Source organism: Triturus cristatus, chromosome 7 (genome assembly GCF_964204655.1).
Source record: "Triturus cristatus chromosome 7, aTriCri1.1, whole genome shotgun sequence".
Taxonomy (NCBI): domain Eukaryota; kingdom Metazoa; phylum Chordata; class Amphibia; order Caudata; family Salamandridae; genus Triturus; species Triturus cristatus.
This window is the reverse complement of record NC_140590.1, coordinates 378,685,163-379,261,878: the sequence shown is the minus strand read 5'-3', so window position 1 is coordinate 379,261,878 and position 576,716 is coordinate 378,685,163. Positions and strand designations below refer to the sequence as shown.

The 576,716-nt window shown below is 45.4% G+C and overlaps 2 protein-coding genes and 1 long non-coding RNA gene across 10 annotated transcripts in view; 2 read left to right on the top strand and 1 right to left on the bottom strand.

The window, feature by feature from the left end:
• Window positions 1-46,852, top strand: part of EPN1 (epsin 1) — a 336,950-nt gene extending 290,098 nt beyond the window's left edge. For all 7 annotated transcript variants that reach the window (XM_085616570.1, XM_085616572.1, XM_085616568.1 and 4 more), the window contains one exon: window positions 42,776-46,852. In XM_085616570.1, the coding sequence (XP_085472696.1) occupies window positions 42,776-43,143 (368 nt within the window). In that variant the 3' untranslated portion in view covers window positions 43,144-46,852. The remainder of the gene's footprint in view (window positions 1-42,775) is intronic.
• A 139,207-nt stretch (window positions 46,853-186,059) lies between these two features.
• On the top strand, window positions 186,060-562,617 carry LOC146809723 (uncharacterized). The gene is made up of 5 exons (XR_014965583.1): window positions 186,060-186,402; window positions 192,774-192,879; window positions 373,621-373,696; window positions 534,805-534,905; window positions 561,581-562,617. It is a non-coding gene; the product is annotated as an uncharacterized LOC146809723 (long non-coding RNA).
• Window positions 200,113-218,270, bottom strand: LOC146809724 (uncharacterized). Of its 2 annotated transcripts, none has more exons than XR_014966478.1 (2): window positions 218,178-218,270; window positions 200,113-201,904 (listed from the first exon to the last, which is right to left on the bottom strand). XR_014966478.1 is itself a non-coding variant. In XM_085616565.1 (2 exons), the coding sequence occupies exons 1-2, from the start codon at window positions 218,094-218,096 to the stop codon at window positions 200,893-200,895; spliced, it is 1,050 nt and encodes a 349-aa protein (XP_085472691.1). In that variant the 5' UTR covers window positions 218,097-218,204; the 3' UTR covers window positions 200,119-200,892. The 2 variants fall into 2 exon arrangements, 1 of the variants encoding a protein (XP_085472691.1); XM_085616565.1 differs by having other exon boundaries at window positions 200,119-201,904; window positions 218,059-218,204.
• Window positions 562,618-576,716: the final 14,099 nt, after the last annotated feature.

Sequence of the window (576,716 nt, the reverse complement as noted above, 5' to 3'; positions counted from 1 at the left end):
GGGTGACCGTTCATAGAGCCAGATCCACAGATTTTGCTAACAGCGGACGCATCGCTCTCCGGCTGGGGAGCTCATCTATTACATCACACCATGCAGGACAGGTGGACTCCTCACCAAAAGATACTCCACATCAATCACCTGGAATTACTAGCCATATTCCTGGCATTAAAGGCATTCCAAAAACACATATCAAGCAAGGCTGTCCTGGTCCGCACAGACAACATGACAACCATGTACTACATACAGAAGCAAGGCGGGACACACTCACTACAGCTTTTGCAACTAGCGTAAAGCATATGGAGATGGGCTATTTCTCAGGACATTTTTCTCCTAGCCCAACATGTCCCGGGAGTCCAGAACAATATAGCCGATCTGTTAAGTCCTCAAACGCAACAGATTCATGAGTGGTAACTTCATCCTCAAGTTCTCCAACCATTTTTCCACATGTTGGGGCAACCAGATATAGATCTCTTCGCCACACACAAACGCCAAATGCCCAAGCTTCGCCGCCAGATATCCACACCCATTCTCCAAAGGCAATGCGCTATGGATGAATTGGTCAGGCAGATTTGCATACGCTTTTCCGCCTCTCCCACTCATTCCACTGGTCGTGCGCAAACTGCAGCAACATTCACTAACTCATCATAGTTGCTCCAACGTGGGCTAGACAACCGTGGTACACCACATTACTGGAACTATCTGTAGTCCCACACCAAAAACTACACCTCTCCCCACGTCGCTTAACCCAGAACCGTGGAGAGATCAGACACCCGGACCCAGCACAGCTCAACCTAGCGATCTGGCTCCTGAGGTCCTAGAATTTGGTTACCTTAACCTTCCCCCTGACTGTATGAATGTTATCAGAGAGGCTAGACGCCCCACCACTAGAGCCTGCTATGCAGCCAAGTGGAAAAGATTTGTGATATATTGTCACAACAACATCAATCCTTTAAATGTGTCTATTCAACACATCATAGGTTATCTACTGCATCTCCACAGGTGTAACTTAGAATACACATCTATTAGATTACACCTCGCTGCCATCGGAGCCTATTTACAAAATAGACAACACCTGTCACTATTCAGAGTACTTACCATTAAAGCGTTTATGGAAGGCCTCAAAAGATTAATTCCTCCCAGGGTTCCACCATCACCTGTGTGGAATTTGAACATTGTTCTCACAAGACTAAAGGACCCTCCATTTGAACCTCTGCACAAATGCGAGCTACAATTTCTAACATGGAAAGTCGCTTTCCTAGTGGCCATTACTTCCCTTAGAAGAGTCAGTGAGCTACAGGCACTCACTATCCAAGAACCATTTTTACAACTACATCATAACAAAGTGGTTCTCAGAACTAATCCACAATTCCTTCCTAAAGTTATTTCTCCCTTCCATCTCAACCAGTCTGTAGAACTGTCAGTGTTTTTCTCGCAACCACAGATAGTCGCAGAAAGAGCTCTTCACACTTGATGTTAAAAGAGCACTGCTTTATTATATTGAAAGAACAAAACATTTTTGCAAGACTAAACAACTTTTTGTTTCATTCTCATCACTACATAAAGGCAACCCCATATCAAAGTCTGGGATAGCAAGGTGGTTTGTCAAATGCATACAAATTTGCTATCACAAAGCAAAACGTACATTATCTGTTCCTCCTAAAGCCCACTCTACACGAAAGATAAGGGGCTTCAATGGCATTTTTAGGGAACATTCCCCTAGATGACATCTGCAGAGCATCTGTATGTTATGTTCTACACCGCACACATTCACAAAGCACTATTGTGTATATGTGCAATCTAAACAGCAAGCTAGTGTGGGCCAGGCTGTACTCAAAACACTATTTCGAACTACTGCAACAGATACTGGTGGTCGCCGCTAGGGATGGGTACTGCTATACAATCTATGCATAGTGTGTGATCTGCAGCTCATATGCCTCGCACGGAAAATGCTACTTACCAGTATGCATCTGTTGGCATGTAGAGCTGCAGATCCACACACCCCCACCCACCTCCCCGGCTACCTTTATCTGTTCCAGCATCTTATTTAGATACAGCATACATGGGCATCTTACCTGTTTCTCACAAATCTCCATAATTTCCCTGCTGGCGAAAATCAATCTGAAGATGGAGCCGATGCCCATGCGCACTGTCATCCAAAGGAGAAGTCACCTATCTCGTGACTTTTCAAAGACAAAAACAAGTGCAAACATCCGGGCCCAACACCAGATGGTGATCTATGCATAGTTTGTGGATCTGCTGCTCTACATGCCAAGAACAGATGCATACTGGTAAGTAGCATTTTCCTTATAATATATATGATATATTTTTTTTTTTATAAGTTATTAAAATAATTATAAATTATTAAGTTTATATATTATATGTATGTTCAATTTATTTTTACATTATATATATATATATATATATATATATATATATATTATATTTTTTAAACATTTTACACTTTTTTTAACTGTATTTTAATTATATATGTTACTTTATTTTACATTCTTTTTAAAACTTAAATAACAAACGATATTTTTAACCATGATATTTTTGACATCGATATTTTTTTCCCGATATTTTTGTACTTGCCCTATTGTAGATAGGATGTCGATATTCTGGATATCGATATTTCGCCTCCGATATTTTTGACGTTGATATTCTTGTAGTTGATATTCTGTCAGTGATTCCTATGAAGCAGCATCGGCTAGGATTTTTTTTTCATGGCACATTAACCTCCAGTTTTACCATACTAAGAGGGACACGGCAGGGCTGGCCTCTCCCTCCTCTTCTTTTTGATACTTGTATAGAACTGCTTGCTCAACAGCTGAAATTGGATGCTTCTGTTGTTCCATTCAGTTCTCCGCCCTACAGTTACAAAGTCGTGCTTTACGCCGACGATTTATTAATTTACACAGCTGATTATCTAATATCGATTCCGAGGGTGGAACTATTGGCGGAATTTGGCTCCCTCTCAGGTTATTTACTAAACACTGCTAAAACTGAGGTTATGTGTTGGAATATCATGGATTGGGAGGGGAAATTGAGTCCCAATTTTAGATAGCTGGGCATTACAATAGTGGGTGCAATAGATGAAACTACGCAGCTTAATTTGTTAAGTGTCACTAAAGAAATTGACCGCCTATTAATTACATGGAAAAATCTCCCATTGACACTTTGGACGTGTTGACTTAATAAAAATGATCATCCTTCCCAAATCGACCTACCTTTTTAATGCCATCCCCCTTGGGTTTCCCAAACAAGGTATTGATAAAATCCAAGAGAAGGTTGTGAGCTTTATTTGGGCACATAAAGGCACTAGGCTGTCTTGGAAAAAACTTAGACGCAAGTTGAATAATGGGCCTTACCTGATTTAAACTGGTATTGTGTTGCTTTCCAATTTAATATTTGACTAGAATACATATTGTGCTTGTATCCTTTACATAGCTACCATATTATATTGCATTATAGGACTCTTGGAAAACCTTGAAGATGGTCTCATGGATGTTTAGCTCTTAGACTAAAACATTCGACAATTTACACATAGCCCATAAAAATTAGAACTATTTGTGTAACAGGCCTTTGTATTTTTACTTTAACATTTTTGGTTATTGGGTTCAATTGTAATGTTCAACAGACAGGATCTGTTGTAGCTTCAACTGTATCAGACACTTGTAAGTCTTATTTGGTGGATAGTTGTAATATATGTGACCTTTTGTTTGTTTGGACTTCCTTGTCTTGTATAGGTGTATCTGATAGAAACTTCTAGCCGCAGATTCCTTACCGTAAAATATTCCCCAGGCGTCAGACTGGATCTGGGAATTTTCGAGCAGTACCCTTGCCCGTCGTTAGGTGTCATCATTCAGATCTGTATAATCCAAGACAGAAGTGATGTGAGTGGTGCATATATAGGCACCACCACAGCACACTGAGGGCAGGTTTTTTTTTTGGCTCCAAACAACTTGTTACATTGAGCCTGACTTGTATCTCAGTCGAAATTAATGTAACTTGTTGCAGTTGGCACCTTTTACAAAGCTGCCACTTTGTTGCCTTTAAACTCCTGTCCCTTCTTGGGCACAGGGTTCCACAAGACAGCTCTCTGCCTTTTTGGAGAGACTTGCCAATGACTCCCAGGAAGGAGAATGATGAGGGATCGTATTCCAGGGAGGTGTTATCGCTCTCCTGCAAGAAACCACTTAGGTGTTGGCTCCAAAAGGCAGGCTTCAAAGGGAGGAGGGCTGGCCCATTGTTTAGGCAGACAGGCTGGCATGGGGAGCTGAGAGGGCAAACCAGTTGCCAAACCAGTTTCCCGAGGGGTGTATAGCCCTGAGGTAGCCAGACCCCAAAGGTGTGCTAGGGAGGTCTGAACACCGAGGAAGGGGCCTTGCCATCTTGGGAATGGGTAGAATGGTCTAACTTGGAAAAGCCAGAAGCCCAGGGTGTTACCCCTCCACCCCCCACCCCGAATAGATGTATTTTCTGATAGTCTGCTACAGGTGCTTTCAGTCTGGTATTGTGAAAGGTCAGTCCAGGTTCATCAGGGATTTTTACATACACTGACAAAAATGAGCACACACTGTCTCCCTCTGTTTTGAAAGTCCTCAGAAATATTGGTTACATATTGTTTTGTTTTCTCTTAGCACTCGTACCAGCCCGCATTCCTCTTCTTTTCCACTGTCCCTTCAGCCCCTCTCATGCACCCTGCTTGTCGTATAATGTATTTTAACATTATACTAAAGCCTGATTATCGGAAAATCTCCCCCCACCCCGTCTTACTGACCAAGCTACGCCCCTGCAGATGCCTCACTCCACAGGAAATGCTCATCAGATGGGAGGGAACCTAGTATACCATTGGCTACCAACTGCATCCTACCCTGACGTCATTTTCTGAGTATAAAGGGGGCACTCAGATCTCAACCAACCTGGAAGAAGGACTGAAGGAGGACTGCCCTGCTTCACCAGGGCACCAGCAAAGAGAGGCTGCAGAGTCGAAGACTGCACTTGATGGCCAGCAAAGAGAAGGAATGTGCCTGCCGTGTCCTGCTCTAGGGGGAAGCGGTCTCCAAAGCCCGGTCGAGCCAAGAGAACCTCAAGGGCCAGCTGGCTTGCCTCGTGTTCGCAGTACAGGGACACAGCAGCTAAAGAAGCCTGCTGGGGCAAGTTAGTAACCCAAAGTCTTCATGCCGCTGGGCAGCACCAAGGACCAAGACCCTACGCACAGAGTTGCAGCCGAGTTCACTAACCTGTGGGACCCTTAGACTGTGAGTTATTGACCCTGGAAGGATTGGCCTGTCACCGTGACAATGGGCGACTGGTAGTCCAGTGGTGATTGGGCTCCGGCCAGACTGGAGAAGACTTCCTGGGACGTTGACTCTGCATCCATGACCCCCTCACCATCTTCATGGACTCTGGTATCTCTACAGAAAGAACCCCGTCAACCGCATCACATCAACAGCATCCTTGGAGCATCTTCAGCATCCTAGAGCATCTTCAGCATCCTTCATCCCCTGCATCAAGACCACTCCATAGGAATCCATTGCTACATTGATTAAGTGCCTGAGATCGCTTGAGGACTGCTGCTTCTGTGAAGTAACTGTTTCTAAGGACCTTGCTACTCCCCTTGACTAGCTCCCGGATGGAGCTGGTTGCCCCAGCTACTTCTAACCGACCTCACTGGCACTTAACTAAGCTTTCTTAGAAAAAATTTCTTAGTGTCAAATTTGTTGATTAGTCTTGTTTGCGGTTGATTGAAATTGCTTTGGTTTATTATTAGTTGCAAAATCTATAGCTTGTGAACCCTCAGGTGGATGTTTTTTGTCCTAGTGTCTAAATTCCCATAAAAATATGTTTTTATAAATTGGTGTCTGATTTCTTGAGTATTATCGATTTCTTCTTCAGTTGTTTTGGTGCTGTTTTAATGCTTTACATTTGATTCTCTGTGTAAGCCTTGCTGCTCAGGGTGAGCTAAGATTTTGACAAAACCTAAGGGTCCTAAAAGGGGTTGATAGGTTTATTACACAGTGAGGTCGCACAATCACACCATATAGTACACCCAATTTCCGCACATGGACACAATAAAGCTTCATGCCTATCCTCCAAAATGGTGAGTCCAGGATAAGATACCAATGTTTCAGCCTCTATCTTGGATTTCTGTAAGACTGACTCCTCCTCCATCCTTCTTGTGACAAATGCCCATTGGCATATCAGTGCTCTGCAGTGGTATCTGAAGTTCCAGTGGACCCACATCAGGGGAATCTCTCTGACCTCGTCCAAATCTGATGGTATAGCAAAAGACATGCAGTGGTGGCTAACAAACCACGATTGGGTCAGCAGCAGACCCCTCTCCCATCTCCAAATAGAGCTGACTGTCATGACAGATGTGTCATTCATGGGCTAGAGTGGCAAGTGTGCAGAGGTGGAGATCAGAGGACTCTGGCAGAGTCCTGGCTTCACATAAACCTGTTGGAGCGCTGGGCGAACTGGTTGGCATTGAAAGCCGGTCTTCCTTCAATCAAAGAAAGGCTGGCGCAGGTGTTCATGGACAACACCACGAGATGGGGTACTGCAATAAACCGGGTGTGTTGGTGTCGTGGACCCTTTATCAAGATTACTTGCGCTTCCGGACAGGACTGAAACATCAGGGAATTTCCCTGGTGGTTCAACAACTGGAGGCCTCCCTGAATGCCAGGGTGGACAAACACAGCTGTCGATACCTAGCAGATCATGAAAGGCGACTCCGAAGATGGTGCAAGATCCCTTTCAAGAGTAGGTAGAGCCTTGGTTAGATCGGTTTGCCACTGCAGAGAACTTGTAATGTCAGCAGTTCTGCGCACTGGATATTTCAGGGCAGTTGTCGCTTAGACATCTTTCTTCTCAAGTGGAACTCCTGCCTCCTGTACGTCTTTCTACCAATACCACTCCTGCCCAGAGTTCTCAAGAACGACTGGATCCAAGTCATTTCTGTGGCTCTGGATTGGGCATGGTGAGTCTGGTATTGCAAGCTCGTGAGCATGACCTTTGGTCCTCAGTTCAGACTGCCCCATCAGGAGGTTCGTCTGTCTCAGCAGCAGGGCAGGGTCCTGCACCCGAACCTGCACACGATCTGCCTTCATGCTTGAAGATAGAGCGGTGACAGTTGACAGCTTTTGACCTTCCTCCTAAAGTCTGTGATGTTATTCTGGCAGCTAAGTGTCCCTCCGCCAAGACGGGTATGTATATGCCTGCCATTGATTAAAATTTGTGGAATGATATACAACCAAGGATGTAGATCCTCTTTCTGTGCCCTTGTCCCAAGTTCTATTGTTTGATTTTTCTTTGTCCCAGCAGGGCTCTGCTCTGGGCACTGGTGAAGGTTACTTGTTTGCTATTTTGACATTCTTGCTGTTTCTGGACCAACCTTCTATGTTCAAGTCACCCGTTGTGACTAGATTCGTCAAAGGTCTACAACACGTATCCTCCCAGACCCTTCATCATGTCCCAATAGGATCTTAATGTGGTCCTGACCTTTATGTGCGTGCCGTTCAAGCCGCAGCACAACTGCCCACGCCATTGCTTATCATCAAGACTGCTATTTTTGTGTGCATTGGTTCAGCCAAGATGATCAGTTAACTGCAGGCACTCCCTGTGCACCCTCTTTAGAATAACTTTTACCTAAACAAGCTAGTTCTGTGGACCTGCGCTTCCTTTCTCCTGAAGGTTGTAACACCTTTTCATGTAGGTCAAAACTTCACCTTGCCTCCCTTCTTTGCTCTGCCTTACACTTCAAAAAAAAAAAGAAAAAAAGAGGAGAGACTCCATCTGGACCCCAAAAGAATGTTGTCACTCTACCTAGATTTCACAAAAGACTTTCCGGGTGGAGGAATCAACTCTTTGTGGGGTATGTTGGGTCTAAGAAAGGGAAGGCTGTGCTGAAAGTGGCTAGTGCTCTGCATAAAGATATGCTGTGCATTGGCCAAGAAGCAGCCCCCTGAGGGCTTGCGTTCATTCTGCTAGAGCCAAGGCTGAGACCACTGCTCATGGACTCCCTGTTCTGGACATGTCAGGCAGTACATGGGCCTCACTGCACATGTTCGCTAAACATTACTGTCTAGATGGTCAGGTCCATTGTGAGTACTTTACCAGTTCGGTCCTGCAGGACTTGTTGCTTTTAATCTATTCGCAGACCGACCTCCAGAGAGGTATTGCTTGGTTATCTAATTTAAGGTAAGGACTCTGCAGCTACAAGTCTATATCAGATGAACAAGTTACTTAACTTCGGGAATGCCTTATCTGGCTGAGATTCTATATAGACAGACTCCTTATGACCCTCCCTGATCTGCTAACTGATTTCTTACCGTCTATGCCATTAATGAGATGATCTATTCAGCTGTCCTACACTAAATCTGTATGTTGTAAACAAGATTTTAGACAAACAAGGGCCTTTAGTAACTATCACCCTTCATATTACAGGATACATACACTTGTATAATCTTGAATACGGCAGGATACGCATATGAATACTGAGAACACGAGCACAATATGGTTCCAGTCTTGATCGATCCCATGATTATATTGCAAACTATTCGAGCTGCACAGGGCAAAGGTTATCCGATATACACTTTCCAAACCATGAGCCCCAATTAAGACATTATGGTGTAGTTTTTGGAGAATTTGTGGGAGAACTGTTTTTGTATGTTAGATAAGATTGTCATGTTCTAACCTTGTTGCAAGATGGCCTCCAGGATTAAATGGGAAACTAATGGTGGGATACGGGTGGTTACCGCCACAGACATTGACTTGCGGCTAGCACATGACATGAACTAGTGGTTCCATTTATAGATGTCCTGGTTCCTCTTGTGAATAATGAAAGGATAAAGTCTAATTAATTTTAGCAGTCCCCCTATTGTCTGATTTTTGCTGATCGCGTATTGTCTCTGTTCTAAGATGGCGCTTCTGATTAGAAGTGAAACTGATTATGCCGTAGGGCCACTAAGTGGGAACAGCTTCCGGGACGCTGTCAGCGGAGTGCACAGACAACTTCAGGACGCGAGACACAGATTAGCTTTTTAAGCGGGCTTGGCAACTGGGGTCTATTGGTTACAGAGGTAAATGCGAATGCTCGGTCCGGGTGTGAGTCCTATATTCAGTTGGTCTGACCGATGGTTGTGATTGAGTGGGAATGTACAACCAGTCAGGACGCATTTATAGGTGTTGATTTTTAACTGTAGGAGTTAAGTGCACTGGCAGATTCTTTTTCACCTATTAAAGTGCGGTATAAAAATGTAGTGGTTGAAATTTGAAAATACAGTGAAGGAGTTTTGTAACTTGGGGTAACGTGCACATATTCACTTTTCGGCGTGCAGCATGGGTGTAGGGGGTCCCGACCCTCTGATTTCTTCCAGTGATTTTCTGGTAAGAGTCCACCTGGCAACTATCCATTAAATACATTATATACTAAAAACATTGGAGAATTTAGTGGTTGCTCACTGGATGTAACGTTATACGTATAATTTCTATGCTATTGGCTTCCACCCCTCTTTAGGTCGAGCCTAGCGCAGCGCGCATGCGCTGCTCTATGGGAGGCTTCTTGTGAGCACTCCAAACTTCCCCTAGACTTCTCCGTGTGGGTCAATTAACTCACACACATTCCATTGGCCTTTGCGTGTGGCTTTCAATAATGAAAGCACGCAAATGGCCAAAGATGGGTTCATGTCCGCCAGCTGCATTCCTGGATCAAGTTACAAATTAAAACGGCGCGGTCGTTTTTTTTTTTTTTTTTATGGTGTCCAATTTTAGTAACAGGAGCACGTTTAGTTCCACGTACAGCGCATCATCTCTGTGTAGTATTTTAACAAATTAACATAATCACTCTTGCTACTTAAGACTTCGAAGCATAAACCTAAGATATGTGGCTCTTCAGCTCAATGCTTGCGACAAGAACAATTCACACCCTGAAGCGGCACTGCTGTCGTGTCATACTGCTCTTTGTCAAGGCATTACAAGATGAGCCCGAGAAGCTGATCGGGTGCATTCCATCTGAAGGCGATTACAGTGCCTGTTACAGCCTGCTTCCTCCGAATAAGAGCATCTTGCAGCAGACAGCTCTGGATCGGGGATGAAGAGGAAGGAAGGTGGAGCAAAATATAACCAGCCCAGCTAGTGATACTCGTATCCATTGTCCTTGCTGCATAGGGTGCAAGGGAAGACCGTTCACTGACAGAGCGCTGTGGAGCTCAGTCCTTCATCCCACCTCCCTTGCTGCTGATAATGCGAGGCCTGAATGATGCATGGCAAACTAGGCTTTCAGTGTAAGGGTTTCTGAGAAACTGCAGCTATCATGGTGAGTGGACATCGTACAGTGTGAATAGAATGTTATCACCGCTTACATTTTGGCTGTCAAACGTATGCCCTTACATTTCTTCTACTTCAAGCTATGGCATGTTCTCTTAAGCTGAGAAAGGAATAGAATCACATTTCAATTGGAGAACGTATTACAAGAACCTACTGACATTACTGTCTTAAGAAATAGGATACGGGAACTCTCCGCTTTCCCTTTAAAATCTTGTTTCCACTATGGCATATTGTATTTCAAGCCGGCGGAAATGGTATTGTGGGCTCATAAAAACATTGAAAACGTGTCTGGGAGATTTAGAAATACTATCTGGGACAATATGTGAGTGGTATATAAAAGACCTACGTCCAGTAAATCGGACTAAAAAAAGCACACTACAGATGATGAGGGTTGTGCTCTAAAATCCTTCAGAAAATCAAAGCTGCCTGATTCGCTTTTTAAGATTCAATCAAACACATGTATAGTACAGTCGGTAAACGGGGTAGTTGCTGTGAAAGGAAGAATAGTAAAATTATTACGTTTTCGGTGCTGAACTCTGGTTTAGTTTAGCCAATTAGGGAAAAACACACGGTAATCGCTCTCAAAAATCCTTTGTGGGAGTTCAGTTAATTTGCAGATGTTCGTTAATTATGAGGGGGAAAAAGCTGAGGCATGAGTCATACTGCAGTTGACACACTTTGCCACACCCATCGTGATGGAATGTGACTTTTTAATCTTTTATTCTACCTTTACTGCGTTGTTACAGCTGTGGCTCAAAAATCTGCGTTATTGGTTAGTGAAAGTTAATTACCTACGATTGACCGCTGGCTGGAGTCTGTTCATTTAAACAGCACATCTCTCACAATTTACTACCTTTCTAATTGTCATCAAAAACTTGAGGCCTGAGTGCCATGACTTTTCCTATAGTGGTAAATGCCACTGTCTAAAGCTAACCAGCAATTTTAATTAGAACTTATGATTAATGAATTTAGCAGAAAATTTTCAGATGTGCAAAACACGGGCTTATGTGTAAACATTCACCCTCTAAATCAAATTTACACTACCAAATGTGAGGTTACTCACTAATTTTTTTAGTTTAGTTTGATTTCACAAAATTTAGAATACAAGGCTGTTTTGGGGCAGATTCCAAACCGACATATTGGCAGCTTTTTATCATCCCAGCTTCCCTTAATAAAGCAGTGTTCATAGTCCTCTTGTACCTCGGCATCTTACTAACTAGTTTCTTGGTTAATCGTATTCTGAGAAACCGCAGTGAAAAATGTTATAAAAACATGTACATGTTGATTAAATCGTGTCCTGCTTTTCTGGTGACCGTTTTGTCTTGCAATGTAAGGCTGCTCTGAGTTGTGATGCTCATGCAATATGAATTGCAGTTTTGTCACTAGACGCTCATGGCTTCGCTATTCTTTTATCGCCTGCTGAGCCTTCATTTTTCATACCTCTTTCAGTGATCTGCTGAGCTTTCCTATTTGACTTATTCATGAAATGGTTTTACCTTCAACATTTAGTACATAACGCCCGTTCCTGTTTTCACTTCCTCTTAACCAACCCTGTTTTTTTTTTATCAGCACTTTTACTGAATTAGATCTAGTAAGCAACCCAGGACATGGTTCGCCCTTGTGATGGGCTCCTCAGCCAGGTATAGTTTGGTTCCTGTGACAGTGTTCATGGGACACACGTCTGGACATAACCGTCCCACTTCGGGCAACATACAAAAGTATACAAAAGCGGCTATGCCTCAAAGTGGGTCCGGCTCAAGAAAGACCGGTATTGGAAGTTTGGGCTGGACTGCTCCTATTGGCATAAGGTAAAGTCTGATTTGCCAATTGCTGGGTCCAACCTGAGGTGGCATGGTGTGCAAATTAACAATGGATTGGGATTCAACCCGAATAATTACCAGTGATTGAGATTAAATCAAGTATTCTTTCCATCACTTTTTATATACTTTAATCATTTGCCCTAAGCAGGATAGGCGGTTACTCTGCTCACACCCCCAACATCCACATATGTTTACATGCATGCAAATGTGAAAGGGAGCATTTCGCGCAGCAATAAGAAGCATGCAGAAGAGGCAAGCATTTCATCATAAATTAGCCTGCATAACACAATATATAGCAATTGTACAGCTAATCAATACCTAGCAACGCAATACATAGGATAATGTGCTGCATACCCTTGAGGTGGATTTGAGTCCCTTGCCACAAAATTATCAGCAATGAAACATGGTTGGCGTTCAGGTTAAGATGGTCTAAACGTGTCACTTTGTTTTAACAGGGTGCTGACACTATCAAAAATAAAAGATAGATGTGATAGGTGTCTAACTCTTTTTTAACCTTGGGAGAGTGCACTTGACCTCCTTTGTATAATGGGGCTTTAGAATTTAGGGTTTTAGATTGATATCACTTTAGTTCACACACTTTTTCTTTCTCAACTTAAACATAGTTGGGAGTTAGGTTTTGTTCCTTTGTCAGAAAAGTACTAATGATGACAAAGTGAGAACTGGTGAGCACATACCAGCAGCTCCATTGTTGTTGCTTACGTGAGGTGCTTCCTGACTCACTTCACTTTTTTGTAGGACCCACTTAGTTATTAAAGAATTCTGGGTCCCCGGCGTAATTTGGTTTGTTAGATTTTGTAAATGCAATGACACATAGGGGTGGGTATAACTAGATAGTCAACCCTGTGCCACTGAATAAGTATGGGTGTGACCCCACCCGCCCCTTTCTGAAAATTGCACTTATGTGTTAGCGTGTAACCAGGCTTTTGTGTTTGTGATGAAAATTTCTGATGCCAAGGTACTTGAAGGGTGATACACTCCCAATGTAGTGAATTCCACCCTAATCAAAGCTCTTTCATTGTTGTTAGGCCCAGGGCCAATGGGTAGATGCAAAATTTGTGCAATTTCCCCCAGAGAGCAAATGCAGCAGTTAAGTCTGCTAGGATCTGAGCTAACTCCATACTACTTCCTTTGTGATCCCTGAGCTAGGTAAATATTTTATTTGTGTAGAGGGAGACTGAGTGGGTCCCGTTCACTAGAAGAATAAGCCCTAACTCTCATTCTCATTGCTATTGGTTTCATAGCCAGTACAAAAAGCAAGGCAGATAGTGGGCAACCCTGTCGTTTTCCCCTAGCAATTATTAGTGGAGTGGGCGATGAGTTTATCTACAGGAACTCGAGCAATGGGGCTTGAGTAAAGCATATGTATTAGATGAATTGTGCGGATCCCAGTGCACGATATCAAAGCCTTCTCTCAAGGTCGATGCTAAGGTCCACGGCTAGGCCATCGGAAGTAACCTCCAGTACTCTATAAAGACGTTGTAGGTTAAGTGAAGAGGTTCTATGCGGGATAACCCCGAGCGTCTTAATTGTGGGAGAATCCGTAAAATTCAGGAGTCCAGGATCTTGTAGTATGAATTTAAAATTACAGTGAGTGTCTAAGATGAAGGATCTTCGTGGTCTTCCCAGGCCTCATGGTGGAGACTAATCGGGCCTACCAAAGAAATTGTGGAAGTCATCCTACTAATAGGGATGCTTTATAAAATGCTGCTAACGTCGAAGCTAGGTATTGTGATTGCAGTTATATAGCATTTACTACCACTGGTGTGGCGTTGAAGCAATTTGCCCTGGGAACCGCAGTGCTCCAGAACCCAAGGTTAGTGCTGTGGGTTTTGGCAATTATTGGGATTAGTCTTGAGCACTCAAGCAAACCCTTCCATGCAATCATCCCAGTTTATTTTTGTTATATTAAAGTAGGTGGGGGTGATTTATGATCATTAGTTAGGAGGGTGGAGAGAGGTATGTGACACATGATTGGTGGGATTAGTAGATGAGTTAGAGAAGGTTAGATATTGTTGCAGGGCTATGACTTTAAGAGGAGGCGAGTTTGAGATCTTGCAAATGGGTTTTGGGCAGTTTGCAGGAATACAGTAATAGAGATTAAGGCAAACATGCTTGTGACAGAGTAGGTAGTGCTCAAGGAGAGAAAGCATGCCGAAGATGGAAGAGCCGGAGAGAGCAGTTTGAAGGAAAAAGGAGAGACGGCAATAAGGTTTGAGTAAAGGTCATTTTTTCATGCCACAGGTTAGGGATGTGGCGAATCTCTTTTTTGAGATAGCATGCAATTTAATAATGCAAGACTGTAGGAAGAAACTTATTTGCATGTGAAGAAGTGATACATTAGATATTTTTGACAGGCACTGTAATTATGCAAATCATCTTTCTGCTGCTAAGTTACTGCTAGACCACCACTCCAGCCTGGTCAACTGATAAACTCCAGGGTTAGAAACGAAAAGTAATAGCTGGATGAATATTTAGTCTGTGTAAATGTTTGATAAACATCCTGTGGGAAACCATCAGTCTCTGGCATCTTGTGTGTTGAAAGATCATGAATAGGTGCTTTATCACTTGGGAGGGCATCTGAGCATCTGTTTTCCCCTCTTATGGGCTGGGACCTGTGGTAATGGGAAATCATGGAGAACGACTGTAATCTGGGGACATGATTGTCTGTCTGGTTCATTGTAGAGCTTTGCATATAATTCTTGAAATGTTAGGAGGATGTTTCTTTGTAGCTATACCACAGGTTCAGGAAAGCTTTTATGTGCTGTAATTGGGACTAGAGACATTTCGCGAGCAGTCAGCCAAGCTAATAAGCCCTCCACTTTACCCCTACATTCATGCACATGAGGCATGTATTATGTGTATCATAGACACCTCAACCTTTCCATAATTAAAGCTTCATTTGGGTTGGTGGGTTGATATTGCAAAAAGGCGTTTTTCAGGGCCCTGCCACCAGAGCTGTCGAAGTGGAATAGCGTACCGCCAGGAATTGAAGTCCATGGTATGTTGCAAACCCACTTGCATTGTTCCAAGAGGGCCTCACAGAGGTGAGGGCCGTAAGTGCACCACAAGCATTCTGAGTCTGGAGACAACCTCTAGTGCTGGGTCTGGACAACCAATTTGTGTTGTGGTGGGTGCCAGGCAAAGTGTTAATCCTGGTGGGTCCCAATAATACCCTGCACTTTGTCCAACACATGTAGTGCGCATTGCTTTGGTATAGCTGGCCCCTGGCCCGGTTTCCATGGGTTGGTCAAATCCATCAGTGGCTTCTAGTAGGGCTGCTGTGAGAGCACAGGGAGGCCAAGGTAGTCTACAAAGCAAAGGATTGTTGTGGACAAGGTAAGTCCTGTAGGGGGAACCCCAGAAGACAAGAAGATCCGATCAAGCTACCGAGCCCAAATCTGCTGGTTGGCCCCAGATAGTCAAGACACCCGCAGGGTCTCAAGTCGATCTTAGTCTGCTAAGTTCAAGGGGGTTGTCTGCTCCGGTCAGCTGGCTGGAAAGGGGCTCTGCTGCAGCGTGGGAGCCCATATCACACTGCAGTCGGCTGCCAAGCCCCACCAATGTTCACAGCCTCTGGAGTCCCAAAGCAGCGCCTGTTCTCCTCACTGTAAGCCGCCAGGGCCCCAGGCAACCGCTGCTGCACCAATTTGTACAGGGCAGTCGCCCAGCCCCGGCCATGCCACAGATGTCAATGTCAACCCTGTCCCTTGTATCCACAGTGGAGACGTGGTAAACCCAGCGTTAATCTGGCTCAAAGGTCCCAATAGGTTGCTCTGCCTGCCCTAGAATCCATTTGGGGCCAGTCTGTTGCTCCACACTGGCAAGACCTGACTCTATGATGGCGGCTTAGCTGGTCTTCCTTGGCCACGCCTGTGACTCACACGTACTCCAATGTTCAGCCAGTGGTATCACTGACGACGACTCAGATAAAGTAGAATGTGGTGGGATTCTGTGTCAGCTCTATGGGATGCAGGCAAGAGCAGACTCAGAGTATATCTGCCATGTTATTCCCACAGACCACTCCCCAGCCTCTTGCATTTTGTGTAAATGTTTGTAACTACTGCAAATTTCATCCTAAATTCTGTTGCATCAAAATGTGAATCACGTCTCGTACAGTGTTCTCCTACCCCCCTGTTACATTCTCTTTTCTTATTTAAAGACCTCAACTTCAAAATCCCATATTCCCAGATCTCTTTGTAGACCTTGTCTGAGAAATGACAATAAAACATCCAAATGTCATGGGTAGTTTAATACGATGTTTGATTCACATGATCTACCCATCCCTTAATACATTTTTAACATGTTTTTGCTGACTCTACTTTATATGGTGAAAGGATTCACCCACACTTGCTAACATACCGTGGATGAAATTTCTGCCCTAGAGAACCGTGTCACTGTTACCAGCAAACAACATGTGAATGTGACCTGGTCATATCATAACTTTATTCCAGTAGCCACTGACTGTTCTTTTGTTGTTTAACTACATCATTAAATTCATTAAAATGCGTAGAAACTTTGGCAGTGAAAGGGTTAACGTCCGACTACCTTCCACCCCAGCAAATCACATTTACCCAGCAAACAAAATGCTGCCAGATCATGGAAACTTCGTGGAATTTGCTATAGTCATTCTCAACTCATTTGAGCCTAATGACCCAATAGTCTCACCTCCACAGGTTTATCCCTGGCTGACTTTAGTCCTTAACAAAATCATCCAAGGAAAAACTACCACCACTTCACACCACATTGGAATACTGTTTAAATGACCCTGAATTGAAATCACTAAAATTGAAAATAAAATCCCTTAAATGTAGTTGGCTGTCAAACCCATAGACAAACTGAACTGCAGTATCATTCAAATTACAAATTTGCAGTCCGAAATGCAAAAAGACAATATTTCTCCCACTAAATTATTCACACTTGAATGTTCTTTCTCCAAAACCATCCCCTCACAAGTATAATTTCTTTGCAGATCACTTCATATTCAGAGACTCGAGAAATACTTCAAAGATAGCTCCATCGTGGGTTGCCAGCCTACCCACTTATCTGCCCCATACTTCCACACACTCTACAGTCTTTTTGCCCTGTGTCAACAGAGAATTTCACTAATCTTGTAAAGGACTATGATGTTTTAGGATCATTGGAGATTCCTTGCGTAGCCTGGATATTCTTTGACTTCCTGATTAGCAGTTGAGGTGCCTTCTCGGCCTGAACTATCAAAAACAAATCATGGAATGTGGCATTTTCCCTGAATCTCTCAGTGCCTATATTAAATCAGCCAACTACAGCCTAGTGTACAATGGCCAACTCCTAGAAAAATTGATTGAAAGAGCGGCCTATAACCGACTACCACCCTTGATTGAACTTAATGATCTGCTTTCTGACATTGAAGCCGAATTCTGCACAAATAGAAGTACTGAATCCGCACAAATCACCACAAGGGATGACATCAAGACAACTATAGACTCGAACTATGTAGTATCTCTTCTCCTTTTTGATCTTCCATTAGTCTTTGATACTATTCTTGATCGTGCTCTGCTCCGGAGATGGATTTAAATCAATTGGAACACAAAGCGCTTTACAGCACTAGCTTAAATGCTTCCTGCCTAACAGATCTTAATTCTAATTCTGCAGCCTCATTCTATTTTATATATTCTAGCAGCTCACGCTGAAGGCTATTGGTGAGAGTCACTTCGGTTTTGAGTGCAGTCACATCCAAGTAATTTTGCGTAAAATGGTTCCCAGGGCCAGTGGCTTGTACCAGAGGGGGAGTTGTAACATGCTGTTTGTTGGACAGTTCAGAATGCAGTGTTGCTTGAATGTTATGCAAACAAATTTGGTGATCAATACCTGCTGTGCTGTACCAAAGAGCACATGACTGGGGATTTTTAATTTTTTTAACACAACTACACCCAAACAGCTGTATTACACTAAATTTGGCAGAAAGCTAGATGTTGAACCAGACAGCATGCTTTGTGTGACTTGGTGTAAATCTGTTCAGTAGTTTCAGATATATTTAAGTAAAAATAATATAGATATCTCGGGACACAAGTCCTTGCAGTGGACTCGAAGATCCTACTAAAATTTTGATTGGCTGTCAACACTTCAACCAGGAAGTGTTGGCAGCCGTCTTGGGACTATGCTTAAAGCAGAGTCCCACACAAAAAAGTAAAAAAATAATGAAGAGGGGCCAGTGTAAGAATACCCTCACCTCCCAGATTTGGTGGGGGTGGGTCCCACAGGGGCCCTGATGGGCGCTGAAAATATATTTTTTCAATTTAATTTTGCAGTAAATTCGTGGGTGGACCCTCGGAAAATAATATTTTAGAAAGACTTTCAAGCTCCATGTGCCTGTTTTTTATGAAGCCCCTGGCAGGCCAAATCCTGGTGGCAGTGTTTTTTCTTTTTTTTGTTTTGTTTCAAAGACCTTTATTGGCGTCAAATGGGTTAATACACAGCATGGTGCCTACATCCCAGGCAGGCCGGCAGTGTGCGATAACGATCTACGTTTAAGGCAGTGGAGGTGGAAGGGGAGATACACAGCAAGCCGCCTACAACCTCGTCGGGCCAGCCGCGTAAGGGGGGCAATGATCTTAAGTGGCCATAGCAAAGGTCTCGAATATTTATGCTCTCAACTGACAACAAATAACCACTCATCCTCCAATACTAGTAGGATACAAAAAAAAGTCTATATTCAACAGTTCTTGCCCCATAGGTTCCTATATATAAGGTGTCCCATGTCCACATCCCAGTTGTGATGTCCGATCTGTTCTAGTGACCACCGTTTATCAGTGTTCTCCCCCTCCCTATGTGCCACTCCCAGTAGCGCGAGAGTCTGCAGGTGCTTCGCTAGTTGTCATGTTCCAGCAGGTAAGCTTGGAGGGGGGCCCAGATATCTCGTGGGCGAGACGAGGGTGGTAACAGTTCTGCGTAGATATTGAGCTGCTCTTGACAGTATATGAGGTCTCGGAGCCAGTCCTTAAATTTGGGGGCCCTGCCTCTGCTCCATCTACAGGCAATGCGACGTTTAGCTAGAAGGAGTGCCAATGAAGCGTATCGCTGAATTTTAGCAGGTAGTGGTTCTGTGTACCCTAAAAGGGTGGTGATGGGGTCTTCCAGCATGTGTCCCTATCATTTGATCCAGAGCGAGCATTACTTCTCCCCAATAACGGCGGACAGTCCCAAGCCAAGTGCTTGAAGTCCACTGCCTGTTCTCCACAACAATCACAGTGATCGTTATCTCGCAATTGTAGGCGTGCAGGCGTGAAATATAGCCGGTGAATACATTTGTAGTGTATTATACGCAGACTGCTGCTGGCGGATACTGCTCCAGTTTGTCGACAGCAGAAGAACCATTGTTCTTCTGTAAGGGGTTGTCTTCCGGCACGTGTGTTCCTATCATTTGATCCAGAGCGAGCATTACTTCGCCCCAATATCGGCGGACAGTCCCAAGCCAAGTGCTTGAAGTCCACTGCTTGTTCTCCACAACAATCACAGTGATCGTTATCTCGCAATTGTAGGCGTGCAGGCGTGAAATATAGCCGGTGAATACATTTGTAGCGTATTATACGCAGACTGCTGCTGGCAGATACTGCTCCAGTTTGTCGACCGCAGAAGGACCATTGTTCTTCTGTAAGGGGTTGTCCTAGCTCCCTCTCCCATTTAGTCTTAGCTGGCGGGGGTTGTACTCTCATTCCTTTTGAGTAGTGCGGTATAATAGTGACACTACATGTTCTGGGGTGGTTTGTTGTAAACGGGCGTGGGGGGGCATGATGGGAGGCTCTTGTGGAAAACATGAGGTGAGGGTCCTCATGTCCTGCCTAAGCCAATAGAACCGGTCTAGCGGGGTGGGAGAGTTGGCTCCACAGAATTCATCACTAGTGCGGAATCTCCCTTTTGTATATAGTTGTCCGCAGGTAAAGCTGGACAGTATACGTAGTAATCGGCGGCATCCCCCTTCCTGTGTAACCGAGAGGTTATGTCTCCCTTGTGGGGGTAATAAAGGTGAATATATTAGGGGACAGTGGGTCCTGCGAGCCAGGTCCTTCCAAGCGCTGATGGTGCATTCAACAGTGGTAGAGGCTGAATGTCGTGGGACCGCGAGGATGCTCAAGTATGCTGAACTTGGTGTGGGGGTCATACAGCCAGCCTCTACTGCGAGGTGAGGCATATATGGAGGAGGGTTCATCCAGTAGGCCCCGAAGTGCGCCTGAGCGCATATGAAGTTTCCAAATCAGGGATTTCGAAACCTCCTACGGCGAAGGTTCGTGTGAGAATATCCCAGCTTAATCTGGCTTGCTTCTCTCCCCATACTAGACAACTCATTTGGGTTTTAATTTCTTTAAAAAAATGGCAGCTAGGAGCGTTGGGTATATTCGTAAAAAGGTAGAGCACTGTGGGAAGTATCATCATTTTGATCAGTGAAGCTCTTCGTGCCATGGAGAGGGGCAGCGCAATCCATCTAGTAATTTTGTCCATGAGGAGAGCGAGTGTTCGGCCATAGTTGGACCGCATCAGTTCCGCTCGGTCTTTAGAGATGTTAATCCCGAGATATGTAAGCGAGTCTGCACACCATTTGAGTGGATAGTCCGGTTCAAATCGCGTGGTAGCTTCCGTAAGGGGGTATATCTGAGATTTCCCCCAATTGATGTTAACCCCAGAGAGGTGGCCAAATCGGATGAGAAGTCCAAGGATGGGGTTAAGGCTTTCGTTTGGGTTCCGCAGATACAACGTGAGATCGGCGTATAGAGAGATCAGAATTTGGCGTTCCGGGTAGATCAAAGCATGGTCTCGATAATGTTGTCTGACTTTGGCCCCAATGGTTCATCCGCTATGGCGAAGAGTAAGGGCGAGTGGGGGCATCCTTGACTGGTGCCCCTAGCTATTGTTAAAGGAGAGGATTGGACCCCGTTGACCATTACTCTAGCCTGTAGGCCAGTGTATAACAGGTTTATCCACGCCAAGAAAGGAGCGGGAAACCCCATGCGCTGTAAGACGAAAGCCAGGTAGTCCCACTCCAGGGAGTCGAACGCCTTAGTGGTGTCCAGGACTAATGCTGCGGTGTTCATATCGTGATCAATGTCCTAGAGGACTGCAAACAGGGTACGCAGGTTATGAGACGTGCCTCTATTTGGCATGAAACCCGATTGATCTGGGAGCACGAGGGCAGTCATAAGAGGGCTGATGCGGTTGGCGTTCAACCTTGCTAGTATTTTGGCGTCGACGTTAATTAATGAGAGGGGTCTGTACGAGTCGCAGTACAGTGTCGATTTACCTGGTTTTGGCAAGGAGATTATGCGCGCCTCGCGCATTGTAGGGGGTAATATGCCTGTTTCACATGCCTCTTCAAATACATGTCGTAACACAGGGATAAGTAAATGGCGGAATGTTTTATAAAATTCGCCAAGAGACCGTCTGGCCCTGGGGCCTTGCCTGATTGGAGTTGCATCATGGCAGAGATTATCTCCTCATCTTTGTGGTGTGCTAACAAAAATTTCCTCTGCCCATCACACAGCCAAGCTATGGCCGTGTCCTCAATAAAGGGGGTGAAATCCACCGGGCCAGTTCTATGCGTTTTATACAGGGCTTTGTAGAGGCTGCGGAAAGCTCCCACAATCTCGTGGGTGCCTCTATGCAGATGACCTTCGTCGTCCTCCACTTCAAGGACCATATTAGAGAAGCAAGGGGTGGGGGGGCATCAGTGAGGCGAGTGCCTTTCCTGGACGTTCACCCTCTCCATATCGGCGTGCCAGATGGTATTCCCGCCCGAAACTTACATTTGCTCTGAGCCGTCTCCTGATAATAGGTGAGCAAGCTGCACAACTGAGTGGGGGCATCCTGCAACATAGCCTCTGTGCATTTGAGCTCTGTTTCCAATTTGTGGAGCGGATGTCTTTAAGAATTCCTTCGCTTTTTGCAATACAACTGCCCTGGATGGTGACTTTAAAAGACTCCCATACCGTGGAGTATTGCTCAACCGAGTTTTCATTTTGCGGGAAGAAGTCAGTTATTTCTTGTTCTAATTCCTGTTTGAATACAGGGTCCAGTAGGTTTTGTGAGTTTAAGCGCCAGGAGACAAAGGGCGAGTCAATATGAGGGGGAGCGAGGGCGATAAGTGTTGGGGAGTGGTCGGAGTATGTGCGGGGGAGATATGAGGCATGTGTCAACCAAGAAGCAAGATCCCTGGTAAGGAGCCAGCTATCTATTCGTAACCAGGAGGCACGTGCAGTTGTGTAGCAGGACCCCGCCCGAAGCTGTGGGTCTAAGTGTTGCCAAGCATCAATCAGTTCATATTCCTAGACTATCGCTTTGAGGGTGTAGTGGGCCTGGGAATAATGGTGCGGTTGTGGATGTGAGCGGTCCAGCTTGGGATCCAAAGTAACATTGAAATCTCCCCCCCCCCTCTCCCACATCACATGCTTAGACCTGATATCTGCAACTTTCCCCCAGAGCACCCGAAAGAATTCTGGGTCATCAGTGTTTGGCCCGTAACAGGAAACAAAAGTGATAGTGAGCTGCCAGTCTGCCCCAGAGGATATTGTAGCGGCCCTGTAATTCTTCGTAGGACCCTATGGGGGTGTAGGGGAGAGAGCGTTTTACCAGTACAGCTGTTCCTCGTGCATAAGAGGAGTAGGAAGAGAAACGTGTTTAAGTTGCCCATCGGGATGCAAAGGTGGTGGTAGCATTGGGGCTAAAGTGCGTTTCCAGAAGCATTGCACAACGAATGTTATGGAGATCCAGATATGAGAGTATGTATCGTCTTTTGCGGGGGTCACCCAAACCTCGGACATTCCAAGTTAGGAAATTGTACACGGGGGACCTGGGACGATCGTTCATGGTGGCAGTGTAGTAGGTAGCTAGCAACCTGTGGGCAGTTTGTGTTCTGACGCTGCGGTGTAGGCATGATCATTAGCATCAAAACGTTGGTGAGTGGCGTGAAATAACTGTGTCTTCCAACAATCTGACATGGGTTCTCCCTCCCCCCTCAGCAGCCCAACCCTGCCGTGGCACAGTCCCTCCCCCCCCCTTCCCCATTTCGTCCCTTGTGCCAAGTTTCTAACTTGGGAAGATAACCCAAACCTCAACATAACTACTAAATACAGTGTTTAGGGTTCACCTGTCGGGTGGAATACTAGAGGGCAGCCAGAGTCGCCTCGCCAAGCGAGGGTGCTCGGGCAGTATTTGTAGATGTTCATCTCATCTTAATGTCTGTTTCGGATTTCTGTCTCGTTGGAGCCTGCCTGCGTCGCAATGTCGGGCGTGTGCGGCATCTCGGAAGTCAATGTCCCGGCACAGTTAGCGAGGTACTGATGTTGTCATAGAAGCAGAATAAAAGTACCTGGATTGCGACAACGACATCAGGGGACCGTGTATGGTCCGGGACTCGTCGATGCTGGCAGGTTTTTATGCGCAGTGTTTGTGAGAAAGTGGCTCTGTATATACTGTTCCCTAATAGGTACAGGGTGTACAGAGTCCACAGTCCCCAAGGGTTTGACAGAGGCTAAAGTTAGATATAACCTTACTCTCTAAAGTGGTAGCTTGGTCGAGCAGTAAGGCAGTATCAGAGGACAGTGTAAAGCATGTGTTGTACACATTCAGTGAGCAAATGGTCTCACACACTCAATAACTGAACTCTAGGCCGATGGTTTATATATAAAAAATATATGCTTGTTTTATTTTAGAACCAACACTTGGCATTAAAATATACTTTCTCAGAATGAGCTGCTTTATATAAATACTTTTGCAATATGCAATTAACTTTTGTAAACAGTTACAAGTGGTTGCAATAGGCAACACTATTTTAAACACAACAATGCATTGAGCTGAATGGAAATTTCACGTTATTTGCAACAGATTACTTTTAGGATTCCAGGATGGATCCTAGATTCAGTCCTGGGTTAGTACTTGGAACCAAGTGATGAAAGTCAACTTAATTACTGTGATGATTTTTAAACAATATTTAGCTATTTTAAAAGTTGACACTTAGAAAATATTTCAAAGAAAACAGTCAATGATTCCCTATGGAAGAAAATTCAAGTTGCAGGTACAGTATGTTCTCGTTACTTTTGTAATCCAGTACTGGGTACCTAGACTCAGTACTGGGACCTTTATCCAAAACAGGTAAGTAATTACGTTTTCAGATATTATACGATTTTTAAAGAATATTTAAAGATTGCAGAAATTGACACTTAGAAGAAATTTCACAGAAAAACAGTCAATGATTTCCTATGGGAGAAAATTGGGTTACTGGTAAGTACAGTTGTAAGTATTTTTCAGAGTCAGTGCTGGGCACCAAGATCCAGCACTGGGAGCTCACCTAAGAGCAGGTGAGTATTTTCGTTTTCGTTACTGATTTTTCGTGAATATTTTAAGATTTGAAAAGTCCACACTTAGAAGAAATTTGAGGAAAAAGCCAGTCAATGTTACCCTATGAAGAAAATAGTTATCGGTTTAAAGGCAAGTACTCGACTGGCAGAGTTGAGGTTCTGGGCATAGACTCAGGGGTCCCCCAGTGTCAGGTGGGTACAGTTGGTTCACCCTCCGCGACTGTAGGGCGGCCGGGTGCAGAGAGAGTTAGGCCCAATGTTATCCTACGAGGGACAGGGGGGCCTTGGTTGGTGGCTGCTGATTAGCAAGCCACGCGGCTGTGGGAGCTGGGCTCCTGGTCACTTACCCGGGGCAAGTGGAGAAGTAAGTAGGTGTAGTGGTTGCACTGCCAGGGCCACTCGGGCGGCTGGGTGCAGGGTGCTTTTGAGCCTTCGGGCGCTCAATTGATTTCAATGGGAAATCTCCGGTTTAGAAAAAGACTGCAAGCTCGGGACGAGGATTCTTCAGGTGCCACCACCACTTCGAGAGGTAAGTTGGGTAGTTGGAGGATAGGTAGGTACCCCGGGATTTGGCACAGGGGGCCGTGGGGCGCCGCGTGCAGGGGTGCCTTTTGGTGTCGGGAAATATTACCCTCTGTTGATCGCAGTGGGGGGGGGCACCTTGTTCTGAGGCTGCAGGCTTCTTCAGGAGTGTCGAGAGAGGTCCTTGGGTGCTGGACTCGGGCTCACAGTTGCCGTGGGGTCGTCCTCGTGGTCTTTGTTCACTCCGGCACTGGCCAGGCTTGGCTGGTGCAGTGTGTGCTGGGTTCGCGCAGGGATTAGAAGTATGTTTTGAGTAGAGCCTCTACTCATGGGAGTCCCAGGGGCTTAGAGCCAAAAGGTAGCCAGGTCTTTCGGGGTTTGTGAGGTTGCTGGCCATAAGAGATGCCGGGTTGGAGCAGGAGCAGGTTCGAGGGTCGACAGGCCGGTAGGGCTGGGGCCAAAGCAGTTGGTGTCTTCCTCTTCTTAGCAGCTGCAGGGCAGGTCTTCTTTCTTCTTGCTCTTCTTTGTATTTCGGAATCTGGAATCTGGGGAAGGAAGCAACATGTCTGCTGTGTGGCAGCCTAGGCAGCCTCAGAGCAGACGTGGATTGTAGGTTAGGTTTAAGGGAGCATCTCTAAGATGCCCTCTGGGGTGCTTGGTACATTACATCCCACACTGGCATCAGTGTGGGTTTAATGTGCTTAGAAGTTTGATACCAAACTTCTCAGTCTTCAGTGTTGCCTTTATGGTGCTGTGGAGTTCGTGTTTGGCGAGTTCTCAGCACCATGTACTCTTAAATGGCAGCGCTGCACTTACAGTGCTCAGGAATGGACCTGGGTACTGTAGGGGCACAGGGCTCCTGCTCCTGTGCCCACACCATTGGCATAAGGCACCCAGCTAGAGGGGTGGCTCATGTATGCCATGGCAGTGTAGGTGATGGGCATGGCACACAGGGATGTGTGCCATGTCGACTTTGTTTTGACATACACCCAGCCTGCAAAGGCAGTGTGTGTGTGTGTGTAAGGGTACAGGGCCTCTAAGGGTGGCACAATGAGTGCTGCGGCCTTTAGAGGCCTTCCCTGGTCACAAGGCCCTGGGTACCTAGGGTACCATTTACCAGGGTCTGACATGTGGCCAGGGTTTGCCAATTTGGGTTTTGTGTGTTTTAGGGAAGGAACATAGGCCCTGGGCACCTGATAGGCAGGAGTCCAGGGCACACTCTGTCAAAGTACATTCAGCAAGTCAGCAAAAAGTGGGGGCATACCATGCAAGAAAGATGGCACTTTCTCACACAGTTTCCTTCTCGTTTGCCACAATAGTTTGTAGTGTGCTGCTAGACCGTGAGCCCCCGCATGGGCTGCATGTCCAGATCGCTATCTGTTCTACCGGTCGTCTTGCAAGGGTGGGGCCGAGTTAGTCAACGCCAGAGTTGCCGCCACTACCCTCAGGTAGGTGCGTTGGAGAGGATTGACCTGCAGGTTTCTTGGGCAAGATCTTGAGGAAATCCTGGACGTGTTGTGGGTTAGTAACAAAAATGTTGTGTCACTTGGTGCATAATTTTCAGTCGGGCTGGGAAGAGCATGACATTAGGCAGGTTAAGCTGTTGCAAAATTTTTTTCACTTGAAGGAACTTCCGTCTTTGCTCCTGTGCTGCCATGGTGAAGTCAGGCTAAATCGATATGTCTGTCCCCTCGTATCGGAGTTGGCCATGTTCTCTGGAGTGGTGGAGGGCTGTGTCCCGGTCCGGAATAGTTAAATAGTTTATCTATTATCGGGCGAGGAGGGGCCCCAGGGGCAGGTCGGGCGGCCAGTGATGGATGCGCCCTCTCGACAACAAGGACCAGTGAGAAGACCTCCCTGCCAAACAGTGTGATGAGGAGGCGTTACACATATTCCTCCATCTTGCCGGTTGCTGTCGACTTAGGCACGCCTAGGATGTGTGGATTATTCCGCTGAGAGCGTGATTCTAAATCTTCATTTTTGGCTGCTATCACCTTGAGGACCCATTCCAATTCGAGTGTGCGATTTGCCGTGGTAGCGGAGGTGTCCTCTAGGTCAGAGATCCTAAGCTTCGCCTCCGTCAAGCGATCGTCATGCTTCTCAACCCTGTGAGTGAGTCCATCCAGCCTGGTGATTATGGAGTCCATTTTTGATTCAATTGAGGTTAAGCTAGACTGCACCGCCAACAACAGTTCCTTCAGATCCTCTGTAGAGGTAGTTGGGCGTCAGGTAGAGCGTCCTCTGGCTCTGTCTGGGAGCGGGCGGATTTGCGTGAGTCGAACTTGAGTTTCGGCTGGCGTCCGTCTGGTTTTCCCTTGGCGGTGGATTGGCCAGTTCCAGGGAGTGTATAGGGTCCAATAGGGGGCCTGCTGGTGAGTGCGGTGCTCGCTTCTGGCACTCGGTGGCCCCAGGGAATGGAAGAACGTGGTGATATTCTCCCAAGCAGGGTGACAGCCACGCGCTCAGCGGGATTCCAATCCTGTACTGCGCGCAGGGCCTGTAGGTGCGCGTTAACGCTCAGTGTTTCTAGATGGAGCGCGGCCGCACAGGGGGTGACCGTCAAGGAGGTATCTTATCTGGATTTGCTCCTGAATTCCTATGCCAAGAGGCAGGGTGTGGCAGCTTCCTCCGCCCTAATGTACAATGTGTGGGCAGCCGGGTAAGGCCTTAAGTCTTTATCCGCGCCCTATGGGATTTGGCACACACTGCAGGTTCAAATCTCCCATACGTCTTATGTTTACGGTGGGGGGGAGTAGGTCCTGCAGATCCGGGCCCCCACGACGGTCGCTTCAGTCGTCTCCCGGGCCTCCCGCGTGGAGCACAGCAGTGATGTCCCTGCAGTGCAGGGAAGGCAAAAGAGCCGTGCAGGCCCCTGGGAGCACAACGGCGTGTCTTCGTGCTAGTCAGCCCGACCAGCAAGGATGCCCCCTCCCGCAGCGGGTCGCAAAGCGCAGCCACACTGCGTGTTTGCCCTGTGGCCTCTCCGGCCGCGGCGCAGTGACAGGGCGTCTAGCGGGACCGCCACCAGGCCTGGATGTATCTCCGCTGCAGGGCCTTACCTCCCGCATGCCAGTCTGCAGGTTAGTGTGGAGCGAGGTCGCCCCAGCAGTGTAGCGGGCCTACATTGGTCAGGCAGGCCTCACTCGGCCGTCGGGGGCAGCGTTCCATGCACCGGGCAGTCCAGAGGATATGTACCGGGCACCTTCCACAGCCCACACCAATCCGGGAACGTGCCTGGGGGCTGCTCCGCTCCACTGTCGCTCCTCACCTCCGCAGCGTCTCAGGGGGCCTCGGCGGCTCAGCTGCCTCCTGTAGATGCCGCTCCGCAGGAGCCACGGTGCCGCAGCGCTCCACGCGGGTGTAGCAGCGGTCAGGCAGAGACCGGCCCTGCCGTAGCCAGCGATGTCTTCCGATCCGGAAGGTTTCTCTTTCCAGCCGATCTCAGCTGTATCACGGCCTCAGGTAAGGGGTGCTCGGTCTCGCAGTCTCGTCCAGGTCATTAGGGCGACTCCGCCGCCATTTTGCGATGACCAACTGCGGAGGCTGAATCGCGGCAGTGGCACTCCCCAGGCGATCAGACAGTCGCCAAATGTGCAGCCGGATGTCTCCACGCTGTCTGCTATGCGGTTGCGTTGTCTGGTGCTTAATAGAGTGTGAGATGTAAAGGATATAAGGCACAAGAAGGCCCGAGCTGCAAGAGCCTCACACGAGTGCGGCCATCTTGCTTGGCGCCCTCTAGCGCCCCCCTGGTGGCAGTGTTTATTAATTATGCAGGGGGTGTTCACGCGGCACCACGCAGGGCAAACAATAAAATTAGTGCGGCCTCCCCCTGCAGCACTGGGGACCACAACCTACCGAGGCTAATGTATTAAAAGGGGCGGAGCGCAGACCCCGCCTCCTGCAGCCCCCGGGGCCGCCACGTCCCTGGGGCTTGAAATTTTAAGAATGCGAGGGGGCCGCTCAGCCCCGGCACGACCACCTCCCCGTGGCTTTTTTAGAAATGCAGGTGGTGCCACCTCCCTGGTGCTCAAATAATATAAGGAAGGGGGTCCGTTGCGGACCCCTGGGCCACCACTTCTCCAGGGCTAAATGAAACAAAGGAGGGAGGCCGTGCAGCCCCCTTCCTGCAGCTATAGATGGCCCTGGGGACCGCCAGCCTTTGCATGTTACCAGCTCTCTCTGTGTCAAAGCATTGCCAGGCCCTGCAGTACCTTGAGAATCCCCCTGCAGTCCCCCACACTAGAAAGTGGGTGCCATGGGTGGACTTGGTCCCGAGGCTGAAATCAACCCAGGCGGGAGGCTGCAATTGCCCCCTCCCATTATTTATTTTTAAAAGAAAAGGGTGGGTCCGGGGTATGGGATCTCGGGGATGAAATCGGCCCTGAGGGGGCAGCTCAACATCCTCCCTTTTAGTTAAAGTAAAATAAAAGGCAGGTCCCCAGGGCCGAAATATTACTCTCACTAAATTATTCACATTTGAATGTTCTTTCTCCAAACCCCCCTCCCCTCACAAGTAAAATTTCTTTGCAGATCACTGCAAATAGGCCCTCTCCCCTATTTAGAATAAGCGTGGCCCCGGGAGATGGGTGGCCAGGGCCAAAACCAGCCCGGGGAGAGGACCGAGTGCCCCTCGTCCCCTATTCAAAATAGGCCTGGCGATGGGTTCCCCGGGGCCAAAATTGAAAATTAAAAAGACCGGCATGTCAACGGAGGCCAGCCCCCTTTCTTCACCACTCTGCAAGCGCTCCTCCTATCTCACTGTTTGTTTGGGGATGAAGTCCCCTTGGCTGCTGAGGGCCCTTGGAGGCCAACAAGACCTCATGCAACACAGTGGGATTGCTGAGAGGCCTTCGGAGGCCATGCCTCCTTTCTACACCACTCTAGCGCGCCTCCTGATGCCCTACTTGTTGAGGGATGGAGTCCCCTTGCCTCCTGAGGATCCTTGGCTGTCAGAAACCCCTTCTGAAACCTCCAGTAAGTCCCAAGCAGCGGGATTGCTGAGATGATTTGAGGCCATGCCCCTTTTCGCCACCACTCTGCAAACGTGCCTCCTGGTGCAGTGCTGGTTGGAGAATGAAGTTCTCTTTTGCTCCAGAGGGTCCTTGGGGGGCCAACTACCTCTCCTGTTTCCTCCACTAAGCCCCACACTGTGATTGCTGAGAGGTCTTTGGTGGCCACACCCCTTTCTTCACTACTCTGCAAAAGCACCTCCTGGCGCACTGCTTGTTGACCCCTTCTGTTACGTCTAGTAAGTCCCGGACTGCGGGATTGCTGAGAGCTGGTTGGAGACCCCGCTCTCCCCCCTTTCTCCACCACTCTGCAAACGTGACTACTTGTTAAAAAACCATAGGTTACAGGGACATTATATTTAGGAATTCACATTTAAAAAGCATTGGCATAGCCAATAGGTCTCGCCTTTGGGACATTATAAGTGTTTACCCATGCAATAGTTGATGTTGTTGCACCAAGGATATTGTGCTGAATAACTAAATACTTATAAGGTCCCAAAGGCGAGACCTATTGGCTATGCCAATGCTTGTGGTTGGTTGTTTTGGTCTTGTGTTCTCAACATTAACGTTTGCTTGAATTACCATTAAGTTTGAGGTGGAAGTAGTTGAGACCTGGTGGAAATAGATCGCATGAGAGGTGCTGGGGATACCTGAGGGGGATACATGATAGTTCTAGATAGAGAAATGATAGTTATAGATCAGAGATCTTCCAAATGTCGGGTGGCCCCCTCAGGGGTCTAATTTTATAGGGGGCACCACCCTCTGGCCACGTGTAGCACACATTCTGCCCCTGGGGAACAGAGACAGATAAAATGCCGAAAATAGCCGTGTGTTTTTAGTTAAACAATGGAGAGTGGCAGTGGGTCACTCTCCTAGGGGACCATCAGGAACGTCTTTTACATTCATGGCTTGGCTGGGAGTAGGTGTCAAAGTGAGGGATAGAGGGTTTCCAAATAACCCTCAAAGTCCCTCCCCAAACCTATATTTGGGATAAACCATTACACTATAAAGGACACCAAGCTGTCAATAATATGTAAGCAATTGTGTATTTTATTGCATTTTTTAAAACAATAAATAAACTTAAGTGCAGTGTTTGAATTGTTAAATATGTTCGGAGCTGCCAACTTGATCCAGTAACTGTGTGAAAACATGTTTGTTATTCTTGGCTCTCCAATGATGTTTTTTGCTGAATCAAAACGTTTGAAGGTCATTGCTACAGATAAGAGTACAGGTAGGGGATTGCTATTTTCTGAAAAAAGATGCTATGCGTAGTTTGTTGAAATAGTGAGCAAACCCATTAGTAAGTATCGAAAGTTCGAGAAACAGACAACATGCAGTTTTAAATGAGTAGAGCAAGCAGTTTCAAGCGGCAGTGAGTTAAGGAATCAGAGCATGTTGTTCATGACATAATTCGATGACCGTGAGTCCGATTATTTTCATGCAGATTCTTACAATATAATGGTAAAATTCTAGTGCACGTATACGAGTGTTATCAAGACCGCTTCCAAATGTGCGCAGAACTCTAAAATTCACAGCCTACTGAACGATTCTTGGAACAACCCAAATGTCAGACAAATCAAGACCCCCCCCCTCCCCCGTTCTGCTGAGAGAATTCAAATTAACGGCCAGAGCTGCCGAATAAAAAATTAAAAATTAAAAAGTGTAATGTAATCTAGTGCTTGTGTAAGGAACATTTCCAAGGCCCCCACACATTTATGCATTTTGTGCTGTTCTTGGGTTTGCTTTTTACTCTGCAGTCTATTTTTTATTTCCACATAGATGAATGGCCCAAGTCAATCCCCCACCAGGGTATCGTACTACTGAAATGTGTCTTCTCTCTGACTCTACTTACGAGAACTTTTATATGCCCAGCTGTCTAAGTGTTATGGTTAGTCGGCTCACTATCTTTAATGAATTAGCAAGATTTGAACTCGAAAAAACCTGATGCTAAAAAGAGGAAGGAATGCCTCTAGGTGGCGCCCCTGCACTGCAATAATATTCAGCCCTAACCTGTTGAAAATATCATGAGGCGAAAGGACTGAGAACGTACATGAAGAGATCACTGGGGTTCATTAAGCAAAATGAACCATTGGGGCCATATGAGGCCTGGGCCAGCGAAGCGGAGCTCTGCATTGGAGCAGCCGGCGTGATGCAGGCCTGTGATTACTGACTTGTATTAATTAAGCTTTCAGCCTTAGCCTTTCGCTCAAAGCCTAATATAATCGATATAAAGTTCTAATGGGTAATATGTTAAAACATGCATCCATTAAAAATAATAATCATGTGAGTCCGCGGCCCACGTTTACAACATAGTTCTATACGTAAAAATTGCAAATATGAAATCAATGTTTTTCTAATCTAGACTGCTGTAAATTGTCGCTGGGCTGGATATAAAACAGAACGCAGCTTCATCTCAAGAAGACCGCGCTAACATTTTAAGCTGCATCCTGCAAGCGCTCTCTTCAAGAACGAAGGAGTGGCTGGTGTGTACTTGTAAAACACTCCGACCTATGTCTGCAATGGCAAGGATTCTGCTATATAAACCCAATAATTAATGTAAACCGTAATAGTAAGTCAGATTATTATTCACAAATGGCATTTGCTCATGCGCAAAATGGGCTGAGCATGTGCTCGTTGCTTTCAGCACACGTACAGACTTAAGTGCGAAATCTGCCCTTGATGACGCTCCAGTGGCTGTTTAAGGAGTGCGTCATTGAGGAATGCCTCCCAATGTGTCCTTGATGCATCTCTGACCTTCTTAAGAAGTCTGAGCCTGAAGTCGAGGGGCAATGGGCACACTGCTGGCACTGCAATCGTGTGTTTGCTGGCCCGGGAGTGGTGCCTGCGTGTCTTGCACGCAGTCTGCTCTTTTTCGAAGCACATACTCCTGCTTGTGGCGCGCCCCTGCGTGCTCCCACAAGGTGGATGCCGCCACAAGCACGAGTATGTGCTTCGAAACAGAGCAGAGCAACGGCTAAAGGTCCTCCTAAGCAGCGCATGCACACTGCGTAGGCGAAACCTAAAAACCTTAGAAATTCACTGGGAAAAAAACAAAGGTTACCGGGACATTATAGCTAGGAAATGGAATTAAAACAAGCATTTGCAATGCATTTGGTCTCGCATTTACAAGAGTTTGAGCTATTTGCGTTGTAAATGACAATGCCTTTTATTTATGTGTTGCTTTTAAAACCGATAAATTAAAGGCATTGTAATTTACAATGCCAATAGCTTAAACTCTCACAAATGCAAGACCTATTGCATTGCAAATGCGTTTGGAGGGGCCATGCTATATTCTTTTTATATAAGCGTTAGGAGAGAGCCTGAGGCAGGACAATGCTATTTGAGAAAATAGTGCTTGGATGCTCTAATTAAAGCCTAACCAGTAACAACACACAAAAATAGGGGGTGTCGCCATGGGAGTTAACAAAATGAGGCAAGCCACAGTTTACAGTGGACAGTGACCTAAGCCAATGAAAAATATGGGGGGAGAGTTGGCGGATCTTCAAGGCCCTACCTGAATACAGCATTGCTCACAGAGCAGCGCATGAGCTGCCTGGTTTGACCTAAAATCCTTAAAAATTCACTGAAAAAAACAAAGGTTGCAGGGATGTTGTAGTGGAGCTCAGGTTTCACTTGTACAAAACCATGAAAAACAAATCATAGCAATCCTACACTCGTATGATCTCGCTGCGACTGATCCGTACCTGAATCATACAGGTGTATAATGCCTCACAACTCTGATAATAACCGGTACTCGCAATCCTCATGGCATACTCTTATGATAGAGATAGACAGTATTTCAAATGCTCTTTTTCACCTAAGCCACCATTGGCTCTGAATAAACAACCTACATTCAAACATACCGTTTTGTAAAAATTAAAATAAACCAAAAATAGGAGCCAATACAAAAAGACAAAAAAGATAGAGCAAGCAAACCATTGGCTCTCCTCTTAATCCATAAGTCTGGATATCGAACTATGTTATAAATGTTCCATAGAATCCCAAGTGTTATGTAATCCAAAGCAGAAAACACGAGTTTAATAATAAAGTAAATGTTTGTCGGTTCAAGTATATCCGTATGCCTGTCAAACCACTGACTAGTAAAGATCAATAGTTAAGCAACGCGATCCCTCTGTAAATAATTAAATCCGACTTCCTATCTGGAGGTAGTTTTGTCCAGCCAGTACAAGAGAAAAGATACGGCTGCTCAAAACGAATAGTACTTCACTGATAATCCTCCTTATCATTGCGGAATGCTCATATAAATTCAGAGGTAGCATCCGTATACAAGGGCAACTCTGTGTTCCAGTTGACGGGAAGAGAACACAAGAACAACTTGGGGAATCCGCAAGGCAGTAGCCGGAGGAACAGCACCCCTGCTGAGATGCACAGAAACCAAGAGAGCTCTGTAGAGCAATGGCGGATTGACAGGCCGTCAACCGCCCGATACTTCACACTGGTTCTCCTTCCAAGGAGAACGGAGAAAGAGCAGCAGAACGCGCTGCACTCAGGTTAATGCCAGAACCCGTGGAATAATACACGATGCGCTTCAAGTTACCCGCGGAACGGGCTTCCGATACCAAACAAAGAATTACACACACTGGCTCGCGTGCGTGGGCGATATTTATACTCAACTCCTCTCTTCCATTTCGCCCAGACTTCAGGGAGTTGTGGTCCTGCCATGCTTCATTTCAGGTAGGCGCAACCGGACTCCGATCCTGACAGTACGCCCCCTTTCCCAGGTGCCTCCTAGACCCAGGCTTGTTGGGACACCTCAAATGGAACAAGCGCACCGCAGGAGCAGCGTGAATGTTGACACGGCTCCTAGGAGTCATCTTCGGAGGATTAACCCTTCCAGGACACCAGATGCCACAGCCTGCCCCTTCAGATGCCCATCCAAAACCACAGAAGGGACCGCCCGACAACTGGCACCCACAGTGGGCTTCAATAGACTGCAATGGAATACTGGATGGATGCTGAGATTGGCCATATGTTTCAGTAGCTAGGCCACAGGATTGATTCTTTTTAGGACAGTAAATGGACCAATGTAACTGGGATCGAATATGCTTCGCACCCTGAAACGTATGTTCCTTTTTGATAACCAAACACGGTCACCGGGTCGATACAGGGGGCCTTCCTTACGGTGTCAATCAGCCCATTTCTTGTATGAGTGCTTTGCTTTGTTCAAATGGAAGCCAATCCTTTTGTGCACAGCTTGCAGGTTTCTGACATGTTTCAGTAAAGTCTGTTGATCTGCCACCTCGCCAGGTATGGATACCGGCAGCACTCGAGCATGGAACCCATAATTAGCAAAGAACAGGGTCTCTCCAATAGAACTGTGCAAGGCATTATTATAGGCTAACTCAGCCAGCCACAACAACACCACCGATGAATCATTGGCCTCTTTCGTACAGCAGCGTAAGTACTGTTTGAGGGTTTGGTTTAATCTCTCGGTTTGTCCACCCGTCTGCGGATGGAAGCTCGTGTATAGCGCAGGGTCTATTTGCAATGCCTTGCACCACACCTTCTAGAATTGTGCTATGAAGTGTGGGCCTCTGTCGGACACAATGACTCTAGGTATGCCATGTGATCGAATCACATGAATCAGTAATAACTGGGCCGTTTGCCCTCCTGTAGGTAAGGTGATACAAGGTATAAAATGTCCCATTTTGGTGAGACTGTCCACCACGACCAGATGGCGGTGTAACCCTGATCTCCTGGCAACCCTTTGACGAAGTCCATGCTGATATTTTTCCATGGTTGTGCTGGGGTGGGCATTGGCATCAACCTCCCTTTTTGTTTTGCATGTTCTCCTTTAGCCCTGGTGCAGGTCTCACATCGCGATACTCGGCCCTTTACATCCTCACACAACAAATCCCACCATAAGTGACGTTTGAGCAGGTGTTTGGTCTTTAGACACCCTTGATGTCCAGCAAGAACCTATTCGTGACACCAGTTAAAAGCCTTTAATCGGAGCTCTCGATTTGGTAGGTATAGTTTGTTCATGAAAAAGGGCAGACCTTACGTTAGCTTCCGATGACTATCGCATTATGCCCATCTCTTCCAAGAGGCAGAGGATTTATGCTTTTTTATTTACTCAAGGAAGTCCTCCACCTTAATTACACATAACACCTTGTTTAAGCTAATGATGGCATCCGTAACCCCATTCTTTGGTCCTTCTTCTATGTCTTTTCTGGTTATGGTGTCTTCCTTTTTGTTTTGGGACCCAGGTCAGAATGTGACCACAAAGTCGTACTCCGCAAAAAACAGCATCCATCGCATCTGTCTCTGTGTTAATTGCCTGGCAGTTTTCATATACTGTTGATGTGCCCCCCATAGATACTGTCTCCATTCTTGGAATTTCTTCTTTATTGCTAGCAGTTCTTTTTAAGCAATTGTATAGTTGACTTCTGCCAGGTTCAGTTTGTTGGATAAATATAACCCTGGATGTAATTGACCAGTCAGTCGGTTTCGTTGCGAAAGAACAGCTCCTATTGCTAAATCCGAAGCATCTGCTTCCACCATAAATTGACTATCCAGTTCTGAATTTTGCAATACCGGTGCTGTTGTGAAGGCAGTTTTCAAGAGTATGAATGCTTCCATAGCTTCCGAGGTCCAATCAAAAGGCGCTCCCTTTCGTAGAAATCTAGTGATAGGGGTCAATACTTGTGAAAAATGTGCACTAAACCTGCGATAATAGTTGGCAAAACCTAAAAAGCATTGCACATCACGCACGTTCTTAGGAATTGGCTATTCATGTACCGCCTGTACCTTTCTTTCAGCCATGCTCAAACCCGACGGACCCAATATCACACCTAAGAATTCCACTTCCTGAACCTGGAACTCACATCTGCTTAACTTGCAGAATAAATTATATTCTCTTAATTTCTTCAGTATAAGGAGGACATGTTCTTAATGCAGATCTGGATTGAGGGAGTAAGTCAAAATATCGTCTATATAGACTACTACAAACTTATGTACCTACTCTTTCAGGACGTTATTAAAAGAAACTGCCGATGGGGCGTTGCAAAACACAAAAGGCATCACCATGTATTCAAAGAGGCCATACCTAGTCTTGAATGCCGTCATCCAATCATCCCCTTCTCGCATTCTTACTAGATGATAGGCCTCTCGTAGGTCTAGCTTAGTGTCCACAGTGGCCTCCTTGACCTGATCTAGCAGCACAGTAATGAGTGGAAGAGGGTAACGGTTCCTGACTGTGTTTTTATTCAACATGTGGTAGTCTATGCACATCCACAAGTCGCATTTGAGATCAAAAAAGAGGCAAGGCTGCTGGGGAACGGGAAGGTCTTATAAACCCAATTTCTAAATAGTGATCTAAATATTCCTGCAAATGCTTAGTTTCAAGTTCGGACATTGCATAAACTCTACATGCAGGTAACATGGCGCGTGGCACTAAATCTATTTGACAGTCATATTCCCTGTGTGGAGGGTGCATTTCCGCCTGTTGTTCACAAAAAACTTCCCTATACTGTGCTTAGATCAAAGGCAACGCCATCTCCTGCTCAGCAACTATGGCAATACAAAAAGGGTGCGCCAATGATTTTACATAGGAAGTTATATCTCGTAAACAAGCTTATTGCATACTTCAGACAAAACTTCACTGTTTTGTGCTTCCGTATATGGTTGGGTTATGCCGCCCTAACAAAGGCATTCCCAAAATGACTTCATATTGAGGTGCCTCTATGATGCTCAACGTAATTTGTTCAACGTGTTCCTGTGTTTCGCCTGCTACCGTTAACTCTACTAAGTCTGTTTGTTCGTGATGGGACTGGATTTCAATTGCTTGCCATCCACCACTAACCCCAATTCGACCGTTCCTCTGGAGATGCGAGGTAGTTCCAACCTCTCTACCAATCCACAATCAATAAAGTTGCCCGTGGCCCCTGAATCAATCATTACCCCTACTTGGTGTTGGAGCTGGTTAAAATCTAATCTCATGGCAACCAAAACATGAGATTCGGTGTCAGTTCTAGCCAGGGAAAGGATAGACCAAATTGGATTAGATATAGAAGTCAAAGATGACACCTTATCAGAGTCCATGGTTTCGCGTTCTGTCTGCAAAACTGAAACAGCTAACTTCTTCTGCAAAGAGAAAGAGCCTTGTGACCTTTGTTTAGTAGGACATTCCCTCACGAAGTTCCCGCTCTTACCACAATACATACACAATCCGTGTACTCTGCGATTCTCCCTTTCTTCCGTGGTTAAAGGAGACCCAGTAGCTCCTACTTCCATTGGCTCTGTACTCATCTTGACACTGGGTACGTTTTTCTGGATCCTCTATCAAACCGGGCATACATTCTGTCACCTTTCCTTCTATCTTCCCCCTCTTTCTGTCAACCTGTGATCCAGACTCAACGTTAAGTTCATTAAATCCGTACAAGTAGACTGTTGTGGCTCTATCTGTGCCAATACGTTCTTCATTTCGTCCCTAAGGCCTTGATAATAGAGGGACATTCTTTTTTCTTCTGGCCAAGCAGTTTCGGCCACCAAACTGTTGAAAAAATTACATAGGTCACCAAATCATGTTTCCCCCGTTAAGTCTAACAGTTCTTTATCTGCACTAAAGGTAGCAGCTCCTTGGTCAAAAACCCTTTCGAATTCACATCTAAAAGCATTCCAGTCCGAGAGTAAGTGATCGTTATTTCTCACTAAAGATACTGCCCAATTGACGGCATCCCCAACCATATAAGAGCAAATGCTACACGAGTGATTATTCGGAAAGGAAGCCGGTTTGCATGAAAAATGCAACATGACCTGTGTCAAGAATACTTGTATCTTATGGGAATTGCCGGAATATCGCTCAGGGTTAGCTTAAAGGTATGGGTGGAGTCACATTATCTTGTATTTGTGAAGTTTGGGCCGATGCATCAAACGGTTTCAGTTCAGCTTCTTAACTTTTTCTCTGAGAGCTGTAGTTTCAGCTCTGGACGTAACCAACTCTTGTTGTGCTAGCGCATGAAGCACATCCTCTAAGTAAGCCATCCCAATGGATCACCCTGATTGGGAGGAGTATATATACTTGGGTGCGTAATTGTCAGGTTTCAGGAACCCCACTGAGAACTCCTCAGAATCCAGGTGATGCAAAAAGACGTCCATCTCTGGACATCCCCAACTCGGATAGTAAATCACAGAGTATTAGGGCGATCAAGCGAGGGAAGGGAAAGGGAAGGAGCAGCTCGGAATGGGAAATCTGTAGAAGAGAAAGACCATGATAAACAAATCATAACAATCCTACACTCATATGATCTTGCTACGACTGATCCGTACCTAAATCATATAGTTGTATAATGCATCACAACTCTGATAATAACAAGAACTCGCAATCCTCTTGGCATACTCCAATGATAAAGATAGACAGTATATCAAATGCTCTTTTTCACCTAAGCCACCAATAGCTCTGAATAAACAACCCACATTCAAACATTCCGGTTTGTAAAAATAAATCAAAAATAGGAGCCATTTCAAAATGATAAACATAGACTACGCAAACCATTGGCTCTCCTCTTAATCCATAAGAATGGATATCGAACAATGTTATAAGTGTTCCACAGAATCCCAAGTGTTATGTAATCCAAAGCAGAAAATACAAGAGTTCAATAATAAAGTAAATGTTTGTCAGTTCAGGTATATCCGTACCCCTGTCAGACCACTGACTAGTATAGAGCAATAGGAAAGCAACACGATCCCTCTGTAAATAATTCAGTCCAACTTCCTATCTGGTATTAGTTTTGTCCAGGCAGTGCGAGAGAAAAGATACGGTTGCTCAAAGCGAATAGCACTTAATTGATCCTCCTAATCACTGCGGAATGCTCATATGAATTCATAATTGTTCTAATAAAAATGACCGGGCAGTGATCTAGGGAACCAGAGGTAATAGTTTTAAGCTTAGCCAACAAAAGATCTTGGCTAATTGGAGCACTGGGGAACCAGGCAGGGCAAATGTCTACAGTGCAGGTACACATAACGGATTCAGTGGGGTGGTAGGTGGAAGAGTAGTCAGATAGCTTAGAACATAGCTCTTGACTGGTATATATGGTAGAAGTGGGATGATAGGCTAGACTATTAAGACAGTGAACATCTCCTATACAAAAGAATACACTCCTTGTAGTATGTGGGCTTTGTGAGTCTGACCAGGCTATATTTGCGTAATTCAATTTTTGTAGAAATTTATTATCGTAAGTGTAAGATCGTCCTCGGTGCAGTTCTGACTATTTACAATCACGTTTGGCAATAAAGAGATGATCAGTGTACCAAGCTGTGGATGGCATAACCCAGTAAGATTTGCAATGTTTCATGGAGTTAATGGCATCCACAGCATTGGTAAGCCAATTATTGAACACAACTCTTATAGAAAAGGTGTTATCAGTCAAAGGATTAGGCATGATTGATTCAAGAATAGGACAAACGGTTAGATTTGTAGCTTGCACCTAAGTAGGGCCAGTTGAGCAGGTTGTAGGACAGGCTGCATTTTTTGTGGGTGATGGAGTTAAAGCTGTTGAATAAGACAACCTTATGATCAGTCCAAACACCCTCAGCTGAAGATAGAAATGTTTCAAGCATGCAATGAGCAAAGTGGATCATCATGTTTCCCTCTTGAAGGGTGGGCCCTATTACCGAGTCGGATTAAGCAAGTTGCAAGGTCTCACTGATTGTAGAGTATCAGTATCTGAGGAGTCCTCAACGTGGAGATCAAAATCACTTGTTATGCATTTTGTATATTACATGTTTATTTTCCAGTCAGTCCCAACTAAAGCAGGGCTATTTTACAAGCGGACAAAACTTTAATGAATGCAGAAAGGGGAAAATAGGATACACTTTGGTCTGTAGGAAAAAAGTATTAAATTATGTAGTTAAGAATACTCTGTTTCAGCTAAAACAGGCTGTTCTTTCTTAAACACTTTCTCTATAGTGCTCAAATTGTTGAAGCTACTGCAAGCAAGGCACAGCTACAAATGGTTCATGATTGTGGCACTCCTTTGTACGCGACTCCACTATATGGTATTGAGAATGTTCAATTTTCCCAAATAGACTATTCTTTGAAACAATGCACAGTTATGTTCAGCTGTTTAAAAACTTCTTTAGCTATGTTTATTTGGATAAATATAATCTGTCGCTCTAAGTATTCCTAGGCTATTTTCAACACCTTAGGTCACCAAATTCTGTTGCAAAGGCTGGTGGATATGAGATTGTGGATAGATAATTTAGCACATTTTATTTTTAAATAAACAGGCAAGCTGACATCTGAGTGGGCAAAATGACTGTGTGAATCTTGTATAGTATTTTTGCCATCAAGACTCCTATTTGTTGCCTTACTTTTTTGTCAGTAAAAAAGCACTACATGATCTTTAGAAGTGTTTTTTCACCGTTTTTCTGAAGATACGCAAATCTTTTTTCTACTAAGGATGCAGAGATTACTGAAGAAATGGATTGATGACAAAATGGCTGGATCTAAGTCCAAAACAGAGATTCTTGTATTGGAGACAGAGTATGTCCTGAAAACATATAGAAGCCAAACACTAAATTCTTTGACTTGGCACTTTTGATATGTTCCCAAAAGAACAAGTTAAATCTTTGAGGGTGTTCTTGAATTCAAAAATATATTAGACAAACGGGTTAATTCTATAATTTTGCCACTCAGATGCAATCTAAAAGTACTTTAAGAAGCTGGTCTTTTTTTTCATGAGTGGTACAGAACATTTCACTATGTAATTCTCTATGGGGCAATTAAGAACAATTTCAGTAAACTCTAAGAGCGAGTGCCATAATTCATACTCTGTAGACCATATCACACCTATGCTCTGTCTGCAACAGTTAATTAAAATCTTTAACTGTTGTTCAGAAGTCTACTTTGACACATCCCGTGTGACCCACAGGAAAGCGTGAAATTGTGAACTAGGAAGATCACTGTAGACTCACAATAACAATTTCTGTTGGCGCCAACCATTGTCAGTATGAGTTGGAAGAAACTTTCCCAGTTCAAGTTACCTTGTAGATTAAGCTACCAGAATCCATGAGATGTAATACATTATTGAATTTGTTATGTAAGATACCAGAACAAGTTTGTTCTGATTACATTCAAGCACACTTTTTTTTTGATGGAGCAGGTAATTGACCAAGCATTTTTAGAGCTTCATAAGAAAGAGTGACTTTTACTGCTATTGAGAGTGTCACAGAAAAACCACCAACTCCTGGAATATAGATTTACTGAACCATTCTTCCATCTCTCAACTTAATACAAAGGATGTCAGTACATAGTCCCACAGCATAAAAGCAGCATCTGATACTTTATAAAGTTATTTTTCCTATACTATATAAGGTTGTTATAGTGGCCTGTCCTATGCTGTAATTTGCAGCTTAGACCCTTGGCCACAATTTGTAGTATCACTCATTACAGTTGTTCTGATTCTCAATGCCATGTTATGCTGTTCTCCAGTTAATTATGTCAAAGTATACACATTTTTGAATACACAAAATAGTGCGATTAAATGTAAAGTAAATTAAAATTTAAAAAAATCCTTGCTTTGTTTCACAGTTTATTCTCGCTTTCTACCGTCCATCTTATTTCTATATTCTTCCACCTTGACAGTTTACTGTTCACGTTTCTTCAATATATGTGATTTTGGGCTGTATTGTTATTGCAATTTTTATTATCACTAATTTAGTTTCCATTTTGTTGTTTTTTCTTACATTGTATTTGCTTCTCATACATTTTTGTATTGCTTTCCAGGGGCAGTTACTTCATCTGCAACAAATCCGTTTCAGCCTTCCCAGCAGACAACTCTCACCTTAAACCAACTGCGTGCCAGTCCTGTAATGTCACTTGGACAGCCTGTCAGCCCTGCTCCTTCCTCGATTCCTTTTAGCTCAGTCTCTCCTATGATGTCCATGTCCCCAATGGCACCTGGAATGTCCCTGGCGTCTGTGCCCACCATAGTTGGTATGCAGCAGATGAGTGCTGCCCCTCAAATGCCAGGTTTACCTGTAGCTACCATGGGAATGCCGATGATGCCACCACAACAGATGGTCACACAGCCAATGGTCCCTAATAGTTTGTCAGCACAAACTGTGACCAGCACTAACCCATTCCTCCTATAATGAATTCTCTATGTGAAGGATAAGGTATTGGATTTTGAGATGGAAAAGAGGACAAAGTGGGGCGAGTGCTCAAACGTGAGGGAAGTAACTGCTGTAAAGGCCATAAAAATTCCCTGTACCTGCACATGCCAGCTATCTTCTTCACAGCCATTCCTTGTCTCCCCCAGTCAACCACTACATCGACCAAACCCGCCTGTACCAGAGACAAATTGAACTGGAGTTCATATCCCGGAAGGCATGAAGTGGAATTGTTCATTCTAACGTTTCTCCCCACTCCCTATCTTTAAAGTGTCAGAAGGGTTGCTTGTACATCTGCCTTGTCAATTCTTTGGTGAGCAGGACAAATGCATGTTTAGCTGTCACATTGAGATGGAGGTGAGCTAAACTGAGATAGAAAGAATATACAGTTTCTTGAGGTGGTTTATGATTTGCAAGAGGATGTGTAAATGCCTGAATCCAGGCTGCTGTCAGGGTGTGAAAGGAGAACTTCAGCAAAAATATCTCCTACTTCATTAAAGTTTGACCAACACTTCCATTTGAAAATAGGATGGTCCTATAGTGCGCTGGGGTTTCTTATGTGAGTGCTGCGCAAACAGGTTTAAAATACCACATAACGTCAAGTGCACTGGGGAGGTAGAGCTCTATCTAGTATTACTCCAATAATCCTATTGAATTTCCAGATCAATGATGTTTAATGCACACAAATAACTGCCACAACATTCAACATTGCATCCTTCTGGGTTTATTACATTGGTTCAAGCCCTGTTTTTGCTCTCATTTTTCCTCAAATGAGCTCACTTTCGGTAAGAGTTTGTGCAAAGGTGATTTTAGTTTGGGGTGTAATAAACATTACAGTGCCTAACCCCTGTCCTAAAAGCAAAACATTTCGAGTTATAAGATAGTTTTCTTGTGATGGTTTATATTCATTATTATCCCTTGATGCTGTTATCTTCATAGCCATATGATCTCCACAGCTGGATTTGAGATCATAGTTTCACTGTTCTAGTTATGGTGAGGAAGTTTATTGATCTACTGAATATCTTGATATTACAACAAATATTGAAGATTTAAAGCCCAGCGAAACATTTGACTGGTGATGTTGAATAGAAAATAAGACATCAGCCCTTTTCAAAGGCCCGTAAAAAAAAAAAAAAAAAAAAGTCAGTTTTCTGGTGAGTGAAAGGAGTTAATTACTAAAAACAAATCTCATTCTAAGAAAGCATAAATAGTTGTTCATTCGAAAACGTTCCCTAGAAAGCATATGATGGAAGTCTGTAGTTTAAAAATGCTTTGTCTACCACACTGAGGAGCCTAAAACGTCATAACCCCTTCACGGTCATTCATACCTTTCTGATAAAAAAAGACTGAATTCAAATATATTTTTAGTTGATCATACTACACCAACAAAATAATTATTCTAGATTACATTTTTTACATTCCGGATATAAAACTGCTGTTCTTTGTGATATATTGTCCATTTCAGCTACACCCCAGTGGATTGATACTAACCCTTGTATATTACTTTGAGCTTATCTGCTTGTTCAATCTTTTTTTTGTTTAGAAATGTACAATGTTGTTGGATAAAATAATTACCCAGGAAGATTACTGTTGTCGTTCAGCTAGGTAGTACCCCCAAAAGAGTGCACCATATTCTGACAATATTTTCCATTCCATTATTTTAAATGATCAGTATTCATTTTTAGACCCAACTCTAATTCTTATTTATATTCTAACAAACATGATTTTGTTGGCACATTTTAAAAAGTTTCCAGATTTTAATTGTGAGAAAAGCTCATTGTTTTTAACTGCATAATCTAGGTGATACTTTTCTATCTCCCATAAATTCCCATGCTTGGTTGAGGGATTAACCAGAGTAAAATAAGGTTATTGGTTTACTACTATAATAAATAAATCTGTGCAATAGGGAGTAAGGTGCCAATTGTTCTCTTAACTGCGCATGAACTGTGTAGTATAAGAGTCTGAATATATGTGCTCTCATCTAATATGATTTTAGAACTGTTGACTTATTCTCATTTTCAATTGAACTGATTTTCTTAGTTGAGTTTTTAGTTTTCTCCACCACCTAATTTTCTTACTTCTGCTTCTACTCCATAACAGTGGTATTGTGAATGTTTCTGATGTTGATGAGTTTATCCTAATCCATTCTCTTAGGGACATCGGTGGCTAAATCAGTAGTCAGGCATGTTTGTATTGTCGTTTTCTCAGGTGTGTAGCATGTGAGAACTTTAAAACATTAAGGTCACAGGGAGTGATTAAGAGTAAGTCCACCTTTTCTGTGGCTACTGTGCTCGCTTTTTACAGGATCACTTTGTTAAACAGTCATCTATTGTACAAATCAACATGTAATAGTAAAACAATACTAGCTCTTCGCTTCACATAGGACAGCAGGCTTGTCTGGAATTTTTTCAGAGCACTCTTTGCAATGGGTTCCCCTGTGCTCAGAAAATTGCAACTGATGACATGAATTATCAAAATATTCTCCCTAAAGAGGATTATCAGACACCAGTTGAAAACTATGCCAAAGGCTCTTTGGTGCCAACAGCATATTTTACTCCTAAAGCTATAGTAATGCCAAAATACTTTTCTTATGAGTAGGCCTACACCTATAGAGCTCTATTAGCCAGGAAATGTTAGGACTTTGTTGCAGTGGAGATCTGGCTTAACCTTAAAATGAACTAGCAGTTCATTAGCGGCTTTACACGTGTTAATATCATTTACCTGTGGTGTGTGATGAGAAAGTGCAAAACTACAAAAGATCCTCCCGGTTTGAGAAGAACTAGCATAGTCTTCACCACGAGATATCTGTTTATTTGGCTTGATCTAGAGGACAGCTGAAGTGCAGGAATAAGAGCCCAAAGCAAAACAATTCAGTATACCTGTAGCCTCTTATTTTAGCTGGTTTCCAAGCATGTGGTATGGCTTTGTGCTCTCCTCCTTGATAGTCTCTGCTAGTACTAATGAATATGGACAGAGAAAACAACCATTTGCGTCCCTGACATGTTCTCCTGCTAATGAAGTCTTTTACCATGTTACCAGAATGCTAGTTCTCCACTTCTCGTGTATTCTACAAAAGGAAATGCTTCATCTGAAGCACTCTGAATACAATCCCACATCTAGACATTTGAATGGTAGCTACACGGAGATCACTTGTACTTTCTGAAAGTATTATTGGCTTTATTTTTATTTGCGTTGACTTTCAGATGAGGCCAAACTTTTTTAGCAGAACTTGCACATTCAACATATATTCCATGTTTGGGTCAGCCATGCTATAACAAATGGTGTTGCTAACAACAGCGTTATTTACCCGACGCAAGGTCAAGTGATGCACGATATGTAGACCACTGGGTCATTGTCCTTACCATGCACTCTTACGTCATTTTCATTCCTCCATAAGAGTTCTAAACTGGGCTCTGCGGGGTAGGTGAGATGGCTGGTGGGTGTGTTATGTCCTAGCTCAGTGGTTTTTAACCTTTTGACTTCTGTGAAATCCCACTGAATCATTACTTTAATTCGGGGAGCCCCTCCCCACCCCCCCCCGCGCCCCCCAGGTCATTAGTGGAATTTGTATAATTTGGACCTCAAAACGATACACAAAAAATCTAAAAGAAGAATACACCAAACAAATGCTCAAATATTTGAAAATGTTGTGTAATTCACAATACAATATTGAATGGTTTCAAACTTTCAATGTGGCTTCCTTATTTGTATATACTTTATTAACTTTGATTAATTTTAATATTTAAATTTGTAAAGCAGTTGTTTAACCTCCTGAAAAGGCCATGAGACCCCAGGGCCACAGATTTAGAACTGCCCTAGCTGAGGGATGGGTTTCTTTTTAGTCAGTAAGTATTGGGTGGTCCTGGACGTTTTCCTTATATATAGTTATTTGGCCTCAAATGAGAATATTCTGTAGGCACCAGTGCTGGTGTATCATTGTTAGAGGCTTTTGGATTTGAGTTGTGTCTAGCTTTTGAATACCTAACTTCTGAAATGTTACAGCTTAGACATGGTTAGAGCATCCAGTGACTGCAAGTCAGAATACCAGTTCTCAATGAAGGTATGTAGCCAAAAGAGGCATTTTTAATTAAGGCCGGCATTACGTTGTGTTTATGACACTGGGAATGAGTGCTAATCCACTACTGTTATTTATCAGTCTGTGAACCATTTTCTGCAATGGCTGCTCAAATCGGTTAATGTAAGAATTAATGTAGGAATGCTGCGGCAAGGTCTCTTTTGAATATGGGATGCAATTCTTTAACCAGATTCTAAAAAGTGCACTTTTAGGCAACATAATACAAACAAGAAAAAAAAATGTTCAAAAGTAAAATGCATCTCCGTATTCTTACTAAAAGCTAGGCGGGCCACTTAACACAATAGTGATTCAAGTGGCCCCTACTGGAGTTTGTACAAAGTATTTTTAAAATCTGCAGTCCACATGACCCATATTAATAAATGGTGCTAACAAAGGCAGGGGTGCAGTGGATTAAAATAATCGCACGCTCTTGGGGGGGACTTAATCCTTCACAAGGCTACTGTAGTGCTCTTCTGTCCCCATATCTGCATATCTGGCTTCACAATGCAAAAGTGGTCAAACTGTAGTACTGTTTGCGGGGAAACAGGTGATTCAAAATCATTGACAAGCTTCTGCTTGGTCAGACTTTGTTGAGCAGATCCCATTTATGATCATTCAGAACTGCTGCAAATGCATAAATAGCCTTTTTGATTTTCAAACCATCTATCAAGTCTAGGCAGTGATAAGTACATCTGGCCACACCATGTATTAAATCTAGGCATCTGGCCAAGCAGAAGTATAAACAATAAATTAGATAGGTTTCTTACATTGGCTTTGTGCAAGACAACCCATTGTAAGTGGGAAATTAGGAAGAAAAGAAACTTCACAAAATAAGGTAATGGGTGGTTTAATTCAGCCAGAATTGTGTCCCTAGTGTCGAGTATAAAAATTAGAAGACTTCTGCGGGGGTTAGGGTGAAATAAGAGCAGGGAGCATATTATCTCAGGTCTTTGATGGTGAATCAGATGGCTCTGTGTATTAATAATGAAGTCTAGGGACTTAAAATGAGTTATCAACATCTGATGTTTTCTTCAATAACTTTGACTTTTAATAATATCTGGATTGGATTGAAATGTAAAGTCAGTTGTTTAATCCAGACCAGATCTCTGACTGTGTGTACAAATACCATTTTCAGTTTTTCCGTCAAAAAGAACATTTGATGGAAATCTTAGAAAGCATTTTATGTGGAAATTGGCTTTTCTGTGTTATTTATCTTTGTAAAATCACCTTTGTGGTTATTCTTAGTCTTTGATGAGTAAGGCCTTGACCGTTATGGACCATGATATATTAGTGTACAGCTACCAGCAATGAGTTCTTCTGAAGGAACTCCTGTTATTGGCCCTTCGACTCTAAGTCTGTATTTTCAGTTTGTTAGGCCTCCCAAGTGTCTGTGTATAACCATATCCCTGTCACTATTATAAAAAATATTTCAGAAATATTGAACTGTCATATTGCATGAACATACGTCTTAAAGGAATATCAGCAAACTCCTAATTGCTTCCAGAGATTTTACAAATTCAGAAAAATACACCGGATAAACAATTGCTGTGTTGAGCCATGTTTTGTGTGCAAGGCATTATGAACTATTTTTACATGCTTAGTTTTTCCAAATATAGCCACTAAATTTTACATAGGTTTACAGTTTCCCCTGTTCTACCATACAATGTTAAACAATACCTATTGCTCTTTTTTTTTTTTTTTTAAATTAGCTATTGGGTTATTGGACATATTTTCAGTATTGATATTTAAACTTCCTGCATTTTTTTTTTGTGTGGAAATTATTCAGACTGTGGTGCACATGAAGGCAGCATTTATAACCAGGAAATTGATCCATTTATGCTATCAATTTAAATGCTGTTCCACGTTTGGTTTTAAATGTTCAAATACATTAATTTCTCACAACTGTCCACAGATTTGACTGGAACAGTACGAATGTGGGCATCAGTAATGCTTCCAGTACCTGTGATGTTGGTGATATTTTAATTGCAATTTTGTAAACCTGGTTATTCAGGTTAATGCATTGTCTTCATTAGAAGTGTGAACAAAATCTGTGGGATAGGCGAAGGTTTTTTAAAAATTAAAAATGTGACCATCGCTGTTTGTGATAAGGAAATACAGAAGTCACGTGATGGTGTGTTGTGCCATTGAGAATACAGAATTCACATGATGATGAAGTATGATTGCGAGGACATTGAGTGTCAAACTTGAGTGCTTTACATTGCCCTTATGGCAGTTCTATTACTGCCTTTAAAAAGAAGTGTTGATTATGATATGTACACACTGTCATGACCCATGATCGCAAGAGCATATATTTATTATCTTCAGAAACCTCCGATTAGCCCAAAAAGTTATTGTCCTTGAATAATAGCAACTTCTGAAGCATGAGAACTAGAGAATCCGTTAATATTTTATCGGTACACCTTAGTTTGAGATCTTCTTGAACAGCTCTGAGAAAAGTCATTCCTTCATCATTTGTATACTTTAAGATCATTAAAAGGAAAAGGTGTTTTCGTTTCTTTAGCCATATACCATTGTTAATTTTGCTGTGTTTTATACCTATTGCACCTTGGTCATTTACTTAAGAAAAAATAAACCGCCTTGGCACTAAACAGAAAATTCAGGACAAATAGTTCTTTACCCCAACCAGGAATTGCCAGTGGCTCTCCTACAGATCTGTACTGACTGCTTAAAGAGATGCAGTGCAGGGGGTTACAAAGCGAGCTGCCACTCACCTAGAATGATGGACATGCCTTGCAACTGAAATTCTAGGTCCCCACTGACAGAAATCATAAACTTGGCAAAAGCAAACAAACTAAGTGTCGAGCCCACACCTAGCTTTCAAGATTAGCTGATGTTGGATGTTTTGTGAAAATGTAATTGAAAGAACATACATAAAAGGGACACTTGCATTTAGGTTCACCCATATATCTTGTGTAATTTCGCAGGAGATTAATTTGGTCTGTATGCATTCAGTTTCAGACCATTGGTTTTCAATACATTATTTGTACAGCTGTAAACGGAATAGTTTGTCCGTGTTAATCACCATAATAACCTAGTCTTGCTGAAAATTCATGTTTTAATTTTAGCATCTTCTGTGGTTGAAGTATGCCAGCCTGCCCATTTTCCAACAGTAAAGGTGAATCATTTTTTTTTATTTATTTTTTTACAGTTCATGCAGGTTGTTCAGCTTAGTTGTGACATGCATTTTCGTAGTAGAAATAATAATTTCCCATCCAGCAAACCCTGTGCCCCCAAAAGCTTAATCTACTCTTGCAACACTTTGTTGTCTTGGGTACTGTGGTGTTTTAATTGCATCCACGCTGTAAAGAAGAATTCTCATCTTTACTTGGTTTAATATGTGAATGGAAACCTGCAATTACCTAATAAATTAGGGTAATCCCTGAAAGGACTATTAAACAGATGGCCTATTTTATTTTCTGACAAAATATTCAGTTAACAAATACCTCTAAAACGGTAATATACAGTACTTTTGTAGTAGGATCAGTTCTTTACAATGCCAAAGTGTATTACTTGAAGAATCACAGCTCCCAATTTAGCATTCAAACAAAAAAATTGTTAAAGAGTAGAGCGCACCACGTATTCTACGTAGAAATAAAAGAAAAACAGCCATAAAATAAAACGTAGAGATCGCCCAGGACACAAATTATAACCAAGGAATCCATGCACAGAACCATTACACCTGCCTCTCATAGCCCACCTGAAATTTGATTATGGAAGGGTGATACACTATTTAAGTTGGGACCTTTTGTTATTTGGTGAAATTGTTTTTTTTTTCTCCACATGCTCTGTGTGGTAAGGATGAGGTTTGCTATATAGATTTCCACCAGAATTAGGACCCTTGAATGACTCTTATCCAGTCTCATCCTACTCAGTGAACTATACCTTAAAGCATGAGTGACAATGTATTCAGTCATCAGACAGAATTCCTAATCCTGTCAGCTAAATTTTGAACCTTGTTTTAGAAGATCGTAAGGTTGCAGCCAAAGTCTCATGTGTATCACTCACCCTCTGGTTCCTATACGATAGTGGTCCTTGGTGTAACCCCTTGAAGCACCCATTTTTAGGCTACTACTCTCCCTCATTTGTGTCCACCTCGATTCTGTGTAACTTTTTTTTTTTACTACACAAGATGCATGAGTTTGATACACTTGTTTTTTAGGGAGTTAAACATAGCATACCTGCTTTCATGGTTTTAAGATTCTGACGGACTGCTGGGTGTCATAGCTCTAGCTTGCCCTATTGTCATTGAAATACATGTGAAAATAAACACAATAACTAAATAAAATAGCTTTTCCCTTCATATATGTGATCTCTTCAAAAGCATGTTTTTATTTCCTAATTGTGAAACCTCATCTTCATAGTTGTCATTACCATCAGAATTTGATTACCATGAACTGCCATAGCATAATTGTGCTCCAAATTAATTGTGTGCTGATTTTGATTTCCTAATCTCATGAAGTGAGTTGTATAATCCGTCAACCAGAAAGGAATGCCTAGCATGTCTTAACTTTGGTTTTGCAGCTTGGTGGTAGCAATCAAACATTTTTGATTGTACATAATCTTTTTTTTTTTTTTTTTTTTTTTTACCTTACATGACCTGTGTTGGCAGATATTATTTCAGGTACCAGAATCAAGCGGGCACATTTCCTTTAATGCTTCAGTTTGAGAGCCTACTGATTCTTTTACACAGAACATTCAAAGGAGCTTTCTATTGATTCCCCATTTTGTGTGTGTTTGCATAAACACACACACACACACACACACACTGTTCACTGGATAGGCCAGTCAGGCAGTACGTTGCTATATAAATACGATTCTCTTCCCATGTTTTAAACTTTCCTTTGGTGTAAGCTTCTGCCGAACCTTAGTGGGTGATGCTATCTTCATCTTGATTGTTCTGATGCTGTTCCTTCACCAATGTTCAACATTGTTTCATGCCTTTTCTTTTCAGTGTTTGCACACACATGATGTGAATGGTGGAAAGCTGCAAAAACCTATGTTGATCGAAATTAGTATCCGACCTGGAGAAATATACCAAAACTAGAGGTCATCTGGAAAACTGGTTCCCATCCATTTTACTGATATCTTAGTTGCTTTTCAGGCACATGTTGTGTACATTACCATCTGGCTGAGAAGTGTGGAAGTTGTCCTTCAGTTCTTCATTGTGTTGTTGCGCAACTGGCAATCGCCACTAACATGCAAGCAACTTTATTGCAGTATACCGAGATGTGTGCATTATGTTCTGTGGTTTCGTGTATTTGTCTGGATGCTGTGCTGTACATTACTTGCTTTCCGATCTAAACAATGCAAGTTGATTCCAGTCAGGCAGATGGTTTACTTGGTGCTGGTAAGGTTTAAACAGTGATAACTTGCCTTATTTTCCGTTTAGACTGGAATATTTTATTTAACCAGAAATCAATTTGCTAGTGTCCTGCATATCACTAATTTCCTTGCTAATAGATTGCTCAAATTCCTCTGGGCTCGTAATTCCCATACTTTTCTCTCCATGCCAATATTTTCCAAATGCTGGCAAAAACCACAGACTGTGTGCCTATCTGCTCCTCCTAGTGGCAGAGTAACACCTGCATATCCTCTTTCTTTTTCAAACAGCTTCGTCTCTTACAATCTGAAAATGTTATGTTGCTTGCAACTTTCTCAGAAGACTGATTTATGTGATGTGCATAAACATGTGGGTTTCAAGGTTTGTCTGCAGTGTATATGAACACCTGAAGTTCTCAACTGTCAGGCTGAACATCATGAAAGTCCTAAGAACCTGTGACATGAATAATGGATGCTTGCCCACATATGCAGGAAGGTGCGTGTTATGATATCGACCCAGAAAGTTAATAAATGTACTGAGAATTGTAACATATATAATTTCCACTACAGAAACAAACTCCAATATGTGACAGGAAAAAAAGTGGTTACTTCAATGTTAGCAGTACATTTTATTGGATTTCCATGCAATGAGAAAACATTTAGCAGTGGGTTTTTAAGAGATGAGAGCGGATTTAACAGTATTTTAAGCAATAGATGGAACCATTGACAGTGAAATCATGTTATGGCTAGTAAATAATCAGAACATTACACCAAGTTGTACAACTCTAATATCAGACTGTCAATGGACAATATAGGATTTAACTCGCATGGAAAATGGACCACTCCAGATAACTTTTCTTTTCACTTCTGGAAGACTTCTTTCATTTTTATGTTTTCAACCATGACACTCCTCTACTTTGGATTTGTTCTCTTTTGGATTGCTTCCTTCTCCACTTTTTCCAGAACTCACCAGTAACTCTTCATCCAGCCTTGGGTGTTAATCTGCATCTTCTGCTCAATTTATTGCATTAGAACAAATCCAACACTAAACCTTTTGTGTTTCTTACGTGTTACTAAGAAGATAGCTGCATTTTGGGATTGTGGGAATATTGAAATGATAAAAATCAGCCTGTTAATAAAGCATTACTTTGATATAATGTTTTGAAGAGGTCAGTTGGTACCCTAAAGTTGAAGTTGTTTGCTAGTGGATGGGCAACAAATTGCACCTTTAAACATCACACTTAAGCCAATTGTTTGATGAAAACTTTTAAAATAGTGTATGGTCAAAGGAAAATGTGTACTGCAGCTTAGCTTGTGCTTCTGAAAATGTTGTACTTGGCTGAGCTGGGTTTGATGTTCACTTCTTTTGTTAAGAAAACTGTAACAAAGGGATTGAGGCAATTTTATGTCATAATTTTGAGATTTGATGGAGAGTTATTTTCTTATATGTCCACCATAGGGTTACTTTTCTTATCGCTCATGCTCGTAATTTGGAGGGTGAGCTTTTCTGCACAACAATCAGATATTAAATTGGAACTTTTAGAAGATTAAAAAAGGAAAACAGGGCAATTAAGTTAGTGTGTATTTTGGTGGGAGAAAGTACAGGTATCCAAGTATTGTTGCTTTCATGTATTTAACGTTTTTATTCTCAAATTGGTTTTATTTGTGCAATACAGTTTTATCCATAAACCCACTGGTATGGGTCATCCATTATCTTCGGTTTTAGGTTAAATAAAACTGAATTTACATATTCTTCTTTGGATCTGGTAGCTTGTAACTTTATAGAAGTGTTTTTAATCTGGATGAAATGAATACAGTGCACTTATGTCTACATAGAATTTTAGTGCGCAGCCTTCACTGGCACACCTAAATATTTGCCAGGAACAGACAGAATCTTGCATAGGTCTCTTCAGAGACTCAAACTTTATTTCAGAAATCGAACATAGTCATGTATTTAAAACTAAAACTTTGAATCTCCCCTATTTATGCTACTCTCTGAAGATTCACTTTTCATTGTATAGGCCAGTCTTTCATCCTGTTGGAGATAAGCCACTCATCGCCAACAATTCTTATTTAGAGATTGCTGAATTCAGATTTACTCCACTGCCAAGCTCTCCTAAAATGCTTTTGTTAAAATGAAAATGTCAATGGTGTTTAGAGGGGTGGCCATTGTGATGGATTACCTCTAACTGGGAGGCATGCTAAATGTATTAAATTATTTGGAAGATACATGTCTATTCTTGCTTAATAAACAAAAGGCATAGTTGTTTTGCTGATGCCACTGTACACAAGAAACTCTTAGGTATGAGGAAATTGTTAATGCGTTTTCCATGCCTAAACAATGTTTTTACCCCAAACATGGTCATTGGTTAGAGTTGGCCATACCCATAGCACAGATGGACATAATTAGGGCCTTGGAGGCTAAGGCAAGCAAAGAAATGACTCCTTTCTGCTACTGATTAAGATGAGGAATATAGGATATGTCAATGATGTGAATGGCAGAATTTTAAAAGAAAACGTATAGGAGATTATTTCTACGTTCTTTGTATTTTGTGCAAATTCCCTTCGCTGTGCAAAGTTAATTAACATCCTATAGAGATCATACTGAAGAGAAATGTGGATCCGTGTATTAGGGTACTTTCAGCCTGTGTAGTCTGTCCTTATGCCTTGCAATGTATTTACACTTAATTTCCTTACCTATGGTATTGTCTGAGTTCCTTATTGTGAATCCATCTACATTTCTCAAAGATTCATACCTTGAATGGTTAAGAAGCTTTTTTTCATATCACTTTGTAAAAAATGTACATGGTATTCTTCGTTGTAGAACATGTTTTATAAAATTTCAGATAGCAACAGAGATATAGTTGCCTCTCGAGAATTCTCAGTGAAATGTTAGAATATCATTATTCACAATTGCCCATCATTTCAAATACTGTGAGAAATTTGTAATACATTTCTGTATTGCTCCTGGATACTTTTGACCTATTTAATAAATCATGTAATCGTTTGACTACACAAGGAATCGAATTTGCTATGATCTCTAGCTTCTTATATCCCCAAACAGGCACCCTTCGGTTCACATTGCCCAATTGCTTTTGTAAAGCATCTCGTTTAAAGTATTTTCCTGTTAGGTGTTAATATTAAATCCATAGCATTAAAAATGTATTTTGTTATTTGTGTGACCAATAGTTGGTCCAAGTCAAACATTGGTCTGTACTTTTTGAATTTCTGTTTCTGTTGCTTTTTCATAAAGCTCAGACACATATACAACGCTCTGCATAGCATGCAAAAACTCAAAGTGAACAAAGATTGCATTACCTCAGAGGTTTAGGCTCGAATTCTAGGGGTTTAGCTTTCAGCACTAAATAGTTAGAACCAGAATATGATTAGGTGAAATGTGAAGTCATGTAAACCTACTTATTAAAGGGTAGACCGAAAACAAGAAACATTACTCCTCTGAATGGGAAAGAAGATGTAAGGTTCCAATGTGTAATTTCTCTGTTTTTATCCTCTGGATCATCATTCAGTTTACTATTAAAATGAAGGATAATCTGTATTTATACATTTGATCTCCCTTCTTTCCAACCTACTTTTTACGGATACTTAAATTTGTAGAAATACATCATGCTGTCTTTGAAAATATTCCTAACCCATTTGGGTCAAATTGTTTTATGTTAGCGTTATAACTTTTAATAAATACATATTTTTCTGAACTGTATAAAATGCTAATTTAGTAATGGTTTAGCCCTACAACGCTGATGTATAGATAGAATTCAGTACTCTCTCCATATTCGGACAGTATAAACTGCAATATGAAAAAATATAGCAATCCCAGTGTTGTCTGACTTAATCGCCATGTCAGTATTGATGTGAATATTTTGTAATCTGTTGTCATGCTCTCCCTTTTTCCCAACTGGCTGGGAAATGACTATGCATGCAAAGAAAATGCTTTGTCTAAAAAGAACACTTTGACCTTAAAAGAATTTCGATGCTCCCTTTACAAATGTTAAGTTACAGTGACCCCCACTGCTTTTGTGTGTCACCGGTTTCTACACCTATTTTCTTTCTCTGTCCCCGCCTATTCTTTGGCTCTGTGGTTGTTTCCATGATTGTCAGCAGCACTGTTTTTGTGGATGATTTTTAAAAAATGTTTAGCTCTCAATTACAGACTACTTTACCTGTAAGTTTTTGAATGGCCTATTGTGTAAAACATCAATACTTCCAGTCATCTTACGTCATCCCATGGCAACCATTGTTGGTTGCCTTTCTTGTCTGTTATTTGCCTGCTTATTATTCATTGCCTTTCTTCCTAGTCTTGTGTTTTTCCTCTCGTAGAACACCACTTCTTTACCATCTTTTTGATTTAGCGACTTGTGGCCTTCCAACTGTTGAGTTCAGGGAACTACTTTTTAGGTCTTGCCTAACAGACTTTGCAAGCTGAATGATTGCGAAAGACCTATTGTGAACATACAAACTGCCAGTTGTTTACCATTGGGTGGCTTATCACCAGTCATTTGCTTGCTTCTTACTCAATGCCTTGCTCTCCTCCTCTTGTGTTTCTCCCACCCCTGAAGCATAGGCTAAATTATCCTTTTAACTGACTCACTTATAGCAAACAACTTTTTTCTATTTGGTTGTTCTTTTATGTTTTTATTTTGAGCTAAAATTAATTCTTTTATTATTTACCAGCCACTCTTGGGTAGTGGAGCGCACTTGGGTGATGATGCATGTGTCCCTACTGATTGCTTTTTCGCACCGTTTTTTTTTTTTTTTTTTTGCTTCTGCTGTACAGCATTTGCATTGGCAAAGTTAATGGGATTTAAATGTGTTTCTCGCTCTTACCCCTTTGTGACTGCTTCTGCTCGCTGACATTCAAAACTCACCTAATCTTTCCATGCTGTTTCTCCCTACCTCTAGCTTAACCCACTTTTTTCTGCTCCCGCCCCTCCCAGCTCTTCCGTTCTTCCCTCAACTCCTGTTCAGTGTTGCGTCACACTACCTAGTGGTGTTGACGTGCTTCCATTCCCTTTCCTCCGTTGCTCCCTCATTCCTCCCCTGCTTCCTCATTCCTCCCCATTCCATTGCTGTCTACTTTTTTCAGCAAGCAATTGCAACTTGATACCAACCTAACTTTTAGATTGTTATTGTTGCTGATACTTAATATGATTGGCAAAGCCATATGGTTGGCTAACTTCTTTCAAAGGTGGGGCTTGTTGGAACTGTCAATGCTTTTTGGATTCAATTGGGCACAGTATCTCCCTGTGCCACATATGCCAGTTTCAATAGGTTTCAAACAGTAGATGACATGTACAAACATATATTAGTGGACAATCCTTCCATGGGCTCTCACATGTCTGGTGAACTAACATCCACTGGGTTTGTGTTTAACTGCAGTGGAAATATTCAGGCTCAATGAAACTCCCTCCTATTATTGCCCAGAGTATAGCTAGTACATAAGGACGGCCTAAAGAGCAGCATCTGTTGCACCTAGTTAGCCGGGTTTCCTTAGTAGGTGTGAATAGTATGCTGGAAAGGCTAGTAGGTACGAAGGCAACCTTAGGGCTGATGCCCTAGCGAGTACAACTCGCAGACCTGTCCTATTCCATGCGGGGTATTCTTGCCACTGACATCTACCGAATTTGCCAGGGTTGATCAGACTTCCCAGGCCAAATCTCCAAAAGGGATTATTGGACTAGCATTATCTTTCAGAGTTTGAGCCTTTCTGGCTTCAGGGGCTCGTTTTCATTGCGTTGGTACCAAAGATGTATAGAATCTGAGCGTTGTTCCTGAAAATTCTGAGAACAGTTCATTCTTTGTTAGTTTTTTTTTTTTTTTAAAGTCACACATGAAGAGTATGGACCAAGTTATGGATCTGTGTCTGCCTTCTTTTGCTCCAGTTTATTGCTAAGGCCATTGCATTGTCAGGAAGAAATAGAAACAGGAGAAGAAAGGCTAAAAATGTAACTTGGTATCTTTTCTTTGGAAAAAAGTTCAATAGGTCATCCTCGTCTGTAGTGGTAGAGAACATTGCTGCCTTGTACCCCACTCTTCTATTGTTCCTGCCTCCCTGATATTCATTCCTACTAAGGAAGTAATTAATATCCTACGATTAGGAGTTTTAGGCATATTGGTGCTTTGTGGACTGAATTCAAACCAGGCATCATCACTCCAGCAAAGGAGGCTGTAAAACGCTTCATTAGTTCTCTCAAGACCTCCGCTTTCCTGATTTGGAAAATAGTTATTTTTCTAAAAAGAACTAATAACTTGCTTAAGGTTTTAGGGAAGTCCTTCCTGAAATCCTATGAAATGTTGAAGTGCCTTGACCAGTGTGGCCTAATTTATATCCGCACATTTTGAAGACCGCTTCTGCGATGACCTCCAGTTATTTGCGTCAGTGCCAGGACATGCAGTAGGCTCTTTCACGCCCCCAAAAAAGCCGCCTTGTTAGAGGACTTCATTCGTCCTTCACAGAAGTGAGAATTGGATGTGGACAAGCCTGAAAGATGCATTCTTTACATACTGCCAGATATTTTCACTATGTAATCCTCTAAAGCCATGAAGACTTTAAACGGTGGCTATCCTCCAAGCCAGTTTCCTGTGACCTATTTTCACTTATTTCCCTCTGCTACAGAACATTCATTGTGATGTATCAAAGCTGCAATATTAAATTAGCTGTTGGTGACATGGTTTAGGCATTGATTAGTGCTTACTAATTAAAAGCAGCGGACTTAAAATGTAGAAGTTCCAAAGATGAAACATAACTTAAGATGTGTTGCCTTTCTGTTCAAGATGCCTATGAGCAAACTCCTTAAGTACTGGGGACAGGAGAGTATGGTAAGGCATCGGGTCTAATAATCGTCTATAGGAAGTCAAGTCAGTTCCCTTTGGCAAGGATTAGTACGAACCCCTGCTAACTTGAGAACATGCCTGTTTTTGGTACGTACTGTTGCGAAAATGTCACATGTAGCAAATATGTGAATAGAGCACTAATGGTTCATAATGGTGTTCTGGGATGACCGTCCCCAATCTCTCATAGGGAAGATGGCTCTTTGTAAACTGATGCTACTGTACACAATGTCCCATGTATAGATAGTGAAGATTTTTAATTTTTCTATCATTGGTCTAAATATCAAACGTCACTGGGATGGTAAAGTGAAGATGGCATAGTCAGTTCTCGGGCAGCCACAAGAGCAAAACAAGTTAAGCCTTCCAATAATTTGAGTTTTTTATTTTGTTTTTGTTTCACTGCTATAATTTGCCTCCCACTGTGATGACATGGACAAATACCTGTTGTCTGAGGAAACGTCTGGTATTCTTTAAAAGGAACTCAAGGAGGAGGGCAGGTTGAGCTAATTGGCTACGATTGTGATAGCATTCCATCATTTTTTTTTTATAAGGGTTAAAGTTCAACGTAAATAAAGTGTGAAATTCGCTCCTGATGCTCCAGTTTGGGCTAGGAAGACATATGCAGTATATTCTAGACACATTTGAATGTCTACTGGAGAGAACAAGCATTTTCAATGCAAAAGGTCTTGCATTTACACGAGTTTGAGCTATTCACATTGCAAATAACAATGCCCTTTATTTTTTTGTTTTTAAAACTTAAATAAAAGGCATTATCATTTACAATGCCAATATCTTAAAGCCGCGTAAAGCCTGCAGCTGTGTGGCTGGGTGCATTCCCAGCCACCAGTAGTCCATCTGCAGATGTATTTCTGTTTGTCTGCAGTTGCTTTTGGTCATTGCCTAGTGTGCTTTCTGCTGTCTATGGCGGAGTGTTTTTAAACTGTGCCTGAAGTTTCCACTGCGGAGTGTATTTTTGGTGTTTGCACACTGTTGCTTCTTGTAGAGGGTAAGGCTGGATTCTGCCTTCTGTTTGCTGAGGCTGGGTTTAAGTTTCATGTGGAATGTGTGTTTTACCAGCGTCTGCCAGCGGTGGATGCCTATGCCCACTGTGCAGAGCTCCACACAGGTGAGAAGTCTGCACAGGGGTAATATGTTATGTTATTAGCATTTGTAATGTGCACGGCTACTCAGGAGTGTCCCGGCGCGGGAGCCAGATGATAACATAGGAGCAAGAAGAGGAAACTGCAGATTAAATAAACAGAGTTTTAAGTCGCTTCCTAAACAGCCTAGGATCTTGGGTGCTGCGTAGTGCATATGGCAGAGGGTTCCAAGCTTCTGCAGCCTTAAAGGAGAGGGAGCTACCCCCCATCCTTGCCAGATGGAAGCGAGGGATCGCAGCCAGACACTGTGAGGCTGAGCGCAGTTGTCTCCGTGGCGCATAAAAGCTAAAACGTTTCCTGAAGTAGAATGGGCCAAGTCCGTGAAGGGCTGCATGGGCTAGGGTCAGAGCCTTAAATTTAACTCGTTGGACCACGGGGAGCCAGTGCAAATCATGTAAATGTTGTTTTATGCTTGCCCTTCCCGCTACATCAAGCAAGACTCTGGCCGCAGCATTTAGTATTGTTTGCAGCTTCAATTGGTAACCTGGCAAACCAATGTACAAAGCATTGGCGTAGTCAATGCGTGAGACGATCAGGGTGCGGGAACTGTTTCCCTCGCTGCCCTGGGTAACGGGGGTAAGAACTTCCTCAGGGATTTCAGTGTTCCAAAACACTGACCTGCTAATTTCTTTGTGTGTGAAGAACTGAAGATCTTCACTGGAACAGACCCCCAGATTTTTGACTGGGGAACCCACTGATTTAGGTAAAGGGTAGTCTGTCGGCCACAGTGCTTCCCTAAACTGAGGTAGAAAGGACCCATACAAGAGAATCTCCAACTTACTTGCACTTAAGCTGGGCAGCTGTGAGCCATTTGAAGACAGCTGTTAGACATTCTTTGGCCTGAGCCAGGTCAGTGTCTTTATCCTTCCAAGTGATGAGGAGCTGGGTATCATCCTTTGTGTTGATGCTGCTCTGCTTTCGGTGGCGCCCTTGAATGCCAAGGCACAAAGCATTTCCAGTGGAGCCTGGCAGTGTCATGCTGCTGTTCTGGGTCGGACTCTGGCCATGGTAAATAGGGGCGCCCCCGTCAAATCAGCGATCTGCCCAAGATCACACAAAAAGTCAGGCAGGTGCTGAAGCTCGATTTCAATGGCATGACCAGGCAAGTAGTCATGGCAGCTGTCCTCCTGTATACTAGTAATTAGACATGGCTGGGATACAGGAGCCTGCTGCCAAGCCAGACTGGTCAGACTAGGCAACAGCTAAATGTGTTACCACAGAGGGGCATAAGGGGTGTAATTTGTCAGCCCCCGGCTACAGGCCATCATTATTTTTAACACCTTACACATACAAAGCACCAGCAGTGCACCTCAATCTTGTCCCGTCCCTACCCTGTGTGCACGCAGCTCTTGCAGCGCGCTTTGTTTCTCACCTGGACATAGCTTGTGCAATGACAACACACTGCAACTGCCGTTCGGTACCGCACCTACCGGTACACAGATACTCCCAGTTGCCCAAATAATAAATCCAGAGCTGTTCTGTACAGGGGGCTCCAAAGTAGGTTTGGCCGGGCCTTTCGAAATCCTAAAACGGTCCCTGTCTGTTTGCTGTACACAGACTGACCCATGCTTTCTAGGCCCCATGCACACGTGTTTTAAGTGCTGGAAGTAATGTGGGCAAGATGCCGAGCGAGGAAGAGTCCTCTTTGGATTCCTCAACGACCCGCAGCCACGGACGAGTAGGCGAATTTGTAGTTTCTTGCTGCCATGGATGGTTTTAACCACAAGGGAGCTTGTAGAACAAGCGCAGCCTAAGCGGACCGAGCTGAAAATAAATAGAGACTGCAGCATCAGTGAGGAGAAACGCTCCCTTTTGCAAGGCAAAATAAATAATTGAATAAATAAACAAGCACGGCCGAAGCTGACCGCGCTGAAAATAAAAGGAGACTGCATCATCGTGGAGAAACGCGCCCTTTTGGCCAGAGGAGACACACAATTGCCTACCTACTAATTGAAGTAGACAGTGTAACGCCGCAAGGAAACGATCCAGCCGCTGGGAATGATGGGCGGGACTTCAGGTCCCCTTCTGAAAGCCTGCGAGACCTGAAAAAAGGTGTGCGCACTTGGATCTGTGTTTGGTGGAATTGCTACAATTTCAAAACCTTAAACTAAAATATCTTATTCCCACGGTCAAATAACTAACGTGTGCTGATTTTTTATGATTTTTAGATACTGGTGGGTGGTAACCCCATTTCAACCCACCATCTAGAGTTGAGCAGTTTTGGGTGTGGGAATGGTGGTAGGAGGAGGTTAAGATTTAAGCATTAATAGCAGTGTAACCTAAAGATAAGCTGAAAGTGTGATACGTGTAATGTAGATTTGAACATAACAAAGGATGATCCTACTTAAGAGAGAGCCTATTTGCATGTTTTGAATATATTATGTAATGCCATTCAATAGGTTTGGCATATTTTGCTGCTTAAAACATATTGCACTACCTTAACTATAAGAAGTAAGCATGCAAATCCCACCCAAGTGCTAGCAATGTAGAGAATGTGGTGCCGCTTTTTTCACTTATTCTGGGAGTGTGATTACATTTGCTGTATCCTGGAGGGAGTGGTAAAGACAATGAGTTCATTGGCTGCCAAAATGATAGAAGACACTCCGAAGTTGTCTGTTGACTGGTTGCTGGGCAGAAAAAGATTAAGCAGTTAGAAAAGACATTGTTTTTACTAACTAGTGACCACATTGTAGTTGTTAGGCATGCCCATTGGGTCCTGTTAATAGAAAGTTGAATAAGGGAATTTATTAAATGGGATATGGCAGAATTGTGTGCTATTTCTAATTTGCTGATGAAAGGCTTTGAGAACACTTCAGATCACATGAAAAAAACAGAAATGTGTTCTAGTCCCTGTTGTACCCTCTTTGAAGATCGATGCTGTGCTGAAGTACATCAGATAGTAAAGGTTAGTTTAAATGTAACAGGGCACGCTGTGTTCTCTCAGGTCTCTTCCTAGTTCTTAATTTTTTTAAGATATGCCAATGAAAAGCATCCTTTGTGTAACATCTTCCACTCTGATATTTCCTTTGTGTAACCTCTTCCACTCAGATATATTCACCTATGTTTCACTGTGGGGCTGGCAGAGAGGGAATCTCCTTTTCTCGATAAACCACTTTCTTTCTCTGTTTTTAGATCTTCTGGGACTCTAGGTGCTGTTGTTTCTTGCCTTCTCAGTTTTAATTGCTTCCTGAAAACCAACTTATTCACGCAGTTCTCATCACATAAGATGTGTGCTTGGCTAGAAAGGATTACTCCAGAAAACATTCGAAAGGCAAATGACTAAGATTTTGTTATGAGGGGCTAGAGAGGACTTCAGATCTCCTAAAGGCAACTTCTTGATTTACATTATGTTTGGTCTCCACGAGGGCTAAAGTAAAAGCCAGGCAATTGATATATTTGCCTCTTGTAACCTTTTCCTTCAAAGAACTAAAGCAGGTGTCATTTAGTGATCGTTATAGCCTCCTGATAAGGACTTTTTCCTAGTTTGGGCCTCGTTCCTGAATAGGTCTTTTATTCTCACAAGCTTCTCTGACATAGATTTGTTAATTTGTAAAACTGTCCTTTTCATAGCAATAGCTTCTAACAGGCTGACTGGCAAGTTTGTGTTTTTTCTGAAGAAGAAAGATGGCGTTTGGACGATCCCTTCTTTTATTACAAAGTGGTTAATGGAATTTGAGTTGTCAAGTAATTACCTAGAAAAGATCAAACCCTTCATGCGTCTCTATTTATAGATCTTATGATATCAAAGAAGTTAAATATCCTCATGTTTTGCAAGCCTTACTATCTGGATGGATTCTTGTCTAGTATTCTGTAGTAATGATTTGCTTGAAATGTCGATTGATGTACGCTGTCCCACACCCCCTACAAACTGTGAACCTCCATGCACCTTACTGCAGTCCCAGTATTGACGTCCGTATTCTAAACTAGTAGGAAGAAGGCTGAGAAGGACAGCAGACTAAGGGCAAGTTATAGTCATGGTAATGCTGGTACTCTAAATATTTGTGCTCCCGCATTCTTAACAGCTGCATACTCATCTCCTTATCAGCATACACATGCTTGGAAGAACATGTAGGACCTGCCTGAGGTAGTTGGAGCCGCACACAAGTGGAGCATGTGGAGCAAAAATAATGAATGGAGGCAACCTAGCAGTTTTTTTAGTGTGACCATGTACTTTAAGAGACTGGGTTTTTTCAGTCCTGCTTGCTGGCACATTCAACTCAGAAGAGATTTTGCTGGAAGAAGAGCACTCACTAAGAGTCTAAGAGTAAAAGAAACATCCCACTACATCTTTCTTAGCACTACGAGTCCTATTTTACAAGAAAAATGTCACTTTGAAAATAATACTGCAAGCATGTGATATGTTGGCTACTGGAGCGCCACATTACACTATTGCACAAGGCAGTTTTTCAGCACTTTTGTTGCAATTTAGCAACACCGCTAAGGGGTGCCTTTAGGTTGATGCTTTATTTTGCCTTATGAATGCACTAGCTGTGACTAGCGCCTGTTCATGTTTTTTACTCTGTCCCTTTCCATTTGCTTGGTTAATTACCAGTGTTGGAATTCGTCTAGCTTTCCAATTCTTCAAAATGCCACAATTGCACTCCTCCAGCTCTTCATTCTTGCCATAGTAACTGGAGTCAACCAATATCAACTGCCCCCTGTCTGTGGACTCTCTACTCAAATACACTTGTTCAGGTAGAAAAGGCACTGTTTCAGGAAAATGTCCTTGCCGGGTCCTTTTTTCTTGAGAAATCTGTGCTGAAAGCTATGGTAATGCTAGATTTAAAAAAATCCCAAAAGCAGACACATTTCACAGACTTGCTTCAAATGTATACATTATTTTTATTATTTGGGAAGAAAGCTGATTCTCTAATTAGATGTTTGTGGGCAAACTCAGTAATAAGGTAATTCTCCTTGCTTGCTTGGCCATGACTAGCTGGATAAAAGTTCCTTGGGCAAAAAGAGTTGCAGTGTGCATCTTAAATGGAAAATGAAATTAATGTTGCGGAAAATAAACTCCTGAAAAAGGAACGGGTATCATCCTATGTGATTTTATTTCATCTGTGAAATATACTTGTATGCATAAAATGCCAAATGAATTAAACAATTAAAACAATTCTTACAGTGTATTGGATTTCACGTGTCTGTTAAATTATTGTTGCTGTGGGTCGACTAAAATAAGACTATCGAACGAACTCCACAGGCACCAAAGACGACTTATCATACACACACGTTCCTTTCTTTACACAGTGGTCCCCACCGAGAAATCAAGCGGAAAGGGAACATTAGAAGCTTGCAAGGAATAGAAGGTTATGCTTTTAGAGGTTCAGGTTGTACCGCAGGCTCTTCAACACGACCATCTAGCCACAGGCAAACATTTACTTACAAAACATTTTTTTTTTAAATGTTACAGCAAATGTGGGGCTAGGTTACTGTTCTATGTACAATTTGACAGTCACTTTACTTAAGTATAATTCTAATTTGTGTTGCTGCAACACACAATTTATTTTTCGTACCAAGTTGTATTTACGGTCAGTCATAATATACGATAATTGAAATGATACTCTATTTGTGATGCCACAGTATTTTGGGAGAATTCCACTTAATCACATCTCACAAGGGAAGGAAGGAATGAAGAACGTGGCAGCCTGGATGACAGACAGCTGTTTGAAGCTCAACTCAGAGAAGACCAAGGTCCTCATCCTAGGACCCTGCACCTCCGCCTGGGACAACACCTGGTGGCCCTCTGCCCTTGGGAACCCTCCTACTCCTACAGACCACGCACGAAACCTCATCATCATCCTCGACTCCTCCCTCTCCATGAACCGCCAGATAAACGCTGTTGCCTCCACTAGCTTCAACTGCATGCGCATCCTCTGTAAGACCATCAAATGGATCCCCCGACTGCAGAAAAACCGTCACCCACGCACTCATAACCAGCAGACTGGACTACGGCAACGCCCTATATGCCAGAATCAACAGAGCCCTGCTACACAGACTCCAGACCATCCAGAACGCCGCCCCCAGACTCGTCCTCAGAATGCCTCGTCACAAACACATGACCCAACACCTATGAGACCTCCACTGGCTCCCCATCGAGAAGAGGGTCACCTTCAAACTCCTTACCCATAGAGACAAATCCCTCAACAACATCGGACTCAAATACCTCAACGAGAGAATATCCTTCCACGTACCCCAGAGGAACCTCCGCTCCGCCGACCTGGCCGAGATCCCCCGCATCCGCAGAACCAAAACAGGCGGAAGGGCCTTCTCCTACATCGCAACCAAGACCTGGAATGAGCTCCCTGTGAACATCAGACCCTCCCCAACCCTGCACTCGTTCAGGAAGGATCTCAAGACCTGGCTCTTCGACTGACCTGGAGCTGCCCCCTCCCCCCTAGTGCCTTGAGACCCTTGCGGGTGAGTAGTGCGCTTTAGAAACCCCTGATTGATTGATTGACACATCTGTTATCACCAACTTACATTTATATTGCCCACACTTATAATTTCCACTTTAGTAAGACAGTTCAAGGCTCCCAAATTGCAAACCCCCTTGCCCCCAAGGGGTATTGGGGGCGGGCCATTAAGAAGACTATTAAGCAGAGCATGATTTTGTATCAATGTGATTCCAGAGGTCTTACATTAGGGGTAGTCCCCTAATCTTATATCCACCTTGTAGAGCAAATTGTTCAGCCATTGGACAGTCCAATCAGACCGATACGAGCTCACCGTCTCATTCCAATAATAAAATGTTCGGCCCATGCTTCTAGTCTTCTTGTGCCCTTTCTCAATCACATAGTTGCAAATATGTTTCACACCCAACTCATCGGTTAGTTGTGAAGGGTACAATTCAGTTGATTTCCCTCTTTATGCCTTCTGTTGTCAGATTAGTTTAGTCCCTTCATATTAGCTTGGTAGTGGTAAACTGAGTTATTGGCCCTAAAAGCATTCATCCCTGGAGTAATTCCGAAGATGGCAATGGATCACACTGCCAACTCCACAGCCATTCTCTGTAAATAAAATCAGAGGAGCACTCACTTCCAACAGCTTTGCTGACCGTTGCTCAAGCCAAGCTTTTAATAGTGGCCCATATAATTGAAGTTCATAACTAGAGAGCAGACCCTTCAGCAGTCATGTTCATTATCTTCATGAGAGGAAATTTCATCAAGAAGTCTTCAACACAATCATTGTGCCGAAGGTTGGCAGTTTTGCAACCCATTAGAAGTTGAGGTGCAAGCATTTAATATAATCGATAAGGCACCGGTCCATGCTTTCTTCAGAGTCGCCTGGTGCTTAATTTGAGAGGGATATTGACGAGCTAGTCTTGCGGACCAACCCTGTCTCTCCAGAGGATGGACCTGCTATCCAGGATTACAAAGAAAGGCTGTGCAGCTACAGATTTCAGAGGTGTTGGTCTTTCTATTAAAAACTTGAACGTCTGGCAATTGGCAGTGATGTCTGTACAGTAACAGTACAAGTAGCTGAGTATCTGTAATAGGTTCTATTAAAGAATATGAATCTTCTGAACAGCTTGCTGCAAGACATCCAGCACAATCTGTAAAAAACTGCATTTGCAAGACTTGCCTTGCAACTTATCATAGCAATAGGAGTAGGAGTTAATGTCCTCTGTTAATGACAAAAGATGTCATTAGTTTACTATAATTGATTTCCTCCTCTAAGGTGTTCTTCAATGGGTTTGAGTTTGAATCCGGCCTTAGTCCCGGCCTACTTAATTCACAAACCCTGTTAAGGCCTCTCCTCCAAGCAGCTTCAGCTGTTTGTTGTTGATGACCTGTTGTCTCCCAAACCTTAAAATATATACATATGTTCGGCTTTGGAGCATTAACCTTGCTTTTGATTAGCTGACCACCTTATCCATCTCATTTCTCTTTTTCTTATTTAGTGGTTTTCCTCCCTACTCTTTGTCCTGATTCTGGAACGGTTCACTGACAGAATATTGAAACCTAAAATATCCCCTCACCAAAATATTGAGTCATGAATATCGATGTCAAAAATATCAACATCCTTTATTTATAATAAGTACAAAAATATTGGGGGGGGAAATATTGGTCATTAATTTAGTTGTACAAAATGTTTTTTTTAGATATATATGAAATAAAATAATAAATATTAAATGTATTAAATAGTAACATTAATTTAAAAAAAACAGATTTAATATACATCTTAAATATAACAAACTTAATGTAAAGTTAAACACGCATATAATTAATATACATATATTTTAAACAATTAAATTAATAATTTAAATATATTTAATAATTTAAAAATAATATAAAAATATAACTAATGTATATAAACATATACCAGTAACATAAAATCTATAACAAAAAACCCATTCCAATTAAATTCAAACATTAAACCATTTACATATCTTCAAGTTTAGTACAAATTATTTTTCAAATACAAATATTAGAAATATAATTTAGAATAAACAAAATGTAAATTATAACAATAAAAAATTAATTATAACATTTAATACACAAACTATTCCCACTACAATTTAAACCAAACTATGCAAACTTTTAAAGTAAATATATTAAAAAATTGCTACTCACACTCAGCTCAGCGCAACACATGAATATTAAAACGTGATGTACAAGTAAGTGATAGATTGCACATAGGTAATATTTACTGCACCCTTTCCTGCCAATACAACACCAGGGAAACTGTTAAAGAGCAGAGGGGTAAAATGTACTATTCCCACTCCACTGAGTGTAACATTAGAGAAAGTGTTGGATTGCAAAGGGATCAAATTAACTATTCCCACTCCACTGTTGACAACAGTAGGAAAAATGTTGGATAGTGCAGGGATAAATGCACTATTCCCACTCCAGTCATTACAACAGTAGGGAAAGTCTTGGATTGCAGAGGGGTAAGAATCACTGTTCCCACTCCAGTCAGTTCAAAATCAAAACAAACAAAATATCATCAACTACATAAAAATGTGTTTTTTAGAGTAAATAAAGAAAATATAAATATAATGAAAATAAGAATATATTTAATATTTAAAATGAAATAAATCACAAATATATTAAATAAAATAACAAATTCATCCAAATAAATATTTTTAATTAGAAATTATTCATTAACAAAAACATTAATCATTACATATGTTCAATGTATTTACTTCTTACACTATAACACCACACAACCCATGTCTAAAATCTAAAATAAAAAATTATTTACACAATTAACATAATTAGCAATTAAATGATAATTATTAATTAAAAACTAAATCCAATTCATGAAAATTAACTTCCCGCCCTGTACCTCTTTAAACCCAAACCCCCACACAAAAAAGTCATTAAACAATTATTAATTAATAATTATCAGCTAATTATTATTTAAAACTAAATTGCTTCCTACACTTTACCCGTATAAACCCCACAACCCGCACCTAAAATAAATTGGTTTCCATATTTGGTTATTAATTAATAATATAAATTAAGATGTAAATATAAATTAATTAAAAACAAATTACTTTTGCCCCTATAAACACAAAACCAACACCAAAAAAAATTAAACCGTAAACATAATTAACTATTAATTATCAACTAATTAATGAAAAATAAATTACTTCCCACCTTTTACTCCTATAAACCCCACAACCCATGTTTTTACACAATTTCCATAATTATCAATTTATATTAATTCACAACAAATCATTAATTTAATGTAATTCAATTACTTTCCACCCTATTCCCCTTACAAACCCATAACCCGCTACGGTACTAAATAATGCAAAATGTAATTTAAATAAAATTACTAAATGTAACATGTAAAAATGTAACATATATTAAAAAACAAACAATATTTATACAAAAAATACATCACATACATTTAAAGTATTTACTAAAGTACATAACACTAATTTAAAAAATCAATGTTTTTTAAACATCTATATTTTTGAAAAAGATATTAAGGACTTCTACATTTTAATAATCGATATTACTTCCCTTAAAATCCAAATTCTTGTACACCGTATTCTTGCTGTCGATATTTATGTGTCACGATATTTACAACTCGATAATTGTCAGTCGATATTACAAACATGATATTTTGTCTAAATATCCTCTGGAACATTTCTTTTTAGCATGTTCTGATTTAGTGACTTGTATCCCTCAACTGCTTGCATTCAGGAAGCCATTTTTTCGTTTTCTTTAAGCAGTCCTTTAGTCCTTTGGAGTTCATGGTGCTTTGCTCTCTCATTTTTTTTCCTGTGTGTGTGGATTCCCCCTACAGCTATCCCCATAAACTCCGTGTTGCTCTCCCACCTGCAGCCTATCGCATTGGTACCACACCCCAATCATTTATTTACACAACCACACCAACTATTCTCCGCTTTTCTTGCTCATTTCCAACATTTGTCAACTGCTTTTACTTAATTTGCTCAAGCCTTGCAACTCTGAGCCCCCACCGCTGTCTTTTTTTTTTTTTTCTTTTAGTTTTTGGAGGTCCTGGCAGCTGCAATTCGATACAGTACTTTCCTTTTTGTATTGACAGTTTCACTTTTTTTTAAATTTAATTCTCTAAGATTGGAGTCTTTCACCTTTAAATTCGAAATTTAAATAAACAAACTGCGAAAATCATGATGTATTCATGCCCATGCCTGATAACGTTCACATGAATATGTTAGCACACTGTGGCCTTCATAGCATCATAACACGTGTGATGTTTATGCACCTATACTTCATTGCACATCTATGCTGAACATCATTGGTATTATCAATAACCTTTTGTTTTTGCTGGTGATGAATTGCATTGGCCAAAAGCATTACCCTCCACCCAAGAAAAAAGCATTGTCAAAGCCAGTAGCTCCTTACTCGTTTTTAAAAGACTAATGTGATTGGCTTTGTCAGGTTATTTTTGTCATCATGAGACATATTACTACTCCTCACTTTTGTATGTATTTTCTTGCCAGTGTGTGGAGAAGTTGGTCCTAAATTGCATTTCTACAATGGGCGCATCCCAGATAAGGATATGCAACTTTACATGATATGTCAATTCAAGAAAATAAACATATATAATAATTTAATGTATCTGCCAACCCTATTTATGTAAAAATGAGAGCACCAATGGTGAATCGTAAGGTATTGGCACTATTAGCAAAACAACTTCCTCCTTTTGCTTACTCAGATATGGGTATATAATACAAATAAAAGCTTGCTCAAGTAGATTTAACTGACACTAAATTAAATCTGCTTTACATGATAATACTGATTCTTCTAATTACCATGCCAAGAGAAATCAGATTTAATTAAAGACACGGAGGATAACATTATGCAATAATCTTTTAATGCAAACTCCAAACAGCCACTTTAAAATATGACATCGCAGTGTGTATTGTTCTAGTATATAATACAGTCAAGCTATAATAGGCATGTGGATAAAGTACTTGGCATGTAACATGAAGATTTGCAAACCTATGGTAAAAAGGGTGATCTTGTTGAACAAAATGACAGGAAACAGAAGATCTTTCGAAGATGAATGAACGGTGAACTAGGATACAGAAATTTGCATACACCGGATCGTAGGCTCAGCAGACGTGGAGTCTTCCAGGCGATTGTATCAGAGGTTCCTGGATTATTGGGAATTGTCTGAAATAAAGGATTATCAGAACAAATTTGTTACGAGTAGGAGTTAAACTTGAGTGAGTACTCTAAGATTACAAGTCAGATTAAACTTGAGCAAGTATTCTAAGATTTCACCTTTCTTTTTAATGCATACAATGATCAATGAGAACACAGAATTAAAAATATTACCTTTAAAAATCTTCATTTGGTTGAACATTAAGACTATCAGTGCAAAATTAAATCCCAATTGTTTTTTATTATATATATATATATATATATATATATATATATATATATATTTCCCTTTTTATCTTTTCTTGCATTGGGAGGGTGGGATAATATTAGCATCTGTGTCTTTAATGAAATCTAGATTCTCTCGGCATGGTAATTAGGAGAATCGCTATTTCATTACAAGATCAGAGGCTACCATTATGCATGTTGGTAGCGCTCTAGAACTAAATTTGACATGTGTGCCATTGGCTTACAGTAATGCTAAAAAAGTAGGGAATTTGACCAATTGGCGACTCTAAGGATGTCTTCTAGTCTGCTGCCTTTCCAGAGGGATTGGTTTGTCATCGCACCTCTCATGGAATGTGCTTGGAATCTCTTATGGTCGATGCCTGCTAATTGCATAGATTATTTTACCCAACGAGCTATTGTAATGAAAGTCACTGCCTTGAAAGGTTTAACAAATGGAATGAGAAGTTGGTAAACACCATCTGGGCCATGTTCATTCATTCTATAATCATGTTCTTTCATGCATTCTACCACACACAGTTTTTTGCATAGATCAAATTTAGGGTAAAAGAGTCAGACATTTTCTTGGTTCTTTGAACAATTTCAAATTTCACTCCAAAAGAATTGTATACCATGATTCTTACCTCTAAGGCTTTAACATCTGACACTTTTCTGCAGGAGATTAGGCATAAAAGAGGCTAGTTTAAAGGGAAACATTTTTTTGCCTAAAAATCTATTATTTGTCCAAGTTGATGTCCCAGAGAGATTCATATTTAGTTTTAGGCAGTCTTCGCAATCTTATACTTTTGAGAATTCTACAGATCACATTTTCCCCAATGCTTCTGCCATTAACTAAGTTGTGACCAGCTGAGACTGCTGATCTGTAGCAATTCAGAGTTCAATAAGTGAGGCCTTAGTCAAATTGTTCCACTATGAATTTAGAGACTTAAACTATAGGTGCCTCCATGGGATTCAGGTCCCTTTCCAGGCATCAGCAAACCCATTTCTTCTAAATTGAGTTGTATCTCTTATGCGTTCCAGGAGTCCAGGATTCTCTGAGTAGCTCCTCAACTCTTAACGAAAGACCTGACCTCTCTAGATTTCCTGATATTTTTCAGGCAAGAAGGTTCATAGTCCCTGCCGAGATCACAGGGTGTTCCTCACCATCCGTGTCTGTTAGGAGCCCTCTTGCGGGAAGGAAGAAGGGTATGTTGCATGCCAGTTCCAATATTGTTGATATCCATGCTTGAGATTACCAAAAGGGAGTTATTAAAATTAGTGAGCAAGCTTCCTGCCTGACTTTGTGGAGGACTCTCTGGATCATGGCAAAGGGGGGAAAAGCATAAGCATGACGACCCTTCCGAGGTTGAAGGAAGGCATCCACTGTTAGAGCACCCAGGTTTAGCATCCAGCTGAAGTATTTATCTAGCTGAGCAGTGAGTCTCCTTGCAAACAAGTCCAAATTCAATGGACCCCAATGTAAATGTAGTTATCTGAAGATAGAAGCGTTCACTTTTCTATCACAGTAGTCCTTCAGGTATCTGAAGTTCTAGTCAGTTGAGAAATTGGCTTTCCCCGGTAAATACTCTGCTTTGAGTGAGATCCTGTTTTCTTGACAGGACATCCACAGTTTCTGGGCCAGGTTTGATAGGTCCCTGGATTTTGTGCCACCTAGGTGGTTTATATATGCGACAGTTGAAACACTGTCCATCTTCAGCAGAACTGATCTGCCCTTTAAACAGTGTTTGAAACTCATAGAGGCATGAAGCACTTTGGTCAATTCTAGGACGTTTATGTGGTGGGCTCTCTGTGTGGGACCAGAGTCCCCCTGTATTCTTGGATCGCAGGCGAGCGCCCCACCCCTGGAGACTTGCATTGGTTTCGAGAATCTGATCCAGCAATGATCCAAAGATTGTACACCCATTCCATGCATCTAAGTCCTCCAGCCACCAAACCAGTTCTTCTCTCCCTTCTTGACCCAAGGAGATTCTGTCTCTGTACCACAGACCTGCTCGTAGAGTTTTTGCTTTTACTCTGAACGCAGTAGTTAAGGGGACCGGGGAATATTGCTTTGATGGACAGGCCCAACAGTCTGGCCAGTTCCCTCAGGGTTAGAAAACAATGTTTCAGGACAGAACGTATTTCCTTGCGGATTTTGACAGTAGGAGGAGAATAGAGTCTACTGTATCTATGGAAAAACACAGAAATGGCAGCATTTTGAGGGTGTTACAACAGATTTTTCTCAGTTAATTATCAAACCTAGATCTTCTAAGAGGAAAATTGTTCTCTCTAGATCTTTGAGAATTTGCACTTGGCACTGCGACATTACGAGCATGTCGTCCAGATGTATATTAAGACTTATTCCTCTCTCTCTGAGGAAAGAGATGACTGCTCTCATTACTTTTCTAAAGCACCAGGGGGGCTGATAGTCTGAAGGAGAGTGCCCGAAATTGAACAACATGAGTTTGCCATAAAAATTGGACGTGGCATTGATATTCCTAAGCCATAGGGATGGCGAAATTTAGCATCTGTGAAGTCGAGTTTTACCAGCCAGTCTCCCTCCAATGAGATGTCTCTTAAGATGTGTATATCCTCTATCTTGAAGTCTGTAGACGAGGAACTTGTATAGGTTTCTGAGGTTTATGACCAATCTCCAACCTTTGTCTTTCTTTTGTATTAGAAATAGTGTACTTATAAAAACCTGCTGGTTCAGTGGTACTTCTATTATTGTGCTTTCATTAGCATGGAGCAAATCTCCTATTCTATTACTCTCTGTTTATCTGGAGTCAGACTTAATTCCTGGGGACATGGAATTGGTAAGGTGGTTGTAAAAAATCTATCTTGAACCCTTGAATCGTATCCAGGACCCAAGGATCCTGGGTTATTGTTTGTCATGCTTTGTGAAAGAATTTGAGGCGACCTCCCACCTGTACCTGGAAAGAAATGAAAGGGGGGAGATTGGTACTCACTGTTGAAGGAGGAAGAAATCTTGGAGTGTCCTCTTGGGCCTCTTGAGCAGAACCCTCTGCTGAGTTGGGGGTAAAAGGCTGGTGATGCTCCGTTCTAGAAGCCTTTGCCGAAACCCCTTCCTCTGAAATTGGGCCTGAATGAGGCGCAGCAGGGAGAAAGGCCCATTCTTCTGGCCCGACCAAAAACACTGAGTTTGAAAACCCTCCACATGTTTGACTGGGCTTTGTCCAGAGCAGTAAAGGTAGAGACGTATTTAGTCAGGGATTTCATCATACCTTCTCCGAATAGGAGGCCTTTGGGGTTTTCAGAAGGCTCTTTTATAGCTAGATCACGTAGCTTGGAGTTTATTATTGATAGGATCACTTTACAGCTTTACGTATTTATACTTGCATTAGCGTTACCCAGCAAGTTTAGAGGCCTTTGGCTCCAGCCCCTAAGGAGAGTGACGTCTAACTGGTGTTGGTTCAAGTGGCAATTTTCTGCCATGTCAATGATCCTAGCTAGTGGGTCTAGAACATCAAGTAGGCGGTCCTAGCACATTTTTAGGAACTTTTACATGCCCTTTCTTGGGTCTCTTCCCAATTTAAAAAGGAAAGTTATGAGCACTGTTCCCAATAAGCCGCGCGCGCGCCCACCGAAGTCACCCCAAGCGCGCATTGCGCTGAATTTAGCACGCACACACCGACATCTCCTGTAAAACCGTATTCATGTTAATTGCGGCACCCGTGTGCGCTGCAATTAACATGAATACTACTTCAAAGGGACACAATCGGCCCGCAGCTTGCACTGTTAAGAAAGGAAAAACTGTCTCCAACACAACGTGTGCTTTAGGACACGCTGTGTTGGAGACTCTGCTTTTCTTTTCTTAAATGTGCACAGCTACGGGGCCGATTGTGATCCTTTGTTTGAGTATAATGTTAATTTCGGCGCCCCTGTGAGCTGCAATTTACATGAACGGTGCTGGACCCTGGATAAGGACGCACAGCCCGCCCTGGGGAACTTCAGCGCTACCCCTGGATGAATGCCCTCTCCCCGCCTTAAGACTGATTGGCTAGTTTTGGGAGCCACGCCGGGGGACCCTGGACTCGGACCTCACGCAGGCAGGTAGGTGCCGTCTTTACTTACAACGGCATTGGGCTCAAAGGGCTGTCTGTGTGTGTGTGTGTGTGTGTGTGTGTGTGTGTGTGTGTGTGTGTGCGCCCGGGCTGGGACAGCTTCCCTGGCGTACACACATTATCGTAGCCGCACCCGAGTACTTCACAGGTCTTTAAAAGACCATTGATATGTTAACAAGGCTTTGTTTATTTTTTCACCCCTTCATCTCCACATGGCGAAAGGCGACACATCCTTTCATTGACAAGGGTAACCTTTGCCTACTGTCCTTCTGCGTGGATATTTCTTTTTCTATGTAGCACAGGAGAAAATAAGCTTGTTTATTCCTATTCACCTTTCCTGACCCCTGCAGCTGCTTATCACATCAGGCTGTGACACAAAGTTTGACTAATGGAGTAGTAGGAAAGAGAATGTGTTCCTATTTGTTTTTTCTTAAAAAATCTGCAGAGACCCTACTTTGTGTGCGCTTCATTTAAACAGTTTTTATCATTATCATGGCTGATGCAGGACAACAATCAGACAATACAAAATGCCCAGATAACGCAGGTGATTTATGATCCTGCTGGAGAGCAATCATTTGTCTGTTAGTAGTTTTTAAATGCAGATGAACTGTATTTTCTGTGGAAGCTCAGTGGGTTACGCCTTTGTCACAGAGATCCTTGTGTTACTTGTAGTTCAGAAGTTACAATCCTAACATAGGACAGTGACCAATGAACTGTCATCAAAGAGCAGCACACAAACATGAATGGTATAGTTAGAACTTCGCTTTTTTTGTTTTGTGATATAGTTAGAACTTCCTCAGTCTTTCATTATTCTAATGTTGTTAAAATGAGTATGTCTGGGCAGATATTCATTTTTGTCAGTAAAGCTGACCCCCATGGAATACTCTTTAAATCCTAAGGTTGTGTTTCCCCAGACCAAACCAAACCCTCTTAAAACATACTGCCCACCAGTATGGATGACATGTGATTCATACACCTTGTAATCCTCATTGACTTATGTGACATTCCCTGTAGACTGATTTAAATATTTGTATGATGCATAGTCTCTGTACAATGTGTGCGTGGTGTAAAGTACTGACACACACTACACTGATATGAGTAGCGCTATACAACAAATGAAATGCATATGAGAGAGGGGCTACGGAGCGATGAGGGGCACTGGTGGAGGGTGGCAGGGAGGGAATCTGAGGAGGAGGTAGCGGGAGGGGCTGTGGAGCGAGGAGGGGCACTGGTGGAGGGTGACAGCAGGGCTCGAGTCGGGGTACCACGCGGGTGGATGGCGTCCCCCCCACTTATTTTACCGGGAGCTTGATAACTGGAGCAAATGGAGCCACACATTCACTCTTTGGCCTCTCTGGGGCGAGATCGGAGCTTATTCAGAAAGCTGCTCATGCGCTGGCTTCTCTGATGCAATGGCATCTAAGGGGTGAGCGAGGGGAGGCAATGAGTCTGATGGTGCAAGCCACCTTTCGTGATGTCATTTCCTGTTGTCCCCCCACTTCTTTTTTTTAGGACTTGTGCCCTGGGTGACAGTGAGGGAATCCAAGGAAGAGGTCATGGGGTGGAGGGGGCGCTAGGATGTGATGAGGGTCACTGGTGGAGGGTGGTAGTGAGGGAGCCTGAGGAGGAGGTCATGAGGGGGAGGGGCTACAGAGAGATGAGAGGTACTGGTGGAGGGTGGCAGTGAGGGAATCCGAGGAGGAGGCCATGAGGGGGAGGGGCTATGGGGAGATGGGGGGCACTTGTGGCGTGAGACAGTGAGGGAATCTGAGGATCAGGTCAATAGGGGGGGGCATGGAGGACGTCCCTAGTGTGCTTCACATCAGACTTGCGTTGGAAGTTGGGGTGGGGCAGGTGCTGCAGCATCAAAGGGCATAGAAGAGACTACATTTCTTAGGGGACACGGAGAGCCTTGGGGAGAGCTGAACCTGGGTCTGGCCTGGCTCTAAGAGCCAGATCACGAGCCGAGCCATAAAAGATGTAACTCTAGTAACAAATGTGAGGAAAATGGTAGACCAGAAAACGGAAAAACATGGATTTTTCATCATATTAAAGTGTTTCAATGGTGAGTAAACGATTATTTCATGGAACTGAGTGATGTTTATTGAAAGTAATATTTTTTTATAACATGAAACATTCAAGAATACCGCCGTAGCTGTATGATTTTGCCACAAATTTTCCAAAACTTGTTAGCTTCGGGTGAGGTCCTGCTATAAATGCAAACACAGCCTGGCCAAATTGCTTTGTACTAGTCACCTTCAAGTGAATCCAGTGATCCCACACCCAGCAGCACTAATTTCTGGGGACCGTTACATATTTTTCCTAAACAAACTTTCATCCAGAGCCACAGACAGAAAACCATGCACATCTTCTGAGCTAAGCTTTGAGGACCGGCACTTATTGTTTTACAAATTAAGCACTGTTTCCCGCAGTATTTGGCAATTGTTGAAGTTGCCAAATGGAGATGAACGCTGCAGTCTACAGCAAGAAGATTCCATCTTTTCACAAAAATTAACTTTGAGCGGTTGACACAGCTGCACATAGATAGCTTTCGCGGGTGGCACCCGGTGCAACATTCTGTGTTTTGGTGCCCTCCTCTCATAGCTCTCTTTTCCACAAGTTCACCTACTGCCACTCTCCCAAGAGTGCCCCTCATCTCTCCATAGACCCTCTATCATATATATTTCATTTATTTTATAGTGCTTCTCATACCAGTTTAGGATGTTGGATCACTTTACATCACGCATATATTACACAGACATGAAGTGTGTAAATCAGAGTACAGGAAATGTTACATAAAACAATGGGGATTTAAAGGTGTAGGACTATCATGTCATTCATGCTAGCAGAATGTATGTTTTTAGAGTGTTTAATAAAAACCATAAAACTACACTCCAAACATCTCCTACAACAATATTAAAACAAATACAAGGGTCATATTAGAGTAATCTTAGGCACCAAAAAATTCAGCAAGAAAAAGGTCCTCAGCCTTGTGGTTGTTCAAAAACTCAGGATTTTGAAAGCACAAGTCTTGTTTGAGACTCTGCATTTATTTTGTTAATAGAACGCAGCTGCAGGGCTGATTGTGTGCCTTTCGAAAGTACTCATGTGCAGCGCCTTGTACATGCATAACTGCTGCAGCGAATAGCATAAATACTTTCAAAAAGGCTCACAATCTGCCCCGCAGCCATGCTCCTATTAACTGTGATGGCACTTGACTTGTGTGAATGGCCCTCTTCCACACTACATGTTTTCCTGGACGCCACACATTTCACAAACTATCTCTGACGGGATATCCACACATTACTCCATAGCTTGCACATCAAATTATAAATGTTATGTAATTGTGTATATATGCGATCTTGTATAGGCTCCTAACATTTCCCCACCCTATAAACGGTGCTCAAGTTGAGGATCTTTAGTAAAATCGTATTACGGTACCACCATTGGAGTCCTGTGCTTTTCTGAATCCGAAGTGTACTTGCCTGTGTAACCAATTCATGTCTTGGCATGTGTATCTAAATTGAAAACCTGCTTTAAGACCATTCATGTGGTGCTGCATGTGTGGAAATGAAAGTCTTTTCACTTTTTTAAGCAGAAGTTTGGAGTGATATTTGGCACTGCAACCCCACGCGTGGTCTGGTTCCTGGTGCACATAGTCTTGGTTGTAGCGCACAGAGACCTTACACTGCCGCACACAGAGGAAACAAATTAGAGGGAACATTGGTTATGAGTTCCGGGTCCAGGTTTGGGGTTAGGGACACCTTATTTAGAATGACGGGTCTGGAGCATTCGGATCGTAGGAGGTTTCATGTCTCCCGCTCTAGTGAGTTTCTTAGCCATTTGTAATACATTTGGCCACGTGGTCTTGGGGTCACCACTTCTATGGTGTTTCATGTTACCAGGAAAAAACATTTCCTGTCCTAGAGGGTCTAGAATTATGTCTTTGGATGTGGAGGGGGGCTGCCTCATAAAGGAAGGCATCAAGTCTAGGACTCTGGTTGAGATCAAAAATTTATTCATCTAGTAAGTCCTCATTCAGAGGACTAACTTAGTCCACCTCTAAATTCTTATAATCCGTGCAGGTACTGGTGCTGTTGTGCGCACTCAAAGGGACTGTCACGTAGGACACCCAACATGCTTGAAGTGCTTATACCTCCTCTGGTTTTGATGTGCTTGGACCTCCTCTGCAGTTTTTAGGGGTTTGGACCTCCTGAACATCTTAAAAAGCTGGAAGCTAGTGGGTTATCGCTGGAAGACGTGCCCTCTAGATGTTTGTTTTTTTTCATTCTTTTTCCTGTCTGTTTGGGGGCTTTAGAGTCTCCCTCCGACATTGACTCCGGTTCAGGTTCCTCTTCCGAGAGGATAGATCTTTTAATTGAAATTACCTGTTGGATGGTCTCTCGCACCCAGGAGCGCATTTCTTGCTGAATCAGTTTTTTAATAAGTTCCTCATTCAGGTTTTGAGGATTTTCTGAGCTTTGGCAGTCCTCAGACATCTTGGGTTAATATTTTTCTATTTTGTGTAAATCTGAGCAATTTAGGACAGGAAGGTGCTCTCTAAGTGGGCTAATTTTATATATATATATATATATATATATATATATATATATATATATATATATATATATATATATAACATTACCTACTGGCGGTCGCCAGTGGGTAAATATAGTTAGGACCTATTTTCCATAGGAAATCCACAACATTCTATTTGGAATAACGTTGGGGCCGATTGACGCATCTTCGCGAAATTTTCCAAACTTTTGGCCAGCTCCGGTCCGCTCCTATCCTGAAAATTTCACGGTGATTAATCAAGCGGGGGCCGAGAAAAAAGGGGGGTCCCAAAACACGTTTTCCCCATGCATTTTCCCATAGGACCAGTTGACGCAGCTACAGCCCGAACTGCTGAACAGAATTACACCAATTTTGGCAAAGAGGTAGTCCTCAGTTCAGACTCATGCCTTTTGCTTAAATGGTGTAAATCCGTTCTGTATTTCCTGAGAAAATTAGGGTAAAAAAGTTAGTGATATCTATGGCCTCGGAGGATCGGCGCACCCTCCCCGCACGCAGCTCGCACGAGCTGAATGCTAATAGGCTGCCAACACTCTGAATCAGGCAGTGTTGGCAGCCATCTTGTGCCTCGGTAGAACCGATGCACAACAAAACCAGAAAAAAAGGCGCAAAACGCGACAGACAAGGGGGCAGGGTAGAAACACCCTGACCCCCTAGGCCTGCTCAGGGGGTCCCACAAGGACCCCCAAGGCCCCCCAAAAAAAAACGAAGCGCGGACTCCCGCGCTTAGTTTACAATTAGCCCCCGGGGGGCCAAGTTCCGGGGGCAATTTTCTATAGTAATGGGGGGCCCGGAGGGGCCCCCCCAGCCCCGGGCACCGCCACCTCCTGGGGCTTTAAGTTAATGTATGCGGGGGGCTAATGGCCCCTCCCGCAGCCCCGGGGACCGCCACCCCCGGGGCTTGTTTGTTTTTGAGAAAAAAAAAACCTGTGTGAGGGGGGGGGCTTGCCCTGTGGCGCGTTTTAAGTTGGGGAATTCATTCGTCTTCAATCCAGAGGTCCCCTAGGGGACAACTAGCCCACTAGGTACCTCCACTAAGCGCCACGGTGCTGCGTTGCAGAGTGTTGTAAAAAGGGGTGAGGCCTCTGAACACCTCTGCAACGCAGCTCCCTGGCGCATACTGGAGGTACCTGGTGGGCTAGTTGGCCGCCAGGGGACCTCAGGATTCAAGGGGACTTAATCCCCCCAACTTAAAACACCCCACGGGGCGCGTTTGCACAGTGGTGAAGGTAGGGTGTGGGGCCTGAGGTGATATGTGTGCAAACACGCCCTGTGGCGCGTTTTAAGTTGGGGAATTAATTCCTCTTCAATCCTGAGGGTCCCAGGGGACCAACTAGCCCACCAGGTACCTCCAGTAAGCGCCACGGAGCTGTGTTGCAGAGTGTTGTAAAAAGGGGCGTGGCCTCTGAATGGCGCATACTTGAGGTACCTGGTGGGCTAGTTGGCCCCCAGGGGACCTCATGATTGAAGAGGAATTAATTCCCCAACTTAAAACGCGCCACAGGGCGTGTTTGCACACGTCACCTCAGGCCCCTCCCCCTTCCTTCACCATTGTACAAATATTCCTCTAAAATCAGCCGAACTACGAATTCTGATTTGCTCACCTGTTATCAGGAGAGAACCCAGGGCTGCATCTTTTAGCCCAGCAATGACTCTGAAAAGTAATTCTAAGCGTACTTACCAGTAACTTGTATTTCCGGCCATAGGAATCCATTGTGTGGTTTTCAGCAGAAAAGTTTCTAAGTGTCCAATTTTGAAAAGTACAAATATTCCTCTAAAATCAGCCGAACTACGAATTCCGATTTACTCACCTGTTATCAGGAGAGAACCCTGGGCTGCATCTTTTAGCCCAGCACTGACTCTGAACAGTAATTCTAAGCGTAATTACCAGTAACTTGTATTTCCTTCCAAAGGAATCCATGGTGTGGTTTTCAACAGAAAAGTTTCTAAGTGTCTATTTTCACAAACTAAAAATATTCCTAAAAAATCGTCTGTATGACTTAAACACATTCTTTCAACTGTTTACAGGAGGTTGGCCAGTGCTGGATCCAAGATCCACCACTGAGTAAGAAAAAGTAACACTACTTACCTGCGAAGGGAATTTTCTGCCATTGGATAACATAGGTGATTCTATGTGAAAAATGTTCAAAGTGTCAACTTTTAAAATACAATAATATTCCTTAAAAATAACTACTGTAACCAGAACGCTTTTACTCAACTGTTTACAGGAGATGTACAAGGACTGAATCCAGGATCCAGTCCTGTGGTAAGAAAAGTAATCCATAAAGTAACTAATTGCATTTAACTAGACATTCACATTGAGCTCAATGTTGCTTTGTGTTTGAAAGTGTGTTGCCCATTGCAACAACTGTAACTACTGTATTTAAAAGTCTGTTGCCTATTTGCCAAGTATTTAAACTAAAGTAATTCATTCTGAGAAAGTATATTTTGTACTGTAATGTATAATGTAATTATAATGTAATTTAAAAAAATATACCTAAAAATAAATAGTTTAAAAAATGTAGTAAATCAGTATAACAATTAATACATTAAAAATTGTCATTTACAAAACCTTTGAAATTCACTGAAAAAACCATAGGTTTCAGGCCTGATATAGTTAGGAATTAGCATTTAAAAAAACCTTTGAAATTCACTGAAAAAACCATAGGTTTCAGGCCTGATATAGTTAGGAATTAGCATTTAAAAAACCTTAGAAATTCACTGAAAAAAACATAGGTTTTAGGGGTGTTCTAGTTAGCTGGACATTTCACTCGAACAAAACCATTGAAATTCCTCCGATATAGTTAGTTGTACTAACTACATCTCGCGCGCCCGCAATCCACTGCTGATGATGTCACATATTACATCATTCATGACATGGTCAGTGACATCACTGATGACATCTCAAATGACATCACTGATGACATCTCAAATGACATCACTGATGACATCACTGATGGCATCATCCACGTGACAATCAGATACACCTCATCATACACTAGTATAACCTTTCATCACTCACTGTAAAATACAGAGTGCCAGATTTAAAACCATTGACACACCAATACAAGTTTCTAAACACCCACTCAGTGATTCCTAGATCTATACACACATCTAATCACTTACCTATAGATTCACTCATACATGCTGTCAATGATCAATAGAACACTATCACTTATACACCTATATCGACATTACACACCAGCACACATCCTAATCACTTATGAAGTCATCCTACTCACTTATGCAAACAATGGATCATGCTTACTTTTACATACCTATGCACTTATAAAAACACCAGATCATCTATTCATATAGATAATAAATCATCGTTGGTGTGTTATAAAAACACTATTACAAGTATACAGTTATCCATACAGTCACTCATACAATCACGGAGTCATATATATACTTATTTATATACAACAACTGACACATACACTGGCTTTTATTTTCCTAGTTTGTTGGACATGTACCATTGAGACCTGTATCACCACACCCATAAAGATATTCAGTCGCCCAAACAACTGTTATAACATGTAGTTTTAACTTCATATACCTACTGAATCAACTATTCACACATCTTTGGGCAGTCACACACCCCCCACCGAACCACACACACATTCACTCTCCCATACAAATACTCAGTTAACTAATCAATAAATAATATAGACTTTCACGTAGCTAGTAACCAACTGGTGCAGCAGTATACACAACAACTGACAAAGTGATACAGATATTCACACAGTTTAGTTACTATCCAATATATTTAGTGAGACACTATAAATTAGTCAAGTAAACAGTCAATCACACTGCTACCAAATCCTCCATCCAGATATTTATATATCCACTCATTCTTCAATGCAAATTGCTATATATATATATATATATATATATATATATATATATATAATACATATTTAAATAACGAAGCAAACCACATTCACTGGATTATGTCATCAGTGATGTCATTTGAGATGTCATCAGTGATGTCACTGACCATGTCATGAATGATGTAATATGTGACATCATCAGCAGTGGATTGCGGGCGCGCGAGATGTAGTTTAATTTAATTTTGGCATCTCGGCGCTAGACTGAACGACTGACTCTCCACAGCATTGAAAAAGACCCGGGGAATTACTGGGTAAACAACCAAGTTTTCAGGCTCTTGCGAAACTGCAATAATGATTTGCTGGATCTGATATGCTGAGGAAGCATATTCCAGATCTTGGGAGCTGCTACCGTAAAGCGGCGGTCACCCCGTGAGACCGTTTTAGAGCGTGGGACCACTAGATTATTAAGAGTCGAGGATCTGAGTTGTCTAGTTGGTCTATAAAATTTTAGTTGATCCTTGAGAGGACGTGGACCTTGGTCGTGTAGGGTTTTATAAAGTATACAAAGAGATTTGAAAATGATCCTATTCTTGATCGTCAACCAGTGGAGTGTCTTGATGGTGTCCGAGATGGGTGAAAACTTGGGTGTTCTTGTCAGGAGGCGTGCTGCCGCGTTCTGAATGGTTTGTAGTTTTTTTATAACTCTGGTTTGACCATTAAGAAAAAACGAGTTGCAGTAGTCCAAAGAGGGAAGGACCAGGGAGGTTACCAGAGTTTTGGCAGCTACATCTGGAAGAACTGGCATGATTTTTCTTATCTTTAACTTGTAATGAGCAGTGGCTGCAACTTTATTGGCATGTGCCACAAAGTTTAGATGATCATCAAAAGTAATTTCCAAGTTCCTAACCTTGGAGGTCGGATTAGGTGGAGTACCGAACTCGGGGGGCCACCAAGGAGCAGGCCAACTCGGGGAGAGGGGTCCAAAAATGACCACCTCCGTTTTATCGGAGTTGAGCTTTAGGCAGTTCCCTGCCATCCACTCTCCTATCAGGCTCATGGTATTTTGAAAGCGTTCTGCCTCTTCCGTTCCTTTATCCTTAATAGCCAATACGAGTTGTGTATCGTCAGCATAAGAAGTTAGGCTCATCCCCGATGCCTTTATTATACTTGCAAGGTCCGACACATAGATATTGAATAGCGTCGGACTCAGGGATGAGTCTTGGGGAACCCCACACGGGAGCGACAGCTTAGCTGACTGATATGGTCCCAGGGTGACCACCTGAGTTCTGTCGGCAAGGAAAGACGCGATCAACTCTCTGGCTAGATGGTACAACTAACTATATTGGAGGAATTTCAATGGTTTTGTTCGAGTGAAACCATTGCCACATGCCTACTATATCCTGACTGTATTGTGTTCTAGAAAAATACACACTGTGATGTCATACTTTAAAGGGTTAATGAATAATGTTAGCCTCTGATCTTGTAATGAAATCTGCCTACAAAAACTGATTGTCCATTCATGAATTTAAATTGGTCAAGTTCTGTGCACAGTGTGATTATAGACCATAGGTTGTGTAAACTAGCTTTATCATCAGTCCTCAGTCTGTTTCCACGGATATAAGAGAATGAGTTTCTAGATGATACAGCCTCTCGAACCTTGTACCTAATAAACTTTGTTTAGGTATCTTGGCGGTTGGTAAGGTGAGAACAGATTGGGTAAGTGCCTTGGTACATGACTGCAAGGCCTCATCTTCTATGCAGAGGGCCTTTAAGTTTGATATATCTTTTAATGGATAATGTTTGCAGTGTGATGAAGGTGGGGTGATGAGGCCTAGACTCCAAGGTATAGGTGGATTGGGGTGTGTAGTTATGTAGTCCGGGCAGCTGTTTAGGATGAGGCCTGCTTTGCATAAATTAGATTGCAATAAAGATTGATAGATGTGTTCACCATTGAACTGGATTTGTAATAAGTATTAAAAATAATTTGTTTTATTATTCTTCTAGCTGGCCCATTTCCAAGATACAGTATTAGGATTCTAATCTGTACTCTGACAGTGAAAAATAGTTATTGTAAGGATATGTTAACATTACATTTCTTCTTGCTATGCTTTTAAATACAATGCACTCTGACTTCTGGACTACAAGGGTGATTTACTAAAATTTAAAAGGGTTCTTTTGACCTGTCAAAAAGGTTTATTTTGTCAGGTTGAATTGTAGTTTTTACATTACTACTTTGGTAGGCCTAATGCCATGTTTGCACTACCACTGTAGTGGATTTCACAATAGGTGCTGCAGACCAATAGTGGCATTTAACTGCCAGCCCCTGGGTGCATCCTGGTACTATATACTAGGGTATTATAGAGAAGTTAAACCAATTTGGAATATGCCAATTCAACCATGTTTGAAGGGTGATGCACATGCACCTTACCACTGGTTAGCAGGGTTCACATGCACAGAGTTCCAACATCAGCAGAAATATTGGGTCCAGCAAAAGCCGAAAAATATGAGGTGACCACACAGAAAAGGCGGGTTTCCTACACCCATTGCATCACCCCTGATCAATGTATTCTGCTCTGACCATAGTGTGACGAAGCCATGTATCTGAATCGGTCACAGATCTTAGTCAACATTAGTCGTCTGAAAGAAGAAAAGTAAGAAGTCAAAAAGGTCTAAGACTTCACACCCTAAATTGAAGTCTTCCGATGGGACGGGTGAATGGTGTCATTCAAGGCCTGGCTCCGCGGTGTAGCTGGGTGTCCGAGTTTCCAGAAGCTGGAGTGAACCCTGCTCAATTCTGTGAAATTATCAGGCCATGCACCTCATATTTGGGTGGCCTGTCCCTGCTGGTGCACCTTCGGGACCCATAGGTTCATGAAGGGCCTCTACTGGTTGCCCGCTGGTGGGTCCGCCCTCAGCGCCAGTCAGGCCCTTTGGATCCACGGATGGATCCGGACCAGCGCCGGTTGTACCACCTCGACTTTCCCTGACTCCTTATCTGATGTTAAATCTCCCAGCGCCGCCACCCCCATTCTCATCCCCGACTCTAACACAGAGCCAGAAGGGCGTTGCACGATGTTGACTCAAGTGTCAGCTGGAGGCTTGCCCTCCAGACCGCAGCCTGAGTGCTATTGTTATAGCCAAGAGTTTGGGAGGAATGGAAGGGGCCCACTGGACCCTGAGGAATACTAGCCCCCAGACCCCAACATGGACTGGTGTCAGGAATTGGAGGGTGCCAGTGAACTGGACACCTCCAGATACTGGCATGTTCTCTCCTCCTACTGTTGCTACGGAGGAGGGAGCTTCTTTCACTATGATGGTGAGAAGGGCGGCTGAGGTCCTGACAAAGGTACTTTAGCTGGGAATGACTCCTTTAGAACCACTTTTCCCTTTTAATGAAGCCCTTACGGACATCCTACTATGGACCTGGTACAAGCTGAGCACAAAGGCTCCTGTAAACAGGACAATTGCCCGCTGCCATCACCCTACCCCAGGGGACCCTGTTACTCCTATGCACTGTGGAAATCAGTTGTGCAGGTGCTGCCCATGGTCCCAGAGGAGGACCGGACAATACTCTCAAGCTATGGCAGACGGGAGAGATGCAGTCAAGTTCACAATCTGATGTGAACTGGATATGACTGATTCGCTAGGTAGAATGGTGTCTTCATCAGTGGCCTTACGACGCCACGCCTGACTAAGAACAATTGGTTTTCCAAGGAATTTTCCAGAATTGCTTATGGACATGCCCTTTGACGGCTCTCGTCTCTTCAGAGACTAAGCTGACCCAGCTCTAGAGCACTTTAGGGATAGCAGAGCTATGGCCAGGTCCTTGGGCCATTCCATGGTCTCCCGCCAACCCACGTACACCTTTTGTAGCCACGGAAGGAGCTTGCAGCCACATTCTTTCCCACCCAGCCACCACATCAAGCAAGCTCCCTAACCTCCTTGTGGCAGAGGACGCGGTACCCCAGACCCATAAAGATGAGCAGCCTGAGGTTGGGCCAGTCCACCTCCTCGCCCCCCCTCACCCCATCTGGGACAGCGCAGCCTCCGAACCTCTTTAGTTCTCCCTTCAGCCATCGTGGGCAACCAGTGGGAAGTAGGACACGCCATCACCTGCACCCCTGAAGTTCGATTGCATCAGACTGCTGGGTTTTCCAGACTTTCCGAAGGAGCTACTCCCTCCCCTTCATGAATACCCCACTTGTAACAGGCTGACGGAGGGCCACCTATCCTTACTTCACCAGGAAGGGGCGGGGGAGCCAAAGAGAGGGTACCGGCACCATAAGTAGGTTGTGGGTGTTAATTCTGCTATTTCTGATGCCCAAAAAAGGCCTTCGCCCTATCTTAGACCTGCACCCTCTCAATTTCTTCCTCAAGAAACGGAAATTAGGCCATGGCCTGGACGAAGATCCGTGATGGCGTCTTTTGCCGAGGCTCCCACAGAAATCTGACACCACAGCTTTTAGGGTATGATGGGTGGTAGCTCCCACCTTTGCATCTGGAGGGAGACTTCTTGCTGGTGAAGCAGGCAGCAGAGAGTGCGGACACACTATCTTGAATGCTATTGCAGCATCCATACTCTCAAGATGGCCGTTCGTCCTGACGTAGCACTTCACCTGGTGAGCAGCTGTCGTGGATTGTATTGGTCCGACTAAATTGAGGCCAAGGCTATGGGGACATCCACATTTCATTGCTCAACACAGGCGTTGCTGGTGCCTTCGGCCTGAAGAACAATAAAACGTTCTCTGCTGGATGTGTGGTGCCCTGAGAGTACAACATTCACCAGACACCTTATCTTGAGATCTTTGTGTTGTTCGGCCTGCTCCTCTCCTGTGCTTGGTGCTTTCCTTCCCATGCCTGACAGTGGATCCCCAGTGAGGGGGCGAGATGTCTCCTCATGGCCTCCTCACATCACAAGCCTCCAATGACCTCCTACTCTATGAAGGACATGTTATCTGCTACAAAGGCGCCCAGGGAGATGGCCCCATGGGGGCCACTGATGGGCCTCTGCAGGGGGTTGACACATTCCTACCCTGACCTTTCCTTCTGACACAAAGTGGGATATTCATTCTCTTCGCCAGGTAATGAAGAGGCATATTGCTGCTATGACTGCCAACGTCACCAAGGCACTAGCAGGGCATGACCAAACAGTGAAGGGGGTTGAGGTTTGTGTGGGTCTGGTGGAGGCAACTGTGGCACAGCAGGACCAGGTGCATAATGACATGATAGAGCCGGTGTCCGTGCTTTAAACCCAACAACGATGTTTGGGAGATGCCTCGGAAGACTATGAGAATGGTTTGTGCCGCAACAATATATAGAATAGGAGAGTGAGTGCCACGGGGCCTAATGTTGAGCTTGAAAATTATGTCCAGGGAGCTGTTTCAACACATCCTGCAAGATTCAGAGGGCCAGAATCTCACCATTGATCAAACTAATCATGTTTTTTCTATGTACAAGTAGCCAAACCAGTTGCCATCAGACGTACTTACCAGAGTTCATTTTTACGGGGTTAAGGATGACATTTTGAGAGCAGCTCGGAAAATGGATACCATCAGGTTCCAGGGTGATAACCTCATACTCTTTCAGGATCTCTTGTTTCAGACCCTGGCCAAACCCTGACCTCAGGGACGTACTGCCTCACCTATGTGACAAGAAAATCCTGTGTCACTGCGACTTTCCGCTGCACTTAATATCCACATTTAATAACAAGTGGTTAGCCATGTGCATTGGAAGAAGCTCTAACTCTGTGGCACGTGGTCCCTCAGGCCTACCCCGGATGTGCCCTAATGGCGTCCCTCCAGCTCCCCAAGGTTGGACAATTGGCAATGGCTATCATCAAAGTCTGCTCACAAGGCTTCAAGGAAACACACACGCTATCGTGATGGGCATATGGACCACCCGGACGATGGTCCACCAGGTGACTGCTTCGGAAGCTTGCTCCCGGTCTAGAGGTCGGGCGCTTGCAGATCCTCATACATTTGTTTGACTTCTTTTTAGATTCTACCTTGCTCCAATCGAGAGTCATGTCAACCACTGTAGGCACCCAGAACCTTTCCGGCTGTGCCCCGGTATTCCTAGTCTTAGATGCAGCTACATTCCCTCAGCATGCGCCCTCAAAGTGGTATCGCAATAAGCTGCCATTCTGTGATCCGATTCTAGGAGACTCAGTGTGAGAGTCCTTAGAGCATTCCTTCAAGAATAATGACACAGGGGAGGTGTCATGGACTACCCTATGGGATGCAGCAAAGGTGGTCTTAAAAGGTGAACTTATAAACCATACCTCCACCTTTGTCAGGCTGGCTAAGGCTCGGAGAGTGAATCTGGAGACCCAGCTTGAATCCCAGTATAAGGCTCCAATTGGGTTTATAGAGAACTGAGACGTGTTTGAGGTGAACTAGAACAGCTCTATATGCAAGATGTGGGATCAAAACATCTGTACATCAACCAGAAATACTATGAGAAAGGGGACAAGGCACATCAGCTGTTGGCATACAAATTGAGGCGAAAGCAAAGTAGGAACCATGTCTCTGCCATTTGAGATGCGGCAGGGGTCGCCCATACAGGCACAACCGACTTTCCTGACCTTTTTAAGGCATATTATGCACTGCTTTACCAAGCCCATCTCTCATCAGCGGTCATCAAGGATCGCTATTTACAAGATTTTATCTTTCCACATTTTGATTCAGTGCTCATCCAGGAAATGGAGGAGCCTATAACCCCGGATAAGGTGAACTCTGCCATACGTCAACTAAAAACAAATAAGGCCCCTGTGCCTGATGGGTTTTCAGTCTTCTTTTATAAAGCGTACTGTAAACTGTTTGAGGAACCCCTCTTACTAAGGTCTTCAACTCTTTCCCCACCGCTAAATCGGTTACGCCTACCATGTTGAAATCCACTGTGACCCTGATATTGTAACCGGGCAAGGACTCTCTGGCATGCTCATCCCAAAGACCTGTTGCCCTGCTCAATTCTACTGTTAAAGGGGGGCGTGGCCAACAGAATGGCCGAGTAGGACGTGCTTTTGCCGAGCTCTGGCTGAATCCGGTGCCCTGCAGACCCGGAGAACATTGTATCTGCCAGAGATTATGCCCTGCTGTTGTCCGCGGCGGAGATCAGGAGGAAAGATCGAATTTTGGAGCCCAGGGAGGTGAAAATCCGAGAGGTCCGGACGAGCTGGCAATCTTCAAGATGGCGTCTCGCGGCACCTGAGGCCCGGAGACACTACGCCGAAACCTGCAAGCCACCCGGGAGAGTCCGCTACCATTTGGGGCAGACTCGAGATACGTCACCTCGCTGGCATGCTGACTGGGGTGACCAGGACGGCCCGCTGCTACTGAAGGTCCGGCTGGAGCTTGAAGACCGCGGTGTACCAGCGGGAGGAGCCGCTCCCCCACCGAGGCCTGTCGCAATGGCCGGATACAGAGACTGGAGGACGGACATGACAATGTGGGTGCCTGCGGCCGGTATCGGAGCCCGCATGCATTGAATGCGCGTCCGCTTCCGGGCAGAGCTGTGCAGCACGGAGTGCAGGCGAAGTGGAGAAGCTGCGGACGAGCGAGTGGACCCCCGACTGCGCGAGGCCACACAGGAGAGAGCCGATCTGAGGCTGTGAGTCTATCCGAGGTTGTTGGACCTGCGCAGGCCAGCTGGACGGTGGAGCGCGGCAGCGGATGGCCACCCTGCCCCACCCCTCTGAGGTGCTTGAACAGGCCCTGAGCCTGGTGCAGGAGCTGCGGGAGGGCTCCGGGACGGAGGTGAGGTGCGGGAAGGTGGGGGCGAATGCCTGGACTCTGAATGTCTCTCCCCCCCCTCCCCAAGCAATGCCTGTGTGCCGGAGATAGACATGACATGGGGGGATGGACTCGACTGATGGAGCACCGTCCTCTCCAAGCCACTAGCACCACACTAGAGGTGACGCCGCAACAGAGCAAGAGCCACTAGCGAGTGGACTAACCTGTGGGTATTACGGACGACCTCGCCGCCAAGGGAGAGAGTGTCAAGGACCCTAACGGGGAGAGACATTTCTGTGCGAAGCGCCTGGAGGGGGTCGGGGAGACTGAGGCAGGCCCGCTCGGACTGGGAGAGGCATGGGGAGCCGCCGGAGGATCAGGCCCGCGAACTGGTAAGGTGGGACTCACTGGCTGATTGACGAGTCAGACTAACAGTTCCCCCCTCCTTCCTGACCCGCGTCCTTGCATGTATGCTTGACCCTGGCTAGTTCCACCTCAATACCAGGACATTGCATCCCTGAGGAGGCGCCCGCTGGGGGCTGCGGCTGGTAAGCGCCACACGCACTACAGGCAGCAGGCGATCTGGCCTGAAGCACACGCGGGGGTGGAGGCTACCTACCATCTGCGCCTGCCCGAGCTCACCATGGGTAAAGACAAAGATCCGAAGCCGCTGCGCCAGGGCAGAATGAACCAGTACGCGAAGGTTATCACCCCCCCCTCAGGCGGAACGCCCCGGCGCCCGATTGGATACGGACACCCTTCTACAGGCAATCCAGGCATCCAGGACGGAGCTAGAGGGTCAGATCGGCGCAGTGGGATCGGAGGTGGCGCTCTTGCGCCAGGACCTCAGGAGCCTGGCTGGACGGGTCACGGAGGCGGAGTTGCAGCTGGGCGAGATGGAAGATTCGGTACACAATCTCTGCAAGCAACTACAGGAAGTCCGATCCTCTCATAAAGACCTGCTGTGGAGAGTAGATGATGCGGAAAACAGGGCCCGATGGAACAATCTTCGTTTTGTGGGCTTTAGAGAAGGAATTGAAGGGACGACTATGCCGAACTTTCTCTATGACTGGCTGCGGAACACCTTCCCGGCGGACAAGTTCTCCTCCTGTTTCGTCATAGAAAGAGCCCACCGGGCACTGCTGGCCCGACCCCCAGTGGGGGCACAAACTATGCCCGTAATAGCACGCTTTCTAAACTTCCTAGATGGGGACATGATGCTTAGAGAGGCCCGGAAGCTGGTGGAAATACGGCATGAGAATACCCGCATCATGAGCTTCCCGGACTACAGTAGAGAGGCGCCCAGAAACACAGGTAGGTGGTGAGTCGCCCCCCGGTGCAACGGGCGGCCAACCCCTGAACACGCAGCACATGCTTCGGCCTCGATACCGGCAAAAGGGCCGCGCCTTGGAAGCCACTCCATATGCCCCGAAGGGTGAGGGCAGACGAAGAAGGCGCACAGATGGATCTCTTGATTCCCGACTTACGGCGAGCGCCCATGCTCTCCGTCTGGATGGGCGACTTCAGATGGGCAATGATACTGAGAGGGACGCCGGAACTGAAAGTGGACACTCATCCCCCGAGAGGGACGAGGTGGTAGATCCTTCGATGCACCCATTGGCGGCTGAGATATTGGCGTTGGAGCAGGCAACATTGTCTGAGGCGGGGGCATCACAGAATGAACCCCCAGACTCCAACTCTTGATCGGGGGACTGCAGGGATGACCATGGTTGGGACTAATTATGCTGGAGCAGCCAAACTGGACACGCACACCTTCTTTTTCCTCATATTTCTCATCTTTTCTGTGGATTTTGATTTCTTTCCCTATTCTCCTTTCTTCCCTTCTTCTCTCCACAACTGTCTGTGCTTTAAATATTCTTCGGATTTTGTTTTGATGGTTTTGGGATAGCCGCAGGAGTTGGGGTCTGTGGCGTAAGTTGGGTACGGGAGGACGACAGACCTCCGCCTGCCCTAAAGTCCACTCCCTGACATATTGCCAGGGCAGAGTCATGGGGAGGGGGATGTGCTTGTTTTCTGGTTGGGAATGTTTTGCGTTAGGGTTTGTTTTATGGTTGTTCGGCACACTGACAGCAGGATCGCACGGGTAGGTACATATACCGGCCACCCTCCGCCGGGGATGACCTGGACACGCACCACTACATGGCCTTCCTGACGATGCATAGGACCCCCGAGGATGGACTAGTGACCGGCCCCTACAAGGTTCTCATGTGGAATGTGAATGGTCTCAGGGACAAAATTAAGAGAGCACTGGTGACGGCATATATTAAACGGTTACACCCTGATGTGGTCCTCCTCCAGGAGACCCACCTTAAAGGGACACAGTGCGGATTTCTGGCAAGGGGTGACTATTTTGATTTAAAAAAATCCCCACCTTTTGCGGTGACCCGGACCTGGACAGATCCCATGGGGACTTACGTAGGGGTGTCAGGAACATGGGGACGGCAGAGGGTCACAATAGCCTCGGTCTACGCACCACCGAAACTCCAAGCCAGGACTCTCTCCGGGCTGGCCGTAATCCTGATGGATACACCGGACACGCTACACATCATAGGCGGGGACTTTAATGACGTTATGTCCACTCCCTTGGAACTCTCCGGGATCCGTGTAGACAGCTCCCTGACTACGCCCATGGCCAGGGTTATGACCACACTTGGCCTAACAGACGAGTGGTGGCGGCGGCTGCACCCGACCACCAGAAGCTACTCATATTACGGAGGGGCACACAAGGTACATTCTAGACTAGACTATGTTTTTCTCGCCAGATGTGCACTTGGGGCTCACGACGAAGCAGAATATCTGGCAAGGGGTCTTTCGGAGCATTTGCCCCTCCTGGTTCGGCTGGGTGGGAGGCCTCGAGCCAGTGGTGGAGGTTGGAGACTGACGCCATGGGATCTACAGAATAGTGAGGTACTGCATGGCATCAGAGCTGACACAAAAGTGTACTTTGCAGAGAACGTGGGCTCGGTGCAGTCCAGAGTGACCGTTTGGGAGGCCTACAAGACTACTCCGCGACAGAGCTCAAAATCGAATATCCTGGGTGAAACGGAAAGCCCAGGAGGAGCTCAGTACCCTTGAAACCCAAATACTCGACTTAGACCGGCAGTACATATCGGGACGTGACCCTCAGGTGCTTCGATGCCTGGCGGATACCCAACAGCAATAAAAAGACCTAGCAACAGATGAAGCCAGGGCACAGGCGCTTGCGACCCTGCATAGGATATGACGTTGGGGACAAGTCCGGGAACCTACTGGCCTGGCTAGGCTGTAAGGAACGGGATGCCAGATGGATTGAAGGGGTAATGGCTGGGCAGGGACATTTACAGAGGGGGATGCCCAGATCGCCCAGACGGTTGCTTCCTACTTCCGGGACTTTTACAAAGCCTGGGAATTAGCTGGACTGACAGAAATCATGGCCTACCTGTCTACCGTCCAAACTCCGGTCCTTGCGGACGAGGACAGGGAGACCCTTGAAACTGAAGTAACGGCCACGGAAATTAGGGAGGCAATAGCCAGACTCAGCTCCTTCTCTGGATATACAATAAATCGGTCCTGTATAGCCCGCGCGAAGAGGAGGAGTGCCCCCCCCCCCCCCCCCCCCCCCCCTCTGCCTGCCACCCTCCAAGTTACCCAGACAGGGTTTACATACTTGGGGATCTATCTATCTGACTACGGACCGACACGTCTCCTATCAAAAAAACATCCAACTGGAGATTAGAAATTTTACAGAGGATGCTCTGAGATGGAAGGCACTCCCTCTCACGAGAAAGGCTAGAAAGAGATACCATGGCACACCGCACTAGTCTCCACTACTTGTATGGGGGGGCTGGGAAGAGGCGATTACTCCCAGCCACGCAGATAATCATAGAGGTCTGGGACAGGGCGACAAAGATGATGGGGATGCTCACGAAAACCTACCAAACAGACACCGAAAGGGACCTGTTCGTGGCTAAAGGAGCTTCACAAATTCACAGGTTTTATGGGATGGGACGATATCGGGATCTCCGTATTAGGGGACCTGGTAGCAAGAGGGAAATTTAAATCTTATGGATCCCTGGCGGCGGAATATGGTCTGCGTCCTACCCCGTTCCTTAAATACGCGCAACTACGCCATGCATGGGGGGCTGAGGTGACGCTTACCTCTGCACTGCCAGAATATGCCCCGCTGGAGGGCCGTCTGTTACAAGAGCGGGTGCCCAGTAAACTAGTGTCACTGACGTACAAGACCCTGAATAATAACACGCCGGACAGATTGGGGAAACTGAGAGCAACATGGGAACGGGATCTGGGCGAGATGGGCACAATAGACTGGGAAGCAGCCTTGATGCATCACAGAGAAGTCGCGATTAAATCCCGACTCATACAATATAAGATACTGCATAGGGCGTATTACGATAGGGTCAGACTGCATCACATGGGTAGAGCTGCGGACTCTTGCTGTCTCAGATGTCGACACCCGCCGGGGGCCTTCTACCACATTATCTGGGACTGCCCTATTATCCACACTTATTGGACACACATGCTGGGGGAACTGAGTGAGGTGCTTGAGGTGACGCTCCCAATGGACCCAAAACTTGTTTTACTTGGAATACCTACAGAAATAGATCTGACCCGCCCGCATCTGATCTTTGCAATGTTGGCTTTGGTGGTAGGGAAACGAGATGTTGCACGAGCATGGGGTGCTCCAGCCCGTACCCCCCCACCCCCCCCCCCAGGTTGGGAAATGGAGGAGGGGATGGATATGTATATGGCGGCCGAGAGGGTTACATACAAGGCTAGAGGATGTCCCCGAGAATTCCATAGAGTATGGGCCAAATGGAGAAGGTATCATGGTCTCGATGGAGGTCTGGGGCCGGACTGACGCTCTTAGAGCCCTAAAGGCTGCAACGGGGTTATGGGTGGCCGAGGGACAGGGTCGAACATTATGGAGGATTATTGGGGGATTACAGACTATGGAAGAACTATGTCCTGTAAGAAATGGTTAGAACTCATGGACTTGATGCTCAAGAGGTCTTTCCTGCGGAGGGAGGGGTGAAGGTTTAACTATCTGTGACTTGTCAGCTGTGCATATGTTGGTTGAAAATGCACATAAAAATAATTACAAAAAAAAAAGAAATTCTACTGTTAAAATCTTTACTTTCATCTTGGTCACATGCCTTCACTCCAACTGGCTTGTATTGGTGTCTAGCTACCAGTCAGGGTTCATTCGTAATCCACAGTCACACGATAATGTGCGGCTGGCGGTGAATGTGGTTGACGTGACAGAACGTTCCAAAATGACCACCATCCTTCTCTCGCTTGACACAGAGAAGTCATTTGACCCGGTGGATTGGATCTTGCTCCGCACGGTCCTCTCAAAGATGGGGCTGGATCCCTGTATGACTACCTTCTTGCTGGCCAATTACGTAGCCCCGATAGCTCTAATCAGAGTTAATGGCACCCTCTCTTCTCTGATACCCCTAGGCAGGGGCAAGCGACAGCAGTGCCCCTTGTCACCACTGATATTCGTCCTCACGATGGAGCCATTGGTCTGTCGCATTGAAACAAATGTTGGAATTCAGGGGTTTGAGGTGGATGGGGAACAATATAAATTGGCCCTCTTTGCTGATGATGTACTCTCCCACTCCAGCCTGGCTTGAGGGACTACCTCCCTGCACTATCTAGGGATTTACTCGACCAATTCCATTCGTAAGCTCTAGCACCATAACATTCCCCTGGTGCTAAAGGCCCTACTCAACGATCTCGACCGCTGGAGCAAGCTGGAGATATCTTGGCTGGGTCGTATTCATGCCGTGAAGATGAACTATTTTTCCTGACTAGTGTATGTAACCCTGCCCCTTTTGAATCTCCAGTGAGCCTATCCAGCAGGTTCAAAAGCATCTGCAAAATTTGGGTCGCATAAATCCACGCCCCACAGACCGAAGGTAATGCTGTTGAATGGGGTGGGTTGAGGTATCCCAAAATAGAATATGTTCACGCTTCCCAATTACAAATTGCCTTGGATTGGCACAACCCCCCTTATAATAAGCCTTTGGTGCTTTTGGAGCAGGGCTGCCCCGTCATCCTCTTACAGCATATCATATGGATGAGGGCCAGTGATTGCTTCCCATCTCCACTAATACCCTTATATGCTACTGCAACCCTTCTGAGACATTAGGAGAGAATTAACAGTAGTCAGGCAGCCACTACACGAATATGTGATGTTACATTGCATGCACTACAACGCATGCGATTGCAACGCGGTTGTTACAACGACCGCGTTGTTACAACGCAAACCATTACATTGCAAGTCGTTTCTACGACTTTCTGTAGGGGGGCGCTGGACTTAGAATAGTATAATAATGACCGAGTTGTAATCGCATGCGTTGTAGCACATGTGGTGTAAACGCTCTTTCCCCCACTACACATCCTTCCCCACTTTCCCTCATTGTGCATATCCGGAATTTGTAACAAGCACTCAACACCAGTTGTGCTGATTGGGAAGGGGGTGAGGGGGGGTGCCTCCATTGTTGGTGGATCTTTACCAAGATGGGAACATCTAGGATCAGCAGACTTGCAGGCAATGTTTTCACTTGACCTCCATGGACGAGTTCCGCCTCAGTCAGCTACTACATTGGACTAACAAACCCTCAGTGAAAGCTAAAGACAGTAGAGCCAAAACATCCTTAGAACAACTCCTAGCACATGGGTTCACTAGTAAGGGTTTTACTCTCCTCTACTCCTCCCTATACTACTTTTTTAATCCAAACCAACATCCCTACCTGTCCCACTGGAAAAAGGATTTAGATGTCACTATTGCTGATGCTACTTGGCTGTCGCTTTGGCCGCATGCGGCCAAGACCTCCATTTCTTTACAACACAAGGCCAATTCTTACAAACTCCTCACCAGATGGTACTTTACCCTGGCTTGATTGTATGCCATTATACACACTTCCGATCATTGCGGAGGAGTTGTGACTCTAAGGGCACATATTTACACATGTGGTGGGAATGCACATATGTTAAGTGCTTCTGGATAGTGATGCTTCTTTTGGTTACTCCAGATTTGTTAGGGGAGACTGGGAGGTTTCTGTCTACCCATTCACAACTCCTCGGGGTAGGTTGCTCACCGTTTTCCTTCTGCCATAAAAGTCAACCATAGCTGAAAGGACCCCCTGCCACGTTGCCTGAGTCTGTGTGGACTAAGATATGCCATATCTACGCTATGGAATGATTGACTGCAGTAGTTACGGATATGATGTAGAAGTTTGAACGTACTTGGCTGCCTTTTAACCCTTTCAGCGCGGCGCGGATTACCGTGCTGTGCTGAAGGTTCTATTGCACGGGCAGGGCCATGACGGAGCGGTTCCGTCATACGCACAGCGCAACCGATGCGCATGACGGAACCGCTCCGTCATGCGCATCAAAGGGGTTAAGACTTTCGTTAAGAGGGATAGGGAAAGAATTAACCCAGCCACCACTATTGTGCAGACTATTCTACATTCATTTGGGGGTCTTTCGTCATTTGACCGTGAAGTGGAGGGGGATTAGTTGTTGCGACAGGGTCCAGCACTGCTGTCTGCATCTAATGCCGATCTGCTCACATAATGGTTTTGTTCATGCTCGTGTTAGTTGATATAATGCATTGCCCTGTCTGTTAACGTGATGCTGTCACCCCTCTGGTTTATGTCCTTTTCCTTTATTCCATGGTGCTGCTCTCTTTATTGTTTAAAACTGCATAATTTGTTTTTTTTAAGAACAAAAGGAGAAATTCAAAATGCTCAGGCTCTCTCAAGTCCTGTCTGCCCTGGACCCCAGAGACAGGATGGTAGCTTTGGATTTGATGGACACATTTTCACATCCCTGTCCTGTCTGACCACAGACATTAACTGTGGTTCAAGGTAGGCAACAAGCACTTTCAGTTCACCTTGCTCCCTTTTGGCCTTCCCAGCGCCCCTCATGCATTCACCAAGATGGTGGCGGTGGCTACAGCTTATCAGCGGAGATCAGGGGTGCTATTCTTTCCCTATCTCGATGACTGGCTGATGAAGGTGGGCTCATCTCAAGCGGTTGTCTCCCACCTCTAGGCTACGGCGGACCTCCTGCACTCGCTGAGGTTCACTATCAACGTTCTGAAGTCACACCTGACTCCCTCTCAGGCGCTCCCTTTTATCTGAGCTGTTCTGGACACAGTGCAGTTTCAGACTTATCTTCCCGAACGGCGAGTCTGGGATATTCAGGCAATGATACTGATGTTTTAGCCTTTATCCTGGGTTTTGATGAGACTGACTCTGAGGCTGCTGGACCTCATGGCCTCCTGCATCCTACTTGTAACACATTCCTGCTGGGATACGCAAGCTCTGCAGTGGGACCTGAAGTTCCAGTGGATGCTGCATCAGGGAAATCTCGCTGACATGGTCCAGATCTCTGAAGGAACTGCACAAAATCTGCAATGGTTGCTAACAAACCATGAATGGGTCAGTGGCAGACTCCTCTCCCTTCCCCAACCAGATCTGTCAGTAGTAACAGATGTCATTCCTAAGGGGTTGGTGCGGCAATCTGGGAGAGGTGGAATCACACACCTCTGTTCTTCGACGGAATCCACATCAATTTACTGGAACTCTGGGCGCTCCGGCAGGCATTGAAAGTCTTTCTACTCTCCATTAATGGGAGGCTAGTGCATGTGTTCACAGGCAACACCACTACCATGTGGTTCTCCAAAAAACAGGGAGGGATGTGCCATGGACCCTTTGTCAAGAGGCCCTGCACCTCTAGACATGGCTGGAACAGCAGGACATATCCCTGGGTGTTCAAAACCTGGCAGGCTCGCTGGATGTTGGGGCAGATGAACTCAGCCAAAGATGCCTAGCGGATTTCGAGTGGCATCTCCATCACGACGTGGTGCAAGGCCACTTTCAAGAGTGATGACAGCTTTGGATAGATCTGTTGGCTGCCACCGAGAACACGCAATGTCTGCATTTTTCCACACTCTGGGTTTTCAAGGAAGCGCTCGTTCGTAGACTCTTTTCGTCTCGCGTGGAGCTCAGGCCTCCTGTATGCCTTTCTACCCATGCCACTCCTGCCCAGAGTTCTCAAGAAGATCAGGAATAACCGGGCCCAAGTCATCCTTGTGGCTCTGGACTTGGCTCAGAGCCTGGTATCCCGAGCTGTTGAGCATAGCCACCTGTCTTCCAATCAGGCTGCCCTTCAGGAGTATCTTCTATCGCAGTAGCAAGGAAGGGTTGTCTACCCAAACCGGTCAACCCTCCTTCATGTATAAAGCTTGAGCAGCAACAGTTGATAGCTTTCGTCCTTCTGCCCAAAGTCTTCAATGTTATCTTGGCAGCCGGGCGTCCCTCTACTAAGATGGTACATGTCTGCCGTTGGGGCAAGTTTGTGGCATTGTTTGCAGAGAGACAGGTTGACCCTCTTTCTGCTCCCCTCTCTGAAGTCGTCCTCTTTATTCTTTATTGTGCCCATCAGGGCTCTGCTTTAGGCACCTTAAAGAGCTATCTTTCTGCCATCTCATCCTTTCTGTGGTTGCCATATCATTCATCTGGATTCATGTTCCCTTTTGTATATAGGTTTTGAAAGGTCTGCAACACTTTTCCACCTTACATCATAAGAGTGGGATCTTCAACAGGTGCTCACCTTTCTAATGTGCGCTCCCTTTAAGCCACAGCACAACTGTCTTTTACCTTCCTAGCGGTGATATCATCTGCCTGGAACGTCAGTGAGCTTCAAGCATTGTCATCTAAGCCTCCGTGCCCGAACATCTTTCCTGACAAGCTAGTCCTTCGCACTAGGCCTCCTTCCTGCCAAAAGATGTCACTCCCTTTCATGTAGGCCAGTTCATCACTCTGCCTATTTTTTACACTTTGCCAGGAAGAGTGACTCCACGACTTGATCCTTAAAAAGCATTGTTATTCTACTTACACTGCACGAAGAAGTTCCTGGTGGGCAACCAACTCTTCATGCAGGTTGTTGGAGCGAAGGGAAAGACTGTGCAGAAGTAGACCACCTCCCTATAGATCGTGCTCTGCATTAAAATCTGCTATACATTGGCCAAGAAGCAACCCCCTGAGGACTTGGATACTCCTTCCACCAGAGCCAAGGCTACGTCCACTGCATTACCATGTGGAGTTCTGGACATCTGCCATGCAGCAACGTGGACCTCTCTGCATGTTCACAAAAAACTACTGCCTGGACTGTCAGGTTCATCGGGATAGCCACTTTGCCCATTCGGTCCTGGAGGACTTTTTTGTGTGAAATTGTGTCGCAGACCCACCTCTGGGAAGGTATTGCTTGGTAGCTGTTATAAGGTAAGGAATCTGCAGTGTGAAGTCTGTCAGATGAACAAGTTACTTAACTTTGGTGTAACGCCTTATCTGGTAAAGACTGCAGATTCCTTACCGACCAACCCATCCTCCCTGCTCTGAAAATGGATTTCTAGTGACAGAGCTTTCTCCTTCACACCAGTGGTCCATGTTCTTCATGGGTCCGTTCTCCTGCCAAGGAAAGTTACTAACAGAAACTGATGTAATCGTGCTGGGGTGACGTTTATATACGCATCGTGCATGTCACTTCTGGGACTGACAACGCTGCGGATGCCATGAGGAGTCAAACGATGTCATCTACTGGCACGCAGCGGTACTGCTCACGAAAGATTTTCAGATCCAGTATGGCGCCTTGGAATAATTCTGAGGTAAGGAATCTGTGTATAGAGTATTTACCAGATAAGGCGTTACTGAAAGAAAGTAACTTTTTCGATTATGCCACGCACTTACTTCAATTCTTAACTTAAATGGGCAGGCACCCTTCTAACTTTGTGAGCTCTAAAAGTAGCACCTTCCTTCAATCTGCTTCTAGGGATAAAACCATTCAACATTCTTAACCTTTTAATAAAAATTTCTGGATATTTATCTTCCCACTTTTCCTTAGATAAATACCTCACCCCATTGGAACAGAATTATGTTTCTGTACACCGTGCACAAACCGACATTAGCTATCACTTGCTGAATAAAATGTAGCGCTCTGTGTATAGTACATTTTAAAAGATAGCTTCTCATAGAATTCTCCTACAACCTCAATGGGCTACTTCTCATATAAAAACATCTTCACCCTTAATTTCCTCAAAGTGACTCCTGAATATTTCTTGAATTCTTTATCAGTCAAAGTGTATGATTAATCAGAATCTGCCATCGTGCAAACTTCCACATTACCCATATTATAACATAAAACGGGGCTTCACCTTTCTTCTCATGAATGGTTTTCTTGTAAACCGCTCTGGCTGCAGAAATTCTTTTGTGCCAACTGTATTAAATTACGTTTTCCCCTTTCATATTTACACACCCGGATGAGATGACCCTTCCTGCTACACTTAAGAGAAATAGTTGAACATGAAATTCGCTTTTATTCAGGTGGGATCTACTCCCATAACCGAAACACTGAAAACTTACCATCCTTTTCTAACTTACACTTTTTTCTGCTTCTTTATTTTACCATACCTCACTAGAAACCGCCACAATACCTGCCATTTAACTTGCATTTTCAATTCCTAGCCAATGTACGATCCAGAATAGGACATCCCATTGACAGCAACCGGTCTTGAACAATCTTACTGCTCGCCTTTTCCTCCTGTTTTCTAGTCTTTTATTAAAAGAATCCATAATTGCAGGTGACTGCTAAAACTCAGCTGCTAGTTCCCTACCATCTGGACTTGATGAAAGAATGTGTCTCTTCCCATCACTACATTACCTTTTTGGATTCAAGCTATTGTCTAATATCCTCAACACAACTGATTACAGAGCCAGTGCAAAACCATTGCCATCCCTTACAGTTACCGCCTCCCCTGGCAAATATTTCAAAACATTTTGGCCTTCAGATCTTAACAATCTTCCAGTGCAATAAAAATAATCATTAAAAAAAATTACATTGTCTAGTTGTCGGCCCTCCTGGCATACGTGTCGATCCCCAGGTACAAAATATTTGTAATGGACAGGTGTATGGGTGCGGAGATCGCTGTGTTTCTGGCCCGTGGATGCCCAGCCCAGAAGCATAAAAAGATATGGACTCGTTGGGCGACATACCGAGGGATAGACCTCCCCCCCCCCCCCTCCCCTCTTTAGACCCGATAGAACTCATCACTCACACCAATGTTTGATACACGTTACAGCTCACATCATATGACCATCTGCCTTAACCCAAATGTAATTTTTACACGATCACGGGGATCTAGGATTGTCTGCACTGTGTTTTGTATTGTTTTACCTGCAGTTCTGCAGGAGTTACAAATGCATAAATACAATGGTACCCCTGATTCCTCCTTTTCCTTACAGGTACATGTAGGGCTATGGCCCATGTTACATCAGGAAAACCAAATAAAATGTGTTATTAAAAAATATTTGAGTTTACTCCAAGGGGGTGGGGGGGATCTGCCCTCCTAGCATACGCGTCCCTTGTATAGAATATTTTTTTAATAGGGCCAATTGCGCCTTCAGGGGAGAAAACACATTTAAACAATGTTGGTGAGGGTTTATAGAAAGCCCTCTTCATCCATTGGTCTGTTTTTCACATTATTCTTTCACACAGTGCAGCATGGAGCAATGGGTCTGCTACTTCTGCCGTTGGCTAACTTCATTGTGAATGATAGCTCCGTGAATTTTCACAAAGAGCATGCATGCACACAAAGTAGGTGTCTTAAATTGCAGGGGGTACTATGTGAATGTGTGCTTCTTGAGATCAAAGCTAGATTTATGCTTTCAGGAAATTATTTCTATACTGGCAATGGCTCAGCAGCTCCTCCAACAAAGTATTACATATGCAATGAAAAAACAAGCATTGACTAATAAGTCTGTCGATCGCTGCCAGCCTTTTAGCTTGGCAAATGGTTGTTTTGCTATCTGATTTGTTAATAGAGGACAGCTATTGTTGGGCCTGAACCTAGTTTTTGTTCTGTCTGACTCAGTTTTATTTTGGTCTCCTACCTAAAATTGTCTCTGTTGCATGGCAGTGCCATAATAAACAAACAGTGGCTGAAGTGGGCTCACCCCTCGTATGTTGAAGCATGCTCTGGTATTGGGTATGTGGCAAGGTGAACTAATATTTTTTTGTTGTCCTTTTTTAGTGTCTTTTGAAAAGCTGCAGCTAAAAACCAAGTGCTTTTTTTCCTGTTTCACACCTGACAGACGGACACATACACTGATTGATAAGGTAAGTTCATATACATTTTGTCATACTCCACTCCCAGTTGCACACATCTATTGACTGCCTTAGAACCAATCTTTTGCCTTCTATGTAGGACAGTATTTTAGAATGAAGGGTTTATGGTCCAAATCTTTTTATTAACGTTTTATAGTGAACCGATATCCTCAGCTACATCCAAGTGGTCAGCGAGGGGGAGGAACCAGGTGGTGGGTGTTTGGTTTGGGAGAAGCAAGGGGGTGAAGGGATTTGGTGGGTGATGAGGGGGTAGGAGCAGTGCATACACTTCTCTGGGAAAGGCGAGTCCAAAATGGAAGTTAGAAGATAATCGCCTGTAGATAAAATGGTGGTCATTCATGGTCTCTAGGCAGGAGACGAGGAGTCACTTGCCGTGAGTCGAAGGACCCATAAGTATGGTAGGCAAGTAAGTTCTCTGAATTCCTCTGCCAGGAATCGCACAATTTTGTCAAACTGTGCCAGGGTAGTTCCTATCGCTGCTGTGAGCTTTTCCATCCCCACAATTTGTGTAGCCAGTCAGAGTGGGTCAGCGTTTTATCTGATCCCCAGTTAGCTAGAATAGCCTGTTTTTCTGCGCAAATTGCGAATGTCATTGCTTTCCACTGGTGGGACTTTAGGGGTTCTGTCAATACTTTGGGTAAGCCCAGGAAAATGTAGCTTGCGAAGCGTGGAAAAACTGTAATGAAAATATAGTCAATATCATGTAGGACTTATTCCCAATACCGATGTAGCTTGGAGCAGGTCCTAAGAAGATGGATGAGTTTGCCAGTCTCTCCGCAGGAGTGCCAACATTTGTCAGAAGCATCCAATTGCCATGCTGTCATTCTAGCTGGGGTGTTTTATCAGTAATGGGTAATTCTTAGGAGGATTTCCAGTTCAGCCATGGAGCGGGCGGAGGAGTGGGTTCTGCTCATTCTTTCGGTGTGAAGGCACGTTCCAGCTTGGCTTCCCACCTAGTTTGTGCATGGGATTTGGTCAGTTTGATGGGTTATTCAGAAAATTGTATAGATCGGAGAGCAGTTGTTTATCGCAGATGCGGGTGACTATCCATTTCTCGAAGGATCTATCGGACTCTGCGTGTGGGTGGACATGGGCCCAGGTGACCACATGTTGGACAGCAGTATATCCTCTACTCTTCTCAGGTTGGGAAGCCGTAGGATTCTTACAGTTGGGCAAAGGACTAGAGGCTGTTGTGATCAAACAAGTCACTCAATCTCATGCAGTCTGTGTCTTGCCATGCTTGAAACTCTTTCCCTGACCAGGCTGGTGGGAAGTTGAAGTTGCCAATGCAGGACATGAGTGCAGACACAGAAGAGAGTTCCGTTTTGACTTTGTATCTCGTCGCACACCGCCACTGCCACTATTACCACTAAGGAGATCTAAAACCCTGGTGACCTGTGCTGCTTGGGGAGCCATGGCATTTTCAATATGTGAGTACCCACCACTGCCTGGTCTAGAAAGTACCATTGTTTTTCATTAGGGGGCCTGGCCCATTCTACCATATAGCAGAGTTGTGCAGCAAGAAAGTAGGTACCCAGGTGTGGGACTCTCAGACCTCCATAAGTAAAGGTTGTGTAAACCCTTTTCCTTACCATTCCAGATAAAGCACTTGATTAGTTGCTGGAGCTTGTAGAGTGGGGAGCTGGTTGAAGACGTATGGTCTGCATGACATAAAGGATCTGGGTCAAAAATGTCATTTTGACTGCTTCTAATCTCCCCATCAATGATCGGCCTCCTGATCTCCAGGCCCATAGTTCTGAGCATGTAGTGGTCAGCAGGTTGGCATAGTTATGCTCCACAGTTTTGCTGAGTGAAGGGCAGATCTTAAGGCCAAGGTATTTAACCCAGTGCTTGATCCAGGGCAGGGGGTTGGATCGCTGTCTCTGGTTTGGATTGTAAGATTCAGAATGTGAGATTTTTGTAACTTAACTTTGAAGCTGAAGATGTGCCCAAATGCTTCTAGTTACTGCAGAAGTGTGAGAATTTAAGTATATGGTTCCGCTAGTTACCATGACATCGTCTGCAGATAGGGTCAGCTTGTGCTGGTGACCACCATGGTAAGGCCAGCAATCCGTCTGTTCACCCTGATGCGTTCTGCCAGTTGCTTCATATAGAGAGCAAAAGGAATGGGGATGTGGGCAGCCCTGCCTGGTTCTTCAATGGGATGCAAAAGACTGTGAAATGTTGCCATTGACCCTGACACGGGTGTTGGGCTGCTGGTAGCTACTCCTATCCACATTCTGAAACGTGTCCCTATGCCTATCTTGTACAGGACACAGTATAAAAATGGCCAGTGGACACGATCATATGCTGTTTCATTAATTGATACTAATTGTGCTCAAGTATGGGCCCTTGAGGTCTTGTCTACCAGATGTAGTAGCTGTTTGGTGTTATCACTGCAGCTCCACTCGGTTATAAATACTGTTGGCTCATAGTTGATGAGACTTTGCATATGGGGGACAAGTCTAGCTGCTAGTATGCATTGACATTAAGAAGGGAGATGGGCCAGTATGCAGCACACTGGGTGGGGCCCTTCCCTAGTTTGAGATTACAGTGAGTACTGCTTCGCTCAGAGGTTATAAGTGTGCCAGATTCTCCGAAAGAGTTGTATATCCGTGCCAGAGCGGGGGACCAGTTGGGGGCCAAAAGTCTAGTAAACGGAGGGGGCGTTACCCGGTTGTAGTTTGGCAATTGCAGGAAGGACTCCATGCACCTGTATGTCTGCCCTGGGCAGCGTAGCATCCAGAGGCGGTATGCTGGTGGTTTTGGCAGCCACCAAGTAGTCTGTCATCTCGTCGAGGTCATCTTCTTCAGAGGTGTAGAGGGCCGCATAGAATAGTTTGAAGGCCTATGCAATCCTACCCTTGGGCATTACAGCCTTTCCTCCTTTTGCCTAGATCTCCAGTATTCTGTCTTTTTGGGTCTTAGCTCTCAACTTGCATGCCACGAGCCTCCCTGCTTTATTGCCTCCTGCGTGGTATTTTTGTATAAAAGAGCACTAATTCTGCCTTGTCGACATCTAGTGCTTTTGGTCTGTTTTCTAAGTAGAGTTAATTCTTGTCTGACTTTCTGTGCTGTGTGCATTTGTGTTCATCTTCCAAGGTTCAGACCTTCCCGCCACCTCTGCCTTTTTATCTTTTCTAGTCTTGTGAGATTGTCCACGATGGCCTGGAAACAACCTCTGAGCATCATTTTCAATGTCTCCCATAACAAGGAAATCAGGGTTTCTGGTGCATCATTGATTTGTAGATAGTGTTCAATCACATCTGTGATTTCTTTTCGGGGTTGATTTGTAGGTGAGCAGTTGATCATTTAATCACCAGGCTAGGCCAGATATGGGAATCAAGGAGACCTTAAAAGTTAGCCAAATAGGAGAATGTTCAGAGAGCAGGGCTCCTCCAATGTCTATCTGAGTGATTGCTAGGCACATATCAGGGGAGGCCAGGAAGTAGTTCAATCTGGCAAATGTGTGGAGGGCAGCCCATGTCCTTCAGCCATTCCATTCCCTTGGTAGAAAAGGCCCCAGTCTGTCCCATTCTTTGGGCTGATTGGTTTGTTCCGGATGCGGAACTAGGTTAAAATCCCCACTCACAAGGAGATCTTTGTCTGGGGAAAGAACAATTCGACTGAGAGCTGTTGTGATAAATTGTTTCTGGTTGTCATTGGGTGCATACAGGGAGGCCAGAGTGAAGGAGTATTGGCCTAAAGCAATTTGGAGAGACAGCAGCTGCCCTGGGATCTCTGCCTGGGTCTCAAGGATGCATCTGTGGAATGGGGGGGGGCGTGGCTAGTCATCCAAGATGGTGGACGCACTCTAGCGAGGCCCCGTCCCTTAGCCCGCAAACTCATAATTTATCCTGCGCTTTATAACGCCATCAGACAATTAAACCTCACCTGCTGGGATATGAACACTGCTGCCGCTACACACAGCATGTTTGGGTGAGCTGAGCGCCGTTGAAGAGGCGGAATCACCACCTGTGCAGAGCCGGCGGTACGAGGCCGCGCTGGGGCTCTGAGCGGTGCCGCAGGGCGTGCGATTGCTGGGGCCGAGATCCGGTTGACTCGCCTCGCAGGAGCGAGGCAGCATTCCGGTATTTGCGGAGCCTCAGAAGGGAGGTGCAGACAATGGGATCCAGCCCTGAATGCTGCATCGCTGACCCGCTTCGGAATCGCCGCAAGCAGCCGACCCGAAGCGGGACGTGCTCACGCGGCGTGGACACATCAACCAGTACCCCTCACCGCAACAGGAGCAAGTGTGAGGCACCTCCTGCCTGGAGCGTTACAGCTGTAGCCGCGACAGGTACATTGGGTGGCTGGGTTAAGTGCCTGCTGGACAGCTGTTGCAACGGGCCGTGACACTAGCGCTATGGGCCCTGCCAGGCATCAGCCTGAGACCTGAGGAGGAGCTGGGGACTAACTTTGGCCCAGGAAATTGAGGGCAGAGCGACTGCTGCTAGCTGGAGCAACTGTAAGTGGAGGCAGTGTGCATTGTGTGCGGAGTCGCGCACACTACTGAGGCCTACGTGCTCGATGCGCCACGGACACAGAGGGCCCGGAGAGGTGACTGCGACCCCCGGCTGGGGGCTGGGCCCGAAGCGGAATGCGCAGATAAGTCTGCTGAGCAAGGGGGGAAATGTGAGCGGCTGAGGATCTCAACCCCCCCCCCCCCCCACCGGTCCGTGGAGGTGTGTGGCCCTTTCATGTCAGAGTGTTGGAAAACGCCGGGTGCTCTCTGCCAGGCCAGACAAAGCAATATCCAAAGTTGCAGGGATATAGCGACACACCCATGCGAATGTGAGTGGTGGCAGCGGTCAACACTCAGTCGCCCACATTGTGACCAGTGACATGCCTTGAGGACGCAGACACAGGGTCAGACTATTTTGCCAGCTCCAAGCCCTTACGTAGCTCTGACTCAGACGAACTGCACGTTGGTATCCGTTTGCACATGGTAGCCGCCTGAGAATGCGCCATGAAGCACAGCAGAGACGTGCGTCATTAAGAACCACTAGATCACTGTTGGAGGCACACCAAAGGGGCCATACAGCAGGTGCGTGTTCCTGTTACGTGCTCAGAGCTGGGGCAGTCACACAGATAGTTGCACTGTTCCTGACCAGCGACCACTTGCCTCCACGTGATGGAGAGACCCCCAGGAAAGTAAGGAGATACAGGGACCACAGCGAGACGACCCAACCCCAATGCCCGGTACGCCTGGACAGCATGGGCAGACAACACACGGGTACAGGCGTGGTGCCTGTGCGCTCGTCGTCCAGTCCAACGCAGTTTGATCAGGAGTCTGAAACATCGGGCACCTCCAGGATGTCCATCCTGTAGTCCAAAATCGATTCTGTGCTTCAGGCGGTCACGCAGCTTGGTGAAGCGCTAACGCCGACTCGTACGTTGCTGGAAGGCCGAATTGACAAGGTCACAACAGATTTCACACTCTTATATGCCGATCACAAGAAATTGCTAGGAGGAGTCCGTGTTCTTGAGAAGGAGGTTAAAGAAGTCGCCCTGGTGGCCAACGAATTGGCCGTGGAAGTGCGTCACCTCACATCCAAATTCCATTCCATTGGAGCGCAGACTGGATGATGTGGAAGGCAGGTCAAGTAGGAACAATGTGCGTGTGGTGGGACTTCCGGAGGGCACAGAAGGCGGAGATTCGGTGGCATACACTGAGGCCTAGTTGCAGTCTTTAATGCCCGCTGGTATGATCTCTCCCTTCTTTGAGGGTGCTGTCGGGTCGCTCGCCACCGGGTACTGAATCACGGCCCTGCCTGTTTCTACTTATGAACTTCAAAGACAGTGTTAAGGGAGGCCAGGAAAATGGACTCGATAAAAGTAGACAATACACAGGTCCACTTCTTTCCGGACTATGCACTTGGGGTACAGATGCAAAGGAGCACCTTTCTCTCTCTCTCTCTCAAGAGACAAATGAGAGACCTGAATATGAAGTACTCCCTCATCTACCCGGTCAGACTGCAAGTGGTGGCAGATGGATCCAAACACTTCTTTAGTACAGCGGAAGACGCGTGGGAGTGGCTGGAGACCAAGGGCCACCATACCTCACCGAGCCAGAGACAGCATAACGTGGGCCCGCAGCCAGGCACTTGCAGGGTCATCGCACCAAATGCAAACAAGGAGCGACAGAGCCACCACCACAGTCAAGAACCGCTCCTGGCCATGAATAGGTGCTACAGGAGAGACAGGACGCGCTGCAGGCCTTAGCGAACTTGAGAGATTGACAACATAGTAGGGATGCGGATGCTTCCTCTGAACAGCCGCTAAGCGAAGATAGCTCGCAGACTATATGGATGGTCCATGATGACTCGCAGTCCCTTTCGGCCGTGACACCTCAGACTGCAGATGATCTGATGTAACTCTAATATGTACTGTGTGGACACGCAAGTATTAGGTAGCAACAGCTCATCGTAGGTAGAAGCATACACACAGAGTGCGATACCTATGGGGTGCTCACTGTTGCGCTGCTTGGATCACAGCACTAGTAGGTCAGTATTACTACACGCACCAAGCAGGCAGCAAGCAGTTGGCATACATTCTACGATGCAGCATAGCGCACACTTGCACATACTTAAAGTGGGACCAAGCTTAAACATTTTGCCCACTGTTCTCTTCAGCCCGCCCCACCCATTGAAAGGAACGAGCCGGCGATTGTTGCAATTTGCCATATGGCATCATTACTAGTTTGGACAGACGCATGTTGCCTATCTGCCCTATCCAAGTTGACCCTCGTGCGGGCACTTCCCACTACCCCTGTTAGAGTTAGCTGACCTCTGCCAAGATGGACATTGCATAAACATTCACTGAATGCCAGACTACCGATGTGTAGTAGCTACATCACTAACATTACCACCCACCCGACAAGTAAACCAACCCATTATCATACACCATGCTGCCCACAAACGTAATAGCCTGGAATGTTAGGGGGCTCCACACGCCACGTATACGCCAGGTATATCAGATATACGCGTACCTTAAGCTGCATGCGGCACATATAGCCCTCCTTCAGGAAACGCATATCTTGCAGCCAGAAATCTGTAGGTTACAACAGAGGTGGAGAGGTCAAATTCTAGCCACGAGGTACTCTGCCTACGCTAGAGGCACCTTGATCTGGATACGGCCAGGCATTAAATTTGTATCAGAAGAAACTGAGATTGACCCTCAAGGCAGATCTGTGCTCACAAAGGGCCGCCTCAACTGCGCACCAGTAGTGCTGGGGTCCAAAGATGCCCCGAACACGGAGCAGGGTGCTTTTTGGCACACACTGACAGGCCTACCATCATGCTGGTGCGAGGTCCCCTGGCTATTAGGAGGTGACTTTAATTCAGAGGTGATAGAGCGATTACGTGGTCTAAATTACACTTCGCATGCTGCGCACACACACATACTGCAGCAGACAAAGCGGGCAGATTGCTGGTGCGTGTGATTTGTCAAGAACAGACATGTCTACCCGTGCTGCGGTTGCGTTCTGTGTCAGGCCTGCTGCACACTACGCAATATGATATACCTAATAAGTTTGCCACACACTACACCAAGCTGTACAAGCCACTGCATCGCGTTGCTGCATCAGATATTGAGGCTTTTCTGTCTCCCTTGAATCTACACCAACTCACGGACGAACAAAAAGACAAACTCAGTGAGCTGATTGCGCTAGAGGAAGTGCAAAGTGCTATACACTCATTGGCCACGGGCAAGGCACCAGGCCCTGATTGCTACCCGGCTGAACATTACAAAGCCTATTTGCAAGCCCTGGCACCATGCCTTCGTGCATTTTATCAAAACGCACAAGAAGAGGGCGCACTCCCGGCTACACTCCGTGAGTCCCTTCTGGTGCCCCTACCCAAACCTAACAGAGAAGCGGAGCTAATAGGCTTGTACCGGCCATTAGCGCTCCTTAATACAGAATATAAAGTCCTAACCAAGATATTAGCAAATAGATTGGCCCCTTTAGTACCCCAATTAGTACATGCAGACCAAAAAGGATTAGTTCCAGCGCGCAGCACGTCGCTAAATCTACGGCGCTTCTTCCGAGTGGCACATTACTCCAGGGACAGATGGACATAGGCTGGTTACCTGGTGCTAGACCTGGAGAAAGCATATGCTGGAATGGGAGTTTCTATTTAATATACTGCGTAAATATGGACTGGGTGAGGAATACTTGGATCTAGTTAAGCTACTTTATAAAAGCTCAACCGCTAGAGTCAGGACTGACAAATATCCATAGAACGCGGCACGAGGCAGGGCTACTCACTTTCCCCTTTGTTGTTTGCGCACGCTATCAAGCCTCTAGCTGAGATGCTACACAGCACACAAGAAGAGTGGGGAATCCCTTTAGGAGATGACATCCATGAGGTTTCATTATATGCGGATGATCTGCTCATATATCTGAGGGATGTGGGGCAATCATGCGCCGTTATCGAGGATGCGCTATCCCGATTTTCCTCGGTGTCGGGCCTGAAGGTAAACTGGGAAATCGTGCTTATACCCCTTTGCTGTGTCCACTCCTTATCCGTGTTTACTTGTTAATGATGGGGCTGTGCGTTGGCAATTGGAAGTGTTCCGATACCTGGGGATTCTCATAAACAGGGATGAGACAGACCTCCTTGAGAGCAATTTTGTCTGTGCTGCCACGTCGATACAGGCAAAGATGGATATTTGGGTGACCTTGCCACTCGCGGTTATGGGCATAGTAGCACTACTGAAGATGGTGGTCCTGCCACGCCTGCTTTACTGTTTTATAAACTAACCATTGTTGCTTGGATCACCGTTTAAAAAAATAAAAAAAACTGTAATCAGATGTGCGACAGTTCATCTGGCATGTGTCGCGCAGTAGAGTATCTTTAGCCAAGATGTATCCGCTGACCAACTGGGAAGGCCTCTCATTACCCAACATGGAGCAATACTGTAAGAAAGTGGCTCTGTATATACAGTTCCCAAATAGGTACAGTGTGCACAGAGTCCACAGTCCCCAGAGGTTTGGCAGAGGCTAAAGTCAGATATAACCTTACTCTCTAGTGGTAGCTTGGTCGAGCAGTAAGGCAGTATCAGAGGACAGTGTAAAGCATTTGTTGTACACACTCAGTCAGCAAATGGTCTCACTCACTCAAGAACTGAACTCTAGGCCAATGGTTTTGTATCAAAATATATAGTTTTATTTTAGAGCCAACAATGGGTATCAAAATATACTCTCTCAGGATGAGATGCATTAGATAAGTACTTTTCAATAGGCAATAGACTTTTGAAGGCAATAGATACAGTTGTTGCAATGGGCAACACAATTTCAAACACAATTATACATTGAGCTCAATGGGAATTTCTAGTTAAATGCAATTGATTACTTTTCTTACCACAGGACTGGATCCTAGATTCAGCCCTGGGACATCTCCTGTAAACAGTTTTGGTTACAGTTGTGATTTTTAAGGAATATTATCGTATTTTAAAAGTTGACACTTTTTTACATAGAAATCACCAATGTTATCCTACGGGAGGAAATTCACATAGCAGGTAAGTATGGTTATCGGTACTAACTCAGTGTTGGATCCTGGATCCAGCACTGGTGCATCTCCTGTAAACAGTTGAAAGAATGCATTTTTGTTATACAGGCGATTTTTAACGAATATTTGTAAGTTTGCAAAATCGACAGAAGAATTTCTGGCAAAAACCAGGCAATGTTATCCTATGGAGGAAAATCAAGTTAGCGGTAAGTACGATTGTAATTACTTTGCAGGGTCAGTGCTGGGCACTAAGATCCAGCGCTGGGATCTCTCCTGATAGCAGGTGAGTAAATTCGTTTTCGTTATTCGGCTGATTTTAGATGAATATTTTAAAGTTTCAAAACTCGACACTTATGTTATGTTACATCCACTTGTAACGCGCACGGCTACTCATGAGTGTCCCGGCGCGGTGCCACAAAGGTGAAAGAGAAAAAGTTTTAAGAAAACAGATGAGTCTTTAATCTCCGTTTAAACAGTACAGGGTCCTGAATGGAACGTAAGTCAAGGGGAAGAGTATTCCAGGCCAGACTGGCCTTAACAACAAAGGAGCTTGCCCCGAGCCTCTGAAGCTTAAAGCGTGGGATCCGGGCAAGGCGGAGAGCACGTGAAGGAACATAAAAAGAAAAACGTTTCTGAAGATAGAGAGGGCCGTGTCCGTGGAGAGCCCGATGAGCCAAGATCAGAGATTTAAATTTAATTCTATGCGCCACCGGGAGCCAGTGAAGAAAGCGCAGATTATGATGCACGCTGATCCTTGCTGAAATGCCCAATAGCAGTCTAGCTGCCGTATTCTGTATGACCTGAAGTTTTGTCAGCAAATAGGCCAGAATACCAACATAGAGGGCATTAGCGTAGTCCAAGCGCGACAAAATCAGGGCACAAGTAACTGTTTCTTTTGCCGCCTGTGGGAGAAGCGGAAAGAAAGACCTAAGAGTCTTAAAAAGGCCAAAACAGCAGCCGGTCAGTTTATTAATGTGCGTCGAAAAGGAAAGGGGCTCATCGAACCATATCCCAAGATTTTTGGCAGGCTGGCCCGTGGAAGAAGGCAGAAGAAAGTCCGATGGCCACAATAAGTTTCGAAAGTTGGGGGGGGAATCTGCCAAATAGCAGGATCTCGGATTTCTGTTCTTAGAAGAATTTCCAAGTGAAACCAGTCAATGTTACCCTATGGAAGAAAAGTGAGTTATCGGCTTTTGGGTAAGTACTCGACTGGCAGAGTTAAGAATCTGGGCATAGACTCGGGGTCTCCCAGGGTCAGGTAGGTACAGTTGTTACACCCTCAACGGCACAGGGGCAGCTGGGTGCAGAGAGAGTTAGACCCAATGTTATCCTATGGGAGGCAGGGGGCCATTGGTTGGTGACTGCTGGCTAGCAGGCCACGCGGCTGTGGGAGTTGGGCTCCTGGTCACTTACTCAGAGGAAGTAGATTAGAGTAGAGGTTGCACTGACAGGGGCACTCGGGCAGCTGGGTGCAGGGTGCTTTTGAGCCGTCGGGCGCTCAATGGATTTCAATGGAGAAGCTCAGTGACGAACAAAGGCTGCAAGCTCGGGGACGAAGATTCTTCAGGTGCGACCACCACTTCGAGAGGTAAGGTGGGTAGTTGGAGGATAAGTAGGCACCCAAGAGTTGGGCACAGGGCGCCGGGTGCCGGGTGCAGGAGTGCCTTTTGGCGTCGGGAAATCTTACCTTATGCTGGTTGTGGTTGGAGGGGTCCCCTGGTTCTGAGGCTGCAGGCGTCGTCCGGAGCGTCTAGGTGGGTCCTTGGGTGCTAGATTCGGGGTCACAGTCGCCGGGGGGACGTCTTCGGGGTCTTTGTTCACTCTGGCACAGGCCAGGCTTGGCGGGTGCAGAGTGTGCAGGAGTCGCAGTTCCTGGCTGATGCCAGGGGCTTGTTACTTGCTTTGAACAGTACTACTGCTCGTGGGAGTCCCAGTTAGTTAGAGTCACAAGGCAGTCAGGTCCTCTGGGGTTTTTGAGGTTGCTGACCCCTGGAGACGCCGGGGTTTAGCAGGAGCAGGTTAGAGGGTGGACAGGCCTGTAGGGCTGGGGCCAAATCAGTTGGTGTCTTCCTCTTGTTAGCAGCTGCACAGCATGTCTTCTTGTTTCTTGATCTTCTTGCTTGTTTCGGAATCTGGATCTGAGGAAGGAAGGTTCAGGGTGCCCCTAAATAGTAAATTTAGGGGCATTACAGGTAGGTAAAGGGCTGGGACCAATGGGTCCCTTCCTTGGGGTAGGTACACCCCCCTATCCTGCTACTCTCCTGCGGGAGGGGGGCAGAAGCCTAATCCTGATTGGGCAGGGCTCCCCATCTTCAAGATGGCGGGAGCCCGGAGATGGGCTTCACCCCACCTCCCCCACCTGAGGGGTGGGGTTGCCAGAGGCTGGCACACCCGCTTTCCTTCCTTGGGGTTTCCCGCCAGTCTTCCCGCCAGAGTGGGGGTCAGAACCGGTGGGGGCCAGTTGCTGAGTGCAGCAAGTGGCCTGGAGAAGCTCACAAAGGCGGCATGCCTTTGAAGCTTCCCCTGCCCATCCTGGGGGAGGAGACCTAGCACCTCGCCCAGGATGTGCATTGTTGCAGGCCCAGAAGAGCGGCTGGCTCTCTACCCAGAGGTCCAGCAACATGTCTGCTGTGTGGCAGCCTAGGCAGCCCCTCAGACAAGACATGGATTGTAGGTTAGGTTCAGGGGGCAACTCTAAGTTGCCCTCTGTCGTGCATTGTACATTAAATCTCACACTGGCATCAGTGCGGGTTTAATGTGCTGAGAAGTTTGATACCAAACTTCTCAGTCTTCAGTGTTGCCATCATGGTGCTGTGGCGTTTGTGTTGACGACCTCCCAGCACCATATATTCTTAATGGCAGCACTGCACTTACAGTGCCCAGGAATGGACCTGGGTACTGTAGAGGCACAGGGCTCATGCACCTGTACCCACACCACTGTCATAGGGCACCCAGCTAGAGGGGTGACTGAGGTATACCAGGCCAGTGTGTGTTGTGGGCATGGCACACAGGGATGTGTGCCATGTCGAATCTGTTTAGTTCTGCACCAAGTCACCCAGCCTGCAAAGGCAGTGTGTGTGTGTGTCAGGGTACAGGGCCTCTAAGGGTGGCACAGTAAGTGCTGCAACCCTTAGGGGCCTTCTCTGGTCACAAGGCCCTGGGTACCTAGTGTACCATTTACCAGGGGCTGACATGTGGCCAGAGATGCCAATTGGGTTTAGGCTTCAACACAGTTATAGGGAAGGAACATAGGCCCTGGGTACCTGATTGGCAGGAGCCCAGGGCACACTCAGTCAAAGTACATCAGCAATTCAGCAAAAAGTGGGGGCGTACCATGCAAGAAAGGTGGCACTTTCTCACAAATACGATCTAGTGGCACAAATCCAATGGGTGGCACAATGGCTAGCGCACGCCATCTCTAAGATTCTGCGACACAGGTGCCCGGACTTACTCATTTGCAGATAGTGACATTGTTCCACCCGGGTTGGAAAGGCAGAGTACCTACACAGTTGCTGGTACGGGTGGCATACCAGTGCTACCGACGTAGTCTTTGCATTACGAATCGGGTGTTGCCATACGCGCCTTCACTGCCAATCCTAGGCACACCCAGGAGGTATGACAATTGATGCCGTTCACGGATCTGACTGAAGGTTCGGCATTGCCTAAAGGTCAATTCCTGCTGCAGTAGTGCACACGCTAAGCGCGCTGTGGGGTGACATGACGCAAGAACCTATGGGGCCCGGAGCAAGGGCAGGACAGACGATTGTTGTTCAGCCACCCTGCCTTCAGAGCAAAGACATGCTCTGCTTCCCCGTCAGTCATAGACTCTATCACTACGGGTCTTCTGACCCGGTATAATCCTACCAGGGGTCACTCTACTGCGTCTGGTCGTCAGACATGAATTTGTGAACCAGACCAGCGGTAGTGCACCACTCACTGTTTTTACTTCATATTCGGTCCTGATGAAGTGCCACCAGACCCGTTAGGGGCTAAGCATGCACAAAACATGTTGACCTTAGCACCACACTAGCCCTATAGGATCATTACATTCAATTGGGGCTCACTACTTTTCATTAGGCTAGTGCTCCCTGAGAATTAAACACTTTTATTTAGGACTGCCCTAGACCTATTTTAATACACACACTCACTGCACTACCCAGCCCACACACCTGCACTCCCCCAACGGCTTCATTCTAAAAGATCTCTGCCAAAGAGCCCCTTTGCGGGTGCCCGTCGGACATTGCAGCGCCAGTCCGACGTGGAGCAGGCCCTAGGATGAAGCATGACATCCTTCGGGGTGTGTGAGGGCACACCTTAGAAAAGACCTTCCTTTCCCTTTCTTAGGAACTGCATACCCACCGTGTTTTTTACTAGTTCCCTGGAACATGTGTGCAGGACCTGCTTAAATATAGCTCCTGGTTCCTCTTGTTACATACCATGATGCAAGAACCTGCCACCCACTTAACGATACAATATTTACATGAGTTGGGCACGGGCCGTCACCTCACCTAGTCGTTCGCGGAATTGCTTGATGTACACACAGCACCGTAACTGACATCTCTCTGTGCCCATTAGGACACCGATCTGCTGCGACCCTTCACAGATAGGGAATGGGACAGTATGCTTGAGAGCCCCACATGAATTCCTCGCAATGCCCAGTTTCGGCTCATTCAGTATTATATAATACACAGAGCCTATCTGACGCCAGAGCGCATTAATAAGTATTTTGACCGAAATAACGCCTGCTGCGCAAGATGCGGCGAAATCAGGCAGACCTACTGCACATGCAATGGTCGTGTACGGTTATCCAAACATATTGGGGCTCGGTCACCACATGTCTGGCTGAGTGCACGGGGCGCACCATGGACTGGACATGGAAATCGTGCATATTAGGATTGTACTTCAGATCCAAATAGTACAAGGTGTCGTCTAGACACATAGACCTGGGCCTTATAACAGCCAAGCGCCTGCACACGCGTCGTTGGAAATCCCCTAACCCTCCAGCAGCCAAAGCCTGGTATCAATCCATTTTGTGTTCAGCACAGGCAGAAAGTGTGGCGCTTCGTAGGGAGGAGGCCATAGGGTTGCGGAAACAGCTAGTGGCAGAGGCATGGGACACAATATTATCAGATTACAGAACGCACTGGCGGGATTGATCAGATGCATCAGAAGATGAGCTCGAACGGGTTGAAGGGGCGCATGACTGAGATCGGCATACAGAACACATATAGCGAGCGGCAACCATTACCTTGTTAGAGACACCTGCGCCGAGTCTCTCAATAAGGAAAGCGTGGCCAGCCATTGCATTGGGGCATTCAGCCCTCTAATGTTGAGGCGGAGTACCTTCACCATGCAACAGACTTGCGAAGCAGCTATGAGGCTGGGCTATGTAGTGTAAGTAGTTAGGACTCATTAGTCATATAGGGCTTGGTATGTGCTGTGTGAGTTGGTGTAGTTGAGATGGGGCCAATGGGGAGGAGGTCTCAAACTGGGGAAAAAATTTAGAACTGCAAAGCCCCCAAGGTGTGGGCCCTTGCGCCTGTCCTTAGGTGGGTTGTGTTGCCGTCCAGCATGGTGGTGTTACCTCCGATTCCGCTGCTCACGCTCTAGCGGTGCCCTAGCGAATCTTGAGTGATTGCTGTGGAGCGTTCTTCTTCCCGACTGTTGGTTAGCATATGGAAGTGAATAGGTTCCCTTCATGACACCTCTAGTCCCTGGTCAGGCTTTGCTGCTGTGGGTGGTGGAGGAGCTCAGAGCGCTCCCAACAGATGTCAGCCTTGGTGTGTCTGTGGATCGTCCATTTAAGGGACCGCTGTTGGGACCTATTAGTGTCTGCACTGGGATCCAAGTTGTGGGATGTCCGATCCAGTCCTAGAACCACCGACCTTCTTCCATGGTGCGCACCACACGTGTCTCCTTGTTCAAGATGAACAGGCACCATATGCACTTAACACTCTTGTCTCAGAGGAAGATAGTTGCCTCTTGGAGGTCACAACTGCTTTGGAGAGTGGTAGGAGATAGGTCTTGGTATAGCCACACCTGACTGTGTGAAGAGGGTGTTACGGTTTCTCACTAAGGCCAGGAGAGGGCCTCTCTGGTTGTAGTAATGGAGAGAATATCTTGGGGCATGCCAGGAGTCTACAGGGCGTCTTCCTCTGTGTGCACGGTCTAAAATAATGTCCATCTCTGTAAGGTGTGGTAGGAGTTGTTTGCAGAGGCAAATTACCAAACCCTTAAGGTCTCTGTTCTCCACATTGAAGGGTACACCTTTAATTTGAATATTAGATCCATCTATTCTGTTTTCCTGACCCTCCAGTTGTGTGTGGAGAATGAGGTTCTGTTCCTGGACGTGTAGAATTGTGGTTGTCTAGCTCTTCCTCTTTGGCGTCACCATCATCCTCCAAGTCCCAAATCTGTGACTTCCCTCTTAAATCTGTCATGTCCGCGGCTACTTAATTCCTCAGCATAGTGAAGTCATCTTGCAGCATTGGAGAGGTACTTGACAAAGGATTGGGTTATGGCGGCATCTTGGGTCTCCCGCTCTGCAGTCGATGGAAGGTGATCCTGGTTAGCGTTTTTGGCCATCTCCGGCTCATAGGGTTGTTCTAGTTTCTTGGCAGAAGCCTTAGTCAGCATATCCTTTAAGGTGGTGTCCTTTTTAGGCTTAAGACTCACCATTAGTTGTCGTGTCACCACTTCAGTTAGGCACGGAAGTGTAAGGCAGCGGTCGCAGATTGCCAATTCATGTGGAGAGTGCGAGCAAGTGAGATAGTGAAATACTGCACATTGGGGTGTCTGTATAGTCTTAATAGCACCTCACTATCCATACCCCTTCCAGTGGTGGCCCCACTCACTTGCTAGCTCTAGTGCACTCCAGGGCTGCCTCAAGCATTCAAGTCCTCTGTGTGGCTACTGGGCGGGGCTGGCGCATACCCCACAGGCAAGGGCACTCTCACTCGTCATCCCTTGGCAGGCATAGGTGCGAGATCTACGCTGTGGTCCCCAGAAGTCATCTGGCATGCACTGTGTGGCCCTAGCAATGGGGAACTGCCGAAGTCTGCACGGTCTCTGTTTTCTTAGTCACTGTAGTTGCCAGACCTCATGGTTCGCCAGAGACTCAGCCACACCGTCGGGTCTGCGCTACGGTCAAGAGGGACTTTGCTATGCTGAGGCTTCACTCACTACCCCCTGCAGTGTGGCTGAGGCGGTCCAGGGCAATGTGGAGCCATTCTGCAAATCTGCTCAACTCAGAGATTAGCCTGATGGTCCGCAGTGTATGGTGGCCTCCATATTAAAAGCACAGCCACAAGGGGGTCTCTGCCGGACATCAGCAGTCTCCTGATGGCCAGAGTGGTCAATGCAAGTCCCTGTAGACTCCCCCACTGGTCGATACATTTTCAAGCATTTTTGGCAGCCAAGAGTGGAGTTTGGTGGGCATGCACTGCGTATCGCGGCAGAGGAGCTCCTACTCTGCCGCAATCTTAGGTCCCAGAAGGAAGGTTTTAGACAGGCTCTAGTGAACAGGAAGGGCATCTCTTTGGGTGACTGCTGCCAAAGTCCTAACTTGAGTTATGGAGACCAGCTATTAGGTAGGATCAGATGCTGAGACGGCATCTGAGGGAGAAGAAAATGGAGCAGAATCGGGAAGCGATTTTTCAGTCGGCGGAATTCCATCCGCTGACTTATCTTCCAGTGATTCTGAGGACATGGTCACGGAAGTTGTGATGTCCCTTCGCCAGCACAATCTGTTCAGCGTGAAGACAGTAGCAGGGTAGACAAGCCTTGAGAGCTGACATGTGTAGCAGCAAGCACAGAACAAGTGCCCACTTGGTAGAACCCCAATTTAGTGCAACCTCACATTCCCTTGTTCACTGCAGACACTGGATGTAAAGTTGTTAATAATTCTACTGCATTGTTCCCGACCATCCAGACGATGACAAGTTGTCCAAGATTTGGCCTGTCATGGAACATTTGTCTGCCACGTTTCCAGAGATTATTGCTCCTGGAAAGGAAATAGCCATTGAGGAGTCCATTAACCTTTACAAAGGGCGGCTGAGGTTCAGGCAGTACACACCAAACAAAAGTGCTTGTTATGGCAGCAAAATGTACATGCTGTGTGAGATCTCTACTGTTTATGTATACAGCCTGAGCGTGTATACAGGGAAGGACTCCTGTAGGTTGCCCTTCCACGCTAGACGTCGCAACAAAGATTGTAATGGAGTCCAACCACTCCTTCATAAAGGTTATAACCTTTATATGGAGTCCAACCACTCCTTCATAAAGGTTATAACCTTTATGTGGACAACTTCTATACGGGAGTATAGCTGTTCAGAGAGCTGTACAAAGCTGCCACTGCGGAATGTATTACAGTTTGTTGTTGCCACAAAGGTTTACCGCAGGAGCTTGTTTGTAAGACACTCCAAAAACCCTAGTGTACTGTGTTGGGTTCAAATGAACTGCTTGCAGTCAAACTCTCCGATAGGCAGGATATGCATGTGCTCTTTACAATCCATGATGAGACCAGTTCCCTAGTCACTGTTTAGGGTAAGTTGGCCAAAGATCATAAGCCCACCTATACACTTCATTATAAGTATATGGGCAGAGTACGTAAAAATGGCCAGGTACTTCAGCCGTACAATGCATGTTGTAAAACTTGCATGTGGTAGAAACTGTTTATCCCACCTGATCCAGTTGGCAACATACAATGCATATGTTGTTTACCGATAGACTACCACTGGAAGAGCAATGTCTTTCCTTGACTTACAGCTGTCCATAATTGAAATTCTTACTGCTGAAGTAACAGTAGCCTCTACTTTAGTGGGCAAGGCAAAGCTGTAGGGTTGGCACAGCTAGAAAGACAGAACAATGTTGTCATTGCAGTGTCTGCTCTAAGCACAAAAAGAGGCAGGAGACTTGCAGTTACTGTCCCCAGTGCCCATCTTAGCCAGCCCTGTGTTTTTCAACATTCTTTACATTCTACCATAACAGTGAAAATTTACAGAGGTGTCCTAGTATATATCTTTCAATGTCTGTGTATGAATACATACCTTGTATATCCAATGAGTATGCAGTTCCTAATAAAAAGAAAAAGACAAAAGACAGATCCTAACTAAATTAACCACCAGTATAATGCAGGAGAGTGATCTCCTTGTTTGGAAAAAGACCCTCATACACCTGACAAGAAGGTGTCTTGCTTCATCATCGGGTCTGCTCCTACTCGGGCCGGCGCTGCAATGCCCGATAAGGCGCCCGTGATGGGGCCTACTTAACGGAGATCTTTATTCCGAAGCCGACAGGTGAAGTGCGAGTAAGGGTCTTGGTGTAGGTAAAAGTGTATCGTGACGTTAAAATAGGGAAAATATTCCACTCAAAATAACTTTAATGAAGTTGGTTCTTTCCCTAATTAAAAGTAAAGAAAACGCATATGTTCACCCAATGTTGTGATTTATACGCTAGAATGTGAGGTCGACATGTTTCTTGCCCTATTATCTGTTCGATGGCAATTCCTCAGGTCCTAATTTAAAACTACCTACACATTTTTTGGTGGTGGACACCCAACACATGTAGTGAGAAGTGACCACCCTTACAGCACCCTAAAAAATGTGGGGGTACCTCCGGTGTCAATTAAGTTAATCAAGTATAACCTGTAAAGATAAACACAATTAGAACAGTCAAAGATAAAGCAATGCGATATCATTAAAATCAAAATCAATAATATTGATTCAACAGGTGACGGTGCATTACACGCATGCAATAGGCCCATGGGCAGTGACATGCTTGATGCAGCCAAACTCTCATAAGTAGATCAAAGCTTGTTTTGATGATGAAGATGTCATGAGTGTCACAGCAGTTCAGTAATAAAAAAGCGTAGGAGGGGGGAGAGAGAGAGAAAAATGGTATGAATGATGTCAATACCAGACATAAGGAAATCCTCACCCTTGTTATTAAAGGTCCGGGCCATAACAGTACCGGTCGCTGTCGACACTGAATTCTAGTGTCCTAATATATGATAAGAACATATTAATTCAACAAGCAATACTGCACGAAAAATTAGGTAAACCTGAAGTAGTCCAAGTGAATTCAAAGCCAAAAGATCTGTAGCAAAGGTACACAACCCCACGGATATTGGAATGAGGTGGGTTACAATAATGGACTAATAAAGTATAATAAATGGCCACGGGAGGTGGACTTGTTAATATGGTGGGTGCGTTTGCAAAATAGCCTCTGCATACCTCAACTGAGCTCTCGGAGTAGTCGTTTAGATAGTGTAACTAGGCAACAAGAAGCATGCCTCTGGTGCATCGAGACGCTTAGTTGCCAATGAAGAATACCGCCCAAACGTAGTGGTAAACAACACGGGGAAGGGAGGAAGGGGCGTAAAAGCGTTGAGAGAACGCAAGCTCATTACTCACCAAAGGGAATGGGAGAAGGGAGCGTGACAGCGTTTAAAAGAGCGCAAGTTCATTACTCACGGTTCACTCGGTAGAGTCACGAGTTGATCCTACCCCGTCGGCGCCTCCGGTCCCAATGATCTGGTAGTCAAGTTTGGGAGCCCCGCACTATTCAAGGTTGGCGATCGGGGTGGGCGTGGTTCAAAGGTGCCGGTACCAGTGAGAAACACTAGAACTCACGTAACCAGTCGGCGCCATATTGGGGCAGTAATCACATGACCCCCTAATGGTCATGTGATCGCGTGTGAGCCAATCAATGGCGCTTGATATGTGGATATTGATCGTTAGTGAAGGGAAGGACTTAATGTGTATCAGGACTAAAGTATCGCAATGGAGAGAATCTCTACACGTACTGGATACCCCAACATAGTCCAAGAAAAATAGTATTTAATTGTTCATTTTCCAACCGCATGTACGGTAGACATACCTGCGCAGAAAGAGGTGACAAATAAGGATCTTAATTTTGTGAGTGCCACAGAAATGCGAGCAAGGGCTAACAATTGGTAACAAGTGTTCACGGGACATCACCCTCGCGCTAAAACAGGCGAGCAAAAACGGTAGAAGAAGTAGTGTAACCTTCTAAAGAGGACTGACCGAGTCAAGTTAGTGTTATACAGAAAACCAAATCGTTTTTGACTGATAGGATTGTTGTTCTAATATGGTTTTGTTCTATTTCATTTATTTTTGTTCTAGGTGAGAAGACTCCAAGGTATGTCCTCATTGAGGCCCATTTTGTCACAGGACAGTCTAAGGACCCAGCGTTGTTCAAGGCGAAACAAGGTGTCCTTTGACATGCCCGGGTGTGCTTCCACGACGCACCTTTCGAAAGACTCAGGGGAATGTCGTCTTCTAAAAGTACTCCTATGTTCCATTATGCGTACTTTTACTTACCTAGTGGTCATCCCTATGTAGACGAGATTACAGGTGCACCTAATCAAATAGATGCAGTTAGCTGTGTTGCAGTTGGTATGTTTCTTCAACCGCCAACAAATGTCATTAGGGAGATTCAGTAGTTTAGTGACCTTGGTTTGGGGACACGCGGAACATGATCCGCAAGGGAAATGTCCCTGAACTGATGGTAAGTCCCACAGTGTGTTCTGTGTCAAATTTTGAAATTTCTGCGGTCTGGTATGTATCAACATATCTTTTATGATGTTCGTGCGTTTGAAGGCAAATCTGGGTGTGGGGAAGGTCAATGACCCAGTATTGAGGATACCCCAATTCTTCCTAATGATTTTCCTCAATCGATTGGACTCAGGGGGTATAAGTGGTGACACGTGATGCTTGTGTCTGATTCTCTAATCTTATCCTCCAGGAGGCCCTCTCGGTTGTTATTTCTAGCTCTTTTATAGGCGTCTGCAATCACCTGTTTAGGGTATTCACGTTGAGACAGGTCTTGTTTCAAGATATTGGCTTCCTTTCTATAGTCTCCAAGGGTGCTGCAGTTCCTCCTAATGCGGAGGAACTGGCCAACTGGTAGGTTTTGTCTGAGTGCTTTGGGATGATGACTGCTATATAACAGTAAGCTATTTCTATCAGTAGGTTTCCGATACAGAGTGGTGGAAATGGTCCCTGTATCCAACCTGAGGAGGAGATCAAGGAATGGGATCTCACTCGTAGAAATAGTATTGGTGAATTTGAGAAATGGATTGAGGGTATTGATCCAGATGCAAAATTTGCTGCATTTAGTCGAGTCTCCCTTCCAAAGGATAAGGATATCATCTATAAACCGTTTCCACAGTAAGATGTTAGAGCCATATGGGCTATCAGCACGGAAAATCTTGCGCTCTTCAAAGGCTGACATATATAAACATGCCAGGCTAGGCGCGAAGGTACTCCCCATTGAAGTGCCCTGGGTCTGGTGAAAGAGTTGGGTACCAAACTGGAAAAAGTTTTCAGTGAGTGCAATGGTAGCACATTCCATAATGAATGACACCGGGGTGAGGGAATCCCATTCGGCATTATTCAAGATGTCCTCAATGACATCTAGTGTTGCTCTCTGAGGAATATTGGTGTAGAGGGCCTCAACATCCAGAGTGACCAAAAGGTTCACCTCATTAGGATGTTGGGCCCCCTCAAAGAGACGCAATACATCAGTTGTATCTCTGACGAAAGAAGCAGTCTTCTTCACAAATGGTTGGATGAAGTGATCGACGAATTGCGAGAGGGGTTCAAGTATAGAACCGATCCCAGAAACAATAGGGCGTCCAGGTACTGGTGTCACCCCTTTATGGATTTTTGGGAGACAATAAAAGTAGGGGATAACAGGTTCTTTTGTTGCTAGAAAGTCAACCTCCTTCTTGGTGATCCACCCCATTGACTCTGCCGAGTATGTCATGGTAGAGATGATGTTTTTTAGTCTCTGTGTAGGATTTTCTCTTATCGGAGTGTAGTACCTTCTATCACTCAATTGTCTCTCACATTCAGTATTGTAGTCTACTGTGTTCATTATTACCGTGGCCCCACCCTTATCAGCTTGTTTGATCGTGATGGACCTATCGTTAGACAGAGCCCTAATGGCAATGGTCTCTTCAGTGGAGAGATTGTGAAAGGGGGCTGAGACGATCTTTGTATTGAAAGCCTTCAATACAGCTTGTTCAAATGTAAGAACCTCATTGGGAACCATAGCACTTGTGGGAGTGAACGTTGATGGTTTGTGTAGGCCAGAATCATCGAAGGTATAAGTAGGTTGGTCATGGAAAAAGGCATGCAGACGGATCTTCCGAAAGAAGCCTTGTAACTCACAGCGATCCCTGAAAGTATAAGTTCGAGGGGTGGGGACAAAACCTAAACCCTTCTGTAGAACACGTTCCTCAACAGGAGAAATTGCTCTGGAAGAGAGGTTGACAATCAATTTCTCTTCCCCTTGGTTTGGCTCCTGGTTTCCACTGTCCCTGTTGGTTGATCCTGCCATTGCACTCTTTTTTGTCCTCTTCTGTGCCCTCTTCCTCTTCCCCAGCCTCTGTCTAAAAAAGGAGGTGCAGGTCCAGCTGGAAAAAAGGGGGGAGGGCCTTGTGGGTATACTGGGTATTGCCAAAAGGGGGGTCCCTGGTAGGGCGGAGCATTGTATGAAGGAAACATGGGTGGTTGGTAAGGACGCGTCTTCCTATTATTCCAACCCCCGGAGTTTGAGTCGTTGCTGGAAGAAGAACCTCTCCGTGAAGTATTAGAGCTGTCGTCTGAGGAATATCCAGTAACGGAGCTCGTGTAGTCCGCTTTGAGATAAGGGTAAACTTTCTCAGTAGAGAATTTCTGTATGTCCTTTTGCAGTTTAGAGATCTTTTGTTTCATAAGATATTCTCTATTCTCGGCGATCTCTGCGTTAATTTCTGACAGCTTGCTGTGTACATAGTCTCTGGGGTACATATGCTGGACCTTATTACAAAAAAACCCTCTTTTCTGTTTCCCCTCGACTTTGTCTCAATATGAATACATACCTTCCATGGACCACTACTTCACTAGACAAGCAGCTGTTCTAATTGTTTCATCTAGTTGAGAAAATCTATTACTTGCTTAAGGGCTGCTTGACAGCTTTATCCATGTCAGAACAAGGTAGATGTTCTGTTTGCTGTATGAAAAGTGCATTAATGTCCCCGCACTGCTCATAATGGTGGATGGAACATAGGCCACATTGTCAGTACTCAAGCAGCAAAACCTAAAGCCTTTAGTAGTTTTTGAAGTGCTCTTTAGGGAACTTGGAACAGTCTTCCCCAGCATGTTTACCTTAGTTTCAAAGGTAGATATGCTCACTTAGTTTGAAGAATCTAGGCATCAATGCATTATTGAACTCCCCCCAACTTACATCCACACAGTGCCAGGATTGAGTATTGCGAGTGTGCTAAAGGTGCATTAAAGACAAATCTTCCTCAGCCTCAATTGGAGAAGTTAGTAAAGGTTCACTAGGCACGTGTTCAATATTCAAAAGTTAGTCAAACTTATTTTTCATTTGTGAAGGTTGTTGAGGCAGAAACCGTTAACATGTCTGGCCATGTGTATATACATGTTTGCTTGTGGTGTTTGTGTGTAAGTTGGTTGATGACTGGGTGAGGGGTGGGTTGAATGTGAGGTCCTTTGAATGGCGACAGTATTTTGATAGGAGTGCACTGATGAGTTGGATCAGGCCCACGGCTGGGGCTATGAAAGTCTTGTCTGTGGTGTCTGAATGGCCCATAAAGCGGTTGATGCCTTGATGTGGCTTTATGGCTCATTCTTCTTTAGTTTGGGTTTCAATATTCATATACTGCGATTAGTATTTGTTCTTTGAAGTTGGCACTTCTGGAGGTGTCAAAACCTACCAGTGTAAGTGGTGGGTTAACTTCAAAGGTTTACTGAGAACCCCCCTTTTTATTGTTGCAAACTACACCTGAAGGTGTCCAGGGTGATGTAACTGTTCATTGATTCCGCTCACGTCCCATAATGCCCTCCAACTCAAAAATCTGTAAATGGTTAAGATCACGCTTTTATTTACATTTTGTGTTGGAAATTTTCAGAACTGTTGAGATTCACTAATTTAAAACCACCCAGAGTTCCTAAGTGTGTCCACATAAAAATAGAACCCAATTTTTGTGGGTGGCACTAGCACTCCCGATTGGAAAGGGCACAAAACAGAACATGGACACATCAAATTTTTTAACTGAAAACCACCCTGTTTTAGCAATCTGGGCAGCTGTGGATTCTGGGGCTTCTCTTTGCCGCTGCCAAGGAAAACCTACCAAACCCTTACATTTCTGAAAACTAGGCAACCAGGGAAGTCCAGGGGTACACGTGTCTCACCAGGGTCTATGGGATGCCTCATGAGGGGACTCTCATTGACCTTGGTTTGGTCTGTTCCTTTCGTGGGCACTGGGCCCAGCCACGCAAGTGGGGGCAGCGTTTTTAGCGGGACAATTTGGGTACTGCGTGGTAGTACTTTTGTGGATTCCTGATGCCTCTGGAATTTTTCATCACATAAGTACAATGGGTGATTTTAGGCAACATTTGAGGTTTGGAGTGTATAGTAATAAAATTATTGGGATCCATGCAAGGCACACTACTCTGAAATTCCCTGGGTGTCCAATTTTCAAAAATGTTTGTGGTTGGTAGGTTTCCATGGTTGGTGAGCGAGCACAGCTCCAATTACCGCAGCTACCACTATCGTTAATCTCTCCAAGTAGTGATTTAGGGCATTCTGTGTTGCTGTCCAAAGGCCCACCCACACAATTTTTATCTGAAGACTTGAGGGAACACAGGGTGGTAGGGAATATGTGGCTTGCCTTACATTCCAGAACTTTCGGTCGCAGAAATGTGAGGAAAATGTGTGTTTTTAGCCAAAGTTTGACATTTGCAAGGGCTTCTGGGGAAAAATTACATGGTGAGAACCACACAAGTTTTGCGACCCTCGACTCTGCCGGGTGTCTAATTTTCTAAATTGTGCAGGTTAGGTAGGTTTTCCTAGGTGGCAGCTTAGCTAGAGCCCAAATCTGTGGCTACCCTCGTTGTAAAAAATCATGCAATCTGCTGGATAAAATATGATGTGTCTTGGTCATGTTTTGGAGTGTATTCGATCGCAGTTGCAAGCCAGACACAAGTGGGGTACCAATTTTATCGGAAGACATTTGGCACTACAGAATAGTAGAAAAATTGTTATTACAATAGGAGGTCTTCACATTTTTGCCTTCAGAATGAAAGCATGTGTGTTAGAAAGAAGACAGTTTGCAAAATGCCCCCTGAAATCACATGCTGGCATTGGTAAGCACAAATTCTGAGATGTAAAAATAACCACTGCTCCTCAACTCAGCATCTGGTGTACATCTCAAAAAGACATAGGTTTCCTTCATACCCATTTTTCACTCTATAGTTTACCATGTGAATTGCTCTACACTCTGTAGACAAAGAAAAACCATTGTAAGATGCTGCTCAGTTGTTGGCTCTAGTTACCATGGGTTCTTGGAGACCCTACAAATCCTATGTGTGTGTGTGTGTGTATATATATATATATATATATATATATATATATATATATATATATATATATATATATATATATTCACTAAAAAAACATAGGTTTCAGGGACGTTCTAGTTAGAAATTAGCATTTAAAAAAATCTTAGAAATTCACTGAAAAAACCAAAGGTTTCAGGGACATTATAGTTAGTTGGACATTTCACTCGTACAAAATCAGAGACATTCAAATGTTATAGTTAGTAGAGCTAACTATAACTAGCGCACCCGCAATGCACTGCTGATGACGTTACATATTACATCACTCATGACATGGTCAATCACGGATGACATCTCAGATGACATCACTGATGACATCATCCAGTGAATGTATGATTTATGTAAAGTTTAAATATATTTTATATATTTTATTGCCAAGGTGTATTGAAGAATGAGTTGGTGTACAAGTGTGTGGGTGGAGGATTTAATAGGTGTGTGACTGACTGTATAAGTTACTGATTTAATGTGTCTTACTGAATGCATGGGTTAGTGACTAAACTGTGTGAATGTCTGTATCAGTCTCTCAGTTGTGTAAGCTGATGATTAGGTACATGACTGTCTATATGGGTTACTTATTAGTTGAATGAGTAGCTGTCTGGTTGCCTCAGTGTTTGGGTGGGTGGGTAGTGTGTGACTTTCTGCCTACATGTGTGAGTGGATAATTTACTGGGTGTGTGGGTTCAATAGTGCATGTGGAAATAGCTGTATAGGTGAGTGAGTGTGTGTATCAGTGTGTTGGTGAGTGAATGTATGTCTCACTGGTATATGTGTGAGTAACTACATATGTAAAAGGCAGTATATGTGAGTGTTGGAGTATATAAATGACTATGTGAGAGTGAGTAATTGTGAGAGTGGCTGTATAAATGAGTGTGTGCTTGTGTCAGTGATTGTATAAGAGAGTAAGTATATGTTAGTATCTGTATGAATAGGTTAGATGGTGAATGTCTAACTGTATAGGTGAGTAAATGGCACTGTTATTGATTCTTTACATGACTAGCTAGGTATGTCAATAACTCTATGGATGAGTGACGGTGTATGAGTGTTTGTATAGGTGTATGAGTACATATAATAGTGCTGTATTGATGAGTGACTGCATGTATGAGTAACTGTATGATGAATGTGTGTGTATAGCTAGGAATTAGTCAGTGGGTATATGGTAACTGCTGTTGATTTGTCTATGGTTTAAAAAATGGTAGTCTGTATTTTAGAGTGGGTGTATCAAAGGTTATATTAGGGTGTGAGGAGGTGCATCAGATTATCACGTGGATGATGTCATCAGTGATGTCACTGACCATGTCATGATTGATATACTATGTGACGTCATCAGCAGTGCATTGCGGGGGCGAGAGTTATAGTTCGCTCTACTAACTATAACGTTCGAATTTCTCTGGTTTTGTGCGAGTGAAATGTCCAAATAACTATAACGTCCCTGAAACCTATGGTTTTTTTCAGTGAATTTCTAAGGTTTTTTAAATGCTAATTTCTAACCATAACGTCCCTGAAACCTATGGTTTTTTCAGTGAATTTCAAAGGTTTTTTAAATGCTAACTTCTAATTATAATCTTCATTAAACCTATAGTTTTTTCAGTGATTTTAAATTATCATTCCATTCTCAACCTGGTGAAAAGAGCCGATATCGCCAGTTTTCCAGCAATAGCTTCCGCAAAAAATAAATCACCACAAATGAGAGCAACAACTAACGCTAATAATATGCAGAGTAGGCATTCCTATGAAAAAATAACAAATAAACACCACTTCCCGTTATTTTCAACGAGCAGCCAAATCTGCGGTGCGATCCAAAAACAGGCGATAAGCTGCGTTGGCAGTAGGAATGTAACATCTGCCTTTTACTGGTGTAAAGTAGGACGACTACCTACATGGAGAAAGGGAGCTCAGCCCAGAATCACCTCTGAAGACCAACACATGTCGTAGAGCTACTGATCATGCACCTCCCACACCCAAGAAGGCCACAAAACCCACTGCCACCTCCCTCAGGACCACCCCCCTGGACTACCCCCCGCTACTACCACCGAGGCAGCGCATAACTAAACAGTGAACCTTCCAAAAACGGCATGGCCCCTCAGCCACACAATAGCTGAATGTTGCGAGATTTGGCAACCAAACATGTGTGAAAGACTCAAGTCACCCACCAATAATAATGCACACAATACCAAGTGTAGCGGTGATGTGCTGGACAGACCTCACTATGCAGAGCACAAACCTCTCCATGTGTACATATACTGCTGGTGCTTGTAGTGTTGTGGACAGTGGACGCAACCATGTTACCTCAAGCAGTGGGGAAGATCTTGGTCATGTACCTGTGTCGTCGTCCCCTGTAAGCGGAAGCGCAGTGGACTGGTCCAACGTACACCACTCCAGCGTAGAAGTATGAATAAATAGTCCGGTGCTATGGGCGTGATTCACTTGTGTGAAGACCAACGCGTCTGCCAGAGTGGCGGCCCTCACCCTGCCACGTGGCTGCCGCCATGACCGCGGGCCTCCTTGACACAGGCCTCCTGCGAACACAGCGGCACAGCACCGCAGAGTTATGTCTGTACACACTACTGCCTTCGATCTACACTGCAGACACAGGGCTCACAATTCAGATGGAGTCGCGATTGCAGATGACGCAGTCCAGTAGGCAAGACACATTAGCTCCCAGTGCGGCCCGCCCGGACCACACATCATCACAGGCTGCGTACACGCTGTGCGCCAGAGGTACCACTAACTCAGTGCACCACAAGTCAACGCCACGTGGCCTTACTGAGGCAGAATTCATTAGACAAAAGACATTGCTACCAGTGCGGCCTGCCCGGACCACGCATCTTTGCAGGGTGCGCACACGCTGGTTGTTTCAGGTGCCACTAACTCACTGCACCACAAGTCATCGCCACGTCGCCTTATTAAGGCAGAATTCATTACAGAAAAGACATTTCTACCAGTGCGGCCCGTCCAGACCACGCATCATCGCAGAATACTTCTGATGCCACTAACTGCAGCTTAACTGAACACCACGTGGCTGTGGACCCTTGCTGACCGCTGCCTCTGGCCTACACTGCGGTCAGCACGGCTCACAATTAAAATTGAGTCTTGATTCATTAATTACAGAGTCTAGTAGGCAACTAACAACAACGTCCCTGAAAGCTACACAATATCCTTTTAATATACTTGCTTCAAGAACTTTTTTCATATCAATTACAGCTTTAGTACAATGACCAAATTGATCTTGCAAGTCCAAAGGAACACTTAATGGCAGTCTACACTGTGGCCAGCAGAGCTCACAGTTTGAATTCAGTCTTGATTCATTCATTTCAGAGTTCAGTAGGCAACTATCTATAACGTCCCCGAAACCTACACATTTCGACAATGTCTTCCATACATATTTCATCTTTTGTTACCTACACTGCGGTCAGCAGAGCTCACAATTTACATTGAGACATGATTTATTAATTGCAGACTGAATTGTACTTTTTGTCCTCGGATTTTGTCAAGAGGAAGTGACAAAAAGCATTCCTCAATGTCTTTGCTGACTACTGCCTTCCATCTACATTGCGGACTGCAGGCCTCACAAGTCAGATCGAGTTGCGATTGCAGATGACGCAGTCCAGTAGGCAACCGACATTGCTACCAGTGCTGCCCTTCCGGACCACGCATCATCACTAGCTGTGCACACGCGGAATGCTTCTGATGTCCCTACCTCAGTGCACCACAACTCATGGGGACCCTTTATGATCGAATCTTTTGTGTATGATTTCACATCTGCTGCCCCTACCTCAGTGTACCACAAGTCATGAACCCTTTACGATAGAATCTTTTGTGTATTATTTCACATCTGGTGCCCCTAACTTAGTGCAGCACAAGTCATGGACCCTTTATGATTGAATCTCTGTGTGTGATCCGATGATTACTGTTGTACTTGTTGCCAGCACCAACCATTCCCGGAGGGCTGGCTTACACTCACCCCACACGCATCCAGCACAGACGTCACTGGACATGTGACCCTGGTAATAAAAAGAGGCCGAGTGCACATGCCCGTACCCAGTTCCACCATCTATCTAACTGTGTCCGTGTGTTCATTATGTATGCATGATGCTGCCCCTGGGCCCTACCACATTATATTCTGCTGTGGACAGCGCTCGCAACTTTGTTACCTCTAGCAATGGGGAAAACTTCGGTTATGTAACTTTGTCTCAGTCATTGTATAAGTACATAGGTAGAGACTGGATCATTAGAGTACTGCAAGGAGAGTGTATAGTGAATTTATAAGTGCTTCGGAATTGGTGGAGTGATTGGATAAGTACATATGTTAATGGAGCCTAACCCCCGGGCAGGAGCTTGGCTCTAATTGGCTGCTATCCATGTGCCAAAAACGCAAATTTGTGCTTTGCATGGCCCTGTATTGCTACAGCTGTAACTCTCCACTGAATGTGCAATAAACATTCATTTCCACACAGATATGTCATGTGCACGATCTTTCATGTGTGGAAATATGGATGAATGTAGGGTCAGTGATTCCCCCTACCTTACATGTTGGCCATGTTTTAGGACTTGGGTCACAGGGTGACACATTGACGCTTGCGGCCCGGGTGGCGGCAGCACTACAACAGGGATACCCACATCAGTTGATTCCTCATACAGCCCAGGACGGAACCACGCCCAGAGCTCCAGAGTCATTGTTCACAGTCTCACGTAGGACTGGCATACTCCAGGCCAGCCTAATCCGCTTACGCATACAGGGAGGGACAACAACGCTACATGGCCTAGATTTTCATTGTAGTGATCTGCTGCTCTCAGGTCTAGTTGTCAGTATGCCACAGCCACTCCCTGACGGCTGGTTTACACCCACACCACACCCATCAAGCACAGGCGCCACAGGACACGTGACCTTGCTAATAAAAAGGACCGGGCGCACGTGCTCCATGCCATTTCCATTTCAGACTTAGTGCACCAGATGCACTGCGGCCGGCACAGGCACACCGCCACGGGACGGTGACTTTCGGTGCACTGAGGTAGGGGCACGGTAAGTGCTGTGCGGGTATGCAGCCTGCGATGATCCCCTGTCCCGGTGGTCCGGACAGGTCAGGTTTTGTGTGCCCTGCTGGACCGCAGTGTAGGCCTGATCCATCGACCAGCGGGGGCCTACCGCCACATGGCGTGGCCTCACTGGTCACAGAGTTAGTGGCACCGCTAGGGCTGAGCGGGTATGCAACCTGCGATGATTGCGGGTGCACTGGTATGTCCTTGGCCATGGTAAAATCAAGACACCGCACCAAATGTGAGACCTGGTGGCCTGCGGAGTGGGGCTGCATGATGTGGAGGGTGCCCTGTCCGTGGAAAGGTGAGCAGTGAGGCCTGGGTGCGCAGGGGCGGGCAGACACCTCTGGGTGGAGGGAGTGGGTGGGGTGCAGCAGCCTGGGTGCACAGCGGCAGGCAGACACCTCTGGGCAGTGTAAGTGGATGGGGTGCAGCAGCCTGGGTGCACAAAGGCGGGACAGCCATTTAGGCATGCGCAGTCGTATGTACTCTGCCATTACTGATTCTGTACTATGTTTCAGATGAGTGAGCTTGAGCGCTCCACTATGTCCCGACACGTGGTTGGAGACACACCGGTGGCGGAAAGGTGAGCTGTGAGGGTTTTTTCAACAGTGTGGGCACTCACTGTCCCTCCCTATCTCTTCCTTTTTATCCATCACACTTTCTCTCTCTCTTCCTCTCTCTCACACTGTTTCTCTCTTTCTCTCTCTTCCTCTCTCTCACTCTTCCTCTTTCTCACTCTTTCTCTCTTTCTCTCTCTCTCTTCCTCTGTTTCTCTCTCTTCCTCTTTCTCTCTGTCTTCCTCTCACTTTCTTTCTTTCTCCCTCTCTTCCTCTCTCTCACTCTTTCTCTCTCTCACTCTTTCTCTCTCTCTCTCTCTCTCTCTCTCTCTCTCTCTCTCTCTCTCTCTCTCTCCTTTGATGGATGCATGCCACACAATCTTATCTTGCTTTTTGTCTAGCAGGCCTTCGATGATGCGTGGCCATCCTGCAATCAACACTCACCCTGAATTGTGAGCTCCGGCTGAGGAGGTTGCTTCGGCAAGTGGTGGACCCTCTTACACAAATGCCGGTGGCCGAAGGTGAGCAGAGAAGCTTGTTTCCGCAGCAGCTGGCAGTCACCTCTGGGCGGTGGGAGTGGATAGTGTGCAGGAGCCTGGGTGCACAAGAGCAGGCAGACACCTCTAGGCAGTGTGAGTGGATGGGGTGCAGCAGCCTGGGTGTACAGCAGCGGGCAGACACCTCTGGGCAGTGGGAGGGGATGGGGTACAGTAGCCTGGGTGCGCAGAGGCGGGCAGACACCTCGGGTGGCGAGAGTCGATGGGGTGCAGCAGCCTGGGTGCGCAGGGGCGAAACAGAGAAATACGCGTGTGCAGTTGTACGTACTCTGCCATTACTGATTCTATACTATGTTTCAGATGACTAAACTTGAGGGCTGCACTATGTCCCGGCACATGGTTGGAGACACACCTGTGGCAGAAAGGTGAGCTGTGAGGATTTTCTCCACAGTGTCAACATTCACTCTCCCTCTCCATCTCCTCCTTTCTGTTGCTCACACTCTCTCTCACTCTCTATCTCTTCCTTTCTCTCTCACACTTTCTCTCTTCCTCTCTCTCATTCTCTCTTCCTCTGTCTCACTCTTTCTCTCTCTCTTACTCTCACCATGTTACTCTCTTTCCCTCCTTGTACCTCACTCTCTTTCTCTCTCTCTCCTCCTCTTTCTCCGTCTTCCTCTCTCTCACTCTTTCTCTCTTTCTCCTGTGATGGACGAATAACGCACAATCTTATATTTCATTTTGTCTTGCAGGCTGTGATTCACAAATTGTCGAGAGATTACACGCCATACCTATACCTACTTTTATTTTGTTGTTTTGTTTAAATAAAATGTTTTATATGTAAATACATAGATGACTGAGATTCTTATTTGTCCAACCTCACATGCATGTTCTTAATTCTAATTGTGCGACATCACCCAATTTGTTACGTTCCAGATTTCCTAAGGTTGCTCTCACATTTGTTTGTGGGGGGTGGCGGTGAGGGGATATGGCGGACAAGGGGCTGGTGACGGGGGCGTGTTGGAGCAGTGTTAGGTGTCCGAGCTGCATGATCGTTGGCTCCATTGCATTTGTTGTCATTCAGGTGTGGCTCTGGGCTGGGCTCCCTTACATGTTGCAGGTTCTAGTCCGACTTTACACCAGCTCAGGGCAGGTGTAAACTTCCTACTACTAACACACCTTATCGCCTGTTTTTTACCCTCTTTGACGATCTTGCTTGTGGTTGAGAAACTTGCGAAGTGATGTGTCAGCTGCTTTTTGCACGGGTACACCTACTCTACATCTCATTCGCAATATTTGCCGGGGTCATCCGTGATGATGGTTTTTGAGGCTATCGCTGGTAAACTGGTGATATGGGCTGTTTGCTCCAGCTTGTGAATGGTGCGTTAAATTCATCACCATTTTGGTTGCGATAAAGTGCCGTTAACTCGGTGATGTGTCCTTCAGAATATACCCCTCGGTGTTTGAAAGACTTAAGAAGTACTCGAGTGCCGCGTTGAGAGCCGCGCAAAAATTAAACGAGAAGAGGGCCGCGTCGGGTCCCCTCCCGTGGCCATTTCCGGCCCCGAGGACCACATCCCCCGGGGCCTGGCCTCACCGTTGGGGATCGTGGGGGAAGCCCCAATGCCCCCACGATCCCGCCGGCTCCCTGCATTACTTTTCCACACTGGGAGCTGCTGACGTGCAGCTCCCCGTCTGGAAAAGTAATCGGCTTTGGATTTTGGAAGCGAGAGCAGGTTTCCCTGCTCTCGCTTCCAAAATCCGAAGCAAGTTTGCTATGACAGGGCGGGAGCCGCGCGGCTCCCGCCCTGTCATAGCAAACAGCAGTGTTCCGGGGGTGGGCACCCCGGGACACTGCAGGAGCCAGACCTGGGGGGTGGCGGTCCCCAGGGCCATCACGGGCTCCAGGAGGATGTCCGCGTGCCCCCCTCCCAACATGAGTGAAGCCCCGGGGAGGTGGTGGTCCCCGGGGCTGTGGGGGCCCCAGCAGGCCTCTGCTATTATTTTTTAAGAAATGACCCAAGGACCTAGCCCACCCGTGGGTTTCATTAAAATAAAACGCGTGTTTTGCCTTCATTGCTTTTTAAACCATTTCGGCGGAATTCGCGACCCCAGCACGTATTGAGCCAATTTTTTTGTTTAAAAAAATGCTTTTTTGGGCCCTGGGGGTCCTTCTGTGACCCCCTGAGCAGACCTACGGGGGCAAGGTGTTTCTACCCTGCCCCCTTCTCTTGTTTTATATCTTTGTTTCTCTGTTTTCTGGTGACTCGCGTCTACCGAGTCACAAGATGCTGCCAACACTTCCTGGTTTGGAGTGTTGTCAGCCAATTAGAATGAAGCTCGGGGTTGTGGCATCCAATTAGAATGAAGCTTGTGGTCAGGAGGGTTTGCGACTCCACCGCTGCCCTAGATATCAAAACTTGTATTTTTTTAATTTCCCAGCAACTGCTGAACGGATTTACACCATTTAAAAAAAAGGTCGCTTTCTGAACCAAGCACTACCTTTTTGCCAAATTTGGGGTAATTCCGTTCAGCAGTTTCGGCTGTAGCCTTGCCCAAAGTTTCCTATGGGAAATTGATTTTTTGACTCTTATTTTTTTAAATTTCTCAGCAACTACTGAACGGATTTACCCCATTTAAAAAAAAGGTCACTTTCTGGACCAAGGTCTACCTTATTCTGTTCAGCAGTTCGGGCTATAGCCCGTCTCAAAATTTCCTATGGAAATTACCATGGAGAAAACGTGTTTTGTGACTCCCCTTTTTTCTCAGCCCCCGCTTGACAAATCACCCCCAAACTTTCCGGATAGGAGCTAACATGGATAGACTTTTTATTAGGGGGAGAATTTCGCGAGGATTCGTCAAACGACGCCAAAGTTATTAGCAAATCAAAAAATGCTTTTCCTATGGAAACTAGGTAATAACTATAACTACCTACTGGCGACCGCCAGTAGGTAATATATAAACCCACAACCAGAAGACCCTAGTGAACGTACTGGTGTATTGCTTTTGTAAATCAGACATCATGACAAGAGGTTACAGATTAAAACGTTGTCAAAAAGGCTGTTTTTTCCAACCCGTTGTTCATATTTCTTTTTATTCCAACAATCACTTTCTTTGGGAAAACCTAGAGGGATCTGCACAAATGACCCCTTGCTGAATTCAGAATTCTGTCTACTTTTCAGAAATGTATAGCTTTCTCACATAGTCTACGGGTTTCACACCTGTTTCCATCACAAACTGGAAGTAGGTTCAAAGTACATCATTGTTTTTCCCATATGTTCCTGGAAGCTGGCAGGATGGTGATTTTACAACATCAAACCTTGTGTTGATGACATTTTGAGGGAATAAACCATACACTTTTTCGGAGCACTTTTTTCCTCCAAAAACACACATTTAGCTACATTGTGGCTTTTTTCTACATCCCCTACATGGGAATACACAAACCCTGGGTACCTCTTTAGATTCGTTAGGTATACACAAAAGGAAGTAAGGTGAAAATTAGTTGCAAAGAATTTTTACGAATATATGCAGTTGTGAAGGGAGCACAAAAACTTCCGTAAAACTGCCCTCACCCACAACAAGTTGTGGCAGGCTTCATCATAGGTCTGCTACTGAACGCCTCTGCGCATACCCACGCTAGAGGCGGAGCAATAACGAGGGGTAGACAATGCAAACACTCAAAAACTGGATACTACATAAGTGTGGACAGAAGATGGTTAAAATTGACAGAGATATCATCATAATACTTTTATTCCTATATTCCCTGGTCAGATCTAAAAAAGGGTATTAAAAACCCTCGGATGGTGGTAGTGTGAGTAAATTGTGTACTCACCACCCCTCCGTTCTGCATAGAGGTCAACATGTTTCTGCCGCGTTCCGATTCTTTAACTGGCATTTGTCAGGACAAACAGGATCCCTATGCTACTTCTCCAATATGTTTAAAAAACCCTAAAGTATAAACACTGTACTAGGTATTACTCCACCTGTAAGTCTGGAGTATTCAAGTACTTTACTCATCAGATGGTAACTGTAAGTCTGGAGCATTCAAGTACTTTACTCATCAGATGGTAATGAGTTTATTAAGATGAGCGCTAGAACTGGCACGGGAGTAGAGGGCGACCCCCTGTAGTCACACTTTCATCAAGACCTTCCCTTCTCCACAAAATACCCTCTGCCTAACCACCAAACCCTAATCACACTTCCTACACTTTAAAGCCCCCTCCACTCCAAGGCTCCCTCTCTGCTACCTTAGTCTACAGACCTAAACTTGGCAAATGGGTTGCTATTGTGCTATAATTTACGAGGGCCAGAAGGGACATGTTTAAGTTTCTGTAATCCTTATTGAAATATGTCAGGACTGGGTTACACAGCCTGGTGAACTGAAGGGACTTCTCAGCAAAGTAATATGAAATCTTTTAATGCCCTAGCAAAGTCCTGACCGTGTTGAGCGATAAGATATGCCTGGATGGTTTCCGGCCCCATAACAAGAGAATGGCCTCTTACACAGGACGCAATATAGGTAACATCCTCTTGCCTTGGGTAAAGTGTAAAGGATAAATGTCACCTGCAAAATTCCCCCTTACTCTGCCCCACCGTTGTTACCTGCACCGACCGTGGCTGAGGTCTCCTTAGTGTAGTTAACTCCGGCAACTTATCAGTGTCTTTAAAGTTAATTTGGGATATAGCAGGCCTTGTCCCAGAAGTCTATGAACTTAACACAACACGAAAGGATATGAAGTAAAGTCCCCTTTTCCCTGCAATCTCTCCAGCAAACAGTGGATTTCATGTGGAAAATTGAGTGGAGGAGGGCTGGCGTAAGGTGCACCTAAATAAAATCCTGTAGAGTGTCCTTACCATGGGTTTGGCTTGGGGGGTGGGGAAGTGGGGTGGGGTAGGGGCAGTATGGGCAAGCGTGCAAAAAAAAAACTCACCTGAAACATCTTCCAAAGTTGTCCTCTCTGGATCTCTTCTGAACCGGATGCTGCAGTACTCTAAGTCAGCTAAGTTAGAGGTTTAAAAGTGTGTTTGTCTGGTTGGCCATCGCAAGACAGCCTGCCAAAAAGACACGCGCACTTTGAAAAGTGCACAAATAGCCTGCCTTTCTCCCTGCTGCTGTCATTCAGCAGCGACTCTGCCTCCGTCCTGACGGTTGGTTTAGTACTGGAGGATGAAAAATAAAATAATCAATTACTATTTTATTTTTCATCTTCAGGGGTAACTTAAGTGGGGCCATTCTTCTCTGCTCCAACGGAGGAGCCTCCCTTGCTCACATTAAGGTCCCTTTACTATTTTAGGTAGAAGGAAAATTAAGAATTCCTCAAGCGAGTATTAACTAAATTAGAATTTGGAGAGTAGGTGCCTTATTGACCTGAGGGTCTGGAGAAAGTTTTCAAAGCTAGTACCATCTTCATGCCAGCTTCCCCTGTGGCAGTTTTCCTGTTCAGCTTACCCACAGTCCACTACCCTCTGCTGCCTGTCTACCTGCTGCCCTCTGTTTGTGCCACCTTGCCTTGTTTCCTGATCTGTTTTGCCTTTTCTGCATATTTTTCTGCCCTCTGTTTTGCCTCTTCTGCTCACTCATATTTTTGCCCTCTATTTTGCCTTTTCCTGATAGTTTCTTCCCTCTTCCCACCATTTTCTCAAGACCTGGCTTTTCTATGGAGTCATCACACCCCAGCGTCCAGATACCCCCAGGGGTGACATTGCCATACTCTAAGAATGCTGATTAGCACCCTCCTTGATGCCACACTGGGAAACCAAATGTCTGAGCTTAAGGTAATGGAAGTGCTCTACTTCAAGTATCTTGTACTGTGCATTGGCCTCCTCAAATGACCTAATTTCACCCATCAAAAAGGAATCCCAGAGTCTAAAACTGCCCTTCTGCTTCCAGATCTGAAATGCACTGGCATCAATCCCTGGGGAAAACTAGATTGCCAACAACAGGGTTGACTGGTGAAGGAAATGCAGCGAGACCCTTCTTTCTCACCAGGGAATCCCAGATCTCTATGGGGGCCCTCTTTATCAGTGAGATGTAGAGGTTACGCCCAGTAGCTGTTAGACCCCCAAGGGACCCCCTCAGTGTTCTAGAAGGCATTGTTTATCCATATTTTCTGTTAACCATTCAGTCATATATCTCAATTGAGATGCCTGATAGTACCGAAGTAACTGCAAAACTTCCAGACCCCATATCTTTGGATAGTTAGAGTAGGCTTTTTTGGCGTCTCTCCTCTCATAAGTAGGAAGCGCAGACACTGCTGCAGGGTTCTATCCTCTGCCTTGATAAAGAGGGGCAGAGAATGGAAAACATATAAAATTCTCTGTAATAGTTTAATTTTTAGATCAGTTTTCCCTCCCATCCAAGAGAGGGCATGGCTTCTGACAGCGGTTAATGTTGCCTAAGCATTACATAGCAGTTCCTTTTCTTTTCGTTGAGCATAAACCATACCTTGTCCAATTGGATTAAGCACGTACCAACTGGCGAGGATTTCAAAATCAATCTTTAAGAGCGCGATAGGGCAATATGATAAGCACCTCACTGGGTCTTTGCCTGGTTTAGCTCGCAGAGAAATACTTGCCTCAGCTATTGATTGCAAGATGCCCTTAGTGTTTAGTTTGTGTTAGTGGAAGTGTTGTCAGCATAGGAAGGAGCTGATAGCATTCCTCTTGTTAAAAGCGAGCTGTAAAGCCACTTCGACCTGGTTGCTTGGCTGGCTTTGTTTCGTAGCTCCCTCGATCTCCACTGTCATGATAGGCTCTTCAAGAGGGTCGGAGTACTGTGGGGCAGCTTGAGAAATGTGCTGGAGTCTGGTAGGAAGTATATGATTTTGGGGAGACATGTTCTGTCGTGAAAAGTCTTTGCTAGTAGGCTTGGATTTGTGAAATTCCTTTTGTGTTCGGTCTCGCCTAGGCAGCATGAAGTAATGACACCACCACGACACAGTATCAAGTTGTTGGCTTCATTTATTGAATCACCAGTTAATAGCCACAGAGCAACTGTCGCAGAAAGAATCACGCAACCACAACCTTCCTTCCCACAACCTCTGTATGACATATGGAGGTTCTACATTACAACACATCCCCTTCTACACAAAAGTAGAAACGAAAACAAACTGAAAAATGAGTAAAGAAAGAAACAAAACCTAATTAAAGCATGACGCCAGCTGTAAGAAAATTTCAACAAAGTTACGCAATAGAATTGGTATACAAAAAAAAATACAGTAAAGCAGAAGGAAAAAAGGGAACACACAAAGATCAGTAGAGCGTGACAGAATCCTCCCAAAAATTAGGAGGTCTATGAAGTCTAGGAGTGCGGCTTCCTCTACTCGCCTCATGAGGAACGATACCAGCGTGCATGGGTCCTCTGGCATCACCACTTCCACACTCAACATGCCCACTGTCATCTCCTACCTTGTTGCTGACCAATTCCTCATCACTCATAAGCATGAAACCATTTAAGGTTGCACGTAGTGGCTCAACAGTAACTGTACACTCTCACCTGTCCCCAACCTGTCATTTCTGGTACAATACCACTTTTCGTTTATTCTTACGTTACCATTGTCCAACACCACATACCTCTCACACTTGCTTGACTTTGAACGGCCCCCAATATGTGCTCAATCAATTGCATACCCTTCCCTGTTTTATCCTGACCCAGTCACCAACAGGCACCTTCTCTCTTCTTACGCCACCCACCACCTCACTCTTTCAGATCAGTACCAGTGAGCCAAGCCTGGGGCATTTTGGTTCCAGGCTTTCTTCTCTGCATTTTCTCAAAGGGAGAAACATTGGGCACACCATGAACTGTGGTGGAATGAGCCCATACCATATCATTCACCATAGCCTCAACATCTTTTCCACTTTGTATAGCCATAGAAATAGAACCTTTAACTAATTGGTTAGCCCTTTCAACCATGCCATTGGACTGGGGGTTGTACAGAGCAGTGCGATGATGTTCAATACCACAATTTTCCAGAAAGCTCTTCATCTCATGAGAAACGAGTTGAGTACCATTATCCGTGACAAGCACACGAGGTAGCCCTTCGTCCAAAAATTCACTCTTCAAGGTCTCCAGATATTCTGGTGGTCACATCAGGACTGAACTTTACCACTAACTATTTGGAATGCACATCCACTGCAACCATAGCATTTCTCATCCCTTCTTCTGACAAATGTATTGCTCCAATTAAATCTAAGCACACAGTACCGCAAGGACACCCCGGGTCCTCAATATGCCCTTGGAACAATTGTACACCTATCTTAAGCCTCTTCTCACTCTCTCCGCACACTCCACAGTTCTCCACCCACAAGGTGATTTGTTCATCCATATATATCCCTCACATTTTATTTGGTCATCGTTCGACCTAAGTGGCAATCGTGAGACTTTCTCTCAATCCTTCTGAATGAATAAATGAATGAATGAAGCTGCATTTATAGAGCGCGTAGCTTACCCGTAGGCATCCCAGCGCTGTGGAATAACTGAGGCTTCAATGAATCACTTATGAAAGAGCCATGTTTTCAATAGCTTGCGGAAGGCCATATGAGTGGTTTCCCTTCGTATCTGAAGAGGAAGGGAGTTCCATAGTTTGGCAGCATTATACAAAAATAGCAGGCCACCACTTCTAGCTCTCTTGATTCTGGGGACGACGGCCAGGTATTGCTCATCTGAGCACAGTCGCCTTTTAGGTCGATAGGGTTTGACCATAGAGGAAATAATCTCTGGTCCTGGGTGATACATAAGGCCTTGAAGTGGACTCTCTCCCAGACGGGGAGCCAATGGAGAGCTTGCATAGAGGGTTTTGCAGACTGCCGTCTCAGAGTCCCCATAAGGATCCTTGCGGCGCAGTTCTGTACTGTTTGAAGTTTAGCGAGGACCGAACTCGGGGCTCCAAGGTATAAGGCGTTGCCGTAGTACAGGCGTGAAAGAATAAGTGTCTGGACCATGAGCTTTCGTGCCTGAAAGGGGAGCAGAGGAAGCACTTTACGAAGCATCCTTATGATGCCAAAGCAGGAGGCCACCACCTTTCTGGCCTGGACTTTAAAGCTGAGGTCTGAGTCCAGCCAGAAGCTCAAGCTTTTTATCTCTGACTTGGGGACAGGTGCATAGCCCATCGAAGCCAGCCACATAGTGTCTGCCTTAAAAAGAGAAGGATTGCCAAGGAGCATGAGCTCGGTTTTATCACCATTTAATTTTAGATGAGTGTTTCATCCATTTGGCTACTTCTTCAAGACAGGTACAGAGGCAGGCAGAGGCCCTGTCTGAGTGGTTAAGCGCCACAGTCAGTTGGGTGTCATCAGCATAGGTCACAATGTGCACCCCATAGGGAAGAACAATGTCCGCAAGAGGTGCCATGTAGGCGTTAAAAAGCGTGGGGCTCGGGGAGGATCTCTGAGGAACCCCGTAGTGGAGGGGCCAGGATTTTGAGGTGGCCTCACCCTCGAAAACCTGGAAAGATCTTTCCTCCGGGAAGGATTGCAACCAGCTTAAGGCTACTCTGGACACACCCAAACTTCTAAGTTGTTGGACCAGAATTAGGTGGTTGACCGTGTCAAAGGCTGCGCTGAGATCTAAAAGAATCACGGCCGAGGAGCCTCCTGCATCGAGAATCTTTCTGGATTCGTCCATGACTGCTAGTAGAGCCGTTTCCATACCTTGGCGGGGGCAAAAGCCAGTTTGAGAGGGATGGAGAAGATTATTAGATTCCAGATGTGTAGAAAGCGCCAAATTGACATGCTTCTCCACTATTTTGCTCATTCCTGGGAGAAGTGAAATAGGTCAATAGTTGCCAAGACAGTCTAGGTTTTTTCAAAAGGGATTTAACCATGGCTTTTTTCCATAAGGGGGGGAGGGGGGATCACCCTGGTGGATAAGGAGGAGTTGATCAAATTCAGAAAGACTGGACCAACTGACTCTGCCACCTGGTTTAAAATCTTAGGCGGGGCAGGGTCTCTGGGCGACCCGCTCTTAACGGGTACAGAGGTGGTCTGAAATGATGCGTAGTCCATTAAGAGAAAGTCCTTTAGAGAATGTTCCTAACTCCATGTGAAAGAATCCTCAGGATGAGCGGTGGTGTGACTATCGGTCAGAGCAAAAGATCCGTAGATCATTTGAATTTTGTTCAAAAAGTATTCTGCAAGTTCATTGCAACGTTGGCTCCTAGCTATGGGAGTACCGGGGGGGAGAGAGAGCTCTCAGTAATTTTTTTGCAATTCAAAATGTTTCACGGGGGAGTTGGCTGCTAAGGAATTTTTGTTTCTCCAAGTAAGAGGCCTGGGCTTTTTTAATTTCGAGCTTGTAGATTTTAATAGCCTCCCTATGTTCCTTTTTCTTGTTCGGGGAGAAGTCCTTTCTCCAAACTCTTTCAGTTTTTTTTACAGATTTGCTTTAATTCTCTGAGTTTGGGGGTATACCAGGCAGTTCTATTGGGCCCTTTATGAGACTGGGTGATTTTTTTTCGGAAGGACCTGATCTAATGTCCCCTCAATCTAATTGTTGAATCTCTCATTAGCCACCACCGGATCGATGTCGGGGAGTGGCTTAGAATTTTCCAGTGCCGGTACCCACTTTTCTGTGGAAAGTTTTGGCCAGCAGCAGATTTAATTTGCGTTGACCGAGTTGGGGGGTGGGGCGTAGCATGGGTGGGAGACCAGCGGAATGGGATCAGGAAATGGTCCAACCAGGGAGTAGGGGCCGGTTTCTGACAGGATAGCTCCTCCAGTTTAGAAAAAATGGGGTCTAGGAGGTACCCTTTCAAGTGTGTTACATGTAGCACCTTCTGTGTGAGCTGATGGGCCGCTAGGTCCAAGGACAGCTCCAGATGCAGCCTTCGGTGCCACATCATCGAAGTGGACATTGAAATCGCCCAGGATGGTGAAATTCGCGGCAGTGCCAGCCAGTTTGGGGACCATTTCAGATAGTGATTTGCAGAAATGACCCATAGATCCAGGGGGGGGAGATAAATTAGGATGCCCGAGAGGGCGAGCGTAGGCATAAATCCTATTGAGAAATGGATGTTCTCACAGTTAACTAAAGGGCTCCCAAAAGTCCGACAATTGAGGTGGTTTTTATAGATGATGGCAATTCCACCCCCATAACCAGTTGCCCTATCCAACCTCTGTATTACGTAGTCAGGGGGAAGGGCCTGGACGATGTTGGGCTCTGAGCCGGCGTTGAGCCAGGTTTTAGTGAGGAACAAGACATCAGGGCCTTCATCCAGAAGCAGGATGAACAGCTCTACAGTATGTTTAGGCAAGGAGCTGCAATTTAGTAAAAAGCAAGTTAAATTGTTTATCGGGGTGGCACAACGGGGGCAATGGGGGAAGGCGACCAGAATCTGAATGAACAGTGTGCGCAATTGGTAGCAGGACTACTGGGAGCATAAGAATGAAGACAGTTTGATTCTGGGGGTGGGTTTAACTGTCTATGCTGCTCGGCACTATAACAGTACTTATCTAATGGGAAAGGGGCAGGGGTTGTGGTCCCAGACGCGGCCGGGCGCAGACGGGCTGCCCGCGTCCGCTGCGCGGTCACGTCATCGGGCTCTTAAGAAGCCCGAGCAGGTCCAGCGACTAGAGCGCTGACCTGAGTAATGGCGGGTGAAAGTGCGAGTGCGATGTGCAAAAGCCGTAAAACAGTACCAGCTTGCCCCCAGAGCTATAACCCAGCTCTGTTAATCACAGTGCAATGAATCACAGCACCCTTCTTACTGCCCCTGCGAGGAAATTTAACCCGCCACAAAATGGATGGTTTGATGCCTCATGTTCACTTGCTCTAAGGAACCTTAAAATGGTTATGAAAGAATTCCCTCGTGTAAAGGCAAAAGTGGCTGAATGTCGGAAACAGTATAATAGGGTGTTAAAGGAGCGCAAGGGTCAAATTCAGCACGCGGCCTGGGAAGACTTAACAGAGGCTGCAGAATTACACTATACTACACGCTTCTGGCAGGTGATAAATAGCCCCTGCTTTGCAGATCCAAATAAGCCAGACAAGACAATTGTGGAGAGGTGTGGCTCACTGGTTAGAGGCGGCAGACCCGTAAGCAGAGATTCGGCCAGGGACCAGGGTTCAATTCCCGATGCGGCAGGGTCGTGGACCAGGGTCAAAACGGACTCGGTAATTCTCGCCTCGGTACCTACTCTAACCAGGAACACACTCGGCAACTCTGGGCATTAAGCTTGCCTCATCTCTACAACAGCCCCCCACAGACGCCGGGGATGCCTGGTTTCACCTTGGAGATACCCAGAAAGGGACCATCTCACAGGGAAAGCCAGGACGGGTTCCCCAGCGGTCTTCAGTGCCGGGACACCTCCTTGTGAGGTAGCTGTTCGCGCTCTACAAAATGCTGTATTATTATTATTATTATTATTAATAATTCAACAGTAATTTTACCAGATGATTGGCAGGTGTATTTTAAAGGGCTTTATAACCACCCCACAGATCAAGTGGCCTTCTTAGCCCCAGTAGTTTCTACGAATTCCACACAGTCACTATTTTTCTCTATGGAGGAAGTCAGTGTAGGTATTGCCGCCCTAAGCCGTAACAAGGCCCCGGGTCCCAACGGTATCCCGACAGATCTTTATCATAGTAATCTTGAAGTTTGGATCCCGCTTCTGACCAGAGTTTTAAATGCTGCTATTACAAGTGAAATGCCAGCCTCATGGTCCTCTGCAATAATTGTCCCGATATATAAAAAGGGGGATAGGGACAGTTCCCACTGTTATCGTCTTATTTAGTTAATTGACGCTACCATGAAGGTTTTGGGTGGGGTGATTTTAAACAGACTGGAGGATTGGGCAGAACTTAAGGGGGTGATTACTGATACCCAGTATGGGTTTCGGAAAGGAAAGTCTACAGTGGATCAATGTCTCAACCTATATTTAATTAGTGCCAAAAAGGGATAATTATTTCTGGCCTTTATGGACCTCTCAGCAGCGTTCGATCGTGTGAACCGCAGCAAATTGTGGGCACTGCTTGGCGATATGGGGATTGACCCCCTACTCATAGGCATACTGCATACTCTTCATTCCGACACCTCAGCCGTAGTTAGGTACTCGCCCGCGGGGCATCTAACCAAAAGTTTTGAATGCTCGAGTGGGGTGCGCCAGGGTTGTATTTTTGCACCTTTTTTATTTGTGTTATATATAAATGGGTTGGACTCCACTCTTAGCAGTATTGCGACAGATGTCCCTAGGATAGGCTCACGTAAAGTTCCAGTCCTGTTATACGCAGATGATGCTGTTCTCCTGGCCCGCACTCCCTCTGCACTACAAATTTTAATACATGGTTTTACAACTTTTATGACAAATCTGGACATGTCTACTAATCTCACTAAATCATATGTGATGACGGTAGGGGAGAAACCACAAAGACAACAGAACTTTACAATTGGTACACATGTACTAGGAAACGTACCCATGTTTACTTACTTAGGCATAACCTTCGATGTAAAGTTGAATTTTAAAAATTTAACAGACGAAAAATGTCTTAACATGTCCAGGATTACAGGGTCCATCAAGGAATATGCCACACGGCTGGGGTACTGGACGCCCGGTCTTATTTTAAAATTGTATAATTCCATTTGTTGTTCAGCGGTTCTATATGGTAGCGAAGTTTGGGGCTTCACAGCAACGTCTAAACTTCAAACTGTGGAAAATAAATATTTGAAAAGCCTGCTGAGAGTTCCGCCTAGCTCACCTACTTTTAGCATACACGAGAAGTTGGGGGTCAGCTATATCTCTGACTTGGTGGCCGTCAGACCTCTTCTTTGTTGGCTTAAAATTTGGCTCAACGAAGACTCTGGACTAACAAAATCCGTTTTATTGGACTGCTTGAACTTGGATCATAGCAGCAGAATCCCGTGGCTGCGATACGTCAAAACTACCTTTATGAAGTTGGGACGTGAGGAACTGTATAGTGCACCCGAAATAATTAGGCCCAGCGACAAGGGGAGTATAAAGATCTTACATTCTAACTTTCTGGTTACCACTCGTGAAAAGGCGGAACTCTCAAAGCGGACTGTGAGAGAACATGCCTTGGTCAAAACAACCACTGGTATAGAACCCTATCTGTCTTTTGTAATTAACCCACATGAAAGATTTTTAATGACTCGTTTCAGATTTGGTCTTATCCACTTTTTACTAGCAGTGCCAGAGGGTTTTACTGATAAACTTAGTGATAAAGGGCCCTGCGGCTGTGACCATAGATCTTCACAGGATACCCTTCACTTTAAATTTTTATGCTCTTTTTATGCCGGGCCAAGGAGACAGTATCTGAAAGATCTGCTCAAGAAACTTAAGTTTAAACATGTAAGGGTGGCATTACTGTTTTTAAAAATGTTTACTGATCACTTTACATTACTTTGTGTTTTAAACTTTTTGAAGGCAGCAATGAGATTACGTAAAACTAGAGGAGTTGTCTATTAACTCATTGTAATGAATTTGAAGATTGTGTACTGTATTGACTGGTTGGGAGGTTTTCCTTTTAAATGTAATGCTTTTATGATTTAATTTTAAATCGAAATAAAGCTTATTATTGATTGATTGATTGAATCACAAGTAAGAGCAATATTTTAAAAGCAGAACAGTTTTTAAAAACAGATTCCCATACAGTTTAAAAGGTCTTGACTCAGTTCAATATTTTAAAAAGTAACGAGGTAGCTGCGCTCGCCTAATGTGACTCATGGCAGCTTCAGTTAATGCTGCGTGGTCGCGTCATCGGGCTCTTAAGAAGCCCGAGCAGGTCCAGCGACTAGAGCGCTGACCTGAGTAATGGCGGCTGAAAGTGCGAGTACATTGTGCAAAAGCCGTAAAACAGTACCGGCTTGCCCCCCAGAGCTATAACCCAGCTCCGTTAATCACAGCGCAATTATGGCACGAATTTGTCATTTCTCATCAGCACATGCTTGTCACTCAAAGTGAACTCATCCAGAATTTTTACAAACGGTCTAACTAATAGAGCACCGTACTCTCTCTACGCCCTCACACACCACCATTTTGCCCAAATTCTGGAGGACAGGATCACGATACGTCCATTTATTCCATTCTTCAGCCAAGAATGAACCTCCAACGTATTGCTCCACATCACGCAACAATGCCACAGCCCCTTCCTTTCCCCAAGCCATTGGACCATGCCAGTCCACCTCTAACACTCCAAAGCTAAGCATGAGAGGCAATCAGCTTGTGGGTTCTTCCACCCTGGTATGTGTTCAATTTGGTGCTTATACTCTTGAAGCTTTGAAGCTAGCCTAGTCAGCCTAGCAGACCCCTTGCCAGCCCCACTAGGACTCAAAACTGTGACCAACGGTTTATGGTCTGTATGAATGCAAAAGCTAAGACCCCATAAAAATGACAGAGTAGTTGCTCTTACAATCTGTTAGACAACGTGATGCAAAAGCCACAGTCTTCCAGCATGTACCTGAGATGACAGCCCACAGGAACTTGCATTCACAGTCAGATGAGTTTTGAGTTGGGTGTCAAAAGTTGCAAGGATCCCCGCATCACATATGTCTTCCTTCACTACATCAAACGCTCTTTGTTGACTTTCGCCCCACACAAATGGGCATCCCTTCCTTAGCAACACCCTCAAGTTTTTCACCAATTTAGCATAAAAGTCAATGAAACCCATGAATGATTGTAACTGATCCTTCTGCTTATCCTAGTACAAACTGAATAGCTTTCAATAAGACTACCTTGGGACGAACCCCTTGCCCAGAAATAGTATGGCCATGGTAATCAATCTCCTCCACCAAAAACCTACATCTGTCCCTCCTCAAAGTAAGCCCTACCTCACCAAGCCTACCCAACACAGACCTCAAAATGTTGTTATGCTCCTGAATGGACCAACCAAAGACCAAGATGTCGTCTTGAAAGAATTTCACATTATCCAGCCCTTAAACACCTCAGACATGATCCGCTGGTACACGCTTCCCGCAGAGGATAGCCCGAACTGTATCCTCGTAAACCTAAAAGTTCCCTCCATAGTGACAAACTCTGTCAAAATGTGTGACTCCTCATGCAATTTGATCTGCCGGTAAGCACTTTTCAAGTCAAGCTTAGAAATCCTGTGAGCGCCTCAGGACTTCATCAAGAAGAGATAGCGCTTACCGTAGGCAGCATACAGCGATGCGGGGAATACGGACGTAACCCAAAAGACTACAACCCCCATGAGCCTCTAGCATGCTACATTAAGTGCTTGCGTAACATTTGAAAACGATGACGGACCATCCGTCCGTGTCGGATATTCTGTGTTTTGACCCGGAGAGAGAGGTGGACGCTTCATTATTCTTTGGTCCGGTGAAACAGGGGTGCCGTGCACCGCTCACCGTGGTTCCTGCACCTGGTCATTGCCCCTGTGTGTCTTTCCCATTCTCCTGCTCTGGTCCGGTGAGGTAGGGGTGCCTTGCACCGACTACAGTGTTTTTCGTCGTGTTTTGGTACTTCCTGAAGCTCCCGCCGAGTCGGGTGAAGCAAAGCTTTCTATTCGCGTATTCTTTCGATGTCCAAGGGCTTAAAACTCCCTCGTATTGATGCTTGCCCCCTCGGCTGTAGTTCTCTGTTGAGAAAAAAGACTTGGCATAACGCTTAATGGAACATAGCTACAGTGTGTCTCCTGATCGGAACCTTACTGCTTACATTCATAACGGAATGGTGCAAGTCTTTCCAAGCTACATATTCTAGTGGCGAAACTAGGAACTTGATTTGAATACTTCAAGCTATTCCTTTATTGCTGTTCCTATCTACGTGATGTCTGTTTTATTTATGGGTGTACTGTTTTCGTGACTCTACTTAACAGGGGTTCTCGTGACAGCTATGGACTGACCACCTTCGGTCCCCTGTGATGCTCTTTAGGAGTCCTAGAAAGGTATGTGTATCATGGTATAGAATGCCTTTCCAGGTGGTACGTTGTTAGTAATCCTGATGAAGGTTTCATGTATCTTGTTACAGTGCACCCTCTCCTAGCAAGGACATATGATTGAATGAATTTCATAGGAACCTCGCTATATCTTGTGTTATGTTCCTTTACAGGTATATTGTATAAGTTTACACATACACGTTTAATGATAGACTGTGGGAAAGGACCTCTTAGCGTGTTTAGGAAAGTGAATGTGTGTTGATTCTTTCTTTGTTTTCTCAGGTCTCCCTCCCACCAGTTCCCTTCCTTTCCTTCCCCCACTTGATCACCTCGCTGACCAGTGCCGTGCGGCTCTTCTGTCTCGGGACTATCTAGAGGTGGACCGTTCTCAGCTACAAGCCGATCCGAAGGATATTCGATCGTGACACTTTCATGTTCCCTTCCTCCACCTCAGGCTGAACCATCAACACTCGATCCTGGTTGTCATCTTCCCAGAATATGTCCTCGTGACAGCCACACGGGACTTAGATGAATCTTTACCCACACAAGCATAATGGCCATGGTGCCCACACTTCCTTCACTCCTTGTTATGAGAAACACCATTTTGAATCACTGGTGTGGTATTCACTCCCACAGCGTGAACATCCCTTTCGATCTGCTCCCTCTCTGGGATCTAGCTGCAACCTTGCTGGGCGATCCTTTAGACACACCCTCCTTTTTTCCGACTGCAGCAACCTGTCCTTCCACTAGTTCCTTCTTGCCCACCTCCCTCATACATCTGTCAGACTCCTCAACAACCTTAGCAATTGCAATGGCATCATTATGGGATGGATTTTTCGTTGCCCACAAACGCTCCTGCGTTTTTCTGCTGTTACACTAAACAATCAGTTGATCTCTGATCATCTCATCAGTCATTTGTCCAAATTTACATTTAATTGACAACTCACGCAGACCTGAAACAAAATCATCCATCAATTCATCTGGTTTATGTGGCCTAGTGTAAAACTTGTACCGAGATAGGACAATGTTCTCCTCTTTTGCAGCTGTGCCTCCTTGTACTCTTCTTCGATGGGTTGATTATTACAACCTAACAGCTGAGGTAAGTACTTAAAAACATGATGTGCCTCCTTGCCAACTGTGCTTAATAACAGCGCCTTCTTCCTTGCAGGAGTAAATTCTTGTCCATCAAGCGCCACAATATACTTGTCAAAAAGGTCAATCTATTCCTCCCTCTGAATGGAAGGTTAACCTTGCTGCACTAAAAATGGGGGTGGAATAACAATAGACCATAATGCCATCATTAACAGTTGCAGGAACTGGATGTATAAAAAGTAACAATAGTGTGCACAAGCTGGAGAAAGGTTGAGATCTTAAAGACTAAGGGTCTTTCCTATACCCAGTCACATGGTACAGCAGACTGCTTCAAACAAAGGCAGCGAGACCCACGACACCTGCACTCTGTGGTAGCTGCATACATCCCTTCCAGCTGCTATCTATGCATGCTCCTAGGAAGCTTACAGTTAAGCACTAGACAGCGTGTCAATGTCCCAACGAGGTGCTGTTATATTCCATATAGGTACCATAACATGGGTCTCTGTATTCCATCACCCTTCACCTATATTCTTCCCTACATATACTTGTCACGGTTTACAGGGACTGACCTTTTAGCTAGATACGACGCTGCATTCAGAACGTGGGTTTTACCTAGTTCGAAATCTCATACATTATGCATGAGGATTCTCATAGCAGGGCTACCATCTCCTGCATAAAATCTATGTACAAAGTTCATGCCCAACGTCATCCTTTGGCAGACACAGTAATACAGCAAGGTAGGACCCCTGGGGAGACCTATGGGTACATATACATCACATCTTGCTAAGATAAGACAGAGGAGAACGAGACTTCCCGGCAGAGACACTGACCAGAGACGCTGAGGTTTCTGCATGCTCGCAGTGGTCGAAAACATCCCTTGCGGGGTATCCAACTCGAGACCAGGACGGGGTCCCACAGTCTCTCAATCCAGGTAATGGGGTTGATTAAATCCTAGAGGGATTCTTGGCTTAACACCTACACACAGGCTAGGTACGTTTAGGTACATCTAGTAAGGAAGACATCGTAGTACGCATCTTTTATTATGTGTTTTATATACTCGAATGTATTCATGATTATTTTAAGATGGTAGAACTATACCATCCATTTACTTTTATAATACTGCTAATCATTTATATCTTATACTGTCCAACAGTTATTGCAACTCAGTTATTTTTCACCAGAATAACAACTGTTCAATAAATGCGTATTGAAGGGCGGGTGGGGCGACCCGGCCTACAGGCTGGAGGTGCAGATACTGGGGTTCCCCTCTATTCAAAATATGCTCTACGGGGCGACGCTACCTCGGTCGCTTACGGATGTTGTGCGGGCCCCCTTCTTGGCTTGGCGTGCTGCTCTACGTCATACCCGATGGTCGAGGAAACTGACCCGCGTTACACCACTCTGGCAGGGCACTTGGCTGCGGGAGGTCACGGGCTTGGAGGGATTTCGGGCGTGGGATCTCCTTGGGATCTCCTGTTTAGGCGATCTGTGGCAAGGGAGTCACATGTGCTCCTTCCAGGAGCTTCAGGCTCGCTTCTCGCTGTGCCCCACACAGTTTTACAGATATCTTCAGCTGCGCCATGCGCTTCGGTCTCATATACCTCTTGACTCGCGGATCCCTGATCATAGCCCACCAGAAGCGCAGGTGATGATGGGGTTTCTGGGTAGGGGGGGGTATCTCCCGTATTTACCGGACCCTGGTCAATAACACCCCTATGGACTTGGGAGGACACGAAGTCGCGTTGGGAGGCTTGGGTGGGGCCGCTGGACGAGATCGATTGGAGGGAGGCCCTTATGGCACCTAGGACGATCACCTCCTCGGCCAGGCTGCGGCTCATCCAGCTTTACTATTTGCACACTGCCTATCTGACCCCGGAGCGCCTCCACCGTGCGGGTCTTTCTACTGATGCTTCCTGTGCCCGTTGTGGGGCAGACCCGGCGGATTTTTTCCACATGGTGTGGACATGCCCGCGTCTGGAGAACTACTGGGGCGGGATTGAGGCTGAGCTAACCGAGACACTGGGGTGAGAGGTCCCCCATGATCCCAGAATGGCCCTGCTGGGGATAACGGACGGTCTGGATGGCTCCCGTCACGAGAAATTTTTCTTAACTACAGCTTTGGTGGTAGCAAAACGGGACATTGCGGCCGCGTGGAAGCGGTCTGAACCACCCACATGTGCTACGTGGAGGAGGGGGGTGGATTGGTGCGCAACGCAGGAGCGCGTGCTGTACTCAGCGCGGGGCTGTCCTAAGAAGTTTCACAGAGTATGGGGGAAGTGGCTAGGGGGTATAATTTAGGGGTGTCAATGCGGGTGGAGGGAGTGAGGTGGTCGGGAAAAGGGCGGGAGTTCTTGCTGTTGTTTGCCAGTGGTCGTAGACGATATCTTTTGATGCCAGTTTGCTTGGACGGTTGTCCATGTAACTTTGTATGTTTATTTGCAAAAATAAAAATTTGTTTATCAAAAAAAAAAATGCGTATTGAAAATGCCCAGCCTGTTTATTCTGTGTATCTCTCTGAGACAGACTAAGTAAGCACGAGTGACTGAGCGAAAGGTAGTATATTGTTTTCACGGTCCTGAGGGATCAGGGTTGTCATGTTCGATGGTTGCCAGGAACTATTCTTTCCTTGGTAAGAGGAGATTCTTTCTAGTGGCACTGTGAGCTAGTTGGTACAAAGCTAACTTACCCGGTGGGGGAGTTTAGAGTCAGTCTGACACCAATCCTACAGTGTAAGTTGTCTAAATGTGCAGCTCCTGTATACTTTCTATAGGAACTACACGACATGGCACCACCAACATTGGTTGGGTCCTTATTTAACAGTAGAATCTGAGTAGTTCAGTCGTGCTATTCTCAGAAATCCCTATTCACAAAGCACCAGATACATCTGGAGTGGGTGGGCAAAACTGCCAAAGCTGAGTAGGAGAAATATCCTATTTACTGACTGTTGTTTAATCAAGCTTGAAGGACACAGTGTTCATAAAAACTCTGAAAACACCTTATTTAATTCAAATTTGCACCTCTCAGACGAAGAAGAAAATGCAGATGCAATTCAGAATGCAGGAAATGTTAGAAATGCAGTCACCTGAAGCTGCTTGCGTATGGTTTAACACCTAGGGGTGGCATAGTAGCTTTTGTGATTGAGGCACACGAATCATACAGAACAGAGGAATTTTATTCATGGGTTACATTCCCAGCAGCAAATGCAATAACAAAAAGGTTAACTTTTTACACAGAAGACAAATCACCAGTGGAATAGTGTCTGTATGAGGACATTGAGGTTCCACTCATGTACCAGGAACACTTATACTGGTTTAAAGGCGCCCTACCCCATACAAGAAGAAGAGTAAGACTCGCCCCGCTCGAAAGAGAAGGAGAAACATGGCCAATATTAGCAGCCTACACACCACATCCTGACATCGAAACAATGCCAGGAGCAGACTTACTCATGCTTCACAAAGTATTAATAAAACTTTACAGAAACATGATGCAATTCGTCATGAGGACACTTATAGTCGAGCCAGCAATGGTGACAACGAATACAACTAACGCTCAAAACACAACAACTAAGATTACACCACAAACGTTACACGCAGTAATGGGTGAAATGCCCGCAATACGTGAACAAATGCCATTCTGGATAGCTCAGATGATAACACAGCTAGAAGCAGTATTCCCAAATGCCAGCTCCTATGAAAAACACAGAATGCTGAAAATCTGCCTGCCCATGGGGATAACACCACAGATCGAGGATTGTACCTCTTGGGGTACAGTTTTCGCTGCAATTTATACACAAACTCATGGCATACCCTCCTTAGCAGTAATACCAGATGTATTAAGACAAAGACAAAATGAGTACAGAGCAGAGCCTGCTGTGAACTTAGGGATGAAGTTACTAGGTAACTATGCCCAGGTATCAGCCGTAATATTAGCATATATTAAAGGGGAGGCAGCATCAGACTCTGGCGGAGTCCTTGGGGGCCCAGATCGTATCCTATGCAGATGCTACTCAGCTCCTCTTTACGTGTGGGAAAGGTGAGGAGTTTGACGGAGAGAGTATTCGTGAGTGCCTTGGGGCTGTTTTCAAATGGTTTCAGCTGAACAGCCTCAAATGCAACTCAGATAAGTCTGAGGTACTCTTTTTTTGGTTGTACTTCTGATCCAGATTGGCAGGAATGGTGACCGACTAATATGTTTCCTCCTGCACATTCCTCCCAGCAGGCAAAAAATTTGGGAATTAAGATCGACAATGGTCTGACGCTGAGATCTCAGATCCTCGGTCTTACGGGCACATGTTTTGGCCTCCTGAAGATGCTCCGGAAGTTTCTTCCTTTGCTTTCAGAAGAGCACAGGAGGATCACTGTGCAGGCCTTAATTGGCTCCAGATTGGACTATTCTAATGCCCTATATCTGGGTCTTCCGGAGTATCTGTTACAGCGCCTTCAGGTGGTCCAGAACTCGGCTGCTCGGGCTATCTTCGGCCTTCATAGGCGAGCCAGAGTGTCTGGCCTTCTGCAGTCGCTGCACTGGCTGCCTATCCAGAAGCGGATAGTCTTCAAGGCGTTGATGCTGGCTCATAAGGCTCTCTATGCCTCGGGCGCAAAATATCTGCAAAGGAGGCTTACTTTTTATCGCCCGGCTCGATCTTTGCGATCCGAATCTCTCTTCCTTGCGGTGGTCCCTTGAGTAAAGAGGGCCCGCGTAGGAGGTCGCTCCTTCAAGCTGAAGGCATCGCAGCTGTGGAATGCTTTGCCATTGTCTGTACGTAGCACGTCTAATTTGCTGACCCTTAGGCAGGGCCTTAAAACTTGGCTCTTTGCCTCTTAGCATGCTTTCTTCCTCAGTTTTGCTGTCTTTCTTTTGTCTCTCTGTGTTATGATTCTATGTTTTCAAGCTGCCAATAAAAAGCGCCGGGACACTCCAATGGAGTAGCCGTGCGCTATAGAAATCCTAAATAACATAACATAACATCAGTGGCTATCCGCCAACGCCTTAGGGAATTCAGTCCTTTACAACAAGAACACAAACTACCTAAAATCAATGAAACTGTGTATGCAGAATTAAGCAGGGGCAGTTTGGGTGGGAAAAGCATTAAAACCACAACTGTTGGGTACTCCAGAGAAGGAGACCTTCAGCAGACACCTGCTTCTTCTAAAAAGAAGTGGGACAATAACAAAAAGTTTAAGAAAACAGATTTCAATCGAGAGGTAGATCTCCTCCACAGTAACAGTCTGAAAGGAGGTACAACCTTAGGAATAGGGATAATATTAAGAAACCTGACCGGTATCAGGATACTGATACATGTTCCTCTCGTTCCTTTCAGGGTTGAACAAAAAACTCAGAGAGAGAGAAGGACGGTCAGACAGTTAAGAAGAGCATACAAAGTCCAGAGACAAGCAACACGCTCAAGAATATACTTCCAAAAAAGAAGATAAACAAAAACAAAAGTCACAGTTCAAAAGCAAGGTTGCAAGTCTAAAGATCAGACATGCCCAGAATTCTAAGGACTCGACTACTGAATGGGGAATGGGCTCGGACGATGCTAAACAGTGCGGCAGAAGTAACAATAGTTTGCCAGAACCTGATGGAATTTCTGGTGACAGCGGTCTTGAATGATTACATCACGGTGGAAACACCTGATACTAGAGTAAGTGTCCCACATAAATTATGTGAGATTACACTCCAAATGGAGGGGGAAAAATGCAGGACAGTTAGAGGTCTCTTTCGGGAGAACCGAACGTTTGGCAATTACATTTTGTTAGTTGAACAACATTGGCCGCCAGCATTCATCATGGATTGCCCCAGGGGAGAAACAGTAATTTTACCAGTATTTTCCGACCATATTCCCAAATATTTAAAATGTACGATGTGCGGGAGTGGGCGGTGGCCCCGGCATTATACAAAAACCATGTTGGATAGGTTGAGGATTCAACCCACCACATAATTGCATTGAATAATACTCAACTGCACAAAGGCAGTATCCAATAAAGCAAGAAGCTAAAAAACAGGTTGGGGAGATCTTAGATCAACTTGAGTGCCAAGGGGTGATTTAAACTTGCACCTCTCAAATGAATAACCCTTTGTTTCCCGTATCATAACCGGACAACACATACTGTCTAGTGTTGGATTACAGACATTTAAATACTTGCACTAAAACATTTGCAGTACAGAATGTGCACAGTGCCGCATTAATGAATAACATTGCGCGGAAAAAATACAAAACGACACTAGATATCTCAAATGGATTCTTTTGCCAAAATATAGCACCTGAGAGCAGATATTTGACAGCATTCTCAGCGCTAGGGTCACAGCACCAATTTTGTTGGCTCCCCCAGGGTAAAAGAACAGCCAGGGGTTGTTTTTAGCTAGGGTAACTGTATTACTTCAGAATCTGGCTGAGGAGACATTGTCCTACGTAGATATTTGTCTGACGGATGATGACCTGGAGGAACACTTGAAGAGAGTAAACACCATCATTTTGGGGTTTGCCTCTGAGGCTTACAAATTCAACTTCAAAAAATTGAAGATTGCCCATCTTAATGTCCTTTTTCTAGGATATGAGCTTTCAAGTGAAGGAAAAAGTCTAGCAGCTAATTTTTTTTAGAAAAATGCGCACTGCTCCAACCTACAAAATCATTTAAAAAATATACAATCAATCCTGGGATTCCTGAACTTTGGCAGAGCATACATTTTATTATGCGGAAAGAGTAAAACCTTTCTACGATTTGATAAAACCTGACTTTTCAGTTAGGCAGTAAACACAGGAATACACAGATACTCTTCGTTCCTTGCTTAATCTTCCTGACGGCCCCCAGCGCCTAGAGACCCTTACGGGTGATTGTTCGCGCTTTACAAAATACGGATTATTATTATTACAAGTTGACATGATAGCTTCAAAACACTTACAGACACGCGTAAATGTTCGCAACCTGGTGATCCGTATAGTTGCTGGTCAATCTGGGTACACCTATCTAACAAATAATGAAGGTGAGACTATCAATAGCATACAAATCACATTTATACACAAATGCTGACATACGTTTTGCATCAACTGAAAAACTTTTAACAGCAGTACATACTGCTGTAGTCTGAGAAAGAGCCCTGGCTCAAGGGAAGCGTGCAATAGTCCTTACCTCAGTTCCAGCCTTAGAGGCTGCGACAAAGGCAAGCGTTCCCAACGCTAAAGCTTTACATCCAAGATAGATACAATGGGCTAATTCTCTCACTGCAACAGATGTAGAATACATGTACGACCCAAATCTAAAAACACAAGCATTTCTGCAGTACGAACAAGAATATCCTCTACCAAATGAGATAATGCCTCTAGATCAGTATGAATATATAATTTATACTGACGGTTCGGCTCAACCAGCCATAGGGAGTAAACGGCAATACAGCACTGCGTGTGCTATCGTTAAAGGATGCATGCAGGATGGAAAGTTTCCCCCGAAGTGTACAAAAACACAGTCTCTAGAAGACTGCACAGCACAGAATTAAAAGCACTAATACTGGCAGTGGTAAATACAGATCGAGAATTCCTGTACAGCTTCTGTAGCTGCAATCACTTGTTCAGAAACGAGAATAGACAGTGAGATAATGGTTGCTATTATTGTTACATGCAATAACTCAGCAGTACCGAAAATGTTTCCACTCAAATACTCCTACAAGTTAGATGCAAACAATGTTCCATTTGCTCAAATTCCTACAGTGGGGGATAGAGTAATACCAAATATGGATCGTAGGTTAGGATTAATTCTAGCAATACACGAGGGTATAGGGTCTGCACATGCAGGAGTTACAGCAACTGTTTCTCTATTGAAACCGCACTATTGGTGGCCAGGACTAAGAAAGCAGACTGAGGACTACGTCTTGAAATGCGACAAATGCCAGCAGATGAATGGCTCCACCGTAACCAGACACCATTACTACTATCAGACAAACCACTGGTGTGTGTTTATTTGGACCACTGCGGCCAATTACAATCTGATGGGGCTTACAAGTATAACATGGTTGCAGTGGATTCCTGCTCTAGGTTCCTATGGGTGTGGCCCCAGTGATCGGATGATGCTCAAACTGTTATAAAAGATTTGCGAGTCTTTATAGGGACATACGCAATTGGCACATTACATTCTGACCATGGCCCCGCATTTGGCTCTAGGGCTTACAAGGAAGCCATGGGCAGTTTGGGTGTAGCATTGCGGTATTCTCTCCGTACCATCCTGAGGGAAATTCGGTTGTGGAGAGGAAAATCTGGTACTTAAAGCAGTCTTTAACAGCTAGAGTTTTAGGCTCGGTGGAAATTGGGTAAAACATCTGTATGGTGTTCAAGTGCATTAAATAATCTGCCAGGAAGTTCTCTGGGGGTGTTACTCCTCATGAGGTCCTGTTTGGGACAAGAATGTGGGTACCTGATCTTGATTGTGAAGGCACAGTGGCGGATGATAAACCTTTTGACATCCATAAACGTTTGGCTGTTATACAGGACCTAAATGAATCCAGGGCACTACAGAGTAATGTCCAGGTGAAAAGGACTGCCACTGGGGAAGCAAAAAGTGTTACGACAAGACCTGTCTGGATCCCTAAAATTGGGAATCTGGTCAGAGAGAAAATAGCGGACAAAAAAGAATTTGGGCCATCATACAGAAAGTCTGTCCTGGCAGTTGAAAGAACAGTACTTATGCCACCTCTTGCCGGTAAAAAGGAGTAAAGATTTGTCTCAATTGATCTGATCAAACCACACTATGTGGCCGATACTGAGTAGCAGGCCATGTGGACTGCGGAGTAACAGGCACCCTCCTCTCACAACTATACAAGATGTTCAAACAATAAGGCTCATCACTTTTGAAGGGTCATCTGCACGGAATGATGGACTATGCAACAATGCGATGGAACTTGTTCCTCTTGAAACTGAAGTTCAAAATGAGAACTCAACTGAAAGACAAATTTCAATTCGACCAAACACAGATATTTACGTCAACATGCCCCAACAAGAGCAAGCTACAGTTTCCAGAAAACCTGCGGAATTACCGCAAACTGATCATACTGTATCTGGCTATTTCTTTGACTTTGATACTTTTTCATTGGATCCAAGTGAACCTGAAACGATGCCAGCCCAAAAGTCTCATCTACAGCGATTCAAAGATTTTCTGAACTTTCTTAAAAAGACTTACCAGGTATCACCTTGGGTAGAACTCTGGGTAACTACCGGGGTACTTTTCTTTCTTTTCTGGATAGCCCTAGTAACTGTCTTTAGTAACCTTATTAATGGAACTTATCTTAGAGAAAGCCCTGCAGCACAAAAAGTGAATGTGAATCTGAAACCACATCTATCATCACATCGTGAAAAAAGAGACCTATCATCAGTGACAATTACAGCAGTTCCTATTTCTGACGGTATAGTATAGGACAAGGTTGATTGATATATTTGGCCCGACAGAACTTTTAAAAATACCATATTTATTTAAAATTTCATTGAGTTATATCATTACCTCCAGTACATTTTCGTATGATTGGGATTATGAAACTGTAAATAATATGTTCTCTGATTTAGAAACATCTGCTGCTTTTTCTAATAATGAAATGTTAGAGGGCACATCAGACTTTGAAACAATGTATTGCTATCAACATTGAGGTCATAACTTCTTGCATAAATCTGCTAACTAATCTACAATACAGTTCGAAATAGGGGGTCTAAGGGAATTTTTTAATGACCACAGCAAGATTTATTCCCCATAACAGTAATCACAAAACAGTACGAAATCTTGGGGTCAATGAAAAAGCTTTAACGGAACTTAAATATAAAAGTGGGTATCAACCTCTTAGATCTGAACCAAATGACTAAACCTCACAGTATAAAGCTGTGGGCATATCCCTTTACAGGACGAATTCCCTCACTCACCATAGGTGACATGCTTCATCATATGGGAATCTCCTCCCTGAGGAAAACCTAGTTCCTCAGGGGGCTACAACCTCCTCTCTACGAGGAAGGAGCTCAGGGATGTTTTAATTTATACGCCTAAATGGAATTTACTAAATCCACAGATGATGAGTAAATGATATATGTGAGGAGGGACGCAGCGCAACAAAAAGTTAGCTAAATGTGCTGGAAGTGTAATTAAAACTAGTTAGAGTGTGTGAAACGCAAAATTTATTCTAGTACACGCCCTACTAGGATTAAAAATAACAGTGCACCAGCAGTAAAGATTTAAACCGCTTTGGTGAGGTGGAAAATAGTGGTCGACATGTTTCAGCCAACAGCCCCGTCGTGGGCAAAGCTTTCATCAGGACCATTGGTGATGCTGCTGCATAAAAGTGTGGGTGTGATGTTAACAAAAAAGGATACTTGAACAGGATCTTAAATCAGTCCTCTGTTCTTCTAAAAACCATTACCTATAAAGGAAAACACACAACAATATATTTGATTCTTATCATTCAAATGTCAAAGGTCCAGATACTACAGGTACCACCCAGAAATGAGAAAAATGGGGGGAGCTATTGTGCTGATGGACACCACAGCCTATCTTACTGAATGTCTCAGACAATTAGACGACACTCGTTTTTATAAGAAATTGAATGAAGATCCTACAAAGAGGCTTGAGTTGGAAATCAAAATGGCTGTAGAGGAAGCATACACTAATGGGTGGATTACATCTCATGAATCGACTTTCCTGATTAAGTCGTTTCCAGTTGCACCTTACTTTTACACCTTGCCTAAGGTGCACAAAAATCAGAGGCCTCCACCTGGTTGTCCCATCATTTCGGGACTGGGGTCTTTGTTAGAACCACTCTCTACATTTGTTGATCACTTTTTAAGACCTTTGGTATCAGAAATGCCCACTTATTTGAAAGATACGAAGGATGTACTGCTCTTAGTTGACGACATTGATTTTGACCCAGATAAAGATTTTCTCGTCTCTTTTAACGTAGAATCTCTTTATACTTGTATTCTTCAGGACGAGACTCCTGCTGTCATCGAGATTTTGCTACGTGAGCAAGTACTGGATTCTATTACCCATGTTCCTTTTATCATTAACTGTGCCCGGTTAGCTATGAAAGAGAATTTCTTTAAGTTCGAAGATCAATTCTTATTGCAGGTATCTGGAACTTCAATGGGGGAGCGTTTTCGCTCCCAGCCTAGCTAATCTTTATGTGCACATGTTCGAGCAAGAACACATCCTCAACATGAATAATCCCTACAAAGATCATATCCGTCTGTGGAGGCGTTACATTGACGATGTTTTGGTGATTTGGAGAGGGGATCTTTCCTCCATTATGGAGTTCAAAGAGTGGCTCAATGGGAGGAACACATATTTGAGGTTCACTTGCGAATATAGCAAGACTAATTTACCTTTCCTGGATGTCATGATTTCCCCTCTAGCAGGTGCTTTGAGCACTGAGCTTTATAGGAAACCCATTGCTAGGAATTCCTTATTGGCCTACGATAGTTTCCATCCTCAAGCGCTTAAGGCGAACTTACCATTTGGGCAATTTCTCCGAGTGAAAAGAAATTGTTCCACTTTGAGTAAATATAAAAAACATGCAGAGAATTTGTCAGCTCAACTTGAAACCAGGCAATATCCGAAAAGACTCATTAAGTACTCCATGAAACATGCAGCTAACAATAGGGCCGCATTATTGGAGCCTTCTAACTCTAAAGAAACTTCAGAAAGGATCACCTGTGTTAACACGTTTTCTAGCTTTTCACATAAGATAAAGAAAAGCATTTTGTCGAATTGGAAAATTTTGAATATCGACACGAAACCACTCCCTCGCCCACTTTTTGCCTTTAAGCGTAGTTCAAACATCAAGGACCACTTAGTGCATACCCGCCCACGTGATAAAAGGGATGACACACAAGGCACTCTCTGGGACTTACCACCTGTACGGGGTCATTTTCCCTGTGGCTCCTGTTCGGTTTGTTCCCAGACGACTCATACTTCTGAAATTGAGATAGGCCCCCCCAGGCCTTGGGTACTTTTGACTCATACTAACTGCAACAGCGAGAACTTGATTTATCTGATTACGTGCCCTTGTTCTCTACGGTATGTGGGGATGACCACTCGCAAGGTCAAGACTCGCATATTGGAGCACAAGAGCACGATCAGATGCAAAAAGACAGCAACCAGGCTGACTAATCATTTTCTATCAGCCCAACATGGCCCATAAGACCTCAGATGGACAGTCTTAGAAAAACCATTTGTCCCCAGACACATTGTTGATGTATCCACCTTTCTTTTTAGACGTGAACAATGGTGGGTGCACAAACTTATGACTGACCTGCTGGGTCTAAATGACGATATTCCATGGGTATCTTTATGAGTCTTTTCAATACTTTATTGGTCGTAGCCCTTTTCAATTGGGATTTAAGGCACATTTTCTTCATCAAATATACACATGTTGCCAATAATTACGAGGTTTTACGACACTGGTAGACTGGTTTCACCACTGTAAAGGACTGTCATTCTTCGTGGAAGCAACAAGGTTTATTGTTTAAAGTCCCCGTTATTGGCTCTCTTTCTCTGGTTTTTATAACTTCCAGATGTCAGGATTTTATTTTCCCATACAAATGCTCGATAATGATGAGGTCATGTTATATCTCTCTCTCTCTATCGGGGCTAAGTGGGTACGATACCCTGTTGTTTGTATATAGCAGTAGCACGCTGCTGCCTGGAGCTGTGGTCTTTCCTTCCCACCCCTTTTTTTATGTCCACTCATGCGCAGAGGTAGATACACTGTCCTCTGCCTGGTGCATGCGCTATTGAATGGTGGCTCTGCCTCACGCATGCGCAGGAAGTTCTCCGGTCTTCAATCCGATACACCAGCTTTCAATTAACGAATCTTCTTTGACTATATATGCTGGGATTCTGGAGGGTTACTCACCTCCGGTCACAGGCTCAATTCAGGCCCGGAGTACCGACGGAGAGGTGAGTGCCCCCAGAGTAAATATCGGCAATTGTGTCTGCTTAACGCGTAACATGTTTTTAGAACACAAGTGCTATGGACGTAGTTTTCTCTTGGCTCCTCCATTAGCTTGAACGAAGCGTGCTGATCAATCGTTTAGATAAGACCTTTGTGTGATCGCGCTCTGCACATAGAAGCGCAGAGGTAGAGATTTTGTGCGAGCGGTTGTTGGGACAGAGTTTTTTGTTCCTCCAAGTGATATAGGTGGTCACTATACACCATTATTTCTTGGTTTTTCTCGTTTCCCTTATTTCTCATTTATATAGAGTTCTGATTAGACATGGAGGCACTTTGCAACACTTGTGCTTCTACTCTTGTAGTTACAGTTGTCTCCCCGTTTTTAACACTACTAAACACATAAGGTCTGCCACATGAAAAATGTCTTCTCAAGGCCTTTGTGATTTTGGATCTAATACTGGTATTTGCGTCATCTTTTCAGAGCGGTGCCCCATCCTGAGCTGTTGCCAGGTTGAGGTGAATTGGTTACCCAGCAGACTGCGGGTAAGCCATTTTTTTCATTTCTGGGTGGTACCTGTAGTATCTGGACCTTTGACATTTGAATGATAAGAATCAAATATAGTGTTGTGTGTTTTCCTTTATAGGTAATGGTTTTTAGAAGAACAGAGGACTGATTTAAGATCCTGTTCAAGTATCCTTTTTTGTTAACATCACACCCACACTTTTATGCAGCAGCATCACCAATGGTCCTGATGAAAGCTTTGCCCACGACGGGGCTGTAGGCTGAAACATGTCGACCACTATTTTCCACCTCACCAAAGCGGTTTAAATCTATACTGCTGGTGCACTGTTATTTTTAATCCTAGTAGGGCGTGTACTAGAATAAATTTTGCGTTTCACACACTCTAACTTGTTTTAATTACACTTCCAGCACATTTAGCTAACTTTTTGTTGCGCTGCGTCCCTCCTCACATATATCATTTACTCATCATCTGTGGATTTAGTAAATTCCATTTAGGCGTATAAATAAAAACATCCCTGAGCTCCTTCCTCGTAGAGAGGAGGTTGTAGCCCCCTGAGGAACTAGGTTTTCCTCAGGGAGGAGATTCCCATATGATGAAGCATGTCACCTATGGTGAGTGAGGGAATTCGTCCTGTAAAGGAATATGCCCACAGCTTTATACTGTGAGGTTTAGTCATTTGGTTCAGATCTAAGAGGTTGATACCCACTTTTATATTTAAGTTCCGTTAAAGCTTGTTCATTGACCCCAAGATTTCGTACTGTTTTGTGATAAATCTGCTAACCCCAGAAATGTTTTCTCATACCACCAATGGGAACATTGCCCAACACCGCCAAAAAGCAGTTCAAAAACATTTGCACAGAAATTTCCGTATTTTTCAGGGTTTGACAAATCAGACCCAGCATCATATTTATAAGGTTGCACCAACACCAGCACGGAAAAATATGTTGACATACTCCAAACATTTATTCTGCTACCTTTATTGCCCAATTGTCTGAACAGGGTTTCGATTTATCGAAACACATCATAGACCTAAAATCTAGTCTGGGGTACTAGAGACTGGCAGATACAGGGAACCAGAGGCACTATTTAGAGCATGCCTTATTCCTCAGCAAATAATGTTTTTGAATGAAACTGTGCAACAAATGACCTGTCTTGGATTAGCCAGGAACAAAGATTTAAATACACCTTGGATACCCGCACCAACATACACTGAGTGTAACATAACATCACATGAAGGGATTATGCTAGATGAGATCATGCAATACAATAGATCAGATCACGATTGGAAGGTATGGTTGATTTGGCCCGTAGACACTAATAACTGTCAAGAAAGATTATTGGGTAAAAATAAAGGATTTAGTATCAATAGGCCAGATCCACGCTATGTACAGAGACAACATACAGGGGCAGTAACATCATACAGTGTTAGGAAGTTATGCCCTCGATTGGCTAAAAACCTCAACACTTACACATGTGAAACAACACTTATCCTTACTTTCCGAGGATGTGGATCTACAGGATTTTTTATTAGGTCCTAGGAAGCCACATCACAAACGTTTCTATTATGCTGTCTACAATGAAATTTGGAAAATATCACAACAAGAGGCCGCTGAAAGATTGCGCGAAATAGATCGTATAAATCTAAAGCTCTAGCAGTGGTCGACAATGGGTTAACAACACTAACCTCCAGAATATATTCTCTAGGCAACATTGTATCTTCTGCTATTGATGTACTAGAACAGGATCTGTCCATATTACAGCAAGGGCAATCACAATTACGTTCTATTATGTTATTAAGCTGGACGTGGCAATCTTTGTGCGCAGGATATGTGCCTTGGTGTTTCATATACCGTACATCTCTGTTTTCTTCGTACAATCGAACAGAAAAATAGATAGAAAGGGCACAAAGGGGAGCAAAATATACAAAGCTGCGTATTGAAAAACTGGATAGATTGGCATTTACAGTGGCAGAGTCACCATTCATGGAATGGTTGATCCATGGCCAAATAACTCTTCCGGTCACTACCTTTCAATTCCAATATTGCCTTGAACAAATGCAGGCTGGCAGATGTGAAAAAATAGGTAGGGAATTCATTAAGGAATCTTGGGAATTATGTACAGATTTTGATGCCCGACTGGAGAAAAAAGAAGTTTCTAAGCGGTACTAACTGCGAGACTACGTTCAATGGATCACTTATATGTCAGAGTATAAAGCTTCATGGGGCCTGTAACAGTTCAGTAGCTAACTTACCCTGTCACTTAAAGGGTGCACCAGCTGCCGTGATCACTCCAGTGTTCAGGCTACTTTTGAATGGGAGTTACTTTATGCTGAACGATCAAGGTTGCTGTGGGATGCATCCGGGCATCGCATATCTGGTAACCGTGAGTTCCAGGGTTACTTGCTGTATGCAAGTATCGTTTCCACCAACACATACAGTCAGGGAGGCACCGTTATGGCCTTTGCTAAATATATAATTAATACAGTTTGATGCTTTGAGCAGAATGAAAGCCATGCTTATACAGAAACCCGTGCCATTAACCTCCGCTCGAAAGACTTTCGATCTTCAAGTCACAAGGTCTTCGGCAGAGATATAGGCACTTATACGTACAAATTGCCCCTTCCATTTCATAGAAATGGTAAGTCGTATCTTTAACATGTCTGATACGACAGGCATCGTCCACCTATTTAAGACCATAGGTTCTGGACTATTAAACACCTTTCAGACGGTCCTCTGAGTTATACCAAGTTATACCAAACTTTATACACACTGTATTTGGAAGCATCTTTGGAGGGCTGCCGCTAATCCTGTTTCTAATAGCAGGTATCCTGATTGTCCCGTAATTTTAATTTGCGCTTTTGATAAATGCAAAGAGTTTTTAACACCGCAAACTCCACCCCGAGCTATCAGAGCACTTTATGCCGAGCCTCATACCGAAACTTGTCCTACTGTAGCCCGAGCAGCAAGTTCAGCTGCCCAAATCTTACACCACATCCTTGAGATCGGCATTAAGATGGCTGGCACTCCTTTGAAATGCACAATTAAAATGCGTTCTACAGCAGCGCCAGCTATCTTGTTTCGTTTGTTGTCTTTAGTAAGTGAGCCAGATTCTGTGTGCTGAGCTCGGACAAAAGTAGAAGGCTTTTGATAATGACTCTATACGGTTACATGATCCTCCCTTTTATGGAAGGTGAGTTACTAACCGTGACTGTGGAAATTAAAAAATTGGCATAGTGCTTGCGTTTGGAAGTAGATGCAATTCCATACACCTGCTGGTGTTTGGTTGCTTTGCAGCTGGCTGAACTTATTGGAGGTCTGAAGAAAATCACTCCATGGTGCCTGCAGGTCAATCCAATTTATTGTTCACGGATGGAAAAACTGACACTTTTTTATTCTTTTATACACGTTATGCAATATGCACTTAGGTGCTCGTGATACTTGACTTCCCTACTAAATCTGATGACCAGCTCAGCACTGTAGCGCAACCTTTCATTTATGTTGAGTAAATACAACTGATAGTACTTCTGTTAAATAGTGGTGTTGTAATGTGACTCTTTAGTAAACAACTCCCTTACTCATCTTGGGTAAAAAGGATGACCTAGACCAGCTGACCATTAAGCTGACAATTAATTGAGCGTTTGTCGTCTTGTGGGACCTTTTGTATTCGCACAATGCCTCACCATTCATCTTCTGGATTACTAAACACACACTGACTTAAAATGTATAAAAAAAACTGAGACAAATTGATAGATTGTGCTGAATTATAGCATCACTGTAATGCTTTTCCTCCACACAATTAGAGACCAAAACACTTTACTGTTAGTGAAGTATATCTACACTGTTGTGTATAGCTGGAAAAGGGTATTTGTTGATGTGAAGATTGTGAATTTATTTTGGTGTTTTTTGTGAGGCCTGAATATGTACTAGATGCATCATGTGGCAGTTTTTAACATGTCCTATGGTATATGACTCTAGTCTGAAGATTTGTTTCCTGTCCTACATATACAAGTATACAAGCGAGTGATTTATAGTCTGACTGCTAGTCTGAATGGTAGTTAATTTGCACTTTTAGCAACTGTCGGGTGTTTATTGCTTTTCTGAATTCTAGATGGCTTTTGATGATCCTTAATCCCATAAGGATCATATTCAAAAGGTTTCTTGCCTTTCTGGAGTAGGAGCTCCATCCATTGTTTTTTCCCCAAAGGGATTAGTAGTGAAGCCATTTTGAATCCATGGTCTCACCTCTGTCTGTGTAGTTTCCATTTCAGTTGTAATCTTTATCATTTAGTCTTTGGGCCAGTAGTTTGTGGTCTACAGTGTTGGATGGTTACAACGGATCAAGTAGAATCAGTCCAGTGACACTATTAGAGTCTATGATGGTCTTGCGGTCTTCTCGGATGGAGATTAATGCAGATTCAGAACTTGTTCTTCAGTTGAAATCTGCCTGTGTGGGACTTGTCTGTTTTGCTCAGTGAAACTAGAGATCTGAGACAAGCCTACCTTTTCGGGGAGTTTACCTACTAACTGTACATTGAATATCAACTGTATTTTGCTGGTTCGATGGTTCCATGTTTTGCTTCTGTAGTATGTGTTTAAGGTAAAATGATTTTAATCTCCCAGTTGTAAGGGCAGATCTGGAGTGCCAAATTCTTTATAGCAGCTGATGGTTCATGGAAAATACTTTTACATATGCTTGAAAGGTCAGAGCCTATTGGAGATCCTGTTATGTTTTTTTAAATGTTTTATTGAATCAACAGGCAAAAAACCTTACAGCTGTATCAGATGTACAATAGTTGACACGGGTAGGTGCAACACCGGCCCAATATTCCAAATCCAACCATGAAGTGTACTGTTTGACACAGCTGTCAAATATTCAATGCAACCAACGATTTAACGTCGCCTTGGGCAGAAATATTAACTCAGCAACAAAGTTACAGTTATACATTTTCCCGCGGGTGGTCATTACGCATTTACCTCTGTATAATACTCAGCAGTCAGATAAAGTCTTTTGAGGGTGTCGCAGCAACTAACGCACCAGCTAGTTGGGTTAAGTCCTTGTTGAAAAGGTAGTCACACTAGGATGCCCATATCTCTTTTGGTCTACCATTCACTGGTTGCATTTTGGCATAGATCTAAAGCGGCGCATTGCAGTAAGCTAGGTCAGTCAAACACAACTTTTGTTTAGGTACCCTGCCACTTTCCCAATGTATCGCAACTTGCCTCTTTGAGAGATATTGCTGAGTTTGCTTTGATTAGTTCACTCGTTTTTAGGGCTCGCCTAGTTCGTGTTTCCTGTTCTTCCTTAAAGGCTGCTGAACTCATTCAAATGAGAAGAGTGCCACATGGCGATGCCAGTTTTGACCCTGTTGCAGCAGCTAAGCAGTTGTCATTTGTCATTTCATCGCACATTCTTCATCTCACCATGCTAACTGTTGAAGGGGAAGGACTTTTTTTTGCTACAATGATCACTCTGGCTGCTAACAGAAAAGCCTTTTCATGGCTCTCCCCCAAGGAGCTCACAGTTCTGCCAAATCAAACAAAGGCTTATTTCTCCAACTGGGTATGTCTGTGCCTTCCATGTAGTATGAGGTTGACAGAACACTGAAGTGAATCTGCACATAGTTAACATCTGGTCTGATGCCTTCTGGCAATTAACCAAGGTATCAATCAATTTCTGACAAAGCAATAATTATTTCTAATGAACGTGCATGTTCATTTTTTGGTGGCTTTCTATAGACAGCATATTATGTCTCCCGTCATTGATTTACCATAAACTTTGATGTCTTGAATGGCTAATGTGCTGCATGGCTAAACACATGTAAGGTCCCACAGAAGAGCCCTTTTGGCTATGCCAATGCTTGTCCTTTATTTGTGTCTGTGTGCTTTGTATGCCTTTAGTTTATGTACCTGTAGTCCACCTGGTTTATTACTCCCCTCATGGAAGCAAGCTCCTTATCAAAAATGTTAGGGTATTATTAGCATCATCTAACTCTAAGGAATGAAGCTGGGTGCTTACAGCGATCCACTTCCTCCAGTTCTTTTGGGAGGATTCCTTTTGTATAGATGTTTCAATTATAACCACAGCTTGGTTATAGTGTTGGGCACAGTTAATTCCTGTGTATGGCATAGAGACACTCTTTCCTGGATGAGGGTGTCCCCTGATGACTGTTTTTAATGCATACTACACCACCCTTTTAGCTACCCCTCCAATGTCATTCAGAGCCATGTACTCTTTAAGTTTTCCACTGACCTTGTTGACCCTCACAGTGTCTCTCAATAGAGAATTGTTTAAGCTCCACTATTTACCATATCCCTTTTTCCTGTTGCCAATTAAATAAGTTCCACTGGGCCACGGTCCACAAGTGTTTGGAGGAGTTGGTCAACCTCTTCCAATAGGTACTCCAGCCTCATATCTTATAGGGTAAGGACAATGTGAGTGTATGTCTATTGTGCTGCCAAATAGTGACTGTTACCTATTGCCAAGGGGTGGTTAGGGTGCCAAACATCAAATTGGCCCAGATCATTGAGCCAGGCTTTCACCTCTATTAACCACTTTGTGGTGCCTCCAAAATGCTACTCAGACCTATCCTGAGTAGCTTTCATAACATTGAGATCAACCCAAAAGTGGTGCCTGTAACAATGTCTCTGATTGTTCATATGGTGCTTTATATAAACTTACTTTGCTCAAAGTTTGGTGGGGGGGTGGGTGGTACTAATGTAAAAGAGCTGTCTTCTCGTAGACCATTTACCATGACCCATCTCTGCATCTTGTCTGCCTTGGTTTTGTGCTTTTAAAAATGTGCTCATAGAGTTGAGATGAATAGCCACCCCTCCTCTCTTGAGAAGGGTGGAAGTGTGGCATGGGAATAGCCCAGATTTTAACCTGTACTGGTGTGACCTAAGCAGGTGTCTTTCTTGGAGGAAGCAGAAATCCACACCTGGAGCTCCACAAATATGCTGAGACGAATTATTGAGGCCCCTGATGTTCTATTTTACAGCTCTCAGGGGTAAATAGCCTGGGGTCATTGTTGAGTGACTGAAAAATACAGCGCTTTAGCCCAGATATGGCTCTGGAAATTTGGGCGCTCTTGTCTTAGTTGTGGACCTACGTTCCTAACCTTATAGCCCCCACACTACTCCCAAAAACAACCCTTATGAAAACTCTGGTATCAACTGGAAACATAAATATTTTAAATTCTAAGCAGGGTATAATGCGCCTAAAGATCATGTAAAGGTGTTTAGGACAGAACATGAGGGAATGAGTCCTCTCGAAACACAAGTGGGGGTGGCATTGGCCACCGATCCACCGACCTTCCCACTCGGCTCGCCAACACCTCATCGTCGCTACTCTTATTAATGAAGCAAAGTGCCCTACTGCCTGGGTGGATGTAGGAAGCTGTGTTTCTGTTGCAGTAACCCTCCTCTTTTTGGCGACTACTAATTCACTTTGACTTGATGTGTCCCTGACAATCAGGTTCCCAGGGTCTGTGTTCTTTCCCCAAAACTGTACCTTGTACACCCAATTGGCACTCTGGCCACAGGTCAGCCCCTGGCAAATGGTACCAAAGGTACCCATGGCACTGTGACCAGGGAAGGTTTCTTAGAGGTCCTGTACCTTTACACTCACACACTGTCTTTACAGGCTGCGTGTTTTGGTGCAGAGCAAGGTGAAGTCAGTATGGCACACATCCCTGTGTGCCATGCCTACAACCCACTACCCTGGCATAAATTAGTCACCCCTCTAGCTGGGTGCCCTATACCAGTGGTGAGGGTACAGGTGCACGGGCCCTGTACCCCTACAGTGTTTAAGTCCATTCTTAGACATTGTAAGTGCAGTGCTGCCATTAAGAGTATATGGTGCTGGGAGTTTGTCATTACGAACTCCACAGCACCATAATGGCTACACTGAAAACTGAGAAGTTTGGTATCAAACTTGTCAGCACATTAAACCCACACTGATGCCAGTGTGGGATTTAAGGAAAAAGGCACTCTGAGGGCACCTTAGAGATGCCCCCTGAAAAACGACCAGCTCTCTGATGGGTTCCCCGACTGGTACACACCAGCCTGTCAACATGAGACATGTCTCTGGACCCCTAGGGTGGGAGCCTTCGCTCCCTGAGCCCAGAAACAAAGCCTTCCCTGGGAGGAGGTGTTCCCACCTCCCCCAGGACAGGAAGCGCCATCGGTGGCAGGGAAGCTTCAAAGGCCTGGCAGCCTTTGTAATGTGACCCCCAGCCTCTCCTGCTATCAGGAGCAGGCCCCCTCCCTGTCTTCCCTCCTTTTCGGCGGGAAGACAGTCGTAAAAAATTAGCCAGCCCAGAAGATGTGCCCACCTCTGCCAACCCCACCCCTCAGGTGGGGGAGGCGAGGTTAAGCCTACTATTCAGTGCCCGCCATCTTGCAGATGGCAGGCACTCCCCAATCAGGATAAGGGATTGTGCTCACTCCCCCACGTGGGGTGAGCACACCCAGGGTGTAGTCACCCTAAGGTCAGTAGCCCATTGGCTACTGACATCACAACCCCTAAAACGCCCCATAAATACAGTATTTAGGGGGCAGCCCTGAACCAAGAAGTCAGACAAGAAAACAGAATAAGAAAAGAAGGACCGAACAGCCGTGCTGAAGCTAACAAGAGGAGGACACCCACTGACTTGGCCCCAGCCCTACTGGCCTGTCCCCACCTCGAACCTGCTCCAGCGAAATCCTGGTGTGTCCTGCAGCCATCAACCTCAAGAAACCCAGAGGACTTGCTGGTCTTCAATCCCAAAGACTCTGTCTCCAGTGAACACCAAATTTGTTCAAACAGACTCCAGCTCAGCAAGGATCCGTAGGTCTGCACCACTCTGCAACCGACGCCCACGGCCCGAGTTAGAGTGGCTCAACACCAAGAAGAGGTCTCCCCGATGATCCTTAACCAAGATCCGGTGATCCCTGACCTGCCTCAAGCCGACGCCTGAAACCGGAAAGTCCCCCCCACCGTACCAGGAGCTGGTAAGAAGATGCGACCCTAAAAGGCACCCCTGCACCCGATGCCGCACGGTCTTGGGTGGCCCAACCGACGGTGCCTTACCAACCCCCAGCATCCCAAGTGGCGGTCCCACCCAGAGTACCTTTGTCCCCGAGCCTGCAGTGTGTTTGCAAATCCAGATACTCCCCATTGAAAGCTACAGGGCACCCAATGCCAAAACAGCACTCTGCACCCTGCCGCCCCAGTGCCGCTGAGGGTGCATCTTTTGTGCTGGCCTAAACCCCCATTTGCCCTGAGCTCAAGTCCAGGAGCTCTGCTCCCACAACCCAGTGGCCTGCTTGTCAGCAGCCACCAGCCGGAGGACCCCTTTCGCCCATTGGATAACATTGGGCCTCAGCACTCTGCATCCGGCCGCCCTAATGCCGCTGAGGGTGTAACAAGAGTGCATCCTTGACCCTGGGGGACCCCCGAGTCTATACCCAGAATACCAGCTCCCCCAACAAAGTACTTACCTTTGAACCAATAACACTATTTTCCTCCATAGGATAACATTGACTGTTTTTCTATGAAAAGTTTCTAAGTGTGGGGTTGAAAAATCTATGAAAACCTTTCAAAACTGTACTAAATAAAAACGCTTTTATTTACGTGTTTACAGGAAATGTCCCAGTGTAGTATCCAGGTATACTACACTGTGTAAGAAAAGTAATCTAAAAGTAATGTACTGGTCATTTTACTAAAAAGCCCATTCAAAGTAAATGTACTGTTTTTTCAAAACATTGCATTTCTCAGTAACAGTACTGTAAATCAAAACAAAGTGCATATGCAATTACAATCCAAACTGTATCACAACTGTACATTTACTGCAAAGTATTTATTGCTTACTTGTGCCAGGCTTGCTTGGTTCTAGAAAATAAAATAACTAAAAGAATATTTCTATACAAAAACAATTGGTCAGAAGTTCAGTCTTTGAGTGTGTGAAATGATTTGCTGACTGAGTGTGTACAACAAATGTTCAACACTGTCCCCTGATAAAAGCTTCCTGCTCGACCACACTACCACAAATAGAGAGTGAGGTGCTATCTACTTTACCTCTGCCTATCTTTTGGGTTCTACTGGACTCTGTGGACACTATACCTCACTTTGGTATAGTATATACAGAGCCAGCTTCCTATAGTGGAGCACAATTAATCATACCAACAAAATTATGTCTTATCTGGATGAGCTCAGTCAACAAGGTCCATCTTCACCTCTGTCTGCATTACTGGATCCAAGGAAATGGTGCAAACGTTTGGCTTTGGTTTATTTTATCTCACTAATATTAGGGTAGTCATTTCTGTGGTGACCTGTGACATTCTGCTTTCTAACCTTCATTGCCATAGTTATCCTTAGGTTGCATGGTGATTTGTCTTCTCCATCTTCATTATTTAGATGCAGGACTTGGTTGGACTTTTCAAGGGAGGCTGTGGTCCTATATTTTTCATTACTGTTGAATATTTTATCTCTGACGTAGGAATTCCAATTTGATTCTGTGCTACTTTTAGATAACCTGAGAGACACCACATTCAAAGGGAACCAGAACCACGGAGTAGTAACTCCCACAGTTGTCTGCTACCACAACTTGGTGTTATGTATTGAGGATTATCTGTTCTGAGGACACCAGATGACACCTTACAGCCTTCACCATCTGCCCATTGATGGTGACCAACTGCCTATACTTGGAAGTATTAGCAGGCATATGGACATTTTGCACTATCTCTTTGGACACTAACTCCACTCCCTTACTCACTGGGACAATGTTCCCCCAAAGCACTACACTGGTCAGCCCATGGGTCTGCCCAACAGTGGGGGGCTGTTTACTCTTGGGACACCTGACATTCCTCTTCTCATGCTCATGTCTGTAACACTCAGAGCACTTGGGGACAATCTTTCTTGTCTTATATATAAACCCATTCTTTTTCTGCTATTTCAAAAATTGAAAAGGAGCGTAAATTCTATATACATTTTTGCTTGATAATCAACATAGTTTAAATTTAGAACTGTCCACAACATATCCAATATCGATAATTCAAAGTGCTTCAAACATTAAGGAGTCTTGTGTATGAGTTCTGGGCATTGGGTCGAGAGCATGTAACAGCACCTTTTTCGGGGTGGACGGGAAGTTAAAGCACGTTGGCTTCCAGTGCTACAACTAGGGCATGTCACCTCACTCCAACACACCACAGGAGCTATACACCATGCCCCGGGCATGTTTTTTACTACATTTCGATGCCTAGGGGACGCCCTATGTTATAGGCTCACTGGGTGTGTTCACAACCTACAAATAGGAATATGTGATGATATGCAACAGAATTTGGGGAATGTTACGGAGGTACCCACGTGACTGTTGCAGGGATTCTGCACATATACAGAACTATGCACAGGAAAACGGTACCTCAGTGAATAGGGGTGTATCAACCTACCACATTAGTACCCATAATCCCAACCAACTAGCTATAGTGTCTCATTCATTCTCCGACTACAGCGAAGCTACCAATGATTAGACAACCCAGAACATGTCACTCTTTCAAGGGAATTGCGGAAGCCAGACAACTCTTTCGCTCACTCACTCATACTTGTCCACAATGCGAATAAACAGACGCGGTTTAGTTTAAAATGTTTATTTTAACTAACGCGCTCTATGGTACAGTACACGTGCTGTTACTAGCAGCAAAATGCATAAACAATATAGTCAGCATTGTCACAATTCCATACAATACAAACGGGGATATCATTTTATAAAGACAGTGGAAAAGGGACTAAGAGACCTAACCACCCTCCCCTTCGTAAGAAATACTTTATTATAAAAAAGAAGACATCTGGGCTTTGTCAGCAGACCCCATACCTCAAGGCCTAGATGAAAGTTTCACAAGACAAGCACAGCTCTTCTCTCTGGAAAGGTATCTCTCCGAGTGTGTCATTACATGTTTTGCCTGCAATATTTTATTTTTTTTATTTATTTTTTTTGAAAAACCTTTATTGACGTTTCAATCACTTACACGTATGGGCCTACAACCCCCCGGGGCCGGCCGCTAAGCAATCAGAACAATAAAAGCACATGTAAACACAGGCGGCACCTCGGAGAGCAAAGTCTACAATACAGTATAGTCCGGCCAATGAGCCGCTCAGGTAGGACACCAGGAGAGAAAGGGTTTTTCATTTTATAATAAAACAAAACAGTAGGATCAGGTGCCAAACAGTTTCCCAACAGCGATAAGGGGCAAGGATAAGAGACGCAAGCAGCAAGCAGCAATACATTGAATCAATGGCGCAGACACGGGAAAATACGGATGGGGAGAAATATCAAAGATAGTTGCGCCTACAGGTCCCCGTACCTAAAGCCCAGCGAACCCCCCGGAAACTGTGGCACACATTAAGAGCAAGCGATTCACAATAAGAGAGGTGTACCACGCTGATCCCAGAAAAACAAGCAAAAAGAAACAGAGAAGAAAAAGGAGGCCATGGAAAAAGAGATAAAGACTAAAGAGTCCCCTCCCCCATCCCCCCACCCTGCACCTCTGCGAATGAGTATGGCCCCACCCCCCAGCAGTGTGCCTGTCGCCCTGGAACTAGACCCGAAATATAGAAGAGACAGGGAAAAAAGGAGTAAGAAAGAGCCCCCCCAGACGGGGGGGCGGAGGGAATGTAATAAACTGGAGGAGGGCCTTCAAAACATACCCCCGGCTTCTCCCTCCCGCACGGTGAAGTCTCCCCACAGCAAACAATTAGCAGCACCAAGTTGATCATATCAAAAAAGGAGGGGGGGAGTGGGGAGCATTATGCACCAACTATGCGAATAACCATGAGAGCACGCAACCATGAGTCCGCCTGTCTACTAGGTGACCACTCCCGAAGGATCAGCCTCAGCCTTGACCGCTCTTTGCGATTCTGCCCATGCCTGCCCCTCGACCCAGCACCATGTCCGATGTCCCAAGGTACAGGAGTGTCCGAAAACAGTCGGGAAGCGACGCACACAGGTGGGGTGGAAGTCTCTGAGCATCAGCACGGACCGCTTCATGGGGGGGCGTCTTTTCCAGTGCCGCCCCAGGATCTGCACTGCACACAAGGTCCAGACAGGCTGAAGCAGTCAAATAAGACACACGTTGCTGGAATCGTCCCTGGGCCGCCGGAGATTGCGCACGGGACAAGGCTACCATCTTCCGCTCAGGTCCAATACCTCCGGAGCAGATCAAGCCCACAGTTAGCCGACCACACGGTAGCATACTGTCCGGAGTGTCCGGCTGTACACTAATCGCGGGGGGAGCCGCAACATCTTCCTCCTGTGTGCAGTGTGGAAAGCCACTGTGTACTTGTGGACCAGCATGCCGCCACTGTCCCAACGCTGATACCACACCATCTAGCTTCCTCCCCAGGACCCCGGCGCCATGAGCCAAGGAGTAATGAAGGGCACCAAGGGCCTCCAGGAGGTCGCCGTACCCCAGAGCAGCTCTCTCCGATCGCTCTGCCACACTCCCGACCGTCACACACCCCCAGTCCCGCTGCGTCCCAGCGGACAGGATGGTAGGCTGCATAGTGACAAAATGGCCGCTGGGAAGGCCCGACTCGTATTGGGGCCAGGACCCCGGGACCAACGCCTCAAGGTCCACGTCGCTGAAGACAGGGATCCTGGGGGAGGAACAGATTCAACCGTTGCGCGGTCACGGGCAATAGTCGTCTCCGCCACGGACCAGCTCCCGCAAAAAGCCGGGAGCAGCCCGCAAGGATCAGGCCGAACCAGGGACGGCGTCCGGGCAGCTCACCGTCAAAGGCAGGGGCAAACACCACAGAATCCGAGAATTGCACACCCGGGCATGTCCTCGGTCCGCAGCGCTCAGCAGGGGGGGAGCGACCACAGCAAAATGCAGGCCGAGGGGAGCACCACTCCGGCGGACCGACTCCACCCAGTCACCACAGGCCGCTGTTGTTAAACTGCCGCCCGGCCAAGGCGTCCACTCGAGGTCCCGGCTTCGGGACCGCACGGGCCGCAAAGTTCAATCGCTGATTTCTCCGGCGGTACTGCAGTCAGAAACCTCAGGGTCACACGATCGGTTGCCACTTTCGTTTACGAACACGATCTCGTAGCGCAGAATAAGGATCTCATGCAGGATATCCGTGCGGGATGCGGAGGTTCACGGAGCCGGGAATCTACGCTGCCGTCCCGGTCGCCATCTTGGCTCCTCCCCCTTTGCCTGCAATATTAAAGCACACGATTTCCAGTAGTGCAGCTGTGGGTAATATGTTATGTCTAGGTGCGAGGGACTGACCAAAACAGAATAACTAGGGGCTTTGTTGATCGACCTTGTACCTCGTGTGCAAACTAAACCTCAGAGCACAGCAGAGAAGGCAAAAAGCAGACCGTTCTCATGTGAACGGAGCACAGTCTTGCGAAATATATGCTTGCAGTGTCGTACGCAAAAGCAGCCTCATGGCAACGAAGCTCGTGCTAATTTAGCAAATGTCGCCAATGGGCTCATAAGCTTTATTACATGACTAAATAATAGATTCACATACTCAACTTCCTGTCTTTACTATTGCATGGTAATCACTCGATACCATACATTACAAAACCAACCCAGATTAAGGGTAGGGTTACGTTTCTGGTCCTGAAGAAACGCCATGAATACCTCCTGGACCATCTAGACATGAAACATGTTGGCCTACATGCACCATTAGATTACCTCTCTTCTTAATTAGGACAATCGCACCCACTCTTTTTATCCATACCAAGAGGACCCCTTATTAAATTTGTTTTAGGGTACCGTACAGGTATTTTAACCACTATAAGCACTCACATCCCACACACTTGCACTCACCATCGCGGCTATACAAAAAGATCTCCATAAAAGAGCCCTCTTGCAGTACCAACCCCATGAGGAGAAAAGCCCGATGATGAAGCGTGGAAACCTTACGGGTATGTGAGGGCATCACTTTCTTTTAGGGAAACCCCCCGTTATATATATATATAATATCAGGAATCCCGGATCGAGCAGCGGGGCGGTCACACCGACTGCCAGCACTTGGTTCTACGTTTCTGAAGCAAGAAATGCCTTGCCCAGGATACTGGTGTCCTCTGGTGACTGGGCACCGTGGATGCCGATGCAAAAGCGGTGAGGTCGGTTTTGGCATATCTGATTTGTGTGCATCGGTCTCCTCCGACCTTGTTACGTGCCCATTACACAGATTTAAGTTGCGCTGCTGAAGGATAATGACATTGAGACATTTCCCGTAATCTCAATCATGTAAAAGACATACGGATTTTAGTTTAAGGTTTTAGCACATATATGGAGCATTAACAATTCGTATTCTGGCACTGGTCATGTACTTACGGCTTTTTGAACTCTGCACTGCCGTCCAAATGGATTGTGGACCTTTTAATCTGGTTGGGAGAAATAACAATCACCCGGTGGCTGACATTAGCGTCAGACACAAACACACCTTGTGTAAATAAAGCCCCGCAGTGCTGCCACTGATCTCATGAATTCAAAGATGTTTCTCAGTGCACTCAAACACGCATTTGCAAATGACAATCTAAATCATGTTCGATATTGTTACAAAAACGTTTTTTTCATTTGAAATTTGAGATGTCTTGACACATAATTATTAATTTATGCAGCCCGACCTCATTCGATTCATGCGTATTTTAAATCATTTTTTGATCTAATGCAAAAAGAAGGGCATTTTATGTTTTTACAGAGAGGTGGCGCTACTATGTTAAATACCCAAATACCCTGACTAGTCATTATGACAAGCTTCTATTAAGAGCAGGAGAGATATCATTATATCTTCTCAGGGCATATATCAGCAGGCGCACTATGTTTAAATGCTTGTTGTAACTATGTGGAATAATACACTATGCTTTTATTCATGTGTATAATCATGTTGCATTCAGCATTTTAGTTATTGGGCAATTAGAATGTTTTGCCAGTGACATTTCTTGTTTACTGCTATATTGACTGTTACACGTTAATCAGCATTTGATTATAACTACATAGTCTGTCTTCTGTGCCTATCCATTTTCAAATAGGGGGGAAGGGGTATTTAACTGGGATTGTTGATGTCGCCAATTAGATTGATAAAGGCTGCTGCGCAGCCGAAACGCGTATCTCATCTAATTCGGGGTCGAGGGAGACCAGAAATACAATAAATTAGCCTTATTCCTGCCTACCTCGAGTACATGCCTCTTCTTCATTGGAGTTGGATGTTTCTGTTGAGATATATATATAACAAAAAAAAATCTTCAGTAGAAGGAACCAGAGGGACACAGCGGGGTTTTCAGGGGAAAATCTTTAATTGAATCGATTGGCATGACGCGTTTCGGCGTGTGCCTTTCTCAAATTCCTTTCAACAACAGGATGTCCATTTCCAGTGGCTTTTGTAATTTTCATTCGCTCCCGCGTTAAATCGACGTGGTCCAGCTGCGTCGAGTTTGAAACGGAAGAGACTTGCTGTTGCCTGCATCGGCGGACTACAGTTCCCAAGAAGCCTCATTACTGCTTGCTGGGTAAGTATCTTCCCTCGGTTTTACTTCTTGTTGTGAAGGCTGGAAGATTGATATACGGAGCGTTCCAATAGTTCAAATAGGTAAGAACATCATGCTGCCGCTAAAACAAAGAAAGCCTCCTTTATCCCCAACGCCCAAGCCGCAAGTCACAAGGCGTGGAAGCACGGAGGCTACGAACCAATGTTGAAGCCTCCCCGTGAATCACGGACTGCATCTGCAGCGTTGCCTGCTTGTCCTTGGTTGCGGCAGTCTGGAAACGATCCAATCCCTCGGAGTAACACACAAATTGCCCATGTTGTTTCCGACGCTTTGCTGGACGGGTCCCCCAAGCATGCCACTGGCTAGCATGCACAAATAGATAGGAAAGATTTCTTCAGTAGAAGGAACCAGAGGGACACAGCGGGGTTTTCAGGGGAAAATCTTTAATTGAAGCGATTGGCATGACTCGTTTCGGCATGTGCCTTTCTCAAATGCCTTTCAACAACAGGATGTCCATTTCCAGTGGCTTTTGTAATTTTCATTCGCTCCCGCGTTAAATCGACGTGGTCCAGCTGCGCCGAGTTTGAAACGGAAGAGACTTGCTATTGCCTGCATCGGCGGACTACAGTTCCCAAGAAGCCTCATTACTGCTTGCTGGGTAAGTATCTTCCCTCGGTTTTACTTCTTGTTGTGAAGGCTGGAAGATTGATATACGGAGCGTTCCAAAAGTTCAAATATATATTGTTAGAAATGGGATTTCTGGTTGGCTAGGGCTTGCGCCAAAGCCAAGCAGAAACCACCACTCTAGTCAGGGCTGGGGAGTTACACGCCAAAGATAACCCCTGCTCACCCCCTTGGTAGCTTGGCACGAGCAGTCAGGCTTATCCCGGAGGCAATGTGTAAAGCGTTTGCGCGCGCTCCCAGCAACAACACCCAAGGCCCACCACAAAGGAAACTCCACACAAGGTATTATATAAAAATAGTCTTTGTATTATACCAAAACACATTAGATAATGTTCACACAATTTACACTGTGCCAACTGGCACTGGGCAGAATTTTACAAGGGATTATATGTACAGGGGACAGGGCCACCTGGACCACTGTCAGGAATTAGCACTTTTAGAACTTAGCACTTAGAACATAGGATATAAAATTACTGTAGCACAAAATATCACATGTAGCACACAACCAGTAACTACTGGTAACAGGTAAGTACCACCTACGCAACCCTAACCACCTTAGGAAAATATTACGCAGGGAACCAGGACCTCACTAGCACCACCTGTACTAGGAGAAAAACAACCACCTAAGTATCACAATACCTGTAGGGGTATAAGCACATTACACATGATGCATCACAACACATTCAGAGGTGTAGGGAAGGAAAACACATGATGCATAACATACATTCAGCGGTGTAAAACAAGGCACATGACGCATAAAAACACATTCAGAGGTGCAGGGAAACACAATTGCGCCCAACTCCCATAAGTCACCACCTGTGACTGGACCTAGGCCAAAACAATGTACAGCACTCACGTGGAGCCTCTCTGGGCTCTAACAGAAGAATGCCCCCAAAACGACGTGGGAGCCTTCTCGGGGCTCTTTAAACAAATAATTTGCCCCCAACGTTGGAGCTACACTGAGCTCTACACAAATGCGCCTCGTGGGAGTCCCTCTGAACTCTACGAAATACTGCCCCCGTCGTTGGGGCTTGCAATGTGCTCAACGTTGGAGCGGGCCACTGCCTTCCGGGGCCGCTCTTATTATCAAAAGAATGCCCCCGCAGTTGGAGCCCCGCTCGGGGGACTCGTGAGCCCTAAGCAACTGGGCCCCACCTTGCGTTGGAGCCTCTTGGGGGCTCGAAACCCGATAGACCTCTGCACGGACGCCCGCACTCACATGTCTGTCTGGGAGGTGGCGTTCCCTCTGCAGCGGTGGCTTAAGATTCACCCGGGCCCCCTCCTGGGACCCGGGACTCGGCAGTGACTCCTCCGGACTATGCACACACCCGCGGGGCTCTCACCACACACGGGAGCCCCGCTGGTGAAGCCGCCGTCCGTCCTCACTTCTCGCTCCTTCCGGGTACCGTCCAGCGCGGGGTGGGCTCCCGCCTGGACTCGTCTTCCGGGTCAGGCCCCGCCCACTCTAAGGCTGCCGGGATTCCCTTCCGGGTCGCCGCAGGCAGTGCGGCGGACCAGGGTTCCCGGCGGCCGCGGGAAATACGGGGTGGGCACCCAATAATTCAACAAAGACTGCGGCCAGGTCCCTGGCGGGGTGGGCACCCGCTAGGGATACGTATTCCCTAATAAAGCGGGGTAGGCACCCGCGATGGTACCAGTATGCGGGGTGGGCTCCCGCCTTTAAACCACGGCAATAAGCGGGGTGGGCACCCGCGGCAGCACCAGTATGCGGGGTGGGCACCCGCTATCAGCAACAAAGCTCTCCTGGCGCTAAGGGTAAAGGTGAAAGCGCTCTCTGCGCTACAGGCAAGTCCAGCGCTTCCAGGCGCTGGAGGCTTCAGCAAAGCACCAAATAAAGCGCTCCTCGGGGCGGCGAACACCAAGTCAAGAAGGTGATCAGGTGGAGAGCTTCCCCACCAACCAGGCAAGGCACCTGGAAAGTCTTTCAGCAGGCAGGGGGGCAAGGACTGGGCCCAGGGGCCAGCTCACAGGGCCCTCCAGCAGGGAGGCAGTCCCCAGTGGCGGTCTCTCCTGGCGCCCAGCAGCAGCAGCAGCCCCCCTAGTTAGGATCAGCAAAAGAGAACATTTTACTTGGGGTCACAGCCCCTTCGTATACACAGGTTTACCTTTGTTTCAAGGTGCAGGGGAGGGGCAACCAGTTACAACTGGTTCCTGAGCAGTTTGTTTTGCTCAGCACCTCTCCCTATTCAGAGAACAGGCCAGGGTCATCAGTCGCACCACAGGGGGCGGAGACAGCATTGTGTGGGGAAAGCCCAGCCCTATTCAGGTCCTAGGTATACTCCTCCCACTCATCTGGCTGCTGATCTCCCCATTCACCACTGGGTGACTCCTCCTGACTCTGGGGATTCCCTAGCCCATCACATGACCTCAGCCAGCCAATCACGCCACAAGCAGTCACTGCACATTTATGCCAGCGTCTAGAAGTGGCACTTCCATACTAGCTACATGGACACCGCACACATCATCGCGCAGCAGTTAATCACACGAGTCTGCACATACCAAACTCGGCCCTGCACTCCCCACACATCAGGAACCACCAGGGACACATACATTCCCCCATGCATTCCTATGGGAGGGCAGGCCAACCTCACTACACGCACGCACTTTACCCTGGGACACAGTGGTAAAGTGCGCAGAAACCAACAATCACTAACACCAAGTCACAGTTAAAAGCAAAAAGTTTCAGGGGTGAACCTGCCAGAAGGGCCAAGTCCAACATATATATTTATATTTTCCAGAAGGTCATGAACAGCACTTGCCCAGAGTTGGGGGCATAGATGGAGATAAAAGTGCAGAGTCTGCCACTCAGTTCCCCTTTTACCATAATTATTCTCCCTTCCCGGTCAGCCTTTATAGGTTCGGGTTGGAACTTTGCCGAACGGCAAAAGAGGAGAGCAACTCCCTTTTGCTTGGTGCTGGCAGAGGACCTGTAAATTAAGGGATAACTTTTGTGACAAAGCCGTAGTTCTTCAGTCAATTTGAGATGCGTTTCCTGCAACGCCACTACCTCGAATTGGTGATCGTTACGGTATTTCCAGATTTTCTGTCGCTTGAGCGGCGAGTTTAGATCTTTAACATTCCATGATGCTATGGCAACCATTGGGTAAACTGACCAATCTCACCGTCTCGTCTATCCCCCCCATCGGGAACTTTGCCCGATCTCTTGAGCATCCCTCTCTGGATCCTCCCGTGTCTGGAGCAGATTCAAAGATAATGCGTGCATGTCCGTTGTGAAGACCTTGGTCAGCTGCCCCCCTTCACCACCGCCGGGAACCCTCCCCCCTGAAAATAACCCCAAAACCCCCCTGAAACTTTTCGCTGGGGAGCCAACTGGCACCCAGCTCGGCACTTCTTTAAGAAGAGAAGTATGATTCCGGGCGTTACGACAGGGTCCAGACCCCCAGCTGCCTCTTTTTTAAAATTTGTGTTTTATAGAGTGCGAACTTGACCCGTAAGGGTATCGGCGCGCTTTACAGGATGAACAAGTTGTATACAAGAGACTTAGAAGGGGGGTTGGAAACATTTGGGATAAAAACATGTAAATACATTTTACGAGAACAAGAGGTCCCATATCCCAGGGTGAGATTCCTGGAGGTGCCGGGTGGATAGCATCCGGATAATCCAAGGTGTGGCAGTAATCGGTAGTAGAACTAAGTCGATGAGGTGATTGCAAAGCAAGATTTAGGAGAGGAATTTGCCCATTAGGAAGGTTTTGGTCTCCTTTTTAAAGCGTGCCAGAGATGTGAGAATAGAGAACCCTTGAGAAGCATCAAGAATAGTAATAGTCTGGAGTATCACGTACTTTCCAGCTTCATTAGGTCTCTTATAGCTAGCGTCCCTGAGTAGTGCTGTCCCAGAGTCAAACCAAGTGTCTCCTTGTGCACGGCTCACTCACGTGGTTAGCACCTTCATTTTTGGCTTGACTTGCCCTTCGAGACCTTGTGCCAGGGCCGGACAAGTCTGTGTCGTTTCTGGTACTTTCGGGGAGCATGAGACACTTTCTTCCTCAGGGATTGGGAGACCCAGATGCGAAGGCCCTATGTCAAATCTGAGATGTGATGGGATTTATTATTGTGTTCGAAAGCGAGTCCAAAGGGAAAAGTCCAGCAGTAACGCACGTTATCTTCCCGCAGTTTAGTGGTAATTGGATGTAGCATCCGCCTGCGTGCTAGTGTAGAAGGTGCCAGGTCCTGAAAGAGCAAACACTTGTAACCCTGGAAAGAGGTCTCTTCTTTTTTCCTTGCGGCGCTCAAGATCGCTTCTTTTGTTTTGAAAGAATGCATCTTGACGGGCACATCCCGGTCCGTCTGCGGTCACTAGGCTGTGGGGTCCACACCCGGTGAGCCCTTTCTCTCTTGAGCTTCATCAGATCTCCGCAAAAAGGTCCTCCACAAAGGCCCCCAGATTGGGCCCCTCTGCTCCTTCCTCCAGGTCTCGAATCCGAATGTTCTCCCTTCGGGACCTATTTTCCAAGTCCTCTGCCTTCAGGAGTACTTGATGGAGTTGCGTCTAGAGAGTTTGCTGCTTATCCTGTAGCTTAGAGGAGCGAGCGTCCAATTCCTGCATCTGTTCTTCCACTTCTAATACTCTGGACCCTACGGAATCAACGTCGTGCTGCAGTGTTGTCAGCCACTCAGTGAGATCAGCCTTCAGTTGGTCTATGGATGACCGTAGATCCTGCTTAATTTCCAGACAAAGCTCTGCTTTAAAATCCCTAAGGGAAGCCACAAGATCTTCTCTGGTGAGCGCCATCTTCCATGACTGTTCCCCTTCGGCGTGGGCTTGGCCCTTATCAGTTGCTGCAAAGCAGCCTGAGACCTTGTTTGCCGCTTTTTTTGGTGGCATAAGGGCAGTGAAATGTGCTTTCCTCCACTTGGCCGTGCGATGCCCCTCTGGATGATAGCCTACTTGGCGCTCTCGTGACACAGGCGTTGTGTCCCTAAATGAAGCCTGGCCTGTGATAGGGATTACACTATGGGTGCCATCTTAGGGTCAGGCACCTGAAATGTAGCTACGTCATCCAGCTCGTGCTGTCGGCGTCCTAACTATGATGGTCAGGTTACACTCAGCGAGAATTGCGGCTCAGCCAAAATTGCCCCATCATGCAGCGTTTATCCAGTTGCTTAGGTCTGAGTAACCGCCTCTGAGATCCTCCCCTGATCAGACGCCATCTTAAGGTCAGGCGTGGGCTCCCCGGTACAATCTCATCTGAGGCCAGTATTCCCCAGCCTCACCTGAGCAACTCACTATAGGGGCCGGCTCTCCAGGACAGGCCACACTCAACAAAGGTGCACTGCCTCCGGGTCCCGCACACCTCTGAGTCATGTCGTGGCCGCATGAAGGCAGTGCTCTCCCAAATGGCAGCGTCTTGGCCTGCGGTACTGAACTGTCTCCAGGTGAGGCGTTGAGCCTCGACTGGCTCCTCTGTGCCACTCAGCGCAGTTGGGTGCGCTGCTTTAGAAGTCTCCCCTTGTGTCCTGTGACTCGCCGTGTCCACTGGCAGTTGAGGCGCCGCTTCTTTCTCCTCGTCTGCGGTCGTTATCGCCATCTTGGATCCGCCTCGCACACTCGGCCCCTCATCAACCTTGACTCGTTATTGTTCCAACTTCACGGAATCGGGGGCTCCCCAGGTTTCTTTCCGGCCCGACTCCCTGTTGGACCAACCCAGACTTGAATTGGTTCTCTACATGTGCTTTGTGCGGCTTGTGGCAGTCTCGGGGCTCCGGGGCTGATGCGGATCACGTCCGCTCAGCCATCTTGCCTGGCCACGCCCCCATCGGAATTACTTTTACCATGCAAGTCTTACCAATGCATATATGTTTTTATTGGCGAGTAAGTGGTAAGTAGTTTATATTTTTAAGTGTAATGTAAAAAGTGGGGTTTGTGAAATTTCCCCCCACAAAGTGAACCTGTAATCGACATAAATGTAATTTTTTTTAAATATATATAGTTTGTTTACAATAGCATATTAAGATTTATTGTATCATTTTTGAACAGTAGGTGGCAGTGTTAGACTGTGACTTTTTTTTTTTTTAGAACAATAAGCCTTGGTAAAAGTATGCATGGTAGTGGACTGAATGATAACGGAATTTTAGGTGTGAGTGAATGTAAATGTGTAGGTGTGGTATGCAATTTAAAATCTGCATTGTAAAAACTTGCCTGAAAAAAAAAAGTGTGGTGATGTCATACAACCAACACAATGCTAATGTTTTCCTTTCTTTCTGTACACATTAGGAGACACTCCATTTTAGCTAGGCGAAATCAAATGAGCTGCTCTGCGCCTCTGCCACAGTTGATAAGAATTGTACTTTATTATATAAACAGCTTCCGTGCTAAAGCATGCTGAGAGGAGAATTTCCATGCTGGGACTCTGCAGCCCTGCTGACTCCGACCTCCACTGTTGACCGGCTTCCTGACAACTAAGACCAAGGTATGTGGCTTAGGCTATCCCATATGACCCAGCAGGATGGTGCTTCCACTATGCTCTCTTTAGTAAAGTATCAGATACAGACAAAAATAGGCAAATATTAGCACCAATTTACATGGTTGAATCATTCATATTGTTTACCATTCTACTAATTGCTTATTACAGTAACATGCCTCATCTGTCTAATAATTGCAGATCACACATGCGAGAACACAATTTAAAAAAATGCTTGAAAATGCATTGTGGTATATTTCTTGTGTTTACCTTAGGCATTCTCGAGTAACCAAATGAAAGGGTTAGATCTGCTGCCACTACTTCCTTGAGAATCAGAGTGTCATGTTCAAGGTTGTCAACAACATCTGTTACCCTAGTTGGTCTAGGGGTTAGATGTGATAGTGTGAGCTAGCCGAACCCCACTAACATTCACTGATGATATATGTGGAATGAGTCCCTATACTGTGAAGTTTGTATTGTCTAATACACAGTCCTGCTATATTTGTGTTAACCGTATAACATAGTGCCACCAACGTTCTGGGTTTCCTGCATAGTTTTCTTGCGTATGCCCAAGGCTCCCTTTTCACATGAACATGGAGACATCTGTGGTAAAAAGGATCAATCCTACTCAGCTTTGTAGGAAGCATCTATTATGTCTGTAGGCTGTTCAAGCTTGAAACTTTAAACATGATCACACTACTGTGGTGTGAACATTCTTTGACATCCATTAATAAAAAATGGAGCAAGCAGTGAATATCCCTGTAAATTGTAGACTGGCTGCTCACTTAACTGCCAGTGGGCTCGTCAATAGCGGGGGAGTTGTTACCTTTGTGATTGAGGCATACATAGCTTATGAATGGGAAGTTTGCTATTCATGGGTAAACTTTTCTGCTCCACCTGCATATAGCTTCTTATGAATACTAAGAAATATCATTTACATACCAGCAACATGAAAATTGGTTTCAAGGCACTTTCCCACACACACCTACCTAAATGTAAGACTGGATCCTCTCAGTAATGACGGGGCCACCTGGCCAGTTTTAGCCAGCTACACACCATTTTCAAATACAGCTGCATTAAATATTGGCGAAATACGTGCTTTATATAATCAGTTAGACTGTATCCACGTCTAATGCAGGTTCTGTGTACAATAATAATGGTTTCTTCCTTTCGATTACAAATGTGTGAATGGCAACAGAGAGGTTTTTCTTAGTGGAAAAGAATGTGAAGTATGCTTGAGCCATTCATTTCTTTGAAAAGAGATAACGCTGCATGGATTGTGCAGTGCATGGTCTATTTGACGTGTTATTTGAAGGGAGTTCCCGTATCCTTCATCAATCCAGTTTTGTAGTTACTTTCAAATGAGTTACTTGATTCTGACTGACCAAGGTTGCTGTGGAATGAAGCCAGGTGTCCCTTACATTGTAACAGTTTCCAAGGTTGTTACTTGCTGTACGAATGTACTCTAGCCACCTACACACACGGTTGGAGAACTTATCTTGTGGCCAAAAGTTTCTATTTATAATATTATCTTTGATTGGTTAAGCCGACTAAAAACCTTATTGTTTCAAAAGGACGTGGCATTAGCATCTGCCTGGGAAACATTTGAGCTCCAAGTTGTGAGGTCTACCTCAGAAGTACAATCATTGTTGCTCACTAATTTGCCGCTACATTTTTAATGCTTCAGGCGCCACTGGTGTTAGGCACTTTTTAAAACAATTGGGTCTGAATTTGTTTCGGCATTCCAGACTGTACTTGGAGTGATACCATCTTTTATGCACTCACTCTTTTAAAGCGTCTTTGGTGGCATTCTGTTGATATTATTCCTGTTGATTGCAATTTGGTTTTATTTATGTTCCTCCACAATGAATGTTCCACAACAAGTCCAAATGGTGATGGAATTGCCACACGTATCTGTCCTGTGAATGCATGGTGCAGTACTTTGGACTGTCTTTGTTACTGGATTTAAACAACAACTGGTAATTGTCTTTATGGATTGTATGGTTTGAGTGTACAGAATGTGTTTAACTGCCTCTGGTGCTCTTTCAAATGGTATGATATGCCTGGCTACACAGTTAGCGCAGGTTACAGACATGGATCTGCCAGTGTATATGTTGAGGGTGCATCTCCTGTGCTGTCCTATGTTGCTACAGTTGCTGTAAAATACTTGCCCGTGCCAGATTGGATAGTTGCTTTCACACCAGGAGCTATGGCGTCTAACTCCTCGTCTAAGGCTACACTTCTGCCCTTGGCTCTTGCTGATGGGGCTGGTACTAGTTCTTTGGAGCTTACTCTCCATGCTAATGTGGATCTGTCCTCTGCAGATGCGGGTTCCTCCCAGGACTCAAACGACTTTCTGGAAATGGTGGGCCTTTCCGGGCTACAGTCTTGTAGTATGGACACCTCATAAACACTTTAAATTCTGCATTTTTGTTTTTTAGAATGATTTTCTTGATATTCTAGTAGATTGCAGGATTTTTTGAATTGCCATTTTTTAATGGCTTTTTATTGTGCTTATATGATTAACGTTTTATTTTATGTAATGCTACACATTTTATATGCTTTTAGAGTGGCTAGCTTTTAGTGGGTAAGTCTCCTTTATGAACACAGGGCTTAGGTGTATTCTCCATTTTATATTCAACTTCTTAAGATGGCAGTAAGCCTGGGCGATGAACTCCGTTTGTGGAGTTTGCAGAGTTCTCCGCACTCCGTGTTACGCAGAGTTCCGAAAAACTCCGCTTTGCGGAGTGGAGTTTTTTCCTCGCACGAGCGAGGAAAATCCACTTCCCGGTGAGATTTTTCCTCGTTCGCGATTGCCAACATCAAGTTGGCAAGCGCGAAAGTGGAAAATCAACCTACCAGCAAGATATCTCAACAGGGGCGGTCAGATTTCTCATTGCGAGTGGTCGCGTATGTTTGCGACCGCTCGCGTTGAGAAATCATTTGCGTTGAGAAAGCTGTGCCTCGAGTAAAAATCTACTCGAGCGGCAGAAAGGACGCAGCGCCTGCTTGTGCTGTGCATGGTGCCGCTCGCGATGATTGCACAATGCGGACAAGCACCTGGCACTGAATACGAACGGCATTTATCTAACGCACTGCGCTGCTGGCACAGCTCCGCGTAGTGCGGCAGAGTTGTTTTGCACTTCGCGGAGTTCCGCATAGCAGAACTCCGTGAACTACGCCAAGGCTCAGTTGGAATCTTTCTTGCGGTGCCCTTTGCAGCACTTTATGCTAATGCTTGAATGTGCTGTATGTGCATCTCTGACAGGCACCGATGCCCTGTAGTCTGTACAGTTAGTTCCAAGGTCGTACAAGTAGAATACACGGCCATTGTTTTCTTTCTTTCTGTGCTTGTTAGGAGATACTTCATTTTAGCTAGACGAAACCAAGAAGCTGCTCTGTTCCTCTGACAAGTTGATAAGAACAGTACTTTATTATATAAACCGCTTTAGTGCGAGGGTTCTTCAAGAGGATCATTTCCATGCTGGGACTATCATGGAACCACTGCAAACTGTTACGCCGATGCAGACCTGTTGACTCTGAACTTTTTCCTGCTAAGGAAGATGACCTGTGCACAGAGACTGGCTTCCTGACACCCAAGACCAAGGTATGGGGGTTAGGCTATCCCACTTGATCTGGCAGAATGGAGCTCTCGTATGCTCTCTTTAGTGAAGTATCAGATACAAATAGTAGTAGGCAAACATTAGCAGCAATTAACATGGTTGAAATGTTCATATTGATTACCATTCTACTAATGCTTATTACAGTAACATTTCTCATCTTTCTAATAAACGCAACTTTTTATGCAAGAATAAGATAATTTCAATAATTGTTTGAAAATATATTGTTGCATCTTTCTTGTATTTACCTTGGGCATGCTTCATTAACTAAATGAAAGGGTTAGATCGGTTTCCACTGATTACTTGAGAATCAGTTTATCCTGTTTGAGTTTGCTAACAACATCAGTTACCCTGGTGGGGTTAGATGTGGTACTGTGAGCTAGCCGAAACCTACCAATACCCACTGATGGTAAATGTGGAATAAGTTCCTATATTGTGAAGTTTGTGTTGGTCTAATACACAGTACAACCACGCCCTCGGCCACTTCAACCTGCTCATTAACCACTTGCATTGAACAGCATCCTCAGAACCCACCCAACACAACTAGAATAGGATCCCAGAAGAAACATTGAGCTCAGAGATCCAAGTCCGTACACCACGATGCGCTCGCGCAGTCCATCACCAGTTTCAATGCCGGGATCACAGCCTGCGCCAACACACTGGCCTGACTCATGACTATGACCGGGACTCAAGCAAGTTGGTACACAGAAAATCAACGACTCTCCAAATGCCACTGCATGTAACTCAGATTTTGACAGACTCCCAACAAAACTGAGAAAACACCTGTAAATCAGCCCTCAAGTTCTACCATCAGCAAATCAGATCCACTGAGCGATCAGCACTGACTGAATGCATCAAAAAACAGCACAAACAATGCAAAAGAAAGTTTTTGGCATCATGAAGGACTTTACTTCCTTCTTTGCAAGCTCCACAACCGTCACTCCTTCGCAGGACCTCTGCACCCATCTCTGCCACTAGACCAGCAACATCTATCACAACTTCATCACCCAGCCAGATCCATCCACCTTCGCTGCCTATCAAAACAGGCCTTCAGAACCCCACAAAGGCCCACTATTACCATGGCTGAAACAGCAGCGGCCGTGTACTCATCAACTCAGGAGTACCATCAGAGCCCTCCACACAAGATTAGATCCCATCAGCATAGCTCTTACCCAGATATGCAACAATTCCATCAACACAGCCACCTACCTTGATCCCTGGAAGCTTGCCACGATACTGCCCCTTCTGAGGAAACCCTCAACAGAACCGAAAATGCTGGCAACCTAAAAAACACTCATTACTGCGCTACACTGCTAAAGCCAATAAAAGAGTAGCTGACCACCTAAACAACAACCACCTCCTTGACCGCACACAATCTGTTTCAGGCTCAACCACAGTACAGAGACACAGATGACAGCGGCTGAACATGGACAAAAGAGACAATGCAGCCCTCGTCTTACTCAACCTATCTGCCACTTTTGACACAGTCTTCCAACTCATCCTCATTCAAAGCCACCACAAAGCTGGCATACGAGGGCCCACTCTCCGCTGAATTTGTTCCTTTTTCACCAGACACACCAAGTCAGGCAACTTGGCTCCCTACACCTCAACCGCCATATACCTTCCCTACAGAGTGCCTCAACAATAATCTCTGTTGCATGCTGTTTAACCTCTACATGGCTCCCCTCGCCAGCATAATCTGAACCCATGAATCAACGTAATTTCCTATGCAGACGATACCCACCTATCTTTCCCCCCTCTAATGAAACACCTAGCACCTGAACCAATGTCACCTCTTGCATGTCTAAAATCACCAGTTGGATGAACACCAACTGTCTAAAACTCAAAACCAACAAACTAGAAGTGATATTTTTCGGAAAAGACATTTCACTATGGAACTCCACCTGATGGCCCACTGATCTCAGGCCTACACCCTGCCGAGACACCCATTCAAAGAACTTCGGAATAGTGGTGGACAACCAATTCTTCATGAGCAGCCAAGGCAACGCAGTCGTTACTTCATGGTACCACAACATCAAGCACCTCCCAAAACATTTCATGTGCTCTTAATCAACACCTGCACAGCCGTTACCCAGGCCCTCATCACTAGCAAACTAGATAAGTCTCTGTCTGCCTCACTGCCCAACTTAAAAAAAAAAAAAAAAATTTAATTTTTTTTTTAATCTTTATTTATGGTTTTAATGATACAGAATACAACTCTGCAGAAGGATATGAAATCAGACTGCCTCACTGCCCAACTTACCAGAATACTTCAGACCACACAAAACACATCGGCCAGATGCGCACTCAGACCCCCATCATGCGCACACATCACCCCGCACCTCAGAGATCTCTACTGGCTCTCCATCCACAAATGAGCCCTCTTCAAGCTTACATACAGACATACAAAGCCCTGCACAATCTGGGACATCCTACCTCAACAGCTGCATCTACGTGCTCAGGCCTACCAGAAACCTCAGTTCAGTTGGCTCCCCACTTGCACACATCCCCTATAGCTATAGCCAGCAGTCAAGCCTCCTGATACCTTCCACCTAAAGTCTGGAACTGCCCCTCCCTGCACATCAGAGCCACCTCCTCAGTCCTTGAGTTCCTAAAGAAATTGGAGATGTGGCTCTTTACCTAAATCTCAGGCTTGAGCAGCACAGTCTCCTCGACCTGCTCTAGAGCAGGGATACCCTCCCTGTTGAGACGCAAGCTTTACAAATTCACATAACATGCATGCATATACAGTGATATTAATACAAAACATTGGCCAAACGGAATTAATCCACAATGGATTTATATCATAAAATTAGTACTATGGATTTATTGTTAGTAAATCAAAACCTAGAGACAATAATGATCTACAGTGAAGAATATAAGTTAAAATACTGCTGATGTTCCTACATGGCCCAGTGTGCAAGATAACTCATTTTTTTAATTAGGACTTCAACCTTAAAGCAGAGTTGTTTTTTAATCATAGTCAAGATGTATATTGTTCAAGACTATGTGGCGTCATTTGACGCCCTGCTGGGTTGCTTTACAAACTTTGAAATACCATTCTAGCTGCGACCACTATCTAATGGGGTTCAACACAGCAAGTAAATCTTGACTGCCCTTATCCTGTAAACCTATTGTTTTATTGTAGGTACCTTTGTGCTATTCTGAAAGGTCTGCCAATTGGGTTCCAATATGATGTAGCTTGAAGTTCTCTGGGTTTTCTCTGTAGTGATTAGAGCTGAAGGACCTGGGCTAAGCATACTTTAGTGAGGACCTTTGGTAGTTACGCATGCCTATCTAGAATGTGCTGTGAGTGATATCCTTGTGGCAAATGTGAGGATGGACTGATGTATCAACCTATATTTGGACAACAGACTGTGCTTTGCAGCCTTTACACAAAACCTTTGGTTGAGGTATGGGTAGACTGAAGTAATGGAAGAAAGTACTGATCGGTTTTCTTTCTCAGGTCTTGAGCTAACTGGCTTTCGTGAGGAACATAATGATTTTATGTGTCTGATTATTTTATTTTCGGGATTAACTTTGAGCCTTATTTATTTTAAATTTTGCAAGGCTCTTTGACATTATTTCTAATGCCAGTGCTAAAACGATTTTTTTTTCTTTTCATTCTAGTGTTATTTTATAGTTTAAAATTGGATTGCATAATGTTCTCAAATTAATAGTATGTTGCTTGGAATGTTCGCACACCATAGCGGTCTATTGTGAGTTTATTTTTGTTGAATGAACCTTACCCTATTTAGTGCGTGAGTGAATGTAATTTTGTCACTTGATTTATGTTTGAGTTTAACAGATGTTTGTGTGTGCTGCAACCTGGCTGCTAGTTCAATGCAAACATGTGTGGATTGAGAGAAAGGTTTATATGTCCTGTGTGGAGGGGAGTGTTTGCAGGTATGTGGTATTTTTGTATGCCTGCTGGTTGGGACAAAAAACGTAATGCTTTCTCAGTAGTGGTTGTAGCAGAAAGACCTGGGCTAGGTATAAATTGACATCCTGGTCCTGAGAGGGCCTTTGTTTCTTGCGTTATACGTATGTGAAAATAAACCTAATAGGCACATACAAGTAGTCTACCCGTTCATGTCCAAACCACTATACTAAAGTAGATAAAACAGTTTCTTCACCTCTTAGTATTCCCTTCCTGCCATCACCATCAACAAAAAAATCAAATAATTGCCACTTGTCAGAGGTTCTTCTTTTAGGCTGATGACCCCATTCTAACCAACCAGAACTGGTTCTTGGACTTCTTGGGTCCTTTGCTGCTTTGATACCCGACATGGATAGTAGTTTTAATAAATAATATTGTTCTAGGCTGACAGGCTTACCTGAATCACTCTGGGATAAGTCCTTTCTAGTTAGTTGTGTCATTTAATGAAATCTCTACAAGATGTTAATCAAGTGTGCAACATGTAGGGACCACAGAATACGTAGATTCCATATCAATAGGAATTAAAATTGGTGGGATCTCAATTACAACTGAATTTTCATCACTTGGTCTTCTGTTACATTGCACCCTGATTCTTTTCTGTGGACATGGTCTTACGTGAAGCTTTTGACAACGTTTTGACTTCCATATATTCTTTTGTTCTCGTTTTGATTTTCCCCATGGTATTGCTTGTGTCATATACTTTAACAGTGTTTCCTCATTATATTCTGTCCTTTTCTTTGCTTGTAGTCTTGCATTTGATTTTGACCCGTTCTTTATTTGAAGTCTTTCTTCTGGTTTTGTCTCTTTCTTTCTTGGTAGTTCTTTTTCTTGAAGTTTTCTTTCTAGTTTGGTCACTTGTTTCATTTGTGGTTGTTCCTTTTTTTGTAGTTTTCCTTCTAGTTTTAACACTTTCTTCATTTGTGGATGTTCCTTTCCCTGACTTCTTTTAACTAGTGTGACCACTTTCTTTGGCTGTTGTTTATCCTTTTCTTGAACACGTTCCTCTCGTTTTGTCCCTATCTTTGTTTGTGGTTGTTTCTTTTCTTGTAGTCTGTCCTCCAGTTTTGGCGCTTTTTTCATTTTTGGATGTTCCTTTTCTTGACTTCTTTCCACTGGTTTGACTACTTTCTTTGGATGTTGTTGCTCCTTTTCTTGAAGACTTTCCTTTTGGTTTTTCCCTTTCTTTGTTTTTGGTTGTTCCTTTTCTTTATGTCTTTCCTGTGGTTCTGGTCCTTTCTTTGATTGTTGTTGCTCCTTTTTTTGAAGCATTTCCTCTGGTTTTGTCCTGTATTTTGTTTTTTGTTCTCGCATTGGTCGTGCTACTTTTTGTCCTGGTGGCTTGGCCTTTACTTGTGACTCTACCTTTGAACATTTTCTGTGCTTAGATCCATCCTTTAGCCTTAATGATAGATCTACCCTTTTCTTACCCCAAGATGGAATTTTTATTATCCTATAATTATGAAGTGCAACACAGCTGTAAAAAAAAGAAATATTGAATTAAGTATGTTTGAATGTACTTAAAAAATTATACATGCCCCTATTGCTCCAGTATGATTTTAACATTCTAAAACTGTTTGGGATTACACATATCTAGCTGTTCAGTTTAGATCATACCTTTTGTGGCCCATAATTTAGCTCTAATTAAGTCCGTAGATTCAATAGTCCAAAGGTTCATGCAATTGCCTGACAACTGAATCCCATACGAAAGTGAAGCTTTTGCCTTTTGCCCCACCTATGGGAAAGAGCATTCTTTCAGTGTTCACACAATGGTTTAATTGTTTTCTTCTGGTATTTTAGACTTTGGGTATTTATAAACTGCTTTCATGTCCTTGATGCATGTGCTCTCATCCCCTTACCACTGTAGCGGATTGACTAAAACCCATTTGGCATAGTGAACTTTTAAGTAAGGCGACGGTCATGATGTGGAAAATACAGGTGTGGCATTAAAGTTACATGTCATACGTGGGATGCAGTGTCTACTTACACAGTATGCATGAATGATTATAAAAGCATGGTTTTAGTCCAGCTCTTGCAGCCTCAATGGCTGTAGCCAAACTGTAAGAAATTGGATTATTATTTTGGGGTGGGTGAAAACCCACCTCAAGGAATCATCATAACTCGTGTCAGGGTTTACTCTCAATGTAACTGAATTAACCTGAGCTCAACCCCCTAGTAGATACAGTAGGCACAGAGTATACAGCATACACTGGCTTAAGTTAAGGCAATGTGTAAAGTATTTATGCACTACCAAAAAGGTCTAAATACAAACCAATAAAAAATCCTAAACCAAATGAGAAGATGGAGTAAAATGTAATAAACAAACTGGCACCACAATGACAGAAATCCAATTAGGGGAACCGAAGAAATGAATTTTTAAAGCTGTAAGTAAAAATAGAACCAAGAAGCACCAATGATAATTAATGGTCACCGTAGACCGCGACCAAATCACGATTTGAGGCTGACTGTGATGGTGTACAGGTCGGATACACCAACCAGGTTCATCCTGTCAAAGATTTTACTCTCTGATTTAGCACCTGATTACGATCTTCGCGGACAGGATTACTCTGTAACAAACGTGATGGATATTCCTTTCTACCAATGCCATTATATCCTATGGTACCAAAACAACAACGTTTCAACCAGTAATTGCAGGGACAATTTAGGAAAATGCATAAATCATCAAGGAGGGGAAACGAGAGACCAAAGTAGGAAAATTTGTTGTTATTATTATACAAATAGTTACAATAGTGCAATTCAATCAGTTTAAAGTAGCCAAACATACACCAATTGTGTACTGACTGTGCTTAGTGCAAGTGATAAGTGCAGTGACACAAGTGATCTATACAGTGTGAACGGCGCAAAGTGAGAAACCAACATTAATCATAAACAAATTACATAAATACAATGAATAATTTGCAATACAGTATTAATCCTTAGGTAGCCGTGAATTACACTGGGATGTCGACGGCGTTTCGACCTTATACAATTAAGGTCATCATCAGGACAATGGCTACAATTTGAATGGTGCTGTTGATGTATAAAGGAAAATTAAATAAGAGATACGAAAGTGGGTAAACCATCTGTTAAAACATAAGAAATATCAAGTCACAAAGGGCAGAAAAGGGGAGAAATTGAGTGAAGGACTCCACTGAAGAGGGGGTGGGGAGGGGAGGGGGAAGAGGGGAGGGGAGAGAGGAGAAGGGAAAGGCAAGGGGGGGGGAGGGACAAAAATAAGGTGAGTATTGGCGACCGAAAGGGAGGGGTGTATGGGTATGGGATTGAGTAAATGCCAATAAGGTGAAATGAATAAATATCACCTGAAGTCAAATCTACATGGAATCAAACATAACGCTAATGAATAGACGTTATCAGGAACTCATAAGTAGGCATTATCTAGAAGTCTTCGCAGGCACAAGAAAATTATATTCAAAAACTGCAAAAGAAAAAATTCCACATACTTAAAAACTGAGAATATCAAGCCATCTGATGCATCAAAGGATGGGTTGAGGGGACGGGGGAAAAAGGAGAAGTTTGTTGATAGAAAATAGCGAACAAACATACCAGGCTATCTGTTCTTTTAAAGCCTGTTTCGGTCGTCAAATTACACTCCAACTAATATGTACGATATCCACGGTATATATGTTAAGTTCAATAAGTACCCGAATCTATAAACAAAAGAAGATTAAATGAGGGCATCAACTAAAATTGCGTTTTGAAAAACACTTACCAACTAAGCTGAATCAAGTCGGAGCCAACAAGTCAACACGTCAAACATCTGAGCTGTTTAATCAGATTTAATGCGTAAGAGTGCCATAATTGCACAACCAAAGAAAGCGGTAACCGATTAGTGGAACCATAAATCTATTTTCAGGCAAATCGCTCGATTAATCGCCAGCAAAACAAGCGGAATCAATACGCGAGGATGACTTAATCACAAACACCAATGTATCGTTGTCCGGAGATAAAGCCAACACGGAAGTCGAATTTGCGCATGTCAGCCTGCCACTAAAAACACTAGAACGTGAACTATGGGATAACTAAGTACCCCGGGGGGAGAGAACGAGTCACCAAAGGATACTCGATACAAATGTTTAGAAAAGGACGGGACGAGAAGGGAGGCAAGGGGAACAAAACACAGGAACGTGGATTCTAAAGGAAGGAAAAGGAGAAAAAGATCGAATCAAAGAGATAGATGCGTGTCATGTGTAATACATCATTGAATCATGAATGGACATTTAACAGAGTGCATATCTAGAAAAAACTAAAAAACATATATGTAAATACAGACATAAGCACATCAATGTACATAGTACTCTTCAATTATAACCAATTTAATTAGACTTTTTTTTTTAAATATATATAATAGAGACACTTTTCAACAATGAACTACTTAGTTATCAGTTAATAAGAGAAAGGGACAAACAGGAAAAGGGAATTTAGACTTGAGAAGCCACTTGGACCTTCAGTTCAGGCAGTCTTAAGTAGAATAATAAAATAGTATTCATAGCGATATCATGGTGGTAAATTGCAGTATCGTAAATCGCTGCCTATAACCGATAGAAAAACAGAGTTTGAAAAAAGTCCACTAAGGCTTTCAGGTTCATGTAATTCGAGCATACACAATTCCAAATCTTATGATGTCATCACAACAGAATTCCATTCATCAAGGGAGTTGAGGCCACAGTTTACAGAATTGCATCGTGTGATCCAACGACATTCACATCTATTGAGTAGAAGATGAAGATCGCCACCTCGAGTAAGTATTTGTGGCCGATCAATTACCTGCCATGTGAAGTCAGATTCTGTATGATTGAATTGCTTAAAGTGTGTGACTAATGCGGCCGTCTCAACATTACATCTGATACGGCTCTTGTGTTGGCTGATCCGTTGTTTTATCATCTGTGTGGTCTGACCAATGTATAACAGATTACAAGGACAGCGTATGGCATAAATCACAGTTTGAAAAATGTTTCAGATGATAAGTGCGATCAGGCGTAACAAAAATCTTGGTGTTAAAGGTAAGGTCACACGCAATGCATGTCTTTCTTTGGTTGTGCAATTATGGCACTCTTACGCATTAAATCTGATTAAACAGCTCAGATATTTGACGTGTTGACGTGTTGGCTCCGACTTGATTCAGCTTAGTTGGTAAGTGTTTTTCAAAGCGTTATTACCTTAGTATCTCCTTAAAACGTTATTGCCTTAGTATTTTCCGCAATTTTAGTTGATGCCCTCATTTACTCTTCTTTTGTTTATAGATTCGGGGTACTTATTGAACTTTACATATATACCGTGGATATCGTCCATATTAGTTGGACTGTAATTTGACGACCGAAACAGACTTTAAAAGAACAGATAGCCTGGTATGTTTGTTCGCTATTTTCTATCAACAAACTTCTCCTTTTTCCCCCGTCCCCTCAACCCATCCTTTGATGCATCAGATGGCTTGATATTCTCCGTTTTTAAGTATGTGGAATTTTTTCTTTTGCAGTTTTTGAATATATTTTTCTTGTGCCTGCGAAGACTTCTTGATAACGCCTACTTATGAGTTCCTGATAACGTCTATTCATTAGCGTTATGTTTGATTCCATGTAGATTTGACTTCAGGTGATATATTTATTCATTTCACCTTATTGGCATTTACTCAATCCCATACCCATACACCCCTCCCTTTCGGTCGCCAATACTCACCTTATATTTGTCCCTCCCCCCCTCCTCCCTTGCCTTTCCCTTTTCCTCTCTCCCCCCCTCTTCCCCCTTTCACCCCCTTCCCCCCCCTCCCCCCTCCCCTCCCCCTCTTCAGTGGAGTCCTTCACTCAATTTCTTCCCTTTTCTGCCCTTTGTGACTTGATATTTCTTATGTTTTAACAGATGGTTTACCTACTTTCGTATCTCTTATTTAATTTTCCTTTATACCTCAACAGCACCCTTCAAATTGTAGCCACTGTCCTGATGATGACCTTAATTGTATAAGGTCGAAACGCCGTCGACATCCCAGTGTAATTCACGGCTACCTAAGGATTAATACTGTATTGCAAATTATTCATTGTATTTATGTAATTTGTTTATGATTAATGTTGGTTTCTCACTTTGCGCCATTCACACTGTATATATCACTTGTGTCTCTGCACTTATCACTTGCACTTAGCACAGTCAGTACACAATTGGTGTATGTTTGGCTACTTTAAACTGATTGAATTGTACTATAGTGCTGTTGTAACTATTTATATAATAATAACAACAAATTTTCCTACTTTGGTCTCTCGTTTCCCCTCCTTGATGATTTATGCATTTTCCTAAAATTGTCCCTGCAATTACTGGTTGAGACGTTGTTGTTTTGGTACCATAATTCACCCGGTCTCAACTGGGTATACGGGTTTACTCCTGTTTTACGTTCTATTATATCCTATGGAGCCTGTGATTTGGCGGACGGAATATCTATCACGTTGGTTACCGAGTATCCTATCCGTCAAAATCGTAATCCGGCCCTCAGTCTTTTAAATCCTAACCAATAACAGAAGTACACTTCTATGGCCTCCAAGACCTCGGGAGAGGGAATTAGAGACTCATAGGGTGTTAGGCAGAGGCCAATAACAATGCCCAGTCCACGTCTAGTTGCTACTGGTTAGCTGGGTACTTCCAGCAAAAGGCCTCTTGCAGCTTGTTGCCTCCCTATAGGAACACAGGACGTCTGTCTACTGGCCCTTAGAATCTACTTCTTTGTGCTGTGTAAAAGAGGAAGCAGGTCCAGTCCTTCCGAGCTCCTCTCCGATCACAGACAACATGGCCAAAAGTGTTCTGAAGAAGGTGCCTGGGGATGCCACATTAATGCCTGGTACTAGCTACTAGGAGGGGATGACTCATGACCCCTCACTATAACCAATGGGGTAAAAGCTCCTAGGCCCTGACCTACCTATTCTTGCAGTAGCTACTCTTTTCTTTACTGCAAACATGCCCCAAATGCCATGTGTCGGGGCATTTTCAAGATGGCAAACATTTTCAGCTCCACTAAACTTGAGCTTTGAGGACTTGGTGGTGGCGTGGGGAGTAGACTTTGGTAATCCTAGTGCCCTTCCACATCTAACACTATAATCCAATCTGAGGCAGGTACTATACCCTTACCAAACCCAGAGAGAGAAGTCTAGCGGAACAAACAGATAGGGTATCAACAGTATTTGTCTTGGCATTCTGTTCTCCCTTTCAAGTGCACCCCAAGTGTTACACAGTGGGGGCTCCTCCGCTATGCCGGAGGAGTGTCTCCCCACTGCTTTTGAGAGGTGTAAAGTAAATATAAAATGATGATAACTTTGAGTTAATATTTTATATTTCCTTTGCGGGTGGGTCGGCGGGACGGCACTGCTCTCGGAGCAGGGAAGGAGTGGTTTGTCTACTCCTAAGTGCCGCAAACCAGTCATGCACACTTTTCCTGTTCTCCATGCAGGCTGTATTACAGCCTGCTTGGAGAACAAGCCCAGGCTCAAAACCAATCATCGCTGCATTGCAGCGTTGTGATTGGTCAGGAGAGCCTGGCTGTTCTTCTTGTCTTCCTGTCCCTCGGGTCCCACGAGGAGAGCAGGAGCAAGGACCAGAGACACAGTAACCGGCGGCAAGGTAAGTGTATTATTTATTTATTCTCATTGCGCAAACCCGCCACCCCACGCCTCTCCTCACCTCCCCTCACCCCGTGCCCTCCCCCACCACCTGTGAGTCAAGACAGCCACCACAAGTGTTACAAGTGGCTCAACAGACATGTCAAGCAGGATTTAACAAACACTCTGCTGTCAAAAAGAGGCCCACAGACCCCACCCTGCGAATTTTGTTGAACTCGGAAGATTTGTCTCTGCCCCTTCAGGTCAGCCTATTGTTTCCTGTTGGGTGGCATTTCACACCTGTTCAAGGCTGAGCACAATTTGAGATCTTGCAAAGGTGTATGCTAATTAGTGTCAGTGCTGACAGTTCCAGCACGTCAGGGTAACCTTCAAAAAGTTGTATATTGATTATAGGCCTCACTCTCTCCTTACCCAACCTTAAAAGCCTGATTTATGTTAACAATTGTTTTGTTATATTCTCAGTTTGTCGTGGAAAACTCAGGTGACACTCCTTAGGGGTTGGACCAATCACTCCTCGTATAGAAATTCTTGTGGTGCTGAGGGTCCAAAACAACTTAGTTGTATGGTTCAAGACTTATAATTATATTTATTTTCGTGTCTGTAGCCTTGTTTATATTTTTTCGTTTTGTAGCCAACACCCTATTTATTGCCTGCAGGGCAGGGAATTTTCAAGGCTAAAAAATAACAGATTGGATAGTTATATAGCCTCCTTCACAAGATAAAATACCTCTTGTGAAGTGTGCACGAGAAATCAACTTGTGTGCATTTGACTTCCGGCCTTGGAACTCATGCTTGGAAAAATAACCATGTAGGAAAGTGCCTCTTTTGACGTGGTTAGCCCCCCACTTTTTGCCTGATGTGATTTTGAACTGTAAGTGCACTGGGACCCTGCCAACCAGGTTCCCAGTGCCAGATCACTTTCCCAAAACTGTACCAAGATTGGCAACATATCAGCCACTCCTGTACGTCCCTAGCAAATGGTACCCCTGATACCTAGGGCCTGGGTACTGAAGAGGGTCCACTGGGCCTGCAGCACAAATTGTGCTTCATTTTAGTACACTGTATAGACAGCCAGCATTCTACATCGGGGAATCAGTGGTGGGGTCTATGACTTTGCATTTGCTGATACCACTCTGTCAATAAGTGACCACACGAGTAAATCCAAAAATTACCCTCATTTAGCCAGTTGCCTTTTTTCGATCGGTCTGTTCTTCAAAAATGTTAAATTAACTGTTAGGGCCTTGGTTAATTCCCTGTATCCAGTTGTCCAAATTTTACAAATATTACTTTAGTCAGGAAAAAGAAAAGTGTTATGCTTTTATTTTTTTTACTTTACAAAATGGTCCCAACTTTAGTAGCAAAAATGGGTGATACCGATAACCAGGCTCAGGAGCTGGTCCTGACACCTATGCCAATTGCAGGGCCCTCTGTAAAGGTTATGATATTAAGACTGTCTCTCATGCTAACAAAGAAAAGCTTAGAAGGCTTCTAGCCAAATTTAAGATATACCAGCCAGAGCTAATAACTCAATCTGACGGAGATGAGACTACTGAAAACAATCCTTTGAGGAGAAGGCTGAGTCCCTCCACTCGGATACAGGTAAGGAGTCCTCAGAGGAGGAACTCATGCTGGAAAGGTTGGCAGGAGATTGAACTTAGTAGCTCAACTCCTGGACATAAAAAGACAAAGTAAAAAAGAGATGGGCCTAGGACCTATCTCTGGTGGCAGCAGTTTTGGAACTAGGGTTTCTTTGACTCAAAACTCCCCAAAAGGATTGTTCCTAAATATTCAGATGATATCGCCAAGGATTCTTGTTTCCGGTCCTGGCTTGGCAGTTCGGGCTGGACTGTTGCCATGAGGCACATGATCAAGACTGATTTGCATATGGCCAGGTCTAAGCTGGGGTGGCATGGTGAGCAAAAGAATGATGGATTTAACCTAGATCTCTTGACTGGGGGTGAATGTTTTGATTTGTTCTGCATTCCGTCCATCAATTGTCTCTCTCACCAAATTGTTCACTGCTTTCGAAAAGAGCCTGCATAGCTAGGAAGGCAGACAGAAATAACTGGAAGGTCTCCAGGACAAATGGATTGGGCCCTACCCTACCCTTGAGAGAAAAGGGGAGGTCATCTACTTGGTGGATCTTGGCACATGTAGGAACACCAAGAGGGTGATCCATGTAAACCGCCTTAAACCCTATCATGACAGGGCTGATATGACCATGCTCATGGTCACAGATGAGGAGCAGAGAGTGAACCTCTCCCTGGCCTCCTCTCAAACAACCCTAAATATGGATCAGTTGAAGGAGTGGTCTTGTCAGACACCTGCACTGACCAGCAGCAGATTGATTGCAGGCAGGTCCTAAATCCGTTTGCTGAGCTGTTCTCCTTGACCCATGGTCTGACTAACTGGTGTACACATGAAGTGGACACTGGTGACAGTCTACTTGTCAAAATTAGGTGCTCACTGAGGCAACCCTAGTCTCAGAGGGAGGGTTGAATGTAGCTACCATGGCTGTCTGGCCCAGTTCTCTGGAGAAATACAAACAAGAGCCAACTATCCCTGGCATTAGAGTGGAAGCCCTGAGAGAGACTGGTGCCAGTATCACCATGGTGACTGAGTAGCTGGTGTCCCCAGACTAATGTTTGCTTGGAGAGACCTATACAGTCCTCAACGTTGACAATCAGACTAAGGTGCATCCAATGGCATTGGTGACCTTAGACTGGGGAGGGGTTACTGGCCTCAAAAGGGTAGTAGTGTCTTCTGCTATCCCTGTACAGTGTCTGCTTGGCAATTATTTAGAGTACTCCGCATGGGCTGAGGTAGAAAAGAAGGCCCATGCAGTAATGCTGGGAACACCTGAATGTGTGTGTGTGAAAACCAGACCACAGTGTGGAACCCAGGGTGAAAAATAAGTGTTGGAGCCTGAAAGTATGGACCAACCTTCCAAGAGAAAGGGCAAGAAGTCTGGAAAGCCAGCTTCTAATGAGAAACCAGACCATGTCCCCTCTCCTCAGGGAGGAGACTTGTCAGCCTCAGAGGGAACTGAGCCCCAGGACTTTGGGCCATACGCGGCAGAGTTTTTGGGCCCACTGGCACCCTTTACCTGAAGATCTGTGCCAGGGGCAGAGAACCTGTCCCACTCTTGAAAGTCTAAGGCAGCAAGCTGCTGATCAGGAAAAGGGAAGTGTGTGTGGTTGTTTAGCACAAAAAGAGCCGCTCCCAGTCTGGTGACTTAAGTGCTACAGTGTTATTTTGCGAGTGCAGGCATCTCACAAAAGGTGAAAGACTGGTCTCACACAACACCTGGTGTCATGCTTCATCATTGACCAGTCCTCGCCCTCTAAAAACTTGGTTTGATAGAGGGCGGGCATGCACCTGAAGACAGGGATGCACATCTAAAGCTAAGTGGGGGCCCTTAAAAAAAAGTGAGATTTAAAAAGTCATTACAGATGTCAAACTCATTTTAATGTAATTGGCATCTGTATGATAATTAAAATAAATGGTCAGTGTGTTGAGGATTCTATTGTCCCCCCACCGTGATGTGAGTGGTCGACATGTTTCTGCCATTTGGCCCAGTCGGGTCGTCGCATTCATCAGGACCTATAATAAACAAAATCAGGCTCATAAACAAAAGAACTACACTGGGGCTGGTACCATGCGGGTGTGTGCCTGTGTTTTTACACTGCTTGATGTGATGACAAAGTAGAAGTCGGGACAGATGTAAGACCATCTGGTAAAACATTTTTTAAGATAAAGGATTAATAACAACATCATTGTAATTTTAGGAACTCCCTGATGTGTTGCTACAACTGGCAAGTATAGTAATTTACAACCTCCACACAAACAATAGTTGATAGGCACATTTATAAGGGTCTATATCCTGAGGAAGGTCAATGACCAATGTTGGGCAAATTTAAAACCGGCCCCCACTGCTCCAAAAGCTGACCACATCCTTCCAGTCTCTCGGGAAACGCCTGATGCACGCTACGGCAGCTCCAGCCATACCCATACTCAATATAATAATTTCATATTTTCTAGTAAACAGATACGTTTTAAATATTTTTTTAAACACAAAGGGGGTGGTGGCTTGCTCCACTCCCCAGCCCACGACAAACGCCAGCATCAATCTGTTTACATTATTGAGTGGCACTATTTGCACTCTGAGGGCATCGGCAAAATAACTCTCCACCCAACAATACCTCTATTGTGGCTGCTCAATGGCTGAGGGGCGATAGAGAGTGCAGCTGCGCCGGCGTGGACTGAGGCCTACTCCTTTGATTGTGGGTTAGGCTCAGTGTGAGTGATTCTTCTGATCTGCCGTGGGCCTAGTGCAGAGCCTGTACACACTGGTTGGCTCCTGTAATGTTCCGAGGAGCCCTGGCCGTCCACCTGTGGCTAGTGGAGGTACCTCTGCACCCATGGGTGGTGAGATTGGGGTGGAGGAGCAAGCCTAATTTACTGGTGAGGCGCTGACTCTCCGGGGTGTTTACTCCTGTGTGCGGCCCGCCTGTGCCTGGCTGGAGGGATGGCTCTAAAGAGCCCTTCATTCTCCCAGGACACAGGGCGACTACTGTGAGCTTCTGGGGCACGGTTGCCAGCTAAGGCAGGGGCCGCCTTAGGTCTGTGTCGGAAGGTCAAGTGCTTGTGGGGTCTTGTGCCTGCTCAGGCATTAACTGCACCGGGCAGATTGGGGAGAGCCATGGCCTCCATAGCTGAAAAGGCCCCCCCACGCATTGGTGGTGGGCGCGGACCCTCTTGTGCTTCTGCTGCAGGGAAGTCCATCCTGTTGCGCCGGTGGTGCCCGGTGCTTACACTGAGACAGTGGCATGTGATGCTGGGGGTCCTGTCCCTCAGACCCCCTCAAAGGGCTCGACCACAGTTGGATGGTGCTGTGGGGAGAGACAGCATCTAGATGTGCCTGCTCAAGGGCCATGTTGGTGGAGTCCTGTCCCTGAGATCGTGACTGACGTACGGTCCTACAGATTCTTGAGAAAATGTGTGGTAGAGGCTTGACACTACCTTAGTGGAGTGGGCCAAGAAGAGGGGAAGCCTAACAAGTGAGGGCAGCTGTGGCCTCTAAACCCTTACAAATTGCTGGACTTCACTTCTGTTATGGACCCCAGCCTTCTTTGAACAGTAGCAGCTGCACCTTGTGTTTCTGTGCTGAGCCTTCCTGCGAACATCTACACCTGCTACAAACTATGCAAGTGCACCACTCGCTGCCTGTGGTCTATGTCCAGTGCCTGCCATCACTACCCTATCCTCTTTTGTGGAGCGTCATTTTGATCCAGAGCAGCTGGAGCATACTTATCGGTCTGTTATCGACCTAACTGCAGGTCCCCGAGGGGCCCCCTCATCATGGACAAATTGGAACCTAAGCTGGGTTTGCGTGGCCCGCAAAGACTCTACTCGCAAAGCAGAAGCAACCACTGCAATGGCTGTAGCCTTAGGCGAGCTCTCCACTGAAGCTGATATACATGCTCTGTTGTTCCAGATGAATACCAGCCTCCAGTGTATAGACTCCACAATAGATCACCTGCCGGGCTGACGTGACTGAGTGGAGGCTTGTCTCGTACAACAGGAGACGAGGGTTACTGATGCTGAGCAGCCCCTTGCTTCATTACAACTAGAACAAACCACTTTGACCACTGAATTCCAGACACAGCGGACTGAACTGAAATGCATCCTCAAAGAATGAAGACTTGCAGGCCCGCCCTCGTCACCTAGTGGGACTTGTTACAGTCCACTAACACAGGGCGGATTGAAACATTCATTGAGCAATTACTGTGTGATCCGCGCCCACCCCTCTTTAGTGCCTCCCCTCTTTAGTGTCTCCCCTGGTCTCTATGACACCACTCCGGCTGGCCCTAAAGAAGGGTGAGATCACCTACCAAGGCTCACATTTCTCCATCTTCTTCCCTGACTTTACTCTTTGAGTGCAAGAAGGCCGGCGTGCCTACCGGGATGTGGAGGCTCTCTTCTGAGAGCACAATGAGCCCTATGCCATGTTCTATCCAGCCAGACTCTGCTGTAGGTTGGATGGAAAGACGACCACCTTTACCTCACCAGGGAAGCTCTGCGCAGCATCAGGTCTGCTCTGGGGCATGGCCCCGGAGTGGAAGCAGCACCCAACCCTCCATGCCTGGTAGCGACGCTGGACTATCCGACTTTGCAGGCCCTGATCCTTGAGCTACGCAGGATGCTCATCTGCCCTGAACATTCACGACTAATGTGACTGAACCGCTCTGTCCGCAGATTTCACCAGCGACCCTTCCTGTTTGATGGTCGTATCTTCCTTGATTGAATCTGTATAGATCATGCCTTGTCAGACTTATACCCAGTAGCTGACTGTCAGCTCCACCATGTGCATCTCTGCCTCCTTCGATTCTCTTCTTGAAGTGACACAGAGGCTGGGGTGCAGATTCTAGGGCAATCAGGGCTCACGCGGTTTGTTTCAGTAGCTAGGGTGATTGACTGCAATGAGCCCCTCTCTCCTTGGGTGCATTGTATATTGATACTGTTACTTGTGCTCCCTACTCACTGTTTGTATTTTTGTTCTAGCTTCATGGGTAGTGGTTTTCCTGTTCATGAGTTCACTTATGTCAGGGGTGATCAGTGTGGGTGGTGGGAGTACAGGGGTGGGTTGTTGCTTGTTGTCTTGCTCATTTTATGGTCTTCTGCATTAGCTGCTAACCAACTACTTTCTCGTACAAGCGTGGGTGGGGGTTGGGCAGGAACATCATTCAGACCCTGCCAGTCCCATGGGCTCATCTGTGTATCACACTACTGTCCTTAATATGGCCTCACCTGTCCCTGAGACCATAGAGGTCCTCTTTATTGCATGGAACATGCATAGCTTAAATGACCTGCACATAAATGGAGAGTATCAGCACACTTAACATGCCACAATATTCATATCGCATAGCTGCAGGAGACGTACGACTTTTGCCATTAACTAGGCTGCGCATAGGGTCTATGAGAGCTTTTCCAACTATGCTGGAGGAGTGGCCCTCTTGGTGAGGAGTGGCCCTCTTGGTGAGGAGTGGCCTTCTGATGCGTTTTCTACAGGAGGTCTCGTACTCGGAGGAGATACGCTATCCTGCAACTTGATCTACATGGAAACACTTCTCCATTATAAACGCCCATGCACCCAATGAAGCTGATCCGGAATCTGTTTGGACTGTTTGGGAGCACTGTTCCCCTGGCAGTACGATCTGGGGCAGAGACTTCAATCTCGTTCTTGATTGCGCTTTAGACTTTTCCAATCTCACCACTCACACACACCAAGCTGCTGCCAGAGCACTGCGTGATCTTATGCAAATCTGTCACCCTGTGCTCTGGGAAGGCGCACAAATGGGCCACAAATCCTGGGCTCCGCTAGATCATTGGCAAGGTACAAAGTAAACACAAGATGATGGACGGAGCGCTGAAACTTTTCAGTCACTCACCCCCAGTCACAGATCCGGGTTGATTCCATCATCGTTTTTAGATCACTTTGCCACCCCAGTTCAGACCCAGCCATATGCAAATTAGTTTTCACCCCTGTTCCTCATGGGAACAGCCCAGCCCGTACTGGTCATGCCAGGTCTTCCCTGGACCGGAAACCAGCATCCAGGGACTGGTGTGGGGGTAGCACCCCTCATCAGCCAGGCTAGCTCGTGGCAAAGTGAACAAGGGGCCCACGTCTGGGCATACCCTGCCAACTAAGGGCGAAAAGAGCAAACACAAGGAGATGATGGATTGGCTAGGTACCCCCGATATATACAGTGGTATTGTGCGCATTTAGCACTTGCCTAGAACATATCAGATCATTCCCCAGTGATCCTCACCTTCGCCATTCCCACCTCCAAATATACGGCCTTTGTGTAGAAGCTTGCCCCCCCCACCAAAAGGCACTAAAGGACCCTAAGTTCTGGTGGGCTATCCAGCTAGATATCGTTGACTTATTTGAAAACAATGACTGGTCGGTAGATTCGGTAGGCACCGTTTTTAAGAGGCCTTCAAAGTGTACATCAGAGGGATGTGCCTATCCAAGCAGTTCTCGATCCAGAAAGATCTTCCAGAGCTGGAAAAACCCAAGTTCCACCTTCACCATCTTGAATGTAACCAAGAGACAGCCCATCAAGCGGGTTTTGTGGTGGAGGACCCTAGAAGAAAATACTGCCCTGGCGGAAACTGAGCGCAAATACTCACATAAATATGATACTGCACAGGTCTATGGAGTGGACGATAGGCCGGACCCTTGCTCGTGTCCTGCAGCGGTAGAGTGTCCCTCTCAATGTGATTCAGCAAAGCCGGGAAGACGGTATGGTAATCTTAGTCACAGAGGATTTTATGCAGGAAATTATGGCGTACAATACGCAGCTAGGTTCCTCATATCACTTGCATGCCCTAGAGGACTATACCACTTACTTCAGCCGCCTTACTCTGGTTTGGCTGGAAGGACCCCATCAGGCATTTGTGGCTGAGCCCATTACGCTGAATGGGGTTACTGCAGCCATTGGCAGACTACCTACATGCACATCCCCAGTAAGTGATAGCCTTCCTTGCAAGTTTATAAGGCTTTTTGTAGTCTGCCTGCTCCCCACCTCCTTCAGGTATACAACCAAGCATTGCGTGGTGTCCTGCCTCCTTCTCTGTGTCAGAGCATCCTAATAATGCTCCTGAAACCTGACCTCCCCCCGTCCGCCGAGTTCCCAGAGTCTTATAATCCCCTCTCCCTTATCAATAAAGCAGCAAATATATTGGCGAAAGTGCAAGCTAATAGACTGCTTATTCCGCTCCGCTCCCTCGCACTGCCGGACCAGGCGAGATTTATACCTAATCGCTCTACCTCCCATCATCTTCAGGCTCTTTATGCCCTTTTGCATTAATTCGTACCAGATGAGGAGTCGGTGGCGGTGTTCCTAGACACCGCGAAAGCCTTTGATTCTTTGGAGTGGCCTTTTCTCTTTGCGGTCCTGTGAAGGCTTGGCATTCCTAATTCTCCTTGTTCCGAGTGGTGTCGTGTGTAGTGATAAATTGGACTAAGTCCTCTGTCTTCCCTCTCAGCTCAGCCATCTCCAGCCGCCCTTTATCGGTGCCTTTGCCGTGGGTGAAAGACTCCCTATGATACCCGGGAATCTGTGTCAGTGCCAACAAATCGACAGTCAAGCTCCAAAGCTATGGCGCTGCTCTTTCTAGGTTACACGATAATGCTCGGGTTGGATAGAGCTTCCTTTTTTGCTGATGGGGCATGTTTCCATAATGAATATGATTATTCTTCCAAAGCTGCTTTATCTGTTTATGAACATCCCCGTCCCTCTGCCTCGATGCTTTTTTTCACACCCTTCCCTCTCTTATGTAAGGGTGGGAGGAGCTCACGGAGTTGCAGAAAACTCCTTGGAATTCCGTAGAGTTCTGCGAGTGGGCGGAGTTGCTCCATTCACCCACCCCTAATATCACCTTGGCTTTCTCAATCCTTTGAGCAATGTTTCCCTCTCCTCCTTGTGTCTCCTAACCCGCTCTTATTTCGGTTGTATGACATTTTACCACACATTACTTTACCACGCATGTTTTTACAATGCAGATTTTAACACGCATACCACCACCCCCACGCATTTACATTCACATACATCTGAAATACCTTTACCAAGCAAACTATTACCACGCACACCTTTACCACGCTAACAGGTACAGCAAAATCTAGTCACAGTCCAACACTGCCACCTACTGTTCAAAAATCATACAATAAATCTTAAAACACTATTGTAAACTAAATATATATATTATATATATATATTTATATTTATAGATTACAGGTTTCGTTTTTAGGGGGGAGACCCCTCCAACCCCTTTTTTTCATTACCCTTAAAAAAAATATAAACTACTTACTGCTTAGTCACCAATACAAACATATATGCTTGGTAAAGACTAGCATGGTAAAATTAATTCTGATGTAAAAAATGCGTTGTAAATGCATTTCTTGGTAAAAACTTTGTGGTAAAGGCTGTCCCCATTCTTTTCCTCTGCTCACCATCCTGCCTTTTCAAACATCCTCCTCAGGGCGCTCATATCGGCTTTCCTTTTTCACTTCCTCCCTTCTATAGAACTTCAGGTCCAGTACTTCCTGCTCCTATGTCATCGGCTACGTACCAGCATGGCGCTCATATCGGCTTTCCTTTTTCACTTCCTCCCTTCTATAGAACTTCAGGTCCAGTACTTCCTGCTCCTATGTCATCGGCTACGTACCAGCATGTGATATTGTAGTACCAGGATCGCGTGACAGGTGACGCTAGATATACTATCCTCAGTCTGATGATGTCACCAAAGGAGTCTCTGCGTTCCAAGCCTCGCTCTGATATCCTATTGCAACTGATACAAAATTTTCCAGCTATCTCGACCAGAATTTTAGATTCTATTAAGGACACATGGCGAGGATTATGCTTTCTCAATTTCTTTACTGAACTCAGCAGCCAATGAAAAATGAACTACATAAGTAAAAAACATCACATCCCATGAGGCTTTGAACCACGCCTCCTCATAACAGCCAATGGCAATCAGTCAAAGTATACAAAGCAGAGAGACACTTCTTTGTCTTCCTCTTTCTTTGCGAAAACCAGTCTATAAGTCCGAACGAAACCTCACAGCAACTTCAACTCTCAACGGAGAGATAAACAGTTTCTTTAGAATTCTCAACGGAGAATATAGTCACCCAGTCCAAAGAAAAACCATCTTCCCATAAGGGGGATCCACCTCCATTCGGAGTAGTACTTCAGATCTTGTTATAGTCCTTTCTCAGTCCTGAGATCAACCTCTTCGCACACGGGAAAAGTCATCTCCATCCGGAGCATTACTTCAATTCTTGTTAGTCATTTCCTGAAAATAGAAACAAGGTTGAAAAAAGGGGAACCCACAAACCTGATTTCTTAAGGGTGGGCAATAATCTGTTATGAATATAACAATAATACAACTTAACAGTTGATACCACTGTCCCAACGGTTGGAATAATCCTCGCCTCCGTGTCCTTAATAGAATCTAAAATTCTTGTCGCGATAGCTGGAAAATTTGTATTCTATGTCAGGACCGGAGACTTCTGATTATGCTGGTTCAAAGCTCATCAATAACAACAGAAGAAACATGCGATATAGGCTCATAATAAAACAATTTGAACATAGAATCCGTGGACCAGTCAGCCGCTCTCAGAATATCCTCTAAACGAGATCCCAACATATACGCTTTAGAGGCCATAGCTCCTCTAGTGGAATGAGCGCCATAGATGGAAACATCAATGCCAGCTTCTGACATCACCCACCGAACCCACCTGGCTGAGGTGGCAGCTGATACTGGTCTGTAAGGTTTTTGAATTGCAATCAACAATTGCCCCAAAGGATCAGTCCTATGGACAAGTGTGCATTCCTCATAACTTTTTAGGCAATGTAAAACACATAATTTATTATTGTGAGGAAAAGCAGGATACTCTACCGAACGTGACATTGTTTTTGTCCGCCTCGTGATAAGAGACACCCTGTGGAGAAAACATTCTACCTGCCAGATCCAGAGCTCGCACATCCGAGACTCTACGACAGGAGATCAGACGTAACAGCATAGTGAGCTTGGCTGACAATCGTTCTAAGGAAAGCTCCGGATTATCTGGCCAAGACTCCAATAATGAGAGTACCTTCGAAACGTCCCATAAGGTCGAATACCTGGGTCGAGGGGGATTGGCCACTCTGACCCCTTTAAGCAACTTACACACGAGGGGATGCATCCCTACTGGTTTGCCTGCAATAGTGTTGTGGCCCGACATTGGGGACCTCGTCCCTCCTAACCGATTGATATATCTGACCGCTGACACATTGTCCATCCGAAGAAGGATGCAACAATTGCTCTTCAGGGGAGATATCGATCGTATCACAAACGAGCCTGCTAACAACTCGAGGCAGTTGATGTGCAGCCTTAACTCGTCGACAGACCATTGTCCGCCTGTGGCAAAGTCTCCACACCGAGCGCCCCAGCCCCAGCGACTGGCGTCGGATTCGATAATTACCTCCGGAGCGGTGCCGTAAATCGCCTTTCCGTTCCAGGTCGACATGTGTTCCAGCCACCACAGAAGCTCCTCTCGAGCGTCTGGAGATAAAGGAATGAGGTGGTCGTAATGAAACTTCTCCTAGATGTAGTGTATTTTGAGCCGCTGAAGGGCTCGATAATGTAGGGGACCCAGGAAGATGGCCTGAATGGAGGAGGCCAGTAGGCCCACGATCCTCGCCAATACTCTCAAGGAAATCATCTGCTTGGACAAGGTGGATCTGATTTCCCGTTTGATAGACCTGATCTTGGGCAGAGGGAGGAGCAGTTGGGCAGAGACTGAATTTATTTGGAAACCCAAGAATTCTATTAGTTGGTTCGGAATCATCATTGACTTTTTGAGGTTGATGACGAACCCCATATCCTGTAATAGGGACATTGTCCACTCCAAGTGAGTGAGCAGTAGATTCCGGTCTTGGGCCAGGAGCAACATGTCGTCGAGATAGACAATCATGCGCACCCCCATTTCTCGCAATCGGGAGACCACCGGTTTCAGGAGTTTTGTGAAGACCCATGGGGCTGATGATAGACCAAAGGGAAGGGTACAATACCGGTACAATTGTCCCTTCCATTGAAATTGAAGGAATTTCTGATGAGAGGGACAAATTGGGACCGTGAGGTAGGCATCCTTCAAGTCCAACCGGACCATCCAGTCCTTTTCCAGCAATAGGTCCCTTAGAAGATGGATGCCCTCCATCTTGAAGTGCCTGTAGACGACAAAGGGATTGAAATCCCTGAGGTTCAACACAAGTCTCTGACCTCCTCCTTTCTTTTGCACCAAAAAGACGTTGCTGCAAAACCCTCCGGGAATGAAAGGTCCTACGGCAATAGCCTGTTTGTCCAAAAGCTCTTGAAGTTCGGAGTCTATAAAATTCTGTTCTAGAAGGGGAAAAAGGAGAGGTCGAGGAGGAAGCAGTTGACCTGGGGGGTCCAGAAGTTCTATCTTATAGCCCTGAACTGTCTGCAAGATCCAAACATCTGTGGTGAGGCGAGCCCAATTTACAACAAAATGCAACAATCTGCCCCCCAGGGGAATCGTAGGGTACACAGGACTTACCAGAAGACTGGGACTCAAAGTTTTTGTAGCTGCGGTTGACACCTCGGTTGAAGCGGCCCCTGTATCCACGCGATCTGGAGGGATAGAAACCAGCCTGTTCAGGCTCTTGTGTATAACCCCGGCATATGGGCGCAAAACCTTTCTGAGGACTGGAGTTGGAGTAGCGACCGTCAAGCGTCCTCTGCCACGCCCGGCCCTACCAGTGACCCGATGAAACACTCTCTTCAAGGAGGATTGAGACTTGTCGAGTGAGGCAAAAGTGTTCACAAATTTAGCAATGTCCTTTACGAATTTGTCACCAAAGAGCTGACCTTCCGCTAGTGGGCCTGGTTCTGCCGTGGCCAATTCCACCAGTTGTGGATCAATCTTGAGAAGGACAGACTTGCGTCGCTCAGAAGCCAAGGCGCAATTGGCATTGCCCAGCATACAAATTGCTCGTTGAGCCCATCCCGCCAACACCTCAGGGTGAATGGCCGCCCCTGTTTCTTGCGCCTGTAGGGCTATCTCAAGAATTATTGCTAAGGGGCCCGCAAGGTCAAGAACCTTATTTTGACACGCCCGAAGGGCGCGATCGATTCCTTTCTTGGGATCCTTTTTGTATTTCTTAAGGAAAGTGGTCATGGAGGAATCTATGTCAGGAGTAATGGCAACTTTATGGGGTAGATCGGAACACGGGCATTCAGACTTCAGGCGGGCTCTCACCTCCTTGTCAAAGCTCTTTCGTAAGTGGGTCTGCATGTACTCAGCCACCACTGATGGTGGGACCCAGTCTGCAGAGCGAGGATGGACAATATCCGAAGGGTCAAACAGGAAGGGGGAGGGCTGGACAGGAGACGAAGAGTGTTTGCGCTTCTTTGTGCGTTTACAAGGTTTTGACTCTAGAGAAGAGTCAGTGTCAGTATCAGGACCTGAAGTGGTGTCAACCACTGGAATAGGAGAGGAAGGCTTAGGCGGGGGAGCCGGGGCGTCCGCGTGGGCCTGTTCATTGGATTTATAAAGTTTAGAGTAAGAGTGTGCGTGCGGCCAAGGGGTACCCAGGGGCTCGGAAGGAGGGAGGGGGGTCGGAGCAGGACCAGTGCCAGCAGGAGAAGGGTTCGGCGTAACCAGACGATCTAGCTTTTGAGCAATAGGTAATAAGGCGGAGGAGAGCGCCTTATCTAGCTTAGCATCCAATTTTTTATCGATTAAATCCTCCATGGAATCGTCGTTATAGTACTCATCATCACCCTGGTCCTCACACGCAGCCACCTCCTCCTGGTAGAACTCGCAGGCTGCCATGACTCAGGCGAATAACTTGTATACAATCAGAAAATCCCCAGAGGGAAGCTTAATTATCCAACCCCAAACTCAACAAGCTAGGGTGTCAACTGGGAGCAATGCCGGGACAAAAGGAGCCAGAGAGTACATAAGATCCCCACAGGGATTGCGAGAGAAATCTGCACAACACAGGTCTAATGGAGGGGAAATACACCCACCAGCCTGGATGCGCAAGAGTTTCCAAAAATTAGTTTAAGGCCACCAGGCCTGGTACAGAAAGGGTTACTGCTCAACAACAGCCAAAACCCCAAGCGCTGCTCAAAATAGCCTAATTAATGTCACTGGCCCGTACTCTGCTCCAGTTTTGCCTGCTGCGTTAATCCCCAATTCAGCCCGGGGCAGGGCGTCTCATCCGGCAATTACAGGAAGTTGCGTACGCGTCTGCACGCGTGCGTGCTCCTGAGATGCATGCCGGAAGCCGTTCTGGCCTCGGCGTGCGACTCGCTCCCTGGAGGGGGGGGGCAAACCCCTCCGATCACGGACCGCGATTTAAGACAGCCGGCAGCAGCGCGGGGACAATGGGGGCAAGACACGGGACAACACTGCACACAGCGCAATACGCGTTGGAAAAGAGAAAAAGACACCGGTAACACCAACACGCCTAGGACGCAGCGCACGACTGAGGCGGCAAGCGGGCACCGCGCTGAGGAACAAAGCAATCGCCACACATGGAGGTACCGCATAGGCTAAATCATTGTCAATAAATCATGAACAATAGGCAACAAAGACTAGTTATCACAGCGTTTCCGATTCAAGGTATACAATAGAGAGAGACACTTACCTTGACTTCGGAGCAGCAAAGAAAGAGGAAGACAAGGAAGTGTCTTTCTGCTTTGTATACTTTGACTGATTGCCATTGGCTGTTATGAGGAGGCGTGGTTCAAAGCCTCATGGGATGTGATGTTTTTTACTTATGTAGTTCATTTTTCATTGGCTGCTGAGTTCAGTAAAGAAATTGAGAAAGCATAATCAGAAGCCTCCGGTCCTGACATAGAATACGGGATGTAGCTCTTATTAGGACAATGAGCTTGAGTGAATAGTCTGTCTCTGTAGGGAACCTGTAGTGAGAAAACTCCCAGTCAGGTAAAAGCATAACGTTTAGCAGAGTTGCATCTTGACGGGCTTCAAGGTTGTGATGCTACTATCCAATTATGCACTCACTGCAACATCACTGTGGATTTATAGAGTAGAGAATACTAATGGTGGGCGGTGTGGGCAACGTCCGCTGCGCAGCAGAATTGGAGTGTTTGCTGAACTCCGAGGAACGCGGAGTCGCAAAATTCCGCAAACTCCGTCCTCAGAGCGTAGTTAACCACCCACCCCGTCTTAAGGATACATCTTGCCTGGGTGCGTGGCAGCCTAGACACAGCTGGGAAACCCTGGTACTACCATACGAACGGGAAGGCCTTCCCTGACTTCGAGCTTCATTATCTTTGAGCGCAAGCCATCTTTGCACAATCCTGGCTGTGGCCAACCTTCTACCCAACGCTCCTCGCCGCTGAGTACAATCGGGTACATCCAACTCCTGGCCCCTCCCTGGGCAAGCTCCATGTCAGTCCAGGGTTAAATCAGACACGATTGCATGTATGCAGCAGGCATGGGACCGGCTACAGTCTCGCCTATGTTAAGTTCTGGGCCCTAGGCCCACATACTGCCAGAATGACAACACGGACACTTAAGTATGGTACTGGAAAACTAACCACGAGCACGTGCACTCGGGCTCTTTTAGTTGCGGGGTCACCTGACTGGTGACGCCCGTGTTGGATGGGTGAGGGAGTGTGTGTGTGGGCCAGCCCTCGGGGGAGTGGCTGGCAGAAACACTAGATTGCGTCCAGCAGGCAGAACATTACTCCCAAATTTTATGAAAACGAAAAACAACAAACAAAGGTCAAATCCTATGGGAAGGAATAGGAAGACAACTAAAAATAATTAAAGTCTCTCAGTTCAGAGATGTAGCTCACAGGACAGCGGTGGACAGGTGCAGCGGGGAGCACCCGGACATCTTGGCACATGTCCATACTTTAACCAGGCGTATCTGGACAAGAACACGGTGCTGATGAAGTCCGGACCTTTCAGCTTAGCGTCAGTTGAGTGATAGTCCACCTATGTGCTGTTCGTCGGTCCAGCGTACTCTTGCTGTGAGGCAATTCGTGTCTTATTGTTCAAAATAGGTGCATCAGGAGCCTAGGTGGAGTCCATTGTAAAACACCTGATGTCGCTTGATCCCTTGATGAAAGTCTTGGCATTCTGTGACCTGTTGAAGTCTCGGTTGCATGGCCTGGCTACTTTCTGGAATCCATTGGTGGGAAAAAGTAAAGTCCATCTCTCACGCTCGGGGAGGCCCCTTGGATGAGTTGCCACAGGACTGCATATGGGCTCTGACTCTGGAGCCACCGCCTAGTCACTCGTGCAAACTTCAGGGGTGGATGTGTCCTGGTCAGAACATGCTCTCGCTACCAGGATCAGAACATGCGCCAGTTGAACAGATAGTCACTGTATCTTCAGATCGTCGCTCTGTATGGCAATGGTGCAAGACTCCATTGTGGTAATTGATGCTCCAGGGATGGTAGTGATGCACATGGCAGATGATGGAGTGGCTGCCAAGAGACGACTGTACAACAGGTGGTGATGACTGGCAGTGATTAGGGGTGACTGGCAAACCTTTGCAGTCATGATACTCGTCGTACACTTGGTGCAGCTCTTCTTGTTTGGCATGTGTGTAAAGAAACAGGGATGCCTTTTCCTTTAAGCAGCCGGCGATAGGTGGCTGGACTGTCACTGTGAAGAATGACGTCACCGCACCCCAGTGGCTGTCGTATCTTAGAAGGTGCATTCAGGTGAAAGTGCGAGTACTCGTTCTGGTCCCCTTTTTTTGACTTCTACAGCGCACCTGTTGTCGTCTGCTTTCCTGGGATAGGACTTTCACCATCCTATGTCTCTCCACTCCTTATCTTCTCTGAAATGTGGCGAAAGGCCACACAATGCAGGTCGCTTCTACACCTGCTCTGAAATGTGGAGAGAAGCCACAGACCTCATGTTCCGTCTGTACATGCTCTGAAATGTGGCGAAAAGGCCACGCAATGCAGGCCGCTTCTACACCTGCTCTGAAATGTGGCAAAAGGCCACGCAATGCAGGTAGTTTCTACACCTGCTCTGATATGTGGCGAAAAGGCCACGCATTCTCACAGGGACCTCCTGCTCACTCCGTCGTTTTTTTTGGACATCGCATCTTCTCCCGTCACGGACCACTCACCAGTCCGGTCCTTTCAAATAGGACTGAGTGTCTTCTCAGGTGCGTCAGCCATTTCAGGGACGGCAGTGGAGGTAGATGTACTTGATAGATCCGTTCTGTAGTGCCTTCCATACCCTTCTTGTCCTTGATGAAGTCTCCCGGCGGCAACTTAGGATCGCTGTGGGAGGTAAGTGTTTCCCTTCTCTTTTTGCAGTTGTGGCAGCCTGCCACTAGGAGTGTGGGGATCTCCTCATGCCTGTAACGGACCGATGCACACCACAGTCTTAAGGCAGTATTGGAGGCACTCTCCGAATGGTATATGGGCCTTTTCCATGGCAGTGCAGGTAAATTGAACATGTTATCTCTCCTTCCTGCGTTCGTGCCACACGGGGCCCCTCTCTCCTCTGGGATCTCCTTAGTGCTTCGCAGATGGCAGGTAATCTCCCTTATGCCTACTCTTTGTTCGAAGGCATTGCTCTTGACCCTTGAGACTGTGCCGTCACGCCGTTGGAACCTGCCTTGGTACCTGCATGCTTGCAGGGTTGGTAACTCCTGGTGAAATTCTTTTTGATGGGCCATTTGAGGCCCCACGGTGCTGGTCGGCCAGCTGGTGTGTCTCCTTTAAAAGGAACAGTAATAATATAATAATAATCCACATTTGTAAAGCGCGAACAATCACCCGTAAGGGTTTCTAGGCGCTGGGGGCCGTCGGGAAGATTAAGCAAGCTATTGCTCAGAGTCACATGGTGCTGGGCTAATCTGCCGCCGGCGATCGAACCGTGAGCCCCAGATTCCGGAGTCAGTCGTCCTGGCCGCGGCGCCACACCTCTTCCCGTACATTGTCTCTATGACCTCTTGGCATTGTCTCAGCTCAGGCAGTGGCGGGGCGAGTATCTAGTTCTCATGGATGCCGTCTGCTGGCGTCCTGTTTATATGCTCTTTCCTGCAGTGGTGGTGTCCTACCACCATGGGGCACAAAGAATCTTCTTCCTCTTTCAGTAGAGTCAATGATTTTTCTTTTAGTTCACCACCAAGGAAGCTTTCTCGGCTGGGGCAACTTTGACTCAGGAGTTCTTAGTGGAGTAGTATCAGGAATGGAAACGTCTTGGCAGGGCTGGCAGCCTCCCCTACTACTGTGTATTGTTTTTTTTTTGTTTCACTTCGAAAAAACAACATGGGGCTGCCTCCTTTTTTACAGCAATGTTCGATGTTTTGAAGGGGTAAACTCTCCATAACTGCACTGGGGTTTGTGACCAGTTGAATGCAATACGTTATTCACAGACTGCCCATTCTTATCATGCTGGCCGTCAATCCCAGTGTTGCCCACCTCTTCTCTTTTGTGTTTATTTATTTTTGTCCGCACCTCACTTGCCAGTAGAGCAGCTCTCCATCAATCAGCCATTCTCCTTATGTCACCGCTGCTAACCCTCATCTTGTTGCGGCTGTCCTTATGCTCATTCTGCTTTTTCTCTTTGTTTTGTGCTCCGCTGCACACTGGCCACCAGATGGCAGTGCTGCTTTTCTTTTCAATAGCCTCGGTAGCTTTCCCAAATGCTGCGGGCCTCGTGCACTCTCTTTTGGGCCAGGACCAGGCCCACCACCTCTAGCTGTTCAGCACCAGCTCCAGGACATCTACACTTCTCTGGTGATTATCATACTGGGGGGCCGCAGCCACTTGCACCCAGGTAAGTGTTTTGCTGTCTTTTTCTTTTACAAATGCGGGGGGGGGGGGGGGGCGGGGGTGAAAACTCGCCGGCTTCCTCAAAATCTCATTTAGCGTAAGTGCTTCCCCTCCCAGCGTCTTTGGGAAAGAGGAGGGCGGGGCAAGCCGACACGAGACTCATTTTTTGTGTGTGTAAAAGGCTGCTTTATTGAAACAGGTGCATATCACAATTTCATCACCTTGGCAACTGCCTTACAAACTAAAACCTCACTAAACATGAATTACCTGACCCCTTGTTCCCCCCCCCCCCACCCCTACGATCCCCACATCATATTCCCCACCCCACAAATACAACCTAACATTCCATAACAATAATATTACCCAATCCTACACAACCTAGCATTTACAAATCCTAACCTCCCCTGACCCTAATCCCTACCTGCCTTTGTGCTACTGTAACTAACCAACCTCTAATCTAAACTTATTCTACCTGGTTACCCTTTCCCTGGTCCTGCTCACAAACAAGCAACATATAACAAAAAACTACAGCCAATCCCGGCCAACTGACAACCACCCCGCCACCCAGAAAAAGGCGGGAGAGTAGGTGGAGCTGTCGCCTCCCTCCTTTTTCTGCCTCCCCCACAACAAAATCCCCCACTCCCTGCTCAACGCCTATGAACAACCAGCAACCTGGCCAACGCCTCCCTCAATTCCAATAAGTACAAGTCCATACCGAGCCGCGATAAATGGAGCCCATCATCTCTGAAAAATTCTGGCGTGTCATACCTGATATCCTTATGCGCAATCCTACAAATTCCCGCCTGCCGACAAAACCTCACCATTCAGCTTGCGCCGGGCTTTATCAACCGCACCCTGATTAACCACCCCTCTCCAAACCCTGCGCGGAACAAATTCCGTCCAGACAATTGTGCAACCCGCCCACTGAGCCTTAATCAAAGCCAAATCCCGCTTCATACATCACATGAGTGCCAGGCCTGTCTCCCTTACCATGTCGTTCTCCCCTAAATGCAGCACCAAAACATTGGGGCACCTACCAGCCACCAAAATCCCGTTGAGTGCCTGCAACAACTCCTTCCAACGCATACCGCCCCTGCCCTGCCAGCACACAGAAAACAGTTCTTTATTAAATCCCAAACTCTCCCCAAATTAGCTGGAGCGGGCCTGGAATTGCGCCCGCTTCACAAAAGAATGGCTGACAATCCAAATGGACATCTCCCTGGTGAGGGGACCCATCACCGAACCTGAAACGAAAAACAGGAAAATAGGGACAACCACGCTACATCCCCAGGTACGCAGCGCACATACCGCTGATAGCATTTAGAAGACCTCCTGCCCAACCGCATAATGTCCCCTCGCCCCCAACCTCTAGTGTGAGCTTCCGAAGCCGCCCCAATCCGAAATGGATGCGTCCCAAATTCCCTCCCTTCAATCCCCAACCTACCCAGTGCTTTCCGAAACACAGCTAAAAGCTGTGAAGCCTTAACACACCTTCCGTCCCCATGCCCAAAGACCAAACCCCCAAAAACCCCTGCAACAGACCTCCACCTCAAACCCCACTGAGAAGGGCAAACCCGCGAATCAACCCCTTTCCGCAAAGAAACCCATTTTCCCTTACCCCTCTGATCAGTCTTTGCTTCCCTCAGCCATATGTTGACCCTATCGAAACTAAAAGACACCTCCCTCCAAGACAGTCCCGGCGCATTTTTTGTTCCCAACAACTCCGATACCCGAAAAGCCCCGAAAAACATCCAGGACATCAGTGTGGAGAAAAGCACGACTTCCCCTCTCTTCAAAACAAATCGTAGGCAGCACCCCAATCACCCTCTCCAACAGCTCCCAAGACAAAGGATTCCGCACCCTGCTGACGCGGCCGCGCGCCCAACCTTCCAAAATGCGCGACCCCAGTTCCCCCGCGGATGGGGCATAACCCCACAATAATTTCCCGACAAAAGCAATCCCCGCGAGCTTACCCGCTATTGTGACCCTCGTAAGACCCTTCTCAACCAAGTCCAAAATAAACTGAATCACATCCTCTTGTCTAGCTGCCAAAGAGTCCCGCCGCCGTGCGCCGGAGCGCAAAAAATCCTCCCAAGCCGCCCGATACGCTACCTTCATGGAATGAGCCAGAGAACCTAAAACCAGTTGCAACATCCTGTGTTGCCTACGTACCACAAATGCTCCGGCATTCTGGTCGGGGTCTTGTACCCGTCCTTGGCGAGCCCACGGAATCTCCCCCACTGCGAACGAGACAAAGCATCCGCAATGTCATTGTCCACACCTGGCACATGCACCGCACGAAAGGCAATATCATGCTTCAATCACCCTAACACAAAGACGCTCAACAGCTTCAGGACCTGTTCATCTCGGGCAGACTGGCGGTTCACAATGTGCACCACCGCCATGTTATCAATTCTGAAAGTGATTTTCTTGTGTGCCAAAAGTTCCCCCATAATGCGATTGCCACCCCAGAGGGGAAAACTCCAAGAAAGCAATGCTCCTGCCCCCCTCCAACCACTCCTAAGGCCACTGCTCGGCACACCACCTCCCTTGCCAGTACAAACCAAATCCAGTATTCCCCACCGCGTCCAAAAAAATTTGAACATCCCATAACATGTCTGCCTCCCTCATCAAAGGTATGCCATTGAAATGTTGCAAGAAAAACTGCCACATCCTCAAGTACTCCCGCTGACAGTCGTACATGATGATGCTGAGGCCTCTGCCCCGCAAGTGCCCTGCACAGTCGCCTACATAAAGTCCTCCCTACTCTGACTAACCGACAAGCAAAATTGAGGTGACCCAGCAGCACTTTAATGTCTAACTGTGACCTTGTGTTTTGCCAACATTATTTCCAGCAGCCCCAACATTTGCTGCTTTTTGTCTGCCGGAAGTCGTGCCTCCATCAACCGTGAGTCCAATTCAATTCCTAAGAAGGAAAGGGCCGTGCTGGGTCCCATAGTCTTCTCCGGTGCCAACGACACGCCCAGTTCCCTCATGAGCTCATGGAAACTGTCCAGAGACCTCTGGCAGTCCTCGGAGCCTGAGCTGCCAACAAAAAAGAAGTCATCCAGGTAGTGCGTAACGTAAACAACCATTGTAGGAACGTGCTGAAACACTCAAAAAGCGTGCATGACATAGAGCAGCCCATCGGCAACGCTTTGTCCACGTACCAGTGACCGCCAAACTGGATGCCCAAAAGATCCCAGTCATCTGGGTGAACTGGAAGCAGCCGGAAAGCCGACTTTATGTTATGCACTTTGCCATCATTGCTGTTGCGCCCGCGGTCACTACCATGGCTACGTCAACAGATGAATAAGAGACTGCGGCCTCCCGCTCGTCAATGAAATCGTTCACCGAACCTCCTTCAGGCCATGACAAATGTTGAATGAGACGAAACTGACCCTGCTCTTTTTTAGGCACCACTACAATGGGTGACACAATCAAATTAGGTAAAGGCCAATCTTGAAAGGGACCCACCATGCAGCCCTCACGTACCTCTTTATCCAGTTTGTCTTGCACTACCTGCGAGTGCTCTTTTGCTGATTTCAAACTGTCCGCCCACCATCTCGTCCTTGGTCCATCGTACCCCAGTCTGCAACCCTCCAAAAAACCCAACCGCAAACGCTCAGCAGCCACCCCATCAGGATACCCTTGTAAGGCTACCACCAAATTAGCTACATTAATTGGAGTACGAGCCTTTTGGCCCATGCCCCTTTGGTCCTCGCCCCCCTCCCGACTGCTGCTGCTGACTCCCTGACCTGAACCCCCTGTGCCTGCCACTGTTGGGAGCCCTGCTGACCCTGGCCACCCCAACAATTGACCAGCGCATGTCTGCCTCCGCACCCTGAGCAATCGTGCCGGAAACAGCAGCACTCCCGGGTGCACAAACCTTTGTTATAGTCCCAGCAAGCATCTTTCGCCCCTGGCTGACCTCTGCCTGCTCCCTCCACCCCGCCTCGGGTGGGGCCACCTCGAAAGGGCCGATAAACAATCGGGAGCCAGCTTGCCGTAAAAATGGTTTTTCCAGACCCCGCTAAACACATAGTGTGCTCTCCCCATTTTGCCTCCAGGTCCCATGCCATGCGTGCCCGAAACTCCTCATCGTATTGTGCCCAGGCGTACCCGCCCCATGTAATCTGAGGTTCCTGATCAAATCCATGTACTTAAACATGGCCACAGACCTTTCAGGGTATTTCTCGCAATAAACGCTGGCATAAATGAGAAACGCCGCCGTCCAGTTCTCAATAGTCAATGGCACCTTCGGCCGTTTTGCCAATTCAAATTTTTCCTCTTTTGAGCCCTCTTTTGCCCGCACCTCCCTGTGAAGTAATTTAAGCATTTCTACATATTCTCCCTTCCATATCCGCTCCTTCGTGGCCAACATTAAATGCGCGCCCAAGGGCTTTGTAATGCCCATATATGGCAAACGTTTAATTTTCACCTCCTTGCTCTCCAATTTAGTCTCTACCTCCCCTGTCTGAATCTCACCGGTCACCTTCTTGTCCGTCACACCTCCAATGTCCATGGACGTCTTACCTGTGTCCAAACCCTTACCTGAGTCCTCAGTTTCTGCCCCGACATCTACCACATAAGCACCCTTGTTCAACCTACCTCCCGTCCCTTCCCCCTTGTCCGGTCCACCCACACCCACAGATACCATCACAGGACGCAGGCGGAATGACTGTTTACCTGTCGCCAAAGACTCCGTCCGCCACTCCACCCTGCGTCCTGGCAAAGGGGCCGACCGTTCCTCCCAACGCAATGTCCGATCCATGGACTGCGCCTGGCGTCGTGACACCTGCAACATACTAGGCACAACATTACTCGGCCCCCCCTCTCCCTCTTCGTCAATATCCCGCACCTCTCCTTCCTCCATACTCTCTTCGTCATAATCCAACTCCTCCTGCCTCACACCCCCAGTCCTCTGCGCTGGAGGCGCAGAATGCACCCATCGTGGAAAACAAAATTCCTCCTCCTCGACACTCTGTCTTCTGCTTTGTCCCCCGGGGCGTTGCGACCCCGTGGGTGTTTGGGCCGGCGAGCCCGTCCTGGGCCTACTTTTGCCAGCAGCGCCGGGGTCCCCCGATGGTACTGGGTACGCTGCCCGAGGCTCCACCCTCCCTTCTCCTTGGTGCCAATGGGCCGCTCCCAGCCCTACCGAGTCTGGCACCCCGCGATGCTCAGTGCGTTGCTCCCCCACCTGAAACAAAAAAGTATGGTCTGGTGTGCTGGGCCTACCTCTCTTCTCTCTCCCATCCCAACCCCTCTTACTTGCGGCCCCTAAAGTGCTCGCTACCCACGCCCGCCCTACTGCACCCAGGTCCACCACCACCTCCTGCTCCCCCCAGCCCCCTTACCGTCGCTCCATTCCAAACCCCTGGCCCCACACCCTCCCTGAAAACCTGGCCCAGCCTCCTCCTCACCCAGATCAGAAACAGACCGTCTTTGCACCCCCCACTAGACAACTGCCCAGCCACTCCCTCACTGTCCCCCCAAAACCCCTGCCCCCCCACCGAACCCCATCCGACCCCATACCCCCCTGTGCCCCAGACACCCCTACAGCCCATGACTCAAAAATATCCAGACCAGCCCAATCGCGCTCGCTCCCCTCCGAGACTATTAAGAGAGGCGAAACCCCCCTGTCCACCCCACCCCCCTCTTGATCGATACCAGAGAGTACCAGGTCCCCAACAGCGCCTACCTGCCTCCCCATCCCCACCCCCCCACTGAAATGGGCCTGCTCCCTCAGACTAGAACTCCTCCCCATCTCTCCTCAGTACATAAAGCCTGAGTGCCCCCAATCCCTGAGGATACCTGCCCCTTTTCTGCCATTTGTATTGAGCCCCCCCCCCCCCCCCACTGCCCCAGCGCCCGGGGGAGCTACGAGACGTGCTCCCACGCCGCGCTCAATTTCCACCAAACGCTACTGCCAGTGAGCCTTTCCCCCTTCCCCCGCCTTCCTCCATCACCATGGGCAGTGTGCTTCAGCTGTGTGCTGCCTTGTCGCTCATTCGACCTCACACCGCCGGGGGCCGCTCCACTGACATTTGAGCGGCCCCCAACGTAGTGTAATCCCGGCGGGGAGACGCGAGACACGCTCCCCCTCCGGGCTACACCGCTGCCTCGCGCCTCACCCCCACTTCTCCGCCCATGTCGCCATAAATGGGGCCGCGCTCCTGACATTCGCGTGGCCCCCGCCACTCACCTTCGCCACACCGATCTTCCGGGGGGGGGGGGACAAGCCGCGACGGCGGCCGCCACCCCGGCCGACGCGCGCCTCACCGGGCGCGATGACGGTAAAGCCTCCGGGATCAACAGATCTAAACGACCCGCCTCATTAAGAAGCCTCATCGCTTCAATAACGCGATAATCGCCGTTCGCCATTGTCGCTATGCTAATCACACCAGCACTAACCAAACCTAACTAGGCCTGACAAAAAACCTGACTGACAAGCGCTCCCAGCCACCAGGACACCAAACCTAAAATGGTGGCTGGGGAGGCGCGAAAACTAACTAAATAACCTTTGGGCTGCCCAGCTCCCCCCCCCCCCCAATCTGCCCGGGGGGGGGGGGAGGAGGGGGCAGACCTCGCTGTGCTCGGCTGCCCCCCAAGCCCCCATTCTTGCCTCACTCTCACTATCTCCGATGCTATGCTCTCCCGCTGAGAGGGGAGATATGCACCGTTCCTCCAGCCCGCTTCAGTTAATGCAGCCTGGGTGCCAGGATCGGCCCCAGCAGCTTTGCACATGCTGCGGGCTGCGCCTCACTGCCGCATTCGTCTTAAGGCCACTCTTTTCTTCGCTTTAAGTTATTTTATTTTTTAAAGGCCGCCGAAGCGCCCTACTGGTTTTAGGGCTGGATTGAGGGAAGTGCTCAGTAACATTTTCCTGCTCCCGCTGGCCGTTACTTTATCCACTATAGGGCAGCGGGGAGGTAGGACACTTGGAGGCTCATCTGCTGGCTCTTCGCTCTCGCCGCAGGGTGCCTCCGCTCATGGGTTGTTTTATTGCCCCCATGCCGTTCTTTCACTTGCTGCATCAGCGCACAGCGGCACCAACCTTGCCCGCAGGCCTCTGTCCCACTCAGCAGGTGCCAGGCCTTGCCTCTCTGCGCTCACATTTCCCTATCTATGCCGACGTGCCACTTCTCCCCTAGCTGCACTCTCCTTACCGACCTTCACCGGTACGAGGAGGGGGGGGGCCGCCGCACTGCAGTCTTCTCGAGGGGCTCTTATTTGGCCCGGGTTCCGTTGTCTTCCACTCAGTGGGCTCTTGTACTGCGGGGGGGGGCTCCTGCTCTGCTCCCACTATACTGCTGTCGGGTGCCGCCATGTGTGCACGGGCACCTCCGGTGCGGGGGCTCCCGGTCACCTCTTTCACCCCAGGGCTTTTCACATACCCCGCGGGCATTCCGGCTGCTTCCTAAACCGGCTGTAGGGGACCCTTGACACGGAGAGCACTCTCCACCATGGCGGCTGCATACACAGGCAGGTCCCGCTCGTCGCCAATGATAAGTTCTGGGCCCTAGGCCCACATACTGTCTGAATGACACCACGGACACTTAGGTATGGTACTGGAAAACTAGCCAAGAGCACGTGCACTCAGGCTCTTTTATTTGCAGGGTCACCTGACTGGTGACGCTCGTGTTGGATGGGTGAGAGGGTGTGTGTGTGTGTGTGTGTGTGTGTGTGTGTGGGGGCCAGCCCTCGGGGGAGTGGCTGGCAGAAACACTAGACTGTTTCTAGCAGGACACAACAGCCTAGGTCATCAGGCATTGTACTCTCCCAAACAGCTGCTTATCTATTCCCAGCTGCATTTTATTTTGCATGAGCTGATAGCCATGCAACTAATACGGTGATGGGACATAACAGAAATGGGTTATCTTGGCTCTGAGGGGCGCTTCTGTGATAGATTGACCAAATGCAATGACTCTCCATTTGACTTGCCAGACCTATTCACCTTTTCTAGCATATGTGCGAAAGTCGGAGACTCTTACCCTGACTCCACAAATCTGCACCAATAGAATTCTAGACCTGCGCCTCCTTACCCCACCATCTCCTAGCTCGTCTCTACACTTCTGCACAAGCTGAGATGCCCCTGAACGCGAGGCGAGATAGTCTGCACTGAGAGAAGGCCCTGGGTAAACCCATATTAGATAAGGACTGGGCAGGTGTGTGCGGCCTTATGAGGTCTTTGTCCCCCAGTTCTGGCAGGCTGTCTTCACTACCCTGTCGCAACTTTTGCATATCACACTACATCCTTCGCCTGGACTGGCGCTGCTATACCTCCTGGTGGAAATGCCCTATGAACATAAACATTTTCTTTCCCTGGCAGTACTCCATGCTAAACGAAGGGTGGCCTGTACGTTGGCCGTAGACGTGTGCCCACTATTCGTGACTGGTTATTGGATGTGGTCTACTGTCATGAGCAGTAAACAATATACTAGTCCATGAGACCCAGAGACATTTGGGCACCGTTCCAAAACTACATGCCGACACAAACTCTGCCACTGATACCCGAGTGGACCCTATCACTCTTTTTTATGTAACCGCACCATTGACATAAGTGTCATCTGATCGCGCTATTTTTATCTACCAAATGAATTACTGGCATGGTCTCCCTGAATTCACATAGTGCCCGAAGAACTGTAATGCGAGTGTCTCTTGTGCTTTCTCCCCGTCTCACCCAATGAACCGTTCCATTTATGATTGTACTGTGTGGCGAAAACAGCCATTTCATACTGTTCTTGTGGTTTTAACTTTGAAAATATAAAGAATTTTAAAAAATACATATTATAAACATAAATTGTATCCGACTTCTCAGAACTCAGGGTAACGTATGTAATACAAACTATCTGCAAAGAATTTCTGACTGGGTCTGACTACCTTTGTAAACAAAAGCCATATGGAGACACCTGACTGTTTCTATGCTCAGCAGATCTCCAGGCTAGATATATGCCCGAGTCTGAGGCCTAAGGGGAAGGGGGCAGATTAATTACTACTACCTTTAGCTGGCCGGGTTTACCTTTATTGAGGGTTGACCCGGGTTCCTCTATTCAGTGCTGGGCCAAAACAATGTCCTTGACGGTGTTGCCGATATCTTCTGCGACTAAGTGCATGGAAACATTTACTGCAGTTCTCGCAAAGGAGTTAGCACATTTCTTCAAGTTATTAAATACCTCCTCCCTAGTATACTTGTCTACCTTATATCACATTCAGACATTCTCAAAAATGTTTAATAAAAAATCAAACTGCAGAAAAAACACAATAATGCCAAATAGCCAGTTTGTCGATGGCAGGGTAAGTCTGAAAAATTGGCCCAAAGAAAACCTAAAGGATTTTCTCAGTGAACGAATCTACAGCCCAGTGAGCCATCTGCTGTTGAAAATATGTGGGTCAAAGGTGTAGTATCCGGCTGGATACATTCTAGTGTTTCAGCCTGTTGTAACCTACACTGAACACGCACCCACCACAGGCGTCACCAGTCAGGTGACCCTGACAATAAAAGGGGCCGAGCGCACGTGCTCTGGGCCAGTTATCTACCCATACCAACTGTGTCTGTGTGATCCCTATCTGAGTATCTGGGCCTAGCGCCCACCAACTCTACATTGGCGACAAGGGGGCTGTGCCCGTGTGTGCAGCAGCCCAGCTGATTAAAATAAGGGGGAGAATGCTGCCCGTGTCAAGGGAACCCCCAGAAGTCGGCGCAGAACGCGTCCGATAGCCCGCGGGGCGTGTGCAAAGCCCCGGGCCTACATGGAGGACAGACGGTGATCGGGAGCCCACCCCGCACCGAGGCGAAGGCCCGCGGGGGAGCGTGAAGTGCCCCCGGAGAAAAGAGCAAGCCGATCGGAGCCCACCCGCATCGGCCACGACGACCCGCCAGGCAGGCGGCGAGCCCGGTGAGTGTGGGGCCGTGGTGAAAGAGAAGTGACCCCGAATGTGAGGAGGCCAGCGGGAGCCCACCCCTCATCTGCGGCAACAGGTGAACATTAGCCCACAGTTAGGCTGCTGTGTGCCCAGACTGTAGCTCCTACCCCTGCCCCGAGCAGACTGAGTGAAGCTGCTGCGGGTGGGAGGGGGAGCAGAAGAATGAAAGCGTGCCACCTGTGAACAAGAGTAGCGGCGCCAGCAACCCCCCTGCGCAGCCCGGGAGAGAAGATGCCTGCTGTGAGGGGCGGGAAGGGACAAAAAGTGAATGGCTGGCCGCTGCACCCAGCAAGTAAAAGGACGCAGGAGGGGGAATAGCGCCTGTCCCGAGAACCCGCTGATGTCCGCTATGACATCCCGCAGTATCGGATACTGCCCAAACATGGAATCAGCATGTTCCCGCAACAGCGCTAACCTTCCCCCCACCCCCGTGCAGCGTGATAACTGAGAGGCTGCTGCAGGCGGGTAGCGGGGAAAACAAGCACGCGATAGCGGGCGGCCGGTGGCTGGTCAGAGCGGCCAGCGTGTAATGGAGCCAGCCCTCCTCCCTGCAAAGTGTACAGACTGCCCGTAGTAACGCGTGTCCCCGCGCAGCCAGTGAAGCGCGGTGAGCCTGCTGCAAGGGGCAGTGTGAAGTGACGGTGTGCGGCCCGTGGCCGCGGAGACAGGAAAAGACATGGGGGCAGCCAGTGTGCCTCCCCCTCCTTCCCAGCACCAACTGAAACAAAAATATAATAAAGTGACTTACCGAGAGATGGGAGGAGGTGCTGCCGTTCAGCGGAAGGGCCTCCTGCGGTGTGCAGGCTACAGGCTAAATTCGGTCTCAAGGTCCCGCCTGCGGTGATGAAGCATGCGGAGGAGATTCACGGTGCACGAGAAAAGGCACAGGGGGAGTGTGTTTAGGCCCCTGCTGCGCACATGTGCTCCCGGCAGCATTCACGAAGGCAGTGGGAGGTCTCTGCAGCTCTGTGGCATCAAGTGTAGCGGTCTAGTTGTTGTCACGTCACGTTGACGTGACGCAGGCGGCCATGTTGGCGCCGGGGTGCGCGCGCAGGCATTAGCGCGCCAAGCATCCCAGAGGGCAGAGTGCCGGCCGGCGCTCCTCGGTACAATTACAACTGTATGCTAAATAAATATAGCGGTAAACCTACAACGTGCCTCGAGTGACTATTGAGCAACGTTACAGTGGCGACGAGGTCGGGACAGAGACCAGACCGACGCGGGAGCACAGGAGAGGGCAACACTCCACGTGGCCCCCACGAGGCGAAGGAAGACACGCAAGCAGGTCACCAGGCCCAAAACGGAACACCAGACGGGCCTGCCTGGAGCGGTGGAGTCACGGAAAACGTCCTAGTCAACCACGTTGGACGATCCGAGGTACGGAGCAACCGAGGAGCGTGGCAGTGCCACAGTACAGCACACGAGCTGCATATAGGCCACAGGGACGACGCTATCCACAAACGGCCAAGAGCACACGTGCCACCTTCACACATAACCACGTACAGGGAGCGCTGCGCTGGCTACCAAAGAGGAGGAAGTGGGGTCTAGTAACAAGAGCCCCCAGAGAATCAAGCACACAGGGCACAACAACAACACCCCAGGCAGCCCCCCGAGCAAAGCCACCGACGGAACGAACGCCAAGGAAGTGAAGATGAGTACCCCGGCAGGGTATGCGATTGCACCCGTGCAATTCCTACTGAAACCCGGAGACCCACTGATGAAATGGGAGGACTGGAAGGAATATATAGACAATTTCATAGGGGTCCTGGAGGACGAAAATGAAGAGAAATTCACTCCTCAGAGGAAAAAAACGCATCCTGCTACTAAATCTGGGCCCAGAAGGACTGAGAATATACAAGAGTCTAGTACCAAAGAAGAGAGAAGACACAGACGACGATGTGTATGCGCATGCAGTGGAGGACCTAGATGAGCGATACCGCCCCACCATCTGTGTTTCAGTGGATAGATATAACTTCCAGCAAAGGAAACAAAAGGTGGGGGAAACCATCGAAGAGTATGTAGCAGCGTTGAGAAAGCTAGCAGCCCCGTGTAAGTACGCACTGTGGGAAGACGAATTCATAAAAGACCAGGTGGTCATGCACACCACGAGTGCAAACGTACAAGACAAGCTGTGGGCGAGTGGGGACACCACACTCAAAGAAGTACTGGTCATAGTGAAGAGGGCAGAACTCGCGAAGAGGTGCGCTAATGCTACCAAAAAAGAGGCGGTCACCCCAACCATGGTGAACAGGATACAGGAGGAAGATCACCGCAAGGACCAGAAAAACAAACAACCCATAGCCAAAGGGACTAGCAGATGGCAAGGGAAACAAGCGAACAGTGAGAACAAGAAAACGTGCTACAGGTGTGGAAGTTGGTCCCACGAAGCCCACGACAGACGTTGCCCGGCATTCCGAGCCAAATGCCTGCACTGCGGTATCATAGGTCACTACGAGAAGGTGTGTCGGAAGAAACAACAGAAAGGAGTGGTGAAATATGTTGACCAAAGCGAAGAAGACCTGGAGGAAGCCACAGAGGAAGAAGTGGTCACCGTCTTATGTATATACGATCAGGTATTGAGCGTAGACGACAAGAGATCAACCAAACCAGTCCTAGAGATGTCCATGGGCGGCATCACCATTTCAGTAGTGGCAGACACCGGATCCCCATTTACCATTATACAGAGAGCAGTGTGGGAAGAAAAGTTCCAAACCAAGTTGGGCCCTGATCTGGAGAAACTAGACATACGACCAGTTACCTATAATGGGGATCGCATTCCCATGCTAGGCTTCCGACGTCTACTGTTCGAGTTCAGAGGCCGATCAGCGTGGTGCAAACTATATGTGGCCGAGAAAGGACCCTCCGTCCTAGGATGGTTAGACCAGGGCGACCTAGGCATAAAACTCGACCCAGGAGGGAAGGAACAAATTCTGCTCACAGAACAGGAGGAATGGCCGGACATGAACAGATGGAAGAAGAACTACCCAAAAGTGTTTGGGGGCACTGTAGGGAAAATGGAGAAATTTCAACATAAAATAGTGCTTAAGGAAGGAGCCACACCAGTAGCACATAAAGTGAGGAATGTGCCCATTGCAGTAAGGGATGCCGTCCAGACAGAACTCCAAGATCTGGAGAAGAAGGGCATCATAGAACCCATTACCTGCGCCGAATGGCTAGCGCCCTTGGTGGTCGTGATGAAACCCAACGGGAAGGTCAGGCTCTGTGTGGACCTGAGAGAACTCAATAAAAACATAGTGGTGGAGAAATTTCCCCTTCCCAAGATAGAGGAGATGTTGGCAAAAACCAGAGGAGTTCAGTGGTACTCCACCATTGACCTTACATCAGCTTACCACCAGGTAGCTCTACACCCGGACAGCAAAAGCCTGACATCGTTCATCACCCCGTTTGGGTGCTACAGATTTTGTCGCATGCCGTTCGGACTAGCCTCGGCGGCAGCCGTCTTTCAGAAGATGATGCACCAATTGTTCAGAGACTGCAAAGACGTACAGTACTTCCAGGACGATATCCTAGTGATGGGGAGAGATAGGAGAGATCATGACCGGAAACTAGAAAAAGTACTACAAACACTGGAAGCCAAAGGTCTCACGGCAGAATGGTCGAAATGTCGGTTGGGACTGCAATCGGTAACCTACTTAGGCCATGAAATAGGGCGACAGGGGATCACACCCAAGACGGAGAACGTGAAAGCCATCGCTGAAGCACCGCCCCCCAAGAACAAGGAGGAAGTCAGGTCGTTCCTGGGGATGGCGGAGTACTATAGCAAGTTCGTGGTACATTTCGCATCCAAGACCTACAACATGAGGATGCTGACCAGAGAGAGCACGGTGTTTCAGTGGACACCGGAAGCCCAAGTGGAATTTGAAGTCATCAAAAAGGGAATCCTGGAAGCCATACCACTCAAGGGGTACGACCCACAAGGCGCCACCATACTCATCACCGACGCCAGCGACAAGGGGTTAGGCGCTGTACTCATGCAAGACCGAGGAAGAGGGGACATGGAGACAATCAGCTTCGCCTCCAGAGCACTGACGGAGACAGAAGGCAAGTACAGCGTCATCGAGAAGGAGATGTTAGCGGTAGTGTGGGCCATGACGAGGTTCCGGCAGTTCCTATGGGGTACCCGATTTCTGCTCAAGACGGACCACAAGCCGTTAGTGAAGGTATTAACATCGTGCGGGCACGCCAGCGCCACACCCCGGATATCGAAGATGTCCTTAAAACTGTTGGAATTCAGATACGATGTGGAGTACATCCCTGGAAACAAGAATCGAGTGGCGGACTACTTGAGTCGAGCGGCGGCCATGGAGCCGGGAGAAGAAGACCCAGTGGACAGAGGAGAGATGGTAGCTCTCATAGAGGACCAAGAGAAGATAATCAGCATACAAGAGTGGACTGAAGCCTATGAAGAAGATTCTGACCTTAAGGAAGTAAGAGCGCACATCACACAAGGGTGGCCTGATAAGAAAAAGGTGAGAACTAACCTCAAACCATTTTATGACGTGAAAGAAGAACTGACAGTAGGAGACAAGGGCATATTCATCTACCGGGGAGACAGAGTAATTCCCCCCACGAATCTCATCAACAAGCTGCTGGACTTATTACACGAAGGCCACCTTGGCATAGGGAAACTCAAGGCCAGATCGAAACAGAACTACTGGTGGCCAGGTATGGACGTAAGAGCAGAGAGGCATGTCAGAGAGTGTCCCCAATGTCAAGGGGCCGACAAAACATTGAGACCACTACGTCCAGCCCTTGGAAAATTCGACAATCCCTCAAACCCGTGGGAAGAGTTGTCAATAGACATTCTAGGACCGGTGCTGGATGACCAGAGCATACAGAAATACGTGTGTGTCCTCATCGACCGTTATTCCAAATGGCCAGAAATAAAAGTGAGCGAATCCATGGACACGGAGAACATCCTGGAGTTTCTGTCGGAAACATTCACCCGAGAAGGAATTCCCAAGTCCATCTTAAGTGACAATGGACCACAGTTCACGTCGGAAAGATGGAAACAATTCATGGGGAGAAATGGCATCTCTGTAAAGCACACGGCCATATACCATCCGGCAGGCAACGGTCTGGTGGAGCGATTTAACAGAGTGGTGATGGGGGCCATACAAGCGGCCATCACCTGTAATAAAGACTGGAAGAAAGCGTTGGAGAACATGGTATGGGCCTACAGAATAACGCCCACAAGCACGGGGTACAGCCCGTTTCAAATATTGAGAGGACGTGAACCCTTAACGCACGACAACAGAATCTGGAAGGAGAAGGTGGTGACCAGCGAATGGTCTCCGGCGGTAGTAAGAGCAAACCTGGAGAGAGCACAAGCCATCTACACCAACAACTACAATAAGAGGAGGAATGTGAAGGACACTCATTTAGAGAGAGGAGAATGGGTGAGAGTAAAGCTGGCTACCCTACAAAGAAAGGGAGACAGCAAGTACAGCAAGCCGATGCAGGTTAAGGAAGTTTATGATCGAGCGGCCCTGCTCAGTGATGGGAACGTGTGGTCGCAGGACCGCATGGCCCGGTGCAACAAGATATTGAGATGGGAACAGTGGTGTCCGGAAGGTGAAGACATGGAAGACGTGGACGAAGAGAACAAGATGGGCGGAAGTGGAAAAATGGAAGAAGCAGGTGCAGGGGAGGAGCAAGAAGGCGAGTTAGGGGGTGAGACTCCAGTGGTAGAGATGGACAGGCCGAGAGGCAATATGAACAGCGAAGGAGCAATGAGTGGAGGAACAGAAATCGAGGAAACGCAGAGCCAAGGGGCTCGAGGGAACATTGGTAAGGTGACCAGGAGTGGAAGACAAGTTGTAAGGCCTTCCAGGTTCCAAGACTTTGAACTAAACTGCGAACTGTAAGTGACTGATCTTTGGTTTGGTAAAAGGGGGAGATATGTAGCGGTCTAGTTGTTGTCACGTCACGTTGACGTGACGCAGGCGGCCATGTTGGCGCCGGGGTGCGTGCGCAGGTATTAGCGCGCCAAGCATCCCAGAGGGCAGAGTGCCGGCCGGCGCTCCTCGGTACAATTACAACTGTATGCTAAATAAATATAGCGGTAAACCTACAACGTGCCTCGAGTGACTATTGAGCAACGTTACATCAAGGTGTAAAGAATGCAGCACCCGCCACGAGTTGCCCTCCATTTCCTTGGCCCCGGCGACGCCCGTGTGGGCAAGACAATCTCTACAGCCTCACGGAATCTGTCCAGGTTACGGAATGTAAAGCAAGGCCGCCGACCACAGAGAAAAGCGCAGCAGTGCCATCTAGTGGCAGTTTTGTGTTACCGCAGCTAGAGAAAAAAAAATCAGGATAACGTAAAGCACAAGTCTGCAGCAAGAGGACGATGACGGTAACCTGCCTTAGACCAGTGCCAAAGATGGTTAAGAGAAGCAAACCCAGGCAGTTTAAAGGAACAAAGAGTGCTAGCAGGAAAAACAAACAGAAAGGCAACTCTGGACAGTGAGGACTGCCAAGTACATAAAAGAGTGCGCAAGAGACTTGCCATGCCAGAGTGGCGCCAAACCACTGTACAGCTTTGAGGAAAAGGGAAGGCGCAGGAACGCGCCAGGAGTGCAGGAACTCCACACAAGGGCAGTGTGGGTACGTTACTCAAAGCAGATAAAGACAGCGAACAGGGCTCGACTGAAGGGACAGGCAAACCACCGAGACATTGCCACGTCGTTGCGTGTAAGCAGCAAATAAGCACCCCATAGCAAGTGGGCCAGGGCAAGAGAGAGGATTATACCCCAAGCAGCAAGTACCCGAAGAGGCCGAAAGGAATGTGCAGCAAGTGCGTCCAATGAGGTAAATGGAAGAGCGCCATCAGAAGCGCGCCGCAGCAACGCGACTGCGGAGAGAGGAAGAAGGTGGTTGCACGGACCACCAGAAGCACGAAGACCCGGAAAAGGGAGAAGCCGACCAGCCAGATGGTCGCAAGGAGGAAGAAGCCGACCAGCCAGATGGTCGCAAAGAGGAAGAAGCTGACCAGCCAGATGGTCGCAAGGAGGAAGAAGCCGACCAGCCAGATGGTCGCAAGGAGGAAGAAGCCGACCAGCCAGATGGTCGCAAGGAGGAAGAAGCCGACTAGCCAGATGGTCACAAGGTGGAAGAAGCGGACCACCCAGATGGTCGCAAGGCGGAAGCAGCCGGCCTGTCAGATGGTCACAAGGAGGAAGAAGCTGACCTGTCAGATGGTTGCAAGGAGGAAGAAGCCGACCAGCCAGTTGATCGCATAGAGGAAGAAGCCGACCAGCCAGATGGTCGCAAGGATGACACCGACCTACAAGAGGTCAGAGAGCGAAGTGACCTACGAAGAGGTCAAAGAGAGGGAAGAGATCTGACAAGAGGTTCGTGAAGTGAAGAGGACCCAGAAGAGGTCTGCGAAAAGGACCAGAAAGTGACAGAAGAGAAGTCTAATGATAACTGGAAGTCAGAAGTAATGGAACGAAAAATTCGCGACGGCAGGTCCAGTCACAGAGTGAAGGGAAGACAGTGTCCTAGTGTTCGGACAAGACCAGGGGAAAACGTGTGGAGTGCACGCTACATGGAGAAGCCTGAAGAAGAAGGTGCAAGAACATCGAAACACTGCCTGGACAACATCAGCACCACTGGGATTACACATCTACGTGCAAATCCGAAGGTCACCCGGTGACGACAGAGGTGGGCTGACCGGTCCGTTGGTAACAACTACCTCTGGGATGGAACGGACACAGGATCGCGGAAATCCAAGGGGCAGAGGCCTTTGGGACACCGGTGGCAGCGAGTCCCAAGCTGAGAGATGGATTGTTGAAGCTCGCTCTGAAAATCCTGGGAGAACAAAGGTAGCATGCAAAGGAACAAGTGCCAACAACACCCTTTTCAGGTGGAGCTTCGGACACGGAGAGAGGACCCGTAGCGATTTCTCCAACGCAGTTGGAGCGACAAGGCGGCAGTCCACTGGTCCAGTAGAAGCCTGGCAGCAAAGGGCTTCCGGGTCGTCCGGTGAGAGAGGACATCCACTAGAGAGGGACGTCCGTGAGAGGGATGTCCTGCAACTGCATATCCCGTTGGAGATAGTGAATCACCAGATGGAGAAAATACACCAACCAGGATTGCGTGGAGGAAAACAACACAGGCATAATCCACCAGCACTACACCAGTACCTTCACTGTATGCGGAACAGGAAGAGAGAGACTGTAGAGCACACCTCCACGCTGTGAGGCCAAGAAAAGACTACATCCACAGGTCACCCGGACATCGTGCCAAGGAGAACTAGTGGTCCCGGCTGCAATGATATCCGCGTCGGCCGTTGACCAGCAGCGAAAGAGACTTGCACATTCTAGTGTTACAACCTGTTGTAACATACACTGAACACCCACCCACCACAGGCGTCACCAGTCTGTTGACCCTGACAATAAAAAGGGCCGAGCGCACGTGCTCCGGGCCAGTTATCTACCCATACCAACTGTGTCTGTGTGATCCCTATCTGAGTATGTGGGCCTAGCGCCAGCCAACTCTACAAAAGGTACTATAAGCTTCGCGGGGCCTAAGAAAATCACTGTAATAAACACCTAACAGGAGACATAGCAATCTATATGTTTAAGAAAGAAACTATACGCATTAAACGTAACTTCATAAGAGATTGAGATAACTGCACTTAAGACTACTGCAGAGGGGCGGAGTTTGAATGGCCTAAAGATGGCCACGTGACAGGCGAGCTCGTAGAGCCGTTATTGATATCCTGCAGTAAATCTCCTGTTTCATCACACCCAAGAACGTATTGCTGGGCATCGCCCTGTGCTGTCCGTGCACCAGTGCATCTCTTGAGTCTGAGATTTCCTGGAGAGGACATCTCCCAGAGGGCTGCTGTAACTCGGTGCTTCCTCCTTCCCTGCTACCGTGACAGTGAGTGTGTGGGGTCTGATCCCGACTGGCTCTGCTGGTGGCAAGGGGGGCGTGTAGGCGCAGTGCCCTATGGAGAGCTGTCGTATGGGCAGCTGATTGTCTACTGGGGCCTAGAGGTGGAAAACCTGACGGCCAGGATTGCTGAAGGTCGGGCCGACAGGGCCGCACCATCTACATTGCAAATACATGCCTGCCCTCCTGACTCAAGCAGGAGACTACCGACTTCAAGGCTAAGCTCTTGCCTACCCAAATCCACCCCCCCCCCACCCCCCCAGATTTCTGCATGCAAAAACCCGATTCCTCGTCAGGCCTCTGCAGAGTGACTGGTCTTGTTCGACCTTGAGTATGCAATGCCAGGAACCTGCACCTGCAGGCCACTGCACAACTTTTGTCATGCTCTCTCTGTCTGCCACATCGCTTTCTCCGTGCTCCTAACAGGTCAGTCAATGGGAGAAATACACTCTCCCGATTATAAACAAAAAAAACTCCCACTTTCCAATCAATCAGGGAATTGTAAGTGCGCTACTCACACGTGAGGGTCTCAAGGCGCTGAAGGAGGGAGGGGTCTGCAGATCTGTTTAGCCGAAGAGCCAGGTCTTGAGGGTCTTCCTGAAGGTGTTCAGGGTGGGGGCGTGTCTGATTTCTGCTGGTAGCTCGTTCTAGGTCTTGGCTGCAATGTGGGAAAAGGATATTCCGCCTGCTCTGGCTCTGTGGATGCGCAGGGTTTTGGCCAGTGCGAGGTTGGAAGATCAGAGGTTTCTTTTGAGTACGTGGAAGTTAATTCTGTCGTTGAGGTATTTGGGTCCGTTGTTGTGTAGGCATTTGTAGGCGTGAGTGAGGATTTTGATTAAAATGTTAGCATGTATGGCTGGAGCTGTGGGGGGGTGGGAGGGGAGGGACTGCGCAAGGACCTGACTGAAGGTTTGTTTTTGGCCCCCTGATCTGTCTGGAGTCATTGATGGGAGTGGCTGGGGGTGTCCTTGAGCCTCTGCCTGACCTTTATTCTGCAAGCAGCCATTTTGGGACTGTTCTCTGGGCGGAATCTGGCTAATGGTTTGGCCCTTCACTTTGCCTAATACGAGAAGACAGGGCACTTTGACACATACTGAAGACTGTGCCTGAATCACTTTTTACACAATACCCTGTTTTATGGCTTTGCTCTGGGCTAGTTCGGGCCCATTTGGTGATACTCAAGCTTATTTGCACTTGGAGAGGGGGGACAGGGCTGATCACTTACCTCAGAGTCTGCGCTTGTCGGGCCCACTCAGCTTGCGGCTCCAACTAGGGACGACAGGGGCTCTGGCCTAAAGTAACTGTGTGCGGTGCTGGTGGAGCGGAAGAATTTCCACATTGCGGTGTGGAGCTGTCTCTGATTGGGCTTGGTTGATTGTGCCAAAAAACACTCCACATATTGGTCGTATCCTGGACCAAGCATGGTCACTGTGCCTGCAGGTGAGGTGTGTCGTGACCGTAGTGTGCCTTCGCTTGGTCTAATATATGGACAGGGGAATCCAACTTCATATATTTGGGTTGTGGTCTCAATTTGCCACAGCAGTTATCTTCATTACCCAGAGGGTGCCAGTGGTGGAGGAGTTCTGCAAAAATCTTACTTGTCTGGCCTATTAGCTTGATACCACAAGTCACCTGCATCCTTGATTTGACTATAGAGGCGGCCCCTGTTGAATTGGCTACTATGGGAAAAATCAACCAGAATCAAACCAAATTGCAGTTTGAGCAACGCGAAATGACTATGCTATGTGAGGATGCTGCAGCGGCACCCGATGCTGGCCCTGACATTTCGGGTCCTGAAATGGGTAGTGAACTGCATCAAATCTTGACTGCAATGCAACTTAGCCTCACCAAAATTCATGGGAAGCTTGAGTCCCTTACTTATAGAAAGGATAGGGTGACAAAATTCCTTGATATGGTGGAGATAAGGGTCTTGGAGGACGAAGACGACCAAGCTACGATGGCAGGGACTCATAAACAACTAGAGAAAACGTTATTGGTACTGCAGGCAAAGGCTGAGGATTTGGAGGCCCGTACAGGGCAGAATGATCAACATATTGTTGGCCTAGCGGAGTCCACCGATATTGGTAATATGGAGACCTTTGTAGAACGCCTTGTCGTGGAACTGCTGGGTCGCAAAACATTCTCTGATATAGTTGTGGTGGAGCAGACTAACCATTCTTTGGCACGTGGCCCATCCTAGGGACCCGACCTGGCCCTACTACAACTACTTAATTATAGAGACCGTAATGCAGCATTACGCCGATCCAGGGAGCTACGTTCTCTCCTGTATGAGAGTGCGGAACTCTCCATCTTTCCAGATTTCACACCACAATTTCTACCAGAAAAACGGAAGATGCAAGAACTAAAACTTGACTATTCAATGCTTTCTCCAGCACACTTGCGAGTAAATGTTGATGGAAAATGTAAGAAATGTAATGATCCCAAGAGTCTGCAGCAGATCCTCAAGTGCCATGTGACTTACGGCGTTGGTCGAGGGTCCACGAGATGGGAAGATGATGACCAGGCGTCTCCGACAAACTCAATGAACAGAATTCATGATTGCTTGCCTTTTGCTCCTACCATAGAATTGTGATGCATCTTTCTTTTTTCTGCTACATGATATGTTCTAGATATATTAGTTTTCAACGCATTTGTCATATTATAGTTTTGAAAACATAACTTTGTATTGGTTCAGCATTCTGTGTGGTGTCGGGGATGATTGTTTGCCAGCTGAGAGGCTCCTTGCCCAGTTTAGAAGGGTGTCTCTAAATGATGAGTACTGTCGGCATGCATATGCACCTGGCATATGTGTGGGTGTGGTGCCGAACTGTACAATTCAGATTATTCGTTGCATGATTGGTGTGATCTTTTGTGAAGCAGCCCTCCTGTGACTTTGTTACCCACACCATGTCCCCCAGCAAACGACATACCCATATACAATCCACCTCTGACCCTCCCATTTCACCAAACATTATGCTCCAAAACATAACAATGTGGTACACAAGGAAACAGTGCCCTCCAAGCACTCCAGTGGGGTTGGCAACACACAGGTATTTGAACTGCACAGACTAGCAGAAATCAATGCATTTGCTAGGCTGGTACTACTGGCTGCCCGTAGATTGGCTTGGTGGTGATTAGTGGGATGGACAGTACTGTTACATATGGCTAGACTGTATTTCTTAACTTGGAATGTTAGAGGATTGAATGATTGTTGTAAGATCTGTAAAGTGGTGATGTACCTAGAGCGACATCAGATTGATGTGGCTTATTACAAGAGACACATTTGGCCACCCAACACCGTGCTGTTCAAGTTGCGGTGTATGCAAGAGGAGTGTCAAGCTGCTGGGTTCACCACACATGCATGTGGGGTCCCAATTTGGGCCAGCTGTGGCTCAGGAATTACATTGCAGGAGGTATGCATGGATCCTGGGAGTCGTTTTGTAGTTGTATGATGTCACAAGGAACATGTGGACGCACTTCTGCAGGGGGTTTATGGATTAAATTATGACCCACAGTTTTATTATACACTGCACGCTAAGTCAGCTGCTTATGGCAGTTTACCACAGATATGGGGGGGTGACTTTAACTGTGTTCAGTCTCCAGACCTGGATCGCTCTTGGGGGCCCCCCTCGGCAGCCTTCTGTGGCAGCACTTGCAATAGCAGTGGTTTAAAAAAAAATAGCAGCCTTTTGGATGTATGGCATTACTGCTCACAGCAAGGCAGAGATTATACTCCCACGACATACACACGCGCATTGACTATTGGCATGTTTCACACAGTTTGATATCCAGGGTGCATCAATGCGATCATCTACTTTGCACTTATTCAGATCACTCTCAGGTGCGACTGATTTTAGACATAGAGAACTCACGCTCGCCTGCGTTCTCCTGGCGCTTCCCGCAATACTCTTTACTTGATGCAGTATTTCATGAAGAATTGGCACTAGCGATAGATGAATATTTTCATACTAATCTAACCTCAGTTTTAAAGTTTGGCACCATTTGTGAGACTGTTAAGGTTTAAATTCGGGAGGTTACCATCTCAAAGCACACTGGGTGCTTCATTCCATCCGTGGCTGCCTTCAGAGGTTAGAGACTGAATTAGCCGACCTAGAGCACGCTCAATGGGAAACCACCGAGCAGAGTTATTGGAACATATCGGGGCTAAACTGGAAGAATATCAGGAGCTGGCTCAGACTGGGGTAACACACTTAGGCAAGTATGCTACTGCCAGGAGTTATGGGAGGGCGGGAGACCGAGCGCCACCCTGTTAGCCCTCATTTGACCTTCCTGAGAAGACTGTGAAGTGCTGTCTGTACTGGATGAGTGGTGGAAACCCTTACACAGGGACACACAGGTGGCAGAGTGGTTTCATAATTATTAAAACAACATACACATCGCGCATCAGTTACGATTAACAGGCCACTACTGACTATCTTGCACATATCTCCATGAAGTAGTTATTGGACACGCATAAAGACTGGCTCATAGCACCACTCCAGTCCACGGAGATTGTAGCGGCACTGAAAGATATGCCTGGAGGCAAGGCACCTGGTTCTGATGGTCTAACAGTCGCTTTCTATAAGACCTACCAGGATAAACCCATTCCTCATTTGGGTTATCTTTTTGAGAAGGTGGTGCATGATGGTTCTATGCCCCCAACAATGCATGAAACACTGTTGACCACTCTGCTTAAACTAGGCAAACCGGCTGCTCATTGCTTGTCCTACTGACCATCACTCCTAAATACAGATGCAAAATGATTTGCAAAGGCTTTGCCTAATAGGCTAGCACCCCTGCTCCCCAGCATAATGGATCCAGAGCAATCCGGTTTTTATACCAGGCCGATCCCTTGTTTATAATCCACAAAACCTTTTTGGGACAATTTCACGCATTGACACCGACGTATGTGCTGCAGCCATTTTTCTGGATTTGGAGAAAACTTTTGATTCCGTGGATTGGGAATTAATGTTATCGGTGTTGCGTTGAGTAGGAGTAGGGGGCCCTCATCTTGAAGCTCATCCGGGTTTCAAATAAGAATCCCATGGCACATATGCAAGTTCATGATTTAGTTTCTGCCCCAATCAGTATCACTAGAGGCACACGTCAGTGCTGTCCCTTGACTCTTCTTCTATATGCTCTTGTCGCGGACCCATGGCATGTGGGAATATCACGCTCATTGCGGTATTGGCTTTCCACATTATAATTTAATAATTTCTGCATACGCTGATGATATGCTTTTGTATGTCTGTGATCTGGAGCGAAAGCTCTCTGTAGTTCTTAGAGAGGTGGTGCACTTTGGTGGCCATTCCGGACTGTGTATAAACTGGGATAAATCTTATATTCCCCCTTACGGAGCTACAGCACCCATGTCAATGGAGTTCCTGCTCAAATGGACCACGTAGTCAGTACGCTACTTGGGCATCAAGATCCATACGGATCCCGAGTAGTGATATGTGAAAACTATCGGAAGGCTTACTGAGGTGGTAGGCCATTGGATTTGCCTTCCACACTTTCTCATGGGTCACATAGCCATCATGAAGAAGGTTGTACTTTCTAATTTTCTGATCCTGTTTGCAAATATTCCGATGCGGTTACCAAGCCCGATGTTTCTGACACTATTCAGATGTTCTGCCTGCTTTGAACTTTAAGATTTCTATGGTTGGTGCGGACAGTTACTCAAAATTGGGTTCTGAGTAAAAAAAAATTTTTAAAAAAAAGTATCCACTCAATGAGGGCTAACTTATTAGCAAGAAGCCCCTTTTTAAAGACTGAATAATCTTTCTCCTGAAGAGAATTTTTTGTGAGAAGAAAGTGATGGGGATGCTCTTCACGTTCTTGACAGAGCTGAATCAAGACTCCTCCTATAGCCCGGTCTGATGCATCAGTCTCAAGGATAAAAGGTTTTGAGGTAGCGGGTTGCTGAAAGACCTCTGAAAGAATTCTTCTGTTATCCTTTTGAAGGCTATGGTGGTGCAAAGGCTTCCCCAAAAGGTCTTTTTCTTTTTAAGCAAATCCATAATTGGAGAGATTAGTTTGGTGACGTTATTGATAAACTTTCAGCAGTAATTTTCCAGGCCTAAAAAAACATTGTTCCCTTTACAGAAGAACGAATGAATGGGCCAACTTAAATGGGCTTAAACCTTCCGGGAGTCCATACCTGTACCTTCTGAAAAAGATACAGAACCCAAATAATCTACTGGAGCCTTCTCAAAAAGACACCTTTCAGTTTAATTTCAACTTATTTTCCCTGAGACACTGTAGGGCTTATTAGACTTCAGATGGATGTTCTTCTCGGTCTTTGGGAAAAATCATGAGGATGACCTCTAGATAGACATTGATCGTCTGGAGAATTAGATCTCAGAAAATGTAATTCATAAAGGGCTGAAAGCCAGCAGGAGTATTACAAAACCCAAAGGGCATCACCTGGTATTCATAATGTTCAAAAGGCATTCTGAATACCGCTTTCCACTAATCACCTGTTCAAATCTGGTCCAGGTGATAGGCTCCTCTGAGATCAAACTTGGTAAACACTTTAGCCACATGAACTGCCTCCAGAATATCGGAAATGAGGGTCAGTTGATATGGATCCTTGATAATTACTAAATGTAACCCCCTGTAATCTGTCCTGCTCCGAAGTTCTGAAGAGCCTTTGTTCAGAAAAGGAAAACAAAAACTGAAAGCAAGGCTCTTGTAGGTTACTTGGATGGAACAATCTGACTGTTCCTAAGATTTGTATCAAGATGCTCTCCTAGACCTTGCTATTACAAAGTGGACAAAGAAAAGATGCCCCCATAGGGAAATAAATGTTCAGGAAGGATTTTAATTCCAGTCAAAGAGCTGCTGAGTTGATAACTCCTTTGCAGTTAACTCTTGAAACACATTGAGGTTTTCATGATAGATCTCAGGAAATTCAGATAGTTGTGCATTCAACTGTGTAGTACTGTTACAAGGAATTTCTGTGCCTTCAGAAGAGGAAAGGAGGTCCGTAGTACAATGACAAATGCACAACTCTGAGCCCAGGGATTAGGTTTTAGCAGACCAGCCTACATACAGATTATTTAGAGCAAGCCAGTTCATACCCAAAATAATAGGATAATGAGGAGAAGAAATTAAATCAAAGGTAAGTTTCTCAATATGTGTAGCAGTTTAAGACAAAAATTGAGTTTCCTCTGTCGCTAAACCAAAAGCCACAAGGGTTCAACCAACAGCTTCTATAACCACTGAAATGTCCTCTTTTTGGACTGGGCTCTGATGGTTGGTAGCCCACTGAATATTGGGAAACACTGAAAGCCCCACAGTCCACAAAACCAGGCACCAAGAGATGTTGAGGATGAATCAATAGCTCACCTTGTAGTGGTACGAAACGAAAAGATTTTAGAGAAGACAGAGATATCTAATTAACACTCTCCTCTATTCGTGGCATAAGGTGTAAAGCTTCTAGTTTTCCGACTCCTTTAGGGAATGAACAGGGCATACAAGAAAAGTGCCCAGAAGATGACCTTTCTGTCCACTGAATAAACATTACCCTTGTTTACATTGCCTTCATCTTTCTTTAGTTGAACGTCTAGTAATACTTACTTGCATGGGTTCATCTTCTGGATCAGAAGTGTTAGACGCAACCTTGAATGCTGGTCTTGAAGGAGGTTTTGTCCCAGATTGTTCATGATGGTAGTCTTTGTTCTGTAAGACGAATGTTGATCTGTATGGTCAGTTGAACAAGGTCTTGTAGGGACACTGGTCTGGCAACTCTTGAGTTCCTTCTTCAACTAATGCTTGAATTTTTTTTTTTTTTTTTTAATAAGGTGAAGAGGGCTGAATTAGGCCAGTCAAAATCTCTAGCAATGCTTTTGAACTCTCAAATGATGGTATGTAGGTCCATGGAACCTTGAATGACTACCAAAATCTCCTCTTGAGTAGAGTATTTAATTGTTGGTGGTTGTAAACGTTTTTGAATTCCTTAGGGATGGCTGAAAAATTGTTCAAAAGTGAACTGGCCTTCAAAACAAAAGGTATATCCCAAGCAAAGGCTTTTCCAGTGGTATTGCTGTGAATAAAGACCCCCTTGGATTTATCACTGGAATAAATGTGGGGCTTGAAATTGAACTGGACGTGACAAGTGTCGCAAAAGGCCTTTAGTTTCCTAGGGTTTCTGTAAAATAAAATGTTGGCTTAGCCAGCCAAGGATCGAAAGTCTTGTTGCAATACAACAAGGGAATGATGTAAATAGATGGAAACTGTGTCCAAGATGGCTGCAGTAGCAGGACGTCTTTATGAGTGCCTGCGGTCCAGGTTCACCATCAGTGCAAATCCCTGGTATGCCCCGGCCATCCAACCACCACTGGACCCCCGCTAGATCACCAGAATGCAGAAGCAACGTTCCTGAAAAAAAAGCCAGTCGGGAACCACGGTAGGAGTCAAGACAAGATCTCAACTGGAAGGGCAGTGATTCCTTCCCCTATCCCTGATCAGACCTCAATCTTCAGGGCTCAACTACCCGTGAGTAGGTTGCCATGCTACCTGTTCCACTTATGCACTAGCCCACCAGAGTGCTTGGGAGCTATCGAGGAGTAGTGATCACCACTTTCATGAGCAGTCTTTGCCAGCAATGCATTAAAAAATGGGAAAGATCATGCCGATACCGATCTTGCCAAGCTCCTGATCGGTGGAAGTGTCGCACATTAGCAAGGGACCGTGTCAGGCTCGGACCCCTGAGCCTGTTTCAGGATCACTGACCCCCACCAGAGGCAACTACTGTGACTATCTCCAGTGATTCAGTGAAAGAGAGTGCCGGTACATTTGGCAAGGAGGCATGGCAGCCGCAATCCATGCAGAGGAGGTCCAGGCAGTGTATCAGCCTGCAGCAATGAGCTTCTGTCTTCCCGGCACGAGCAAAAGAAGGCAGGACTGTCTTAAGAGGCCCTCTTTACAGAAGCACTGTGGATGGTAGGTCGTCTATCTCTAGCACTGCGCCTGCAGAATTTTGCCCCGAACCTTGCTCTCCCTCACTGACTGGCTGTGGCCCTGAGAGCTGCATGGTCCCCCTGGGGAAGCTCCCACAGTTTTGCCAGATTTTGAGACCCATCCCAAGCCCAAAGACACTCAAGGATAAGCCCAAATTCAGCCCAACGCAGACCAGTGTCAGCCCAAAACCCAGCCCAAAATCGAATCTCTCAAATATTGCAAAAGTAGTCTTCAGAAAACATTTTAAGGATGAATCTAAATTCTATTCAATATACAGATAGTGGGAGGAGGTTAACTGGACACCTGTGCTAATAACTACTCATTTTCAAGACCAGTTACCACTTTTACTTTTCATCTTGCAGTTCTGTCACCACAGAACCAAACCCGAAGCTTGCATTCATGAATTATTTCTACAAAAGATTATAAACCTCTTTATGTCTATGAATAGGAATTTTTTAATGCGATTTCAACAAACTGGCTCCAAAAAAGAATACTGGGAAGGTTATGCAGAATTAACACCACACAGTGATCTACATATTAAGAAACACCCCCTTGTATTAAAGTAATATTCAACAACAAAAAAACTCCTTCACAATGACAGTATGGGAGAACAGCAAAAATAAACTGCAGCAGACAAATCTGAAACACAGTTTTCGAGCAAAACAATTGTACGTAAATGTTAAGCAACAGTGTGAAAACTGAGGGTTGCTACAGTAAGTCAAGAGTTCCACACTTTTCCAGTTAAAATATAAGGAGAGGCCAGAAAAGAGACAGTCACATACTCTGACCAATTCCCTGCCCTCCGTTACTAAGTTCTTCACCGAGACCACTTACTTTGGTACTAAAAAGTATAGAGGACATTGTTGTTTCGATTGTGTTGCAGCAAGCACTTGTTTGTTTGGGGTAAAGATGAAGGCAAGGCTGTTGCAGCAGAAAGGAAAATTACCCAATATCCCAGAACTTTTGGTGACACCCTTAACATCGACACTCCCTCAACTCTACTGATGCTGCTTTCTCATAGTGCCTGCCACTGGGTCATTAAGGTGTTCGGACTAAATGCATATCGAATCCTTGGCCTCTTAGGAGAGCGCATAAAGCGATGGTTAGATAAATGTCAATTGTAAATTAAAGCACTACTATGCATGTGCAGAATGAGGGCTACAATGTGTAGGAGTTATATCATGCACACTGGTAGGCATAATATACTAAGAGCACTTGGTCTGCAGAAACACTCAGTCAGAATTAAAATGCTATGCAGTTCAGTTGTGGAGTGTGCTAATAAGTCTTTATTATTCAAAGTAACCCTTTTTAACAACCTTGGAATTAGAGAAAACTAAGGATAAAAACAATGTTCTAAAGTAATGCCTTTCAGTTTGCATGCAGTTCGTTGATGTCCGGTCATACCTCACTGTGCTATATTAGGATTGTGACATATTACCTGTAAATAACAAAATGGCCTCTGTGTTAAAAGCAGTGGCAGATGGTAATTGTACCAGGGAGGGGGCGGTGGTCCCGCATACACCCCACTTACACCCATGCATTCACTCACGCATACACACCCATTCACAACACTAACACATTTATTATTTTATTTGAGAGTATATAGCGCTAGCTAGATACACATACATTAATGCATACACACATGAAACATAAAAAACTCCTAAAACTTACCTTAACTGCAGCTCTCCGAGAGGGATGCCTCAGAAGTCCCAGGAGGGTTGGGACTGCTGCCTTCCCTCATTGGCTGATTGGAAGGCAGCAGTCCCAACCTAGTCACAGAGTGGAATGGAGTCAGTGAGACTGCTGACACACCCTACGCTGTTACTAGGTGCTACTGATTGACACACTGCCCTCAGCACTTCAGGGCTTGAAACTGAAGTGCCCAGGTCCAAGGCAATCGGTGGCGCTCCTGTTCATCACATAGGGGAAAGGCCTTGAGGCACTTTTGCCAGACTGAGGTCACACACAAAGGGTGTGAAATTCTCAGCCTGGTAAAGTTTAGTTCAGGCATCTGGCTGTCTGTGCATTTAGCACATGTCCAGCTTCTGTCTGCCTGACCTGAACAATAAGAGTGTCTGTCAGGCTGGCCTTTGTTCCTCTGCAACACCCATTGATTTTGATGCTGCCCCCTATATACAAGGGTGGCGTAAACAGGAGGCAGTGCCAAAATAAGACCAGGGAAAACCTGGTCTTCACATGACGAAATGAGGAGAAATGCTTAATTTCTACTCGTTTTTGCTGTTTCTATGTGTGATGCATTGTGCAGCACAAATAGAAACAGCAAAGTGCCATGAATGATTGCTCGTGTGCAGGAAGGTACACCTTCCTGCACATAAACAATCATTAAAAAAATTATGACTTGCAACTTCTATGTGTGCTGCACAATGCAGCGCACACAGAAGTTACAATTCGCCATTCTGGATTGTTTAAGTGCAGGAAGGGACACTTTCCTGCACATAAACAATAATTTCCTTAACGCTGGCACCCTTCCTGCGTTGATACTACTCAGCTGAGTTTAGCACCAGCACTAGAAAAAAAGCAGGGCTGTCCTGCACCATTGTAAATACGGCACATCCCTGCGTTTTCAGAATGGTGGAGCGTAGCATTTGCAATGTTTGCTTAGTGCCACGCTACGCCATTCCCTTGTAAATATGCCCCTTAATTTGGAGTGCGTGCAAATCCTGCATTGCCAATTTTTGGTGAGTTGCACTACTCCTGCTGAACCAAGGCCAATGGAGGTACCAATGTGTGAGGCTGACTGGCCTCAAGGAACTTGTGACCTCGTTGACAGAGTCAATGTTGCTCTAGGGTGTGCTGCTTTGTAGGCCTGCACACAACTCTGGAGGTGAACTTCATTATGGATTGTGGTGGACAGACCTTCAAGGTGCTAAGACACCAGGGCTTCCAAGGTCTAGCTAGGGCTTTTAAGGTCTTGGGGGGCTTCTAAGGTCTAGCATGGGAATGTACTCCGTCAGGAGAGTGGTCTGGTGGACTGGCTTCGAAGGCTGAACCTGGTTCACCAGTACCAAAAATGGCAGCTCCGGCCTTAGTACCACTTCCTTTCCCCTACTGAACACCATACTGTCCCACTGAGAGAAACTAGCTCTGCCTTCAGCTACCCCCCAACTGACCCGCTATAAACACCTGGATGCGACTTAATTCAAATTATGCACAAGGGTAATATGCTTCCAGAAAAAAAAAACATCCTGGAAATGTTTTAACCCTCATAGGGAATGTAAGATTAAGTAAAGCATGTGAAAGGTAAGTACAACATGGTTACCTTAGCAAGTTTACACTCGTTATTCAGAAATCAATGAGTGTTTTTACCTGAAATGTTAAGCACATTTCAATGTCCATTTCTTAAATCCTTACAAAACATAAGTAGTAGGGTTTAAAAAGACAACATTCATGAACACAGAGCAGCAGTACACATTTTATAAACTAATATAAGAAAAAGAGCTGATAAGGATCACATTAAACCTTTTCCACTCCAGTCATCAAGCAGGTATTGCAGAACCTCCAGGAATAGTGCACTCCACGCAAGGGGGAAACAATGCTGTTCAAAGAATGACGAGAAAACAAAAGTAGACCTCACTCGCAAACTCTGTAAAGTAGGGTGTTCGGGTGTTAACAAAACCAATCTGGGCACTTGCCGACCACTCTGTAATGCTTTATTTAGTTATTTATTCTTTTGTATTTTGCACCTCTTTTTTAGGTCTCGCCTAGCTATTGCGTAGCAATTGCTATGCGAGACTATAGTAAGGGGCTCCCAAAAGTGCTCCCAAAAGAGGATTGCATGCCGAGCACGCGCACAATCACGTGCATCGTGCCGCCATGCAATCCATTTGTTATCGTACTTCAAAGGGTCCGCTCCCCTGCCTGGAATGCGCTCCCCCGCCCCCGCCAAGCGCGCTCGACACGCTCCGCCGGGCTTGTCTTGTTTCTCTTGTTATTCTGATGAGTTGACCTTGCTACTTTGAAACCACGCTAGAAAAGCTTACTTTTTAGTTGATCCGGCAGCGTTTACTTAAAAGGCATGCTTTATATCTTTCAACATTTACAAAATGCAGGCGCCTGAACCAACCGGGTGCAAAAAAAAAAAACACCTCTCTCTCACCATCTGTCACCCATTCACAACGAGGATGCGCTGCCATTGTCACACGGTAAATGCTGTTTTCACCTATGTAACCCCTCAAAAGTACCCCCATCATCTTCCCCCAGGGAACCTTTAAATAGCCAAACAGCACGGGCACCGGAAGGTACAGATAAGGGCATGTTTGCAGTACTTGCTTCCACTACCCCTGCACACAGAACAGCACCCTGTACAGCACGGTGCACATAGACCAGCTCTGCCTTTCACAATGCCAGGCTGGGAAGATGCAAGTGTACCTATCACAGCAGAATGTTCCCTTTATAACCTGCAAAAGACATTGAAACGTTCGTTACCGGTCCGATTTTTTGTACCGGGGCTTCAAAAGTTATTAAAAAAAGTATTTTGGTGTATCTTTGTAGGGCACCTTATATAGATATTTTCTACTTCACACACCATTTATATGCTGCTTGCCATTTGTTTTGCATGTTGTGTTTTGTTTCCGTTTGTTTTGCGGTTCTGTTTGAATACATTTTTACCGTTTATTTAAAACACGTCATGTAGAGGAAATGTCCAGTAGCACACACTCACGAACACCCCCCCCCCCCCCAGTGAACAATGTTTAACGCTGCTTATTTAGCGTGCCACACTATCCCTGCGCACACGCATACAAATGCAAAAGCATGCTCCTTTGATACTTTATTTCTAACATTGCAAACGTCTCCCCAACACAACAACCGTGGACCGGACTGTTGTTTGTATTTATTTAAACTTCAAAACAACATTGCAGTCTCAGTTGAAAAGTTCCCATCCTGTTGTTTATAGAGCATCCATCAGTGTGTACATGGCGTTAAAAGACACTTCTACAGCTCACAACAATGATAACGATCTTGAGCTCTAGGCTACATTTCTCCTTACTATACAGTTGCAGTTTCCAATTTAAACACATATAAACTATTCAAAGAATTCTCACCACTCCAGACTTCTTGGGACACCATTCTTTCTTCCTCCCAAGGTGTGAACGCTTTTCAAACACATTGAAGTGAAAAGGTTCCATATGCCACAGCAACACTGATAAGGATCGTTAAAGCTCCGGTTTAGTTTATTATAGGATTGCCGTTTCCTTTAACAGCAGATTGTGAAACATTGAAAACTGTTAGGCCACTCCAGACTTTGTGGCACACCATTTTCTCTTTTTTTTATAAATAAAAATGTGTGCATTGAATTCAATCTGCTTGCTAGCCCTCCTTCTACTATTACACAGTGTTTTACTGCCATATAAACAAGCATTGGCAATGCAATAGGTCTCGCATTAGCGAAACTTTCAGTACTGGCATTGTAAGTGACAAAGCTTTTATCTATGTGTTGATTTTAAAAACAGATAAATAAAAGGCATTGTCATTTACAATGCCAATAGCTTAAAATTTCACAAATGCGAGACCTATTGCATTGCAAATGCTTGTTTCTCTTGGTCCCGAGGCTGCACTATGGAACAGAAAAAGTGTATGAAAAACATGTAATTTCCAATAAAAGTGTTTCTTTCTTTTTGGAACCCTTTTACAGGGGAACGAATGAAGGAAAGCAGAGGAAACAGAGGATAAGATGTTTATTGAAGCACGGTTTTCAGTGAGGAGCTGCGAGAGAGGGACAGAAAGAGAGGGAATAAGAGGAAGAGAGGAGGGCAGCTGACAGGAACAGAGCAGGAAAATTGAGGAGAAGTAAGATACAAGGAGGAATTGCGAGCCCAGATATACTTGAATACTGTAGAGCTTTCCAATTCAAGAACATAAGGAAACTCCTGGGTAAGCGGGAAATGTGGCCTACCTACATGGATGCCCTTATCGAACAAGACGGAGATCATTTTTTGTACAAATTTGGTCACCCAAAATTTTTCAAAAAGATTAAACTAAAGACTTTAAACACAGCTGTAAGAACTTGGTACAGAATAAGAACGATTCTGAAAATTCCCTACTATAGTACAAATGCTCCCATATGGGATTCACCAGGCACCCCTGAGTGCCTAAAAGACAGTCTAGCGACCCCTATGAGGAAAGGAAATATAAACTATTGGGGACAGCTAATAGAAAATAACAAAATTATCGACTGGGAGATTCTGGAAAAAAAATCAACTGGTTCACTAGCAAGATTCAAATATTACCAACTCAATAGTTGGATAAAAGATATCAATGAAAACCTGCAAGGGGATTATGACATTGAACAGAAGTTGTTAATTATAAATCCCTTCAAAAAGGAGGTGTAATTTTGGTACTGGGCCCTCATAAAATCAGGTGAAACAGAATATAAAATCCCAAACGAAATTTGGGGTAAAACCTTTCCAAGTCTGGATATCCCACAGTACTGGCAAACCTCGATGGCAACTTTTGGGCGAGTGGTTAAATCAGCCCCACTAAAGAAGAATCATCTGTTCACGATATACAGATCATATTGGACTCCCAAAAAACTGTCCAAAATTAACAGCAGTGTGATAAAGAAGTGTCCTAAATGTGGGAAAGAGAGAGCGGATGATCTTCATATGTTCCGAGACTGCGCCGAGCTGGAAGAACTTTGGAAACAAATTGGTAAAACTCTCTCGGAGGTACTGGAACAGCCCATAGAGGTAAGCATGATAACAGTTATTTTTGGGATTAACATACAAAATACAGCCTATCCCCTATTGAATAGACATCAGGAAAACATGCTCTTCCTATTTACCTTGCTCGCTAGAAGGGAGATTTGTATTAATTGGGTAAGAAGTATACCTCCAACCTATAGAGAATGGCTGGCGTCTATATTAAGGGTATATAAATTAGATAAACAAGGGAAAAAAAGTAAGAACAAAATTTTTTGGAGAATATGGGAAAATGATAGTTAAGTAAGTGATAGGGTGTCCAATGATTAAGGCAATGGCAACAATGATTTCAAGCTGGGTCTTGAATTGAGGGGTCATCATGACCAGCTCCTTCCACTTCCAACAATCTTGTGCCAGGAGATGGACAAAAAGGGGCCCCAAGGGTTAAGAGCAAGCTTGTCCCCCAAAGTTACACTCAAAGGTATGGACGCATCGAAATCAGAGTGTTCGAGGGGGCCCCTGATTCCTCCGAAAACTCCAAAAGAAAACTGCTTATGAGGACGAAAAAAAATAAATTAAAAAAAACAAAAAAAAAACACACATGAATGCTGTGGTGGGAGTAGTGGTAGTTAGGGTGGTAGCGGGAATGGCGGTTCATGATGTGAGCTATATCACAAAGCACTTGTATATTATTGTAGTGGTGGCATTGATAGTGGTGGTAATAGTAGTAATGGTGATGGCAGCAATGGAGGTTGTAATGGCGGCAATGGTGGTGATAAATATGATGGGAACAGTATGTTGGGGCTGATGTTTGTTTTAATGGTAGAAGTGGTGGTGGTAACTCTGCAGGTAATAGTAGAAGTGAGAGTCAATATTTTATCAATATCTCAAAAGATTAGGCCTTTTTGATGCTATGCAGCATAGCTGCCGGCTGATGAGTGTACTAAATAAATGGCCCAGCAAGCACATCGGAGTGGATGCTGGGTGCTTGCCTTTGAAAAGAAATAAGTGATCCAACAAGCATCTCACAGGAGATGATGGGCACAGGAATATAGAGCAGAGGCCAACACCGCTAAGAGTTGCAGTGAAGCACTCACATGGACGGTGGATCCGAGCAGAAGCTGAGACCGCCATACAATGGCGGCTCCTCCGCTATGGCGGAGGAGCGTCGCACCCCTGCTCTGCGAGCAGTAGTTAAAGGAAAACTAAAATGATAATAACTATCGTTATTATCATTTTAGTTTTCTCTTTACTGACGCGGGGCGGGCTGCCCCAATGACAGAGCAGGGGCCAGGGGGAGGATTGGTTTGCCCACTCAAAGTGCGCATGAATGTTTGGCTAGCCGTCTCAGGCCGGCCAAACATTCATGTGCACTTTGCATGTTCTCCACCCTGGCTGCATTACAGCCTAGTTGAAGAACATGCCTAGGCTCCCTTTCCCCGACTGAGTGCCGAACCACGGAGCTCAGACCAATCACAATACTGCGTTGTGATTGGTTTAGGGGAGCCTAGGATCGCGGGTGCTTCCTGCTACCGGACTCAAGACAGGAAGAAGATAAGAAGAGGACAGAGGAGAGGCGTGGTTGGCCGTAGCCAGGTAAGTGGGTTTTTTCCCATTCTATCAGAACCCATCCCACCACCCCTGTCCGGTAGGAGCTGCTCCGGCCACCATAAGCCAATGTAGAAAGGAAAGTGGGAAGAGTAGGAGCTTGGGTCTTTTAGCTGCAATGAAGCAGTGACGAGGGGAGTGGGGTTAGACAGAAACCGGGACCACCATGAGGAACAGGAAAGAGTCGGACAGGGTAGAAGAGGAGGCACAGTGAAGAGCTGACCAGTAGAGTGGGGCAGAGCCAAAACAGTGACGGCCATGAGCTACTGTGACAACAAGGAAAGGGTGTAGCTGGAGCATGGCTCTCTTGAGTTGTCCGCTCAGCCATTTAGGGACAGTTTGTACACACAAAAATCTATAAGGTGGCAATCTTCAGATCACACTGACACTTGAGTCCTGATGAGTGTACTTTTCAGATGTAACAGAGTTCTTCATGCATGGCAAGGGAACCACTTCTTACGAGGTGGAATGATACAGCCACTAGCATGCCAGTGTAAGAGAGATACTTTTCCGGGCTGACCTGTTGCACAAGACTCACCAGAGGCAGGGGTGCTGCACTAAGAAGACAAATCTTAAAAAGGTTTCTCCCTCATACATCTACAGTTTTCAGCTGTTTGCATTAACGGATATAGAGGCTACGTGTTTTGCAACAATGCTGCTGAAAGAAATGGAAATCTGGACCTCCATAAATAATTCCATCCCCTGATATCATACAGGTTCACAATCAGACCTACAGGTTTTCAATCAGCAGCAGTTGCACCGATAACATCTGGACCGTGCCCCTGCTTGTGCTGTGTCTGTATACAACAATATTTAATATATGTTCATACTTCATTGATTTCAGAGATGCATTTGACTGCATGGGCATGGTCCCGGTCTGGCTTAAGGTATCAGACTGGGGATCCCACAGACTCTACTGTGCACCCTTCAGACACTGTGCCATAACACGTCTGAAAAATAATGCCATACTCCCGTAAATTCTGTGAACCATGATTTAAAATATGGGTTGCGTTCCTGCGCCCCTGCTGTTGAATACATATGTAGCCAACTGGGGGTGGACTGAGAGAATCCAGGATCTTTCCTCCGACTGTAGGCAGCCATCTAATTGCCACATTGTAGTATGAGGACCCTAACATCCTCTTACAAAGAACAGGGATAGATCTCCAACGATCATTAACCACCCTAGACACATACAGCAGTAAACACAGACAAGATAAATAAAGGTCGTCATCTTCGGTCGGAAATAGTGGTATCTTGGGAGATTACAGCTTAACATCAAAGTAGAACTGGTTGCTGTCTCTCAGTATTTGGGTGCTTTGGGTTGACTAAAACGTGGCCACTAACAGCACTTAACCTCATTAAAGTTTGAAGCTCAATTGCTCCCTTTTGGTTTGTACTGTCTATTTTTTCCCCCGTTCGCTGCAGAGCCTTCTCTTAGCTTAAATTTTGTCAGTCGATAAATGTATGATGATGTTTGCCTCATTTTATGAGATTAGGGCTTCTGGGGTATTTGTTTTCCAGATTGTTGAATCTGAACCAGCTATTTGGTCTACCTAAATCGATTTTTTAAACACAAATCTGACTTACTATTGCCTTGTTTGAATCTGTTTTTCTTAATTTTGATTAACAACAAGGACGTATACAGTGTAGTACATGTTCCGTCCCCGCCATAATAGGTTAGTGGCTTTGGGCAGACTATATGAATAGTTACAAAGATAACTGGGACATGTCTGCAATTTGTTATAGCAATGATCATGCACCAATGTGCAACATGAAAAGAAAAACATATCACTGTTGACTTCAGGTGTTATCTGCAACTATTGAGCGCCCACATACATCTTGTTAGTCATTTCAGTGAGTCTCTACTGTGTAGTGGTCTGTTAACAGGGGAGGTGGGCAGTAATGAATTTGGACAAAGTAACATATAATGAAGGGTTTGTGTATTGAACTGGAGCACTTTTGATTCCCAACTGTCCACCCGTCCTCCCCACTTGCCGCGTGTGAGGTTATTTTGGTGCCTTCTCAGAGATCCACTACGAGCGTGTCATAAGCGCGCTCAACGGCCAGTGACCCTGTGTTATGATCGTATCAGGCCCAGTGTAAGTCCCTAATGGCATGTTCAGAGGTTGCGCTGTCATTCGAGTCTGGCGCATCCAACTCAGCAATATGTGTATTTTGCAATTCAACCAATATTGCACCCCAGTTTGTTGCGATTAAGAGCTTGCGGATACCCAATATATCTTCCTGGTCTAGTGCGATGCTCTCTGCTTTAGCCCATGTCAATAGAGAGCGCCTCCAGGCTAGCACATGCGGGGGCTCAGGAGCTTTCCATCTCCTAGTGATCAACCTTTTAGCTACTGCCTAGCCTAAATCTAGGAATCGAGAGGTTACGTTGTAATTTGTACTTCTGCTATATAAATGTAGGATGTAAGTCTCCCACTTGAAAGGAATGTTGCATTCTGTGTAGCGAAAGAGGACATACGCAATCGCGCAGCAGTATCCCTGAAGAGAGGGGCATTCCCATAACGTGTAGGAGGTCCGCGTCAACAAGGTGTCAGTGAGGGCAAGCGGCATCGACACAAAAATATCTGTTGATCTTGGCTGGGGTGATGTGTGCTCTCTGTGTAATGTAATACTGTATCTGGCGGCAACGCATGTTTCAGGAATGTGCTTGGGGCTCTCTAATACGGCTGCCCATTCGGGATCAGTGAATGGGCGATTCATGTCCCCCTTCCAATGGAGTATCAGTGGTGTTAGTATGATTGCTGTATGTTGCCAAAGGGAAGCTGCAAACTACCATGTGAGGTGTCCACAGCGACCCATCAAATGCAGGTACTGGATTATTAGGTGCGTTGGGAGTTTATTTCTATCTACCCATTTAGATGTCAGGGCTGCCAGGAGCAAACAGTGCAGCAGGAACCAGCCTGGGTGCAATCTGTCCTCCTCGACCAACATGAAATATGGTATCAAGATGTCATCTCGATACAGGTCTCCCATGTCCTAGATTCCCGCCTCCCCTTAACTGGGCAGTTCGGCTGCTGAGGTGACAACATGACCCCTAGGCGTATCCTGGAGCAGTAAGGCGTTGTGTTCCGGGTATTAAATAGGCACCTGCAATAACAACTGTATGCCATCTTGAGAAGCAGGGGTTCAGGAGCGTTGGATTTTGTACAAGGGTGAAATAAGTGGAGAAGAGTGGTTAGGGACAAGGAGGGCCGCATGGTTGCCATGTCACAGAGTTGGCAGGAGGCCAGCCATCTGGCCACCCACTGCAGCTGCACCACAAGATAATGTTGTTCCATGTTTGGTGCCGCTAGGCCGTCGTGGTCTGTAGGTAAAGTTTTTTGATGGCACCTCAATGGTGAGACTTTCCCCAGATAAGATCTCTGACCATCTTCTCAAGAGCGCCAAAGAATGCCGGAGGAATGTATAGGGGTATGTTTTAAAAGTAGTATAAAAGTCATGGTCTGATCATCATTTTGGTGAGAGCAACCTGGCCAGTCACAGATAATGGAAACATGCTCCAAAAGAAGATTTGAGAGTGGATGGCAGTCAGCGCTCTGCCTACGTTGCCATCTAATAGGTCCGCATCTTGACGGTAAACACAGATGCCAAGATAGCGGAAGGTATCCGCTCTCCATGGCACACGTTCTCCATTGAGTGCGTACAATGGGTCTTGGCAGGTGTCATAAAAGAGGTATAAGCAGAACTTCGCTGCATCGGCCCTTAGCCCTGGCTAGTCCACAAATTCTCCTAGGATACTTGCCAGTGATAGGGGAATTGACCGGATGTCCCTCATATACACCAGGATATGATCTGCATACAGTGAGATTGTGTGTACTCTGTGTACTCCATCTCCGAGGGGGATACCACCAAGCTCCCCAGTACGAATGGCCTCTGCCAAGGGCTCTATGGCTAAGGAGAAGAGAGTGGGGATAACAGGCACCCCTGGTTTGTTCCCTGTCCCACTACAATTGGCTCAGAGATATATGGGCCTGTCTTTACCCGGACCGTCCGCTTCACATACTGCAATTTAACCATGCCAATGAACTTTGCACCAAGGCCATAGCTGGCCAACTGGGCAAACAGCAACTCCCATTCTAGGGAATCAAAGGCTTTCTCCAGGTCCAATATTAAACATCCTGAGTGTGGCCAGTGACATGTTGAATATGTGGCGACTCTGAAGAAGCCCCTCAGGTTTATGGAGGTACTGCGAGAGGGTACAAACCCATTTTGATCCATGTGGACTAGGGTAGGGATTAGAGGCACTGACTGGTCTGCAAGGATTCTCGCTAGCTCCTTGTAGTCCACATTCAGTATGGTAAGTGGCCTATAGGAGCCCAGAGCTGTAGGATCTCTGTCCGGCTTCAACAGGGACACTAGGCTTGTCTCCCGCATCGATTATGGAAGTTGTGACTCTTCTAGTGCTGCGGTGTAGAGGGCATGTAGGTGTGGGGTTGTGAGAGGCTGGCCTGGTATATGATGTCCACTAATGTAAATGGGTACCTTGCACCAGTCCAGACAACTCTTATGGTGATTTAGGAGGTCTCAAACAACCATAGAAAGCTTTCCAAGAGGTAGCTGTGAAAGCAGCCTTAAGGCTTAGTCTTGAAGGAGTTTAAAGCAGCTTGTTTTACCAGAATGCAATCTTATAGTATAGATTAAATCAAAAAGAACCACACAAAGTATTTATAAAAATATGTATTTATTATAGAACACTGTCTAGTATGTTACAGTATCTCCAAACGGAGATGGACACAAATCACACAATACTTAAGCAAAGAAATCACAGTAAATAGCACTAATACACAGTGGGCCCCGGGGGGGGGGGGGGGGGGGGACCAAACCATTTACTAAGAAAGTGGTATAAGAACCACAACTCGAGTCAGGACAATGTTTAGAGGACGTAGAATTGCTGGGGACCCACAGAACCACCCAAGGTAAGTAGATAGGCAACCCATAGAGAGCGTGTGCAATGTGTGAACACGACTGCGTGCTCCGTACAAGTCTATGTGCAAGTCGCGGTTGGAATTTTAAAGATTAGGGACCCTTCCTAGTAGACCCTGAAGAAACCCTGTTAAAGACAGAAGGTTGGAGCCATCCCACCCGTGGACACCATGGTACCCAAGTTACCTATCCCAGGGGAGCTGGGTGCATGGGTGTGAAGTGGCGTCGGAAACCGCTGTCGAACCCAATGGAGTGCTTCAGGAAAGTGCCACTGCTGGAAGTGGAGAAAGTGTCTGGAGGAATCCAAATGTGGATTCTCGAAAAGGAGAACCTGAAAGCAGAGGGGACAGTATTTATGTCTCTCAGGAGTGACCAGGAGACTTGGAAGACAGATGCCCTCTGATGTCTGGTGCTTCAGGAAGGATGACCGTGACCTTGACTCTGCAGCTGCGAGGACCAGGCGATGTTGAGGATGACCAGGACCTGGATACAAGCTGTCCAACGAAGGATGTAGAGTGTTGAGAGGTCGGTGTCCGGCGGGAGCACCAACAAGCCTTGGTAAATACAACCTACGCAGTAAATCAAGAAGATGCACGGTTGGGGCGACTCACCACAAGCAGAGGAGTCAGGGCAGACTCAGAGCAATCAGGGGAGCTGATGGAAAATAAAGGTGACCCTCCAGTGGACCCACAGGCCAGAGGCACTGGAGTCATGAGAGGACCTCAAGCAGCTCACCAAAAGATGCCGGCCACGATGCACATGATGTGGTGTGGCCAAAGATTCTAGTCACTGGAGGTGCTCGAGGTTGGGGCTAATTGGAGCCCGAAGATCTTCATGCAAAGATGTCAACAATCCTTTAGAACTGCAAAAGGATGGGGTACCCAGGGTTTCAGTTATTGCAACCCCCACAAGGACTACTAGCCTCAAACTTTGTGAGAGGGTAGAGCAGGCCTAGGGTGCTGAGGAAAACCACCACCTGTGTTGCAGAGCCCACGGAGTCGGGAGGAGCTCAGGAGCTGCAGACCGGTCGTCTTCGTTGCGCTGCCTGCGAATGTAGGGGAGTGACTCTTTCACTCCAAGGGAGATTTCTTCGGTAGTCCTTGATCCTTCACAGGGCTTGGAAGGTTCCAGTATGATGCACAGGCAGAGACGATGCAGCAGATTGGAAGGGAGACAAAGTCGGGCTCAAACGAAGTCCAGAGTGCCCAGACAGTAGAAGTGCAGTGGTTTCAGTTCTTAATCTTATCCCACGATGAATCTAGGGACCTATACTTAGGTAAGCCCTTAAGTATCCTAGGGAAAGGGTTGGGAAGATTCAGGGGACCCTCCCAGGGGAGGGTCTGGACAGGAGGAGGTTACTCCCATGTCCGATGGCCAGTTTCGCGCCAGAGCGGGAGCCAACAGCTCCCAGGACTGGTTTGAAATGGACTATGCACAGGGACACCAAATGTGCCCCTCATGTAGACTTTCAGGCCCTGGCCAGCGTACCCATCCAGCCCTAATACACTAAATCTTGTCAGGGAGGTGGTCACACCTCCCTGTGACAGGATGCCTATTGTTCTGCCTTCGCCTACTCGAGCCTGGCTCAGCATAAGGAGGGCAGAACTGTGTCTCTGGTCGGCAGCAACCATATTGTGCTGTACGAGACTAAAAGGCTGGTACCGGTAACAACGAGAGCTTAACGGAGGGCTCTTCCAGTGACTGGAATCATACCACAGACCATTTATGGCGTGGGGGTATGATTCCAACATGTTTGATACCAAATATGATAGGATTCGTTTTCGAGATGGTCATCGCACGATTATGCGGTGCCCCTCTATATAGTATGCAGCTGCTTCACTGACAACCTGGGAGAATGTACTCCGTAGGCTGCAGGGGTGCCCTACTCACTTAGGTAACACCACTATTACCAATACTAAGCCTTAATTTAATGTCCGCTTTTCTTTGGCGGGAGACTCAATTGAACGCAAACAACGTAAGTCTCAAGACCACTTTTTCCGTCTGTTTTATTTATTTATTTTCTATTTTTTAGTAGTAGGCACTTTTTAATTTTTTTAAGTGACTTCAAAAAATAAATTTCAAGAACTTATCTCCAGAACAAACACAATGATTATCAATAGACATAAAAACTTTTTCACTCCAAACACATTCAGTTTGTCATATCATACATTCCTTCACATACCATACTGCACAGTTCACAAACATCCATATTGCAAACATACAAATCACAAATTATTTTTCAATACAATAGAGAATTTATTCGCAGCGGCCGTAGAAACATTTTACAGAATCATATAAAAATGCAAATTTTTAGAAATTATTTTAAACTCTTATGGCCAATAAGCTATGGTCGACGCGTTTCAAGCCCCGTCTATTCTTGGGACTCTCATCAGGACCTAAAAACTAAAAAGACAAGAAGCGACTTAGTACTACTAGACACCTCTGCACTAATGATTCAGCTATACATTTTGCCAAATAATGTACCTTTTTCCACAAGGAGGAAACCATCCAGGGAAGTCTTTTTTAAGACCTGGAAGAAAATGACCAATTAAATCAACACGACTAGATCAACATTCATCTGGTCAACCATTCAGGTGCTAATAACCAGTATGCTTACTTCGTCTCGTAGTGCAGTTGTGGGTATTTTCTGTAAAAGGGCGGGAATGGCGGAATTAGTTTCTTGGTGTATCAATTCACTGGTTAAAGGTGAATTGTTATACTAAACTGTGACTTACTTTTAGTATTCCTGTCTTCCTCGCTGAGAATGTTGTATCGTGAGAAGACCTTCAAAGAGTTGTCGGTCCAACGGTACTGGAATGGTAAAATGTACGGAATTATTTCTTCCTTCCAAGGGCAGGTCTTTTTGGGGCGATTAAAGGAAACGAGCACAGGTTGCAGTCAACGTACCTTTGTTTACTTGGTGGACGCGTCTTTTTCGTTCACGTGTCCACACTGGCGTGCACAAATTTGTTTGTACTATGCTGTTGAAAAAAGAGGACAGTGCTAAGTTTTCTCTTCTCGTCTCATGTAGATGATTCTTTTTTGACCTAAACTACCTTTATGTCTTCTTCTGTACCTGAAGGCTTTACGGTCTTCTTTTCTGCAGCGGGGACGATGTCTGCTCTGTTCCGCGTTTCAATCAAAAATCTCGTGGGATTTGAAAGAACGTCTCAGTAGTTTTGGTATTCATGGGGCTTGTAGTTCTTTGGTTGGCCATGTCTAGTTCAAGAAAACCGTGATAGAGTTGCGCGGTCTCTCAAAGGAAAATTGGAAATGTGTTGAATATCCTTTTACACTTTTTCTTGGATAGAATTTTTGGAAGGGTCTATTTAATGTCAATTACGTGACACATGTCTTTTCAAGGATGCATCCACGCTAGAGTGGTGCAGTATGGGACTTGTAGTTGCCAGTGCGTATTCTCCTTTGGATCGCTAAGTATCTCCACTTCACCATATGTGGTATTCCATATCTTGGTGCAGCTTCTTAATGAGCGGATGATTCTAAACAGCAGTCTGGACAAGCTTTATCTTAGATTATATATTTCTGAAAGTTCATTGAGGCCATTAACAGCGGTGTTGAATTTTACTATTAGCATGGCTTCTCTTCTTGATAGTTTTGTGTCCATATCTCATCCTCTTACATCCTGTTCCACTTTTGAGATCACCGTCCATTTTAGATCTTTTACCTGGTGGTTGTTAATTTTCCAGTGGTTCACTAGTGGAGCATTCAGTACGTTTTTATTAATCCTAGATTTGTGCTGAGAGATCCGGGCTCTGATTTCTTGACTTGTTTTTCCGATGTATAATTGGTTACATGGACATCGTATTCCATATATTACAAATCTACTGTTACAATTTGAAAAGGATTCGTGCTTCCAGTGTATTGAGTTATGGGTGAACAGTGTCCCTTCTTCCGTCGAGTCGCAACATACACAAGTTCCGCACTTATGGTGCCCAGTTACTGGAGGAAGTCCTACATAATCTCTTACCGAGATTTGTTTTACTGCTGGCATTGCTGCTCTTACCACTTGGTTAGCAATGCTGCGATCTTTTCTGAATGCAAAGAGAGGGTTTTGATTCAGTGAGTCATCCAGATATTTGATTAGATGCCAATTTTGATTAATTACTTTCTTTTCTTTTTTTTTTTTTTTTTTTTTGAAACCGTTTATTGCAGTTTGAAAAAGTTACAGGTATGGGCCTACAACCACTCGGCCGGCCGCTAGAGTGACAAAAGCATATTGCATACATACAGTAAGAGTCTCTTGGCGGTGCAGAGTAGCAAAGCAGGAGAAATCAATGTTGCAGGCCGCATAGCTCCATGCCCACAATACGGTTCCCTTTTATCAGAACAAAACAACACACAGAACCACACCCGCAAGGCAACCCGCGATCCAAAGTGACAGCACGTGCTCCATAAGTGAGGGATCCCAACCAGCAGCAGAACTCTGAAGAGGGGAATGGGAGTAGATCAGGGACTGGGGAACCGCGTGCCCACGGCTGAGGGAGCGGGGCCATCTAGGGAGACGGAGCTGGCGAGGCAGCCGGTAGCAGTGGCGGCTCACAAATACCCCCGCGGTAGGCGTTCCAGGGGCCCCAGATTTTCACCCACGCCCCAGGCTTACCCCTCGCCACATACACCACCTTTTCACGAAACATACACCAATCCATATGTTCTTTCCAGGCCAACACCGCCGGGGGCCTCTGGGATCCCCACAATTGAGCAATGTCACGCTTAGCTATCATGTATCCCAGAGTCACCCACCGCGTCTGCGGGACCGAATAGTCATTTGGTTCCCACACATTCAGCAAGCATCTCCGCGCTTCAGGCAACAGCGCGACACGCGTAACCACACGCAGGACCTCATGCACACCACGCCAGAATCGCTCCACCCTAGGGCACTCCCACAGTATATGCATGAAAGTTGCCAGAGCACCACAGCCACGCTTACACAATCCGTCACCAGCATAGCCCATACGTAGAAGCCTTGGCCCCGTCACGTAAACCCGGTGAAGGATCTTAAGCTGGACGAAACGAAGGCGAGCCGGGATGGCCACCTCTTTCGGAGAGGCCACCGCGGAAATCCAATCCTCGTCGTCCAGCTCCAGCCCGTCGGCAACCCAGGCCTCGCGGAGACTAGTCAGCAGGCACGATCTGTCGTTGATCAGTTTTTTATATATGAGGGAGATCGTGCTGTCTGGGACATGGCCATCCAGCACTCTGTCCTCTAGGGGGGAAGACTCCGGAATGGACGCGACATCCGGGAAGACGGAGCCCAGCGCATGTCGGACTTGTAGGTACCGAAAGTACTCACTGCCCTGCAGCTGAAACTCCGTCTGCAGCGTCGCAAAAGTCTTGAATCCCCCCCTCGTCCAGAGATCTCCCACCGTGCTGATTCCGATCGTGTCCCACTTCTCGAAGCCCTTCGACGTCCACAGGGAGCCCAACCTCTCAGACGCGTACAACGGTGACGCCCGGGTCAAACGGTCCTTCCACCCCATAGCTGCATTAGCCGCGTGCCAGACACGCACCATGACACGCGTCGGTCCCGTCAGACGGGAGTCGGGCGCGCCAGAGTAGAGCGCTCGATTGTAATCGCCACCGGGCAGGAGCATCTTGTCCATCTCAAATGCCGGATTCAAGGCGGGCCCATAAAGGCCATGATTAATTGCAGCTAGTTGGGAGGCCCAGTAATACCGTTTAATGTCCGGGAGGGCGACCCCCCCATCGTACCACGGGAGCGTCAATTTAGCCAGAGCAATGCGCGGCCTTCCGTCCCAGAACAGGCGCCGCTGGAGGCTCTCCACCTCACGGAAGTAGCGTGCCGGAACCAAGTCCATAGTATTCTGGAGGGCGTAGAGGAAGTGCGGCAAGGACATCATTTTAAACAAGGCCGCTCGGCCGAGCGGCGAAAGCGGCAGACGCCGCCAGCGCACCACGTCCTCCTTCAAGCGCTGGAGGGGGGGCAGCAAATTCCGCTCATAGCGGGCCTCCGGGTCAAGAGTGATATATATACCCAGGTACCGAAACCCCTGGGAGGCAATCTGGATCGGACAGTCCCGTGGTAGGACCGGAGCCTCCCCGGAAAGCACATATACACAGGATTTCGCCCAGTTGATGACAAGGCCTGAGTTGCGACCGAATGAGCGCAAAACATCAACCAGGACGATCAGTGATTTACGCGGGGAGGCGAGATACAGGAGGATATCGTCAGCATAGAGGGACACGCGGTCCTCATGCTCGGGGGTCCAGCGGAGACCACGGATGGAAGGGTGCCACCGCAGCCACTCCGCCAGGGGCTCCAGGGCCAGTGCAAACAGGAGAGGTGACAGGGGGCAACCCTGTCGCGTGCCCCGCCCCAGCGCGAATGGGGCCGAGACTCGCCCATTCACCACCACCTGCGCCAATGGGCCCGAGTACAACAATTTGACCCAGCTAATAAAACCCGGTCCAAATCCAAATTTCGCCAGCATCGCCCAGATGTATGGCCATTCAAGCGTGTCAAACGCCATGGTGGCGTCCAAGGACGCCAAGATGGCCGGCTCCCGCACAAATGGGACACGCGCGAGCACCCCGTGCAAGCGCCGCAGATTGAGCGCCGTGTTGCGGTGTGGTATAAAGCCAGATTGATCTTGGTGGACCAAATCGCCCACCACGCCAACCAACCGGTTGGCCAACACCTTGGCGAGGATTTTGGGCTCCGCGTTCAAGAGCGAGATCGGCCTATAGGATGTGACCCGCTCACGGGGCTTCCCCTCCTTGTGGATCACCACGATTGTGGCCAGACGCTGGTCCGGCGGGAGGGAACCCTGCGAGTGGGCCGCCAGGAACATCGCGCGCAGGTGGGGCGCCAGTACATCCGGGCGTAGCTTGTATAGCTCGATGGGAATACCATTGGGGCCCATGGCCTTGCCGGATGCAACCGAGCGAATAGCCAAGGCAATTTCGTCCGAGGTGGGAGGAGCGTCCAGCGAATCCCTGTCCTCCACCGTAAGGGAGGGCAGTGCGATGTCCCGAAGCAGGGCATGGGAATCTTCCTCCGAGCAGGGGGAAACCGGGGAGTAGACCTCGCGGAAATAATCCGCAAAGCAGGAGACAATGGCTTCCGGCTCGGTGACACACGCACCATCCACACTCTCAATCAAAGGAACCACGCGACTCGCTCTCTCCCTCTTATCCAACCACGCAATCAATTTGCCAGCCTTATCACCCACATCATACAATCGCCCCTGCTGCTCTCTACTGAGGCCCCTGGCCGCCTCCGTGACGAGGGCCCGATAGGCCGCCTGCTTTAGGTGTAGAACATGCAGCTTGGCATCCGTTACCCCGCTCCCCAGGTCACCCTCCAGTTCCGCAATCTCGGCCTCTACCCGGGTCACCTCCTCCCGCTCGCGCCGCCGGGCATGGGAGATAAAGGAGAGGGCCTCCCCTCTAAGAACTACCTTAAAAGCCTCCCACAGGGAGATGGCCGAAGGGACCGACCCCACATTCTCGTCGAAATATCGCTGTAAGTATTTGATCAAATCGGCACGAATGGTGGGGTCGCGCAAATACCATGCATTGATTGGAGCCACCCTGCCATCCCCCCTCGGGAAGACATCGAAATGTAACAGCAATGGGGAGTGGTCTGAGATACCCCGCGCCAGATGGCACACCTCCCCCACCCTCCCTGCATGGGCCGCCGGGACAAGGATGTAATCAAGCCGCGAGAGGCTACCATGGGCACCCGAGTGGAAGGTGTATTGCCGCTGTGCGGGATGTTTTAGTCGCCAGCAATCCACCAGGCCCAGCGTGTCTAAAAGGCCGGACAGCCACGCCTGTGCCCGGGGGAGGTCCCTAGGGGGATGGCGATCCATAGACCCAGAAGCTACCGCATTAAAGTCCCCTCCAACCACCAGCAGGCCACTCGGAAGGTCCAGAAGGAGGCGCCCCAGATCCGCAAATGTGGTGGCTTGTAACCCAGGCGGGACGTACACTGATATAAAAATAAACACTCTACCCTCCATTCTTCCCACTAGGACAGTGTAGCGTCCCCTCTCATCATGGCGCACCTCATCGATCTCCAACGGGAGCGAGTTCTTGATCATAATACCCACCCCCCGCGAGCCCGAAGTGAAGCCAGAATGGGCCGCCAAACGATAGCCCCGCCGATTCATTGCATGAAAGGAGTTACCTATAAGGTGTGTCTCCTGCAGGAAGACAACATCTGGCGAGATACGTTTCAAGTACTGCAGGACCACACCACGCTTAATCCTATCCCCCAGGCCGTTAACATTCCATGACAACACAGTCAAATCCCTACCCCCCATCATACGTCGAAACAATCGGTCGTCCCCCACAGAGCATCTTAAAAGCAACAATACAGTAGCGGGTTTGCCTTGCGGTGCAAACAAACAACACACCCCCCCACCCCCCCATCCCAACAGAACTCCCCCCTCCCTGCACCCCTGCATGAGCCCAGACAGCCCCCCCAAAGTGCAGTGTGCCTGTCGCCCCATAGCTGAAAACTAACTAGTCCCCCAGAGGAGGAGGGAAGCCCCCAACAGACCCCGCACGACCTCCATAGGAGGGGAACATATGCAATCAATAAATGGTGAAGGAGCATCGTCCAGAGCAAGGCCTATTTAGTCACCCCTCAATTCTGATCCGGCGGGCCCTCCTCGCCAGCCGCGCCCCCCCCGCCCCCCCGGCCCCGATCTCCAGGCAGAGTGTCCAACCAGTCCCCAGCCGCCTCGGGCCGGTCAAAGAAGTGCGTGCGACCATCCACCTCCACCCTAAGCTTAGCTGGAAAAAGCATTGAGTACTTAAGGTTCAGGTCCCGTAGGCGACGTTTAACACCAAGGAAACTCTGTCTCTGCTTCTGAACCGCCGGAGTAAAGTCTGGGTAGAAATGCACATCCATGTTATCAAGCTTGACCGGTCCCTGTTGCCTGGAGGTCTGGAGGATAGCGTCTCTGTCCCGAAAGTTAAAAATCCGGGCAATGAGAGGCCGCGGCGGGGCACCGGCCTTAGGTCTGCCCCCAGGGACCCGGTGAGCACGCTCCACCGCAAAAAGCTTACTCAGCCCCCGGGGCTGGAGATGGGTAAGGATCAATTCTTCCACATAAAGATCTGCCGCCTCCGCCTCTCGTCCCTCCGGCACCCCCACAATACGAACATTATTCCTCCGGGCCCGACCCTCGGAATCCTCCAGTCGCCGGTCCATCAGGGCGCTCGCCTGGCCAAGCCGGCGCACCTCCTTTTGGAGGGCCACCACGTCCGTCGTGAGGCTCGTTGCGGTGTGGGCCAGGGAATCGACCCGGTCGTTCGTTTTGGACAAGTCAGCCCTCACAAGGCTCACATCCACAAGGACCGAGTCTATTTTTTGCGCTAGGGTGTCGAAGCGCTGGTCCACCGAGATTACTTTCTTTAAGTTGTTAGAATTAGGGCAAAAGTGGAAACGCACACTATTCTTTTTAGAGGAGCTTTTTCTTTTTTCTCTAAGAGAGCTTCCCGCGGGGTCCACCACGCTCTTTTCATTGCTTTTTTTAGTAATTTCTTTGGGTAGCCTCTTTTCTTTAAGTTGTCAATCAGCTTACTGGCATGTTGTACATATTCGTCTTTATAGAAACAATTCCGTCTGATTCTGAGAAGTTGGCCAAACGGTAGGTTCTCTTTTAGATTCCTAGGATGGCTGCTTGCGAAATGTAGAGCTTTATTCCGGTCAGTTGGTTTTTTGAAGAGTGTGGTGACAAGTCCATTTTCAGCTGGGTAAACCTCCACATCTAAGAACGGAATTTTTATCAGAGAGTGGTTAATACTAAATTGGATCTCTTCTGTTCGATTATTTAGCCAATTGTGGAATTGTGTCAGGTTTTCTTCAGTACTTGTCCAAGTCATAAAGACGTCGTCAATGTAGCGCATCCAGTTTCCAATCCACATGGAAAAAGGATTGTCATTATAGACAAACTTTTCTTCGTATTTAGCCATAAAAAGAATGGCTAATTCTGGGGCGAATGGACAACCCATTGCAACTCCGCGGATTTGGAAATAGAAGTCTCCATTAAAGTTAAAGTAATTTTTCTTTAAGGCAAAGCATGCTAGTTCCATGATGAATTCTGCTCACTTAGGGGCACCCTCTCACTTAGAACCAAGCACCCTGCCCTCAGAAATGTAAAGGCCTGCTATAGGGGTAACTTTTAGGTTTTAAGTGCAGTAACCCTTCGTTATAGTAAACCTATATCTTAAGTAAGTGCACCAACTTACACAGGCTCCAATAGCAGCCTGTAGTTCCGTTTTGAATGGTCTCTCATGGGTGGCATAATGCATGCTTCAGCCCATGGGAGGCCTCTGGGGGTACCTCTGCCCTTGGGTACATGGGTACCATATACTAGGTACTGACAAGGGTACCCCAGTATCCAATCTGGTATGTACCTAGGTACTGAACACAACAGTTTAGGGAGAAAGTAGATAGACTGGGGTCCTGATTAGCAGGATCCCAGTCAGACTAGTAAAAACACAGCTTAGTACTAGGCAAAAAGTGGGGGTAACCATGCAGAAGGATCCTACCTTCCTACAGGGGTCAATGTGGAGACATATGTCTTATAATTTTTGGCTGGGAGCCATCAGGCCCAGGGGTCTTACCTGTCGCCAGTGCTGCAACTGCGTCACAAATTTCTTCAGGAGTGATTGGGGCATCGAGCACCATGTACTGTTCAGGGGTTATCTTAGGTAGGCTCACTGAGTCTAGGAAGTCACCCAGTTGCCCTTTGTCGCTACATCCTGAGGATTTGTGGAGCGCTGCATAGTGCCTTGTCATTGCTACCTGTATTTCATGTTGCATTTATGGCATGCGTCCCATGTCGTCACGTAGGGCGTGTATGTGCTGGCATGCCTGTTCCTGGCATAGTAGCCATGCCAACAGTCGACTTGCTCTATCAGATGTTGCGTGTGTGCGTACGGAGTGTGCCGAGTAGTTGTGGCAGCAAAGCCTTTCCAGTAATGCTACTTGTTCACTCCGCTTTTCGTCTAGGCATCTTGTGTCCCCAAGGTATGTAGCAGCATCAGGTTCGTGTTGGAGGAGCCTGCGCTCTATATTGCTAAATGAGTCGTTCAGTTGTTTGCGAATATTCCATGTGAGTTCTAGACAGTGCCCTCTGATAGTCACATTGAAAGCATCCCATTTAGCAGTGTGGCACTGGTAGAGTTGTTGTTTATCTCAAACCACCAGGGACGCCCGAAATGCCCGATCCTCCAATGCCACCAGCTTGAGTCGCCAGGTGGGAATTAGTGGTGGGTCGCCCTCCCTTTTAAGCTGTAAGAGTTGTGGATTGGGATCGGAGCTTGTACGTCCTAGGTATTCAATCTCTCAGATTAAGGGGAGTAGGGATGGAGACTCCCACCATGTGATCGAATTGTACGTGGAGGCTGTACACTGGGGAATAGAAGGAATAGATACGTACATTTGGTTTGCGAGCGCGCCATATGTCGACCAGGTACCAGTGGGTGAGCCATGTTGCCACACAGTTGATGGACGGAATGCAGAACAAATCAAAACATTCACCCCCAGTCAAGAGATCTGGGTTAAATCCATCATTCTTTTGCTCACCATGCCACGCCAGTTTAGACCTGGCCATATGCAAATCAGTCTTGACCCTGTGCCTCATGGGAACAGTCCAGCCCGAACTGCCAAGCCAGGTCCTCCCTGGACCGGAAACAAGCATCCACATTCCAACACAATTATCTCTGATTTGCAAGAAGAACACATGCCTCGCTGACAATAGCTATAGATACTTTTAACTATTGTCAGTGTTCTTTTCACATGTCCCTTCCAGAGTCTGTAGAATTGCAAGTTCATGAGTTTGAAGTTTGGTCTGATCCCCATCTACGACCTTTATTCAGCAAAGCAATAAATGAGAATCTTTGGGGCATGTTCGTAGCTTCTTTCCAGCACTGGTTAAATACCGCAGGAAATAAATATGACCCATGTTTGGGGTGGGTACATATGCCAAAGCCAATTTAATTTGCATGAAGGAAGAGTGCACTTTATATGGTGTAGGATTTGTTCAATAACGGGCACAGTGTTACAATTGTTTATTAAATGGTGAGGTGGAGACATAAATGGAGAACATGGATTTTTTGTGTGCCGGTATTTTAATGATTCATTAAAAAAAAAATGTACATACTGTAATTGAGCAGAGGACACTTTCCCTCTGACTAAACAGCTTTTTATGTTTTGTTTTCAGGTCTAGAGGAGTGCCACACTAATGAAACATGCATGAATATTTACGTTCCCTTCTATTATTTTTCATACATTGACTATAAAAATATTCTTTGATACAGTATACAGAATTGGACAGTGCCAAACAGACACCCCACATCTGCAGTTCTACACAAATGTTATTTGGGTGCACAGAAACTGTCTAAATCATGGGTGCAGAACTGGGGAGATTTTTCTGGCTCTTCTATAATATTCCACATTTGTAAAGCACGAACAATCACCCGTAAGGGTCTCTAGGCGCTGGGGGTCGTCGGGAAGATTAAGCAAGCTATTGCCCAGAGTCACATGGTGCTGGGCTAATCTGGCGCCGGGGATCGAACCGTGATCCCCAGATTCCGGCGTCAGTCGACCTGGCCGCGGCGCCACACCTCTTCCACCTTTAACCAAAAGCACATCTGACAGATGGAGTAACCAACCCTCCAAAGAATCACCTGAATGCGATCTCCCAGGGCAAACGGCTGGCGGAAGTTGCCCACCACAGAGCCTATCATTGCTGACTATAAGGTGGATGAACCCTTCAGACACTTAGGACAAGCTCAAAGGAATTAATACACTGGGAGACACACCCGGGCAAGACAGTAAGCTACAGCTCACTGGGCTGGGAAGGAACTTGAATATTGCAGAAAACCCTACTCTGGCAATCAAAGCAAAAGTCTCCAAATGCACACTGAGTGATAATAGACTAGAAAGACAGACTGGCAGACGCAGATCAAACCATAACCCCATAGAGCATAGAATTTGCAAACACTGTGACACCAAATACACTCAGTGAGTAACGACTAAGAATGAGAGACTGACTGACACAGATCCAACCCCAATCCCAGAGAGGACAACATTTGACATGGGAGAAATAGAGATTAAGAGGCACCTTCACCTACCTTACTAGTTTTTGCCAATAATATAAGAGAAGAAAAACTGCACATCATCCATATACGAGTTGGCGGAAGTACCCGAGAGCGCAGCAAAGTATGTATATGCATGGCACCAAAAAAGACAGTGTGCATAAAACTGGATTTCAGAAAATCCTGGAAACTGAAAGGACCACTAAGGATGCCATATGTACACTGGTCTGTCCTATGTTGGCATGGCTCTTTTGCCTCTGATCTATGGCCACTACATGTAACCCATAACATTTACTCTTATGCATAACAACATATATATTCAGCTTTTATTACTAGCCTACATTTTTATGGCAACATTGTACCTATTGTCTGGGTATCTGCATTATAATACTGTTGTATATTAGTGATACCTAATACTGCCAGCCTTACTAACTATTTCATTTGCCTCATGTACTTAATAGTAGGTCATAGAGTTGGGAAATATATATATATATATATTATCTACTGGCGGTCGCCAGTAGATAGTTATAGTTAGGACCGAGTTTCCATAGGAAATCTGAAAATTCTATTTTGAATAACTTTGGCGCCGGTTGACGAATCCACGTGAAATTTTCAAAACTAATGGGGCGCTCCGCTCAGCTCCTACCCTGAAAGTCTCGGGGTGATTCGTCAAGCGGGGGCCGAGAAAAAAGGGGGGTCCCAAAACGCGTTTTCCCCATGCATTTTTCCATAGGACCTTTAGTCGAAGGTACAGCCCGAACGGCTGAACAGAATTACTTGAAATTTGGCAGAGAGGTAGTCCTCAGGGCAGGGAAGTGCCTTTTGCAGGTCTGGTGTCAATCTGTTCAGTAGTTCCTGAGAAAATAGCATTTAAAAACATATAAATATCTATAAGCGCGCACCGTGCGAGCACCCTAACGTGCGCGAGCGTAATTCTGATTGGTGGTTACATGTTAGTCTACGTTCGAATCGGTCGAAATCAGGAAGTGTCTGCCGCCATTTTGTTTTGTTTTCAGTGCGAGAGTGAAAAAGGAAGGTGGCGAACGTGATAGAGTGGCGTTCGCGCGAGTTATAGTTATCTGAATTAACTTTAACGGGGGAATTTCATTGGTTTTTTACGAGTGAAATATCCACCTAACTATAACATGTGTGAAACCTATGGTTTTTTAAGTGAATTTGCAAGGTTTTTTAAATGCTAATTCCTAACTATAACGTGTGTGAAACCTATGGTTTTTTCAGTGAATATATATATACATATATATATACACACATATACTAACAAAATTGCCCTCAAAATGAATAGGCATGAGGTCTGGCGCTTACATGGAGATTCTTTCCTGCCTTGTGCGTTTTAAATCCTCCCAATTCTTCTTCACATACTGAGCAATTTTAATTGATACCTTCTTTCCTCTGACGCTTGTTTAACTTTATTGCCCTCTGGGGGGAGACCATAACCTGTGCATTGCAGGGCAGGGGTTAACTATTCTGGTGTATTTCTGTGTTTTTTTTTCCCAAATAAAAACGCTGAGTTGGCACTGACATATTCAGCTAACTATAACGTCACTTTCACCTTTGTTTTTTTCAGTGAATAATACAATCATATTTATAATGAATCTTGGATCTGAAGAAAACCCACTTGGGTTCCATTAAGTAATCTTAGTGTAAAATGCATTCTTGCATCCATTTTGGACCCAAGGGTGCATTCTGCACGAAGTAAATAGCGCTAAATGCCGGTAGTAGTAAGTTGGGGGGAAATCCTACCCCAAAAGCACATTTAGCGAGTGGCTGATCGGACTTCCTATTCGTGTTCTACTGCATTTAGCGCTATTTCCTAGGGTAAAATGTATCCTCATATCCATGATGGACACAAGGAGGCATTTTTGCTCTGAGAAATAGTGCTAAGCACAGAATTACTATTCTTGTGTAATTCAAACGTAATCTCGTAGAATTCTCAAGTAATTTTGCGTGATTCTGTTCCACGGAAATACTCAAGTTGCACCCACCCCTACCTATCAACCTCACACGAAGACAGAGCCCGCTGGGCACAGTCTTTGACCATACAAAGTGTTGTCAGATTGCAGGGTCTACAGTATACATCCTCTTAAAGTTGAACAGGCCCTGTTATTTCTATAATAAAGGTCGTTTACCACCTATTTAAGGTGTTTTTAATCTCTCCTGAGCTGGATTGTGTTCAGCCTATTCCCTAGAAATATTTCTCTGTGCTGGATCTACTCACCCCAAAGGGTGCTAGAGCTCTGTGTCTATCTCACATTTACCTTTTAAGGTCTTCCGACTTCCCTTTCTTGCTTTTTAAATCAACCGTTAATGTAGATGTTCTTGTCTTCACTCTTCCAGCACGCACTGGATTTACACTGAATCAGAAGCGATCATGTGTTGAGGTAACTGCATTCCTCCAGGCCAAGTTTGGGGCCATCTGCCCAGCATTTCTTTTGTTTTCCTGGATTTCGTCTGAAAGTGTGAATAGTACATACAACCTTTAAATACCTACTCCCTCTATCCATGGAGAGAGCTGTACAAGGCCTTTCAGGATCACACTTAAGAGCCTGTGTTAATTTCTTTTGAATGTTTTTGTGAAGAAAGAAGCCAAAGTTATATGAAATGAAAACAGGTTTCCCTATCCCCAAGGGCCTGAACAATAACTACAGAGTGGACGGACAATGCTTACAGAAATGCAAGAGCGACGGCGAAGAGTCCGAAGAAGAGGAACAGTCCAAACAGGCCTAATAGATCCAAGGATTCCGACACTGCTTGTCCATTTTCTGCAGAGTAAAAATCACAATTTAAGAAGGTGTTAAGGAAAGCAAACTATGTCTTAAATGATACCGTTTGTCATGCCTACAGCAGAGTCTGCCCTAAAGACCTGGGCTATCGAGAATACCATGGAGAATTTATTATAGACATATAAACTCGGTAAATAACATTCTACTCTCTAACATTCGACTGTCTGTGAAATAGAATTTCACAGAAAGTGTAATGGATGCACAGAGCAACATGCCAAGTGTTGGACAAACATCAATAAATGCATTAAAATGCCTGAGGAAGACATATGTGCATGGTAGTACTCAGAATGCAAGGGTAAAGCGGAAGACCTCGTAGGGCATGTGTACAAGCAGTCATTATACAAATGCATTCCTGTTTCTTTTGTTCCTTGCTGAGTGCAACATTAATGGACAAACTCCTTCAGAAATTAAAAGCTTAATTGAGGAATTGGGTCCAATATATCTCTCCGCTGCAGGAGATGTACTTGACGTTAGAAGGCGATTCCTGCAACCAGACGTCCCCGATATAAACATGCTCCTCTGACATCATGTAGGGATCTGCGATAGTAATGTGATGTCTTTAAGTGTAGGTATCCAAGGCTCATCCCCCAAATCCTTGCAGCATGCCAAACCACTCAGCACTGATGTTTGATGGGCAGCATTCTTTCTCCTAGCACATATATCTGATGGGCAGCATTCTTTCTCCTAGCACATATATCTGTTGGGCAGCATTCTATCTCCTAGCACATATATCTGATGGGCAGCATTCTTTCTCCTACCACATATATCTGTTGGGCAGTATTCTTTCTCCTAGCACATATATCTGATGGGCAGCATTCTTTCTCCTAGCACATATATCTGTTGGGCAGCATTCTTTCTCCTAGCACATATATCTGTTGGGCAGCATTCTTTCTCCTAGCACATATATCTGTTGGGCAGCATTCTTTCTCCTAGCACATATATCTGATGGGCAGCATTCTTTCTCCTAGCACATATATCTGTTGGGCAGCATTCTTTCTCCTAGCACATATATCTGTTGGGCAGCATTCTTTCTCCTAGCACATATATCTGATGGGCAGCATTCTTTCTCCTAGCACATATATCTGTTGGGCAGCATTCTTTCTCCTAGCACATATATCTTATGGGCAGTATACTTTCTCCTAGCACATATATCTGATGGGCAGCATTATTTCTCCTAGCACATATATCTGTTGGGCAGCATTGTTTCTCCTAGCACACAATTCAGATGGGCAGTATTCTCCGTTTCCCATTAATATGCTGAGCCATAACAAAAATCTGATGATCAGCATTTCTCATTAAACCATTCTCTGGTGGGCAGTATTTATGGTTCAGTGATCTTAAGGGCAGAATATCTCTTGACACCCTCCCCCCTTCCGTTTCCTGGGACAGCTGCATTAAGTGAGGTCAGGTGCTGTATTTATCATGACTGTCCTGCCCAATCAATAAATTGGATTGGAAAGGTTTCTCATCAAACAATAATCTTATTGGGCCCAGTGACTGGTACGTCAATCTTAGAAGCATTCTTTCAAAGTAAACGTGCAGGTAGTATTTCCCATTAAACAGTGCTCTGATGGACAGCATTCCTCTTGACGCAGTAAGTACTTTGGTTGATAGGCTTTTCATCTAGCATATTAATCATGAGACATCATTTCTTTTGGCACATTGATGTGGGGCACACTATTTCTTCTCACCCATTAATCTAATGGGTTGAGTTATCGTTACACAGTAGTGTGTCTGCATGGTTTGGACAATCTGTTTGTATGCATGCGTTTTAGGCAGGGCCCTCAGGGTTTGTGGAGCCACTGGGAGATAGAAAGCAGGGGTTTAGCTATACATGAACAGTTCCATTTCCCCAAGTGTGATGGCAGGCAAACAACCGTTACAACGCAGTCATTACATCACACTGCCTTTACATAGCAGTCATTACATCGCAACATCCTTTACATCGCATGTCATTACAATGTAGCCATTACATCGCATGTGACTACAACGCATGTCATTACAATGCATGTCACTACAACGCAGGCATTACATTGCAAGTCATTACAATGCATACCATTACAACGCTTACACTATCCAACACTTACCCTACTGTTGCACTCACTGGAGTTAGAATAGTAATTTTTACCCCTACACTATCCAACACTTACCCTACTGTTGCACTCACTGGAGTTAGAATAGTAATTTTTACCCCTACACTATCCAACACTTACCCTACTGTTGCACTCACTGGAGTTAGAATAGTAATTTTTACCCCTACACTATCCAACACTTACCCTACTTTTGCACTCACTGGAGTTAGAATAGTAATTTTTACCCCCACACTATCCACCACTTACCCTACTGTTGCACTCACTAGAGTTAGAATAGTAGTTATTACCCCTATACTATCCAACACTTACCTTAAATGCGATGCAATGGTATGCATTGTAATGGTATGCGTTGTAAAGGTATAATGCGATGTCATGGTATGCATTGTAATGGTATGCGTTGTAAAGGTATAATGCGATGTAATGGAATGCATTGTAAAGGTATTTTCTGAAAATGAGATGTAATGGCATGCGATGTAAAAGAATGCATTGTAAAGGATGTTGCGATGTAAAAACTGCGTTGCAAAGGCATGCATTGTAAATGTATGCGTTGTAACGTCATACATTCGTGATGGCATACTCTAGAGATGTTGTGCTAATACAAAGGCTAGGAGGAGAGCGAAGAGATTCAGGAAACTGTTCAGAGTTCAGACCTAGGGCAGCCCTGGGGGTGTGTCCATTGCCGCCATGGGTTCAGCCTACTGAGGGCAGAGGGACTCTAGAACCAGAAAGCTGGATTTGTCTCCAAGATCTTCTCTAGATTGAAGATAGCATCAAAATAAATATATTGTATAGGAAGTTGTCAGGTGGAGAAGAAGGGCAACTGCCTTGAAAAAAGCTTGGTATAGCGTGGAGCGACAGACTTGTGTAAAAGAGGAGACATGGACAGTGGTGCAGCTGCTGAAGACACTGCCTGTGCCTCCATTAGGGATCTTACACAGAGGCGTTTTAAGGCATGGGCAAAGTAGGCAATTGCCCTGGGCCCCCACCTTCCAAGGGGCCACCTGGTAAAGGGAGTAGAGAGCCGAAATATCTGACATAACAACAGTGCCCATAAAAAACATCCTCTTTTTTTCGATTTAATACCGGAGCATGCTTATCAGAAGGGCTGTGGAAGCCATCTTATTTCAGGTTCCATTTGAGACACTTGCTAAGGAGCTTGCAGAATGTATTAAGGACAGATGAACTGTGTCTGAGCTCGTGGTGACCGCAAGGCCTTGAGAAGTAAAGGAAATCATGAGACCTAGTGCACTGCTGCTTGCTTCGGTTGCAGAACATTTCATAAGTCAATATCCAAGGGCCGGCCTTAGTTCATGAGTGCGTGGCTCTCAAGCAAAGAGAGAGCTTTCGCTAGAGCAGTAGGAGAGAATCATTGGCGCTGAGAAAGAGCTGCCTGCATCTTTTACTACAACAACAGGCTACAATTTGGGGTCAAGACCGCCTATTTATAAGCAATCAACGATCAGGTAAAATCGCAAACAGCGTCCACGTCCAATTACTAGCGGCCTCTGCAGTGTGAAATGGCTGAAACCTTTTTGCAAGAAACACCAGGAGGTGGCCCCGGGCAGTTGCAGTTTTGTGTACCTTGTCTCAGCTGCATTAGTGACTGTGCTGCTCATCGTTTCAAGGATGGCAGAGTGGGCTAAAGAACGGTGATGGATCAAACCCAGATCTGTTGACTGGGTGTGAGTATGTAAATGTAAATGTAAATGTATGTGTCTTGTAAAGCGCACTGCTGCCCTGAGGCGTCGTGGCGCTGTAGACCGCTGGGGAACCCGTCCTGGCTATCCCTGTGAGATGGTCCCTCCAGGGTATCTCCAAGGTGAAACCAGGCATCCCCGGCGAATTTGGGGGGCCGTTGTGGAGATGAGGCAAGCTAATGCCCAGAGTTGCCGAGTGTGTTCCTGGTTAGAGTAGGTACCGAGGCGAGAATTATCGAGTCCGTTTTGACCCTGGTCCACGACCCTGCCGCGTCGGGAATTGAACCCTGGTCCCTGGCCGATTCTCTGCTTACGGATCTGCCGCCTCTAACCAGTGAGCCACACCTCTCCACGTGTTTGATTGGTTCTGATGCTCCGTCCATCACCACCCCCTTTTGTACCGCTTTGTTCGCCATAAGTTGGCAGGGTATGCTCAGACATGAGTCCCTTGCTCACTTTGCCACTGCATTCAAGCAAGCCTGGCTGAAGACAGCTGAAATGCCAGAAACCGGTCCTAGGAAGCTTGTTTCCGGTCCAGGGAAGGCATGGCGGGGCAGTTTGGGCTGGACTGTTCCCATGAGGCACAGGGTCAGACTGATTTGCATATGGCCATGTCTGAACTGGGGTGGCAAAGTGGGCTAAAGAACGGTGATGGATCAAACCCAGATCTCTTGACTGGGTGTGAGTGTTTGATTGGTTCTGATGCTCCGTCCATCACCACCCCCTTTTGTACCTCATCGTTTCAAGGATCACATGCAAATTCTAGAGATTGATTAAAAAGAAGGAACTGTGAATGATTTAAAATCAGTGAATGATATCTCTGTAACCATGGCCACAGCAGAGGGATGAACCCAATTAAAACATATATGTGAAGGAAATTATTATTTGTTTGTTAAATCTGTTTATTGACATTTCATAATGATACAACAAGAGCAAAATAACAGTAATATGCATGGAATAATCACCAGAGTAACCTCTAATCTCAAAGTACTTAGGAGTCTATTAAGCATATGGGGGCAGATTTATAAGCCCCGTGCGCCACTTTTGCGCCACCGTTGCGTCACTTTTGTGACGCAGCAGCGGCATAAACCATGCACCACGTTGCGCCTTATTTACAACGTGACGCATCTAGGGAGATGCGTCGCGTTGTAAAGCCCTGCGCTACATTAAACCTGCGTCAGGTTTAATATATGCAGGGTGGGCGTTCCAGCGGAAAAAGCCTCGGAAAAGTGACGCAGTGAAATCTACAATATTTCACTCAGTCACTTTTTCGACGCTGCTGCGTCAAAACCTTGCGCCTGCTTGAAGGCATGATGCAGCATGATAGGTATGGGCAGCCCCTAAACATTGCTGGAGTTGCGTTGTGCTTGCGACACGACTCCAGCAATGCACCGCCCTAACGCCATCAGATGCGTCACGCATCTGTTTATCCTTGCGCCACGATGCGCTGCATTGTAAATGCGGCGCATCAGTGGTGGCGCAAGGGCAAACTTGCGTGACGCATCTTTACTGGCGCATCCCTGCTGATTTGCAGGGATGCGCCAGGAAACATAAATCTGCCCCTCGGTGTGCAAGGAAATGAGTTCCAAATAAGCCGCCACAACTGTGTGGGTCCTCTGCTGTTTGCCCGCATCTACGGTCCCTCTGGACAGGACCACAACCTCCAGAAGTCCCAGCGTGCGGACGCGGTATAAAGTCAAGACGCGCACCACGGCGCCTGGTAGCCGCCGCAAACTGTGTGGGTCCCCTGCTGCTTGCCCACATTTACGGTCCCCCTGGACAGGACCACAACCTCCAGAATCCCCAGCACGAGGACACGCTATAAAGACAAGACGTGCCCCGTGGCGCGGGAAGTGCCCAGGCAAAGCCTGGGCCAAGGGCGGGCCCGTCCACGCCCGTCGGAGCCCGAAGGAGGCTGGGCTGGACTCACCCTCCTTTCATCTGCACCTGTCTGAGGTACTGTCGACTTCATTTATTTTCCTGCAGCACACATGGCGAAAGTAAAGGGAATACAAGAGAAGCTTGGAGGGGGGGTTGGAGCTACTCTGGACTCCTTCTTAATAAGAGCAGCCAGCGTTCTCTCGCATGAGATTGAGCTGACTGAAAGAAGTCTTTCCATGGGGCCGACCCCTTTAACACACGGTCCGTCCTCAGGCCTTGTGATTGATATCCTTCCAGATACACAATCGCCACTGCCCTTAATCTCATCAGCCTCCGCACAAGATCAATGCGGGCCTTCCCGCCCCAATCTGAATACAGGGATCACACCAAGAAGGGGTGCAGATCACTCCCCCTTGAATGTTTCATCACTGGATCCTTCACCTATCCCACCGGCTAAGCGAACCAGAGCAGGGGGTGTTGTTAGTGGTGCCAAACCAAAACAAACTAAAACCACTCGTGCCCCCAAAACTAAAACCTCCAAAACAAAGGTGCACACTACGAACCTTAAAACATCAGTATCTCCAGTGTCCCTTAATACTCCACCGCTTCAGGTACTGCAAGCAGATTTCTTTTGGAAAGAAGTCTCTACAACATTAAATGATATAATGGCTCCCATTTTAGCCAAATTGTCTCGAATAGAAATTCGGCTGGGGGAGTTAGAATAGCAGAATTGTACATTACTTGCTCGTATACCCCCGCCGAACGATCCTTCTGTGATAACATCTACAAACACAGAATCAGTGCTGCTGATAGAAGTGCGAGGGCCACTTTCTTCCTCGATAATGGCACTGACAACATCCATACTCCAGGGCGGTCCCACCAATGCTGTAGTACAGCCCTCAAACGCTCTTTCCAATACCAACACAACAAGGGCTACTCAGATCTGCCGAGGGCTGAATGAAGGGGACTCAACTCGCCAGCCATTATCACCCAGGATGGAAACAAGAGGAGCTACGCACCAGGCAGGGCTACCTGAGAATGCCATCGGAGCGTATGAGTACCAACCGCAACAAACTCTCAACCTTCCTCCCGCCGCTGCCCCACTGGTCCGGGCTCTGGAAAATGTCCCCCCCCTTCGAGAAGATCAAAGCGAATCTATAAGACAATTAATGGATAAATGTCTTCATTGGTTATTAAGTAACGTTCATATAACCGAGAGGAGGAGGAGGGAACTGGCTAACGAAATTATCATGGCCAGGAGAGTGGGATGGGTGGGGGGGCTCAAGAAAATCGTTTGATGGTGATTGTGTGGTAATTAATTTTAACAGTGCATATATGAGTGCTTCTCTCCTAGCCAATCTCCATAGTTTCTCTCTAAGGAACTCGCAGATAATACTTTTACCCTTGGAGTTCTTTGACACTGGCCAGGGTGTTACCAAGGGAAGGGAGTACAGGAGCAGACAATTGAAACCACTCACTGGTCTGAATGAGGGTCCCGCTTAAATTCTGGTATTAGTTTACATAATAGATTTGCTGCCCTGTCGAACTTGGAGGCATGTGACTGACTTAGTCTCTCATCTCCCAAATTATCAACTAGGGCAACTACTGCGGCCCTGGCAGAGATTAGTCCATTGGGGATCCCACCTATTATACTACCCTCTGAGAAGGTCCCTACAGTCGTAAATCTAGCACCCAGTGTTCAGGAACATGTGCAGACCTCGCCAACTTGTATGAATGACATAGAGGGAACTAGGCCTAATATGTTATCGTGGAACGTGGCAGGTTCCAAAATAGCTAACCCCCACTGGATAAATAAGTGACAATCTATGGAGGTAGTATTCTTTCAGGAGATTTGGGCTAAAGACCCAATTTTTTTTCCTGGGTTTTCCACCTTCCATTCCCCAGCAATTCCATTAGTCTCGAAGTGCGAAGGGGGGCTTACTCCCCTAATCTCAAACACTACACCTCTTCAAATCAGACAGGTTGGTCCCACACATACTCATTTTCAGATCTTCGAGATGGGCAGTAGGAAACAGGACATTTGGACAATTGTTAACTTTTATAATAACGAGTTTGGGAGGAACTTGAGGCTAGTGGTAGACGCACTAGCACTGGAGATTGAGAAATTGTACTAGGGAAAAAAAGGGGGTAGTGTAAACCTTTTATGGGTGCGGGATTTTAATGTTCACCTTTGCAAGTTTAATGGGACCAGGGTATGTGGAGTAGAAGACCCTTATAGTAATCTCCTCTCACACTTTATACACAACGAGTATGGTGACATTTTAAAGAGTTTGTTATATAAGTGGAATGTGTGCTTAATAAATGAAGCGGAAGAGGGAGGGTAAGGAACCACTTTTAGAAGGGCCACCCAAGAGTCTACTATAGACTTCATTTTAGCCTCGGTACATCTACATGGGAAAGTGTCCCATACGAGCACCCGATTTTCCTCCCACAGCAACCATGCCATGTTATCTATTCACTTAAGCATCCTTTCCAAACCTAAAGAGCACAACAAGGTTGTATAAGATGTGAACTTGTCTAGGAAAAACGGTTATCAACTGAAGTGGTCACAGGCACAAAAATTAAATCTAGGCCCCGAAATCCTAGTCCAAGTAAAGGAGGAAATATTAGCCTGCCTGGTAGAGAACTCCTCGCCTATATTCTTGGTTAGCCAGTTCATTGCCCTTTTGGCGAAAGAAAAAGTAGCACTTACTCGGGTCAATTTACCAAATGCTACCGCTAATACTGGGTGGTTTGATACAGCCTGCGCACAGCAAAAAAAGCCCTTGTAAACGCCCTAAAAACCCATCCTAGAGACTTCTCTTTGATCCGCGTGCTACGCAAAGATTATAAACTAGCGAGGAGGGCGAGAGAGAAAGATTTTAGGGCGCAGGCATGGGCAGACCTCGGGCAAGCAGCTATCTCAGGCAGTAGCAGAGACTTTTGGAAAATTGTGAATGCCCAACATTTTAAAGACACCAGTGATCCTACATTAGACGTGCATTTAGATGAAGAGACATGGGTGAGGCATTTTGAAGGAATATTTGGTCTAGCAACCTCCCTAAACCCACTATTATCTTGTCCAGAGCCTTTACCTCAGGGAGGGCTAACTTTCTCTGTATCAGAGATCAGAATGGCGTTGGAATCCTGTATCCCCGATAAGATGCCGGGGTCAGATGGAGTCCCAATTGACCTCTTTCAGCAGAATTACGATATGTGGGTCCCTTTACTTACAAATATTTTTAATAGCATTCAGATAGTAGGCCCACCTTTCTCTTGGAACCAGAGTGTAATCGTGCCTATTTATAAAAATGGGGAGAGGGGGTCTCCAAAGAATTATCGCCCCATATCTCTCCTCGATACCACTGCCAAACTTATGGGACCGGTTCTTTTGGCCAGATTGGAGGATTCGGCCAAACCCCATAATATTTTTATGAAGTCGCAATATGGGTTCCGTAGAGGAATGGGGACAGTCGACCAGTGCTTCAACCTCTCTCTAACCATTGGGAAATATACTAAGGCAAAAGGCGGGAAGCTCTATATGGCCGTCATGGACCTAACTTCAGCCTTCGATTGTGTGTCACACTCGAGGCTGTGGTCCATGATGGCGGGTATGGGTATCGATCCGCCGAAAATTGGATTTATTCGGCAGCTGTATGCCAATGCCACTGCCTGTGTAAGGTATGGCAGGAAGGGGGAGTGCACTCGCCTTTTAAAATCGAAAAGGGAGTAAGACAGGGGTGTGTTCTTGCCCCCATTCCTTTTTTCCATCTACACGAACTGGGTCGAGTCCTTCCTGTCTGCTCTACCGGTGGCTGTGCTCAAATATGATCATACCCCCCTTCCGATGTTGGCGTACGCCGACAATGCGGTATAGATGGCCAGATCGGGTTTAGCCCTACAAACGCTAATCACAGCCTACTCCGCCTTCATGGCCTCTCTTGTTCTAAAAGTTAATAAATCCAACTCATTCATAATTGTAGCTGGAGCCGCAAGATGTGAGAAACATCCCCATTTCCAGTTGTCAGGAAAGAAAATCGAGGTGGTTGACTCCTTTTCATATCTTGGAGTGCTTTTTCATAAAGATCACTCATGGTCTAATTTAGTGGCGTTAAGAGCCCAGGGTATGCAAAGGAGCGTCAATGCTGTTAAAAGATTTGCAGTACAAAAGGGGGTGGTGATGGACGGAGCATCAGAACCAATCAAACACTCACACCCAGTCAACAGATCTGGGTTTGATCCATCACCGTTCTTTAGCCCACTCTGCCACCCCAGTTCAGACATGGTCATATGCAAATCAGTCTGACCCTGTGCCTCATGGGAACAGTCCAGCCCGAACTGCCAAGCCATGCCTTCCCTGGACCGGAAACAAGCTTCCTAGGACCGGTTTCTGGCATTTCAGCCGTCTTCAGCCAGGCTTGCTTGAATCCAGTGGCAAAGTGAGTAAGGGACTCACGTCTGAGCATACCCTGCCAACTTATGGCGAACAAAGCGGTACAAAAGGGGGTGGTGATGGACGGAGCATCAGAACCAATCAAACACTCACACCCAGTCAACAGATCTGGGTTTGATCCAGCACCGTTCTTTAGCCCACTCTGCCACCCCAGTTCAGACATGGCCATATGCAAATCAGTCTGACCCTGTGCCTCATGGGAACAGTCCAGCCCGAACTGCCAAGCCATGCCTTCCCTGGACCGGAAACAAGCTTCCTAGGACCGGTTTCTGGCATTTCAGCCGTCTTCAGCCAGGCTTGCTTGAATCCAGTGGCAAAGTGAGCAAGGGAAGGGACTTGCTCACTTTGCCACTGGATTCAAGCAAGCCTGGCTGAAGACGGCTGAAATGCCAGAAACCGGTCCTAGGAAGCTTGTTTCCGGTCCAGGGAAGGCATGGCTTGGCAGTTCGGGCTGGACTGTTCCCATGAGGCACAGGGTCAGACTGATTTGCATATGGCCATGTCTGAACTGGGGTGGCAGAGTGGGCTAAAGAACGGTGCTGGATCAAACCCAGATCTGTTGACTGGGTGTGAGTGTTTGATTGGTTCTGATGCTCCGTCCATCACCACCCCCTTTTGTACCGCTTTGTTCGCCATAAGTTGGCAGGGTATGCTCAGACGTGAGTCCCTTACTCACTTTGCCACTGGATTCAAGCAAGCCTGGCTGAAGACGGCTGAAATGCCAGAAACCGGTCCTAGGAAGCTTGTTTCCGGTCCAGGGAAGGCATGGCTTGGCAGTTCGGGCTGGACTGTTCCCATGAGGCACAGGGTCAGACTGATTTGCATATGGCCATGTCTGAACTGGGGTGGCAGAGTGGGCTAAAGAACGGTGCTGGATCAAACCCAGATCTGTTGACTGGGTGTGAGTGTTTGATTGGTTCTGATGCTCCGTCCATCACCACCCCCTTTTGTACCGCTTTGTTCGCCATAAGTTGGCAGGGTATGCTCAGACGTGAGTCCCTTACTCACTTTGCCACTGGATTCAAGCAAGCCTGGCTGAAGACGGCTGAAATGCCAGAAACCGGTCCTAGGAAGCTTGTTTCCGGTCCAGGGAAGGCATGGCTTGGCAGTTCGGGCTGGACTGTTCCCATGAGGCACAGGGTCAGACTGATTTGCATATGGCCATGTCTGAACTGGGGTGGCAGAGTGGGCTAAAGAACGGTGATGGATCAAACCCAGATCTGTTGACTGGGTGTGAGTGTTTGATTGGTTCTGATGCTCCGTCCATCACCACCCCCTTTTGTACCGCTTTGTTCGCCATAAGTTGGCAGGGTATGCTCAGACGTGAGTCCCTTGCTCACTTTGCCACTGGATTCAAGCAAGCCTGGCTGAAGACGGCTGAAATGCCAGAAACCGGTCCTAGGAAGCTTGTTTCCGGTCCAGGGAAGGCATGGCTTGGCAGTTCGGGCTGGACTGTTCCCATGAGGCACAGGGTCAGACTGATTTGCATATGGCCATGTCTGAACTGGGGTGGCAGAGTGGGCTAAAGAACGGTGCTGGTTCAAACCCAGATCTGTTGACTGGGTGTGAGTGTTTGATTGGTTCTGATGCTCCGTCCATCACCACCCCCTTTTGTACCGCTTTGTTTGCCATAAGTTGGCAGGGTATGCTCAGACGTGAGTCCCTTGCTCACTTTGCCACTGGATTCAAGCAAGCCTGGCTGAAGACGGCTGAAATGCCAGAAACCGGTCCTAGGAAGCTTGTTTCCGGTCCAGGGAAGGCATGGCTTGGCAGTTCGGGCTGGACTGTTCCCATGAGGCACAGGGTCAGACTGATTTGCATATGGCCATGTCTGAACTGGGGTGGCAGAGTGGGCTAAAGAACGGTGCTGGATCAAACCCAGATCTGTTGACTGGGTGTGAGTGTTTGATTGGTTCTGATGCTCCGTCCATCACCACCCCCTTTTGTACCGCTTTGTTCGCCATAAGTTGGCAGGGTATGCTCAGACGTGAGTCCCTTGCTCACTTTGCCACTGGATTCAAGCAAGCCTGGCTGAAGACGGCTGAAATGCCAGAAACCGGTCCTAGGAAGCTTGTTTCCGGTCCAGGGAAGGCATGGCTTGGCAGTTCGGGCTGGACTGTTCCCATGAGGCACAGGGTCAGACTGATTTGCATATGGCCATGTCTGAACTGGGGTGGCAGAGTGGGCTAAAGAACGGTGCTGGATCAAACCCAGATCTGTTGACTGGGTGTGAGTGTTTGATTGGTTCTGATGCTCCGTCCATCACCACCCCCTTTTGTACCGCTTTGTTCGCCATAAGTTGGCAGGGTATGGTCAGACGTGAGTCCCTTGCTCACTTTGCCACTGGATTCAAGCAAGCCTGGCTGAAGACGGCTGAAATGCCAGAAACCGGTCCTAGGAAGCTTGTTTCCGGTCCAGGGAAGGCATGGCTTGGCAGTTCGGGCTGGACTGTTCCCATGAGGCACAGGGTCAGACTGATTTGCATATGGCCATGTCTGAACTGGGGTGGCAGAGTGGGCTAAAGAACGGTGCTGGATCAAACCCAGATCTGTTGACTGGGTGTGAGTGTTTGATTGGTTCTGATGCTCCGTCCATCACCACCCCCTTTTGTACCGTTAAAAGATTTGCAAGGAAGTTGGGAGGAAGCCCACTGGATGCAGTCAAAAATATACATTCAGCCAAAACAAAGTCTGCTGTAGCATATGGGGCAGGAGTTTGGGGTATGGCTAACGCTGCCCCGGTACAACAAATAGAAGACTCCTTCTTTAAAAATCGTGTGTCCTTACCGCAATCAGCCCCAAACTATATCTTACATCTTGAATTGGGGCTCCCCTACCTGAGCGATAGCATAGGATTGGCTCCAGTCTTGCTGTGGCTCTCAATATGGTGAGGTCTATGGTGGACTTGACCCAAGCCATCATTAGGGACTGCCGCAACTTAGATTACTATAAACGGATGGGGTGGTTAAATTATGTAGAGGCCCAATTCAAAGCTTTAGGGATGGGAGAATTATTTCAGGACCCTGAGTCCTGCAAAAGGGTCACAAAGAAAAGGATAACTGACTTATTCATCCAGAGATCAAATTATGCCCGAAGAGAAAAGAAACGTATCCTTCATTCCTCTATTTCTTATGATCTGGTTCCACCAAGACCAGGGGAAGGTTTTCATTATCTCTCTTGCATAAATAATGCACAGCATAGATTTATTCTCCTGCGTTTTCGTATGAATATGATCCTGCTACTCCTGGGATACCCTCAAAAGAAATACAAATTAGCAGATCTCTCACCCTGTCCCTGCAATAACCACGCCGTGCAGTCCGACCTACACATTGTATTATTTTGTGAAAACTATACAGAGGAAAGGAAAACATTTATACTCCCAATTCTGAGGTACCACAATTTCAGGCAGTGTCTGGTGGCTATGTACTTTTTAAAGGCCCTACTGGATCCATTTGTTTGTTGCTGTGTTGCCTCATTCTTGTGGGCCTGTTTTAGGAAGAGGAAAAAGGTGGGATTAAATCGTAGTAGTAGTAGTGATTAATTTAAAATGTTTAACTGTTTTTTTAAAATGATTTCATATGCACTTATTTTGATCATAGCAAACTTGTTTTAATCCTGTATATATGTTTAAATATTGGCGTTGAAATTTTAAGATGATTTGTGTTTTTACTATCCGTTTTAAAAAGATCGAATAAAGCTGCGTGACTGACTGACTCAAATAACATGCATTGGAGAGTTATTTGTCAGTGTCAGTTGTAATTCAAGTCCCATATGGGGGTACAAGGAATTGCATGGAGTCCAAGAGTGTTCTGTCACAGATCTGAACGGTGGGAGTAGGAATCAACAGAATGAGGACAAAGTAAGTCGAAGTAGGGGAGAGTTAACTGTTAGTGAAACGCTGCTGCCTGCTCTCCGCCGAATACTAATCTCCATGCGTATTATGTGTGCAAGAGAATTCTTGCATGCGAGTATTAGATCGTTAATTGACTCAAGTGTGGAACTTCCCCAAATACATCTCCGAGGGTGAAGTGGATGAAGAGCCTTGCCAATTATACCCCTACAGCAGTCTGGGCCCCCTCCCACTGCAGAGAGATCCCCTGAGGTTGCCTCTATCTTCTGCAGATCTGTTAGAATGGTCCACCATTTGTCAGCCAGGGGGGACTTGCGGAAGCCCAGCAGGTCCTCCCTGTGTAGGGCGGCACTCTCTGCCCTGGCCCAGCTAAGCAGAGAGTGGTGCCAAGCTGCTGCATGTGGAGCAACCGCTGTTCTCTTTCTCTTAGTGATGAGGCGTTTAGCTGTGGCTAGGCCCAAGTCTAGGAAGCGTGAAGCAACCCCATGTTTCCTTCCCCTTTTGAACAAGCGTAAGAGAAAGACCTTCCATTGGAAAGGGATGTCACACTCAGTGCAGTGGGCTAAGGTGTTAGCCACTTCAATCCAGTACCCATTGAGTTTGGGGCAGCGCCATTGCATGTGTAGGATGTCTGCATTAACTAAGTGGCATCTGGGGCAAGCAGAGTCCGTGTGTGAAGGAAATTATTATGTTGCGTTGTTGAAGAGATATGTCTCAGTTTTAAACATACTTCGTGAATGTTATGTTTGCAAACATCTGCCCACCACCACCAAAGATGATATCACTTACATTGTAGTGCCAATAACATAAGCTATGCTTTTACAAAAGAAATGTTTAATGAGTCAGGATATTATAACATACTAATTCTGTGAGTTGAAAGGGAATGCCGAGAAAATAAATTCCACTTCCTGTATCATCCGAGGCCTAAGGCAGGACGAGTTGACCCTAAAAGGTTAATATGATAGAGTTCCCCACGGAAGGAGTCAACATTATAGTTTACTGTTGTCAAGGGATAAACAAGGGATTCCCAGTCAAATAGTGACATTTCATTGTGCATTGCTCTTGTTGTCCAAATGAATAGTAACAACCATACATGCCATGCCATTTACATTCTGTTACAGCAAATGAGTAAAATACCTCATTACGGGAACATAAATATACAAAATAGCACTTGTAAGGATAGATTTACACCCACCTAATGGTGGAATCTGGGCACAGTACAGGACCTTCTCCAGAGGAATTTGGATACAAGGGAGTGTTCTTCAAATTTGGATAGTCCACTTATTTGCATGTGCCCTGACTGGGGAAGTGGTATGAGAGCTGCTACCTCTTCTTTGTTATGCCCATAGTATATGCCAAGCAATTAGCAGAAATGTAATTAAGATTAACAAGGTAATTTGGCGGATTTTGTTGAGCGATTTCCTCCCAAATTATACCCCAGTATATTTTTTCCAATATCCCAGATGTGTAGGTAATTAATTTGCCAGGTTCCCCAGAAGATTATAGCAGAATCTACCATCGAGCAGGAAGACAAAGCAATGATCACCATTGAGATTGATTCAATGACGCTGTATTTGATATTTGATATTTGAGGGGGTATTTATAAAGCGCAACGTTCGCTCCGGAGGGAGCATCATGGCGCTGAAAAACCCGGAGGCCCGGTCAAAGGTAGATGCGAAGGAGGCTAGATGGCGGCTTTAGTCCAGTCATCGGGGAGATTAAAGATCCAAGTTTTGAGAAGTTTTCTGAAAGGCTTCTCTAAGGTCTGTTGTCTCAGGTGTTTAGGCATACTGTTCCAAGCTTTGATGGCCAGGGAGCTTAAAGTTTTTCCACCTTGTGACTTCAAGTTGTACCTGGCGGAGGACATGAAATTGCCATGGGTAGAACGAAGGGGGCGACTCGTGTTGTAGTGTGGAAAGCGTCTGGTTAAGTATTTGGGACCAGTGTTGTTGAAAGCCCGAAAGGCAACAGTAAGAATTTTGAAAAGTATTCTTTTATGGAGGGGTAGCCAATGCAGTGTTTTTAGGGCTGCAGAGATTGAGGATTTGCGAGGTAATTTTAGGACCAAGCGGGCGGCAGTATGAAGGACGCTTTGGAGTTTGGTAAGAGTGGATTTTTTGGTCCCGGCCAGGAGGCCGTTACAGTAGTCAATGCGCGAGATTACGAGGGCTACTGTTACGGTTTTCCTGGCTTCAAGAGGGAGAAAGTCGAAGAACTTTCTGAAAGATTTAATTATGCCGAAGCATCTGCCGGCAACCGTCCTGGCGTGTTGGTCGAATGATAGATCTGCGTCAAATACTACACCAAGGTTTCTAGCTGTTGTGACAGTTTGAGGAGGGGCAACACAGTTGTCCGGCCACCAGAGGGCTGGGCAGAAGGAGGTGTTCTTTCCGATGGGGAGGATCTCTATTTTACCAGAGTTGCATCGGAGGTGGTTCGTGTCCATCCACTGGAAGACCGCAGTTAAGCAGTTTTTAAGATTAAGCTCAGCTTTATTTGAGTTGTCCTCAAGAGGTACGATCAACTGAGTATCATCGGCATACGAGGTGACGGGTATGCCGAAAGATTCAATCAAGGTAATGAGGGGAATGAGGTAAATATTAAAAAGGAGGGGACTCAGGATGGACCCTTGGGGTACTCCAGAGGAGACCTTTTTCTCCTTAGATTGAAAAGGACCAAGGGCGACGGTTTGGGACCTATCGCTGAGGAATGATCCTATCCATGATAGGGCTGTGTCTGAGAATCCCTATAGCCATCAGTCTGTTGATCAAGATGGCTGTATAGGGGCCGATTACGATGTCGGTTGGATCGCAACTGATGGCCTGTCGGTTGCAATCCAACTGACATCTTTACATGTGGTCAGACTGTCGCATTATGATGCGGCGGTCGGAGGCAGGGGGTGGAGGGTCTGACTGCTACCTATCCTACAGGCTCAAGGAGCTCGTCAAGGCAGCGGACAGAGAGTAGTCCCCTACAATGGGGTGGTGCCTGTTCAGGCACCGCCGTAGGGATTACGATGAATGTTTCAGGCTGTCAGAAACGAAATGTAGGGGCCCCTGGTAGGGCCCCTGTCCCTCTGCGGCCTCCACTAAGAGGCCTGGGGGCCCCTGTGGTGCACTACCAAACATCGATACCCCGTGTTCCAGGCCACACTTTGTGCCTGGCTTAAGGTGCATGGATGTTTGTAAACATCCATTTTCCTAATGCGGGTTGTGCAGCGGCCCTTTTCCGCCCGCTGCACAAGCCGCATTATGAAGTTGGATGTTTACGACCGCCTCTTGGGCGGTCACATCCAAATTTGGCAGATGGAACCTCCAACTGCTAGTCGAAAGGTTTCCATTCTGACTGGCACCGTTATTAGGGCCCAAGTGTCAGAGGAGGGGATGTGGAACCCATCTTATTTCAGGTTCTATTTTGTGACAATAAGGAGCTTGCTGAACTTCTGAATTACCTATGCTGAACTTTCAGTGACTGGAAGGCCTTGAGAAATTAAGGAAACCATGAGGCTATAAGTGTTCTGCCACTTTGCCTCAGTTGCAGATTATTCCCCTGTCCAAATATAGCTAAATGTCTTTTGTTGATTAATGATTGGGTAGATATTTGGAAAGTCACAACGTTGGGTGGTAGCCAATTGGCTGTGTTACTCATACAAGATGTTTCAAAGGTTTAAAAACCCATGTGAATCATTGTATGCTAGGTCAGCCACATATGAAGGCTATCTTCACACCGCTGCGCTCCACAAAAGTCCTACTTGTTGTACTTGTTTAATTTATTTATTAGTAGGCTTCTACAGGCCCAAGTTTACTAAGGATTTACACCTGATAATAGTCATACAAAGGAGCAAAATTCTTGCAAGGGTATTTACATTCCAGTGCAAAGTTATTTTGTGCTGGAAAGGTGCCTTTTTCTTAGTGCAAATAGAGCTTTGCACACTAATCATCATCATTAAAACCTTTATCTTGGCTAAAAAGCACCCATAAAAGTACAGTACAAAAAAAAAATCACGAAAGTTCTTAAAACTTTCCGTTCTACTGAGTGCAGCAAAAGACACAAATTAATAAAAACAACAAATATATAAAATAACATACGCATAGTGAATAGTAAGTTTATATACACTTTTATTACATTATGCAACTCAGGTGGGGCTAGTTCAAGACAAATCGTTGATCTCAAACTCATGTCTCGAGAGAAAGGGATGCAATTATAAAAACTCAATATTTAACACATACATTACAAAAACAAGTCCTACAAATTCATCAAGTCGGCCTGAAAGTCCTAACCCAAGGTGAACAACTAACAAAATGATAATGCTCGGCTAGAATGCTCACAGCTACAATAACGTTGATTTCTGTTTAGCAATAGCACATTTTAAGACAGAGCACATACTGGCACAGAGAGAGGGGGAGTTTGACTGTTGTAAGTAGCCAGAGCATCACCACATCTTCTGATTTCACACATCCTTATTATGGCAGTTAAGAACATTTGGTAAAAGTAATATAAAGTGATATAAACATTTCAGAAAAGACAAAAGTGGCGGGGAAGACCCCTCAGAATGACAAATTATAACTTTGCATGAGTCAAACTGGCCCAGGAGGAAACCGAGATGCCGCCTCACAAAACCAAGTCTAAATGTGGTTAAGTGCAATCCGTCCCAGGTGCTTTCCACCCGTTCTAGGTACGGCTCCAGTGCTAGTGAGGTTTGAAGCTTCACGTGGTCCCTGACAGTGATTGTTGTCACCTCGGTGTCCTCTCTTAATCAGTGTCTCAGTGTTTTAAAAGTCTTTTTGACCCAGACCAGATCTGAGTTAGACATAACGGAAGGACTGGAAAAGAGATCCAGCCGCCCCAAATTGGACAATTCTGTCTTAATATAATGAAACTAGGGGAGGACTTTCAGACCTCTTTCGCATGATAAGCAGTCAAGGATGGCCTCCCTATTAAAACCAGCTTGTGGATTCACCCAGACAGCACACCACAAGGCGAGGGGGGTCCGTTTAATAATATCGTCCACATACTCGACCCCAGGCTCTTGATGTACTTTAAAAGTTGAGCAAGTACGGGAAACTCCAAGCAAATGCCTCATCACCCGATTCTGTTCACCCTGGAGGAAGCTGATGTTCGAATAGCCCAATAGCTAGCCCCGCACATAAGAATGGGAAGACATTTGCTCCTATACACTTCCATCGGGAGGGCCACTGTTTTTCTACCAATGCCAGAGGCTAAATTATGGATATACCCAACTGCACTTGCAAATCTGTTGAAGGCATTAAGTTTGATAGGTCTCCAATTACACCTGGCATTAAAGGCAATGCCCAAGTGAGAGGAATCCTGGGTAGAAGCAATAGGGTGACCCTGTAAGTGAACACTTCGCATCTTACGGTATTTGGGGCCACAAGCCTAGGGAATGTTTTCGACTGATTGGTAGCAAGGCCAAGTGACCCATGAGGCTAACAAAATCCTGGAGCAGGGTGTTTAGGCTGTTGAAGGTTCTAGCAAGTAAAACAGCACTGTCTGCATGAAGTAATGCTGGAACCATTTTTTTTATTACCAATGAAAGTGACGTCCACGGTTTTTCCACTAATAGCTGTGCATTAGCCTTTTATATATAAAATAAATTATATTGGGGCCAGGACACTGTCCTCGCACACCCCTTCCCCAATTCAACGCTGTTGCTCCGCTCACCCGAGGTACCAAACCTTACTGTCACAGAGAGGTCAAAATTTAAGGCACATAGAAACTCAACTAGACTGCCATCCACGCCCTGGTTGATCAACATTTCCCACAGTTTGCATCTTATCATGCTGTCAAAGGTGCAGGACAGTTCCTTGAAAGACAGGCAGATGTAGCCCAGCTTAATGATGCTATACTTGCTGATCAACAGGGCCGACTTTAGCGTAGGTGACGCCAGGTGTCCATAACACACAAAGTAAGCACTGGGCGTGCTAGTGAAGGTAAACAGCGCAGTGACATAAGGGTGCGGAGAACAGCGTGAACAGTGATAATACGTAAGGATAAGGGGGTCAAAATCTGCAAGTTATATACAGTGTTTATGTTCAAGACATTCAGATAAATAGATTGACCACAACAGCGCCTGAGTTCTAGGCTGGGTAGTCGACGGCGTTTCAACCTGAATGATTGCAGGTCATCATCAGGACAATGGTCATTAGTTTGAGGGTAGTGCTCTATAGGAGAAGGAAGGGGAGAATAGATCAACACCTGAGCGGTCCGAAGAAGAGGGGACAATAGATAAGATGAGTGGGAGGGGACAATAGATGAGATAAGTAGAAATTACCTAGTGAAGAAAGTCCATGGTATGTATGAGAGCGATCCAGAAGTAATCAAGATCTGCGGGGCGTCAGGGATGCATGTAAGTTCTGTTGGGGAATAGAAAGGGTAAGAAGAATGTCGGCGTGTCTGGTTGGCCACAAGTAAGGAACAGGGAATCGACCAGTGTGTATATAATTACCCAGATGCTTGGTCCATAAGGGTGGTCGGCAATAATTAGAGGAGCCACTGATGAGCCTTGTTAGTGTATCCAGAAGCGGCCCGGTTAAAGGAGCGTAGGTGACGGATCTGAAAAAATGGGGCGGGAGGACAGAATTAAGGCGGCGTAAAAAACGGTCTCTGTAACCTATCGCGTGGGTCAGTAATGTCCGATTTGTGTCAAAGCTGAATTCAGGAGGAAATCCAGGGAAGGATGGTAAAGCGATTTCGGTCGCTGTGGCAGAGGAATGAAGCCTCGGTGCTGCAGTTGGGTCAAGGACGAGTAAAGCATCCGTGTACACTGTTGTGAGGGTGAAAAAGCCGGAGAAGGGTCACGTGTAGAGAGTCACGAGGGGGCGGAACACTAGACAGGGGAAAGGAGAACAAGGCAAAGAACCCCGGGGGGAACAATGGGTGTCAATAAAGGAGGGAAGTGCACCGTTCGTGCCAAGTTCTAGGCTGCACTTCGACTATACAGTCATTATTGATTAAGGAGGGTAAAATACATATGTCATATAATTAAGACTCGTAATCAGCATATTGCATGTGTACATTACAAACAAATACAATGAGGATATTGATTGTGACAATACAATAACGTCAGTTGAACGAAGGAGTAACATTAGAAGTAAACACAGTAAATGTGGAGAGGCAAAGGTAGAAAAATGATGGAAAACATTAAATATTCAGACATTGCATGTGGCTAAGGCAGCTACGGCAATATGTTCCTGTCTAGAAGGTGGGACAGTGCCAACGAGTAGTGAGTCACGTGAAGGTGTGGTGACCATACTGGAAGCATTAAGATGCGGTCAAACGAACTAATCAAAGTAACCAATAGGGTTAGATAGATAAAAATACACAGATGAAAATGATGGCACTTGAAGGTTAGACAACAATTTAAGAATGCATGAGCAAATCCAATGATAGCATGATAGCACAGGAGGGCCTATAATACATGATATAATGATAGGTGTCTACCTATGAGCTCAGTGTGGTGGGTACTGGACTTAGAGAAGAATTAGGGCCAGAGACCGGTAGAAGGTTCGTGTGGCTATAATGATTGTGTTCCATTCATCAAGGGTGTTGAGACCATTTTCAACAGAATTGCAGCGTGCAATCCATCTGCATTCGCATTTGTTCAATAACAACTGTAGGTTGCCACCCCTGAGTGAATTGGTCCATTTAGGTGAGGGAGAGAGTAGAACCTCCCTGTGGCAATACCATGCACTTTTGGATGCACGGGATACAATTTGTTTCGGGTAGCCTCTGGCGATCAATTTTTGTGAAAGGATGGCTGCTTCCTTAAAGTAATCTGTGCGCCATTTACAATTTCTGAGGATACGAAGAAATTGACCGTAGGGTAAGCCATCCCAAAGTCCTCTGGGATGATAGCTTGAGTACATCAGTAGAGTGTTGCACTCTGTAGGTTTGCGGTAAAGGGCAGTGCCAATGGGGCTATGCTCCGCATGTAGGGTGAGGTAGAGGAAGGGTAGGTCGTTGGTTCTAACATCAGACGTGAATTTCAGGTGGTTCTGGCAATTGTTAAGCCAGGTTATGAAGGATGCTGGGTCCTCATGTGTGCCGTGCCAGAGTAAGAGAATATCATCGATGTAGCGACGCCAGAGGTTGATATTGATGAGGAATGGATTATGTGTAGATGGAAAGAGGATGGTTTTAAGATGGTGGATACAGAGGATAGCAAAGTTGAAGGCGAAGCAAGCCCCCATGGCAACACCTTTGATTTGTAGATAGAATGTTTCTTTGTAGAGAAAATAGTTTTTTGTGAGTGCGATACATAGTAGATCAATGATGAAATCAGTAGGGATGCGAACTGGTCTGGGACGTGAATCAAGGGGTTGTGCAATGACAGAAAGGCCTTCAGTGTGGGGGATGTTGGTGTATAATGCCTCGATATCTAGGCCTATCATGAGGTCATAATTATCGTCAAATGGTGTGTCCTCAATGATATCGATGAGATGTGTGCTGTCCCTCACAAAGGTATCGGTCAGTTGGACAAATTCCTTAAGAAAATAATCAATGTATTTGCCCAGGGGCTCCAGAATTGATCCACAACCAGATACTATTGGTCGTCCAGGGTGGTTGGTTGTGTTTTTGTGGACCTTAGGTAGTACGTAAATGACTGGAGTGCGTGGGTGTGGGTTGTTAAGGAAGGTGTGTTCTTTTTTAGTGATAATGGCAGCGTCTAGGGCATGCGTCATAATTGATTGTATTTGCTTTCTAATTTCAGAGAGGGGATCTACGGGTAAAGGTCGATAGTGGGAGGTGTTTTTCAACTGGCATAGGATCTCGTTTGTCATAATTTTCCATGTCTATGATCACTATAACTCCACCCTTGTCTGCGGGTTTGATAACTATGTGTTGGTTCTCATGTAAATGGTCTATAGCCTGTTTTTCTTTTATGGATATGTTGTATGGGACAAATTCCGAATGGAATTGTAATTCCTTAACCTCATGTAAAACTAGTCTCTCGAAGGCCAGGATTTCTAGTGGCATCATGGATGCAGGAGGGAGAAAGGTAGAGGCTGGGTCGAACTGTCTTTCATATGGGACGTTGGCATCTGGTTTGTCAGAGAAGAATTGTTTGAGGCGAATGTGCCGGAAGAAAAGAGTAAATCCTCTTGTAGTTTGAAGAAGTTGCTGTGTTCTGTCGGGACAAAGGAAAGGCCCTTGCTTAGGAGTGAAATCTCTTCTGAGGAAAGGGTATGCCTGGAGAGATTGAAAATGGGGATAAATGAGGCATTGGGTGTTTGCTGGTCTGTCAACAAATCCAAATTGTTTTGCTTGGTTGGCAGATGATCTGTGGTGGGTTGATGATGTGTCATAATGTTCATTGATGGAAGCATGGTGTCATCAGTGTTGGTTGGCATTTGGGCTAGTTTGGCTTCTTGTATGGTGATGGAGGGGACGTCATTGGGGGCCCCATTGATAGAATTTGCGATGGGTTTGTCGTTCGCCCGCATACTGGTACTGATAGTTGGATCTTGTCTGTCCCGAGGTCCGCAGGTCCCTTGTAAAAAAACGCTAGGTAGTAAGGGTTGAGGATGTGGTCTGTTCTGTGCTCGGTCAGTACTAGAGCCTTCTCCAGGGTCTGAGTCCTCTATAGATGTGTTAGAAGAGTCCGAGAAGGTCATGGCTTGATTGTTCCTGTATCTGCCCAATTTCTGCTTCTCAGTGCTTGATAAGGTGTATTGAAGAATGTATCAAGTAAGTAGGGATATGTAGTGTCCTTGTTGTAGTTTTTTTATATCTTTTTGTATTTTGGATATCTTTTTGTTCTGCTCGAAGGTGTGGAATGTAGCGATGGTACGGTTTACTCTGTCCAATGAGGCCTTGGCGTTAGGGATGGTTGTATCCGAAAGGATTCATTTCTCAAGCTCCGCAATCTCTTCTAGTTCCTTGCGGCTGTGTTGTATGGCTGTGTCTATGCCCAACACCATCCAGTGTCTGGAGCAGGTAGCGGCAAGGTGGCTGAAGCCAGCACGGAATTTGGGGTCTTGTGTAAAGATGGCAGGGACGTTACGTATTTGAAGACCAAGTGGTATGGTGTCAGATTTGGAATATTCTGTTAGCATGCGTGCCTGGAGGTCTGTACAAATTAGTTTTTTCTTTAGGTTCTCGAGTTTCTCCAATAGAACCCTTGAGGAATTCGGGACTGCTGCGAGGGGGGTGCACGTGTGCGAAAGAAGTAAAGGACCACTCAAGCTGCGTTGGATGTAGTCATCCATTTAAGTTGGGGTCTCACTAGAGGACATAATGTGTGTATTAATCACACATAATGTGACACCTTAATGTGTGAGTTTAAGTAGAAAAACTCTCGCAATACAGCCTTTGCTCAATAACAGAGGAACAATTAACAGGAGTAAGGCCCGTTAACCCAGGTGAGACCGGGCGCAGTTTGCAACAAAAAAAAATATGTCTCAACTGGAAAATATTAGAGGCAGGACAATTCGAAATGGTGAATTAAATCACAAATGGGAAGGGGAACAAAAGAAGGGAGACCACAATGTAATGGTAGGGTAAAGTGGACTAAACTATAATTCCGTAAGTAGTTAAGAAGCACTACAGTACATGATTATACAATGACCATAACACACAAAGTGAGCACTGGTCGTGCTAGTGAAGGTGAGCGGCGCAGTGACATAAGGGTGCGGAGAACAGCGTGAACGGCGATAATAGGTAAGGATAATGTGGTCAAAATTTGCAAGTTATATACAGGGCCCGATTCACCTGGCGTAGGATCTCGTTTGTCATAATTTTCCATGTCCATGATCACTATAACTCCACCCTTGTCTGCGGGTTTGATAACTATGTGTTGGTTCTCATGTAAATGGTCTAAAGCCTGTTTTTCTTTTATGGATATGTTGTATGGGACAAATTCCGAATGGAATTGTAATTCCTTAACCTCATGTAAAACTAGTCTCTCGAAGGCCAGGATTTCTGGTGGCATCATGGATGCAGGAGGGAGAAAGGTAGAGGCTGGGTGGAACTGTCTTTCATATGGGACGTTGGCATCTGGTTTGTCAGAGAAGAATTGTTTGAGGCGAATGTGTCGGAAGAAAAGGAGTAAATCCTCTTGTAGTTTGAAGAAGTTGCTGTGTTCTGTCGGGACAAAGGAAAGGCCCTTGCTTAGGAGTGAAATCTCTTCTGAGGAAAGGGTATGCCTGGAGAGATTGAAAATGGGGATGCATGAGGCATTTGGTGTTTGCTGGTCTGTCAACAAATCCAAATTGTTTTGCGTGGTTGGCAGATGATGTGTGGTGGGTTGATGATGTGTCATAATGTTCATTGAGGGAAGCATGGTGTCATCAGTGTTGGTTGGCATTAGGGCTAGTTTGGCTTCTTGTATGGTGATGGAGGGGACGTCATTGGGGGCCCCATTGATAGAATTTGCGATGGGTTTGTCGTTCGCCCGCGTACTGGTACTGATAGTTGGATCTTGTCTGTCCCCGAGGTCCGCAGGTCCCTTGTAAAAAAACGCTAGGTAGTAAGGGTTGAGGATGTGGTCTGTTCTGTGCTCGGTCAGTACTAGAGCCTTCTCCAGGGTCTGAGTCCTCTATAGATGTGTTAGAAGAGTCCGAGAAGGTCATGGCTTGATTGTTCCTGTATCTGCCCCAATTTCTGCTTCTCAGTGCTTGATAAGGTGTATTGAAGAATGTATCAAGTAAGTAGGGATATGTAGTGTCCTTGTTGTAGTTTTTTAATATCTTTTTGTATTTTGGATATCTTTTTGTTCTGCTCGAAGGTGTGGAATGTAGCGATGGTACGGTTTACTCTGTCCAATGAGGCCTTGGCGTTAGGGATGGTTGTATCCGAAAGGATTCATTTCTCAAGCTCCGCAATCTCTTCTAGTTCCTTGCGGCTGTGTTGTATGGCTGTGTCTATGCCCAACACCATCCAGTGTCTGGAGCAGGTAGTGGCAAGGTGGCTGAATCCAGCACGGAATTTGGGGTCTTGTGTAAAGATGGCAGGGACGTTACGTATTTGAAGACCAAGTGGTATGGTGTCAGATTTGGGGTATTCTGTTAGCATGCGTGCCTGGAGGTCTGTACAAATTAGTTTTTCCTTTAGGTTCTCGAGTTTCTCCAATAGAACCCTTGAGGAATTCGGGACTGCTGCGAGGGGGGTGCACATGTGCGAAAGAAGTAAAGGACCACTCAAGCTGCGTTGGATGTAGTCATCCGTTTAAGTTGGGGTCTCCCTAGAGGACATAATGTATGTATTAATCACACATAATGTGACACCTTAATGTGTGAGTTTAAGTAGAAAAACTCTCGCAATACAGCGTTTGCTCAATAACAGAGGAACAATTACCAGGAGTAAGGCCCGTTAACCCAGGTGAGACCGGGCGCAGTTTGCAACAAAAACAATTATGTCTCAACTGGAAAATATTAGAGGCAGGACAATTCGAAATGGTGAATTAAATCACAAATGGGAAGGGGAACAAAAGAAGGGAGACCACAACGTAATGGTAGGGTAAAGTGGACTAAACTATAATTCCGTAAGTAGTTAAGAAGCTCTACAGTACATGATTATACAATGACCATAACACACAAAGTGAGCAATGGTCGTGCTAGTGAAGGTGAGCGGCGCAGTGACATAAGGGTGCGGAGAACAGCGTGAACGGCGATAATAGGTAAGGATAATGTGGCCAAACTTTGCAAGTTATATACAGGGCCCGATTCACAGAACTAACTTAAGACAAAATCCTAAACTTACTACTTTTGGTATTCACAGAAGTTAGAATTTTGTCTTAAGTTTGTCTTAAGACAAACTTAAGACAGACTTAAGACAAACTGAAGACAAACTTAAGACAAACTTAAGACAGACTTAAGACAGACTTAAGACGGACTTAAGTTAGGATTTTGTCTTAAGTTTGTCTTAAGTTTGTCTTAAGTTTGTCTTTAGTTTGTCTTGAGTTTGTCTTGAGTTTGTCTTGAGTTTGTCTTAAGTCTGTCTTAAGTCTGTCTTAAGTTTCTCTTAAGTCAAACTTAAGACAAAATCCTAACTTTTGTGAATACCAGAAGTAGTAAGTTTAGGATTTAGTCTTAAGTTAGTTCTGTGAACCGGCCCCACAGTGTTTATGTACAAGACATTCAGATAAATAGATTGACCACAACAGCGCCTGAGTTCTAGGCTGGGTTGTCAATGGCGTTTCAACCTGAATGATTGCAGGTCATCATCAGGACAATGGTCATTAGTTTGAGGGTAGTGCTCTATAGGAGATGGAAGGGGAGAATGGATAAACACCTGAGGGGTCAGAGGAAGAGGGGCCAATAGATAAGATGAGTGGGAGGGGACAATAGATGAGATAAGTAGAAATTACCTAGTGAAGAATGTCCATGGTATGGATGAGAGCGAGCCAGAAGTAATCAAGATCTGCGGAGCGTCAGGGATGCGTGTAAGTTCTGTCGGGGAATAGAAAGGGTAGGATGAATGTCGGCGTGTCTGGTTAGCCACAAGTAAGGAACAGGGAATCGACAAGTGTGTATATAATTACCCAGATGCTTGGTCCATAAGGGTGGTCGGCAATAATTAGAGGAGCCACTGATGAGCCTTGTTAGTGTATCCAGAAGCGGCCTGGTTAATGGGCTGTGTAACCAATCGCGTGGGTCGGTAATGTCCGATTTGTGTCAAGACTTACTTAAGGCTGAAGTCAGGAGGAAATTCAGGAAAGGAGTAGCGCGATGGCAAAGCGATTTCAGAAGCTGTGGCAGAGGAATGAAGCCTCTGTGCTGCATTAGAAGCAAGGACGAGTAAAGCATCTGTGTACACTGTTGTGAATGGAAGGGAGGGTGAAAAAGCCGGAGAAGGGTCAAGTGACGAGAGTCACGAGGGGGCGGAACACTAGACGGGGGAAAGGGGAGCAAGGCAAGGAAGACCGGGGGGACCAAGGGGTGTAAATAAAGGAGGGAAGTGCACCGTTCGTGCCAAGTTCTAGGATGCACTTTGACTATACAGTCATTAATGATTAAGGAAAGTAAAATACATATGTCATATTATTAAGACTCGGAATCAGCATATTGCATGTGTCCATTACAAACAAATACAATGAGGATATTGGTTGTCACAATATAATAACGTCAGTTGAACGAAGGAGAAACATTAGGTGTGAACACAGTAAATGTGGAGAGGCAAAGGTAGAACAATGATGGAAAACATTAAATATTCAGACATTGCATGTGGCTAAGGTAGCTACGTGAATATGTTCCTGTCCAGAAGGTGGGACAGTGCCAATGAGTAGTGAGTCACGTGAAGGTGTGGTGACCGTACTGGAAGCATACACAGATGAAAATGATGGCACTTGAAGGTTAGACAACAATTTAAGAATGCATGAGCAAATCCAATGATAGCACAGGAGGGCCTATAATACATGATATAATGATAGGTGTCTACCTATGAGCTCAGTGTGGTGGGTACTGGACTGAGAGAAGAAGTAGGGCCTAGAGACAGGTAGTAGGTTCATGTGGCTGTAATGACCGTGTTCCATTCATCAAGGGTGGTGAGACCATTTTCAACAGAATTGCAGCGTGCAATCCATCTGCATTCTCATTTGTTCAGTAACAACTGTAGGTTGCCACCCCTGAGTGGAAGCGTGGGGTGGTCAATCACCAACCAGGTCAAGTCTGTTTCGAAGTGGTTTTTCTATCTGTAATGGCTGACCAAAGGAACTGTTTCGACATTGTATCTAATACGGCTCTGGTGTTGGAAGATACGCTCTTTAACCATCTGGGTGGTTTGGCCTATGTATAAAAGATTACACGGGCATCGTATCGCGTAAATGACATTAGTTGTACGACAGTTTGTAAAGTTGTTGAGTTTGTAAGTATGTCCTGCGTTTACAAATTCCTTTGTGTTGTAGGTGAAGTTACATGCTGTACAAGATTGGCATTTATAGTGACCCAGGGTCGGCGGTAGTCCCCACAGTGAGGTGACTGTTTGAGTTTTTTTGTCAGTCTTAGGCCAGGTGATAGCATGGACCAGTTTGTCTGCTATGTTGCTGCCCCGTTTGTAGGAGAACAAGGGAGGTTCTTTGAAAGGTGCATGGGTACGTAATATTGGCCAGTTTCTTTTTATAACCCTACTGACCAAGTTGCTAGAAGGACTTTATGTTGAGACAAATGGGATGCGTGAATTGGTCCGTTTAGGTGAGGGAGAAAGTAAAACCTCCCTGTGGCAATACCATGCCCCTTTGGATGCACTGGATACAATTTGTTACGGGTAGCCTCTGGCGATCAATTTTTGTGAAAGGATGGCTGCTTCCTTAAAAGTAATCCTTGCGCCATTTACAATTTCTGAGGATACGAAGAAATTGACGGTAGGGTAAGCCATCCCGAAGGCATCTGGGATGATAGCTTGAGTACATCAGGAGAGTGTTGCGCTCTGTAGGTTTCCGGTAAAGGCCCAACGTAGACGGGTGACTACATCCAACGCATCTTGAGTGGTCCTTTACTACTTTCACACACGTCCACCCCCCTCGCAACAGCTCCTAATTCCTCAAGGGTTCTATTGGAGAACCTCAAGAACCTAACTAAAAAACAAATTCGTACAGACCTCCACGCATGCATGCTAACAGAATACCTCAAATCTGACACCATACCACTTGGTCTTCAAATACGTAATGTCCCTGCCATCAAGACCCCAAATTCCATACTGGCTTCAGCCACCTTGCCACTACCTGCTCCAGACACTGGATGGTGTTGGGCATAGACACAGCCATAGAACACAGCCGCAAGGAACACGAAGAGATTGCGGAGCTTGAGAAATTAATCCTTTCGGATACCACCATCCCTGACGCCAAGGCCTTTTTTGGACAGAGTAAACAGTACCATCGCTACATTCCACACCTTTGAGCAGAACAAAAAGATATCCAAAATACAAAAAGATATAAAACAAGCATTTGCAATGCAATAGGTGTTGCATTCACGCGAGTTTGAGCTATTGACATTGCAAATAACAATGCCTTTTATTTTTGTTTTTAAAACATAAATAAAAGTCATTGTCCTTTACAATGCCAATAGCTTAAACTCGCATAAATGCGAGACCTTTTGCATTGCAAATGCTTGTTTTAGTCAGCTGGGAAAGTAGAAGAAAAGATTACCGTACCTCTAGCGTCGTTTAATTTGACATAGTTGTTACCCTTCATTTCCCTCAGCTCACAAGCTTGGTTGTGCTGCAATTGAAGCAAGCTGAGATTGTGCTTTCTGTGTTAAACTGCTGCTTTAAGTTAACTTGCACGGAGGTTACTGCCATGACTTATAGCTGAAGGACACAACAGCTGCTTGGATCAATTTAGTCAGTACGTGCACAAGGTGTCTGTTGAATAGCAACGTACACACTAACTGAGTTAAAGCTTTTAAAATGAACTAATGCAGAGGAGGGTTCTGGAATGAAGACCCGGAAATGCGCTCCATGGCTTATACCTCCTTAGCTCCTGAGCAAACATCTTCTGATGTCTCCATGCGTTCAAAATGTCTGTAAGTGTGTATATGTATCCATGCACACAAAGTATCTTGCGAAGTGATAATGGAAAGCTGGGTACCCTATAGGTGGTAGAAGGTGGAAGAAGGGCACGGGCAAATAAGGAGCAAGGTCATGGTTGTACGGAGGGATTGGTCCACACATCCAGCATGGAAGAAACTTGCATCACGGTGATTATAAACAAGGCAGTACAGGTTACAATACATTAGTAGTGTAGATAATAGCAAGGAGGGCGGGTGCCTAGCCCACTTTTACATTTATTTTATCTCTCGAGGGAGCCTACCCCTCTTGCCGCCGCGAAGCAATCACCGCCGCGGCCCTGTTCGGCAAAACCAGAAGTCAGGCGCCCTTGCCCGGGACACGGGCGGGGCCTGCTCCGGCAGGAAGAGAAACCTGCGTGCCGTGCTAACGCGGGGCTCCCATGCTGAAGGGAGAGCCCCGCGTTGGCGGCCGGAGTGGAGAAAAGCCCCAGGTCCCAGGAGGGGGCCTGGGAGAAGAGTGCGGGCGGCTGAGGCTGCCCATGGCAGCGCGGGGCTCCCAGGAGTGCAGGGAAGCCCCGCAAGAGAAGTGCTGTCGCCGCGAGGAGGCGCCCTCACCAGAAGAGAGCAGCCCGGTGAGTGAAGAAGGGCTGGGGGGCTCCGTGTAGGTTATTGTTGGTGCCTGATCTCAGCGGTCCGTCTTACAGCGGACCGCTCCAACGGGGATGGCATGTGGTCGGAAGGGGGACAGGAGATGTGCACATTGCGTGTGTGGACGTGCGTGTTCACGTGCGCGTACACAGGCTCCAATCCACCAACAGCCCTGCGCGTGCCCATCTCCTGTCCCACTTCCGAGGCAAGTCAGCAACAATAGATCTTGCTGGTGACAGTGCTTTTGCGCTGCGTTCGCCAGGCAAGACCTAAAAACTACAACAAGCACACTACATATCCCTACTTACTTGATACATTCTTCAATACACCTTACCAACCACCGAGAAGCAGAAATTGGGGCAGATACAAGAACAATCAAGCCATCACCTTCTCTGACTCTTCTAACACATCTATAGAGGACTCAGACCCTGGAGAAGGCTCTAGTACTGACCGAGCACAGAACAGACCACATCCTCAACCCTACTACTTAACGTTTTTTAGGAGGGACCCGCGGACGAGGACAGACAAGACCCAACTATCAGTACCAGTACGCGGGCGAGCGACAAACCCGTCGCAAATTCTATCAGTGGGGCGCCCAATGACGTCCCCCCCATCACCATACAAGAAGCTGAACTAGCCCAAATGCCAACCAACACTGATGACAACATGCTTCCCTCAATGAACATTATGACACATCATAAACCCACCACAGATCATCTGCCAACCTCGCAAAACAATTTGGATTTGTTGACAGACCAGCAAACACCCAATGCCTCACTCATCCCCATTTTCAATCTCTCCAGGCATACCCTTTCTTCAGAAGAGATTTCACTCCTAAGCAAGGGCCTTTCCTTTGTCCCGACAGAACACAGCAACTTCTTCAAACTACAAAAGGATTTACTCCTTTTCTTCCGATGCATTCGCCTCAAACAATTCTTCTCTGACAAACCAGATGCCAATGTCCCATATGAAAGACAGTTCCACCTAGCCTCTACCTTTCTCCCTCCTGCATCCAGAGACTAGTTTTACATGAGGTTAAGGAATTAGAATCCCATTTGAAATTTGTCCCATACAACATATCCATCAAAGAAAAACAGGCCTTAGACCATTTACATGAGAACCAACACAGTTATCAAACCCGCAGACAAGGGTGGAGTTATAGTGATCATGGACATGGAAAATTATGACGAGACCCTACGCCCATTGAAAAACGCCTCCCACTATCGACCTTTACCCGGAGATCCCCTCTCTGAAATTCCGAAGCAAATACAATCAATCATGACGCATGCACTAGACTCTGCCATTATCACTAAAAAAGAACATGCCTTCCTTAACAACCCACACCCACGCACTCCAGTCATTTAGGTACTACATAAGGTCCACAAAAACACAACCAACCCCCCTGGACGACCAATAGTATCTGGTTGTGGATCAATTCTGGAACCCCTGGGCAAATACATTGATTATTTTCTTAAGGAATTTGTCCAACTGACCGATACCTTTGTGAGGGATAGCACACATCTCATCAACATCATTGAGGACACACCATTTGACAATAATAATGACCTCTTGATAGGCCTAGATATTGAGGCATTATACACCAACATCCTCCACGCTGAAGGCCTTTCTGTCATTGCACAATTCCTTGATTCACGTCCCAGACCAGTCCACATCCCTACTGATTTCATCATTGATCTACCCTGTACCGCACTCACAAAAAACTATTTTCTCAACGAAGAAACATTCTATTTACAAATCAAAGGTGTTGCCATGGGGGCTTGCTTCGCCCCCAACTTTGCTATCCTCTATGTCCACCATCTTGAAACCACCCTATTTCGAGCTACACATAATCCATTCCTCATTAATATCAACCTCTGGCGTTGCTACATCGACGATATTCTCTTACTCTGGCACGGCACACATGAGGACCTAGCATCCTTCATAATCTGGCTTAACAATTGCCAGATCCACCTGAAATTCACGTCTGATGTTAGAACCAACGACCTACCCTTCCTCAACCTCACCCTACATGCGGAGCATAGCACCATTGGCACTCCTCTTTACCGCAAACCTACAGAGCGCAACACTCTCCTGATGTACTCAAGCTATCATGCCAGAGGCCTTCGGGATGGCTTACCCTACGGTCAATTTCTTTGTATCCACAGAAATTGTAAATGGCGCAAGGATTACTTTAAGGAAGCAGCCATCCTTTCAGAAAAATTGAAGCTACCCGAAACGAATTGTATCCTGTGCATCCAAAAGGGCATGGTATTGCCACAGGGAGGTTCTACTTTCTCCCTCATGCAATGTCTGAATATTTAATGTTTTCCATCATTTTTCTACCTTTGGCTCTCCACATTTACTGTGTTCACATCTAATGTTTCTCCTTCGTTCAACTGACGTTATTGTATTGTCACAACCAATATCCTCATTGTATTTGTTTGCAATGTACACATGCAATATGCTGATTACGAGTCTTAGTAATATGACATATATATTTTACTTTCCTTAATCATTAATGACTGTATAGTCGAAGTGCAGCCTAGAGCTTGGCACGAACGGCGCACTTCCCTCCTTTATTGACACCCCTTGGTCCCCCCGGTCTTCCTTGCCTTGCTTTCCTTTCCCCCGTCTAGTGTTCCACCCCCTCGTGACTCTCGTCACTTGACCCTTCTCCGGCTTTTTCACCCTCCCTTCCATTCACAACAGTGTACACGGACGCTTTACTCGTCCTTGACCCGACTGCAGCACAGAGACTTCAGTCCTCTGCCACAGCGACTGAAATCGCTTTGCCATCGCGCTACTCCTTCCTTGGATTTCCTCCTGACTTCAGCCTTAAGTTAGTGTTGACACAAATCGGACATTACCGACCCACGTGATCGGTTACACAGCCTGTTTTTTACGCCGGCTTAACTCTGTCCTCCCGCCCCATTTTTTCAGATCTGTCACCTACGCCCATAAACCGGGCCGCTTCTGGATACACTAACAAGGCTCATCACTGACTGCTCTAATTATTGCCGACCACCCTTATGGACCAAACATCTGGGTAATTATATACACACTGGTCGATTCCCTGTTCCTTACTTGTGGCCAACCAGACACGCCGACATTCCTCTTACCCTTTCTATTCCCCGACAGAACTTACACGCATTCCTGACGCCCCGCAGATCTTGATTACTTCTGGATCGCTCTCATCCATACCATGGACTTTCTTCACTAGGTAATTTCTACTTATCTGATCTATTGTCTCCTCCCACTCATCTTATCTTTTGTCCCCTCTTCCTCTGACCGCTCAGGTGTTGATCCATTCTCCCCTTCTTTCTTCTATAGAGCACTACCCTCAAACTAATGACCATTGTCCTGATGATGACCTGCAATCATTCAGGTTGAAACGCCGTTGACTACCCAGCCTAGAACTCAGGTGCTGTTGTGGCCAATCTATTTATCTGAATGTCTTGTACATAAACCTGTATATAACTTGCAAATTTTGACCACCTTATCCTTACCTATAATTGCCCTTCACGCTGTTCTCCGCACCCTTATGTCACTGCGCCCTTCACCTTCTCTAGCACGCCCAGTGCTCACTTTGTGTGTTATGGCCATTGTATAATCATGTACTGTGGTGCTTCTTAACTACTTACGGAATTATAGTTTAGTCCACTTTACCCTACCTTTACGTTGTGGTCTCCCTTCTTTTATTCCCCTTCCCATTTGTGATTTAATTCACCGTTTCGAATTGTGCTGCGTGGAAATGAAAGAGGCATAACGGTGCGCACTGCAAGCCTTTGGGCGATGCAAATGGTGCCAATTTATGAACCCAAATGGCGCTTCCCCGAGCTTAATGCCCTGTGCAGTAGTGTGGAAATGTATCCCCGTGACGGCACACTGGTGCAGGGTCACCCTCTCGTCCGCAGCTCCGAAGACTAACAAAAAGAGATCGGCACTGGAGTTGAAGTAAAACAAACCAAGTTTATTAAACACTCATGAGTGGGACTGAGTTAGGACAACACTCTTCAGTGTTGTGGGAGGAAGTACATTGAACACAGAAACTATCACCCCTATATACTGTTTGTTGCAGTGTAATCGTATGGGAAGGAAAACTGGAGGAAACAGGTTTAAGCACGGAAATCTATATCTAATCTAATCTATAGGTCCTTTTCTGTTACAGTTATCACCTTGCCAGTGCGTGATCAATCTGCTAATACCTTGGAGTCTCTTGCACCGATTTCCACAGACCAACTGCAAGCTCTCTGTAGGAAAATTAAATCTGGCTCTCCGGCTGATCCCCTTAAACCGGAACAATTCAGAAGGGTACTGCCTACAATCTTGCCCTCCCTGAAACAGGTAATTAATATGTCACTTTCCACCGCTACTGTGCCCAAAGCATGGAAACATGCCAAAGAGCTACCCCTATTAAAAAAACCTGTGTTGGACCCGGCCAAGCCTGAAAATTATCGCCCCATCTCTCTACTCCCTTGGGCTGCTAAGATTATGGAAGCGCATGTTAATTCTCTTCTCTCAAATTTTCGGATAGAGAATGGTACGCTTGACCCCTCCCAGAATGGTTTTCGACCTGGTCACAGCACAGAGTCTGCTCTCTTGGCTGTGACAGAACATCTCTGGTTTGCTTTAGACGCTGGGCAAACGTCGGCGCTGATCCTGTTGGATCTCAGCGCCGCGTTTGACACAGTGTCTCACGCCATTCTGTTACAACGTTTGGAGGAGGTGAGGATCATTGGCTCGGCCCTGAAGTGGTTCACCTCGTTCCTTAGTGAGAGATCTTTTAGGGTTTCTGTCTCCTCTTATGCCTCAGGCATACACCCCATCAAACAAGGTGGCCCACAGGGCTCCTCCCTCAGTCCCCTGTTATTCAATCTCTATGTCCAACCGCTGGCAGCAGTAGCTAGAAATAGGGGACTGACCATGGTCTCCTATGCCGACGACACTCAGCTGGTGGTAGCACTCTCGAGTGACACCAAGAGGGACGCCCTGAAGTTCCGGGGGGACCTGGCGGTGGTCGCGGAATGGATGACGGCTAACTGCGTCCAGTTGAATGCCAGTAAATCTGAGGTGTTGTTGATGGGAAAGTACCATGGGTTGTGGAGTGAGCTTTGGTAGCCAGAAAACTTGGGGAGTCCCCCCCCCCCTAAGCAAGTTGTCAAAAACGTAGGGGTATGGTTAGACTCATCACTCAACTACCAAGTTCAAACTAAAAAGGTAGCAGGGACGTGTTTTGGGCTGCTGCGTGGGCTTAGACCCCTATTGGGGTTTTTTTGACCCTCCGACTCGTCAGACTATTATCCAGGCAGCTATAATGTCCAGACTGGACTATGCCTGTTCCCTGTACTTAGGGGCTAATAAGGCCGAGATTGCTCGGCTTCAACGGATTCAGAATGCAGCAGCCAGATTACTGATTGGCTTGCGTAAGTCCTGCCCGGTGTCATCCACAATCCACAGGGTTCACTGGTTGCCGGTGGCCAGGAGAATTGAATTTAAGGCCTTATGTATTACTTTTAATGCCCTGAAGTGTAACACTCCGGGTATTCTGGCCAATCTGGTCACCTCCTATGTTCCTACATGCCAGTTACGGTCACTTGGACAACATCTGGTGAGGGTCCCTAGGTTCCAGAGAGTACGGGCACGAGGTTGTTCCTTCCGTAACAAGGCAGCCCTCCTATGGAACTCACTGCCCATTTACATACGTAGCCACACTACCTATCTGATGTTTAGGAAGGCCATAAAAACATACCTATTTCCCTGTGAGTAGCTTCTGTCTTTTTCTGTGTTAGTTGCTCTGCTGACAGTGCCGGGACGCCCCTTTGCTGGGGCAGCTGTTGCGCTATACAAACGGCAGTAACATAACATAACATAACAAATAGCTACAGGCAAATAAGAGCAGATGGGTGACCAGGTGGTCAGGAGATGAGGAGGTGGAGTAAGGATTGTTCCTGGCGTCAATAAGCAATCAATTGATAACATCTGAGACCAGGTGCACCGGCAGCTGCAGCCCCCCAGCACGTACATCAGATTGACCATGTCAGAGAGGTCAGCTAAAGTTAAGAACACAGGCTGGGTGAAAAGGCGAACAGCACAGAGTAAAATGAACATGACAGAAACTAAATGGACGCAACAGTCAAAATGGCTGCCACTTATGCTAACATAGAATTTACACTTTTCCACAGACGACCCTTTTAGCATAAGCTAAGACAGCTTTTCTCCCTTCTAAGGGGCATAGCATACATCCTCAACGTCTATTATCATTAGCCTTTGTATTTCTCATTCCACTGCTAAGCGGGCATTTACATTTTGGATATTTGCTTTAGACGGGATTCAGGCAGTACAGGCAGAAGTACAGAGTGCACAGAGCATTGGTCCACAGTGAACACACTAATAACAAGAGAAGATAATAGCTACTAATATGAACAGGACTGATAATACTATCAAACCCCAAACTGAAAGTAAGTTCCAAAACCACCCAGTCCAAGTCCATGTTCCTGGCTCTTGATGTATTTCGATAGCTATCTTGTGTATTTTGGAGATGGCCGCATAGACAGATGGTGAATTGTCCGGTATGAAAACACATCAGCTGGATCCGATGACATGGCATGCTCCACCACGGTCAGCTAGAACAACATCTAGAACAAGTCTATTCTGTAAAGTGACCATGCGGATTGATGCTTGTTCTTCCGTCAAGTTTCCTAAGGCCGAAGTTGTCTGATTAATCACTGCCTCCATTGTACGAGTGAGGCGACGGACCAGCTTGCTGTTTTGTACTGGACCAACGAAGAAGAAAAATCCCTTGTTAAAGTATGTATATTGTTCCCATGTGGTCTCTGTTTGATCGACTACAGAGACATCGATGGCATGTTTTCTCCTACTACCAACGTGGTGATTGAACAATTGCAAATCTTGGTGGTACATTGGGGGAGCTAGAAATACAGGTGGCAAAAGGAAGGCTATGTAATAGGTACCAGACCAGCCTGAAGGTAGGAAGTAGTATGCCTTAGCTCCACAAACAAAATAAGTATGACGTCATGCGAGGAAGCTGTTTTGGCCCCTCGTGGACATTTGCAACACTGTATTGCAATTACTGTGACCCACTAGCACATTGCCTGTACTCTGTACACAGAGGGGACCAGTAGTCAGAACAATAGATATAACAGGTGGCCCATTTCCTTTAGCCGATTCAGAGTTCGGATACACATATTTTGTTGCTGCATTTCCTCTACTATATCCTTCCATCTCCAAGACGGTCCCCTTTGCTTGTGGATCCCCATCTTCATTGGGATAGCATACTTTATTCAGTTTGGCATTGAGGTCGCCCACGTTACATGTTTCTGAGAGGTTAAATTTGTAGTAAGCATATAGAAGCTCAAACCAAGCTCGTCATGAGCCATTGTGAGAAAATGGCAGTGGTAGCAACGGGATTCCTTTTATGTTCTGATGAGGAGAAATCTTGCCACCAACCCAACAGTTAGTAGCATTGCTTAGCTGGTGTGTCTGATGCAACATTTGAAGAAATTAATTATTTCTCAGATTTTGCCAATACCCCTGTTCATGTTGCGGCAAATCGAAATAATGGTGTTCCTTTGTAGCAGGCGATGTAGCAGTAATGTTGAGCAAGGAAGCCTCAGGCATTACTTCCTCCACTACCCACATTACAGTGGCGATAAGGGCAGCAGTCAAAGTCAAACCAAAGATGTAAAGTGTACAGCCATTACACATGGTCGTAGCAATCCCCTTCTTCTCCTTATGGGGGGATCATCTTTCGGCAAACGACAAGAAAGGTAGCACCCTAAGAGTCCTGAGTGGATGTTGTTTTCTTCACTGAGGTTGAGACGAGTAGCAACTGATAGGCTGACCCCCCTTTGTAGTCAAACTTAACCACTCAGGACAATGGCTTCACCTGTCTTGTTTTGCCCTGGAGTGCCTTTCTTCCCGGATCGGAGTAGGTACCTGGGAAAGTGTGATCCGGAAAAACTTCCTCAGTTCTTTCAGGTGATGCAGCTCGTCCTGTTTCTGTGACCAGGATATCGCAGTGATCCCTCAAAGCAGCCGGATCCACCAAGGCAAGCAGAACTTTCTTTCAGTGGGTGGTGTGTGTCCAATTTTTCCTGTTGGTCACTCGGACTGCAGTGAGGCGAGGAGGACTTGCTCGTGGCCTCTCCAGCGAGGCTCCAGGCAATTCGTCCGCTGAAAGGCCTTCGCCATCACGTAGTCCCCTGGATGCAAGTCATGTCCGTCACCTTGCGATCTGTCCGGGAGAGCTTCTCGAACCTGCTGATGAATAGAAAGTAAACTGTCAGTCAACTGAGACAGATAATCACTCATTAAGGTGTGAGGCACATCGTGTATAGGGCGAGGCTTGGTAACCACCCAAATATTCATGGGCCTACTAAATACGACCTCATATGGGGTAAGCCCAGAGCGTGAATGAGGTATTGATCTAATTGAAAGCAGTGCTAAGGGCAATGCATCAGGCCATTTCAGAGAAGTGCAAGCCTGTATTTTTGCCAATTTTAGCTTCAATGTAGAGTTATAACGTTTCACCAAGCCTGCTGACTGTGGGTGAAAAGCAGCATGGAATTTCTGCTTGACCCCTAGCCCTTTCAGAACATACTATACAACCTGTCCAATGAAATGAGGCCCATTATCACTCCATAAAACTCTGCAAACACCAAATCGAGGAAAGAATTCCTTCAGGAGTATTTTCGCAGTCGTGTGGGCTGTATTGTCTTTCGTAGCATATGCCTCCACCCATTTGCTGAAGGCGCAGACTATTACTAAGACATATTTAAGCTTATTGCAGCGCTCAAACTGGATGTAGTCCATCTGAAGGACCTCAAAGGGTGCAATTGGTGTCGCAAACCCCCCTGCTGGAGTTTGCGTTCCCTTCCCAGAGTTGTACTGGAGGCAAACCAGGCAAGACTGGACTATTTTTTTAGCTGTATGCAGTGGGTAACTTCCATTTAGTCATATCCTTTCTACTCCAAAAACCCTCATCGTCCAAAGCTCCCTCCTTAGCCCATTAGTCTAGTTCATCAATGGAGGCAGATTGTTGCATGTCCAACACTTCCTGTCTAGCATCATGCCAATGTTCAGTTTGCGACTTAACCACATACATAGACGTGGTGCTTTGCTGCATTGCGGTCTCACGGGCTGTGCAATCCGCAAAGGCATTACCTGCTCCTATTTTATTTGTCACCTTTTTGTGTGCGCTGCACTTGACAATAGCTATTTTTTTTGGATAGGTTAAGGCAGTAAGAAGATTGTGCACTAGTTCTTCATGCACTATCTGTTTTCCATGTGAAGTGAGAAAACCATGTTCTTTCCACAGGCGGCCAAAATTGTGCGCTACCCTGAACGCATACTGACTGTCAGTGTAGACATTGACAATCAGGTCTGTACTAAGCTCACATGCTATGGTTAGAGCAATAAGTTCAGCTGCTTAGAACTAATTCCTCCCCTTCGCACGTTAGGCTTAATAATGTCCCGGTTGAGACAGTCTTTCATCTCTGTCTGTTCCGTACCGGCGGCGTCATCCCCGTGCGAATGACGTCGCGCACGGTTTAAACCTCGCTGTGGCGGCCGCTATTTTCCTTCTAAACACTCCACTTGGAAATCGTTCGCGCCCGTACACAAGGTAAATACTCCGACTGGGCCTTGAGGAGGCTTCTGCCCCACTATCGCTCCAGGTCTATTTATTTAACTCCCTTTTTAACTTTTCTGCTCCTTGCAGAGATGAACTTGGCCTTTAATGCCCCCGACACGGTCGACTACAGTGAGAGATTGTTTACCTTTCTACATGAGCAAGGTAACTATATTTTCACTTCCTTCCACTTTAGAGGGCATTGTTTTTGAACTCCCGCACCCTTGGGGGACTGTTTAATTAATCTATCGCTTTTAATCGTAGGCCTCTATACTGATGCACAATTATCTAGCGATTGCCGGGCCTAAATTGCGACGGACCCCTATTCATTAGGACCCGCATCTCACTGACCTTGACGGGTAAGCCTCAACCCGTTTGCCCTCCCTTCTTTTTAAATTGTTTGTAATCCCCAGTGCAATACCTGACTCATCCCCTTTTAATTCGCCCCTTAGGCTCATGTCCTAGATCAATATAGGAGTTGGTTGCCCCATTTCCGTCCTGAGGAAGATCCGCAAGGCCGAGGCTCTAATTTACCCTCGTGGCCACAAGACGGATCGAAACGTCGACGCCCCTATAACTTGGTCTGGACCACACACGCTTCTTTAAACGTGCAACACAAGAATGCATTTCTGTGTTAATTTAAATTGAAAATTGTGGATTATCTACCATACATGTGGCCAGTCCCGATAGGACGGTGAATCACAACCGGTCCTTTTGTTCAGAAAATATCAATCTCTATCTTTCTTATGCCACTACTTTGAAGTCTTTTCACAATTCTTCTTCACTTGAGCACTTTTCTTTACGCACGTTCCATCTGGAGCAACCTTCCATAATTAATGATTAATGATTAAATTGCTTTGTTCTCTAAAAACGAATATATTAGAACTGTATACCATTGGCATGAAGAATTAAATGCATGGTTGAGTAAACATTGGGTATTGCATTTTTATTGTTTACATATGTTGTCTGAATAATGTATCTAATACTCTGAGCAGGTGCGGCTGCACTTGAGAACGCTCATGAAAATTGTTAACTGCTGGAAACCAAAAGAGAATTGACTTATGCTCTTTCAAAGTAGGTCTAGGACCACTGTTTTTGTATTGCATCATACCCAGGTCCAGTACCGTATTAGGGTAACCCCATTTTTGTAATGGCCACCTTTGTGCAGGTTATGCCTGCGAGGGTTTCTATGTTAAATGTTTGTTAGTGACAAGTATTTAATGTTTGTTTTTTATGAATATATGTCATGTGTTTCATGTTAGCCACACAACATCCTTTATCATTCTAAAACCATGTCCGAAAGAGAGACATTGGCATATAGCGTAGACTATATAGACAAACTCTTATTGGAACAAGGATCTGGTACTTTCTTAGGTGGAACAACCACTAATATAGATCTTACACTTAACGAAAAAATATCCAAACTTGAACGAATAGAAAAGAAATTGATCAGAACACGTCTACATGGGCATACCTTAGCAAAATATTTACAATCTAATGTCATCCCAGTAGGCCTACAGGTTAGAAACGAACCGGCTATTTTTCTGGATAATCCTAAATTCAAAGAAAATTTCAGTTTTGTGTCTAATAATTGTTCCATGTACTACAAAACAATGTTCACAAGGAACTCATTTGGAATTAATTTTCTATCACAAACAACATCAATAGTTGTCTTTGAGTTAATCTTTCACCAAGTTAACAAAAAGTTAACAGTTCACACAGTAAGCCTACACACAACAATTATTTTACAAAGCCTCAGCCGAGGTCTTTTATTAAACTAGCAAATTGTCAAAACGCATATAAAAACATATCATATGTACAATACTCCTCTCTTTTTCTTACATTCACAGTGCAAAGTGACCCCAGTGAAACCATAACCATACAGACACCAATAAACAAAAAACACTTAGTAAAGGTACAAAAAGGTTATTGGAGAAAATTAAACAAGGACAGTTTTGTAAATGATATAATAATTCAGTCAGAGCTGTCTCTTATTTTGTTTGTCGACGGCGTTTCGACCCACTTCTAGATACCGGGTCTCATCAGGACTGTAAATATGGGGACTAGTTTATGGCATACACATGTCCATATTGGATCCGGTATGCAAATTAAATAATAGTATCCGCACTTAGCCAATAGAGCATATAATTATAACTTCCACTGATATGGGTGAATTGGTCGGGATTGGGCAGAATTCTTAGGATTTTATGTTATTGGTATCCCTATTTTCGGGATGCCCCATCATTTTAGGGTAATGCGACCTGTTCTTATAGCGCTTTAGATTACTGCTGATTTGTAATGTAGAAGAAAAGGGGGTTCCGTAATAATAATAACTGATCAATTCCACCTTCAACACGCTGTTAGTTCGTGTCTTGCCTGCAACGGACTGAATCACGCTGGCTCCTAGACTCGCAGAGCGATCAAACGCTCTCTTTTTGTGTCCGCTTCGGTAAAGGAACAGGTCGCATTACCCTAAAATGATGGGGCATCCCGAAAATAGGGATACCAATAACATAAAATCCTAAGAATTCTGCCCAATCCCGACCAATTCACCCATATCAGTGGAAGTTATAATTATATGCTCTATTGGCTAAGTGCGGATACTATTATTTAATTTGCATACCGGATCCAATATGGACATGTGTATGCCATAAACTAGTCCCCATATTTACAGTCCTGATGAGACCCGGTATCTAGAAGTGGGTCGAAACGCCGTCGACAAACAAAATAAGAGACAGCTCTGACTGAATTATTATATCATTTACAAAACTGTCCTTGTTTAATTTTCTCCAATAACCTTTTTGTACCTTTACTAAGTGTTTTTTGTTTATTGGTGTCTGTATGGTTATGGTTTCACTGGGGTCACTTTGCACTGTGAATGTAAGAAAAAGAGAGGAGTATTCTACATATGATATGTTTTTATATGTGTTTTGACAATTTGCTAGTTTAATAAAAGACCTCGGCTGAGGCTTTGTAAAATAATTGTTGTGTGTAGGCTTACTGTGTGAACTGTTAACTTTTTGTTAACTTGGTGAAAGATTAACTCAAAGACAACTATTGATGTTGTTTGTGATAGAAAATTAATTCCAAATGAGTTCCTTGTGAACATTGTTTTGTAGTACATTGTACTTACCCGGTTCGCAGGGACATAAGGGTTGCTCTTGTGACTTTGAATAATAATTGTTCCAGGCACTGGATGGTGCTTGGGATTGAAACTGCAATCGAGGAAGTACAACGCCTGACTAAAGAGATCTCTGACCTGAAGAAAGAGATTATTGAGGATAGAGCCCTTAATAATGCGAAAGAGGCCTTAGAAAGACTGGAAAGAACGATTCGTGACTTTGACCTCTACACCCAGGCTACTAAATTAGACAAGGTAGCCAGAGACATTAAATTTTACGATAAAAAAACAACTTACCCATATCTACAAGAGGGTTACTACGTGAGGGAGCAACAAGGCACTTATTCCAGCAGAGGCAGGGGTGGTTTTAGGAGATACACAACATTTTCTGGATCATCACTAGGAAGCGGTACAGATAGTGATACCGAACGCCCAGGCCCCAGCACTACCGCACCTAGCTCTAATAACACTTACACAGACCAACAGCCTTTTTTAGTAGAGGACCCATGGTGGACACAACGAGGGCGAGGTCGCCCCTGGAGCAGACCCAGGGGACCCAGAACACCAACATGGAATCAGGGCAGAGGCAGAATGAGGAGACAGACACATTTCCAACAGGAAACTCATGGAGATATTCAAACACGCCGACAACACTACAGATGGTAACGTACACGCCTGTTAATCCTGTAGTCAATCTGTCAGATTACATACTTGAACCCAATGAACAAGCAATACTAAGTAAAGGCCTGTCGTTTGTCCCTACCTCGATGCCCAACAATTTCCATCTTAAAGTAGAACTACATCAATTCTTCCGCAAGATCAGGTTGAAACACTACTTCCTCAAAATCCCTCCGAACCCTACCTTTTCTGGTAGTGGATTGAGACCCCCCTCTAAATTTAATCCCCCTACACATCTAATGCCTCACAAACTTCTGGCATATGAGCAGGTTGTGATGAGGGACATTGACAGCATTTTGGCCAAACGGCAGTACGTGAAGTACAACGTGAGCAAACAGGAGCGGTTAGCTCTTGAAACCTTAAAAACAAATACCAACATAGTCATTAAACCCGCCGATAAAGGCGGGGCTATTGTGGTACAGAACGTGGAGGACTACAGAAAGGAGATTCTAACACAGTTGTCTGTTGAAGGCAATTATGAAAAATTGAATCGTGATCCCACAAAAGAGATTGGTAACACCATAGCACGTTTGACTGGCAAGGCACTAACAGTTGGCTCTCTGAGTAAATTAGAACATGACTATCTCAATAATAAATACCCTAGGATGCCCACTATATACACTTTGCCTAAAATACACAAGCGTATGCAGGACCCTCCAGGGAGACCGATAATATCTGGATGTGGCTCTATATTAGAACCGCTTTGGAAATATATCGATGTGTTTCTCCGACCCATTGCGGAGAACACCCCTACCTATCTTAGGGATACCATGCAGACCATCCAATTGGTGGATGAGCGTCCATATGATCGCAGTGCTAATATACTAGCCACCATGGACATTACTTCTTTATACACCAACATCCCCCAAGCAGCTGCCCTTTCTTGCATTGAGTCAGTACTCAATAAAAGACCTGCACCATCTAAGGTCCCAACAGAATTCATTATTGAACTTCTTGATGTGGCAATGACTAAGAACTATTTCAACTTCCAGGGTCAATACTATGTGCAAACCAAAGGTGTGGCGATGGGAGCAAGCTTTGCTCCAAATTTAGCAATCATCTACATGAGTGAATACGAACAACAATTCATCATGAATGAACACAACCTCAACAAGAATCATATAGTCTTGTGGCGTCGCTATATAGACGACGTTCTAATGATTTGGGAGGGTGAGGAAGAACAACTGACATCCTTTCATCTTTGGCTTAACACATGTTCCAGGGACATTCAATTTACACTTGAGCACAATAGAGATCAAATTAATTTCCTTGACATTCTAATAAAAGCTGAGTCCGGCGAATTACACACGAGCCTATATAGGAAAAGCAGTGAGCGGAACACACTCCTGAAATATACCAGCCACCATCCACGCAACCTCAGGGACAATTTGCCTTTTGGCCAATTCCTGAGGTTGCGTAGGAATTGTTCTAAGAAAGAGGATTTCTTTGCAGAGTCAGCAGGCCTACTAACCAGACTAATTGAACGTGGCTACCCAATAAGACTCCTCAAGAAAGCACGCAAGCGTGCTTGGCACAATCACAGGGAGTTTTTATTGGTCCCGAAACTTAAAGCCAATACAAGTGAAGATAGGATCGTTTGTGTGACTACCTTCAATACAAAAAGCAGTGCCATAAAAAAGACGATTAACCAGCATTGGCATTTAGTGGCGGATGAGTTGGGCAATATGCCACCTCCATTACACGCCTTCAGAAAGGGCAAAAACGTAAGGGACCATGTGGTCAAATCATTACTTCCGACACAACGTCCACAGGGCCAAACTACTCTGTGGGGAATCCCACCGATCAAAGGGCACCGCAAATGTGGCCTTTGTAAAGCCTGCGCCATGACTGAGGAAATTACTGAATTCACACACAACGGTCAGAATTATACACTACAGGAACATAGTAACTGTAACACCACCGGGGTAATTTATGTGATCATTTGCCCGTGTGGTTTTATGTATGTAGGACAGACCACCCAGAAAGTAAAATGTCGCATCCTACAACACTGCAGTCACATACGCTGTAAGGTACAAGGCGCGCCTTTAGTAGAACTCTTCAGTATGTTTGAACATACAGCAGAAAGTCTGAAATGGTGGGTCATTGAGAAGGTGAAACCCAATCCAAGAGGAGGAGATTTTGGTAACATTCTCAGTAAACGTGAATGTAGATGGATACATTCACTTGATACGATCACACGAGGCTTGAATGAATTTGAGGAGATAGGTAGACAGGTTTCAATACTGGGTAATGTATGAATTGCAACCCCTTTTTGAACCTTAGGGATCCTCCTAGTCTACACTGTTTGGACCATACCAGCATCCATCCCTGGTCCTAATATGCAGATACACTGTACATAATACCCTTTAATTGTGTGTTGTATATATTGTTTTTAAGAGGAGTTTACAATTCCTTTAACGTGACCCAATGTACCTCTGTATAATTGAATCACTGTTATCGTTTCTCTTGAAGCAAACATGTGTAACATTATATGCAGTGTCTTCATTCAATGTGTCACTCTGTTTACATCTTTTTAATTGTCTCTCTGACTAACGTATATTCTATACAAATATTGAATCATTGTTATCGTTTCTCTTGAAGCAAACATGTGTAACATTATATGCTGTGTCTTCATTCAATGTGTCACTTTGTTTACATCCTTTCTGACTAACGTATATTCTATGCAAATATTTTGTCATTACCACTCCTGGGTTGTAGAATGCCAGCGGTGTTTATAATTAGGGATCATAGCCCCTATATATTTTATACACACCGCATGTCTTGTATAATGACGCATTCATAGGAACCACCTTGACGCGGTTAATTAATGTATCACTTTCGGAGAATTAGAACTAATTCCTCCCCTTCGCACGTTAGGCTTAATAATGTCCCGGTTGAGACAGTCTTTCATCTCTGTCTGTTCCGTACCGGCGGCGTCATCCCCGTGCGAATGACGTCGCGCACGGTTTAAACCTCGCTGTGGCGGCCGCTATTTTCCTTCTAAACACTCCACTTGGAAATCGTTCGTGCCCGTCCACAAGGTAAATACTCCGACTGGGCCTTGAGGAGGCTTCTGCCCCACTATCGCTCCAGGTCTTTTTATTTAACTCCCTTTTTAACTTTTCTGCTCCTTGCAGAGATGAACTTGGCCTTTAATGCCCCCGACACGGTCGACTACAGTGAGAGATTGTTTACCTTTCTACATGAGCAAGGTAACTATATTTTCACTTCCTTCCACTTTAGAGGGCATTGTTTTTGAACTCCCGCACCCTTGGGGGACTGTTTAATTAATCTATCGCTTTTAATCGTAGGCCTCTATACTGATGCACAATTATCTAGCGATTGTCGGGCCTAAATTGCGACGGACCCCTATTCATTAGGACCCGCATCTCACTGACCTTGACGGGTAAGCCTCAACCCGTTTGCCCTCCCTTCTTTTTAAATTGTTTGTAATCCCCAGTGCAATACCTGACTCATCCCCTTTTAATTCGCCCCTTAGGCTCATGTCCTAGATCAATATAGGAGTTGGTTGCCCCATTTCCGTCCTGAGGAAGATCCGCAAGGCCGAGGCTCTAATTTACCCTCGTGGCCACAAGACGGATCGAAACGTCGACGCCCCTATAACTTGGTCTGGACCACACACGCTTCTTTAAACGTGCAACACAAGAATGCATTTCTGTGTTAATTTAAATTGAAAATTGTGGATTATCTACCATACATGTGGCCAGTCCCGATAGGACGGTGAATCACAACCGGTCCTTTTGTTCAGAAAGTATCAATCTCTATCTTTCTTATGCCACTACTTTGAAGTCTTTTCACAATTCTTCTTCACTTGAGCACTTTTCTTTACGCACGTTCCATCTGGAGCAACCTTCCATAATTAATGATTAATGATTAAATTGCTTTGTTCTCTAAAAACGAATATATTAGAACTGTATACCATTGGCATGAAGAATTAACTGCATGGTTGAGTAAACATTGGGTATTGCATTTTTATTGTTTACATATGTTGTCTGAATAATGTATCTAATACTCTGAGCGGGTGCGGCTGCACTTGAGAACGCTCATGAAAATTGTTAACTGCTGGAAACCAAAAAAGAATTGACTTATGCTCTTTCAAAGTAGGTCTAGGACCACTGTTTTTTATATTGTCTACAATATTGCAGTTTCTTTCTAGAGACTTTGTGATTATGTGATGCAAGAAACGACAACAGTAACAATGTACCTTCTTCACATTGCTCAGGAGGGTCTGCAGCTAGCAGAATGTCATCCACATACTGAATGAGGGCCACTCCTTTTGGTACAGGAAAGGAATCAAGTTGTCTCTTTAATGCTTGACTGCAAATACTAGGACTTTCTGTATAGCCCTGTGGAGCTCTACAGAACCGTAAGGATCTGTTTTTCAGTGTGAATCCAAATAGATAACGACTGTCCGGGTGAATGGTTATTGAGAAGAACGCGTTCTTCAAATCAATTACTGGGAATGTGGTGGCAGTGGGAGGGACCATAGTGAGGAGGGTTGTTATGTCAGAAACTACTAGATATTGGGGCACCACTATTTTATTAACCTCCCGCAAACCTGTAAATCTTAGTATCAGTGTCGTTTTTCAAAATAGGTAGGCTAGGGCTATTACAGGTATTATAGGGAACCTCTTCCACTACACCTACTTTAATGAAATCCTTAACAATACCTGCTAGTGCTACCGCACCCTCTTGAGATATCTTGTATTGGGGCAAACGAGGCAACGAGGCACCCTCCCTCACTTGAATTTGTACAGGTGGAATAACCATTTGGCCCACATCAGTGTCCGATCTAGACCACAAAGTGCAAGGTAGGGACGCCGGAGCGGCGTCCTCCTTGATAAGGCAAGATCTATCAATAATTGGATAGTTGTCATTAAGGATAACACGTATACCTTATGGGGAACAGCGTATTGTAGCACGAAAATAATTTAGCATATCGATACCTACAATATTATCTGGAGTGTTAGGAGAGAGCAAGAATGAACATGTTGCAGTGAATTTATCCAGTCCGAATTCAAGTGGCTGTGATAGTGGGCTAGGTGTAGGTGTTCCGTCGAACCCTATCGATGTTATCAATGTGCCAGACAGAGGAGCCCTTGGAACCAGTCTTTAAGACAGGGCACTACGGGTAGCCCCTGTATCAACCAGAAATTGATCAATAGATCCCAAGTCATTTGTGTCAATATAGGGACCCATTTGATCTACTGGCACCTCAACCAGTCCCACAACCTGCCCTAGGCATTTCTACGCATAATCAGAATCTGTAGCTGTATCAGCAGAGTAATCAATCATTTGGTACTGGTGTTGTTTGTCAAAGGTTTTAGGGTAGTTCGGTCCCTGTTCGACTGCCTCACATTGGGGGCGAGCTCCTGCACCTCCCCTGCTTCCTACATTCCCTGGGCACCCTCTCACACTTCCCCTTCCCCGCTGGTATTGCTGACCTTGCAAACGGGAGCACTCAGAACGCCAGTGCCCAGTCTCTTTACAATAGGCACACTGATCAGGAGACAAATTTGCCTGAAGAAGAGGGAGTATAATCGCATGGGAAGGAAAACTGGAGGAAACAGGTTTAAACATGGAAACAGCTACAGGCAAGCAAGAGCAGATGGGTGAACAGGTGGTCAGGAGATGAGGAGGGGGGTAAGGAAGGTTTATGGCGGCAATAAGCAATCAAATGATAACATATGAGACCAGGTGCACCGGCAGCTGCAGCCCCCCAGCAGGTACATCAGATTGACCATGTCAGAGAGATCAGCTAAAGTTAAGAACGCAGGCTGGGTGAAAAGGTGAACAGTAGAGAGTAAAGTGAACACGACAGAAACTAAATGGACGTGACAGTCAAAATGTCTGCCGCTTATGCTAACATAGAACTTACACTTTTCCACAGTGGCACCGGTCGCACCGCCCTAAAACCAGCCCTGCTGATCAACAAGTGCAGGTTCAGACATTGCTCCACTGTGCCTAACCCCTCCCGAAAACCGTACTGCACCTCTGACAGGGTGTCTGACTCCCTGACCCAGGAAAGAAGGTGATGCAGCACAACCCTCCCTGCAATCTTCACAGTAGAGTTCAGCAGTGATATCGGCTGATTAAAACCTGGAGATTGGGGAACACCCTTTATAAACTAGGAACAATGGAGTGGGTATGGCATGAGTCTGGGAGACCCATTTTGGCAAAGTCATTAAAGCAATTGCACAGCAGAGATGCCCAAAGCTCCGGGAGAGATCTGTTCAGATCCATGGGGATCCCATCTGGCCCAGGGGCCTTATTGAATGGAGACTTAATGATGGCCTGCCACACTTCCAGGGTAAATTCCATAGATAAGGGGAAAACCACCTCAGTCTCAGTACCCTCTACATGGCTACCAGGGCCATATAGTTTAGTAAAATTATTTAACCCAAGTCTTAGGGCTAATAGAGGTGATAACAGAGTTGTTAATCTCTCCCAGGGAACTGATAATATTTACCACTGCCCAAAAAGCCCTGTGATCTTTCTGCCTGCATTCCAGCATTAACTTCCCCCAGGAGGACATTCGAATCTCCTTATGCCTATGGCGTTGAGCAGCCTTATATATTGCTCTGCACTGTTGGACCATGTAACTATCCCTTGGCGTCTTCTTCAGTGCCATGTGTAAATCAGCCGAGGCCTTTCTACAAGATCTATCAAACCATTTTCCACCGTGATTAGCAGAGCTAATAGGCTTTCCTAAGTAGCTTACTAACTGTTATGCCCAATTGGACAGATTGAGTGGCTATAACCCGCAGATCACCAGGGGGAGTAAGACAGCTAAGAACCATTTTAAGGTGATTGACACACAGCTCTGACGTAATGGTTATTGGGAAAGTCAGCATTCCTCCAGGCCAGGCGAAGCCCTTGTATCTTGACAGATAGAAAACCTGTAGCTACACCTTTGGTGCCTTTTTCCCTTTATTAATGCTTAATGCATATCCATAGGGGTTTGTGGTCACTTTCCTCCGTTCCAACCTCAGAGCCCCAGCCCATCAAATTTCTAGATGCAAAGATGTAGTTGGCATTTGACGAGTAAAGAGGGTCCAACGATTCACAGGCCTCAGTGAGATCAAAGGAATTCATAAGATGAAAAGAAGCTTTGGCCCCAGTTTTGTGTTGAAATCACCACCAACAATGATTTGACATCCTGTGTACAAATTTGCAAATTTAGTATCAAGGCCTAGAATAAAATCAGAGAGTCTGTTAATATTAAAACTTGAGTGAGACCCAGAACACCTATTATAAAACTTTATAAAAACAATGTTCATAATGTTTTGCCAGGTGGATATAAAAGACTTGGACTAAAGTGCTATTGGTGCAAACTGGGCTAATTTTGAATTTCAACGTTACTATGAAGAGCACTATTAGTCCCCCATTTGCCCTACCAGAGGGAGATAAAATTGCTGGAGCAGTGTAGGTGTAATCATGTATTAAAGGAGACCCAGTTCTCATTATCCTCTTTGCTGTCAAAGCCAGGAGTATTCCAGAAAAGTATTTTCACCTGCAGGGTAATGTCAATAATATTAGTCAAATTCCCCACTACAGTGCCTTGACCACTAACTACAGGATTGGGCGTGAAGTTGCAGACATGATTAACGGTATCCACCATTGGGCTAGGCCCGCCAGCTGGTTGGCCTACCCCTTGAGGTATTTCCTGGGGAAGACACACCTTGTTTGTCTGGCCGGCACAGAGTGAATCTATGTCATCCAAATAACGCAGGGGCGCAAAGCGATCCTGGACATGGCAGTTAAAAGGTTGAGGCGGAGCTGAGTAAACACCAAGGTGCCCTGCCCAGTTTTGGAGATGATTAGCCATGACTCTATAGAAAAGGCCTAGCAAAATCTTAATATTACCAGGCTTGTGTTGACTGTGGGCAAAGGCGCTGATCAAATTCCCTATGCTTCCATTTGCCCAAAACCTTTTTGGACCTCTTTCCCACCCATCCCACCATCCTAACCATAAGCACTACATTAAATAGCTTGTACTGACATCTCAAGTTCCCATGGATCCAGTGAATTGCTTTGTGAATTGAGTCCACCCTGGATTCAAAAGTCCTTGGGGGTAAAGTTGACACGTTGGTAAGGACTGTAATGGCGGGGCAGGCTGCTGGTTGGAATATCGCACCTAGAGACAGGGCCTAGGTCCGAACCCGGCGCAATGGAGGAAAAAGAAGCATTTCCAGTAATCCTGGATGTTCCAGGGAATAGGCCTGAATCCTCATGGCCTTGAGATGGACATACAACAACTGGACCTATCTTGCAGACGCCTCCAGCTAGGCAAGAGTTTAGGCTCCTCCTACCTTCAACGGGAGAGTTAATCTAGAGCACCAGTCTAGCAATAGTATTTTCAGGTATTGAGGTGTCTGTTTTAATTGGTTCTGGGACCTGCCTCAAATCCAAAGCAGATAGCTTCTTCCTAATGGACTCCAAACACTTGTGCACGCCTTGCAGCTTGGAGTCAAAGAGAGCCTCAATGTCCTTACGAAATTTGGCCAACATGCCCTCTAGAGCATCCTTCATTGGGACAGAGATGTTAATTGTCCTGTTCCCTGAGGGACTCGATTGATTGACCACAGAGCGATTTCAGTTAGTCCCACGCTTTTATTTAATACTGACAGACTTAACAGGCTTAGCATATTTGGCAGTTGACTCGTTCAAGGACTGGGCTTTCTATTGGGCATGTCACCGCCCACCCTAGCTTGGGCTGGCGCCAGGTTACTCATATATAAACACAATCCAAAGAGAGGGGGGGACTAGGAGCTGTTGTGAAACATCATTGAAGGTCCTGTACCAATGCTCCTGAAGACATCGTCAAAAACACTAAGTGGTATCAGTTCCTCTGAAAGACAGGAAAGGGGGTGGGGCGCTCTACAACCCTTTTTGGTTGTGAGTACATGTGATAGTCTCCAAAGAGAGATTGAGTGTGTGTGAGTAGGGAGTTTTTCTGCTGTGTGTTCTTGTGCCCTCACACACCCTTCCGAGTGTAAAGGATCATCATCGGGCTATGCTCCTCGTTGGGGTGGCGCTGCAGTCCCTCACGGGCCCCACAAGAGGGCGCTTTGAATGAGATCTTTTCAGGAGGTGTCGCACTTGTGCATGTGGGTGTGTTGGCCAAGTGAGTTCATGAAGGTGAAGATAAAATAACCTATTGGTACCCCAGCAAATTTATTGAGGAGTCCTCTAGGTTAAGCTAAAAATTGGACGGAGTTGGAGATTCTCCTTAAACAAATAAAGGGAGGGACATGTATGTTCCCGCTGCTCTCAACCCATAAAAAAGTGTGTGGTGTTTAAAAGTGAAGGGTGGTTAACATGTTTCACCAACCAGTGGATCCCTAATGGATCCCTGTGCGCTTCATCAGGACCGTGAATCAAAGACAGTGAGTGTGGGAATCAGGGAAAGACACACTATAATCCCACCATACCGATTGTAAGGTCAGGAAAACGTCTCGGCGTTCAAGACACGTTTTATTCGTGTTCTCAAAACCCAAACCTAGTGGAGACAAGAAGAAAAAATAAGAGAAGAGAGGGAGAGATATATTTACACTTGTTCTCAATATATTCATCGTCATGTAGCATCTGTAATCCGAATTGCAAATGATGTGGTAAAGGAGCACTAAAGTGAAGCACCCTCATTATGCGTGACATTTCACTTTGGTCGCTATGCGATATCTTTGTATGTCACAAAGAACTGTGCGCTGTAAAGGCCATCGTGAGGTGACATTCCAACTGGCAAAAGTGTTACCATAATATCTAGAAACTGGAGGTAACATCTTGTGTCATAATAACATCATAAAAGGTAAAGGTCAAGCCAACCACTAGATCCTAAAAAGTGCAGATCTTGTGTTCTTGAAAAAGTGGTCTCATGCTGGTCTAATCTCGCTAAACTGATCAACATGCATTTAATCATACTGCTCTCTCTTAATCTCAGAGACATACCGTTCGTAAAGATACATGATAGAGGATTGTGGCTAATGGTAGTGTGATCATGCTCATAAGGTGATTGTGCCTGTGCTCCTTACTGAGGGGTTGTAGGTGCTAACCAAACAGACGTGGACAGGCTCTAGGTACTGAGAATAGTAACTCGTCCAATCACATTGTTTAACATGCTCCCACAAGTTGTGTAAATCGTAGCTAGAATAAATTCTGAGGATGAAAGAGATAATAACCATACTCTCCCTGAGATGAAGTAGGGCCGGGTCGGTGAGTAATCAGGCAGAGAATGGAAAACTGTTTATGAAAAAATTAAAAGTGCCAGCATGTAAGTCTTGATCAAAATACAGCACGTGGTAAAATTACCTTTCGTCCGGTGTTTGGCGGCAGTGGGAACTTACTGTATCACCCTCTTTTAGGAACCTGTAAACCTGTCAGCCGATCAGGTTCGCCAGTACCTGTGTGTCAGGAAAGCCCAGTAAATATAGCGGGATTACTTCCTGGTTTGTTGAATGGGCGTGTGCGTCCCCAATAGCGTCAGTGGAGCGTGTAGTGGCGTGTGTAACATACAGCGGCGGCCATCTTAAAAGGTCTATAAATACAGATGATAACGTGCCATAATCATAAGTGGATACTTAATTGAGGTTGGATGCATCAGGAGAGTTATGACAAATTGTTATCCTGGTATCTGGATATATAATCTCACAGGTGATGGGTGTAGTTATAAATCATGTCACATTTTATCAAGGTGCGCTGCCATTGTGTTTTCACTCGCTTCACAGTGTCAAGAGGTAGTCGTGACTATTATTGGGTATAAAGAAGCTCTACAGATGACCGCCACTGGTTGTAATATTCTTCTATCATAAGAACTGGCTACGAAGGGGAGAGGGCCTGAGAGTCTCTAGCGTGGGTAATACTTAATTCTTGTCAGTTGCTAATCCAGTGTTAAGGATGTTGTATAGCAAGGTTCCCATATAGCTTATTGGTGTTATGGGATCAATCGATTCCCTGCCTAGTGTGTAGCAGACATCTGGGTGTCCCCATGTGGAGCTTATTTTTCCATACGGCGAGAAGGGTGCAGAAGGTTATAAATGTGTGGTAATTACCTATGCTCTAGACAAGGGGGGTTTTAGGTGATAGTTGTGGCAGAAGACTTCAAGATGCCAGCTCTGCCCAAGGAATATCATCGTTTAAGCCACCCACATTGCTCTGCAACCTAAAAACCCAACGTTGTTCCTGTCTAAACAGCGCAGATGTTGTCCAGTTTGGGTTAGAGTCGCTCACAGTCCATTTTAGACTTTCTGGACGGTGATTTTTCTCCAGAAAATGATTCTGTAGTCTAGTGGTGGATCTCCTGCACCAGATCGTGCTTTTATGTTCTCCGATGCGGACCTTCACTGGTCTAACGGTCATGCCTACGTACGTGAAAGCACATGGGCATGTGATCAAATATACGCAGTTTTTTGTGTTGCAGGTAGTATGGCGTCTTTGCTGCCACAGTCTCGTCATACCCAGTTCTATCTCTTTGGATGGTCTTGTCTGAGGACAAACTGCACAGGACCCACATGGGTAATGTCCTACCACTGGGGGTAAGGCCCATAGAGTGGGTTGTTGTTGGATGGTGTCTTGGGGCGTGTGTGCACCAGGATACCGTTTAGATTTTGTGTGCGTTTGAATGCGAATAAAGGTGCTGGTCATGGACTGAAACCTCCTGTCTCTAGTATCTTCCAATGTTTTTTCAAAATCTTTTGGATTTTATTGGAGTTAGGTGTGTATGTAGTCACACAAGTTAGGGTTTCTGCCTTGGTCTTCTCTCTGGTTTCTAGACGAGCCTCCCTGTGGTTGTTCTTAGCTCTTTTATGGCCTTGTCTAATGATTCTTTTGGGGTACTGTCTTGGTGTCAGATAGTATTCTAGCCTGGATTCAAACTCATTGAGGGTATTGCAATTTCTCCGGAGGCGTAGAAACTGGATCACTGGTAGATTGTTCCTCAATGTCTTTGTGTGATGACTTTGATACATGAGGAGGCTGTTCCTGTCAGTGGGTTTTCTGTAGTTGTTTGTCAGCAAGGTGCCGTCCTGTAAAGAGATGAGGAGGTCTAGAAATGGAATGTTGTCACGTGATATCAAGCCTGTGAATTTTAAGAAGGGGTCAAGGGTTTTGATCCATCCAAAGAAATTCTCGCATTCTTCCTCTGCCCCTTTCTAGAAGTTAATGATGTCATCAATGTAGCGACGCCACAGTAAGATGTTGGTCTCATATGGATTAGCCGCTTTTAGAATGTATTCCTCTTCAAAATTAGCCATGTAGAGGCACGCCAGACTCGGTGCGAAGGTGCTTCCCATGCTGGTGCCTTGTATTTGATGGTATTGTTTCTTTTCAAAAGCGAGAACGTTTTCCTTAAGAGCAATGGTCGCACAATCACAGATGAAGGTGACCGGTGTTACAAAGGGCCATGGGTTGAGATTCCGGAGGGTACTCTCCAGGACCCCAATTGTGGCGTCCTGGGGATGTTCGTGTATAGTGCTTCGACATCCAAAGTTACCAGGAGATTGATGGACCCTGGTTCTTGAAAATTCTCAATGAGATTAAGGACCTCTGTGGTATCTCTCAAATACGTTGAAGGTTTTGTGACCAGGGGGTGGAGAAAAAAAATCACAAACCTTGCTGAGGGGTTCCAGTAAGGAATCAATGCCTGACACAATAGGGCGTCTTGGCGGTGGGTTGAACCCTTGTGAATTTTCGGTAGATTGTAAAAATTCGGGATGCGTGGATCATCATAGGTCAGAAAAGCTGCTTCGTCCCAGGTGATCCAACCTTCTGTCTCAGCTTTTGGTAGTACCTGGTATCCGATAGTTGGCGTAGGCATTCTGCTTCGTATGCTCCCATGTCCTGAATGACAATGGCGCTGCCTTTGTCAGCGGGTTTAAAAATGATCGTGGGATCTTCTGTGATGGTCTTCAGTAGTTTCCTCTATTCTTTTGATAGGTTGTCAAATGGCTGGTTCTTGGTGATATCCTTCACATCTTTCAGAAGGCCTGTTCAAACGTGAGTACTACGTTGGGTGTCATCGCAGCAGTATGTGTGAATTTAGATTTTTTCTTAAAGCCTGTCCCTGTTATAGGGAGCTCAGGTTTGTCTTGGAAGAATACTTTTAAACGCACCTTCCGAAAAAATTTATGCAATTTCTGGTGTAGTTTGAAGTCGTCCTCCTTATGTGTGGGGACAACGCCCAGGCCCTTCTCCAAGAGCCTGTACTCGCCCTCAACCAAAGGTCTGGAAGAGAGATTCACCACTAAGGTCTTGCTGTCTTGCTCCTCAGTACCATCTGGTCCTGGTCTTGCCAGTGAATATTCTTGGACCCTCCTCTTCGTTTACCTCTTCCTTTGCCCCTCCCTCTTTTGTAAAAATGGGGGTTCGGGAACAGTTGGTATTGGTGCATTTGAGGATGATGTCCTGGTTATCCGTTCCCCATTGGTTGTGGTCCAATCCATGGGCCTTAGTACATTGATGGTTGAAAGGGGTGAGTTGGAAAGCCTTGGAACAATGGGGATGGTTGATGTCTACATCCTCCCCAAGGCCTTTGTTGTCTGTTCTCATGGCTCGAGTCACTGCTGGTTGAGTCTGATCTTGCGGAATGAATGCTGCTGCCTTCATCAGATGTGGTGTCGCCATATTGAAAGACATAGTCATCCTTTGTATAAGGATACATTTTCTTCTTATCAAAACGTTTGATATCTTTTTGGAGTTGCTTTATCTTTTGCTTCTTAAGGTAATCTTTGTGATCATTCATTTCTTCACTGATTTCCGCCAGGCGTGATTTGAATCCAGAGATGGATATCTCTGCTTTTAGTCCGTTCACTGCTAGAGTGATTTGGATTAGAAGCTCGTCCGACAGAGGTTTGGCTGTGTTAATGATTACCATAAGCCAATCGCGTGTGCACTTCCAGGACATCTTGGACCATTCTCGACGGAAAGTTAGATCCTCTAAGAATATTCTTGGGGTTAGTGTCACGAGGAGACCATTAGGGGCAATGTTGGCTCTAAGGTATTCCGTCATGACGGTCCCAAGTAAAGCTGTCTTGATCTGTAATTTTCTTAATGTTTGTAAAGATTTCCAATCGTCATTCTTACTACCAGTCGCTGTGCTACCATCTCCTGCTAGCAGGGAGGGGGCCCTAAGAATTTCTGCCCTGTCTCATCATCAAAGCTGAGGCCTGGATTGTCCATGTTTATGATGCCTGTGTGCCTGTATGAAACCTACAGCGAATGCAGTAGGCGGTGGCCTGAATTTGTGAAAAATTGTTTCTAGTAAAGGGAGAAAAACAGTAGGTAATTTCCCATAGCTGGATGCCGTACTTAAATATAAACTCAATCCAAAGATAGGCTCGGACTAGGAGTTGTTGTGAAACATCATTGAAGATCCTGTACCAATGCTCCTAAAGACGTCATCAAAAAACACTAGGTGGTATCAGTTCCTCAGAAATACAGGAAAATCTGTATTTATAGACCGTTTAAGATGGCCGCCACCGTATGTTACACATACCACTACACGCTCCACTGACGCTATTGGGGACGCACACGCCCATTCAACAAACCAGGAAGTAATCCCGCTATATTTACCGGGCTTTCCTGACACACAGGTACCGGCGAACCTGATCGGCTGACAGGTTTACAGGCTCCTGAGAGAGGGAGATACAGTAAGTTTCCACTGCTGCCAAACACCGGACGAAAGATAATTTTACTGTGCGCTGTATTTAGATCAAGACTTACATGCTGGCACTTTTACTTTTTTCATAAACAGTTTCCATTCGCTGCCTGATTACTCGCCGACGCGGCCCTACTTCATATCGGGGAGGGTTTGGTTATTATCTCTTTCATTCTCAGAATTTATTCTAGCTACGATTTAAACAACTTGTGGGAGCATGTTAAACAATGTGATTGGACGCACTTGAGCACTTCATTACTATTCTCAGTACCTAGAGCCTGTCCACGTCTGTTTGGTTAGCACCTACAACACCTCAGTAAGGAGCACAGGCACAATCACCTTATGAGCATGCTCGCACTACCATTAGTTGACATAAGCTACAATCCTCTATCATGTATCTTTACTGAGATTAAGAGAGAGCCGTATGATTAAACGCATGTTGAGCAGTTTAGCTAGATTCGACCAACATGAGACCACCTTTTCAAGAACACAAGATCTGCACCTTTTAGGATCTAGTGGTTGGCTCGACCTTTACCTTTTATGATGTTATTATGACACAAGATGTTACCTCTTTTGTTAACACTTTTGCCTGTTGGAATGTCACCTCACGCTGGCCCATACAGCGCACAGTTCTTTGTGACACACAAAGATATCACATAGCAGTCAAAGTGAAATGTCACGCATTATAAGGGTGCTTCACTTTAGTGGTACTTTACCACATCATTTGCAATTCGGATTACAGAGGCTACATCACAATAAATATATTGAGAATAGGTGTAAATATATCTCTCCCTCTCTTTTCTTATTTTTTCTTCTTGTCTCCACTAGGTTTGGGTTTGAGAACACGAATAACACGTTTCTCGAACGCCGAGATGTTTTCCTGACCTTACAATAGGTATGGTGGGATTATAGGGTGTCTTTCCCTGATTCCCACACTCACTATCTTTGATTCACGGTCCTGATGAAGCGCACAGGGATCCATTAGGGACCCACTGGTTGCGCGAAACATTTCGACCACCCTTCACTTTAAAACACCACACACATTTTACGAGTTGAAAACAGCAGGAACATACCTGTTCCTCCCTTTATTTGTTTAAGGAGAATCTCCAACTCCGTCCAATTTTTAGCTTAACCTAGAGGACTCCTCAATAAATTCGCTGGGATACGAATAGGTTATTTTATCTTCACCTTCACTAACTCACTTGGCCCACACATGCACAAGTGCGGCACCTCCTGAAAAGATCTCAATCAAAGAGCCCTCTCTTGGGGTCCGTGAGGGACTGCAGCATCACCCCCACGAGGAGCATAGCCCGATGATGATGCTTTACACTCGCAAGGGTGTGTGAGGGCACAAGAACACACAGGAGAAAAACTCCCTACTCACGCACACTCAATCTCTCTTTGGAGACTATCACATCTACTCACAACCGAAAAGGGTTGTAGAGCGTCCCCCCTTTTCCTGTCTTTCTTAGGAACTGATACCACTTAGGGGTCCATTAGGATGGCGGGCGGACTTCAGTTTGCCCACCACCCTAGCGGTGCTGGGACTGGCCGCCAGTGGTCAGGCGGTCCCGCCATGACAATTAGGATGCAACCGCCACAGTGGCAGTGGCATCCCGCATATATTACATTGTGGCGGGCGGTGCTGTAAGCAGCACCCACCGCAAAGCAATATATGCATGTAGTACATTGGCATGCACAACGTGACAGGCACCACGCAACAGGCCCCCAAAGAGAACTCCGCATGCCTTTCCATGGCGGCGTCTCCGCAATGGAAAGGCATTGAAAATGCCTCATACTAATATGGATGGCGGTGCCTGCAAGGCACCCCCACCATATTATGGGCTTTTTCCGCCCGGTAGGCAATCATGACGATTGCCTAACTGCGGAAAAGCGGCAGACGGTCTTTCCATCTGCCGCGGTACTCCCCGCCATGCTAATGTGGCATGGGGTAATAGGCCGTCCAGCGGGGTGTTTGGCGGGCGGATTGCCACCCCTGGTCAGGCGGTGGCGATACGCTCATCATGCTAATGACCCCCTTGGTGTTTTTGTCAGCTTACTCATGACATCTTCACTGTGGGTATCTACTTCTGCCAGCTGACTTGAAGAGCAGCATTGCACTGTGTGCGTGGCCCCGCCATCAGCGGGCGCTAAAGACAGCCTTCTTTCCACAAGAAGGATTTTTCTTATTAATGGCGCCCACTGCTTTTTCAAGATAGCCATCAAGCGTGCTAATCTTTTCATTTGCAGAGGATCTCTCCAAGGTATGGTCATGTTTGGGCTTAACCATCTTGTAGGAGCCCAAGTGTGGAAAACGGACAGTATCTAGGGGCACAAATCACGGTCAGTGAGGAATTATCTGAGTGCAAAAGATGAAATGAACAGTACCTTTGCATATAGAACCAAGGGGGGTGGCCCAGGCTGGTCTCCTCCGGGCTCTGATGGGAGCAGACAGGTACGCTCTTGGCCTGATCTTGCGCCTGAGCGCATGCCATGGCTCAGAAGGTTAAAGCGCTTTTAAGCGTGTTTCTGCATTATCCAAGGGCAAGCAGGAATGCTAGGGGATGTAGTCCCACCCCAGCTGGAGGCAAAGTTTCTATCACATGCCGCGAGAGACTTAAAGCACTTTTAAGCGTGTTGCTGCGATGTCCACTGGCAAGCAGGAGTGCAGGAATGCTTGAGGCAAAGATTGCATCCACTACTTTTCACCTCTTTTGAAGATAGCCAGGCTGAGCTTCATGTCAAAAAATAACACCTCATTGAATCAGGCATTAACATGGAGAAATGTTTTAAGTTCTGCAACATTACACACATTACATGAATGCCGCACTGTATAGCACATTACTATGAAATGTTTAACAATTCTTCTAGGCATAGAATGTTGTACTGGAAGGGTATGCTTCTAAAACAAATTCTATGCTAGACAGCACACACACACACCCCCACCCACTTCTGGGTGATGGTGCAAAGAGTGTGCGCTAACATAGGAGTAGTGAGTAGCAGAAGGACATTTTTAATGATCTGGCTCTGTGCTGCTTTCTCCGCCTTGCGCAAGTCAGCACAGCAGTCTCTGTTGCGGCCTTGTGTTGCGCTGAAAAATAAATCTAACCTTTGTGCATGCCTAGCCTGCCCAGCTTTTACCCTCGCACTCTCATGCAACTGATGGCTTTTTTCAGCCTTTTTGTATCATTTCTCTCTCCTTACTTCACCCTACCTACCTCGTCTCCCTTGTCCCTGTCTCTTAACCTCTTTCTCTATTTTAGCTCCGTCTACTTCACCTTTGTCTACCTCACCTCTCTCTCAGTATACCAAAATTTCTCATTCTACTTCATCTCTACCTCTCTCTCATGACCTTGCTCCTCGCTCTGTTGAATAATCTATATCTATCACCACTCTCGATCCCATCTCTCTATCCTCACTTCTCTAACTCTTCCTCCCTACCCCACTGCACTTTTTCCATCCAATCTCATTTTATCTTTCCTCACTCTACCGTACTTCTCACACAATCTAATCTAATTACTAAGGGGCATATTATCAAGGACGGCGTTAAAATTATCGCCGGTTTAGCGGCAGAAAACTGCCGCTATAGCGGCAATAATGGGCTTCATAATATGTCCTGGAGAATTCCAATAGAAGCCCAGGTTCACACCAGAACATGGACTTCTATTGGAGTTCTCAAGGGCATATTATCAAGCCCATTATCGCCGCTTTAGCGGCAGTTTCCTGACGCTCAACCGGCGATAATTTTTAACGCCGTCCTTGATAATATGCCCCTTTATCTCTGTCTATGCTACCTTACCCTGTATCTATCTTTCTCTCTTGGCCTTTTCTCTACTTCACCGCTCCACCTCAACTCTCTATTGCAATTCTCTCTCTACTTCTCTTTCTCACTGCCTAACCTCTCAATTTACCTTACCATTAGTTACCTCTGTACATCCTCTTTCTCTCATTCTACATCTGTTCCCTCTCCTTAGCCTCTCTATGGGGCATATTATCAAGACAGGTGATAAAATTATCGCCGCTTTAGCGGCAGAAAACTGCCGCTAAAACAGCGATAATGGGCTTGATAATATGCTCTATGGAATTCCAATTGAAGCCCATGTTAGATGTGAAGGACATCTAACCTGGGCTTCAATTGGAATTCCATAGAGCATATTATCAAGCCCATTATCGCCGTTTTAGCTGCAGTTTTCTGCCGCTAAAGTGGCGATAATTTTATCGCCTGTCTTGATAATATGCCCCTAAATATCACACACATTTCTGGCTAACTCTATTTTTCTGCCTCTTTCTGTATCATCAACTCCTTTGCTTCTTCCCCTCTCCGTCGCACACACACAAACACATATCTCTCTCTGGACCTCCTTCTCCATTTAAACACCCCCTCCCCCTCAACTATCTCACTTAACCTCTCTTTAGAGATATCTCGACCTCATAATCACTTTCTCTTTTTCTGCCTCACACCTAGATAATAAGCCTCACCTCTTTTTCACTAGTTCATGTATGTCTCTAACCTTCGTCTTTTCACTCCAAACATTTCTCATTTTACCTTTCACCCCTTTCTTTACCTTTCCCTTTTCTCCAATACTCTCTTTACCAGCTCTGTTTTTCTATACCTCTTTTCATTTTGCTCTCTTTAGCATTCATCTGTTTTCCCTCAAGTCTCTCTGTCGACGTCTACCTCTTGCTGCTGTTACTTTGCTCTAATTTACCTTTTTCTAAGTTATATGTCTACATCACCCCTTGAAATACTGTACTTCTCTGCCTCGCCATTTCTTTCTCTCTATCTCTATTTCTCTCTAATTCTTTAGCACACTCTAAAACTTTATCTATTTCTCTGCCTGTCTTTTTCTACCTAGATCTTCCTCTTTTCACCTCTTCTAATCATTCATTTTGGCTATCCCACCATTCTATATTTACTTTCCTGCTCTCCCTACCTCATATATCTTTCTACATCATCCCCATCTCTACCTCCTCCTCCCTCTACTTCACGTCCCTCACTATACTGTTCTCTTTGTTTCCGTGGACATCTTTTGGATCATGCCTGTTCCCATTTCTTTAAGTCAGCAGTGTCGAATGTAACTGTCTAGTCAGAGAAGTGCAAGAGAAATTTATTAGATTTGTACCTAATCCTTCGAGCAGCACGTTGATTTGAACTGCCGCAGCAAGAAGGCAAGTAGTGAAGGGATATATATTTATGATTACTAATATTCTGCAATTGAAGCAACAATTTCAAGTGTTTATCATGTATGTCATGAAACTAGCATCAATCCTTAGAGCTGGCATATTATACACCTGGCCAGAAACATCTCTTACCTGAACAGAACTGGTAGTCCTTGCATTTGAAGGTGCTTTTGGCACAGTCTGTGCATCTGACCACTTCATAGGTCTCTCTTTCTGTGGAGAAGAGGTGTGCATGATTTCAGTTCATTTAAGGCAAGACAGTTACAGAGACTGGGTTGTAACACATACACGAAGGGCAGTTGCACTATTCACCTATTAATGGCCAATGGAGGTCTTGACTATGTACAGCTGTTACTATTTCTATGACATTGAATGTATGCAATGTAGAGGAGATGACAAGATGAACAATGCAATTCAATCCCCTTGGAGGCAGATTTACAAAACAATAGCGCAATGCAGCACAGCAAGCAAAGTTGTGCTAAGTGAGAAAGAATAGAGCCATATTTACTAAATATGTCCTTCTTTTCTTCCCCCCCTGTGCTGGCACTCTATAAGTCTGCCGTAGTGCAAAGGTTTGTGCATGGTGTACACCCAAAGAGCTTCCCTCATAGTGGTGGAAGGCTGCAGCTTCCACCAACAGCTAAGCAGCACCAGGATGGTGGTGGCAGCATACCATGTAGTGATTAGTAGGAATAAACAAATCCTTTTTACCCTATGTCACTGGAGTGAGGCCTACAGGCTCCCTCACCTTTTTTAAATCTTCATTGCTGTGTGCTGAACTCACCCTTGGCCTACATCAGGTAGATGTAGAGTGCTGCGCAGCACAGCATTAGTGAGTGCGCAGGAAGTAGTTGTGCCTGGATGGGTACAGTACAGATATAGCGCAGCACTGTGCAGTACATGTATGGTTAGTTCATGCACTGAGTGCATGCATGTTTCCCAGAAATATATTACCTGAGAGATATAGTGCTGTGCAGTGCGTGTGCAATGAAAGCATGTGGCATGTTTATGTGTGCTAGCGATAAGTACAATAGAAGAAGGGCAAAGTGTTATGTAGCACATGCACAGTGAGTGTGTGTACTAGCAATGTGTGTTTTTGCAAATAGCACAGCATAGCACAATACAGAAATGGTACAGTATAGCACAATACAGAAATGGTACAGTATATTGCATGCACACAGAATGATTGCATGAACTGGATGTGTGTGCAGCTGAGGAGGCGAAATACGTAGAGGTGACAGTACTGGACCGTGTGTGCGCTGTATCCTAATACTGAGTGCAAGTGCGCCTGCAATTGTACATTACCTGGAGAACCCTGGGTACCATTTTGGGAAGCCCAGGCCTGCCTATTGGAGACACGAGGAGTCATGGAATCCCCCCAGACAGATCTGCAGATTACTGCATTCCTGTGAGCGGGGTGGGACAGAGGAAGGGAGAGATAGACTTCCCGTTTACACTTCAAAACTGTGCTTTTTGATTAAATCCAAAGGCAGGAGATGGGGCTGATAAGGGAATCAAAAAGAGTAGGGCTTGGGGATTAACCTATTACTTTGGCTGATATCCAGATGTGAACAATAGTCACTCCTATGGCCTGTATTTTGGGACTATCAGCATCAGATTCTCCTCCTGTGACAGGTTGCCTTTCAAGAGGAAAGAAGACAGAGAAAAGTATACACATCAAAAGAAGCAGAACCCGGACATAAAACTTCAAAGACTCCGTCCCTAAATCACATTTGGTGGCAGAAATGGACTATAAAAAGGGGAGATTCCGACCCCAAAATTTGTCATCTCCCAAGCAGCCAGACTGGCTGTTTAAGAAAGGTAAGCTTTGCAATACTTCTGCATGTGATCTGGACTGGGGGCTAAGTCCTGCTCATCTCCCTGCTGGGTGAGGGGTCATCACCTAGGGAAACCAAGACCAGCTGCCCTGGAGCATAAGCATTCACCTGCTTGCCAAGACCAGTGTGCCTTGTGAGGAAGAGGGTTGCTTTGAAGGGTTAAGGTCCATTAACTAGCCCTACAGAGAGGACTCCTTCTGCAAGGTGTGAGGATACAGCTGTGTACTTATCGGGTTGTTATCTATATGCGGAAGTGATTGGGCAAGCCCTCCATGGCAGGCGAGGACCGCTGGGGACTGAGCCAAGCGTTGAGTGCCGGGTGGGGAGTGCCAAGCCTGTACCTCCTTGTTGCAGTGGCGCTGTATGCCATAGAGGGCCACCATTGAAGTGATTGTGCCAGCAAGAGTGCCAAGACTCGTGCAAGCCTGAGCGGCGACTCTGTGAGCTAAGAGGGGCCACTGTGATGAGGGTGATTGCACCAGAGGAGCCTGTGTTTTGCCCGCAAGAACCGAGGCAACCCCATATGCCACGAGGGGCTGCTGGTACTGTGTTTGCCAAAAGTTCAGGCAGTTGTCCGGGAAGAATAGAGGCAGTGCCTGGCGGGTCATGCCAGCACATCAAGATCTGCCCTAGACCGACCTCTTGGACTTTTGGAGGATGTTGAGGAGGATGTTGTGCCATTGTCGGGTCCTGTCAGGAGCCAAAGATCATCCCCGTGTGAGGAAGACATCTACAAAGGCTGGGAAAATCTTCGATCACTGGGGAAAGACAGCAGCACCGCTTGGTGGAGAGCCTGTGTCTGCCGTATGCTGCCGCATCTACCACAAGCAGCCTCACTTCTCCGAACAGAGCGAGAGCTTGCAGGTGGCTGCGGTCGGAACACACGCTAAAATGCTGAACATTTCCATGCTGCAGGAGCGGGTAAGACTTGAAGTAGGCCTGTTGGGCCGCAGTCATCTCACTGCTGATGGTGCTGTAGACCATAGACACTTTTGACTAATTATTAGGAGTCAGAGCGGAAGTCTTGAGTAAAGCCTACTGGTGAGCATTCCCTGGATGCATCCACCAGTGAATGGAGGATAACCCAACCACGTTGCAAGCATGAGGGTGGGACAGGGATTTGCCAGAGAAACACTAGCGCCCTGACCTCAAAGGGATTGTGTTGTTGCTTATAAATGTTATTTCTTTGAATGCATAGAGTTAAAAATAAAATTCTTCTTTTTCACACAAAGATAAGTATTTGACTGGATATTGATTTATTGACATTGCTGAGTGCACATTGAGTAATGAGTCATGTTCATTAACCTGTATTAACACTCCCTCCCCCCCCAGCCTGCCCTCCCAACCCGAGGGAGCCTTTAACTGTTCGTCCACAGCTACCACTGAGAGTCAAATGCAGAAGGGTTACTGGGCTCAGTTGCTCAGGATACATAGAAGAGTTGAAACTAAACGATATTCACGTCAGCCCCCTTCATGGTGTGCTATTGGTGGCATGGACTATCCTTTGAGGCTATAGGCTTTCGTGGCAAGTTTATTATCATTATTATTATTAACACAATTTGATACAGTGCATGAATCACCCCAGCAGGGGTATCTCGGCGCACGGTCAAATTTGAGCCTGTGTATGCGGCCTAAAACAGTACTGTCCTTAAGGATTTCCTGAAATTGGAATAGTTAGGACAGGTTCGAATAGAAAAAGGCAGACTGTTCCATAGGGAGGAAGTCCAATAAGAAAAGGCTCTACCACCACATCTGGAGCGTCGAATGAGAAGCAGCTCTTTATCACTGGAACGCAGATTCCTAGTGTGAAGTTAGTGCTTGAGTTTTTGAGAGAGAGACTGGGATCATTTTCCCTGAAGTGCTTTATAGGTTAAGCAGCAGATTTTAAATGTAATTCTTTTCTTCACTGGCAACCAATGCAAGGATTGTAGAATAGGAGCGGGGGGCATTCTGGGGGGCTAATTGCAGATCTGTTGTGCAGCAGTGTTTAGCAAAACCTGTAATTTGGCTATAAAAGACTTGTTGGCAGAAGCAAATTGCATGTTACCGTAGTCCAACTGACTTACCACCCGTGCCTGTACCAAGGTCTTTCTGGCTGTCAGTGGAAGAAATGGCAAGGCTTTCTTTAGTAGGCGCAAAGTGGAAAAGCAGATGCCTGTAGTGGGTATAACCTGCTCCCTCATGTTGAGTTCATGGTCCACCTTAACTCTGAGGTTTTTTCTACCTGACTGGGAAGAGGGGCCTTGCCTAACTATGGAGGCCACCAGTGTGAAGGTTCACTGACAGAATAGCGACACCTAAAATATCCCCATACTATAATATTGAGTTATAAATATCGATGTCAAAAACATCGCCAGCCTTTATTCATAACGGTAAGTACAAAAGGTCGAACAAAAAATATAGATTTCATAAATATAGTTGTACAAAATATCATTATATATATATATACAGGCTTAACGGGGGGCTCGAACCAAGTGGTCCCTCGTTTCTGTCAACTAAAGCTTTATTAAATGGAAGTGCACCATGATGCTCTTTTAAACACCAGCAACTTGAGAACAGTGATTGCGTGACCAACATTGAGAAAGGCATAAACTGCTGAAACGCGTCTGTTGGAGCAATTAAATGATACTAGAAACCCGAGAGTGCTCCTGTCTCATTTGGGACTTTTGTTGAATTATTTAAATACGTGCCAAACACCTGCACGAAAGGAGGCACCCATCGTGAAAAGAGTTCAGCAGCGGAGAGGTGTTATTTGGTGGTAAATATATATATATATTTATATATAAAATAATAAATATTAAATAATAAAATTCATTCAAATAAAATACATTAGATTTAATATACATTTTAACAAATATAACAAATACACTTCATTTTAAAAATTCAAACAAATATATAATAATATATGTATATTTACTTTAAAACAATTATTAAACTAATAATTTTAATGTATTTTATCATTTTAAAATTATATAAAAATATAACAAATATATATAACTATATATATATATATATATATATATATATATATATATATATATATATATATATATATAAACACACAGCGTCTTCTTCACAGAAGGACTCGCACTCAGGAAGAAGAATTGACTGTTTATTTAGTCACTCGTAACGCGTTTCGTCAGTGAAACTGACTTGATCACACAAATATATATATCTACCAAAAACATAGAATCTATTTAAAACAATCTAATTAAATTAAAGCATAAAACTATTAAAAATCTCTAAATTTGGTAAAACTAATTTTCCAATTAATAAATATTAATAATTACAAATATTATAATTTAAAATAAACAAAACATACTAATATAAATTATAACAATACAACATTAATTCTAACATTTAATACATATACTATTCCAACTACAATTTAAACAAAACTATGCAAACTATTAAATTAAATACATAAACAATTTACCACTGCCATGTAGCACAACACATAAATATTAAGACTGGATAAAAATAAAATTTACATATCTCCACCCAATAAATGCAGCAGTATTAAAAGAGATAAATTACACATAGAAAATATTTACTGCACCCATTCCAGCCAAAACTGTTAAAGAACAGAGGGGCAAAATGTAATATTCCCACTCCAGTCAGTGAAACAGTAGGGAAAGGGTTGGATTGCGGAGGGGTAAAAATTACTATTCCCACTCCAATGAGTGCAACAGTAGGAAAAGTATTGGAGAGCAGAGGGGTAAAAATTACTATTTCCACTCCCAGAACGTAACAGTAGTGAAAGTGTTGGATAGCGGAAGGGTAAAAATTACTATTCCCACTCCAGTGACTGCAACAGTCGGGAAAGTGTTGGATAGCGGAGGGATAAAATGTACTATTCCCACTCCAGTCAGTGCATCAATAGGGAAAGTATTGAATTGCGGAGGGGTAAAATTTACCATTCCCACTCCAGTCAGTTCAAAATTAAAACCAAACAAAATATCATCAACAAAATAAAAATATATATTTTTTGACGAATTACAAAATATATAATTATGTTAAAAATAAAAATATATTTCATAATAAAAATACAAAAACATAATATAATGTTAAATACATATCACAAATACCCACAAATGTTATATTAAATAAAATAAATTATTTTCAAAAAAATAAATATTTTTATTTTTAAATTATTTATTAACAAAAACATTCATTATTACATACATTTACTTTAATTACTTCCTAACCTATAACACCACACAACTCACAACCCACATCTAAAATAGAAATATATATATATATATTTGCATAATTAGCATAATTATCAATTAAACAAATATTATGAATTAAAAACAAATTAAAACTCATACAAATTAATTAACTTCCCAAGCTATACCCTTATAATACCCACAACCCACACCTAAAAATAAACTGTAAATAAAATAATTACACAATTAAAATGTATTTTCAATTAAATAACTAATAGTATTCAACAACTAATTATAAAGAAAGTAAAATTAATTTACTCCTATAAACCTAAAACCCACACAAACAAATTAAACAATTACCCTAATTAATTATCAATTAATTATTATTAATTATCAACTAATAATTAATTAAAAATAAATTATTTCCCACCCTGTACCCCTAAAAACCCCACATCCCACAACTAAAATTAATTACACAATTTCCATAAGTAATTGTCAATTAATTAATATTAGTTAACTAATTATTAATTAATTAAAAATAAATAAGTTCCCACCTTTTATCTCTGTAAACAAAAAACCCACACCCCCAAAAATATGATTAAACAATTAACATAATTATCAATTATTCATTATTATATATCAACTAATTATTACTTAATTAAAAATAAACTACTTCCCATCCTTTACCCCTATAAACCCTACAACACGCACTTAAAATTAATTACACACTTACCATAATTAATTATCAATTCAATAATTAATATTGATTAACAACAATTTCATAATTAATTCAAAATAAATTACTTACCACTTTATACCCTTATAAACCCCACAACCCACACATAAAATTTACCCAAAAGTTAAAAACGCAATTAACATTATAAAATCTCTTAAATAAAATTAATAAATAAAACATATTCATTGATTTATTACAAATAAATTACTTCCCATCCTATTCCCCTATAAACCCACAACCCACTGCGGAACTAAAAAATAAAAAATGTAATTAAAATAAAATGAATAACTACTAAAAATGTAATACATATCTAAAAAAACATAAACAATACTTATACAAAAAAAACTACATCACATACGTTTAAAATATATGCTAAAATACATAACACTAATTAAAAAAAAGATATTTTACACAATTATATTTTTGCAAACAATATTAATGACTTTTATAGTTTTGAAATCGATATTTCTTACCTTAAATTCGATATTCTTGACCACGATATTCTTGCTGACGATATTTCTGTAAAACACACAAGATGATGAATGGAATGTTGCACATTGGCAAAACATTCACCCCCAGTCACAGATCTGGGTTTAATCCATTGTTATTTTGCTCCCCATGCCACCCCAGTTCAGACATGGCTATATGCAAATCAGTCTTGACCCTGTGCCTCATGGGAACAGTCCAGCCCGAACTGCCAAGCCATGTCTTCCCTGGACCGGAATCAAGCATCTTAGGACCGGTCTCTGGGTTTCACCCCTCTTCAGCCAGGATAGCTTGACTCCAGTAGCGTAGTGAGCACGGGACCCACGTCTGGGCATACCCTTCCCACATAGGGCGAACAGCAAAACACACAAGATGATGGGCGGAATGTTGCACATTGGCAAAACATTCACCCCCAGTCACAGATCTGGGTTTAATCCATTGTTATTTTGCTCACCATGCCACCCCAGTTCAGACATGGCTATATGCAAATCAGTCTTGACCCTGTGCCTCATGGGAACAGTCCAGCCCGAACTGCCAAGCCATGTCTTCCCTGGACCGGAATCAAGCATCCTAGGACCGGTTTCGGGGTTTCACCCCTCTTCAGCCAGGATAGCTTGACTCCAGTGGCGTAGTGAGCACAGGACCCACGTCTGGGCATACCCTTCCCACATAGGGCGAACAGCAAAACACACAAGATGATGGACGCAATGTTGCACATTGGCAAAATGATATTTCTGTGTCACGATATTTAACACTCGATATATGTGTCGACATTTCCGACTGAATACCAGTCTGAAGACCACACGTCTTGGGCTTTCCCAAACAGAATGATTTCAGTTTTACCTGAGTTCAGCTGGAGGAAGTTATATAACATCCAGCCAGCAATCACCTTCATACCAGCTATGAAATGGGCCTTCGGTTTGTCAATATCCCCTGAGAGAAATAACCAACTGAGTGTCATCCGCTTAAGACACAGTTTTAAACCTGTAAGCTCTAAAAACTTTGGCCAGGGGTTATTCACCATTAACATATTGTTTTCCCGCATCTAATAGTAGTTTTAGAAAGTATACCTATTTGTCACTGTATAGGCGTACTCAGACCGACTTTTATACATTGGCTTTCAGTACATCTTCGATTACTAGGACTGAGGATATTAGTACACCTTCAGAATCGTTCAGGCAATTGCCTCTTTCATTACAGATTGGTACATATATCGTTCTTGTTGTTGTTTCGATTTTGGCCCGTTTAATCGTAAAACATTTACCTCTGCATTTCGGTGTCCGTTAGCCAGATGTCCTTTTTATACAGCTTCGATTTCTCTTTGCAAACATATACTTTCAAGTATTTTTCTAGTCAGACGTTTGTATACGAAATCCGCTGTTAAAGAATTTGCGACTCCCTTGGAGCTTCAAAAAGTTTTTCTTGAATTATAAAACCTTCTCTGATCAACTTTGACCTTTTCTTCTGTGTAGAAAAGACGAGATGCCTCTGTTCGTTGTTTAACCACGCTTTACGCCTGGGTGCGACTCATCAATACCAACGTGGTACCTAGTATCTGTGTGTCCAGTATGTACAAGTTATGACTCATTTCTCTTGTCACCACGGGTTCATTACCGTTTCTATTCTCACACCCTCTAACTGGGATTCTCGATACAGGTGTGATTGGGTTCTCTCCTATTATTAGCATTCTAATTCTTTAAACAAACTCACAGGATTTGTTCTGTATGTTTTGGATACACATCTTGGTGTTGGGTTCTCTATTATTCTTTATTGTACGCTTTTAACTTTGTTCTTTTGTTAAGGTGGGTTTGAGCTACCTATGGACCCATTGGGCCGAGATAAACAATATTTTGTGATCGATTTAGATTTTCCAGTAACTGGATATTGTTTTTGTATCAACTACTAATGTCCACTATCTCTTTTGTGAAGAATTTTGCATTTAATACTATGCTTAACTTTACGTATCATTGTTGATTGATGTCATATATGGTTCATTTATGTTTATTATTTTTCACATGTTTTTAATTCGTAGGTGTGTTCGTGTCCCCTATTATCCTTGGTCATTGCCCTGATGAAGGTTGGACCCCCCTGTGGGTCCGATACCGAAACGCGCGTTGGCGCTTGATTTGACGACCTCTTTCTCCTTTATGTACCATCTGGCCATCTTTATATCCAAGGATAATATGTGTATTTTGAGATGTGTTCTGTTGAATGTGATTTAGACTGAATGAGTAGGTGTATGAATCTGATTGTTTACTTATGGGGCCTTGAACGCTGCCTTTTATGATCATGTATATATTGTTGATGTGCATATGTATGTTTTATTGTCATGTATTTATAAAACTATAAATGTTTTTTTGTATCAATCAAAATGAATTACTAAAATGAATTACTGAATTAAAAAATACTAAAAAATTGATATTAAGGTGTACATATATTCTTACCTTTATATCTATATTCACATCTTGAGTGGGTGTTTGGTGGTTGACTTATTTTGATCCATATTTTTCCAGTTACGCTTTGCTCTATAACGGGGACCTATTTCTTAGGCCCTAATTGATATCCTTTGAAACCGGTTTTGATTCTCCTCTTCAGTTGATTGTCTCTAACCCCGCATAAACCGGTTTCTCATTGTGCATTTGGGGTCCCCCTTCGTAAATGGTTTTCTGTCACAGCCTGGTTGCTGTGGGGGTTGCTTCTCCTTGATAGGTAGCTCATTCCTCTTATCTTTAAACCTTTTTATTCAATTTGCACCTCAAATTTTTCCCTCCTCTTTGGAGAGTGTTTGCTCTAAGCTTTATTGATTTAACAGTTGATTTAGAATTTTGTTTCTTAGAACTTGATGATGTTCTAATTAATGTTTCCCAGTCTTTGGAATCCCCCCATTCTCAGTTTCCATTACATTACCTTACCCGTCTCTACTATAATCACTGGTGGTTTGTCACGGATATCGATTTGTTCTCGGTTGATACCATGGAGGGCATAAAAACCTTTGGATTTTCTGATGAGGACTTTGCCAGGATGATTGGCCTTACACCAGGGAGTGATGGCCAATTTACCCTATCTAAGGGCCTGGAGGGTGAATGGACCAAGTTATTAAACTTGAAGAAAAAATCTAAACGTACAGAGGCACACGCAAACTTCATGCTTGAATATCTTAAAGCTGGAACAATACTATTCGGACTACGTGTTCGTAATGTACCTGGTCTTTTTGTGGAAATCAGATTATTTTTAGAGAAGTGGGCATTAATCTCTAATAGATGCTCTCGTGACTGGATGATGTTAATCATTGAAACAGCTAGAGAGGTACTAGCCATTATGACCAAAGAAATAGAGGCTCTTGAAGACAAACTCAAGAAAGACAACTCGGTTGAAATGGCCACAAAAAAACTAGAAGAGATTACCCAAGAACTAGACTCCTTTTCTACTTACCTCCTGAAAAGGAAGACAGATAAACTAAAAAAAGACATCAGGTTATTTACGCAGGAACGTACGTACCCATACCTCATGCCTAATTTTTACAACATGGCGGAATCAGGATCTTCTGGGGACAACATTATGAGATGGGGAAACAATAAGAAAGTGGTCACCTTTTCGGATACTACGGATTCTGAAGGGGAGGCATCTGGAGATTATGAAACCAACTATAACCCTAATTATCAACACCGGCAGGATCAGTTTGATAGACCCATGACCCCAGATCATCATTTTTTAGGGAACCGCCGGGGAAATTATCGCCCCAGAACCAGAACACCACGGATGAGGAATTACCATCAGGCACGTGGTCAACCTCAGATGTATATACAAACCAGACAGAACCAGTACTGGAAAACACAGTAGATATCCCTGTGTTCAATCTGTCTACCTCTGAGGTGGATTCTGATTCCCTTAGACTTCTATCCAGAGGCCTTACATTTGTTCCCTCTACGACCTTCAATAAATTCGAATTCCTGAAAGATTTACATTCTTTCTTCAGGAAAATCAGGCTCAAAAAATTCTTTTTTAATAGATCTTTGCCTGACTCTTCGAATAATCTGTCTGGATTAAAACCCCCCTCTGATTTCACCCCTGGACTTGACCAGGTTGGCCCTGAAGTTAATATTTTTGAAAAAGCAGTTATGTCCAGGATCTCTAAAGTCATCAAATTTGTACCCAAACCCACTAACAACTTACTCCCTACAGAACAAAAGGCTTTGGTGTCCCTCCAAAACAACAAATCCCTGACCATCAAACCCTGTGACAAGGGAGGGGGCATCGTGTTGTTCAATACTGACAACTACATCGAAAAAATGAACACACTATTGTCCTCTACGAAACACTACAAACGCATAAGAGGTAACCCTGAGAACAACCTCAAAGCTCGCATTTTATTCATGGTTCGACATGCCGTTGACCAGGAATATATTTGCACCAAGGAGGCAGAATATCTAACCCCCAAATACACCCGTTTACCAATCATATACGGAGTACCCAAGACACACAAAAACGCTAACGACCCGCCCTTACGGCCTATTGTTTCCACCATTGGCTCGGCGCTTGAACCCCTTGCAAAATATGTGGATTGTTTTCTAAATCCTTTGGTAAGTAAATTGGAGTCGTATGTGAGAGATACGGGCCATTTTATCTCCAAGATTGAGAATATTGTATTCGATCCAGACAGGGAACTTTTAGTTACCCTTGATCTGGAATCGCTATATACCAACATTCCACAGGAGGGAGCATTAGCGGTGATAAAGGAAATACTTACCAACGATAATCCTATTATCAACGCCCCTTTTGTTATACAGTGTCTTGAGGTTGTCTTAAATGACAACTACTTTGAATTCAACAACGATTTTTTTCATCAAATCCAGGGAGTCAGTATGGGGGCTTCCTGTGCCCCCAGTATTGCCTGCCTCTATATGGGCAAATTCGAGCAATTCAACATCTATAACGACATGGCCCCATTTTACGAAAACGTCCGAGCATGGTCACGCTTCATAGATGATATATTTTTCATCTGGAGCGGTGACCATGATGCCTTGGATGAATTCGTATCCTGGTTAAACGCAGCTGATCCAAACCTCAAATTTACAGTCCACTTCAGTAATATCAAGGTTGAATTCTTAGACGTTTGGGTCGAACACTGTAACAACAAAATCAGTGTGTCTCTATACACTAAGCCAACTGCTAGAAACACACTGCTTCAATATGGCAGTTATCATCCAAGAAGTCAGAGGGATAGTATCCCCTTCAGCCAATTTCTACACTTGCGTAGAAATTGCTCACAAATGAAAGACTTTTTGGTCCAAGCCGATATCCTTAAGACCAAATTTCTCAAAAGAGGTTATCCCCAAAAGCTCATTAAAGATTCCTTTAAAAGAGCTCGTTACTTCAACAGAGACACCATGTTCCAACAGAAAGAATCTGACCCGATGGACAAACTAGTGTATGTAACGAAACACTCTAACATCAACAATAAGGTCAGACAAACAATCAATTCACTTTGGTACCTGCTCAATGTAGGTAACGAGGAAATGGGGATTCCCAAACCCCTCTTTGCGTTTAAACGCAACAAAAACTTGAAAAATTGCCTGATTCGAGGCAAGGTATCGGACAAAGAGAACAAAACCTTAACTCAAACAGCCATTGTCGGCACCAAACCTATTGAAGGCAACCACAGATGTGGTACTTGCCAAGCATGCGCTCAGGCGATTGTAGGCAGTACCATTGATATCAACAATCGAACCATTATGCTTCAAGAAATGACTAACTGCCGGTCATCCAACGTGGTATACATCATTATCTGCCCCTGCAACCTCCCCTATATTGGGGAAACTGGTCGGGAGGCAAGACTACGAATTTGTGAACACAAATCCAATATTCGGACTAACAAAACATCGGCTCCGTTAGTCAACCACTGGCTTAGCAAAAACCATAAGGATATAGAGCTGAGATGGACTATCTTAGAGAAGATACATACCCTGCCGGGTAGGAATCCCACTTCCATCAGAAAGAAAAGAGAAACCTTTTGGATTTTCTATCTGAATTCTGTCCAATGTGGGTTAAACGAAACCATTTCCTGGGAAAACGCGATTACGTAATTGCCTGATTATGCTAGTATAAAACGGTCTGATCCAGAATATTAATTCATTTCTTTTTATTTTAATTTTCATTCTTTCAGGTATTCATTTCGAATTTATTAGTTAGAGCCTCTCTCCAGAGTGCATGACGTTATATTTACATCCTTCGAAATGAATCCCCTTTGAGGTATTTTGCTTTATTTACGATTTGACCTAATAGCCAATTTAAAGTTAACACTACCCTCTATTTGTAACATATTGCCTTGAAATTTGCATTACAGCAACCAGTTCCAACATGGCGCTGAATCTATGGTTTCATTGATGGCGTGTTAGTCCTCTTTCCATGGAAATTCTTTCGGTTTCTGATTGGCTCACGACTTAACCGCTATGTATATTTATGAGGGCGGGACAGTTTGAACGTTTAGCGAGGAATACATTCGACATCTATCTTTGCTGTGCGCGAAACACCGCGGGAAACTCCGCGGGAAAGCGATATTCGAACTCTCATTTAGCCAACAGGTAGGCTGTGACAAGCTCCCTTTTTTTGCTTTATCCACCTCCTCGTGACTCCTTCATGCCGCTATGGTGACTAACACACAGCCTGGTTGCCTTGATACCCTGTGGGGGCACAGACTGGTAGTAAATATATTGTCCTAACATCTTATATTTCTTAGGAGAGATGTTTACCTAATACTGCCGAGACGACTGCTTACTATTGAATTGCTACACGTCTCTAACATGGCGGAATTATTTAACCGTGAAGTGAGGAACTTGTCCTACTTCGTCATATGCAGCGCGTGAAATACTCCAGGAAGGAATCATTTCAACCCCTGATTGGCCAACAGGTAAGCTTCCATGGGCGTTTAACCGCAGTTACCAACATCCTCTGGGTTATTTACATGCCCTTATGGGGAGTAGTCTATAGCTGGCCCCGTGGGTTATTCACCATTAACATATTGTTTTCCCGCATCTAATAGTAGTTTTAGAAAGTATACCTATTTGTCACTGTATAGGCGTACTCAGACCGACTTTTATACATTGGCTTTCAGTACATCTTCGATTACTAAGACTGAGGATATTAGTACACCTTCAGAATCGTTCAGGCAATTGCCCCTTTCATTACAGATTGGTACATATATCGTTCTTGTTGTTGTTTCGATTTTGGCCCGTTTAATCGTAAAACATTTACCTCTGCATTTCGGTGTCCGTTAGCCAGATGTCCTTTTTATACAGCTTCGATTTCTCTTTGCAAACATATACTTTCAAGTATTTTTCTAGTCAGACGTTTGTATACGAAATCCGCTGTTAAAGAATTTGCGACTCCCTTTGAGCTTCAAAAAGTTTTTCTTGAATTATAAAACCTTCTCTGATCAACTTTGACCTTTTCTTCTGTGTAGAAAAGACGAGATGCCTCTGTTCGTTGTTTAACCACGCTTTACGCCTGGGTGCGACTCATCAATACCAACGTGGTACCTAGTATCTGTGTGTCCAGTATGTACAAGTTATGACTCATTTCTCTTGTCACCACGGGTTCATTACCGTTTCTATTCTCACACCCTCTAACTGGGATTCTCGATACAGGTGTGATTGGGTTCTCTCCTATTATTAGCATTCTAATTCTTTAAACAAACTCACAGGATTTGTTCTGTATGTTTTGGATACACATCTTGGTGTTGGGTTCTCTATTATTCTTTATTGTACGCTTTTAACTTTGTTCTTTTGTTAAGGTGGGTTTGAGCTACCTATGGACCCATTGGGCCGAGATAAATAATATTTTGTGATCGATTTAGATTTTCCAGTAACTGGATATTGTTTTTGTATCAACTACTAATGTCCACTATCTCTTTTGTGAAGAATTTTGCATTTAATACTATGCTTAACTTTACGTATCATTGTTGATTGATGTCATATATGGTTCATTTATGTTTATTATTTTTCACATGTTTTTAATTCGTAGGTGTGTTCTTGTCCCCTATTATCCTTGGTCATTGCCCTGATGAAGGTTGGACCCCCCTGTGGGTCCGATACCGAAACGCGCGTTGGCGCTTGATTTGACGACCTCTTTCTCCTTTATGTACCATCTGGCCATCGTTGGAAGATACACCAACGACTATATCCATCTTTATATCCAAGGATAATATGTGTATTTTGAGATGTGTTCTGTTGAATGTGATTTAGACTGAATGAGTAGGTGTATGAATCTGATTGTTTACTTATGGGGCCTTGAACGCTGCCTTTTATGATCATGTATATATTGTTGATGTGCATATGTATGTTTTATTGTCATGTATTTATAAAACTATAAATGTTTTTTTGTATCAATCAAAATAAATTACTAAAATGAATTACTGAATTAAAAAATACTAAAAAATTGATATTAAGGTGTACATATATTCTTACCTTTATATCTATATTCACATCTTGAGTGGGTGTTTGGTGGTTGACTTATTTTGATCCATATTTTTCCAGTTACGCTTTGCTCTATAACGGGGACCTATTTCTTAGGCCCTAATTGATATCCTGTGAAACCGGTTTTGATTCTCCTCTTCAGGGGTACCACTCCATTTTAAACAACATGGGGTCAAGCAGGACCCCTGCGGTGCCCCTTTATCACCAAGCCTGGGTTTGGATTTAAATGTTCCCAGCGAGATACATTGCCTTCTGTCTTTCAAAAACGTCCTGGAGCCAAGCTAGAGCTGACCCCATAATTCCAATCTCTTGTAGTAGTAGGAGTAACTTGGCATGGGCCCCTGTCGGTCAAAACAGATCTTGATGTGCTGGCTCGCCCGCCATTTGCAGCCTCTATTGCTCCATTTATGTTCCCATTAGGTTTTGATAATTGGGCACAAGGATTCATTTTGTTAAACTGCATATACAACATTTAGCTTGTAACTCAGTCAGTGTGTGTTTTGATGGATTTACTTTTCTGACAACTTTGTTGTATAATGACTTTTTCGGTTTAGGAAGTGCATGCTGTTTGCATTATTCAAAGGCTAAGGCATCACAAGTTCTATTGAACTAAGTGAACTTGCATGTTCAAGTGTTTTAATTTGTGAACATGGACATTTGTTGGATTTACAGTGGTTAATTCAGCTGGTGGATGCCAGCACCGGAACTCATTTTTGAGCATCATGACATGTTCTCCCATGGGCACCAGCACTCATTTCTGAGGATCATGACATGTTCTCCCACGGGCACCGGTCACACTGGTCCATCATCCATCATCAATCCAGCACAAAAGCAACTTTTGATGCCTCCTGCTGCCACTGATTTATGCCTGGCAGACTGCCACTGCCCGCTCAGTCCTGTGCCCTCCTAGGCCCAGGCATTTGTTTATTCATTCCAGTTGACTCAGATACAGAGAGCTTAGGCAAACAGATGGGTGTTAAGTTGTTTTCTAAAATTAAGTATATTGATGTTCTCTCTGAGAGTTAGTGGGAAAGTATTCCAGATATTGGAGGCAGGGTGGGTAAAAGAACGGCCCCCTCGTCTGGCACTTTTTACTCTGGGAACGGAGAGGTGACTCAGGCTGTGTGATCTTAGCTCTCTGGCACAATATGGGCTGATCAGGTGATGGAGGATATGGGGACTTGCGTTATGCCTTGAACGGTGAGCTATGCAGCTCGCTTTAAAGTGAATCCTCTTGCTTATGGCAGCCTGTGCAGCAAGAGCCGGAGAGGCCGAATGAAATTTTGTGATGCCTCACAGTATTCAGGCTGCAGCATTTTGAATAACCTGCAGTTTTTTAATGACAAAGAGCTGGCTACACAGATAGAGGGAGTTTCCATAGTCAAGGTGGGATAATATTAAACCTTGAACCGACGTTTTGTGATGTGAACTGTAACTGGTAGCCATATAAGCATCTTGTTAAGTGCTCCAAGGAGACCAAAGCAGCTGGATAACAGCCTCTTTGCTTGGGTAGCCATGGTACGTTTGTTTTCCAACGTGACACCCAGACTTTTCACTTCTGACTTGGGGGATAGATGGTCACCCAAGGAAAAAGGCCAGCTTAACTAGTCCCAGAGCAACAGGTTGTTGCCAACCTCCATTTCGTCCCCAGTTACCTTTAGACAGCTTGCAGCCATCCAGTTGGTAACCGGCTTTAAACAGGAGTTTAATTTTTGTGAGATAGGGCCTGTGTTTGGTGTGAGGGAGAGAATGATCTGTGTGTTGTCCGCGTAAGACACCATAGTGAAGCTTAGGGAGCAGATGATGTCTGACAAGGGACAGACATACAGTTTGAAAAGCGTGGGGCTGAGGGAAGAGCCCTCAGGCACCCCACATTTTAGGTGGTGAGTCGAGGCGAGAAATTACCCCTTGCTAACTTGAAAACTTCTATATCTTTAAAAAAAGACGATAGCCATATAATGCCGTATCAAATGCTGCACTCAAGTCCAGTAGAATGATCGCAGCTGGTCCACCTTGATCGAGGTGTGTTATGGATGACAGTGGTGATGTCACAGCGTGGAAACCACGCTGCCCTCTCCAACTGTTTACAGGTGCACAGTACATTCTGACTGTGCATGTGCCAGTTATGTCCTGTTATTTTTGCCAGTCTGTACTGCACTACCAGACACTGCAGCAGGCAGGTAGATCGAGTGGGAGCCCACCCGAACCTATGGAGCAGCTTCTCTGACAGACGTGCACAGAGCTCTAAAGTTTTGGAAATCCTTTTGAGTGAGTGCTAATTAGTATAATTGATTCAATCAGAACTAGTGATGTCATATGACCCATGACCCTATGACAGTATGTAACATCACATGAAGTAATCTTTCAACTACTGTGCTTAACTTTAAGTACTTTTTTTAGCATTACAGATTATTTTCTCAAATCATGTCAAGAAAGAAAAGTTCGTAGGAGATAGTCAGCTAGAGGCAAAACAGCACAGAGTGTAAACATGAACAGCGAAAGTGACATCACGCAGCCTTTGACCTTCAATTTCTTCCACACACACACATGCTTAAACATACACACATATTCACACTCTTACGTAAACTCACACTCATCCGCAAGCTTTCACATAACATACATTTCAAATCATTTTGTTTTTTCTTACCTCAACTGCCAGGGAATATCATACTCCAGCTAATTGTTCTCCATTTTTTATTACACTAATAATGCATAATGTTTCATTCTCAACATGCTAGGGCTAGTGTGGAGGGTGATCGGACCCACACACACTGCAGGACACACCCTAGACCTCTTGTCCAGAAATGAAGCCAATGACAGGTGGACCCTCCCATCCCCCTGATCTGGTCAGACCATAGTCTATTAAAATTCCACATACTAGCTGGAACCTCTCAAGGAAAAAGAATCTCAGAACAGAAATCGACCAGGCCGTGGAGAAGAGTCAGTTATGCTTCCTTCTCCACCCATTTTTGTCCACTTATACTGTAAGGCCTAGAGAGCATAGACCTTGCACTAAGCATCCCTGAGAAAGCAATTACACAGGCCCTGGATGTAATTGCACCTGTGTCAAAGGTCAGTAGCAAAGTTAACTGCAAGGCCAAAACCTCACCTTGGTTCACAGACTCTTTGAAAATTGACAAGCAGGCAAGGAGGATAGCGGAACGCAAGTGGAGAGCAACAAAAGTGATGGAGGACAGAATAGCCTATTAACACATCCACAGGCATTATTTAAATAACATTAAGGTAGCCAGGAAAACCTACATCGTCAATAGAATTGACAAGGCAGCCAGCTCCCTAAAGGAACTATACAGAATCCTAAGAATTCACAAACCCCTCACCTTGTCAGAGCGTCAGCCGACCCTCCCAAAACTGGGAGGATGGCTTTGAGGAAAAAATAGGCAAAATCTAAAACGCCTTTCTTAAACCCAGGATAGAAGATCTACACATTGAGGATGACTACACTGCACGAATGTACGTAGGACAGCACATTTTGATGTGTTCAACTAATTCAGGAGGAGTTCATAGTTGCACTTAATAGGACAAAATCAGGCTTTCTTGACGCCCTAGCTCCACCTCACATCCTGTCTATTCTTTTTTTTATTAAGTTTTATTAAAGTTAACATAGCTTTACAATTATTAACCAACAACACATGCCAGCAATATTATATCTGCAGTACATTTGTGATACATGCCAATGCAGTCGCGTATATGCAATAACATCTTAGGGTGTTCCTGTCAATTCGTACAACCCACCTTTAAGGAACCCAACATCTCTGGGTCAGAGCAGACCTGCCACTGCATCCATCCCACAGCACGTGTCACCCATCTAATGCAGCCCTCTCCTCAGCTATCTCGTGACGCTCCCGAGCCCACCCTATAAATGGTTCCCAGATATCCCGCGGGCGGGAGGCCACTGGCATCAAATCCCAGAAGGCACTCAGCTGCACCTGGCCATAGGTCACATCCGCCAGCCATCCCTTCACCGTGGGCACCCGGCTCCTACCCCAGTGTATTGCCACCTGCCGCTTTGCAAACAGAAGAAGCATGGCATGCAGTTTACGTGCTTTATGTGGTGTGTCCTTAACATAGCCTAAAATTCCCAACTCGGGGGATGGGGCATCAGCGCGGCCCAATATCTGATTTACCAGGGTGAATACCTGAGACCAGTATTCCGCAAGTTTTGGGCAGGACCATGCCATATGCAAAAAGGGGGCAGGCTCACCCCCGCACCTCCAACAACCAGCATCCCCTCTCAAGCCCATTCTATGTAAGGCGATCGGCGTTCTATAGTATCGATGTAGATACTTAAAGTGTATAAACCTCAGTTTGTAATTCGGGGAGAGCTCCGCGAGCTGCCCACAGCAGAAGGTCCACTGTTCCTCCGATAGGGGAGAGTCAAGCTCCACATTCCAGTGCTGTAGGGACTGAGGTGGAACCTCCCGCTCCACATTCTGCATGGATTTATATAGCCTGGTGACTAATCTCCGAGGAGACGCGGAGCCCACCACCCCCTCCAACGCCTGAAACACCGGGGGGGCCGCCGGGAAGTCCACGCTCAACGCCCTGCAGGTCTCCCGCAGTTTATGGTATAAGAATAATTCCGAAAAGTGCACCGCCTGCCCCTCCCCTGCCACCGGCGGCTTCATGAAAGTATCCTCTGGAAAGAGGTCCGCAAACGTGTGTAGGTGCATCTTCCGTAGCAGAGTTGGGCTAACTCCGTCTTCAAGACAAGGCAGTAGTGGGTTACGCTCCAGGGACAGGGACGGGGCATACAGGAGCGGCACCCCCGCTCGTCGCCTAAGTTCCACCCAGACCCAGCGCAGCATCTCCGCGGTGTCCACATCCCCCCCGGGACGGCGCGCCCTCGCACAAACGGCCACCCCGAGCGGTACCGGCGCCACGGTGTCCCGTTCTACTGCCACATGCGGCTGGAAAGGCGTCGGGTGCACCCAATAGTGCAAATATTGGGCCTGTGCGCACAGGGCATACAAGCGCATGTCTGGCGCCCCCAACCCACCCTGGTTCAATGGCAAAGTTAGCACGTCCCAGGATACTCGCGCCTGGCCCCCAGCCCACACCAGCTCCAGGATGTGCGAACGCAGAGTTGCGAAAAAATGTGACGTCAAAGGGAGCGTTATATTCGCGAACAAATATAAGAATTTCGGTAGAACCACCATCTTGACCAGGGCTATCCTGCCCGGCAGGGACAAAGGGAGCCTCACCCATATCTTACATCCTGTCTATTCTTAATAGTCACACAGATCTTTTTAACATGTCTTTAGATCTGGAGACTATTCCTATCAAATGGAAATCAGCAAGGATTAAACCTATTCTAAAAAAAAAGTCTGAAGATTCTAAAGAATTCAGTAATTATCGGCCAATATACCTGCTACCATATTTTGGGAAGGTAATTTAATCCCTTGTCAACAAACAACTAACAGCATATCTAGAAAGCCATCAACTATTTGACCCTACCCAGTCAGGCTTCAGGGCGAGCTTCAGCACTGAAACAGCCATGGTAGAGGTAGCTGACAACATAAGACTCTTTTTAGATAATGGGCAGTCAGCAATGCTGGTCCTGTTAGATTTCCACCATCTCTCAAGCAATCCTAATAAAGAGGCTAGAAGAGATTGGAGCAGAAGGCAAAGTCCTTAACTAGTTGAGAAACTTTCTAAAATGATGAACAAACATTGTGCAACAAGAATCCCTAGTATTCCGTAGTTCAATGGTTGACAAAGGGGTTCCTCAGAGATCAGCGCTTAGCCCCATTCTGTTTAACGTATATGTAGCACCACTGGCAAGGGTAATCAGATCGTATTGTTTCGACGTAATCTCGTATGCAGACAATTCCCAGTTGATAATTACCTTGGGACCCAACCCTGAGGATAAAAGAACCAGATTTAAAAACTGTATGATTCATATAAACAGCTGAATGCAAATTAACTACCTACAGCTTAATGCGCACAAGACCGAAGTGATACTATTTGGTGAAGCACAAGAACTGTGGTCAGATGACTGGTGGCTGACCAGCATGGGCTCTTGTCCATCCCCTAAATCCACGGTACAAAACCTAGGTATAATAATAGAACACAAGTTGTGCATGAAGGACCATGTAAACCATACCTTGGCCACCTGCTATGGCATCATGCAAACGCTACAAAGATTTTCCAATGGATACTTTTGGAACCCAGGAACTCATTGGTTCAGGGGTTGATATTCAGTTGTCTAGACTATGAAAACGCACTTATGGCATTCATCAATGAAGAACTATAGACTAGACTCCAGGTGTTGGAGAACACCACCGTCTTCCATCTCGAGCCCCATGTGCCCCCATCTTTAGATCCTTACACAGGAAACATACTCATTTCAAGCTCATATGTATTACACACAAGTCCCTTTACGAACCTGGGCTAAGTTACCTAGCTAAGAAACTCAACTGGTATGTACCAAAAAAGAATCTCAGGACAAGAGGGAAACACCTTTTGACCCCCTTCAGGATCCGAACTGCCAGAAATGGAGGCAGATCTTTCTCTCACCTAGCCCCTCAACAATGGAATGAACTTCCACCGCACCTCTGAGCCATTACAGAGCATGGATAGTTTGAAAAGCAGCTGAAGGTTTTAACCTCCTTTCTTGCCATGGCCTCTTCCTCTTTCGACCCCGCCACAGCGCCATGAGCCATCTGCTCATACGCCAATGACACGCAATTGGTCATTCCCATGATAGACAGGCTGGCCAACACTGAGACTAAGAACAACTTAATAAATTGTCTCACTGAACTTGCAGGTTGGATGTCTCAGCACTGTCTAAAACTAATAGTGTAACAGTAACAGAGTTACTCTATCCATGGATTGTGTCGACATGACAGCGTATTTGACCGCTTATTAAGGCGAAGATCACCTAACTGGGAGTCCGAGGCACTTATCCTTTTGACCTTCTATGAACTACTGTTACATATTGATTTGATTTGACACAGATTGGATGATAGATTTCGTGTGTTTGATTATTGGACCCGCTATTTGAATTAACGCAGAGGACAATTAAATCGATGTGTGTGTAATTCGAAAAGCCCTGAAGAAGATCGCTTGGCGATGTGCCGAATTGAACGAAACGCGTTGGCTGTATTTTTATGAAACTTCATTTGAAAATAAAGGACTAAAGGAAATATTTAAAAGACTGAATAAGTTATTTTTGTTCAAGTGCACTGCTCTATATGTAAAATAAATACCCTTCGGATGATATGTGCGCTGAATAAATGGTCATAACATAACATTATTCACTATTAGTGTAATAAAGAATTGAGAGAAAACAAAGCAAGTAGAGCCCTGACCGACGTCTATAATGACGAGCTGCCCCTGTGCCCCTAACCCTGAATTTGTTCCCTCTGAGGTCAGGGGTCGAAAAGGCAGTGCCAGGGATTGCAAGGGGAAAGCTGGGGGTCGCAGCTGCAACTGCTGGTGACCCCTAAATGACATCCATGTGTGTAAGCATGAAAGGTGGTGTTGTATCCCACAGATGGTCATCAGTGTACTACCAATCAGATTACACCAAGCTTACCTGTAATCTGATTGGCTACACACGCTCACGTCATGATGGAATGTGGGGGAGGTATTTAGTACACATCACTGGTGGGATCGGGATCTTTCCCCTGCGGCAAGCGTGCGTGCTTGTATCTTTCTGTTCCTGTCATCGTTTCCTCAGCTGTTAATTAATAAATAATTAATATTCGTACAAGCTGTTTCGGTGTATGGAGTCGTACTTTGGCGTCACACTTCAATTGACGACGAGTTCGGGATCCTGGTTTATTCAAGGAAGAATCGGGTGAACTTCTTTTGGAAAAGGAGGTCTTCAAAAGTTTAATTTCAGGCAAGTTACGATATTATGTTCGGAATGTGCATGTAAATCGTAGTAAATTGTCCTGTATTCTACTTATTCGTAGCGCGGCTACCGGCAGCTTTGTGAAGAAATAGAAGTGTCGGCATCTGATCAGCCCGCAGAGTTATTTGATAAGGCAAGTTACTGCATGACATTCATTTGCGTAGGAATCTATAAAAAATTGAAGTCGGCACTCTTATTTGTTTTGTCAGGCATCGTCTCCGTGAAGCGTGTTATTGAAATCTACGTGAAGCGTGTGGTTGGATTTGTAATGGAATTCAACCGTCAGTTTCAACTGCCGTATTGTTTGTTGGCTTTTGACAGTTCAACGTCAGCTGGTTCACAAGTAAGGTGACGCAATTAAGCGTGTCGTGTACGCGTTACGTGACGGCATTTTTTTTTTTTTTTTTTGCAGATTGAACGTGCAAAGCCTGTATAATACTCAGGTCTAATTTGAGGTGACAAAAGCGTTCTGATTCTATTGCAAATGTTAAATGAAAGAGAAATAGGATTTAAATGTGCGATATTTCTCTGGTTTGAGCAAGAATAATAATTTACAATATTATTGCAATTCAAGTGGAAATATTTTATGAAAATTAAATTACAAGACTGTTTTATATTTCCAGAAATTTAAGCTTGTACGTGAATAACATGGCGAGCAATTCAAATATCAGTGCGCCAGCTGCATTTTTGAGCGAGCCAGGAAAACCAGTTATGAGATGGAAAAACTGGTTCCGGGCTTTTGAGAACTACTTGGTGGCCATTGACGGTAAAAAAATATGAGCCAGAAAGGAAAAAAGCAATTATGTTCGGATTGTTAGGCGCAGCAGGTCAAGACATTTTTGACAGTTTGCCAGAGTATGAGGCTCAACCTGGTCAGTTTATTCCGCTTGATGAGTTCCAGGAAGCTACAAAAAGATTGGAAAAACAATTTGGTGAAGAACCAAATATAATGATTGGCAGACATCGGTTTGCTATGCGCAAACAATCTGAAAATGAAACAATTGAAGAATACATTGCGTGTTTGAGAGTTTTGGCTACTTGTGACTTTAATGATATGGTTGATGTATATATTCGCGACCAGTTTGTGTTCCATTGTTTTGAAAAGAAAATTCAAGAAAGGTTATTGGCATGTAAAAACCCAACATTAGAAGAAACAATTGATATTGCAAAGGGCATTGAACAATCTCTTGAAAGTTCGAAAGTTCTTTCCGCAGAAAGTGGTACCAAGTCTAGTGTGTATAATCTGCAAGATAATAAGAAAGTTATAAATGTGGCAGACAGAAGGAGTAAGTTGGCGTCCAATTCAGAAAGTAACACATTTGTTTGTTTTAGGTGTGGTTCGAGAAATCACAAGGCAGATTACACGGGATGCCCAACACAGGGAAAGAAGTGCACGAAGTGTTTTAAGGTAGGGCATTTTGCGGGTGTATGTAAAAATTTCAGGGCGCAAAAGATTTCAAAAGTAAAAGTCAATGCTGTAGAAGATTTTGATGAGGATATGTGTTCAAACATAATTCTAACATTGGGTGATGATTACCAATCTATAAAAGGTCCTCTGGGTATTGCACACATTGGAAGTGTTGAATTAAATATAATGGCAGATTCTGGGTCACCAATAACGATTGTTTCTGACCAAAAGTATGAGCAATATTGGCCACAGGTGGATCTTTTAGCTTCTGACGTAGGCATTTGGAGAATTTGACATCAACATGTTGGGGTATTTCCATGATGATTTAGAAGTCAAAGGAAGATCTGTCACTACAAATGTTTATGTTGCAGAGCGAGGTAGGAATATGGTCGGTTGGAGGGACTTAACTCGTTTGGGAATTATTTTGAAACCAGGCGCAAGTGATCCTATTATTTTAGATGATAATTGGGTGTGCTCAATTTCTAATTCCAGTTCAGTATCCTATCCAGAAAATGTAGATATGGTGCTGAACAAGTATGCATCGTTATTTGAAGACAGAATAGGTTGTGTAAATGGATTTGAACACAACATCAAAATTAAGAATGGAGCCATTCCAATAAAACATAAGGTAAGAGCAATTCCTTTGTCGGTAAAAACAGATTTGAGAAAGGTTCTAGATAAGTTAGTCAAGGAAGAGGTTATTGAACAAACCGATTTGGCAGAATGGGTTTCTGCAATTGTTTTAATTAAAAAAAAATGGTGAGGTGCGTTTGTGTGCTGACTTGAGGTCTTTGAATAAAAATATTGTGGTGGATTGTTACCCTTTGCCTAGGGTCCAAGAAATTTTAGCAGCAACTAATGGGTCCCGATATTTTTCACTCATTGACCTCAAGTCGGCATATCACCAGGTCAAGTTGTCTGATAGTTCAAAAGATTACACAACGTTCATCACACCATTAGGTGCGTATAGGTTTAAAAGATTACCATTTGGTTTGGCGTCATCGTCAAGCGTATTTCAGAAGCTGATGGAATGCATTTTAGAGGGTGTTGATGGAGTGCAGAAATTCCAAGACGATATACTGATTCATGCAAGCACCGTTGAGGAGCATAACAAAATTCTTGATTTAGTATTGAGTAGGCTAAATGAAAGAGGAATGACGGTTTCGAAAGAGAAATGTACGTTTTTACAGACAGAAATCGAATATTTAGGCCACATTATTGGGGAGATGGAATTAAACCAAAATTGGATTTAGTGAAAGCCATAAAAGATGCACCAGTACCACATGATAAGGATTCCTTAAAATTATGTTTGGGTTTAAGTGAATACTATTCACGATTTATTGAGAATTATTCAGAAGTTGTTGAACCATTGCGCATACTTCTGCGCAAAGGAGAAACATTTTCATGGTCTGCAAATCAGAATGGTGCTATTGAAAAAGTCAAACAAGCAATTGTAAATGCACCTTCGTTAAAGCTGTATGATCCAGAAGGAATCAACATTATTACAGTCGATGCGAGTTCTGTTGGCATTGGTGCAGTTTTCACACAAAAGGTAAAAGGAAATTCACACACTATAGCTTTCATTTCAAGACGATTACAGGAAGCAGAAGTTCACTGTAGCACTATAGAAAGGGAAGCACTAGCATGTGTGTGGGCAGTAGAAAAGTTGAAAATGTATTTGTGGGGAAAGCAATTTGTGCTTATAACGGATCATAAGCCATTAACATTTTTAATGGATGGCTACGGTAGAGGAAATGGAAATTTGTCTGCCAGGTTGGTAAGACTATTGGCTAAGCTTCAGGAATACACATTTACAATAAGTCATATTGCAGGTAAGAGCAATGTAAGAGCAGACTGTTTATCAAGGTTACCTTTGAATATTTCTGAACCAAGAGTGGATGAAAACACAGAATGGGTTGTGTCTTGCATAAAAGATGTTGACGATGATTTAAAGGTGGGAAATAAGGCAGAGTGGTTGGAAAACATTGACAACGATCCAGTGTTGTTAAAGGTAAAGAACTATATTGTAAACAATTGGCCACCAATCAGAAATCTGTCTTCAGATCTCAAGACATATTTTCAGGTTGCAAATGAACTATGTATTGACAGTGGTTTTGTCTTAAGGGGAGATGCATTAGTTCCGCCAACAAAAATAAGAAGGAAGTTGATTGAACAAGCACACAAAAGCCATTTGGGATCTACCATGACAAAAAAGTTGTTAAAGGAGCATTATTGGTGGCCGGGGTTAGATGCTGATGTCAACATGTTTGTTGATAATTGTGTAATTTGCCTTAAATCAGACAAGCACTGGAAGACACGGGTGCAAGAAATGCAATTAGTACAAATTCCAAATGCACCATGGGTTAAAGTGGCTATTGATTTTGCTGGTCCATTACATGTTTTAGAAAAAGATGCCAAATTTTTGATTGTTTTGAGCGATTATTATAGCAAATGGATCTATTTCAAATTTGGATCAAAAATTGACTCTGAGGGGGGTAATAAAAGTTTTGGAAGCTTGTTTTGCTATAGAAGGTTTACCGAAAATATTGGTATCGGACAATGGTAAACAATTAGTGTCAGAAAAAATGGTGACGTTTTTGAAACAAAATGAGATTGTGCAAGAAAAAACACCAAATTATTCGCCAAAATCTAATGGTCAGGTGGAAAGGGTGAATCGATTCTTGAAGGAAAGTATACAGATGGCGTTGGCAGCAGGTTATCCAGTACAGGAGTTCATTAGAGAAAGAGTCAAAGCATACAACGCCACAACTAATGGTGTGACGGGGTATTCACCGTTTTTTCTTATGAGAGGCAGACAATGCATGTCATCTATCTCACCAAAGTTCAGTTTGCAAAAGGATGGAGAATTGAAGGGTATTGAGGTGAAAGATTCTGACCTTAAGGTAAAGGACAGGATTGTAGACCAACAACTTAAGTCCAAGGTGTACTATGATAAAGTTCACAGAGCAATCGTAAAGGTCATCGTCATTGGTGACTGGGTTTTGCTCAAGAAACCATTTGTAAAATATAAAGGAGAGTCAAAATTTTATGAGCCACAAAAAGTTATAGACGTGTCAAACAGTTCAGTGCTATTGCAAGATTTTGGACTCTGACACAAGTCAGATGTAATTAAGATTAAAGACATGCAGAAAGATATAATTATCAAAGAAGGAAGAGTGGGTGCAGATAATGATCAAAGTAGTGTATGGTATAATTTTGGAGAAAAGGAGAAAGAGTTAAGATCAAAGCTATGGAAGAAGATGGAGCATGATGATTCAGTCAGAGAGAGTGATGTCACCCGCACTTTGATGCATCCGGGGTCAGATTTTGCATCTGAGGATGGTAGATGTGATGCATCGCAAGGTGAAACACAGTCAACGAGTGATGTGAATGTTGAAGTCCAGAGCACCGGCAAGATGCCAGAAAGTGAGGCATCAGGATATAGTCAAGAAGAGAGCACTAGCACATCTTCTGGAAGAATTTCGCGTTTTCCAAGGATATACAAAGACTTTATTGTGTATTAAGGCACCTTGGGCCTCATGTAGGTAAATAAATTTTACCGGTTCTTAAATACCGAGCCGTACCGAATCGGTAAATTAGAATCGGTAAGTTATATGTAGGTAAAAATTCGGTAACAGTTACCGATTCGGTAACATTCGGTAATCACGAATCGGAATTCACCGAATCGGTAAATACCGAGGTGGTATTTACCGAATCGGAAAATACCGATGTGGAAGTTACCGAATCGGAAAATACCGAGGTGGTAGTTACCGAATCGGAAAATACCGATTCGGTATGTACGGAGTCGGTAAAGAAAATCACATGACTTGACGAAACAGCGAATCCAGTGCAACGACAGCCCACCCAACCAGGAACTGCCCACACCCAGGCAGGTGTACTCAATTAGCCGAAGTGGCCACACCCAGGCAGGTGTACATAATTAGCCGACCCTGGAGAGGCTTGGAGTGCAGAGGAGAGGCAGGGAGCAGTTGCATGTGCGAGCGGGTAAACGAACAGCATGTCCAGCCAGAGAACACAGAAAGACGGAGGGGAAAGGAGGAGGAAGCTGAAATTTAGCCCCAAGGAACTCCAGGTGCTGGTGGAGGAGGTCGTGAAGCAGCACCAGAAGCTGTTCGGCAGGCAATCCCTGCAAGTGCCTGAGGTGGAAAAGCGCAACATATGGCTGGCCATCCAGGCGCAGGTCAATGCTGTGGGAGTGACCCACAGGGACATTGAGGTCCTCAAAAAGCGCTGGTATGACCTGAGGATTGTAACCAAGAGGAAGATGGGCGACATCCAGAAGGAGGCCAGCCAGACCGGAGGTGGAACCAACAGGGCACCTGCCCTCACCGAACTGGAGGAGCTGGTGGCGGCCACAATCGAGCAAGAGAGCGTCGTGGGACTTGGGGACGCCGACAGCTCTGCCAGAGCCGCAACACACCAAGGTAAGACGAAAGCACAGCAATGTATCCCCCCCTACCCCATCCCACATCCCCCAAATGTGAAACGAGAATCACACTGCAGTCCACACGTGTCAGTGCAGACAGGCAATGCATTTCGGGAGATGTAGTCAGGGCAACACTAACCATGACGTAAATGTTACAGGGCAACAAGGCATGTCACGCACTCGAGGCACAAGGAGACAGGGGACATATTGGAATGTGAAATGATTTATTGTGACGCTTGCAATGCAGCCCTTCGGGGACACTGAGCCAATGTCGTATTTCTGTCCACAGATGTGACATCATGCAGGACAGGGCATGCTGCAGGAGAGACGGCACACCGGCCACATAAATCACCTCCAGCCAGCACAAGTACAGACCGGGGAGCAGGCCCACTGGCAGCCGCACCACCAACACAGCCAGCCTCGCCGCACACAGAGCCAGCATCACCTCACCGAGAGCCAGCATCACCACCACCAGAGCCAGCCTCGCCACTCATGTTCGATTCACCGGCCACATCTCCGCTTGCATGCGTGAGACAGAGGAGGCGTCCAGCAGCCAGGCTACGAGCCTTAGACACCTCGTCAGACGACAGCATGGGCCCAGAAGACCGCACCGGGCCCCAGGAAGGGAGCCATGCCACTGTGCCCCACACCTCACAGGCAGCACAGACGGAAGCAAGAGGGCGCCGCAGGTCGCGTGTCCAGAGTCCACCAGCACCCACTGACGGCCATGGTGTCTTCTTGGGGCTCGAGGGCCAAATGTTAAAGCAACAGCGCCTGCAATCAAAGGCAGTCATGTCAGTCCAGAGGCACATGCGGTTGATGAAGACAAGCTTAGTCAACATGGACACAAACATTGGCGGCATGGCTGCGGGCATTCGGGACATGTCCCAGTCTATCCAGCAGTTGTGCAGCAAATTGGATGCTGACATCGAAGCACGGCGCCGGGAACGCCAGAGAAGGGACACTACCAGCAGGGCACTCAACCGTCTGGCAACTGCCACTTCCCTACTGTGCCGGCGCTCTGTGACGATGCAGGAGGGCCTAACACAGTGCTGCAGCGACCTGTCTCGGGGGATGGTGCAGGTGACAAGTGCACTAGGGGTGCTATTGACGAGTCAGGCGTCGACAACTGCTGCAGGGGATGCTGCGGAGAGCATTGACACCACCAGCAGCATCACACCCCCCGTCCCAGAAACACGCAGGAGCAGCAGGCGGCTTGGGGTTGGCTCTAGTGAGGATGCACAGGCCGTGCAATCCACCACTGCAGCGCGTATGCGCAAACATTGATGTCGCCCTGCCTAGCCACTTCCCATTGGGTGACGTAACCCTGGACATACTACTTGTATAGATGGTATATTGCCAGATTGGCCTGTTCATGTGTTCATGGCGTGGTGCCACATTAAAACTACGTCATGACTTCTCACAACTCGCTGTGTCCCCTTACTTACTCAGAAATAGTTGGATGTGATCTCTGCCCGTCTCTCTCTCCCATCGATTGCAGTTGGCACTCTAGCTGCGTTGCCCTCTGGCTGGCCTGACTCATCCTCGTTGTCCTCAAAATATGTTAGTTCCACATCTGTCCCTTTTTTCGTGGCAAGGTTGTGCAGCATTGCACAAGTGGCAATAATCTTGCAGCAGGTGATGGGTTTGTACTGGCGTGCGCCTCCGCTCTTGTGCAGGCAGCGGAACCTGCTCTTCAGTAGTCCAAACGTGCGCTCCACCACATTGCGTGTTGTTTTGTGTGCCACGTTGTATCGTCTCTCACTCTGGGTTGCTGGGTGTAGGTAGGGAGTGAGGATGAATGACCGGCATGCATATGCACTGTCGCCTGGATGGGTGAAAGGGAACCATCAGTAACATGCCTCTATACACTATGATTTGCATGTTTCAAGGGGCGTCACTGTTACTTACCTAGCAGGTATCCCTCTCCGAATTCTCCGGCACTCAGTCGTGTGTATATCCCACTATTCTGGAAGATGTAAGAGTCGTGGGTGCTCCCAGGAAACTTCGCTACAATATCTGTGATGATGTTCCCTGCATCACAGATCACCTGCACGTTGATGGAGTGGGTGGACTTCCTGTTCCTGTAGATGTGCTCTGTATCAGCTGGTGGACAGATTGGGATGTGGGTACCATCAATACAGCCGATGACATGGGGGAACTGTGCCATGTGATAAAAGTCAGTTTTTGTTTTCTGCAGTGCAGCCTGTGTGTTCGGGAAGCTTATGTAGTGGTGCATTCTCTGCATCATGGCATCCAGGAACTTCCTGAAGAAACGGGACAGGCAACTCTGGGATACCCCACCCACCGCAGCTATCACCACCTGATAACTGCCGGATGCCAACAGATGTAGGCTGCAGAGCACCTGCACATGTGGGGGTATGGCGTGCGCCCTTCTAACTGGCTGGTCCAGGAGTGGGTGTAGGTCCCTGATTAAGTCCATGATGGTTTCGGGGTCTAGCCTGTACCTCTCATGTATCTCTGCATCAGTCAGCTGGAATAGTGTGATGCGCTGTCTGTAGATTTGTTCCTCCCGTCGCCACACCCTCAGTCCTGCTGCCTGTAGACGTAGGCGCCTTGCAATGACGTACATAGCGGCCATGTTGTCCACGCTGTTGCATTTTGGGTTTGCTTTTATCCATTGTTGATGGTTACCACCTGCTTTTAATCCGTGTTAATTACCGACTCTTAATTACCGATTTTAATGGATTTCTTAATTACCGACTGCTCCTACATGTCATTTTAAAATTTTACCACTTCATATTTACCACTTCATGTTTACCGAATCGTTAATTCTGTATTCGGTAAATATGAATCGGTATTTTAGAATTCGGTAACTATGAATCGGTATTTACCGCCTCATATTTACCGAAAAGTGGTTTTTGGACTCCTACATCTCACTTGTCTGTATACCGGTCGGTAACGGCATATTTACCGAAAATCGGCCGTTACCGACCGGTATTTCGCTACCTACATGAGGCCCCTTGTGTCCAGTCTGTAAAAAGGGTTCTACTACTTAACTGAGTTTGAAATGTTAATTTGTTATGAAAGGGAGATGTTGTATCCCACAGATGGTCATCAGTGTACTACCAATCAGATTACACCAAGCTTACCTGTAATCTGATTGGCTACACACGCTCACGTCATGATGGAATGTGGGGGAGGTATTTAGCACACGTCACTGGTGGGATCGGGACCTTTCCCCTGCGGCAAGCGTGCGTGCTTGTATCTTTCTGTTCCTGTCATCGTTTCCTCAGCTGTTAATTAATAAATAATTAATATTTGTACAAGCTGTTTCGGTGTATGGAGTCGTACTTTGGCGTCACACTTCAGGTGGGTTCAGATACCAGCTTCCCTATCAACTAAATTGTGTGATCTTATGGAAATCATTTTAGCTCACTTTGCGTCATTTTAAATGAGAATCTGACACCACCATTCAGTGGAACCTCGCGTGCAGCTATAGTTTAATCGACAATAACACTGCTCCACAATCAACTATACTATTATCCATACATACAGTGCACATAAACTGCCAGTTCTTGCTCCTCTCTCGTCGCATCATTGTCATGGTATTGGGGTTGTGGAAAAGAGAATATTTAAAAGCTTACTTTTAACAAATGGCAAAGCAATAAGATAATCTAAGGTACCAAAGTGAAACACACACTTAAGAAATAACCTATTTTCACACCCTTGTCTCTACTCATACGAATTTCCTGGCTTGCCCACCTCTACTGGCCACTCACAGAGAGCCATGGTGCGAACTTGTCATTGCACAGCACACACCTGTATGTACATTATACCTTATAATGAGGCAGACTGGGCAGTTACGCCGGCACTGAAGGGAGGAGTTGGGAATACGTGCTTTTAATGTCAGCCCCTCCTGTGCCCCTCCACCGGGCAACAGCCGCAGCTGGAGAACCAGACAGTGACCTCTCAGCCTGGGAACAACCATGTTCCTGTTTATACTTCACGTTTCACTTACACTTGTATTCCCTACGAGTGCTTGCTTGTAACAGGATTTGTGTTTCTGTAGTCTTTTCATGCAGCATATTATCCATGTATAGTGTCTACTGTGAAAAGAGTCACCTCTATGTATATGTGTGAGTTCAGAGTGAGTGCTTATAACAGGCCACAATTTAGAGTTATGGAGTTCAGGCTGAAGTCAGTGTCAGTTTCTCAAAGTGCCCATCAGTGGATGATAAGGGGGCTCAGAATACATCCTCATACAACCCTTGGCACCTCTGCAGGACGCACAGATCCATAGTCAGGTGTACCACTTGTCACTGTGGTTCTATGTGAAAGTGTTGAAGGAGGTATTCGACTCTCTAAGTATTGACAGGGCGAAAGTTAAAGAAAATGCAGTGCCGTTCAAGTGAGTGGGTGTGTTGTGTGTTGGGGTGGTGAGTGTGGCGAACCGAAGAACATGCCAGGGGTTACCTGCAGGAGAGAGTGATGGTGCTAAAGAGGAAAGCACGTGATATGTGTAGGTGGAGTGTTTCACAACAATACTAGGAGAACAAGCATTTGCAATGCAATAGGTCTCGCATATACGCGAGTTTGAGCTATTGACATGGCAAATAACAAAGCCTTTTATTTTTGTTTTAGTTTTTAAAACAGAAATAAAAGGCCTTGTCATTTACAATGCCAATAGCTTAAACTTGTGTAAATGCGAGACCTATTGCATTGCAACTGCTTGTTCTATTCATGTTCTTCCTTTCTGCACGTCCTTTAGCCATTTTTTTTCTTATTTCTTTTTTATTTTCCTTTCCTTTCTTCTTTCGCTTTCTTTCTCCCTTTATTTGCTTCTCTTTCTTTCAAATTTTTCCTCGATTCCCTCTTATTAAAATGTCTGTCTTCACTTTTATCTTGCACTTGGTTTGGCTCCTTCTTCCAACCCTTGATTATTCCCATTATTGCTCATGCCTCATTTGTCCTCGCTCTTTTTCTTGTTTTCTCCACGTATTCTTCCTTCCCCAATCTCCCTCTGTTAATTTAATCTCTGTATCTTCTCCTTTTCCTTTGTTTTGCTCCGTGCTATAATGATGATGTCCCTCCCACCTGCGCCCGCATTCCTCGGCACTCTGGTGTGAAACCGCAGCCCACTACCGGGTTTCGCCGTTATTCGGCGCTCTCCACCCCCAGCTCCTTGTAGCATGCTCTGTTCTGTGTGTATTTGGCAGTGGTCGCCGCTAGACCCCATTGTTTTGCAGTCTGGGGCCTCCCCCGGCGCTGGGGGCCGTGGCCCTCTGAAGGTTCACTGTAATCGCTAATATACCCTTTGAAATGCGGCAGGACAGCGGCCGGCGGCATTTGTCACGGAAATCAGCCCTAACGTTAACAAATGTAGAAACAGTTACACCAGACCCAGAATATGGAGGGAACAGCAATATATTGATCGCTCCTTTCCAGATTAAATCTGCATCAGAACACACAGAATAATCCTGTGAAATCCTCCCACTTGTTGACATAAAAAGGAGAAGGGATCTTGAAAAGGAAACAGTCGATTTGCCAAGGCTGCCGCTGCTCCCCGTAAACAAAGAGGTGCTAAAAGAGGTGTGCCTTTTCCTATAAGGCTCATGGGAATTTTGTGATTCGGCAATAAATCCCAGCCCCCCTCCCTCACCCCCCATTACCCAACTGTGGGAGAGGAAGGGCAGCTCCATGGACGGCAGGGTGGGACCCTCTGGGTAGCACAAACAGAGCCACGAAATTCCGCAAGCCTGCCATGACATAGCGCACTGAGAGGGCTTTCAAGCGCTAATAGAATATATCGGGCCGATTCCGATCCGGGTCGGAAGGGCACCAAACGCAATCCGGCCGGAAAAACTACAAGCCGTACGCGTGTTTTCTGCCCGACTCGTACAGCTGTACGAGCGAGCAAGTACGATGCGAGCTACATGAAATTCACCGACCGAGTCGTTTCCAGGTCCGAACCGCACCGTACGTCTCGGTCGTAAGCTAATCGTGGCGTGCAATGGATGCGATTTACCACCGAGCCAGTATGATGCACGCATCCGACAGCCTGTGCGAGCCAGAGTGTCCGGCTCGCAAAACGTCCGGGTGGTAGCCTTTGTGGGTCCACGTCAGACCCCTTGTCACCCGCAGCCCTACGACTCAGACACAGGGGGAGACCCAAGGGTCCCCCCAACACAGGCATGTACAGTGCAGATGGCACCTACGTGTACCCACTGTAGGGGGCGCCCTTGCGCGAGACGTACCCATTCAGTCAATGGGAGCCCATGTACGCGTCGAACAACCGGCTCCCATTGACTTCTATGGGAGTCCGACCGAACCGAGTCTGGCAGCATACGGCCGCATTGTATTCGCTCGCTCGGACTGCAGGACTCCGGCTCGGTCGGAAAACACTCCGGATCCGGCTCGGTCGGAGTGCTTTCCGACCCAGATCAGAATCGGCACCATCGTATTTCACCGCCGGCCCAGGCAACCTCTCGGCACTCGCCCCACTCTTCCTGACCGTGAAATAATTGCGTCTAACGGGAGTAATACAGGGTGCAAGGGACAGGGCTGGACTTCCTTTCTCCCCTTAATTCCTTCCCCTCCTGTTTCCTCCTCACCCCTTTCTTTCCTATGTGTGTCCGTCCTTGCTCTAACTGTGATTTTAAAATCTTGTTTACCCTCACTGAGGGCTGTGGAGCGCAGAGACTGGCGCTTTGGTGGCCTCGTGCACCTGTGGGAATAGACTCACAGTTTGTACTCACACTGGGATATGTAAGTGCAGGGAGTGCTGACCAGGGCAGGAGAGACTCCTGCTCCCGGAGTGTGTGTGCAGGGCCGTGGCCAGTGTGTCACGTGCCCTGGTGCCATGAAGGAAATGGGCCCACTGGCTGCTATTTGAACTGTGAAATACAAGAATAATCGGGGTTCAGTGGGCCCCACAGACCCCTAAACAGCGGTGCCACTGCACCTGCTGCATCTGCTTCGAAAGGTACCGAGCTCTCTGAAGTGAAGCTCAGTGAGCCTGGTGCTGGTTTACTGGTGAGACCAGACCCCGAACAAGACCCCTGTGCTGGGAGTGACCCTCAGAGAGACACCTGCATCCCGTCTGTGGGATCACACCCGAGTGGTCACTCGCACTGAGCTAAGTGAAGTGTTGCGCGAGCTTCAGTGGAGTCAGGCAGGCCCCAAGTGGTCACTCATACCGGTGTGGCACGCCATACAGTGAGCGCCTCTCAGGTTCCCTCCCACACTTGCATCTGTTCCCTCCCCAGGATTAGCCTCTTGAATCAAGCAGTGTCGTGGGAGCACACAGGGCAGCAACAGTAATTCATAGGGCTCTGATATAACCAAAACCATATATGCAGACCCTTGAGTGTCGTGTCCCCATGCCGGGATGTCTTTTTGAGCTGAGCTCGGCAGGGTTCCTTCCTAGTGCTCCGAATGCGCCATCGCTCGAGCCGGCGCTGTGCAGGCAGATAGAAGCTTCAGCGCCAGCGAGGTAAGAGGGGGCCTGCTGCGTTCCCACCAGTATCAGCTGCAAAAGCACTTTACACTTACAGTTTCATCGCATAAAGGTATGTATCTTCAATCTCTTATCTTCATGGGGCTATGTGTTTCAAATTAGCGTGGAGGCGCGCACTGCCCCCGACCTCTCAAAGGAAAAAAATCTTGACGAAACCAAGATTTCTTTCCTTCGACAGTGCGCTCCTCCACGCTAATTAGAAACACATGGCCCCATAAAGATAAGAAAGTGCTTTGCGACAGCAGCAAAGCAGACGGCCCTGTCCGGATCAGCCGGACGAAAAGGCCTCACCAAAAAAACCTAATTTCCAATGGCAGGCCACCGCTTAGCATAAATGGTGACACCAGCCAATGAAAATGAGGGGCGGGGCTTCTTGTCCCCTTCTGAAATCTACTCTCCTACAAAATCTCTCGCCCAGCGAGCAACGCTTTGCGCTGCCACGCCAAGCGAGACCTAAAAAGGGCATGTGTACCCGAGAGGCTGCAGAAGGAGGTCAGGATGCCCTGATCATGTTGGATCTTTTGACAGCCTTTGATACTATGCCCGATGCAGTAATGCTGAATCGACTTGCTGCCATTGGCATTAAAGATCTTGCATTGAAATGGCTGGCATCCTTTTAGAAAGATCATTTGGAAGCGATCTGTCACTTCCTTTCAAGCCCAACTTCAGCATATCCCTTAAACATACCGTGTGCGGGTGCCTCAGGATTTGTTCAGTATTTGCGGCTCCTGTTGCTGCACCTAGGCAAACTTATGCCCTCAATTTCTACTTGTACGCAGATGATACCAACGCATCCTGCGTTTGGATAGTAATATTAACTGTCTTTTATGCAACGTCAGGGAGTGCATGTGTCGCCACTGTTACCTGAACTCAGATTCCCTAAACACAGACCGGATTTCAACAGTCTGGATGAACCCATAGTTGGTGCCTTCTGAGCTGGGCTCTCCTGCAGCCCTTGCTAAGGCCACGCCCAACTTGTTTCCTATGCTTGATTCAAAACTTTTACAGCTCGAGTCGACAAGCTTTCAGCTATTTGATCCTTTATAATATGCATCATTAAGAAAGTATCCATCTTTTGCTCTCCAGCCATAAGAAAACTGTTGTCCAATCACAATACCATACAGACTGGACTATTGTGGTCCTCTTTGTCTCAGGCTGCCTCATTCCCTTGTGGACGGAGTCCAGTCCATGCAGCAGGCACATGCACGCCGTCTCCTTCGGTTACATCTGACATCCTCCCAATGGTCTGTCTTCGTTAGCTGCCTGTGTGGAAAAGGAGGCCTTCAGACCCTTGTGTCCTTGTCATAAGGCTCTTCGTGGGCCTCTATGCTCCAGTAATGGAAGCTGTCCTTGCCCTGCACCCCAAGCAGACCATTCTGCCCAGATAGCGCCAAACGTGCGGCTGCGCCTCGGTATTTCGAGCACGTTTGGGAAGAAGGTCACTTCCTGTCCTCATGAGCGGGACTTTGACTTTGCTTCCCCCTCTCCTGCGGGAAAATTCAGATTCGACTGATTTTAGGAAACAGGTGAAAACGTATCTTCTCTGTGTCCGACTGGTTAGGTCTTCGTTTGCCTTCCTGGGCCATGCGCGCAGGATCTGGTTGGTGGCTCCAGGACACCCCGTCCGCAGACTTCCAGCATGCTTTAAAAATAAAGTAAATAAAAATCAAAGGCCTCATGCTGAAATTCTCTTTGTCAGATAAGCAAAGCCCCAGTCTGTAGGAGCCCTCAGCTAACAGCAAAGAGGCAGCACTTCAGGTCGAAGCCTCCCACCACTAATACAAGAGAAGTGTCTGGACTGTAAAGCCACGTGCCATGAGCATCAGGCCCTAAAGCTGTGCTCAGGCTGTTTTTTTTCTCTGCTTTTTGGGGTTCCTCTCCTCCTTATGTCATGTGATTAACAGAACTACATGCCCCAGAATGCAAAGGAAACGTCGGCGCTCTACAATTTCCTTACTCTAACATGTAGAGAAATGCGAGAACCTTAAATCCAATGTTCAAAGGCGTGTGGGGCTGGGGCATTGCAACTTCCACCTCAAGGTCCCACGTGGTTCTCTTGTATGAGCAGGGAGGGCAGATCTCTGTTGCAGAGGGGTTGAGGCCTCATCCTCAACGGCGCCGGACCCTGCAGTAACTCAGGTTCCTGGCTCATTGCCAGTGGTGCAAGGCATGTGTGGGTAAAGCCTTACTCACCTGCTGGTCTGGCACCAACAATGTTATCCCCTCCGGGGGATCCAGTGTGGCGGTCAGTCAAGCCCTGAATAGTTGACGATATAACGTTTTTCATTAGATGTCTTTCATTGACCATTTAATGTCTGCAGTCTGAAAGAAAGAGTTTGTCTGAGTCACCAGCTGTGCTTGTGTTAATACTTCAGTTCTCAGTGCAATCGAGATTCCCAACGGAGAAGAAGGAACCTCCAATGTGCATGTTTAATTTGAGCTGGTGGATTCCGGTGCTCGGCACCAGCACTTAATTGGCAGCACTGGCACTTATAACAGTCTGCCACATGGTGGGCTGTTTGCCTGCTTTAGAGTGAGCACAGCAACAGTTGTAAATGAATTCAATATAATAAAGAATGACTAATACCTTCGTCTTTTTTATGTTAGTCTGTAAATTCTTTTTCCTACCCTTTTCCTTTCACCTCTTCTGGAGCTACTATTTTTCATATTCTTTCTTTACTCCTCATCTTCCTCTTCTTGACCTTTTTCTTTTTTTCTTCTACCATGGCAAAGGTTCATAACATTAAAGTAGTTTCATTAAATGTTAAAGGTTTACGTCATCCAGTTAAACGTACAAAAAATGTAGATTATTTAGGTAGTTGCAAGGCAGATATTTGTTTAATACAAGAAACTCATATTGATGACAAAATATTAGATTATATGAAAAAAAAGTGGGTTGACAATATTGTTTCTTCTCCTGCAATTGGCAAAAAAAAATATGGCGTGGCTATTCTTTTTAAAAAAAACCTACATTGCCAAATTTTGAGTAAATTGTCTAATACTGACGGAAGATATGTCATAGTTAAAATTAAGGTTAATGATTCAGTTGTATTTTTACTAAATGTTTATGGTCCTACTGCGGATGATCCAGTTTTTTTGGTCTACTCTTACAACTGAAGTTTTAAAGTTGGGAAAAGTTCCTCTAATTGTTGGAGGTGATTTTAATGTTATATTTGATCCTTTATTAGATAGACTATCTCTTACTAAATTTCGACCTCCTAAGGTTTTTTATGCTTTCAAATCATTTATACAAGTCACACAGTTAGTAGATATTTAGAGATTACATTTCCCTACTGAAAAGAGTTTTACATTCTTTTCTAATCCACATAATTCTCCTTCTAGGCTCGATTATTTATTGGTATCTAAACAATTCATTAATTCTGTCATTAGTCCTAAGATTGGTAACATTGATATTTCCGATCATGCTTTGATTTATTTTGTTTTGAATTTAAATCCCTCCTTTACAAAGCAATCTAGATGGCGAATGAATACCGATATAGTTGTTAATAAGTGTAATAAACCTAAGCTTTTAAATGCCATTCAAGAATACTTCCTTCTTAACCCTGAAGGTTCTACATCTATGGTTAATAGATGGGACGCTTTTAAAGCTTATATTAGAGGTGTAACTATTTCTTTAATGGCGCACGAAAATAAAACCTTTAACGCAAATATTAAGCACTTGGAAAAGCAAATGGCAAAATTTGAAAGACTTTTTATTACGTCTAATGACTCTCAATATAGAATCAAATTGCAAAAACTTTGTTATGAATTTAACTCAATCCTCAGCAAGAGAGCTGGTATTCAGATCTCTAATTCTAAAGCCAGGTACCGTTTCAATGCCAACAAGTCAGGCAGACTTTTAGCTAAGTATTTGCGTATAAAAAAAGATAAAACTCAAATTAACTCAATTCATGGATCTAATGGTAAAATTGCTATAACACACAATGATATCGTTAATGAATTTGGGGATTTTTATTCTACCCTCTATAACAAACCCAATTTTAGTGATGTTTCTTTGAATGACTCCTTTTTAACTAAATGTGGTTTACCCATGATTTCACAATCGGATAAAAGTGGGCTTGACTCTCCCATTACTCAAGATGAAATTTTATCAGTCATAAAATCTCTTTAAAAAAAAAATCTCCTGGTCCCAATGGTATTCCTGCTGAGTTTTATAAGGAATTTCAATTGCAGCTTATCCCCTTTTTATTTCAACTTTTTACCTTCTTTGGTTCTACAGGAACTACCTCAGGTTCTTTTACTGAGGCTTTAATTATTGTACTTCCCAAACCTGATAAGGATCCCACACTTGTATCAAATTATCGGCCTATCTCTTTAATTAATCAAGATTGTAAATTATATGCTAAAATACTTGCTTCCAGATTGTCCCCTGTGTTAGATTCTATTATTCATCCAGATCAATCTGGTTTTATGAAAAATAGATATTCTGCTAATAATACAAGAACCCTGTTACATGTTATTGAACAAGCTTCTAATATATCTCTACCATCGGGAATTCTCATATTAGATACTGAGAAAGCTTTTGATCAAATTCACTGGCAATTCTTATTTCATACATTATTATCGTTTAACTTTGGAGACACATTTAGTCGCATGATTTTTGCTTTGTATTCTGCTCCTAATGCTTGTTTATTTATCAATGGCTAAATATCAAACCAATTTTCCCTTTTTTGAGGTACAAGACAAGGTTGCCCTCTCTCGCCATTTTTGTTCCTTATATGTATTGAACCTTTACTTGCGTCTATAAGAAACTGTGATAATATTAAGGGAGTCAATGTTAAGGACGTCATTATTAAAACCTTAGCATATGCTGATGATTTACTTTTATGTATTAGTGATCCTTTATATTCATTCCCTCCCCTATTAGAGATTATTTCAAATTATTCCACAGTGTCTGGCTATAAATTGAATACAAATAAAACTGAATTTTTTCCTTTAAATATTTATTGTACTCCTGATATGTTACCTATGAATGAAATTTCTTGGCAAAAAGATCAATTGAAATATCTTGGTATCCTGTTTTCTTCATCAATAAAGTCTACAATAACATTGAACTGTGACGTTCTCTTAAATTATATTAAAGATAAAAAATCCAAATGGTCTTCACTTCACCTTTCTTGGAATAAAAAATCACCTCGTATTAGTTATAGTAAATTAAAAATGCCCAAATGTAATGCTGGTTTTGGTTTACCTGATTTTTTTCATTACCACAAAGCTTTCATTTTAAAACAAAGTTCCATATGGTTTAGCCACTCCTCTGTAAATAATGCACCTAAATGGCTTCTTATCGATAAATCAATAATTACTCCCTTTCCATTACCCACTTTGTTAACCATGTCTAATAAATCATAATTTTTTCATAATTCTGTTATTCTTAAATCCACTAAAATGATTTTTAATGATTTAGACTTAATTTTTTCAATCTCCCATGTTTAATACAGAAGACATGTCATTATGGCAAAACAGTCATTAAATTAAATAGAAATATAAGATTTTGGTATTCATGGATTAATGCTGGTATTTTTTATCTTAAAGATGTACATTATAACAATGCATTTATATCATTTGATGCTCTACAAACAAACTTTAGTTTACCTCAGTCTGATATTACCAAATATGAATTTTTATGTAATTCAATTCTAGATTCCTTTCCTCATGGTATTCCTTCTAATGTTACAGCTGATTTATCAGTTTATATTCAAACTGTTTCCACATCATCTCATGGTGTTTCTATTTTATATAAAAAAATTATCTAATTCTCTAGGAACCAACATTAATATGATTGCACTATTTTGGAACAATGAACTTTCTCTCTCCTTATCTGTTGATAGATGGAAAGATATTTGGCTTAGTAATATTTCTGGTTGGTTACCTGTTTCACTTTATCAAACTAATTTTATTCAACTGTTTATGGACACCTTTACGTTTATTTCAAGCTAAACTTCTTCAATCTGCAAATTGTTGGCACTGTAAATTACATTCAGGTTCATTAAAGATTCTCCTTCAGTTGCTAAATTTTGGACAGAAGTTCGGAATATTATAAAAAAGATATTAACTATTCAAGATGACCTTTCATTTGAAATGTTAATCTGCAAATCTGCTGTTTTGTCGCTTAAATTAAATTCCTTAGAAGGTAAACTTTTCACTTTTCTCATATCAGCTGCTTTAACATCTATTACATTCTGTTGGAAAGATGTTTCGTTATTATCAGTACATGCTTGGTGGTCATGGGTGATTTTTACAAGAAGAGGTGCACAGTTATCTTTATCCGGGATTGGTCATAATTCTAACTCTTATCACTCTTTTTGGAAACCTGTTTACATATATAGTTATCTTCTTAAGTATATATTTGTATCTCGTTTTTATTGCAATCATAATAGACAATGTTGTTGTATAGTAGCTCTATATTTGCTTGTTAATGCAATAATTTTATATTTGTTTCCTTTTCCTTCCCTTTTTATTTTTTCATTGATTATTTGTATTGTTTATTATCTAATGCAATTCACTGGATGCTTTTGTATCTCTATATGATAATTAGGTATTTTCGCTCAATAATATTTTTCTGTATTGTCTTTATGTTTGCTTAATCTTAAAACTCAATAAAATCTTTTGAATACAAAAAAAAAAAAATGACTAATACCTGCAGCCCATGCTAATCTCAAGGCTTTGGGGGCCTGGAATAGGCTGAACTGTCACACTTGTGGGAGAGTGTGATGGTTAGTAGCTGGTTTGGTACTGTCAATGGTAGCGTTAGCAGGGGCAGTGGGTGGTGTAGAATGCAGTGGCCTCCTGATGAGGGCCCCAGCCCTTCATTTTTCTTTTTTTACAAATTAAGTGCATCCTTTGGCACAAATATTGTAAACATTAAGATAAATAAAACTAGAAACCATTCTTCTGCCATGCTTTGCTCAGCTCAGGATACAAGAGGCACACAAGAGTGCTGTCATCTGAAGTGAGGTTGTGGAACCAGATCACATTGAATTCCTGTGGCGCGATCATTCGTTCCCGGTTCTGTTGAGCACCTCAGTACGGTGAGGATTTGTTATTTTGCTCCATTTTGTTTTGAGGTGTATAGTGTGTTTTTCAGCAGAAAAATTAACGTTTCTATTTTTAAAAAAAATCCTACACAAAAACATATTACCCTCTCTGCATAACTTAATAGAACAAAACAGCAGAAAGCCACAATGTACTACATGGTACCATATAGAACCGTGTGCAAATTATGACCATCGGTGTAGTTTATGTACTCTGGTGCCTGGTCTTTGCAGTTATTACAGTTACTTTGCACAATGTTGTTTGCCTCGATTGTACTCATTTTAATGACCTGGGAAAAATTATAGGCTTTGAATCTGTGACCTCAAGATCACGCACACTCACTCACACACATCATTACCACACATGCATTAGTCCACTGTCTTATCACACCAGGCTCTCCTGATAGTTGAGCTCAAACTTTCACCCACTGGGGCATAAAGAGGGAGACTTAAACCCTCCAAAGACCAGCATTTTCCCTACTGTTGCTTAGACTGAGATGGGAATAGTAAATCTAACCCTTCTCAAATACAGTGCCTTCCCTATTTTGCATAAATTGCAGTGATGATAGTTAATCGAACCTCCTGGACTCCAAAAGTTTCTGTAATGTTGGTTAGAGTGGATTTATATTGTATTATTGTTGTCGAGTTCTTTTAAAAAATATTTTATGTTTTAAAAGTTTATATTATTTTATTCACTCTGCCCTGATCATTCACGAGAAAGTTTCTCACCATTGTGGGTGAGTGTTTTCAACAGGAATATCCAGCCCCCCCACCCCCTTGTCAAGAAATCTAAGAGGATCTGCCTGGTTCAATAAAGATTGCAGGAGAGGCAAAAATGACCTTTATCAGGCCCTGAAAAGTGCCGATATAAACGCCATCAAATTAAAAAGAAAGCACTTTAAATTAATGCAGGTTAAGGCTCATCGGAGGTGGGATACCCAGCTTTGGACATACCTTTATGATGCCAGGAAAATTAACATTCTAAGAAATTCTAGCACGTAGCTAACCAGTGTCAACACGAAAACAATCTGCTGGCCAATTCCATCCAGCCCCATATTTGGCATAATCATTTTTCTCAATTATATGGCCCAGGCCTAGAGGCCGAACAGTATTCTAGAACGCCAACAGTGTCAAGTGTAACTTTTATTCAACCCCCCCCCCCCCCCAACAGTTGGTCTCAGGGAAATACTGTGTGCCATTAAAAGCATTGTCCCTGATAAAGCAGCAGGCCCAGGCGGAATCCCGGGGGGACGTTTTGAATTAGTCACTGAGCATTGGTCTAAATATATTTATATGTAGTGAACAACAAGAGAGGGAGGGAAAAGGATCAGGAAAACACTCTTAGTCCCCCAGGGTAAGTCTAGTCATAACAACAAAAGAGTGTGCCTTGAAACAAAGTATGTAGAGCACGACAGAAGAAACCAAATTTGGTTCTTTATAAGGCCCTCACTCACCAACCTGGTTGGTGACATGCTTCATCATTGGGCTCCACCAGGAGAGGCAGAGTGCCACCCTGGTGTGCTACGACGCCAGAATTACTGCAGAGCTGGTTATTCGTGTGTGGTGAATAGTGAGGAAGTGAAAGTTAAAATTATCACGATTGTGTCCCAAAATGTTTTTTTTATTAAAGGCCAATCGGACACAGTAAAAACAAAGTGTGGGACAACTGGCTGAATAAACTGTTCAGCAGGGTCGGCTAGAGGGTGGTCAACATGTTTCTGCCTATGTGTTGTAATTTTAACGGGCATTCTTCAGGACCAAAAAGAGTGAACCCCCGCGGTATGGGCACGCTAAGGCCCACCCTGACCTGAGGTTATAAGTGTGAAAAAGATAAAAAGTGTAAAAAAAACTTTTACACGTATCATCTGGTATCCCTCGTGAGTGGGAGGAACAGAGTTTATTTTAGGAAGCAGCCATTAACTGCATCATGGGTCTCGGGAGGGGGGTCATAGCAGCAATGGCACACCGTCCGCAGTGCATCACACCCGCTTGGTGCCTGCAAAAGCCCTCTTGTACCGGACCCCGAAGACCTGTTATGACTAAATATATATATATATATATGATCAAGGCTCAGGCGAGCAAAACGCGTAATGGCGACAGAGGAATAAAGGATATTCACTTTTGCACAAAAAACTTGGGTCTGTGTCCATCTCTTCAGGAGAGCCGCGTGTTTGAAAGCAGCGGAGGAAAGCTCGTGATATATATATATATATATATATATATATATATAGGACTTTTTGCATTAGTCACTGAGCATTGGGCTAAATATATATATACATTGACAAATGCCATTTTGCAAGGAGCAGAAATTCCATATAGATGAAAGGCTGCGGATATCATTCCGCTCCACCAAAAATGGTTTTAGGGATCTCCCTGTAAATTGTAGGCCCATTAGTTTAATTGACGTCATCCAGAAGGTGTTCTGCAGGTAGATATTGAATAGATTAGATATATGGATAGAGGAACACAATGGCCTTTCTTTTTTACAAGCTGGCTTTAGAAAACAAACCAGCACAGTTGACCAGGTGCTGAGGTTCCTAACAATCTATTGGAAGGCCGTAGTTTTGCAGAAGCAGCACCTTTACGTGGCGTTCGTCAACTTAAAGTTCACATTTGAATTGGCACCACGTTGTAAACTTTGGGAAGTATTAGAACACAATGAAGTACACCTAGACCTACTTGATACTCTGATTCGTCTGCGTGAAACAACATACACATAAGTTCGCTGGGGACCCGAGGGAGAACTAACGGAACGTATAGGAGTCCACAAGGGGGTACAGCAGAGGTGTGTCCTTGCCCCAACGTATTCTCCATTTATCCAAATTATTTTGTAGCCTATTTGGGGAATAGCAATAATGATGCCCCTAGAATAGCTGGCCAAAAGATCTCCCTGCTCTTTTTTGCAGACGATACATTGCTGGTATCTAAAACTCTGGCAGGTTTGCAGGTTCTTGTATACCCCTTTGACTCTTCTGTGCATGTAGGGGATTAGAGATCAATCATTTAATAAAACAAGTGTATGCCTATAAATCCCCACAAATCATTCAAAGGCTTTATAAGGTTGGATGGTACCATTCTGGAAATAGTTTCCTATTCTGATTACCTAGGAGTCAGACTAACTACTAATATGTCCTTGTTCACCCAAGTCAGAAAAAGCAGTCTAAAATTTTGCCAGCATGCGGCACGGATATTAAAGTTCTATAACTCCACCAAGGCAAGACATGTATCTCCAGCTATCAGTGTATGCAACACAAAGACAATAGGATGTGCTCTTTATGGGCGCAGCTATGGGGCTACTAAGGGCTCACTACTACGGCATCAACTGAAAATAGCTTTTTGAGATCTCTACTGACTCTGCCAAAAATCACCTCATCCTCCCTGTGCGCTGGGACCTGGGCATTAAAACCATTCTGCTCAAGGCCAATTTAAGACCCATTCTTTATTTGTGGTGAATGAAGCACACTCCAGCCCTTGAAAGATTTTATAGTGCTTTCCTAGAGATAATTGCCCTTGATAAAGGCAGGAGGCAAATCGAATGGATCCATTATTTCAAAGACTCTTTGACAAAATTAGGATTTGCTGATGCCTGCAGCTCTGAGTGGCACCTGGTGCTGGCACTAAGAAAAGTGTCAAGGATTCATTTTGGGATTCCATTTGGGACAGGAAATCTGTAACAAAAGGCAAGGGTCCCTCACCTCTGAATTTCTGGTTCTCAAGAACCATAGTAAATTTGAAGGCTTCCTTGATTATATCACAATTTCAACAGCTAGGCAAATGTTCCGGAAGCTCTGGTATGGAACCCTCCCACTTAATTTATTTTGCCTAAAATGAGAGAATTCCAGAACCCAGAATGCTACTTGTCCTGTTTGCTTGGGGACAGTCAAAACTTTACCGCATCTTTTATTCTTCAGTTCTGCACAGCCTATGTTCTACCAAGAAAGCGTTGGGTAGTGCCCATTGGCAGGCGGCTAGGTTGCAGGTGGCACTGAGGCTCCTGATAGCGGAAACCAAAGAATCTATTCTGTACAGCGTAGATACATTTTTACATTGGGCTTGGATATAGGGAGTAAGGCACGGGGGTACCTACAAATTATGGGTAGGCGCTCTGTGAGTTTCTGTGATATCTTGATGAAATTTAATTTTGTATGGCTCACCTTGATTTATTTATGTGCCTTTTAGTTATAATTATGCTACTACTTAGGCTTGTTATAATGATGCTGCGTGGCGTGTGCAAGGCCTTTTTTATTTTCCTACCTGCAAGTATTGCCTTTTTAATTATCTTATAACTGTTTGTTTGACTGTCATATATGCACTTTGTTAAATGTACTGTCCTATGCAAAGATTTTTCCCACTATGAACTCTGTGACATTTTGACTTCGTGATAGCTAATTTTGATGGGTTCTGTCAAGTTTCACCTATGCACTTTATTGTTTTAGAACTGTTGACATAACATGGCTACCTTGGCATGATTTAGGCTCCCACGTTGGTAATATTAACTACTGCCTGCCTTAGTGACTACTGTTTTCATACGTGCTTTTATCTTGTCATGTTTGTCCCATGCACTGAAAATCAACTTAATTCATATAAGATGCAACTAATATTTTTGATATAAATTCTATGTTAATGGACGTAATATCCTAAATGTTTTATAATTTCATACCTGTTTCACTCTAGTTATTAATTGTTGTGAATACGTTTATGGTTATCTAACTGAATAAAGTTTATTATGATTATTTTTTTACGGTAATATTTTGTTCACTTTTAAATTGTTATAATATTGCTCTTATGTGTTTTTAAATATATGTGTATATTTCACATTTAGTGCACAGTATCAAAGAAAACACTTTAAAAATATTTTTATTTAAATAAGGTTAAAGATTTATGTTTGATTATATGTATTTTTCTGTATAGTTTTTATTCAGTTTTGTAAGAACATGTATCTCGTAGACATATATATCATAGCATTTTCTCACAGTCATGGATCGTCCTACAATTCAATCCAAAAACAGTTGCCCAACAACCCTCCCATCTGCTCTTGAGAGTGGTCACAAATGAAAATCAAGCATTATATTCTCTAGGGTGTCACCCCGTCCTTACCCAGTTCTCAATCCCCCATCCATAGGTCATCCAGTTATGGCCTCTGGATGGGCAGATCTCCCTCTCGATGCCCAACACAATCCCCCCCAGTGACAAATCTCAATCGCGCTTCCAACCATCTGAGTCTGCCCCCCGCTCCCCTGCAGATCAGTAGCACCTCTTGCACCGTTTCTGTGCTCTCTGCTGTGGCCCAACAGTCGGAGGTTCTCTCAGGTCAGCCAGCATGGCGGGCTACGTCCTCACACCATCCTTCACTTTTTCTTCCTTCCTGACGTGCATCGTGTGTACCTTCTCTTCAGCTGCCCACTCAGACGTATCCCTGAGCCAGTCTTCATATTGTGGGGCTCCACCGCCAACCACTTGAAAGCTATGCAGCGTTTGGCCTACAGTAGGCCAAGTAATAAAAAAGTCCTGCTTACTTTCCTGTTTTTTGGTGAGGGAAGCAGGCCCAGTAGGACCTGTCAAAGTGTGTGCTGGGCCGCGCAGCCAGTGGCCTTATTAAGTTGCTCCACTACCTCCCACCAGTAGGGCACCAGTGAAGGACAATACCAGACTACGTGTAAGAAGTTAGTCTCCGGTTCGTGACAGAGTGTGCAGGAAGCCGCATGGGCACTGTATAGAGTGTGTGCAGTTTTTTCGGGATATAGGTAGGTCTGATCTATATAGTATCAATTTAAACTGGACATTAGTACTAATCATCCACATCTCTGTGTCTCTAGCAGTCATGGGCTCTTCAAGTATTTCTTCACACTTTGAGTGTATTCAGAGTGGTGTCACTGGGAGTTCGTCCCCCACTGCTCTATAAACATTCAATATCAGTCGTTGCCGCCCCGCCATGGCTAGGAGTACAGTCAGCGTCTGGGAGTACCGCAGCACCTCCTGCAAGCATAACCAGAGATCATGTGTAGAGAACTTCGCATACTGAAGGTACTGACCAGGCCCCAGTGCAAAGGAGCTAATGACCTACTCTCTCATAACAAACTTGCAATCAAGGTACAGGTCGCCCAATGTTGCAAACCCCATCTTTCCATTTTTGTACTGAAATACCCCAGCTATCTTGAGGAATGGCTGCAAGGACCACAGCGGCATATCTGGCATGTACGGGGCTCGATGTATCACTCTTGTAATGGGCATCACCCAGATCCTACATACCTGGAGTATGGTATATGGTGCGCCCGGAGGCACCTTCGCACCCCCATCAGCAAGAAAAGCAGCGACGTCGCGCCATGGCATCCTAGCAGCGACCCCTTCTCCCAATTGTTTTTGGGGTCTAGCCAGTAAATAGCATGCTGAAGGTACACTGCCATGTAGTATAGCTCTACATTATGCACTTCCACCCCCTTTTTCCCAGGCCCTTTTAAGCATGACCAGTCCAACTCTCTACCGCCTATTGGCCCAGATAAGACTGTCTATTTCTGTAAAGTAAGGTCGGGGAATCTCCTAAAAAGTGACCTGCAAGGGGTACAGGCACCAGGGGAGCACAACCATTTCTACAAGAGCAATTCTACCCATCAAGGACAGGGGTTGGTCCCTCCAGAACCAGACCGAGGCCCCAAACCCCTCTACCACCCTACCAACACTGAGGTCCAAGAATGTTCACTCTACATGGGCCACTTTGAGCCCCAAGTATCTCACATTGTCAGTTTTCCAGGGGAGCTCTAAGTACAAAAGCCTCTCATCTTGGATCCCGACCGCAGTCCCCAGCGGAAAAAGATTAGATTTTTGTCAATTCACATAGAGTCCTGATACCTCTAGGAACTCTTGTATCACATTCAGGAGTATGGGTACAAAATACTTATGCTGCCTCAAATAGACAATTAGAGCATCATCTACAAATAGAGACACCACATGGGTGATCTCCCCACCGTGATCCCCCAGGGGACCCAGTGCCAGCCGGAGCACATCTGCCACCGGTTCCATTGCCAGGGCAAACAGCAGCGGCGGCAGCAGTCCCCCTGCCAAGTGCCCATGTGCAATTGGAAACTGTCTGAGACTATCCTGCCCATCCGCACTCTAGTGCTCGGGCCAGTGTAAAGTGGTGTAACCCATTGTATGTATTTGGGTCTGAGCCCTACTTTTTTGCGCACCAGCCAGTTGTAACCCCAGCCCACTGAGTCGAGCGCTTGTTCGATTGTGATGAATGCCAGAGCATCGGCATTCCCCTGCTGCCACGGCACATGATTAACATGAGAAAGGCATCGTAAATTGTAGAGGGTATTCTGCTTTGGAATAAACCCACTCTGATCGGTGTGTATTAAGGTCTGGAGGAAGTTCAACAGGCAATCTGAGAATTTTAACATCTATATTTAGCAGAGATAAGGGCCTATATGACGAGGCCTCCATTGGGTCTTTGCCTGTTTTTGGTATCATCACGACCAATGCCTCCCGCATGGTGTCCGGGAGTCTCCATCGCTGGAGGGCCTCTTGGTATAACTCCAGCATCCTATGCACAACAGTTTCAGTCGTAGCGGTGAAAAGATTTCGACAGGTCTGTACCAGTCGTCTAGCAACTCCTTCCGACACCTTTGCTATACTGTCAGGGTTAGTGACCAGGTCCCTTTCAATGACGTCTAAGCCCTTCTAATTTTTATCTAGGCCTCGTTCTAGCTGGCATCTGACCCTGTAGGACTAAGTCTCATCAGTTGGACTGCCAGATGTCTGCACTCCCTCTTAATGTCCATCCACATAGGGAAGTAATCAGACAGGTATCAGGCCTAGTACAATATCTCTGTCACCCTCTGCGCGATATCTGTTGACACAAAACAGTAGTCCAAGAGGCTGTGCGTCCCCGCGGTTGGCATATAGAATGAGTACACCTTCGCCATCGGATGTCTACTTTGCCCAATCTTTTTTTAAAAAAGCAATTCCCAGGGGGAGAACTCCCCTGAACCCCTCCCTATGACACTGAGGCTCGCTATGCTTACTCGCCACAGGCCACTCATCTAGAACTTTTACGCCCACCACTTTCAAATGTCACCAGCCGCCACTGCTTTCCTGCCAGATATCTACCGTCCCAAAACCCCTCAGTATATCAAGTAACGCCCCCGTCATTGCCGGCTTTGTGCTGAGCCTTTTGGGTTCCCAATCACTCGCCCCGTTCAGGACACTGTTACAATCTCCCACCAAAATAACATCCATCTCTGGGTATTCCGGGGCCACTGTCACCATTCTAGCATAGAAGTCTGTGCAGTCATTATTGGGAGCATACACATTCAACATGCGTTATCTCCTTGTCATCTAGGGCACCAAACGAGATTACATACATCCCTTCTGTATTGAGACTGGGGCCCATTTTGTTTGAATGGAACCCCAGGGGCCACCCAGATCCTTGTGCTCCAGGCATACCTAAAGTAGGAAGTGGCATACAGCTGTCCCCTCCACTTCTTTCGCAGACTGTGGATGCAGTCCCTCTAGACACGGGTTTCCTGCAGAAAGGCTATGGACACTCTATATCGCTTTAAAAAAGCATATACCATGCGTTTTTTCCCCACGCTGCCCAGACCTCTGATGTTCCACACCATGAGTTTTGTTAAGTCACCTACCATGTCTTGTTACATTTAGTATAATCCCGCACCCGACCCCGCAGGGCTCGCTAACCCCATGTTGCCTGACCAGGAGCAAAACCTGACACCCTATCGTACAAAAGCACTGCAGCATCCCCCAGAACAGTTAACAGTTAGTATTTGAACACCCCCAGCCACATCCAGCCCCGTGGGCAGTGCAGCCAAATTGCCCAGCCCAGCTACAGACAGGCCAGGAATTAGCATGCACCGCCCCGTTCCCATATGTCAAAAACAGAACAGTCCGCTTTCAACAAAAACCTTTAGCTTCGCTAGAGGGCAGAGCTCAGAGGGATTTGTGAGGCAAAAGCACTCAAGCTCCTCCCCCTCGTGTGTACACCTCTACCCCCTCCCTCCGGCCTGCATATGAGTCTATTAAGGGTTTATGATCACAGTGCACATGGATGAGGTTGCCTTACAGATTTCCCAGGAACAAGTTCAAGCACCAAACACATTACCTGAGAATCCTTAATCAAACTGAACCAGTCCAGGCTTACAACATGGCCAGTGTGGCAGCTGCCACTGCTCTCCCAATCTCTCGCCCACAGGTTAATGTCAGTTCTCTCGCCCACAGGTTAATGTCAGTTCTCACCACTGTGCAATCACAGGTCCAGGTGGCTCAGCATCCGTGCTGTCGCTGCCTGTCCCAGGACCACTCCTCCACATCAGGAACGATTCCATGGGGTCCGGTACCACATCCATGTTCCTGAGGGTGCCATCAGGGTAGACTGCAATCTGTCCCATCAACCACATGTCTTCCAAACTGTTTGTATGCCTACTCCATCTGCGCAATCAGGCAGATTTCCCCTGTTTACACGCCATTGCTGGTCCTCTCCCTGCGGCGCCCCGGCACGTGGCATCCCCCAGAGTGTCCACACAGTCACTAGCTTCCCCGGGGTGAAGAAGAACAGCATCTTTCTTCTGTGTAGTAGCACAGTTTTGCCGGGTACATCAGGCTGTATTTCAAGTTAAGGTTTCTCATGCATTTCTTAACAAACAGGCAGGATTTATATTGGTCCTGTACCTTCTTTGTATAGTCCGGGAAGACAGACATAGGTTTCCACTAGCACTAAGGCAGGCCTTGCAATTAGACATGCTGCAGTATGGCGTCACAGTCCCGAAAGTTAATCAGGCATGCAATGAGGGCCCTGGGCCGTGCCACAGGCCTCGGCGATGGGCACCAGCACCCAGTAGACCCCCTCAATGGTGAAAATTTCGACAGTCTTTTGGGGCGTAAAGTGTTGGCAATCCAGTCCTCTAAGAACAACTCTGCCGATTGCACTTCCGCCTTCTCCTGGAACCCTAACAAATGGCAGGTTTTTTCTCTAGGACCGACCCCCAGAGTCTTTGGTTCTCTTGTCTAGCCGGGATGTTAGCTTTTTAAGGTTTTAATTAGAGACAAGGGGACCCTATTAGGTAGGCAAGGACCTAGGGTAATAGTTTTTTAAGGGAGACAATGGTCCTTGTAGACGGGAAAATGGGACAAGTAATAGATATAGAACAGAGTCAATTGTATATTATTGCTATCCAGCTGGATAATGAGATTTGTTCAAATTTTAAGTAGTATCAAAACACGAACGTAATACACAGTGGGATACAATCACATCAAGTCATTGAGCTCCTCCCCGGACGTCCATCGATCGTCCCAGGACCCCCTGCCTCCCGGTACTGCATCAACCTTCATATACAGGGTATTCCCGCTCTCCGCCATCTAACTAAGCACCGGCTTAAATCCGCATCTTCAGGCCACAGACCCCATGCCACCGGCACTTCTCCGCATATCACTCTTAAGCCCAACCACCACTCGTCCCAGTAATCCACCGCGGTCTCCCTGCAATTCACCCTTGCAAGCTTATTCAAGTTGTTCATACATAAAATTGTTCAGGCCAACATTATTTCTGACCTGAAGATGATCCCTCTGATTATGTAAATGGGATCGAAACGTCGTCGACCTTAAAAACACCGAGCACACAAACTATTTTTTTATACTATGTGTAACGGTTGTGCTATTTATCACGCTTGTCTTATCTTTCACATTTTATAACAAGCAAATTCTTTGTTTCGCCTGACTGTGTTGTTTTTGTAAAACTGTCACCTTGTCACTCTTTGTTTTATCTTTGTGCTAATTGGATACAGGATTGTATCCCACTGTGTATTACGTTTGTGTTTTGATACTACTTAAAATTTGATTAAATCTCACTATCCGGCTGGATAGCAATCATATAGAATTGACTCTGTTCTATATCTATTCCTTGTCCCATTTTCCCGTCTACAAGGACCATTGGCTCCCTTAAAAAACTTTTTAAGGTTGACACAGAATTCCCTTAGGGTGCACACCTCCCGCTGCAGCTGTGTCACGTTCTCCTCCGACGTGACGAACCCGTCCGCCACCTTCCGCAGATCCACTCGTAGAAGATTGACCTTAATCGACATCGAGCCTATTTTGGTGGCCAGTTCTTCATGGGAGGCCTCTATTGCCATTATCAAATCTGCAAGTGCAGAGGCTGAGTCCACCGGTGGCCCCGCTGGCCCCTCGGGGCCCCGCCGTGCCGTTTGCATGCATTGCGTGGGTAAAGTTTATGATTTTATTGGCTTGTATCTGCTTGGCAGACCTCTCCTTCCGCATGACTGTGACAGGCCTGAACAATAGCCACACCACAAGTGCAGATCGTCCTCTCCAAGATGCCCCAAAGGGCGGGGCCGCACCAATCTTATCAGATTGTACTCTGCAAAAAAGCGGAAGAGTCCCGGGCCAGTGCTGCGTCTCCTCAGGAACAACCCTTCACAAATTCCATGCAGGCACATTTGGGCCTTGTCATCCTCATAACGATATGCCTCAGCTGCACCCGAGAGCCACTCAGGGGGCAGTGCAGGAGTGGGCAACATCCTACAGTTCTAGGATACCCCACCCAGTGTCCTCCCCAGCGGTGAGCAGTCGCCAGCTGTCCCAGGCTGGGCTCACCCGAGGGGCAACCTGCAGGCTTCCGTCAGAAGCAGGGCCCCTCAGTTTATCTTCATCCAGGGCAAGGCCTCAGTCTTGCAAGCGGAAAACCTGACCCAGGGGGTCCCGTCACATGTCTGGCGCCAAGCCCGCTTGGCCGCTGTCACCTCCCCCCTCAATCGCCAACTTTACTAACTCAGAGGGAGATCAACATGTTGAGGCATTAATTTCAGCAGAGGGGCCACTCACCAATGGGTCTCACTATGACCCTATTCATCCCGTCACCAGCGAGCTGTGCAGGGTCTCCAAATGGGCCGGCCCCTTACATTCCTGCCGCCCAGATCAGGAAGCCAGGTCTCAGCATCCGTTGGGCATTCAATCAATCATTGGGGCCCATTGTTCCTTCCCGCTCCACTTCAGGGGCTCGCTGCGTGTGCTCCCCCACTGAAAATGTATGACGTTACATTGCGGTCTTTACACCGCGATACCTTTACAATGCAGTTATTACAACGCAAGCCATTACAACGACTTGCGCTGGAGGGCGTTGGACTTAGGAAGAGTATGATTTACTATTCCAACTCCAGCCTACGTAACTATAGGGAAGGTGTTGGAATTGTAAATCATACTATTCCTTAGTGTATAGCGCCATCCAGCGCAAGTTGTTGTAACGACTTGCGTTGTAATGGTCACGTTGTAAACGTATCGCGGTGTAAAGACCTCGTTGTAACGGATTTCCCCCCCCCCCCCCCACCGAGGATCAGCAGTCCTTCAAACAGACTCAACCCTGCCGGCTCAGGCCGCAGGGTCCCTCATTGAGTTCTGGCAGCACTCTCCCCAGGCCTCCGGGCCCTGCACAAGTCTTCTCCCCTTAGCAGCTGCTGTAGAATACACATGTATCTTGTGCCCCTAAGACATTCTGCAAACCCCAGGAGCATGAGGTTCATATTGTAGGCTTTGTGACTATGCTCACGAGCTGCACCAAATTATCTGCCCTGTCCTGACATTTAGCAAGCGAGCCTACTTGGTAGGTCTCTTTTGAAGACACTTGTGCATCTCTTCTGAACAGCTCCGCCTCTTCCTTTAATCATGTTCAACACATCCCTGCCCTCTCTCTCTACATTTATCTCCTCTCTACCTCCTTTTTACCCCTACTCCTCTTTCCACCCCAAAATACACCAATAAAATATACCAGCCTGTGAGAAGTTGGCCTGATATATGCTGTCCACTAGTTATAGTGGGCACCCTGTCCAAACAACCCCTAATGTGATAGGTTAAAGACAGCCTTTATTGAAAGCTATCCTAGTGGTAGCTATGGAGAGCAGCCTTCAGGCTAAGTCTTGAAGGAACGTAAGGCAGCTTGTTTTACCAGTCTATAATCTCTTGAATGACCAAATGAAAGGACCACCACATCAGGTATATATTTGAAATATATGTATTTAAGATAAAATACACCCCTCTAGTCTCTTTATGACGCTGGAGTTCGAAGTACTTAAGTTACAAGTCAGTAGTCAACAGTAAAAGCACAAATACACGTTTGGGCCCTAGGGGCGTACCTAACCATATACCAATAAAGTGCTATAAGAACTATGACTGAACTAGACATAAGGCCTAGAGTCTGTAGAAGTGCTTGGACCACAAGGAACCACCCAAGGTAGTGACACAGGGGAACCACGGGGGCTGCGTGCAGTGTGAGAACACAGCCGCGAATCGCCGTTAACTTCTATGGAGAAAGTCGCGGTTGGAAATTAAGAGTTTAAGGACACTTAGAGGATGACTACAAGCAAACCGTTTTGGACTTAGAGGTGTCTAGGGCCAACACCCACGGGAGCACCGAAATACTCGAGTTACCTCACCCAGGGAAGCCGGGTGCATAGGTGTCAAATGGTGTCGGGTCGCGGCGTCTTTTTCGATGGAAGCTGGCAAAGAAGTGCTGCTGCCGTGAAGAGGAGAAGTGTCCGAAGAGATCCAAGGCTGGATCGAGGATGGAAGGAACCTGAAAGCAGAGGGGACTGAGTCTGGGTCACTTACAAGTGACCGGGGGCACGATAGTCCAATGCCCACAGATGTCGGGTGCTTCAGGTGAGTTGACGGGTGTCTTGACTCTTCAGCCACGAGGTCCAGGAGGCGTCGACGACAACCAGGAGCTGGATTCGAGCTGTCCCACGACGTCTGTCGAGTGCTGCGGTGTCGGCAACCAGAATGAACCCAACAAGCCTTGGCAACGGCAAGTCAAGGGGAAATAGAAGAAAGACGTCGGTGCAGACCAGCAAGGTCTGGGGGACTCACCCAGCGAGGGTAAGTCAGGGCACATCTGGAGCAACCAGGAAAGCCCAATCAGAAGAGGAGTTGCCTTCGTGGGGACCCACTAGCCAACAGGCTAGCGATCACGAAGGAGCCTCGAGCAGTCGCACCGGAAACTGGCGTCACTCGTGGAGTGGAGGCCAGAGATCTTTGGTGCTGTAGATGCCCAAGGCTGGGGCTACTCGGAGCCCAAAGCACAACTTTGAGGAAGACCAGGAAGATGATGTAACGGCAAAAGATCACGGTGTCCAGGGGTCACGGTTCCACGTCACCCACGATAGCCACGGGCCTCAGCTTTGCTGTGGACTCAGGGTAGCCTCAGGGAAGTCTGGAAATCCACCTCTGGTGATGCAAAGACTTCAGCGTCTGGCGGGAGCTTCAGAGTTGCAGACCGGACAGTTGCTTCTTTGGTGCCTGCCAAGCAGGGGAGTCACTCCTTGACCCCAAGGGAGATTTCTTCAGTCTTCTAGCGAAAATAGAAAGTCGAAGGTCCAGGATATATGTTGCAGAGCTTCGTCCAGGGTAATCTAAAGTCTCAAGGACTGGGTTCCCATACTTATACTAAGTTTGGGGGTTGGACATACTCTAGGGACCCACCTATGGGAGGGTTTGGAAAGAGGGGTGGTTACACCCATTTCCTTTGTCCAGTTTCACACCAGAGCAGGGGCAGGTAGCCCCTGCAACCGGTTTGCACTGGACTATGCACAGGGACACCAAGTGTTCCCCCAGTGCAGGACTTCAAAGCACCAGAAAGTGCTCCCGCCCAGCCCCAATACACATCTGCCTGTCTGGGGAGGTGGTTACACCTCCCTGGGACAGGAAACCTAATGTCCAGGCCTCCCCTGCCGGAGTTTCGGTCAGCAGCAGGAGGCCAGACCCGTGTCTGTGGCAGTGGCATCCATTTTGTGATGCCAGGGCTTTAGAAAGTCTTTACCGGGTAGACCAGTGTGAACATGTCTCTCCCTCTAGAAGGGTGGAATGCTACCCCCGCCGCCAGAACTGGTGTGGGGGGGTAGTATTCCAAAGTGTTTGACACCAACCACAACATGTTTCCGTGCAGCCAGTCCAAGGTTAGCATTTACCGCAAAGTTATAATGCTCTTAAGAGTATATGGTCAGGCTGCACCACACACAGCATCAGAGGAGGTACTCATGCAGGGACACCCTCTCACATAAAAACCAAGCACTCTGCCTTCAGGATTGTTAAGGCCTGCCATAGGAGTGACTTATAGGTTTTATATGTGTGTGCAATTGTAGTGATATAGGTAGCCTATGCCACAGTAAGGGGTGCAGGCAACACCTTACCCAGGCTGCAGTAGCAGACCTGTGGTGTCATTTTGGAGTGCTTCCCAGGGGTGGCATAATATATGCTTCAGCCCCTGGTAGGCCTCTGAGGTACCTGTGCCCTAGGTGCATAGTATACCATATACTAGGGGCTTATAAGGCACTCCAGAATCCAATTAGAGATGTACCTAATGTACATGGAAACCATTTTAGAGAGGAAGCAGCAAGGCTGGGGTCCTGATTAGCAGGGCCACAGCCAGACTAAGGTCGAAAAACAGTGAAACACCAGCAAAAAGTGGGGGTACCCATGTGAAGCAGATCCTACTCTCCTACACAACCCCCCACCCCAAACGCAGGGACATTAAACTAACCTCGACCAGTTGAGTCTTCATGTTCTAAGTGGAAATACCTAGAGAGTCCATCTGCATTGGCATGGTTACTCCCAGGTCTATGTTCCACTGTAAAGTCCATCCCCTGTAGGGATATGGACCACCTAAGCAGTTTGGGGTTTTCACCCTTCATTTGTTTTAGCCATAAGAGGTGCTTATGGTCTTTCTGAACAAGGAAGTGAGTACCAAACAAATATGGCCTCAACTTCTTCAGAGCCCAAACCACAGCAAATGCCTCACTCTCAATGGCTGACCAATGTTTTTCTCTAGGGGTCAGCCTTCTGCTTATGAAAGCTACTGGCTGATCCTGACCTTCATCATTCACTTGTGACAGTACAGCCCCTACCCCCAATTCAGATGCATCTGTTTCGACAATGAACTTCTTGGAGTAATCAGGACTCTGTAGAATGCACATGGCCTGCTTCAGGTCATCAAGGGCCTCATGTAGGTAGCCAAATACCGGTCGGTAACGGCCGATTTTCGGTGATTATACCGTTACCGACCGGTATTTTGGCTTTTGGTATGTAGGGGGACAATTTCTGGATTCGGAATTTACCGAATCGGTAAAATTACCGAATCGGTAATTTTACCGATTCGGTAAATTCCGAATCCAGAAATGAGATGTAGGGGGAGTGTGTGGGTGTTGTTATGAGTCGGTATTTACCACCAACTAATAGTTGGTGGTAAATGAAGAATGGATGTGTAAATGCATTTCAAAGCGCCTACAAGTGTGCAATGTGGCAGACATACATGCCCTTAGGGCATGTATGTGTGCCACATGTGCACACATGGCCGCTTCAGGGGTGCAACAGGGTGTCAATGTGACACCCTGCCACCCTTGCATGTGTTCCCCCCATTACCGAATCGGTATTTACCGATTCGGTAATGAGGCATACCTTCCCATCAATGGGAAGGTATGCCTCATTACCGAATCGGTAAATACCGATTCGGTAATTACCGAATTTTACCGATTCGGTAATATTTCCCGAATGATTACCTACATACGAGTTACCACTTCTTAAATACCGATTCGGTAACGTTCGGTATTTAACAAGTGGTAACTTGTATGCTACCTACATGAGGCCCCAAATGCCTTTTGACAGCTAGCTGTCCACTGAACCTTTTTGGGCATTTTGTTAGAAGTTAAGTCATTCAGAGGTGTCACTATTGATCCATACCCCTTGACAAATCTCCTATAGTACCCAGTCAGGCCTAAGAAGGCTCTCACCTGAGTCTGGGTGGTTGGAGCAACCCAGTCCATGATGGTCTGGATTTTGCTCTGCAGTGGTTGAACCTGGCCTCCACCTACAAGGTGGCCCAGGTACACAACCTGACTCTGCCCTATCTGGCACTTGGTGGCCTTGATAGTGAGGCCTGCCTTTTGCAGGGCCTCTAAAACATTCCTTAGGTGGACCAGGTGGAGGTAAAGACAGCAATATCATCTAGATAAACTGCACTGTAGGCTTCCAGACCTGTGAGAGCTGTATTCACCAACCTTTGGAAAGTGGCAGGTGCATTCTTCAAACAAAAGGGCATCACCACAAATTGGTTATGCCCACTTGGGGTCGAAAATGCTGTTTTTGGCTTTGCATCATCAGCTAGTCTGATCTGCCAGTAGCCAGCTGTCAAGTCAAATGTGCTAAGGTACTTGGCTGAGGCCAAAGTATCTATAAGCTCATCTGCCCTTGATATTGGATGGGCATCAGTCCTAGTGACTGCATTGAGACCCCTGTAGTCCACACAAAACCTCATCTCTCTTTTCCCACCACTGGTGTGAGGTTTTGGCACAAGGACCACTGGACTAGCCCAAGGGCCATCTGAGGGTTCAATAACTCCCAAATCCAACATTTTCTGGACTTCTGTCTTGATACAGTCCCTGACATGGTCAGGTTGCCTATAAATCTTATTTTTAATAGGCAGACTGTCTCCAGTGTCCACTTCATGAGTGCACCAGTTAGTCTGACTTGGAGTCAGAGAAAACATGTTTCTGAACTGATTGAGCACCTGTCTGCAATCAGTTTGCTGCTGGGCAGTGAAGCTGCCTGCCAAGGCCACACCATCAACTGACCCATCATCAGGGTTCTGTGAGAGGAGGTCAGGGAGTGGGTCACTCTTTTCCTCCTGTCCCTCATCAGTAGCCATGAGCAAGCCCATGTCAGCCCTGTCTACATATGGCTTTAAGCGTTACAACAAACAAATGATGGACGGAATGCTGACAATGCAGACATTCTCCCCCAGTCAAGAGATCTGGGTTAAATCCATCGTTTTTTTGCCCACTACGCCACCCCAGTTTAGACATGGCCATATGCAAATCAGTCTTGACCCTGTGCCTCATGGGAACAGTCCAGCCCGAACTGCCAAGCCATGTCTTCCCTGGACCGGAATCAAGCATCCTAGGACCGGTTTCTGGCTATCAGCCGTCATCAGCCAGGATAGCTTGACTCCAGCGGCGTAGTGAGCACGGGTCCCACGTCTGGGAATACCCATCCCACTTAGGGCGAAAAGCGTTACATCCGTCCATCATTTGTTTGTTGTAACGCTTTTCGCCCTAAGTGGGATGGGTATTCCCAGACGTGGGACCCGTGCTCACTACGCCACTGGAGTCACGCTATCCTGGCTGATGACGGCTGATAGCCAGAAACCGGTCCTAGGATGCTTGATTCCGGTCCAGGGAAGACATGGCTTGGCAGTTCGGGCTGGACTGTGCCCATGAGGCACAGGGTCAAGACTGATTTGCATATGGCCATGTCTGAACTGGGGTGGCGTAGTGGGCAAAAGAACGATGGATTTAACCCAGATCTCTTGACTGGGGGAGAATGTCTGCATTGTCAGCATTCCGTCCATCATTTGTTTGTTGTAACGCTTTTCGCCCTAAGTGGGATGGGTACTCCCAGACGTGGGACCCGTGCTCACTACGCCACTGGAGTCACGCTATCCTGGCTGATGACGGCTGATAGCCAGAAACCGGTCCTAGGATGCTTGATTCCGGTCCAGGGAAGACATGGCTTGGCAGTTCGGGCTGGACTGTTCCCATGAGGCACAGGGTCAAGACTGATTTGCATATGGCCATGTCTGAACTGGAGTGGCGTAGTGGGCAAAAGAACGATGGATTTAACCCAGATCTCTTGACTGGGGGAGAATGTCTGCATTGTCAGCATTCCGTCCATCATTTGTTTGTTGTAACGCTTTTCGCCCTAAGTGGGATGGGTATTCCCAGACGTGGGACCCGTGCTCACTACGCCACTGGAGTAACGCTATCCTGGCTGATGATGGCTGATAGCCAGAAACCGGTCCTAGGATGCTTGATTCCGGTCCAGGGAAGACATGGCTTGGCAGTTCGGGCTGGACTGTTCCCATGAGGCACAGGGTCAAGACTGATTTGCATATGGCCATGTCTGAACTGGGGTGGCGTAGTGGGCAAAAGAACGATGGATTTAACCCAGATCTCTTGACTGGGGGAGAATGTCTGCATTGTCAGCATTCCGTCCATCATTTGTTTGTTGTAACGCTTTTCGCCCTAAGTGGGATGGGTATTCCCAGACGTGGGACCCGTGCTCACTACGCCACTGGAGTCACGCTATCCTGGCTGATGACGGCTGATAGCCAGAAACCGGTCCTAGGATGCTTGATTCCGGTCCAGGGAAGACATGGCTTGGCAGTTCGGGCTGGACTGTTCCCATGAGGCACAGGGTCAAGACTGATTTGCATATGGCCATGTCTGAACTGGGGTGGCGTAGTGGGCAAAAGAACGATGGATTTAACCCAGATCTCTTGACTGGGGGAGAATGTCTGCATTGTCAGCATTCCGTCCATCATTTGTTTGTTGTAACGCTTTTCGCCCTAAGTGGGATGGGTATTCCCAGACATGGGACCCGTGCTCACTACGCCACTGGAGTCACGCTATCCTGGCTGATGACGGCTGATAGCCAGAAACCGGTCCTAGGATGCTTGATTCCGGTCCAGGGAAGACATGGCTTGGCAGTTCGGGCTGGACTGTTCCCATGAGGCACAGGGTCAAGACTGATTTGCATATGGCCATGTCTGAACTGGGGTGGCGTAGTGGGCAAAAGAACGATGGATTTAACCCAGATCTCTTGACTGGGGGAGAATGTCTGCATTGTCAGCATTCCGTCCATCATTTGTTTGTTGTAACGCTTTTCGCCCTAAGTGGGATGGGTATTCCCAGACGTGGGACCCGTGCTCACTACGCCACTGGAGTCACGCTATCCTGGCTGATGACGGCTGATAGCCAGAAACCGGTCCTAGGATGCTTGATTCCGGTCCAGGGAAGACATGGCTTGGAAGTTCGGGCTGGACTGTTCCCATGAGGCACAGGGTCAAGACTGATTTGCATATGGCCATGTCTGAACTGGGGTGGCGTAGTGGGCAAAAGAACGATGGATTTAACCCAGATCTCTTGACTGGGGGAGAATGTCTGCATTGTCAGCATTCCGTCCATCATTTGTTTGTTGTAACGCTTTTCGCCCTAAGTGGGATGGGTATTCCCAGACGTGGGACCCGTGCTCACTACGCCACTGGAGTCACGCTATCCTGGCTGATGACGGCTGATAGCCAGAAACCGGTCCTAGGATGCTTGATTCCGGTCCAGGGAAGACATGGCTTGGCAGTTCGGGCTGGACTGTTCCCATGAGGCACAGGGTCAAGACTGATTTGCATATGGCCATGTCTGAACTGGGGTGGCGTAGTGGGCAAAAGAACGATGGATTTAAGCCAGATCTCTTGACTGGGGGAGAATGTCTGCATTGTCAGCATTCCGTCCATCATTTGTTTGTTGTAATACATATGGCTTTAGCCTGTTGACATGGAGAACCCTGTGAGGACTCCTGGGAGTTCCTAGGTCTACTAAGTAGGTAACCTCCCCCTTCTGTTCAACAATAGAGTGGGGTCCACTCCATTTGTCTTGGAGAGCTGCTGGGGCCACAGGCTCCAACACCCAAACTTTCTGTCCTGGCTGGTAAACAGTCAGTACAGCCTTTTGGTCATGCCAGGCTTTTTGCAGTTCTTGGCTAGCCTCAAGGTTTTTAGTTGCCTTTTTCATGTACTCAGCCATCCTGGAGTGGAGACCAAGTACATCGTCCACTATGTCTTGCTTTGGGGGCTTGAGAGGTAACTCCCATCCTTCCTTCACCAAACACAATGGACCCCTGACAGGGTGACCAAACAAAAGTTCAAAGGGGCTGTAGCCAACCCCCTTTTGTGGCACCTCCCTGTACGCAAACAAAAGGCAGGGCAAGAGAATGTGCCATCTTTGCCTGAGCTTTTCTGGGAGCCCTTTAATCATGCCCTTTAAGGTTTTGTTGAACCTTTCAACCAAACCATTGCATTGTGGGTGATAGGGTGTGGTGAACTTGTAAGTCACTCCACACTTCTTCCACATTGCCCTTAAGTAACCAGACATGAAGTTGGTACCTCTGTCTGATACCACCTCCTTACCTTAGGAAAACCCAATCTTGAGAAAATTCCCAACAGGGCTCTTGCCACCACAGGTGCTGTAGTGGCCCTAAGGGTAATAGCTTCTGGGTACCTGGTAGCATGATCCACTACCACCAGGATACATCTGTGCCCAGATGCTGTTTGTGTATCCATGGGACCAACAATGTCAATCCCCACCCTTTCAAAGGGCACCCCCACCACAGGTAGTGGTATCAGAGGGGCCTTTGTAGTGCCACCTGCTTTGCCACTGGCTTGGCAGGTTACACAGGAGCGACAAAACTCCTTTGTGTCTTCAGACATGTGGGGCCAGTGAAAGTGAGGGACAAGTCTTGTTCTGGCCCAGGTGAACTGCTAAAGGGATATCATGGGCTAGGGTCAATAGGAAGCCCCTGAACTTCAGAGGTATAGCCAACCTCCTGGTGGCATCAGGCTTGGGGTCTCTACACTCTGAGTACAGGAGTCCATCATCCCAATACACCTTATGGGGACCACTAGCACTCCCAGCAGCCTCAGCAGCAGCTTGCTGTCTGAGGGGTTCAAGAGAGGGGCAGCTCTGCTGCTCCAGGCTCAGATCTGCCCTTGAAGGGCCCCCTGTCCCCAATAAATCAACCTGATCAGGCTCAAGCTCCTCTGGGACAGTTCCTTCTTCAGGACTGTGATCATCTCCCTCAAGAGACTGATCCTACGTCTGAGTCAGGGGGGAAGGCTCTACCTTAACCCTTCTGCCCCTCCTCTTGGATGGCACTTGGTCCATTATTCCAGAATCCAAGGCCTGTTCAGTTTCAGACATTTTGGCCTGTGACCTGGTCACAGCAAACACATCTGCAGGGATGCCCAGCATTTCTGCATGAGTCCTGAGCTCTACTTCTGCCCAAGCTGAAGTCTCTAGATAATTGCCAAGCAAGCATTCGACTGGTAGGTCTGCACTCACCACAACTTTCTTAAGGCCAGTTACTCCTCCCCAGGAGAAGTTAACAACTGCCAGAGAATGGTCTGTTCTGACATTGCTAGCATTGGTCACTTGGTACATTTCACCAAGTATAACCTGCCCAGGATCTTTTGTCACCATGGTGACACTTGCTCCTGTGTCCCTGAATGCCAAATCCTGTACTCCATTGGTTAAAGGCTGTTGCCTGTACTTGCCCAAGTTGCTGGGACTCACGGAGGGGGGTCATATCCATGCCCCCATCACAGACAAGAACAGCCTGAGTGGTTTCTATGACTAGGCCAGAGCCCAACTCAGTACCCAGGGTCAACCCTACTAAACCCTTGGCTTGTGTATTCCCACTACCAATTGTAACTGCACTAGGGGGAGCAGGTGTCTTAGGGGCATTAGTGGGGGCTGGAGTATTCTCTTTGGACTTGGTGCAATCACTGGTCCAGTGTGTCTTTTGCTTACAGACTTTGCACCATGGTTTCTTTTGGCCTTTCCCTTTGTTAGACTGTGAATCCCCACCTGAAGAAGATTTTTGGGGACCTTGTGAAGACTTCTGGTCTTTACTCTTCTCCCCACCCTTGTCAGAGTTCTTAGAATCTTGCTTCTTAGGGTCACCACCTTGGTTCTGTACCTTCTGCCTCACCCTGGTTCTGACCCATTTGTATGCCTTCTTTCAAAATTATTGGGGAGAGGTCAGATCAGAGTCTACCATGTACTGGTGCAACAGCTGATTTTGACAGTTATTAAGACTGCTCCCTCATTATTAGATTGTACAATCCTGTGAAGTCACACACCTTACTGCCCAATAACCAACCTTCCAGAGCCTTAGCAGAACAGTCAACAAAGTCCACCCAGTCTTGATTTTGTGCCTTTTGGGTATCCCTGAACTTTAACCTGTATTGTTCAGTGGTTAGGCCAAACCCATCTATCAGTGCACTTTTCAAGACCTGGTAATCATCAGCATCCTCTTCTCTTTCAGTGAGGAGCTTATCTCTACCTTTGTCTGCAAAGGAGAGCCATAGGATTGCTGCCCACTGACCTTGGGGGGCCCTCTGTACTTTACAGGCCCTCTCCAAGGCAGTTATCCATTTGTGGATGTCATCCCCACTCTGGTAGGGAGGGACAATCTTACTTAGGTTTCTATGGTCATAAGACCTCTCCCTATCTCTAGGGAAATTGCTGGCACCAAGGGACTCTAGTCCCTCCTTTATTCTAGCTCTGTAGAGCTCTAGGGCTGCCTTATCTAGGGCCATCTGCTGCTTTCTGAAGTGACGCTGAGCTTGCTCATACTTCAACAGTCTCTCTCCCGTCTCCTGGGAGGTTTCCCTCCCTCTGTGAGAAGAAACAGAGGTCCCTACTGATGAGGTAGACTGGACAGACTCCCTTGAGAGAGACCTATCCCTTCTAACCCTGCTTTCAACTCTTCCTGGAGGGACAAAGAGGGGAGCTTTGTGCTCTTCCTCATCATCATATCATCCAGGGGAGCTGGGTTTCCCAGATCCTGATCATTGTCATTGGCCTGGTCAGCAGTAGAGGTGGGGTCAGGGGAGTTTCTACCCCTAGGTCCACCATCAACTGCTGCCCCACCCACTCTGCCTACCCCTTCAGGCCCACTAGGCCCTGAGAGATCATCCAGCCTGAGTATCTGCAAGAGATGCTGGGTGGTTGGGCTTTTGCCAGTCTTCAGCTTCCTAATAAAACATAAGGCCCTAAGCTGAGCAAAGGTGAGATCCTCATACCTATAGGGGAGAAGCCCACTGGCTTCTGGCAGGGACCCACTGGTTCCTGGCTGATTAGGCATTACTAGTGTGCTCTGGTGTATTGCACTACCTACACTAGTGTGTCCTACTAAACTCTCTTGAGTTGTAGAAAGGGTGTGCTAAGCCCTTGACACACAACTCTAAGTTCAGTAGAACTTACTGTATACTAAGCTTGATATTATATGTACCTAAGGTACCTTTAGTGGTTTTCAGTTGACCAATTCAATTGAGATTATCTGGTAAAACAATAGCAAGCTGGAATCCCACACGCTGCACACCAATGTGAGCAGTTGGCCTGATATATGCTGTCCACTAATTATAGTGGGCACCCTGTATCAGTCCGAACAACCCCTTATGGTGATAGGTTAAAGGCAACCTTTATTGAAAGCTATCCTAGTGGTAGCTATGGAGAGCCGCCTTCAGGCTAAGTCTTGAAGGAACGTAAAGCAGCTTGTTTTACCAGTCTATAATCTCTTGAATGACCAAATGAAAGGACAACCACACCAGGTATATATTTAAAATATATGTATTTAAGATAAAACACACCCCTCTAGTCTCTTTATGAGGCTGGAATTCGAAGCACTTAAGTTACAAGTCAGTAGTCAACAGTAAAAGCACAAATACACGTTTGGGCCCTAGAGGCGTACCAAACCATATACCAATAAAGTGGTATAAAAACCATGACTGACCTAGACACAAGGCCTAGAGCCTGTAGAAGTCATTGGACCGCAAGGAACCACCCAAGGTAGTGACACAGGGGACCCACGGGGGACGCGTGCATTGTGAGAACACAGCCGCAAATCGCCGTTAACTTCTATGGAGAAAGTCGCGGTTGGAAATTAAGAGTTTAAGGACACTTAGATTATGACTACAAGCAAACCCTTTTGGACTTAGAGGTGTCTAGGGCCAACACCCACGGGAGCACCGGAGTACTCTAGTTACCTCACCCAGGGAAGCCGGGTGCATAGGTGTCAAATGGTGTCGGGTCGCGGCGTCTTTTTCAATGGAAGCTGGCAAAGAAGTGCTGCTGCCGTGAAGAGGAGAAGTGTCCGAAGAGATCCAAGCCTGGATCGAGGATGGAAGGAACCTGAAAGCAGAGGGGACAGAGTCTGGGTCACTTACCAGTGACCAGGGGCACGATAGTCCAATGCCCACAGATGTCGGGTGCTTCAGCCACGAGGTCCAGGAGGCGTTGACGACAACCAGGAGCTGGATTCGAGCTGTCCCACGAAGTCTGTCGAGTGCTGCGGTGTCAGCGACCAGAATGGACCCAACAAGTCTTGGCAACGGCAAGTCAAGGGGAAATAGAAGAAAGACGTTGGTGCAGACCAGCAAGGTCTAGGGGACTCACCCAGTGAGGGTAAGTCAGGGCACGTCTGGAGCAACCAGGAAAGCCCAATCAGAAGAGGAGTTGCCTTCGTGGGGACCCACTAGCCAACGGGCTAGCGATCGCGAAGGAGCCTCGAGCAGTCGCACTGGAAACTGGCCCGCGGGTCACTCATGGAGTGGAGGCCAGAGATCTTCGGTGCTGTAGATGCCCAAGGCTGGGGCTACTCGGAGCCCAAAGCACAACTTTGAGGAAGACCAGGAAGATGATGTACCTGCAAAAGATCACGGTGTCCAGGGGTCACGGTTCCACGCCACCCACGATAGCCACGGGCCTCAGCTTTGCTGTGGACTCAGGGTATCCTTGGGGAAGTCTGGAAATCCACCTCTGGTAATGCAAAGACTTTGGCGTCCAGCGGGAGCTTCAGAGTTGCTTCTTTGGTGCCTGCCAAGCAGGGGAGTCACTCCTTGACCCCAAGGGAGATTTCTTCAGTCTTCTAGCAAAAATAGAAAGTGGAAGGTCCAGGATATATGTTGCAGAGTTTCTTCCAGGGTAATCTAAAGTCTCAAGGACTGGGTTCCCATACTTATACTAAGTTTGGGGGTTGGACATACTCTAGGGACCCACCTATGGGAGGGTTTGGAAAGAGGGGTGGTTACACCCATTTCCTTTGTCCAGTTTCACGCCAGAGCAGGGGCAGGTAGCCTGTGGAAATGTGGATTTTCCTGATCAGTTATGTCCCCTATCTTGGACCCCAACGGTTCTATGTGCATGTCACAAGTACATGTATGTTCCCTCCAGTTCCAGTTTTGATGACGCAAACACATGTGCGCCCACCACCAACATGTCCTCTGTCAGATCCGCCATCAATGGGCTGGATATTCGATTCCTAAGTATGAAAGGCCACCGACTTTATATGGCTAAGTTACTCCATTTTTACAGTTCAGGCAGAGTAGGCCCGATTCTGTCTTCAAAGCCTTTCCCTGCTCTCTGTCTCTGACAGCTTCAGCTTGAGCTCGCATCTGTATCCATGAACTTTGTCCTACTCCCTGTGCAGCTAACGGTGCCTGCCTCGGCCAGTTTCGCCTGCCTGCCAAGAAGCTGTATTTCACCTTCGAATTATCTACTTTGCTCTTCAGCCGATGCATTCCTGTCTAGTAGTTTGGGTAAACATTTCCTTTAGCTCCCAAGCAAAGGGCTCGGCCTTTCCGTCCTCATGCAAGTAATTCATAGCCCTGTTGCCATGGAAAGTTTTCTGCCCCTCGCATCTCATATAGACACTTAGACGCTTGAACACGCACTCACAGTCAGTATAGAATAGATTCTGCCCGAGAGTCCTTCCTTGTGGATAACATAGTTCTTTAAACATAGGATGTTAGATATGATTTGGGATTAGGTTGACTTGACCCCCCAGACTTTTTGTCTCCACATGTAGAGCTAAATGTCAAGCCCCCTTCACCCCCTAGTTGCACGTCAATTACACGTCATGCTGCTGCGCGCGCATCTATGTCAAGTATTATCTTATAGATCCACCTATGTATGATAATCAGAGCCAATCATGTTTCTTTTTGCTCCTTATTACGCCCAGTTTCGGTTACGTATTCACTGTATCTTTCCTCTTATCAATTGTTACGCCTTCTATATTGGTTTCATTGTAATGTATGACCTATAAAAGTTACTTCTTGTCAATAAAGTATCGTACTTCACTTCCTGAACCCTCGTGGTGACGGAACCTGAAGGCCGCGACTCGAGTCGGCCATTTTGGAATAAAGCCCATTCAGAAACCTCTTATACCACGGATTCTGCCTCTTATTATTCTGAGCTATTTTACTTTATTTTAGATTCCGTATGAAATTCAGTCTAGGTAAAAGAATATTTACCACATAATGGCGCCCGAATAGGGACACTTTCTCATCTCACGCGCCGGCGGTGCGTTGCAGGCCCGGTCTCCTGCCACAGCTGGACGGACCATAACGCGTACCAGCAGGATTTTCCTGTAGCTCCCTCCGGTCAAGCGGGGGCGACTGAGGCTGCGATCAACCCAGACGAGGCGGTGAGAAGTGCGAAGTATCCCGACCAGAGCCTAGCTGAGAGAGCAAGATCCGAGGTATACAGAGGCCCACCAGGTTTTCGAAGTCCCGATGTCCAGAGGGTCCGCTGTCCGCAGTCATCGAGTCCCGTCCATTCTCTGAGGCCTTCCGTTTCAAGGAGCTACTCGGTGAGTACCATCGCCGGGGAGGCGTGTTGACGCGCACATAGGTTGTGCCGGTCAAGACGGATTTGGGTACACAAATCCGGTCTGCACTGTTTAGCAGTGTATATGTACTGTTTAGCAGTATATCAAGTATTCCGAAGTATCTAGTTGTTGTCGAGAATTCTGCTTGGTGATTAGTTATGCAGACTGTCATCATTGTTGGTCATTTCTTGATAATGTTTTATGTTCAATATTTAATGTGTTAAAATGTCCTGCATATTGTGGTATGAGTGATTGTTCATTATTGTGTTTTTCGTATTAAGTGTGTTCAAGACCAGGTATCAGACCAGTTGTCAATATGCCGCTCTTTTCGAAGTTAAGACAGATTACTACTAGAAAAGGGGTGCTTGAAGAAGCAGTTCCTATTCCTCCTAGGGACACTCCAGGGCATTTTATGTATCACAAGCATGGCTTAGATGCCATATTATTTCTTGATTTATGGGTAGATTATACCAAGGGATTGCCAGAAAGTCAAAGGTGGCCCGCAGCGGGAACCTGGGATGCAGAGTGCATCATGAAAGTCGAGGAAGAGTTATGGAAAAGAAAAGTCAGACAGTCACAGAAAGACGCTGTTGAGTTATGGCGTAAAGAATCTCATAGACGTACAGAAAAAGCACGTAGACAAGAAGAGAGGAGTAAAGAAAGTTCAAATAAAGTTCAAGAAAATCTATTAATTGAGGAAGGTATCCGAGTGAAATCAGAACAAGTAGATAGACAAAGAAATGCTCTTATGAATGGTATGTATCCCCTTCTAGCCGAAGGACTACCTAAGGCTGTTCCAGAGATGCCAAAAGACTTGCCACCCCATTATTTCCAATTAAGGTACATCCTAAAGGGCATCCCAGAACCGCAGAAGATGTTTTTCTTTCCTCATATCTAGATGACGCAGCTCCCGAGTATGCTAACCCCGCACCACATAGACCGTCTGGCGGAGGGGTTCAACGTCAGGATCAGGTATCTGTCCCCGTGCAACAGCAAGTCCCGACACAAGCTTCGGCAAGCACATCTGTTTCCGCATCTGTCTCCGCAATCGATTCTACAGTAGTGTCCACACCTATAGTTGCTGTGTCACGTTCGACGAATCCATTCACACCCGACGCCCCAGATGGGGCCACGGGAGGTGCTAGCAATACTTCTACGCCACCTAGAATAAATAAACTTGTTTTTCAAGAGTCAGCGCATTCACGTACACCCAAATTCGTAAGTGAACGTGCGCTTAAGGAACTTCTTATAGATTGTAGATATGACCCTGTGGTCGGTAAAGAGGACGAAATGGTCCTGGCATCATTACGCATCAGACGAGCCGCAGGGTATTTAGCGAAGTTACCAGGAATGACTACGCATCTAGATAAGATATATCATTTTGTTCAAACAGGGCGAGATCCAGAATGTATTAATAGAGCTATGGAATTCCAGAAAGTAGAGATACAGGGGGAACTGTTACGTTTCCTCATAAACTGTGTGATCAGAAATCAAGACCGACCGGGGGTAGACCCGAATGCAATGCTTATTCTTACAAGATGGAGCCAGAATATATCAGAAGGGAGACACGATAAGCAAAACTGTATAATAGCCATGTGCCGAAAAATCCGTAAAGAAATAGAACGTATTCATGAAGAAAGATTGGAAACAGACGAGTTCGAGCAAGATGAAGTGTCCGAATCAGGGGATTCCGCAAGACAGTCAGAGACCATAGCCTATGTAGGTAGAGGAAGATCCTGTAATAATACTAGATGCTTTTCTGATCCCATACACTCTGTATGTCCAAATAATAGCAGAACGTATCCGACGCCTGTAATAAATCTGAAGTCTCCTGAACATTTGTTTCAAGCCGCAGATAAAATACTCCGAGAACGAAGGGGTTACCACCTCCTCGATTCCATGGATGAGCAAGAATTAGCCAGATCAGCCGTTCACTGGATTGACAGTCCTGAAAAATACGGTGATGAGACCGTAGCACACACGTTTTTTAACCTCAGTCCAGATGAACAACGTTTAGCTGGAATCTATATGATTCAGCAACTCCTTATATTATATAAGAGCCAACATGCTGATCCTGGTCCTTTACCTGATATATTAACGGAACTACTCGCGAACAGATGGAGAGGTTCTAGTAACAAGTTAATCAAAGAAATATTAGTGTCACGTAAACAGTATGTCCTTTTTGTAAGTCCGGATTCTTTCTCGCTGCCCCGCAAAGAAAGAACGCCGTATTATATGGATAGACAAAATCCCTTACGAGAAGTGCACCCAATAAAAGGCGAAGACAATCAGTTTCACCGTGTATTTGTATACACACCCATAACAAAAATTGAATTGTTAGAAATGAAGAAAGTAGTACCCAGTCATGACAAAGACCCAGCGGGTTTTCACCGAGAAATTAAGGACATGTTACTGATGGGAGAGTATACCTATCCTGATATTATGACGATATTAAAGGTACTAATGCCTGCTGGCATTTATGAAAAACTGAAAGAAAAAGAGTGGGAAGTGCGAGACCAAAAGATAGATTGGACAGCATTAGAAGTAGAAGAAAAGGCCCGAACTGCAGGTTCAGGGCTCGGGGATAAAGTTAAAGCATTACCAGGTTTACTAGTACAAGTACTGCCACGTTTATTAACTACGAAAAAGGAAGATTGGGGTGCAATCTCAGCCTGTAAACAAAAGCATGATGAAGACACAAGTGATTATTATGCCCGATTTGAAAAATGTTTTGGTATAAATAGTGGTATAAAAACAAGTAGTGAGTCGTATCCACATTTATTTGTGACAAAATTAGTAGAAAATGCATTGCCTCCAGTGAAGAATAGAATATTGAAATTCGAGAGTACCTGGCAAAGTAACACTCCGTCACAAATGCTACAAATGTTACAGTATCATCACAATAGAATTAGAGATGAACAAGAGCACGAACAAAGACGTATGAAAGATACAAAAATGAAAATGCTAGTTTCTCAGACAGTACCAGCGGATGGTCACAAAAAGGGTGTGACGCATTCCGGAGAGTCAACAGTCCCTGTAAAAGGAACGTGCAATTACTGTAAACAACTAGGCCATTATGTACACGATTGTCAAGTCCTGAAGCGTAATATAGCTATAGGTATTGCAAAAGAAAGACCACGACCACTCAGACAGGATCAGAATGAACAAGGAGCTATGCAGCATGGACAGTCCATGCCAGCTCAGCAACAGTCTATGCCAGCCTCACAACAACCCATACAGTTTGTGCCAGCTGCACCACCGTTGCCTGCTACTGCCACACAAACCACAACACGACAAATGTATCAGACCGCACAGTATGAATACCCTGAGTATCAGCGTTACGCATGAACTAGCCTAGAGAGGGAAGTTGACTTACCCCTCATTGAGATTCCTGTAGATCAAGAAGGACCTTATGTACATAGTGAATTATTAGGTCAAGACAGGAAATTTTTACTCGATACAGGGGCAAGTCGAACAACAATAAAGCGTAGTGAAGTTCCAGGGGCACCCCTCTCAGGCTCTCAAAATGTTTCCCTTGGTTTTTCAGGAAAGCCTATCGTTAATGAGGTATCACAGCCACTTCCACTTACGATTGGTCCCCTGACACGAACTACTGATTTATTACTTACCAAATCCTGTCCAGAAAACTTGTTAGGTATCAAGACATTAAAAGCCCTAGGGGCTATTATCTGTTGTTCTCCGGAAGGAGTAAGATTGTTTTTACGTGATTTTAAAGGTCATTATGTATCAAGAGACATGGATCGCCGATTACAGACTTTACCAGCGCATCTATGGGCACAAGGCCCTACTGATGTTGGTTGCATGAACATTACACCATACCGAGTCACATTGAAAGCAGGAGTGGTACTACCACGAATGCGACAATACAAGTTACCGCAAGATGCTGTAGTGGCTTTGCTGAAAATCATTGATGAGCTAATTGCCCAAGGAGTAGTTGTAGAAACAGACTCCAATGTATGTAATTCACCGATAATTCCGATTCTTAAACGAACTGATCCTACTGCTCCGCCAGTATATCGATTGGTTATTGATTTGCGTGAACTAAACAAGTGCATTGAGCCACAATTTCCTGTGGTCCCCGATATCTCATCATTATTGACAGCAATTGATTCCGAAGCAACATTCTTTACTGTAATTGATCTCAAGAATGCCTTTTTCAGCGTCCCCATAGATCCGGAAAGCCAATATTTGTTCGGATTCAGTTTAAATGGGCGCAGTTTTAAATTCTCACGCGCTCCCCAAGGATTCACAGAAAGCCCCAGCATCTACAGCCAAGCACTGAAACGAGAACTTGACAGTATCCACATGCCAGTCAATACTGCACTGCTTCAATATGTCGATGATTTGCTGATCACCGCCCGAAGCGAACCCGAATGTGAAAAGGCTTCTCTGACAGTTTTACATTTTCTAGCCGATAAGGGGCACAAGGTGTCTCCTTCTAAGCTGCAATTCTGTGTCCAGCGAGTTATTTATCTTGGTCACTCGCTGTCCAAGGAGGGAAGGCAGCTTACACCAGATCGCATCCAGTTAATTGCTAACATGTCAATACCCCAGACACAAAAGGAGGTGCGGACTTTCATAGGCCTCACTTCATATTGTAGGCAGTGGATCCCTCAATATGCATTCCTAGCAAAACCACTCATTCAGTTGACAACACAGGAGGCAGCCACATCGACTGTCCTCCCTTGGACTCAGGAACATACACAAGCTTTTGAAAGCTTAAAGAAAGCTTTATGTCAAGCACCTGTTTTAGCAACACCATGTTATAGCAAACATTTTACACTCTTTGTTACAGAACGCGAAGGTACTGCCTTGTCAGTACTCACTCAGGAACAAGCAGGATCACGCAAGTCATGTGCTTATTTTTCCAGTACATTAGATCCCGTAGCTCAGGCTTTGCCTGCGTGCCTGAAATCAGTGGCAGCAACAGCTTTAGCAATCAGACAAAGCGATGCCATAGTGTTAGGACATCCATTGACAGTACAAGTACCACATGCAGTAGAAGTTCTTGTGAACCGAACGCAAACACAACACTTGACCATAGCAAGACTTACCGGTTATGAACTGACATTGTTTCAGCCACACATAGAGATCCGACGTTGTAATACATTGAATCCTGCTACACTGTTACCTGTAATTGGAACAGACCCACTAGCTCATGATTGTGTTGAAGTTATTGAAATAAAGACGAAACCTAGACAAGACTTGACAGACGTTCCATTGTTAGATCCAGACCTGACGTTGTATGTAGACGGATCGTGCATGAGAACAAGTACAGGAGGTTTAGTGGCCGCGTATGCAGTCACAACAGACACTGAAGTTATTGAAACAAACTGTATAGATACTTTGTCAGCCCAAGCAGCAGAACTTATTGCTCTAACACAAGCCTGTATTCAAGCCACAAATAAGAAAGTTAACATATACACGGATTCACGTTATGCATTTGGAGTCGTACATGACTTCGGGGTGCTTTGGCGAGAGAGGGGTTATTTAACTTCTCATGGGACCCATATTCAGCATGGGTCTCTCATTCATGCTTTGTTAGACGCAATCCATCTGCCCACTGCTATATCGATTATGAAATGTAAAGCACACACGAAGGTTACTGATATCATTTCTCAAGGCAATGATTTAGCTGACAGAACAGCTAAACAGACTGCTCAGACTCGCACATCCGACATGACAAAGCCAATAGTTCAGACACCAACACAGTGTATGACAATTAAGGATCCCGCACTTGACGTAATTGACATACAGTCACATGCCACAGCAGAAGAAATAAAGAAATGGACTGAACTAGGAGGGATCCAGACAGATCAGGGATGGATGACGAAGGAGAAATCTGTATGGTTTCTTCCTGACTCCATGGTCCAAGCCATTATAGCTACAATTCATAGTCCGGCGCATTTAGGAGAGAAAGCTATGCTAGATAGCATTCAACACATTTGGTTCAATAAACATTTACGAGCAGCAGCTAAACAAAAAGTCCGTACCTGTATGATATGTTGTCAGTTCAACCCAGGAAAAAGTGTTCCCGTAGAACAGGGTGGATTTCAGACTCCTGATCATCCTTTTGAAGTCCTCCAAATGGATTATATCCAGATGGAACGATGTCGAGGATTCAAATATGTTCTTGTAGTTGTCTGCGCTCTCTCCCGATGGACTGAGGCGTACCCAGTATCAGATTACACTGCCCCGACCACTGCCAAGCAGTTAGTTCGAGAATTCTTCCCACGGTACGGTTTACCACGTGTTGTATATTCAGATAACGGCCAGCCTTTCTCATCCGAATTAATGAAACATGTCTCACTTTTGTTGGGATATCAGTGGAAATTCCACTGTGTCCGACACCCCGAGGCAGCGGGTCTCGTGGAACGACATAATCAAATTTTGAAAATCAGATTGTCTAAAATATGTAAGGAGAAAGGTGTTGACTGGATAGTAGCCTTACCAGTTGCACTACTTTACATAAGAATGGTAGCACACTCTCGAACAGGGCTATCCCCGTATGAGGTGATCTTCGGCAGACCACCAAATATGTGGGGGACGCCTATACCACGTAAAATAACTGATGTTGATTGTAATATGCTGACAGATTACTTGGCTTCCTTGATGTCTGCACTACAATCTTGTCGTTCACAGGTAGCTGCAGCCTTTCCTGACAACACTGAGGTGAAACCCCATGACGTAATCCCGGGTGATTATGTCTTCGTAAGGAACTTTGACAGAAAGACTCAACTGGAGCCCAGGTGGAGGACACCCAAGCTAGTCCTGTTGACCACAAGAACAGCCGTGAAGATCGAGGGCCGCAAGGGCTGGATTCATTCCAGCCACATCAAGAAATTTCATGGACTATCCTCGGATATAGACACTGTGCCCTGCACTCCCTCACAGACTGATTCAAAACTTCCCTTTGTTGAACCGAATGACTCTCAGAACTATAAATTAAAGCTTAGGCCCAAACAGTCGAGCAATTTGATTGTTTAAGTCCTCTCCAAGGTGAAGCGGTTGAATTGTCTCTGACATGTATCCCTTGGACCTGAGTAGAGAAAATACCCGGAAAATGTTGAAACGACAGGCGTATTGTAAATCACTGCGTAGCTACTGTATGGGGACATTATTAATTCTGTTTTTATTGAGTCTTTTAATAATTATTACGAGTATGATTTTGCGCACATATTACCCTATTTCTAGACATGTTTATAATGTTGCTGCTGAACATTCTTTTAGTGACCTACCGCCACATGAATTATCTTATAGACTTGCGCTGCGCAATAACACTTTCATTAGTATGTTACATCATTCCCATCAGACTAGTAATGCCACCAATTGTTGGGTGTGTGGCCGACTCCCTCCCTATCAGAATAACAAAGGAGTTCTGCCTTTCTTCCCCCACCCATTCACACATAATGGCTCCTGTGGAGCATGGTTTAGTTTACTAAATTCCATAGACCCAGACACAGCAGTTTATCAACAACATTGGATATGGGGAAATCTGAATCTAGTTTTATTCAAAGTCTGTTACCCAGACAAGGAGGGTCACCCCAGTAGAACAGGAACTGATCTAGAAAATGAAGTGTATGGATTAGGTAATTTTACACCTAATCTTATGATTCTGAATGTCAAATCCGAAGTTGAACTAATTCTGCCCACTATGTCAGTATTTCCAGTTAAGGGTGAATTATGTGTAAGAAAAGTTGGTTCCATACATATGGGCCATAGCAAATGCGTTACTACAGTAGAATATAGTGATCAAGGTAAATCTTCATTTAGTGCTTCTCGCCATTCCTACTTTATATGTGGTCAGACCGCATATATGCGTCTGCCTCTAGATTGGGATGGTACCTGTTACATAGCATTCCTTTTGCCACCTGTTTTCCTAGCTCCTCCTGATTATTATCGAAATGTTCATTTAGTACACAATAGAGAGCGAAGAGATCTCCCAGTTGTCGATTATACTGAGACGGCATGGGACAAGTATGTAGATTTCAATAAAGGTATCTTTCCCTATATAGGTACAATATCAAATAGTAAGCTGATACGTAGACTAACCAAGACTCTTGAAGCTGTAGTAAATGAGACTATAGTCGCCCTAGGCAATCTGACAGAGGAACAATCGGTGATGAGAATTGTTGTTCTTCAGAATCGTCTTGTCCTTGACGTCATCCTGGCCGATAGGGGCGGAGCTTGTAGGGTCATCGGATCCAGCTGCTGCATATTCATACCAGAAAATTCGCCATCTGTATATAAAGCTATAACACGCCTTCATAAGATTGTGAGCCAGATACACGAGAATCCAGGCACTTGGACGTGGTCCGGGTGGTTTTGGAGTGTGATATCAGCCTGGGGATGGAGTGTTCTGTCCTTCCTAGGTATTGGCCTTCTTATACTATTCAGTTGCTGTTTATGCCTGCAATGTGGACCAGCGATTTGTGGTCTGTGTGCCACATCGTGTATTCCATATCAAGGTTTTCGTTCAAAATCCCGGAAGAAGAAAGAAGAAGAAATGATGCTCCATGAGCAAATCGATGGAATAATGAAGATCGATATCTCTTGAAGGGCAAGTAGGGGACAAGGAGGGAATGTGGAAATGTGGATTTTCCTGATCAGTTATGTCCCCTATCTTGGACCCCAACGGTTCTATGTGCATGTCACAAGTACATGTATGTTCCCTCCAGTTCCAGTTTTGATGACGCAAACACATGTGCGCCCACCACCAACATGTCCTCTGTCAGATCCGCCATCAATGGGCTGGATATTCGATTCCTAAGTATGAAAGGCCACCGACTTTATATGGCTAAGTTACTCCATTTTTACAGTTCAGGCAGAGTAGGCCCGATTCTGTCTTCAAAGCCTTTCCCTGCTCTCTGTCTCTGACAGCTTCAGCTTGAGCTCGCATCTGTATCCATGAACTTTGTCCTACTCCCTGTGCAGCTAACGGTGCCTGCCTCGGCCAGTTTCGCCTGCCTGCCAAGAAGCTGTATTTCACCTTCGAATTATCTACTTTGCTCTTCAGCCGATGCATTCCTGTCTAGTAGTTTGGGTAAACATTTCCTTTAGCTCCCAAGCAAAGGGCTCGGCCTTTCCGTCCTCATGCAAGTAATTCATAGCCCTGTTGCCATGGAAAGTTTTCTGCCCCTCGCATCTCATATAGACACTTAGACGCTTGAACACGCACTCACAGTCAGTATAGAATAGATTCTGCCCGAGAGTCCTTCCTTGTGGATAACATAGTTCTTTAAACATAGGATGTTAGATATGATTTGGGATTAGGTTGACTTGACCCCCCAGACTTTTTGTCTCCACATGTAGAGCTAAATGTCAAGCCCCCTTCACCCCCTAGTTGCACGTCAATTACACGTCATGCTGCTGCGCGCGCATCTATGTCAAGTATTATCTTATAGATCCACCTATGTATGATAATCAGAGCCAATCATGTTTCTTTTTGCTCCTTATTACGCCCAGTTTCGGTTACGTATTCACTGTATCTTTCCTCTTATCAATTGTTACGCCTTCTATATTGGTTTCATTGTAATGTATGACCTATAAAAGTTACTTCTTGTCAATAAAGTATCGTACTTCACTTCCTGAACCCTCGTGGTGACGGAACCTGAAGGCCGCGACTCGAGTCGGCCATTTTGGAATAAAGCCCATTCAGAAACCTCTTATACCACGGATTCTGCCTCTTATTATTCTGAGCTATTTTACTTTATTTTAGATTCCGTATGAAATTCAGTCTAGGTAAAAGAATATTTACCACAAGCCCCTGCAACCGGTTTGAAGTGGACTATGCACAGGGACACCAAGTGTGCCCCCAGTGCAGAACTTCAAAGCACCAGAGAGTGCTCCTGCCCAGCCCCAATACACATCTGCCTACAGGAAACCTATTGTCCAGGCCTCCCCTGCCGGAGTTTTCGTCAGCAGCAGGAGGCCAGACCCGTGTCTGTGGCAGTGGCATCCATTTTGTGATGCCAGAGCTTTAGAAAGTCTTTACCGGGTAGACCAGAGTGAACATGTGTCTCCCTCTAGAAGGGTGGAATGCTACCCCCGCCGCCAGAACTGGCGGGGGGTAGTATTCCAAAGTGGTTGACACCAAACACGACATGTTTCCGTGCAGCCAGTCCAAAGTTAGCATTTACCGCGAGGTTATAATGCACTTAAGAGTATATGGTCAGGCTGCACCACAAACAGCATCAGAGGAGGTACTCTGAATGCTACAGAGGGGCTCTGCTCATGCAGGGGCACCCTCTCACATAAAAACCAAGCATTCTGCCTTCAGGATTGTTAAGGCCTGCCATAGGAGTGACTTATAGGTTTTATATGTGTGTGCAATGGTAGTGATATAGGTAGCCTATACCACAGTAAGGGGTGCAGGCACCACCTTACCCAGGCTGCAGTAGCAGACCTGTGGTGTCATTTTGGAGTGCTTCCCAGGGGTGGCATAATATATGCTTCAGCCCCTGGTAGGCCTTTGAGGTACCTATGCCCTAGGTACATAGTATACCATATACAAGGGGGCTTATAAGGCACTCCAGAATCCAATTAGAGATGTACCTAATGTACATGGAAACCATTTTAGAGAGGAAGCAGCTAGGCTGGGGTCCTGGTTAGCAGGGCCACAGCCAGACTAAGGTCGAAAAACAGTGAAACACCAGCAAAAAGTGGGGGTACCCATGTGAAGCAGATCCTACTCTCCTACACAGCCCTACCTCATTTCTTTCATACCTCCGTACTTTTCACCCCATCTCTGTCCTGTTTCACCTCTAGCATACTAGCTCTCACCTTCCTTTTTTGTCTATAGTGTGTATACTGTTGCTTAGACTGAAGTGGGAATAGTCAATCCAACCTCTTCAAAGTCAGATATGTTCCCTACTGTTGCTTACAGTGGAGTATTATGGGAATAGTGAACCCAACCCCTTCAAAGTCCACTACTTTCTCTACTGTTGCTTCCACTGGAGTGGGATGGGATAGTGAATCTAACCCCTTTAGAGTCCAATACCTTCCCTACTGTTGCTTAAATTGAAGTCAAAATCGTAAATCTAATCCCTCTGAACTAACTCAGTTAACCTAATGTTGCTTAGAGTGGATTTAGATGATTTTTATTACTGTTAATTAATTTTGTTTAGGTTTTTAATATTGTGTATTTCCTCCAGTTTGATCCATACACACTCTTGCCTGTCACAGTCTCTCCCTCCAGTGTCTGCAGCTCCCCCCCCACTTCCCTGTTTTACCTCCTAAACTGGCCGTATAACCTTGCTCTTTTGCTTTCTGGTAAACCTGTGTCGGATTCTTCGGCAGGCCGGCATTCCTCTCTCCCCCAAAGCTCATGTTGTGTAGACTTTATATTCCTCATCCCCAGTCCCACAAAGACATTTGATCTCATCACACACTTCACCAGTCTCACGTGTTGGCATCCCTGGATTAAGAAACGTTGTTGCAGCAAGGATATCTGAATTCCATCACAGTTCATGAATGTATCTCAGCACACAGTGGAAGACAGATCAGTGTTTACTATTACACGTGTACACATTTAAGCTCGGCTTGCCACAGCCTATGCAATTAAAATGCATCTCTCACCTTCTTGCGTGACAGAATGGTATGCAAGTTTCTTGTTTGCTGTTCGAGATATTTTTTGCTCTGGATTTTCTTTCTTACACAGCTGTTTTTGTTCAGGTGGCTCACTGTCTGATTTCCTGTTGGTGGGGTGAGAAGGATTATCCACTCCCAACATTGGTTTGCAGTCTTTTCAGAGCGTGATGCAGGATTGGGGTGTGTCTTTGGAGACGAGTGTGAGGCTGGCAAGAGTGCTTACTGCTCATGGAAGTGAGTTGGATGTGGGTCATATAAGTGGTTGCCTCAGGGCAAAGTCAATAGATTGTTGGAGCCTTTGGAGGAAGCATCAGGGGTGAAGAAGCTGGAACCGAGGACACTACAAGCATTGCTGGAGCACTTGAATTCTGCAAATAGGGTGGTAAGATCAAGATGGGAACTTTAAAGGATACTGGAGTTTTCGGTTGCAGGAGTGGTATTGCCCCCACTACTGAGTTTGCTCAAAAACAGGTTTGCGTGAGGATCTGAGAATTTGAATCACCTTTTGGAAGGTTTCAATAGGATGAAGTTGTTTCAGGTGCAAATATTTATGACACAGCAGATTCAAAATAATTTTGTTTTTATTGGGAAGGCAGGTAGTGCACAGAATCTGTCCTGAGAGGTGGGTGAAGAAAAAGAAAAGCATTGCTTTACTTGAATTTTACCCGCTGATTGTTGCAATGGTGCTTTGCAGCAGGGAGCTGGTCAGCAGTAGAGTTACATTTAATGTAGACAATCAGATGGTGGTGCATTGGCCAATAGGCAAAAGATGAGTAGGTGTTAAAGACGGTGTCGGTTTTCATCTTAGATTGCTTGAAGTTTAACATTGTATTTTGAGGCAGGCACAATAATATTGCGGATGCATTGTCGCATTCACTGTGCCAGAGATTCTGTGGGTTAGTGCTGGAAGCAGAGATGGCGAAGACAAGGATGCCCCAGAAGTTGTGAAATTTAGGGTACTAAGGGTTCTGGAGCCAGTGCAGAAGTCAGTGGCACCATTCACTAGTAAGGCCTCAAAACATGCCTGGTGGATGCTTGTGGTTATTGTTAGTGTGAGTATGAGGAGAGGGGCAACCGAGGAAGAGTAAATGAGTAAAAGAGATGATGTGTGCTTTACCATGGGTCATATTGATCAGAATCTATCAGCGGTTCCTATAGTTGGTAAATGAGCAGGAATTGACCGGTAAGTATTTTTGTGGCCACGAATCAAAATTCAAAGTCCCAATTTGAATTTTAACTGATTGGGCATAGGAAAGGGGCTGCTTAGAGGGACAGATCACAGATGCTACGCTGGCTTGAATTCCGGGGAATGTTTTTTTCTGATTTAAAGGTGGCTTCCGTTTTTATTGTATAAGGTTTGGTTGTTTGGGGGGCGGTTCAGATTTCTGAGTTATCAGAGAAAAAACGGTTGGTAGGCTGCAGAGAAAAGATATGTGTCTTCAATGTAGATAGGGTTGGAATGTGGTTGAGAAAAGCAAAGACTGACCCGTTAGGTAGAGGGCAGGACCTCGTGTTGTATGATTCTGGGGATGAGTAGAGATGTCCTGAGAAAATTTGATGGGTTAAGGGGAAACTATGGTGGTGATGTTTTTAGACATGTGAATGGGATTGTGCCCAGATAATATTAGGTACTTACTGCAAGGATTACACAAAGCTTTGAGTATTCCAGGTAGGCCAGCATCTCATTTTTAACACACTCTGCTTGGATTGGGGCTGCTACCAAGGCACTGGGGTTTGGTTTATACTGAGGAATGAGCTAGGAGGCTCAGATTATAGATGTCGAGTTTTAGTGAGAAATACATGAGGCTGGATAACATTTTGCATTGAGTTTATTGGGGGGGCATACTTTATTGGTTATTCTGATACTTCTGAAGGTTGTTTTGTGGGACCTACGGGTGCCTTGAACAAAGTTAGGATTGCGGGTCACTTATTCATGCGATGGGCCCACAAGTAAGCTGAAATATTATGGGCTCTTGGTGGGAGAAGAGTAGAATGAGATGGGGCAGTTGATCCCATGCATGAGGCAATATGTTCAATGGAGAGGATGCCCAGATCTTCTAGTTGGCCATCTAGGAAAAAATTCTTATGGATACTTATTGGGTTTAGAACTACTGAAGAATATGAAAAGAGATGTTCAGCATTTTAAAACGTTGTGTTCTGGTATGCACATCAATTGGAAGGAACTATGGAAGGGAGCCAGGAAACCTAATTCGACAGAGAAGCAAAGACATAAAGCCAACAGAGAGACAAGGGGGTTGTGCTGAGCAGGGGATCAAGGTTTTGAAATAAATGGAAATGGTGCAGAAGGACCACGCATGTTTCAACAAGATGGAAAATGGCTCTCGTTTCTGTGGAATGCGTGTTACTTAATGCAGCTACGGCTTATGATTGCTACGGAGTTATGGGGTTGGACACATATGGGGGACAATGGTAAAGTACCTTTTTAAGGTTTTCTTGGGCGGCGGGAGGAAGGCAGGGGCATAAATACAGATGCTCAGTTGAACTCGTTACAGGGCGGGTGATTCCAGCCCTGCGGGGTTGAGTCTATGATCACTGACTAAGGTGTTTAGGTCAGGAGAGGTGTGACAGAGACTGCACGAGTGACTTCAGGACTGTGCAGAAACACGCAGATAAGGCTGAGTGCAATTGGATGTTCATGGGGATATTATTGGGGGATTGCATAGCCACAGTTCAACATCATCTGCCATATTTGTGAATTCACTAATCTTTGAGATAAGATTCTCATCCTTATTTTATCATCTATTCTAATTCTCATTTTCCTCTTCATTCCTCCTCACCCCCACTTTTTCTTTCCTCTGTGATTATTTGTATTTTCATTCCCCAGTAATAAATATTCCAGCTGCTCATCAGGTATTCACTGACTTGACATGCAGTGGGAGAAAATGCTGACTGGCGGGGATGAATGTGGAAGTGGGATGGAAGGGCAAGGAGGATGGAGTGGGAGAAAGGGGGAGAAAGCACAGTGGACAATAAGACAGAGGGCTGCAAATACTAAGGGAGAGACCAGGAGTGAGAACTACTTCAAGCCCTAATCACCAATGGCTATGGAACAGTAAAGGGAGAGTGCTACCTTCCACAAGATGCCGTGGACTTGAATGACAGTCCTTTCAACCAATGGCAAACTTTAATAAAACTACAGGAGAGGCAGTGGTTGAAGGGGCTGACCGAAAGTCCAGTCTCTCTATATTGGCACTTAGACGTATATACTCTTCAAATGATTGGTAACATGATGTCTCCCAGAAAGCTGCAATTGTCTGTATTGCGACCTAAAATAGAGATTGTGCCGCAATTCCCTAAACGCTGATACCATTCTTATGCAGTGACCATCTTTTGCAAACTCCTATTTAATGATTTTTCACGTTAAAGGGATTACCTGAGAACCAAATGCAGTTGCACCGGTTTCATAAATTGTCCGCATGAAGGTGGAGCGCAAACTTTCCAATGGTTCTGTAGTTGGACTGATCTTACGTCCATCTTTTCGGGTCAGCCGTTTTCTTATGTTTGTTATAATCGTTTATATTGTGTGTGGTAAATAATGTCGTCCAAACAGACATATTTTTACAAAGCGGTGTCTGTTTCACTGTTCAAGAAATTGTATATTGTCATTTCACTGGAGCCTTTTTCACTTCATCAATTTGCAGTTTTTTTGAGTTTTTACTCACCACATTTGCCGCACACTGTAGAAAAGATAAAAAAGAATGAACACATTCTTCAAAAATGTAAACGCACATGCATTTTTGGAGTTTTTTGCAGTACCTTTAGAGAAGAAAATATATTACAAGAATACACATTTGTAGCTCAGTGGTATAAGCTGTTATCCACAGTGTGTGATAGTCGCTTCAAGAACACTGTGCATGGATATTGTACTTCTGAATTTAAACGTTAATGCTACACATTTTGTATATTATTGTGTGGGTTTCTGTTGATACAGTACACCACAAAATGTGCTTTTATTTTACTAATGATTTCTAAAATAAAATATGAAATTATTTGAGCTTATGCTTCTGGTCTACCAGGGTCACCCTTTCAATGTGGCTGTCACGTCGCGTGATGCAATGAGGCAGCCACACAATGTGGTGATCAGCTTGAAAGTATGACAATATTTCTTATACTGTCAAGATGTCCACTATGTCACAACACTGTGTCGCACAACGTGACATCCATCTTGAAAGTATTAAATCATTATTTTCAATATTTTGAAGGTGGCCGTCACATCACCACATCACATTGCAAAACACAACGTGATGACCAACTTCAAAATATATGAAATAGACTCTCAAGATGATTGGTCACCTTGCTTTCAGCTTTGCCAATGGTGGATGATTTTTAAAGTATTTGAAAAGTCAATAACGGTGACCGTAAAGCATCAGTAAAGCAAGACCGATTGGTTTTGCCATTGCTTATTTAGTTCAACCATGCTTTTGCAAGAAAGGATTTGTTGCTGCTAGGTCACGGCCACCTTGCATGGCATTACAAGAAATGCCAATGAGGCGAAGCTTGAGATATATCCCGAGAAATTTCAGAATGTATTAAAACAAATGAAAGCTGCCTGGGAGCATGATTGTAAAGTGCCAGTTTAGAAGTGTTAGCTCAGCATCTTCACAAATTTCTTCTTCTAAGTCTTAATCTGCTTTTACAGTGTGTCTAGAGTTTTAGGATGCTACTCAACACAACACAAAATGTGTCAGAATCTTATCAAGCAGTTCTGCATTTTATTAGTCCACATATATAATTGCAAAGCAAAGCTATAAAAAATTAGATAATGCTATCAAGAGTGCACTATAGTAATAGCACCCGCGGTTATAAATCACTGGCTATACATCTTCCTCATTTTGTTTTCGGTCGAGCCCAGAGTCAGAGTGCATGAGATGCTCTGCGAGGCATGCTGTAATCCCTCTGTGTTTTTTTTAAAATAGTTGCTGGGTGTGCTTTTACAAAATCCATTGCTTTCATTGGTGAATAACGTACATTTGTCCCACCTTGTGGCTGTTTTGTTACCTCCCTGGCGACTTCCCCTGCTACATGGATCCTTTCACTATTGGCTATATGTTTAGTTTAGCACACTCCTTTCTTTTTAAATTTAGCCTCTGTTGCAACTGCAATGCACTTTGTCTAATCTCACCAGAGCAGTCCCAGTTTGAATCGCTCATTGGAGTCCTGTTCAGTTACAGATAAATAATGTTTCACCGATGCATTTCTCTGCACATGCTCCCCCTCTTGTTGTTCTCTTGCCCAGTGGACTTCTCTGTAATGCCTGCGCTCCATGATGCTGCGTGTTTCTGTGCAACCCATATTTGCATTGCCCTCTCCCGTCACATGTGGTTATATGCCCCCTCTTACCCATCTGCTTTTGTGCTCGTAGGCAGTCATTAGCCTTCATTCACAGCAAATGCTAGCACGGCTGCAGCCAATGGATGGGAGTTAGAAGCCGCCGTCGAGCCTGTATCCAGACTCCTAGTTTGCCCTGTAATCGGTAAGCCCTCGGCTTCGCTGCATTTCTGCACATAGAATAGAAGAAGGTTGGGCTGTGTCCATGATGTATTGCATCGGGTCTGCTTATTTGGTAGGGGTCCTGTCCTCTTTGCAGCCGGATTTAAAATGCATGGTCAATGCACAGCGTTTGGGAGGAGACTTGCTTCTGCAGAGAGATGGATCTCTGCTCATGGGGTTTTCCAGATTTTCATGGGGTATTCTCTGAGGACATAATGGCATAAAGTACAGGCAGGTCATATCCTCTGGCCGCTGTAGATTGTTTGCACTCCGTATTCTGAAGCTATCCATTGCCTACTGACTGTTGAGTACTCAAATGCATGCATCAACATCCCCCAACTCTGGTTCTTTTACTATTGCTTGTCCTTGACCACATACAGACCTCCGCCGCCTTATGTTTAGGTTTGTGTTACACATCCATTACACACCTGGGGTACAAGCACGCTTCTAGTTTAACTGTATTATTGAACTGGCTACTGAAAAGCACATGATGCTCACAAACATTTGAGAACTGAAGTTAGAATCGATTAGTGTCTGCAGCACTGAAGGGTGTGGCGTGCAATGGTAAGGTGATCTCTTGTTTCAGTGACAACTACATTACGCTGTATGTTTATTACATTGCCTGGGCTTCCCAGTAAACTTCAATATATCAGCTTGTACTACCTCTGAGGCTTTATTGTTAACACCAAATATCAAGGATAACTTTCTAGAAACAAATATCACCTGAATACTCAAGGAAATTATTTATATTCAAATGTATTATCTAGACCATAACCAAGGTGTTATGCTGGTGGCTGAACAAAGTAGAATCTTGGCGATGCAAAGCCAGCTTGGTTCTCTGGCCATCCGTGGTCCTATGAACCTGATGCAAGTAGGCTAGGATAGCACGCCAACCTGCAGGGTTCTACAAGAAAGGGAGATCTGGTCTCTCAAGGAGTCCTTGTTTCACATCAGTTGCCTAGAGCTTCTAACTGGCACCTTTGATACCAAGTGGCATGCCAGGAACTGCTTATACTTCACCATCCTTCTTCGGGACAGCATCTTAATGACCCCCTATATCGGCAAGCTAAAAGAAACCAAATGGAAATCGTCGCAGCTCCGGGACAAATATTTTTGGACCTATTCTATTTGACTATTTCACAGTGTTACTTCTTTTATGTTTCCTCAATACTGTTGCCAACTGGCACTCAGCAAATTGCAGTAACTCCAGTGACTGGATGCTTGATCCATGTGTTTTCCACTTGATTCAGTGATCTGCTTCCTTGCACCTAGAGGCCTGGGCAGCAGATACCTTTCTCAAAGGCTGGAATCTCTTTCAAGGATTTTCCTCCCTTTCACAATGATTCCTTGAGCCATAGTCCACGTTTGTCACTATCTGACTTACCTGGTCCTGCCTCACTTGGCTAGATAAACAACCATACTACAGTGTCGAATCCCACCAACCTGCAGGACCATCAGAGGAGTCCTAGTTACAATCGCAGGTGCGCAAGTTAGTTATTTTACAGCATGAGATGTAGTTATTTGAGATCACTATAACTGGTGAATTTCAGTTGTTTTGGTTGTTTAAAATGGTATATTTTAAATGTAAAGTTACATATTATTACAATTCCTAACTATAATGTCACTTTATGTTTGTGTGTATATATATATATATATTTTATTTATTTTTTTCACCAAAAGAAGAAATGCTCGTATTCCAGGATGTAAGTATCAAGAACTTTTTACTCCGATTTACAAACCGCTCTACACCATCGAATTTCCTTAAACAAACCAACGCGTTTCGACCACTCTGATCTTGCTCACGGTATATATATACATTCACAGAAAAAAACATAGGTTTCAGGGGTGTATAGTTAGCTGGCCATTTCACTCGTACAAAACCATAGAAATTCCTCCGTTATAGTTAGTTCTGCTAACTAAAACTCACGCGCCCGGAATGCACTGTTGATGATGTCACATATTGCATCATTCATGACATGGTCAGTGACATCACTGATGACATCATCCACGTGACAATCTGATACACTTCATCATACACTAGTTTAACCTTTCATCACTCACTGTACAATACAGAGTACCATATTTGAAACCATTGACTCTACTACTCTCTATTACTCTCTATCACTCACTCTCTACTACTGTACTACTCACTCTCTACTACTCACTCTCTACTACTCACTCCCTATTACTCACTCTCTACTACTCTCTCTTCTACTCTCTCTTCTACTCACTCTCTACTACTCACTCTACTACTCTCTACTACTCACTCTCTACTATTCACTCTCTACTACTCACTCTCTACTACTCGCTCTCAACTACTCTCTACTATTCTCTCTACTTCTCACTCTCTACTACTCACTCTCTACTACTCTCTACTACTCTCGCTCTACTACTCTCTCTGCTACTCACTCTCTACTACTCTCTAATACTCACTCTATACTACTCTCTACTACACTCTCTACTACTCTCTCTCTACTCCTCACTCTCTACTACTCACTCTCTACTACTCTCTCTACTACTACTCTACTAATCTCTACTACTCCCTCTCTACTACTCACTCTATTACTCACTCTCTACTACTCTCTCTCTACTACTCTCTACTACTCACTCTCTAGTTCACTCTACTACTCACTCTCTACTACTCTCTCTGTTACTCTCTCTCTGCTACTCTCTACTACTCACTCTCTACTACTCACTCTCACTCTCTACTACTCACTCTCACTCTCTACTACTCACTCTCTACTACTCACTCTACTACTCTCTACTACTCACTCTCTGCTACTCTCTACTACTCTCTACTACTCACTCTCTACTCTCTATTACTCACTCTCCACTCTCTACCTCTCTACCTCACTCTACCTCTCTCTCTACTACTCTCTACCTCTCTACCTCTACCTCTCTACCTCTACACCTCTACCTCTACACCTCTCTACACACGCACACATATGCACATATATATATGCATATATATGCATATGCATTTATATATATGTATGTGTATATATTTTTTTTTCAACCAATTCCCTCATAAAGGAAATACCGCACACCAAGGAAGTTTGTAAGTATAAAGATTTCAAGGGATTTATTCTTAGTGCAAGTAAAAACCAATATCCACCACCAACGCGTTTCAACCACAATTGGTCTTGCTCACAGTGTGTGAGTCCGTTTTCAGTGTTGTTTTTTATAGTTCTACCCATATTGACCATTTAGGAGGAATTATGGGAGACGTAGTTTATGTTCATTGTATCGTTAGTTTGCATGTAATATCGTTCTTTTGCATGTTACATTGTTACATTGTTACTGGATATGATTCCGTTCTTTTCAGTGGAATTGTGGTATCCTCATATTGTAGGTATTATTGATACAGTGTTTCCTCAAATGTATTATCAATTGATATTGGAAAGATGTCTGTTTCTTAATTAACACTTAGTGTGTGATGGTTGTACTTGATTGGTATCTATCGCATCATTGGAGCAGTGATTTATTCCGTGTATTGTTCTCCATAATTCAGTATTTGCTTAGTGCATATGAGGAACACTTGTGTATCTCATTCATTTTTCAACCAATTGCAGATACAAGTTTTCATTCTATTCCACGTGTTCTCATGTCCAGTATTGATTATTGCTGTAGTGCATCAGGATCACAAATGGCTATGTAGCTCCTCATCGCCATTAAGGCCAAAAGGGGCCTTTGTCTTGAATCGTATGATCATTTTCGACTCCAATCTGCGTAGTTTCATTGTCCTGTTCCCTCCTCGCTCATTTTTAGGCACTGTAGTCAGCCCAAAGTATCTTATGTTTTGTTTCATGGTTTCTTTATGGGTTTTCAAATGTTTTGCAATTGCATAGTTGGTATCTTCATTTTGCACAGCTCGTAGGTGTTCTAGGATTCTTTTTTTAAGCGGGCAAATGGTAATTCCTATATACCAAAGTCCGCAGCCGCAGACAATGACATATACTACACATGTAGATTCACAACTGATTCTTTCCGTGATGTTAAAAGTGTTGTCCATAAAATCCACTGTTTGTTTCATGTTCATGCCATGTTTACATGCCTTGCATGTATTGCAACGTACGAATCCTGTTTGTTTGGTCTCCAACCAGTTTTTCCCCTTCTGATTTGCTGTCATGTGGCTTTTTACCAATTTATCTTTCAGGGAGTGTGCTTTTCGATATGAGATGTTTGGTTGGTTACCAATTGTATGTCCAATGTACCGGTCCTTCTTCAAGAGATCCCAGTGTTTTCTTAGGATGTCTATGATTTGATAGTTTTCTTTGCTGTAAGTGAGTACTACTCGAATTGGGGCATTTTCCTCCTTATGTTCTTCCTTATATTTCAAAGTCTGTACTCTTGGGATAGCTCTTGCTCTCCTCTGACCCCGTTTTATATCTTTGTCATTGTATCCTCTCTGTTGGAATCTAATTTCTGTTTCTTCGAAGGTTTTTTCCATTTCTAGATCATCCAAGCAATTGCGTCTCATTCGTAAAAATTCCCCATAAGGGATACTTTTTTTCAGTTGAGGGGGATGGAAGCATTTTCCATGCAGAATACTGTTTGTCGCAGTTGGTTTTCTGTATAGTTTGGTCTTGATTTCGTTATTTTCTATGTATACAGTTACATCCAGGAATTGAATTTCTTGGTCGCTGATGTTGTGAGTAAATTGTAGGCCTACTTCATTGTTGTTCAAGATGGTCATGTACTCTTCAAATTCCTTCTGGCTGCCACTCCAGATAAGGAATAGGTCGTCGATATAACGCAACCACAGTTCCGTTTTGATGGTATGTATGTCATTTTCGTCTCTCCAAGCTATTAGTTTCTCCCACCAACCCATGGTAAGATTGGCGTAGCTTGGAGAGAATTAAACTCCCATTGCAGTTCCTCACTGGTGGGAGTATATCTGTCCATCGAATATAAAGATATTGTTACGAAGACAAAGCTTTATCATTTCTAAGAGCATTTTGGTATGTTTTTATTGTTGTATGTTGCGTTGTTTCAAAAAATATCCGACTGCTTGTAGTCCTATGTCATGATCAATGGAAGTATACAATGATACTACATCAATTGTGGCTAGATAGTAGCCTTCATGCCATCCCGTGTTGGAAAGGATTCTCAAGAAATCCCCTGTGTCTTTTATGTATGATGTTAGGTTCATTACTAGCGGTGCCAAGAAGAAGTCCACGTAGTCTGATACGTTTTCATATAATGAATTGCAGCTCGACATAATTGGCCTGGCTGGCGGGTTGATTAAAGTTTTGTGTATCTTCGGTAAGAAATACATTGTGGGCATCACAGGACTTTCATTCTTTAAAAATAGAGATTCTTCTGATGTGAGTAATCCCTCTTGTTGCCACTTTTTGATCCTAGACTTCAAATTTAGGGTTAGTTAATTTGTTGGATTATGAGTTAGTTTCATGTAGTTCTTAACATCATCTAACTGTCTCGTGGCCTCTTTAATGTAGTCGGTTTTGTTTTGAATGACTATGTTGCCCCCCTTGTCCGCAGGTTTGATTATGATCTTCTCATTATTCATGAGGGTGTCTATTGCTTGGCTTTCCATTTTGCTCAAATTTTCTTTTTTACTGTTATTATCCACTTTGATCAATGTCTCCAAATCACTGACCACTAGATCATGGAAAGTATCTATTCTGTTGCCCGGACTCAATGCGGGGCAAAATTTCGATTTGGGTTTGAAGTCAGTGGGTTCTCTTTCATTGGTACATATGTTCAGATTGTCCATAACTTGAGATTCCGTGATGTCTTCGTCATTGGTCATTAATCCGTGTGTTGTGACTAGGGCGAGTATGTCATTCATTGTGAGGTTATTTGTTTCAGATGTTTTCTTTCTTATGATTGATGTTTTGAGATTCGTAAATTTACTGAAAAATTTGGCGTGTTTCAACTTTCTTACGAATTTATAGATATCGATCCTGGTATCCACGTGATTGTAGTGTTGTTCGGGACAAAAATTCAGTCCTTTGTTGAGGACATTTTTTTCGTCAGAGATGTATGTGTATATATATACATACATATATAAACATATATATCATCTGCATATCTATGTAAATACAAATATAAATGCATGCATACATATACATATACGTATATGCATACATATGCATGCTATGTACATGAAAGTTTGAAAAACACTAATACAAGCAAAGCTAAAAAGCCATCTAATTACAAACAGAATTGCTTTAACTGAAACGAGGGCGAGACCTATTGCATTTTTAATGCTTGTTTACTTGGTTCCATCAAGAAGGCATTCAGATGTATCACACATTTGCCATAAATTCTGAATGGTCGCACTCTAGTTGCTCATTAAATCACTGTAGTAAAGCTACTGCTCACCAGGGAAGTCTGCTGCTGGTATTCAAAGTGCGTGTTTCAGTCTGCATGTCAGAATTTTTTAATGAAATAGAAGAGGATTTGACAAGTCAAAATGTGCCCTAATTTTTCTTTCTGCAGCATTAATCATACTTTCTATGGCAAAATGAACCCCCTCATTTTGTTCCTTTGCAGATTAAATGTTTTAAGTGTTAACACTTTATTCCAATCAAGATGGCTTCAGGTGTGCCATACTTTTGTCATAAGTATGACTGTTAGCGCTCTAGTTGTTATTTAGAACACTCTGGGACATTTTGTCATTGGGCTATACTTGGGATACATCTGGGTGATATTTGTGCTACATTTGGGCTCTTTTGTATCTGGTGGCCATCTTGGGAGACTTATTTGTTATGAAGTTTCCTAATTTCCTCATTTACTACAGTCTCCTCAGTAGGAAATACTTTCAGTTTTTTACTTTGATTCCATCAAGAAGGCATTCAGATGTGTCACACCTTTGCCATAAATTCGGAATGTTAGCACTCTAGTTGCTTATTAGATCACTGTAGTAAAGCTACCGCACTCCAGGGAAGTCTGCTGCTGGTATTCAAAGTGCATGTTTCAGTCAGCATGTCAGAATTTTTTTATGAAATAGAAGAGGATTTGAGAAGTCACTCAACATGTGCCCTAATTTTTCTTTCTGCAGCACTAATCATATTTTCTATGGCAAAATGAAACCCCTCATTTTGTTCCTTTTTAAATTAGGGTGCCAATTCCGATCCTGGAAAAACCGGGTACGAACCGTCGGACGGAGGGTTTTCTCCGTCCGACTCGTACCCGGTTGTAAAACTTTACAAACATGCAAGTACGATTCGCACGGAAACACTATTTCCGTACGATTCGTACAAAACACCAACCGAGGAAAATAAACATACAAATGACATCCGGAAAAGCGCCGACGTGACGTCGGGATGCATGCAGCCTGCGTTCCACGAACCAGGAAGTACGATTCGCACCGACGTCACCCCGCACGGAGAATATTTTCCGGGAGCCAAAAACTGCCGGGAAATCAGGACGACGCGCACAAGGAGCACCTGTACGCGACGGACAGACATGGACCCGAATCTACGTGTCATCCCGGCCCTCATAGCAGTCGACCTCCTCTACAGGTACCGACGCAGACGCCGCAGAAGGTCAGAACAACACCCAGAGGCAAAGGGGGGGGCAGGGGCAGGACACAAAACCCCCACCCAAGTCACACAGCACACATGCCCTGGACATACCTGACCTCCAGGCCCTGGTCACTTCGAGGGGGTGGGGGCGTGTCCAGCAACGCCAGCATCCGCCACAACGGAAGTGGGCGACGACGCGAACCAGCAACACAACAATACAGGTATGTACCGTACCCATGCCTTAAGAGCGTGGGTACGAGTCGTACCACGCCCACACCCACGTCACCCCAACAATGGCGGTACGGCCCGTACCCATGTGCCAAAGGCCTGGGTACGGGCCGCACAAGCATTCCACAGCGTGGGCACGGGTACGTACGGACCGTACCCCACCTGCGTATGTATGGAGTGTACCCCCACCCCAACAGTGTATGTACGGACCGTACCCCCACCCGCATATGTATGGAGCGTACCCCCACCCCAACAGTGTACGTACGGACCGTACCCCCACCCGCATATGTATGGAGCGTACCCCCACCCCAACAGTGTATGTACGGACCGTACCCCCACCCGCGTATGTATGGAGCGTACCCCCACCCCAACAGTGTATGTGCGGACCGTACCCCCACCCGCGTATGTATGGAGCGTACCCCCACCCCAACAGTGTATGTACGGACCGTACCCCCACCCGCGTATGTATGGAGCGTACCCCCACCCCAACAGTGTATGTACGGACCGTACCCCCACCCGTGTATTTACAGAGCGTACACGGCCAGACGCAGGAGGGGTGGGTGCAGAGTCCTCCCAGCAGTGCCCAGACGCAGGAGGGGTGGGTGCCTATCACTCCCAGCAGTGCCCAGACACAGGAGGGGTGGGTGTAGAGTCCTCCCAGCAGTGCCCAGACACAGGAGGGGTGGGTACAGAGTCCTCCCAGCAGTGCCCAGACACAGGAGGGGTGGGTGTAGAGTCCTCCCAGCAGTGCCCAGACACAGGAGGGGTGTGTGCAGAGTCCTCCCAGCAGTGCCCAGACGCAGGAGAGGTGGGTGCCTATCACTCCCAGCAGTGCCCAGACACAGGAGGGGTGTGTGCAGAGTCCTCCCAGCAGTGCCCAGACACAGGAGGGGTGGGTGTAGAGTCCTCCCAGCAGTGCCCAGACGCAGGAGGGGTGTGTGCAGAGTCCTCCCAGCAGTGCCCAGACACAGGAGGGGTGTGTGCAGAGTCCTCCCAGCAGTGCCCAGACGCAGGAGAGGTGGGTGCCTATCACTCCCAGCAGTGCCCAGACACAGGAGGGGTGTGTGCAGAGTCCTCCCAGCAGTGCCCAGACACAGGAGGGGTGGGTGTAGAGTCCTCCCAGCAGTGCCCAGACACAGGAGCGGTGGGTGTAGAGTCCTCCCAGCAGTGCCCAGACACAGGAGGGGTGGGTGTAGAGTCCTCCCAGCAGTGCCCAGACACAGGAGGGGTGGATGTAGAGTCCTCCCAGCAGTGCCCAGACACAGGAGGGGTGTGTGCAGAGTCCTCCCAGCAGTGCCCAGACGCAGGAGGGGTGGGTGCCTATCACTCCCAGGAGTGCCCAGACGCAGGAGGGGTGGGTGTAGTGTCCTCCCAGCAGTTCCCAGACGCAGGAGGGGTGGGTGCCTATCACTCCCAGCAGTGCCCAGACATAGGAGGGGTGTGTGCAGAATCCTCCCAGCAGTGCCCAGACATAGGAGGGGTGTGTGCAGAGTCCTCCCAGCAGTGCCCAGACATAGGAGGGGTGGGTGCCTATCACTCCCAGCAGTGCCCAGACACAGGAGGGGTGGGTGTAGAGTCCTCCCAGCAGTGCCCAGACACAGGAGGAGTGGGTGTAGAGTCCTCCCAGCAGTGCCCAGACACAGGAGGGGTTGGTGTAGAGTCTTCCCAGCAGTGCCCAGACACAGGAGGGGTGTGTGCAGAGTCCTCCCAGCAGTGCCCAGACACAGGAGGGGTGGGTGCATATCACTCCCAACAGTGCCCAGACACAGGAGGGGTGTGTGCAGAGTCCTCCCAGCAGTGCCCAGACACCGGAGGGTGGGTGTAGAGTCCTCCCAGCAGTGCCCAGACACAGGAGGGGTGGGTGTAGAGTCCTCCCAGCAGTGCCCAGACACAGGAGGGGTGTGTGCAGAGTCCTCCCAGCAGTGCCCAGACGCAGGAGGGGTGGGTGCTTTTCACTCCCAGCAGTGCCCAGACGCAGGAGGGGTGGGTGTAGTGTCCTCCCAGTAGTGCCCAGACGCAGGAGGGGTGGGTGCCTATCACTCCCACCAGTGCCCAGACATAGGAGGGGTGTGTGCAGAGTCCTCCCAGCAGTGCCCAGACATAGGAGGGGTGTGTGCAGAGTCCTCCCAGCAGTGCCCAGACATAGGAGGGGTGGGTGCCTATCACTCCCAGCAGTGCCCAGACACAGGAGGGGTGTGTGCAGAGTCCTCCCAGCAGTGCCCAGACATAGGAGGGGTGGGTGTAGAGTCCTCCCAGCAGTGCCCAGACACAGGAGGGGTGGGTGTACAGTCCTCCCAGCAGTGCCCAGACACAGGAGGGGTGGGTGTAGAGTCCTCCCAGCAGTGCCCAGACACAGGAGGGGTGGGTGTAGAGTCCTCCCAGCAGTGCCCAGACACAGGAGGGGTGGGTGTAGAGTCCTCCCAGCAGTGCCCAGACACAGGAGGGGTGGGTGCAGAGTCCTCCCAGCAGTGCCCAGACACATGAGGGGTGGGTGTAGAGTCCTCCCAGCAGTGTCCAGATGCAGGAGGGGTGGGTGTAGAGTCCTCCCAGCAGTGCCCAGACACAGGAGGGGTGGGTGTAGAGTCCTCCCAGCAGTGCCCAGACACAGGAGGGGTGTGTGCAGAGTCCTCCCAGCAGTGCCCAGACGCAGGAGGGGTGGGTGCCTATCACTCCCAGCAGTGCCCAGACACAGGAGGGGTGTGTGTAGAGTCCTCCCAGCAGTGCCCAGACACAGGAGGGGTGGGTGTAGAGTCCTCCCAGCAGTGCCCAGACACAGGAGGGGTGGGTGTAGAGTCCTCCCAGCAGTGCCCAGACACAGGAGGGGTGTGTGCAGAGTCCTCCCAGCAGTGCCCAGACGCAGGAGGGGTGGGTGCCTATCACTCCCAGCAGTGCCCAGACGCAGGAGGGGTGGGTGTAGTGTCCTCCCAGCAGTGCCCAGACGCAGGAGGGGTGGGTGTAGAGTCCTCCCAGCAGTGCCCAGACGCAGGAGGGGTGGGTGTAGAGTCCTCCCAGCAGTGCCCAGACACAGGAGGGGTGGGTGTAAAGTCCTCCCAGCAGTGCCCAGACACAGGAGGGGTGGGTGTAGAGTCCTTCCAGCAGTGCCCATGGAACGCAAAGGGTGGAGTACCCACAGATACAATGCCCACAAATGTCAGTCAGGTGCACAAAGACCCTGCAGTACATGTACCACATGTGTGCGAGGCTGGTAGTACACACATGCATAGCGCCTAAAAGAGAACATGTCCACATGAAGTCATGTCAACAGTCTACATACACTAGTACAGTGACCACCAAGGATGCCACGAATGATGCAGGTGGAGACATCGCTCAGCATGCATGTGCAAAGTTGAAGGAGTCCGTCACACACCCAGCTGATGTAGACCCAGCTCAGCACCACATATTTGAAACACCCTGCAGGGAAGATGTCAGGTTACACAGAGGAAGGAACACACCTTGGGACGATGTCACCATTCAGTAACTGCTTACATGAACAAAGTAATTTAGCCAACAGCTTGTGATGGCACACAGATACCAGGGTCCACCCTATGACCAGCACAAGACTACATTTCCCACACACCCAACACATTATCACCACCCCAAATCATGGAGCAGGTCCACCAACAGCAATACCAGATAAACAGTAGTGTTCCATGGAAAAAACAAATAGCTTTATTCAGCAGGATGTAAGTAATAATCATCATACATGTCAATATATACAAGGCCCATAGGGCAGTCCATGACTCAAATCCGGATGGGGGACACAGTGGGACGTGTGTCCCCTAGCTTGCCTGCACAGTCAGACTCCTTTGTCTTCCACAGGGGATGGCATCATTTGGGGGGGAAGGACCAGGCACCGCAGGGACAGGAGGGGCAGGGACGGACGACTCCAACACAGGGGGTGGGGCAGCGCTAAAGGTGGATTGGAGCACGGCACTGCACACTACTGCCAGGTCGCCCAGCGTCTCCCCTGCACCCGAAGGAACCACAGGCCCCAAGGAGGGGGAGGGTCACAGGGATGGGTCGCAGCGCTACCCGGGGAGGGTGTGGACAGGGGGGGGGACTCAACCACCCTGACCGGGGACTCCTTTGACCGCTTGCGGGGTGGTGTCACTGTGGGGCTCAGGGACAGAGCGGCCATGAAGGAGTCTTTGCTGGATTTGTGGCCAGGAGAGCTGAGGGGAGTGGATTTGGAGGGAGTGGATTTTGCAGATTGCGGACTCCCACTCTGGCTGCGTGTCTTACGTTTGCCCCCCGACCCCGTGGGTGTGCCTACTTCACCCTGTGTGCGCGTGCCAGGAGGTGTGCGCTTGTCCTTCCCTGCTGGTGTGGTGCCTGTGTCTGGTGGGGTGTGTGCATGCTGACGTCTGGGTGTACGTGGGACTGGCATGGGAGTGGGAAGTGTGGATGGGGCATGGGTAGGGGGTGGGACGAAGTGCTGCAGGAGACCCACTGCTGCAGTCAGTGTCGAGTCAATAGACCGCAGCAAGTTGCGTTGGTCAGCCTGCGGTGCTGAAATGCCCTCCAAGTATGCCTCCATGTTGTTGATCACGCGGCTGTGGCCATGGAGGACATTAAGCATCGCAGCCTGACCAACCTGCAACTGCCGCAGGATGTCCGCAGACTCGGCATTGGCGGCAGCAGTGGAGACAGGGGCAGGGGGTGCGGTGCCTGGCAGGAAGGAGACACGTGGTGACCTAGCACGCCGGGAAGGGACACGAGCAAGTGGGAGGCCGGTGATGGCAATGGAGGGGGCGGGGAGAGATGTTGTGCTGCTGTCAGCTGTTGGAGCAGCCTCCGCCCCCTCGGAGAGCTCAGCCTCGGACCAGTCAGCTTCATATTCTGTGGTGGCAGTGGACAGGTCCTCCGGCTCAATCCCCTCGGCCTCAGTTCCACTCGATGTGCCAGCTAAGATGTCACTGCTGGCACTGGTGCTCGGTCCCTCCGCACGGTCCGTGCCGGTGTCTCCATCCGTGTCCCCCGACGATGCTGTGGGCAAGGTGAATAAACAGGAATTAATCAGACACCTGTACACATATGTCACATGAGTCAAATCTACATAGATTACAGTGCATAGCCTGAAAAGAAAGATGAGTAACATCTACAATACAAGGTACATATATAGGCCCTGCAACACACAGTTGGTTCACCCACCATGCCACTGAGAAACTATGGAGAGCATGACACATTTGCAAATTACATGATATGGATTTGGACAGAGGAGCCAGGCTCTGGGGACAATCCAGCACTGCATCTGCACCACACAGCGTTGCCGTAACTAGGGATGAGCAGGGACCATCTCCATGAACTTGAGGCACATGCTGCAAAGGTAATACTTAAAGACATGCCCAACATGAATGGGTCACTGCACCTCGAGTGTATGTCCAGACAAACATCACACACTGGCCAGACCGAGCAATGAGATTTCAGGTGTCGACATGTAGGCCTTGCCCGCACCAACCACCCCCTACATGAGACAATTTGATGAGACACAGGAAGCACTTGCATCTCTTAGTCTGGGAGAAATACACATGGGCTGCAAGAAACCCATATTGGACCCAAAATACCCCATGTGCGCCTGTACAACGATCTCATTTACAAATGTCCATCATCAGATAATTGTAACAAGACACACAGGCACTGGCCACCATGAGTATGAACGAGGAAAATTAGGTCAGGCTGTACAGTGGACACTTGTAGAACTCGTTACGTAAATATACATGGTGCCAGGGGACAATGGCACAGAGCACATCCTATGCTGTAGACACTGAGAATGTCCACATATTGTGATGACACACCTGATACCTAGCAAAATATGCCCCAGGGGACAGTAGTGGCCACAATATTCCATGGTCCTGAATGGTAATGACTGCAACACAAGCCACCATCCCTGCACTCTGCATATCGCACACTCATGCACATCATGTCACAGGCCACAACATAGGACATGCTTGCTGTAAGGCATTACACTTCAGAGACATACTCCTATGTCTGTACTCAGCATCAGTGCCAATTGACATGGACCCCACAAGTACTGGACTGGACAGGGCACAGGCAAGGTCCCAAAACCTGTTACACACCAACCCCACACATGATGCTGCAAGCATTGGTCACGTGGATAAACTGCCAGTCCAGATGACCTTGTGAAAGAGTGACTACACACAGACCAGGGAACACATGGCAAGGAGGGGAAGGGAGGAAGGACAGCACCGCTATACTGTGGGTGACAGGACCTGCACCGCACATTTAAACACAGGCAGTGTATCCATGCAACTGTGCACTTACAAATGCTGGTGACACACAACAAACACACATGTACCTACCCCCTTCCTGCTGCTGCTTCTCCCGTAAGCGCCTGTCCATGTCAGGAAAGACCACCGCCAGCACACGCTTGTGGATGTGGGTTGGTTCTTAGGGCCCACAGGTGAGTCCCCCAGCAGGACCCGTGCGATCCTCCGCGTCCAGCACCGGATATCCTGCCAGCGTTTTCTCACCTGGGCCAGGCGCCGCTTGCGACCATCCGTCCTCCTCACGGCACTGACGGCGTCCCTCCAGATCTGCTCCTTGGCAGAGGCGCCTCCCTGTGGGGTTGAAAAAGTGAGACTACATCAATACACCTGCCACATGTCACAGAGACACACATTAGAACAATTTTGCTGGTTTCAACAAGGCATAGTATGCAGCCAAAGCATTGCACCTTTGTCATAGGGACATTTTTCTCTGTGTAAGGGCAAATGCACCACGTGCCATTGAAAGTACACAGGTGGCATGAGGGGTACGACACAATAAATGATCCAGACTCGCACTGTGCATCAGAGGTACACCAGGATTATGTGCAGCACCTCAAAGCAGTCACATGCCACAGGCCACTGACGCTACCTCAGCAGAGTACACAGACACACACAGGCACAGGACATTCACCTGCCATTGCCAACTGCAGATACAAACCTCACTCTGCACATGTGCCACTAGACTGGGGGGGCTCACAGGTGTGGGGCTGGCTCTGCACGTCAGACACACAGCACTGTTCCCTGCTCACATCAGATGGGCAGGGTATATCCATCCCTCATGCAGCTGGGGTGCTACACTCCACATATGCACCCACCCACATGACAGGGGACTTACACACACACCGATATCCAGGGTAAGAACACATCATGTGGACACTCTCAGCACAGGTACACTGAACAAACACACATCTGTGGGTACAGTCACCTGTCACACTGGGGTGACCACAGAATCACATGAGGACTGTAGAAGCAACATTCCCAGGAGGATTAGACAGGCAGAATGTGGCATGCACCATGCAGTGATTGTCACAGTAAACACAATGCAAGGGAGGACGGCAGACATGCACCACAGCATGCTCTGGCTGGGAGACATTAGGCATTCCCCCCCTGGGACCCACCCTACAGTACAATGCATGTGTCACACCTGGACACAATGCCAGAAGTCACAGTCACAAAAAAGGCCCACAGTCTGTGCTAGTGGACTCAGCACTCACCTGAAACCCTGGTCGGCCATACAGCATGGGGTACTGTGGGAGGATGACATCCAGCAATGCCACATTCTCCTCCAGGGTGAAAGGCTGGGCCCTCTCCACAGACCTTGACATGGTGCCAGGGAATCACGAGCAGCAGCAGTGTTGTGGAATCAAAAGATGTGCAGGCAAGTGCTCTCTCATGGGACCTGGCTGCCTTATATCTGCCTTGCTGGCCTGTTTCATGCACAGGAGTACAGAGTGATTGGTCACTCACATTTGCATCCTATGTTTCCTCCAATCCATTTAAACCTACCCCTGTGAGGGGGTTAGATTTTTTTAGAATTCAGCATGATGTCATTTCAACAACAACTTTGCAACAAAGTAGATTATTTCAAACCGACTTTTGCAGGCCACCTCATTCAACAAGTTCAAAGTTGAAACTCGGTCTCCATGGCAACCAGCATGCATCTCTGGCTTCATACTTGTCCCTCATGTGTCCCATATGTAATTTGGAGATTCACACACAGGTACGGTGCGTTCCGGGGCCCTAGGGCACCCCAAATGCATAGCAACGGGCCGTACAGGTGTGTGTACGGTCCGTATCACTATGGGTACGCATACGCGAGCAAACCCATAGTGATACGGACCGTACACACGCCTGTACGCTCACTATCACTATGGGTTTGCTCGCGTATGCGTACCCATAGTGATACGGACCGTACACATGCATGTACGCTCACTATCACTATGGGTGTGCTCGCGTATGCGTACCCATAGTGATACGGACCGTACACACGCGTGTACGCTCACTATCACTATGGGTGTGCTCGCGTATGCGTACCCATGGTGATACGGACCGTACACACGCGTGTACGCTCACTATCACTATGGGTGTGCTCGCGTATGCGTACCCATGGTGATACGGACCGTACACACGCGTGTACGCTCACTATCACTATGGGTAGGCCTACGGCAGCACTCCCATAGTGATAGGGAACGTACACACGCCCTCAGAGTGAATGTACGGTGCCTTTCACACATAACAGTGGTGACAGGCAGCACACAGAAGGGAATAGAGCTGACATACTTGTCCATGGATGGACATCAAGGCATTGTCTGTGCAGTACTACATGTGTGGGGCACAGGTGTGAAAGGCTGTGATGTGGCACATTACTCCTGAGTTGTGAAGGCAATAGATGTATGATGAGATGTGTACAGATGTTATGTGTGATGGTGCACTATGTGCCAGACATGCCCTTCACTCCTTTGACATGTGTGCATGTCGTACAGAACACTTGAGATAAGCGTCACTGGCATGGCACAGTCAACAACACACGCAAGTGTCCCCTGATGCCCGCTACAGGGGTTACCACACCTGACATGTGACTACCCACGTTGCACGATGTGACTATGTCATGTATGTGTGGTGTGTTCCCATTAGCTTGATGTTGGTGTTCCCTCAAATGCATCTGCAGTTGCTGCAACCAACATGTGTCTGTGTGTAGATGGCCATGGCACACTGTTACGCACACCAGGCCACATGTGGTATCGGATGTAAGGTGTGTATGTATGCATGGGACACGGAGTAGCGTAACAAGGACCTGTCTGCATACTCTCAATGTATGTGTGATCAGTCATGACATGTACACCTTCATGGCAAGGTGTGTGGGCTGTCCTAGTGTTATGTCATGTGACCTGTGGCTCTAGTGTTCCGCTAACTGTTACTGCAATCAACATCCTACATCTGCTGATATGTTGATGTATGTCACTCCTGTATTGCGTCTGGCTGTTCACTTACACTGGGACACAGCTAGACCCATGCCATGGGATGTGGAGGTTCACAATCCCCGTGTAGCTGGGTCTTGGTAGGAGTGTCACCTGGCAGCCATACGTGTCCAGGGCATGTAGCACATACCTGACTCCGTATGTAGCATATGTGTATTGACAGATTAACATGTGCTCAGTACATATAAATTGTTGTTGTAGTGCACTTTCTCTTCCTTGTCACTTCCAAATTACTGCAGAGCGCCGCCTCTTCCCCGACCAATTCCGGAATTGGCTGACATGCGGGAGAATGACTGTATACGCTGCTACCGCTTCCCCCAACCGTTGATTGAGGAGTTGACGGCAAGGCTGGCACCACACCTGCAACCACTGCACAGGTATCCTACGGCACTGACACCCAAGCTGAAGGTAATGGCAGACCTACATTTTTTTGCCACGGGTACCTTTCAATATACCATAGCTCATGTTGGTGGCATGTCCCAGACCATGTTCAGCCGTGTGCTGCATGATTTTTTAGAGGGCATGTTGCTTCACCTGGATGAGTTTATCCATTTCCCAACTCCTGAACAGTTGACAGGTGTCAAGCGTGGATTCTATGCCCTGGGAGAGATGCCCCATGTCATTGGGTCCATAGATGGGACACATGTGGCTTTGGTACCACCACAGGCACAGGAGGTAGCGTACAGGAATCGCAAGCACTACCACTCCATCAATGCCCTTGTGGTGTGTCTGTCCAACATGGTGATTTCACATGTCTGTGCTCGTTTTCCAGGATCAGCACACGATGCCTACATCATGAGGCGTAGCAGGGTGCCTGAAATGATGACGCAGCTGCGCAACGAACGAGCATGTGTTGTTGGTGGGTACACTCTGTCTGTCCTGTATTTTGCGTAGACTTCCTGCCCGACTGCTTCTCCTGTCCTACTTTAGTCCATGTGGTTTCCATGTAGGGGACGCTGGCTATCCCAACATGCCATGGCTGATCACGCCTCTCTGCAACCCCAGCACGCCGGCCCAGCTCCGCTACAACACCGCCCATGGCCGGACAAGGCGAGTGATAGAGAGGACATTTGGCCTCCTGAAGAGCCGATTCAGGTGCCTACACAAGACCGGCGGCGCCCTCCCATATGCCCCGGTGAAGGTCTGCAAAATCTTCATGGTCTGCTGCATGCTGCACAACATGGCAATTGAGAAAGCTGTGCCACTCATCCTGGATCAAGATGATCAGGACCATCCACCCGTGGAGGACGAAGGGCTTGGCAATGGGGCTAGTGATGTGGAGGATGTCGAGCCGCAAGAGGACATCCGGAATCGGCTCATACGCGACTTCTTTGCTTAGTGGTGAGTACCAGTGTCTGAGTGTGCACGCATTGGTCCTTGTGTGGCATGTGTTGCAATGTGTGTGTCCATCTGCATGTATGCCACGTGAGTCAGAGGTGTGTGTGGATGTGTCACTCGAGTGATGGTGCCAGTGATGAGTGTATTTCCGCAGTCATAATTGTGACCTAGCATGTTGTCATCCTTATATGTGTCGAGTACATGCACATGCAAGTGGATGAGCTTTTTGTGGCTGACTCTTGTGTGTCTCTCATCCCCAGGTACTTGCGCATGCCGTCTGCTGGTTGCATTGTTGTGGCACTGCTATTCCTCATGGACACGTCATCGTGTGCTGACTCAGCGTTACACACACGGACAAGTTTGGAAGTCTCCTTAGGGTAAGGGATGCATCAGGGGTGTATTGGGTGTGGCAGTTGTTTACGATGTGTGCACACTGCCCCTGTTGATGTTTGGTTCCTCTGCAGACATGTCGAATCACCATGGGACACATGACATGTAGCTGGATTCTCCTGAATAGATGGTCAGACTTGTTGACAGTCATCTGTAATGGGATAGTGGATTGTGATGAAGGCATCAATGTGTGTAACACTGCCCTCGGACACATACGGTTTGCATTGGCTTGACATGGTGTGGGACTTCCACATCAGAGGATCAATGGTGTATGGCAGCCTCTCCGTGAGCAGCAGGGGGTGTTTAGCTGTTACCCGACACTTGTGTGCCAGTTCCATGGATATCAAGCATTTGTGGTGCAGAAGGGGGGTGCCAGTGTTGGACCCACATGATACTCCACATGACCTGTGTATGTGTACTCCGAGTTGCCTCTGCATTCCGGAATACATGACTAATAAAGGTGTCCCTATGCCTCGAAGGTGCCTCTTTTCAGTCAATGCTGGTGTGTTGCCACGGTGCATACGGCATGTCTGGCATGGTTCTCAGTGATAGTGGCTATGTGTCTATGTGTAGAGTAGCAAGATGCAAGCTGTTTGTCTGGGATTAGACTCTGTATTGTGCATGATGTCCATTACTGTGTGGGTATTGTGACATGTGCCATCCCCATGCATCCAACGTTGGCCAGGCCACCATTCTCTGCATCCACCTGACTCAAGCTTGCAGGACATGGTTCTGCCACCTGTCTACACATACCTGGGTGCCCCCCAGGACACTCCACATGATCCCTGACCTCTGCGCATGACTGTTGCTGTACTCAATATGTCTGTCGGCACGGTTGTGCGGCCACCCCCTCAGCTGGTTGGGCCCATCACGGGTGTGTATGGTGCTCCATGTCTGTCTTGCCTAATACATTGTGACCCATGTGTGTCCTGTGCCAGACTCAGGCCCCAGGGTATGGATGGTTGAAGTCATATGAGAACTCAGGCATGGTTAGACTTTACAAGACACATGTAATGTAATAATGGAAAATGTAGGCATCATCTCTTGATCGTGTAAGTTTTTATTTGTGTTGGGGTACGTGTTGGGGGGGGGGGGGTATGACAAGAGGGGCTTTCCGGGTGTGTGGAATCCAAAGTTCACTGGGGGAGTTGGTATCCTTGCCATTGGAAATCATCAGAGTCCATGCCACAGTGTTTGTCAACATTGGTCAGACAGTGACCAGCAAGTCCATGTGGCAGAGAATGTAATTTGCTGATGTGCTGCTGTTGGGCCAGTGGGCCAGGTGCCAGGCCAGGTGTCCTGGGAGATGGTGCTGTTGCGCCGACCCTCACGGTCTTTTCCATGGACGACCCGCCCTCCTGCGGGAACCCTCAGAAGCAGGCCGTGACGATGCTTGGGATGCTCCGTCGGATGTGTCCTCCTCCTCCTGATCCCTCCCTGTGGGTGGTGATGTTCTTCGCCTGGTGGCACAGGGACGGTTGCCCATGTTGTCGGCTATCCGACGGAGTGAACGGTTAATTCCCGTGAGCACCGTCACGAGCTCAGCCTGTCTGTCCTCCATCCGTCCTTGGTGTCGCTGTTGACAGGCATGTTGCTCCGCATGTTGCTGGGCCTGCTGGGTCTTGATCCCCTCGAGGGTCCCCTTCATCTCGTTGAGGGTGGACACAACCTGGCTCATGCCCGTGGTGTCCTGCCGGTATGTGTCCAGGATGTTTCTTACATGGGAATATACCGGTTCCGCAGCCAACTGGTCAGGCTCGCGCCTCCGCCGTCCTCCACTCCCACCACCCCTGCCCACTTGTGCCTGGCCTGCCCTTGTGGGCACATCGGGTCTCCGGGACCCCTGAGGGGTGGCATTTGCGTTGTCGCCTGCCTCCTCCTGGGTGCCCGGTACACTGTGTCCCTCCTGGTCAGCCTGGCTGCATTGTGGTGGTGGGGCAGGGATCCTGGGTGTCTCCTGGGATGTGGCAGGAGTGGGGGTGGTGGTTGGCCCAGTTGTACCTGACGCAGGTGCTGCAGGTGGTTGGACACCAGAGGGGCCAGGTTGGTCGGGGTCGTCCACAGAGTGGTGAGAGTCGTCGCTGCCGGTGGGATCGTCATCCCGCAGAGACAGGTCCTGTGAGTCTTCCCCCCCAGTGTTGGGGGGTGATCCACGACGTTGACCTGTGTGTGAGAGAGACAATGTTATTTTTGTTCCATGCAACATCCATGTTTCATTTGTTTCAAAGTTGGCACTTTTCCTCTGGGTATTTGGATATGTCTTGCATTCCACTCACAGTGCACTTGTGCATGGGTATGTCCGTTGGCCACAGCTTTTGAGACTTTACCTATGTGTGACACAGTCTTACTTGCTGCGTCAATTGTGACTGCAGTCAGCAGTGGAGTGAGCAGGTGTGGCGAGCCATGCATTGGCGCCTTCCGTGTTGCACTGTACGTGGGCAAATGGAGTTGTTCCACACACTTATATAATGCAGGTAGCTGGCGTTGTGCTCGTGCACAGGTTGACACATGGCCCAGTGTTTTGCCATGGAGAAGAGAGGGGGATTCAGGCACTGGCCACCCTTGTTTAATGCACGCAGTCCACCTGCTGACGAGCAGACATTCCCACACCACCCAAGGCTGAATTGGTCTCCCTGTGTCTCCCTTTCTCACTCCCTCTCTGTCCCCCTCTCCCTCCCTCCCTGTGTCAGCCTCCTCCCTCTGTCCGTCTCCCTGTGTCTCCCTCCCTCTCTCTCCCTCTCTCCCTCCCTCTGTGTGTCACCCTCTGTCACCTCAGCCCAGCTTCCTAGGCACACACTGTTTGCAGATCTTTGAATGGCCCTTGGCTTGTTCATGTGAGTTTGTTTCTGATCTCCAGGCACCCATTGGGTGTAGTGTCTGTGTCTGCGCTGCTGCTGTGGTGGTGTGTGCTGCCACTCTTTCACAGTGTTGGCTGTTCATTAGCTGCTGTCATGTGCAAAAAGTGCCTTCACCCCCATGTCTTCATGCAAGGCGTCCGCCATTTGCAGGCAAGTCTTTCCTGTGTGGGGACACACTGTTTGTCTGGCTGTGACCTAGGCCATATGGGCAGAGGGCATTGTTGTCTGCTTCTGAGTTGCACTATGTGATTTTTGAGGCCCACACTCCCGCCATCCGGGTTACCGTGTCTTGTGTTGGTGTTGTCTGTTGCCTGTGACTTGGCATTGTCTAGCTGGGTGCATGGGGCATGGTGGCGCTAGTGGCATGTGCGTGTTTATGGAGTGTGGTTGAGTCATGCGATAGCTTTGGGGTGGTTGCGTGCATGATTGTGAGTTTGGTGGTGGATGACGTTCCCCCCATGTGAGGTGAGTTGTTTGTGTACTCACCAGGCTCTCGGAGTCCTTCTACTCCCTCCACTCCCACCAGCGGCAGCGTGGCCATCACCCTCTCCTCCCAGGGATGGTATTGTACGCGTCTGCGGGGCGGCCCTCCTCCAGTGGTGTTGGCCTGGTTGTGGTCGTCGGTCATTTTGCGGCGGACCGTCCTCCGCAGATCGTACCACCTGGATTGGCATTCATGCCTGGTCCTTCTGGTGGACCCAACAGCATTCACAGCATCGACAATCGTCTGCCACATGGCTGATTTTTCGGAAATGCTGGTCTGTCTGACCAATGTTCCAAAGAGGTGTGGCTCGACTCTGATGATTTCGTCGACAAGGACCTCCAACTCTCGGCTAGTGAACTTTGGATTCTTGTTAGTGGGCATGGTGAGGGGTGTGGGTGTGGATGGTTGTGGGGGGTGTGGGTGTGGATGGTTGTGGGTGTGTGGGTGTGGTTGTGCAGGTGTGTGTGTGAATGTGATGAGGGGGTGGTTGTGTGAAGGTGTGCAGGTGTAAGGTGTAGTGGAGGTTGTAGTATGGTGCAGTTGTTTCTCTGTGTGGTCTGGCAGCAGTGGGTCTGTTGCAAAGGATCATGGTTTGTGTGTGTTGGGCCTTTTTATTGGTCTATTGGTGGGTGTGGCTGTGTTTGAACTTTGGGTGGGTGTGTTATAAGGAGTGGTTGTATTTTGGGCCTCTGTTTGGGAGTTTGGCAGTTGCAGGTCAGTGAATAGGTTGTATTTGTGCTTGTTGGACATGTTTTGTGGCTTTGTGCGATTCGAATGGCGTCTTCTTGTGTTGTTTTGCTTTGTCCTGGTTGTGTACGTATGTTTTTAGCGTCTGTATGGTGCGTACATCGGCCATTTTGTTGTACAGTGCTGTCCTTGTCTCCGGCTTGGTACGACTCGTACATGCGCGATGTTGGGTGAGGGTGCTGGTGTTGGGGCCTGGGGTGCGCTCCGTACTTAGACTGGTGGGGTGTGTGTTCGCTCCGTAAATACACGGGTGGGGGTACGGTCCGTACATACACTGTTGGGGTGCGCTCCATACATACGCGGGTGGGGGTACGGTCCGTACATACACTGTTGGGGTGGGGGAATGCTCCATACATACGCGGGAGGGGGTACGGTCCGTACATACACTGTTGGGGTGGGGGTACGCTCCATACATACGCGGGTGGGGGTACGGTCCGTACATACACTGTTGGGGTGGGGGAACGCTCCATACATACGCGGGTGGGGGTACGGTCCGTACATACACTGTTGGGGTGGGGGTACGCTCCATACATACGCAGGTGGGGGTACGGTTCGTACATACACTGGTGTACATACACGGGTGGGGGTACAGTCCGTACATCCACTGTTGGAGTGGGGGTACGCTCCATACATACGCGGGTGGGGGTACGGTTCGTACATTCACTGGTGTACATACACGGGTGGGGGTACGGTCCATACATCCACTGTTGGGGTTGGGGTACGCTCCATACATACACGGGTGGGGGTACGGGCCGTACATACACTGTTGGGGTGGGGGTACACTCCATACATACGCGGGTGGGGGTACGGTCCATACATACACTGTTGGGGTGGGGGTACGCTCCATACATACGTGGGTGGGGATACGGTCCGTACATCCACTGTTGGGGTGGGGGTACGCTCCATACATACGCGGGTGGGGGTACGGTCCATACATACACTGTTGGGGTGGGGGTACGCTCCATACATACGCGATTGGTGGTACGGTTCGTACATACACTGGTGTACATACACGGGTGGGGGTACGGTCCGTACATCCACTGTTGGGGTGGGGGTACGCTCCATACATACGCGGGTGGGGGTACGGTCCGTACATCCACTGTTGGGGTGGGGGTACGCTCCATACATACACGGGTGGGGGTACGGGCCGTACGTACACGGGTGTATATACACGGGTGGGTGTACGGTCCGTACGTACGGGGGTGTACATGCACGGGTGGGGGTTTGGCGCGTACATACAAGGGCTGGGGGGATGGTTCGGCACGTACATACGGGGGCTGGGGGGGGTGATCGGCGCGTATGCGGGCACATGTCTCCATGGTTGCTATGGGAGTTCGGCGCGGACGGTGTTTTTTCCATACGGTTGTAACATCGGACGCACGGGATGGATCGTACTTGCGAGGTCGGACTTCACTTTTCACATTTGTACGGTAAATCGTCCGGGGACGTGTCGGACACATTTTCCGACCCGAGGACGTGTGGGGAATTATTCCCAATGCGATTCGTACGGACTTTTTCCCATGTGAATCGTACTTGGCAGTTTGTACGGCACTTGTACGTTTCGTACGGTAAAAAGACCGGATACGAGTCATACGGGGAAATTTTTTCCAGGATCCGAATCGGCACCTGTATGTTTTAAGAGTTCCAACTTTATTCCAATCAAGATGGCTTCAGGTGTGCCATACGTTTGTCATAAGTAGGACTGTTAGCGCTCTAGTTGTTCTTTAGAACACTCTTGGAAGCTGCAGTAGAACACAAAGGAATCAACTGACAGTCTCTGCCCTTGTTGGATGTACATGTTTTACTGAGAATGTCAGACTTCATTCTCACATGACTGAGAAAGATAATGTGAATTTACAGAAAATATGCTCTCAGGTTAGCTTATAGATCACCTTCCAAACCGCTGTGGGAAAAGCATGAGAAAATATTTTTCTCTCAAACATGATTCATGATATCCCAGCAGAAGGCTTTTTCACATGGTAAAATCACCTTAGAACACACCAGAATTCCTAAAATGAGTATGATACTCTCAACAAATGATTTATAATGTAACTAAAGTCTTAAAACCTTCTATTTACTGCAATGCTTTTTAATGAGGTGCTATCATGTATATTGGTCCCAAGATGGCTGCCAACACTTCTTGGATGAAGTGCTGACAGCCAATCAGATCTCACGATGAGATGTGTGGTTAGGCTCCGCCCAGATATATATGTGATTTTGATTTTGATTTTCTCAGGAACTACTGAACAGATTGACACCATTTAAACAAAAGGCATGAGTCTGAACTGAGGACCACCTCTTTGCCAAATTTGGTATAATTCCGTTCAGCAGTTCGGGCTGTAGCTGCGACTAAAGGTCCTGTGGGAAATTGCATGGGGAAAACATTTTTGGGACCCCCTTTTTTCTCGGCCCCCGCTGCATGAATCATCCCGAGACTTTCAGGATAGGAGCGGACCGGAGCTGGCCAAAAGTTTTGAAAAGTTTGCGAAGATTCGTCAATCGGCGCCAAAGTTATTGGGAATAGAATGTTGCGGATTTCCTATGGAAAATAGGTCCTAACTATAACTACCTACTGGCGACCGCCAGTAGGTAATATATATATATATATATATATATATATATATATATATATATATGATCTACTGGCAGTCGCCAGTAGATAGTCATAGTTAGGACCGTGTTTCCATAGGAAATCTGAAAATTCTATTTTGAATAACTTTGGCGCCGGTTGACGAATCCTCGCGAATTTTTCAAAATAGGTGGGGCGCTCCGCTCCGCTCCTACCCTGAAAGTCTCGGGGTGATTAGTCAAGCATGGGGAAAACGCATTTTCCCCATGCATTTTTCCATAGGACCTTTAGTCGAAGGTACAGCCCGAACGGCTGAACAGAATTACGTGAAATTTGGCAGAGAGGTAGCCATAAGGTCAAGGAAGTGCCATTTGCAGGTCTCGTGTAAATCTGTTCAGTATTTCCTGAGAAAATAGCATTTAAAACCATATCAATATCTATACGCGCGCAACCTGCCGTGCGCGAGCGCAATTCTGATTGGTTGTTAGATGTCAGTAAACATTCGAATCGGTCGGAATCAGGAAGTGGCGGCCGCCATTTTGTCTCTCGCAGTCTGAGGCAGTGAAAATCAAAGGTGGAGAACGTGAAAAGGGGGCAGGGTGGACAGTTCCTGACCCCCTAGCCTTTGTCAGGGGGTCACTGAAGGACCCCCAAGGGTGAAAAAAACATTTATTTTTTTGATGAAAAAGCGCGGGGTGCGCGCACGGTGCGCGCACGACACGCACAACGCTTCGTGGGCACTCGCGCGCACGGCGAAAAACCTGAAAAAAAAAAAAATTAATAAATACATAACTTAGCATTTAAAAAACCGTACAAATTCACTTAAAAAACCATAGGTTTCACACACGTTATAGTTAGGGATTAGCATTTAAAAAACCTTGCAAATTCACTTAAAAAACCATAGGTTTCACACATGTTATAGTTAGTTGGACATTTCCCTGGTAAAAAACCAATGAAATTCCCCCGTTATAGTTAGTGCAGGCAACTATAACTCACGCGTCCGCAATCCTCTGCTGATGATGTCAGATATTACATCACTGATTACATATGTGTCTTTCTGAAAAATAAATATTTGTAATATATGTATAGCTAAAGATTAATGGAAGAAGACATGGGTAAATAGGTGTCTAAATACAGTGATGTAATATATCATCAGCAGAGGATTGCGGTCGCGTGAGTTATAGTTGCCTGCACTAACTATAACGGGGGAATTTCATTGGTTTTTTACGAGGGAAATGTCCAGCTAACTATAACATGTGTGAAACCTATGGTTTTTTAAGTGAATTTGCAAGGTTTTTCAAATGCTAATTCCTAACTATAACGTGTGTGAAACCTATGGTTTTTAAAGTGAATATATATATATATATATATATATATATATATATATATTCACTGAAAAAAACATAGGTTTTACAGACGTTATAGTTAGGAATTAGCATTTAAAAAACCTTAGAAATTCAATGAAAAAACCATAGGTTTCAGGGACGTTATAGTTAGTTGGACATTTGACTTGTATAAAACCAGAGAAATTCACCCGTTATAGTTAGTTGAGCTAACTATAACTCGCGCGCCCGCAATGCACTGGTGATGACGTCACATATTACATCACTCATGACATGGTCAGTGACATTACTGATGACATCTCAAATTACATCACTGATGACATCACTCATGACATCATCCAGTGAATGTGTGTTTCTGTAAAGTTTTAATATTTTTCATCTATATCTATGCCAAGGTGTATTGAAGAAAGAGTGGATTATTTAGTAGGTGCGTGACTGACTGTATAAGTGAGTGATTGAAAATGTGTTACTGAATGTATGGGTTAGTGTCAGTCAGTCAATCTTTATTCGATGGTTAAAAAACATCATAAAAGCACATATATACAAACAGTTAAAAATACAATTAAATCACTATCAGAATCCTGACTGTTACTCCATGATTAAAACATTTCAATGAGATAATTACAATCAGAATATCTCTGTAGTTGCCCTTAATCGCACCGCAACTCTAATAAAGTTCATAATACTACATAGTGTCAGGGGATCAGCAGCTTTTTGCAAAAAAATTAGTGCATCTTTGGCATGTGCTAATTTGGTGCGCTTTAAAATTTCTACCAGAAATCTGCGCCTAGGCATTGAATAAAAAGGGCACAGGAGTACAAAATGAAGGGTGTCCTGCGGAGACCTGTTGTCGCAGCCGCAGGCACCCTTCTGCTCAATCGGAAATATAAAACCTGGTGGATCAGCCAGTAAATATGGTAAAAGATTGAGCCTAAAACGGGACATTAAAAATCTATCCTGGGCGTTGTGCATGAGATAAAGATACGGCTCCATTCCCTCTGAGTATTTTACCAAACTATAGGCTCTCACGGTACTTTTAATCCCTTCAGCCTCTGCTCTACCTGTAACTCTCTGGGCCCAAAATGATCTCTTGATCAACAACTTGTCTTGAGCTACAATCGTTGTTGGTTTTAAGAATAGATCCTTACGGCCAAGGTTTTCCAAGCTGATCAATACATATTTCAGCCATGGTATACTTATGCTTTTATCCCTTCCATGCAATCACTAATAATTTGTCTTCCTAAAGTCGCCTCAGGGTTTAACCAAATTTTCAGCCATGCTAAAATGGGTCTAAGTTTAACCAGATCTTCTAAATATGGCCTCCCTAGTTCGCTATGGGCTATTGCGGCTGGGGTACTCTGCGGAATCTTCAAAATTGAGCGTAAGATTTTGTTTTCCTCCCGCTGTAATTGCTGGATGTTTACAAAGCCCCACACTTCTGCACCATAAGTGGCCTTAGAGCAGCAAATGGAACCATAAAGATTCATTATTTGTTCAGGGGACCAACGACCCACTCTCCGCCCATAGCCTGCGATAGCACCCTTGGAGGATACCAATTTACAACAACGTTCCTCCACCAAGGGCTTAAATTGTAAAGAGCCATCGAATAGTAGACCCAGATACGAGAAAGACTGTACCTTTTCTAGTGTATGGCTTCCTATTTTATAAGAGAAGTTGGTACAGGGTTTATTGCCAGCTAACATCACGTATGATTTACCCAGATTAACCGACAGGTCTAAGGTTTTCATAAACTCTACAAATCCATCTATTAAGACCTGTAAGCTCTTGGGGGTGCGTGCAAGTAGGACCGCGTCATCCGCGTATAAAAGTACCGGGATAGGACGCGATCCTACGCTTGGGCAATCAGTTTTTAAATTGATCAAGAACTTCTCCAGATTATTAATATAGAGTGAGAATAAAAAGGGGGCCAGGATACAACCTTGCCTCATCCCACTGGTACATGGAAAGGATTCAGTCAGCCCCCCCTCCGTATTATAACATACCATTGCAGAGGTGTCCCTATGTAATTCCCTCAGGATGTTAATCAAGCCCAAATCTATCCCCAAATGTATCATCATAGCCCAGAGTTTGTCCCTGTTCACGTGATCGAAAGCGGCTGCCAAGTCCATGAACCCCAGGTAGATGGCTTCATTGCTGGCTTTAGTGTATTTCGCTACCAGCATGTATAGGTTCAGGCATTGGTCACTTGTAAATCTTCCTATTCTAAAGCCGTACTGGGTGTCCGAGATGATATTATTCTCCTCAGTCCACTCAGTGAGGCGATTCAGAATTACCCGACCCAAGATCTTAGCTGACACATCGATCAGTGAAATTGGTCGGTAACATTGTGGGTTGTCCCTGTTCCCCTTTTTAAAAATCGGGACAATTATAGCCGTGGACCAGGTACGAGGGAGGCCAAACCTACAGGCGGCATTTATCACTCTAGTGAGTATTGGGGCCCATAGCTCAACATTACTCAGGAACAGGTCCGGTGGTGTCCCATCAGGGCCAGGGGCCTTGTTTTTTGTCAGACCCTCAATTCCCACAGTGATTTCTTTTAAAGTAAAATCTATTTCCTGCCCCTGCTTTACTATCCCCCCCTCCTCTGGAACAAGTATTGTTTTATAATTATATAGACCCTTAAAGTGGGTGAGCCACTGATCCGGGAGAATATTTGTCCCAATCACTGGTACATTACTGTCCTGGAAACAAGGTTTGTTAATTATTCTCCAGAACTCGGTAATGTCTCTCCTTTCTGCAGCCTCCCTTAGATCAGGCCAGACTTCACCCTGGAGAGTTACTTTCCTTCTCTTGATCTCTTTCTTGTACATTAATCTACACTGGGCTACTTCTTGTTTGTCCCTTGGCCTTTTCTTAAGACTGCATTTAAGTTCCCTTAAGGCACGTGAACAGTCCTTGTCGAACCATCTGGGGCAATCAACTTTCCTTACTGGGGCACTTGATTTTAGAAGCCCGTCTACCAGGTTAGTTATTTGTCCGAATGCATCAAGTAACGGCAGCCCCTCCACTGTAGGGTCAAGGCACTAATTACTGAAAATGTTCCCCTTATCCATAAGGGATTTATAAAAATGTTCCCCATCTATTTTCGACCACCTGAACCGCCTCCCCTGATCTGTTAGTCTCTGGGAGGTACTACCCATCTGTTCCCTCTTATGCTGGGTTAAATAGGAAAGCTCCATTACCACGGGATTATGGTCGCTGAAGGGACTCCATTCAATCCCTACGGATCTAATCCTATGTTTTAGGAAACTCGATGATACAATATAGTCAATAAAAGACGAGCAACCTCGACCCTTAAAAGTAGGAGGGAGCATCCCGTCTTTGTCCAGAACCATCATGTTCATTGTATGCACCAAATCATGAGTGTCTAGAAATTTGGTGAAGGCCCTCCCTTCTTGCGTGTGGCCGAAATGTGGTCCATTCTTTTTTTTTTTTTTTTTTTTTTTTCGAAAACCTTTGACATTTCCATAAAAAACAAGTATGGGCCTACAACCCCCCAGGGCCGGCCGCTAAGCAATCAGAGTGATAACGACAAGTATAAACACAGGCAGCACTTCGGGGAGCAAAATCCTACTGCTAATACTATGAACAGCGTAAGTAGGGCACCAGGAGAAAAAGGTTTTCATTTTATGATGAAACAAGGCAGAAGGATCAGGTGACAAGCAATTTTAAAACAACGATCACGGATATGCAGAGTACTGAACGGTAGCGATTCATAGCAATCTATTAGGTCAACGGCGCAAACACAAGAACATCAGGATGGGAAAGAACATAATATACAGTTGCGCCCGCAATCCCCCGCCAGAACTCCCCAAGAACACCCCGGAAGTTGTAAACACATGGAACAGCAACAAGGCATAGCAGAAGGAGGTGTATCACGCTGATCCCAGAAAAAGAAAAACAAAAAGAATCAGAGAAGAAAAAGGAGGCCATGGAAAAAGAGATGAAAGAATACAGAATCCCCTCCCCCAACCCCCCACCCTGCACCTCTGCAGATGAGTACGCCCCCCCCCCCCAGCAGTGTGCCTGTCGCCCTGGAACCAGACCCGAAATATAGAAGAATAGGGAAAAGGAAGTAGGAAAAGACCCCCACCAGACGGGGGGTAGAGAAAGTATTTATAAACTGGAGGAGGGCCTTCATAACAGACCCCCGGCTTCTCCCTCCCGCACGGTAAGGTTCCCCTAAAGTGAACAAGGAACAGCACAAAAACAATCTTCTCAAACCACAATGGGGAGCGTTATGCACCTATTGTGCCAGTAGCCATGTCAGGAGAGCACGCCACTCCTAAGCCCGCCCGTCCACTAGGTGACCACCCCCGAGGGGTCAGCCTCATCCCTGACCACTCTGTGGAATTCTGCCCATGCCAACCCCTCGACCCAGCACCATACCCAATGTTCCTAGGCAGAGGAGTGTCCAACAACAACCGAGAAGCGACGCACACAGGTGGGGCGGAAGTCTCTGAGCATCAACACAGTCCGCCGCGTGAAGAAACAGGCTTCCCAGTGCTGCCCTAGGATCTGCACTGCACGCAAGGTTCAGGAAGGCAGAAGCAGCCAAAGCAGACATTAGTTGCTGGAGTTGTCCCTGGGTCGCAGGAGGGCATGTACGGGACGAGGCCACCACATCCCACTCAGGGCCAACGCTTCCGGGACAGATCAGGCCCTCAGATGATCGAACACACCGTAGCATACTGGCCGGAGCGTCCAGTCGTGTACTAACCTCAGGGGCGGCCGCCACAGCGTCCTCCTGCGCGCAGTGTAGGTAGTCTCTGTGTTCGTGTGGACAGGCGGGCCGCCACTGCCCCAACTCCGACGCCACACCCTCGAGCTTACTCCCCAAGATCACGAAACCATGAACCAAGGAGGAGTGAAGAGTACCAAGAGCCTCGAGGAGGTCGCCGTACCCCAGCTCAGCTCGCTGTGCTCTCGCCGCCACTCTCCCAAAAGTCGTACGCTCACAGGCCCGCTGCGGCCCAGCGGTCAGGATGGTAGGCTTCATAGCCCCAAGATGGCCGCCAAGTATGCCCGACCCTCACCGGGGCCGGGACCCCGGGACAAGCGCCGCGATGTCCACGTCGCGGGTGTTCGGGGTCCGGGGGCAGGCAAGAAAAACTATCCGTGGTCACGGGCAACAGTTGTCCCCACCACGGACCAGCTCCCGTAAAAATCCGGGGGCGGCCCGCAATGATCGGGGCAGGATACGGACGGCGGCCGGGCAGCTCACCAACAAGGCAGGGGCAGCCACCGGAGGATCTAAGGTTTGCACCCCCGGTCATGCACTCGGGCCGCTAAGCTGGGCAGTAGCAGTGACCACGCCGAAATGTAGGCTGAGTTTGGCACCGCTCCGGTGGACCGACTCCACCCAGTCACCACCGGCCGCTGTTGTCGCACTGCCACCCGGCCACGGCGTCCACTCGATGTCCCGGCTCCAGGGCCGCACAGGCCGCAAAGTTCCGATGCCGTTTTCTCCGGCAATATCGCAGCTAGAAACCTCGGAGTCACACCATCGGGAGCCCCTCTCCTTCATAAACACGACCACGTAGCACAGGGTAAGGATCTCATGCAGGATATCCGTGCGGGATGCGGAGGTTCACGGAGCCGGGAGTCTACGCTGCCGTCCCGGTCGCCATCTTGGCTCCTCCCATGTGGTCCATTCTTAATTGGGCAATGTGACCATTCAGCGTCAGTGGGAAGTAAGGCCGGGCAGAGATGGCAGTTAAAATCGCCCATGACTAGGATAGTGGGGGCTGGTACCCCCTTACTAGCTTCTATCTCTTGGGTTAGTCTGCAGTCCAAGTCCTGGAGGAATGTGTTATCTTCTCCTGAGATCCCCTTATTGTAAATGTTAAACACAATTAACCTTAGCCCTTTGTCCCTGTACCATACAGCCTGAAAAGTATCTGAGGACGAGGTCGGGCTTGTCCATACACCTTGAAGGTTTAGATCTACATATATGGACACGCCACCCCTAGCTCTGCCTGATCTTGATTTTTGGGCTGGAACGAAGAAACATTTATACCCTGGCATTTGAAAAATACTATTGTCAACCACCCAAGTCTCCTGTAGGCTAATTATCTGATACTGTTTTATGTGCCGCCGCCACTCACAGTTATTAAATTTATTCGCCAGTCCGGCTATGTTCCAGGAGATGAGTTGTAGGCCTTCTTCCGTTTTGTATTTGCCAGCTATACCGGCAGGGCTAGGTATTGTATTAAACAATCCTTCCCTTGTCCCTATGTGTCCTAATGCTAACCCGCTGCCCGATACTGTTTGCTCATTTCCCCTGTTCCTTATGTCACTCAGTGCTAGGGTTTCTCCCCCTCCTGGTGTAGTTGTATGTACTGGAATTTTGGCTGTGCTCTCCCCCCTACGTGGTATATCATCCTCCTCCAGAAGCCACGAGGCTGAGAGTGCATAGTTTTGTGGTGTCTCTGTTCCTCTCTCTTGTGGTTCCTCAAGGGTCGTGTTCTTCCCTTTTCTTCTTTGACAGGGATCTGCTGTGGATAAGATGCTATTAAGTCAATCATTCTCCTCTAGCGATGCCAGGGGACTAAACCTATTTCTCCAACTTGATGGTCCGGGGTTCCTCTTTCTGGGGCCATCACCAACGCGCCCTTGGGCCCTAAAGGGATTAGGTCTCTCCATAAGTCTCCCCGGTGATAAAGCATTGCGAGGTGCTGCATGCCTGGGATAAAAATATCCCAATGGCAATGATTTTATGTGGCTAGAATGATTAGATGTCCCACATGCCATAATATGTTCCACTACTCTCTTGTCCCTAAAATTAACTATAATACAATTGCCCACAATGTCCTTACATCTAGTGCCTACCCAATTCACCCTTCTGACATGTAAAATTTCTCCATTACCGTTTTTATTACTAGTCAGGGGTTTATTATTATGAAGCCAGTGTGTGACCTTGTTGTGTAAATTTAAATATGACTCGTTCTGGTCGCCCTTTAGTTCTGGTACACCTGCAAGAACTACTACATAGGGGCATGCTTCTGGTGGTAGATTAATTGTAGGCAGGACACTAGGCAATATCATAGGGACATCCGCATCGGGCTGCTTTGTTAATTGCACCTTTTCGATTTGTGGATGTTTTGTTAATTTCAGAGCAGGTAATATTTGCTCAGATGGACCCTGGCCAATCTGTGGTGCCCTTGTATTTAAAATGGTGGCTCTATCCTGTTGCACTGAAGAATTCGGTGCTTCAGGAGTCAACCTCCCTGGGGATTGACCAACATTCTGGTTAGCCATCTGTGGGCCTATAATGTTATCAGAGGTAACTGCGCTGCTATGCGACTCCACTGTATGTCCCAGGGTCCTACCTCTATTTTTAACCTCGTTCAAGGTTTTATCCAACCTACTAGTCAATGGTTTAATTTGGCTTATTATAAACGATTCAAGGTAATTTTGTAGGTCTACCACTATTTGTGTCGCCCATAAAGGTGGGACTAATGCCTGGGCCACCTTGTCTGCCCGCCCCTCCCTTGAACTACATCTTGTTTTACTTAAAGGGATACTGGATCTGCTTTTCCTCTCTTTCGGCTTTTTTGGGCACACAGTCCGTTTCCTGGTCCTTAAAGATGAATTTTCAAGGACCAATGTCCCTATATTTGACCCAGTGTCCGGCTGCGCACAGGGAAGATCTTGGTCCAAAATTTCTGGTGAACAAAACGGAGAGATAGTCACAGCTTCACTTTCTGGTCCTAACCTTAAAACAGGGGACTCCAGCGATGGAATTAGGGACAGACGTCTCTCTGTGCGCTCAATTTCGCATGATACTGCCCCGATGGCTTTCTGCAACATGCGATCAATAGCAGTTGGCTTTGGGGCTGGCGATAAGGTTATACCTTTTCCTGGTGATTGTGACTGTAGTCAAGCGCGTTTTAGCCTTGCTTGCCATGTTATTGAAGCAAGTAGTAAAACAGTCAGCCAGACAGTCAATGTCTTACGAATAGTTAAAGTGCCAGTTCAAAATGCCCAGTGTTACATATACAGCTCTGTATCCACAAACAATGTTTGAAACCTTTCCCTTACCTAGGTAACTGGCACGAGGGGGGGCCCGGCTCGGCTCTTCCGGTCCCTGACGGGCAAGGACGGGCACGCCCTTGGCCTGCGCTCTGCCCGGGCGCGGCCCGCGCGCGTCCCGCGCTGCGGGGGTGACAGAGCGCTTTTGAGCACGGTTTCGGCGGGATTCTCCTCCCTCCTGGGCGCGTGGCAGCCTGGGAGGTGTAGTTCGTGTTTCCCTGATGCTGGTGCTTCAAACCAGGTATGCACACTCGTCAGTTGTCCAGAAAGTAAAGGGCAGGATCAGCAGCTCAGGAGGGTGGCCCTACCCTGCCTCTTCGTGGCGTTGACGGGCGCGTCCCGCGCCGCGGGATATGTGCGGCGCTTATGTAGCCTGGGGTTGCGCCTCCCTCGCAGCTGGGAGTGTCGATGGAGACCACGCGTTGCACTCTGGGACCTGGAGTCCCACCAGAGTGGAGGAGTCGTCGGGAGATGGCTGCGTGGACCAGAAAGCAGCACTGGCAAGCTGCGCGATGGACCCAAAAGTCAGGCAGCAAACGCAGCCCCCCTGGCTGCAGGTGAGAGAGCCCACAACAAGTTCAGTATTATCAATACAGTTACTACTAAGTAAACAACGATTTTAGGAAGACGGCACAGGGTTAGGTGGAAGGCTATCCACAGAACCACGCAATGGGGCGCTGTTGGCTTCTACTTCTTCAGCCTTGTAGACGGGAACTGTATAAAACTACACGCTAGTTCCCTGTGGGCGAGGTCTTTGATTCATGGGTGTAATTCCGGGACCAGGGATGTGTTTTTTGGCTTTCAGGCTGTATGTAGTGATTTGTGGGCTCACTCAATAAAAAAAAAAAAAGAAAAATAACTCTATGTTGGTGTCGGTGTTCTCACCACTGAGCTTTAATTACATACAAATGTGTGTATGTCCAACATCAATACCAGCATCCGGGCTATCATTGCTCCACTTGACAGGACTACAAGGCCCACAATCCTCTAGGACGGCCATGCGAATACCTGCGTCCGTGCATACCAACTGTGTTCCAGTTTATATTATCAATGTAACTTGTGTGTATTATCCCGTAGCGAAAATAGTAATTTCATCTTCACAAGTCTGTATTTGTAGGAAAATGTATTAATGTCACGATAAATCAGCAGCACCAATTGTTACTGTGTAAAGGACACACATAACAAGGTTGGAGGAGACCGGTCAATGTAAATATGTTATGCCTCAAAAAAACCTCACCGCTTTTGCTTCAGTATTCTGGGCAAGGCATTTCTAGCTGAGGGCACACAGAACCAAGTGCTGGCAGTCGGAAAACTGCCCCGCTCCTCACTCCGGACTCCCTGCAGCTGTCCTCCGTGTTCCTTCTCCCGGCGTGCTATCTGGGGGCTCCTCACTCCGGACTCCCTGCAGCTGTCCTCCGTGTTCCTTCTCCCGGTGTGCTCTCTGGGGGCTCCTCACTCCGGACTCCCTGCAGCTGTCCTCCGTGTTCCTCCTCCTCAATGTGCTGACCTCAGAATGGAGTCTCAGCTCATAGTTTGCGAAGATTCATCAATCGGCGCCAAAGTTATTGGGAATAGAATGTTGCGGATTTCCTATGGCAAATAGGTCCTAACTATAACTACCTACTGGCGACCGCCAGTAGGTAATATATATATATATATATATATACATGCATATTACCTACTGGCGGTCGCCAGTAGGTAGTTATAGTTAGGACCCCTTTTCCATAGGAAAACCTCAACATTCTATTTTGAATAACTTTGGCGCCGGTCGATGAATCCTCGCGAATTTCTCAAAATAGGTGGGGCGCTACGCTCCGCTCCTACCCTGAAAGTCTCGGGGGGATTCATCAAGCGGGGGCTGAGATAAAAGGGGGGTCCCAAAACGCGTTTTTCCCATGCATTTTTCCATAGGACCTTTAGAACGAGCTACAGCCCGAACGGCTGAACAGAATTACTAGAAATTTGGCAGAGAGGTAGTCCCTAGGTCAAGGAAGTGCCTTTTGTAGGTTTGGTGTAAATCTGTTCAGTAGATTCTGAGAAAATAGCCTTTAAATCAATATATATATCTGAGCCCGCTTACGGTACGCTTACCGTACGCTTACCGTAAGCGTACGGTGGCGTGCGCGAGCGCGATTCTGATTGGCTCTTAGATCTTAGTAAACATTCGAATCGGCCGAAACCAGGAAGCGGCGTCCGCCATTTTGTCTCTCGCACTGAGTGTTGTTTATCAAACATGATGGCCAAAAACATGTTACGGGGCTGTGTTGACAACTCCCTCCCACATAGTCATGTTGAGGGAGTCCACAAACACCCCCCAAGAGCAAAAACGGTTTTATTTTTTTTTCGGCAATTTCGCCGAGTACGCTTACCGTACGCTTACCGTAAGCGTACGGTAAAAAAATAAAAATAAAAAAAACACTATCCACACTTACCCCACCCCCTGTGCTTTTGGTGGCCGTAGGCCACCAAATGTACAGGGCTTATTAATAGGTAAAAAAAACTAAATTTTGGCAACATGAAATTATAAAATAGAAATAAAAAAAACACTATCCACACTTACCCCACCCCCTGTGCTTTTGGTGGCCGTAGGCCACCAAATGTACAGGGCTTATTAATAGGTAAAAAAAACTAAATTTTGGCAACATGAAATTATAAAATCGAAATAAAAAAAACACTATCCACATTGACCCCACCCCCTGTGCTTTTGGTGGCCGAAGGCCACCAAATGTACAGGGCTTATTAAAGTTGATAAAAACCGTGCGTTAAGTGGGCGCGCACGCCTCGAATGGCGTAAAGTAACTTAGCATTTAAAAAACCGTACAAATTCACTGAAAAAACCATAGGTTTCACACACGTTATAGTTAGGAATTAGCATTTAAAAAACCTTGCAAATTCACTGAAAAAACCATAGGTTTCACACATGTTATAGTTAGCGGAAATTTTACTGATAAAAAACCTGTGAAATTGCCCCGTTATAGTTAGTGCTGGCAACTATAACTCACGCGACCGCAATCTTCTGCTGATGACATATGTGTCTTTATGAAAAAAAAATATTTGTAATATATGTATAGCTAAAAATGTATGGAAGAAGACATGGGCAAATAAGTGTCTAAATACAGTATTAGCATCAGCAGAGGATTGCGGTCGCGTGAGTTATAGTTGCCAGCACTAACTATAACGGGGCAATTTCACAGGTTTTTTATCAGTAAAATTTCCGCTGACTATAACATGTGTGAAACCTATGGTTTTTTCAGTGAATTTGCAAGGTTTTTTAAATGCTAATTCCTAACTATAACGTGTGTGAAACCTATGGTTTTTTCAGTGAATTTATAGATATAGATAGATATAGATATATATATATATATATATTCACTGAAAAAAACATAGGTTTTACAGACGTTATAGTTAGGAATTAGCATTTAAAAAACCTTAGAAATTCAATGAAAAAACCATAGGTTTCAGGGACGTTATAGTTAGTTGGACATTTGACTTGAATAAAACCAGAGAAATTCACCCGTTATAGTTAGTTGAGCTAACTATAACTTGCGCGCCCGCAATGCACTGGTGATGACGTCACATATTACATCACTCATGACATGGTCAGTGACATCACTGATGACATCTCAAATTACATCACTGATGACATCACTCATGACATCATCCAGTGAATGTGTGTCTCTGTAAAGTTTTAATATTTTTCATATATATCTATGCCAAGGTGTATTGAAGAAAGAGTGGATTATTTAGTAGGTGCGTGACTGACTGTATAAGTGAGTGATTGAAAATGTGTTACTGAATGTATGGGTTAGTGACTAAACTGTGTGAAAGTCTGTATTAGTGTCTCAGTTGGTGTATAAGCAGCTGCATGGGTTGGTGAGTAGCTACATGAGTGTCTATATGGGTTATTGATTTTTTGTCTGAGTATCTGTATAGGTGCCTGAGTGTCTGTATGAGTGGGTGGGGGTGGGGGTGACTATGTGCATAGATGTCTGAGTGGGTGATTCACTGGTTGTATGGATTCAAAAGTGCATCTGGGAAGGGCTGTATGGGTGATTTAGAGTGTGTATCGGTGTGTTGGTGAGTGAGTGAATGTATGTTTCAGTGGTATATTTGTGAGTAACTACATAAGTTTTAAGACAGTATATGGGAGTGTTGGAGTATATAAATGCCTATATGTGAGAGTAAGTTATTTGAAGAGTGGGTATATAAATGAGTGTCTGCTTATATCAGTGATTGTATAAGACAGTAAGTATGTGTTAGTATCTGCATAAATAAGTGATGTGGTGTGTGTATAAATAACGGAGTTGGTGTGTATAACTGTATACATGAGTAAATGGGTATGTGATAGATTCTTTACATGACTGACTAGGTGTGTGAGTAACTCTATGGATGAGTGGCGGAGTGTGACTGTATGTATAGGTGTATAAGTTCATATTATAGTACTGTATTGATGAATAACTGCATGTATAAGTGACTGGATGTGTGTAGGCCTAGGAAATAGTGGGTGGTATGTAGTATCTGGCATTCTTGTGTGTATGGTTTCAAAAATAGTACTCTGTATTTTAGAGTGCGTGTATCAAAACTTATATTAGGGCATGAGTATGTGCATCAGATTATCATGTGGATGATGTCATCAGTGATGTCATCAGTGATGTCATTTGAGATGTCATCAGTGATGTCATCAGTGATGTCACTGACCATGTCATGAGAGATGTAATATTTGACGTCATCATCACCAGTGCATTGCGGGCGCGCGAGTTATAGTTAGCTCAACTAACTACAACAGGCGAATTTCTCTGGTTTTATATGAGTCAAATGTCCAACTAACTATAACGTCCATGAAATCTATGTTTTTTCAGTGAATTTCTAAGGTTTTTTAAATGCTAATTCCTAAATATAACGTCTGTAAAACCTATGGTTTTTTCAGTGAATTTCAAAGGTTTTTTAAATGCTAATTCCTAACTATAACGTCTGTAAAACCGATGGTTTTTCAGAGTATTTCAAAGGTTTTTTAAATGCTAATTCCTAACTATAACGTCTGTAAAACCTATGTTTTTCTTTGTGAATTTCAAAGGTTTTTTAAATGTTAATTTCATATTTTAATATTTATAAAACCTATATTTTCCCTATTTTTTTTTTTATATATTTTGGAACTCGATTATCCTTTTTTGTTTTTATTTGAGAAATTATGTAATTTTTTATATCTTCAAAAAAAAGTATGTATATATATTTTATTTTGGGGAGAAAACTAGACTCCTGTAACGGTAGTGTACCAAGCTCCATCACCACGCAAATCTTATCTGCCATATTGCGAAACTCATTAAGGATGCGCATTTCGTATCCGACGGCTTCGTAGCACCGTGTCCCGCCTAGCATCATATACGTATAAGGTCGCGCCAGCTCCTAGTTTGGTATGCGACGGGTGCGCGGTACCAATATGTGCTACGTCATATACGTATAAGGTCGCGCCGGCTGCGCGTTCCGTATGCAACGAGTGCATGCTGCCAGGCCCTGTGTTACGTCATAGACCTATGGTATCGCGCCGGGTACGACATTCCCTCATTTATTTTTTTATGTCTCAAAACTATATCTAAATAAGTTTAAAGTGTATATGAGAGCAAGCGATAATCGAAAATATTTTCCACATTTTTATATTTCTAACTGTAATAAACGTATATTATGGTAAATATATTTTCTCAAAATCACGTCGGGTGCGGCCTCCTTGTGCGCTCGGTGCGCGATTGCCATGTGACCTTAAAAAAAAGCTTTTGATTGGTTCATAACATTTCCCATTGGAACAGTTGGAGGACCCCACCCATTTTAGTCATTCTCTTTACACCGTTTGATGAGAGACACCTCTTCTGCATACAGAGCCTTTTTGAAAGGTTTTTTGCTGTGTACACATATCTTATAGTACACACAACATGCAACGATCATCTTGATCAATAATCATGCTCTGTACAGTAGCCTTTCACGTGTGATAGCCATGCATCTGAAACGTTACATCCAAAAAACCAATGTGTGTTACACGATGTCCCTGGTGAGTGTGTGTGCACGCATTATTGTGCTGCCTTTCGGCCTGGGTATTGGTGGCTCAAAGGGGTATCATCAGCCACGGGCAGAGTGCACATTCGAGATCACATGTGACAAACAGTAAAGAGTAATGTGTAGATTTGTGTTGCAGTATGCTCTGTTGTCAGGCTTTACCAGTATAGTAGTGTGTCATATGTGAGACTTTCAGCTTCACGTTTGACATGCATTGCTTGACTGTAATGAGCGTTATCACTGTGTATGACTTAACCTCACTGCTGATCCTCCCTCCATCCGAGCATATTCACATGTGTGCGCTTCGCGATAGCAACACTTTCAATAATACCGCACACCATTGACATGCATGTCTGCGCATATCCACCAGCTTGACAACAACATGTGATGTTGTCCATTCAATGTTTTCGGACAGCATCTCATTAGCGATAGTTGCCGCCCTCCCGGTACATGCTACATTAATGGAAATTGCGGATTGTGCGACGTCAAAACTGCAACAGGGACACACACATAAGTACACTTCCTGCCCAGGCAGGAACTGAACAATGCCCAGGTCCCCGGAATAATTATTCACACCCCCACGCTGGCCTGGCGTACGCAAGCCCAGCCCATTTTGCGTACGTATAAATAGGATAACGACGACGCCACATGTCCCAGTTCTTCCACACTGCTTCAGGTGATATGGCCGCATCCACCTCACATATCACAATGCGCAATAAAAAAAAGGGACCCATGAGGTGTACATCATCCTGACAATCAAAACTACATCTGAATTGTGAACCCTGCTGGACGTCGTGTTTGGACACACACCAATGACAGTAGGTGAGCAGTGGTGTCTGGGTGCACAGGGGCTGCAATTGAGCGCGTTGCAGCGGGAGGGATGGGGTGCATCAGCCTGGGTGTACAGGTGCAAACAAGCGATGTTGCCGTGCGTAATGATGTGATCTCTGACCTCATTCAGTCACATCTCTGTCTCATTTTAAGGACTTGCTGGACCGTACTGTTGGCATGAGCCAGTGGGCAGTGCTGCCCTACAGACGCGTGGCGTTGGCATTTGGGGCACTGTAGTGAGCTGACTACTAAGTGTACATTCACACAGGCTTGCGCCACTGCATTGCACGCGCACATTATGCTTCTAGCAAGCGCTCTGTTCCTTTGTATGTGAACGTTGGCATAACATATTCTTATTTACCCTTGTGTATTCTCGTGCACTCCAACTCCTCTTTGAACCACGATTACAACTAACAGTTGGTAAATCGTACTTCAAGAAGGAAGGATGCACTCAACTGAATAATACAGCCAATTAGATGGTGATAAATTGGCGGAATAGCGCAACTGTGTATGTTTTGTATCTGCACAACGACGCGCTGGCCCGTGAGCAAGGAGCAGGAGCTCCAAAACACATTGGGCAAAGCCATGGAAATACTTGGTGATGTTGCCGGTTTTAGCTGTATAAAGATCACGCTGAGAAGCGGTATCTGCCTTCATTGTGTGCGTGTGCGTCCCTACTATTGTGGCAAACCTTTGGATGAAATATATATATATATATACATATATACATATATATATTCACTGAAAAAACCATAGGTTTCACACATGTTATAGTTAGCGGAAATTTTACTGATAAAAAACCAATGAAATTGCCCCGTTATAGTTAGTGCTGGCAACTATAACTCACGCGACTGCAATCCTCTGCTGATGCTAATACTGTATTTAGACACTTATTTGCCCATGTCTTCTTCCATACATTTTTAGCTATACATATATTACAAATATTTTTTTTTCATAAAGACACATATGTCATCAGCAGAAGATTGCGGTCGCGTGAGTTATAGTTGCCAGCACTAACTATAACGGGGCAATTTCATTGTTTTTTTATCAGTAAAATTTCCGCTAACTATAACATGTGTGAAACCTATGGTTTTTTCAGTGAATTTGCAAGGTTTTTTAAATGCTAATTCCTAACTATAACGTGTGTGAAACCTATGGTTTTTTCAGTGAATTTGTACGTTTTTTAAAATGCTAAGTTACTTTACGCCATTTGTGGCGTGCGCGCCCACTTAACGCAGTTCGTTCCGTGCGCGCACGGTGCGCTTCGCGCACCGCGCACCCACTTTACGCAGTTAGTGCCGTGCCCACGTTACGCTAGATGGGCCATGTATGCACGATGCGCTTCGCGCACCGTGCGCACATGGAGGACATATTATGCGCTTCCTTGTGATCGGTAATCTGTTGAATTTTTTTGGGGAATTTCTGAGCTTTAATAAGCCATGCACAAATGGTGGCCTGCGGCCACCATTTGCACACGGGGTGGAGAAAGTGTGGATTTTTTTTTTTTTTTAATTTTTGACCGTACGTGTACGGTAAGCGTACGGTAAGCGTAATCAGCGAAATTGCTGAAAAAAAAATAAAACCTTTTTTGCTCTTGGGGGATGTTTGGGGGCTCCCTCAACATGACTATGTGGGAGGGAGTTGTCAAAACAGCCCCGTAACATGTTTTTGGCCATCAGGTTTGATAAACAACACTCAGTGCGAGAGACAAAATGGCGGACGCCGCTTCCTGGTTTCGGCCGATTCGAATGTTTACTAAGATCTAAGAGCCAATCAGAATCGCGCTCGCGCACGCCACCGTACGCTTACGGTAAGCGTACGGTAAGCGTACCGTAAGCGGGCTCAGATATATATATTGATTTAAAGGCTATTTTCTCAGAATCTACTGAACAGATTTACACCAAACCTACAAAAGGCACTTCCTTGACCTAGGGACTACCTCTCTGCCAAATTTCTAGTAATTCTGTTCAGCCGTTCGGGCTGTAGCTCGTTCTAAAGGTCCTATGGAAAAATGCATGGGAAAAACGCGTTTTGGGACCCCCCTTTTATCTCAGCCCCCGCTTGACGAATCCCCCCGAGACTTTCAGGGTAGGAGCGGAGCGTAGCGCCCCACCTATTTTGAGAAATTCGCGAGGATTCGTCGACCGGCGCCAAAGTTATTCAAAATAGAATGTTGAGGTTTTCCTATGGAAACGTGGTCCTAACTATAACTACCTACTGGCGACCGCCAGTAGGTAATATATATATATATATATATATATATATATATATATATATATATATATATTCACTGAAAAAACCATAGGTTTCACACATGTTATAGTTAGCGAAAATTTTACTGATAAAAAACCAGTGAAATTCCCCCGTTATAGTTAGTGCAGGCAACTATAACTCACGCGACCGCAATCCTCTGCTGATGCTAATACTGTATTTAGACACTTATATGCCCATGTCTTCTTCCATACATTTTTAGCTATACATATATTACAAATATTTTTTTTTCATAAAGACACATATGTCATCAGCAGAAGATTGCGGTCGCGTGAGTTATAGTTGCCTGCACTAACTATAACGGGGGAATTTCACTGGTTTTTTATCAGTAAAATTTCCGCTAACTATAACATGTGTGAAACCTATGGTTTTTTCAGTGAATTTGCAAGGTTTTTTAAATGCTAATTCCTAACTATAACGTGTGTGAAACCTATGGTTTTTTCAGTGAATTTGTACGGTTTTTTAAATGCTAAGTTACTTTACGCCATTCGAGGCGTGCGCGCCCACTTAACGCAGTTCGTTCCGTGCACGGTTTTTATCAACTTTAATAAGCCCTGTACATTTGGTGGCCTTCGGCCACCAAAAGCACAGGGGGTGGGGTCAATGTGGATAGTGTTTTTTTTATTTCAATTTTATAATTTCATGTTGCCAAAATTTAGTTTTTTTTACCTATTAATAAGCCCTGTACATTTGGTGGCCTTCGGCCACCAAAAGCACCGGGGGTGGGGTAAGTGTGGATAGTGTTTTTTTTATTTTTATTTTTTTACCGTACGCTTACGGTAAGCGTACGGTAAGCGTACCCCGCGAAATTGCCGAAAAAAAAATAAAACCGTTTTTGCTCTTGGGGGGTGTTTGTGGACTCCCTCAACATGACTATGTGGGAGGGAGTTGTCAAAACAGCCCCGTAACATGTTTTTGGCCATCATGTTTGATAAACAACACTCAGTGCGAGAGACAAAATGGCGGCCGCCGCTTCCTGGTTTCGGCCGATTCGAATGTTTACTAAGATCTAAGAGCCAATCAGAATCGCGCTCGCGCACACCACCGTACGCTTACCGTAAGCGTACGGTAAGCGTACCGTAAGCGGGCTCAGATATATATATTGATTTAAAGGCTATTTTCTCAGAATCTACTGAACAGATTTACACCAAACCTACAATAGGCACTTCCTTGACCTAGGGACTACCTCTCTGCCAAATTTTGAGTAATTCTGTTCAGCCGTTCGGGCTGTAGCTCGTTCTAAAGGTCCTATGGAAAAATGCATGGGAAAAACGCGTTTTGGGACCCCCCTTTTATCTCAGCCCCCGCTTGACGGATCCCCCCGAGACTTTCAGGGTAGGAGCGGAGCGTAGCGCCCCACCTATTTTGAGAAATTCGCGAGGATTCGTCGACCGGCGCCAAAGTTATTCCAAATAGAATGTTGAGGTTTTCCTATGGAAACGTGGTCCTAACTATAACTACCTACTGGCGACCGCCAGTAGGTAATATATATCCATCAACCATGAAGAGAAATAGTATTTCAAAATGGGTGATGGCTACTAGTACAGACTTGGTCTGTGCACTGTTACTGCAAGCTTCACTTGGCTTGTTATAGGTGTTTTTTAACTGTGAAACCCACGTTTTAGTGCACAGAACACACTTCTAAGATATGCTGTACTTATGCCATCAAGGATGCTGTTTGGTGCGTAAGAGATTGACAGATGACCTTTGAGTTGAATAAGTTACTTGAGCACTTGTAGGCCCCTCTGCGAAATACTACATATAGTATGCACCCCTAAAGCAACTCATGTACATGTTTACAAAAGCAGAAACCTTCTCCGCAACCTAATCAGACAGCTACAGAAGTACATACATTCAGTCACTTACTAGAAACTACTTATGCATGCAGCAGACTCAAAGGTAGTTGCAGTCACACGTTCATAGCTCTCTATTTTGTTACTAAGGAACTGAAGTATTTGTGCAGCCACTTACATACACATTTAGACCGCCATAGAACTACTAAAATGTACAGTTACATACCAGCACATTTACTCAAACATCTTATGGCACTCATACAGGTGTACTGCTACACTCACTTACATCTGTAGGAAAGTACTGACACAACCTTCTGAACAATGCAGCGAAATAGTTTGGGAATCATGGGGGATGGCTACTAGTGCAGACCTGGTCTGTGTATTCTTAGGTCAAGCTTCATTTGGCATGTTATAGGTCTGTCTTAAGTCGTCTCAATACCACTTTGTAGTGCACATAATACACTTCAAAGATATGCTGTAGGTATGCAATAAAAGATGATGTTTTGTGCTGAAGCGATTGAGTAGTGTATTTTTTAGTTGAATAAGTTACTTGTGCACTTGCAGGCCTCTATGCCAAGTACTACATAAAGCATGCAATCCTTTAAACAATTGACATAGATGTTCACAATAACATAGAGCCTCTCTTTCAGTTACAGAGACAGCTACAGAAGCACTTTTACATTCACTAACTCACCAGAAACTATTTATGCATGCAGCAGACTCAAAGGTAGTTGCAGCGACACCTACATAGCTCTCTATTGTCTAACACAGGCACTGAAGTATTTGTGCAGCCACTTACATACACATGTATGTAGCCATAGAGGTATTATAGCAGGCAGTCACATACCAACACATTTACTTAAACATCTCAAGGCACTGATAGAGGTCTTCTCCCACACTCTCTGAGATATGTAGGTAAGTACTGGCACAACCTTTGCCACCATGTACAGAAATAGTCCTTCAAAATGGTTGATGGCTACTAGTGCAGACCCTGTCTGCGTTCTCACACTGCAAGCTTCCCTTTGCATGTTATAGGTCTTTCCCAAGTGTCAAATCTACTCAAAACCTCATTCAGCCAGCAACTGACCCACTCAGACACTCAGACATGCACTTAGACATCTTCTCAAACAGTCAGAGATACACTCATGCACCCAGTGAGACACTTATGCCGGTAGTCCCAGACCCACTCAGACAAACACACACACCCAGTCACACACCCATTGAGATACTCACGCACTGTATCACACACCCGCTGAGGCACTCTTGCACTCTCTCATGCACTCATTGTCAAAGGTTACAGGTAGGAAATTGAATTTTTTAAAACGTAGAAATTCACTAAAAAAACAAAGGTTAGAAGGACGTTTTGTTTAGGCTCACATTACACTCATGCAAAACCAGTAAAATTCAGCAGTTATAGTTACCTGAGCTAACTATAAATGATGTCCACGCAATGTACTGCTTATGACCTCACATATTATATCACTCATGACACGGTCAGTGACATCACTGATGACATTTGAAATGACATCACTGATTTCATCATCCACTGAGTGTGAGTGTTTTCTAAATGTTTCTGAGTAGTAAAGATATATATTAAGATACTACTAAACTTAAATAAGTATAGTTTGTGTGCTACTAAAGAGTAATACTATATGTAACACATATTATGTGAGTGGCTGTGTGACTGTGTGTATCCGTGTGTGAGTAGGTATCGGAGTGGCTCTATGGGTGTGTGAGTGGCTGTATGGTTGAGTGAGTAACTGTGTGTGTGACCGTGTGAGAGGGTGCATAAGGGGTGTATTGATGAGTACATGGGTGTTCGAGTGACTGTACGGATGACTGAGTGAATATGAGAGTGGCTGTATGGTTGAGTGTCTGCTTGTGTCAGTGACTGTATAGGTGAGTGAGAACATGTGTTAGTATCTGTATAAGTAACTGAGTAGATGTCTGAGTAGCTGTATGGGTGACTGACTCAGTGTGTGAGTGACTGTATGGGTGTATGAGTGGGTATGTTAGTGTCTGCATGCCTGTATGGCTGGATGCTTGAGGGGATTGTCTTTGTGAAAGAGTGGGTGCATTAGTGACTGTATGGGTGAGGTAGTGGTTATGTAAGTGGCTGCATGAGTGAGGGGATGTGTGAGTGGCTCTATGAATCAGTGAGTATGGTGCAAGGGGGCCTGCGTTGGCACTACACTGCTAATTGTAGCACCATTGCAGGGTGAAACACAAGGCTGCACCATATCATTGTGAATATCGTGCAGCCTTGCATTTCAGAAGTGGCGGAATGAGGCTTTAAGCCATAACAGCTCACTCCGCCACTTCCTTGTACATATCCCCCTAAGACTTTTCAGCAAAGGTGAAATACTTTTGGGGGCTTGGCCAAGTGGTCGGACATGGCGGACGTGCCTTAACATCGCTCCTGTAGCCCGCCGAATATCCTCCATTTATCCTGCCATCCTGTTGTAGCCGTATCCCTGCCGACCGTCCCCGAGACACGGTGAGGCAGTGGGGTACCTGTGGCACCTGCACCGGCTGCTTCATCCCGCCATAGAACTGCTGCGACCGCTGATAAGGCTGGGCCCGGGAGTGACTCGGGGAGTCCCTTGCCCCTGGCGTGGTGGCCCTGCGCTGCATGAGCTGTGGTGGACGCAAGCCTCGCTTGCCAGTAGGGGCCCATCCGGACATTGCCCTGACATCGGCGGGACCATCTCTCACCCCGAGGAGATGCTGTGACTCCTGGCCCGGGTGATTGGGTTGCCCATGGCCGAAGACAGACTGCGCCGCCATCTTGTGGGATGCCAATCCAGCCTCTGACTCCCAAGTATCGCTGTGGTGGGCACTGACGGTGTTGGCTGTCAGGTCGGACCACGGCAGCAGCATCGATGACTCTCCCCCCTGCCCTGGGGATATCCCTCCAGGCTCGCGGATTTGGCCTGGGCAGCCAGACGTGCAGTGATTAAAGGCGCGGTGAGGCCCAGACAAGCGGTCGCCCGCCCCCTTCCTTCCGCCTGCTGTGTGGCTCGTCAGGTGAGGCCTGCTGCCTCCCTGCCCACCCGTGTCGGCACTGGTCGCCCGATGGTTTGGGGGACTGGTTGAGAGCTTGAATCATCCTGTGTGGTGCCCCGGAGCTCGGCAGCCCCCCACGAGGCCTACTCCGGCTGCGACCCTGGTGTGGAGCCTGACAGAGAACCAAGATCTGCCTCTTTCCAGAGGTGTCCCTGTGAGCACTTTGGGTTCCTGCTCACCCCATATTTCGGTTGCCACAGTGCCATAGGGCCGACGCACCTTCCAGACCATCGCACTGCCCTGTGACCTGCATGGTGCATGGTGCGAGGCCTCCCCTTTGATCGGTCGACATAGTTGCCTGGCCTTTGGCAGTGCTCCTGGCTGATTCAGAGGGCTGTCCTGCCATCGGTGGTGTTGGCCTGGTTGCTGCTGGTGCGGTTGGAGCTGTGGACGCCCATTATGGGGCTACGGGGTCACCACCTGCGGAGGCGGGCGGGCTAGGTCCTGGTGCAGCTTGAGAGTGTCAGGCCCTCCCCCAGTGGCCGCTCCCAGCTGACCGGCGGTGTGTACGTGCGGTTGGGGCTGTGATCTGGTGACCTACTGACCGGCCACTCATCCTGGACCTTCATATTAGGCCGTCCCTCCCTGGCTTTGATCATAATGGCTACAGATAAGCCTACTGGAAGCGCATCCAAACAATCCACCATGGACAAGTACACTGGGGCCAATGCCCAGGTGCCTGGCCCAGAGACCCCCGTGACCACTATCCCTGACAAGGCCGCACTCTTGGTGGCTATTACGCAATCTAGGGAGGCACTGGAAGCCAAGATTGGCGCTGTGGGGTCAGATGTTATGCTCCTTCATCAAGATCTCTGCAATGTGGTCCATTGAATTACTGCAACAGTCGCTGACGCGCGTCCTCACGGCTAGAGTAGAGGACGCGGAGGGCCGAGCTCGGACGAACAACCTCCACTTTGTGGGGTTTCCTGAGGGCTGTGAAAGCAACAACGCCGTGGACTTTTTAACGATATGGTTAATGGAATGGCTCCCTGCTGACTCCTTGTCTTCATGCTTTATAATTGAATGGGCACATCGTGTCCTGAAGCAGAAGCCGCCTCTGGGGGCACGTCCCCGTCCTCTGATTGCCCCCTTCCTCAACTACAGGGACCAAGACATGATTGTCCAACAAGCTTGGCTCCAGGGAGTCCTCACCTATGCCTCTCAGCCCATCATGATTTTCCCGGACTATACTAAAGTGGTCCAGCAGCGCCGACTGTCGTTCCCCGATGATAATGCCCGTCTGCGTGGCCTGAAAATTCAATATTCCTTACTATTTCTGGCTCGTCTGCGAGTCTCCTACAAATAACAGACCTATTTCTTTGATTCACCAGACGAGGTCTTCCACTGGACAGATGAATCGGTCAAACAGAAGGTCAACGCCCCTCCCGGAATTGACTTTGATGCTTCATCAGTGGGCTTCAGCCGAGACCTGCTCAGGATCAACAGGAAACAGCAGCGCAGGTCACACTCGAGGCGAAGATCCCCAGCCCGCAGCAATTCTTGTAGACGTGCGATGGACGATCGACAATCTAATTCACCTCTATAAATGAACACTGTCAAACTATAGATATGACATATTTCCTTTGATGGCAACTCAAATCTGGGATACATAGCTCTGTACATTTTAGTGAGACTGACAACGCTTTAATGTACAATTCATATTCTATTGGGATCCATTGGCATTGGATAGGAACTGATCTCACCCCCTGTTGGGGGCAGGATGTTTGTCATACCGCGACAGATGCTTCAACGTTATTGAGGTAATGGGTGGGGTGGGGGAGGTGCCGGGTGTTTGGTGAATGTATGTTATTTTTCGGTGTCACAATAGTCAACTTCCTGCTTAGACTACGTGCGCAATACAATACCCACTTATTGCTCTCTTTGCATGCTATGTACCCAACATGACAAACGTTCAGGCGAGGCAATTAAATATTATTAGCTGCAATGTCTGGGACGTACTGGATAAGATTAAACTGGGGGCTATACTCCGTCAGGCTAGGCGATACAACACAGACATCCTGATGTTGCAGGAAACTCACCTGCTGGGTAATAAGATGCTCTACCTGGCGCGCTTTGGCTTTGTCCAGACATTCAGGTTTTACTAGGGGATCTTGTGGAGTGGTGATATTAATTCATCACAGAGTGCTATTTGTTCATAAACGGTCTTGTCTGACCCCCAGGGCAGGTATATTGTGGTGACTGGCACGCTGTACGGTGAACGTCTCACTCTAGTATGTGTGTATGCCCCCCTTCATTGTCCTTGACCCAGGGACCCTTTGGGAGGCTATGAAGCCAACACTGCGAGGGGTGGACATTGCTTTCTGCACTGCGCGGCGTTGACAGCGCCATGAGGAATTGGCCCGCACTGAGGCACAAATCTTAGACTTAGAATGCCGGAGCAGGGGGGCCAATGGCGGGACAGCTCATTGCCAACTCCCTATGGTGCAACAATTATACGCCAGCAACCTGCTGGATGAAGCCAAGGTGTACAGCCATGCCACACGTAGCTGCATATATTAGTGGGGCGACAAATCTAGCGCCCTTTTACGTCGCCTTTGCCAAGAGACGCTCCGACCTGTGACTCTTCCCTATATCCGGAGACCGACAGGTGAGGTGCTTACGGACCCTGCTCGCATCGCCACCAACTTCGCGGATTACTATACGGACATATACGCCCCACGGGAGACTCTCCCTGCGGCCATTATTGACCGTTTTTGGGCCGATTTGCCCTTGCAGTCCCTGCCAGACTCTGTGCGGGATTACCTAGATGCGCCGATTACAACAGAAGAGGCTCAGAGTGCCCTTGCTGATATGCACTCAGGTAAAGCACCAGGCCCAAACGGGTTTCCGTGTAAGTTTTACTAGAAATACTCATCCCAACTATCTACACGTTATTTGGCGGCTCTCCACGCTGCTGTGGAGGATGGACACTTCTTGGCTGACAGCCGTCATGCCGAAATTGTAGTCTTCTTAAAACCGGGCCGAACTCAGACCTGCATGCCTCAGATAGACCAATCTCCTTACTTAATGTAGAGGCCAAACTCCTGTCCAAAATCATCGCAAACCGCATTGACCCACACATTACAACACTAGACCATCTTGACCAGACGGGCTCTATGCCCAACTGCGCCACCCGACACAATATTTGTCGCACATACAGCGCTATTGTCTCCATGGATCGGCTGAATGAGCCAGCTGCGCTCCTTCTCACCGATATAGATAAGGCCTTCGATTCCCTCAGCTGGACCTATCTTTTTGCATCCTTGGACTGCCTAAACATTGGTCCTAGACTTCTTTAATACATTTGCCTCCTGTATACGGATATCACTGCCTCGGTCCGGATCGCTGACTCCACCTCGCTGCCGTTCTGCATTGGGAGAGGCATTAGACAGGGATGCCCTCTTCTCCCTAGCTGTTCGTACTCGGCATGGAGCCACTCACGGCATGGGTGCAAATGGATGCCCAGGGATATGGCTTTGAGTGGTTGCGCAAGGTTTCCGATTGAATAGCGCTCTACGCTGATGATGTTCTATTCTTTTTTACACACCCAAATAAATCCAGCCCACGTATGCTTCGAATAATGGAAATATATGGCCAAAACTCCGGTCTCTATATGAACGCTCGCAAGTCTTTCCTGTGGCCTCTGTGTGGGGGTGATCAGCTTGGGACTTGGACACAAGAGGTGACGGTGGTACCAGATGGCTTTAAGTACCTTGGGGGGTTCTTGTCATCGTCCCAACCTGGCTCCTCTGCTGCCTCAGATCAGACAACAGGTGGGCTCTTGGTCGCATTTGCCTCTGACACTGTTCAGCAGATCAGCCATTTTTAAAATGGTCTCACTACTTTGTCTACTCCAAAACCATCCTTACTCAGTACAACATACATGGGTCCGGCAATTAAACTCTGTCCTTAGTCACTTCCTTTGGGGTGGGGGCTCTGTGCGGGTCGCACTACGAACGTGCTTTCAATCCACGTATTGTGTGGGGTCTCACGAACCCAGATATCCAGGCTTATCATGCAGCGTCCCATCTCCTCATCTTAAACGAGTGGTGGTACGGTGATAGACGTGACCCTGCCTATGCGGTTGAGCGTTGGCTAATGGATTCTAAATCTTTACACACGATTCTACACTCTCGCGCAACACTCCATCCGTTACCGCCCACAACCTGGACTGTTTTTGTGATCTGTGACAAGTACTGCGCAGGACCGGGTGGTGGGGCGGACTCACTAAGGAGACTCCTCTTTGGGACAATGGCCACCTACTGCAATTGCTTGTACTCCCGGGCTTTGTGGGTTGGGACACTATTGGAATCTCAACGGTTGGTGTTGTTCTTCATAGTCAGACCCTTAAGTCTTTTCAACAGCTACAATCTGACTTTCAAATGCCACGATCCCAATTCTATAAATATCTTCAATTTTCGCCATGCGTTCTCCCCATACTTTGCGCCACACAACACCATTCCCGACTTTAACCCCTTTGAGGCCAAGGTGTTTTTAGGTAAGATGGGCGCTCACAGAATCACAGCACTATACCGCACTTTAGTCACTAATAGCCACAACACACTCCACTGGACCAGGGAGGCCTGGCAGGACTATTTGGGACCACTTGACGAAGACGACTGGGTTGAGGCTCTTGAATCCCTGTGCGGTCCGGCTATTGCTGCGCACCTCCAACTAACTTTACTCTCTACAGGCTTTGGCATGCTGGGATGATTGCGTTCCCCTTATGCCTGCGCTGCGACTCGGCTGAGGGCACCTTCCTCCACACGACATGGGACTGTACTGCGCTGTCGCGGTTTTGGCGTGGGGTGCTGTCCTCTTTCTCCAAGGTTTTGGGGTGGGATATTCCACCATCTCAGCGCTTAACTATGCTTCACATTACTGACGAGATTAGAGGTAATAGATACAAAAGGCACTTGCTATTTCTAGGGCTTACCCTGGCTAAGCGTGACATCGCCAAGGCTTGGAAGGCAACTTCCCCTTCCTCTATTGGGGCATGGAAACAGGGCCTTGATTTCTCCATGGGGCTGGAAATTCCGATTTTTAAAGCACGGGTGCCCCCAGAAACACCCGAAAATATGGAAGCGATGGGCTGATTATCGAGGTCTATATCTTGAACCTATCCCTCCGGCAATAGGTTCTGATGATCTGTCATGAAGATCGAAAGTTGGGTATGCTCACTTTGACCAATTGTATCTATACTAATTTATCATGATTGGAGTCAATTTCTGATAATGTTTACATGGACATTGAGACACTGCTGTTCTTTGTTTATAATGTTCACTTTAGTTTGATTCAGTCCTGTATATCCTCATTTTCTCAACGACTGTATTTGGAAAAAGTTGACATCTTTACTAATGCCATGTTACACATACGATGTATTGCCCTGGGTCTTTCTGGGCTCATTTTGCCTGTCAACAATAAAATCTGTTGTGAAAAAAAGGTGAAATACTTTTAATTTGAGAGCACAAACACTTCTCAAGAACAAACAAGTACCTGTACTTCCATTGTTTAATTACAAGCGCCAATTCTTACCGTCTACTAGGGACTGGCTTGTTGCAATGAGGGCTGGTGAGAAGATTCCGCTGGTAACTTAAGTTTTCAAAAACATGTGTCTTAGAGCAACAATGTTCGTGTGTTACAGACTCAGCTTGTTCATAGGTAAACCTGAGTGCGCTCAACTGAACCTTCTAGTCTATCTTTTAATACTGGGCCCGTGAGCCAGAGAACTTCATGTTGTTCAAACATACCATGGGAAAGAGCCTCTGGTTTAAAATTCTCTTGAACTTCACCTTTAATATCGAACATGTACATATCCCTAATCTCTAAATACTGAGCCTCAGTTTGGTGAACCAGTATTATGAGTGCTGCTAATTCACCGGGCAGTAAACTCACTCGCGGGAAATCTGCAGCATTTTGTGGTATTTTACCACATGTTTTTACCTACCCCATTCACTGCAAATTGGGTTAGAATGTGGAGAAACATTTGGCTTCCATTTTTACTGCACTCAAAGGGGCAGATTTACAAGCCCCTTGTGTCACTTTTGCGCCGCTGTTGCGTCACTTTTGTGATGCAGCGGCAGCATAAATATTGCGGCCCATTTACAACGTGATGCATCTAGGGAGATGCGCCACGTTGTAAAGCCCTGCTCCAGATTATACCTGCATATATGAATGCAGGGTGGGCATTCCCACGCAGGAAAGCCTTGTAGAAGTGATGCAGTGAAATCTACAAGATTTCACTGCACCACTTCTAGGACGCCACTGCATCAAACCCTTATGCCTGCTTGGAGCAGGCGCAAGGAGTACCACAGCACAGTAAGAATAGCCCTCCCATGCATTGCTGGAGTTGTGTCGTGCTTGCGACACAACTCCAGCAATGCGTGACTCATGAGCCAACAGATGCGTCAGGGACCCTGTTCAACCCTGGGAAACAGGTAACAGAGAACTACACCGCCCTTTGCGAGCTACTAGGACGATCGACCAGTTTGTCCCTTTAAAAGATATTAGGAAAAGAGGCAGACCCTCAGCTCCATGGTACACAGAGACATTAAGGGATCTTAAGCTGATCTGCAAAATGGCAGAAAGACAGAGGAGAAAGGATTACGCGGAAAATGATAAAGCTAGCTGGAGGCTTACTCTAATAAAATACAAAAGACAAATAGCAACTGCTAAAGCAGAATACTTTGCCTCCACTATTCTCAAATCTTCCAATAAATCTAGGGACATCTTCAGGATAGTTAGAGACATGACCCATCCTGACTGTATAAACAGTAAAATCCAACCCACCCAGGAGCTGTGCGATGGGCTGGCTCTCTCCTTCCAAGAAAAAATTAATAAGATCATGGAAGGCCTGAAAGATGTGACCCTTTCAGGTCTTTTAGACCAGGAAAAGGGGGAAACATCTAAGAATAACCTTAACCGGGATAACAATTCTAATCCAGCTATCCCCAAGCCCACCTTGGATGTATTTCAGATGCCCCCGGAAGAGGAGTTTACACCAGTGGCCCTAGGAATCTCCTCAGGGTCACCCTTGGATCCTATCCCTCATAAGATAGTGAAAGAGCTCTGAACAGAGATCTTTCCTATCCTACGTCAGCTGTGCTGCCAGTCCCTCATTAACGGAGTGGTGCCACCCAGCTGGAAGCAGGCAATCATTAATACGCTCCTGAAAAAACCCACACTGGACCCAAGTTGCCATAAGAACTATAGGCCAATTTCCCTCATACCATATCCAGTTAAGATCTTGGAATGTTTGGTAAGTAGGGCGCTGTCCTTCTTCCTGGAGACAAACAATAAATTGGAAGATGAGCAATTTGGGTTCAGGCCTGGTCACGGAACGGAGACAGCCTTGATGACTGTCTTAGATAACCTCAGAATGCCGGCGGACAGGGGACAATCTGCAACCTTAATATTGCTAGACCTGTCTGCTGCATTCGATATGGTCAATCACGCTATTCTCCTCTCGAGGCTGGAAACCCTGGGAATGAAAGGTGTGGCATTGAGATGGATGCACTCTTACCTATCTGACAGATGGCAAGCAGTAGCACTTCCACCGTATCAATCGGAGTTTGTAAAAAATGAACATGGGGACCTCAGGGGCCCTCAATCAGCCCCATTCTGTTCAATGCATATATGCGACCACTGTTGGAGATTGTAAAAACGCATAACATCAGTGTGGTCAACTACGCCGATGTCTCTGGACGGCGACCACACGGACTCCCAGGAAAGTTTTCACGCATGTATGTTTGAAATGGTGAAATGGCTGAGGGACAACTCGCTTCAATTCAATAGCGAGAAAACAGAAATTCTACACTGCAAGGTGGGTGGGATCCCTCGAGGACTACCAGATGATTTTTGGCCAGTAACCTCAGATGGCCCTCTGACACCAGTGAGCACAGTACGCAATCTCGGGGTCAGTTTTAATGAAAAGTTGACTCTGGAGTCCCATGTTAATAAACTGGTAGGAGGTTGTTATACTCTCATCCGAGGACTCCGGAAAGTGCTACCATTCTTGCCAGTTCAGGCAAGAACTACGGTTGTAAGGAGCATTATACTGAGCCGCCTGGATTACTGTAATGCGCTGCTCTTAGAGTCCCCAGGCTATCTGATCACTAGACTCCAGAATATCCAGGCAGCAGCAGCAAAGCTTGCTCTGACTCGAGCACGCCGCTCCTCGACGACACAAGCGCTGGCGGAGCTGCACTGGCTTCCAGTGACTCAAAGGATTCTGTTCAAATCCTTATGGATTGTGTTCAAGGCACTTCATGGACAGGGGCCTAAATTACTCCAAGACAGATTCCAAGGGTATAAACCTATACGCAACCTTCGCTCATCCTCTGCGAGTCTTGCTAAGATTCCTAGGATAAAGAAAGCAACCCTGGGGGAAGGAGCTATTGGCGTAGCTGCTGCCCGCCTTTGGAACCGTCTTCCTCTGGGAATTAGGAGTATACAGAACCTAATGATGTTCCGTAAGAGAGTCAAGACGTGGCTCTTCCCCAAAGTATGATCCTCTGATCTAGCCATGTAATCCTTCACATCAGCTTTCTCTCTCTATGTCTCAGTGCCAGGATGCCCGCAGGGTTGCAGTTCACTCTATAAGTGTTAAAATAATAATAATAATCCTTGCACCATCGTGCGCCGTATTTACGATACGGCACATCCATGGTGGTGCAAGGCTTTAACAGGCTGTAGCAGGGAAACTGATGCATCTCTACAGATGCATCAGTTTCTTGTAAATCTGCCACAAAGTTTGCAATTTCCCCGTTACCTACCCCATTTTTCCTGGCCACATTCCTCCATGTAACAGTTGTAGGAATTTGTGCAAAGAAAAAAGAGAGGGTGCAGTAATTTTCCACATTTCGGAACCCTGTCTCTGTTACCTACATTGGATTTACCCCAATACTTCTAAGAAGGGTGTTAGTGGTGTACATGTCATGAGGATATCAAGTGACTCTAGGGTACTGCTCATGTGCACTCGAGAAAATCAAACAAGAAACATAGTGTACTTTTAACCATATTACTGAATGCTTCACTCCCAATGGCAGAAATTCACAAGAGTCTGAAATCCCCCCCCCTTTGCAGTTTAGGGGCATATTTACAAGCCCCTTGCGCCTCCTTGCACGCCATTGCTTCACTTTTTTGATGCAACAGCTGCACAAACAATGAGGCCAATTTACAACATGACACATCTAGGGAGATGTGTCCCGTTGTAAAGCCCTGCGTCACATTATACCTCCGCCAGGTATAATGTATGCAGGGTGGGCGTTCCTACGCAAAAAGTCATGTAGAACTGACGCAGTAAAATTTACAATATTTCACTGCGTCACTCTACGCCTTCACTGCACCAAAATCCCTACGCCTGCTCACACCAGGCATAAGGAATGACGCAGAGCTTTTTGTATGGGACTCACATATCTGTTGTGGCACATTCCTGGAGTTGCATCACTTTCTTGAGCAACTCCAACAACGCGTCATTTTTGTGCCAACAGATGCGTCAGTATTTCTGATGCATCTGTTAATCCTTGGGCCATGTAAGTACAGCGTATGCATGGTGGCGCAAGGACATTTGGTACTGGCGCAAGGAAACTGACGCATCTATGCAGATGCGTCAGTTCCTTGTAAATATGCCCCTAAGAGTTTAAATACTTTGCAACATCTCTCTCATGCTGACAAGTATTTCTTGCAAGGAAGGAAGATTGAGTTACATTAGGAATTACATTCTCAATACTTTTAGACATTTACTTGAATTGTTTTTATATTTTTATGAAACAAGTGGCTGTGTTTATAGCCACCTAGATCGTTTCATTTGAAATGCAGTGTTCAGAGTGTAATTTTTTGTATTTTTACCAGGTTCAGTGATATATTTAAACTTAGATGGACATTTAACATGAGGATTAACAGATTGTTACAGTTCATAATCACAAAACACAAAAGTCAGCACAATCTTTGTTAGTGTTTTTGACTTAGCACCTGAAATAACAAGAGCTAATGTGTTTTTGTTTTTTTCCGGAACATTGATTCCTTACCCACCGACACTTATTTCAGCATTGCTTCTTTTCCTTGGTTTTCATGCGATTTTAGTACTTTGAAGCTCTGTCTTGAGCATAAGTTCTGCTCAATAAATCTTATTTCAATTTTAACAGCTATCACCATGGTAAAAATGTGGGTTTCTTATGTATGTGGTTTTACAGTTATTTAAGAAAGTAATCAGTAGCCCAGATATATTTTCATATATGTGGTTTGCCTAGGCTGGCAGCAAATGAGACACATCTTCTGTGGACTCTTGAATCTATCTGCCAGCCTTTTTAGATCTCACCTATCGGCGAATGATGGGAAAGGCTTATTGTGGGCTAAGCAAGAGCTGGCTGTGGTCTTGCAGTCCGCCTACTGGTTACAATTGGTTGCCTCTATTGTCACTCTCATGTGCTTCCTTATTATTCAATGGCTTTCCTTGTCTATCGCGTTCAACCTTGTGTTTGTCCCTCCCATGGAGCTAAGCCTCTTTACCACCCTTTTGGAAGGATGACTTGTATCCTTTTACTGCTCACTTTTAGGGACCTACTTTTTAGGTCGAGCCTGGGCAGCGCATGAGCTGCTCTGCAGGGCATGCTGTATTCAGGTATACACCTGGAGCTCCACCCACTATGCGCCCACATTTGTTATTCGCATTTGTATTTGTCCTTTGGAAACTGTAGCTTTTCATTGGTCAATAGGCTTAGTAGTCCCTCCTTAGTACTGCCTTGTCTCATTTTGTAACCTCCCATGAGGAAACCCCCTGTTACATTTGTTGTTACTCGGTAGGCTTTAATTACAGCCTCAGAGAACCATTTGCTTAAATATTTTTCTCCTGCCTGCTGTTGCAGGCAGGACACGATCTCCCTATCGCTTGATTTTTTTTTCTCATAGCACAGCATGCTATGATACAGTGGCAGCCGCACCATTGGTTTATTAGCAGCGCCGAACACGGTCGCATATTTTCTTTTACTATTCATTAACTTTTGTTTTTTTCATCTGCCCCATGCCGCACTTTCACTTTAATGGCGGCCATACCACTTTCTTTAGACTTGGCTTGCCTAAGGAAAGGGGCGCGGCTTCTATTGAGGCGAAAGTGCTGCATGGGCGCTTTTAGAAACAAGTCTCACATTTACAAGAGTTACGTTTGCAGTGCAATTGGTATCACATTTGCAAAAGTATGAGGTATTGGCATAGTAAATGACAATGCCTTTTATTTATGTGTTTTGAAAACCTGCAAGCGGTGCATAAACATGCACTTTGTACTTATGTCGTTGCTTGCGATAGGCAAGGCTGGCAGTAACTGCGCCTCTTTTACTGCCAGCCTTGCTTTTTGAAAGAAAGGACTATAAGTACAAAGAGCGTGTTCACGCACCTCTTGCGGGCTTTCAAAACACATATATCAAAGGCATTGTGATTTACAATGCCAATTGCTCAAACTCTTGCAAATGCAAGACCTATTGCATTGCAAATGCTTGTTATAATTTGGTGTAAATCCCTTCAGTAGTTTTGGAGTTATTTCAGAAAAAAGAAATATAGATATCTAGGGACACAAATCCTCCGCGGATCCAACAGATCTGATGCTGGAATCTGATTGGCTGCCAACACTTCGATCAGGAATTGTTAGCAGCCATTTTAGGACTCGGAATCAGTTGAATCCCCCCCAAAAAGTCAGAAAAATCAGAGAAGGTGACAAGGTAGGAATACTCTGCCCTTCTAGGCCTGGCGACGGGTTCCCACAGGGACCCCGCCATGGGACAAAAAGCATTATATTTTTTAAACATTTTGCTGTGAGTCTCTAAAAAAAACAAATGCAGTCTCCCACTCTTGCTTTTACTTAAGCCCCACATGGGCCAGGTGTCGGGGAAAATCGATTTTAGTATATTGGGGATGGGTCTCACACGGCTCCCCTCACCATGGGCAATTTCTGCCCCGAGGACCATCACCTCTCCGGGGCCAGGCTAAGGAAAATTGAAGGCAAAGGGCGGCCAAGGAAAATTAAAAGGGAAGGGCAGTCCCAGGGGCCATTTACGGCCTCGGGAACCGCCACCTCCCCGGGGCAAGGATAATGTATGCAAGGGGAGTGGGGACACATGAACCTCACTACTAGGCCCTTTTGGCCCTAGGAACCACCACCTCCCCGGGGCCAGGCTGATTTTCTTCAAGGGGGCGGGCCATTTTCGGCCCTGAGGACACCCGGGCTAGGCAGATTTTGTGAATGGGGAGGGGTGGCCGCGTGGACATCCTCCTGGGTTATTTTTGGCCCCGGGATCCACCACTTCCCCGTGGCCAGGCCGTGCAAATACAAAGTAGGGGGGCCCGATGCCTCCTCCTAGTGCCATGAAAGGACCTGGGGACCGCCAGGGCCGGCTCCCTATGCCCCACCCTCGGCACATAGATGATTGCTTTCACTTGGTGGCCGCTTTGACAGCTCCTGCCAAGCAAGAGCAAACAGTAAGAGTGCTCCCTGAAGGTAGGCGCTGGAAGAAAAGCAGATGAAAAAATTGCTCCTGCATGCAGGGAGCAGCATTTTCTGCTGCTCCCTGTGTGCATGAGCAATCCTGGCTCCAGCTGGAGGTGGTGAGCTGGCAGGGACAATGCGGGCATTCAAGCTCCCACCATTGCCCCCAACAGTGCACACTGGGTGCCCTGAGTGAGGCTTAGGACACTCAGCATGAAGTGGCCAGGCCCTGGGTTCCCTGAGGCCAATACCAACCCAGGAAGGGGGGCTGTATGGCCCTTCTCCCTTTTTAACAATTGGCTGGACCCGGGGATGAGGTTCCCATGGCCAAAGTTGGCCTGGGAGTGGGGGCTGCACGGCTCCCTCTACTTGCAGAAACTGTCCAGATCCTGGGTATGGGGTCACAAAGGCTGTAATTGGCCCAAGGAGGGGGGCTGCATGCTCCCCTCCCGGGTTGCCTACATTCGGGCAACCCTCTGCTGAGCACAGCCAAAAGCTGTGCGAGGCATGGAGGCCTGTGGGGGGTTGGCTGCTGGGCCTGGCTGCAATTAAGGACCTGCAGCTGGTCCACCTCTGCAGCGGGGTTAGGTGAATGGAGGCAACCCCAGCCACGCATGGGCAAAGGCTGTGCCTGTCATGGAGTTGGGTGCCTTTAGGGTGTTGGTGTTGATTAACGTAAGGTAATACTTCAAGTAAAAAAAAAAAAAAAACATAGAAATTCACTGGAAAAACCAAAGGTTACAGGGACGTTATAGTTAGGAAATAGAACTTATCTCAAGAAACTATAACTCGTTCCCTAATGTAACTATAACTCGCCCCCCTCGCCATGTACTGCTAATTACCCTACATATTACTTCAGCAATGACATTTTCTATGACACATTAATGATATAACTGCAACATTTACAATAAAATTATTGATGAGAAAACTGTGTATGGCGGGTGATATAGTTACCTTAACCTCTTCAGTGCCCATGACGAGATAGTCTCGTTATGGAACACGGTTGCTCTGTGCCCATGACGAGACTATCTCGTCATGAACCCCACCCACTAGTGCAACGCCCGGCACAGGAGGGGGAAAGGGCGTGGCACTGAAGGGGTTAAGGCATGAGTTATAGTTTACTGAGATAATTATAACTATAACTGTTACATTTCAATGGTTCTCTGCATGTAAAATCTGACCCTAGCTATAACGTCCCTCTAAACTTTGTTTTTAGTGAAAATATATATATATTTCCTACTTGGACGAGATCCGAGAATTCCCAGATAAAAATCCAGCGGCACACCAATGGACAGCACAATATTTTATTGCGTCACACAAACAGAACTTCACGTTTGACAAAGGCTTCGCCGAAATGCGTAGTTCTGTTTGTGTGACGCAATAAAATTCTTTATTGTGCTGTCCATTGGTGTGCCGCTGGATTTTTATCTGGGAATTCTCGGATCTCGTCCAAGTAGGAAAACGTGATTAGCAGAGCTGCGACCGCTGCTGGCACCGGCGTCGAGAGGAGGTAGAACGGTGATCTCGCAACGACCTTTTGGAATTATATATATATATATATATATATATATATATATATATTGAGAGAGAGGTAGACATAGATATAGAGAGATAGAGTCAGGGGTATGTACTATATGCACTTACCCTAACGATATTTTGGTTCTTCATATTTAGGCCTCAATATTTTAGCTCTTAATATTTTTTATCAATATTTTGACATGTTTGCCTTAATATATAGAGATTCATGTAACAAATTGTTGCTGGAGTTTGCCATAATTATGCAAAATACTGTAATATTGTGTTACTATACCATATTCGCTTGACTTTGGCCTAAGTACTGTATCTCAGTTAACCTATGATTAGGGCTCCCGGTTTTCCGTATTTATGGATTTATACATATAAATACAGACGGAAATCGATATTTCCTTTGTCTGTATTTATATTTATAAACGGTAAAATACGAGTAAATGTTGCCGCGCTAGTCTCCTGCCTCCCGATTCCTGCAAGCAAAAACCCGATGCCTCTGGGTTTCAGCTGACAGGGCAGTATTGTGTAACGTGCTAATTCTTCCAGCAATAGTCGGAGTGGCGATGCAGGGGCTCTAGAAGGGGTGAACAATCAACAAAGCCCCATTAACAAGCGAATGGTCTTTTAAAGACCTGTGAAGTGCTCGGGGGTGGCTGTGTGTAAGCTGTTTCAGCCGGGCTGCCACAAACGTGGGGGGGGGAGGTACGCACTGCCAGCAACCTGCCAGGCCAGTGCACAACTCTTGCATCACCCTCTCTCTGCCATTGCGCGCCATGCTTCTGAAAGGTAAGAAAACAAAGTGCATTTGCGTTTCAAATGCCAATATCAACGTCACGAATTGAGGTTTCTTGTAATAAATATCCTTGGATCTCGACAACCATATCAAAGAAAGGAAACAAGGACACGTCATTCGAGAGCAAGATTCGCCCGAGTTTAGGAATAGATTCTGGTACTAACGCGCCTGTGAGCTGTTTTTCAGTTCTAGGTTGGCAGAGGTGTGAAATATAGCTGAAAAAACATGCCAGCTACTGAGATGGTCTGACAGCAAAGTGATCTCACCCAGCAGCACATTACAAGTTGATTACCCCTCTGTTTACGTTTGAAAAATGCTAAGTAGACAGGCGCGTAATTGGCATGCAAAGTGTTGCTGAAAAGAACCCTATATTTTTATATTACTAAGAATATACTGTAATTGGGCGCTCACACTCGCCTGAAGGAAAAGCAATCACAAACCACAGAATCACGTCCCTATTCACTGATTGACACATGCAGGGCGGCCTTCTTGTTTACAAGATTGGGTTAGTCTACACGGTAACCAGCACACAGCTGCGAGGAGATGGTCCAAAGCTTACATTTTTTTATTTAAAAAACACCCTTCAAGTCCTCATCTTTCAATGTACGTTTGTGAATGTTATTTATGGTAAATCTGGTTCTAGCCAGTTTCCCAGAGTGCGTAATGCAGGAGGCAAACCAACTGTGCTGTCCTTCCTTAGCATAGATTGTATTTAGTGATTTGTTGTGTAGATGGTGTGCACAAATAAATACATCATAAAATGGTAATCCCAATATAGCTACTTAAAATGTGTTTATGTAGGGTGGAATTAAGTCAAGGCAAATGTCTGTAACGCTGGCTTAGTGGCACGTAATTCTGCAAACTTCGTTATGCTTGATATGCAAAATTCCAGAAACCTTGTAATTACATAATGAGGCATAATTACACAGATTTTTTTTTACACAGGAGCTTGGGAACAATGCGAACAAACTGAGCATCAGCGGCACTTGTGGTTTTGTGCTATATTTTTAGTATGAAACGCGCCCTTATGTACAACATGGGCAGGAGGGTGCATTTTGCGATAAAATAAAGTGCTAACTGGCACATGCATCAATGTCAAAATTTGCGATTCCTTATAAAGTTAGCGATTCCTTATTTGCGAGAAATAAGGAATCGCAAAAATCGATGCATCTTAAAAATTGCGAAATAATAGCGAATCCCAATAAATCGCAATCGCAGTTAGCGAGATCTCAAAGTGCGAACTCGCTATTTGCGAAATCGCAAATAGCAAAATCGCAAATAGAGGAGTTACACATTTGATGCATCTTGATTACATCACTACCAGGAAGTCAGCAGCCCAAGTCTCATTCAGTGCACAGTCATAGTGAGAGGAGGGAGCTGACTGCAGGAGCAGAACAGGAGTGAAATTGACATTTGGAACAACACCTGCCCCTTTCACAAAATGGATACAGCAACAGCAGAGATCAGCCAAACTACCAGGAAGAGGAAAAATACGTTTTCTAATAAGGAAATAGACACACTGATTAAGGGTGTGGTAAACAGCCATGACAAGCTGTTTCGAAAATTGTCATTGAAAGTGGCAGAGCAGGAAAAAAGAAAAATATGGATCCGGATCCAAAATAAAGTGAACACTGTTTGGGTCATACACCGTACCCTCAACGATTTAAAAAAAAGAGGGGTGAAGCTCTAACAGAATCTTTTGGTCATTCCGGTATCATCAGCAAATATTGAACGGGTTTTCAGTGGTCTTCACTTCATTAACAAACCAGAAAGAGCCTCAATGCCCTCAAAGTGTCTTGAAATGCACATGTGCTTATACTACAATGGCAAAGTTTTCAGCTGAATGTATTGTGTTGCCCAATAAACACCGGGCGCAGGTGTGCCTTGTCAATGTAAATAAATGTGGAAAAATACTAGCTGTAGTGTCGCCTTTTGCTTGTGGCAAAAATAAATATGGATAAATACTGAAAAAAAGCCCAAAAAATAAATATGGATAAATACAGACGGAAATGGCAAAAAAATAAATACCATAAAACCGGGAGCCCTACCTATGATCAGTGACTTTGCTTCTTATTAGTAAAACATTTTTGTAGGTGGGATTGGAGAGTGCAGCCTGTCAGATGGTGCGTTTGTAGCGTAGAGTGGAGTGATGTAGAGTGGAGTTGCATTCAGCCTGTCAGAGGGTGTGTTTGTGGCATAGAGTGGAGTGGTGTAGATTGGAGTTGCATACAGCCTGTCAGATGGTGTGTTTGAGGCGTGGAGTGGTGTAGAGTGGAGTTGCATACAGCCTGTCACATGGTGCGTTTGTGGCGTAGAGTGGAGTGGTGTAGAGTGGAGTTGCATTCAGCCTGTCAGAGGGTGTGTTTGTGGCATAGAGTGGAGTGGTGTAGAGTGGAGTTGCATACAGCCTGTCAGATGGTGTATTTGAGGCGTGGAGTGGTGTAGAGTGGAGTTGCATACAGCCTGTCAGATGGTGCGTTTAAGGTATAGAGTGGTGTAGAGTGGAGTTGCATCCAGCCTGTCAGAGGGTGAGTTTGTGGCATAGAGTGGAGTGGTGTAGAGTGGAGTTGCATACAGCCTGTCAGATGTTGCGTTTGAGGTGTAGAGTGGAGTTGCATTCAGCCTGTCAGAGGGTGTGTTTGAGGCGTAGAGTGGAGTGGAGTACAATGGAGTCGCACTCAGCCTGTAAGAGGTTGTGTTTGTGGCATAGAGTGGAGTGGAGTGGTATTGAGCGGAGTTGCATACAGCCTGTCAGATGGTGCTTTTGAGGCGTGGAGTGCTTTAGAGTGGAGTTGCATACAGCCTGTCAGATGGTGTGATTGTGGTGTAGAGTGGCATAGAGTGGAGTGGTGTAGAGTGGAGTTGTGTACCACCTGTCAGAGGGTGTGCTGCTGTACGTCTTCTACTTTAGATGGTGTCTTGAATTACCTTCTTTCGTAAGATCCGTGGATCGGGACTTGAGTTTTTCCAAATAGTCCTTGCGTAAGCGTATGAGCCTTTCTTTCGCAGTTGCTTGGTCTTTGCCCATTTCTGAAAAAAAGAAAAAAAAATCAACAAAATGAATGTGAATGAAATGTTGTAGTGTTTTGACTTCCTGCATGTGTAAATTGCTTACAAAAAAACAACAATAGTAATAAAGACAAAACGAATAAGAAGCAAGATGATGATAATCTTAACCTCTCCAAGGTCACTCCTATGCATGGACTTTCCCATAACTTATTTTTTTCATAGCCTCTGCTGCCATTGGAACATGTGCTGTTCTCGCCACAAGATGCTGATTTAATCATTAATCCCTGTACAATCTGAGTGTGCGCATCCTGTCACATTTTAAATCATAATAGTGGTTGGACATATAACGTGCTTTGCCCCTTATACAAATACCACTTATCGTACTACCAACTCAATAAACAGAAAAAATGCGTCTTTTATTTTATTTTCATGTAATAAGTTTTTATATGTGGTAGAGCAAGCACCGGAAGACGTTGTAAATGTTTGTAAAAGATGTAACACGTCAATTTTTTTTTTTAAACTAGAATACAAACCCACAAAAAAAATGATATTTTACAGCTCAAATGAAGGCAGGGAGGCCTTTAACTGAAATTGGGGCTCACTGTGGTAGAGAGAGGGGGCGTGTTTTTCCCGACTGACCCGCAACAACATCCTCAGCAGGCCATGCCTGGCTTGTGGTGGCAGATGTCTAGCAAGAACCTCTTGAACAGTTTCTTGAAAATCGTGAGAATAGGAAGGGATAACCTTTGACTCCTGTTGCCCACACTGAATCATTACTGGAAGGCGGGACCCAGACCTAATAAATGAAAACCACAAAACAACACACAGAAACAAGAATACATCTAACAAATACACAAATAATCAAAAATATTTTATTTTTAATTCATAAACCTTGTCCTAATGGATGCTCTCTTTTTGTCAGCACATTTCAGTGCTTCAATCAAGACCACCAATCACCATACTTGTGTCTCTTTGCTGTGTTACTTGCGCATCTCTTATGAACCAAGGATACAAATGTAGAGGCAGAGTTACCAATATGTCGTGCAGCAGGTCACCTTGCAGCGCTGTGTGACAGGAAAAGGGCTTGAATGCGCTGTATTTAACATAATACGGCACATTCCTGCCTTTTCCCAACACTGGCGCACAATGTGCTGCCTAGCGCCAACACAGGCACTCTTGCACCCTGGTACACTGGGTACCTACGATGTAATCAGGATTGTTTTGTGCAGAAACAAGGCCACCTTCCTGCACAAAAACAATCCCCTGAGGCATTTTCATTTTTCTATGTGTGCTGCAGAATGCAGCACACATAGAAACAGGAAAAAATGAGAAGAAATAAACACATTTTTTCTCATTACGCCTCATCTGAGGCGTAGCAGTTTTGGCACATTTCCAGGTCTACCACTTATGGTAAATCTGGGAAAAACTCGTTCCCTAAGGTAACTATAGCCCACGCCCTCGTGATGCACTGCTAATTACCCCACGTATTACATCTCTAATGACATAAATTATAATATCATTGCAACATTTGCAATTGAATTATTGACGAGAAATCTGTGCATGGCAGGGATGTGATTTATAGTTACTTGAGATAACTCTAACTGGTGAATTTCAGTGGTTTTCTTTGATTAAAACAGTATGTTTTAACAGGCATTTTCAACTAACTTTAATCTTAGTTTTCTTCAGTAAATTTACATATCTAATATATGAATATATATATACATCTGTGTGTTTATGCGGGCACACACAAACATACATGTTTAATACAAAAATGCACGGTAAAGGTCCACAATATAATGTCACACGTCACGAAGGTCAACGTGTGGTATTTATATGTGTCTAAACAGTATGCGCTGTAAAGACACACATGCCTTTAAAACCTGGACTTCATTTACGTTTCTATCCTATCATTATCAAAGATCGCATGCCGATCACAGATATTTTTGGGAAAAGTATTCAGAAGTAGACAAGAAACTGTTAGGAACTGGAGATGATGCTGGATTTAATTGGGTGTTCCCCTATTCTTTTTTGGACTTTTTTTTGGCAACAGTATCCTCCTAGGACTGAGCACGAGGCAAACTCTATCAAACAGGAAAGGCAAGTGCTATTTTATGGTTGAGACCTGAGTCGGGTAATAGTAACAAGAATTGTCTATTCCCTGCCACAGGTGAAAAACTGAGGGCAGTCGATTCCTGGGTCCTGATTACAACTCAGACTTAAGTGCCAGAGGTGGTTTTCTGTCACCTCACACGCAAAACCTAGGGGCGAAAACAAGCCCCTTGCGCAGCTGGTGCGTCACTTTCATATGGGGAAAAAGTGACGCACCGGCGGCGCAAGGGGCTTGTAAATAAGGCCCCTGGTTTTCAGAATTACTCAGGTAATTGCCGATATAGGAAATGCTGACAAGACAAACAACCCTCTTCTGTTCAGAGTGTGATTAATCAGGTCTCTGCAGCTGCATGCATTTAGGTAATTAATGGTATTTTAGGATTTTTTGTTTGTGTTTTTTTTTGTTGCATATTTATATAGCGCGAACTCGACCCGAAGGTATTGGAGCGCTTTACATGAGCACCGTATTTACATTACACATTCAGGCACGGGGAGATTAAGTGATTTTCCCAGAATCACAGGATGTGGACGCGACCTTGAGGCTCGAACCCTGGTTTCCAGCACCAAAGTCGGCAGTTTAGCCGATGGACCACATCTACCTTGTGTAAAGGTACTACGCAGAGAGTGCTGTGAACTGAAGATGTACGGATTAGTTAATGATTCCCTATACCAGTACTATGTACTTATGCAATTACATGTGGAACATGTGAGTGCAGACTCAATGCTCCGACAATTGAGGGCCATTCTGCTGAGAATACGGGCTATGCTGTTGTAGGTTGTATGTAATAATATTGTCAAAGTAAGTATAAACAGGGAAGTATATTGCTCAACCAGCATGTACTGAACATGATGATGACCAGCGGCAGTCAACATTGCGGATGGGATATTTTGGCAGGTCGATATTTCGACCACAGTATAGCACAAAGCACTCTATTGTGATGGATGATTTCTGAGAGGTTGGTACCTGCCCACTGTTATGTTATGTTAATTTCATTTCTTAAGCGCAACGGTTACCTTAGGGTGTCCTGGCGCTGATCACTGCCTATCGGTTGCTGAGGTGTATGGTGCCTATAGGGTGAAAAGCCAGGTTTTCAGACCCTTCATGAAAGAAAGGAGCTCGGTTGAGTTTCTAAGATGGAATGGAAGTTCGTTCCAGGCCCTTGCGGCACCTGTGATAAAACACTTGAGGCCACCAACCCAAATTCTGAGAACTATGAGTCAGTTCTGAGCAGAGGGCTGGATGCAAAAGACTTTGTAAAGATGTACCACACATTGAAATGTCAACAGTTCCCACAAGTTACCTGCCATGAGCGCTGGTATGGCTTTGTGAATCTCTTTAAGGAGGGTGCCAGTTTCTCTTTCCATCTGCTCTCTGTCTGCAGGAAAACAAATTCACATAGTCAATCACATGACCACCCTCAGTGAATCAGAAGTGAATTATGTCCTTCCAAAAATATGAATCATAATCCCTCTGTAGATGTCCATTGCTGTCTGTTGCTCACCCCTATCAAATATACCACTCTCTCCTGGATGGGAGCCCATCAACAGTAGGATGTGCATTGGATGAAGCCTTATTTGTACAATGTGGCATAGAATCAACCCTCACAGCAGAGTAGACAACCCTCCAAAGGAAACATATTTGGAAGGGCTCAGAGTTTAAAAAGCGACATACAACCATCAATTAACCGGCCAAAGAAATCTGCCATCAAAGGGTTGAATTTTATGGGGAATAAGCAGAAAAGTTGTAAAAAAAACTTAGCTAACGTCTACAGAGCTAATGCTAAACTGCCAAAATCGTATTGCTAGAGATAGGTTTAGAGTTCGGCGGACGGGTTACTCCTCATAACCGTGACGGATATTCCGCCCACTGTATTACAAATGCCATTGAATCGAATGCACTTGCAATACGGATGATAGGATATCCGTCACATTTGTGATGGAGGAACCCGTCTATCAAACTCTAAATCAGGCCATTAGTCATCACAATATGACAGAGTTTAGAAATAATAAAGAAACATAACAACCCTTCATAAAAATAACACTTAAAATAATAAAACATAAGTAACTATTTTTACTTGTTTAATGATTGAAAGACAGACACTCACAGGATTCCCACCCACATGGAGGTCAGAGGATGGTGGCCTGAGCACAGCAGCCCACCTCTGATTTCCTATTCCAAGAAGCATTGGCAATGTCCCTTGGTCTGACATATGAATAAATGACCTCTTCAGTCACCAATAACTCATCATGCACAAACTTCGTCACTCATCTTTTAATGCATCCACCTACTGACTCAGTTTTGCATTCACCCACTCACCTACCCACAGTAAAACACATTGACTCAACTAGCATATGCAAGATATAGTAAAAGAATAAAAAATAAAAAAAATACCAAGGTCTAATTGTGGCTGTCATATGCTTGCAATGAAACATAAGAACAAAAATTAAATATAGCATCAGGAGGCCATATTGAAATGGTATTGTGTATAGACAATATAATATCAATGAGATCCACCCATAACGGTTTATTGACTGTAATAGATGCTTTTCATAATACATTTCAGACCTACTTCCTTTGTCATAACTTTCATATTAAACACGTCAGACCAGTGTCATTTGGCTTAGCTATTTCCAATGAACCCAATCAAGTCTATTCCCTTGATCATTGGATTGTTAACATAACCAGCACAATCCTTATGTATGTATGTATGTAGTATTACTATAGTGCAAACGTAGTCAAAAAAAGCATTTGAGCACTGTACAGGGTCAAAGGCAAGCATAAAGTCAACACGAGTTAGCAGAGGTAGATAGTTATTGGATTTGTACTGCATTGTAATGTAGAGTTCTTTAAAAAGATAGGTCTTCAACTCTTTCCCCAATTGGAATAGTGTTGGGACAGTCCTTTTGAACAGGCGGGGTGTTGTTCCATAATTTGGGTCAGTAGAAGGAAAAGACCTGCTGCCTTGTTTTTTATTTTTTACTACTCTTAGTCTCCCCTCTGATCGTGGCCTGGCTGAGAGTGTGCTGAGAGACACGGGAGATGGTGAGCTTGTCCACAAGATAAGCAGGAGTGCTGGTCATAATGGCTTTGTAAATGATACAGCTGGTCTTGAAGAAGGTGCGGGCCATCAAAGGGAGTCAATTGAGTTCTAAGAGGATGAGGGTGATATGATTAAATTTCTTCCCGCCCTGGATGAGAAATACTTTGACGTGTAGGATACCCTTAAGGGGTGCCAGTGTAGAATGTGGTAGGCCATGGAGCCGGGCACACCATTCAGATGCAACTGTACAAGAGTCTAAACAACGGTTCTTGAGTTACTTTCTGAAATAAATAGTTACACTTTCCTTAGAAGACACCAAGGTCATGTCATTGAACCTGGATTGTAATATTTCTTGCTTGTTGTTCTTGGCAAATAACAGTAATTCTGTCTCGGCTGGATTGGGCTTCAGGTAGGTGTTGGACATCCAGGACTGGATGAGGTGCAAGCAGTGTTTGAGGCATGGGTTGTCTGGAGCAGAGGAGACTTTCAGGTAAGTTGTGTATCTAAGAGTAGAGCCCCAAGGGGCTCTATTTAGCGGTTGAACATGACAGGAGACAGTATGAAATTCTGGGGCACTCTGCAGGTTGCATGAATCTTTTGGGACCTTGAGATGCCCATATGAACAATCGGATGTTGATTGGAAAGGTAGAAAGAGAACCCATGAGGGATATTGCCAGTGAATCCCACTCAAGACTCGACGGTGTGCATAAGGGCAAAAGGGTCAACTGCATCAAAAGCAGCTGAGAGATCCAGCAAAATGAGCCCAGGGCCATCTTTCATTTGTGGTCAGGAGGGTATCATCTATGATTTGTAAGATGGTGGTCTCGATGCTGCAGCATGATCTGAAGCCAGATTTGTAGGAATGTTCATTATGGTTACCATCTTGGGGCTGAGCATAGACTGCTTTTTAAATGATATTGCCAATGAAGGGTATGTGAGTGATGGGCAAGTAGTTGGCAAGATCATCAGGGTTTAATGTGGGTTTCTTAATGAGTAGGACAAACTGGCCTGTCGTGAGAGCTTCTGGGACGATGTGTTTGATTGAGGGAAGCATTGACAAAGGTGAGTAGCCATGAAAGAGCTCCCCCAGGGAGAGCTCTAAAGAAGGATGAAGGTAAGATATCATCTTCATAGAACATGGCTTTGAGGGAGTTGAGTATGGCAGTGAGATGTGTGAGACAGGGCTTTGAAAGATCACTATTGTGGGATTTTACAAGAAGAGGTGGGTGCTAGAGGAGAAGCAGGCTTGATGTTGATCTGCTGTGGGATCTTCTTTATTTTCTCACTGAAGAAGAGTTTGATGGCATTGCACTCATCTGTGATGTATGGGATATGTGGGTCAGGCTGGGAGCTGATGCAGTGCTTGATTGTCTTGAAAAGTGTTCTGCTTGTGGTTTCATTAATGGTGTTGGTATAGTACTTTGCTCTGGTTCAAGTGATGAACTGACTTCAGTATCATGATGTGAGTGGGCTTTCTGTCCTTCCATTTTCTTCCCTGTCTGCAGATGGAGCGTTCATTGTCAGCAAGATCTTTAGAGTCTCAGGGTGCTGAAGGTTTTGATTTGCACGTGCTTCATTGGAGCCTGGATGTTCCATAGGTTTTCCAAAAAAGCCTTGAAGTGGTTTATAAGAGTGTTAGCACCTGAATTGTAGTTGCAGGGTGAAATATGAGGTCATGCATTTAGTTGATGTTGGAGAGGTCTTTGAAGGATTAAAAGGTTTGTTTCTCTCTTTTGTGGTGACCTTGATTATTTGTGGGATACTTAGTGTAGAGATAGGGATGGCATCGTGGTTGGTCCAGTCTAGAACTGTGGTGGTTTGCATTGGATTTCTGGTAATGTTGAAAAGATGAGGTCATGTATGTGGCTTTTGAAGTATGGTGGCTGGGTGATGTGCTGTAGCACACTGAGAGTGCCGATGAGGCTGAGGAGGGTGTCATTTTTTGTGTGCCTTTATTGTGTGGGAGTTTGTGGTCACCTAATAGGGTAGTGCAGGTGTGTTAGATGGAGGAGATCAGAGAATTCATCAAGCAAGTCCTTGTTTTGCCCTAAAGGCCTCTAGATGAGATGGAAGGCAGCTGTCAGAGTTGTAGGGAGTAGAACGTGGCAAGTCAGTAGCTCCATGGAGTTGACTGTACGAGCATATACTTGCCCACATGGTAACCATTGGGCATACCATTGTAACTAGCAAAAAAGGAATGGCAATTGATTGATTTATAATTTTATAAACTGCTCAAATGCCCTGAGGCGTCTTGGCGCTGCTGCTTTCACATAGACAAGAGAGGTAAATATAAAACCAGAAAAACTGCTCTAATGGCTAAAGAGCCAAGTCTTCAGAGACGTTTGGAAAGACAGAAGATCTGGGTAGATTCTTAAATTCATAGGAAGAGAGTTCCATAGTTTTGTGGTCCTCAAAACGAGATTCCTACCTCCCCATGATGCTTGTTTGACCTTAGGCAGTACTAAGTAATTGGCTTCCGAGTATCTGAGTTTTCTTGGTGGAATATACCAGAAAAATCTCTCACAAAGATATTGTGGACCTATGTTGTGCAGTGCCTTGAAGGTCATACAGAGAGCCTTTAATTCAGTCCTTTTTGCCATTGGAAGCCAGTGTAGTTTAATCAAGGCCTGCGAAACTGACTGATATTTGGGTATTCCTAAGAGTAGCCGAGCTGAGGCATTCTGTAACATCTGGAGTTTAAGGAGTTTTTTTTCCGGATGCCCCCATATAGGGCATTCCCACAATCCAATTTAGCTAAGACTAGGGTGGTAACCACCAATATTTGAAGGTCAGAGGGAATTAAGGGAAAGATCTGTCTAATTATTCTAAAGGTAAAGAATATTGATGAGGCTACAGCGTCAACCTGATCTTTGAAATTAAGTTTAACATTGAAGGGAATCCCCAAGTTCTTCACATTCCGAACTGGTGAGGGAGATACCCCCATATCTTGGGGCCAACACCTTGGTGACTAATAAGAGTTGTCTTTTCTAAGAAGAAGGACCTCTGTCTTCCCAGAATTGAGCTTTAGACAATTTGACCTTATCCAATGATCTAACAGAGTCATACAAGAGCTGAATTTTTAGCAGTATCCTCAGGATTACTTGAAAGTGTTGATGATTTCATTAATAATCCTGGTTAGTTGAATGCTTAAGATCTCTGGAACACGATGCACAATTTTTGGGGGACATGGATCTAATGGTGATCCAGATTTAGTGGATCCAATTAAATTTAAAACTTGCTCTACACTAAGCAAGGAGAACTTATCAAAGGTGGAAAGTGAGGATTGTGTTCTATTTGTTTGAGATACGGCTAATGTTTGATTGTTAGATATAAAAGTGTTGAAGACATCCCTTAGTTTCTTCTTTAAATAATTTGCAAGAGTATTGCAGAACATTTGGCTACAACTATTGCTGTGGGTCATAGGCATCTTTGCTAGATTTTTTACGGTATTAAATAGTTCTTTTACAGAATTGCCAGATTGGAGAATCTGATTGGGAAAATATTTAGTTCTTCCTCTACTATTAACTTTTTGATATTCTTCAATTGATTTGTATAGACCTCCCTATCTTGGGTATCATATTTGGATCTTCAAACTCACTCCAATCTTCTGCTTAGCTGTTCCTGGGCTCTTAAGCTCTTAGAGAACCAGAGTTTTGAAGTGGTTTTTCGGCGGTTGGTGTGACTTCTCCAGTGCAAGAGTGTCAATTGTCGTTTTAATCATGGCAGGGTAGTTCTGTATAGTAATGTCAATATTTGGTGTAAGACTAGAGCTAGATTCAGGTAAAGTTTCTGATAGAACTGAGCCAAGATCTAAGGAGCTGACCTTATGCCATGCCCTGCTCTTGGTAGCCTGAGGGTTTAAATTCTTCCTGGATTGGAGCCGTGGTAGATAGATCGTAAATATCACCACTATATGATCAGACTACACCAGTGGTAGACAGTCTATTATCTTAAGGTATGGATTATTAGAAAAAATACCATCCAGCAATTCAATGTACAGCACCCTATAAGAGCTTAACAAGGATTAGCAGTGTAAAAATCTTATGCCCCAGGGTTTGTCAGATGGGGTATCCAACAGCCAATCCCTTGCCTACTATGGTAATCTCTGAGGTTCCTTGTAGCAAACTATTGATCTATATGCTTTACAACAATGTAATGAAAATCAATCCTTAAAGGCCTATTGGCTTTGACATATGCTTTTCATAATAAATAAATCAGGCCTACGGCCACTGTTGTAACTTTATAATAAACAGTTTGGACATTGGCATGACATAACTTTTTCAACAAACCAGTCAGACCTATAACCTTTGTCATTGGCTTGTCATCATAACCAACTACGGCCGATTGTATTGAGAATACACTTTTGAACAAGGTATCCGTTAGGCATATAGTCATAATATTACATATATTCATGAAATTATGATTGGAAAAGCAATATACAACATTACCATGTATTACCACACTGCAAATCTTCTGCACCCAGGGTTTATCGAAGGGGTAACCAACACCAAACCCCCTTAACAATACAGTTGTCAATGAGATTCTTTGTAATAAAAGCTGTTTGCAAATTTTACCAGAGTGTAATAAGAATCCACTGTGAAAGGCATATTTCCTCGGGCTTACTTTATTGAGCAGAAGCTTTTTCACAAGGTATAACATGCATAAAAACACTCATTACGCACACTTTTTCTGCACTCAAAACCTTTAGAGAGGAATATCAACATTTGGGTGGAGCCCAGGCACCTCTATCAGTATTGCTTCTTAAAGCTCGTTTTATGGTGTTCACATAAGGTCTGGCGACAGCTGTGCTATCAATCCAGACCTAAAAAGGCGAAGAACATTTTGAGTAGCACTGGTGAATACTCAGACAGTATTAATCCAGATTCTTCCCCTAAAGAGCAGGAGTTTCAAGCTGCTATTTTTTTTGCTACGGCTAACCTCATGTTCAGATTGGATGGATACTAGCGGTGACGTTTTGTCTAATCAGAAACACTTTTGAAAATGGTCCTGATTTTTTGGTCATCCACATGAAATTTCAACAGACAAGCACAGGAAAATGCCGCTGAACTGCAGGCAAATTCCATCGATTGATTTGTCTTTCTGAGTGTGTGGTTCCCTTGGTCTTGTGCTTAACAAAAGTGCAAAAAAAAAGAAAAATAGCAGTAATATGGCCAATAATACAAGAATTGTACATTTAGAGGTACCTTCCCATTCAATAATAGTTAACAATTTTTAATGATGTTTACTTAAAACCATTCCAATGTCTACCTCAGCTAGAAAGTAAGTTAATTTACTTTAATATTTGTTTAGGGAAAATATCTGAACAAAAATATCATGGGACAAAATATTGTGTCAAGAATATCGAGGACAAAAATATTGTCAAGGCACATTTCTATAGGTAAGTAAAGTTTTGCTATATAGGAGGGTAGGAGCACCCTGCCTCACATCCCAGCACTCAGTTTTCCCCAATTCATCAAAGTAAATGCAGTGCATGTTTATACTTACTTCAGTAGTTGTCTTCATTGTTTTCACCCTTGTTAGTGCATCCTGTGCTGTGTAACTCTAATCACATGTTTCTGGATTCATTCCTTCATCAGTAGAGAGCAACACGTCGTTTTGTGGGTGTTAGAAATGCTGCCTAAAGTCTTCTCAGGTCTCTGTACCACTCACTTGGTGCAGGTAGGTGCATCAACACAAGCTCGTCAGTTCAGTAGCTCAAGGGAGCCTTTCCAAACAGAAGGAGGGTCTGATTTAGTCTAATGTACTCAGCCTCATACATTTCTGTAGCCCTTGCGAAAAAGCATGCACAGTAATCTGGAGCAGCCCTAGCCTGTCTGCATACAGCCGGCTTGCAGCACTCAGTCTTACTCGAGCAGTGATCACATAGTATTGGTAATAATGTTGCCAAATAATTTTCATTACAGGCACCCAAGTTAGAGGTAGAGAGGTGAGAGAGACAGTTGTAGGAGAAATACAAGTGAGACATGTGACAAATGGGTGTTGAGCAGGCTGATGAGAGAGTAGAGAGGTGAGAGGGACACATATTTGGAAACAGGAGTGAGATCACAAAAAGCACAGCTTTGAAATAGAAATGGGGAGGCCGGTGTGTGTGAGTCCAATTAGTAAGGGGTGGCATTGTTGAAAACTAAAACAGCGATATGATTAAGCATTCACTGAAGACATGAATTCTCTCTAGTTAAAGCATGTTTCTTGTCTTATGTTGACTAATGTCCGGACTCCATTTGATATTGTCATGTCTCCACGTGCTTTGCACGAGAAGAGTCCCACCTTTTCGCTAGTTGCTCTTGTAATCTGCCTAGTAACAGTCTATAAATAGCTCCTTTGTCCGTCTGGTGCATGTCCAGACTTGACCACATCTGTTATCAGTTAGTCCTTGTTTGACCATGTTTTCGCGGGCTTAGGAAATTGTTAACTCCGCCCATATAGTGATCCTGTATCGAAAATGTCCATAAATGGTAATGAATTTTGCTCTATGTTGTATCCACCCACTTATGAGCCCCTCTGTTGTGTATAAAAGGGGACCACGTACGCAAGTTCTGTGTGCTACTCTATGCAATACTGAAAAGTGTTGTGTAGGTTATAGGACCACCCTTAAGGGTTAATAAACTCTGTCTTTGTATTTGCAGTTTCCGTGCCAACTTCCTTCTAGCTTTTGTTACAGGAGAGCGAACCCTTGTATTCTGCTGGCCTAGCTGGGGCCTGTACTCATCAGCATAGGTGACAGACAGCTAGGAGAGTGTGAGTGGAGAGAAATTAGTGTATATATATATATATATATAGAGAGAGAGAGAGAGAGAGAGAGAGAGAGAGAGAGAGAAATGGAGAAATGGGAGGACAAGTGAAAGAGACAGAGGGGTGATAAAGGGCCAAGCATGTTAAAAAAGGGACATCTGAGAGTATAAGGGCCATACAAGTAACAAAGAGGTGATATGTTTGATTCATTCAGCATTCCGTCCATAATTTGTTGCCGTAGCATTTTTCGATTTAGAGGCATGGATCTCATGGGATTGAAGTGGTTAACTACGCGGACGACATTCAGCTGATGTTTTCCACGGATGGAGAGCACGCAGTCTCTCTGAGTTCCTTTCAGGCATGTATGAGGAAGGTTTCTGACTGGCTGAAGGCCAATTCTTTGCAGTTGAATGCTGGGAAAACGGAGCTATTGCATTGCTGCGCAGCTAAAATGTCTAAACATCTTTTGGGCGAGTTCCGGCTTACGCCGGAGGACGCCCCTATAGCTGCAGCTAGAACAGTTCGTAACCTGGGGGTTATGATGGACGAAGATCTTCAGCTGCAATCTCAGGCTAACCAAAACAATCAGTACTTGTATCGCCCTGATGAGAGCTCTTCGCCAAATTCTCCCACTACTCCCTAATGAGGCCAGGTCTCTGGTGGTCCAGAGTGTGATCCTGAGCAGAATGGACTACTGTAATTCCCTGTACTTGGGTGCTCCCCAATATATTGTACAGGGATTACAAAGAATACAGTCCATGGCAGCCAAACTGGCCCTCAGGAGACAGCGCGATTCATCTGTAACATTGGCACTGAGGGACCTCCACTGGTTGCCTGTCAGAGATAGAATCAGTTTTAAGTCGCTGGTCATGGTCTACAAAGCCCTACACTATATAGGCCCGTTACCATTACGCGAACGATTTTCCTGGTATGAACCAAAAAGACTTCTCCGGTCCACTAGCCAAAGCCTGGCATCTGTTGCCAGCGTAAAACTTGCTAGGATGGGAAGCAGGGCTTTTAGTACGGCAGCAGTCCGCCTCTGGAACAAGATTCCTCAAGATCTGCGCCAGGCCAAAACGCTTCTGGAAAGATCTTAAGACCTGGCTTTTTCACCAGGAATAGGTAGCATCGATCCTGTCTACTGGCTGTTCCGCTCTGCTTGCTTTATGCTATTACGGTCTCTCAGCGCCAGGATACCCGTAGGGTGGCAGTCGCGCTATACAAAAATTTATACAATACAATATACAATACCCAGACGTGGGTCCCTTGCTCGCTGTACCATTCCATTCAAGCTAGCCTGGCTGATGAGGGGTGTTATCCTGAAACTGGTCTCAGGATGCTTGTTTCCGGTCCAGGTAGGACTTGGTAGTTTGGGTTGGACTGTTCCCATAAGGAGCTGGGTCAAGACTGTTTTGCACATGGCTGGGTCCAAACTGGGGTGACGTAGTGAGCAAAAGAACAATGGATTAAACCCCGATCTTTTGCGTGGGGGTGAATTTTTGATTCATTCAACATTCTGTCCATCATTTGTTGCCGCAGCACTTTTCGCCTTAAGTGGGATGGATATGCCCAGACGTGGGTCCCTTGCTTGCTGTGCCACTAAATTCAAACTAGCCTGGCTGATGAGTGGCGTTACTCTCAAACCGGTCCCAGGATGCTTGTTTCCGGTCCAGGGAGGACCTGGCTTGGCAGTTTGGGCTGGACTCTTCCCATGAGGAGCAAGGTCAAGATTGATTTGCATATGGCTGTGTCCAAACTGGGGTGGGGCAGTGAGCAAAAAAATGATGAATGAAACCCAGGTCTCATGAGTGGGGTCAATGTTTGATTCATTCAGCATACCGTCCATCATTTGTTGCCACAACACGTTTCTCCTTAAGTGGGATGGATATGCCCAGACGTGGGTCCCTTGCTTGCTGTGCCACTATATTCAAACTAGCCTGGCTGATGAGTGGCGTTACTCTCAAACCGGTCCCAGGATGCTTGTTTCCAGTCCAAGGAGGACCTGGCTTGGCAGTTTGGGCTGGACTGTTCCCATGAGGAGCAAGGTGAAGAATGATTTGCATATGGCTTTTGTCCAAACTGGGGTGGCGCAGTGAGCAAAAAAAATAAATTATGAATTAAACCCAGGTCTCTTGAGTGGGGTGAATGTTTGGATTCATTCAGCATCCCGTCCATCATTTGTTGCCACAGCAGTTCGGTGCAACCTTTGGGCACGCTTTCTCCCATAAAAAGGACAAAAACGTGGGGGCGTGGTCGAGCAAGATGGCCGGACAGACGTAGTTTGTCTCTGCTCTTTTTTCTCGGCTCCCGGTCCACTCTCGGCTCCTGAATGGCTAACTGCGGACCCATGTCGCTTTTCTGGCCGGGAAACACAGTGCTGGCAAGCTGACTTCACGGGCATAAACTGAGCACCCCAGGTCCCTGCTTTTGCGGTCCTAGACTTCGAGGGAAGCCCTGCTCCAGCGTCCCGGCGCTCATCAAGATGGCAGACGCCACCCGGCAGGGGAAGGGCACCACAGCTCACCAGTAAGAGGCTCAACGAACTGTCGCGGCGCCGGGGTGGCGCGAATTGGGACCGGGGTGGCTGCTCCTTATCTCCACTACCACCGCGATAAGGCATGGGTGCTGCCAGCTTCACCAGCACCGACAATGGAAACGACCCTCGAGAGGAGTGAGCGGCTCTGCGGAACCCATCAGGTGCGTGAGTAGCAGGGGTGCGACCGGAGGACTATTGAAGGCCCTATATTCCGCGCCACAAACTGTGACCAAATTAGCCGGCCTCTCAACCCTCGGCAGCCATGCTCTTGAAGGAGAGAATGCCGCCACACTGGAGCCGGGAAAAGCTCCGTGTGGAGTGGCCGACCCCACGAGACCCGCCTGGTGCGTGGGGGGCGGGAGTGTGGTTGGGGTATGATGAATGTCCCATTAGCGGTGCAGGAATCCTGTACGAGTGCCTCCTGAAGAGAGAAGACTGCATACCCAGCATATGACCCATACCACGCGCCATGCCTGACTTTAATATGGCGGCCAGGCTCTGCCTCGTTTAACGTGATCACGGCCCCGGGCGCTAATTCTAGCACCCCACCAGCAAGCGCCTTCAAGCATTGTTAGGATGCCCATCCATGCGGCTTACCTCATGAGTGCCTACTAGGGATTCAACAGAGGGGGCAATTCCTCATTGAAGACACCGCCATGGCCACACCGCGTGGAGTCCCACCACAGCTTGAGTCCCACTATGTATGGAGGGACCCAAAGAGTGATACACATGGCCCCGCGACGGACACATAGGTGAGTGGTACTCAGAGCAATTCCACCTGAACGGTGAAAGGAGAAGACCTGGACGCAGGTTTCAGTGCATGTGGCACCCGACCCTCAGGTGACGACTTACCTATGAACAGGGTACCCCCTCCAATAGATCCCACACCTGGACACTATCTACTGCTCGTCCGGACCTGCCATTATGCCACCGAAGAAGGGGACAAGTAAAGCACAGAATAAAATGTCTGATTTCATCGCGCTACCTGACATGCGCCTAACACCTGAGCAAGACGCGGGAACAGACGCCATGGCTCTCACCAAAGACGATCTCCTCGCCACGCTACGGGACTTCAAGACAGAACTACGAAATGAACTGGGTCAAGATCTCAAGGGCTCGATTGAGCAACTGAAATCCGACCTTACGCTCACCTCCCTACAACAAGATGTAAATTCCGTGGGCACGAGAGTGGTGGATCTGGAAGCACACGCCCAGGACCTAGATAAGCACTCCGCCACTATGTGAGAGGACATCTGCACCCTTCAAGATCAACTACATCAGACACAACTCAAGGCTGAGGACCTCGAAAACAGAGCAAGGAGGGAGAATCTACGTATCCGAGACTTGGAGGAGGGAGCAGAGGGACCGGATCTCGAGGCCTTCCTGGGGGCTCTTTTTGATGAAGTTCTACACCCACGGGCCATCAAAATAAAGTTAGACAGAGTGCACCGAGTTGGGGGCCTAGCGCCACTTTCCCCTAGCTGCTACATGCGATGCCGTTATTCATGGAAAGATAAAGAATAGTGGAGAGGCCATAATACTGTTCTCTCTCGTCACAGGATAACGCTAAAACTTTGGACTTTTATATAGCTGTTACACTTTGACCTTCCTATCTTGTTTGGATCATTTTATAATAATCGCCCTGATGAAGTCTGTGACTTATACCACACAAGACAAAACACGTGTTGACGGCTATTTCTGTTTGGAAAAGTTGATCTGAAATAAAAGAAGATAAAAGAAGACCTATTCAATGTTGACTCATTAAGGACTCATGATTACTGTTGATTAAGCTTAGGATATATTCAGTTTATATGTTTAAATGGTGTAGAATTTCTATTCCATCTGGTACATGTTGGATGGCCGTTACCATATCCTTTGAGCTATTTAATATTTGAATTGTTTTACTATTACACAATTCTGCGCAATTGTTACCCAGCCATCTCTCTCGTGAATCATTGATATCATATAGTTCTTCGATATCTTCAGTAACACACCCCAGTCAAGTTTTGGCCAGGTATGCACACATCCCCAAAATTCTGGCAGAAAATGTTCTTTTGAGTAGTTGCCGAGAATAACCTCAGGTTTAGATTTATTAACTTTGAACCCACCCAGAGCTTGCAATGTGGAGAACATTTCAAACAATCTCTCTTGCACTTCCTTCTCGCACTCAAAATTAACATAATATTGTCGGCATATAATTACATTTTTGCCATCTGGGGAATAGATGCCTGGATAGGTCTTTCAATTGGGATAGCGTGAACAAGGTGTTCAATAAAAAAAGCAAACAGGACCAGAGAAAGAGAACAGCCCTGTTTAGCTTCCCGTTGGACTTTAAATGTGCCCACCTCAGTTGCATTTAGAATTAGTTTGACTTCTGCATTATAATACACCTTTTCAATAAACCCCGTGGTTTGGGATGCAAAGCCAGATCTCTCTTAAATACTTAGAAGTGTCTCCCAGGCCACAGGATCAAACACTTTTTCTACGTCCAGCAAACAATTGCTGCCGGGACCCTTTAAGCGGCAAACACAACTATTTTTCTTATGAACAATGATTCTTTTATATTCCAATTGACTGTGTTTATTAAACACACCATTTCGTAATTTTCTTAAAAAGTCGTTTTCAGTTCATAAATTGAATCAGTGGCATAACCAGTTCTCAGTGCTGGCCCTGTTCATATTTATACATAAACCCCAATACATTTTGGACCAAACGTCCTAATCGTTCACTTCGCTGAGACGGGAGCATGCTTCACTGCCGATGACATTAAGTTGAGAAATTTGAAGAATGGGAATTTATTCATTCTACAAAAACGAAGGACCTTTGGTCCGAAATACATAGCAGTGCATTCTGGAGACTTATTGTCTGAGGTCATATAGCGAATTTTGCATTGTGCATAATGGCTCTTAATAATAGTCATCAAAACAACCCAAGTGAATTCTATTGACAACCCCTGATTCATGGTCCTTCTTAGAAATGGGGAATTTGGGGATTCATAGGGAGTGAAAAGATACTTTGAGGCAAAGTTTCGAATAGTTTTCCTAGCACCTTGCTGATTTTTGAGAGTTCCAGCACGTCACTTATTAACCTACGTGATATTTGAGCAGACATGAAGAAGAAGCAGTGTAGCCTAAGGTATATATCTGCTGCCAATGGGCAGAGGCAATCATGTTGTAGCTTGGGAGATAGCTCAGCTCTGTGATGTCTTAGTCTGGACCTTCTATTTCATCAGGCAAATAGCTCATTAGTCTGAATCTAGAGAATATGGACCTGTGCAATGTGCGGGAAACATTGACACTTTGAGGACTCCTGTAGGCGGAAGGTGGCAAAGGAGGATGGCCTGGAGATGTAGGGGCCCCCTCTACCATACCTTGCAAGGATGCTGAAGATGCATTTTGGTCAACATGGGTCTTCCTGGGGCTACTCCTCGGTCCATGGGCTTGGTGAGGTGATCCTGGCCACAGGATTTGACGCCTCTTGAGGACTGCTAGTTTCCCGGTACAGGGGTTTCATCAGTTTTCTTGTTTTTGCAGTAATTTGCCTTCGTGGTGACCTAGCTGCACTCCAATTACCCTCTTGGGTTCAGCAGACTCGAGGCAACTTTTGAGCCTCAGGTTTTGGTCCCTTGGGCTGCACGACGGCGAGGGCAGCGATTTAGGAATCTGGGCTACCAACTTAGCCCAGCACGCTCCTTCAACTGTTGCGGCCCTTTGCTGTGAACAGGAAGTCAACCAACTGGGCTCAGTAGTTGATTTGTTCAAGAGCAGGACTTAGCAGGCACAGTCCCTCTTCCCTTGCTAGCCACCAGGTTCAGCAAGTGTAGTCCAGACAGCCAGTCCAGCCTTTCTTTGTCGTCTCCTTGTTGCAGCAAGGCAGTCCTTCAGTCCTCTTCTCCAGTCCAACAAGATCTAATTTCTAGCTTCAAAATGCCCTCAGGGTGGTCGCGGTCACTAGCCAATGGGCTGCCAGGTCCCCTACCTTCGGATGATAACTTCAGTGCTCTGTTCTGCTGTTAGACTTGGCATCTTTTGGGATGTTTCCCCAGTCTTTTTGCTTTCTGACCTCCCGGTTTTGACTGTTTTTGCTGGTTTAGTGTCTCTGCGCACTTTCTCACTGCTGTTCAGTGTTAAAGTGCAAGTGCTCCTGTTGTAAATTATGTTATGAATTAGTATTTCCATGATTGGCATATTTGATTTACTGGTGAGGTCCTAGTAAATTGCACTGAGAGTGCCAGGTCTGGTAAATCAAATGCTACTAGTGGGTTTGCAGCACTGGTTGTGCCACCCACAGAAGTAGCCCTGAAGAGGTAACTCAGACCTGCTACCACAGGGTCTGTGCACAGTTTGTAACTGCCATGTCGACCTGGCAAGTGCACCCACTTGCCAGGCCCCAACCTTCCCTTTTTCTACATGTCAGTCACCCCTGAGGTACCCCTGTGGGCAAGATGCTGTGTATGTTAGAGGTAGGACATGTACTGCTAAGTGTGACATGTCCTGGTGGTGAATTACAGTGTATTTCGTTTTTCACCATTACAAGGCTGCCTGTTCCCATAGGACAGAATGGGGAGTTTGTTTATAACATCGTATAAACCTAACTGGCCCTGGGAACAAGGTAGGAAAATAAAGTTTAGTATGCCTGAACTCAGAATGTTAAAATGCATCTTTTAGTGAGGGTGATTTTTACATTCTATGTTTGAAAATACCACTTTTAGAAAGTAGGTATTTTCTTGTCTAACCATCCAGTGTACCTTTGCTAGGTTTGTGTATTGCATGTCTGGCTTTTGGATGACAGGGGCAGCGGCTTCAGGAGTCTGATGGGTCAGGGCTAGGCTGAATAGATCTGGGGTGCATTTAGAGTAGTGGGAGGAGATTTCCTTGCACCTGAATGGGCCTGGTCTGCCTTGCACTATGACGACTCCAGTCCCTGCCAGGAAGCTGCACAAGTGAGGACAGAACTGGTTTTGGCTGTGTACAGACATTCTCTGCCTTCAGAGAACAAAGGATTTGGTGGTATAAATATTGGGCCCAGAACTTTAGAACTCTTTTGGACCAAGAAGACTGCCAAGAAGAAGAGCTGGAGAAGCTGTGAGGAGGAACTACCACTTTGCTGTGTGCTTTGCTCTATTGGCCTGCAATGGCTGATTCTGTCTTGGGCAGTGAAGGACTGAACTGAACTTTCTTCAATCCCTTTTTGTGAGTTTCTCCAAGGGCTTGAGGTAGAGCTAGCCCCCTGTTCACGAAGTATCAGGAACAGCAAATACTTCAAGTTCTTCTTCCCTCAGCACTGGGGACCGTGTGTTTTGTGCTGCAACAGAAGAAAAAGCAACCCAACACCGTCTAAGACTCCACCAACGACGACGCCGTGTCCTGAAGGCATCGCAGAGAGCTCTGCCGCACGACAACCCTGGTCTCACCGACGCCACCTGCTGACGCCACCACCAAGCCGCTGCTTGCATCGTGACCTGTGGGCACCGCCTTGCTTCACACCATCGCCCTGGTATCCCCGACGATGCCGCTTCACGCCGACATCAACGCCGCTGCTTGTCCCTTGGTTCGAGGGCACCGCTCTAAAATTACACGACGCACTGCTCATCCCGCACCGCAGCCTTGGCCTACTGACGCCAGAGCCATCGACTCCAGTTAGTCAGCCGACGACAATGCTTCAACAACACTGCCGCCGCTACTTGCACCGTGACCTGCCAGCACCGCGACGAGCACCACATCACTTCCACCGCAGCTCTGGTCTCACCAATGCCGTTGGACGACCGTCACTGAGCCGCTGCCTGCACCGCGACCTGAGGGCACCGCACAGCTGCACTTTGCACCGCAGCTTCCGACGGCTGCCGACGCCGGCGCTCCCGACTTCAACAGTGAGGAGTTTGATCCGCAACGCGTGTGACTGCAAGGGCCTGACGACTCCTGCACCGACCTCCAGAACCGACGCCTGGGGACGCCATGCTTTTGGCGCTCAACAAGAGGTTGCCGGCACCCTGCATTTCTAAAGGTACTCTCTGGCGGGGCTTCCCGACACCGTAGCTGGCCCGCTACTGTTTGGATTTGTTGTTCACGATGCCGTGATAGCCCCAGACAGAGTCACTGTGTAAGTGGAGAGGTGTGGTGCAGCGGCCCGGGCAGCTGACTTCGGAGCACAGGGGTCACGGTTCGGTCGCCGGCTCCGGCGGCAGATCAGCTCAGCACCATGTGACTCTGGGCAATAGTAGAAAAGGAATGAGCAGTTCCTGGGGGTACTGTCTAAGACAGGGGAATGGGGGGGAAGGGGAAGCACAGGTGTTTCTTCAAAATGCCCTCACACCCCAAGGGATGTCATGCTTCATCATATGGGCATTTGCCCCTCGTCTGGCCGGCGCTGCAATGCCTGACGGGCTCCCGAAACCGGGGCTCTTTGTCGGGGATCTTTTGAAGAAGCCGTATAGGTGCGTGTGGGTGTGAGGGCGGATAGGTGCATTTTGAAGAAACACCTGTGCTTCCCCTTCCCCCCCATTCCCCTGTCTTAGACAGTACCCCCAGGAACTGCTCATTCCTTTTCTACTGTTCCATTGGGGCCTATGAGCAGGACCTCACAAACTTCCCTCCACGTCCCTCCTTTTGACCACTCTGGGCAATAGCTCACTTAATCTCCACGATGGCCCCCAGCGCCTTGAAACCCATAAGGGTGAGTAGTTTGCGCTTTGCAAATAGAGGACTTTATTTATATTGACTTCAAGGCACTGTTTTTCAAGTCTATTTTCATAACTGAAAATTGTGAATTTTTATCGTTTTTGGTCTTGTCTTAAGTATATAAAAATATTGGATATTTTTCTAAACTGGTGTGGTGTCCTTTTGTAGTGCTTACACTGTGTTACTTTTGGCTATGTGCTATGTGCAAATGCTTTACACACTGCCTCCAAGATAAGCCTGACTGCTTGTGCCAAGCTAACAAGGGGGTAAGCAGGAGTTATTTTAGGAGTGTAACTCCCTTATCCTGACTAGGAAGAAGGGTCCCTACTTGGACAAAAGTACCTACCTCTGCCAACTAGAGACCCCCGTTTCTAAAATCTGCCCACTCTCAAGATGAAAGAATCCCTTTATCGGTGTATAAAGCTCCTTAGAACAACCAAGAAGTGTGGCCACCAAGGGGACTACATGTCCCTAAAAAACCCAGTTTGACAACTGGTTTCCCTTCCTCCATGTCCTGGGTGCTAGCCTGTCTACCTAAACAAGAACAGCCCCTTACAAAAGTGTTCATCAAATGCAGCTTCCCTTTTGAACCTCGCTTTTTGGGACAACACCTGTGTAGCACCTCTTCCCCCATGCAGGCCTTTAATGTATCCTTTCCTTGGAGCTGTTTGCATGTCTTCCCAGGGGGGCAGAAAGCTGTCTCTGGGGCAGACCCCATGTGCCACAGTGATTGGGCACAGGAGACTCAGGGTACCAAAGTGGCAACTGTGTAAAGGTTGCACAAAGCAACAAGTTACATTAATTTCGACTTGGACATCAAGTCTAGCTTAATGTAATGAGTTGTAACTCTGCACTTACCAATGAAGCTAGTAGCTTTTCCTCAGTAAAAATGACAATTGCAGGTTTTTAAAGTTGGAACATGCAAAAGTACATGTTCCACTTTCTAATAGACAACACCCTGCCTTAGGGCTCGTTAGGCCTCACTTAGGGATGACCTGTATATATTAAAAAGAGAGGATTGGGCTTTGCTATTGCTTTAAATGGCAAAGTTGAGTCAGAAGTTTAAAATTGCACTTCCAGTCGGCAGTGGCACACTGGAAGCCATGTTTTACCTCTGTCATACACAGGGTGGCACAATCAGTGCTTCAGTCCCTGAGGTGACCCTCTAACTTACAGGCCCTGAGTACCATAGACTAGCGGCTTACAAGTAAGTTAGTTTGTGCCAATTGGGTATACGCCAATCACCTATACACATTTCAAGGAAAAAGCATTGGAACTGAGGTCTGGTTAGCTGAGTCAAATAAACAGCAGCATCAGTTCAAAACTTTGGAGATGACCATAAAAAAGAGGCATTTCCTTACAATCTCCCACCAGTTAGGGGACCCTCAGGGCCTCCTAAAAGTTTGCCCACTTTACTAGTGTTATCGGCCAGTGCATTTCCTGTGTGACTCATCGCACTGCATCCTGTAAACTACCAGGCTGCATAGTATGTTTCAAAGTCAGGAAGGCCAAATCCTTGCTATTCAGAAGGCAGTTTCAGAAGCGCTAACGTAACCCTGCTGGACTTCCCTGCCCATACCAATCTGATGAACAACTAATCCAGTTACTTGAAGATCATTGCTGGGAAGAGGCACATCGAGCCCTGTACAGCATTCATGCACTTGGGCGGCATGCTCATTTTTAGGTCTCGCCTGAGCCAGCGCATGCGCTGCTCTGCAAGACATTTAGTATTGGGTTTTTCAAAGTGCTACCAGACGCTTTTGCTGGCCTCAAGCTTGCAGTTACACGCGCAGTTACGCGCGCAGCCGCCATCTGCCTCCCTTCCAGCTAGATCATTTTCACTTTGAAACTTTGTTTTAATTGTCGGCGCGCCATGCACGCTTCCAGTGTCCGCACTTGTGCTTGGTTTTTTTCTTTTCGCCTATCTCAATTCCTCCCCGTAGTCACTTTCACTTTGAAACTTTGTTTTAATTTTCGGCACGCCATGCACGCGTTCAGTTTCCGTGCTTGTTTTTTTCTTTTCGACGATCTCAATTCCTTCCCCGTAGCCAGTCTCCAACCATCTGTTTACTTCCATTCCTCTTCCTATAGTCCCTTCACTTCCATCTGCCGTGGCTCCCCCTCGTCTCTTTTCACATGTATTGCTCTCCCTTGTGCTTTTCTTTCCTTTTCTTTGTCCACTTCCATCCCACCCCCCGGTCACTCATCTAAACCCAATTCTTCTGTTATGTTTAATCCCATTCCATCTCGTGCGCTTGTGCTTGTTTTTTTCCGATCTCAATTCCTCCCCCGTAGCCACTTTCACTTTGAAACTTTGTTTTAATTTTCGGCGCGCCATGCACGCTTTCAGTTTCCGCGATTGTGTTTGTTTTTTTCTTTTCGCTGATCTCAATTCCTCCCCCGTAGCCTATCTCCAACCATCTGTGTACTTCCATTACTCTTCCTGTAGTCCCTTCACTTCCATCTGCCGTGGCTCCACCTCGTCTCTTTTCACATGTATTGCTCTCCCTTGTGCTTTTGTTTCCTTTTCTTTGTCCACTTCCATCCCACCCACCGGTCACTCATCTAAACCCAATTCTTCTGTTATGTTTAATCCCATTCCATCTCGCTCGCTTGTGCTCGTTTTTTTCTTTTCGCCGATGTCAATTCCTCCCCTGTAGCCACTTTCACTTTGAAACTTTGTTTTAATTTTCGGCACGCCATGTACGCTTTCAGTTTCCGCGCTTGTGCTTGTTTTTTCTTTTCGCCGATCTCAATTCCTCCACCGTAGCCCGTCTCCAACCATCTGTTTACTTCCATTCCTCTTCCTGTAGTCCCTTCAGTTCCATCTGCCGTGGCTCCCCCTCGTCTCTTTTCACATCTATTGCTCTCCCTTGTGCTTTTCTTTCCTTTTCTTTGTCCACTTCCATCCCACCCCCGGTCACTCATCTAAACCCAATTCTTCCGTTATTAATCCCATTCTATCACGCCAAAACTTCCCCTGTCTTCACCTTTACTCCAATTCCGTTCCCGTCAGACTAAATTCTCCCCTCATGCTGATCTAGCAGTCCTCTCTCCGCCATCTAGGCTTCAGTTCTATCGCCACCCTCGTGCACTGCCTGTACTTTCTCTCCCAGGAGTTGAGTTCCTTGAAGTAAGTGAGCGGTCATGTGGGCGCTATCTGCCAGCACCAAATATGCACACCAGGGGCTGTGGATTCTAAACACCACGGTGAAATGAAGTCCTCACAGCACACTTGTGAGCCTTCTGCCTGGTCCCGCGTGCACGAGCTGACCCGCCGCTGACTCACGTGCCGCACACTCCCTGACCCTCGGCCGGTCACGCTCTGAGCCGAGACGCGTGCCTTTATTCCCTCATTCTACCCGAGCTGCGCTGTCTTCACTGCCGGGTGATTGACGCTGTAAGGACTTCCCCACGGAGAATGCCTTTGAGGGCCCCAACCAATCATCGCCGCCTCTGGGGGTGTCTAGTTACACTGGGCTGTACACGCCGCTCAGCTACCTCGTTGTATTGGTGACCCTTCTTTAGTTCAAGACCTCTGTTTCTTAGCATGCACGAAGCACACACTAGTATTTCTTTATGCATTTTTTAAAGCACCTTTTGTAGATTTAGACAGTTTAAGTGCCAGGTCATTCATAACAATACATTATCCCATCTTGGCTTTGGGGACAGATGCTCCACTGTGGAGGTGCACGTGTGTTCTTTTACATCTAAACCAGCGCACGGTGTATATTTCTCAGCAATCCCCATACAGAAAAGGATACCTGCCCCGACTGCCTTCATTAATTAATTAATTAATTAATTCAATCCTTCATAGCACTGGACTACCGCAGTGTAAAAGGAAGGCGCTGCATGAAGGCAACAATCAGGGTGAAGGGTGCAATTCATTTGCGGTACAAGATAAATATTAGCTGCCATATTTGCTTGTAAGATAATCTTGTGTAAACATCAATTCAGGGTTGTCAAGTCGAGCAATGTTTTTCCCCGACAGTTACCACATTGGTTTACAAAAATGGTCAAATGTAACAAGAGAGTAGTCTTTTCACAAAAAATAAAAAAATAAAAATTATCGACACCATAGAGAGGATGTAACACCTTATTTTATGTGTGCATCAGCAAGTAGTCGATCACTACAACAGGCAGACTTATCAACAACTAATTTTTCATACTTTCTACCAAAACTAAATAGATTGTGCCCACACCTATGTAGCAGGTTAAAGAAGAGCTTTTGGGAAACTGCACTTAGCATCCATACATTTAACAGAGCAGACTAAGTTGGTGGTTTTATATTCTTCAATTGGAGACATGGCATTATAATATAATGTTTTGTTATACAAATACATTTAGTTAACTAAGGCAACCTGGAGAGTTGTTTCACATTCATTTCTAGCTTCATTCTTTAAAATAAGCAACACTGGCTACCAAAAATTGTTTTAATGAGTGTGATTCACGTTCCGATTGTAATTAGAATATTGACATTATATAGAATGTTAACACACATTACAGCTCCTCTTGGGAACAGTCCAGTCCAGACTGCCAAGCCAGGTCCTTATTGGACCGTAAACAAGCATCTTGGGACCGGTTGGCGTTTCGCCTCTCATCGGCCATGCTAGCTTGAATCCAGTGACACCGTGAGCAAGGGAACCGAGTCTCGCCTTTTGGACCTTATAAGTGTTTAGCCATGCAACAGTTGATGTTGTTGCACCAAGGATATGGTGCTGCATAACTAAATACTTTTAAGGTCCCAAAAGCGAGACCTATTGGCTATGCCAATGCTTGTTAGTAATGTGACCCTCCCCATTACAGATAGAGGGAGAGAGATTAAATGTCGGATCCAAAATTCAGCTGAGTTCCTCATCCCCTTCATAACGATTCCCTGTTGTATAGAAACACATCTGTGGACTCTAGTCCCAAATTTCTATATTCCTCTATTGATCCACCTTCCAGTCCATTCCCAGATCTGGCAGAGACTATATTTCCTATTTCAGCATACACCCCACTGGAAACTTGGTGGGTTGATTTTCATTTTAGTTTGTTCATAATCCTGTTATCTCATCATATTTATCCAGTTTATCCAGTGTGGCTGACGCAGACGTACAGGATATCCTAAGTCGTTTAATACGCCATCAAGATACATTAACGACACGTTGTGGTCTCTCACACTCTTGCACCCCAACTTTCTAGATTATGCCTCAGCTTGCTTGCTACCCTCTCAATTGTCAGTGGCAACAGAAGGGGAAGATGGTGGTGACCCTTCTGGGTACTTCTCTCCACAATCCAGTCATCAGAGATCATCCCCCCGGTCCGAACCCTTGAGCGAGTGCTGCAAAAAGAAACCAAATCCAGCGTACAGAATGTGGAGCAATGTTCATGTTTGCAACAACTCCATGGGGTAGTGCTAGTTGACAGCATCAGATGCTTCTTGATATCTTTGAAACAAAAACCGGACAGTGGATCAACTAAGCAGCAGGCACCAATTCCAAAAAATAGACCAAAATATATACTTTTTAACCAATAGGTCAAAGACTTTCTGTGTGCAAAACTCACAAAAGGCTCTTACTGACCAGAAGAGCCACCCTGTAACACAGGGTCAATAGAGCAAATGAACATATATTGTGGTTGCACCACTAATGATCAATGTACTTGAACAGTTCACAGTAGATCCATGAATTATTTAATTGTCCATCTTTATTGATATAATATCTTCTTCTTTTTAGGAAAAACACAGCCAACGCGTTTCGTTCTCAACAGAGAACTTCTTCAGGGCATTCTTAATATCCATGGAAGTTCCGATTGAAAACCTATGACCATGTTGTCTTTAGTCCAAAACGTATTGTCAGCACATTAAATTTCAGTCGGCTTCTATGTTGCAACCATAATGAGAGCCACATATGCTATTTTCCTGGTGTAGACCAAATCCAACAATCTATGTTGAACTGACGGCGGGACTTCACAACACGGGATATCGCTAACCGCTAGACTGTTATAACGATAGGTAATACCGTGACTATCATATCACATAGATTGTTGGATTTGGTCTACATCAGGAAAATAGCAATAATTTCAATGGAAAGCATCCTGTCTGTAAATGAGAGTGCGCTACCACTCAAGGCTTCAGTTACGTAAAAACATCGCCCGCCTCATGGCCATTAAGGCTCGGTGGGTCACGATCCATTGGATCTCTGTTTTAGGGGTAATACTGATGATTGCCTTCCTCTTCATGGCTGGCAGTGTCCCAACCTCCTCAACAGTTATGGGTGTCATGAATGTCTTGATAAGGATTATGGCCGAGAGAACTGTGGGGCTTGAACTTACAGCGATGACATAAGACAGTAATAAAAAGTCTAACTAAATTGTACTATGGAGCAAGCTTGCTGAAGGGAAAGTATCCTTATATTCTATCTGTTTTTGTTATGATAACCAGGGTGCTTGCAAATTCCTGCTATCGGTGCAGGATCCAATTTGTATGGTATTAACCCGTAGGAAAATCAGATATGCTGAGGTGACCCTATTGTCAATAACAGACTGAATGTATGAATTATTTGTAATGCATTCATGTATGAGCCTTACAGTGTTCTAGACACTAAATGGGAATAGGTAAATTATTTGTTAGAATTATGACTTATGGAAATCCTTTATATTACAGGAGCGATAAATAGTTGCTCTATTCAGTAATAGTTGCTCGCTTGTGGCACGCTTCAGCAGCATGTAGTCTTAGTAGTCTACAGCACCTACTGCTGTAGGATGAGTTTTGGAGAGGGAAGATAGTGCTTGTAATTTGATGTGCCCTTGCAGGTCTTACATCACAAGGTAAGTTGTCTCCTGTCACTTGGCCACAGAGAGGCTTCCAATCCCATCATGCTTTCTAGACTTATGGGTCCACCTGTCGGCTGGTTTATGTTTTTTGAGCATACACTGAGCTTTTGGCAGAAAGACTGTTGGGTGGCAACACTTTAAATTTTGTTACAAGAACAGCACAGCCCGGTAATATATGCTACAAAATATTTTTAAGCGTCCGTGTCATAGTCAATGATGTTTCGATCCCATCAGAGATATGGGATCATCATCAGGACTGGTAGAGCCCGAGGTAGAGCTGAAATTTGTAGAAAAAAGTAAGAAAAGAGGGACTAATATTTAGGGCTAAAGACCTCCATTCATAACTCGCATATGTAGCCAGAAGAACTATATGGAAAAAAATAAAAAAATAAAAAAAAATGGAAAATATGAAAAGTGTGTCAGAAGTGACTCAAAATTGGCCCAGAAGGCAAAAGAAACAGACAAAGTAAAGAATGGGGAAAAGGCTCACCAGATGTCAGTTAAATGGTGTCACAAATAATTGTCGAGCTCTGGAGGGTTAGAAAATGCTCAGTGCAGTGGGATGGAGAGAGTGAAACAAGGTACCTTACCTACTCTTACGTATGTATTATATCTATCCCTAGGTTAAAACAAATAATTACAGATTTGTGCTGTACCTTTCACATAATTGTAGTGGCACTTTTTCTGAGTGGCCTTGCGTGCTTCCCTGCCGTCTCACCCTCGCGAGTGCTTCTGCGAACTGTATAAGAACTTGTCCTCCAAAATCGTTTTTTTAGATTTGCTTGGTATTTAGGAATATATTTTGCAGCATCAGCACCTTAGGAGTGGTTCACCAAAGTATTGTGTTGTTATCCTGCTAAAAGTTTGGTCTAAATCATGCGGCTGCACTCTCCCCAGAGGCTGAGCTTCTGTACTACCATGTGGGAGACGAGATGCAGTGACCCAGAGGACTGTAGTATTCTCCTATTACTATCTATCTCTTATGATAACTTGCTCCTGGCTGCTCAGCATGTGTGAGTGTTCTGAGTGAAAGGTTTGGCGTGTGGGCTGTGTGTGTAATGCTTTGGTGATTGGATCAGAATGACAGTTGGATGGATGGGGCTGAGCAGCTAGCAGGCTGCTCCCGGTGGGAAGGACATACCCAAGTCCCAGCTGACGGAGAAATGCATAATGGATGAGTCAAGGAAGAGGCATTGCCCTAGAGTCACTATACTCTGCAAATCAGTTGGCCAGGACCGAATCTTTGAAGAGATCATCTGTGATGAATTCATGGCTGAATCATGCACATGGGAGTTTCTTTACAAGAGGCCTGTGCTGCCGGAGTGTCACTTTTTTTGAAGCTCCAGATGCGCAGACCTCTATATCATATCTATGAGGCGACGCAAAGCCACCGTGTGTGTCTTTGCATGGCCTCATAGATATGGAGTAAGGCAAGACAGCGCAAAGCACTGCGTTTTCGTTACTCTGTGTCAAAGAGGCATTCCAGGAGCGCGCGGCACGGCGATTCAAGATGGCCACCGGGTGAAGAGCTCCGACAGAACGAGCCGATTCGAGCGTGAAGGAAGCTCGTTATCGCGACGGAGCGTCGTTTCCAGGATGGATTTAGATGTGGGAGATGGCAGAGACTAACTTGGCAAGTTTTTAGACCGAAATGCGGTCTTTTTGACATTTTATTTGCTCAATTCTGCTCCCCTCAGACGGCGGCCGCCATTTTGTTTTTTATGCAGCGGTTTGTTTTCTTCTTTTGCTGCAATTGAGTCCCTTAGCCAGCTCCTTGATGTATTTCAACGACACTAAAGTAGAGGCTGCTTTTGTTTCTCACTATGCCATCTTTTTATACTGGTTTTTGTTCACTGTTGGACTATTTTAATGCCTTTATGGTATTCTAATTCCGAATTTTCCAACAACTATTGAAAGGGGATTTTGGTGTGCATCCCTCAAGTGACGTCCCCAGTTTACTTCAACATTACGACCTACTCCCCTACTATAGGGTCAATCTGGGGCTGCTGCTGTTGTTGCTGGTTCCTTTTTTTCGCCACTCTCCTTGACAATTCGCTCTTCTCTTCAGGTGTTTTTCCAGCACCCCATTTTTCGCCGCTATCCATCGCTGTGTTGTACTTTGGAATTGTCATTTTCTGTTCCTCTTTTTGTGCTACACTTCCTCTTACTACTGCTTCATCAACATTATTGCTGTTCTGCCGCACTCCTCCATTTGTTATTATCTGTCATTACTAGCTGTGACACCATCAATATGGATGTTGCACACTCAAATAAATCTCATGGAGGTCCCTCAAGGGGAAGGAAGGACACAAATAGTTCTTCTGTCAAGCGTACCAAAAAAGACCCGCCTTCCCCAACTAAGTCTCCGCTGCCTCTTACTCTTGAGGACATCATGGAAGAGTTACACCTTATCCGTCCTTTTATGACACACTGTTACCACATTTCAGAGGTTAGATGATAAGTGGTCTAGTTTGGATACAAGACTTTCTGATGTGGAGCAGAAGATCAGTGATGCTCAAGATGTTGTTGCTAAAGTTGACACTCTTACCAAAGAAGTTGGCCAGCTCAAGAGGGTCGCGGAAGATTTGGAAAATCGTAATAGGCGCAACAACCTGCGCATTTATGGTATTCCGGAAGGTTCGGAGGGGTCGGATATGATCCAATTCTTGAAATCTCAAGTTCTTCAAATTGTTGGCCTCCCAAAATCTTCAGACCAACATACCACATGCTCATCGTTTGGGACCTAAGAATACATCTTCTGCGTCTAAACCTCGAGGAATCATCGCATATTTCCTTCTATACTCGGATCTTATGTCGATTCTCCAGGCTGCTAAGCAACATTAGCAAATGATTTGGTCTGGTCACTAGGTCTTTTTTACTCAAGATGTCTCTAAACCTACTGCTTCTCGTCGAAAGGAATTTTTGGATCTTAGACCTGCATTGAGATCCATGAAGGCACGCTACGGTCTAATTCACCCTTGTTTTTTCAAAGTGACCTATAAGGACAGAACTTTTAGTTTTGAAGATCCAGCTGATCTGCGGAAGTTCATTCATACTCACAAAGGAGAACTCATGGAATTGAGCAAACCCTAATTGTTTTTTTTTTTAGTGTCTGACTATTGAGTCTTGTTCTAAGTTTATTCTAGTATATGTTGTATAGTTCTTGTGCTTCTTTTGCTCACTCCTTGTTTTTCCTTTTGTCTTGCAGGATTCCCCCATGTGGTGTTATTGTCAAGGTCACCCTTTGTTTCATCCTGCTGTATACAGTGTTCATCTCTTTCCGTCGCTGTTTCTTTCCCTAGATGTTTGGTAAGTTCCTTCATTTGTTCTATTTGATTGCCATAAGTTCTAGTCTTGTAATTTATAGTTTTTCGTTTTTCATTTTTTTCTCTTTTGTGGCAATCTGTTCTCTTAGGTGTCTCTTCTTAGTGCAGCTGTCTTGTTCTTTGTCGCCCCCCTCTCACATTAATGTTTTTTGTTCAACTGTTTCTCGTGGCTAAAGTCCATTGGCTTTTTGCCATCCTCCTCTGGATGTCTTCTGGGGGTCTCTGCACCCCCTTATCCTCCTCTTTATTCTTCCCTTTTTCCTCTCCCTTTCTTCACCCTTCCCCTGCCTTTTGCTCCTTTCCTCACTCCTTTTTATCCCTATCATTTCTATTTTTTTGGCAACATTTACACTATCTGACCTACTCCACATTTTATTCTTTTCTATTTCTGCTTATGGTACTTCATTGTTTTCTTTTTATATCTCTGTCACCTTATCCGTGGTGGTCACCTGCTTCAGTTTCTCTCTTTCTGGCTATCCCTTCTGTGTCACATTCATTCAACATCTATTTTCAGTTTTCTTCTCATTCTCCACTCTGTTTTAAATTCCATACCTCTTTCTGCTTATCCTTATTTTACCTCCAGAAATGAACGGTCTTCGTGTTATTTCCTGGAATGTTAAAGGTATTCGAAACCCTGTTAAAAAACAACGTGTTTTATCTCATTTCGCAAGGTTGAAATGTCATGTTGCACTGTTACAAGAAACTCACCTTAACTCTCAAGATTTGTCTTCACTGCGTAGACAATGGGTTGGGGAGGCGTTCTGTTCTCCGGCAGTAAACAGTAAAAACGGTGTTCTTATTTTGTTTCATAAGTCATTGTCTGTTCAGTTGCATAATGAGCTCCATGACACTTGTGGCAGGTGGTTATTTTTAGATGTTACTGTTAATTATACACAATTTTCCTTCTGTAATGTTTATGGTCCTAACGGTGTAGATTTATCCTTCTGGAGGGACATTTCTACGCTTCTTTCCTCTCATGCAAGTGATGATTTGATTGTGGGTGGTGACTGTAATCAACTCATGGACCCTTTTTAGATCGTAAATCACTCACCAGATATGTCCCTAATAAGATGCAAAAGTCCTTTTTTAAGGCCATCTCTTCTGCAGGTCTTATAGACTCATGGAGACTTTCTCATCCTGACACCTTAGAATTTTCTTTTTTTTCTCCAGTGCATTCATCACACTCCTGTATAGATTATATTTTTCTCACACAGCATGTCCTTCAATTTATGACTAACTCAGAAATAGGCTCTATTCTTATATCCGACCACGCCCCTGTTATTATTGACATGGATTTTCCCTCACCTACTCTCATCTCTAGGCGCTGGCGCTTCAATAATTTGCTCCTCCTAGATCCACAATTTACTGAGCAATTTACACTCTTTGCAGAGGATTTCTTTATAAACAATCTCCATTCTACTTCTCACTTTCATTTTATTTGGGATGCCTTCAAGGCTGCTGCTAGAGGTTTTATTAGTGATTTTGTTTCCCGGAAAAAGAAAACAGCCTTATCAAAGTCGGCACAAATTCTTAAGCAAATCAAAGACCTAGAGCATCTTTACTTTACCAATAATTCCTCAGAAACACTCTCTTCTCTCATCAAAGCAAAAATGCAATACAACAAACACTCTTGGGACTCTGCGTGTAATAATCTTCTCAATTTTCATGCCAAAATGTACGGGGGACGCAACAAGGCTGGCAAGTCTCTCGCTACTTACCTTAAAATTAAAAAACAAAAATCTAAAATAATAACCATTATTGATTCACATGGGAATCCTCAGTACACTGATGATAAAATTCTCGATTGTTTTGTTCAATATTATTCTTCACTTTATACTCCTGAATCCGTCCCCTCTCCCACTCAAATTGATTCCTTCTTTCAGTCTATTCCCAGGTCCTCGGATAGTTTTACGGATCTCTCTTTCCTGGACGCTCCCCTCTCAGAAAAAGAACTACTTAATGCTATTACTCTTCTTCCCAAAGATAAAACTCCTGGCCCAGATGTATTTACCGTCCGTTTCTATCTTCACTTTAAGGATATCCTGTTACCACATTTATTTTCTTTGATTACTTCCTTTGTTGCACAAGAAAAGTCCCAAGGTTCTTTCACACAGGCAATGTTATGTTTAATCACTAAAAAGGATAAAGATCCCTCCCTCTGTAAAAATTATCGACCTATTTCTTTAATTAACACTGACTGTAAAATTTATGCTAAGGTTTTGGCCTCTCGTATTAATAAAATTATTCCTGACCTCACCAACATTTATCAATCTGGGTTTTTTAAAGGCAGGTTCATTACTGATAATTCGAGAACTTTCCTTAACATTATTCACTTGGCCTCAAAGCTGGATTCCCCAGTCACTGCTATTACATTAGATGCTGAGAAAGCATTCGATAGAGTGTGCTGGGATTTTATGTTTGGTGCGTTGAGGTGGCATGGCTTTAGCCCTTCCATTATTCACTATATTCAATTATTATACTCTGCTCCCTCTACTTCTATCTGGGTTAATGGTTCTCAATCTCCTTATTTTTCTCTGCACATAGGCACCAGACAAGGTTGTCCTCTCTCTCCTCTTCTTTTTATTCTTGCGTTAGAACCCTTTCTGGAAAAAATCCGACGTTCATCATCGTATACTGGCTTCATATTTCACAACATTGATGTTAAGTTTACGGCTTATGCAGACGATATTTTGCTTTATATTTCTAACCCGTCCACCTCTTTACCTTCACTCTTTTCCTTGTTACAAGAATATTCTTTGGTTTCTGGATATAAACACAACATAGATAAATCTGAGGTTCTACCACTTAACAAATTTTGCCTTCCTCATATGTTTCAGGGTTCTGGCTTTGAATGGAATTCTGGTAATATTAAATGTTTAGGTATTCTTTATGCTAACACCATTAGAGAAACTGTTAAGCTTAATCCGAAGGATATAGTTAAAAAGCTCTCTTCCCTTGTAGATAGCTGGTCCCCCCTTTTCTTATCCTGGTGGGGGAGGCTAGCAACTATTAAAATTTCCCTTCCACTCTATGTTTTTAAAATAATAAAACGTATTTTTACAGCATTCTTATGGAATAAACGCAAAGCGAGGATTTCTCTCTCCCGTCTCCAACAACCCAAAGATTTGGGTGGAGTTTCCCTAACCTCACTCGATTTCACTCGGCTTTTACTTTAAAACAAATCTGGCCTTTTCTCTCTGATTTGTCTGACCCTCCCCTAACAGCTTGGAGCTCTATAGAACTTGCGCAACTTTCACCCTTCTCCTTTGTTACGGCTACCCGCTTATCACAACCCACGCAACGTTTTCTCACCCCTACCTTCAAGCATTCTAAAGCACTTGCTCTTTCAGTTTTTCGCTCTTCCCTCTCGCAGTCAGAGTTTCATTCCTCAATTCCAATTTGGTATAACAAATCCGTAAAGATTAATCATGGAGCACTTTTTTGGAAAGAATGGATTGATAAAGGCATTATTACTTACGATTGCTTACTTAGCAATAATACCTTGCTTGACTTCTCTGACATTCGTGCCTCCTTTCATCTTTCCAATGCACACTCCTCTCAGTATCCCTTGCTTAAAAATTCCTTAGCCTTCTTTATTTCTCAAAGTGCTTCTCTCTCTACTACCGGCACAACCCTTTTCCCATTGCCAGATTTCTCTATTCCTCTTAAAGCTTCTGCTATCTACAAATTACTTTCCCGTCCTCCTGTTGAAAGAATCAAATCTAAACTTGAACTTTCCTGGGAAAAGGATCTAGCTCAAGAGTTTCCCCTTCAGGTTTGGAATTCCTTGTGGTCTAAGTTGCGCACTGCTTCAAGTTCTGCTAGCACCACACAGACTTTGTACTTCTTTTACAATAAACTTTTTTTTACCCCTTCTGATTTATATAATTTTAAATTAATTGACTCTAAAAAAATGCTGGTCATGCTCTTATGCCAATAGTGATTTTTTTCATATGTTTTTTCACTGCCCGTTAGTTAAATCCCTTTGGTCCCGTACTTGGTCTAAATTAAATGAAATATTAGCTACTGACCACCCCTTTGAGATTGTTCATATCTTTCTGGGTGGTGCTGCACCTATATGGAATGTTCCTTGTAATATGCGTAAATTTATAGATTTGTATATAGCCATCTCTCTACAGATAATTACAACCAATTGGAAAAACACTTCAAAGATTTCATACAATGCATGGTGGAACCTATTATGCCACCACCATCGGCTGGACCGTGCTTTTGCCACCACTGTACCTCTTTTGATCAAACAAGATTTGTTATGGTTGCCGTTAACTAACTTTCTCTCTCAAATTGTCCCTTGAATAGCTTGTTTTTATATCTTTTTTCATTCATGACCAATATACAGCTTCTTTTTTTTTTATACATATACATTTATTAGTTCACGTTAATTACAAGATGTTTACTCTGTATATTGATTGCCTTTCTCCCTTCCTACCCCTTCCTTTTCTCTTTTCTCTCCTCTGCCCCTCCCTGCCCATTAATTAAAAAACTTTAAAAGCTTTTCCCCTAAGTATATTCCCTACTTCCCTTTTGGCACTTGTTAATATTGTAAGAATTCAATTTTATTCTTTTGTTTTGTTACACTGCCTTTGATTCTCTCTGTAATGATGTTTTACTTGGCTTATGATATTAAATAAAGCTTTCTAAACTTAAAAAAAAAGAGGCATTCCATGGATGTTGTGGTGGGTGTTCCCACTCAACATCCATGGATTTTGACACTGCCCCAGAGTTACAAAATGACGTAAACCTGGCGCAGTGCCAAAACCTTGCACCTCCCCAAAGCAGGTGTAACGAAGAAAAATGTTTTAATTTCTTGTAGTTTTTTCCTCCTTCCATGTTTGCTGCATTCTGCAGCACACACAGGAGGAAAACGCCTCCATTGATTGTTTTTGCGCAGGAAGGTGCACCTTCCTGCTGAAAAACAATCATTCCTACAATGCAGACGCCCTTGCACCATGGTACAAGGGTGCCTGCGTTGCCAAAACTGCATCAGCACAGTGGGATAAGACAGGAATGTGCTGCATTTCATAAATACAATGCATTCCTGCCCTTTCCTTTTGACGAGGGCAGTGCAGTAAAGTGACTTACTGAGCTGCTTTGCGTCAAAAACGTGTAAATAAGGCCCATTGTCTTTATCTAAGCCCTCCTCCCCAAGAAATTCTTATCTAGACTGCGTTTCATGCAAGTCAGGGGTTTGAGTAGAAGTGAACTTGTCTCTTCTGGTTATTTCAAAATATGCTCTCTTAAGGTTAAATGAAATAGAGAAAATGGATTTCCTGCCCATGTGTAGGAAGCCAGCCACGAAGTTGCCCAGTCCTCATAAAAGGAATAGACAACATTCCTTTAATCTGAAGTGCCCACCACCACACCCCCTTCTATAGGAACCTCCCCACCCTGACACTTGTTTTGCTGTTGGCTGTTTCTTAAAATGTATTTTAGGTCAGAGGAGGGCTATGCTCTAAATTAATTATTTGCCATATAACAAAGTATTTCTATGCCCTGGTTTTAATTGCTATTTTTTTATGCTCTGATTTTAATCGACTTTAGAATGACTTTTAACGTATGTGTTTACCTACCTTTTAACCATGTGTATTTTGCACTGCTTATCTTTTATGATCTATTTTGAAAAGCTCGAATAAAGATTATTTGATATATTGATATATAACGCACAGCAGCAGCGACAAACCAGATTACTTACAGAGAGTGGGATAAGTGCAAGCTTTCAGCAAGTAACTGACACATGACCTCTGTTGCTCCCTCCCACCGATACAAATGAAGCGGGAAACCTCTTCAACTGGCTCGAGCAGTACCTCTGGACGCAAGGGTGCGGGAGGGGCTGCGGCGCCCGCTGATGGCATGAAGGCATGCCGCAACAGCAGGCCAGAAGGCTGCCCTTTCAAGTTATAGCTGTCCATCCTCTCTGTTTAAGGATGCATCCTGAACTGTCGATTGTCAGGCCTTGGAACCACGTCTTCTAACGTTCGTCTACTAATTATGGATTATTTAAATCTACCTTTATAGCTGTGCGATAGTAAAAAGGGAGAATTTTGGAACTTGAAACTAGTTGTATTGTCCGGGGCAAAGGAGAAGTTGAAACGAGAAAGGTACAGAATTTACCAATCTACCTTACCAGTGTTCTAAGAAACACGAAGAAATGGTGCTCTTAACCTCAGCGGCGCTAATTCTGTGCAGTTCTTACACACTGAAGTACCATTTACCTCTGGGTTCACCTCTCATCCAGCTGCAGCTGCAATTGGCTAGAGGAGGGTGATTCACTGAAATACAAATGCCCTCCCAGTTCTAGGGGATACCTCATGCTAAGCCTTCACGAGGCCGGGTAACTCTCTAAATATGAATTGCTAATGTTTTTATTGCCTTTTTGGCAGAAACAGCCCTCCTCTGGTGTGGTATCGGGTACTCCCAGTTTTCAAGTGGCCCAGTACAGGAGTGATCAATTCCCATGCGCTCCAACAGATGTCACCACCTTCGCAGTGCACAGATATTATCAGTTTTCATACCGTGAGTGGTAGATGTAGTCAGTTTCACAGGTCCAGCGGACAGGTAGTACACACGTTCACATCCTTACTCCTACATCTGTGCAGTTTCACAAGCCCAGTGCCAAAGTGTCACAGCTGTTCTCATCTTTAGGATTATGTACGGCCAGTTTGATATGATCAAGAATACAGAGGACACTGATTGTTGTGCAAGATTTGGAACAGGCATGTGTCTAGGATATACCCCTGTGTACCCAGGGTCCCTAAAAACGACCCTAGCATGTCAGCTTATGGCTTACCGATGTACATGATGGCTTTGTTGTCGACCTGCGCCCTCTCACTCACGAAGATCTCGCGTGCCATGCTGTGCGTGTCTTTTAAAAGGGGGGCAGGCCAGTTAGCTTCAAGGAAAAACATTACGTCGCTGTCAAAATTGGCGGCAATATCTTTCCAGCAGAATATGCACGGCTCAGTGGCAGACTTAAGAAGGGCAATGCACAATGCTCTGAAGATGGACATTTTTGGCCCTGTAGTTTTCATGGCCTCACCCTCTTCATCAGTTGCTGTCGTACATTTCTTCCAGCTCCCTGTCTCTTGCACGTTCTAACTAGATGCAAGTGATATTATGACGTCATGGAATGTTGAGCGAGGAGCAGCGCGTGACAGCATTATACATTGTCTGGTTTCAAGAATTGTGATAAAACAGAATTGTGTTATGTTAGGGAAATATCCGTATGAATGTGTGTGAGTGGAATAGCAATAGGTTTTCTTGTGACACTCTGGCCTTAATTCTCAGGAGCATTGTAGTCTCCACAAGTGTTTTATCCCCAGAGAAACAGGTTTACCTTTTGCTTGTTAGAAGGGTAAGGTAGAGGGAAGTGCTACTTTATTGGCGAAACGAAAAAATTCTGTGTTAGGGTAGAGGTAAGCGTTGCCTACTGGAAAGACAGAATTCTTGTGTAAAAGAACAACGTATCTCTTTTGTTTAGCGAAACAGGCAATGGAGATGTATTTATGTTGTTACTAACAGATTTTGATTAACCCCTTCCATGCTGCGCAAATTCCGCCGCTGTGCTGACGGAATCTTGTGCGGGCGTGGTCATGACGGAACGGTTCCGTCATGAGCACAGTTCAACCGTGGCTCATGACGGAACCGTTCCGTCATGAGCACCGAAGGGGTTAAGGATAACTTAAGAGAAGTTTGACGATAAATTTTGTAAAGGAGGGGTCAGCAAGAGCAGGAGTAGTGGGAAAGGCTGACTACAGAAAGACCGTGCTGAGAGTGGTGAGCTGCGGAAAGACAAAGCTTTCACTGATTGGTGCGTTAGTGTGAGACGCGCTAGGATTGAAAAATTACAATGGTGACATAAACGCTCTGTATTGGTGTGTTAGTGTGAGTCGCTCTAGGATTGGTTAGAAAACTGAGAAGCAGAGAAAAGGTGAATTGCGGAACTTAATTGATTAAGAGTTTTGGAAAATATAATTAAGATGATGTATTACGATCCACCTGAAAAGGAGAAAATGTCATGGTATGGAAAAATCAAAAACCTATTCAAGAAAGATAAGCCGATTGTAACTAGAGATGGACAGATACTTCCTCCACCGAAAACGCCTGCATCCTTTAAGATGACAAAATATGGTTATCATACATGTATTTGGTTGGAAAATTGGGTAAAATATACCAAAGATGATGGTGTACTAGCATTTCCGGAGAATGGTTCATTTAGTCTGGCTGTACTACGAAATTTAAGAGATAGAATGATGAGATTGGAACCAAAGCCCAGACCTACCCAATTTGAGACTTTGACTGAATGGGAAGAAGAGATGTATGAACGAGAAAGGTATCGGAGTGGAAGAAGGTATAATTATGTGTTTGGTAGACATTATGGTCAAGAAAGCCATGATGACAGAATGAGAAGATGGCGTAATGCAAGCATGACTGATGGTATGTTTCCTCTGAGAAGTGCTGGAGATACGGGTGGTAGAAAATGTACGGAAAAAAGAAATAATACGGAGTCAGAAGGTTACAGATGTGGAGTGAGCTCATCTGAGGATGAAGTGCTGGAGGAAATTTTCTATAAAAAACCACCTCCATATCAACAGGATTCTGCGATGGTGACACCAAGTGCACCACCAAAGGAAACTGTAACAAATAAAAGTTTTGAACAGATGCCGAATAATTTTGGGGAAAATAATCCATTTAATGATTCAGAAATATCGCAGACGGTAAGATCTGATAATGAAAAGTCTGTTGAATTAGCTAGAACAACACAAGAATTAACTGAAAAGATTAAATAATTAACAAAGAATACGGAAGCAGTGACTGTGCCTGCAACTATGGGACCAGTGATACCAGTTTTTGATAAACAAAAAGATAATGAGCATTGTTTAACAGTCCTGTATAATTGCGGTATGCAAAAGGAGAAAGAATGGAGTAGTTCAGGAGAAAATGAATAGAAGGTTGCTGCAGGAATATCAGGAGTAAGTACACCAAAAAATGTGACTGTAAACCAGAGTCCATCAAGTAAGACACCTATGGCAACAGAATCAGTCACAGAAACCCCAGAGAAGATGGCAGATAAAATGATAATAGCGACAACCACTGTAGGACCAACATCTGAAGAATTAAGTGATTGGTTAAGGAGTTTGCAGAAAAAGGATACAGAACCACAACCTTTAGATGTAGCAAAATTAAAAATAACTTTAGAAGAATTAATTGTAGGAACCATTGCGACTGAAAAATTAAAAGCATACCAAGATAAGGAATTAATGTTTTTACAGAGTAGATTTTACTGAAAAGAACATTGAAAAAACATGAATACTACAGGAAGGTTAACCGAAATTAAAGAGTTAATTGCATTATTAAGAAAATGGGGTGATGTGGACCGATGGAAAAGTAGATGGTTTAGAAGGAGAGAGGAAACTACAGACAAGGCCTCTCTAGCTTTCCCAATGAGAGAAAAAGGGGGAACAACCTTTACAACGCAACTTTTACAACGCACTACACTTACAACGCATTTTTTACAACGCAACATCCACTACAACGCATTCCATTACATAGCATGACACTACAACGCATTTTTAAAAACTACCTTTACAACGCATTCCATTACATCGCATACTATCTTTACAACGCATACCATTACAACGCATAATATTACACTACACTATCCAACACTTACCCTACTGTTGCACCCCCTGGAGTTAGAATAGTAATTTTTACCCCTATACTATCCAACACTTACCCTACTGTTGCACCCCCTGGAGTTAGAATAGTAATTTTTACCCCTATACTATCCAACACTTACCCTACTGTTGCACCCCCTGGAGTTAGAATAGTAATTTTTACCCCTATACTATCCAACACTTACCCTACTGTTGCACCCCCTGCAGTTAGAATAGTAATTTTTACCCCTATACTATCCAACACTTACCCTACTGTTGCACCCCCTGGAGTTAGAATAGTAATTTTTACCCCTATACTATCCAACATTTACCCTACTGTTGCACCCCCTGGAGTTAGAATAGTAATTTTTACCCCTATACTATCCAACACTTACCCTACTGTTGCACCCCCTGGAGTTAGAATAGTAATTTTTACCCCTATACTATCCAACACTTACCCTACTGTTGCACCCCCTGGAGTTAGAATAGTAATTTTTACCCCTATACTATCCAACACTTACCCTACTGTTGCACCCCCTGGAGTTAGAATAGCAATTTTTACCCCTATACTATCCAACACTTACCCTACTGTTGCACCCCCTGGAGTTAGAATAGTAATTTTTACCCCTATACTATCCAACACTTACCCTACTGTTGCACCCCCTGGAGTTAGAATAGTAATTTTTACCCATATACTATCCAATACTTACCTTAAATGCAATTTAATATTATGCGTTGTAATGGTATGCATTGTAAAGGTAGTATGCGATGTAATGGAATGCGTTGTAAAGGTAGTTTTAAAAAATGCGTTGTAGTGTCATGCTATGTAATGGAATGCGTTGTAGTGGATGTTGCGTTGTAAAAAATGCGTTGTAAGTGCATGCGTTGTAAAAGTGTGCGTTGTAACGACATACATCCGAGAAAAAGAGCCAGTGGTAACAGAATGTCTCATGAGAGAAATTCCTGGAGGAGGACATGTACATGTTCCATGGACCAGACAGGATATTTTGTCATTTACAAATGATATTTCAAGGTTGAGATAAAAACCAGTTGAATGGTAATGTGGAAATATGGATTTCTATGATCAGTTATGTCCCCTATCTTGGACCCCAACGGTTCCATGTGCATGTTACAAGTACATGTATGTTCCCTCCAGTTCCAGTTATGAAGACGCAAACACATGTGCGTCCACCGCCAACATGTCCTCTTTCAGATCCGCCATGAATGGGCTGGATATTCGATTCCTAAGTACAAAAGGCCACCGACTTTATATGGCTCAGTTACTCTATTTTGCAGTTCAGGCGAGTAGGCCCTGATTCTGCCATCAAGCCTTTTCCTGCTTTCTGCCTCTGACAGCTCCAGTTTGAGCTCGCATCCGTATCCCTGAACTTTGTCCTACTCCTTGTGCGGCTAACGGTGCCTGACTCGGCCGGTCTGCTTGCCTGCCAAAAACTGTATTTCACCTTCAAGATTATCTGCTCCGCTCCCTATCCGATGCATTCCTGTCTAGTAGTTTAAGTAAACATTCTTCCAGCTACCGAGCAAAGGGCCCGGTTTCTCTGTCTTTATGCAAGTAATTCATAGCCCTGTCACTATGGAAGATTTCTGCCCTTGCATCTCATGTAGACATTTAGACGCTTGTACACGCACTCACAGTCAGTATAGAATAGGTTTTGTCCGAGAGTCCTTCCTTTGTGGATAACATAGTTCTTTAAACATAGGATGTTAGATATGATTTGGGATTAGGTTGACTTGACCCCCCAGACTTTTTGTCTCCATATGTAGAGTTAAATGTCAAGTCCCCTTCACCCCCTAGTTGTACGTCAATCACACGTCATGCTGCTGCGCGCGCATCTATGCCAAAGTATTTCTGCTGACATTGCGAAATCATCTCATAGATCCACCCATTTGTGACATCACACCTAAATGACGTTTTCTAGTTACACCCAGTTACACCCATTTTCGTTACGCATGTATGATTTTATCTCCACTATCAATTGTTACGCCTCCTGCATTTGTTTCACTGTAATGACCATTCTATAAAAGTGATTACTTGTCAATAATGTATTGTACTTCACTTCCTGAACCTCCGTGGTGATGGAACTTGGAGTCCACAATTCGAATTGTCCATTGGAATAAAGCCCATTCCGAACCTCTAATACCACGGATTTTGCCTCTTATTTTACTGAGCTATTTTTATTATTTTTCTGTATCAAATTAAGTCCCGGTAATTAAATTATTTACCACATGATTGGCGCCCGAATAGGGACACTTTCTCATCTCACGCGCCGGCGGTGCGTTGCAGGCCCGGTCTCCTGCCACAGCTGGACGGACAACAACGCGTACCAGCAGGATTTCCTGTATCTCCCTCCGGTCAAGCGGGGGCGACTGAGGCTGCGATCAACACCCAGACGAGGCGGTGAGAAGTGCGAAGTATCCCGACCAGAGCCTAGCTGAGAGAGCAAGATCCGAGGTATACAGAGGCCCACCAAGTTCCGAAGTTCCGAGGTTCCGATGTTCCGAAGTTTCCGAAGTTTTCGAGTCGAGTCCAGTCCGGTCCAGTCCAGTTCCGTTCCGAGGCCTTCCGTTCCGAGCTACCCGGTGAGTACCATTGCTGGGGAGGCGTTTTGACGTGCACATAGGTTGTGCCGGTCAAGACGGGTTTGGGTACACAAATCCGGTCTGCACTGTTTCAGCAGTGTATCTGTACTGTTTAGCAGTATATCTAGTATGTCAAATATATAATTCAGAATAATCCAGTTAATGCCGAGTATTATGTTTAGTGACTAGTTTTCTTAGATCGTCATCATCATTGTTGCTCATTTAAATGTTAAAAGTTAAATGTGTTAATACGTCCTGCATATTGTGGTGTGAATGACTGTTCATTATTGTGTTTATTGTATTAAGTTTGTTACTCGATTCTATGGATGAACAAGAATTAGCCAGGTCAGCCGTTCATTGGGTTGACAGTCCCGGAAAATATGGTGATGATACAGTAGCACACACGTTTTTGAACCTCACCCCAGATGAACAGCGTTTAGCTGGGATTTATATGATTCAACAACTCCTTATACTATATAAAAGCCAACACTCCGATCCTGCTCCCTTACCTGATATATTGACTGAATTACTCACGAATAGATGGAGAGGTTCAGGTACTAAGTTAATTAGAGAAATACTAGAATCCAGAAAGCAGTACATTCTTTTTGTATGCCCAGAACATGTCTCACTGCCCATCAAGGAAAGAACGACGTATTACATGGATAGACAGAATCCCTTACGAGAAGTGCACCCAATAAAAGGCGAGGACAATCAGTTTAAACGTGTATTTGTATATACGCCTATATCTAAAATAGAATTGTTAGAAATGAAGAAAGTGGTACCCAGTCATGACAAAGACCCAGCGGGTTTCCACCGAGAAATTAAAGACATGTTACTCATGGGAGAGTACACTTATCCCGACATTATGACAATATTAAAGGTATTAATGCCTGCTGGCATTTATGAAAAACTCAAGGAAAAAGATTGGGAGGTGGGAGATCAAAAGATAGATTGGACAGCATTAGAAAATGAAGAAAAGGCCCGAGGTCCAGGTTCAGGGCTTGGGGAAAAGACTAAAATGCTACCAGGTTTACTAGTACAGGTACTGCCACGTTTATTGACTACGAAAAAGGAAGACTGGGGTGCAATATCAGCATGTAAACAAAAGCAAGATGAAGACACTAGTGATTTCTATGCCCGATTCGAAAAATGTTTTGGTATAAATAGTGGCATAAAAGCAAGTAGCGAATCATATCCACATCTGTTTGTGACAAAATTAGTTGAAAATTCCTTGCCCCAAGTGAAGAATAGAGTATTGAAATTTGAAAGTACCTGGCAAGGTAACACCCCATCACAAATGTTACAAATGTTACAGTATCATCACAATAGAATTAGAGAGGAACAAGAACATGAACAAAGACGCATGAAAGACACAAAAATGAAAATGCTAGTCTCCCAGACAGTTCCAGCTGAAGGTCATAAAAAGGGTACGACACAGTCCGGTGATTCAGCAGGACCTGTAAAAGGGACATGCAACTATTGTAAACAGCCAGGTCATTACATACACGATTGCCCAGTCCTGAAGCGTAATATCGCCACAGGTATTACAAAAGAAAGACCACGGCCACCTAGACAGGATCAGAATGAACAAGGAGCCCCGCAGCATGCACAGTCCATGCCAGCTCCGCAACAGTCTATACAGTTTGTGCCAGCTGCACCATCGCTGCCTGTTGCTGCCACACAAACCACGACACGACAGCTGTACCAGACCGCACAGTACGACTATCCTGATTATCAACGATACGCATGAACTAGCCTAGAGAGGGAAGTTGACTTACCCCTTATCGAGGTCCCTGTAGACCAAGAAGGACCTTATGTACACAGTGAACTATTAGGCCAAGATAGAAAATTTTTACTTGATACAGGGGCAAGTCGAACAACCATAAAACGTAGTGAAGTTCCAGGGGCACCCCTCTCAGGCTCACAGAATATTTCCCTTGGTTTTTCAGGAAAACCTATTGTTAATGAAGTATCACAGCCTCTTCCACTTACGATTGGACCCTTGACACGAACTACAGATTTATTGCTTACCAAATCATGTCCAGAAAACTTGTTAGGTATAAAAACATTGAAAGCTCTAGGAGCTATAATATGTTGTTCTCCGGAAGGAGTAAGATTGTTTTTACGTGATTTCAAAGGTCACTATGTGTCTCGAGACATGGATCCCCGACTGCAGACTTTACCCACACATTTATGGGCACAAGGCCCTACTGATGTTGGTTGCATGAACATTACACCATATCGAGTCACACTAAAGGCAGGAGTGATACTACCACAAATGCGACAATACAAGTTACCACCAGATGCTGTAGTGGCTTTACTGCAAATCATTGACGAGCTTATTGCCCAAGGAGTGGTTGTGGAAACCGACTCCAATGTATGTAATTCCCCGATAATTCCGATTCTTAAACGAACTGATCCAAAGGCCCCGCCAGTATACCGATTAGTTATTGATCTGCGCGAATTAAACAAATGCATTGTGCCACAATTCCCTGTGGTCCCAGACATCTCGTCATTACTGACAGCCATTGATTCCAAAGCCACGTTCTTTACTGTAATTGATCTCAAGAATGCCTTTTTCAGCGTCCCAATAGATCCGGAAAGCCAATACCTGTTCGGATTCAGTTTAAATGGACGAAGTTTTAAATTCACACGCGCACCTCAAGGATTTACAGAAAGCCCCAGCATCTATAGCCAAGCACTGAAAATAGAACTTGACAGTATACACATGCCAGTCAACACTGCACTGCTTCAATATGTCGATGATCTGCTGATCACCGCCCGAAGCGAACCTGAATGTGAGAAAGCATCACTGACGGTTTTACAATTTCTAGCCGAAAAGGGGCACAAGGTGTCCCCCTCTAAGCTGCAATTCTGTGTCCAGCGAGTTGTTTACCTTGGACACTCGCTGTCCAAGGAGGGAAGGCAGCTTACACCCGACCGCATTCAGTTAATAGCTAACATGCCAATACCCAAGACACAAAAGGAGGTGCGGGCTTTTATAGGCCTCACTTCATATTGTAGGCAGTGGATCCCTCAATATGCATTTCTAGCAAAACCACTCATTCAGTTGACAACACAGGAGGCGGCCACATCGACTGTCCTCCCTTGGACTCAGGAACACACACAAGCTTTTGAATGCTTGAAGAAAGCTTTATGTCAAGCACCTGTTTTAGCAACACCATGTTACAGGAAACATTTTACACTCTTTGTTACAGAACGCGAAGGTACTGCTTTGTCAGTACTCACTCAGGAACAAGCAGGATCACGCAAACCATGTGCCTATTTCTCTAGTACATTAGATCCCGTAGCCCAGGCTTTGCCTGCGTGCCTGAAATCAGTGGCAGCAACAGCTTTAGCAATTAGACAAAGCGATGCCATAGTGTTAGGACATCCATTGACAGTACAAGTACCGCATGCAGTAGAGGTTCTTGTGAATCGAACGCAAACACAACATTTGACCATAGCAAGACTTACAGGGTACGAATTAACATTGTTTCAGCCACATATAGAAATCAGACGCTGTAACACATTGAATCCTGCCACACTTTTACCTGTAATCGGAACAGACCCACTAGCTCATGATTGTATTGAAGTCATTACAATCACGACGAAACCCAGACAAGACTTGACAGATGTCCCATTGTCAGATCCAGACCTGACGTTGTATGTAGACGGTTCATGTATGAGAACAAGTACAGGAGATTTAGTGGCCGCGTATGCAGTCACAACAGACACTGAAGTCATTGAAACAAACTGTATAAATACCTTGTCAGCTCAAGCCGCAGAGCTCACTGCTCTGACACAAGCCTGTATTCAAGCCACAAATAAGAAAGTCAACATATACACTGACTCACGTTATGCATTCGGAGTTGTACATGACTTCGGCGTGCTGTGGCGAGAGAGAGGTTATTTAACTTCTCACGGTGCCCACATTCAGCACGGTCCCCTCATTCACGCTTTATTAGATGCAATCCATCTACCCACTTCAATATCGATTATGAAATGCAAAGCTCATACGAAAGTTACTGATATCATTTCACAAGGCAATGATTTAGCTGACAGAACAGCTAAACAGACTGCTCAAACTCACACAACTGACATGACAAAGACAATAGTCCCGACACCAACACATTGCATGACGGTTAAGGATCCCGCTCTTGACGTAATTGACATACAGACACATGCTACACCAGACGAGATAAAGAAATGGACTGAATTAGGAGGGATCCAAACGGACCAGGGATGGATGACGAAGGAGAAATCTGTATGGTTTCTTCCTGACTCGATGGTCCAAGTTATCATAAATACAATACACAGTCCAGCGCATCTAGGAGAGAAAGCTATGCTAGACAGCATTCAACACATTTGGTTCAACAAACATTTACGAGCAGCAGCTAAGCAAAAAGTCCGTACCTGTATGATATGTTGTCAGTTTAATCCAGGTAAAAGCATCCCCGTAGAACAGGGTGGATTTCAGCCTCCTGATCACCCTTTTGAAGTCCTCCAGATGGATTATATCCAGATGGAACGATGTCGAGGATTCAAATATGTTCTCGTAGTTGTCTGCGCTCTTTCCCGTTGGACCGAAGCCTACCCAGTCTCAGATTACACTGCCCCGACTACTGCCAAACAGCTAGTTCGAGAATTCTTCCCACGGTACGGTTTACCACGTGTTGTCTACTCAGATAACGGCCAGCCGTTCTCATCCGAATTGATGAAACATGTTTCACTTTTGCTAGGATATCAATGGAAGTTTCATTGTGTCCGACACCCCGAGGCAGCAGGTCTCGTGGAACGACATAATCAAACTCTGAAAATCAGATTGTCCAAAATATGTAGAGAGAAAGGTGTCGATTGGATAGTAGCTTTACCAGTTGCACTCTATGAGAATGGTAGCACACTCTCGAACAGGGCTATCCCCTTATGAGGTGATCTTTGGCAGACCACCAAATATGTGGGGGACGCCTATACCCCGTAAAATAACTGATGTTGACTGTAATATGTTGACAGATTACCTGGCTTCCTTGATGTCTGCACTACAATCTTGTCGTTCACAGGTAGCTGCAGCCTTTCCCGACAACACTGAGGTGAAACCCCATGACGTAGTTCCCGGGGACCTAGTGCTGGTGAGGAACTTTGACCGGAAGACTCAGCTGGATCCTAGGTGGAAGTCGCCGCAACTAGTCTTGCTTACCACAAGGACAGCCGTGAAGATCGAAGGCCGGAAAGGCTGGGTGCATTCAAGTCATATCAAGAAATTTCATGGACTACCATCGGATGTAAATACCACACCTCGTGTGTCTTCACCTATTGACTCAAAGCTTCCTTTGGTTGAACTAACTGATAGGGACCAATACAAATTAAAACTGAGGTCTAATAAGTCAGACAATTTGATTGTTTAAGTCCTCTCCAAGGTGAAGCGGTTGAATTTGTCTCTGACATGTATCCCTTAGACCTGAATAGAGAAAAAAAACGAAAAATGTTGAAACGACATGCGTACTGTAAATCACTACGTAGTCATTGTACAGTGACGTTATTAATTTTGTTTTTCTTAAGTCTTATAATAATCACTGCAAGTATATTGTTGCACATATATCATCCTATTTCTAAACATGCTTACAATGTTACTGCTGAACATTCTTTTAGTGAATTACCCCCGCATGAGTTGTCTTATAGATTTGCGCTGCGCAATAACACTTTCATTAGTATGTTACATCATTCCCATCAGACTAGTAATGCTACCAATTGTTGGATATGCGGCCGACTCCCTCCCTATCAGAATTATAAGGGAGTTCTGCCTCTCTTTCCATATCCGTTTACACACAATGGCTCCTGTGGAGCATGGTTTAGTTTAATCAATTCCTTAGATTCAAACTCAGTAGTTTATCAAGACAATTGGGTATGGGGAAACCTGAACCTAGTATTACTCAAAGTCTGCTACCCTGACAAGGAGGGTCGTCCCAAAAGAACAGGAACTGACCTAGAAAATGAAGTATATGGATTAGGTAATTTTACACTTAATCTCATGATCCTGAATTTTGAATCCGAAGCTGCACCAATTTTGCCTGCCATGTCAGTGTTTCCAGTTAAGGGTAAATTGTGTGTAAGAAAGAATGGTTCCATACATATGGGCCATAGTAGATGCACTACTGTAATAGAATTCAGTGATCAAGGCAAGTCTTCATTTAGAGCTTCTCGCCATTCCTACTTCGTATGTGGTCAGACTGCATATATACGTCTGCCTCTAGATTGGGATGGTACCTGTTACATCGGATTCCTTTTGCCACCTGTTTTTCTAGCTCCTCCTGATTACCATAGAAATATTCATTTAGTACACAATAGAGAACGGAGAGATCTCCCAATTGTCGATTACACTGAGACGGCATGGGAAAAGTATGTAGATTTTAATAAAGGTCTCTTTCCCTATATAGGTACAGTTACCAATAGTAAGTTGATACGTAGATTAACTAGGACTCTTGAAGCCGTAGTGAATGAAACTATCTCCGCCTTAGGCAACTTGACAGAGGAGCAGTCTGCGATGAGGATTGTTGTCCTTCAAAATCGTCTTGTCCTTGACGTCATCCTGGCCGATAGGGGCGGAGCTTGTAGGGTCATCGGGTCAAGCTGCTGCGTATTCATTCCAGAAAATTCGCCATCTGTATATAAAGCTATAACTCGCCTTCATAAGATTGTGAGCCAGATACACCAGAATCCAGGCACTTGGACTTGGTCCGGGTGGTTTTGGAGCGTGTTGTCAGCCTGGGGATGGAGAGTTCTATCCTTTCTAGGTATTGGCCTTCTCATACTATTCAGTTGCTGCTTATGCCTGCAATGTGGACCAGCGATTTGTGGTCTATGTGCCACATCGTGTATTCCACATCAAGATTTTCACTCAAGATCCCGGAAGAAGAAAGAAGAACAAATGATGCTATATGAACAGATCAACGGATTAATGAAGATTGATATCTCTTAAGGGCAAGTAGGGGACAAGGATGGAATGTGGAAATATGGATTTCTATGATCAGTTATGTCCCCTATCTTGGACCCCAACGGTTCCATGTGCATGTTACAAGTACATGTATGTTCCCTCCAGTTCCAGTTATGAAGACGCAAACACATGTGCGTCCACCGCCAACATGTCCTCTTTCAGATCCGCCATGAATGGGCTGGATATTCGATTCCTAAGTACAAAAGGCCACCGACTTTATATGGCTCAGTTACTCTATTTTGCAGTTCAGACGAGTAGGCCCTGATTCTGCCATCAAGCCTTTTCCTGCTTTCTGCCTCTGACAGCTCCAGTTTGAGCTCGCATCTGTATCCCTGAACTTTGTCCTACTCCTTGTGCGGCTAACGGTGCCTGACTCGGCCGGTCTGCTTGCCTCCCAAAAACTGTATTTCACCTTCAAGATTATCTGCTCCGCTCCCTATCCGATGCATTCCTGTCTAGTAGTTTAAGTAAACATTCTTCCAGCTACCGAGCAAAGGGCCCGGTTTCTCTGTCTTTATGCAAGTAATTCATAGCCCTGTCACTATGGAAGATTTCTGCCCTTGCATCTCATGTAGACATTTAGACGCTTGTACACGCACTCACAGTCAGTATAGAATAGGTTTTGTCCGAGAGTCCTTCCTTTGTGGATAACATAGTTCTTTAAACATAGGATGTTAGATATGATTTGGGATTAGGTTGACTTGACCCCCCAGACTTTTTGTCTCCATATGTAGAGTTAAATGTCAAGTCCCCTTCACCCCCTAGTTGTACGTCAATCACACGTCATGCTGCTGCGCGCGCATCTATGCCAAAGTATTTCTGCTGACATTGCGAAATCATCTCATAGATCCACCCATTTGTGACATCACACCTAAATGACGTTTTCTAGTTACACCCAGTTACACCCATTTTCGTTACGCATGTATGATTTTATCTCCACTATCAATTGTTACGCCTCCTGCATTTGTTTCACTGTAATGACCATTCTATAAAAGTGATTACTTGTCAATAATGTATTGTACTTCACTTCCTGAACCTCCGTGGTGATGGAACTTGGAGTCCACAATTCGAATTGTCCATTGGAATAAAGCCCATTCCGAACCTCTAATACCACGGATTTTGCCTCTTATTTTACTGAGCTATTTTTATTATTTTTCTGTATCAAATTAAGTCCCGGTAATTAAATTATTTACCACAGTATAGACAGGTAGATAGGTTTGTCAAACTTTCAAAAGTATTATGGATAGATCTGAATGGTTTTTTTGACATGATTGTGCCTGCAGATTTATGCACAGAATGTAAGATCACTATAGAGTGGGTAACCCAAGAGTATCCTAGGGATCCTAAGACATGAGCCCCAGATCCAGAAGTAATTAAAAAATATGATCAGGTAATTAGGTTTCTGAAAATAAAGTACCTCTGAAAGAAACTGATTGGGTAAAAATTGACAGAACTCACCAGGAGGTTAAATAATCAGTGCATGCATATTACGAGAGGTTACTGTTGGCTTTTAAGCAATACAGTGCAGATGAGAAACTAAGTGGAAAGGATTTGAGCCATTTTGTTTACAGATTTGTCTACGGTTTAAGGCCTGTAGTTAGTGAAATGATTAAACAACATACGGTAGACTGGCAAAATAAAAAAATAGATGGAGTGTTGCGCCATGCAAAATATTTTAGTGGTGAAATTGAAGCCAAACAACGCAAGTTGAAGGAAAAGGCAATGTGGGCACAGGTTAAAGTAGCTGAGCGACAAGAAGCCCAGTTAATTGAACAAACTAGTGGAATAGGGCAAGCAAGACCAAAATCTAATATTGGAAAGGGAAAAGGGCAGATTAGCATAGATGAAGCTAAAAAGAAGTGGCCATGTCATAATTGCGGAAAGTTAGGACATTGGAAATCTGAGTGTAAATTGCCACTGAAAGCTAATGGTGATAATTCATCATTAAATCCACCGGTGCGGAATGAGGTGAGTTGCCAACCGCCGCGACAGCAGCAGGTTGTTACCCAACAGAGTCAGGTGCCAAAACCACCTTTTCCACAGAACCTAAATCCTCAAAGATACAGTAATGAGACAGGATTCTACAACGAAGAACAGGTAACAAAGCTACTGGGCGCTGGTGACATTTCGCAGTTGGCTGCAACGCGATGAAAGTGAGTCAGAGGAGAGTTATTGACGGTGCCTAGGAGAGGAAGAGGAGTGCGTACTTGGCACAACTCTAGAAGTAGACCAGACTGGACCTTTTGTGGATGGAAAGGTGAATGAAGTTAATGTTACTTTCCTAGTGGACACTGGTGCTACTCGTTCAACTGTTAGATCAGCTAAAGTAAAAAATCTTCCTCTGTCTGGTGAGACAATCCAAGTGGTTGGAGTTTCTAACAAACAGATAAAAGCCCATCTTACCGATCCTGTCAAGGGTAGTATAGGGAAATTTGCTGATATGCATCGCTTTGTAGTATGTGACACGAGTCCTGTAAATCTGTTAGGTAGGGACTTACTTTGCAAAATGAACTGCACCATCTTTTGTTCACCTGATGGTATAGCTTTTGAAACTCCAGACGATGATGTTCTTTATAGAATGACAATGGTTAACCTAGAACCAGAAATTACTGATGCATTTGTTGTATTTGATCCAGAGGGAATACCTCAGGAATTAAAAGAAACAGTGAAAACAAAAGTGTGGGATTTCACAGAAGAAGATGTTGGATTAATGAAAAGGGTAGATCCTGTGAAAATAACTGTAAAAGAAGGAGTAAGTTACCCAAATACTCCTCAGTACAAGTTGACACCAGAAATAGTTACAGGAGTAACGCCTGTAATAGACAGAATGATTGAACAAGGAATTCTAAGAGAGATAATGAGCAGTCAATGTAATTCACCGATCATGGGTTTGAAAAAGCCAAATGGGACATTTAGAATAGTGCAAGATTTGAGAAAGGTGAATAAAATTGTTGTTCCTTGCTGTCCCATTGTGCCAAACCCTTCAGTAATTCTATATCAGATTACCTATGATGCAGAATGGTACACAGCCATTGATTTGTGTCATGCTTTCTTTTCTATTCCATTGCACCCTGATAGCCAACAAATATTTGCGTTCCGGTTTGGCGAAAGTATTTTGCAATGGTGCCGTATCCCTCAAGGGTATACAGAAAGTCCTTCAATATTTAATCAGATATTAAAGAAATCACTGGAAGATTTAAAGATGCCAGAAAGTTCAGTCCAATATATCGATGATCTATTAGTAGCGAGAAGCCTGTGTTGTTGACACAGTTGAACTGTTGAATCATTTGGCAGATGGAGGACTTAAAGTATCACCATCAAAATTGCAGTTTTGTCAGAAATAATTACAATACTTAGGTCATAAGATTGAAAAAGGCCTGAGAAAAGTAACATTGGATAGAATTAAAATCATTAAAGGAATGAGAGCCCCAATGACACAGAGAGAAGTCAGAATGTTTCTTGGAATGGTGGGATACTGTCGCCAGTGGATTAGTAATTTTTCTTTGATTGCAAAACCATTGGTACGTTTGACAAAGAATGATGTGAGAGATCCAATTGAGCTGCATAAAGAAGAGATGAAATCTTTTAAACAATTGAGAGACAGTTTGTGTGAAGCACCGGCTCTTGGAATGCTTGATTATGAAGAAGAATTTGAGCTTTTTTGCAGTGGAAGAAATGGATGTGCTCTTTCCTTGTGAGTGCAGAGACATGGAAAATTGAGACGACCATTTGCCTATTTTTCAGCTGTATTAGATCCAGTAGCTGTAGCATTGCCTGGATGTTTGAAAGCAGTAGCTGCTACATGTAAGAGCTTGGAACAAAGTGAAGGAATTGTAATGGGATATCCTGTGAGAGTGTTTGTTCCACATGATGTGGCAATCCTTTTGACAAGAAGTAAAACACAGTTCATGACGCATAGTCGTCTAAATAAATATGAAAAGGTGATTTTAGGTGCTACAAATGTGAATGTTGTAAGATGCACTAATTTGAACCCATCGACATTACTTCCTGATGCTGTGAGTGCGGAAGTAAAAGATGATGTTGATCATGATTGTCTGGAAGTGCTTGATTTTTTCACCAAACCGCGTCCTGATATAAAGGACGTGCCTCTGAAAGAGTCTGACTATGTGATGTTTGTAGATGGGTCATTCTTAAGAACTGAAGAAGGAATGTTGAGTGCTGCATATGCTGTGTGCACTGTAGCATCTTGCTTGAAAGGAGTACGATCTGCTCAAGTTGCTGAGTTGTTTTTTTTTTTGCAGAGTTTTATATAGCACGAACGTGACCTGAATCCAATCAGGTATCAGGTCGCTTTACATAGCACCAGTTACGTTACATGAGGACACACATTCATGTTTGCATTGATTAGAGCATGCAAGTTGGGAAAGAAGTTGCGAGTCACTGTGGTGCATGACTTTGGGCAGATATGGTCCCAAAGAGGTTTCTTGACGTCGAGTGGAACTCCAATTAGAAACGCAGAAATAGTTGGCAAGTTATTTGAGGCGATACAGCTGCCTAAACAAATAGCTGTCATAAAATGTACAGCACTTAAGAAAGGAACAGATTATGTGTCAGCTGGTAATGAATTTGCAAATGACATAGCCAAATACTGTGCTCGAAATCTGACTTAATTGAATCGTAACAGGGAAAAGGAAATTATTTATGTCCCTTGCTTTTTACTAACACAGTAAGTACATGGGATGAGGTGAGACAGTTACAGGAAGCAGCAGAAGAAGAGGAGAAAAAACAATGGATAAAATCAGGATGCACACAATGGGAAGTGGACAGAGTTTGGGTTTACAGAGACGGAAGACCAGTAATGCCTGATAGCATGATCTCTACCATGGCATGGATGTACCATGGGTAGGCCCACATAGGAAGGGACGCCATGATTAGACTTTTCAAACAAACTTGGTATAATGCAAAATTCCGGCTTGTAGCTGAGAGCCTTTGCCAGAGATGTCTCATATGCCAGCAATTTAATCCAGAAAGGAAAACTGTGGTGAGCTTGGGAACTATAGGACGGGAGGGAGGTCCTTTCACTCATATGCAGCTTGATTTCATTGAAATGCCCTCCTGCAACAGGCTGGTTCCCAAACTTTAGAGTCCTGAGGACCCCCACTGAATAACAACTACTGGAAGCCAGGGACCCACAAGCAATTTGTACGATATAAATGTAAAAAATTAAAACAGTAATTGGCAAAAAATACACAAAACAGTACACACCAAGCAAATACTCAAATTACTAAAGCGTTTATTATTTTATATTGAAAAAATATGCAAAAATCAAAACGTTTCAATGGGACGGATGGTGCTGCATCTCGGCGACTAACTTTTCAATGTTTGGTTTTATTTCAGAAAGTTGAATCCTCAGGTCTGATTCTACGTTTTCCAAACGATTTCTATATTTATTTTTTAGATACATAAGATCGGAGAAAGCTTTTTCACATAAATATGTGGTTGGGAAAGGAAGTAAAACCTTAACCTCAATACAGAGATCTCGGCCTAAATCCATTGTTTCTTTTCTCCCCATGCCATTCCAATTTGAACCCAGCCATATGCAAATCAGTCCTGACCATGCGCCCAATGGGAACCGTCCAGCCCGAACTGCCAGGCCAGGTTCACCCTGGACTGGAAACAAGCATCCTAGGACCGGTTTCGGGGTTTCGCCCCTCATAAGCCAGGATGAAAGCTTGACAGCACATATAATTCACCCAAGGGCTTATCGAAAGTGGGCAAACGGACAGCAGCGTGAAAACCCTACTGCTGATCCTGGCTGCATCTATTTTTACTAACCCCGGGCGTAGCACTACGCTTCGCCCACGTAGTGTACGTAGCGCTGCCTGCTTCGCACTTTCCGAAGTAGGCGAAGCAGGGCAGCGCTACGCACACGCCGAGGGCGAAGCGTAGCTGCTTGCCACCCGCCACCCACCTCCCGCCTGCCCTCCTTTTAATAATATAAGCAATGACAAATAAATTAAAGTAAGTCGACTTACCCGTAAGCGCGGCGTCTCCGGGGCTCCCTCTTTCTGTTTCTAATTTCTTCTGGCAAATGCGCATGCGCGGACACCCGCGCATGCGCATTTCTCGCGAGAAATGCGCATGCGCGGGCGTCCGCGCATGCGCATTTGCCAGAAGAAATTAGAAACGAAGAAGAGGGAGCCCCGGAGACGCCGCGCTTACGGTAAGTCGCTTTACTTTAATTTATTTTATATTGCTGATATTATTTAAAAGAAGGGCGGGCGGGAGGTGGGTGGCACGTAGTGGGGCTACGCGAAGCGCGTAGTGTGCATAGATTTGGGCACACTACGTGCTGCTTCACGTAGCCCCACTACGCCCACTACGCCCACCCTTAATTTTTACCCGCCTGCCAAGTAACAGTAACTGACACTATAAACATTTGCCATACCCCCGCAGCAGCCATAGACCCAAAAGCAACATAATTCAGCCCTGATGCGCCATTTTCTTGCTGTAGGTGAGAAGCCATGCCAGCAATGACGCACTTTCATCTTCTTGAGATCAGACACTGATTTTGTGTAGTGTAGCGTATTAAGTTATTTTAAGTGCATTTGTGTACGCGTAAATTAGCAAAATACAAGCAATACAGATTAGTAAACCGGGTGACAGTTCTCCAGTCATAACATGAGGTACTTAATTCATTCATGGCAGACAAAGCACTTGGCATTAGTGGCAGGCTTTTGGTTTCTGCCTATTCAAGTATCAGCATTCAGGTTTTAATTTCATGAGCTATGAATGACAATTATTCAGGAATGGCAAATCTATCTCAGTGACTGAGTCACCCATAGTGAGCAAACTAAAAATACGCGCGCAGCCCCTTGAAATCATGGGTTCCATTTATCTAGTGATAGGGCGGGGAGGAGGTAGATTAACAAGACCCTCTTAAGTGTGTTTATTAAGACGCACTTATAGAAAAAGCAACTTGGATTTTTATAGCGTTGTTCACTTTCACTTTGATGAGGCTGATAACATAACAATGAAACTCCTTTTTAATGCGTGCGTTCGCTTTAAACTTGCGTATGTCATCAAGGCACAGTTGTGTATCCTGTGGGGGAAAGTACTTTAGTTTATGAAGGGAGGACAATCACGCTGCAACCGCTTTGGGTAAATGTGATTTTCAGAATGAGGTTTACACGCATAGATTGTATAATGTGCCATGAATAAACCGTGTTAAAATTAAATAATTTGGACTATACTTCTCGAGTGCAGCTACACTTTCCATGAAACTAACCCTGACGGCAGAAATGAACCTCACTGCCACTAGCATATAACAAGCTGATCGCTCATCACATGTTTAGAATCAGACATATCAAAAGATTGCTGCTAATTCCCCTTGTGTAGCCATAAAACACTCATGTGTTTCTCTTTGATTTCCAGGGTGAAGAGCCCTCCTGCCGGCCCGAGGTACCTATGCTGCTTAGCCTTGAAACAAGAGGCACAGCTGTACTCTGCATTCAGGGCAGAAAGTGGAGAGGGGACATTACGCCGCAAAACGCTCTGGGGCTGGTATAAACACAAGGGGACACGCACTGCTGTGTGAGCGCGACTCAAAGGCAGGCAGGCAGAATCAAATAATAAATTAAGGCCAATCATCCTTCAGCTTACACCTAAAGCTGAAGGGTGATTGGCCAGATTTTATTGTGGTCTTGCTGACATCGTGTTCCCTGCCAAGGTTGATGTGTTGGGGACTTGACCGCATGCCAGTAGATGAATGTATGAGAACCAAGGAAGAGACAAAGAATGAACCTGTCAATAGGACCCTTTCGCCTTGAAAAGATACATTTCTCTGGTCCCCACATGGGAATCGGAAGAACCAATACAAATTGTGAACTCTTGTGCCAAGTCACTATGCAGAACCAGTTTGCACTGGGAAGAGTGCAATGAACTATTGATAACCCCGAACTGTCCAATCAGAAGATTTGGTCTGCCCCTAAAGTTGCCATATTTTGTATGAAGTAAGGCAAGGAAAGGTATAATAACCCCTCATCAGTCATTACGGAATCGTCATTTGGGATATAGTTTTTGCAGTTGCTGTAGTGGCCATTGTGGTTACTGTTTGTTTGGGAAATCTTAGAAGGAGAGTTTTTGTTGGGTGGTTGTTCCTTTTTAGTTTTCGACTTTTCTATTTTTTCATTGATTTCTATGCTGCCAGTCTAGGTGTGGAATTGATCCATGCTGCGGATTGATGTATGGACATTGCTGAATTTCTGAACTTTATATATTCAGTGATATTGTGCTATATCCTGTATTTTACCTGATGGTTTGATCCTTGGTGAGGGTCAGACAGCCTGTCTGAGGGAGTCTTTACCTGAGAACGCGGATAACTCCTTATTTGATCTGAAGTGCTTCGTCGCCTGTTCATTGGTAAATAATTTATGGTGTTTTCCTAAATTTATGTTTAATGAAATTTCTAAATGCTTAATGGCTCTTTAATAAATGTAAAATTCAAATTATGAGCTGTAGTAAATAAATGCAAGACTAAAGGGATTGATTAATGATTTAGATAAACTAAATTGAAATAACAAGAAACGCGATTGTGGTTCTTAAATGAATCACTGAAGATATCACATGTTTTCCTAGACTTTAATCGTGTTTTAACTGGTTCTAATTCACCATCAACCAGTCCAACTAGTTGGTCCATCGACCAAACAGTGGAGTGCCTTGATGATAAAGTCAGGATTCTAAAAGTTGTATATAGAATGTGTATATAAAGTAGTAAGATAATTAATCCTGATAGATAATAAGGTACCCACATGTCCGGCAGCCCCTTCTCCTGTGATTCGAGTGAGTTTTGTGTAGATGTGAAGTGTGTTGGTGTTATGGACCCCACCAATGAATGCATGAATGAACCTTTGTGAGTAAGAATCTGTGACATAAGGAGAATATGTACATTTTTTCCTTTGCGCAGGATCAGCATTTGATGCATCTGCAGTGAAATATTATTTACTGGAATATTGCGAACTCCTCTTAAGACAATGGAATGTAAGGGGTGGTACCAGCCTTCTCCCTCCAAGATCCAATGTTTGTGTTCCAGATCTCCCTGTTTAATTTGGAATATTCTGCCAGTGGTATCTCATCTTCCACTGTCTGTGAATAAGACTGTTGGGCCACAGTTATCGATGTTTATTGTGCTCCGTTGAGATTTCATCCGGTGGTGTCTCTCAATTTTTAGGGATGAAGACTCCATGATGTAGCAAGGGTGTCATGGACTCTAATGCGAGCAAGGAAAATGGGCAAATCACCCCTGAGACTCAGTATTAAAAGACAGACATAAATGGGGTGCACTGGGCCCTCAGACTCCTGGACACGGGTGCCACTTCAGCTGCGGTACTAAATATACTTACGTCCTTGCTTCCTGGTCTTTGACTTCAGAATTCTAATGGTCTTCAGTGCTGGACTGGCCGTAGCGGGCACCGGGCGTTTTCCCAGTGTGCCACCACCATGGGGGGGGGGGGTTTTGGACTCCTGGGGGGCGTTTTTGTTACCAGAGGCCGGTTTTGGAGCATAGCTGCAATATTGACCCCCTGTAATAAAAGCAGCTGCAGTGTTTTAAATGTGGACGGTCCGACTCAATAACCAGGGCCGATTTGCATTCCCAATCTGGCCCTGCTGGTCTTTCCTCTTTTTCATTTTTCCATCTCTCTCTCCCCTCTTGTATCTTTCTCCCTTTTAGTTTCTCTCTCGTCCCTATCCATGTTGTCTTTCTTTTTACCATCTTTCTCACTCATCCTTATCTGCTGCCTTCCTTTCTAACATTTTCTTCTTTTCTCTTTACTTCTATTTACTCTCTCCTATTTTCTTCCTCAAATCCACTCTCAACTTTTCCCTGATCCTCTCTGGTCTTTTTTATCTATGCTCTGCCCTTCCCTCTCCTCAGCCTCCTTGTAATCTAGGCTGTCTGTATTTCATCTACCCATTCACTTCATATTTATTCTTGTCTTCACTTCTCTTTCCAGCTCCCTCACATCTCCTTCCACATATTCTATGTGACTTTCATATTGTTGGCCACAGTCTCCATTTCCTCCTTACCTCTTTCGCTTATCTCCCTGCTCTCTCTTGTGCTTATCTCCTTCTCTCACTATTCCCCATCCTTACTTCTGTTCACCTTTCCTTTTCTTTTCTCCCTTTTCCATTCCCAGTGCTCCCTTATTCTCGCCTTCTTTTTTCTTCTTCTGTCTTTTCATCTCACCTCCATAGCCCAACTTCTCTCTTTTTCTTTGCTATCTACATTTCTCTCTGGATGCAATGTGTCGGCATCTAACACGGTCTAACAGTTTTATTTTGCATTCTTATTATTATACTGTTCCAAAGTGTTCATCGTGATGTGTCCTGGATGTTACAAAATAACGTTAAAAAAAGAGAGTTCATCACTATTGGCTTTGCTGATGCTTTTGCTGCAATTCTAGAAGCACTGGAAAAGCCTATAAGGTCATTGAACCTTGGCAACGTGAGAACGATTGCCTTTGCCAGTGCTTGTCCCGCTCTGTCTCTACCCTTCCTTATTGTTCTCTTCTTTGTATTCTTTTCTTCAATTTTCTCACCCTCCTTTTCACCCCCGTTCCTTCTTCTTTTGTCATCTCTTCTTTATATCACATCTCACTGTAGGCCAGAGTGTAATTTCATACTTTTTTGCTGGGCATGTTTGGTCATCAGGCTCTCCTGTGAAAGAATCTGCGTCTGCAGCAAGGTTTCAGAAGTTGCACATGTGGCACAGGCCGGAAGAATTCAACCCAGGTGCTAGAGCTTGAGCTGACCTCCTTTGTAATGTGATTTCTGACTCTGTAGTCAACACAAGGCCCGTGTTTACAGCCACCGACTGCTTGGGCGCTGGTCTTGTAGTCGCGCTCCATTCGGTGTGTGCAAGTGCTTGTTTGGCCAGGTCTCGCACTTCATGAGGCTGACTCTTACACATCTCCTAGGGAAGAGTAAACATGAGACAGGCGTCAGGGAGGCAAACGCATAAGCAATTCCAGGGTCGGCAAGCTCCCTACCACTCTGGGCCCCGGTGCCACTACACCCATCTTCCGTACCGTGGATCATAGCTCTGCCCCTGACAATCCTCCAAGCTCGGTTCTAAAATATTGAGGAATCTGTAGTAATCACTCTGCAGACAGTTTACATGAAGCAGAGAAGTTTAATGTCAATCTGTCTCCACAGCTCCCAGGAACCAACTGGTCAGCCTGGAGATTCCAAGTATAACACTCCATCACCATTGCACTGACATCACAGTGACCATGGAGAAGCACATGCCAGTAATACAATTGTCAATATATATATAGGAGACTACTACAACATCTCCCTTCTCTCAAGAAATCATAAAACAAAAAAGAAACATAAAAACATCCACAAAATTACAACTAAAGATGACCATAAACACATAAACAATACCTCCCAAATGTAGAACAATAAATGAAAACAGCAAACTCAAAAAAACAACCCACAAAACCCCATAATTCAAAATTACACAAATGAGTGGAATTCTTGTCCTAAGGCTTTTCACCCACCAAGTTAAAACTACAGATCTAGACGATTGGGTGGAACACTTGTCCTATTGCTTCTTCGTGGAGGGACATATTTCATAAGCAACGACTCCTCCCCCACTTGTGGTTGAACTTGGCTCAAATCATCTGACCCTAAACCCAAACGTGTTACCACTTTCACTGGAACCTTATAAACTCTAGAAAGATTCCACCAATTTTTCCCATTCACTCTTATGGCAAAACGTGACACTGTATCTACTTTAACTGGTGAACCAAACTTAGATAAACCCTTGGGAATATGCAAAGGAGATTTAATCCTAACCCAATCCCCTGTCTTAATCCTAGGTTCAGAGTAAACTTCAGCATCTCTTTCAGATTCAGCAACAGGACCACGTACACCTTCCTTGTTACCACCACTTCCACACTTTTTGGACAACACTTCCCACTTTTTCATCCAAGCTGGGCACATATAGAATGAAGCCTCCCTCCCTCGCAATAAAGCGAAAGGACTAGATCCAGTTGATGGGTTGGGAGTCGTTCGATGAGCCCACAACATACTCTGGACCGCCTCCATGATGTCCACCTTACCCGAGACAGCCCACTGAATACATTCCACCAACACTCTGTTATTGAGCTCAATGAACCCATTGGCTTGAGGATGATATAACGCCACTCGTCGATGAGTAATACCTGACTGAGACAAAAAATCTGACATCTCTTTCGATGTAAATTGTACTCCATTGTCTGAAATTATTTCCTTAGGAAAACCTTCTCTACCAAAAAGAGCCTGAAGAAACTTAATAACTTCTCTAGAATTTGGATCCGTCATGAAATGTACATCCCACCACTTGCTGAAATAATCAGCTACCACCAGGGCGAACTTATATTTATTAGGCAAAATGGTGAATGGACCAACAAAATCTATAGCCAATTTTAACCAAGGACCATCAGGCCTCTCAATATGCTGTACCGGCGGTGATGATACTTTTATCACTTTGTCACTCGTACAGCAAGTCAAACACGTTTCCACAACATCATTTATCTGTTGATCCATGGAAGGCCACCAATAAACCGCCCTAATCCTTCTTTTTGTGTTGGTCTGACCCAAATGTCCTTCATGGCCATACTCAATTATACGATTCCTAATAGACACTGGAGGCACAAACTTGTCTCCTCGCATGATCATACCACCTTCCTCTACTGAAAGTTCATCAGCAAGCTTTGCAAAAGGATGAAGGTCAGGATCTAAATGTTTTTCTTTAGGCCACCCCAACACTATGAGTTCTTTTACTCTCTTGAGAAGATTATCGGACTCCATCCCACGAAACCAATCACTTTCAGAAAAAGTACCAAGACAACAAGCATCAACAGCTGCGATGATACACTCATCCGTTATGTCTACGTCACCTTCATCATTTTTTAGAGGTAAAGGTGATCTCGACAAATAGTCGGCCCTTGTGTTCTTGCCACCCGAAATATGTGCAACAAGAAAATTGTACTGCAACAATTTCGCACTCAACCTAGCAATCCTAGGCGTGTGGTCTTTTACTACCTTCCCTTCTAATATAGGATTTAACGGTTTATGATCCGTCAGTAGTCTAAACGTTTTTCCCCAGATGAAACACTTGAAACGTTCAACCGCCCAGCAACACGCCAACAGTTCACGTTCGATGACTGAATAGTTCTTTTCACTTGGTCTTAAAGCTTTGGACGCAAACCCCACAGTATACTCCTTCCCTTCTTTGATCTGAGATATCATGCCACCCAAACCATCCAGGCTAGCATCCACCGATACTGTGCACTGCAACAACGGATCAAACGGGGTAAGAATTTGACAAGTAGCCAATTCTTTTTTTACTTGCTCAAACTCAATCTGACACTCCGCACTCCAACAAAATACAGTCTTTTTCCTCAACAACTCGCTCATGTTGGCCGTCTTCCCTGCAAAGTTTGGAATAAACTTGGCATAAAACTCGCACATCCCCAAAAATGAGGATACCTGATCTCTAGATCCAGGACAAGGTGCATTGGATATTGCATCAATCAAACCTTCTCTAGGTACTATACCCTCGCCTGAAATACGATGCCCCAAATATTCTACTGACTGCACTCCAAACGTACACTTGAGCTTATTCGCTACTATCCCTTTGATTTCTAACTGTTTTAGAACCCTACACACATTCTCATCATGCTCAATCTTGTCTTTCCCGGCCACTAAAATATCGTCCTGAAACACTACTGTGTTTGGGACCCCATCCAATACTTTTTCCATAACCCGTTGAAAAACGGCCGCCGCCGAAGCCAATCCAAAGGGCATCCTTCGGAACTGAAAAGTCCCAACTGGGGACACAAAGGCAGTTAGATGTTTGGAGTTCTGATCTAGTTCAATCTGGTGATAAGCTGAAGCCAAATCTATCTTAGAAAACCATTTAGCTCCAGCGAACTTAGAAAGAATATCGTCAATGCGTGGAAGAGGATGAGAATCCACCCAAATCTCTCTGTTAAGGCTGCGCAAATCAATGCAGACCCTGAGACTGCCATTTTTCTTCCTGATCACGACCAAAGGACTCAACCACAAGGACGACTCAATAGGTTCGATTATCCCATTCTCACACATCCTTTTGAGCTCAAGAGAAAGATCATCTCTGATGCTAAACGGTACATTCCGTAACTTATGTTTAACAGGTAAGACACCCTCTTTCACTTTGATTGCATGCTTGAAACCTGTGATACATCCTAACTTATCACTGAAAACTTTAGGAAACTTACCCAACCAAGGACCCAACCCTAAATCTTTAGGCTCATCATGCACAATAGAAACTTGTTCCAAAGTCCCAGGTCTGAGCGTCATTCTGAACAACCCCTGATGGTACCACCCCAAAATGTTCAGTCCCTTTTTTGCTACATAGACTTTCCCTTGAATGCATTTGTCCTCGAAAACCAATGAAGCATCAAAAAACCCTTTCAAATCAATGCGTCTCCCTTCATACGAAACTGGGCTTCTGTCCGGTGGATTCAAAGGCTTATCTCCCCAAACTTCCTCAAAAAGTTCCTCTGTAATCATAGTCATTCTTGCCCCTGAGTCAACCAGTAATTTAAGACACTTACCATCAACCAAAATATCAACCACAGGATCAACACAATCTTCCAAATCATCCTTCACAACCACCACAAAATCTGTTAAAGAACTGATAACCTCATCACAACCATCTTGTCTCGTACCTTCTGCATAAACTACATTAACACTCCCACGTGAGATACACATTTTTGCGAAATGACCTGGTTTCTCACACTTACGACACATAGCATTCTTGGCTGGACGCACCCGTGCATCAGGAAAATGCGAGGGGAAACCAGACTTGTTAAACACGTTCCTCGCATAATTACTTTTCTTCCCTAATTTGCTTGACACAAACTTATTTTGAGGAAATCTAGCACCTCTCTGATCATTGCTGACTTTACTTTTATCGCTGCTTTCTCTCGAATCTTGTGACCCTTTGTCCTCATTATGTTCTTTTACCACACTCACTGTACTTTTCTCAGGTTTAAGTTCATTAGAAGATTTCTCAGACAATTCTATACTTTTCACAATACTAATTGTCTCTTCTAAAGAAGGATTCTTTAGTGTGAGCAATTTCTGTTGTACTTTCTTTTCACGGCAATGAACTACAATTTGATCACGTATTAACTGTGAACAAAAATGTTCGAATTCACATTCAGACGCTAATATGCGTAGTGCTGCTACATAAGAAACTATACTTTCTCCACTTCCTTGTTCCCTGGTAAAGAACTTATGCCTGGATACCACTAAACTGCTTTCCACATCAAACTGAATTTCTAACATTTTTAATGCTTGATCGTATTCATTTAAAACCTCTTCACCTACTACTACAGGTATCGGAGGTAGATGTTCAAGTACCGCTTGTCCTTCAAAACCTAGATTGTGTTCAAGAATAAATCTCTTCCTCTCAGCACTGAATCTCGAACCCCCAATTGCCCCAAGATACTTTTCAAAAGCTCTATGCCAAATTTTCCACTTAACTGGGGGATCTCCTGGAAGCTGTAAAAAAGGAGGAGGAGCTTGTACATTTTGCATGTTGCGCAAGAAATGAAATTGACCAGATTTACAAGTTTAAACAAGCTTATTCACTATACGACTTTAAATCAAATAAAAACCCATATACGACTTTAAATCAAATAACAACCCATAACCTTCATCCCCTCTTTTCCTCTTTTTTTAAAAATTCAAAACAGTTTGCAAAATTATAGATAGCTGAGATAAAATCAGTGTACTACACCATCAGGGTACTACACATTCAGACCTGGTTCTTCCCATCAATGTAAGAATGTCAAGGAAAAGAGATGAAGAAACGTATATTACCACGGATGTTCCAAACGTCCAGATATTGTGTTACCAACACTTTTCCCAAAACTGTTCTGGCACAGCAGATAGTCACTAAAAAAAATGCATAACTATGTGTACTTAACCACACCAGAACTTCAGTTACACATCCAACGTTGTACACTCTTCGAAGCAGAAATAGAAACTGCCGGTTCCTCTTAGACGGTGATGCTTGACGCTCGACGCAGTAAATAGATGCTACTGGTTCCTCTCAGGCGGTGACGCTTGACGCTCGACGCAGTACTCTCCTCGCTCCCTTGCGCATGTGCGGTCCGGGAACACTTTGTGCGTTCGTCAGGCGTTCGCTGAATCCTACCGTACGTTCCAGTACGTCATCACTCCTCTCTAGGCAGCAGCGGGACCGTGTCGATCAGTACAGCAGAATCCACTGACAGGAGCAAGGAAGGAAGCGTCGAACAGACTCACGCAGGACTGCACGGACCTTCCCGACGACTGCTGCCACAGATGGGAGGTCGAGTCAGCATCAGGTAAATGAAGGTAACGCGACCACCTCCTTTTATCACATTCACATTCACCTCCGTTTGTTTTATCCAGATTAGAGTCCGTTTAACTTCGGGAGACTGGTTAAACGTTGTCGTGCTTGCCACATACGTCGTCACCCTTGTTAAGGACCTCTATTGTATTTTCTAGTTGAAACGATGTCATCTACTTCTCGCCGTCTTGACGTTGATCGTGATCGTAGAAAATACGAAGTTAGAAACGTCTAACTTCACTAGGTACACCCAAGTACGCGTGGGTGGAGACAGAGACCAATCTCGTCGCCAATTTTGTAGTAATCACTCTGCAGACAATTTACATGAAGCAGAGAAGTTTAATGTCAATCTGTCTCCACAACTCCCAGGAACCAACTGGTCAGCCTGGAGATTCAAAGTATAACACTCCATCACCATGGCACTGACATCACAGTGACCATGGAGAAGCACATGCCAGTAATACAATTGTCAATATACATATAGGAGACTACTACAGAATCCTCTTACTATGAATCCCGTGTGAGCACTTCACTTCCCAGTAGGCCTAGCAGGCTCATTGAATTTGGAGTCACTTTTTTCCAGCAGGGGCTCTTGATTATTATACCAACTTTCACCACAACACTGTTTAATTTTTCTTTTTTGTTTGTTATCCCCACTCCATTGCCAATCTCTTCCCTGTGACCATTTCAGATATTTTCAAACATAACTGTACTTTCTGCTTCCAGTTTTGGTATTGTTATGTTACGGTTAGGAACTTAGGGGCAGATTTACTAAGATTTTGCGTCGGGGTAGCGTCACTTTTGAGGTGCAGCACCAATGCAAAACTATTTTAGAGATTTACTAAGCCACGCAAAGCCGCTTTGCATGGTTTTGAATACTTTAGAAAATAAAAAAATAACACAACTCAGTGCATAGCACCAGGGAGGCGTTCCCATCCACCTGTGGATTTTAGCGCATTCCCAGATTTACAATAAAAAAAAGCAAGGAAATCAAGATTCGCCATTTATTTTAAAAAGGTATAACTCAATAGATAATCAAAGTCAAGAGACAGACCTTCTCAAAACATATTTTATTGTTTAGCTCAACTCGGAGAAAACGGAAGTCCTCGTCCTCGGATCCACCCCCTCCGTATGGGACAACACCTGGTGGCCCACTGCCCTTGGCAACCCTCCCACACCCATGGACCACGCCCGCAACCTCGGCATCATACTCGACTCCTCCCTTATCATGAACCGACAGGTCAACGCCATATCTTCCATGTGCTTCAACACCCTGCGCATCCTCCGCAAGACCTTCAAAAGGATCCCCCCCGAATCCAGAAAGACCATCACCCACGCACTCATAACCAGCAGACTGGACTGCGGGAGCACAGTCTATGCCGGAATCAACAGATCTCTACTCCTCAAACTCCAAACCATCCAGAACGCTGCGGACAGACTCGTCCTCAGCATCCCACGACAATACCACATCACCCAGCACCTACGAGACCTCCACTGGCTCCCCGTTGAAAAGAGAGTGACCTTCAAGCTGCTCACTCACACCTACAAATCCCTCCACAACATCGGACCCCAGTACCTCAACGAAAGAATATCCTTCTACGCACCCAAGAGAAACCTGAGCTCTGCCGACCTTGACCTTGCCCTTGCCGAAATCCCATGCATCCGCAGAGCCAGAACGGGAGGAAGAGCCTTCTCCTACATCGCGGCCAAGACCTGGAACAAACTCCCAGGCATCAGACGTACCCCCACCCAGCAGGCTTCAGGAAGAGCCTCAAGACCTGGCTCTTTGGATGAGACGTTGCTTCTCGAATCACTCCCAGTGCCTTAAGACGCTCGCGGGTGAGTAGTGCGCTTCACAAATCCCTGATTGATAGTACATACTTATTTTTATTGTACAACTCTTTCAATTTTGTTTATCTTGGGCTCCCTATCAAGAAAAGCCAAGCTAGAAAACATACTCATACATTAAAACAATCATAGACAGTCATTCTAGAAAAAAACATCCAATCCATACATTAAAAACATTGTTCAGAGTCACATAAAGTCATTGTTATACATTGTGTATTAGACTAGACATCCGTTTGTATATATCGCAATAAATGTAGAATAACTCTTCATTAATTATTCAGTACATTTCCTTGCTGTTTTTTATTTGTTAATCTGAGCCTGGTTTTGTCTTCTCCTATTCGCTGTGCTCAGGGGCCCCCTTGTGACTAGATTTACATTCCCAGATTTACTAAAGGTAGTAAACCTGCAAATGCGTCAAAATGGTGCGCCTCCTTGAACCAGGCTTAACGAGGAGAAATATCCTAATTTCTCCTTGTTACTACCTCTTCTTATGCGTGCTGCTTCTCACAGCACGCATAGCAAAAGGAAAATGCATTTAAGGATTGTTTTTGTGCAGGAAGGTGAAATTTCCTGCACAAAATCAATCCTGCCTATAACACACTCACATCATGGTGCAGAATGCCTGCTTTGTTACTAGGCAGCACACAGTGCGCTGGCACTAGAAGACAGCATCTATCAACAGAGGCCTAGGACTTGGAAGGTATAATGTTTTCTTCTTAGCTGTGGATTAAATCCTATTACTTTAGGTATATGCTACTCCCCACTTTTTTGAAAAAAGGGGTAGTCATCCACTACGCTAGCCACCTTCAGTTATAAAATGAGATTTTTACCTGTGGCAATCCCCTAGAGAAACCTCAAGGTGCATGAATACACATAAACTACACCAAGTGTTATTTCAAATACAAGTAGTATAAGAAATATGAAAAAACGTGAAAGAAACGAGATGGCACCTCACGTGCGCAACAACAATTGAGCCTGCTGATTGGTACTCATCAGCTCTGCCCACTTTTATCATCATTGGTTACCATCACGTTCCAAAGAATAATTAAGAAAGTGTCCAAAAATAAACCAAAGCTGTTAAGGTACGTGGTGAAGGAATCACATACCAAAAACGACTGAATAGTGAAAATAAAAAGTTGAGAAGGATACACCCTCAATAGGTTCAAACTTTATTACTCCTTTGATGTGCACCCAAATCAACAATTAAAAAGGTTGCTTAATGTGCATACCATTACATTTTGGCACTATGTAATGGTATGCACATTAAGCAACCTTTTTAATTGTTGATTTGGGTGCACATCAAAGGAGTAATAAAGTTTGTACCGGAACTATCACAGATGGATTTAATGGGACATTTCAAGGCATTGTAAGTTACGATCTTTGTGTAAGGTCCCCTGAAACAGGGTCAGAGGTGCCCAGTGAAGACCGTCTCTGGAAGTTCGATGGATCCAAGGCGAGACGTCGTTCTGTTATTTCTATTCCGTGGGTCAGTAATGACTCTGCCCTGACTAAAAATGCATCCAGTGTACCCACAACTCCTTTTTGCTTATTCGTTATATTACCTTAAAACACTGGACCTCGCAAAAGCCGACTAAACAACCCCCACTGATGAACACAAATGTTGCGCAACAGTATGTGCACGCTACTACTTGTGACCACACCAGTGTCCAGATGTCAGGGGGGTGGCCCAGCCCAGCCTCCTCCGGGCTCTGACGGGCGCTGACGGGCCCGCAGCCACTTTGTAGCGCCTCCTGGCGCTAATTGAAGACATGTGCAGCCGGGTGCCGCAGTTGCAGGCGAGCTGGCCCTTGTGGTTCCCCCCTGGGGCCGGAACACCGCAGTGGAACTCAGGGCTCAGGCAGGGCACAGGAGGCAGTGTTGACGGCGGTGACAGGTGAGAGCGGGACCAATTTATCTAATCTACCTTAGAACCGGCCATTCCCTCCTGCAAACTTCTTAGCCAGCATGATCTCCCTTGCACCTTGATGCTTCAAGGTCGCATTATTAACTGAGCCTCACTCTATGAACCTTCTCAACATGTGAAGTAGCAGGAGACAAGCAACATAAAAGTGCAGCTCGGTTCTTGTTGAGAGACTTGCCGTGCGCTGTTGAAAATAACATATCATCCAAAAGCAACGATGGCCCTGACCCCTGATCTCAAACCATGCATGCTTCCAGGTGCTCTATATATCTCTGCATCATCCTGCTCGAGGGGATGAAAAAAGATTCAGAGGTGCTGATCCTCAAATCCTCCAAGATGGTAGCAGGGCCCACTTCCTTTATAGAGAGTCTCCCCCTCCCTGATGCCTCCAAAAAAACATAAAACCGAACTTTCCATGTGTTAAATGAGATTCTTCTGGCTTTGGGTGAATTCAGAGTGGCTCACACTTTGCTATGGCCAAAGAGGGATGCCTTGACCTCACATTAATCCAACCTTCACACTGTACTGCACTCTACATACTACTTACAGTTATAACCCTAAATTAGCAAGCTTTGGCCTACTAGGCATAGAATTCTCAGCTTCTTCTGTTCCACTCTTCAACTGGCACCACTGGCAGCTCCACTCCTGTTCACCAGACACCTAAAACACGGAGGGTCCAGTGTACGTGTACACAAATTTGTAATTCCAACAAAGTCGCTAATTGGAAATTGTAAAACAGTTTGTAATAATACAGGCGGATCTGAAAATTGGTAATATTCACAATTGAAATTAATATTCACACTCTCAAAACTGGAAAAACCTTAATTTTTACCTCTTGATTATTAACCTCTCCATTTTTCTCCTCTTCCAAGTACCATTTTCCTGACACATGCCCTCAAATCAAAGCTATTTTTTTGAGTGGACTTTTATTTGTATACATGTATATATTGCGTATGAGCTGTAGTATCTCTGGCCAATGTGGGAGGTGTGCTTCCTTGGATCCTCCCGTCATATGCTTCTGGTATTAGTATGTGCCATGTACCCTCCTTTCATGTCTGCTTTTCCCCTCACTGCACCTAACCTTTGGCACCTACTCCAAATCTCCTTCCTAAACCTTTTCTTTCTTTCTCCCAACAGCATCTCAGCTTATCTGTTGTGCATCCCTATTTTAGAACAATTGACAAAAATTGGATTTAAGTAATGCTGTATTAATACAAATGAAAAAAAGGTGCTCTCCCCTGATCCAACTCTTGTTTGCACAGGCTAGACTAGGAATAGAGGTCATGGGTTCTTTCATCCACATTAATGTCATAGTTCATGCTTAGAGTGTGTATCAGAATTGTACCAAGACCAAAAAAAAACAGCAATGGGTGTTATCAGCCATACTAACGTCAAAGATCTTTCTTAGAATGCGTATGGGAATTTTACCAAGACCGCGGAAAGAGGTCATGGGTTCTTTCAGCCAGACTAGAGTCACTGTTCATGCTTAGAATGCGTATCGGAATTGTACCAAGACCAGGGAATGAGGTCATCGACTCTGTTAGCCATAGTCACATCATAGTTCATTCTTAGAATGCGTATCGGAATTGTACCAACGTTGGGTAGCCTGGCAATAGATGTCTGTTGTTGTCCCACCTGGACTTTCTATTGTGCTGCAAACTGTGGGTGAATCGTTTTCGTTTGAAAAACATTACTCAATTCACATCCTGTATGGATTGCATGCTACCAACTCCTCCTTTACTGGCCCGACCATTCCAAAGAGTTTAGAAGCAAAAAGATGAGGTCACCTATTCGAAAGGCCCAAAAGTTGGATATTTTGTAATCTTCTTATCTCTGATCTTCCCCTGCTAAGAGAATGTTATGCCTATGAGCTGTGGAAATCTCTGATGTTTGCTCTTTCAAAGAAGATCTAGCCAGAATTGTAGCAGACCAGTGAGCTAGCGTTTAGGACGAGCCTATCATGCAACGCAAGCTGTTGGGTTATGGAAACATATTTTGGGCTTACCAAGACCATAGAGGGGCTTCCATTCTGCCCATTGCTTACCAGTGATTGGCTTTACTGTTAGTCTGATTTTGCTTTTTATCACTTGGATGTCTTTCCATGTTTCAGCATGTCCATCTTGTGTTCAATGCGTGCGCATGTCTACAAAATGATGCAGCAGCTGCATCGTGTTTTTTATTAGCTCAGCTGAGCAGCAGCTGCAGTACTTTACAGCAAGGCTAAAATCATTAGCAAAGCCAGTAGTGCTTCTAGACAGATCTAATGGTATGCAAATGCTTGTTTTTGGGCTGCAGATTACTCTACACCAGATGTTTCTCAGCCCTCCATCGTATCTGGGCACCACTACTTGCATTCCACCTTGACATCA

Excerpts from the sequence above, each read along its gene's own strand:
- LOC146809724 (XM_085616565.1), bottom strand. The coding sequence starts at position 218,096 with ATGAGCGCCCTGAGGAGGATGTTTGAAAAGGCAGGATG. Across the intron at positions 201,905-218,058 it reads ATGTTTGAAAAGGCAGGATG|CTGTGTTGCACTTCATAATT; the intron begins GTGAGCAGAGGA and ends TTTTTTTTACAG.